The following is a 576,716-nucleotide window of genomic DNA, read 5'->3' as shown; positions in this document are numbered from 1 at the left end:
AGCCAATAGGATGATCTAAAGTAATGTGAAAGCCACATAAGCCACTTCTTTCTCCCTTCCTGAGCATTGGAACTCAAATGTATTGGTCGTGAACTAACTTAAAACAGGCAACCAAGTAAATGGAGCGGGACCCTGCAAGTGATGGACCTCTGTGTGTCTCCCATGTCTTGTTTGCACCAAAAAAAAAAACAAAACTTAGTTTCCTAGGCCTTCCCCACCTTTCCAAAGGTGACTCAAATTGTTAATGATTAGAGATTTGAGAAGATGTAGAAACAAACGAAGAGCAGTCAAGTAAGAAAAGTAATAGTAGCTTGAATACTAGTTGAATGATAGATAAAACAGAGTCAGTACTCCTAATTCCTTCTCAATGTATATAGACATTTTACAGAAACCAGGACCCCACCAGATAGAAACTGTTGACCACATGTATAGATCCCAGACTGATTGTGATCTTGGGTGGCCTTGGCTTGCAATGGCTTGGAGCAGGGCTTGGATTCCCAGACAGAGACTGGACTGAGTCAAGGCCCTAAAAGCACTAGATCCTAGCCTAGACAGAGTGGTCATTGACAAGGTCCCTGGCCCTTTGGTTTTGCAGCAAAGAATTTCCACAAAGACAGAAAGTAGTGAAGCAAGTAAAGTATTTATTAAGAGGGAAAAAATGAGTGTGTGTGTAGACTCACGGTCAGACTCAAGGAGAGAGAGAATCACTGAGAGGTGCCCTTGTGGCAGTCTGAACTACTTTTATGGGGCATTTCTTCTGAGTTTCCTTTGGCCAATCATTTTGATTTGCCTGATTCAGGGTCCATATTTGGTATATCAAAGGATCCGCTCAAGTGTGCACACACATCTCTTAGCCAAGGTGGAGTTTACTTAAAAGCCATCTGGGTAGAGCATCCCTTGACATTGCTCACCTCTTTGGCCTGCAAGGAGCCTTTCTGTGCATATGTGGTCAGGGAGGTCTCCTGACTTTGAAAATGAGAGATATGTGTTCTGGGCAGGGCCCAGCCTTCTCCCTTAATTGCTCTGCTATTCTCATCTTGGAGTTTCGGTTAACAGAGAATGAATCTTGATAGCTTTACCCTGGTGATGGGGGTGGTGGGGGGTGAGGACATCTGCCTCCTGCCTCAGTTGGAGCCAGAAGATTGATGATTATGATTCCCAAAACATCAAGCTGTTATCTTACCACCAACCAGTCAGAAGAAAGTCCATGAGCTGATCACACACCCTGCAACCCTTATCCCTAACTTTGCTTTAAAAAAAAAAGTTCCTATCTTGTTTAAGCCATTTTTATTTTGATCTCTCTTAAAGTAGTCAACTAGCATTCAAGCCAAAAATTATTACAAACTATTTTAGGATTATCCTGCTTGTTACTTATCTGAGATTACTTTAAAAGTTGACATGTGACTGATAAATATACCTATTAAAGCACAAAATCTAGTCCAGGGATTGATTAGAAAAAAACTTTTTGAACTCATATGCTAATTACATTTCATTGCTCATCAGCAAACCTGCTTGTATTTTCATGCATTCTGAGAAATAGCTTAGTAAATTGAAATTTTAGAGTTGAAATGTAATTACTTAAAAATAATATGTGACTTTTTTTCAGGAAAAACAAATTAAAATAGGCAGTCTCCCAATTTCGCTTTTAGCTCTTTATATTTAATAGTCACATAAGAAAAAATGAAATTCTGTTATTAACTCAGTAGTATAACAAACATACAAGATATTTGTCAACCACGAACACTGGTGAAACAACAGTCTGTCTATCTGCTGAGAATTTTACTTTGATAACATCAAGAATTTATGGTGTATGCCATCATTTCTTTAATCTTCATCATTCAAAGATGTTCACTACATTATTGTCAGTGAGGTATGAACAAAGCTTCTAACTCTAGACTTGTAAGATTTACTTTGCAATTATTGGCTCATTTCTGTTATTTTTTTCTCTTGTAAATTAGTTATTGGGATGAGATAAGTGAAGATTTTACAAGAAATCTACAAAACAATTAACAAAAAAACTTCTAAATTTGTTAAGTTCATTCAGCAAACCTTTGTTGAGCGATATACTGGGTCCAGAAGATTTAGCAATGACTAAGATAAGTTTTTCCCTCAATGATGATAACAGATTCTTGGAGAAATAGGTAAAGAAAATAATTACATAAGAAGAGGAAGAAAATTTAAATCACCAGAATTTATTAGTGGAAGGCATTGCATTGTTGGAAGATTTGACTATGCCACATTAGATGAGGGTATGATCCCCAAGTTTCATGCTCCAGTTTTTTTTAAAATGTTGATTATAAAGAATAATGTGGCCTACTAACTGATTAAATTAGTAATGCAAATATGTGTACAAAACTGAAGCAGATCTGATTTCTTATGCAAAACAGAACTACCAAGAAGGAGGTTGCTTTTGACTTATCAGATCTCCTTTACAGGATTTCTCAATATGGTAAGAGGTCAACAGACTGGAAGATAGAATTGAAAGACAGTGAGGGGAAGGCGTGGAAGAGATTAAGAAGTTCTTGGTAGGACCCAAATTGTAGAGTCCTATAAGCAATATTTAACAGTTTGCACCTTATCCTACAATGAGAGAACTGAAAGATTTTAAGAAGAAAAATGAGAATCAGATATGCATTTATAATGATCATTCTAGCAGCAGTATAATGGAGACTGTTCCATGGCCAGGTAATAAATAATATGGCATACAGTGCCTTCATGATGAGAAGAAAGGATGGGCTGAAAAGATATTTATAGACCTGATCAGCTGGATATGGGAGATAATAAAGAATTTGGGATTTAGGATAACTCTCAGGATTCTTGCATTGAGAACTTGATGTTGAGTTAAAGTGGGTAGGATCAAAAAATAGGTGTTCTATTTACTTTTCCTTCTTTTCTAACAATTGCAGAGATCTGAACAGTATTTCATAAGCTAAAAGGAAGGAGCTAGTGGAAGTAAATTATTTGAAAATAAGAAAGACAAGAGCACCATTTGTGATGCTTAGCACCTGGAACATAGTAAGGATGCAATAAATACTTGTTATTGTGGATTTCCCTGGAGGTCCAGTGATTAAGAATCCACCTTGCAATGTAGGGTATGTGGATTTGATATCTGATCAGGGAACTAAGATCCCACAAGCCACAGAGCAACTAAGCCCAAACCACAACTACTGTGTCCAGCACTCTGGAGCCCTTGCATCACAACTAGAGAGCCCACGTCCTTCAACAAAAGAACCCACACGCCACAGCTACTGAGCCCGTATGCAACAATTAGAGAGTCCATGCACCGCAACCGAAGATTCTGCATGCTGCAACTAAGACCCAACATAGCCAAATAAATACATATTTTAAAGTATGTATTTGTTTGTCCTTGGAATCAAAATTACTTTCCTCTCAATGATTCAAATTTCCAAATTAGCAAGGTTTTACTCTATTTTATTTTGAATATTACATTACTTTTAACAGTATAATTTTCAGTCCTATTTTGATGGCCTGATTTTGAGATGAATAGTCATAATAATAGCTACCATTTAACAAGTACTTAGTATGTGCTTTACAGAGAACCTCACCTCTTATAAAACTCCTTTAAGTCAATGTTATTTACAAATAAGAAGACTGAGACTCATAAATATGAAAAAATTTACCTGTGTCACAGTTAGTAACGGGTAGAACCAGGTTTCAAGGCCAGGTCTGAGGTCTCTATATAAATCTAAGTTCTAAATCATTATGGTATATCGCCTCCTGTAAAATTTGTAGATACAGGCCTTTCCTGAAACTCTTCTATGAAGGTTTTAGAGTGAAATAATTTAAGTGTTGGTACAAGGAAAAAGATAATTCATAATTATAATTAAAATCAATTGATTTGTTTGTTCTTCAAAGTCAAGATGAGTTTCAATCTTGTCAGCCAAAGAGTATAGTTTACTTTCTCATCTAAGATAGCCATTCTCACTCGTCAGAAGTCAGAATACAGACAGTACTGAGTATATAATTGGATGGTTTATTGCTACCAATATTAATAAATTTTGTTTAAAATGCCTTCTAAAGAGTATTTCTATCATAATTACAACTTAATTTTTTGTTTAAAAATATAAAAAGAACATTTTATGAGCTTTGTAAATTTTGTGTGATGTTGGAATTATTTATGTATTACATTTGATAGGTGGCATGGATACTGTTCAGACGTGAGAATGCAATTGCAACTATGAAATAAAATGGGAATTTTCAACAGATCAAAAAAAATGTTTTCAAATTAAATGTCACTGAAATGCAAGTATGTATTTTTCTTAATTGCAGACTTTATGAATGATTTATGACAACCTTGTAAAACATAGGGGGAAATGATGCTTTTCCAAATCATCCCATTGTTATTCATAGATCCTCAATTATTATTGGGTGTCAAAATCCTGAAATTTCAACCCCAAGGAAAAAGATCATCCAGATTGGAATTACCAGATTAGCTATATGCACATCCAACCCCTGTGAGAATAGGATTCACAAGCAGCTTCCAAGGCAATCGCCCTTCATCAGCAGGAGAGAAGAAAAACAAAACAAAACAAAAAAAAAAATGAAAACACCCTGATTCAAATCAATTAAGATCCCCTTTCCCTGGTAGCTCAGCTGGTAAAGAAGCCGCCTGCAATGCAGGAGATCCCAGTTCAATTCCTGGGTTAGGAAGATCCTCTGGAGAAGGGATAGGCTATAAACTCCAGTATTCTTGGGCTTCCCTGGTGGCTCAGAAGGTAAAGAATCCACCTGCAATGCAGGAGATCCCACTTCAATTCCTGGGTTAGGAAGATCCTCTGGAGAAGGGATAGGCTATAAACTCCAGTATTCTTGGGCTTCCCTAGTGGCTCAGAAGGTAAAGAATCCACCTGCAATGCAGGAGACATGGCTTTGATCCCTGGGTTTGGAAGATTCCCTGGAGAAGGGAATGGTTACCCACTCTAGAATTTTTGCCTGGAGAACTCCATGGACAGAGGAATCTGGCAGGCTACAGTCCATGGGATCGCAAATAGTCAGACATGACTGAGCCACTTTTACTTCCACAGGAAAAAAAAAAAAAAAACTTGATTTTGGTTTGAGAGGCCCTTGCTTCAAACTGGCAATTCAAAGACTTCTGTCCTTACTGGTTTTATTCCCCTTAATTTCTTGTTTTTGCCTTTTCCCCTGGGAAATCCCATCGACAGAGGAGCTTGATGGGACACAGGCCATGGGGGTCGCAAGAGCCAGATGTGACTTCGGGACTACACCACCACCAGCTGACTGACTCCTCTCTCTGCAGGGACAGAGGTAGCTGAAGAAGCACTGTTCATGATGTCCACTAATAGCCTGACGTTCCAGGTACACTATGCCCCTAACTGCAGAGACTCAGAGACCAGGTCAGTCCATTTCCCTGACAGTCGCCTTGTTTAGAGCTGATGCACAGTGGCTTCTAGCCTATCTCCTGACAGAGGTCAACTCTAGGGAAACAGGGCAACCAAGGAAAGAAAGAAATGAAGGAAAGAAAAGGCCTTCACAGTGAGTGAGGGCTTACATTTTACTGAGTCTCTTTTTTGTTTGCTAATCAGGGCATTTTTGCCTCAAGGTGGAACCCAGAAGCTGTTGAAGCTATCAGTTCTCCCATTCTCCATATCCCTTCTGGTACATATTGTCTTTGATTGTGTTTCTCCAAGAGCTTTATTTTACAGCTGGGGCAGAAAGATGCATTTGCTTTACCAGGAGTGTTAAGTTGGGGGGCGGGGGGGAAGGGGGGTGGGGGGTGTGGAAGGAAAGGGCAGTTGGGGAAGAGGAAAGAATAAAGACCAGGAACAGGGGAAGTTTCTGGAAACAGGGGCTCACATTGGGAACTGTTCAAGAGAGAACTGCTAGCCATGATAACAATGTGTGACAGCAGAAAAGAATTAGACTTTCCACCTCAGCAGAGAATCCAGAGATTCTCTGGCTTGCCAAGGACAGCATGCCTTAGAGATGTCACCTTGGACATAGATGTTGGCATTCCAATAACAGGCACTGTCAATTGGGAGCCCTTCCCAAATGGCAAACTGGATTGTAGGCCTCTGAGAGTCTCATAATGGCTATTAGGAGGGCTTAATATGAGTCAACTCATTGGTAAGAGTTTTAACTACCATAATGTGGTATTTAAGAGTAAATATGTAACCACATTTTGCGACCACAGCCTGGTAAAGTCTGAGGCATCATATTATACCTACATGCCCACTCATTTCCTGATTAACCAACCAAGCATCATTTGACATATTAATGTCATTGTGTAATATCAAAAACTCTTTTTTTCTGACTTCATTTGGCCGTCATCTTTAAAATCTTCACAATTTAATTAAAATTTCTGTTTTTGAAGATGGCTGAATTCCAGGATTTTTAAGGCAAGTGACGGTTAAACCAAAATAAAAGGCATGGTAAGGTCATTTCTGCAAAATTTTCAGCAAATATCAAACTTAATTTAGGATGCAGGGGTGGACGTGAGGAGGAAAACCACAGTTATTGCCTAGGTATCAGACCAGAAGCCTTCAGATGCCTGGTAAAGAGTGAAGAAAATAAAAAAAGCCACAGGCAGTAACTGGCAGGGACAAAAGAGCAGAGGAAACAGGATTTGAGAAGACTCCAGCCAGTCCGATCTAACTCCAGGGTACAGTACCTTATAACCAAGATGATTGTTGAGAACACATTTGATCGAGCACCTCTTGAGGTGGCTTAAAGCCATGGCCCTTTACCTGAGACTTTGTGTCTCCTGACCCTTGTGACTGAGGGCTGTATATACCCCTGCCCCGTTTAATGAGGATATGATTTACTATAATAATATAATTTAAAGGCTTGTTGAACCTGGCTCACTGACCCAAAATATCATCCTCACCAAAGAGATGTAACTAGTTAGTTATTATCAGCCGAGATGCTGGGTCCCCAAGATAAGCAGCCACTGCTGCTCCCCAAGATAAAACTTAACACTTATTGACTCTAGAGAACAAGCCAAATCACTATCTTAGTTTTGCGGGCATTAAGCTGTGTCTCTGAAGAGCCAATAGCTTCTGATTCCACTTATTACTGGCAGATGCTGTCTGCAAAAAGCACAACATTCTTTGGCTAAACCCAAATCCATAATGAGACATACAACCAAATATCAGAAGTAAGAGGGGGCATCAAACCAAAGACAGAAAAACCAGCTGGTTTTGTTGTTCTAGTTCTGAGAGGAGGACCTCCTCATCCCTACAGGAGTACACTGGGTTTTGGTGGCCAGAGAGAAACATGCCAGAGGAGAGGAGTATATATACAATTATGCCTACAGTTGCCTTTGGCAGCAAGTTCATACGTAGATAGATAGAAAGATAGATGGGCTTAACTCCTAAATGATATTTATTTATAGCTTTTTTAAGTAATCTAATGACAGAGTCAAAACTGAATGCACAAACTTTCTATTCTTAAAATATACCAAAACAGATTTGTAGAGGTTGCAAATAAATTTCAAAAAAAAAAAAAAAAATATATATATATATATATATATGGGGTTTATTATAAAAGAAGAATTGCATCGGAGCAATTAAACAGTCAAGTGCATGCTAAGTCATTCACTCATGTCCGACTCTGTGAGACCCTACGGACTGAGTATAGCCTACCGGGCTCCTCTGTCTGCAGGATTCTCTAGGCAAGAATACTGGAGTGGGTTGCCATGCCCTCCTCCAGGGGTTCTTCCTGACCCAGGGATTGAACCTGCATGTCTTGTCTCTTCTGCGTTGGCAGGCAGTTTCCTTACCAGTAGCAGCACCTGGGAAGGCCAAGCAGTCAAGGAAGACTTTAATTCAAGACTGTTGCAATAGGGGAGAGAGACTATTGCAATAGGGAAAGAATGAACACAGCTCACTGAATGCAGGAAGATTTTTAAGTGGGGAAGTGAGCTAAAGGAAAAGTCCTGGAGGACATCAGGGTAGAGATTGGTCAATGTGATTAGGCATTTGTATTTGCTAATTGATGTTTATTGAAATTAGACTTCTACCCTCTCAAAAAGAATGGGACACAGGGACTCTATTTTTCTTGTGGATCCTATTTCAAATACTGGCTCCCAAGTTGTTGAGAAAAACATTCTAGAGTTGTAGAAGATTTACATCTCAAAAGGCAAAGAAAGAATTTACAATAGCAAGTTTTCTAAAGTAAATGCTCTAAGAAAAGGGAGGTCAGGGTCTATTGTCAAGAAGAAACTTTCCAAAGTTTAGTCTAGCTGAGAGGGTACAGCCACCCTGGTCACTATTTTCAGGAAAGTTCTTTTTCAGGAAAGTTACAGCCACCCTGGTCACTATTTTCAGGAAAGTTCTTTTTCAGGAAAGTTACAGCCACCCTGGTCACTATTTTCAGGAAAGTCACTATTTTCAGGAAAGTTCTTTCAGCCTTGGAAAGAACATAATGAAAACTATCTGCATCTGGTTCAATAAAGATTCCCCTTTTCTCTGGTTTAGTCCCATAATTCTATTTTGCAGGTTAATTGCCTCAGTGAATGATTATTCTTAAGGCAAACAGCAATCAGACTAAAATCCTCTTTGCAAATGCAAATGCAACTTAAATCCTCCTTGGGGACTTGCTACAAACCAAAAGCACATTCCATTTGATATTTAAACTGAGAGTTCTCTCCCACCTAGGTAAATCCTTCAAGAAGAGGAGATCCCAAGTTTAATTGTCCACAAAAGGCTTTGGGAAAATCTTTTCTGCAGGGTATTTATACTATATGTAGGAAGCTTTTGACTCAGCTGGCATCTCAACTTAAAACTCTTAATAAATGTTTCACTTCTTTCATGTTTGTGTCTGTCACCTATCACTCAGTGGGACTAGAGAGCAGGAATGGAAGATTTCTGACAACTGTTCTAACAAAAACATAATGAAATTCTTCTGATGAATCCCATTTTAACAGGTCATGGCATCAGATTGACAAGTCCAGGAATTCATTTGATTACTGGAGCCTTACAGGGGAAAATGAGGTCTGAGAAAACCAGCTGATAAAAAAGCACAGCAAAGGTCGAACAAATCAGAAAAATGATCAGACTAATGAGCCGCAAAATTATTTATTTGCTTGTAAAAAAGAAACTAGACATAGTTCATCATACATAAACCAATACCTGTCTTAGTTGATGGAACTCAGGCAAAAAGAAATAGGGTGGGGGTGTTCAGGTGTGCAGCCTTTGGAGGGGATTATTGGATTTTTAACAATTTGAAAACCCTTGAGACATACTCTGAGTCAAAATAATTAGGAAACCACTGTTGATTGAATGCAATATCTTGTCTGACAGGGGTTCCAGTTTGTTAAGGTGGTTACTATACAAATAGGAAAGGGAAGCATTGAATCTTAGTTCATTTTGTTATTTGGCTTCTATTTGTTCATGCCTATCAGAATGTGCCAAAGCTCACCTTGCTACTTCATCTTTCTCCATCAAAATAATCCACTTTTTCCCCCCTAAAATAAACTAATTTGACAATGGAAATTAAGGACCTGTTTGTTTCTCTGGACTAGCTTTAATTTTACAGTACTTATTGCAGATTTCTTGGCCCAATTGTGAATTGGCAGTGAGGCTCCTGTCCTGTGTTTTATTCACAGACCATAAATGTTTTGCAGATAGGATGTAACATTCCATGTTCCATGATCCTTCCTTCAGTTCAATTCAGTTGCTCAGTCGTGTCTGACTCTTTGCAACCCCATGCACTGCAGCACGCCAGGCCTCCCTGTCCATCACCAACTCCCAGAGTCCACCCAAACCCATGTCCACTGTGTCGGTGATGCCATCCAACCACCTCATCCTCCGTTGTCCCCTTCTCCTCCTGCCCTCAATCTTTCCCAGAATCAGGGTCTTTTCAAATGAGTCAGCTCTTCGCATCAGTTAGCCAAAGTATTGGAATTTCAGCTTCAGCATCAGTCCTTCCAATGAAACCCAGGACTTATCTCCTTTAGGATGGACTGGTTGGATCTCCTTGCAGTCCAAGGGACTCTCAAGAGTCTTCTCCAACACCACAGTTCAAAAGCATCAATTCTTCGGCACTCAGCTTTCTTCACAGTCCAACTCTCACATCCATACATGACCACTGGAAAAACCATAGCCTTGACTAGATGGACCTTTGTTGACAAAGTAATGTCTCTGCTTTTCAATATGCTGTCTAGGTTGTTCATAACTTTCCTTCCAAGGAGTAAGCGCCTTTTAATTTCATGGCTGCAGTCACCATCTGCAGTGATTTTGGAGCCCAGAAAAATAAAGTCACCCACTGTTTCCACTGTTTCCCCATCTATCTGCCATGAAGTGATGGGACTGCATGCCATGATCTTAGTTTTCTAAATGTGGAGTTTTAGCCAACTTTTTCACTCTCCTCTTTTACTTTGATCAAGAGGCTCTTTAGTTCTTCTTCACTTCCTTCCTTAGAACAAAAGAATACGTGTACCTACTCTTTTGTCCACTGATCAAATATGGTACAGATGCAAGATCCAGTTTTATATTATAGCACCCAGTGAAGAGAGTTGCTTCAGTGTGATAATTAGTCTGTATTTCTTACATCTCTATCTGGCATTGGAAGCCAGTGTCTTTTTCTCATATAATTACCAAATGTAATCCTCCAAAAATAGTACAAGATGCATTATAAATGACCAGCACAGTAAGTATTTATACTGTAGAGGCAAGGAGACCTTTGATGTTCATCATTAAAACAAAAACAGACTGGTTTTGAAGGGTTTTTTTAAATATAAGATTTTTTTAATATTTTAATATAAAATTATATAATATATAATTTAATCATAAGCTCTCAGGAAGATGTAAAATGAGTACATAGAATCCCTTGTACCCTTAACCTAATTTCCCCCAACAGTGACAACTTATACAACTGTAGTATAATATCAAAAACAGGAAACTGACATTGGTAAAATGTGTTCACTAGACTACTGACTATAGACTACAGAATTTATTCCACTTTTTATAATATTTTACATTCACGTGTTTATATGTATGTATGTGTTTTGCTTCCCTGGTGGCTCAGACAGTAAAGCGTCTGCCTGCAATGCAGGAGACCTGGGTTTGATTCCTGGGTCGAGAAGATCCCCTGGAGAAGGAAATGGCAATCCACTCCAGTACTCTTGCCTGGAAAATCCGATGGACGGAGGAGCCTGATAAGCTAAAGTCTATGGGGTCGCAAAGAGTCGGACACGACTGAGCGACTTCACTTTATGTGTTTTGTAGTTCTATGAAATTTTATCCCAAACATATAGATTTCTAAAACCACCACAATCAAGATACAAATCCGCTCTCTGATCGCGTGGCAAGCTTTCAAGATGCCACAGAAGAAAGACAAGAAGCCTAAGAAATCAACCTGGAAGTTTAATTTGAATCTTACTCATCCAGTAGAAGGTGGCATTTTTGATTCTTGAAATTTTGAACAGTTTCTGCGGGGGAAGATTAAAGTGAATGGAAGGACTGGAAATCTTGGGAATGTCGTTCACGTTGAACGTGTCAAGAATAAAATCATAGTCGTTTCTGAGAACAGTTCTCCACAAGTTATTTAAAGTACCTTACCAAGAAATACCTTAAAAAGAACAATCTTCATGATTGGCTTCCTATGGTTGCATCTGACAAGGAGACTTATGAGCTTCATTACTTCCAGATTAGTCAAGATGAAGATGAATCTGAGTCTGAGGACCAGATGACGCCATCCTTTATAGGGCTTTGCTTGCTAATAAAACAAATTAAGCATACAAAAGAAAGAAACTTCTTGAAATGGACCTTTAGCTTATCTGTGAATAAAAAACATTACTCTGTATGTTAAACATCCATCTCTTTTATTTAAGAGTATGCTGTTTATATGGTGCTGGCTTTCCTTTAATACTTTTTTATATTTTTATTGGAGTGTAGTTGATTTACAATGTTGTGTTAGTTTCAGGTGTACAGCAAAGTGAATGAGTTATACATGTATCCACTTGTTCTTTAGTCATATAGACCATTACAGAGTACTGAGTGGAGTTCCCTGTGCTATACAGCAGTTTTTTAGTTTATGTTTTATGTATGCTAAGCCACTTCAGTTGTGTCCGACTCTTTGCAAACCCATGGATTGTAGCCTGCCAGGCTCCTCTGTCCATGGGAGTCTCCAGGCAAGAATACTGGAGTGGGTTGCCATTTCCTACTCTGTTTTATGTATAGTAGTGTGTATATGCCAGTATCAATCTCCCAATGTATCCCTCTCCCCTGTATCCCCTGATAATCATAAGTTTTCTATATCCGACTTCTGTTTTGTAAATAAGCATTTCTCCCCCTCCCCTTTAAATACCTTGTATAGATCAGATCAGTAGCTCAGTCATGTCCAACTCTTTGCGACCCCATGAATCGCAGCACGCCAGGCCTCCCTGTCCATCACCAACTCCCAGAGTTCACTCAGACTCACGTCCATTGAGTCAGTGATGCCATCCAGCCATCTCATCCTCTGTCCTCCCCTTCTCCTCTTGCCCCCAATCCCTCCCAGCATCAGAGTCTTTTCCAATGAGTCAACTCTTCGCATGAGGTGACCAAAGTACTGGAGTTTCAGCTTTGGCATCATTCCTTCCAAAGAAATCCCAGGGCTGATCTCCTTCATAATGGACTGATTGGATCTCCTTATAGTCCAAAGGACTCTCAAGAGTCTTCTCCAACACCACAGTTCAAAAGCATCAATTTTTCGGTGCTCAGCCTTCTTCACAGTCCAACTCTCACATCCATACAAGACCACAGGAAAAACCATAGCCTTGACTAGATGAACCTTTGTTGGCATAGTAACGTCTCTGCTTTTCAATATGCTATCTAGGTTGGTCATAACTTTCCTTCCAAGGAGTAAGCGTCTTTTAATTTCATGGCTTCAGTCACCATCTGTAGTGATTTTGGAGCCCAGAAAAATAAAGTCTGACACTGTTTCCACTGTTTCCCCATCTATTTCCCATGAAGTGATGGGATCAGAGCCATGATCTTCGTTTTCTGAAAGTTGAGCTTTAAGCCAACTTTTTCACTCTCCACTTTCACTTTCATCAAGAGGCTCTCGAGTTCCTCTTCACTTTCTGCCATAAGGGTGGTGTCATCTGCATATCTGAGGTTATTGATATTTCTCCCGGCAATCTTGATTCCAGTTTGTGCTTCCTCCAGCCCAGCGTTTCTCATGATGTACTCTGCATATAAGTTAAATAAACAGGGTGACAATATACAGCCTTAACGAACTCCTTTTCCTATTTGGAACCAGTCTGTTGTTCCATGTCCAGTTCTGACTGTTGCTTTCTGACCTGCATACAAATTTCTCAAGAGGCAGATCAGGTGGTCTGGTATTCCCATCTCTTTCAGAATTTTCCACAGTTGATTGTGATCCACACAGTCAAAGGCTTTGGCATAGTCAATAAAGCAGAAATAGATGTTTTTCTGGAACTCTCTTGCCTTTTCGATGATCCAGTGGATGTTGGCAATTTGATCTCTGGTTCCTCTGCCTTTCTAAAACCAGCTTGAACATCAGGAAGCTCACGGTTCACATATTGCTGAAGCCTGGCTTGGAGAATTTTGAGCATTACTTTACTAGTGTGTGAGAGGAGTGCAGTTGTGGGGTAGTTTGAGCATTCTTTGGCATTGCCTTTCTTTGGGATTGGAATGAAAACTGACCTTTTCCAGTCTTGTGGCCACTGCTGAGTTTTCCAAATTTGCTGGCATATTGAGTGCAACACTTTCACAGCATCATCTTTCAGGATTTGGAATAGCTCAACTGGAATTCCATCACCTCCACTAGCTTTGTTAGTAGTGATGCTTTCTAAGGCCCACTTGACTTCACATTCCAGGATGTCTGGCTCTAGGTCAGTGATCACACCACCGTAATTATCTGGGTCGTGAAGATCTTTTTTGTACAGTTCTTCTGTGTATTCTTGCCATCTCTTCTTAATATCCTGTGCTTCTGTTAGGTCCATACCATTTCTGTCCTTTATCGAGCCCATCTTTGCATGAAATGTTCCTTTGGTATCTGATTTTCTTGAAGAGATCTCTAGTCTTTCCCATTCTGTTCTTTTCCTCTATTTATTTGCATTGATCGCAGAGGAAGGCTTTCTTATCTCTTCTTGGTATTCTTTGGAACTCTGCATTCAGATGTTTATATCTTTCCTTTTCTCCTTTGCTTTTCGCTTCTCTTCTTTTCACAGCTATTTGTAAGGCCTCCCCAGACAGCCATCTTGCTTTTTTGCATTTCTTTTCCATGGGGATGGTCTTGATCCCTGTCTCCTGTACAATGTCACGAACCTCATTCCATAGTTCATCAGGCACTCTATCAGATCTAGGCCCTTAAATCTATTTCTCACTTCCACTGTATAATCATAAGGGATTTGATTTAGGTCATACATGAATGGTCTAGTGGTTTTCCCTACTTTCTTCAATTTAAGTCTGAATTTGGCAATAAGGAGTTCATGGTCTGAGCCACAGTCAGCTCCTGGTCTTCTTTTTGCAGACTGTATAGAGCTTCTCCATCTTTGGCTGCAAAGAATATAATCAATCTGATTTCAGTGTTGACCATCTGGTGATGTCCATGTATAGAGTCTTCTCTTGTGTTGTTGGAAGAGGGTGTTTGCTATGACCAGTGCATTTTCTTGGCAAAACTCTATTAGTCTTTGCCCTGCTTCATTCCGTATTCCAAGGCCAAATTTGCCTGTTACTCCAGGTGTTTCTTGACTTCCTACTTTTGCATTCCAGTCCCCTATAATGAAAAGAACATCTTTTTTGGGTGTTAGTTCTAAAAGATCTTGTAGGTCTTCATAGAACCATTCAACTTCAGTTTCTTGAGCGTTACTGGTTGGAGCATAGACTTGGATTACTGTGATATTGAATGGTTTGCCTTGGAAACGAACAGAGATCATCCTGTCATTTTCGAGATTGCATCCAAGTACTGCATTTCAGACTCTTTTGTTGACCATAATGGCCACTCCATTTCTTCTGAGGGATTCCTGCCCACAGTAGTAGATATAATGGTCATCTGAGTTAAATTCACCCATTCCAGTCCATTTCAGTTTGCTGATTCCTAGAATGTCAACATTCACTCTTGCCATCTCTTGTTTGACCACTTCCAATTTGTCTTGATTCATGGACCTGACATTCCAGGTTCCTATGCAATATTGCTCTTTACAGCATGGGACCTTGCTCCTATCACCAGTCACATCCACAGCTGGGTATTGTTTTTGCTTTGGCTCCATCCCTTCATTCTTTTTGGAGTTATTTCTCCACTGATCTCCAGTAGCATATTGGGTACCTACTGACCTGGGGAGTTTCTCTTTCAGTATCCTATCATTTTGCCTTTTCATACTGTTCATGGGGTTCTCAAGGCAAGAATACTGAAGTGGTTTGCCATTCCCTTCTCCAGTGGACCACATTCTGTCAGATCTCTCCACCATGACCCGCCCATTTTGGGTTGCCTCACAGGTATGGCTTAGTTTCATTGAGTTAGACAAGGCTGTGGTCCTAGTGTGATTAGATTGACTAGTTTTCTGTGAGTATGGTTTCAGTGTGTTTGCCCTCTGATGCCCTCTTGCAACACCTACCGTCTTACTTGGGTTTCTCTTACCTTGGGCACGGGGTATCTCTTCACAGCTGCTCCAGCAAAGCACAGCCGCTGCTCCTTACCTTGGACGAGGGGTATCTCCTCACCGCCGCCCTTCCTGACCTTCAACGTGGGATAGCTCCTCTAGGCCTTCCTGTGCCCGCGCAGCCACGGCTCCTTGGATGTGGGGTTGGTCCTCCCACCCGCTGCCCCTGGCCTCGGGCTTGGTGCGTGGGGTATCTCCTCCCGGCCGCCGCCCCTGACCTCGGACGCGAGGTAACTCCTCTCGCCGCCACCCCTGACCTCAGATGCGGGGTAGCTCCTCTGGGCCGTTCCTGCGCCCTCGCAGTCTGGTACTCTCCACCGCTGCCCCTGACCTCGGAGGTGGGGTAACTCCTCTTGGCTGCTGCCCTTCGGGCATGGGGTCCTCCCGTCTTCTGCGCCTGACCTCGGATGTATAAGCAATATTCAAATAGCTTGTAGCTAGTGGAATTTCTTTCAGGATTTCTGTAATGTACTGATTTTACAGATGTCCTCAAGTTAAAAGTATATAGCAAAAAAAAAGCACAATTTTAGGTGTAACTATATAATAAAATATTTAGATTCAAAAAAAAAAAAAGACAAATGTGTTCTACCACTGCCAAAGAACTCCTTCACACTACCTGTTTATGTTCACAGCACACATGTACCCCATCCCTACCATGCCCCTGTCCCCTGCCAACCACTAGGTCTGTTTTATTGTTTGCTGCTGCTAAGTCGCTTCAGTCATGTCCAACTCTGTGCGACCCCATAGACGGCAGCCCACCAGGTTTCCTCGTCCTTGGGATTCTCCTGGCAAGAACACTGGAGTTATTGTTTAACAAAGGTTATACAAATACAATCATACAGTATATAACTTTTTAAGATTTTTTTCATTAAAAATAATATTCATGAGGTCCACCCAGGTTGTTGTAAGTATCAATATTTGGTTCCTTCTGCTGCTGAGTAGCATACCATTGTATCTATGTTCCACAGCTGGTTCTATTCAAGCACTGAAGGACAATTGGTTGGTTTCTAGTTTTTGCTGTTACAAAGAAAACTACTGTGAACACTCATCCACATATTTTTGTGTGAACATAGGTTTTCATTTCCTTGGGCAAAATGCCCTAAAGAACATTTTCTGGATCATACAATAAAGGCACACTTACTTTACAAGAAAATTATCATATTGTTTTCCAGAGTGGGTGCACCATTTTACATTTCCAATAGCAATATATGAGAGATCCAGTTTTTCCATGTCATTGGTAGCATTTGGTACTAATGCTATTTTTTATTTAGCTATTATAATGGTGTATAAAGATATCTCATTGTGGTCAGATTAGATTTCTGTACATTCAGTTCAGTCGCTCAGTCGTGTCCAACTCTTTGCAACCCCATGAACCACAGCACGCCAGGCCTCCCTGTCCATCACCAACTCCCGGAGTTCACCCAAACCCATGTCCATCAAGTCAGTGATGCCATCCAGCCATCTCATCCTCTGTCGTCCCCTTCTCCTCCTGCCCCCAATCCCTCCCAGTATCGGGTCTTTTCCAATGAGTCAGCTCTTTGCATCAGGTGGCCAAAGTATTGGAGTTTCAGCTTTAGCATCAGTCCTTCCAATGAACACCCAGGACTGATCTCTTTTAGGATGGACTGGTTGGATCTCCTTGATGTCCAAGGGACTCTCAAGAATCTTCTCCAACACCACACTTCAAAAGCATCAATTCTTCGGCACTCAGCTTTCTTTATAGTCCAACTCTCACATCCATACATGACCACAGGAAAAACCATAGCCTTGACTAGACGAACCTTTGTTGGCAAAGTAATGTCTCTGCTTTTTAATATGCTATCTAGGTTGGTCATAACTTTCCTTCCAAGGAGTAAGTGTCTTTTAATTTCATGGCTGCAGTCACCATCTGCAGTGATTTACATTATGCCCCCATTAATAAATTATAGCCTTCTACATATTTCCCAGCATTCACCAGTATAGATGCACTTCATATCCATAAGGCTTTAGTTCTCTCTCTCCTACCCAACATTTTCTCACTTATAGACACATAATTTTACCCAAACATTATCTATAAAACTGTTTTTAATTTTGTCCTTATCTTTAATCACATGTCCAAAATACTGTAAGACTGGTCTGAAGAGTGGATTTGGTTTGCATTTAGGAATGAGGAAGCAAAGTTAAGGGCTTTAAGGCTTCATAATGCATTCATGATATGGGTCTGACTTTGTAAATGAAGTATTTACAGGCTTGAAGGTAGGAAAGAGCATGCTTGTAGGGGCAGTTTCCTTCAGTCAGGCCAGTAGCTGTGGATTCTACGGCCTATCAAAAACATGAGGGTCATCATGTTTTGGGAGATAGTTTGGAACTGGGGAATGGAACTGATTTATTTGTCAGGATAAAGGATTAATGAGGATGTGAGATCTAGCTGTGGTAAAATCAAAGCAGAGACAAAGATTTGATTCTCATGGCTCCTGAGTAGCCCAGGAAATCAATCACCTGCTGTGATATCAGAGGGGACTTTTTATTACAGCAGCTCCACAGTGGTCACTTGAGCTCAAACCATATGTCTTAAATGAAAAGGCTTCAGTACAACCTACCCATTTGTTTATACTGTCTTCATAATGCATCACCATGAATCAGTGAGGCTACCGAACAAGTTCTAATGGCAAAAATAATTTAAAATACAGAAGAGCTGACATCTATTTGCATATCATATGTGAAATAATATAATATAAAACTGCTGCTTTATTTAAAAAAAAAAAAAAAAAACCTGCTTTGCTGCTCAAAACTCCAGACAAATCCATACAGTAAAAATATTATTTATAAATCTGTGCTGGATTTCCTCAAAGTTTGATTGTTCAGAAAAGTGGAATAGGGAATGTGAGTTCATCAGTAGTTTTAAATCAGAGAAATAACCTTATTATGGTGAAATCCACCACGCGTGTGCTAAGTTGCTTCTGTCATGTCCTACTCTGTGCAACCCTATGGACTGTAGCCCACCAGGTTCTTCTGTCCATGGGATTCTCTAGGCAAGAATACTACAGTGGGTTGCCATGCCCTCCTGTAGGGGATCTTCCTGACCCAGGGATCAAACCCACATCTCTTACGTTTCCTGCATTGGCAGGCAGGTATATAACTACCATTTGTGTGTTAGTTGCTCAGTCGTGCCTGACTCTCTGCAACCCCATGGATTATAGCCTGCCAGGCTCCTCTATCCATGGGATTCTCCAGGTAAGAACACTGGAGTGGGTTGCCATTCCCTTCTCCAGAGGATCTTCCTGACCAAGGGATCGAACCCTGGTCTCCTGCATTGCAAGCAGATTCTTTACCCTTTGAGCTACAGGGAAGTTCTTTACCACTAGTGCCACCTGGAAATCTACCACAGCAGAATAAAAGAAATAAAAATACTTTGTCATGAAAATAAGGTAATAATGGTATATACAATTTCAAATTGGAAACAACTAAAAAGATTTATAGATTTAAAAAAAATAATCATCACGTGTCTACCCAGAAGAAAAATCTTCAGTCAGTAAGCTAATATCAGCTTTTCTAAGAATGAGGCTTAAAATTTGGCAATATAGATTCTAATATACAGTTTGCTATATAACACACAACAATATCTCATTTGAAACTTGATACTCAAAGTCAGTTCAAACAGAATTGGAACAATTTTCTTATTTTTAAAATTATGTGTGTGTGTGCATATGTGTGTATGTAGTCATTACTGATCACATAATCAATCTTAAGTCTCACTTGACACATCACATCTGGTAATTAGGAATTTGATGAAGTCGTATCACTCTGTATCAGCACATCATAAGCAAGCAAGGGAAAATTTCAGAAGAACTTTAGGAACATAACAGTTAGAGAAAGAGAAATGTGGGGCAGGGAGGGTGGAAAATGTAGGGGGAAAATGTGTCTTCAAGGAAGATATGTTCTTTCCTCCAAAATTCTAAAATATACCCATCCTAAGATGATAGACTCCAAAAGTGTCATATATGATGCCATCATAACAGTGACCAATGTCAGTCACCTAGCTGTTGTTAAAATATACCAGACTCACGCATATAGTAGTCTTAAAGAGATAGAGTTAAAAATTAAAGCTCCATCTGCCTAATTTACATTTTAATACAAATTCTAAATAGGCACTTTTGGTATATATTCTAAGACATTTGGTTTTAATTACAAAAGGTGACTTGAGAACTAATATTTTTCCCTAAAAGAAAAACTAACATACACGTTTTCATTCTGGATTTTGTAGCTCAAAGAAAATTTTCTTTGATGGCTTGGTTGAATTCTACTAGTAATGTGTCTATGGCCGCATAACACCATTTTCATCATTTTTCTTCAAGTAGCTGAATTGATTAGAAATTTGAGGATAAGGAGGAGATCTGTACAGACATTCAAGACTCAGATATTTCACATTGTTCATTGACAGTGAATTTGAGAGATATACAATATCATATACAATATCACTGCCTTATGTACATTGAATCATATCTCCTGACAACTCTGAGAACAGAGTACTCGGGGTATCTATTTAAGTTTGTTTGAGGTTTTTGTGGACTGTGCAGAGGGATTAAATGTGATCATGTGCTCAGATATATTCTAGTGAGAATTTATGCTTCTTGTTTCTGTGTTTTTTGCTAATCTGAAGTGATGAGTTTCTATATTGACTTAAAAGTTTTTTCACATAATTATCCTAAACCATAAATGACACTTTAACCTTTAAAATCAAAATCTTGATAGATAGATATTGAACACTTGTATTTAAAGATAGTGACCGAGCTTCCCTGGTGGCTCAGTGGTAAAGAATCTGCCTGCCAAGGCAGGAGACACAGGTTCAATCTCTGATTCAGGAGGATCCCATATGCCATGAAGCAACTAAGCCCGTGTTCCACAACTATTGATCCTGTGCTCTAGAGCCCAGGAAACACAACTACTGATCCCACATGCAGCAATGTGAAGCCTGAGTGCCCTAGAGCCTGTGGTCCACAACAAGAGAAGCCACCACCACAATGAGAAGCCTGCACATCACAACTCAAGAGTAGCCCCACACTCTGCAGCTAAAGAAAAGCTTGTTTAGCAACAAAGACCCAGCATAGACAAATAAAATTATAAAGATAGTGGACATGGTAACATAAAACCGTCTATAATTAATGTAATTTTTCACTCCACTCAGGTAAGATGTTAAAAGAACCATAAAACTTTTATGATGATGACTTTATTGGAAAAGAAAAATGGCATTACAGTGATATTTAAGCATTATCATAGAAGACTACTTTATTAAGATACATATACCCCTTTAGACATTGTTCTTTCAGCTGTCCTAGGCTGTTTCTCAGTCAAACTAATAAGTCTGAACTGTTTTCTAATTCCTGTGTAAAGATGAAGGTATTGGAAACTTATCATGAATACTAAAGAAGAAACACATGCACTGGGGAACACGCACCTGTGCATGCTATTCTCGGCCTGACTCTCTAACTGCCACCATTAATATTTTCTGTGTTTCTCACAGCTGTCAGAACGTGCGGGCTTCTGCTTTATTCTCAGAGCCCAAACACATCTTTTCAAGCTACATGGTTTGCATGCTGATATTCAACCAAGGCATATTATTCACTCTAATTTTGATCTTATCAGAGACAGGACAAGGATTTTAAATGCTATGACCATTCATACTAATTAGAAGAACTATTTAACAGCCAGCCTTAGCTTTCTCAAAGACTAAGGCATAAATAAGAAATAGACCTCACAATTAAAATGGTAGTAATAGCATAGAAAATTTTTAGATGTTCACATTTATTTATTTTGTGTTTTAAATCAACTGGGTTCTATCTCCAAATAATCAGAAATTTGAGGATACACCATTTAGACAAGGTATGATCATAGGGGTTTCAAGCCAGTGGTACCTTGCACATCATTTAGCACAACTCCCTAATTTCATGAATGAGGAAGCTTAGAAAAGATAAACATCTACCCAAAGTCACACTGTGAGTTAATGGCAGATTTAGGACTTAAAACCATGCTCTTCTGTCTCCTGGCCACACAATATAAGCTAAAATCAAGCAGCAGAAAAATGTAAGCCACTTTAAAGACTAAAGCACTTTAAAGATATTTTTAAATTGACTAATTCTATATAGAATCTTTATGCAAGTCACAATGATTGAATCTTCTTCCTTACAAGCTTTTTTTATCAGAAGTGATCACATCAACTCAGCCAGATCTTATAGTAAGAATTTTAACACACCCCATCAATCAATGTGCTACTCTCAATATCATGCTATCTGGTGTGGCCTTTTGCCACATAATTTAGAATACTGATAATCTCAATACTTATAGAGGAATGGCTTTCCACACTGTACTCACTCAAACAAATATGTGGAATTAGCTCATGCCTGCATGCTTAGTTGCTCAGTCGTGTCTGACTCTGTGACTCTTTGGACTTTAGCCCACCAGGCTCCTCTATCCATGGAATTTTTCGGCAAGAATATTAGAGTGCGTTGCCATTTCTTCCTCCAGGGCATCTTCCAGATCCAGGGATCGAACCCACATCTCCTGTGTCTCCTGCACTGCAGGTATATTGTTTACCCACTGAGCCATCAGGGAAGCCTGTTAATTAGCTTACCATTACTTAAATTATTTGGCCCACTAGGAGGCTTACTTAAGCAGAAACATCACTTTGCAACCAAAGGTCAAATAGTCAAAGCTATGGTTCTTCCAGTAGTCATGTACCAATGTGAGAGTTGGACCATAAAGAAGACTGAGCCCTGAAGAAATTGATGCTTTCAAACTGTGGTGCTAGAGAAGACTCTTGAGAGTCCCTTGGACAGCAAAGAGATCAAACCAGTCAACCCTAAAGGAAATTAACCCTAAATATTCACTAGAGGGACTGATGCTGAAGCTCCAATACTTTGGCCACCTGATGCAAAGAGCCAACTCATTAGAAAAGACCCTGATGCTGGGAAAGATTGAGGGCAGGAAAGAAGGGGGTGACAGAGGATGAGATAGTTGGATGGCATCATCGACTCAATGGACATGAGTTTGACCAAACTCCAGGAGATAGTGAAGGACAGGAAAGTCTGGTGTGCTGCAGTCCATGGGGTCGCAAAGAGTCAGACATGACTGAGTGACTGAACAACAGGAGGCTTACAGTCTGCCCATAAGACATCTAGGTAAAGTACACAATTGGATCTCTAAACACATAGACCTCTGCAATCTTGAAACACAAATTAGACAAGGATTGGGACTTCCCTGGTGGTCCTTTTAAGACTCTGCCCTCCCAATGCAGGTGGCCTAGGTTCCATCCCTGGTCAAGAAACTAGATCCCACATGCCACAACTAAAACCCTGCATGCCACATCAAAGACTGAAGAAGACTGAGAAAGATTGAAGATCCCGTGTATCACAAATAAGACCAGGCACAACCAAATAAATAAATTAGTTAATAAAAAACATTAGATAAGGATCAAACCTGAAAGACATGCTGAGCTTTCTTGCTGCTTCAATTGTGTAGAAGGGTCTACATGTAAAAGAGAAAGAAACATGAGGTAAAGGAGTCCTAAAGAATGTTCAAATTAGTGTTTTTATAAGGAGAACATGTTAAATCAATTGTTTATTAAGACAGACTGATAAGAATTTGTGAATTTTCTACAAGATATGAGAAAAAAATGTATATATTAACTGGAACTTATGAAAACAGCTATGAAAACAAATAGGGTAAGCCTTTTGAATTCAAGAGGTTATTAATTTCTCTTACCTGTGGTAACTGGAAATTCAGAAGGGCCAGTAGAACATTGCCAGACTGGTAGGTAGTAGAAGTGAAAAAAGGATTCCCACCATCAGTTAATCTGCAAATAACACCCTGATAACTCAAGTTGGTAAAGAATCCACCTGCAATGCAGGAGACTCCCGTTCAATTCCTAGGTTGGGAAGATCTGCTGGAGAAGGGATAGTCTATCTACTACAGTATTCTTGGGCTTCCCTTGAGGCTCAGCTGGTAAAGAATCCAACTGCAATGTGGGAGACCTGGGTTTGATCCCTGGGTTGGGAAGATCCCCTGAAGAGGGGAAAGGCTACCCGCTCCACTATTCTGGCCTGGAGAATTCCACGGACTGTATGTATAGTCCAGGGGGTCGCAAAGAGTCGGACACAACTGATTGACTTTCATTTCCCTTCACAACACAATTCCTGAGGATATGTCATTAATTCATTAGATTGAACTACTTAGAGTTCCATACAAAGTGTACAATGTAGTAGAGAAAAAGAAAACTTGAGAAAAAAGGAAGGACCTCAAGAAGTAAAATACACACAGGGCCATGATACACTTAAAAGATATGAGAATCAATACATTTTCTGTTTGCTTTTTGGTCTTGTCCCACTGGGGCATAAAAGGAAGTAGAATTTTTTGCTTCAGATTTGAAGGAAATGGGGCAACAGAAGCAGTATAATTTTCCTGTCCTAAGGCTAAATTATATTCTCAGATATCAAGTTTCTGAGAACCAAAATAAAGACATCTATTAAGCTTTCATATTACACATTCACTCATATGTGAATACATATTATCACTGGTTTTTTTATAGTCAATACACAAGGAAAATCAAGTCTCCTCTTTGTTTCAACTAGGGAAAGAGGGCAATGAGTAGATATCTTCAACTGGAAGAGAATCATGGCCTATAATTTCAAAGTGTTCTTGTCCATTCATCTCTCCCTTCTTAATCTTCAAACTAATCTTTTATGTCAAATGACTTAATCACTGTATTATGTAAGTGTCAAGGACTATACCATGAACAGAAAGACAGATAGTAAAAGACTTCTAGCCCTAGTCCCATCATATGCTTGGGGAACAGTCAGAAGGTATACATAAGCCTGTTTGCAAGATAGAGCAACAGAGAATAACACACCCTTTGAATGAAATAGTCATTTAAGTATATGGCATTTCCTCCAAGTGATCTAGAAATCAATTATTTTTGATCCAAATGTATCATATTAACCACTAAAATGAGGACAAAAGACAATGAAAATGAGTTGGAGAAACTTTAGATTATGTAAATGAAGTTTGACAAAAACATTTTTCCCCACATAATGGAGAGAGCTTGTTGAATTATGCAGTGCTATGCAAGTATTCGCAGGCACATACCAGTGGTTCTGCTCTATAGCGCCCACATCCTCATGACAATGAGCTGTGTTCTGTTATGACTGTCACCATTGTTTTGACAGTCTTTAACCTACTTGGCAATTTGTGAATCCTTTTGTCAGAATCTGCACCCATAAAGTGGTCACAGCATGGCCTTTGTTGATAAACTGTTCTCACTTCACTGACAGATACATTCTGATGTCTCAAATATAGTGACAGTGATCCCACAGTGACAGCTAACACTGGAAAAATTCAACAATCCAATTTTAACTACAAGATACAGAAGAAGGCCCAGAAGACCCAGGCAAATTGAATTCATGGGTCTCAAGGTATAAATGCAAACTCCTTCCAGCAATGTTGGAGAATACCTAGTTATATACATTCTTCCCAACATTAGGTATTATGCTATTTTAAAATCTTTGTCAATTGGATTAATTAAAATCTTTTTTCTTATTTAATATTTTCATATCTTAATTTGCCATTTCTGTTTTTCACTTGTTTAGTCTCTTTGCCTGGTTTTCTATTGAGGACATTGTCTTTCATTTCTTGAATTGGAAGAGCATTGTATGTACAGAATATCAATTCTAAACTTGAGAATTTATTGAAGAATAAATGAGTAATATCTCTTTGATCTAAAATACCTGCAACAGGATGAAGAAAACATTATTAATTAAAATTCCAGAGGAGTTGGTAGGGGAGTAATGTATTTCTCTGCAGTCTGTACTTGAAGAAAGGCTTGTTTTGAAACTTGAATTTTTGGAAGTTTGATGTATAGTATAGGCATGAGAAAAACAGTGGAATGTTGTGGGTATGTGATGTGATTGGAAGCAATCTAAATGTCCAGCGATATAAGATTGGTTAAGTAATTTTGCAGTAGGCAGCTTCTAAAACAGCCCCCAGTGATACCCAGGCTATTGTATCCTCCTCACCCCTTTTTATGCTGCCTGGACCTAGTGACTTGCTTCTAACTAATAGAATACGGCAAAAGTGACGGGATGTTACCTCTGAGACTGAGGTATAAAAAGATTCTAGCTTCTGTCTTGATCAGCCCTCTTGTTCTCTCACTTCCTCTGATAGAGGCCAGCTGAGTGAGGAACTGAGATCTCAGACCAATGGCCTACCAGGAGCACATTCCCACCAATAAGCGTACGTATGAGTTTGTAAATTCTGCCCCATTTGAGGCTTGTGAATTCTGTGATTCATTTAAAGCAGATGTTGGTTGCTTTAAACAACTAAGTTTTGGGGTAACTGGATAATGCAGCAGACATTAAAAATTATAATGTGGATGGATGTGTGGCATTGGGAGGGTGATGTGGATATGGGAGTATGTACGTGTAGTACATGTATGCATGTACTGATGCAACATATGCAAAGCCAAGACCCTAAGGACCTCATAAAAGCTCAAACCTTCTCTATCCCTTATAGCACGTCTCACTTTCCATCTCTTCTGAATTACCAATTTTCATGCATTGTGCAACCCTCTGAACCTTGGCAAGTTTCACTGAGTAGACACTAATTTGCTGCAGCTGCTGTTTTGACTCTGCCCTCACATATCCTTTCCCCTTATGTTTGACTGTTGCAATACTCTTTACTTTCTCACTCTGCCTTTTCCTTAGGTCAGTCTTAAAAGAGTTTTGTTGTTGTTTAGTCACTGCATCGTGTCTGACTCTTTGGTGACCCCTTGGACTGTAGCCTGCCAGCCTCCTCTGTCCATGGGATTTCCCAGACAAGAATACTGAAGTGGGTTGCCATTTCCTCCTCCAGGGGGTCTTCCTGACCCAGGGATCAAACCTGCATCTCCTGCATTGGCAGGTGGATTCTTTACCACTGAGCCACCCAGGAAGCCCTCATTAGAGTTAAGAGGCACTAGAAACACTAGGACTCTATCCATCAGCCCCTTAACACACCTATAACACAATTACTGAGATCCTTAAAGGAAGCTTTTAAGTCTTCCCATAAGCTAATGCCTTCTAAATAATCTGTGCCCCTTCCCAAAGTCAACTATGGTAACATGATTTTAATATTAATATTATTTCATTCTGGTCTTGAAACAATAAAAGTGGCATAAGTGATAATTCTCAGTTTAGTTCAGTTACTCAGTTGTGTCCGATTCTTTGTGACCCCATGGACTGCAGCACGCCAGGCTTCCCTGTCCATCACCAATTCCCGGAGTTTACTCAAACTCATGTCCACTGAGTCGGTGATGCCATCAAACCATCTCATCCTGTCATCCCCTTCTCCTCCTGCCTTCAATCTTTCCCAGCATCAGGGTCTTTTCCAATGAGTCAGTTTTTCACATCTGGTGGCCAAAGTATTGGAGCTTAATTCAGCTTCAGCATCAGTCCTTCCAATGAATATTCAGGACTGATCTCCTTTACGATGGACTGGTTGGATCTCCTTGCAGGTCAAGGGACTCTCAAGAGTCTTCTCCAACACCACACTTCAAAAGCATTAATTTTTCAGCACTCAGCTTTCTTTATAGTCCAACTCTCACATCCATACATGACTACTGAAAAAACCATAGCTTTGACTATATGGACCTTTGTCAGCAAAGTAAAGTCTCTGCTTTTTATTTTTATTTTTTTTCTAGATAAATTTTTTTTGTTGTTTTTTGTTTTTTTTTTATTTAAATTTATTTATTTTAATTGGAGGCTAATTACTTTACAATATTGTATTGGTTTTGCCATACATCAACAAGAATCTGCCACGGGTGTACACGTGCTCCCCATCCTGAACTCCCCTCCCACCTCCCTCCCCATACCATCCCTCTGGGTCATCCCAGTGCACCAGCCCCAAGCATCCTGTATCCTGCATAAAACCTGGACTGGCAATTCGTTTCTTATATGATATTATAGATGTTTCAATGCCATTCTCCCAATCATCTCCCCCTGTCCCTCTCCCACAGAGTCCAAAAGACTGTTCTATACATCTGTGTCTCTTTTGCTGTCTCGCATACAGGGTTATCGTTACCATCTTTCTAAATTCCATATATATACGTTAGTATACTGTATTGGTGTTTTTCTTTCTGGCTTATTCACTCTGTATAATCGGCTCCAGTTTCATCCACCTCATTAGAACTGATTCAAATGTATTCTTTTTAATGGCTGAGTAGTACTCCATTGTGTATATGTACCACAGCTTTCTTATCCATTCATCTGCTGATGGACATCTAGGTTGCTTCCATGTCCTGGCTATTATAAACAGTGCTGCGATGAACATTGGGGTACACGTGTCTCTTTCAATTCTGGTTTCCTCAGTGTGTATGCCCAGCAGTGGGATTGCTGGATCATAAGGCAGGTCTATTTCCAGTTTTTTAAGGAATCTCCACACTGTTCTCCATAGTGGCTGTACTAGTTTGCATTCCCACCAAGAGTGTAAGAGGGTTCCCTTTTCTCCACACCTTCTCCAGCATTTATTGCTTGTAGACTTTTGGATTGCAGCCATTCTGACTGGCGTAAAATAGTACCTCATAGTGGTTTTGATTTGCATTTCTCTGATAATGAGTGATGCTGAGCATCTTTTCATGTGTTTGTTAGCCATCTGTATGCCTTCTTTGGAGAAATGTCTATTTAGTTCTTTGGTCCGTTTTTTGATTGGGTCATTTATTTTTCTGGAATTGAGCTGTAGGAGTTGCTTGTATATTTTTGAGATTAGTTGTTTGTCAGTTGCTTCATTTGCTATTATTTTCTCCCATTCTGAAGGCTGTCTTCTCACCTTGCTTATAGTTTCCTTTGCTGTGCAGAAGCTTTTAATTACATCCCATTTATTTATTTTTGCTTTTATTTCCAATATTCTGGGAGGTGGGTCATAGAGGATCCTGCTGTGATTTATGTCAGAGAGTGTTTTGCCTATGTTCTCCTCTAGCATCTGCTTTTTAATATGCTGTCTAGGTTTGTCATAACTTTTCTTACAAGGAGCAAGTGTCTTTTAATTTCATGGCTGCAGTCACCATCTCAATGGACATAAGTCTGAACAGACTTTGGGAGTTGGTGAAGGACAGGGAAGCCTGGCATAGTGCTTCATTCGATGGGGTTGTAAAGAATCAGACACAACTGAGTGACTGAACAGCAGCAGTAATCATGTAAGGAAGTTATCATTATGCTCACCTTACATATGAAGAAATTGAGGCTAAAAGAAATTTGATAATAGACCTAGGATCAGAAGGCCTAGATTAGATGTTGGCTTTTCACCATCTCCTAGTGACCTTAAACAAATCAGTTAACCTCTCTCAGTATGAACTGATGCTCTAAATAAAGACAATATATTTTCCTCTCTGGTCTTTTATTAATTGTTATCTATGTGGGAATGACTACAGAATCTGTCTCTCTTAAATTTTACCTCTAGATTCGTATTTCCAAATGCCTACTAGATAGATGTTCTTGAAAATAAATGTCCCAAATTGAATTCATTATCTTACTTTAAAATATCTCTCTGCTTCCCAAATTCTTGACTTCACTAAGTGACAGCTGTATCCTCTTCCAAGCTAGAAACACAGAGTTATACTCAACTCCAGGGATTCAGGACTCCAACAGCCAAATACACACTCTTCCATAAACAGATACCTAATCCTAAAAGAAACATTTCCCAGAGCAATCTTCTTGATTGTCCTCATGGTCACTCTGTTCATGCTCTCATGTCCCCTAGGCTGCAAATGAGCGACTCTCTCACCAATAATCACTATCTGCCCCAGGCTGTCCTCTTAATAGTCATAACTGCCATATACATTAAAACTGACTCTGATCATGTCACTGTACTGCTTAAAAACTCTGTTAACTCTTACGCCTACCAGTGCAATCCAAAGTTCTTAGCTAGGCATTCTAGACCCTTCTCAGTCAGCCTCAACTTCTTGCCAAGTGCCACCTCTAATTGCCCCTCCCCACTGAGCATCAATTCAGGAAACTCTCTCTCTGCATCATCTGTTCCCTGTCTGAAATTCCATCCTCTGTTTTGCACCTGGTCAAATGCCTTCAAGATCCAAGCCAAATGTTATATTTTTCCCTGACTTCCTCTGGCATCATCTCCTCATCCTCCTGACATCCAAGGTACTTTTGTCTCTAACATAGTCCCTAATTGCAAAGGAAGTTAATGTCCCATACATCTCTTTCATCAAACAAGAAGCTTCCTAAATGTAAAGACCATGTGTGAGTCACACTATATCTCCTGAGTCTTACTTTATCATAACACTCGCAATACATTTCTTAAGCCACAAAATTAGAGAAAATAAGGTAACTTTTTGTCCATCATTTAAAATCAAGAAAAACAAAGAAAACTAAAATTCAATATGCTATGTTAATTCAAACTCAGCAAGGTTCCCATTCATTTAAAATTAAGGAAAAATAAGATCCAAAAAACTCATCCCCGAGGATTAAAACACATTATTGTATAATTATAGACTACATTTTAAAAATTGAAGTGTGTTCCTTCTTTAGGGACTTGATTTCTTTCATTCCATTTACTATTTTTATAGCACATATGATAAGCCTCCTAAAGTCATTTCCTAAGTAACTACTAGAATAAAAGAAATTTAAATTAAATCAAGTTTTTCCTAGGAATATTAAATTATCATCGCCTATGATTACCCAATGTATATTCTTGGTCACTATGATTTTTAGTTAAAAAATTAAATTTTGTGATTAAAAAACATTAAAAATTCCTCTGTAATAAAGTAATCCTAAATTAATTAATAGCAACTTACAGATATATAAGCTCATTATTTGCAATATTCTTCATTGTTTTAGCTATCAGAGATGAGTTCAAATAATATAAACAGTTTGAAATAAACTCTTTTTTATATATATATATATAATTTAACGAGATCTTCCCAACCCGGGGATCGATCCCGGGTCTCCCACATTGCGGGCAGATGCTTTACCATCTGAGCCACCAGGGAAGCTCTCAGACAGTTTGAAATATATAATTGCTTTATTATTATATAATGTCTTATAAGATATCAAATTTTAATTATTAAACAATGCACCTTAAATTGTAACATAATCTAAATAATTATTATACAATCTGTCACTAAATTTTGTGATCTTTATGATCCATGTTGACCCATCCAGAGTTATTATGAACTGTAATTTGAACCTCTGCTGATACTTAAAACTTTTTCTGAGCAATATCTTTCAACAGACAGAACAATGTAGATGTTAAACCCATTGTTCTTCTAAGAATTTAACAAATCTTTTTATCTCTAAATTACATTTATCAACTATACTATATTGTAAAGAGCATTTCAAATTCTAAGTAGTTGTATAGCAGTCTTTTTTTTTTTTTACTTTACAATATTGTATTGGTTTTGCCATACACTGACATGAATCCACCATGAGTGTACATGTGTTCCCCATCCTGAACCCCGCTCACACCTCCCTCCCCATCCCATCCCTCTGGGTCATCCCAGTGCACCAGCCCCGAGCACCCTGTATCATGCATCAAACCTGGACTGGCAATTCATTTCACATGTGATAATTTACATGTTTCAATGCCATTCTCTCAAATCATTCCACCCTCGCCCTCTCCCACAGAGTCCAAAAGACTGTTCTATACATCAGTGTCTCTTTTGCTGTCTCGCATACAGGGTTATCGTTACCATCTTTCTAAATTCCATATATACGTGTTATTATACTGTATTGGTGTTTTTCTTTCTGGCTTACTTCATTCTGTATAATAGGCTCCAGTCCCACAGCATGTGGGATGTTAGTTCCCTGACCAGGGTTTGAACCCACATCCCCTGAATTGCAAGGCAGACTCTTAACCACTGGGCCACCAGGGAAGTCCTACAAATAGACATTTTATCTACCTTTCAGGTATATTTTACTTTGTCAGAGACTGCTGGTTATCTACTCAATATCCATTCTCTCCCTCTTCATCATTAATGGGATTCCAATTCTGTTGGCAGCATCCATGTGCTCAAAAAAAGAAAAGAAAAAACAGCACCTATATTTCCTACCTCCTTTGAAGATTGGGATGGTCATGAGACATAGAACAGGCCAATGCCATGGAAATGGAATTTGTTGTTGTCTTCTGGAAAAGCTCCAAAATAGGAAATTTAACTCAGTTGACACAGTCATTTTTGAACTTTGCTCTTGTCCCTTCTTCCTTCTTTAGGTCTTGAAAAAAGGGCCCAAAGAATTGCAGACATTTTAGCCCTGACACCTGCAGCCACCAAGGCAACACCAGCAACCAGACTTCTCATTACGTAAGAAAAAAAAAAAACAAGCCTCTGTCTTATTTATGCCACTGTTATTTGAGTTTTCTGTTTCATGCAGCCGAACCAAATCCCCGAGAAATCTGTACGAATACAATAGTGCCAGTTACTAGAATCACACTGCGTGCCTATCTGCAAAAAGAACGGCACTGCTTTCACCCATGGGTTTTATTAAATTTTAAATTTCAGCACTTTAATAAAAGTCATTAGACAGATCCAATTTTGTCTATAAATGAAAGGTTTTTGAGAGAGTAGGTCCCAAAAAAAGAGTACAGTATGTAAAGAAGCAAGACAATGAAAGAAAGGAAGGTCAGCAGCCTCAGAGATAGATTCCTCCACAATAGAGCACTGGAAATGGATTAGGCAGAGTCCAACAGAGCTGCTTCAGAAAATAATGACTATGTTTAAAAAAAAAGAAAATGAAAAAAAGGAAGGAAAAGACTATGAACACCAGAGCCTTTGAAATGTGTAGAGTGTTACAAAAATAATGATTTGTTCTGTTTTTCTGTTCTTTACATTGTGACTTCATTATTTTGTTTGAAATTCTCAGAACATCAGACATATTCATAAACACCAAGTCATATATAACAGATTTTGAATTCATTGTATCTTTCACTGAATATTTTAAATGACTAGTCTATGCCGGACACTAACTATTCTAGGTCCTGAAGACAGGGCTGAAAAGGAGACAAAGTTTTTGTTACTAAGGAGGTCATAGGTCTGAAGCAGAGGAGGGGAGACAGATGTACACAAGTTAGACAGTGGTAAGTGCTAAAGAGGAGAAAAAAAAGGGAAGAGTTGAGAGATGTCAGGACTAGGTATGATTTGCTATAAGACAGTGAGGAAACCTCCCTGAGATGATTTTAAGTAAGTAAATGTTAGTCACTGAGGTGTGTCCAACTCTTTGTGACCCCATGGACTATAGCCCACCAGGCTCTTCTCTCATGGAATTCTTCAGGCAAGAATACTGGAGTGGGTAGCCATTCCCTTCTCCAGGAGAACTTCCTGACCCAGGGACTGAACTCAGGTCTCCTGCACTGCAGGTAGATTCTTTATTGTTGGAGCCACCAGGGAAGCCCAGATGACTTTAATAAAGATCTAAAAGGAGTAAGCAAACAGCTTATGTCAATATCTAGGGAAAGAACATTCCAGGTCAGTGGGGGAGGGGAAATGAGCAGAAGTTGGGAAGTTGGAGTGCTTACTTCACATGTATCTCAGAATATAGTTGGAGGCCAGCAGGCTAGAGGGGAATAAAGCACTAATCTGAGAACAATGTGATTGTGTAGCATCTCAGACAGCACATCTATTTGTCAACATTCATCCATAACATAAAAAGCTTACATTAGAGCATCACTGCTGCTGCTGCTAAGTTGCTTCAGTCATGGCCGACTCTGTGTGACCCCATAGACGCGGCCCACCAGGCTCCTCCGTCCCTGGGATTCTCCAGGCAAGAAAACTGGAGTGGGTTGCCATTTCCTTCTCCAGTGCATGAAAGTGAAAAGTGAAAGTGAAGTCGCACAGTCGTGTCTGACTCTTAGCGACCCCACGGACTGCAGCCCACCAGGCTCCTCTGTCCATGGGAGTTTCCAGGCAAGAGGACTGGAGTGGGTCACCATTAGTTTGCAGTGATATTGGAGGAGGGATGGTTCTTGAAAGGAATGTTTTTTAAAACAATAACAGCAATAGAACTCTTGATATATCATAAGAAAATTTGCTTTTAAATAACTGGTCACAAAAGAACAATATTTTCATATTGTCATCAATTTTTAAAAGGGAGTAGACTCAAATATTTCTTGCACTTTTTAAATCTCAGGGTTTCAAAACTGTACTGGACATATTAAGTACTAGTTTCAACCTTTAGAAGATTTTTATCCTATAATACAAGTAATTTTCTGAGAGAGTATTGCTTGTGTGAAGAAAATTAAGCGCCTGTCTCAATTTAGGAGTATGTCTGAAAGAGTATCCCTTAGAAGGGCTATATTCTTAGGAGTCAGAAATAGTAGATTGAGGTTTGTAATGTGTATCAAAATGGAAATTTTATTTTGATAGATTTTATATCATTCCAATTGCCCCACTGAAATGTAGATATAAGAATACTAAAATCTGCTACATTAAGATTTTCAGCTCGTTGCTCTAAAATGAATGTATCTTGACTGCCTGTGTGCTTGGGGTGAGTCATTTATCCTCTTATTCTCCCACAGAGAATTTGATTGCATTCAAACTATCTAGCTGGAGAACTCAGCTACCTTTGGAAAAATTGATATCAAATAAGGATCTGTGAAGAGCTCTCCTACCCTGCTCAGGAGTTTGAATGTGGCCTGAGGTGGCCATCATCACCTCTTCACAGCTAAGGGAGCCAGAACAGGCATCCTGCCATTTCCTTCAGGTACTTCTTGTGTTCGTGAATTTACCACTCTAGAAGATGAGAGAATAGATTTTAGCATGCTTGTGTTTATTTTCAAAACCTTCTATGTTACTTTGACTCATCTTTTCCCTCAATATTCATATCAATTAACACATATTCAATTAGATTTTAGAACTTTAATTAGTATTAAAACCATTTAAACCAATCTAATTTATAGGTCCACTGGTTTGTAGATTTCTAAATAAATCAATGATGACAATCATCTTCTTCATCTTTGTCTTTAATAACAATCATGGTATAATCTTGTATAGTACTTATAATAGCTGATACTACTTCAAATGCTCTAAAACCATCAATTCTTTGATCCTTTAACCTACTCTAAGTAAGCACCATTATCACCTAACAGACAAGGAAACTAAGCAACTTGGAGCTAAGTATCTTGTCCCACATCACACAGCTGGTAAGTAGCAGAATCAGGATTCAGACCTGAAAATGTGGGCTCCAGACCCTGGGCTTTAACCATGACGTCATGCTGTTTAACCTATGTTCTTGGTGCTATATTTTCTTCAAGTGAATTACATCTACACAATGTGAATATATTATTCTATGGATACATAATTGTGCATAAAGTAAGGCACTGCCGGATGAGAGGTAGCCAAGAGACTGACCCAAAGATAAGAAACATAAGCATACCTTCGTGGAAACATACCTAGTGCTACCAACTTATAAACAATAGTTAACTAAGCTGAGTGTATAAAAAGAAATTCCATCTGAGTTTAGAAAAAAAACTCCTAAATCAAGATTATTATTATTAGCAAATCAAGTCAAAATGAGAGCAGGTATCATTGAAAAATGAGGAATAGGATTTAGGAAAGAGAAGGCATAGAAGGGAAGGTTAGCTTTAGTCAAGAGCATGAAGAAGGAAAACAAAGGATTGTTAACAGAACAACAAATACACCAACTATAGGAGAAGTAGATTCACCAACACCAATAAATTCAAAGATTTATTCATTTACATATATCACGTTCTTTTAATATCTAGGGGGTGGGTATTTAAATAAATCCTATTGCTATTACTTTTGCTTATGGATTTTTTTCACCCAATTCTAATTTTCAAACATCAGAGAAACTGCTAGCTCTCCTACAAACTTGGAGCCCTTGGCTTTCAGACCATTCAATTACAGAATCAGAAAAGTGGCGTCAGCTCTGTAATCTAATCCAGACTTAAAATTTACTTGCTCTGGGTAGTGACTTGAAATCTCTAAATCCCCATTTCCTTCTCTGTACTATGGAAAACAGTACCTCTCTAGTGTGGTACACTGGGAGAATTAAAATGAGCTCACGTCCATAATTCACTGGATATCAGTACTATGTTTTGGCCACCCATGCCCATGTTCCCCTTCCCTGGGCGTCCCTGGTGGCTCATGGGTAAAGAATATACCTGCAGTTCAGGAGGTGTGGGTTTGATCCCTGGTTCAGGAACATTCTCTGGAGAAGACAAAAGCAACCACTCCAATATTATTGCCTGGAAAATCTCACGGACAGAAGAGCATGGCAGGTTATAGTCTGTGAAGTGGCAAAGAGTCAGACACAACTTAGCAACTAAACAACAACAACCCATTCCCTTGTTCCCCTTCCCTACACACACACATACACACACACACTAGAATTTAAGGGGAGTCTGAAGATCATCTAGTACACCTATCTTGATTCAGAAAGGAAAAACACAAAGGCTAGTAACATGAAAATGTTTATCAGTTCAGTTCAGTAGCTCAGTCATGTCCGATTATTTGCAACCCCATGGACTGCAGCACGCCAGGCTTCCCTGTCCATCACCAACTCTCGGAGCTTGCTCAAACTCATGTCCATCGAGTCGGTGATGCCATCCAACCATCTCATCCTCTGTCATCCCCTTCTTCTCCCACTTTCAATCTTGCCCAGCATCAGGGTCTTTTCAAATGAGTCAGTTCTTCACATCTGGTGGCCAAAGTATTGGAGTTTCAACTTCAGCATCAGTCCTTCCAATGAATATTTAGAACTGATCTCCTTTAGGATTGACTGTTGGATCTCTGTGCAGTTTAAGGGACTCTCAAGAGTTTCTCCAACACCACATTTCAAAAGCATCATTTCTTCCGCACTCAGCTTTCTTTATAGTCCAACTCTCACATCCATTCATGACTACTGGAAAAACCAGAGCTTTGACTAGACAGAGCTTTGTTGGCAAAGTAATGTCTCTGCTTTTTAATATGCCATCTAGTTTGTCAAAACTTTTCTTCCAAAGAGCAAGCAAGCATCTTTTAACTTCATGGCTGCAGTCACCATGTGCAGTGATTTTGGAGCCCCCAAAATAAAGTCTCACACTATTTCCATTGTTTCTCCATCTATTTGCCACGAAGTGATAGGACTAGATGTCATGATCGGTGTTTTTTGAATGTTGAGTTTTATGCCAACTTTTTCACTCTCCTCTTTCACTTTCATCAAGAAGTCTTTAGTTCCTCTTCACTTTCTGCCATAAGGGTGGTGTCATCTGCGTATCTGAGGTTATTGATATTTCTCCTGGAAATCTTGATTCCAGCTTGTGCTTCCTCCAGCCTGGCATTTCACATGATGTACTCTGCATATAAGTTAAATAAGCAGGGGACAATATACAGCCTTGGCATATTCCTTTCCTGATATGGAACCAGTCTGTCATCCCATGTCCAGTTCTAACTGTTGCATCTTGACCTGCATACAGATTTCTCAGGAGGCAGGTACAGTGGTCTGGTATTCCCCTCTCTTGAAGAATTTTCCACAGTTTGTTGTGATCCACACTGTCAAAGGCTTTGGCATAGTCAATAAAGCAGAAGTAGATGCTCTTCTGGAACTCTCTTGCTTTTTCGATGATCCAACGGATGTTAGCAATTTGACCTCTGGTTCCTCTGCCTTTTCTAAATCCAGCTTGAACATCTGGAAGTTCACGGTTCATGTACTGTTGAAGCCTGACTTCAAGAATTTTGAGAATACTTTGCTGGCATGTGCGATAACTGCAATTGCGCAGTAGTTTGAGCATTCTTTGGCATTGCCTTTCTTTGGGATTGGAATGAAAACTGGCCTTTTCCAGTCCTGTGGCCACTGCTGAGTTTTCCAAATTTGCTGGCATATTGAGTGCAGAACTCTCACAGCATCATCTTTTAGGATTTTAAATAGCTCAACTGGAATTCCATCACCTCCACTAGCTTTGTTCATAGGGATGCTTCCTAAGGCCCACTTGACTTCACATTCCAGGATGTCTGGCTCTAGGTCAGTGATCACACCATCGTGATTATCTGGGTCGTGAAGATCTTTTTTGTACAGTTCTTCTGTGTATTTCTGCCACCTCTTCTCACAAAACCATATAAAGATAGGAAACATTCTGTTTGTTTGATTTTAACTTTTAACTCGCTGAGGGGAGTAGATTTTCATTGTCTTTCCATTGCCTGTGAGCACACCTAAAACCACCATCTAAAGAAGGTATCACTGTCTGAGGTTGAGCTCACTGACAAGCACTCCGCCCGCTGCATCTTACCTGGAGCTGACCACTCACTTCTCGAGGCCCTGGGCCTCGGTTTATTTCAGGCCTTTCTTCCCTCTGGAACTTTCGCAATCATAGTCACCCCCGCCAAGATCCCAGTTCTGCTTCTGCCAAACCTCTAACATGGCATGCATTTGCTTTAGGGTATTCTTTATTTTTTTATATATAAATTTATTTATTTTAATTGGAGGCTAATTACTTTACAATATTGTATTGGGCATTCTTTAAATTGAATCTACAAAGGAATAATGAAATAGAGAAGAAGTGAAGTTGCTCAGTCGTGTCCGACTCTTTGGGACCCCGTGGACTGTAGCCTACCAGGTTCCTCCATCCATGGGATTTTCTAGGCAAGAGTACTGGAGTGGGGTGCCATTTCCTTCTCCAGAGGATCTTCCCCACCTGGGGATCGATCCCAGGTCTCCCGCATTGTAAGCAGACACTTTACCGTCTGAGCCACCAGGGAAATCTTTAAATAGAGAATATAAGCAACATTCTAGGTTACATTGGCCAGAAACCTTTCCCCAACTAAAATGTACTGAATGGCAGCTCAGCTACTAATCTCACTCAGCCAATGTGGACATAATGTTATAACTTCATGAAACCTTCAAAATGTGTATACATGTAAGTAGCCCTAGAAGAAAACATACCTTCTGCAACACTCTTCCTATTTCTTAATTTTCAGATGCCAAATGGTCTTTCACTCTCTATGATGAATATCCATACTTTAAAAATGCTCTATTAGTCATTTGTACCTTAATGTGAAATTAAATACATAAGTTACCTCAAGTTACCGCTCCTGTGAGAATTTGCATTTGAGGTGTAACTACTAGTTGTACAAAGAAAATAGCTGTCATATGTTAGGAGGACTTCCAGCCAGCATCATCACCTAGATGAAAGAGAGATAAGAGAATAATTGGCTAGTCCCCTAAAACCACAGAGCTTACCTACTTACACTGCTTTGCAAAAGATCAGCTTTAGGGAAGGAAAAGTATAAAATGACTTAAAAGTTACATCCTTAACATATATTTTCATAGGTACAATTCAAGTTTCTTTTCTTGTTTATATCTTAATTCCTAGTCTTTTCCCTTACCCACACCTTACCAAGCCCTTCTCCTCCATGCTCATTTTCTGTTCTGTGCCCCAACCTGAACTTGCTTCTTTCCCATCTAACTATTAGTTCTTTCTTGGCTCATCTGATCACTGGGATAACAAATTCTATCTACCCAGTGTGTTAGTCACTCAGTCATATCAAACTCTTTGTGACCCCATGGACTGTAGCCCACCAGGCTCCTCTGTCCATAAAATTCTCCAGGCAAGAACACTGGAGCGGGTTGCCATTTCCTTCTCCAGGGGATCTTCCCCACCCAGGGATCAAACCCAGGTCTCCTGAATAGCAAGCAGATTCTTTACCATCTGAGCCACCAGGGAAGCCCTAGATTGGGTGCTGCTGCTGCTGCTGCTAAGTTGCTTCAGTCATGTCCAACTCTGTGCGACCCCATAGACAGCAGCCCACAAGGCCCCACCGTCCCGCCGTCCCTGGGATTCTCCAGGCAAGAACACTGGAGTGGGTTGCCATTTCCTCCGCCAATGCATGAAAGTGAAAAGTGAAAGTGAAGTCGCTCAGTCATGTCCGACCCTTAGCGATCCCATGGACTGCAGCCTACCAGGCTCCTCCGTCCATGGGGTTTTCCAGGCAAGAGTACTGGAGTGGGGTGCCACTGCCTTCTCCCAGATTGGGTGCAATTACTGTCATATCAGCATGCAGTGTCATTAACCCTCTGTCTCCCAAGCTACCATGCTCCGTTAGTTAAATCATTCTGTTTCCTAATCTACTTCCTTGAGGACAAATGAACCTTTCTTTAAGGTTCTTCATCCCCATTAATAAAAATATTGGAGAGGGGATGGGGAGTTAGTGTTTAATGGACAGTTTCCATTTAGGAAGGTAAAAAATTCGGGAGATGGATGATGATAAAGAGTTGCAGAACAATGTGAACGTACTTAGTGCCAGTTCAGTTCAGTTCAGTCGCTCAGTCGTGTCCGACTGTTTGCGACCCCATGAATCGCAGCACGCCAGGCCTCCCTGTCCATCACCAACTCCCGGAGTTCACCCAGACTCACGTCCGTTGAGTCAGTGATGCCATCCAGCCATCTCATCCTCTGTCGTCCCCTTCTCCTCCTGCCCCCAATCCCTCCCAGCATCAGAGTCTTTTCCAATGAGTCAACTCTTCGCATCAGGTGGCCAAAGTACTGGAGTTTCAGCTTTAGCATCAGTCCTTCCAAAGAAATCCCAGGGCTGATCTCCTTCAGAATGGACTGGTTGGATCTCCTTGCAGTCCAAGGGACTCTCAAGAGTCTTCTCCAACACCACACTTCAAAAGCATCAATTCTTCAGCGCTCAGCCTTCTTCACAGTCCAACTCTCACATCCATACATGACCACTGGAAAAACCATAGCCTTGACTAGACGGACCTTTGTTGGCAAAGTAATCTCTCTGCTTCTCAATATGCTATCTAGGTTGGTCATAACTTTCCTTCCAAGGAGTAAGCATCTTTTAATTTCATGGCTGCAATCACCATCTGCAGTGATTTTGGAGCCCAGAAAAATAAAGTCTGACACTGTTTCCACTCTTTCCCCATCTATTTCCCATGAAGTGATGGGATCAGACGCCATGATCTTTGTTTTCTGAATGTTGAGCTTTAAGCCAACTTTTTCACTCTCCACTTTCACTTTCATCAAGAGGCTTTTGAGTTCCTCTTCACTTTCTGCCATAAGGGTGGTGTCATCTGCATATCTGAGGTTATTGATATTTCTCCCGGCAATCTTGATTCCAGCTTGTGTTTCTTCCAGCCCAGCGTTTCTCATGATGTACTCTGCATATAAGTTAAATAAACAGGGTGACAATATACAGCCTTGACGTACTCCTTTTCTGATTTGGAACCAGTCTGTTGTTCCATGTCTGGTTCTAACTGTTGCTTCCTGACCTGCATACAAATTTCTCAAGAGGCAGATCAGGTGGTCTGGTATTCCCATCTCTTTCAGAATTTTCCACAGGTTATTGTGATCCACACAGTCAAAGGCTTTGGCATAGTCAATAAAGCAGAAATAGATGTTTTTCTGGAACTCTCTTGCTTTTTCCATGATCCAGCAGATGTTGGCAATTTGATCTCTGGTTCCTCTGCCTTTTCTAAAACCAGCTTGAACATCAGGAAGTTCACGGTTCACATATTGCTGAAGCCTGGCTTGGAGAATTTTCAGCATTACTTTACTAGCGTGTGAGATGAGTTGAATCCTGTGGTAGTTTGATCATTCTTTGGCATTGCCTTTCTTTGGGATTGGAAGGAAAACTGACCTTTTCCAGTCCTGTGGCCACTGCTGAGTTTTCCAAATTTGCTAGCATATTGAGTGCAGCACTTTCACAGCATCATCCTTCAGGATTGGAAACAGCTCAACTGGAATTCCATCACCTCCACTAGCTTTGTTCATAGTGATGCTTGCTAAGGCCCACTTGACTTCACATTCCAGGATGTCTGGCTCTAGGTCAGTGATCACACCATCGTGGTTATCTGGGTCGTGAAGATCTTTTTTGTACAGTTCTTCTGTGTATTCTTGCCATCTCTTCTTAATATCCTCTGCTTCTGTTAGGTCCATACCATTTCTGTCCTTTATCGAGCCCATCTTTGTATGAAATGTTCCCTTGGTATCTCTAATTTTCTTGAAGAGATCTCAAGTCTTTCCCATTCTGTTGTTTTCCTCTATTTCTTTGCACTGATCGCTGAAGAAGGCTTAAGAAGTACTTAGTGCCACTGAACTGTAAAATAGTATGTTTTATATCATATGCTTTTTACCACAAAAAAACTTTAGAAAACACTATTCACAATTTTTTTTTAATGGCTAGCTAGCATTTATGGAGCCTGTTCTCTGTAGCATGTCACTGTTGTTGCTGTTGCTGTTGTTTAGTCGCTAAGTCATTTCTGACTCTTTGCTATCCTGTGGGTTGTAGCACTCCAGGCTCCTCTGGCCTGCATTATCTCCTGAAGGTTGCTCAAACTTATGTCCATTGAGCATTTCACCAAGTTTTTTCGTTAAGTTTTTTATATATAACACTGCATTAAAAACCCTATTAAGCCCACTTTACAGGTTAGGAAATTGAGAAATAAGACAGATAATGTCTGATCTCACAGCAAAGTGGCAGAGCCAGGATTAGCTGACATTCAAATCCTCTGTGTCCATTTCTGCCTGTCCCTAATTAAAATTGCCTAGGTGGGCACAGACAAAAGTGACTCAAAGCACAAGCTGGAGGAACCCAGTGCCTCAAAAGTATTTTCTCCACGCTTGCATTTTCTACAAATTGGGTCCTATAGACATTAACATTCTTATTCTTCTTAACTCCTGGCATTTCTCAAAGCTTCCTCTTCCCTTTACAGCCCATCAAATTCTCAGCTCACACATCAGGATCCTATGTGCCTGGCACATGCCAATCTATCAGATAGTATTCTCACTCAGCAAAGATAAATCTTACATCTGCACTTAACAATGACTCCCATTTCCTGTTCAGGGGTTGTAATACCCACACACAGATGGATAGATGAGAAGGTGGGATTTGCCACCAAGCACCACTAGATTGCCAGTCTAAAGCATCTGAATGCATGACTTGTTCATTGGCAAAATCTTGGCAACCTAAGTTCATTTAGTTTTGTTAACTGTCCCTTTAAATTAAAAAGTTAGAGATAATTACATTTTGATAATCCCTTATCCACTTCTGACAGACTAAGCCTAGTACACATCTGAAAATAACACTGTATAATAACTGCTTGTAAGACAAAACTGGGGATTAAAACTATAAGCTTGCATTTTAATGTTCAAATACATAAAAGGAAACAAAATAATAATGCAGATAGCCTTACACAGAAATTACTCCTGTAGACATTTGGAGATTACAAAATTAAAACCCAAGGAAAGGCCTCAATGCCCAGAGTCAAATGAAAGTAAAATAGATTTGAATTTTGTTCTGTTTTGCTCAGTACTAATCTGTAAGGAAAATATGCTAGTCCTCACTAGGTTATATGCCTTTTTAAAATGAGATTGTTTAGAAAATGAAATTTAACACTTGGAATATCAATGGCTACCAGGGTAAACTTGATACAAGTCAGTAAGTATGTCAGCCATTATGTTTTAAATTCCAACTATGTGAAAAAATGTTCTAATAAAAATAATGGTTCTTTTCTTTCTATGCAAATGGGTGTCATGTCTCTTTGTCAATGGGGCATTGGCTTCAGTCATACCCCCAATAAGAGCAGCACTGACTCACACCCTCTTTGGAACACTGGTATCATCAAAAGTCACAATGAGAGATGAGTCTATAACTATGAGGAAAAAGTCCCATGGTACAAAGTTGACCTGATCAAACAATGACTTTGTCACTGTCCTTTTATGACCAACTCAGCCTGCTGAGTTAAGCTAAAGACAGTACAATAGCTCTCTGTATTCATCCATTTTCACTCTGGCACAATACTATGCAAGATACCTGATCAAAGATCCCTGAATAGCTTAAAACCTTCCAATTTTGCTTTTGCACACATAAAACCCAAACCTCCTCTTTCCCATTGTCTCATTCTATATCCTAACTTCCCCTTCAACATCTTACACATCAGACAAGGGTACCCAACCTCCTGATCCGTCCAGCTTACATCACTGGTCCAACCCAGGCAGAACTTTGAAGACCCACTCATCCTTATTCCTTCCAAAGCCAATCAGAAGGTCTCTTTTTATCATCAACACAGCTCTTTAGAATCTACCATTCAACTTACTATTAAATTTTGAAAATGAATGGCATATGTATATCTTCTCCTAAATCATGATCACACTAAAATAATAGGAGGCAAAAAAAAAAAAAAAAAAAAGATGCAACAAATACGAAAACAATGAGAGGTGGGAGTGAGGCAGAAGGTTGAAAACAGGGAAAGTGATTGAAATTCTGTATACAGAGAAGTTTGATTTTCCCCAGGTATACTCCCTTACTGCAAACTGCCGTGTTTCTAACCCCACTCACCCATCTCTCACACATATTCCATTCACAGGTGGAAACCAGGAGGAAATTCTCTGTAGAATAAACTTGAGAGGGCTCAGATTCTAGGATACCAGAGTCAGAGAAGAGAAGTGAGGCGAAGTGCTAGAACAGATAATTTGCATCCTGAATGCTAGGACCACCTTAATCTTTTGCATCATGCTGTTCCCAGAATACTGGCAGCCAGGCTTATGGCCAGTGATTAGAAACTGAATCTTTCTCTAATAAAAACTGACCACTCAAGAAAAAGGACTTAGAAATGCTGACATCTAAGAGCTAACCTCATCCCCAATCCCAGCTAAAACTAGCTTTCTTCCTAATTGCCCTAAAATGATACCCACTAGTAAGTAAGCCCTGGCTTGACATACCAGCCAGGCTTTCAATTCCCTGCTATAAATAAAAACAGACATGTGCAGATCTCCAGAAAGTTGAATCTCTAACATGAAAGGCATAGAAGAAGACAAACAGGTAGAAAACAGTAGCCTAGAAGAAACATACAATGACAAGTATAAAACAAATAAAACTCTACAAGTAATATCTTAAAAGAGATAAGAAAAGATAGCATTTTTTTAATAATAAATGCTGGGGAGGGTGTAGAGAAAAAGGAACCCTCCTCCTCTGTTGGTGGGAATATAAACTGGTACAGCCACTATGGAGGACAGTATATATGGAGATTCCTTAGAACACTAAAACTAGAGCTACCAGATGATCCAGCAATCCCACTCCTGAGCCTAAATCCAAAGAAAACTATAATTTGAGAAGATACATGCACCCCAATGTTCATTGCAGCACTATTTACAATAGTCAAGACATAGAAGCAACCTAAATTCCACTGACAGATAAATGGATAAAGATGAGATATGTATATACAATGGGATATCACTCTGTCATAAAAAATAATGAAATAATGTCATATGCAGCAACATGGATGGACCTAGAGATTATTGTACTAAATGAAGTTAAGCCAGACAGAGAAAGACAAATATGAAATATCACCTATTTCTTGTTTTAACTCAACCTTTATTTGTTTTTAATTGGAGGATAATTACTTTATAATATTGCATCATTTTCTGCAATACATCAACATGAATCAGCCATATCACTTATATGTGGACTCTTAAAAAATGATACAAATGAATTTGTTTATAAAATAGAAACAAAGAGTTTCTATTGAAAGATCAGCTGTTATCCTTATGGGAATTCCTTTGTGTGTTATTTGATCCAAAAGTCTACAAGCAATAAATGCTGGAGAAGGTGTGGAGAAAAGGGAACCCTCTTACACTCTTGGTGGGAATGCAAACTAGTACAGCCACTATGGAGAACAGTGTGGAGATTCCTTAAAAAACTGGGAATAGAACTGCCTTATGATCCAGCAATCCCACTGCTGGGCATACACACTGAGGAAACCAGAATTGAAAGAGACACGTGTACCCCAATATTCATCGCAGCACTGTTTATAATAGCCAGGACATGGAAGCAACCTAGATGTCCATCAGCAGATGAATGGATAAGAAAGCTGTGGTACATATACACAATGGAGTATTACTCAGCCATTAAAAAGAATACATTTGAGTCAGTTCTAATGAGATGGATGAAACTGGAGCCTATTATACAGAGTGAAGTAAGCCAGAAAGAAAAACACCAATACAGTATACTAACGCATATATATGGAATTTAGAAAGATGGTAACAATAATCCTGTATACTAGACAGCAAAAGAGACACTGATGTATAGAACAGTCTTTTGGACTCTGTGGGAGAGGGAGAGGGTGGGATGATTTGGGAGAATGGCATTGAAACATGTATAATATCATATATGAAACGAGTCGCCAGTCCAGGTTCGATGCACGATACTGGATGCTTGGGGCTGGTGCGCTGGGACGACCCAGAGGGATGGTATGGGGAGGGAGGAGGGAGGAGGGTTCAGGATGGGGAACACGTGTATACCTGTGGCGGATTCATTTTGATATATGGCAAAACCAATACAATATTGTAAAGTTAAAAAATTAAATTAAATTAAATTTTAAAAAATAAATAAAAGGAAAAAAAATAGAAACAGATTCACAGACATAGGAAACAAACTTATGGTGAACGAAGGGTAAATGATGAGGGAAGAATAAGTTAGGAGTTTGGGATTAACCTACACACACTACTTCATATAAAATAGATAACCAATGAGGGCCTACTGTATAGCACAGGGAACTATACTCAATATTATGTAATGACCTATAAAGGAAAATAACCTGGGAAAGAATATATATATACACATATAAGTGGATATGTATGTGGATATGTGTGTGTGTATAACAAAATCATTTTACTGTACATTTGAACTGACATGACATTATAAATCAACTATACTTCAATAAAAACTTGTTTAGTAAAATAAAAAGAAAATAAAGCACTTTTAAGAGCAAAAACAATATGGCAATTTTTTTACAAAAGGTAAAATTAGAGAATAGAAAGAGCCTTTAGAAATGAAAAAATGACAGTAGAAATTGGAAGTTTTTTAATGATTTAAAATATAAAGCTGAAGAACTCTCCTAGAAAGTTGAATAAAAAGATAAAGAGTTGACAAATAAGAAAAAAAGATAAAAGACTTAAAGGATTCTTTCAAGATATTCATTATCTGACTGATAATAGCTCCAGAAAGAAAGAGAGAACAGAAGAAAAGAACTAATAAAATAAATAATTCAAGAAAATTCCCCAAACTAAAGATATATTCCAGATTTTAAAAGGTGAACTAAGTACCCAATGTCATGAACAACACATATGCACTCTCTCTCTAAGACTGATTGATAGTTGTGAAATTTGGAATACTGAAGAGAAAGATCATTTTAAAACTGGTACAAATGAACTTATTTACAAAACAAAATTAGAGTCACAGATGTAGAAAACAAATTTATGGTTACCGAGGGGAAGGATAGAAGGAATAAATTGGGAGATTGGGATTGACAAATACACACTACTATGTATAAAATAGATAATTAATTAATAAGGACCTACTCTATAGCATCGAAAACTCTATTCAATACTGTGTAATGACCTATATAGAAAAAAAATCCATAAAGGTGGATATATGTAATGGCTGATTCACTTTGCTGCATAGTAGTAACTATGGAACCCCACTCCAGTACACTTGCCTGGAGAATCCCACGGATGGAGGAGCCTGGTGGGCTGCAGTCCATGGGGTCGCTGGGAGTCGGACACGACTGAGCGGCTTTGCTTTCACTTTTCACTTTCATGCGTTGGAGAAGGAAATGGCAACCCACTCCAGTGTTCTTGCCTGGAGAATCCCAGGGATGGGGGAGCCTGGTGGGCTGCCGTCTATGGGGTCGCACAGAGTCGGACAAGACTGAAGCGACTTAGCAGCAGCAGCAGTAAACTAACACCACACTGTAAATCAACTATACTCCAATAAGTAATTTTTTAAAGTATAGAAAATATTGGTATAAAAAGGTAAAAAAAAAATCCAGAGTGAAATATATATATTGAAAATAATAACAAACAGATATCAAAATAAAACAAGGCATAAGAAATAGAATGGCAAGCCTCAAGAGCAATGCTGAAATGTAGAATATAAGAAAACGTCTTCAATATTCTGAGGGAGATACAATTTTAATCCACAATGCTATAAATAAAACTTAAATGTAGGAAGATGAGATAAAGATATTTTCATACATGCAAAAGAGCATAAAAATTTATTTCTCAAACATCCTTTCTCAAGCAGCTATTGAAGAATTTCTTTGTATGAAACAGAAATAGGAACTGTCTTGGCGGTCCAGTGGCTAAGAGTTTGTGCTTCCAATGCAGGGGGCCTGGGTTAAAGCTCTGGTCAGGGAACTAGATCCCACACACCACAACTAAGACCTGGTGCAGCCAAATAAAATAAGTTTTAAATTTTAAAAAACGGAAATTAAAAAAAAAAAAAAAGGAAGAGATGGGATCTTAAAACATAGTCCATCATCAGGATGGCAGCAAAAGAAAGTAATTTCCAATCCACAATTCAGAAATTCTAATTAGAAAAGAAAAAAATACAAAGTATAAAATGACTCATTTCAAAAAAATTAAAAACAGGGTTTTGACACTCTGGGGAAATGAAATCAATTTACCTGCTTCTAACATGAAATTTCCTCCACTACAATCACCTATTTCTTGTTTCAATTGTTCAACCTCTCTTTATTATTTATTTTTAATTGGAGGATAATTGTTTCACAATATTGTGTTTGTTTCTACCATACATCAACATGAATCAGCCGTAAGCATACATAGGCATACATATGTCCCCTCCTTCTTGAAACTCTCTCCCACTTCCCACCCCATCCCACCCCTCTAGGTGGTCAAAGAGCACTGTCAACCTTTCTTAAAAGCAACACTATGGTGAATTATAGAGGATGCAAAATGTCTCCAAATATGAAAAAAAACCTTGGTATTTCTGAATCAGGAAATATTGAAAGCTTATTGTTTTTACAAATTGTTTGAATTTTTAAAATTTATCTTCCATATATTTTTCTGGTCTCCAAAACTGGTATGTGAAACCAGGAATTAAAATTCATCTTTGATTGTAACGCCAAAAGTCACCAACCTAAGGTAAGTATTCAGTGAACGACTACATAATCTACAAGATACTGAGTTTATAGTAATTAAAGCATAATTAATTCATGTGAATTGCTACTTGAGCTGTTAAACTCTTAATGGTGTTACAGAAGAAGCTATCAAAGAACTGCATAACAAAGACCCAACAGGAGTAATCAAGTGGGACTCCAGTATTTTGCAGAACATATTAGAAGAAATCAGCCTTTCCCTAAATATCAAGAGACAGAGGCTCATTACCTGGACTATACTTTGAGCAAATACTAAGCAAAGACTAGGAAATTTCTGTGATTCTAATTAGGGTTCTAAAAAAAGAAGTTGACAGTCCAGGACAGATGGCATGGGAAATGTAGGATAATATCCCTGGGGTGAAAGAGAGAAGGAAGAAAGGTAAGAAAGACTGGAGGAAGAGAGGATATTTGGGAAAGAAAAAAGGAAGGAGAATTGAAGAGAGAAAAGATGGAAAGGAAAGAAAAGGGAAGGGAAATCTGAAATGAACAGAACATTCAGAACTATTCCCTTAGTGGCACTGAATAAATGTTCTTATTAGTATCCTCACAGAAACTATTGTCAGAATCCACTGTTTCTAATGGTACTGATGAATCTGTCTGCAAAGCAGGAATACAGACACAGACATAGAGAAGGAACTGGTGGACCCAAGCGGGGAGGGAAAGGGCGGGATGAATTGAGAGAGTAGCACTAAAACATATACATGACCATATGTAAAAGATATGGTCATGGGGATTGCTACTTGAGATAGCAATCTTCACAGATAGCTAAGGGGAAGTTGCTGGATAACACGGAGAGCTCAACCCAGTACTCTCTGACAACCTAGAGGGGTGGGATGGGGTGGGAGTTGCTGGGGGAAGGTTCAAGAGGGAGAGGATATATGTATACTTATGGCTGTACACATTGTCATATGGCAGAAACCATAAGAGATCACCATGCTTTACAAAACATTGTAAAGCAATTATCCTTCAATTAAAAAAAGTTTTTATTTTAAGAATTCACTATTTCTTTCCTTTATTTAACAGACACACATTGTGACTCTGGCCTCAGGCACTGCTAGGAATTAAGGATTCAACAATGAACCCTACACCATGATAACTTTCCTTGTGAAGCTTAAGGTTTGGGTATAAATGTATGTATACCTCATAAAAACGTGTATCTTCCTCATGTTATTATTTTTATAATTCTTAACAACATCCATTGGATCATCGAAAAAGCAAGAGAGTTCCAGAAAAACATCTATTTCTGCTTTATTGACTATGCCAAAACCTTTGACTGTGTGGATCACAATAAACTGTGGAAAATTCTGAAAGAGACGGGAATACCAGACCACCTGACCTGCCTCTTGAGAAACTTTATATGCAGGTCAGGAAGCAACAGTTAGAACTGGACATGGAACAACAGACTGGTTCCAAATAGGAAAAGGAGTACGTCAAGGCTGTATATTGTCACCCTGCTTATTTAACTTCTATGCAGAGTACATCATGAGAAATGCTGGGCTGGAGGAAGCACAAGCTGGAATCAAGATCACTAGGAGAAATATTAATAACCTCAGATATGCAGATGACACCACCCTTATGGCAGAAAGTGAAGAGAAACTCAAAGCCTCTTGATGAAAGTGAAATAGGAGAGTGAAAAAGTTGGCTTACAGCTCAACATTTAGAAAACGAAAATCATGGCATCTGGTCCCATCACTTCATGGGAAATAGATGGGGAAACAGTGGCTGACTTTATTTTTTGGGCTCCAAAATCACTGCAGATGGTGACTGCAGCCATGAAATTAAAAGACGCTTACTCCTTGGAAGGAAAGTTATGACCAGCCTAGATAGCATATTCAAAAGCAGAGACATTACTTTGCCAACAAAGGTCCGTCTAGTCAAGGCTATGGTTTTTCCTGTGGTCATGTATGGATGTGAGAGTTGGACTGTGAAGAAAGCTGAGTGCCAAAGAATTGATGCTTTTGAACTGTGGTGTTGGAGAAGACTCTTGAGAGTCCCTTGGACTAGAAGGAGATCCAACCAGTCCATTCTAAAGGAGATCAGTCCTGGGTGTTCATTGGAAGGACTGATGCTAAAGCTGAAACTCCAGTACTTTTGCCACCTGATGCGAAGAGTTGACTCATTGGAAAAGACTCTGATGCTGGGAGGGATTGGGGGCAGGAGGAGAAGGGGACGACAGAGGATGAGATGGCTGGATGGCATCACTGACTCAATGGACGTGAGTTTGAGTGAACTCCAGGAGTTGGTGATAGACAGGGAGGCCTGGCGTGCTTCGATTCATGGGGTCGCAAAGAGTCGGACATGACTGAGCGACTGAATTGAACTGAACTGAACTGAACATATCCTTTTGTGTTTTCATCAAAATCTAGAATAAAGAAACCATTCCAGGCCCTAACTGGGTTGGTCTTACTGACCATACTCAGACTTTGTGGGAAAGAGGATGCCAAGGGTATAAAGCCATCTAAGCACCACTCCACAGAATCATACTTTACTGAGTTTTTTATTTCCTGTGTACACTGCTTATTACAGCTACTGGTTTGTTTTTATTGCTGCTGTTGATGCTAAAAGGGACATCTGGAAACCAGGGATTAAAAGTTTTCAGCTCCATATGAGCTCAGGGCTATAGCCCTAGACCTTAGGCAAGTAACTCGAATCAATTTTGCCAAGGTTCTCACCAATAGAATCTGTAAGATCAAGACTGGTGTGTCAAGAGTCTCTTGTACCAAGAAATATTTTAAAAGCTGCAGTCTTTTGGAATTCTGCTTTCCTCTGTAGCCCACTAAGCCTCAGGGATATACTGAAGCAGGATTTCAATAAAGACTAAGTTTACATTTTATGTGTAGACTTGGAACCAGCAGAGAAGACCTGAGATGCAGTCATAGACAAGTGTTCAGGCAAGTTATTTTATGCATCTCTCCTACACACAGACTAGAACCTATAGCTCTAAAATTGATCCCACTGGGACCTGAGGCAAAACATTTTCCAAACGCTCCACTAATTGCTCTCCTCTATCCATTTGTTCCCATCCTTTCCTAGTTTTCCGCTTTTCTCCTTACCTTTGCCCCATGGTGATGTCTCATGGGAGTAAATCTGTTCCCTTTTTTCCATTACAGAATCGAAAGAAATACTCATGAGAAAGGTCTGAAATGAGAACGAAGAGGACAAAAGACACATTCAAGAAAAGAGTCCCTTAAAAATTACACATCTGAATATGTTTTATGCACCAACTTGTGTAATTGAATCCTTAAGAGACCAGGAAAAGAAAACACCGCAGTTCTTTTACAGAAGACCAATAAGGTCATTCATTCCTTTGCCTCTTCCTCTCCTTTGCTTAAGCCACTCTAATAATGAAATGAATTCCCTTCTCTTCATTTTCATTGTGTGTGTCAGAGCCTTGGATGGACATTTTGTTATTCTGCAGTCCTTGTGGACAAAGATATCTGAGATGTGAGGGGCATGTTAAGAAACCATTTATAGCTTATACAACAGAGCTTTAAAAAGCCCAGGGTCAGCACAGCAGTGTCTATTTCACCTAAAGCAAAGATTTTAAGCCAAAGGAAAAAAAGAAACGGTGTTTTGAGTTTTATTTACCACTACTGATAATTCAAAGAAAAACAAAAATAGCAGAGACTAAATGCACTATAATTAACCTAGACTCGGAGAAAGGGATTTTTGAATGTGCAAAATAAAAAAATTTTTTAATTACAATGCTTCAGATTGTTATTTGACAATGTTTCTATATCCTGGCTTCAATTTAGAAAAATCTCTGGAGCCAGAATTCTACTATTCTAAAACAGTATAAACATCTTTATCCTGAAAAACTTGGTTTCTAAACATCTTAATGATGATGATTACAAGAATTTATTTTCAAAGCCTTTTTTTGTTACCAAAAGACATCAGAATGAGAAAATAAATTTGGTTACCAATGATTTGAATTCTAATAGTGTAATTTGCCTACACAAGTTTGCTATTTGCAGCTTTTAAGAGACTGAAACAGCAGACATTCTCTTACTTTCCATTAATCCTTACCTCGAAAGACTCTGGTTACTAGCTAGCTACATTTGGGCAAACAACTAACCCAAGAGGTATCCAACTGTGAAAGTTTCCATGAAGTCTCTCAGAGTCACATTCAGAAATAGGTGGCTAAATAAGGAATGTGAAGTGTATGGGATTTGGGTTAGAAATAATGCCTAATGGGTTAACCTCTCTGAAAAGGGAATAGAAGTTGCATTTAGAAGTGATAGAATGGTCTGTCAATCAGTCATCTCCTACCAATCTATCTAACCCACTCTGATCTTTCCTCTTTTCCTACTTACCAATCAATCACCTCTCTTCCCCTGCTCAGAATCTTTCTTTTTCCATCTGCTGACTTCTCTTCAAAGGTCAGGACAAGGTAGAATACATACTACATGTGAAAGATTACCACCTCTTAAACTGACTTTTTAACTTCTCCTCTCCCTCCATTTTAATGGAAATTCCCACTTGCTGCTCCCTAAGAGCAATATAGTAATTCTGTTGAATTAACACAAAAAGGACTTCTTGGGAGGGCTTGTGATCACAGTGGGCATTAAGCTTGGTGATGGACCCTTGGTCAAGTCTAGTGAGCACTATGACTCCAGGCTCCGCCCCTCCAACCAAGGGATCCAACAATAGTCACTAGCCCTGGGGAGCATCAGGGTGACCTGCAGACTCAAGTCAGCGTGCTGGGCTTGTTCCCTAGCTCTAGACATGAGCAAGTACCCATCTTGAAAATGGGATTGCTAATGATAAATATAGTACCAATACAGTTGTTATGATGTTTAAGTAAATAAAAATACAGTGCCAAAATGCTTAGAATATAGTACCTGGATCATCGGCTATGCTTGTCAAAATAAATTTTAGGCTTGTTAAAATTAACGAATTTTAAAACATAGATTGTAATCTATGTACCAATCTCATTTGTGATTAAAATATGTCACCTTTGTTAGCTTACTTTTAAATTTTTTTCATGTTTGGCATTAAAACTTCTCAGCCCCCATTCTTTTACTTTATACAACATAAAATAAAACTCTAAACTGTATTTTTTTTTAGTTAAGCATCTCGTTTCTTTTTTTTCCCTCCTCTAAACAGTACGGTACCTGGCAAAAGAGCTTAAACTTGAGTGGATTATTGCAAAAATCGACTCTTTCTTAATAACATACTCTCTCATTCTAAATGACATAGGAAAACCTATATAGTCTAAGTTATTTCCCTATGTTTTTTTTCATTTGCAGGCTGTGCTTTCAAGCATGAACACAACTAAGTAGAAAAAAAGAAAAGAAAAAGTGGCTTCAGTTACTAAACCCTCTAAGCCAGTACAAAAAGATGCAGCTAAAGGTGCTCTTTTCCATCAAAATAGCTATCTTAAATGCATTTCATTGTGGTACTTCCAAGTTTGGATGGTATTTTAATGGAAGTAAATGGAAGCTAACGCCAGTTTGAGCAGTACTGTATTACAGGCTGCAGCCATGACTCAGAGTAATTTGATCTAACCAGGTTCAATGCATTGCATCATGAACTTCAGATTTTTCTCTGCAGTAAAACCATTTGGAATCCTGATTTCCAGCCAACATTGACTTTGCCTGTTACAATCCCTAAATTAGAGTAGTATGGACCAAAACATGCCAATGTCCAAAATCTCATACATATTCAGAAGAAAGTTGGCCAGGTGACCTTGCTCAGTAAGGAGGCAAAGAGTAAGAACCCAAGGAGAAAAAATGTATGATATTTCTAGAGATATATAAATATAGAGAGAGAGAGGTTCCTGAAAACAAGAAAATTAATGTTTTCAATTCAATATGCACTTAGAGTTCCAAATCTCAGGATCATAACTAATCAATTTAACCACAATTTTCACCAGTTTTCTCAACCTTTGTAAGGTTGAAACCAGAAGGTTAAGGTCTGCCACAACAATATTACCATCTAGTAAGTCATGGTTCTGTCCATCCACTGCTCAGACGCAAGCTGTGATTCATGAAGGGTGTCCATCTAAAGAGCTGACATTTGGTATGAATGAAATTTGGTATGGATAAAATTCAGCGTGATAAAGACACATATAATTCCACTTTAAAAGAATAATTTGATGGTAAAAGTCTTCATTATAAAAGACTTCATTTAAAAAAATTTTTAAAGCAAATGACTATGCTTGTGGAGAAATTGCTAAGTAAAATCCCCAGAAGAAAATCTGACACCATGTTGGAATTGTTTAATTGAGCATTCATTGTCTAGTTAGAATTATGTGATTTCAATAATGTTCAATGTTCATAAGATAAACCAGAATCCTTGTACTGTGCAACCTCACATTAAAAAAGAAAAAAAAAAGAAACAACAAATCCAAAGGATCAATCAAGATGGTAAAGCAGCAGAATTAAAAGCAGTAACATATTCTAGAATATGCCATACACCACTTTGTGTTCATATTAACAAGAAAACAGACTAAATAGGAGCTAAATGGGACAAATTATTTTCGGCCACAAAGGACAGTGCCTATTTTGCATGTTAACCTACACAAAGCTTGATGGCCCTTTTTAGAAATACTAAATTGGAACTTTTCCAAGAAACACTTAATCAAAACCTCAAGTGATAATCTTCAAGTTGCATAAGACAGTACCCAAGATTTTTCTTTAATCATATGACCTTTCCTTTGGACATAGATAAAATGGAGTAACCCTTTTGAGCTATCTCATGCCTCTTGCCAACACACATACCATGAATTATTAACAACACTGAACATATTAGAAAACATATGGCAACAATCATCTTTTCTAAATAACAAACCTAAGTTTGAACACAGCTTTTTTAATTGTGTGATGTTTTTAAAAATATAAATAGCTTGTGGGACTTTTTTTTTAATTCATAAGTAACACACAGTACTTACATGTAATTTTAAAAGGAAAAATAAAACAAAGAAAACAAAAGTCACCTATTATCACCTAAAAAAAGTAACTACTAACATTTTGGTGTACACTTCAATCTTCTTTCCAAGTCTGTATATATAAAATGTTTTTGGGTGCATGCTTTTAGTCTCTCAGTCGCATTCAACTCTTTGTGACCCATAGACTATAACCTGCCAAGCTCCTCTGACCATGTCATTTCCCAGGCAAGAAAACAAGAATACTGGAGTGTGTTGCCATTTCCTTCTCCAGGGGATCTTACCACCCTAGGAATTGAACCCGAGTCTCCTGCACCATAGGTGGATTCTTCACCACTGAGCCACCAGGAAGCCCCTTATATAATGTTTTTAGTTTGTATAAAATTGGGATTCTCCTAGAATATTGTTTCGCAAACTTAATAATACACTACAAACATTTTTTTCACATCATGAAATATTCTTCTACTAATTATTTTAGTGAAAATGGTATTTAACCAAGCTCTAGCCAAGATTACAAATTGTTTGATTCTTCATTGCTATAAATAATGCTTTGATAAATATTCTAGTAGATTAATCAAAAACTGTTCTCTTGGGAAACATTCCTAGAAGGGAAATGTTATGTTAAATTATACATGTTTTAATGCTTTAGAATATATTGCCCAATATCTAAAAAGCTCTTTTTTCAAGTGCTCCATGGTTTACTTAGTTGACTGTGCTCCTAGCTAGATTAGTAAAAATGATAGTCACCTAGAATCTTTCCATGATTCATTCAAAAGGCTTCCACAGTGCTGGCCTCCAGTATTTCAAATAGGTACCAAATAGAGTTCGTATGGTGGCGCAGTGGTAAAGAATCTGCCTGCCAATGCAGGAGACTCAGGTTTGATCCCTGAGTCTGGAAGATCCCCGAGAGAAGGAAATGGCAACCCACTCCAGTATTCTTGCCTGGAGAATCCCATGGACAGAAGAGCCTGGTGGACTGCAGTCCATGGGTCACAAAGAAACGGACATGGTGGAAACAAGAGTGCATATGTCATTGCTCCCCCATCAATGCCTACAGTCCAAAGACAACACCAAGAACAAACATCAGGTTACACTTACCTCAAGGGATCATTTAATAAACATTATCCCTTTGCAACTGGGTAAGCATTCTAAAAATATTCAGAAATCAGGCTTTCATATTCCATGGGATTCTATGCTTTTCTATACTATAAGACACAATTCAAAGGATTGTACTCTATAAGTCATAATTTATACTTACAGTAATTTTTAAATGAGTTTCTTTCAAAACAACTATTTTGCACGTTGTTTTCAACAAAGATTTTCCCTGATTGTGATTAGTTTAAATGTGAGTCCACATGGCTTGGGGCTTCTCAAGTGAAGCAGTGGTAAAGAATCCACCAGCCAATGCAAGAGATACACGAGTTGCAGGTTCAATCATTGGGTCAGGAAGATTCCCTGGAGTAGGAAACAACAACCTAGTATTCTTTCAGTATTCCAGTATTCTTGCCTGGAAAATCCCATAGACAGATGAACCTGGCAGGCTATAGTACATGGGGTCACTGTCGAGAGTCAGACTCGACTGAGCAACTGAGCACACACAAATACCACGTGGTTTAGTAGTTAAGGGTAAAGTTAAGTTCAGCAGTTGGTCGCCCTGTGTTTGAATTCTTTCCAACTTACTTCCTGGTTCTTCTGGCACTGAGCAAATTAACCACTTCTATGCCTCGATTTCTTCACATGAGATTTGAGTACAAGAGTGAAATTTCTCCTGAAGTTGTTATATTAAGAGCATTAAATAAAATCTCTGTAAGATGCTTAACACTATGCCTAACACATAATAAACATTCAATATCTGTTGGTAGAAAGAAAAAAGAAAGAAAGTGAAGTCGCTCAGTCGTGTCCAACTCTTTGCGACCCCATGGACTGTAGCCCACCAGGCTCCTCCATCCATGGGATTCTCCAGGCAAGAATACTAGAGTGGGTTGCCACTTCCTCCTCCAGGGGATCTTCCCGACCCAGGGATCAAACCTAGGTCTCCCAAATTGCAGGCAGACGCTTTAACCTTTGAGCCACCAGGTAGTTATTATTAAGCAAAAAATGCCTCTGGCACTTTGAAATTTGTTGCCCTTCATCTGCCTAATAAAGTATATTCTGTGCAGCTTGTGCGAATATAAGGTATTTTTCGTCTCTGTAATACTAAACGAACGTTGGTGACCCTCAGAAGCCAGCAAAGGTGCAGAGTTTTGATTAAATAGATAAAATCCTCTCTGGTGCCTCTGGCAACACAGCCAGTGCTTAAACTGAAACAACACTGACATCTAGTGGTCATAGCGATGAATTACATGTGTTACACAAACGGGCAAATTTTAAAACCCAAATTTTCCTACAATCTCAGGGGAAATAAGTGACATAAATCCTTACATAGATTTGTGCCTATGCTCTTTGGTTATATCTCATCCTTTGGTTACATAAAAAGTGTTTTGAATAACAAGTCCACATTATCTATCATATCAATCTTTACTCATTTTAATCAATTTAATCTTAAAATTCCAAAATAGAGATATATTTAGAGAAATATTACTATATGTTCACTTTACACTCAGAGCATATATAAAAGTCTAACAAAGTAGTGCAAATTAATCCAACATAATACCACAGGCATAAAATACATTAATAGGCCTTGACTATTATAATTTATGAATCCATTTTATACAAGTTTATAAGGGACATTAAAGAATTGAAACCATTGTGTTAAATAAAATATAGCCAATCAAGGTTTGTTTTTTTTTCCATTACATTTTTCTATAACAAGAAAGAGTTGGAAAATTAGTGTTTCAGGAAAGGGTTTACACAGCAATCATGAAGCAAGCTTTAAGAGAATTTCTTACAAGTTAGAAGATTAGCCACAGGAAATCCATCACTATAGGACTATACTTACTGAAGCTGTGCTGGAACTATTTTGCCCTGTGTTTTAGTCTCTTGGTTACTTTCCTGCAAGGAAACCTTAAGATTTATTCAGCAGCAAGACCTCAGCAGTGCTAATTAGAAATGCTAATAGGAAGGACTGATGCTTGAAACTCCAATACTTTGGCCACCTGATGCGAAGAGCTGACTCACTGGTAAAGATTCTGATGCTGGGAAAGATTGAGGGCAGGAGGAGAAGGGGGCAATAGAGGGTGAGATGGTTGGATGGCATCATTAACTCAGTGGACACAAGTTTGAGCAAACTCCAGGAGATGATGAAGGACAGGGAGCCTGGCATGCTGCAGTCCATGGGGTCGCAAAGACTCAGACACGATTTAGTGACTCAACAACAACAAATAGCTGCAAGTAAATCATGAGAACAAAACTAAGAATGATCCCCTGAGTTAGCTGAACTCACCACCACTGTTAACAGCATCTGCTGCTTGTAGAGCATTTATTACATCTCACACTCCGATAGGCTCTTCTGTTTCATAGCGGCTCATTTGTTCAACAAACAGACCACCTATAGTGCTGCCAGACCATGTAATGGCAATGGTGGATCACAACAGATATAATCCCTATCCTAACTGAGCTTAGAAGTCACTGGAGAAAATAACAATAACCACCAATCTGAAACAAACTTATAACTGAATTATGAGCTGAACTGCACCCCCTAAAATTCATATGGTGAAGCCCTACCCCCAGTACCTCATCGTGTGACTATATTTGTAGACAGGACCTTTGAAGAGGTAATTAAGTTACAATGAGGCTTTTAGGATGGGCCCTGATCCAATCCGACTGGTGTTCCTACAGAAAGAGAAAATGTGGACATAGAGACACAGGGGTGCGCGTGCGCACACACACACACACACACACACACACACACACAGAAAAGATCATGTGAGGATTCAACGAGAGAGCAGCCATCTGCAAGCCAAAGAGAGAGGCTTCAGCAGAAACCAAACTGCTGGAACCTTGATCTTGAACTTCCGGTCTCCAGAACTGTGAGAAATAAGTTTCTACTTTTAAGCCCACCAGTCTGTTATTTTGTTATGGCAGCCTTAGCAAACTAAAACACTGTGAACAAAATGCCGTTTGAGGAAGGCTTCCCTGGTTGCTCAGCTGGTAAAAGCGTCTGTCTACAATGCGGGAGACCCGGGTTCGATCCCTGGGTGGGGAAGATCCCTGGAGAAGGAAATGGCAACCCACTCCAGTATTCTTGCCTGGAAAATCCCATGGACAGAGGAGCCTGATAGGCTACAGTCCATGGGGTCGCAAAGGGTCGGACACCACTGAGCAACTTCACTTCACTTCACAGAACTATGAGCACATACAATAGAGCATTCGATTTAGTCCAAGAGTCAGAGAAAAATGAACTCTGAAGAATGAGTGGAGGTTAATAAGTCTGAAAGGGAGAGGCAGCATGCTCCACACTGAAGGGAGAGTTTGCACAGGACCCTGGGGTGAGAAGACGCAGGGCATATTTCCAGAACTAAGGGGAAATCCACAGGGCCGAATGCAGGCAGTGAAGGGACGCATGCTATGAAGTGAAGCTGGAGAGGGAAGCAGAGACCAGATTGTGCAGGCACGTGCAGGCTAGCAGTTAAAGACGTTGGTCTTTATCCTGCGAAAATTTAAAGTCATTAATGTGCTTTAAGCAGAGAATAACATAATTTTGAATTTTAAGATTACTCCAGCTAGAGAAGGGAGAAGAGATTTGAGGACAGCAAGAAAGGAATGAGGAGACCAATTAGGTAATTATTTCAGTGTCTAGCATAGAGAAGTGATAAACTGAAGGAGGGTGATGGCAGTGAGCATGGAAAGATATACACAGATTGAAGAGATATTTAAGAGGAACTGCCACAGAGACATGGCAATAACTTAAGTTTTAGAGGGTGATAGAGAAAGGTCCTGACAGATTTCTGGCTTGTAAAATGAGTAAATAAAAAGGGTACCATCCTTTAAGAAAAGGGCTTCCCTGGTAGCTCAGTCGGTAAAGAATCCGCCTGCAATGCAGGAGACCCGGGTTCAATCCCTGGGTTGGAAAGATCCCCTGGAGGATGAAATGGCAACCCACTCCAGTGTTCTTGCCTGGAGAATTCCATGGACCGAGGACCCTAATGGGGTACAGTCCACAGGGTCACCAAAGTCCGACATGACTTAGCAACTAAACCACAACCACCACCATCCTATAAGAAAAGGAGATGGATGAGAGCAAGATTTGGAAAGAAAAAGATTTAACTCTATTTTTAGCTCTACCTAATTGAGTCTGAAGTTGAGTCTGAATCCCTCTTCTTTGACACATTCACATAGAAATGTCAAGAAGCTGGCTTGGTCAAGTTTGGAGCTCAGAGAAGAGATTTGGGTTACAGATATGAATTTGGGAGTCATCCACCTGTAAGTAGTAAGTAAGGCCACAGGTGTAGGTGGGAATACCTAGGAAAATAGTATAAAGAAAAAAGAGAAGAATCTAGGACTGAGTTTGAAAAACTCCAAAGACTAATGAGTGAACAGACATGGAGGAAGAAACCTAGGGAAGTGCAATGTCATGTACTCTAAGAAGGAAATGATCACCAATGTAGGATGCTACTGAGATGTTAGGATTGATTTAGGAATGTGTGAGCGTTGACTTGGGGCTTAGCTGAGGGGTGAAGGCAAGATGAAATGTGAAAATGCAGTGAAATGCAGTGAAAATGCAGAAGCATTTTGAGACATATTCCTTATAAAGGAAGGAAATAGCTGTGAGGTTGACAAAAATGTTTGGGGTATAGTTTCTTGGGCTTTATTAATATGAGTATTATGGACTGAATGTGTCCCCTCGAAATTCATATATTGAGACTCTAATCTCCAGTGTGTTGGTATAAGGAGATGGGGCCCCTGAGACAAGTTATAAACTGAAAGTTTGTCTTCCCAAAATCAACCACTGAGATCCTAGTCTCCAGTGTGATGGTATTAGGAGATGGGGCCTTTGAGAGGTGATTGGGTCATAAAGGCAAAGCCCTCATGAATGGGATCAGGACTCATAAAAAGGACCACTCGAGCCCCCCTGTGCTTCTACCATGTGAGGACGCAGAGAGCAGTCGGCAGTCTGCAGCCCAGAAGAGGGCCTTACCAGAACTCAACCGTGCTGGCACCCCAATTTCAGACTCTAACCTCTGGAACTGTGAGAAATAAAGTTCTGTGGTTTATAAGCCACCCAGTCTATGGTACTTTGTTATGGCAATGGAACTGACTGAGATAGGAGCTAATTAAGTACAGAGGAGGTCATGACGGTGGGTCCTGCATAGGAGGATTAATACCCTTACACAGTGAGAAGGCAGCCACGTGCAAGTCAGGAAAAGACAAATCTGCCTGCACTTTGATCTTGGACTTCCCAGCCTCCAGAACTGTGCGAAAGAAATGTCTGCTGTTGAAACTACCCAGTCTATGGTATTTTATTATACCATCCTAGGACTAGAACAGTGGGGGGCTCTGGGGGTAGGGAGGGAGTATTTTGTTCGAATTGGCTAAGATTAAGGGGAGGTTCAGGAATATGCTTTAAAATTGATGAGAATCACAGAATCTCTGTGTTCTTTTTTTTTTTTTTTTTAATTTTTTGGGCAAGCTATGAGGCATGTGGGATCTCATTTCCTGGACCAGGGACTGAACCCACATGCTCTTCACTGGAATCACAGAGTCTTAACCACTGGACTACCAGGGAAGTCCTGAATCATAGCATCTCTGAAAGGAAGACATTTTGGTTCACATACTATAGATCAGGAACCCAAGGATCATAAAGATTGAGTAATTAATCTTAAGTGATACAACTAATAAGTGATTGAACCAGGTCCTAAAACCAGGACTATCTGACTCCACTTTGACACACTGCCTCCCCACAAACATTAATATCTATCGTGCATCAAATACATGCAAAATCAGATCATATAATTCAAATCTAATTAGGATTGAGGACACATTCAGTACACAACCTGATGATGACACTCCAAACAAACAGAATCTGATCTCAAGTTCAGTACATACCGGAAAGATCCTCTCTTGCCCTTGGCACTGACAACTCTGTATGGTGGCAACATGAAAATTTAGAGCTGCCAAGAAATTCTGAGCTGCCTCAAGGAACCAGGAATTGGGGGAAGGTTCAAGAAATGGCAGATTAAAAAGTAGGAAAGAAGGAAAAAGGCATTCTTAGAGATTCATGGAGAAAAAAATGGAATCACTAATTTATGTAATATCCTTAATACTGCTATAGTCCTGATGGTATCATCTCATCTTACTGCTTATACACATCTTCCTCCTTTATGAAGATTTTTAATAAGCATGCTCAAAAGATATTTTCAATGGAAGATACCATCTTTGCAGAGGTTGCAACCCCTAACTACTGCTTGAATTCTAATCAAAAAGAGCACTCAAGAATTCCAAGCACAGACCTTCCTTAAGACTTAACAGCATTGGGTATTTGCTCTGTGTTTTTTGTACTTCTTCAAGGAGTATTTTGAAAAAGAAAGAACTTAAAGGTTCTATTTCAGTGAGTTTCAACCTTGCCTACACACTGGAATCATCTAAAAAAAACTTTAAAATTACTGCTTTAAAAAACACTGATGCCTGGGATCCAAACCCCAGAGAATCTGATTCAATGGGTCTCAGGTATAGCCTGTGTATTGAAATTTAAAATTTTCACCTCACTACTCAAATGTATAGCCACAGGCCCATGAAAACCATACAAGGAAATGTATCATTGAATGATCTGGGAAAGATGGTTCTTGTAACAGTCAGTATTCACTCCGAGGTAGATATGGTGCTGGATGCTGGGACACAAATAATAAGACAAGATCATTACCCTCAAGGAGCTTACTTACATCATCATGGAAGAGTCAGTCATAAAACAGACACTCACGATATCTTTACTAAGTCTTGTGATAGAGATATAACCCAGGTGCCCACTACACCACCACTTCTTTCAGTTCAAAGGATGCCGTTAGTTAATGGTCGTGGTATTCAGAACTAAAAAGCCTCTTGATGAAAGTGAAAGAGGAGAGTGAAAAAGTTGGCTTAAAGCTCAACATTCAGAAAACTAAGATCATGGCATCTGGTCCCATCACTTCATGGGAAATAGATGGGGAAACAGTGCAAACAGTGTCAGACTTTATTTTGGGGGGCTCCAAAATCACTGCACATAGTGACTGCAGCCATGAAATTAAAAGACACTTACTCCTTGGAAGAAAAGTTATGACCAACCTAGATAGCATATTGTAAAGCAGAGGCATTACTTTGCCAACAAAGGTCCATCTAGTCAAGGCTATGGTTTTTCCAGTGGTCATGTATGGATGTGAGAGTTGGTCTGTGAAGAAAGCTGAGCACCGAAGAACTGATGCTTTTGAATTGTGGTGTTGGAGAAGACTCTTGAGAGTCGCTTGGACTGCAAGGAGATCCAACCAGTCCATTCTGAAGGAGATCAGCCCTGGGATTTCTTTGGAAGGAATGATGCTAAAGCTGAAACTCCAGTACTTTGGCCACCTCATGCAAAGAGTTGACTCATTGGAAAAGACTCTGATGCTGGGAGGGATTGGGGGCAGGAGGAGAAGGGGACGACAGAGGATGAGATGGCTGGATGGCATCACTGACTCGATGGTCGTGAGTCTGAGTGAACTCCGGGAGTTCGTGATGGACAGGGAGGCCTGGAGTGCTGCGATTCGTGGGGTCGCAAAGAGTCGGACACAACTGAGAGACTGAACTGAACTGAACTGAATTCAGAATAGTTAATCCTATTTTCTCCATGGCAGGGCTTCCCAGATAGCTCAGTTGGTAAAGAATCTGCCTGCAGTGTAGGAGACCCTGGTTCAATTCCTGGGAAGATCCATTGGAGAAGGGATAGGCTACCCACTCCAGTATTCTTGGGCTTCCCTTGTGGCTCAGCTGGTAAAGAATCCACCCGTAATGCGGGAGACCTGGGTTTGATCCCTGGGTTGGGAAGATCCCCTGGAGAAGGGAAAGGCTAACCACTCCAGTATTCTTGCCTGGAGAATTCCAAAGGGTTTGCAAATAGTTGGACACGACTGAGCAACTTTCACTTCACTTCATTACTCCACAGCAAGTGAATTTTTCTCCAGGACCTCAGAATTGTGGTTTTATAGACTCTGCTGCCACTAAGAGTCAAGAGGGTCTCTCCATCACAGTCCACTATGTCGGTAGATGTTTGCTTCTTTCTTGAGATCCAGGAGGGAGTGAGAAACAGCAAAACATCCTCTGGTAGACACTGTTCCTTGGCTACTACAGATATCCTCCTCACCCACCACTACCATTTCTTCCGTCTGTGTAACTTGAACATCAATTTTGTATGTAGGTAAATAACAGAGAAGTCAGGCTTCCCTCTGCAGGTCCAGGAGTTGAATCATGGTCAATCTGAGGCAGCCATGGTAATGTCTTTCCTTGCCAGATAAAGTCTTTTCCAGCCACCTTTGTAACTAGAGGTAACCATGTGACACAGTTCTGGCCAATAGGATAGAAGGGGAAGTCTGAGAGTGGATGTCTAGAAAGATATCTCCATGATAGGAGAAAGCTTTTGATCCCTTCCTCCTTTTTCCTGTCTTAAAAGCAAATGTAATGTCTGGAGCTAAAGCGGACATCTTGATACCTTGAGGCAACAATCCCAGGCACAAAAACATGCTGAGAACTGTAGGCAGGAAGAGTGAAACCACCTGAGCCCTGAAACCTTACCGAGCCTCTGCTCCAGCCCTGGACAGACGTCATCCAGACCACTTCCCTATGCAAAGAATAAAACCCTGTTTGTTTAAGCTACTCTTCACTGGGTTTTCTGCAACTATCAAAATCAGGATTAACTAATACACAGTCCTTCTTTCCTTGTCACTTTTGGTCTCCAGAAGACTAACATATTAGAGATAAATGCAATTATAAAGGTCTTTACTGAAGGGACATTTTGAAGAGAAATACCATGCAGGATGGACAAAATTAATCTAGTTAATCTGGACTTTCACATGTACCACATAAGTGAAGCATCTCAAGATGTTGGCCTTCATCCCTCACAAGGAAGGTGACCACCCGATAGTTCCCTGTGCTTCAGATCAGGCCCACCGCCCTCAGGTTCACAGACCTGCTGTGGGAGGGGGTTGCAACTGTTCAACCAAGGAACCACATTTCCCTGATCCCCTCCCCTGTATGGTTCTGAGGCAGGTTGCACAAAAGAAGAACTTGCAGGAGATTTGAAAGCAAGGAGTAAAGCAGCAACCACTACTCCCTGAAGGTATTCTTGATAGCCACAGAAATGGACAGATGTAGAAGGAACCAGCTCTATCTGTACCCAACTCTTCTCCCCAAATGCTGACTTTGGGAAGGGCCTAGCACCCAGCTCCCATCAGAAGCAGTAGCCACAAAGAGGCAAGAGCCCTCCATAGATCTGCCTTTTCACAGTCTCACTCTGCTTGCTAGACACGTTTAGCTTCTCACATGGGCCACTGAGTCATCTCTTTTCTGATCCAGCAACTCCCCTTCCAGGTCGTCACTCACCCAGCTCCTCAACTCTATAGGTCTTATTCCTATAATAATTCCCTTATCCCATACCCGCTGCTCCCCTGACTGGCATGCCTGTCCACCCACTCCCTACTTCACATGTTAAAAAAAAACTCCGTTCTCAATTTCTTCCTCACATCAGGTGGTGATATCACCCCATTCTATTGCAGTTCTTTAACAAAAGTGAACATGTGTCCCCCAGTTCTAGTTCCAGTTTTCCTCCTGCGATAGTGACAAACCTGCTGATTCTCTTACTAGGGGACCAATTAAATAGGCACTTTTCTCAGTGACAAACATTAGCTTTCCCTGGAGACAAATAAGTCTCCATGTAGAAAAAAGAACATTTCTCCCAGTAGTAGGGCTTGAAGAAACAACAGGCAGTCCATTTTCACTCAGATCGCTGGGGTTCTGTTCAGCTGGTCTGAGACCAGGCAGAGAGAATCACACAGATATATCCTGAGTCCCAGGTAATGGACCCAGCTCATTGTATCCTTTTGAGCTAGTGTCTCTCTCTGATGAAAAGGTTGGGGTGGAGGTTACTTGGCAATCCTTCCACCATAGAGTGGGAAGCCAGAACTGACAAAATTCCAAAGACAGAGTAATAAATGTAGCTGGAGAGATCTGGAAAAGGTTTCACATACATGGAAGGTTACGCTTTAGCTGGGGCCTAAGGCAAGGAGAACTTTTTCCAAGTAGAGTATCCCTCACTATCTGATTCTAACCTTTCCTGAGTCCACATAATAAGTAAGAGTGAAAATAAGGGGATATAGCATTATCTGAGCCTACTCCAAGTTCTGTTTCAAACTGAAATGACTTTGCATCTCCTTGCAAGGAAAGAAGGGAGAAAGTTTTCACAGCAGTGCAGTAAAATATCAACTTTGTTTTCTTACATAAAATTTCTAGCCACAGACTTTTAAATGCTAGAATCCAATTACTCATAACAGACAATCATTTTGTAAAATAATGTTAGCACAGAAACCTCTTCACAACCATTTTTTCAGAGAAGGAGACAAGAACTGTCATTTAGACCTTTCTTTCTCAAATTTCAAAGTTGCCCCAAAATGGGTATACCTTGACCTCAAGAATGGAAAAAGTAACATCAAAAGCCAACTATTTCTCCATTATCTTTTCAAAGTAATTGTTTAAAAATTAAGATTCAAATTTAGTTTTCCTTAAAGACATGTAGCACTTTAACATGTAAAATAGATCATAAAGTCCCACCATAAAATTAAGTTTTACCCCAGTGAACTTTTCTTAAGCAGCTGAAATAGTGCCATAAAAGGTCAAATCCTCTATAAACTCTGGAGAGCAAGATTGTTCAAATAATGTTAAGATTGAAATCAGCAAATAATGTGCTTTCCATTTGAGTAGGATGAGACTGGAGCAGACAGAATGGAATAAAATGGAGCTGGGAAAGTCATTTAAATATAGTCAATAAGGACCTCAGTCAACAGACTCACATGTAAAAGAAAAATCACTTCCATTTACTATTGGTCAATACAATTTCTGGCCAGCAGAAAACTTGAGGCAGTCTCACACACACACTCCCAGGGCTGAGCCAAGGCACCATGCTTGTACCTAACACCAAAGTAGAAGGAAGGGCACTCTGCCGATCGGGCATCTGCCCAAACAAGTCATGCCTGTGAGTTAATCTTCATGGTTTCCTTTGAGAGTCTACTAAGGCTGAAAACCCAGCACTTGATGCTACCTCTCCTGTTCATACTCTCTGGTCTGGCTACATTTTGAAACAGAGCCAAGAGTGGTATGCCCTACAAATTATATCCCACAGATCTCCTTCTCCCTTTGGTCTCAGATGGTGTCCCCATGCTCCATCCAGCCTGCCTCTTCACTCAAACCTTATCATCCTTCCTTCTCAAAAAAACACTTCAGTGGCTCCTATAGTCTGACTGTATTTCCCCACCTCCTCTTCTCTCCACCTCCTACCCTCCCAAAACTCATATGTTGAAACTTAATACCCTATGTGATGATATTAGGAAGTGGGGGCCTTTGAGACATGATTAAGTCATGAGAGTGTTTCCCTCATGAATGAAATTGAGCTCTTAAGAAAGAATATCCCCGGGGCTCCGTGGCCACTTTTACTGTGTGGAATATAGCAAAAAGACACCCATCCAGGAAGCAGATTCTCACCAGACAACAAATCTGTCAGTGCCAAGACCTTCAACTCCCCAGCCTCCAAAACTTTGAAAACATGTTTATTGTCTATAAACCACTCCTCCAGAGTGTAGCAGCCTTAACAGACTAAGACAGTGACTGATTAAACCCAAAGCCTAGTTCAGTTCAGTTCAGTTGCTCAGTCATGTCCAACTCCTTGTGACCCCATGGACTGCAGCACGCAAGTCCTCCTGTCCATCATCAAATCCCAGAGTTTACTCAAACTCATGTCCATTGAGTCAGTGATGCCATCCAACCATCTCATGCTCTGTCATCCCCTTCTCCTCCTGCCTTCAATCTTTCCCAGAATCAGGGTCTTTTAAAATGAGTCAGTTCTTCACATCAGGTGACCAAGGTATTTGAGTTTCAGCTTCAGCATCAGTCCTTCCAATGAATATTCAGGACTGATTTCCTTTAGAATGGACTGCTTGGATCTCCTTGCTGTCCAAGGGACTCTCAAGAGTCTTCTCCAACACCACAGTTCAAAAACATCAATTCTTCGGTGCTCAGCTTTCTTTATAGTCCAACTCTCATATCCATACATGACTACAGGAGAAAACACTTTGACTAGATGGATCTTTGTTGGCAAAGTAATGTCTCTGCTTTTTAATAAGCTGTCTAGGTTGGTCATAACTTTTCTTCCAAGGAGCAAGCGTCTTTTAATTTCATGGCTTCAGTCACCATCTGCAGTGAGTTTGGAGCCCAAAAAAAGTCTGTCATTGTTTCCTCTGTTTCCCCATCTATTTGCCATGAAGTGATGGGACCAGATGCCATGATCTTAGTTTTCTGAATGTTGAGTTTTAAGCCAACTTTTTCACTCTCCTCTTTCACTTTCATCAAGAGGCTCTTTAGTTCTTCTGCACTTTCTGCCATAAGGGTGGTGTCATCTGCATATCTGAGGTTATTGATATTTCTCCCAGCAATCTTGATTCCAGCTTGTGCTTCATCCAGCCCAGCGTTTCTCATGATGGATTCTGCATAGAAGTTAAATAAGCAGGGTGACAATATACAGCCTTGACATACTCCTTTCCCTATTTGGAACCAGTCCATTGTTCCATGTCCAATTCTAACTGTTGTTTCTTGACCTGCATACAGATTTCTCAGGAGGCAGGTAAGGCAGTCTGGTATTCCCCTCTCTTGAAGAATTTTCCACAGTTTATTGTGATCCACACAGTCAAAGGCTTTGGCATAGTCAATAAAGCAGAAATAGATGTTTTTCTGGAACTCTCTCGCTTTTTCGATTATCCAGTGAATGTTGACACTTTGACCTCTGGTTCCTCTGCCTTTTCTAAATCCAGCTTGAATATCTTCAACAGTTCATATACTGTTGAAGCCTGGCTTGAAGAATTTTGAGCATTACTTTACTAGCGTGTGAGATGAGTGCAATTGTGCAGTAGTTTGAACATTCTTTGGCATTGCCTTTATTTGGGAGTGGGATGAAAACTGACTTTTTACACTCCTGTGGCCACTGCTGAGCTTTCCAAATTTGCTGGCCTACTGAGTGCATCACTTTCACAGCATCATCTTTTAGGATTTGAAATAGCTCAACTCAAATTCCATCACCTCCACTAGCTTTGTTCATAGTGATGCTTCCTAAGGCCCACTTGACTTTACATTTCAGGATGTCTGGCTCTAGGTAAGTGATCACACCATCATGATTATCTGGGTCATGAAGATCTCTTTTGTATAGTTCTTCTGTATTCTTGCCATCTCTTCTTAATATCTTCTGTTTCTGTTAGGTTCATACCATTTCTGTCCTTTATTGAGCCCATCTTTGCATGAAAAGTTCCCTTGGTATCTCTAATTTTCTTGAAGAGATCTCTAGTCTTTCCCATTCTATTGTTTTCCTCCATTTCTTTGCACTGATCACTGAGGAAGACTTTCTTATCTCTTCTTGCTATTCTTTGGAGCTCTGCATTCAAATGAGTATATCTTTCCTTTTCTCCTTTGCATTTAGCTTCTCTTCTTTTCATAACTGTTTGTAAGGCCTCCTCAGGCAACCATTTTGCCCTTTTGCATTTCTTTTTCTTGGGGATGGTCTTGATCCCTACCTCCTGTGCAATGTCATAAACCTCCATCCATGGTTCTTCAGGCACTCTATTAGATCTAATCCCTTGAATCTATTTCTCACTTCCACTGTATAATCATATGGGATTTGATTTAGGTCATACCTGAATGGTCTAGAGGTTTTCCCTACTGTCTTCAATTTAAGTCTGAATTTGGCAATAAGGAGTTCATGATCTGAGCCACAGTCATCTCCCAGGCTTGTTTTTGCTGATTTTATAGAGCTTCTCCATCTTTGGCTGCAAAGAATGTAATCAATCTGATTTCGGTATTGACCATCTGGTGATGTCCATGTGTAGAGTCTTCTCTTGTGTTGTTGGAAGAGGGTGTTTGCTATGACCAGTGTGTTATAGCACACACTGGCAAAACTCTATTAGTCTTTGCCCTGCTTCATTCTGCACTCCAAGGCCAAATTTGCCCATTACTGCAAGTATTTCTTAACTTCCTACTTTTGCATTCCAGTCCCCTACAATGAAAAGGTCATCTTTTGGGGGTGTTAGTTCTAGAAGGTCTTGTAGGTCTTCATAGAACTGTTCAACTTCAGATTCTTCAGCATTACTGGTCAGGACATAGACTTGGATTACTGTGATACTGAATGGTTTGCCTTGGAAACAGATCATTCTGTCGTTTTTGAGACTGCATCCAAGTACTTCATTTCTTTTGTTGACTATGGTGGCTACTCCATTTCTTCTAAGGGATTCCTGCCCGCAGTAGTAGATATAATGGTCATCTGAGTTAAATTCACCCATTCCAGTCCATTTTAGTTAGGTGATTCCTTGAATGTCAACGTTCACTCTTGCCATCTCCTGTTTGACCACTTCCAATTTGCCTTGATTTCTGGACCTGACATTCCAGGTTCCTATGCAATATTGCTCTTTACTTCTATCACCAGTCACATCCACAACTGGGTGTTGTTTTTGCTTTGGCTCCATCTCTTCATTCTTTCTGGAGTTATTTCTCCACTGATCTCCAGTAGCATATTGGGCACCTACCGACCTGGCGAGTTCATCTTTCAGTGTCCTATCTTTTTGCCTTTTCATACTGTACATGGGGTTCTCAAGGCAGGAATACTGAAGTGGTTTGCCATTCCGTTCTCCAGTGGACCACACTTTGTCATAACTCTCCACCATGACCCATCCATCTTGGGTGGCCCTACATGGCACAGCACATAGTTTCATTGAGTTAGACAAGGCTGTGGTCCATATGACCAGATTGGTTAGCTTTCTGTGATTGCAGTTTTCAGTCTGTCTGCCCTCTGATGGAGAAGCATAAGACACTTATGGAAGCTTCCTGATGGGGGAGACTGAGGAGGAAACTAGGTCTTGTTCTGATGGGCGGGGCCATGCTCAGTAAATCTTCAATCCCATTTTCTGTTGATGGGTGGGGCTGTGTTCCCTCACTGTTGCTTGATTTGAGGGCAAACTATGGTTGAGGTAATAAAGATAATGACGACCTCCTTCAAAAGGTCCCAGGCATGCACTGCTACACTCAGTGCCCCCAACCCTGCAACAGGCCACTGTCAATCCACGCCTCTGCCAGAGACTCCTGGACCCTCACGGGCAAGTCTGGGTCAGTCTCTTGTGGGGTCACTGTTCCTTTCTCCTGGGTCCTGATGTGCAAAAGGTTCTGTTTGTACCCTCCCAGAGTCTGTTTCCCCAGTCCTGTGTAAGTCCTGGCAGTTCTGTGGTGGGTTAATGGCAACCTACTCCAAGAGGGCTTATGCCGTACCCAGGTCTACCACAGCCAGAGCCCTAAGACTGAACAGACTAAGACAGTGACTGATTAAACCCAAAGCCTAAATCATAACTAAAACCATTTCCTCCCCAAAAGAACCCCAAGCCCTCAACTTTCACTCTTTTACTTGTGTTGTTTTCTTCACAGCACTTTTGTAAAAATCAGATATTTATATTTCTAATTGTATAGCTCTTCCTATACAATTTCTTCCTATAGATCTTTCTATTCATTTACATAAAGGGTAAATTAGCATCTAGAATAATGCCTGAAGGTAATAGACACTTGATAAATAGCCATTGCATAGGTGTTTAACACACAATTTAGCTACCAAACAGCTAGCTGTCTTCATGAGCAGGGAGGGTTTACTCTCCAAACCCTCCCTGGTAGCAAGGGAAAATATTTGTTTCACATCCATCTAGCACACTGAGTTGAAGAGAGGGGGAGGATTACATTTCCATGTTTAAAATAGTCTGAAAGTTCTTATCTTGTTTTCTTATTTTCTTATCTACACCACCCTTATGGCAGAAAGTGAAGAGGAACTCAAAAGCCTCTTGATGAAAGTGAAAGTGGAGAGTGAAAAAGTTGGCTTAAAGCTCAACATTCAGAAAACAAAGATCATGGCATCCAGTCTCATCACTTCGTGGGAAATAGATGGGGAAACAGTGCAAACAGTGTCAGACTTTATTTTGGGGGGCTCCAAAATCACTGCAGATGGTGACTGCAGCCATGAAATTAAAAGACGCTTACTCCTTGGAAGGAAAGTTATGACCAACCTAGATAGCATATTCAAAAGCAGAGACATTACTTTGCCAACAAAAGTTCGTCTAGTCAAAGCTATGGTTTTTCCTGTGGTCATGTATGGATGTGAGTGTTGGACTGTGAAGAAGGCTGAGCCCCGAAGAATTGATGCTTTTGAACTGTGGTGTTGCAGAAGACTCTTGAGAGTCGCTTGGACTGCAAGGAGATCCAACCAGTCCATTCTGAAGGAGATCAGCCCTGGGATTTCTTTGGAAGGAATGATGCTAAAGCTGAAACCCCAGTACTTTGGCCACCTCATGTGAAGAGTTGACTCATTGGAAAAGACTGATTCTGGGAGGGATTGGGGGCAGGAAGAGAAGGGGACGACAGAGGATGAGATGGCTGGATGGCATCACTGACTCGATGGGCATGCATCTGAGTGAACTCCGGGAGTTGTTGATGGACAGGGAGGCCTGGCGTGCTGCGATTCATGGGGTCGCAAAAGAGTCGGATACGACTGAGAGACTGAACTGAACTATCTCTGTTTTCAAGTTAAATGATTATTATGCAGTCTGGGGTCTCAAGGAAGCTCCCACATTGTCCTGAAGCTAATTTGTTCTAGGCCTGAGGACCTGGTTTTCTCCCCACACAGTGCAGCTGGAGAAATGTGTGAAACCTGGGAGGAAGGGAAAAGGAAGAGAGTAGAGGTGACTCCTGATCTTGCTGTCTGTGCTCTACTTATGTTATATTTTAATCTTTAAAATATATCATGGGGTTCTGAGAAATTACATGAAAACCTTTTTCTTCAGAACAGTTAAAGCTAATCAATTAAAGGAAGAAAATGCATAGAAATTAAATAGAAAATTATAATTGGCATATGGGAAAGAAATCATTGAGAGGAAAATGTCTGTTAAAAAATATATTCTTGTTGGTTGACTTTTGGGCTTCCCTGGTGGCTCAGAGGGTAAAGCGTTTGCCTGCAATGTGGGAGACCTGAGTTCAATCTCTAGGTGGGGAAGACCCCCTGGAGAAGGAAATGGCAAACCACTCCAGTATCCTTGCCTGGAAAATCCCATGGACAGAGAAGCCTGGTAGACTACAGACCATGGGGTCACAAAGAGTCAGGCACGACTGAGTGACTTCACTTTCTTTCACTTTAGTTGACTTTTATCTGGTCTATAGAAAAGTAGGACTCTATTTCACAAAAAAGTCAGATGTCATGTCTCTTTATCACCGTGTGATTGCACTTATAATGCATTCATCAGGCTTGTTGACTCGAGTTATTACATTCTAATATAGATTAGCTAAATTGTTGGAACACAGATGCACGCTCTAAGAGAGCATGAATTTTAAAATCCAGTTTTATATTATATTTCTTGAGGAGTTTTTATTGTGGTTTGAAATCCACCCTGGAAGAGCATCATAGAATATTCTGCCCATTTGTTTTTTATGTGACAAAACCAACAGGTTCACCATTTATTCCTAACTAAAATTGAATTGTCTGAGAATTGCAATAACTGTCAGCCTCTAAAGAGCTTATCTCATGTCTCACAGTTTGATTGGATTGTTTTCTGAAACAGTCTTTCCTTTTCAATTTCATAAAGACCATAAATGCTTATATTATTGTTCTTTTGTTCTCTTTCCCAGAACTTCGTTCATTTTAATTTTTACTCATAAAGGCCTAAAATGACCCTGCTTTTCCTTCTAACCCATAATTCAAGTAAAGTGCAATTGTGGGGCATTTGACATCTTTCTATCTATGACTGCATAGAAAAGATAAGGACCTTAATAAGGAAAGTAATTAGTGAATCAAGTGATCAGAATCATAAAGTAGCAAAGCAAATTTCATTCTATAAATAAATGATTCTTAAGCTACGAACCTGAAGCTGAACCAGTTATCAAAAAATCAAAGCACAAAATGACAGAAGGCATCAAGTCATGCCAGACTCCCAACTGTAAGTGCTCTGACCTGAGATAGCCCTGGGGTAGCAAATGAGCTACTCAACAAAGTTTACTGTAAAGCAATTTTGTATAGTGATGAATATACTTCTTGAGCATTAAAAGCCAAACTAAAATTACACTGGAAAAAATGTCATCCATAAACACATCATAATTTATTAAAGCCCTAATCATGCTAGCATGATTAATATTAGGCATTATAATAAAAAATGGAGGAGGAAATGGCAACCCATCCCACTATTCTTGCCTGGAGAATCCCATGGACAGAGGAACCTGGCAGGCTACAGTGCGTAGGGTCGCAAAGGATCGGACACAGCCCGAAGCTTCTTAGCACGCACACATGCATGGTAAAAAAAAAAAAAAAAAAAAAAATTAAGCTTGGTTATAGTTATAGCACAAATGTAAAAAAATAAAAATAAAAAAGGAAAAAAGGTTTTAAATCTTTTTTTAAATACTTATTTCTTTTTGGCTGTGTGGGGTCTTAATTGCAGCAGGCAGGCTCCTGTAGTGCAGGGCATGGGCTCAATTGCCCCCACGGCATGTGGGATCTTAGTTCCCCAACCAGGGATTGAACCTGAGTCCCCTGCATTGGAAGGCAGATTCTTAACCACTGGACTACCAGGGAAGTCCTTTAAATATTCTTTATTATCAAAAAGTATGTCATAATGAGGGAATCTAAGCAGCACATCTTACTTGGGTTTCTCTTACCTTGGACATGGAGTATCTCTTCACGGCTGCTCCAGCAAAGCGCAGCTGTTGCTCCTTACCTTGGATGAGGGATATCTCCTCACCACTGCCCTTCCTGACCTTCAACGTGGGAATAGCTCCTCTAGGCCCTCCTGTGCCCGTGCAGCCACCGCTCCTTGGACGTGGGGTAGCTCCTCCCAGCCGCCGCCCCTGACCTCGGACGCGGGGTAGCTCCTCTTGGCTGTCGCCCCTGACCTCGGACTTGGGTAGTATCTATTTCTGCTTTACTGACTATGCCAAAGCCTTGGACTGTGTGGATCACAATAAACTGTGGGAAATTCTGAAAGAGATTGGAATACCAGACCACCTGACCTGCCTATTGAGAAATCTGTATGCAGGTCAGGAAGCAACAGTTAGAACTGGACATGGAACAACAGACTGGTTCCAAATAGGAAAAGGAGTATGTCAAGGCTGTATATTGTCACCCTGCTTATTTAACTTATATGCAGAGTACATCATGAGAAACGCTGGGCTGGAAGAAGCACAATCTGGAATCAAGATTGCTGGGAGAAATATCAATAACCTCAGATATGCAGATGACACCACCCTTATGGCAGAAAGTGAAGAGGAACTAAAAAGCCTCTTGATGAAAGTGAAAGTGGGGAGTGAAAAAGTTGGCTTAAAGCTCAACATTCAGAAAACGAAGATCATGGCATCCAGTCCCACCACTTCATGGGAAATAGATGGGGAAACAGTGGAAACAGTGTCAGACTTTATTTTTGGGGGCTCCAAAATCACTGCAGATGGTGACTGCAGCCATGAAATTAAAAGACACTTACTCCTTGGAAAGAAAGTTATGTCCAACCTAGATAGCATATTGTAAAGCAGAGACATTACTTTGCCAACAAAGGTCCGTCTAGTCAAGGCTATGGTTTTTCCTGTGGTCATGTATGGATGTGAGAGTTGGACTGTGAAGAAGGCTGAGCACTGAAGAATTGATGCTTTTGAACTGTGGTGTTGGAGAAGACTCTTGAGAGTCGCTTGGACTGCAAGGAGATCCAACCAGTCCATTCTGAAGGAGATCAGCCCTGGGATTTCTTTGGAAGGAGTGATGCTAAAGCTGAAACCCCAGTACTTTGGCCACCTCATGCAAAGAGTTGACTCATTGGAAAAGACTCTGTTGCTGGGAGGGATTGGGGGCAGGAGGAGAAGGGGACGACAGAGGATGAGATGGCTGGATGGCATCACTGACTCGATGGACATGCATCTGAGTGAACTCTGGGAGTTGGTGATGGACAGGGAGGCCTGGCGTGCTGTGATTCATGGGGTCACAAAGAGTCGGACACGACTGAGCAACTGAACTGAACTGAACTGAACTGAAGCAGCACATCTAGATACACATACAGCTACAAATATAATTTCAATTATACACATACACTCACAGATATTAATCAACAACAAGCACCTCAGAGTACTGGAATGCATAATTTTTACTTTATTCTTTTACCTTTTACAGATTCACAAAATTCCTAAAATAACTACGTGTTACCTTGGCAATCACATGCATAAAAGCCTATTTAAGTCATCTGACTCTCTAAATGATATCTACCTAATCTAACATTCTTTAACCTCAACTATCAAAAAAATGCTTCATATACTCTATATTAAATAAATACTAAGTCTAGAGTATTAGGAATGTAACATTATCACAGTCCCTTCCCTATTTATTATTTTCATGAGAATCTGAAGCTCCCCATCCCTCCCCCACCAAGACACAGACTAGAAAGCAGGCAAACAAGTTCTCCAGTTCTTTACACTTGGAAGACAAAATCTAAATTGGACAATCTTCATATTAGATATTTTTTGGTAAGATACCCCTCAGATACCTCCAAATTTCACATAGAGGACTACCATCTGCCAATCAAGGGTCACATTAGGCTCTTCAGAGACCTGAATAAACATTGAGGAGATTAGATACTTCATATGTAATTTTTCAAAGTGATACAAAAATCACATATACACTGAAATTAAAATTGCCTCTGTTTAAATGTTCCACTTACAAAGTTTAGAATTCTCTTTTCAATAGTGAAGGCAGATGATTCTTGTGCTGATGCCCTAAACAAGCCTGTTCTCTGTCCTTTGCCTAACCTATCCATATACCTAACAGTGCTCAGCTCTGCTCCCGTACCCAATTATGCAGAAAGACTGCAGATTAGGGAAATTACCAGCACGTTCTCTCTTTGTATAAATATCCCACCTCAAATGTCAAGGTTTTCAGATTAACAATAAAAACATGGTCTGTTAATTATTTTTCTTCCTGTCTGAAGCACACAAAGCCCTTCCTACAAGGTCAGATGCCAAATCATATACTAGTCCTCTTGTTTCTTATGGAAGCATTCATTTACTCATAAACTAAATGTAAGACTGAATTGAATAGGACAATTTGGAATAATTTATCCCAATCTGGCTATAGAAACACAAAAGTCATGATAATTAAAATACGTGAGTATGCATGTTTGTTTTTAGAAATTTTAGACATTTTAAGACTTGACTTTGAATTAAGAAAGATGCTACAAACAAAGAGCTCATGTGTTTCAGGAAGCAGAGGCTTCGGAACGAAAACCAAGCACTGAATCCAGTTGTCTGAAACAATCAATTGTCAGCAGCTTGAAACAGGTTTGTGTTGTGCTCTGTGTTTAAGTGTTAGCAATTATAAATTTGCAAGTGTAGCTAACACCTAAAGAGAAGGAAAGAGCTTTCAATGCTACTTACTGTTCAAGCTTACTTGACAATAAAGAAAAAGGGAAATTCGGTTTTGTTTGTAATCCGAGAGAGCACACACACAAAAGAGAATGTTTCTACCATTATGCCCTCATAGTAGCAGTAACTAAAGAATTCAGAGCCAGAGGGTTCAGGAATTCAAGAGTTCATTAGACAAAGGGAAGTGTTAGATCCACGGACACTGGCCTCCCTTTCGTTTGAGTTGGGTGTTTGTTCTGTGCCCCGTTTAATATGGAATGAAGAAGGCATTCTGCAGGCCCCAGGTCATCTAAAGAGAGTCTGCAGTCATCGCCTTCATTGCCACATTAGCTATGAGGCAGAACTTCCAGACAATCTCTTCTATACGGCTCTAAGATATCTTCAAGTCATACCTTCAAAAGAAAGTGACAGGTAATTGCCTCTAACACAATTCTCTTTCATCACCAAATGTATTTTGAAATATAATTCAGGTTTTTCATTTTAATCCAACAAAACTTCTTTTAGAAATACATTAGCACACATAAATGCTGTTTTATTAATATATACTTATACTAGTTCAGCCTTCTTGTATGTGTTTGTATTGTTATTATCAGACTGAGTCTGTGAAGAGGACTGATTTTTGTTTAGGTAAAGTCCAAGGTTGCCACCTGATATAATGTGAGGTGTATGCTAAATGGTTCAATTTTTTCAAAATTATTCCTCTTGCCATGAAGCCTGGAAAAGTTCCACCATTTAAAATTTGCTGAATTCAGGAGCCTCCTTAGACTACCCTTGGACCACACCCTTGGAGACAATTCTAATTCCCAAGAACTAGTCATTAAATAATATAAAGCCAGATATTTATGAACATAATTTTCATGTACCAAAAAAGTATCTAAAATTTTCTAATTGACTAGATAATAATATCAAAACAGACTATAACTTATTAGGTTACCTTATCAATGAACAGTTTAAAAATCAAAAAAGCAAAAAACTAACCAATCATGTATATTAAAGTATCAGCATCAGAGCTGCCAAATTCAATGGACTTTTCTCTCAGCTCAGCTCAGTTCAGTCACTCAGTCATATCCGACTCTTTGTGACCCCATGGACTGCAGCACACCAGGCTTCCCTGTCCATCACCAACTCCCAAAGCTTGCTCAAACTCATGTCCAGTGAGTCGGTGATGCCATCCAACCATCTCATCCTCTGTCGTTCCCTTCTCTTCCTGCCTTCAATCTTTCCCAGCATCAGTGTCTTTTCCAATGAGTTCTTCACATCAGGTGGCCAAAGTATTGGAGTTTCAGCTTCAGCATCAGTCCTTCCAATGCATATTCAGGACTGATTTCCTTTAGGATAAACTGGTTGGATCTCACATCAGGTGGCCAAAGTATTGGAGTTTCAGCTTCAGCATCAGTCCTTCCAATGAATATTCAGGACTGATTTCCTTTAGGATAGACTTGTTGGATCTCCTTGCAGTCCAAGGGACTCTCAAGAGTCTTCTCCAACATCACAGCTTTTCTCTGCTCTTATCTTATTCTACCTCCCAGTACTATTTGCCAACATCAATTCCTCCCTTCTCTTTCTTTCCATGACTCCAATCCTTCCAGGTTTTCTTTCTCCTCCAGCTACTTCCTGGTTCTTCCTCTAAATTTTGAAGTTGCTGTTCTGTCGCTAAGTCCTGTCCAACTCTTTGCAACCCCATGGACTGATATATGCCAGACTCCTCTGTTCTTCACTTTCTCCCAGAGTTTGCTCAGATTCATGTCCATTGAATCAGTTAATGCCATCTAACCATCTCATTCTCCATCGCTGCCTTCTCCTTTTGCCTTCAATCTTTCCCATATCAGGGTCTTTTCAAATGAGTCCTCTTTACATCAGGTGGCCAAAGTATTGGAGCTTCAGGTTCAGCACCAGTCCTTCGAAGAATATTCAGCATTAATTTCCTTTAGGATTAACTGATTTAATCTCCTCACTGTCCAAGGGACTCTCAAGAGTCTTCTCCAGCACAATTCAAAAACATCAATTCTTCAGCAATCAGCCTTCTTTATGGTCCAACTTTTGCATTCATACATGACTACTAGAAAAACCATAGCTTTGACTATACTGACCTTTATTGGCAATGTGATGTCCCTGCTGTTTAATATGCTGTCTAGGTTTGTCACCATTTCCCTTCCAAGGAGCAAGCATCTTTTAATTTCATGACTCCGGTCACCATTCGCAGTGATTTTGGAGCCCAAGAAAATAAAATCTGTCACTGCTTCCACTTTTTCCCCTTCTATTTGCCATGAAGTGATGGGACTGGATGCAATGATCTTAGTTTTTTAATGTTGAGCTTCAAGCCAGCTTTGTCACCCTTCTCTTTTACCCTCATCAAGAGGCTCTTTAGTCCCAAGGGTTATTCCTGGGCACCCTCCTCTGTTTTCATTCTCTAAGTGACCTCATCAATTTTGATAGATTCATAGACTGTGTGTTTGTGACTCTCAAATTTACATCCTTAGCTCAAATCTTTTTCTCCCTAGACTCAGACAAAAGCAGGCCATTTGAAACCTTTACACGAAGGTCTTACAGACGTAAGGTCTTAAGTCAAACTCAACATATTCAATATGGGAGTTTTCACCATCTTAATTACCAGTTGAGCAAGATGGCACCAGCATCCCATCCAGTTACTAAAGCCAGAAACCAAAGAGTCGTCCTTGAATTCCTCACTTTCTCTTATGCCTTTCAACCGAAAATATATCTTGACTCTATACACCATCTTTTGTTCCTCTGTGCCAGTAGCATACTTAGGTGACCATTATCTCTTAGCTAGATTACTGCAAACTGCCTAGTCCTTACTCTCCCTTCTACCAACGAGACACACAGAAGCAAAACCAATCCTAGCATATACTTTGAAGCAGCCATTTCCTTTCTTAATCCCCTTCCATGGTTTTTTGTTTCACATGGAATAAACCTTCCCACAATGTCTTCTAAAATCCAATCCCACCTATGTCTTCATTACTCTCCACCTTTCTCTAAGAAAGCTGAAGAGCTACTCCCACTATATTTCATCATACTCTTCTCCAGGTCAGGATGTTTGCATATACTAGAAGTGTGAATAGATTCCATATATATTTTTGAAGATGAGTTTAAGGACATGAGAAAAAGGGGAGGTTCAAGGGTAACCCCTTATTGGCCCTCCTTAAACTCTTCATATGACTCTCCATGCGGCTAACTCGTTCTCATCCTTTGTATCTCAGCCAGCCCTGAACCCCATTGAGCTCAATCCTATAGTCATTCTGAATATCTCCCATCACTCTGTATCCCTTCCATCAGGATTGGTAGAACTTCCAACATAGGAGCAAATACAGACTGAGTAAAGGATCTGCCAGGTGATGTAGGACAGTGAACCTCAGGTCACTGTTGTAGCAGGTATGAAGGGAAGAGACATAAACAAGGCAGTAACTCCCAAAATGAGACTATACTTGTTATACAACTGCATACAGTTCTGAATTTTGGTTCTGTATTCCCAACCTGCCCAAAATAGATCATTTAATCTATTTGTTTTGATAAACACAGTCAAATGTAAGAATTTTTTTAATCACTTTTAGTTTAAAACTTGGTTCTTCTCTTTCAATAAAATTCAAGTACTACCTCAGTACTTGAAGATCATGGCATCCGGTCCCATCACTTCATGGCTAATAGATGGGGAAATAATGGAAACAGTGAGAGACTTTATTTTGGGGGGCTCCAAAATCACTGCAGATGGTGACTGCAGCCATTAAATTAAAAGATGCTTGCTCCTTGAAAGAAAAGCTATGACCAACCTAGACAGCATATTGAAAGCAGAGACATTGCTTTGCCGACAAAGGTCCAGATAGTCAAAGCTATGGTTTTTTCAATAGTCATGCACGGATATGAGAGTTGGACCATAAAGAAAGCTAAACACCTAAGAATTTATGCTTTTAAACTGTGCTGTTGGAGAAGACTGTTGAGAGTCCCTTGGACAGCAAGGAGATCCAACCAGTCAGTCCCAAAGGAAATCAGTCATCAATATTCATTGGAAGGACTGATGCTGAAGCTGAAACTCTGATACTTTGGCCACCTGATGTGAGGAGCTGACTCATTTGAAAAGACCCTGATTCTGGGAAAGATTGAAGGTGGGAGGAAAAGGGGATGACAGAGGATGAGATGGTTGGATGGCATCACCGACTTGATGGACATGAGTTTGAGTAAGTTCCGGGCGTTGGTGATGGACAGGGAAGCCTGGTGTGCTGCAGCCCATGGGGTCGCAAAGAGTCAGACATGACTGAGTGACTGAACTGAACTACCTCAGTCACTATTCACAGCTCAAAGGTTTCTCTTTGAGCTTTCTTCCCCCACTAAACTCCCAGATGAACCAGGCCATGATGCATCCTGGTAGCAAGTCAGTAAAGACAGACAGAAAGCCTGCTTATAAGAAACCGGTTGTGTGGCTGGTTCAGATTCCCATCCAGGCTGATGGCATCACCACTGACCTGGCTTCTGGTGCTAGTGGTGTCCAGTCTCTGGTTCTATTTTTCCACAGGTTTAAAGGTTGCTAAGCATCTCACTGGGCAGTCTCTCCATTACCTCTTAGTTTCAGGAGAAAGTTGTAGATTGCCACCTCAGCTCGCAGGTAGTTGTTCACATAGCTTCTATATTGGGTCTCTTCATCCTGCTGTAAAGCCTTGGTGGTAGCAAGCCAGTATAGAGCCTCAGGTATTTTCTTTAGCCTGCTCTGGACCTCAGGAAAACCTATCAGTATCAACTCTGACAAGCTCAGCTCTTGAGGAATCTAAGGGCTATCTTTGTCTCCTCTCACAGACTATATCCTGCCCATTTTCTGCTCTTCTTTTCCCAGTTCTAGGGTGGGTTATACCTGTAGGTTTTGCCTCTGACAGAGCTCTAGACAAGAAGCTGATACCAGTGTCTATATTAAGTACATTGAATTCCAAAAGAGAATTTTGGGAGATCCTAACTTTAGAATGGGATGGGACAGGTAGAACATTCTCCTCTCCCTGCTTGAGGCAGTAGGAAGGTATAACACATCTAACGTTAATGTTTCATAAATTCTCCCTGACCACAGAAATCTCCATAGTCCACCCACTTGGCGTAGATCCTCTTTTGATGTCATCAATCATATTTTCTCACACCTGGTGGGATCAAAATCCTGTCTAGATTGCCTTCGTCCTCAGAGATCCTGAGTGGAAAATGAAAAAAATTAGCTCTGGATCTCAATGTCTGAAGTTATTGTAATGAGTAAATACTTCATATCAGTTTAGTTCAGTTCAGTCACTCAGTCATGTCCGACTCTTTGTGACCCCATGGACTGCAGCACACCAGGCTTCCCTGTCCATCACCAACACCCAGAACTTACTCAAACTCATGTCCATCGAGTCGGTGATGCCATCCAACCATCTCATCCTCTGTCATCCCCTTCTCCTCCTGCCTTCAATCTTTCCCAGAATCAGGGTCTTTTCAAATGAGTCAGCTCCTCCCATCAGGTGGCCAAAGTATTGAAATTTCAGCTTCAGCATCAGCATCAGTCCTTCCAATGAATATTCAGGACTGATTTCCTTTACAATTGACTGGTTGGATCTCCTTGTAGTCCAAGGGACTCTCAAGAGTCTTCTCCAACACCATAGTTCAAAAGCATCTATTCTTCAGTGCTCAGCTTTCTTTATAGACCAACTATCACATCCATACATGACCACTGGAAAAACCATAGCTTTGACTAACTGGACCTTTGTTGGCAAAGTAATATCTCTACTTTTTAATATGCTGTCTAGGTTGGTCATAGCTTTTCTTTCAAGGAGCAAGCATCTCTTAATTTCATGGCTGCAGTCATCTTCTGAAGTGATTTTGGAGCCCCATAAAAATAAAGTCTGTCACTGTTTCCATTATTTCCCCATTTGCCATGAAGTGATGGCACTGGATGCCATGATCTTAGTTTTCAAATGTTGAGTTTTAAGCCAATTTTTCACTCTCCTCTTTCACTTTCATCAAGAGGCTCTTTAGTTCTTCTTCACTTTCTGCCATAAGGGTGGTGTCATCTGCATATCTGAGGTTATTGATATTTCTCCCGGCAATCTTGATTCCAGCTTGTGCTTCATCCAACCTGACATTTCACATGATGGACTCTGCATATAAGTTAAATAAGCAGGGAGACAATATACAGCCTTGACGTACTCCTTTCCCTATTTGGAACTAGTCCATTGTTCCATGTCCAGTTTTAACTGTTGCATCTTCACCTGCATGCAGATTTCTCAATAGGCAGGTAAGGCGGTCTGGTATTCCCCTCTCTCAAAGAATTTTCCACAGTTTGTTGTGATCCACACAGTCAAAGGCTTTGGCATAGTCAATAGAGCAGAAGTAGCTGCTTTTCTGGAACTCTCTTGCTTTTTCAATGATCCAATGGCTATTAGCAATTTGATCTCTGGTTCCTCTGCCTATTCTAAACCCAGCTTGAATATCTGGAAGTTCATGGTTCACATATTGTTGAAGCCTGGCTTGGAGAATTTTGAGCATTACTTTGCTAGTGTGTGAGATGAGTGCAATTGTGTGGTAGTTTGAGCATTCTTTGGCATTGCCTTTCTTTGGGATTGGAATGAGAACTGAACTTTCCTGGCCCTGTAGCCACTGCTGAGTTTTCCAAATTTGCTGGCATATTGAGTGCAGCACTTTCACAGCATCATCCTTCAGGATTTGTAACAGCTCAACTGGAATTCCATCACCTCCACTAGCTTTGTTCATAGTGATGCTTCCTAAGGCCCACTTGACTTCACATTCCAGGATATCTGGCTCTAGGTGAGTGATCACACCATCATGATTATCTGGGTCATGAAGATCTTTTTTGTATAGTTCTGTGTATTCTTGCCACCTCTTCTTAATATCTTCTGCTTCTGTTAGGTCCATACCATTTCTGTCCTTAATTGTGCCATCTTTCCCTTGGTATCTTTAATTTTCTTGAAGAGATCTCTAGTCTTTCCCATTCTATTTTTTCCTCTATTTCTTTACATTGATCACTGAGGAAGGCTTTCTCATCTATCCTTGCTATTCTTTGAAATTCTGCATTCAGATACCCCCTATCCAAGGGCAAAAAAAAAGATACCCCACATACAAGGGCAAAGGGAAGCCCCAGCAAGATGGTAGGAGGGGCAAAATCACGCTTAGAATCAAACCCCATGCCTGCCAGAGACACTTGGAGGACTCAAACAAACCTTGTGCACACCAGGACCCAGAGACCCCCCAGAGACAGCCAGAACTGTGTTTGAGTGTCTCCTGTGGAGGTATGGGTCAGAAATGGCCTGCTGCAGGGGCAGGGGCTCTGGGTGTGGTAGGCCTGGGTACGGCATAAACCCTCTTGGAGGAGGTCGCCACTAACTCCACCAAAGAGCTGCCAGAACTTACACAGGACTGGGGAAACAGACTCTTGGAGGGCACAAACAAAACCTTTTGCACACCAGGATCCAGGAGAAAGGAGCAGTGACCCCAAAAGAGGCTAACCCAGACTTGCCCGTGAGTGTCCAGGAGTCTCCAGCGGAGGTGTGGATTGACAGTGGCCTGCTGCAGGGTTGGAGGCACTCAGTGCAACAGTGCATGCATGGGACCTTTTGAAGGAGGTCGTCATTATCTTCATTACCTCAACCATAGTTTGGCCTCAAATCAAGCAACAGTGAGGGAACACAGCCCCGCCCATCAACAGAAAATTGGATTAAAGATTTACTGAGCATGGCCCTGCCCATTAGAACAAGACCCAGTTTCCCCCTCAGTCAGTCTCTCCCATCATGAAGCTTCCATAAGCTTCTTATCCTTATCCATCAGAGGGCCAAGAGAATGAAATACTTCATATACAACTTCCCTAATCTATCATTTTTCTCTGACCCTAAGAGCAGTGCGTCCCCTGGTGGCTCAGATGGTAAAGACTCTGCTCACAATGAGGGAGACCTGGGTTTGATCCCTGGAGATGGGAATAACTACCACTCCAGTATTCTTTCCTTGGAAAGAGGAACCTGGTGGGCAATAGTCCATGGGGTTACAAAGAGTCGGACATAACAGCAACTAACACTATGAGCAGTACTTGTTTCAGGTCCTTTGTCAAAGGTTGAAACCACTATTTAAAATCTGAAACCAACAGAGCAATGATAAATGTGATGCTTATTTAAAAAGTAATGAAAAGCAATGTTGGTCAAGGACAGCAAACTTCTGATCATGTAGAACACTTGTGAAAAATCTTTAATGATTACAGAAGTAAAAGTAAGCTGAAAGTCGTAGAAGTATGCTTTGTGTTGATTACAGAGGAAGGAATTTTGTCAGTCTTAGACGTTCACTATTACCCATTAGCAATCATTGGCACTAATCAATCAGACAGACTTAAAAGTACTTTTAACCCTAACCTTAACCCTGGCGATAGAACTGTCAGTCTTTTTCTAGGAGTAAGGAGACTTTTTTTTACTCTCAATCCCTTTTTGATCCTCTCTCAAACAAAGCTGCAGGAAAGATCATCAAGATTGTCCAAACCTTTTTCATTGTTCTTGATTCCCTTGAAAGTTGATGTTTAATTTGAGAAGGTCTGATTTTCAGTTTGAGTGTTTCTCAGCATGATTTTACCTCTAGTAGGCTTTGTATCCAGAGAAGGCAATGGCACCCCACTCCATTATTCTTGCCTGGAGAATCCCAGGGACGGGGGAGCCTGGCAGGCTGCCGTCTATGGGGTCACACAGAGTCGGACACGACTGAAGCGACTTAGCAGCAGCAGCAGCAGCAGGCTTTGTATCATCTGTTAAGAGATTGATACATGGAAGAATTCAAGACTCTGGATAATAAACATGACATAACCATGAAAAAAAAACAAGAATAAAGTACTATAAGAAGGCATCTACAACCATGGCCTAAGATTTCCCAGGCTGTCCCAAGAAAACAAGTCTCAACAGCTCCTTAAAGTCTACCTTAGATGATCAGGTTGCTTTTTTCTTGTTTTATTTGACTGCATCAGATCTTAGTTGCAGTATGTTGGATCTTTGTTACGACAAGCAAGATCTTTCATTGTGGCTTGCGGGCCTTTCTCTAGTTGCAGCACGAGGGCTTAGTTGCCTCACAGCACGTGGGATCTTAGTTTCCTGACCAGGGATCAAACCCATGTGCATTGGAAGATGAATTCTTAACTTTGGAAGATGAATTCTTAACCACTAGACCACCAGGGAAGTCCCCCCTCAGGTTGCTTTGAAGTTTTGCTTAGATACAGATTGTTTCACCACTCCCACGCCTGGTTAATCTATGCAAAAAATGAACTATTAGTAATTCCCAACTAACAAACAAACAGGCAAGGCTATTATTTCATCTGTAATAATTTAGGCTAAGCAACTTAAGTGTTTATTCTGCAATATTATTTACAAGATTCGGGACAAATTTTCAGACTATTTAGATTATTCAACTCCTATGAATGGAATTGTTATCCCCCAAAAGATTCTTCGGTGAGTTATTATCCCTAATAAGTTTTATCTCTCTAGACATTTCTAAGAAGATATAGTCCATTGAAGCATAGAAGAGTCATTCAGTAGGAATGATCTAATTACTCCATAGAACAATCAGCCAAGTACTCAATCAATATTAAAAAGCCTGATTGCCACACAGGTAAAAAAAAATCCAGTAGCTGATATGAGATGCATGCAACTTTATTATAATTGAAGGCTTAATGCCATTGAGTTTATCATTACAGTCACTTTTATATATCCCAAGGATATCTGCAGCCTCCTTTTCCAGTACAAGGACAGTTTCCTTTATTTATATATTGTCTAAAAAGGATGATCATCATGGGTAGGGAAAATGTAACACATATTTATACTATTCTTTAAATTGACTGTAGTAGCAATATCTTGGGAGAGCTGAACTATAGAATTACAGTAATAACCATTACAGTATAGTAATAACCTATACTGTAACTATAGTTTACAGTAATAACCATTCCTAGACTCATGTGTGTTACTACTGTAGTGAGAGAACTATGATAAACTAACTCATAAATGTATAACCTTAAACTAGTAAAGAAGAAAAATATGACATAATTTGTTATTAGAGGAATATAGCAATAGAGATACAAATGTTCCAGTGTACCAGCCCCAACCTCTGGCAGTTTGGGCCACACCCAGTAAGGAAGGAGTAACAATTTGGAATGTTAAAATTGATGAGTCCCCAAGGGTAAGGCAGTATGACTGATGTCCTGAGACTAGTCCCCCCAACCCTGAGCTGTATTCTCAGGAGCCTTGAAGTGAATAACCCCAAAATGGTCACTCTTGTCTCAGAGGTGAGTGGAGAAAAGCACACTGAAAATATTCAGCCTTGTTGGTTGAGAGGCTAATAGCTTTCTTCAAAGGTATTTTGGTTTGGCCCCAGAAATAGCAAAAATTATCAGTAATGAATGGAATGGGCCATTAAATGTTTCAAATACTTCCTAAAGAATGGATCATGGGGAGGGAGGAAGGAGGAGGGAGGAGGGTTCAGGATGGGGAACACATGTATACCTGTGGCGGATTCATTTTGATATTTGGCAAAACTAATACAATTATGTAAAGTTTAAAAATAAAATAAAATTTAAAAAAAAAAAAAAGAATGGATCGTGAAGGCATTTGGTCCTGCCACTTTGGCCGCCTCATGCAGAGTTGGCTCATTGGAAAAGACTCTGACGCTGGGAAGGATTGGGGGCAGGAGAAGGGGACGACAGAGGATGAGATGGCTGGATGGCATCGCTGACTCAATGGACATGAGTTTGGGTGAACTCCGGGAGTTGGTGATGGACAGGGAGGCCTGGCGTGCTGCAATTCATGGGGTCGCAAAGAGTCGGACACGACTGAGCAACTGAACTGAACTGAACAGAAACATCACTCATTTATACACTCATATCCATGATTCCTGCCCCTCCCCTACTCGTCTCTACTCATGACAATATTTAACAAGGAATTAAAAAAAACTGTGCTTTCAAACCTTTCCTCCTAAAGCCATGAACTTTTTTAGCCTAGAAGTAGAGTGTTTACAGCCTGTGTTTCCAGGTGACCTATGTCTATCTGAATGCACCAGAGGGGAAATATCTTTAGATTATAAGTGAGAGAATTTGATAAGATGACACCTAGGTACCTAGAGTCATACTTTGAAATACTTTCCTATCACTTAAAAGTTGTCACTAAGAATGAAGTCACCAGCTTCACTTTCTATTTCCTGATACCATACTCAATGACCTCTGCTGTAGGGAAAGTGACAAAGGGCCAGAAGAGTGTAGTCTCATCCATGCAGCTTATGTGACAGCTGTTGGAATCAAGACCAAGTGAAATTGCTCAGTCGTGTCCAACTGTTTGCAACCCCATGGACTGTAGCCTACCACACTCCTCCGTCCATGGGATTTTTCCAGGCAAGAGTACTGGAGTGGGTTGCCAAATCCTTCTCCAGAGGATCTTCCCGACCCAGGGATCAAACCCGGGTCTCCCGCATTGTAGGCAGACGCTTTACCATCTGAGCCACAAGGGAACCCCCCACGCACCCACACACACCACAGACACCCCACACATGCTGCCCACACCCCACCCACCCACACACCACACACCCACACACCACACACAACCACACCCACACCACACACAACCACACCCACACCACACACAACCACACCCACACCACATTGGGATAATTCAACATAAATGTGAGGACAAAATGGCCCTTAGGAGAAGGACCTGGCTCCACAGATGAGAGCTTAAGTCTTGCCACAGGGTTAGAGAAAATGGTGAGGTTACTTGAATGAGGACTTGACATTTGGAGATTCATCAGTTGGAATCCCTTTTTCACTTCCCAAAGCACAGCCAAAGATGTGGGGAGGGCTAACAGGTTGATGCTTTCCAATACTCTTCCAACCTTTGTGAAACTTATGTAGAGGGCTCTGTTCTGTAAGACTGAGTTCTTAGTTTACTTAGCAAAGGGTACTGAAACTAGGCTGAAGCAAGGTAACAAAGCAGAAACACAACTACAGCTTCCCAGGCCTGACCAGGGTTCCAAAGCTCTCCACAATACCCAATATGATACTAAGCAGTCAAATTCTTAAGAATGGTTGAAATAAACACGAAGTCACATAAAGGGACAAAAAAAAGAAGGAAAGATATTAAAAGAACAAGAGACCCTTTGAAATGGGAGACCATGCCAATGAGGCAATTTCACAGTCTTTATATGTGAAGAGCTAGTGGGTACCCTCCAGCAGACTTTAATCCAATATAGCAGCAGCATTTGAACACTGGACCCAGCTAAGAGTCCAGGGCAAAGCTAGATCACTGAGCCTGAAATGGCACTGCCCAGAATGAGGACTACCTTTAAAAAATGGGGAAAAGGAGGAGTTCCTTGGCAGTCCAGTGGTTAAGACATTATGTTTCCACCGCATAGGACATGAGTTCAATCTCTGGTCAGGGAACTAAAATCCTGCAAGATGCATAATGCAATCAAAAAATAGGGGGGAATAAAAAAAAATTGCTAAAGGATCCAGGAGGAGACCTTTTTGCCAGATGTCAGGGTTGGCCCCAGACCCTTGAAAAAGTTGCATTAAATAGAGAAGTTACACAGCTACACAATACCCTCTGCCACACTCTGACCTGTGTGTGATGTGTAATATATTGCTTTAGCATGCACCGCAGGGCTTCACGTGTGACACCAGATGTGTATGACCAGCTAACAGCAAATCTGCCTTTTGCGCAACACCCTGCTCCTCCCTTCCTTCACACAGTGGTGATGCATGGCCTTTACAGACAAGAAGCTTATACCCGCAGCAAGCAAAAGCAAGGGCATGTTTTTATCCCTTAACGTAGACTTGAGTCTTAAGAAGGCTTCTTTCCTCTTGGGCACACTATAGGGCACATATTTTTTCCATAAATTCCATAAACAATAACCAAAGAGAAATAAAGCAAGCAGTCAGTTACTTTGCTTATAGAACTCAATTATTTTCTATGAAAGCAAACAGTGAGCACCTATTTTTTGCCAAGCATTTTAGGAAGCCTTCTTTTAAACAGTATCAATCTGAAAATCAGATGGTACTTCTAACTAAAATCCCCCAGGATTTTGTTGTTTTAGAACTGAAAGTACTGGAAGATGTTTAGAACAGATGGTCTCAAAAGGATATCTGAATTGGGTATTCCCAAGAAGGAGAATGTGATTGCTCTTATCGCTGCTTGCCTAAAACATCACAGTAAATTCCTAATTGGTGTCCCTACCTTCTATCCACTGTCTCCTCTCAGAGCCATTGTTCCCAAGCTGTCAGAGCCATCTTCCTAAAAAATCAATATTAGCATTTCACTTTCTCCTTTTTCCTTCCCTCAATAATCTTTCATAAAGTCCAAACTTGTTATTGTGAATCTCACAAGCCTTTTATCACCTAGTTCTGACATCTTTTTCCAGTCTAATCCCCTCTCCTGCAAAGGCTAGAATATCTTCCTAACCTACAAATGAGAAGAAGTTTAGAAAATGCTATTAATCTTTTTATATTTTAATATCATCTGTGGCACTGGGACAATAATATAGTAGCTCTTTCCCAGAAACAGTCTTATAAAAACCCCAAAGGAACCCAATGGTTAGACTCTGATTCAAAGTACAACTGTTAACAGAAGCATTCTCATTGCTGTGAGCTGTGGGATTTTTTTTAAGCAAAGCTACATAGAATATTATTTGTGCCACAGTGAAGGAGATTCAGGCCAGAATTTTAAAGAGCATCATAAAATCTGCTGAGAATAAGCAGTGACCACAAACTTTAACCCAATACCTCTTTGGGTTGTGGTATATAATGGTTCAAAAATGGACCCTGGGGTCCTACACTGCTATTATTCTCTCTGAATGGTCCCTTTATTTGCTGGAATAGCTATGAATAGATTTTCAAAGTAAAAATCAAATCTGGCTTGGGCTCAGAGAAAGGAGGTGAGCGGACACTCCTGCCCTTTCTGGCGTGCTCTCCACCTGCTCTGGACCCTCTTGCTGCTCAGCACCAGACCGGCCACTGTGTGCACCATGCATCTTGGTTCACCTTGTCTCGCTGCCTCACATTCTCTCAGTGACTCACATTCTCTCAGTACCTACTCCCAAGTAAAGCCTGATTGAGTTATTGGTCCCAAGTATTCCGCTGCTGTAGGATTAAACATCCGCATCATGTGACATGTCACTTTGTATGACCTCCCACTCTGGGTAAAATATACTTTCCTGCCCCTTTGATACTGGCTTTGCTCTGGTCACTGGATGTTAGTGGACATGACATGAGCAGAGACCTTAGTCGTACTTGCATAGTTTGGCTTGTACTTTTGTGCTCCATGAGGAAAATAACATCCCCGGGTAGCAGCTGGTCCAAGGAGAATGAGAAAACTGGGGTGTATGTAAATGCAACTGATCCCGGCCAAATCCAGCAAAGCCGCAGGCAACCCACAGCCCATGAGCAAAAGTATATAAATGTCTGTCTTTGTAAAACCCTGAGTTTTTGAGATGGTTGTTACTCAGAATTATTGTGATAAGAACTGAATAATACCCTATCTAATAAATCCAATATTGCCTTGTATAGTCAGACTTTTATCTGTGAAATGAAAATAGGAAAAAGAACCTAACTCAAATAGTTATAGCAAGAAATAAATGAGATAAAAATTGTAAAACCGCTAAGTAGCGGCTGGCCCACAGAAAAATACATTATAGTAATTTTGAGGTTATTTGATCAATCTGTTACTTTTGCAAGTGTATTTGCATTTTCAAACATTTTCCCCAAACAGAATGATCAAATTTATAAGTTTAGCTAGGTACTCTGCCCACTAATAAGCCACAGTGCCTGTTTGGGAAGGTCCAAAGTGGAAAAATTCAGAAAGAGCTGAGAGAGGAGACAGAAAACACATAAGAATTTACCTGGAATATTAGGGAGACAGAAAACACTTTGGAGGGCATTCAGGTCAGTCTCCAGTGAGATAAGTAGTAGCTTGACCAAAATCCTAGAACTTAGGCTCCTTTTAGCCCTCTCCTGACTTACACAACCAAGATAAGCCTTAATAAGCTCTTCTTAGTACTAAGCATTTGCCTCCAACAAAGCTTCTAATCTGACTCACGATTCTTCAAAGTTCACCTCTGAGGGAAAGATTACTATATCCTAGGGAAACAGAGGGCTTCCCAGGTGGCTCAGCAGTAAAGAACCTGCCTGCAATGCAGGAGATGCAGGTTCAATCTCTGGGTGAGGAAGATCCCCTGGAGAAGGAAATGGCAACCCACTTCAGTATTCTTGCCTGGAGAATTTTATGGACAGAGGAGCCTGGTGAGCTGCAGTCCATGGAGTTGCAAGAGTCCTACATGACTAAGTGACAACAACCACCATAGGAACATAGAGGGACTTGGTTAGAATTAACACTGATTCCTCCAGCTCCCTTTCTAAAGAAATCTATTTCTTTCACTAAGTTCTGAGTAAATATACTGTCAAAGCCAAAATGCTTCCCATAAAAATCTCATCCTTTTCTCTAAGTACTGTAAATGATTTGAACAAAACCACTTTATGCTCAGTTACTCAATAGTTTTACCTACAGCATTTTAAAATAGAACAGCACTTTAACCCAGAGAAATGGATATCTGATGGTGAACTTGGAAGCATGGCAGCAAGTGAATAGTGGAGAGAGATTTGAGGGGGAGAAAATTTATAAGGTCCTGAAAATCATAGCAAATATTCATTTATTTATTTCATCTAGTGACCAAGCCAATCATGGTGGCTGAATCAGGACAAATGTACGGAAGGATTTCAAGAACCTGAAAACATATGCTGTGTTTCTTTCTCTTATAAAAAGTAATAGGTCAAATGTGAGTCGTTTTCATCACCCCCCTTGGGCATCAAGATTCTGAGTCGTGCTAACATGTATGTCTATTCTGAAGGAAGCTAATGTTTTTTTTCTATAAGAAAACAGAAGGACATTTATTGGGCATCTCCTATGTACTCTTCTAGGAGTCTTACAATGTTACAAAGCAGGTAAAGGGCCAGCTTCATGGGCATATGACAAGTGCGATCAGATAGAGCCTTTCTTTTAATAGCTCTGTTGTTGCCATGTTGAAATTCTTAATGATTTTAATTTTGAGCATGTGTTTTGTAAGTGAAGTTCAGTGGGACAACAGGGGCTGCACATGAGCAGAAGAAATACATGCATGTGTCAACTATAACTTGCCACTCCATTCACATAGCCTTCATGGCTTCCGTAACATACATATTTTCCTTCGAGTCTCACTAAAACTCAATGCACAGTGGGTCCACCAGAATTCTGTGCTCATGTTCCATACGACACATCTATGTTATATGGGACACATCTATGTCATATGTGTCAGGGGTGACTGATACATTGGAGTCCATGCCTTACCCTTTTGAATGGGGCCTTGCTTGGAGCACAAGCAGAAGATAATGGTGTTCTAAGAAACATGAACAATCAAGGGACCCAATCATATCCTTTTTTAATCATGTTACTTCCCAGCAGCACTAACGCTAAATATCATGACATAGTAAAAAAAGGAAAGGTAAGGCAACCCACAGTTGAGTTCATTTCAGACCTTTCCTCCTCATCATTAAGTTAGACCTGAAGTGTATTGGTATAATATGTACATAAGAACTGAAATTGTATAAGGTTGTTTGGGTTCCTGTTTTATAACAACCTTATACAATTAGATTCCAATAAAATAAATACAATTTAAAAAAAAGAACTGAAATTAAATGCTAGCTTTGTGCAGCTTTTTTCCCCACTGTTCTGATAAGAATGAACTATATATGCATGTACAAGCCATGGAATACTAATGATTCCACATACAAATTAAGTGCCCTTATATTTATGGGCTTCCCAGGTGGCTCTGATGCTAAAGAACCTGCCTGCCAATGTAGGAGACATAAGAGATGCGGGTTTGATCCCTGGGTCAGGAAGATCCCCTGGCAGAGGGCATGGCAACTCACTCCTGTATTCTTGCCTGGAGAATTCCATGGACAGAGGATCTTAATGGGCTACAGTCCACAGCAAAAAGCTGGACATGACTGAAGCAATTTAACAGGCACACAGACATACTTGCATTTACAATTATATATTGCAAATATGAATTGGCATTATATAGAATAAAGATGAATCGTAAGATCCAAGTTATAAATTTAAAATATTTTTCTGAACTTACAATGATTATACCATTATGTTTTATAAGTTATAAAATTTTATAAAGGAAAACACACTTTATATATCAGTACTTTAATAGCACTTTTTTCCTGCTTTTTAACAAGGAGCCCAGCATTTTCCTTTTGCTATAGCTGGCCCTGAGTTAGTACCATTATCCCTCATATATATAAGAAAACTGAGACTCAGTGAGATTAAGTAGCTTTCCCAAGATCACAGAACTAGCAACTGGCAGACACCAAGACTCAAACATAAGCCTGACTCCAAAGATATTGCTCCTCTACCAGTTCATACTGCATCCAAACAGCAGCTGGGAAAAGAGCCAAGAGAAACTACAGATTCAGGCTTGGGGCTGAATTTGTTGCTTTAACTCCTGTCCAGGTAAACTTATTTGGAGCAAAGATTTTGGTTAAGACCTACCTCACATACTACAAAGTAGCTGTAAAGTTAAGAAGGCTGTTTTAGGAAACTTGTAGCATTCTTTTCATTAATCTGTGATCTTGTTTCTCAACTACAGGCTTCAGATCATCAATTCAAATAGAAGTTTATCAAGCTCAGTTGTCAAATAAGAACCTTCAGTTATCTTTCAAACTCTTTTTTTCTCAATCTCACATATTTCTAAATTTCATATACTAAGTCACATGAAAATACTTTAACATTTTTATTCTATGTCATAATTACTAACTGAACAGTCCAAGGAATCATGTTAGTGTGACTGCAATACAAATTTTTCTAATGACTTTTGCCCACTCAATATTTGCCCAATATTTCATAAGCATCCTGTTGTCCACAAGATCTTAGGCCACTAACAATTTACCTTCTGGCTTGAGCAGGCATTTTCTTGGATTCACAGCAACAGTTTCTAAGGCCCCTCTCTCAACTCTCCCCTTAGCATTTACAAAGTCAGAGTCAGCAAGCATATATACTAACAATAGTTAAGGGATCATAATTCTTCATAAACTATAAATGGTCAGTGAGAGAGTTATCTTTCTACCATATCTGAAGGGGGAAATGTGTTTCTAAAGCTAAAAAATACAGATATTTCCTTTTATCTTCTTTAAATAGAAGTCACCATCCATGCTTGATGGTGACACACATATATGCATATATATATACATACACACACACACACACATATATGTGCATATATATACACATGCATTCACTTTTTACCTCTATATTGTGAAGTTGCTGCCATAGCTAGAAATGTGAAATACTTGTGTCAAAAATTTTATCACAGCAACTCTCAACTTCCTTTGAGACTTTCAGAGAATTGAATATAATTTATAGATATTTCCAGACATAGAACACAAATACTGCTGTCAAGAAAATTTCCTCTAAGAATGATGCAGCAAAGATGTTACTGTCAGAAAAACAATGAATTCTTCAATGATAATTTCTATAATACATTCCTGAAAGTGTAGGAATAACACTACATATTCTTATTTGAACAACTTGAGAAGACATGCATAAACATAAACTGTATTTATAGGTTTAAAAATTACACTACATGAAGTCCTAAAAAATATTCCTTTTGATTTTTTAAATCCATGGAATCCCACTGCTAGCTGAAGAATAAAATAAAAAGTGGAGGATGCAAAGACACACAACCAGGGACTTTTCAAAACAAAACTAAATGTAATCTACCATCATACAATGGCTTTCACTAAGAGAGAAATTATAATTTTCCTCATGCCAAAAACTGCTCATCTGGTCCCCACAGCTCAAGAGCCAGAAAAAAATTCCAAGGGGGAGAAAAATAGTGAGTCTACTATATAAGAAGAAACTAAAAGCAAATGATAATCTTATTTGGAAAATAGAGCCTGAGAAATTATGATTCTAATGTAAAGATACATACACTATATAAATATAGTGATGAGTCCCTAGGTTCATGCCCACTAGACTGAAACACATATCAGTGTTATTCCTAACCCAAAATATTAATTCAATAATTTATAATGAGAAGTGAACCAGACATTGCTGAGAATGTTAGGTACATTCAAGAGGACAAATTAAAGTCTGATGGTGTTTATGAGGCTAGAATTAGAAAAAGGATTGGTACTTACTTACAGAATAGATTCAAAACTCTGGGAGCTCCTTTCTCCTTTCCAGAATATTTCTTTCAAAAGAACCTGTCACTAGAAAAGGAGTACCCTGCAAAACATAATAGGTTCCAGAGATCTTTAAAGTAATCAATAATAGAACTGTAAGAGCTATTTAAGGAACTCTAAAAACACTAGAGTAAATCCCTAAGTTTTCAGGGAGAATAGTTATAGTCTCCCATAAAATATCTCCTCATTTTACTATAGAAACACCCTGCTGATTGACTCCAGCCACACCATAATGCTTCTGGGCTGAAGGTACTGCTGGAGTCCATCTTCAAAGCCTCCAAGAGTCCCATCCATCTGAATGTTTCTCCCCCTTTCAAAAGTAAAACCTGACTCAGGTAGACCTAACCAGGAAAGTTTCTTTGCCGTTGCTTTTCATTTACTTCCTCCTCCCCCTTCCTCAATCAAATTCTTATCTCAGCTCCTTTTTTCTCCAGAAAGCTAAATCATTTAATGTTTGATAATGTATTTAATGTATTATTCTTCCCAGTGGGTTTGCGTTTTTACCAGATAAAATGCCTGTCTAGACATATTTCAGGCTTCAGGGCCTCTGATAAGGTCATGATTTTTTAAACTTCAAGTTTCTATAAGAATCATTAACAGCTTATTTAAAATGCCAGTCTCAACTCCTACAGATTTCTAAATTTAAGGTAGGACCCAGAAACCTGAACTTATAACAAATAACCTGCCCCCATGCTCTGTGATGCTTAGGTGAGCAATCTGAAGGACCACTCTTTGAGGAAGTGTTGCAAAACGAGGTACTTTTTGATTAAGGAGGTCTAGATTATCAGAAGGCAATGGCAAGTATAGCTCCCTCCCTCTCTCTTCAACCAGTATCAGCACCTCCTTATAATTATAGCTATTTATTTCCTAACCAGTTATAATTATTCTGCTGCCCACCCTGCAAGTCCAGGCCTATAAGTGTCCACTCTATATGCCAATAGGCATACAAATTGCACCTTGATTCAGATGGACTTCATGTTAAAGTCAGGCTCTTGTTCTCAAGTTCTGAGATTTGTTCTAGGGACATAGCTGATCTAAATGCCATGATTTCTGGCTTGAGGATGTTTCCTACTATGTTCTCTCAGCACTTGCCTGCCCTCTGGGCTTTCCAAGCTCCACAAACTGTCAGTCTCTGATGACCACAGACTGCATTTTGCTGATCCAGAACTTTGATGCTGACCCTCCTAAGCCCCTGTTTTTCCAGGGTTGGTTAATGGACCACTCACATCTTTTAAAATCTGGGTACTAGGGGTGGAGTCCAGAAACACACATTTAATAAGTTCCTCAGGTGTACTCAGTATAAATATCATTGGTATTAAGCCATTTCTCAAAACTGCCTAATGATAAAAAGCATCAGGACACTGAAAAATAGTTTGCTAGACCTCAGCATCTAGTGATGCTGATGGGGATGGGGTTAGCTTTATTTTTAACAAGTGTTCCCGGCTAATTCTAATACAGTAATTTGAGAAACCCTGACCTAAAGTAATGATATAAGATTTTAACATCAGGATATCTTTACAAGTTCAGATATATTATTCTGAATATTAAAACTAGAAGCATGAAGGTAGCTGGTATTAGAAAATCAGAAGATAACAAGTAGCTTAACAGGAAGGCTTGCACTTATATTTCATCTCTCACATGCAAATATGTTAAGTGGTAATGAACAGATTTTTAAGTAATGCTTGAATATTTAAAAACTCATGTTGCAAGAGTGAGATTTTTCAGTTCCCTTTTAAAACATGAATTACTTTGGAAGAGTTTTCCCCATGAACACATCAAAAAGACATCTACATGTGGAGCAATTCTCACTAAAAACAGACTGGAGACTCGCACAAAAACTCATATAATCAAGGCTGTAAGAAAAATTCACACAGAGTTGGATAGGACGGGAAGAAAAGTGGTAAGTTTGGAACCTGGGCCCCTGGCAGGGAACAGAAAAGAGGGGGAGGGTTACACAGTCCTAGAGATCTTCCCTGGGAGTGAGTGGCACAAACCACATATTTGTGCAGCCCACCCCTGGGGTCCAACACTAGTAGGCCAAATGCCCTTAGTTGGTTTGAAAACCAGTGAGACTGATAGCTGTAGGAAACCTAGTCTCCACTCGTGAAAAGCATTCACACACTAGATTACTCCCAAAACAAGGCAGAAGAAGCAGACTGAAACTGCCCAGGACTCCGCCTCAGTTTCCTGTGACCATCAGAGCACATGCCCCAGACTGAGCCGAGCACATGCTGTGGCCCATCTTGCTCCATTACACAGCTCCACACCAGGGCAAAGGCTGCTGCAGCCAAGGAAAGTGTGCAGTTTTGAGGGATAGAGCTGGCTCCCACCTTAAATGGCATCTGAGCAGTATGAGGTTAGCTATTATTAACACTTGCCAAGACAGCAAATCAGGAGTGGTCCAAAATGGTGACTGGTGCCAGAACCACCCCAGCACATACCCCAGTCCACACCAAGCACCTACTCCAAAACTTCGTGCTCAGTACTGCTCTCCTCTGGGCCAAAGATGCCAGTGCTAGGAAAGCAGAGAAGAGAACCAGCTCAGACCCAAACCTCAGGCCTTCTGCTCCAGCAGTTAGGGACCCAACCCTGCCCCTGATGGAGTGATGCTGGCCACTGAGAAGAAGCCCCAGCTCACATCTGGCCCTGGATCTAACCCCTCCACCTCAGGCCCCACCTCCTACTAACGAGATAGGTGCAAGCACACCCTGTAGAAAGATGCAGCTTATGCTTAGTTGAGATCCAGCTCTCCCACCAAAGTCATTGGGCACATGCAGACTGCACAGGAATGCTGCTATAATACAAAAGAACACTCCTTAAAGACCAAGATAGGTAACAGTTTCACATAATTTCACAGAGACAGAGAAAGTTAAGCAAAAGGGAAGGCAGAAATTTGTTTCAAATGAAAAAACAAGAAAAAAACCTGAAAACCAATAAGACAGAGATAATTTACTAGGTAAAGAATACAAAGCATTAGTAATAAGAAAGCTAACTGATCTTGAGAAAAGAATAGATGAGCACAAGAAGGATTTTAACAAGGAACTGGAAAATGTAAAAAGAACCAAACAGAACTGAAGAATACACCAAATAAAATGAAGAACACACTAGGAGAAATTAACAGCAGATCAGGTGATACTGAAGAAAGCATAAGTGATCTGAAAGCTAGAATAATGAAATCATCAATCAGAACAGCAAAAAGAAAAACAAATTTAAAAAATAATGTCAGTTTAATGGGCCTCTGGGACAACATCAAGTATATCAATATTTATATCATAGGGGTCCCAAGAGGAGAAAACAAAGAGAATGGAGTTGAAAATACATTCGATGAAATTATGACTCAAACAGAAGAAGGAAACAGTTATTCAGGTACAGGAAGCACAGACAATTCCAAACAAGATGAATCCAAACAGACCCACATCAAGACGTATCAAGCAAAGGAAATAAATGCAAAAAAAGAGGGGAGGGGGGAACCTGATTAAATTTAAAAGCTTTTGCATAGCAAAAGAAACCATCAACAAAATGAAAAGACAACATACTGAAAGTAAAAAAATATTTGCACATGATATGGCTAATAGGGGATTATATTAAAAACATAAAACAGTTCATAAAACTCAACATCCAAAAAAACAAACAACCAATTTTAAGATGGGCAGAAGACCTAAATAGACATTTTTCCAAAGAGGACATTCAGATGCCAACAAGCACATGAGAAAAACGCTCAGCATTGTTAACCATCAGAGAAATTAGAAACACAATGAGATTTCCCTTCACACCTGTCGGAATGGCTATCATCAAAAAGAACACAAATAGCAAATGTTGGCAAGGACGTAGAGAAAAGGGAACCACTGTACACCACTGGTGGGAATGTTAATTGGTACAGTCACTGAAAAACAGTATGGATGTTTCTCAAAAAACTTAAAGTAGAAATACCATACAATCCAGTAATTCCACTGCTGGGTATATATCCAAAGAAAATGAAAACAGGGGGAGGAGCCAAGATGGCGGAGGAGTAGGATGGGGAGAACACTTTCTCCCCAACAAATTCATCAAAAGAGCATTTAAACGTCGAGTAAATTCCAGAAAACAACTTCTGAATGCCGGCAGAGGACATCAGGCACCCAGAAAAGCAACCCAACTCTTCGAAAGGAGGTAGGAAAAAATATAAAAGACAAAAAAAGAGACAAAAGAGGGAGGGACGGAGTTCCGTCCCGGGAAGGGAGTCTTAAAAAGAGAGAAGTTTCCAAACACCAGGAAACCTTCTCACAGCCGAATCTGTGCCGAGCTTTGGAAGCACAGAGGGCAACGTAAAAGGGAGAAAAAAAATAAATAAACAATTAAAAATCGCAGATTGTGAGCCCTACGGTAACTCCCCCAGCGGAGAAGCAGCGCAGACGCCTGCACTCGGCATTAGCAAGCGGGGGCTGGGCAGGGAAGCGCGGCGCGGGCTGTGTCCCTTAGAGTAAGAATTGGCCCGAATGTCCTGAGCGCTATCTGAGCGAAATAATTTGGGCTAGCAAACCAGACTGTGGGATATCTACCACGCGAAAAGCCAGCCCTAACCTAAGACACCGCCAGGCCCGCGCACAGAAGAAAGGACTGAACAGAGATAGCCGGCTGCAGACCTTCCCCCTCCGGTGACAGGCAGCCAGAGCCGTAAGGGGGCAATCGCAGCCCAAGAGAGACACTATCTATAAAACTGTAAGCAGGCTTCTTTGCTAACTAAAACTTCTTGGGGGTCTGGACGGTCAACATCTGCCTGAGAAGGTGAGCCGGTTTTACACCCAGATAACCGAGTGGCGGGGAGGCGATAAGTCGCAGCATTGGCGCCCGCCAAACACATCACCTGAGCTGCTCGGATCTGGGAAGAGCACAAAACGCAGGCCCAACCGAGTCTGCGCCTCTGAGGACTACCCGAGTGCCTGAACCTGAGCGGCTTGGACCTGGGAGCTCAGCCCAGGGCCGGCCTCTGATTGTTCCCGGCGGAACAACCTAGATCCCGAGCAGTGTGGGCAGGGAGGCTACACGTGCCGTGAGCGGGGGCAGACCCGGTGTGGCTGAGGCACTGCGAGCGCACGCCAGTGTTATCTGTTTGCAGCATCCCTCCCTCCCTCCCCACAGCGCGGCTGAACAAGTGAGCCTAAATAAAATAAAAAAAATAGTGTCCTCCACCGTCCCCTTTGTGTCAGGGCGGGAACCAGACACTGAAGAGACCAGCAAACAGAAGAAGCTATAACAGAGGGAAACGCCTTGGAAGCTACAGGCCATAGATTAAAACCCTGTGGTTACTACGGACTACATAGGAAGGGGCCTATAGATCTTGAGAAATATAAGTCAGACCAAGGAACTAGCCAAAAATGAACTGAACCCACAATACTCACAACAAAACCAGAGAAAGACCTAGATATATTTTTACTATTTTTATGATCAATCTTTCTTTCTTTTTTTTCTTTTTTTTAATTTTTAAAAAAAAAAATGTTTAGTCCTCTATTCTCCTTTAATTTTCACTTTTATAACTATTACTTTGCAAAAAAAAAAAAGACCCTATTTTTTTTTCTTCTTCTTCAGCAAACTTCATATATATATTTTATAATTTTTTGACCGTGTTTTGTTTTGTTTTGTTTTCTTTTTCTTCTTTTCTTTAACATTGTATTTTTGAAATTCCAAACTCTACTCTAGATTTTTAATTTTAGCCTTTTGGTATATGTTATCAATTTTGTACCTATAGTTTTTTTCATAATTTCTGTGACTTTTTTTTTTTCCTCTGTTTCTTTCTCGTCTTCTTTTGTATAACATCGTATATCTGCAATTCCAAACTCTACTCAAGATTTTTAATTTATGCTTTTTGGTATTTGATATCAATTTTGTACCTGTATTTTCTTTATAATTTTTGCGACATTGTTTTTGTTGGTTTGTTTGTTTTCTCTCTTTATTTTTCTTCTTCTTTTTTTTAACATTGTATTTTTGAAATTCCAAACTCTACTCTAGATTTTTAACTTTTGCTTTTTGGTATTAGTTATCAATTTTGTACCTGTAGTTTCTTTATAATTTTCACGACCTTGTTTGTTTTTCTTTGTTCGTTTTTTCTCTCTTTCTTTTCCTTCTTCTTTTCTTTAACATCGTATTTTTGAAATTCCAAACTCTACTCTAGATTTTTAATTTTAGCCTTTTGGTATATGTTATCAATTTTGTACATATAGTTTTTTTTTATAATTTCTGTGACTTTTTTTTTTCCCTCTGTTTCTTTCTCTTCTTCTTTTATATAACATCATATATCTGCAATTCCAAACTCTACTCAAGATTTTTAATTTATGCTTTTTGGTATTTGATACCAATTTTGTACCTGTATTTTCTTTATAATTTTTGCGACATTGTTTTTGTTGGTTTGTTTGTTTTCTCTCTTTATTTTTTCTTCTTCTTTTTTTTTTTTTTAACATTGTATTCTTGAAATTCCAAACTCTACTCTAGATTTTTAATTTTTGCTTTTTGGTATTAGTTATCAATTTTGTACCTGTAGTTTCTTTATAATTTTCGCAATCTTGTTTGTTTTTCTTTGTTCGTTTTTTCTCTCTTTCTTTTCCTTCTTATTTTCATTAACATCACATTTTTGAAATTCCACACTCTACTCTAGATTTTTAATTTTTGCTTTTATGTATTTGTTACCAATTTTGTACCTTTAAGAACCCAATCTTCAGGACCCATTTTTCACTAGGGAACGAGATTACTGGCTTGACTGCTCTCTCTCCCTTTGGACTCTCCATTTTCTCCACCAGGTCGCCTGTATCTCCTCCCTAACCCCTCTCTACTCTACCCAACTCTGTGAATTTCTGTGTGTTCCAGACGGTGGAGAACACTTAGGGAACTGATTACTGGCTGGATCTGTCTCCCTCCTTTTCATTTCCCCCTTTTATCCTTCTGGCCACCTCTGTCTCCTGCCTCCTTCTTCTCTTCTCTGTATAACTCCGTGAACATCTCTGAGCCGTCCAGTTGTGGAGTGCACATAAGGAAGTGACTACTGGCTAGCCCACTCTCTCCACTATTGATTCCACCTCATCTCATTTGGGTCACCTCTAACTCCCTCCTCCCACTTCTCTTCTCCATGTAACGCTGTGAACCTCTCTGAGTGACCCTCACAGTAGAGAAACTTTTCATCTTTAATGTAGATGTTTTATCAATGGTGCTGTATAGAAGGAGAAGTTTTGAAACTACTGTAAAAATAAGACCGATAACTGGAAGTAGGAGGCTTAAGTCCAAACCCTGACTCCAGGGAACTCCTGACTCCAAGGAACATTAATTGACAGGAGCTCATCAAACGCCTCCATACCAACACTGAAACCAAGCACCACACAAGGGCCAACAAGTTCCAGGGCAAGACATAACAAGCAAATTCTCCAGCAACAAAGGAACACAGCCCTGAGCTTCAAGATACAGGCTGCCCAAAGTCACCCCAAAACCATAGACATCTCATAACACATTACTGGACATTTCATTACACTCCAGACAGAAGAAATACAGCTCCATCCACCAGAACATCGACACAAGCTTCCCTAACCAGGAAACCTTGACAAGCCACCTGTACAAACCCACACACAGTGAGGAAATGCCACAATAAAGAAAACTCCACAAACTGCCAGAATACAGAAAGGACACGCCAAACTCAGCAATTTAAACAAGATGAAGAGACAGAGGAATAGCCAGGAGATAAAGGAACAGGATAAATGCCCACCAAACCAAACAAAAGAGGAAGAGATAGGGAATCTACCTGATAAAGAATTCCAAATAATGATAGTGAAATTGATCCAAAATCTTGAAATTAAAATGGAATCACAGATAAATAGCCTGGAGGCAAGGATTGAGAAGATGCAAGAAAGGTTTAACAAGGCCTTAGAAGAAATAAAAAAGAGTCAACATATAATGAATAATGCAATAAGTGAAATTAAAAACACTCTGGAGGCAACAAATAGTAGAATAACAGAGGCAGAAGATAGGATTAGTGAGTTAGAAGATAGAATGGTAGAAATAAATGAATCAGAAAGGATAAAAGAAAAATTAATTAAAAGAAATGAGGACAATCTCAGAGACCTCCAGGACAATATTAAACGCTACAACATTCGAGTCATAGGGGTCCCAGAAGAAGAAGACAAAAAGAAAGACCATGAGAAAATACTTGAGGAGATAATAGTTGAAAACTTCCCTAAAATGGGGAAGGAAATAATCACCCAAGTCCAAGAAACCCAGAGAGTCCCAAACAGGATAAACCCAAGGCGAAACACCCCAAGACACATATTAATCAAATTAACAAAGATCAAACACAAAGAACAAATATTAAAAGCAGCAAGGGAAAAACAACAAATAACACACAAGGGAATACCCATAAGGATAACAGCTGATCTTTCTATAGAAACTCTTCAAGCCAGGAGGGAATGGCAAGACATACTTAAAATGATGAAAGAAAATAACCTACAGCCCAGATTATTGCACCCGGCAAGGATCTCATTCAAGTATGAAGGAGAAATCAAAAGCTTTTCAGACAAGCAAAACCTGAGAGAATTCTGCACCACCAAACCAGCTCTCCAACAAATACTAAAGGATATTCTCTATACAGGAAGCACAAAAACGGTGTATAAATTCGAACCCAAAACAATAAAGTAAATGGCAGTGGGATCATACTTATCAGTAATTACCTTAAACATAAATGGGTTGAATGCCCCAACCAAAAGACAAAGACTGGCTGAATGGATACAAAAACAAGACCCCTACATATGTTGTCTACAAGAAACCCACCTCAAAACAGGGGACACATACAGACTGAAAGTGAAGGGCTGGAAAAAGATTTTCCATGCAAATAGGGACCAAAAGAAAGCAGGAGTAGCAATACTCATATCAGATAAAATAGACTTTAAAACAAAGGCTGTGAAAAGAGACAAAGATGGTCACTACATAATGATCAAAGGATCAATCCAAGAAGAAGATATAACAATTATAAATATATATGCACCCAACACGGGAGCACCGCAGTATGTAAGACAAATGCTAACAAGTATGAAAGAAGAAATTAACAATAACACAATAATAGTGGGAGACTTTAATACCCCACTCACACCTATGGATAGATCAACTAAACAGAAAATTAACAAGGAAACACAAACTTTAAATGATACAATAGACCAGTTAGACCTAATTGATATCTATAGGACATTTCATCCCAATTTCATCCCATTTCACCTTTTTCTCAAGTGCACATGGAACCTTCTCCAGGATAGATCACATCCTGGGCCATAAAGGTAGCCTTGGTAAATTCAAAAAAATAGAAATCATTCCAAGCATCTTTTCTGACCACAATGCAGTAAGATTAGATCTCAATTACAGGAGAAAAACTATTAAAAATTCCAACATATGGAGGCTGAACAACACGCTGCTGAATAACCAACAAATCACAGAAGAAATCAAAAAAGAAATCAAAATTTGCATAGAAACGAATGAAAATGAAAACACAACAACCCAAAACCTGTGGGACACAATAAAAGCAGTCCTAAGGGGAAAGTTCATAGCAATACAGGCACACCTCAAGAAACAAGTCAAATAAATAACCTAACTCTACACCTAAAGCAACTAGAAAAGGAAGAAATGAAGAACCCCAGGGTTAGTAGAAGGAAAGAAATCTTAAAACTTAGAGCAGAAATAAATGCAAAAGAAACAAAAGAGATCATAGCAAAAATCAACAAAACCAAAAGCTGGTTTTTTGAAAGGATAAATAAAATTGACAAACCATTAGCCAGACTCATCAAGAAACAAAAGGAGAAAAATCAAATCAATAAAATTAGAAATGAAAATGGAGAGATCACAACAGACAACACAGAAATACAAAGGATCATAAGAGACTACTATCAACAATTACATGCCAATAAAATGGACAACGTGGAAGAAATGGACAAATTCTTAGAAAAGTACAACTTTCCAAAACTGGACCAGGAAGAAATAGAAAATCTTAACAGACCCATCACAAGCACGGAAATTGCAACTGTAATCAAAAATCTTCCAGCAAACAAAAGCCCAGGTCCAGACGGTTTCACAGCTGAATTCTACCAAAAATTTAGAGAAGAGCTAACACCTATCCTGCTCAAACTCTTCCAGAAAATTGCAGAGGATGGTAAACTTCCAAACTCATTCTATGAGGCCACCATCACCCTAATACCAAAACCTGACAAAGATCCCACAAAAAAAGAAAACTACAGGCCAATATCACTGATGAACATAGATGCAAAAATCCTTCACAAAATTCTAGCAATCAGAATCCAACAACACATTAAAAAGATCATACACCATGACCAAGTAGGCTTTATCCCAGGGATGCAAGGATTCTTCAATATCCGCAAATCAATCAATATAATACACCACATTAACAAATTGAAAAATAAAAACCATATGATTATCTCAATAGATGCAGAGAAAGCCTTTGACAAAATTCAACATCCATTTATGATAAAAACTCTCCAGAAAGCAGGAATAGAAGGAACATACCTCGACATAATAAAAGCTATATATGACAAACCCACAGCAAACATTATCCTCAATGGTGAAAAATTGAAAGCATTTCCTCTAAAGTCAGGAACAAGACAAGGGTGCCCACTTTCACCAGTACTATTCAACATAGTTTTGGAAGTTTTGGCCACAGCAATCAGAGCAGAAAAAGAAATAAAAGGAATCCAAATTGGAAAAGAAGAAGTAAAGCTCTCACTGTTTGCAGATGACATGATCCTCTACATAGAAAACCCTAAAGACTCCACCAGAAAATTACTAGAACTAATCAATGACTATAGTAAAGTTGCAGGATATAAAATCAACACACAGAAATCACTCGCATTCCTATACACTAATAATGAGAAAACAGAAAGAGAAATTAAGGAAACAATTCCATTCACCATTGCAACGGAAAGAATAAAATACTTAGGAATATATCTACCTAAAGAAACTAAAGACCTATATATAGAAAACTATAAAACACTGGTGAAAGAAATCAAAGAGGACACTAACAGATGGAGAAATATACCATGTTCATGGATTGGAAGAATCAATATAGTGAAAATGAGTATACTACCCAAAGCAATCTATAGATTCAATGCAATCCCTATCAAGCTACCAACAGTATTCTTCACAGAGCTAGAATAAATAATTTCACAATTTGTATGGAAATACAAAAAACCTCGAATAGCCAAAGCGATCTTGAGAAAGAAGAATGGAACTGGAGGAATCAACCTACCTGACTTCAGGCTCTACTACAAAGCCACAGTTATCAAGACAGTATGGTACTGGCACAAAGACAGAAATATAGATCAATGGAACAAAATAGAAAGCCCAGAGATCAATCCACGCACATATGGACACCTTATCTTTGACAAAGGAGGCAAGAATATACAATGGATTAAAGACAATCTCTTTAACAAGTGGTGCTGGGAAAACTGGTCAACCACTTGTAAAAGAATGAAACTAGAACACTTTCTAACACCATACACAAAAATAAACTCAAAATGGATTAAAGATCTCAATGTAAGACCAGAAACTATAAAACTCCTAGAGGAGAACATAGGCAAAACACTCTCTGACATACATCACAGCAGGATCCTCTATGACCCACCTCCCAGAATATTGGAAATAAAAGCAAAAATAAACAAATGGGACCTAATTAACCTTAAAAGCTTCTGCACATCAAAGGAAACTATTAGCAAGGTGAAAAGACAGCCTTCAGAATGGGAGAAGATAATAGCAAATGAAGCAACTGACAAACAACTAATCTCAAGAATATACAAGCAACTCCTACAGCTCAACTCCAGAAAAATAAATGACCCAATCAAAAAATGGGCCAAAGAACTAAATAGACATTTCTCCAAAGAAGACATCCAGATGGCTAACAAACACATGAAAAGATGCTCAACATCACTCATTATCAGAGAAATGCAAATCAAAACCACTATGAGGTACCATTTCACACCAGTCAGAATGGCTGTGATCCAAAAGTCTACAAGTAATAAATGCTGGAGAGGGTGTGGAGAAAAGGGAACCCTCTTACACTGTTGGTGGGAATGCAAACTAGTACAGCCACTATGGAGAACAGTGTGGAGATTCCTTAAAAAACTGGAAATAGAACTGCCTTATGATCCAGCAATCCCACTGCTGGGCATACACACTGAGGAAACCAGAAGGGAAAGAAACACGTGTACCCCAATGTTCATCACAGCACTGTTTATAATAGCCAGGACATGGAAGCAACCTAGATGTCCATCAGCAGATGAATGGATAAGAAAGCGGTGGTACATATACACAATGGAGTATTACTCAGCCATTAAAAAGAATACATTTGAATCAGTTCTAATGAGGTGGATGAAACTGGAGCCTATTATACAGAGTGAAGTAAGCCAGAAAGAAAAACACCAATACAGGATACTAATGCATATATATGGAATTTAGAAAGATGGTAACAATAACTCTGTGTACGAGACAGCAAAAGAGACACTGATGTATAGAACAGTCTTATGGACTCTGAGAGAGAGGGAGAGGGTGGGAAGATTTGGGAGAATGGCATTGAAACGTGTAAAATATCGTATGAAACGAGTTGCCAGTCCAGGTTCGATGCACGATACTGGATGCTTGGGGCTGGTGCACTGGGACGACCCAGAGGGATGGAATGAGGAGGGAGGAGGGAGGAGGGTTCAGGATGGAGAACACATGTATACCTGTGGCGGATTCATTTTGATATTTGGCAAAACTAATACAATTATGTAAAGTTTAAAAATAAAATAAAATTTAAAAATAAAATAAAAAAAAAGAAAATGAAAACACTAATTCAAAAAGATACACACATTCCCACTCTTCACAGCAGCATTATACATTTGCCAATATATGGAAGCAACCCAAGTGTCCATCAACAGACAAATGGATAAAGAAAATGTGATACACGGATATATATATATAGATAGATAGATATCTCCACACATGCACACAGTAGACTATTAGCCATAAAAAAATAAAATTTGGCCATTTGTGACAACATAGACCTGGAAAGCATTATGCTTAAAGTCAAAGACAAATGCTGTATGATATAACTTATATGTGGAATCTAAAAAGTAAAATGAATGAGTATAACAAAACAGAAATGGACTCAGAGGTGTAAAAAAACAAGTTAAATGGCTACCAGCAGTAACAGGGAAGAAGGAAGAGGCAAGATAGGGGTAGGGGATTAAGGAGTTACAAACTGCTATATATAAAACAAATAAGATACAAGGATATATTGCCTGGTACAAAGAATATAGTCAATATTTCATAATAACTATAAATGGGGTATGCTGCTGCTGCTGCTGCTGCTAAGTCACTTCAGTCGTGTCCAACTCTGTGCAACCCCGTAGATGGCAGCCCACCAGGCTCCCCCGTCCCTGGGATTCTCCAGGCAAGAGCACTGGAGTGGGTTGCCATTTCCTTCTCCAATGCATGAAAGTGAAAAGTGAAACTGAAGTCGCTCAGTCGTGTCCAACTCTTGGTGACCCCATGGACTGCAGCCTACCAGGCTCCTCCGTCCATGGGATTTTCCAGGCAAGAGTACTGGAGTGGGGTGCCATCGCCTTCCCTGAAATGGGGTATAATCTATTAAAATGCTGAATCAGAGAAATTGTACACCTGAAACTAATATAATATTGCAAACTATTCTTTAATAAAAATATTTTTTAAAATAAGAGTTACTTCAATTCTTTAAATAATATTCTGAATTTAGCTTGTAAATAAAGTAATTCAATGGGTAAAATCTTTGGCAGTTATAATATTATATATAATATATGTGATATTTATATGTATATAAATAATATTTTGTTATGTTTACATATTTCACTAATATATTTAAATAATACATGATTATTTAAACTATCTTTGGAACACTATTCTAGATACATAACTACTACTGGAGCTTATTTTTAAACATTCTGAGTTAAATATTGGAGGCCCATATCTCTATCATCATTCCAATACATCTCTCCTAAATTTCAGAATATCTTTGGAACTGTTTATAATAATAGAAATACAGAAGTTCTAATTTCAGGACTTCCCTGGTGATGCAGTGCCTAAGACTCCAAACTTCCAGTGCAGGGGGCCCAGGTTCAAAACCTGGTCAGGGAACTAGACCCAGAAGCTGCAACTAAAGATCCCATGTGCCACGATGGCGATCAAAGATCCTGAGTGCGGCAGCTAAAGCCTGGCTCAGCCATATAGATAACTATTTTTTTTAAGTTCTAATTTCATAGATTATAATCATTCTAACACAAGAGGTCTAAAATATTCGAAATACATAGCTGGAAGTTGGAGGCAGAAAATGCTATGAATTCTGTATAGCTATGTGCACAAAATGGAGAACTGTTAATTAACACTGTTAGTCAACTATACTACAATATAAAATAAAACATTTTAAATAAATTAATATATAAAATGATAAAATGAAAGAAAAATAACACTAATTCAAAAAGATACATGTACCTCGATGTTCATAGCAGCATTACTTACAATTGCCAAGATATGGAAGCAATCTAAGTGTCTATCAACAGATGAATGGAGAAAGATTTTATGTGTGTGTGTATATATATATATAGTACATATAAAATATGTATATACTTATACATACATATTATATACAGTACATATAATATACATATATATCAGAGAAAGCAATGGCAACCCACTCCAGTACTCTTGCCTGGAAAATCCCATGGATGGAGGAGCCTGGTAGGCTGCTGTCTATGGGGTCGCACAGAGTCGGACACGACTGAAGCGACTTAGCAGCAGCAGCAAATGTATATATAGGGGCTTTCCTGGTAGCTCAGCTAGTAAAGAATCTGCCTGCACAGGAGACCCCCAGTTCAATCTCTGGGTTGGGAAGATCCCCTGGAGAAGGGCATGGCAACCCACTCCAGTATTCTTGCCTGGAGAATCCCCATGAACAGAGGAGCCTGGTGGGCTACAGTCCAAGGGGTCGCAAAGAGTCAGACATGACTGAGCACAGCACAGCACAAATGTATATATATCAGTTCAGTTCAGTCGCTCAGTCCTGTCCGACTCTTTGTGACCCCATGAATTGCAGCACGCCAGGCATCCCTGTCCATCACCAACTCCCGGAGTTCACCCAAACTCATGTCCATCAAGTCAGTGATGCCATCCAGCCATCTCATCCTCTGTTGTCCCCTTCTCCTCCTGCTCCCAACCCCTCCCAGCATCAGAGTCTTTTCCAATGAGTCAACTCTTCACATGAGGTGACCAAAGTACTGGAGTTTCAGCTTTAGCATCATTCCTTCCAAAGAAATCCCAGGACTGATCTCCTCCAGAATGAACTGGTTGGATCTCCTTGCAGTCCAAGGGACTCTCAAGAGTCTTCTCCAACACCACAGTTCAAAAGCATCAATTCTTCGGCACTCAGCCTTCTTCACAGTCCAACTCTCACATCCATACATGGCCACTGGAAAAACCATAGCCTTGACTAGACAGATCTTTGTTGGCAAAGTAATGTCTCTGCTTTTCAATATGCTATCTAGGTTGGTCATAACTTCCCTTCCAAGGAGTAAGTGTCTTTTAATTTCATGACTGCAATCACCATCTGCAGTGATAGAATACTATTCAGCCATAAAAAAGAACAAAATTTGCCATTTGCAACAACATGGATGGACTTCGAGGGTATTAAGTGAAATAAGTCAGACAGAGAAAGACAAATATTCTATGACATCACTTACAAGTAGAATCTAAAAAATACAACAAACTAGTGAATATAGCAAAAAAGAAACAGACTCAGAGAGAACATACTAGTGATCACTAAAGTGGGAGGGGCAATATAGGGGTAGGGAATTTAGAGGCACAAACTATTATGTTTAAAATAAGCTATAAGAGTATATTGTATAACACAAAGACTATAGCCAATTATTATATTTTATAATATATTAGTGTAATAGTATATTACAATAATATACTGTTATATTTTATAATAACTATAAATGGAGTATAACCTTTAAAATTATGAATTACTATACTGTATACCTGTAACATATAATGTTGTATATCAACTATACTTCCACTTATAAATTTTTTAAAAGATTGGAACAACCAAAAATAAATAAATAAACTTCTTTTAAAACAAGAGTTAGCACATTCCCTATGTGGAAGACAGTGTGGAGGTCTCCTTGCCACAATATTACAGGCACCCATTCAAGAGCTGCCCCTGCCTCGTCTTCTGGATGCCATTTGATAAATAGATTTAAATCCTAGTGTAACCCAACTGTGGGAAATGCTAGGCTTGGTAAGAGAGTAGACAGATCATATATACCCTGAAGGAGCTGCAATAATTGGCTAACATGACCAGGAAGAATTAAGAGAGTATCTATGGGATTGCATACAGAGAGTGCCTGATCAAGGGTTTCAGAACATATGACTGAGTATGCAAGAGTTCATTGACTTGGGGCATGCTCTAGCCACACAGGATTTAACACTCTGGCAAGGATTCCAGTGGATAGGGCAAATTTTCTGCTAGCGTGGCTCTTAGAAGACTCAAGAAAGCAATGCATGCTAAAGGAAACTGAAATGCCTGAGTTGCTATATCTGACAGTGGAGAAAAAAATAAATGGCTTAGAAAAGTGGTCTTGCTTAGAAAGATATTTTATGTAAAGACAGAACACCCAAAAGAGAGGGTCTATTGTCCACATCATTCAACAAGGCCAGGAATATGTTGATAAGAGAGGTATCAGAATCACTTAGGAATTTAGGAGTGGTTCTCCGCTGTAAGTCAAGGTTGCTAGCAGGATAGGTACTCACATAACATGACTTACTAATTGCAGTGGAGATGATGGAGAACTGAAACAATAACAGCCAAAGAGGCTTGACTTCTCAGAGATTTGTGGAGCTATTTAACAGAACACAGCAGTTCCAGATGAACAGCCAATTCAGGTGCTAGTATATCCATTTAAAAGAAGGATAGATTTCTGTGCATCAAAGGATACAAAGTGAAAAGGCAACCCATGGAATGGGAGAAAACATTTACAAATCATAACAAGGGATTAATACTCGGAATATGTTTTTTAAAATTCCTACAACAATGACAAAAAACAAATAGATTAAAAAATGGGCAGAGCACTTAGACATTCTCCCCCCCTTCAAAAAAATATACAAATAGCCGATAAGCACAAGAAAAGATATTCAACAGCACTAACTATTAGGGAAATGCAAATCAAAAGCACAATGAGATATTACCTAATACTTAAAGATGACTATTATTTTAAAAAATAGAAAGCAACAAATATTGGTGAGGATGCAGAAAAATTGGAGCCCCTGTGCAATGTTAGTGAAAGTAAAATGATGCAGCTGCTATGGAGTACAACATGGTGGTTATTCAAAAAAATTTAAATAGAACTACTATATGATCCGGGCTTCCCAGGCAGCTCAAACGGTAAAGAATCTGCCTGCAATGCAGGAGAACTGGGTTCAATCCCTGGGTTGGGAAGATCCCCTGGAGAAGGACATGGCAACCCACACCACTATTCTTGCTGGAGAATTCCATGGACAGAGGAGCCTGGCGGGTACAGTCCATGGAATCACAAAGAATCGGACACAACTGAGCAAGTAACACATATGATCCAGCAACTACACTTTGGGTGCTGTGCTTAGTCACTCAGTCGTGTCTAACCAGTTCTTGACCCCATGATCTCAGTTTGCAACCCCATGGACTGTAGCCTGCCAGGCTCCTCTGTCCATGGGGATTCTCTAGGCAAGAATACTGGAGTGGGTTGTCATGCCCTCCTCCAGGGGATCTTCCTGATCCAGGGATCGAACCCAGGTCTCTTTTATTGCAGGTAGATTCTTTACCATCTGAACCACCAGGGAAGACATATACCCAAGATAAGTGAAAGCAGAGACTCAAAAAGATGGCTGTATATCCATGTCCATAGTAGCATTATTACAACAGCCAAAAGGTTTAATCCAAGTGTCAATCAACATGAAATGAGAGAGAAAGTGCTGCAAAGAGAAAAAGCTGCCAAGCAAGCCAGCAACTCCTCCTCATAAAGAAGGAAAACTGTCTGTCTGTCTGCTAATAATGAAGGATTTGAACTAAGAATATGAATTTCCACTTCTCATCCACCTCAAGGCCAGGATAATGTGCTTTCAAAGAGGCAGTCTAGTGTTACAGGTCCAGGCTGAAGTCATGGAGAGAAGCATAGTTAACTGGCTTATAAGGGAATCAAATTCATCAACAGAGACAAAAGACCACAGGTACGTGTCAGGAGGTTTCAATGGCAGGACAGAGGAAATGGGCACCAAATTGACTAGCATCTTCTTGAACATGCCTCCATGATAAAATTTCACATAATGGAAAAACACTGGAAAGTCCAAGGTAAGTAATGATCTGTTCTAACTGTGAAATAACTACAAATACTACTGATGGATTGTGAATATTTAGACTTCTGATGGTAATTTGAAGTGATTTGCAGCACTGAATTCCTATACTCAGTATCTTAATAATGTGTCAATCCATGACTAAGAAGTCTTAATATTCTAGGCCATCTATATTGTTATTAAAATGCCAAGTTTAATGGATCTTAAGACTGTGTTGTGTGGCATCCTAAAACCTGATCAAGCACCTTTGCAGCTACCTTGGTGTTTTACAATTTTCACATTGATACTAGATACAATTAGTGATCAAATATTTCAAGATTGGGTGAAAAGGGGAACAATGAAAGGAGAAGCAGCTATCCTTGGCAAATGCGGATCATCATTCTGGAAGCAGGAACAGGAGTTGTGTTGTCCAGTGGAAAACTGTGAGCTTCTTTAACGGCACTGTACTGCCATCTAGAGGCGCACCAACAGGACTATGACATGCAGCATGGTTAAAATTGTTAAAACTGAAAATCTAAAACGAATGCAAGTACATTAAGGTATGAGAGAAAATATGTCAAATTCTAGAGTAGTCATCTTTTCAAAGAACTCCTGCCTCAACAGGAATAGGCTTTGGAATCAAAAATAAAAGTAAGGGTGTTTCAAATAAAATATAGGCATTTTCCCAGAAATCTGAAATGTAAGTAAATTAACTATGGAACTTTCAGCAGTACAAAGATATAGATATAAATGGGTAAAAATAAATTGGGGGAGGGTACAACAAGATCAAAACTTTTCTGGGAAGGCAAGTTCTATGAATGATGTGAATAATGAAAGATGGTCCAGAATTTTGCACAGGCCATGAAGGTTGCTCAGTTTTAATAACCAGTAGCTATCTTAGTCAAATTATGAATCATTTTCATCTTAAAACACTATTTGTAAAAATTATATTCAACAGAATTTCATTTAACATAAAACAATATAAAATATAACTAGGACTTCTGATCAGCCCAAAATAAAAATCAGTATTTAAATACTGATATTTCTTGTATTTAAATACTGGTATTTTCACTGGAAAAGACTCTGATGCTGGAAGAGACTGAAGGCAGGAGGATAAGGGGACAACGGAGAATGAGATGGTTGGATGGCATCAGCGACTCAATGGACATGAGTTTGAACAAGCTCCAAGAGATGGTGAAGGACAGGGAAGCCTGGCGTGCATCCATGGGGTCGTAAAGAGTCGGACACGACTGAGCAACTGAACAACAACAATTTCTTGCCCAAAGTTGCAAGGCCCTGATCCTCCTTATGATCAGAGTTCTGATTTGGGGTTCCATTCAGCTGCAGTATCTCCTGTATCAGAATTAGGAGTTTAGGAACACAGAAGGTAAGTGTCACCTGGATGTCATTTGAGGCCTCTCTGATCTCTGAAATGTATGAGAACTGTTTCACACTCCTAATCCAGGTCTAAAGGGAATGTTACTGCCTCCTCAGGATTTCTGAGAATTCCTGGGGGCTCATAATCTCAGGTGGCACAGTTGTAAAGAATCTGCCTGTCAATGCAGGAGACTCAAGAGGCGAGGGTTCAATCCTTGGGTCAGAAAGATCCCCTGGAGTAGGAAATGGCAACCCACTCCAGTATTCTTGCCTGGAAAAATCCATGGACAGCAGAGTCTGGTGGGTTACAGTCCATGGGGCCACAAAGAGTTGGGCATGATCAAGTGACTGAGCATGCACACACATATAATCTCAAATTGCCTTGCACTCAATTTTCCTTTTGAATTCTCTAACTCATTCAAATCTCACCTCCTTAGTCATTCCCTGATTTGTAATAAGCTCTTTCCTTAATCTCATCAAATCTCTAGTACCACCAGGAGGAGTCATACTCAATCAAATGTTTGGAGGACAAGGCCACAAAGCTAATGAACTAATTGACAATTAACAGTTCTGTTCTTTAAGAGTCTAATATGGGGAAATTTTATGATACTCCCTTAAAGGCAAAAGCAGGTGCTATCAGTTAGTTGTAATTACAAATAACTTTTTTCTTCCGATTCAGTTCAGTTCACTTCAGTCGCTCAGTTGTGTCTGACTCTTTGTGACCCCATGAATCGCACCACGCCAGGCCTCCCTGTCCATCACCAACTCCCGGAGTTCATTCAGACTCATGTCCATCGAGTCAGTGACGCCATTCAGCCACCTCATCCTCTGTTATCCCCTTCTCCTCCTGCCCCGAATCCATCCCAGCATCAGAGTCTTTTCCAATGAGTCAACTCTTCGCATGAGGTGGCCAAAGTACTGGGGTTTCAGCTTTAGCATCAGTCCTTCCAAAGAAATCCCAGGGCTGATCTCCTTCAGAATGGACTAGTTGGATCTCCTTGCAGTCCAAGGGACTCTCAAGAGTCTTCTCCAACACCACACTTCAAAAGCATCAATTCTTCGGCGTTCAACCTTCTTCACAGTCCAACTCTCACATCCATACATGACCACAGGAAAAACCATAGCCTTGACTAGACGGACCTTTGTTGGCAAAGTAATGTCTCTGCTTTTGACTATGCTATCTAGGTTGGTCATAACTTTCCTTCCAAGAAATAAGCGCCTTTTAATTTCATGACTGCAGTCACCATCTGCAGTGATTTTGGAGCCCAAAAAAATAAAGTCTGACACTGTTTCCACTGTTTCCCCATCTATTTCCCATGAAGTGATGGGACCAGATGCCATGATCTTCGTTTTCTGCATGTTGAGCTTTAAGCCAACTTTTTCACTCTCCACTTTCACTTTCATCAAGAGGCTTTTTAGTTCCTCTTCACTCTCTGTCAATAAGGGTGGTGTCATCTGCATATCTGAGGTTATTGCTATTTCTCCCGGCAATCTTGATTCCAGCTTGTGCTTCTTCCAGCCCAGCGTTTCTCATGATGTACTCTGCATATAAGTTAAATAAGCAGGGTGACAATATACAGCCTTGACATACTCCTTTTCTGATTTGGAACCAGTCTGTTGTTCCATGTTCAGTTCTAACTGTTGCTTCCTGACCTGCATACAAATTTCTCAAGAGGCAGATCAGGTGGTCTGGTATTCCCATCTCTTTCAGAATTTCCCACAGTTTATTGTGATCCACAGAGTCAATTAACTCCCTTCATGGCTCAAGAGCATATTAGCAACCATCTTCTCCTATATCTTCCAATGTCTTAATATAGTACTTTGAAGAAAATAGTTGTTGAAATGTATAATGTAGTTAATTTTTTCTGGACATTTTATACATTCATATACTTAACTCAACCCTGATGCTGCTGTCTTTCTGAGCACAAGAAATTATTTTTTAAATTCCACCATACAGAAGTATTAAGCATGAATTAGTTATTCTAAGATTGAGAGAGTAAAAGTTGATTCTTTTAATATTACTGATATATTAGTGAATTTTTAAAAACCTGTAAGTCCCTTAAGATATTACATACATGTTCACATTTTCCATTCAGGGCCTGGGACAAACCCCAAGCATACAAAGATTATAGTGGCTCAGACAGTAAAGCATCTTGCCTACAATGTGGGAGACCTGGGTTCGATCCCTCAGTCAGGAAGATCCCCTGGCGAAGGAAATGGCAACCCACTCCAGTACTCTTGCTTGGAAAATCCCATGGACCAAGGAGCCTGGTAGGCTACAGTCTGCAGGGTAGCAAAGAGTCAGACATGACTGAGTGACTTCACTTTCACTTTTATATATATATATATATATACTTTTAATTATTTATTTATTTATTTTTGGCTGTGCTGGGTAATAGTTGCTGAACAGGCTTTTTCTCCAGCTGCAACAAGCTGGGGGCTACTCTCTAGTTTTGGTACATGGGCTTCTCACTGCCATGGCTTCTCTTGTTGCAGAACATGGGGTCTAGAAACTATAGGGTTTCAGTAGCTGCGACTCCTGGGCTCTAGAGCACAGGCTCAAGTAGTTGTGGCACACGGATTTAGTTGCTACATGGAATGTGGGATCTTCCCAGACCAGGGATCGAACTCATGTCTCCTGCACTGGAAGTTGTATTCTTTACCACTGAGCCACCAGGGAAGCGCCCAGAGTGTGTTTTGTGAGCTGGAAGCGGGTGGGGAGGTTAGCAGAATTCTGCTGTTTCTTATACTTTCAACTTCAAAATGAGTCACTCTTCTCTTGTTCTTCCTTCTTTTCCCTCCTCCTTTGGCTTGGGGGGAGGTAACAACAACTTATCTAGCATTTGTATTACCTAGTTTTAGTTTAAGGTATAATAAATGGACCATTTTTTGTCCTCCAAAATTCATATGTTGAAGCCCTAACCCTCAATGTGATAGCATTAGGAGGTGGTGCATTTGGGGTGATTAGTTTATTAGAATGGAGGCCTCATGAAAGGGCTTAGTGCCCTTATAAAAGAGATCCCAGAAAACTCTCATCCCTCCTACATGTGAGGGCACAAGAAAAACACAACTATCTATGAGCCAGGAAGGGGGTCCTCACAAGAACTCAACCACACTAACACCCTGACTTGCAGCCTCTTGAACAGTTAGAAATAAACTACTGTTGTTAATAGGCCACCCAGTCTATTGTACATTGTTATAGCAGCCTGAACTCACAAAGACAGATTTTATTTCATGATGTCTGTTCTTACCAAACAAAAATAGTCTTTAGATGGGAGGCAGGACAAGGTGCAAACAACTTAGCATTTACCTTTAGATCACCAAAGAATGACTCCAGAGATATTCATTTGACACACCAAAAAATTGGTAACTCTATGAGGTAATACATATGTTAATTATCTTGATTATGATCATCATTTCACAATGTATACATATATCAAAATATCATACTGTATGCCTTAAATATATACAATTTTTGTCAATCATTACTCAATAAAACTAGGGATAAAATATCATCTGTGAAATGAGATCAACACCCTTCCCCTGGCAAAAATTAAGTCAGCCTTCAAAACTTTTCTGGTCATTTTAAATACTAACAGTCTTCCCCTATAGCAGATGTTCTTCAAAGCCTGAGTCACCTCTGGCCTTCCCACCATGTTGGGCTCTCAGACTAGAGGTCTTTGGTTCTTATTTCCACCAGGGAGCATGGCAAGGACCGCACTGAACTTTAAACTACAATTAACAACATGATCACTTTGGAATTGTCAGTGGCCCAGCAGACAATGAAAGAAATCACTATACTCCAGGGGCCATGGAGTCTGATTATTATAAGAACCAGGATTGCTGCTGCAGTATGGCAGCATGAAGATATGGTACCTGGGATATCCCGTTGCATCTTCCGGTGCTCTCATATCCAGAGATAACAGCAAACAGGAAGTGCAAGAACAAGTACCTGATGAGAGCAAGACAACCAAAGACTCAGACCCCCTCAGAGACAGAATCTGTGTGAATTACCCTGCCAAGTAAGCATGTGACACCCACCAAAGCGGGTGGTAGAGGAGAAGAAAAAAATATCAGTTATGACCTTTTGACCCACTGCCACAGCAAAGACAAAAGCTTATTCTTCTAAACCTATGATTGACTCATGTTGATGTTTGGTAGAAACCAACACAGTACTGTAAAGCTATTATTCTTCGATTAAAAATAAATAATTTTTTTAAGTTTATTTTCTAGCTGGGAAAGACTAGAGATCTCTTCAAGAAAATTAGAGATACCAAGGGAATATTTCATACAAAGATGGGCTTGATAAAGGACAGAAATGGTATGGACCTAACAGAAGCAGAAGATATTAAGAAGAGATGGCAAGAATACACAGAGGAACTGTACAAAAAAGATCTTCACGACCAAGATAATCACGATGGTGTGATCACTCACCTAGAGCCAGACATCCTGGAATTTGAAGTCAAGTGGGCCTTAGAAAGCATCACTACGAACAAAGCTAGTGGAGGTGATGGAATTCCAGTTGAGCTATTCCAAATCCTGAAAGATGATGCTGTGAAAGTGCTGCACTCAATATGCCAGCAAATTTGGAAAACTCAGCAGTGGCCACAGGACTGGAAAAGGCCAGTTTTCATTCCAATCCCAAAGAAAGCCAATGCCAAAGAATGCTCAAACTACTGCACAATTGCACTCATCTCAGACGCTAGTAAAGTAATGCTCAAAATTCTCCAAGCCAGGCTTCAGCAATATGTGAACCATGAACTTCCTGATGTTCAAGCTGGTTTTAGAAAAGGCAGAAGAACCAGAGATCAAATTGCCAACATCCTCTGGATCATCAAAAAAGCTAGACAGTTCCAGAAAAACATCTATTTCTGCTTTATTGACTATGCCAAAGGCTTTGACTGTGTGGATCACAATAAACTGTGGAAGATTCTGAAAGAGATGGGAATACCAGACCACCTGACCTGCCTTTTGAGAAACCTGTATGCAGGTCAGGAAGCAACAGTTAGAACTGGACATGAAACAACAGTCTGGTTCCAAATAGGAAAAGGAGTACGTCAAGGCTGTATATTGTCACCCTACTTATTTAACTTCTACGCAGAGTACATTATGAGAAACGCTGGGCTGGAAGAAGCACAAGCTGGAATCAAGATTGCCGGGAGAAATAGCAATAACCTCAAATGTGCAGATGACACCACCCTTATGGCAGAAAGTGAAGAGGAACTAAAAAGCCTCTTGATGAAAGTGAAGGAGGAGAGTGAAAAGGTTGGCTTAAAGCTCAACATTCAGAAAACTAAGATCATGGCATTTGGTCCCATCACTTCATGGGAAATAGATGGGGAAACAATGGAAACAGTGTAAGACTTTATATTATGGGGTTCCAAAATCACTGCAGATGGTTATTGCAGCCATGAAATTAAAAGACACTTACTCCTTGGACGGAGAAGGCAATGGCACCGCACTCCAGTACTCATGCTTGGAAAATCCCATGGACGGAGGAGCCTGTTAGGCTGCAATCCATGGAGTCGCTAAGAGTCGGACACGACTGAGCGACTTCCCTTTGACTTTTCACTTTCATGCATTGGAGAAGGAAATGGCAAGCCACTCCAGTGTTCTTGCCCGGAGAATCCCAGGGACGGGGGAGCCTGGTGGGCTGCCATCTATGGGGTCGCACAGAGTTGGACACGACTGAAGTGACTTAGCATAGCATAGCATAGCATACTCCTTGGAAGGAAAGTTATGACCAACCTAGATAGCATATTCAAAAGCAGAGACATTACTTTGCCAACAAAGGTCCGTCTAGTCAAGGCTATGGTTTTTCCAGTGGTCATGTATGGATGTGAGAGTTGAACTGTGAAGAAAGCTGAGTGCCAAAGAATTGATGCTTTTGAACTGTGGTGTTGGAGAAGACTCTTGAGAGTCCCTTGAACTGCAAGGAGATCCAACCAGTCCATTCTAAAGGAGATCAGCCGTGGGTGTTCTTTGGAAGGAATGATGCTAAAGCTGAAACTCCAGTACTTTGGCCACCTCATGCGAAGAGTTGACTGTTTGGAAAAGACTCTGATGCTGGGAGGGATTGGGGGCAGGAGGAGAAGGGGACAACAGAGGATGAGATGTCTGGATGGCATCACTGACTCAATGGACATGAGTTTGGCTGAACTCCAGGAGTTGGTGATGGACAGGGAGGCCTGGCGTGCTGTGATTCATGGGGTCGCAAAGAGTTGGACACGACTGAGCGACTGAACTGTACTGACTAATTCTCTACCCCACTGTATTGTCACAGATAATATGACAATAGATATGGAAAATATGACATAGATATGGAGATCTACCTTCTCCTTGAAGACTGAGTGAAATGGTGGACTTCCCATGGGATACATGTGAATACAAGCTGCGTGAGGACACAGTCCTTTGTGGACAACAGTAAATGCCTCCAGGGTCCACGTCTCCTCCTCAAGGCCCGCCTTTGAGTTCATTATAACACTGATGGACAGCTCCTTGTGACCTCAGACTCAACTTCAGCCCCACTTTTGTCATTTCAAGAAAACACCACTCTTCTTTCTCCTGCTTCCAAGAATCACCTCCCCAAATCACCTGCATCCAAGTCTATCCTCTGGCTCTGCCTCCTGGGGAAAGCTGACTGGAACAAGCATTTCTCTTCCACCTCCACACTCCTGTGCACCATTATTGCTGCTGCTGCTGCTTTCACTTCCTCCACCCTGATCCTGCTGCCAAGAGTGTCCTCCACCACTGCTTCCACTTCCTATCTTCCCTTCTCCAAAAGCAAGCCACAGAAGACCAGCAGTTCTACTGTCCCTGAAAGGCTTGTGTTCAGGCTACCAGACCACCACAAATTAATCACTTATTAGAGGTTTTTTTTAATTGAGATTTTATAGAAAGGATCTCTAATCTGCCTATATTTTCAAGTAGAGAACATTTAACACAGTGACTGTCAGGATCTCAAAAACTGTTAGTTCTTTTTTTCCATAAATCCCAAAGGATTCATTAATCAACGACTAATCAGGAATATTACAATCAAAATTAGCCTTCCAGGCTGCATGTTCTCCTATCATCAGTGAATAGGTAAGGAGGTTTAAAGCCCTAGCATTTCCCTCATTCTTATTTCATTACCCTCTCCTTCCCAGGTGATTCTTTCTATTCCTAGGGTAAAGATGGAAAAAGGTAGGGAAAATAAAACTGTATAGTCTGGACAAGGCATATAAAGAAAAAGAGGAGCTTATAGTGCTTTCTTAGTTATCCAACCCACCCTAAATAGAATTTTTAATCTTAAATAAACTCCAAGGTATATGCAATTGGAACTTCCCTGGTGGTCCATTGGTTAAGAATCTGTCTGCCAATGAAGGGGATGCAGGTTCCATCCCTCGTCCAGGAACTAGGATCCCACATGCTGCAGTTAAGACCTAGTGGGCCTATGAGCCACAGCTATTGAAGCCCACATGCTCTAGAGCTCGTGCACCACAACTACTGAAGCCCCCAAGCCCTGGAGCCTGTGCTCCACAAGAGAAGCCACCACAATGAGAAGCCACAGCTAGAGAGTAGCCCCTGCTCGCCACAACTATAGAAAGTCCTCGCACAGCAAAGAGGAGCCTGTGTGCTGCAACAAAGGCCCAGCACAGCCATAAATAATGTGGGTTTTTTTTTTTAATCTGGAATTAAGCTTAGAACCTTAGGAAATGTGGCTTAGAAAAACTAACAAAATTTATAACTAATTATTGCTGGACTTGGAAAACAATGGATGTACAACAACACTGTACTATTTTTGCAACTTTTCTGGAAGTCTGAAATTATTTCAAAATAAAAGATTTTAGAAAAAAAATTCATAGTGCTGATTTCCAAAAATATTTTAAGAAAGGAGAATATCTAGTGTTTAATTAGAATTTTTGCATTGCTAACATATAAGCTCTTCCTCACTCTTCCCAAGTCTTGAGTGAGGTCAACTGCACACAAAAATGCCTTTGAGATGCAGAGTTGAGTCACATTTGGGTCAAGGCTAGAGCAAGAACACACACATGAGCTAGCTAGATAATACATAAACTGAACTAAGCAAAAAGTTTTGAGGAATATCATGAACAAGAATTTGTACACCCATGGGAGAGCTTTGGGCTTCCACAGAACATATAATAGAGATGTAAGATAATATTATCTAGATATCCAAGAATCAAGACTACCACCCCAGTTAGCATTTGGATCACATATTAGAAGCTCTTGGTGTAGTGTGATACATATTAACTGTTGGCTATTAACATTATAGTTCAAAACTGGAGCACAAGCAGGAAGGAACATTTGCAGCAACATGAGGAGAAAGAGCCAGGACCTGGTGAGTGATCTGTCTGGTAGGTTCTGGAGGGAGTAACCAGGCTAAATGCAAAAATTTTGTAAAATTCAAGAGATTATCCAAGACACACAGCAGGCTCAGGCATAATTCTAGGCTCAGTTATTACCAAAATGAGCTTGAGGTGATACTGCAGGATCTCAAAAATAGACAAAATTCAACAACTTAAAATTCATGCTTGAAAGTTCAGTCTGTCTCCAGGATACTTGTCCTAGTTTTTCAAAGGCCTGGGTTGGGGCGGGTGCAAGGTGTGAGGTTGCCATCCTATTTCAAAGGGATTTGGTCATGCCTGAATCCTACCACTCACCTCTCTGCCATTTACCTTTCTCAACTGAGGAACCAATACACATAGGACACACAGCCAAAGGAGATATAATATACCAAATTACCGGACTTCCCTGGTGCAGTGGATAAGAATCCATCTGCCAATGCAGGGGACACAGGTTTGATCCCTGCTGCAGGAAGGTTCTACATGCTGTGGAGCTACTAAGCCGGTGAGCCATAACTACTGAGCCTGTGTGCCACAACTACTGAAGCCTGCACGCCCGAGAGCCTGCATGCCGCCACTACCGAGCCGGTGTGCTGCAACTATTGAAACCCGTGTGTCTAGAGCCTGTGCTCCACAATAAGAGAAGTCACTGCAATGAGAAGCCCACATCACAACATAGAGCAGCCCCTGCTTGCCACAGCTAGAGAAAGCCCTCACAGAGCAGTGAAGACTGAGTGCAGCCAAAAAATTTTAAATTACCAAGTTATTAATGGATGGGTAAGAAAAGGATACATCTCATTGTTGGACTTCTCAGTTAAACTGAAAAAAATAGTCTTTTCAGTAAAGACATGCATGCAAGCTAAGTCGCTTCAGTCGTGTTCCACTCTGCAACCCCATCAACTGTAGCGCACCAGGCTCCTCTGTCCATGGGATTCTCTGGGCAAGAATACTGGAGTAGGTTGCCATGCCCTTCTCCCCTTCACTAAATGGCATTGAGACAAATAGATACACACACTCAAAAAACTGAAGTTGGACCCCTACCTTACACCATATATAAAAATTAACTCAAGTGGATCAAAGACCTAAATATTAGAGCTAAAAAGTAACAAAGTTTGACTTCCTTTTTGATGTTTCACTGTTGACAGCTTTTACGCCTCTCCTCTCTCTCTCTCCCCTTCTGTCCCACATCTGAGCAAGCTGATGAGAAAGTCCATGTGCTCCTCCTTGGTGCCATCAGGAGATTTAAACATAAGTCCCTGCTTAAATGCAGTAAGTCTGACCCCATCTCCTGACCTCATTAAAAATCACTAACAAGTCTCCTTTCCTTGTTCTCCCAACACATTTTCAAATAAGCTTGAGAAGCCTGTGTTGTTCTTAGAGAAAAAGAAAAATTCTTTATGTATTAACAAGTAACAATACTGTTATTTTCCTACTCTGTTAGTGTGTGTGTGGCATCATGTCTTGAAACCCAAATCAGATTTTGAGTGGACATCCAGCTCTATACGTGGAATGGTCACAAAAATTGGCAGTGTGATCAGGATGACTGAGGCATTCACCAGCACCACTGGAGTCTGTCTTCTCTCACTCTTGGCCTATTAACTAGGTACAAACAACTGCACTGAGTGTGCCAAATGTCTTAATTGCTTGCTGGCAAGCTTACACTTTGAATTATTCTTCATTGTGCTACATGAGTACAGTCTTACCAAGTCTCTGTTATTGATTTAGCCTATCTAAGTCAGAAGTTTGGCTATTTGGCATTTAGGGAAAGGAGTACAGTGCTGGGGCCCTCCATAAAGTGGCCCAGGTTCAGCTGTCTCAGCCCAGATCTATCTGTGTGTCTTAGAATGAAGTTGTGACTTGTCCTAAGATCTGGGGAAAGACTCTCACCCTGTTACCAATTGGTGGTGTCTCAACCTATTTAGAAAGTGCTCAGGGGATACAGTGCTCCACACAAGATACAGTGGTCACACAAACAGTCATTACACAGTCAGATAGGGAGGAAAGCAGAGTGGGAAGGAGGGAAAGAGAAAGAGAGAACAGAGAAAATACAGTCACTATGTGATATGCTGAGTGAGGTCCTCACTCCTGAGAGCAAATTGCTCACCAGGACCTTTAAATACTTCTGTTGCTGTGCTACACGTGCCTGTGTCGTAAATAACATGCTAATACTCAGGGCTACATGAAAAAAAAAATTCCAGGGTACAGTTGAGGTACAGCCAAGGTAATAGCCAAGGTACAGTCAAACCTGACTTAAGACTGGAGTCCTTAAACCCTATAAATACAACCATTGCCACAGGGGAGGCCCCTAACTTTGGTGATACTGATTTGAGGCTCTCTGGAGAAATTCATAAATATGAGCAGGCTAGAGGACTCTCCCCTGCCCTTGAAGAATACACAGACACACACCCCAATATAAATAAATTAAAAAGAAAGAAGCATGGATACAGGGGAAGGAAACAACAACAACAAAAAACCTGAAACAAAGATCTACAATTTGACCAAAATGAAAATCCAAATTTACAACAAAAGATAAGAGGACAATGATTGGCTTTTGTGCTTATATAACATAGGTTCTGAATTAACTCAGTACCTGATAAAGTGTAATAATTGCAAACTTTCATAGACTTGATTATTACTAGGGATTTCACTGCATTTTTGACAAAGTACCCCCTATACTTCTAGGGGAGTTACCAAGTATAATCAGACAAATAAGTATGCCTCACTTCAGTCATTAGAACTATTGCCTTGCCTAAACCCCCCACAGCCTTAGCATTGCCCTAAAATATAACATAATGGGCATGAATGCTCTCAGTGAGTAATTTGTTAAATTAGCTTGTTGGCACTTGAAAAAATAGGATGCCATGGATCTTCTCCTCTGTTAAAATATTAAACAGAGTTTAAAATAAAAAATATTAAACTGTTAAAATACAGTAGGCCAGTTAACATGGCCTACTGTAAATTAAAATATTCAGTGACCAAAATCCATTATACAAGACCTATTTAGAGAAGCAGGTGATTATCCTCACTGCTTCTCCATTTCACAGCCCAATTTTGCCTCTATTTGAACTTGGAAAGAATGAACAGTGTCTCGTGGTGAATTACCACAACCTTAAATGCAGTGGTCCTACTCATCAGGCTCCCATACACAATATTAGGGAAGTTACTGGCTCTTTCCAATTAACAACTGGTGAATACTTTGCTGTTACAAATGTAGGTAATATGTCCTGTTCGGTGTCTATTTCAACAGCCTCAGATGCTTCAACTCCAAAGGGAAACAATATGCCTTTACTCAGCTGCTCATGAGACACCTCAACAACCTTGATATTACACACCATCTTTGCAGGCAAGACCTTAACTGGATCCAGTTTTCTCCAGGATCACAGGTATGAAATTACATTGATGACATCACATTGATGACATCGTCCTCCAGGGAGATTCTTTGGCAGTGCTCATTTACAATACGCAAATACTCACAAAGGGGCTCAGAAAAAGGGATGAGTCATTATCCCACACATCATGTAAAACCCCTCTGCTTCAGTCAAATTCCTGAAAAGTATTTGGTGAATCAAGGGCCATTATCATCCCTGACTTTGCCAAGAAACAACTATTGACCGTCTCAGTATCCACAGTAATTTTTAGATCTTTTTGGGTTCTGGAATCAACATATTCCTCATTTATAAATGTTAATTAAGCCAATTTAAGATCCCCTAGAGAAGGAAATGGCAACCACTCCAGTATTTTTGCCTGAAAAATCCCATGGTCTGAGGAGCTTGGTGGCCTACAGTCCCATAGGTCGCAAAGAGTTGGACCCGACTGCATGACTAAGCACACATACTATTACTTGAAAATCAGCCTAGTTTCAGTGGTCACCATCCAACAAAAGACTCTAGAATCTATCCAAATTGCAATACAAGAGGTATTCGCATTAGTGTCCCAGATAATTCTTCACTACAGAAATTTTAGCAACCTCCTCTCAAGTCTTCAGGAGTCTCTGGATCCACCTACCATGGCCGTAAGTTGTCCATCAATTTCTTGTGCAAGTAACTGCTCTTCTCAGCCCTGTGCTACACACCATTAGAGCAACCATTTCTGTCCACATACTGACTCTCTTTGAAACATAAAGCTCTCACAGGCCCTGAGTCCATATCCAGCTGTCCGTTATGCACGCCTTGGGTCATGAAAGCAGCACCCGCACAGGTTCAGGAGAGCTACAGAGACCGCCTTTCTACAGAATGCAGCCAAACCTGGACCCGCTGGCATATTCTGCCTTCAGGAGGAAGTTGGTAGCCTCTCTGACCTCAGTTCTTTGCCAGATTCTATGATGCTGGAGGATGTCAAACCTCTCCCAGACAACTTGGCTACCTGAAGAACCCTTTGGAATAAACTGAGTGAACATGAGGAAGTGTGGTCTCAAATGATAGGACAGATTTTGAAGGAATAAAAAGTAATCAGAATGGTAAATATGCGGGTGAATTTAAATGAATATTTAATCAATAAAAATAATTTATATGGGGTTTCAAAAGTATATAGAATTAAAATAGCAATAAAAATAGCATATACATCAAAGGGGAGTTAAAGTGTTATGAGGTTCTAACATCATTTAGGAGAAAAGTAAAAGTATAAATTAGCATTAGACCTTGATGGGTCCAAAATGCATGTTGTAATTTCTAGGATAATTGCTAAAGGAACAGTAAAAGAATATTTACCTTTCAAACAATCAAAGGAAAACCTAGAATGTTGCTCCGTCAGCACCACCAAAGTTAAATTAACCCTACATCAATCATCAGGTATCTCATTACACATCTTCAGCAAATCAGTGAAACACACATGAATATCAATGCCACCCACCAACTCTTAAAATTTAGAACCAAATGTGATAACCGCCTCAGTGGCATTTCCCAGGCAAAGAAAATTGCCTACATTGCTGTTACCTTCCACAAACCACAGTAAAAATTTGGTGTTATCTGAGAAAAGCAGGATAGAGACAAGCAACAATCCTCCGTGATTTCTGTCTCGGCAGGATATTGGTCAGTCCATGCTAAACATTTGGAGACTACAGCTTATAATTTTAAATGCAAGTGAATTCAATTAAATACAGGCTTACAGAAACACAAGGCATTGGTCATCTGTAAGGTAGCTGTTGTCTTCTTTTATTCTTAGGCGTCCAAGGAAAAGCAACAGTCTCTGCCAAATGCGCCTCTGCAAAGCTGGTTTTCCTCAGTTTTTCAATCTCCAAGTCTTTGGTTAATCTTCACTACTCCAAAGGCAGCATCAAAAAAATTAAAATCCAAATAAAGAATAATCCCTTGCTACCATCTCATCCCTTTTGAATCTAATCTTCCCCAGAGAACAAAACTCGCCCTTGCTGAAAAATTGGACGCACAAGATACGGAAGAGAGAAGGATAGTGCCGCTTAATCGAAAAGTACTTTCTTAAAAAGCCTAAGAACCAAAGCTCTGCCATTTTGAAATCAGGTTTCTCTGGGCCCAGCAAGAGTTTGCTCTTTCTGTATGTGCTCTGCTCATACATCTGAAACCATCTCTGCAAATTAACAAGCACGTAAAGAGTTTCTCCTCATCCCAACCAAATACTATCTCCCTGGGAAAGCCCAGATCCCTGTTGGCTCAGGCTTTTGTCTCAGTCAAACCCATCCTGACTTTAAAATGAATACTTTTTCTTGCCAAACCCAACCATGGCTCCATGCCAGCAATAACATCTGCTACACCTGGGCTGCCACAATATAAACCAGATGCCGCCACACCACACACAAGACCAAGCCTTCCCACAGGGCACTTTGACCCTAAATTCCAGACTGTTGTTTCCCACTCAGCCCCACAGTGAACAGAAATATTTAGAAATTCAAGTTGAAGTTTAGATAACATTAGACTGGTATTAAGTTCAGATCCTGCCTTAGCACTCACCTCTTCTACTCCTTAGAAGAAAAGCTATGACCAACCTAGACAGCATATTAAAAAGCCGAGGACCTTTGCATTACCAGCAAAGATCCATCTAGTCAAAGCTAGTTTTTTCCAGTAGTCATGTATGGATATGAGAGCTGGATAAAGAAAGCTGAGCGCCGAAGAATTGAGGCTTTTGAATGGTGGTGTTGGAGAAGACTCTTGAGAGTTCCTTGGACTGCAAGGATATCAAACCAGTCCATCCTAAAGGAAATCAGTCCTGAATATTCATTGGAAGGATTGATGCTAAAGCTGAAACTCCAATACTTTGGCCACCTGATGTGAAAAACCAACTCATTGGAAAAGACCCTGATGCTGGGAAAGATTGAAGGTGGGAGGAGAAGGGGATGACAGAGAATGAGATGGTTGGATGGCATGACTGATGCAATGGACATGAGTTTGAGTAGGCTCCGGGAGTTGGTGATAGACAGGGAAACCTTGCATGCTGCAGTCCATGGGGTCGCAAAGTGTCAGACACGACTGAGCGACTGAATTGAACTGAACTTCTGCCTGTACATGTTCCAGCCAAGAAAGCTACAGTTAAGGAACAGTAACCAGTGAGGAAAATCATCACTTTATTAACAGTCAAGCCAGCACTTGATAAGTCCTAATGCTAAGGTCTGACAGAAGTTAGACTGAAGAATGTGATTTAGTGACTTCTGACAGCTTTGGCCACCTGATGCGAAAAGCTGACTCATTTGAAAAGACCCTGATGCTGGGAAAGATTGAGGGCAGGAGGAGAAGGGGACAACAGAGGATGAGATGATTGGATGGCATCACCGACTCAATGGACATGGGTTTGAGTGGATTCCAGGAGTTGGTGATGAACAGGGAGGCCTAGCATGCTGCGGTTCATGGGGTCGAAAAGAGTTGGACACAGCTGAGCGACTGAACTGAACTGAACTGACAGCCTAAACAAGACTTCCCATCTCCTCCCCCTATTTAAAATGGCAAGGTCTGAAGAGAAAACAGACTCTACCATTATGCAACCACCCAGTAGCAGATGTGGAAGTGGGGAAAAAGAGAGAGAGTCTTGTCTGGACAGCTCAACACAATTCAGGATGCAAAAGAAGAAGAATGTACCACTTTTAAAAGGACAGCCACCATGGAAAACAGTATGGTGGTTTCTCAAAAAATAAAAATAGCACTACATTGTGATCCCACAATTCCACTCCTGGTTATATATCTGGAAAAAAAATTAAAACACTAATTTAAAAGATACATGTACCACCAAGTTCATAGCAGCACTGTTTACAATAGCAACATAAAGAAACAATCCAAGTGTCTATCAACACATAAATGGATAAAAACAAAGGTGTGGTATATTTATACAATGAAATATTACTCAGCCATAGAAAAGAATGAATTCTGACATTTGCAGCAACATGAATGGACCTACAGAGTATTATGCTTAGTGAAAAGTCAGAGAAAGACAAATAGTGCTTGATATCACTTATACGTGTAATCTAAAAACAAAACAAAGGATGAATATAGCAAATCAGAAATAGACTCACAGATACAGAAAACAAACTAGTAATTACCAGTAGGGAGAAGGAAGGGGGGGATGCAAGATAGGGGTATGGGATTGGGAGATGCAAACTACTATGTGTAAAATATATAAGCAACAAGGATACATTGTACAGCACAGGGAATTATTTTGTTTTGTAATAACTTTTAATGCAGTATAATCTATAAAAATACAGAATCAGTTTTTTTAAAAAAAGGAAAGAAAGAAAAAGAAAGTCCCTGTGATAAATCACCACCCAAAGTCTTACAGTATATTCAGATAGGGGGGCCTCAGTAGAGGATAATTGTGTTTTTAGTCACGCCAACATACTTTCTTCCACTGAAAAACTTTGCCTTCTTCCTATGTGGTTCTGATGGAACTAGTCATTACAGGACCCTGTCTGATCCCCAGCTAATCACATGAATATCCTCCTTTTCACTGTGACTGGTCAGTTACATGAGCCAAGCAGGGCCAGAGTGGACCATGCAATTTTATGTAAAGATAATGGGAGAGGGAAAGTGTCTTCCTTTTGAGTTATGAACAATAAAATGAAAGATTAAAGCTGTCAGAAGCCACCTTTCCCATCACATGAAAGGGCCTGTTGGTAAGAAAGAAGAAAGGAAAGAGAAATTGAATATCATTTGGGCCCCTGTAGGGGCTTCCCTGGTTGCCCAGTGGTAAAGAATGTGCCTGCCAATGCAGGAGACATGGGTTCAATCCCTGGGTCAGGGTGGTCCCCTAGAGATGGAAAAGGCTACCCACTGCAGTGTTCTTGCCTAGAAAATCCCATGGACAAAGGATCCTGGCAAGTTATAGTCCATGGAGTCACAAGAGTCAGACACAACTTAGCAACTAAACCACCACCACTGGACGGTCTTGGAGCACCCCTGCCAGCTCCACCCTGAAATTTCCAGTTATAAGAGCCAAAGAATCCCACTTTGCTCAAGCTTTTTTGGGTTTCTGACATTTGCTTATAACCAAAGGGTCATTACAGATACAGTCTTGCTTCAAGCTAACTCTTCTTACTAATTAATATGTATACTCCAATTCTGTGTAGTTCTCAAACCAGGAGATAAAGCTATTTCATAAAAAGTTTTCTTTTTAAATACAGATTTCTAAGATCCAACCAAAACCACTATTTCAGCATCTATTAGGGGTGGAATCCTCACATCTGTATTTTTCTTAATTCCACAAATAATCATGAACACTAACCAGTATGGATAGCCACTAATCTATTCTATTACAAAAAAACAAACTCCAAATTCTAAATTGGCTGATCACATGAGCTATTTGAATTACATGGAAACTTTCAGTCTAGAATCCTACAAAGGAAACAGGTAGGTTTCCCTACACCACCCACAAGTACACTCTAGAAAAATCAATAAAATGTATTTTAAGCAGTTTTATAGCATTTAATGACTTTTCTTAATTCTACTGATAGAAATTTTACTGGGAAGAGTATTATAATCACAAATACATGTTTAATGCTCCCTCAGCATTATGTTCTTTATTAATAATGTTCTTTATTATGAAACAGCATAAGAACCAGAGTGTGTAGTAATGGACATCTAAGGCAAATTTCTGTGTTAAATGGCACACAAAGCCAAGTCATGTTCCTACATCTCTTTACATCTCTGTCCTTTTACATCTGTACTTGTACAAATTGATAAACTAATCTATTTTAGCAAGTACAAAGTAAAAGCATCTTTTTTTTTTTTTTACGATTTTTTTATGTGGATCATTTTTAAAGTCGTTATTGAATTTGTTCCAATACTATTTCTGTTTTAGTTTTGGCTTTTTGGCCTCAAGGCATGTGGGATCTTAGCTCCCTGACCAGGGACCAAACCCACACCTGGTACATTGGAAGGCAAAGTTTTAACCACTGGACTACCAGGGAAGTCCTAACATCTTTTAAAAACCCTGACATCAAAGCCTCAGTTTCAAGTTAGTGATATAGGAAACCTCTGGCCAGAAGACCTTGGACAATCCTCTGAGGCAATGTGGTGGGACAGTCAAGGCACTTTTCAACCATTTGCAATGTTGGGGGCCTCCCTGGTGGTGCAATGGTTAAGACTTTGCCTTAACCTTTTCCTGCCAAGCTGGAAATGTGGGTTTGATCCCTGGATCAGGAAAATCCCTTGGAGAAGGAAATGGGAACTCATACCAGTATTCTTGCCTGGAAAATCCCATGGACAGAGGGCCTGGCAGGCTACAGTCCATGGGGTTACAAAAGAGTCAGACATGACTGAGCAACTAAACACCCACACACACAATGATTCTTTTACATCTGAATATACTCATTTGAAACTTGCACTATGATAGCATGGTACAACAAAGTTTAAGCCAATCATCTCCACAGGATAATTTATATGTTATGTCAAGGAAGAGTTGTTCTACAGTCTTTATATCCTGAACAGTTGTGGGAATTTTTGCTGTTTCATACTATCATTTCCTAAAAGAAGACCCCTCTAAGGATTTCAAATAAAAGGAGAAACTAGTGATCATATATCATCACTGGGATCACCTTGGATATAAAATCAGAAGACAGATCACCACAGAGGCATCAAGCAGTAATCAGGTAATTTCTAGAGCTTGACCATAATCATACTCTCAGGCCACATCTTCTAGGATTAAAGACTGATGGGGAAGTATTTTCAGTCCTGCTTCCACTCTTGAAATATTAAAGGAAGGGAAATCAAATCTGTAACCATATATAGTGATGGATGTTAACTAGACTATTGTGATCATTTTGCAATATATACAAATACCAAATCATTATGTTTTATGTGTGTGCATCATGCTAAATTGCTTCAGTCAAGTCCGACTCTTTGCACTTCTGTGGACTGTAGCCCGCCAGACTGCTCTGTCCATGGGGATTCTCCAGGCAAGAATACTGGAGTGGGTTGCCCTGCCCTCCTACAGGGGATCTTCCTGACCCAGGGATCGAACTCAGGTCTCCTTCATTGCAGGCAGATTCTTTACCATCTGAGCCACTAGGGAAAGCCGATTATGTTACATATTTTAAAATACTATAGTTTTATGTCAATTATGTGTATGTATATACGCTTAGTCTCTAATTTGTGTCTGACTCTTTTGGACACCATGGACTATAGTCCGCCAGGTTCCTCTGTCCATGGCATTTCCCAGGCAAGAATACAGGAGTGGGTTGCCATTTCCTTCTCCAGGGGATCTTCCTGGCCCAAGGATTGAACCCATGCCTCCTGTATTGGCAGGTGGATTCTTTACCACTAAGCCACCTAGGAAGCCCTTTATGTTAATTATATGTTGATTAAAAAAAATTAAGTAGAGGGATCTCATCAGCAGAGTAAGGAGGAAGGTATAAGAAATCAATGGATATAATATCTGACTATTAATGCTATCTTTTTTCCAGCTTGACCAGGTATAATTTACAAAGTTCCTGGAAGTTGTGAGACAAAATACCAGAAAGAGAAGCGACCTGCCCAGAGAGAAAGATCTAGACATCTGCCAAGTATCAATATTAAGGTGTGATGCTTTTGAACTGTGGTGTTGGAGAAGACTCTTGAGAGTCCCTTGGACTGCAAGGAGATCCAACCAGTCCATTCTGAAGGAGATCAGCCCTGGGATTTCTTTGGAAGGAATGATGCTAAAGCTAAAACTCCAGTACTTTGGCCACCTCATGCAAAGAGTTGACTCATTGGAAAAGACCCTGATGCTGGGAGGGATTGGGGGCAAGAGGAGAAGGGGATGACAGAGGATGAGATGGCTGGATGGCATCACTGACTCGATGGATGTGAGTCTGGGTGAACTCCGGGAGTTGGTGATAGACAGGGAGGCCTGGTGTGCTGCGATTCATGGGGTCACAAAGAGTCAGACACAACTGAGCGACTGAACTGATGCACACACACACACACAGAATCTACGAAGCTTCACAAAGAACTACTACTGGAAAAAGGAGAACAACTAGGCTGCTGAACTGCACTACTACTAGTGTTCACCCAAGTCTGGGTGAACCCAAGTCTGTTTGAATTCTGAGCTCCAGAGTGGAGAGACCTTACTAAAAATCCTGAAGCATTCAGTAGAGACCTCATAAAAATACTGGAGTAGGGCTAATCTTGTCCTAAAAGATAATCTTATAGCACCTTGAAAATACTTTTTAAAAATGTAAAAATAATTTTAAAACAAGCTTCATACTAACCATAAACATATAGAAACTGAATTTTTAATTATTACCATTTACAATTGCTTCAAAGGAAACCAGTTACTTAAGTATAAATCTAACAAAATGTGTATGAATCAGTATCTTGAAAATTACAAAAGGCTGATAAAAGAAATTAAAGTAGATCTAAATAAATAGGAGCCATACTGTGTTCATGGACTGTAAGATTAAATGCAGTAAAGATGTCGATTCTTCCCAAATTGATCAATAGATTTATTTACATTTCTATCAAAATGCATTTAGTTTTTTAGTAGACACAGACAAGCATATTCTAAAATTAGTGCAGAAAGGCACAGGACCTAAAATAGCCTTGAAAACTTATTTTTGTAAAAGAATAAAGTGGGAGGAATCAGTCTATTCAGTGTTTAAGGCTTACTGTGTTGAGTCCCCAAGACCACCTCCAGGTTCAATGATTTGCCAGGAGGACTCACAGGATTCAGCATAATCATACTGATGGTAATGACTTCTTATAGCATAAAGATTTTAAGCAAAATTAGCAAAGGAAAATGATGTATGGGGCAAAGTTTGGAGGAAATCAGAACAAGTTTCCAAGAGACCTCCCTCATTCGAGTCAAAGGACTTGCTTAATTTTTCTGGTAACAAGTTATGGTAACACGTGAGAAATATTATCTACCAAAGAATCCCACTAGAGACTCAGTGCCAAAGGTTTTTATTGGGAACTAGTCACATAGCACACTCTGCCTAGCACAATCCAAAATTCCAGATTCCAGAAGGAAAGCAAGTGTTCAGCATTAACCATCATTGTTTACACAGTTTAGGCACAATGAGTCACTCTTATCAGTTAGGGTGGTCCTCATCAGTTAGGAAAGACCTCATGAAATCTTAATTTCCAGATGCTAGCCAAAGGCCAACCTGGACAGCAGATCTTTCTAAGGTTAGCAATGATAGGTAAGGAGCAAGAATTTTAGCAAATTATATAGATCTACATTGTGTTTTATGACCTACACCCAGAATTCACAAAGCATTAATTCTGCCCTATCCTATCAGTTGAAGCAATCACAAGCTCATTCATTTTAATGACAAAGACCATAAACCTCTAGATGGGAGAAATGCCAAAGATTTGTGGAAACAATTTTAAATTGCCACTGTTTTCTCTTTGGCCAAAAATTATTTATATTCTTCCCTCCTGCAATATGTATTCACCTCTTCCCAAGATTCTCCAAAAGCCTCAACCAAACATGAAAAGGAGTATGTCAAGGCTGTATATTATCACCCTGCTTATTTAACTTATATGCAGAGTACATCATGAGAAACAGTGGGCTGGAAGAAGCACAAGCTGGAATCAAGATTGCCGGGAGAAATATCAATCACCTCAGATATGCAGACGACACCACCCTTATGGCAGAAAGTGAAGAGGAACTAAAAAGCCTCTTGATGAAAGTGAAAGAGGAGAGTGAAAAAGTTAGCTTAAAGCTCAACATTCAGAAAACAAAGATCATGGCATCAGGTCCCATCACTTCATGGCAAATAGATGGAGAAACAGTGGAAACAGTGTCAGACTTCATTTTGGGGGGCTCCAAAATCACTGCAGATGGTGATTGCAGCCATGAAATTAAAAGACACTTACTCCTTGGAATTCCTTCCAAGGAGTAATGACCAATTTTGACCATAATGACCAAGTTATGACCAATCTTGATAGCATATTCAAAAGCAGAGACATTACTTTGCCAACAAAGGTCCGTCTAGTCAAGGCTGTGGTTTTACCAGTGGTCATGTATGGATGTAAGAGTTGAACTGTGAAGAAAGCTGAGTGCTGAATAATTGATGCTTTTGAAGTGTGGTGTTGGAGAAGACTCTTGAGAGTCCCTTGGACTGCAAGGAGATCCCACCAGTCCATCCTAAAGGAGATCAGTTCTGGGTGTTCATTGGAAGGACTTATGTTGAAGCTGAAACTCCAATACTTTGGCCACCTGATGAAGAGTTGACTCATTGGAAAAGACCCTAATGCTGGAAAGGATTGGGGGCGGGAGGAGAAGGGGACGACAGAGGATGAGATGGCTGGATGGCATCACCAACTTGATGGACATGGGTTTTGGTAGACTCCGGGAGTTAGTGATGGACAGGGAGGCCTGGCGTGCTGTGGTTCATGGGGTTGCAAAGACTCGGACACGGCTGAGCAACTGAACTATGGCATCAAGCTAGGTTCAAAGTCTTGGCTCTGATCCTTAATCAAGCCCAAGCATCGATGAGGCTCCATGCTGTTTCCTGTGTTCAGATCTTGATCTGAAAACCTGCAAAGTAAACTGACAAGTTATCTGCCCTACACATATCCAAAATACAGTGGTGGAAATAGCACCAAAATCACAACCAGCTGTTGAACAACCATCGAACAGGAGGATGCTGGAACCTACCATCAAAACATAAATCCATGTCCAAAGACAAAGAAACCAAAGCAAGACTACAGTGGGCAATCACGCATTGGAGGGGCACAATCATGATAAAATCAAATCCCATACCCACTGGCTAAGTGACCTACAAACTGGAGAACAATACCAAAGAAATTCTCCCACTGTTGTGAAGATATTGAACCCCCATGTCAGGCTTCCCAGCCTGGGGATCTGACAAAAGGACTGGGAATCCCCAGGGAATCTGACCTTGAAGGCCAGGGGTATTTGATTGCAGGACTTCCATAGGACTGGGGGAAACAGAGACTCCAGTCTTGGGGGGGGCACAAACAAAATCTCACCTGTATCAGGACCAAGAAGAGGAGAGCAGTGACTCCACAGGAGACTGAGACAAAACTACCTGCTAGTGTTGGAGGGTCTCCTGTGGAGGCTTGGTCAGCAGGGGCTCACCACAGGGACGGAGGCACAGGCAGCAGCAGTCCTGGAAAGTCCCCCTTGGCATAAGCCCTCTTGGATACTGCCATTAACAATCTATGGAGATTGCCATAGAGCCCAGAGACCCCAGGGCTGGATCAGTTCAGTTCAGTTCAGTCGCTCAGTTGTGTCCAACTCTTTGTGATCCCATGAATCCCAGCATGCCAGGCCTCCCTGTCCATCACCAACTCCCAGAGTTCACTCAGACTCATGTCCATCGAGTCAGTGATGCCATCCAGCCACCTCATCTCCTCTGTCATCCCCTTCTCCTCCTGCCCCCAATCCCTCCCAGCATCAGAGTCTTTTCTAATGAGTCAACTCTTCACATCAGGTGGCAAAAGTATTGGCGTTTCAGCTCCAGCATCAGTCCTTCCAATGAACACCCAGAACTTATCTCCTTTAGAATGGACTGGTGGGATCTCCTTGCAGTCCAAGGGACTCTAAAGAGTCTTCTCCAACACCACAGTTCAAAAGCATCAATTCTTTGGCGCTCAGCTTTCTTCACAGTCCAACTCTCACATCCATACCTGACCACAGGAAAAACCATAGCCATGACTAGACGGACCTTTGTTGGCAAAGTAATGTCTCTGCTTTTGAATATGCTATCAAGGTTGGTCATAACTTTCCTTCCAAGGAGTAAGCATCTTTTAATTTCATGGCTGCAATCACCATCTGCAGTGATTTTGGAGCCCCCCAAAATGAAGTCTGACACTGTTTCCACTGTTTCCCCATCTATTTCCCATGAAGTGATGGGATCTGATGCCATGATCTTCGTTTTCTGAATGTTGAGCTTTAAGCCAACTTTTTCACTCTCCTCTTTCACTTTCATCAAGAGGCTTTTTAGTTCCTCTTCACTTTCTGCCATAAGGGTGGTGTCGTCTGCATATCCAAGGTTATTGATATTTCTCCCGGCAATCTTGATTCCAGCTTGTGCTTCTTCCAGCCCAGCGTTTCTCATGATGTACTCTGCATAGAAGTTAAATAAGCAGGGTGACAATATACAGCCTTAATGTACTCCTTTTCCTATTTGGAACCAGTCTATTGTTCCATGTCCAATTCTAACTGTTGCTTCCTGACCTACATACAGGTTTCTCAAGAGGCATGTCAGGTGGTCTGGTATTCCCATCTCTTAAAGAATTTTCCACAGTTTATTGTGATCCACACAGTCAAAGGCTTTGGCATAGTCAATAAAGCAGAAATAGATGTTTTTCTGGAACTCTCTTGCTTTTTCCATGATCCAGTGGATGTTGGCAATTTGATCTCTGGTTCCTCTGCCTTTTCTAAAACCAGCTTGAGCATCTGGAAGTTCACGGTTCATGTATTGCTGAAGCCTGGCTTTTGAGAATTTTGAGGCTGGATCACCTCAGGCCAAACAACTATCAGGGAGGGAGTGCAACCCCACCCATCAGCAGATAATTGGATTAAAGTTTTACTGAGTAAGGTTCTGCCCACCAAAGCAAACCCAGTTTTTCCCAGTCCCTCCCAATAGGAAGATTACACAAGTCTCTAGCCTCCTCCATCACAGGGCAGACCAAAGAAGCAAGACAGTCCCACAGCAGCTAGAACAAAAACCACATTGCAGAAAGATAATCAGGATAAAAAAGCAGAAAGTTATGTCCCAGATGAAGGGACAAGAAAAAAAACACAGAAAAATAACTAAATGAAATGAAGATAGCAACCTTCCAGAAAAAGAATTTAGAATTATGATAGTGAAGATGATCCAGGATTTCGGGAAAACAATGGAGAAGATGCAAGAAATATTTACCAAATATCTAGAAGAACTAAAGAACAGAGATGAATAATACACTAGCAGGAATTAATAGAATAACTGAGGAAGAAGAACAGATAAATTATTTGGAGGATGGAATGGTGGAATTCACTGCCACAGAACAGAACATAGAGAAAAGAATGAAAAAAAAAAAAAAAGACAGCCTGAGACCTCTGCGACTTTAAACACACCAACATTTGCATTATAGGGGTCTCAGAAGGAGAAGAGAGAGAGAGAAAGGACCTGAGACAATATTTGGAGAGTTAATAGCTTAGAACTTCCCTAATATGGGAGAGGGAAATAGTCAACCAAGTCCAGGAAGCACAGAGAATCCCAGGCAGGATAAACCCAAGGAGGAAAACATTGAGACACATAGTAATCAAACTGACCAAAATTAAAAACAAGATAAAATATTAAAAACAATAAGGGAAAAATAACAGATAAAATACAAGGGAACTCCCATCAGGTTATCAGCTGATTTCTCAATAGAAACTCTACAAGGCGGAAGGAAATGGAATAATATATTTAAAGTGATGAGAGGGAAGAACCTACAACCAAGAATACTCTACCCAGCAAGACTGTCCTTCAGATTTGATGGAGAAATCAAAAGCTTTCCAGACAAGCAAAAGTTAAGAGAATTCAGCACCACCAAACCATTCACTACCACACAATGAATGCTAAAGGAACTTCTCTAGGCAGGAAATACAAGAGAAGGAAAAGACCTATAGAAAATAAACCCAAAACAATTAAGAAAATGATAACAGGATTATACACATTTATAATTACATTAAATTAAATAGATAGATTTAATTTGCATTTGCATAGATTAAATGCACCAACTAAAAGACAAGACATTGGTGGCTCAGATGGTAAAGTGTCTGCCTACAATGCAGGAAACCTGGGTTCAATCCCAATGGGAAGATCCCCTGGAGAAGGAAATGGCAACCCATTCCAGCATTCTTGCTTCGAAAATCCCGAGGACGGAGGGGCCTAGTAGGCTACAGTCCCCAGGGTCACAAAGAGTCCAACACAACTGAGCAACTTCACTTCAAAAGACATAGGCTGGCTGGGCAGATGGAAACATGTGCATGTATACATTTCCACTTACCACATCACTCTGCTTCATCCCCCAAATTGTGCGTAATTATTTTATATTGTTAGGTTAATCATGTTCCCATTATGACTTGCAATCGTAATTATCTTTTCATGTCCGGCTATTGATTGTGAAAACTGATAAATTTCTTTTACTATTGTGATTCAGTTCAGTTCAGTTCAGTCGCTCAGTCGTGTCCGTCTCTTTGCAACCCCATGAATCGCAGCACACCAGGCCTCCCTGTCCATCACCAACTCCCAGAATTCACCCAGACTCACGTCCATCGAGTCAGTGATGCCATCCAGCCATCTCATCCTCTGTTGTCCCCTTCTCCTCCTGCCCCCGATCCCTCCCAGCATCAGAGTCTTTTCCAATGAGTCAACTCTTCGCATGAGGTGGCCAAAGTACTGGAGTTTCAGCTTTAGCATCAGCCCTTCCAAAAAAATCCCAGGGCTGATCTCCTTCAGAATGGACTGGTTGGATCTCCTTGCAGTCCAAGGGACTCTCAAGAGTCTTCTCCAACACCACAGCTCAAAAGCATCAATTCTTCGGCGCTCAGCCTTCTTCACAGTCCAACTCTCACATCCATACATGACCACTGGAAAAACCATAGCCTTGACTAGACGGACCTTTGTTGGCAAAGTAATTTCTCTGCTTTTCAATATGCTATCTAGGTTGGTCATAACTTTCCTTCCAAGGAGTAAGCGTCTTTTAATTACATGGCTGCAGTCACCATCTGCAGTGATTTTGGAGCCCCCCAAAATAAAGTCTGACACTGTTTCCACTGTTTCTCCATCTATTGCCCATGAAGTGATGGGACCAGATGCCATGATCTTCGTTTTCTGAATGTTGAGCTTTAGGCCAACTTTTTCACTCTCCACTTTCACTTTCATCAAGAGGCTTTTTAGTTCCTCTTCACTTTCTGCCATAAGGGTAGTGTCATCTGCATATCCGAGGTTATTGATATTTCTCCCGGCAATCTTGATTCCAGCTTGTGCTTCTTAGAGCCCAGTGTTTCTCATGATGTACTCTGCATAAAAGTTAAATAAGCAGGGTGACAATATACAGCCTTGATGTACTCCTTTTCCTATTTGGAACCAGTCTATTGTTCCATGTCCAATTCTAACTGTTGCTTCCTGACCTGCATACAGGTTTCTCAAGAGGCAGGTCAGGTGGTCTGGTATTCCCATCTCTTTCAGAATTTAATACCATTGTATCACGATTTGTCAACAAAAATAACAGAATTGTATATCACCAAAACTACCATTTAATAGAAAATCCTGTAATCACTTTTTAAAATCCACATGCATATCAGAATTATCTTGGAATTTTTTGAAAAATACAAATGCCCAGGTATTGCTCTTTTTCACCAAACCTTTAAATATATTTCTAATGAGCAGCCATGTTTAAAAACAACTGGACTATATGGTGATCTTTTACTTTTATCTAGTTTTTTTCATTTTTTCTATTTCATATTCAGGGGTCCTATTTCATCTAGTTTATGTTTTCCAATTTCTCCATTTCCTCTTTTTTTTTTTTGATGATCTTTCTCAGACCTTTATCAACCATAGTAGAAAAGCTTTTGCATACACATATATAAATAACATGCATAATATATATATTTTAGAAAGCTTATGAAGTTTTGCCTAACTAAAAAATTTATGACGTTTTGATTCTACTTGTTTGAAACTTAGGATGAATAGAATGCTAGATTTCTAATTTTAAAAAATACATATGCAATAAGCAACAAAGGTTTACTGTATAGCACAGGGAACTATAGTCAATATCTTGTAATAACTTATAATGGAGAATAACTTCAAAAATAATATATGTGTATATGTATACCTGAATCACCTTGCTGTGCACTGGAAACATTGTAAGTCAACTATACTTCAATAAAATACATATATTAAGAAAAAATATATAGTGGTGCAATAGGCATAGGATAATTATAATAGACATCCATTTAAGCCACCAATCCATTGGAAGTCACTCAATCCATTGAAATTCTAAAATCCAGCTGGCTATGTGTTACCAGTTGGTGACCAGGGCCCAATCCTGCTCTCTGGAAATGGCTTTCCATGATTTTTAGCTCTTCCTCTGAGTTCTTGGTTTTGCCCTCTAAGTCATTCTTCCTTCTCCATAGAGCTGCCCCATTTTTGCAGCTTAGCAGCCTATTCAGCCTGCTTCCTGTCCATAGAAGTTTGAGGATCCAAAATATACTTATCATTTTGTACAGTCTATTTTTTTTTTCAGAGAAATAATTACTATGAAAACTTTATGGGTTTTGCGTGTGTGTCAATTTGTCATTTATACCATTAAAGACACAAACACCTCAAGATAAGTTCTTTTCTACCTGGAGCTCCCTGTGAGGCTACAGTGGGACAAGGTCCTTAATAGTCTTAGGGGCCTTGTTGTTTAAGATTCTTAGAAGCTTATTGTCTAATATTTGTTTGTTTAAACAATTGTTTATTGTTTATAATTGCTTAAGAACTTTTCAAGACCTTTTATCTGTTTCTAAATTTTTAAGATTTAACAATCACATCCTCAGCTTCTTCCCTATCTTGAATTCATGCTTTTCTAACAGGCTTGGACTTGATCTTACTGGAGAAGCTAAGGATAAGAAATCATTTAATTTTCAGATCTTGTTCTACACTATTCCTCTAAATTCTATTTGAAAATTGAATAACTCCTTCTTTAGTACAGCTTTGTCTACTCATAGCTTATGATACATAGTCTAAATGTATATAAACAAAAAACAGTTGACATCTTCAACATTCTGCATGGAAATCTCCTAAGCCAGATCCATCAGTTCATTAAATATATTTTCTAATCCTCCACATTATCAATTTGCTAAACCATCTGCCATGACACAGATGGTGTCATGTCTCCTTTCCTCAAGTTTCCAATAACGTTTTTTTTTTCTTTCTGTCTTTTCAGCCCTTATTGACACCTTCTCTGATGCCTATCAGGATTCTGCTAACAGTCTTCTTGAAGTCCTTTCAATGTCTGCCTGACACACTGTCCCAAAGTCAATGTCACATGTTTTAGGCTTTTTTTCATAACAGCATCCCAAATTTTCTTACAGTTATCTAATGCTGTATAACTACTTCAAAAATACAGGGAAAAGCAATAATTTTATTGTATCTCACAATTAAGAAAGTCAAGAATTGGGGTAAGTTTTAGCTAGGTACTCATTCTATTCTGTGTGACATCAAAGTGTTATCAAATGCAAGTCTGTGTGCCTGACATGCAGTGAGGCCAAACAATATCAAAACATCAGAGTTTAGAACAGAGAAAGGTTTATTGCAGGACCGTGTAAGATGGCTCATGCCTTAAAAAAGCCTAAATTCCTAGAAGCTTTCAGCAAAGCCCTTTTATAGGATGTGGGGGGGTGGGGGGGAACATAGTTAGTTGTTGCAAACTTCTTGACTTTTATTCTTGAAGTCAGGTCATGGTCAGGTAATGATGCTCCTATAAACCTCTCAAAAACGTTATTCTCTGTTCTGACAAGAAAGGGTAAGGTCCCAAGGCTCAACTTGAGCCCTCCAAGGTCCAGGTCCTGGCTCAGAGAAGGGGGTCCCTGTATGGGCTGGTGACCCTGCCTGGGAGCATTCGTCCAGCACCCAGTCTGGGTTCTCCCACCATTGCCCAGGCCCAGCTGAAGAGGCAGTTCTCAGCTGGTGGCACCCTCTGGGCCAGGACCTCGGACCCTACCCAGCCATCATTACTGAGGGAACAAAGTGCCCATGACCCAGCCGGTCCTCAGGCTTTTTATTTAAACTGGAACACATCATTTGTATAGGATCAGTCGGAATACATGTTGTACCAAAAACCAATCAGGTTAATTTCCAGCTCAAAGCTGCCCCTCTTTGAGTTCACAGAGGTGGACTCGAAATATGACATGCAACATCCTTGTACCTTAACCCTGACCTCTGGCCCCCTCTTAGGGGTGACAACTAATCAAAGCTTGACCAATATTTGAAACTTGCATGGAGAGAGGAAAGTTGGTTGAAGTTATTACCTTAAAGACAGTGCCCATACCCTCCAGTTGCTGAGGCGTCTGCGGACTGTGACCCAATGAGACTGCCGCCGCCATTATGTCATGGAAGTGGGGACAGGAGAGAGGTTCGCTGCTGCTTCGAGGTCTGGGCCCCGCCAGTGGACAGCTATGGCAAGGACCCCGGTGCTCTGCCTGACTCGGCTTTCAGCCTGTCCCAGGCAGCACCCCAGATCACCTGCTGTCACCAAAGTCAAAGGACCTGAACGGCCCCAGGGAGAAGGCTGCGATCCACCTCTCTGCTGAAAGGACCACTGAAAGCTGACTGATTACAGAGTAGGACCTCTGACCACGTGGCTCAGGGTCTCCTGCTAACAGTCCAGTGTTAATTCAGAGTTCTAACGGTCAACCGCTAACCCTGGAGCGCTAACCGTTAGGCGCTAACGGTCGAGCGATAACCAACCCCGAGCGCTAACTCTGAGCACTAACGGTCAATCGCCAACGGTCAATCGCTAACAGCTGTGCACACGCCCCGCCCCTACTTCAGAAGGAAGTTACTCAGTGGTATTCACCAGGCAAATGGGAGGCTTGGAGGGGTCAAGACAGCTTTATTTACATACCTGGCACCGTGGCAGGAATAACTAGACTCCCAGGCTTAGCTGGCTCTGTTAACCAAAACGTGGTCTCTCCAGTATGGTGGTCTTTTCATACAGTGGCTCAACTCTCTGAGTAAGTATCTTAGTAAGACAGCAACCTCATGGTCTTTTATGACCTAGCCTCCGATGTCAAGAGTTTCATTTCTGCTGTACTGTATAGATCAAAGATATCACTAGTCAACTCAGATTTGAGAGGAGGGAACAGTGGAAAAACATCCAAGAATGTGCAGCCAGTTTTGAAAGTCAATATAACAAATCTATACTATGGAAAACATTAAAGGAAGCTCTTCAGGCTGAAGTGAAATGATACCAGATGAAATTTAGATCTACACAAAAGAATGAAGGGTGCCAGAAATGGTAGACATGTAGGTAAACTAAAACATTTTTTTAAAAAATTCGTTTCCATGCAGCCACATGTGACAACCACAACACAAAAGACAAGAATGAGTAAAATAGATCTGACCTTACGTGATTGCAAACAGAAGCACTCTTTCTCTTTGTGGCTGTACCGGATCTTCATTGTACACAGGCCTTCTCTAGTCATGGTGAGTGGGGGCTACTCAGGTTGCAGTTCATGGACTTCTTATTGTGGTGGCTTCTCTTGTGGAGCTCGGGCTCTAGGGTGAGCAGGCTTCAGTAGTTGTGGCTCATGACCTTAGTTGCTCTTCACCTTGTGGGATCTTTTTGAACCAGGGATCGAACCTGTGTCCCCTGCATTGGCAGGCGGATTCTTAACTACTGGACCACCAGGGAAGTCCCAGAATCACTCACTTTATTAGAATTGTCAACACTGTCAACCAGTGAAGCAAGGGGGATAGAAAAGGAGCTACTTTGAAATAGTACAATGGTAGCGTATTGACCACGTGTCACAATATCAGAGGGTGGAGGAGAAGGATATCAGGGTATTGATTCCCTCAGGTCTCTTCTTAAGAAGTCACCATGGGCTGGCTCTTCAAACAGGCTCTCTGCCTTCAATTTCAGATATTAATATTCTCCTCATGCCTTTTCAGCACTCTTAATATCCCAGGGTACACACTTCATTAACTCTTGTGATAGACCCTGAACCTCTTTTAACATCTACTAACCAACTTTACAGATCAAAGCAAAAATTCAATTTTTAGAAATGTGCTATTCAAAATAGTTTACTACTAATTTGAATCCTAAAGAATATTTATTAAAACTAGTCAATCAACAACTGTGTATTTTCAAGGAAAAACATTACTATTAAGTAGAGTACTTAGTATGAAAACTATGAATGGATTGTAAACCTGTTCTCATTATTATAAAGAATTTCAACCTTCTCAATGAAAGAGTATTAGATTTAGAGTACAATTGTTAAAAAATCAAATTATCTATATTCTGATTAATGACAATAAAATATGTTCTTGTCAATTGAAGCAAAAGCAATGCATTCTCTTCTGGCATTTGCCATCATCTGCTTAGGTGTACAAATACTGGACTAGACTTCTGAGGTTAGGCCATAAAAGGTGATGCAGAGTCTGCCTTGTTCACTGACACACTTGCTCTTTTTTTTCTTTTTTGACACACTTGCTTTTTAGAGCACTGAGCCACAACAAAAGAAGACACCATGCTGGAGAAGCCACATTTGGTCAACAGAGCCAGCTCAGCTCAGTCTTCTTCCATAAATGGTAACGATCAAGAATCTAAGGAGATGATTATTAATAGGGCTCAAAGAGGACTATATTTTTGTATAGCCATTTCAAGCATAAAACCTAGTATGAAGAAATCGTGTTCCTGAGTACTCACTTCAGGTGGCAGAGTATGGAAAATTGTTCAGTTCAGTCACTCAGTCATGTCCACCTCTTTGCGACCCCATGGACTGCAGCAAGCCAGGCTTCCCTGTCCATCATCAACTCCCCGAGCTTACTCAGATTCATGTCCGTTGAGTCAGTGATGCCATCCAACCATCTCATTCTCTGTCATCCCCTTCTCCTCCTGCCTTCAATCTTTCCCAGTGTCAGGGTCTTTTCCAGTGAGTCAGTTGTTCGCATCAGGTGGCCAAAGTATTGGAGTTTCAGCTTCAGCATTAGTCCTTCCAATGAATATCCAGGACTGATTTCCTTTAGGATGGACTGGTTTGATCTCCTTGCAGTCCAAGGGACTCTCAAGAGTCTTTTCCAACACCACAATTCAAAAGCATCAATTTTTTGGTGCTCAGCTTTCTTTATAGTCCAACTCTCACATCCACACATGACTACTGGAAAAACCATACTTTGACTAGATGGACCTTTGTCAGCAAAGTAATGTCTCTGCTTTTTAATATGCTGTCTAGGTTGGTCATAACTTTTCTTCCAAGGAGCAAGCATCTTTTAATTTCATGGCTACAGTCACCATCTGCAGTCATTTTGGAGCCCAAAGTCTCTCACTGTTTCCATTGCTTACCCATCTATTTGCCATGAAGTGATGGGACTGGATGCCATGATCTTAGTTTTCTTAATATTAAAAATCCAGAAAATTGGGAAAATTGTAAGTTCAACTAAAGTAGAACATATACATATCCTAAACCCAGTAATCTACTGCTTATATATATATTCTCAACAGAAATACATGCATATGTATGTATATATTATCTACCTAAGTAACAAAAGACCTGTACTAGACTTTCCAAAACAGAACTTCTCACATTAGTCAAAAACTAAAAACTACCCAAATACCTATCAACAATAAATTGGAAAAAAAATAAATTATGTGCTACTTACAAAACAGAATACTTAACAGTAATAATAATCTACATGGAAAAAAAAAACATGAATGAACCTCACAATATTGAGAGAAAAAGGCTAAACATAAAAAAGTATATATTGTATTATTCCATTTACATAATGTACAAAAACAGGCAACAACCAATGCAAGCTCTTAAGAATCAAAACAGTGGTTACCCTTGGGGCAGCAGGAAATGACAGGAACGCTAGTTTGGATCACTGGTAATGTTCTGTTTCTTGATCAGGGAGCTGGTTAGATGCATATGGTGGTTTAAAAACATCTCCACAGATCCTTTTACACACCTCCCATCAGAAAAGGAAGACCAGTCCCCTCTCCATGAATATGGCTGGTCTTAGAGACTCACCTGTAGCAAACTATGCTCTAGAACTAACAGTGTATGACTTTCAAGGTTAGGTTAGAAAAAGCACTACAACTTCTAATTGACTCTCTTTCTTAGAACATTCACCCTTGGTATCCAGTCACCATGCTTTGTGAAAGTCAAGGAGTCACAGGCAAAGGCCATGGGGAGGTATTCTAATCACAGACATAGCTATAGCTTAGGTTCCAGTCAATAGGTAGCACCAACAGTGAAACATGTAAGTGAAGGAGACTTCAGATGATTTCAGCCCCCAGCAGAAAAGTTATCCCAGCTAAGCCCTGCCTAAATTGCAAATTCATAAGCAAAATAAATGTTATTTTGCATGCTCAGTCATTAAGTCATGTACAACTCTTTGCAACCCCATGGACTGTAGCCAGCCAGGCTCCTCTGCCCATGGGATTCTCCAGGCAAGAATACTGGAGTGGGCTGCCATTTCCTCCTCCAGGGGATCGTCCCAACCCAGAGATCAAACCTACATCTCCTGCATTGGCAGGTGGATTCTTTACTACTGAGCCATCTGGGAAGCCTATCAAATTTGTGGGTGATTTGTTTTGTGAGTATATGTAACTAGAACATGCAGCCGGTGTGCTTGTTTTGTGAAAATTCTTAAGTAACAAAATCATGATATATAGTTGGATTCCACATTTGTATATTCAATCAACCATAGATGAAAAATATTTTTTTAAGTTCCAGAAAGTTTCAAGAAGCAAAATATGAATTTGTTGCACATTGGCAACTATTTACAGTACATTTAAATTGTATTGGGTATTATAAGTAACCTAAATATGATTTAAAGTATGTACGAGGATGTGCATATGTTATATGAAAAACTACACCATTTAAGAAATGTGATCATGCAAGGCATGATTTGGCATTCCCAGGGGTGGAAGAGGGGCTTGGAACCAATCCCTTATGGATACCAACAGACAATTGTATACACCTTTCCATATGTATACTATACTTAGGTTTGAAATAAAGATCATATCATGCAAACAAGCTCAAATTTCTCATCAAATTTTTATATTTTATTGAGGTGTTTTTATAAACTCAATATTTCATATCTCCCTAACACTGTGCCTTTTTCTTATAATTACATAGTATTAAAGAAAAAGTAATGGATTTTTTTCACTACATCCCATATAGACAAGCCCTAATCACCATCAGTTTACCCTTGCACACTGCCTAATTCTGATCATTTATCATGTGTGGATGTATAAAAAAAAGGTTAAGCACTGCTACAGGAGCTATCTGTCCAGCACCATTCTCTCTTCTTCTACAATGTAGAGTATCATTTTCCTTTGAAGAACAATCTCCCTTTGGATGAATCAAGGTTACTGAGACCTGATTATTACCCAGCTTTTAAAAAATTTTATTACGCCTCCCATTCTTCTAGAAATTTTCTTATTTTATTTAAGTTGGCAATATTTAGTCTCTATTCTTCACAAAGAATACCTACTGATATATAACTCCAGTGCTCACACATTGGGGCATATATATAGCTGATGATGAACAAATATAAAATGCTTATAAAATTATATTGGACAACTGATTTTTGTCAAAAGCACAAAAACAACACAGTGGAAAAAGAATAGCCTTTTCAACAAAATGCCTCAAACCATAAATAAAAGTTAACTCAAAATACATCATAGACCTAAACATACAGCCTAAACTGTAAAACTTCTAGAAGAACACATTGGATATAGTCTTATTGAGTTTAGGGTAGGCAAAGATGTCTTTGAAATGAAACTAAAAGCACAATTCATAAAAGAATAAATTGGACTTTACTAAAATTCAAAACTTCTGTTCTTAAAAACACACTGTTAATAAAAAAAAAAAAAAACACTGTTAAGAGAATGAAAAGACAAGCCACATACTGGGAGAATATCTTAGTGAAGCATATATCTGACAAAGAACTTGTATCCAGAATATATAGAGAACTCTCAAAAATTCAGGAAAACAAGCCAATTTTAAAAAGATGTAACAAAGATCTGAGTAGACATTTCACCGAAAAAGATACGCAGGTGGCAAATAAGCACATAAAAAGATGCTCAACATCATTAGTCACTAGGAAAATATAAATTAAAACCACAAGATATCACTATACACCTATTAGAATGGTTAAAATTAAAAACGACTGACCACTGCAAGTGTTCTGGAGGATGTGAAGGAAATGAAATTCAAACTCACTCCTGATGGGAATGTAAAATGGTTCAACCACTCTGGAAAATAACTTCAGTTCAGTTCAGTTCAGTCGCTCAGTCGTGTCCAACTCTTTGCAACCCCATGAATCGCAACACGCCAGGCCTCCCTGTCCATCACCAACTCCCGGAGTTCACCCAGTCCATCGAGTCAGTGATGCCATCCAGCCATCTCATGCTCTGTCGTCCCCTTCTCCTCCTGCCCCCAATCAATCCCAGCATCAGAGTCTTTTCCAATGTGTCATCTCTTCGCATGAGGTGGCCAAAGTACTGGAGTTTCAGCTTTAGCATCATTCCTTCCAAAGAAATCCCAGGGCTGATCTCCTTCAGAATGGACTGGTTGGATCTCCTTGCAGTCCAAGGGACTCTCAAGAGTCTTCTCCAACACCACACTTCAAAAGCATCAATTCTTCAGCACTCAGCTTTCTTCACAGTCCAACTCTCACATCCATACACGACCACTGGAAAAACCATAGCCTTGACTAGACGAACCTTTGTTGGCAAAGTAATGTCTCTGCTTTTCAATATGCTATCTAGGTTGGTCATAACTTTCCTTCCAAGGAGTGTCTTTTAATTTCATAGCTGCAGTCACCATCTGCAGTGATTTTGGAGCCCAAAAAAATAAAGTCTGACAAAACAGTGGAAACATCTGGTCCCATCACTATTTCCCATGAAGTGATGGGACCAGATGCCATGATTTTCGTTTTCTGAATGTTGAGTTTTAAGCCAACTTTTTCACTCTCCTCTGTCACCTTCATCAAGAGGCTTTTTAGTTCCTCTTCACTTTCTGCCATAAGGGTGGTGTCATCTGCATATCTGAGGTGATTGATATTTCTCCTGGCAATCTTGATTCCAGCTTGTGCTTCTTCCAGCCCAGCGTTTCTCATGATGTACTCTGCATAGAAGTTAGATAAGCAGGGTGACAATATACAGCCTTGACGTACTCCTTTTCCTATTTGAAACCAGTCTGTTGTTCCATGTCCAGTTCTAACTGTTGCTTCCTGACCTGCATACAAATTTTTCAAGAGGCAGGTCAGGTGGTCTGGGATTCCCATCTCTTTCAGAATTTTCCACAGTTTATTGTGATCCACACAGTCAAAGGCTTTGGCATAGTCAATAAAGCAGAAGTAGATGTTTTTCTGGAACTCTCTTGCTTTTTCCTTGATCCAGCGGATGTTGGCAATTTGGTCTCTGGTTCCTCTGCCTTTTCTAAAACCATCTTGAACATCTGGAAGTTCACGGTTCACGTATTGCTGAAGCCTGGCTTGGAGAATTTTGAGAATGACTTTACTAGCATGTGAGATGAGTGCAATTGTGCAGTAGTTTGAGCATTCTTTGGCATTGCCTTTCTTTGGGATTGGAAAGAAAGGCAATTTCTCCTGGTCTTGTTTTTGTTGACTGTATAGAGCTTCTCCATCTTTGGCTGCAAAGTATATAATCAATCTGATTTCAGTGTTGACCATCTGGTGATGTCCATGTGTAGAGTCTTCTCTTGTTTTGTTGGAAGAGGGTGTTTGCTATGACCAGTGCATTTTCTTGGCAAAATTCTATTAGTCTTTGCCCTGCTTCATTCCGTATTCCAAGGCCAAATTTGCCTGTTACTCCAGGTGTTTATTGACTTCCTACTTTTGCATTCCAGTCCCCTATAATGAAAAAGATCTTCACGACCCAGATAATCACGATGGTGTGATCACTCACCTAGAGCCAGATATCCTGGAATGTGAAGTCAAGCAGGCCTTAGAAAGCATCACTACGAACAAAGCTAGTGGAGGTGATGGAATTCCAGTTGAGCTATTTAAAACCCTGAAAGATGATGCTGTGAAAGTGCTGCACTCAATATGCCAGCAAATTTGGAAAACTCAGCAGTGGCCACAGGACTGGAAAAGGTCAGTTATCATTCCAATCCCAAAGAAAGGCAATGCCAAAGAATGCTCAAGAAAATAACTTAGCAGTTCCTTAAAAAGTTAAACATACATCTGCCTATGATCCAACCATTCCACTTCTAGATTTTTATCCAACAACAAAAAAAGGAAATATATGTCCATACAAAGACTTGTACACAAATGTTCATAGCAACTTCATTGGTAATAGCCCCAAACTAGACACAACTCAAATGTCCATCAACAGATGATAAACTGCAGTACATCCATATAATGGAATACACTTATCAATACAAAAGAATAAACTACTGTACACAAAACACATGGATGAATATCAAGATAATGACACTGAGGAAATGAAGACAGACCACCCCCCCAAAAAAAAATATTATACATACATACTTTTACATATTCATTTATGTAAAAGTTTAGAAAAGGCAAATGAATCTATAATTACAGAAAGTAAAACAGTGGTTGCTCAGGTGTGGACGGCAGGGAGGAATAAGAGAATCACAAAAGGGTGTGAGGAAACTGGAGGATGATGGATTTATTCACTTGATTATAGTGATTTTAAAGGGGGTATACATATATTAAAAATTTACCAATTTATACTCTCTAAATATGTTCCATTATATGTCAATTATATCTCAATAAAGCTGTCTAAAAAGAATGCAGCTCTGCTGTCCGATTTTGAAAGGAACAGAAAGGAAATCTTGGATAAAGGACTCAGGAAGGGTTGTAAATTATCCAAGTATGCCAGGAATCCATACTTCCTCTGTCTAGCCAAGCTTCAGCAGAGTTTAATGAGCCATCTCCCGGCTGTTCTCCAGAAATGGTAACAACTGCACTATTGGATCTGTTTTTGGTAAGAGAATGACCCAGTCAGTACAAAATGAATGCTATGTCTTGTGAGAGATTGTCAATTAAACACATAATCCACGCTTATACACATTTTTAAAGGGCTTTCTCCTTGCAAGATAGCTTTAATATTGAGAGTGAACATTTTGTATGTGAATTCCAATACAGACACACTTGCTACCTCATGCATCAGCGCCTCAGTTTCTTTATCTGTAAATTGTCACAGGAAATATTAAAACCAGGTGACTAAAAAGAGCAGGTTTTTTTCAGAATTATTAATTCTTTCTTTTTGGACAGAACCTCTTTCTTCCCCTGTGGTCTGAGAGGTATCCATTTCTTCCCAACTCCACCAGCAGTAATTAATTACCTTGAGTGAGTCAAGCTTCTCTCCCAGAAGTTTCATCCTACCATTACTAGACTCCTTGAGAGAAGTCCAAAAGGAAGGTCTCTGCCATAATCAAGCTGACCATGAAATCAGTTAAGAGGGTGTCCAAGTCTCTGCCAGACTCAGCTGTGACTGGGTACCTCACTGATGCGCTGGGTGGCTTTGAGCTCTGTGCTTTGTGTATTCTGGAGGTTGAGCTTCACTTTCCAGATAATCATGTTTGGTTGCACGGCAAGATGGGAAGTATCTCAACAGCATCCCCATTTCTAATTGCAGGTGGAGGTAGTTTTCCAGGATGGCCTGTGTTCTCCGGAAGCAGAGTCACGTGGGCTTAGACTCTTTACCAGAGGATACAAGAACTAGGACCTACAGAACATGAATAGTGGTTGTGTTTGCAGACTCTAGAATTAAGAGGCTCTAGTTTCAATTTCCAGCTGTCAAAATGTGTTTGGCTTTTTCATGTCCAAAACTCAATTTTTTCATCTCTATAATGGGGCCAAAGCTATCTAATTTTTTTGTTTTTAAGTACATCTTTATTGAAATGAAACATATATAAAAAGTGAAAAAATTTAAGTAGTTTGGCTCAGAGGATAAAGCATCTGCCTGCAATGCAGGAGACCCGGGGTTCGATCCCTGGGTTGGGAAGATACCCTGGAGAAGGAAATGGCAACCCACTCCAGTATTCTTGCCTGGAGACTCTCATGGACAGAGGAGCCTGCCGGGCTACAGTCCACAGGGTCGCAGGGTTGGACACGACTGAGCGACTTCACTTTCTTTCTTTCTTACAAAATAAAGAGAGCTATAATCAGAACAGCTATAACTAGCAACCAGATCAAAAAACAGAATATTATCGACCCTCCAGAAGACCACTCTCTTGCCTCATTACAGGCATACCCTCCAAAGGTCAACTACCCTGACTGCTAACAGCACCAATTAATTTTACCTGTTTTTAAACTTTCTATAATGGGATTCATACAGTAACAGTGTGTTCTTTTGTGTATGACTTCATTCTAATTGTGAAGTTTATTTCTGCACTTGAATATAGCAGTATCTTTTTGTTTTAGTGAAGTACTCCATTTGGGGGTTATATAATATATGTCATTAATAAATATTCCCTATATCAATATTCATATCTGTATCTATAGTCAAATTAGTTCATTCTTTTGTTAAGCCCTCCTATGCTGTTTCTGATAATTTGTCTAGTGGTTCTGTAACTGAGAAAGTGAAAGTGTTAGTCCCTCAGTCCTGCAGCCACCCCATGGACTGTAACCCTCCAGGCTCCTCTATACAAGGAATTTCCCAAGCAAAAATTGTGGTCTCGGTTGCTATTTCCTTTTCCAAGGGATCTTCCCGACCCAGGGATCGAACCTAGGTCTCCTGCATTGCAGGCAGATTCTTTACCGGGTGGGCCACCAGGGAAGACCACTGAAAAAGCTGTGATAAAGTTTCAGTGACAACCTCTATTAGAGTCTACTATGATTATAGTTCAAGTATTTCTCCCTTAGGTCTATCTATTTTTGCTTTATATATGTATGTTCACGTTTGCGTCCGTGCTGAGTCGTGTCCGACTCTTTGTGACCCCATAGACTATAGCCCACCAAGCTCCTCTGTCCATGGAATTTTCCAGACAAGAATACAGGAGTGGGTTGCCATTTCCTTCTCGACCCAGGGGATTTTCTCGACCCAGGGATTGAACCCTCATCTCTTGATATCTCCTGCATTTGCAGACATATTCTTTACCATGCTACCTGGGAAGCCCTAATTTCTTTAAATGTTATTAACGTCCATTGTAAATTACAGCAGATTGGCCAATTCATACCCTGAACACTAAAAATAGTATTTAACACACTAACTCAATTTTCCTTAAATACATACTTAAATCAAAAGTTTGAATAACTTTAGCTTACAAAGAAAACAAAGCTTTCATTTTTTGACTTAAGAACTTGAAATACCCAGAAGCAGAAGCAAACCAAAATCAAGTAAAGTCCTAAAATGGTACAAACCCCTAAAGCCAAGCAGGTTTGCCAACAAAGCTCCGCCTCCGTGCAAACCCTGCCCACTTCCGGCTGCCCCACCCACTTTCTAACACTGGAACACCTCCCCTTTCTGCGAGGTCCCGCCCCCTGCACCTGATCCTGGTACCCATTGGGTGAATCCGGATGCTGTATACACACCCTCCACACGCACATTTGGCAGGGCCCTCTTCGCGCCTGCGCAGCAGCGGCGTCAGGCAGCTGGAGTCTAGGTCCCGGGGTTGGGGGGAGGGGGGAGGAGGTCAGGCCGAATCTTCCTCCGTAATAAGAAGCTACGCGTCCCGCGGTCCTGGCTCCGTGGGTCCGGTCGGATCGGGCCTGGGCGCTGGAGCTGCTCTGGCTCCCGCCGAGGCGGGTGCGATGGAGGCCGTACCGGAGCCCAGCGCTCACGCCGGGGGAGGCCGAAACAGCCGGCGGTGCTAGTAGATGAGGCGGCGGCGGCACGGACTCTCCATGAGCAAGCGGCGGCGGCGACGGGTGCGGCGGCACCGGCGGTCTTCAGTCCCCGGGGAGGTACGAAAAGTCGGCTTCCTGGTGGACGGAGACTGGCCGGACGCCTTCCGCGGCCCGGCCCTCTTGCCCATTACCCGCAGTCCCAGGCGCTCAGCGGGGCCACTGCTCGAATGCGGGCAGGGGATGCCCAGCCCCTTCACCGGCTCCGGGTTCGGGGATCCACCCGCAGTCCAGGGCCAGTCTTCAGTGCCGGGCCTTCCCGGGAGCTGCCGGCCGGGGGCGGGGTGGGCGGGGTGGAGGTGGGTGCCCACCGCGTACCCAGCCCCTCGCTGCTTCGAGCGGGACTGCGGGCCTCTTTCTCGATTATTTGGGGGCGCTAACTCGGAAGGGGACCTTCAGGACCCCCGAACTCGTAGGGTGTCTGGTATTCAATGCTTTGGGTAAATGGTCTGGTCTTCACGACCAGCGTGGAGTACAGATTGTCACCCTTGGAAACGACCGCAAAAGGTGTCGTTTTTTGCCAAGGAAATAGAAGTCTAGGGAGTTTTCCTGGTTTGTTCAAACTAGGGGGCCTATTGAGGCAGGAAAATAAAGCCAGTAATTCTCCAGGACTTACAAATCACTGTCTAACGAAACGATGTTTTTGACAGTGTGGCCAAAACTTAAAAGACAATTTTAAGTAAAGTTCTTTGCACATTTTCTGGTCTTTTTTAGTCGCTTTTATCGTAATTTACTTTAGAACAAATCACCACGGTACTGCAGAAGCTAGACTAAGTGTCCTTTAGTTCTTCCAATCCTCTTTTATCTCCTTTTGTTTTCTCCAGAAAAAGGCTAGAGAAATCATTTTATGTGTGTGTATATATTTTTAAATATATGTATGTAGTTATAAAATATATGTTTAATTCTCTTAGAGTGCAACTTGCTTTACAGAGCAGTACTTATTTAGTCATGTCTAAAAGATAATTTGGCAAAAAATACTACAGAAATTTACAGATCCTTTCTAATGCAATATTTAAGAATCTGAACTCAGGCTCTTAATCATAATGACCTTGCTACAAAGTTCTTTAAAATGCCACAGAAATCAGTCAAACCATGAGGAATGTTATTTTCATGTTTTAAATATTTAAATACCTTGTGATTTTTTAAAAAAATATGTTCTGGAACATTTCTTCTTCATTAAGCAGAAACTGAGTTTGTGTTTCCTTGGCTGTAAATTCGCCACTCCCTCTTATTCCTAAGTGGTTGACTAGAGCCAGCATGTTGGCAACTATATATAAACATCTACACTTCAGACTAAATATAGTGTTGAATATTTTAGAGTCCACAGTATCTTGCCTAAGTCAGAAATACTGTGTGTGTGTGGTAAAACTGAATTTTTAGTTTGCTGGTGTTAGAAAATAGGTTTGAACTTAATTTTATGCACAAAACACATAGGTCTGCAGCATTGAGAGTTGGATTCATATTGTGCTTGGGAGGATGTGGCAGTTGAAACTATGACCAAAATAAGACACTGACCTCAGTCACTAATTTCTGTCTTCCTCCTCCTCAGATGCTTCCCGTTTTCATGAAAATGCAAAACATGAAACATATTGGAAAACCCTGTGATGTTTTTAGTTTAGACATTTGTTTGTTCCAAATAAAGTAAAGCAATTTTTTTCAATTCAGTTTCATTAGGACCTCATTTAATTTTTTTCAGTTTTGCTTTATATACATACATATGACATCAACATGTTTATTAGAATACTGTCAATGACTTTAAAACCAAGCTCTTAGTTATCCTCAAGGTTGGGGGGAAGATAGTTGACTTCAGTTCAGTCGCTCAGTCGTGTCCAACTCCCTGTGACCCCATGAATCGCAGCACGCCAGACCTCCCTGTCTATCACCAACTCCCGGAGTTCCCCCAAACTCATGTCCATCGAGTCAGTGATGCCATCCAGCCATCTCATCCTCTATCGTCCCCTTCTCCTCCTGCCCCCGATCCCTCCCAGCATCAGTCTTTCCCAATGAGTCAATTCTTTGCATGAGGTGGCCAAAGTACTGGAGTTTCAGCTTTAGCATCAGCCCTTCCAAAGAACACCCAGGACTGATCTCCTTTAGGATGGACTGGTTGGATCTCTTTGCAGTCCAAGGGACTCTCAAGAGTCTTCTCCAACACCACACTTCAAAAGCATCAATTCTTCGGCACTCAGCTTTCTTCACAATGCAACTCTCACATCCATACATGACCACTGGAAAAACCATAGCCTTGACTAGATGGACCTTTGTTGGCAAAGTAATGTCTCTGCTTTTGAATGTGCTATCTAGGTTGGTCATAACTTTCCTTCCAAGGAGTAAGCGTCTTTTAATTTCATGGCTGCAATCACCATCTGCAGTCATTTTGGAGCCCCAAAAAATAAAGTCTGACACTATTTGCACTGTTTCCCCATCTATTTCCCATGAAGTGATGGGACCAGATGCCATGATCTTAGTTTTCTGAATGTTGAGCTTTAAGCCAACTTTTTCACTCGCCTCTTTCACTTTCATCAAGAGGCTTTTCAGTTCCTCTTCACTTTCTGCCATAAGGGTGGGGGAAGATAAGTGCCCGTTTAAATAAGGAGGACACCTCAGTTCATTCCCAAAACATGCAGAGAGAAGAATCAGGATAATGAACCAAACTCTGAACAAGATTGTCCCAGCCTGGCCTCTGTATTTAAAATTATAGGATATCTGGCATGGTCCTTCTCAGGTGGTGCTAGTGATAAAGAACCCGCCTGCCAATGCAGGAGATGTAAGAGACCCAGATTCGATCCCTGGGTTGGGAAGATCCCCTGGAGAAGAGCATCGCAATCCACTCCAGTATTCTTGCCTGGAGAATCCCATGGACAGAGGAGCCTGGCTGACCACAGACCATAGGGTAGCACAGAGTCGGACACAACTGAAGCAACTTAGCATGCAGCATGGTCCTAAAATGCAAGTGAAAATCCCCAAGTGCATAGAAATAATTTTTGTTTTAGCTGTGCTAATATGATTAAGTTCTCACGATTACAGTACTCTTCATATGTTATCTTTCGAAGCCAGTCAGCCTTTCTCTGTACCCCATCTAAGAATTCCATTATATCAGTTTCATAAGTAGAACCACACATATTAACAAGAAAATGAAACACAGCTCGTATTTTGGAGGAAGAGGTTTACATTAGGAATGCACTCAACCAAATTTAGACTGTATCTTTGAATAGTTTTTATTTAGGATTTTTTCATTACAAGGTTTTCCTCTGTCAGTGATAAAATCTGCAATATAACCAATAATAATTGGTTGGATGGCATCACCAACTAGATGGACATGAATTTGAGCAAGGTCTGGGAGTTGGTGAAGGACAGGGAAGCCTGGCATGCAGCAGTCCATGGTGTTGCAAAGAGTCGGACACAACTGAGCGACTGAACTGATAATTAATAAAAAGGTCCATCAAATGACTATTCTGTATTTCAAAAAAAGGTTACAAGGTCTTAAATGGTCTTTCCAGAGACCATGCATGTTGCTGAAAAAATGGCTCATGGCTTGAATTGTTTTAAAATTTTTTTGTTCCTTTAGGAGTCTATTTAACCAAACTTAATTTAATCTTTAGATAGCTCTATTTTCATTTCAACATATATCATGCATTTAAAAGATAAAGTCACAAATTTACAAGTACTATCTTAAACTTTTAAAATGCAGGATGAAGACACTGTTTGAAGAGATCAAAGCATCAATTAAAAATAACTATAACCAAGATCGCTCATTTTGGAGGCCTGTTCTTCCTTGGGGAGGTGTTTTTACTATCAAAGCTGGCCGCAAAGCAGTCTCCTGTACACCACTCTATGTTGAAATAAGACTGAAAAATACCTGCACCATAGATGGATTCTTGATGTTACTGTATGTCATTCTCAACGAAAATGAAAATTTCCCCCGAGAACTCTCTCTTCATTTAGGTAGAGAGTTTGTAGACTGTTTTCTTTATTTAATGGACACCTACAGTTTTACAACCGTGAAGCTACTTTGGATTTGGGACAAAATGGAAAAACAGCAATACAAGTCTGAAGTTCATAAAGCTTCATTAATCATTGATTTGTTTGGGAATGAACATGATAATTTTACAAAAAATCTCGAAAATCTCATGTCAACCATACAAGAGAGTTACTGTTCCAACTGGCGGTGCCCCACTCGAGTGCAGGAAGATCAGCAACGCACAATTAATATAAAGTAAGTTGTTCTAAAGTCTGTTTTGTCACTTTTAGCAAAAGTAGTATGCTTATAATGCATGATATGGATAGATAGGAAAATAGATAGATAGATATAGTCAAAGTACTTCTTAATGTACAGACCCTGTGTGCAACAACTTATAAATAAAGCAGCCAGGCAAATGCAAGACTCTTCAGTGGGTTCCATGATAAAAAAAAAATATTACTCTTCTATTATATCTAAACATGTCAGGATTTACAAAACCAATTGATAACTATTTCACTTGCAAAATAATGACCTACTCAGTATGCATAATGTTTTCCTCTCACTCAGAAATTACTAATATGGCTAGGAAGATAATGCCTTGTGTCACAGATTTAAGCTCTCCAATGACACTTAATACTATATTGAAATGTTTCCCTCTCTGAATAGATCCCTGTCAGGTAGGCTAGTTCTACATGAACAGAAAGATTGAAAGTACTCCATGTCATGGCCAGGGCATAATTAGAGACAGAAATCCCAAACTTGGGAATATTAATACCTGAAAAGGATACAGATGTAAGGAAAATTTTTTTATTGGCTAGAAGGGTACTGATAGCCTGCTGAGGGGAGAAAAGGAAGGCCTTCAAGCTGGTAAAATGACAGGGAGGAAGGCCAAACTGGCAAGCCCTGGTGGAGTATTGGGAAACATTAAAGCCCCAAGGGCACATGAGCTGGAAAGGGATAATTGCCAGTGTGGGGGTTGCGGGTAGCAGTGGGAAACAGGACAGAAAAACAGATCCAAACACATTTTTGTCAGAAAGCATACTTGGCCCTGTGGTCCAGGAAGAAACAGATTGTTCCCTTGTGGGATTGTACGTCACATACCCAAACTATTCACGTTTTCTGTATAGCATATTTAGTTTACTATTATAGCATTATACTTAAGATAATGGGAAAGCAGAAGATCTGTTATTCTTTTTAGAGACTACCAATTATTGTTTCTCTTGTTCTGAAATACACTTGGGCCATTTTGCTGTATTGCTGATAGGATGATGTTGATTGTGAAATTTCCATCAGGGAAAAAGTTGTTACTGTTAAATCATAATGGACTTTTTAAAAGTGCTTCAGAAATTTGTTTTAAAAAAAAAACTAGTATCTTTTAACTTACATATGTTTTGAAACTATAATGAAGTATTTACAGCCCTATATTAATACTAGCATTTTGTGCCTCTCTTAATAAATAGTTTTCATTATACTCTATATAACTTTTTAGTCTTTTGCCTATTTTCTAATCCTGTATGTAAAACAACCTCTGAAGTATGTAGGAAAAGTTTTTTTTTTAACAAACCAGGAAACTGAGGCCAACGCTGGCTGTCACTAACATTGAGTCAGGTAACTAATCAGCTGCTCTCCTAATTCTGGATCCTGCTTTCTTACATCAGGACCAGGATCCACTCTATTTAATCCTCTCAGAAAATTTTAAAGCAACAACTGTGTGTTTCAGGATCAGTTTACATACATATTTAATGTTTCTTAGAAAGTTTCATGCATTAATGTTTATTAAGTTCAACTGGTTTCTATACTGTCTGTAAGAAATACAAAGATGAATAACAGAGGTTACACTTTTATATGTGTTTTACTAATAATGGATGACTTGTAAAATTTGTTATCCACATAATATATTTGGGCTTCCCTGGTGGCTCAGCGGTAAAAAAATCCGCCCACTAAGCAGGAGACATGGGTTCAATCCCTGGGACAGGAAGATCCCCTGGAGAAGAAAGTATCTACCCACTCCAGTATTCTTGCCTGGAAAACCCCATGGACAAAGGAGCCTGGCAGGCTACAGTCCATGGGGTTACAAAGAGTCAGACACGACTTTGCAACTGAGCAACATTAATATATTTACATGTAAAATGCTGAAGCATTTCTTACATGCATTTTGCAATTGTTATAGTCCTCCCCAAGAAATTCCACATGGAAACTTGATACGACTGGCTGTGGATGAGTTATTCTGTTCCAGGATTGAACTGTGTGAAGAGCATGGGTGAGTATATGATAGCCATTTAAGATGAAAGTATTTCTGTGTTTCTTATAAAGAAACCTGGATGTGGGTATGCTCGTTACGAAACAGCAATTCACAAGTGTTTCGGAAACCTTATATTTTTGGAATCGTGACACCTTCTAGTTTACTATCGCATTTTATGCTGTGCTGCAGTTGCTTGATGAATACAAAGCAAATGCCTTTTTTTCCCCCACTGCTGAGTAGGTACAATAAAACCTTGCTTAACTGGAACCCAGCTAATCTGGACCCTCAATTAACTGGATTCTGTACTCTTCATTTATGTTCAGTTCAGTTCAGTTGCTCAGTCGTGTCCGACTCTTTGCAACCCATGGACTGCAGCACGCCAGGCCTTCCTGTCCATCACCAACTCCTGGAGTTTACTCAAACTCATGTCCATTGAGTCAGTGAGAAAGCAGTAAATGACAACCAAAAAGTTTAACCTAGTTAAAGAAAAGAAAAAGGAAATCCAAAGAGGCAGAACATATTCACCCCAGTCTCTTAATTTTTATATCTACAGTATTGAACAAGGAGAATTAATATTTAGAAGGATGATCTTACACCTAATTAATCACAAAAGAAGGAAAGAATAAAATACCTTCAGTTAATTGTACTTAAGTCCAGAAAGTGAACTAGGTGTATTTTTGCAACAAATACTGAAACAAAATGGTTTTCAGATAACTTAGTTTAGTCAGTGTTTGTCCACTAAAATACTGTCCCCTGAGCATTCGGTTAATTGAGATTTTACTGTTTAGTTGTATTTGTTTTATTTTAATTCATATGCTTAATACCTGGTGCTTCTAGGAAAACAGAATCTGCTGCATCGTAATGGCAACAGGAACCAATCAGGGAATTTTATTTAGTCTAAAGAAGACTGAAAGAATCATCTTATTGTCTCTCTGCCATTATTCTCATTTGAAACCAACCTAGAGAAAGAAAACCTTTTTTCTGAATAAAAACATTTCTGTCAGTTCAAAAGACTACATGCTTTTATAAGCTGAGATAAACATAGTTAGCTTTTCTTGGAGTTTTAAAAATGTCATTTTCTCATAAATAGACTCTCTCAGCTTATAAACTCTGAGACTTAGGCATATAAAGTATTAATACAGTCATACAATTTTCCCATACCTAAAATAGATAATATGCTTATTATGAAATTAAGTGATAAGGACAACTCAGAGTGATAAAAGGCAGCTTTGTCTCAAGTGTAATAAAGTTCATGCCTATTTTCAATTTTAGGTGTGGTGGCTTAAGAGAATTTTCTCAACGAGTGTTCTGCCACGGGGCACCCCCTTTTGTTGTCTTAAATATGCAGCATTGGAAATCTGAAGATCTGGCATATGTCCCCTATTATTTGGATTTATCTGATCACAAGTAGGTGCTTTTTGTTTGTTTTACATGACTAATAAAAGAATTTTATTTATATTTTTCTACTATTCTATCATGATTTTGACTAGCTCTTAAGGAAATACATATTGTTAAAAAAAATAAATAAAAGCTGTCTCTAAATTTATGTATCCTAAATAAGATCAGAATATACTACAGGGAGTCAGTTGCTGACAGTGTACATAGCAATTAGGTACTTAGACTATAGAATAGACTGAACTGGGTTCAAATCCCAGCCCTACCTTTCAAGCAATGTGATGTTGATCCAGTAGCAACCAGTTTACACATCAGTTTTCTTATCTATAAAACAGAGATGACAGTGTCTAAAGTGTTTAAGATAGTATCTAAGACTTAGGAAACAGTAAATACTGGCTGGCCATTACTTGTATTTCAGGCCAAAGTAGTGTATAGTATGAGGTCATTTAAACATAAAATATTACTGTCATTGTTAAATTAAAATCCAAATTAAGATACAAGGGGTTCTTTTAATTTTTTGCCTTTAAACATTTTCTTGTGTTTTCTCTTATATAATAGAACCATGCAGTTCATGAGTTAATCTATTAAAATAATGCCCTTAAAAATCTATCATTTTTTAAAATTCTTAAACGTCTTACTCCAAATTACCAATTATAGTACATTTTTTTTTACAGATGAATGTCTTTTTTCAGATAACAGAATGCAAATAATCTTATTCCTTAGTTAAGAATGTAAGGAATGTTTTTTTGTAAGAACAAAGTACTGTGATTTTCTGTCACAGTTTGTCATTTAATTTGCAGGTATTTGTTGGAAGGTGCCACATTGTTTAACAAAGAGGAACATCATTATTCTGCAGCCTTTCAGATTGATGGACATTGGATGCACTATGATGGCCTCAGAAATGTGAATTTAATTTTGTTAAATAAACCCCCAGAGTTTCTCCTCTTGTCATCATTGGTTTATATTCGAGCAACAGAGAAATAAATATAGACTGATGCTAAATTATATTGTTTTCCCTCCTGCCCATGCTCCCCCAGATGAAGGGCTTTTGTTTTGTATACACTTGGTATCCAAGGAAATAGTTCAACTATATTAGTTTCAGAGGTGTATTTTCTAGTGTTTAGCCCCAGGTAAATGTTTTATATAGAGAATCTATGCAAAAATATTTGTATTTCTTTTTTCTTAATCCCAGGTTATTTTTATACAAGCATATTTTATGTTGAAATAAAATATATCTTGTAGCATTTGTATTTTTTATTTATATGTATCTCAAAGATTTTTTACAATTCTGTTTTTGAATCTGAGAAAATACTTCATCATTTGAATTCTCAATTTTTCCTTTTGGATATCCAAATAAAACCTGGGTACAAATAAGTTTTCAGTTTATATAAATTTAACAGTTCAAAATACCTGACTGTATTTATTTGCCCTACCTCATTATAATCCAAAGTGCACTATTGGATCTAGTTTGGATTTGAATGTACAACTTAGAGATGGTTTAGTCTATTTTACCTGACTTGCCTAATGTCCCTGCAGCAATTTTTTAAAAATACTTTGGTAAGAATGTTTCTCTGGACTTGAATCATTTCTTTATAATGGCAAATAACTTTACTTGCTAAAGTATTAAAAACCTAGCAGTGGATTTTAAGTGTTAACTAAGCTCCAAGCTTAATTAAGCTTATTTTTACTCAAATAAATAACTAATGTTTAAATGTAATAGAGGTTCTCTAATAAAAATTTATTTTGCAGATAAGACAGTTATAAAAAGTGTCAGGCAAACTGTATGTTTACTAATGTTGAATGAACATTGGAAATGTACTTTAAACATGTACGTAAAAGAAAATGGGTGCCTGAGAATACAGTTGACTCTTGAACAACTCGGGGGCTAGGGCCCTGATCCCCCAAACAGCCAAAATTTCCCCATGTAACTTTACAGTTGTCCCTCCATACCTGTGTTTCCACATCCTTGGATTCAGACAACTTCAAATCATGTAGTACTACAGTACATGTTGACTGAAAAAAATACCTGTATAAGTGGACCCACACAGTTCAAACCCATGTTGTTCAAAGGTCAGTTGTCTTTCTCTTCCTAGTAAGTCACATTGGCACAGAGGGAAAAATACTTAGGTTTTGGGGGTAACATCTATGTGCTGCCTTAATAATAGTAAATCGATACCATGAAACTTTCTTTGATTTGCAGTATAAATCACCCAAAGTGTGTAGTTATCAGAATATTATGTTTCTTCTTCAAAGACCTAGGATCTCTCTTCCTTTTGCAATTTAAAGGAAAAGTAATAAGTAATGTTCTCAAGGGAAAATACTTTTTGAAATCTATCATCATTTATTTTAGTGTTTTCAGTGTGGTTGTCCCTAGGTCTGGGGTTGAGATTGAGTGCAATATATTTGGAGATTTCTACACAGCATCCCAGTTCACTGCCATTTACCAAATTGCTAAGGTTTAATTCAATAAATTAAGTCTTGCATTGGTGCCATGTTAAGATAACTTACTGAAGAATGGATAAATATAAGTGCAACATTGATGAGTATGCCTTTTTATCATGTAAAAAAGAAATATTCGTAGTATTTGCTCAAAGTAGTGCTTTTTTTTTTTTTTTTTAAATTCACCCCAGAGTTTGTTTAGTTTCCGCACGTATTTAAATAGGGTTTGATTTATAGTATACTTTTCTGGGGACACCTTACTGCATGAATCAAAGTATACAGAAACACAAATATTAGCATATACATAAATGATATCATTAACAAAATTATTCCTGATGCAGATTTATTCTTTTATGAATTGCACTTTATTTGGAATAATTCTAGCTTATCATGAAACAGTGACATACCTACCTCACAGGGTTGTTGTGAGGATTGAAATGTTTGTTAACATCTTGACTACCTTGAACATGCTAATAAAAAAAACATTTTTTCTACCTCTTTCACGTACAGGCAAGTTTCCTAGATTCTCTCTTACTAATGAACTTTTCAGATCTTTTTAAAAATTATTTGAGCAGTAGTTCATATCAGTAATGGAATTAATGTAGTGAAATTTAAGTATGCCTTCTGGACCCCAGATGATTAGGATTTAAGGATAATAGGTATTTTATTGTTATGGTGGTAATTGAAGACATTATTCCCTCCAAATAGTGACTAGGAAAGGGGTGAGAAAGTATGAAGTAAACAAGATTATCAAAAAATGTGAAGGTGAGAGTATGGAAAAAATGTATAGCCTTAAACACTATTAGAGAAATTGGAATGCTGAGGGGGACAAAAGGTATAAGGGAATAATCAAAATATGTTTTTAATCAGAATGTCACAAACCACAACTACACCTAGGGTAGAGCAGAAATTATTTTAAAACCCTACCTCCATCAAAGGGGGATAAAGAACAAAGCAAATTTAGGGGGAAATCAACATATGGGCTTCCTTGGTGGCTCAGATGGTAAAGAGTCTACCTGCAACGCAGCAGAACCGGGTTTGATCCCTGGGTTGGGAGGATCCCCTGGAGAAGGGAATGGCTACCCACTCCAGTATTCTTGCCTGGAGAATTCCATGGACAGAGGAGCCTGGTGGGTTACAGTCCATGGGGTCGCATAGAGCTGGACACGACTGAGTGACTTTCACTTTCACTTTCTCCAACATATAAGTAGAATTCTCCAACTTCTCTTCAAAGAAACTTTACCCTCCACCCAGAACTTAACAAATGATCTTAGATTTATCCTTCAAAGTATCTTTCCATTCCTAATTATTAGGGTTGATTTAACCTAGATTGTCACTGGATCCGATCCCATCAAAGAGGAGGAGAAAGATCATCACCACAAGCGTGAATCCTAGGTTCTATGTTATTCTTAGAGTATGAACAAACAGCTGAGCTATATAAACAGATGGCTACACATAAAATGCCGTGTTTGTTGAGCATATCAACAGTTTTACGATTAAATGATTTAATAATAGTTATTTGGCAATAATTGTAATGCACTATAAGTAAGCAGGAAAGGTAAACAGTTCAGTGTAAAAACGACAGCAATTACTACTACTAAACAACAGCCTAAGCAAACATCTGTATTCTTACCATCTTCCTTTGTTAAAATCAAAAGCTAAAATCACATAGGTTTCAAAGTTCACCTTGACAATTTGATGCCTTACTAACAATTCCTACCCACCCAACTGGCCCAGGTTCACCATCTGCTCCACTGGACAGCTCTTAACTTCAAAGTTAATTCGATCTGAGGGAAAGCAGCCTTTTACTTTATCTCTGGGAAGTTGAGAAAGTTGGTGGGGCGCTAGGTGATTTCTTCGTATGCTGATATCTACTTAAGGATATACCTTAGATTATTTACCCTCAAAGAGCCATCAGTTCCATAGTCCACCTATTGTTTTCGCAGCGAGGTACATAAAGTATCAAAAGGAGTACCACTGAAAATGAAAAAGTGAGCTGGTCTGGTAAGGCCCTCAAAAATGATAACGTTTGGAAAACCAACAGCATGGTAAAATTGGAAACCTGCTGTTGTTATGCTTAGCTATATTTTTATTACTTGCCTGTTTTACTTTTGAATTTTGTAAAGTCTGATTTTTAAGATGATTATAAAAATAATACATAGATCAGTAAGAAATCAGTAACCCTCAAAAAAGGCTAAAGAAGAAAATGATCATCCATGAAACCACCCAATGGTTTACACCGGTAAAAATGTTTTGAAAAATCCAGCATGGCTCCATAGTACTGAAGAGAACCAAGGAGTTTGGGCTTTGAAGAAAGAAATGTATATTCCTGGGAGCCAGCATGAGGGTGATAGAAATAATTGGCACAACAAAACGCCTACAGGAAAGTGAGTCTCTGAAGAAAACTGCAGTCACCACCTATTAGGACATCTCTTTCTACCTGAAAACACCTTCAGATGCTTTTTTTCTCAAATCTTCAAGAACTCATTATTCTATTTTAAGAAGGATATCATTCCTTTACGTTTCTCTATCAACATCTCAAGACTAGTATCCAGGTTCCACAGCTGGAAAGCAACACTCTGATGGTATAAACTGTTCCCAGATACAGCCCAATAGATTTTTCTATGTATGCCTGTTTACCTAACAGAGGAGTGTAACAACAGCTGTGAGGTCTTGGCAACAGTCCTTTCCCCACTCGCTGCCTAGCATCCCTGGAGGAGGTTTGCAGGAAGGAGACTCCAGGTTGGCCAACTTGTGATTTCAAAGGCAGTTGTAAGGTCCTCTCGAAACCACACAACTCAGATTGGGACTTGAACCCACTGCCTTTTAATTGAGATCATACATCTGGTCTCAGGACCTAATGAAGCTCAAGTTCTTTATGCGTCATCACAGAAAGAACTCAGTGAGACAAAAAGTGATAGGTAAGAAGTGGATTTATTTAGAGAGCTATACATGCCATAGAATGTCATCCATCTCAAAGACAAGAACAGCCTTGGGAGAAACACCCTCCACAGACAGAGTATGGGCCATCTCAGAAGGCAAGAGGCCCTGAAATATGAGGGAGGTAGTTTTTATGGGCTGGGTAATTTCATAGACTGGGCTTCCCCACTGGCTCAGCAGTAAAGTATCCTCCTGCAATGCAGGAGGCGAGGGTTCAATCTCTAGGTAGGGAAGATCCCTGAAGAAGGAAATGCCAACCCACTCCGGTAATCTTGCCTGAGAAATCCCATGGACAGCGGAGCCTGGTATGCTACGACCCATAGAGTCACAAAGAGTTGGACACAACTGAGCAACCAACACAATTGTACACAGTTTCATAGGCTAATGAACAGGAAGATTATTCCAACTATTTTGAAGAAGGAGCGGAGATTTCCAGGAATTGGGCAATTACCAACTTTTTGACTTCTTATGATCAGCCTCAGAATTGTCATGGCTCCTGTGGGTATGCAATTTAGTATGCTGATACATTACAGTGAGCATATAATAAGGCTCAAGGTCTGAAGCTGAATCTTCTGCCATCTTGGACTTAGTTGGTTCTAACCAGTTTTTGTTCTGTCCACAAAAGCTGTCATTCTTTTAAAGTTATGCCCTGTCTCCTTCCTGTTCCATTATCCCCTTTACATCTAACTTCAAAGCCTAACCATTTTTAATTTCTGTTCAGTTCAGTCACTCAGTCATGTCCAACTCTTTGTGACCCCATGAATTTCAGCACACCAGGCCTCCCTCTCCATCACCAACTCCCGGAGTCTACTCAAACTCATGTCCATCAAGTCGGTGATGCCATCCAGCCATCTCATCCTGTGTTGTCCCCTTCTCCTCCTGCCCCCAATCCCTCCCAGCATCAGGGTCTTTTCCAATGAGTCAACTCTTCGCATGAGGTGGCCAAAGTATTGGAGTTTCAGCTTTAGCATCAGTCCTTCCAAAGAACACCCAGGACTGATCTCCTTTAGGATGGACTGGTTGGATCTCCTTGCAGTCCAAGGGACTCTCAAGAGTCTTCTCCAACACCACACTTCAAAAGCATCAATTCTTCAGTGCTCAGCTTTCTTCACAGTCCAACTCTCACATCCATACATGACCGCTGGAAAAACCATAGCCTTGACTAGATGGACATTTGTTGACAAAGTAATGTCTCTGTTTTTCAATATGCTGTCTTTTAAAACAGAATATTTAAAATTAAAAGTAAGCGTCTTTTAATTTCATGGCTTCAATCACCATCTGCAGTGATTTTGGAGCCCCCATAAATAAAGTCTGATACTCTTTCCACTGTTACTCCATCTATTTCCCCTGAAGTGATGGGACCAGATGCCATGATCTTTGTTTTCTGAATGTTGAGCTTTAAGCCAACTTTTCACTCTCCTCTTTCACTTTCATCAAGAGGTTTTTTAGTTCCTCTTCCCTTTCTGCCATAAGGGTGGTGTCATCTGCATATCTGAGGTTATTGATATTTCTCCCGGCAATCTTGATTCCAGCTTGTGCTTCTTCCAGCCCAGCATTTCTCATAATGTACTCTGCATAGAAGTTAAATAAGCAGGGTGACAATATACAGCCTTGACGTGCTCCTTTTCCTATTTGGAACTAATCTGTTGTTCCATATCCATTAATTTCCTTTAGGAAGCTATAAATCCTAAAATTAAAGATAGATGTCAAACAGCCGTCAAATTTTAAAAGAAATTTGTTGTAGCTTAAGTTATCCACAAGAATTAGTAATATCAAATATTTTCCAATTCTCACTGGAGGGAAGATAATTTGAGAAAAAAGTGAGATGGCCATTGCGACCAGTTCTCGTTAACATTTCTGGACTTGCGGAAGGACAGGATTGGTGATTCCAAACTCTTGCCATTTTCTTCATGAACACTAGATGGCAGAAGCTCCTCCCTACAGTGTAAACGACCGAGACAGACTCATTCCTGAACTTCTGGCCTATATCATTTGGGTGAGATAAATCTGATTTTCCTTCAGTACCGTGACACTATACGCACTCATAGCTTGGGGATAACATAGACTGGTGATGTCTTTGATGAAGTTAACTGTGTTCTCTGCCAACAACAACCAGTTCAAATTATACCTGTAAATTGACTCCTGGGGTTTCTTCACTTCCACTGCCATCATGTTTTCTGGCCTCCTCTCTGCTTTCTATAGTTCTTCTTTGAAAAGTATTAGGAATTACTGTCCCTAGAGAGTTTGTGAAAATCCCGGAAGACCTGATTCAGGATTGATATTTATCAGCCAGGAAAAAAATAATAACAACATCTCAGACTTTTGAAGTGAGTCATGTTATATGATCACATTACCATTGGATTCTCTTTATCATCAGTTCTTAGCTACTGATTTTCTTGTCAATAAGAGGCAAGAGTATGGCAGTTAAAATGACTACATTCTGAAACCAGATTGCCTGGGTCCAGATTTGGACTCTGGTTATGTCGCTTTGGTCTTATTACTTTAACTCTTCAATTCCCAGTTTCCTAACTGCAAAATGGAGATAATAATAGAATATATTTCATAAGGTTGTGGTGAAGATTTAATGAATTATTTTTATAGCATCTAATGCCCGGTACACAGGAAGCACCATGAAAGTGTTCACTACAGTTATTGTTGATTCACTTTCAATATTCTATTAAGAAATGAAATTTGTAGGTAAGCAGTGCTGCTGCAGAAGATGAACTAAATTCTGTGTGAATATTTCAAGTTTGTTGACTGAAAACCATTGCTGGTATTTCCTTGGCCAATAAGCTCATAGAACAAGCTATCATATCAAACTAGTGGGGGGAAAAAAGTTAAATTCATGAATTAGTTTGAAATGCAAAAACAAAGCAAAAGTAAAAATGTTGGAGGAAAATGAATAGCTTAAATTTTCCTAGATACTAAATAATAATGAAATATCATATCTTGTTTCTGCTCAAAATAGTTTATCCACAGATACTGTCCAAAATAGTTTATCTGCCATCTGACTCTAACACCTTTGAGACATAGTTCTCTATTTATTGGCAAACACCTACTCTATTAAATTGTGTCTTCAGGGCACACACAAGAATATCCTTTCTAATACTTCCTGATCAGGACAACAAAAGTGATTGGCTCATCCTTATTTCAAACTTGCTTTACTCAATAAGGGATTTAAGGTGTTTTTCATGTGCATTAAAAATAAGTTTTCATGTCTTACAGTGTTAGACATAATTTGAATCAAAAGAAACCTGAGGCCATGTTACCTTTTAATAAGACCCTATCAGGTGAACTAATAAAAACAGCCTGTAAGATACTCTTGTCTGTTACTGATGGGAATGCAAAGTGGTACAACCTCTTAGGAGAATTGGGCAATGTTACAGACTGAAAGTTTGTGTCTCTTCAACATTTAAATCCTGAAACCCTACCCATCCCTGTATTGGTATTAGGTGTGGCCTTTGGGAGGTGATCATGACTAGATGAGATCATGAAGATGGAGCCCTCATGAATGGGATTAGTGTCCTTATAAAAGTCATGAGGGAGCTTACTACCCATCTCTGCTCTCTTTCATGTGAGGATATGAGAAGTTGGCAAGGGGCAACCCTGAAGAGGTTCTCACCAGAACCCAACCATGCTGGCACCCTGGTCTTGGACTTCCATCCTCTAGAACTTTGAGAAACATTTTTCTGTTCAGTCCATGGCATTTTATCTATGGAAGCCTGAACTGAAACAGGCAAGAGCTAGCAACATTTCACATCATCTACACTTTAGCCCAGTAATTCCACATGTAAAAATCTGTGTTCAAAACACAAAATGACAAATGCACAAAGCTATTCAATGTGGCATTATTTGTAAAAGTCTGAAAACAACTCAAATGTCCATCAGCATGAGGCTAGTTAAAATTCTTAAAAAACAGTAAGGTCCTATGCAATTGTAAAAAAGATTAGGAATCATCTTCATATATTGATATGAACTAATCTCCAGAATATTTTAAGTTGAAAAATGGTGTTTTTACAGTATGCTTTTTTGCTAAGGAAATGGGGAAGGATTTTTTCAAAATGAAATAAAAGGAATCAGCACCTGATAAAAGTGATCACCTATGAACAGAGTGAGGGACTTCTCTTGTGGTCTAGTGCTTAAGACTCCAAGCTTCCACTGCAGGGGTCACAAGTTTGATCCCTGGTCAGGGAACTAAGTGGAGAAAGCAATGGCACCCCACTCCAGTACTCTTGCCTGGAAAATCCCATGGACTGAGGAGCCTGGTATGGTGCAGTCCATGGGGTCACGAAGAGTCGGACACAACTGAGTGACTTCACTTTCACTTTTCACTTTCATGCATTGGAGAAGGAAATGGCAACCCACTCCAGCATTCTTGCCTGGAGAATCACAGGGACAGGGGAGCCTGGTGGGCTGCCGTCTATGGGGTCGCACAGAGTCGGACACGACTTAAGCGACTTAGCAGCAGCAGCAGCAGGGAACTAAGATCCCACATGCCTCTTGGCATGGCCAAAAAATAAAAATGAACAGAGTGAAAGAAATGGAAATACACACAAAACTTATGTGAATGTATCTTTTCATATACTTTCAACTTTGCAGTCAAGTAAATATTCCATATAATTTTAAAATGAAATTTACAAGTATATTCCTAAAAATTAAACTTCCATTAAAATAACCTCACTGAACATCAATGATGTTTTAACCAAATATTTCTTCATTTCACTCTAAGACCAGTATTTTCATTGTTGATACTTGTGAAACACACTCTAAGGACAAAAAAATCACAAAGGACTCAACAGTACTTATTGGTTTTATTGTTCATATCAGTATTGTTATTTTGAAACCATTGTAAGTATGTTGTAAAATAATATAATTAAATTATGTTAATGTTGATAGAAACCAAGATTTTCAGGCTAAGAAAAAGGCATTAAAATCCAAAAATTTAAGTAAAATGAAAGTAAAATTTTAAAGGAAGCATTTCCTGATTCTGCTTATTGAATAGCCTACAAGCAATGACAACTCAGTAGCAGAAATTACCACCAGCAAAACATTGGGATCTCTACATATCATTTACCAGCAAAAGGTGACAGGGTCCCTTGGAGGAATGGCTGATTCTAGATCTGAGGACAAAAATGTAAAGGAAAAGCCAAAACACAATTTTGACACCTGAACTGTGCTTACATAAGAGAATGAGTAGCCTTATTCTTGGATATATGTGCTTAAGTATTAAGGTATAAAAAGATACACTGTATGCAACATTACAAATGACTTTAAAAAAATGAAAGGACAATAAAACAAGTAGCAAAATGCCAAAAACTGGTGTACCTTTAAAAAGTTATATAGTAATTTCTGTATTATCCTTACAACTTCTTTGTAATTATTCTAAATTATGTGAAAATAATTCTATAAAAGCAAGGAGGTGTTCAATGGAACTTCATGGAGGTATCCACAGGCTTAAGATGTGTTGGTTGAAACACATACAAACATATAAAAATATATCATGAGTTTAATACTTGATCACCTTTGGAGTTGTGTAGAGCACCAATTCATTATTTTGAGAAAGGAATGAATCACATATTTCCCCCAGCTTTTCCTGTACAGACCTTATCTCAAAGTACTCAACTAAATGATGAGGAAGAGCCTTCTTTTATAGAATTCCAGCTAATAAATGCAAAAGGAATGGCAGAGATAGAAAATTACTATTTTACCACCCAATATGATGATGGATCCAGTAGTACTAACAGCTGCTAAAACCACCAGTCGAGTTTGATGGGGAACTTGATAATGAAGGCAACAGGCTGACAACTGAACCCAAACTGTGATTAATGTTAGCATCTCCTGATGTGCTGTAACCAAACATAACATGCCTCAGATACAACAGGAAGTATATGCAGCATCAACCATGCTTGCCAAAAAAAACAAATCTAAATCTAGGGTCCATAGCCATTAGTTAATGTGTAGAACATTTGCAGAATAGGACATAAGTTAAACAAAACACACAAAAAGCAATCAGTCAAATCTAGAACATGGGACAATCTACTAGACAAACAATCTCATTTATTAAGAAGTAAATGACATGAAGAGGGGGAGGAGGGCAGTGACTGGTAGGCAGAGATTAAAAATAACTTAGGGGTGTTAACTGTCAAAAGCAATGTATAAACCTTATTTAGCTCCTGACTCAACCAAGTAACAGAAAAAAAAATTCTGAGACAGTAAGGGAAATTTTAATACAGACCATACTAAATATTGGGCCTTCCAGGTGGCTTAGTGGTAAAGAATCTGCCTGCTATTGGAGAGAAGCAGATTCAGTCCCTGGGTCTGGAAGATCTTCTGGAGAAGGAAATGGCAACCCACTCCAGTATTCTTGCCTGGGAAATGTCACGGACAGAGAAGCCTGGTGGGTTACAGTCCATGAGGTCACAAGAACAGTCAGACACGACTTAGCAACTAAACAACAAATACTAAATATTATAAAAATATTAAATGTTTAAAGTGTGATTATATCAGTGGCGCTCATAGAATGAAATTTTTGAACATGTTTATCACTTCGAGATGCAGCCTCAATTATTTACCAGTTATATTGCATGTTTGGGATTCTCTTTAAAGTATTTCAGCCAAAAAAAAAAAAGTAGGGTGAAAAATGAGGAAAAGTAGGATTAACAAAATGTGCTTAATTGTTGAAGCTGGGTGATGGGTACAGGAAGATTCCATTTCTATTAAAAAGAGGGAGGAAAGAAGACATACCAGAACCGTTTCAACTGTTCTAAGCCTATCTTATCTTAACACAGAACTCAATTTTACTCCTGGCCTTCATAGTTTGGACTCTTGAAACAGTTTTTTGTATCCCATGATGAGTCTACTGCTGACTCCTACAATCTACTCATCCAAACTGAGCTGAAACTTTCACTCCCGTTCCCACACTGGCCCCAAACAAGAGAAGCATCTAGTAATTTTAGAAAGAACATTAGAGGCACTGCTAGGGCTCTGCCAGAGTGGCATTCTATTCTCCCTTACTTAAACAACAAAAGCCAAAAAAACGAAGGAAGTGTCTTTTTCATTCCTTAAGCAGACTGTAGGATATGGCTTGTTACCCCTTTACACCTTCCATTATGTCTTAAACATAACTAAACTCTAATAACTGCAGACAGATTTTCTGGGTAACATGAAAGCTATCTGTGAATGTCTTAGAATTTTGGGCTTCCCTGGTGGCTCAGACAGTAAATGCGTCTGCCTACAATGCAGAAGACCCAGGTTCAATCCCTGGGTCAGGAAGATCCCCTGGAGAAGGAAATGGCAATCCACTCCAGTACTCTTGCCTGGAAAATTCCATGGGTGGAGGAGCCTGATGGGCTACAGTCCTTTCACTTTCACTAGAATTAAAAAGCAGAATTTCAAAAGCATCCAGTCTAGAAATCTTAAATCCAACATTTTAATGTCGTCCCGAAATGAGTATTTATATATATCATCTATAATACCTTAACTACTTCAGTATGTATCTGTTTCTACTTCAAGTCTAGGAGTTGCCCTCATTAAGAATGCAGTTGAGGGATGGTTAGCTGGCCTTCTAACCAGGAAACCCATGCTCAAGGCAAATACAAATATATCTCTTACCCATAATTTGATCTGTATCCAATGTTTTGCTAATTAGTATATTAAATGTCAGGGATATTTACTGGGGAAATTAAAGTTTTAAGATACGTGGAATGTTTAAAGATATTTCCAGCCCTTGTATGCAAGGGTTATCAGAATCCATTTGTTAATCCTGCTTTGTTAATCTAAAGAGTCTAAATATGTAGTAGAAGTTAGTTTAAGACATGTTTTCATTATAACCTGCTAACAGGGATGTAAAGGAGCAGCTATCCCACACTCAACTCCCATTTTTGTGGCCACTATCTTCTGAAAAGAACCTAAGAGTTGAGCATGACAAAGTCAGCTTGGGTCAATTCACAACAATGGATACACACACACAGTCTTGTTTTTCGTATTTATTTTAAATATTTCACATTAAATGAAATTTAACCATAGTCAATACAGAGCATAACCACAATAGTACACACAAAGAACTTTAAAAATAAAAGACAAAGGAATACAACCTTCAACAAGTTAAATGCCACTTTACTCTGTAAACAAAAACAAAAGAAAACCCTGATGCTAAAAAGATACATATTCAGAGGTAAAATACATATACAAAAACATTTAAACACTAACATAATCCACAACTAGATCACATTCTTTGCAAGAGTACAAATATTAGTACTCTACATCTACAAAATTTCATAATCCTGTTAAAATCAAAACCATCTCTGGTTTATGATACAGCACAATTCATAAGGCAAAAATATAGGCATTATCATCCAGTTCTTTAATTTCACTTGTTTTTAAGGCAAACTTGGAACTTTTTGCTTAGTATTTTAAAATAAACGGGACTTACACATGATAATTTGACAAAATTAACAATAAATTATCTCTAGTTAAATATGTATACGATAAAAAGACATATGGATAACAATTTTTCTCTCTGCAGAGATGTAAACTGGATTTTTAACTCCATATTCACACCAGTAAGAAAACTTGTAAACCTACAGTATTCAAAACTTACTGTTTTCCTCACTCTTTTCAAATGTATATCAACACTGAATCAACATCCTGTAAGTGAAATCTAATATATATGCAGCCATAGAATAACTGTATCTAATTAAATCATGTCTAACTAAAGTGCTGTTTTACAAAGGAAAAAAAGGTTAAGTAGAACTGGATGTTAACTTGACATGTGACATCTTTGTAAGTTCTTAACTTTTAAACTACAGAGGTTATAGAGGTTATCACAAGTTTATTGAACTTGAAGCAGTATATTTATTGTAGAATCTGATTTTCCTGAAAATGAGCACTTAGGTGACGATACCAGAAATCCAACACCAAAACTGAAAACACACAGCATTATATTTACATATTTTTTCCTTCAAAGTCAGCCAGAGCCTTGAAAGCATAATAAATATTTTTAAAATTTTCTATAGTTCTGTATTTCTACTAGAAAATATATTATCCAATTTTAGGAAAGCTGGAGTTACATAAATATTAGTTTTTTACATAATTCTATTTTATGTCATGTCAATAAAACCTAATTGGACACTAGAAGACACAAATGTTTATACATAAATTGGATCTCTGATCACTTCTCATGATGTTGGAAATAAGGAATTAGATTCACCGTTTACCATAACAGTTACTTGGGTATAAGTCTCCCTCACTATATTTTACTCTTTGAATGGAGGCTATATTTGCTTTATATTCCTAGCTCCCATAGCATCTAGCACAGTATCTTGTATGTATAGTAGACCCTCCATATTCGTCAAGTTACCAAAATAACTTTACAAAACCTAATGCCATTCTATTACTTGATAGTACATCCTATAATGTAATATTCATTCATGTGTAAAACAATATTAGCAATAACGTGGAAATTACATAACTAAACTATCCTTTGGACTACATTAATCACTTGAGTTCTATGACTATAGTCAACAAATATTAAATGGCTAAAAAATTCCTAACAGATTAAGTCTTATCATAATTACAGAGGGCAACTGTCTTCTAGCTGATTGGATTAATTTCTATTTCCCACTGTACTTTTTTCCAAAATAGTTTAGGCAATCTTAAATAGCCTTTTCCTTTCCTTGAGTGTACAAAATTATTTCTAAAATCTTCAGTCCTGGGAATTTATACTAAAACATTTTGACCCTTTTTAACGTAAAGAAATGTGGCTTTAAATTCACAATTTGTCAGTAAAGTATTCATGATGAAACTTCTCACAAATGTAAACAAGAAGGCTCTATTCTAAGGTTATCAGCTGTCTATTCTGTTATCAGCTGTCAGGTCACGATACCTCTGGTTGTTATGACAGTAAAGTAGGTTTAGCAAGCCTAACATAAATATTTCTAAATTTGAGGGTTTTTTCTCTTCCTTTTCCCAGGTTCTTATAATTGGTTCTCTAGGATATGGCTCGTACTATTGCCCAAGATGTTTCACATTTAGTCTTCACTGAGATGAAATTTAGGTTGTTCCAAAACAATGATCAACTTATGCCTTTGGTCTAATTTACCAAATGATTATATATTTTATAATAACACGACAGTGGGAATGATATGTACAGAAAACATTGTGAAAATGAGAGGTATACTATAGATCGGTTTACAATTAAAATAAATTTCTAGTCCTTCAAATTCCCTTATCTGATGGGGAGAGGGAATTAAAAACTTGGAATAGGATGTATTTAACAACTGATTAACATTTTTAGTATTATCAAGAAAAAATTCTTTTGACTGATATAAACAGAAAGAAAGTCGAGTTGGGGATTTAAAATTACGCGCGTGATGCAATCTGTTTTCAACTGCTTTAAACTGCTTTCTTTAAATGAAATCTAGGCCAGTCACAATAGTGCACCTTGTTTCTATTCAACAGATTTATTCAAATCAATGAAAAAGTTATTGCTCTATATCATTAAGTTATTCAAACAAGCAACATAGAAAATATTCAGCCTGTCAATTTTATTAGTAGCTCTTGTTGAGTTCTTAATTAGAAAGAGACTAAAATTCACTTGCAAGGTTTTATAATCTGTGCAAATATTTATAAAGCATGAAACTACCTATATTATTAAAGATGAGTTCACATAGTTTTGTAGTATGTATTTAAATCTACAACTGGCAGTTTATGGAAGAACAAGGAAAATGGAAAACTGCCCGGCTATAAGTAGTTTTCAAGAAATAACACATATCCTAAAAATGAACCTATGTATTATCATTATAAATGGCTTCTTAACAATAGTTCAGAACATTATGGCACTTAAGAATATAGTATGAATTTTTTTTTAAGACAAATATATATTAGTTTTAAAGAGACTATGAAAGAGACAGTGGGCAGTCTTAAAAAAGAAAAACGAAAGAAAAAAATAAGGAAAACAAAATTACTACAGTACCAAAAATACAAGTACCAACACTCTAATGCAAAGTAACGTATTCAAGATTAACAGACATTTACTAAAACATGCAAAACAAAATGAATTAGTCAGTTCTTTTAAATAAGCTGTCATTTAGTTTATAGCAAACAATTTTACTTTAAAAGATCATTTCTTTAGTCAAAGGAGAACTGAATTAGAACCATTACTCAAGTAAACATCGAGTTCCAGTTTTCCTCAATAACTTTAAAATATTCAGTTACCTAAGAAATGTATAAGGTAATGCTTAACTGCCTAGTGCTTTATATTTAATGCATATATTTCTGTTTTTAAGAAGGGCATATAACATCCAGCACAACAAAAAAAAAGACAAAGTATATCTTTAAATCACTATTCAGGAACCATGAAAAGCATAACATAGGCTGCTTGAATAATTTTTGGATGTAAATATTAGTATAATCACCAACATTTTTAATAAGCACAAATGAACCAAGCTAGTAAAAATGAAAAATACTATAAAAACATGTCATGCATATTTCATATTTAACATCCAAAAGAACATGTCACAGCCTTATAACAGATCCTACAGTTAGCACCATTTTTATATCTGAACACTTTGAAAAAGCAAACAAAAGTCTTAAAAAACTAAAATTATTGTAAGGTTACATGAAAAAACTCAATGTGCACTAAGGGTGGCAACATTTGTCAAATATTTACATCAACACTGGGAAGCCTGCCGTACTTCTATAAAAAGAAATTGAAACGGATATGCGTAACTCTTTCTATCCGTGCTTAGCATAGCATAGATGGGTAACTAAATTCATCCAGCATTAACCTGCCCATATAAAAAAGGCATACACAGTAAATATCTGATTGCTTAAATAGGACTCCAAATCATGATAGTAAATGCATTTATCTTGGAAACTTATTATATCCCCAGCCCTAAAGCCATTTAGCAGGAAGAAAATCCAGGTGATTCACTATGGTGTATAATTTACAACCCTTAAAAATAGCGGGGTGGGGTGGGGTGGGGAGCAGCCCTTTGTTTAAAATGTGAAGCATCTGAGTTTATATCCAACAGACGTATCAGCGCTGTCTGGTGAGTGACTCAGTATACTCCAGCATCTAAGCATCTCTCACCATGGTGCACGACAAGGAGAAGGAAGAAAGCTAAATTTTTTTAAAAAGCAGCAAGGGTTTTTCCACATGTACACTTATGAACATAAAACTATTCTATCCCAGTATTAGGAAAAAAAAAGTGCACAATTCAGTTGGCAAGATCTTTGTTTTTTGTGGTTTTTTTTTTTTGGATTACTGATTCACTATGTAATCAAGAGCAATCAAAGCTACTTGTCAGTTCAAAGTACCCAACGAAACTTTGAGTCTTCATGCCATTTTAAGTTAAAAAGAAAGCAGTGTAGCTTTGCGGCTTCAGAAACCTGGGCATCCTCTCATGCGTCACGAGGTCCGTCACTACACTATTTCCACAAGTCCACACTAGTTAAAGTGCAGTGAGTCCAAAATTGCAGCGACAGTATATCATGCCAGCTGAATCCAGCCACGTATCTGAGATAGGGTCATATTTCTGCACGGTATTCAGATATGAAGACCCTGAGTGACCACCAACTACATAAAGGTAGTTATCAATTACTGCAGCACCAACTCCTAGGAAAGGTAGGTTAAAAAAATAGGAGGAAAAATATGTTAACCACGAAGCTGACTTCACACTAAATTCGTATTTAAATGTTTTCTTAAAATACATTTCAACAATCTATTATTCATTTTACAAGCAACAGAACAATACATGCTTACCGGAAAAAAAAAATCCCTTCACATAAAACAGCTCAAGTATTCCTTCATCTCTCCTCCCCAATCCTACTCTCCCTCTCCACCACAGTTAAGTATTAAGAATGTAGTATGTATCTTTCCACAAAGCCTTCTTCTCAATTTAAATTTCTATTTTTTAAAAAATCATTTACTTGTTTTCAAATATATTGACATTTTAAATATATATTAAACTATATAATTTATGCTTATAAATTCTACTGTATATACAGTTCTAAAAAGAACAAGGCTACTCTATTATTTTATATTTTCATTGTTTTGGGCTTTCTCACTCAATGGTACCACAGAAACTCATTATAGTAGATGACTAAAGCAGTGCATGCCATTTCCTCTTTTCAATTTCCTTTGTATGTTTATTTTTCAGGAGTTTCTTTAATCATAAATGCAAGGGATACTCCTAAAGCATTTCCACCAGTAAAATATTCCTCTTAAAATCATGTGATTTGAGTTTGGGTTCAAGGATAATTTCTTCTTTTCCTCAAAGAAGTATTTGTTTATCTTTATGCAACCTGAAGTCCAATCCTTTCCAGATCAACTGTATCTCTTGAGGAAGAGAGAACATTTGAAAGTGAACAGGCAGACCACTGATGTACAGTAAAAAAAACCCAAAAAACCAAATAGAACAATCCAAAGATACTGTGTGTGTGTAACACATAAAACAACGACATTTGTTACACGGACAAAAAGAGCTTCTATCAGATACTTTCTGTTATCAGTATTTCTCAAAATGTACTCTATAAGTTTAAAAAAATAACAATATATGCATTGGCATATTAAAATCACAGTAAAGAAATCTATATAGTTTTGTCTAATCAAGGTTGTCTGTCAAGTTCATCATAAAGGTTTTTTCTGGACAAGTCATTTACTGTTATATCCCAAGAAACTACTATTTTAAGAATATCACTATAAAAACATATTGTCCTATATGTTTAGATATTGGGACATTATTATTACCTGTTCTGGGTTCTTTCATTGGTCTGCACACAGTCCACTGATTTTGATGAGGATCGTATCTTTCAATGCTTGACAAATGTGAAACACCATTATGTCCACCCACCACGAAAATAAAGCCTAGCATGACACCCACACCAAAGTGAATCCTTTTATCTGCCATAGATGCAACCATCTCCCAGGAGTCTTTACTTGGATCGTAACGCTCCACACTGCAAACATTCACAAAAGAAAGAATTAATTCACATATTCTTTGGGTCACTCTTCCTCCTAAAGCAACTAAAACCCACCAGAGTTTTAAAAGTGCAAATGGACAGACATAAAACAAGAGCAGTTTGTTCCAAATATTTATATTTTGCTGATAAAATCGCAGGATAAAAGCTTACCTTGTAGACTGGTGCAGTAACAGCCATATCCTACTCCATTATATTGTACGAACAGTAAGGTGTGTGAAGGGCATAGAGCTTTTGAAGTCAGAAAATTTGGATTCAAGTACTAATACATACCCAAAGCTGAATAAACCCTGGCCCTACTACTTTGGATTTGTGTAACCCTAGAGAAGTCATTTCCTCTCATCTGCAAACATGGGGTAATACAACATCAAGGATTCATGTAAGAATAAAGTCCAGTGAGTATGCACGTGAAAGGACTTTGAAAATCACATACTGAACATACATGTTTCCTAAAGATACTAAGGATCTTCCACACAGCTATGAGAAGGAAAGACGGTGAGGAGGAAAAGAGGATTTTTTCTTATAGGTGAATTCACGGTGACTTACTTCAGAATAAACACTAAAGATTTCCAAACACAAACTGGTTAATCATAATAATCTGAGTCATTCAGGAGAATTCCTTCAGGATTCAGATCAAGTCATTCAGGATTTAGATCAAGTGTGCATTCCAAGAATTCTTGGCATTTCCAAACTGGATTAGGAAATTCAAATCAAATCAGAATTTCCAAAAAAGTTTCCCTGGAAAATCCCAGAAGGTCTCTAAGCCTATGCTTTGCCCTGAAGGGGTACAAAGGCAAGTGGGCTGAGCCTATTCTGGTTCTAGCCTAACTTCTCAAGAAAGCCTGAAGCATTTGAGAGTCAGTCTGGAGTTCAGAATAGGGACTAGGCTGTAGGCTAGACTAAAAGACTAAACTATAACTATTTCTGAAAGTACACCAGGATAAAAAGAGTAAGAGCAAAATCACCAAACAAGAGTCTAGTGATTAACTTGTAACAAGAACTTAAAACTTCAACAGCATTATCTCAAAATTAAAGTATGTAATCTTTTATCTTACAAATTTCTGCTAGCAGCTTTTCAAAGAACACAAATGCATGTCTGGGCTCCAGATACTTTTCCTTCAACTAAAGGAGCAACAAAAAGGAGGAAAAATTTAGTCTGCACAGAAATAAAAATTTATAGATGAAATACTATTGTGTAACTACTTTCTCAGTCTGTTAACAAACCACCACACACTCTTTCATTAAAATGCTTATAATAAAATATGTACCAGTATTACAGATAAATACTATTAGATTCCTGGTGAATTTTTAAGCAAAATTAAAAATTTTGTGGGAAAAAAAATACTATTAGAGATGGTATTTTTAGAACCTCAACTTTCAACAAAGGATCAGAATTATGATTGATTTTCCTTATAAGCAGTCACTTTATACTTTTTTCCTCATATCTATTTCTCCTTTATTAAAAGAATACTACAAAACACAGAAATTTCACATTTAAACTCTAGCACAACTCAGATACATAATGATACACATATGATTATAGAATAAGAATCCAGAAAGGCATATTTAAATAAGGTTTAAAGTTTATGATGCATTATAATACCTTAAAAGTGTATAGAAATGACACTTTTCACTTTTTTATTCTATTAAGCAGTGCAATAACAGATCATTCACATACACACACACACACTTACACATACACACACTATCCCAAATCTAAAGTGATCTAACTTCACCATATTTTCAGACTCATGAATTTTAAAATCCAGTCCATTTATACTGATGAATGAATGTAAAATTTAATAAGTGGGAACTGATTTTTAGGTGTGTATTAAATCTCCATGTAGATCAATTACAGACATACTCACACGTGGAGCAGACTAAGTCTCCCAAGTACCTATTAACATTATTTTTAAATTAGAGAAGTTCATTTATATGCACAAATCATTTAAAATCTAGAAATCACTGTTAATGATACTTTCAAAAATCCACAAGCATATGCAACTTGATTAAGTTAAATACCTGTTCATGTGGGCAGGACCATACCCTCCAATGGCATATATCATTCCATCCAACACTGCTGCAGCAAAACAACTTCTTGTCGTAGTCATGGGTGCCACAGGTTGCCATTTTCTTACTTTGGGAATATACTTCTCTACAGATTGCAAGTAAGACTGTCCATCATAACCACCCAAAGCATAAAGTTCTCCTGCAAGCACCACTACTCCAAGGGTACTTCGACTCTCATTCATTCTCTCGAGAGAAGTCCAGGTATTTGTATCAGGATTCCAGCATTCTACTGAATTTTCATGTTTTCTGATAGTGATGCCAGGACGCACGTTAGTTTCAATACCACCTATAACATACACTTTTTGGTCTAAAACGCATATTCCAAATTCATAGCGAGGAATGTTTAGGGGTGCCAAACCAATCCAAGAGTCATTCTGAGGAAAGTACATCTCCACACTAAAGAACAAGCAGACAAATGTTAACATTTAAAACATCAAAATGGCCCATAAACAATATCTGGCAAAATAGAAGATACACATATGCTCTGATACAGCTATTGCATTCTTGTGTATCTATTCTACGCAATGCCTAGACAGATAGTTTGCAAAAGGACACAGAGAAATATTTATAGCAGCACAACACAATCATCTATCAAAAGGAGAATGCATAAATGTGATGTGTCCACCCTATGACTAAGCAATTCCATTCCTAGATATGCATGCAAAAGAAATGCACATATATATATGTCCAATGATGTTCACAGTAGCATTATTTTTAATAATCAAAAACTGAAAATAATCCAGATTTTTCATCAATTATAAAATGGATAAGTAAACTGTGCATATCTTGTAAGAAAATACTATATAGCAATGAAAACGAACAAACTACAACTACACGCACCAGCAGTGAACCTCACACATACAATGTTTAGGGAAACAGGCCAAATTGATTCTGTAATATGGTTTCATTTCCATCAAATTCAAAAGCATTTCTAATCTCTAGATTAGAAATGAGGATAGCAGTTACCTTCAGAGAGGACAGGGGGGGACCTTAAGGGTGGCTTCTGAGTGTTGGTTATATTCTTTTCGTGAAATGGTTTGTAATGCTTACTTGGTGATAACTCATTGAGCTGTATACTTGGGATTTGTGAACTTTTCTATATACGTGGAACATTTCAACTAATTTTTATAGTTAACATATTCATTACAGAAAGAAAATGTTATATTATGTCCATCTACTATAATGGAGAAGGCAAGGAGAAGACAATGGCAACCCATTCCAGTACTCTTGCCTGGGAAATCCCATGGACGGAGGAGCCTGGTAGGCTACAGTCCATGGGGTCGCAAAGAGTCGGACTCGACTGAGTGACTTCACTTTCACTATACTATCATATACCAATAAAACTCAATGAACTATTTCCTCATGCAATCTCAATTTTATAAACTTTCTGTTCAATGAGAAAACACATCCTTAAAGAATATATATGGTATTACTGCATTTATATATAAAAACTTACAAAGCCTAACTATATATTGGGGCACATATGTGGCAAAATTACAACAAAATGCAAAAGAATAATCCATTAAAAATTCAGAATAGTAGTTACTTCTGGGGGAGAGAAGGAGATGGTATCCAGGAGGGGCATGAGGGAACTTTAAAGGTATTGTTAGCCCAACCTCAACAATACCAGTTTTAAACCACAATTAAAATGTACACCAAGACTTTTTAAAAGATAAAGAACCCACCAACTGACTTTGATTAAAAAAACAACAGTCTCCTCTTATTGGAGGAAACTCATTCTACTAAATGTCTGGAAATATTTTAGAATATTAAAGAAATATATTAAACATAAACATTTTCATAAAGCAATCTCAGTTAAGAGAAAAGCAAAGGTAACATCCAGCTATATTTTCAATGTACAAAAGTTATCTGTGTAACACAACACTGTTAATCAACTATATCTAATATAAAATAAAAAACAGACTAAAGTTACCAGTGGAATGCTCTAAATCATGATTGCTATGGGTCTAATTCAACCCACCAGCTACTTTTGTAAACACAGTTTTATTGGAACCCAGCCATTTCATTTGTTTATGTATTGTCTATGGCCACTCTTGTACCACAATGACAGACTTAGGTAGTTACACAGACCATATGCCCACAAAGTTTGAAATATTTACTATTTGGCTGGCTCTTCACAGAAAAAGTCTGACAACTCCTATTTAAGTTATTAGAAAAGAAAGCACTTTTTTACTACTGTTGTTAAAAAATATTTACATGAAGAAAATAAATTGCATGGAAATTCCAAACTTCTATTAGTATCCTATTTTTTATTTCCTTAGTGGTTATTCTGATTAATTGTACTCATTCAGACACATTCTTGTCCCAGTCTGCCTTCATCACAGATTCTTAGCTCTCTTCTTTAGCATTGTCTGATATAGCTAGCAATAATAAATCCTCTCTGACCTAGTCCGACTCAAAGATGTAAAGATTTCATAAAGGGAAAAAAAGGGCATAAAATGGTAGAAAAGTTCACGAGTAAGTAGGATGGATAAAATTTTTGCACTGGGAGGGAGGAGGGGTTAATTGAGAGTATTACAGAGAATGGACAACAATCTGATTAAAACAGACAGATAAGTGTTTTAAGAAGAAGAGAAAAAAATCAAAAAGAAGCAAAGAAAGTAAACAGGAAAATAAAACTATTTTAAAAATATAAAAAAATCAGCAAATTTTAAGAGTATACAATCTATTAGTGTGTGTTGTGCTAAGTCGCTTCAGTTGTGTCCAACTCTTTGCAATGCCATGGACCATAGCCCCCCAGGCTCCTCTGTCCATGGGATTTTCTAGGCAAGAATACTGGAGTGGCTTGCCATTTCCTCCTCCAGGGGATCTTCGCGACCCAGGGATCAAACCCACGTCACATCTATCCTTTAAAAGCCTTATATTTACCTATCTAAACAGGCAAACAGTCCAGATTTTCCTCCTACTGCACAAAGTACTTTGGGAGCACAGCGAGGTCGTGTCATCAAGACTGTCTGATGAGACAGTCTGTGTTCCGGCATAAAGTGGTACTTCAGAGCTTCATTCAAAAGATGTTTACAAGTGCGATCATCACGAATAAGATGATTTGCTTCATATAATCTAGTGAGAAACTTAACACTGAGCAACGGTAATCGCACACTGTTAAGTAGCTGAGCTAAGTACTTCTGGCGTTCTTGGACATCATACTTGATCCAAGACTCGAGTGCATAAAAAACAGTCTCTTCAGTAGCTACATTCAAACAGTCATTGGAAACGATTTCATCCAAATCAGCATGAGTGAGCTCAAAAAACTCTTCAGTCTGGCAAACAGCTTCAAAATTCTGGCATATGTATTTAGTGGCTGCCAAATAAAGGTCATGGCAACCATACGTCTCTGCAAAACGAGAAATTCCAATACAATTACCAGGATCAAGTTGGCTTTCAAGAAATGCACAACATTCTTTCAGGACAAGTTTTATCTGCAGTAGGTTTGCTGCTGGAAGGAGAGATTCAACTGTGTCTTGTGAAATAAAAACAGTCCCTGTATAGGCATATTCCACAATGGCCTGGAGAGCAGTCTCATCTATGCACTGAAACTCAACTTCACTGTTCTCTTTTTCAGAGAGGTTTCCAGTGAACATAGCTTTGAAATACGGGCTGATGCTGGCAAGTACCACTTTGTGAGCATGAATTTTAACATCACCTACTCGAAGAATGATGTCACAGAGTTCGTGATGTTGACGAAGAAGATTCAAGCCTTGTAGAAGTTGTTCAGAATGTAAGTGGGTTAAGTTAGCAAGCATGTAGGTCGGGGATGTGTGGTCCATCTACAGAAAAACAAAAGGCAAGGACAGTTATTTTGAAATAACCTATTTCAAAATAACCTTACAAATGATTCCTTTTTCAAGTAGCACAAAATAAATGAGATTTGTTGTTTATCTGCATGTTTGTTGGTTTTTAAATACCTTATACTACATACTAGACAGAGGCTTTTAGAGTTATTAATAGAAAGGATGTTAACAATCATTCAACTCCGTTATTACAGATATTAGGAAACAGAGGCTCCAAAATGATACAAGTCTCTTGACATGGACTTTTGAATCAGAACTCTGCCAACTCTTCTGTTTCCCTTCATTAGATTCAAGTCTGAGCTATCCCTGAAATAAAACACAATAGTGAAGAAAAAAAAAAAAAAACTGCTTAAAGGAAAATTAATTTTGAAACAATGCTTGTAGTTATTTGGCTATTTTTCTCAATAATGATATCAATGTCTGTCAATCTAATCAACAGATACTTTAACTGAAAGGCAATTTCATGTTAACTCACATACTTTACCCAGAGATTCAATAATTATTTAGAAAAGGCATGCTGAATTTATAAAGATACCACTACTGTCAACTGATTCGATGACAACAAAAAATTAATGTGAACACAGTCTGGTATTCTATAAGGGCAATAAGGCTCACTTACTGATCTAGACCATACCTACTCAACTCCTGATACATCTGGATCATACCCACTCCATCTACTTAACACCCTGTGCTTCTGGAAGATGAAAAAGAATAAAAATAGAAAAGAAGAGAAAAGATGAGACCGGAAAGATGAATAAAAAGTGAGAGGCATTAAGAACTGGGGTATGTTGAATAACTGCTCTGGCAAAAGACATCCCCAACCTAATCCCTGGAAGCTTTGAATGGCACTTTACATGGCAAAAAAAAAAAAAAAAAGGACTGTACAGACATGATTGAGGATTTTGAGATGGTGAGATTATCCTGGATTATCCAAGTACAATCACATTTACTTTATAAGAAGGCAGAAGGAGATCTGACACAGACAGAAGAAAAGAAGGTAATCTGACCACAGAGGCAGAGACTGGAGGGATGCAGTCACAAACCAATTAACACTGGCAGCCACCAGAAGCTGGAAGAGGTGAAGCACGCATTCTCCCCTGGAACCTCCAGAGGGCGCACAGCCCTGCCAACACCTTATTTCAGGCCAGCGTTACTAATTTCAGACTTTTGGCCTCTGTGACTGTAAGAGAATAAAGTTCTGTTATTTTAAGCAACTGAGTTTGTGGTAATTTGTCATAGCAGCCATAAGAAATTAATACACCAACACTTCAGAAGGGCTCATAGCAGCTGTTTAGAATAGATGAAAAGGATCGTAAGGCATCTACACGATACGAACTGTTTCTTTCCTATCTCATTCACTCTTCAAACACAAGTTTCAGGGATAATAATAATAATCTTAAAAAAGCAGAAGATTAGCTCCTATTTTAAAAGTATTATCAAATAAATTACAAAATTCTGAACATTAGTAAATAATATGAATGTTGGTAGGCTGGGGAGAATCTAACACTTCATTCCTGGGGCATTTTTAAGTGAAAATACTCAAATATTAAAACTTTGATCTTCACTAAGAATGTCATCATTTCACATTTGTTTCATCTGAATTTTATATATGTGAAAAATTTTTGTTAACATGACATTATAACTGATATCACCAACCTCTACTTCTGATCTCTCCAAATAATCCTATATACATCTAACAGAATAATTCTCAATCAGGGTACAGACAAGTCTCAAGAAACTTGTTGGTTTTCCAGTAGGTACTTTATTCCAGAACAGAATATTTTAAGAAAACAGCAACCAGAAGGCATATGTTTAGATCTGGATCTGTTCTTTTTACTTACTATAGTACTGACCTCTTAAACTTATTTAACTTCTTTTTTAAGCCTTCATTTAATAGAAAAAAACTAGTTAATTATCTAGACTAAAAAGAAAAAAATGAACAACAGGAAAGGTGAGTAGACATACAAAATAAACAATAGAACTAGAAAGTGGTCCTGGCTACTTCACATCATTGACTTTATCTTACCTTCAATTTCCTTATCAAAGTGAGATCATAATATTAATAATGCATGAATGCATGCTAAGTCACTTCAATCGTGTCCAACTCTTTAAGACCCTATGGACTGTAGCCCACTACGCTCCTCTGTCCATGGGATTCTCAAGAATACTGAGTGGGTTGCCATGTTCTTCTTTAGGAGATCTTCCTGGCCCAGAGATTGAACCGACATCTCTTAAGTCTCCTGGCAAAGGCACGCAGGTTTCTTTACCACTAGCAGAACCTGGGAAGTCCAATGTTAATAATACCTGAACTATACATACCTCACAGTTTTTGAGGATCAAATTAGATAATGTACATGAAAACACAACAGACTGTAAGAATGATGAGTACAGGATACTATGGTGAGGCAACAGAAATGTAACAGTATTAGTGAAGAACATGGCCCTTGGAAATACAAGATAATGAGTTTTAGTCCTAACTGGCTCATATACTGTTATATGGAATTGGTACATTACTTAATCCAAGTATTAATTCTGTCATCCATAAAATAAGAATACAACCATATTTCGAAGGTTACATGAAAATGGCTTTATAAAGTTTCAGTTCAGTTCAGTTCAGTCGCTCAGTCGTGTCCGATTCTTTGTGACCCCATGAATCGCAGCACACCAGGCGTCCCTGTCCATCACCAACTCCTGGAGTTCACTCAAACTCATGTGCATCAAGTCGGTGATGCCATCCAGACATCTCATCCTGTCATCCCCTTCTCCTCCTGCCCCTAATCCCTCCGAGCATCAAGGTCTTTTCCAAAGAGTCAAGTCTTCGCATGAGGTGGCCAAAGTACTGGAGTTTCAGCTTTAGCCATCAGTCCTTCCAATGAACACCCAGGAATGATCTCCTTTAGGATGGACTGGTTGGATCTCCTTGCAGTCCAAAGGACTCTCAAGAGTCTTCTCCAAGACCACACTTCAAAAGCATCAATTCTTCAGCACTCAGCTTTCTTCACAGTCCAACTCTCACATCCATACATGACCACTGGAAAAACCATAGCCTTGACTAGACGGATCTTTGTTGGCAAAATAATGTCTCTGCTTTTGAATATGCTAACTAGGTTGGTCATAACTTTCCTTCCAAGGAGTAAGCGTCTTTTAATTACATGGCTGCAGTCACCATCTGCAGTGATTTTGGAGCCCAGAAAAATAAAGTCTCTCACTGCTTCCACTGTTTGCCCATCTATTTCCCATGAAGTGATGGGACCAGATGCCATGATCTTCGTTTTCTGAATGCTGAGCTTTAAGCCAACTTTTTCACTCTCCTCTTTCACTTTCATCAAGAAGCTTTTTAGTTCCTCTTCACTTTCTGCCATAAAGGTGGTGTCATCTGCGTATCTGAGGTTATTGATATTTCTCCTGGCAATCTTGATTCCAGCTTGTGCTTCTTCCAGCCCAGCGTTTCTCATGATGTACTCTGCATAGAAGTTAAATAAGCAGGGTGACAATATACAGCCTTGACATACTCCTTTTCCTATTTGGAACCAGTCTATTGTTCCATGTCCAGTTCTAACTGTTGCTTCCTGACCTGCATACAGGTTTCTCAAAAGGCAGGTCAGGTGGTCTGGGATTCCCATCTCTTTCAGAATCTTCCACAGTTTATTGTGATCCACACAGTCAAAGACTTCGGAGTAGTCAATAAAGCAGAAATAGAAGTTTTTCTGGAACTCTGTTGCTTTTCCCATGATCCAGCGGATGTTGGCAATTTGATCTCTGGTTCCTCTGCCTTTTCTAAAACCAGCTTGAACATCTGGAAGTTCACGGTTCACGTATTGCTAAAGCCTGGCTTGGAGAATTCTGAGCATTACTTTACTAGCGTCTGAGATGAGTGTAATTGTGCGGTAGTTTGAGCATTCTTTGGCATTGCCTTTCTTTGGGATTGGAATGAAAACTGAATTTTTGCAGTCCTGTGTGGCACTGCTGAGTTTTCCAAATTTGCTGGCATATTGAGTGCAGCACTTTCACAGCATCATCTTTCAGGATTTAAAAGAGCTCAACTGGAATTCCATCACCTCCACTAGCTTTGTTCATAGTGATGCTTTCTAAGGCCCACTTGATTTCACATTCCAGGATGTCTGGCTCTAGGTGGGTGATCACACCATCGTGATTATCTTGGCTGTGAAGATCCTTTTTGTACAGTTCTTCTGTGTATTCCTGCCACCTCTTCTTAATATCGTCTGCTTCTGTTAGGTCCATACCATTTCTGTCCTTTATCGAGCCCATCTTTGCATGAAATGTTCCCTTGGTATCTCTAATTTTCTTGAAGAGATCTCTAGTCTTTCCCATTCTCTTGTTTTCCTCTATTTCTTTGCATTGGTCGCTGAGGAAGCCTTTCTTATCTCTCCTTGCTATTCTTTGAAACTCTGCATTCAGATGCTTATATCTTTCCTTTTCTCCTTTGCTTTTCACTTCTCTTCTTTTCACAGCCATTTGTAAGACCTCCCCAGACAGCCATTTTGCTTTTTTGCATTTCTTTTCCATGGGGATGGTCTTGATCCCTGTTTCCCATACAATTTCACGAACCTCCGTCCATAGTTCATCAGGCAGTCTATCTATCAGATCTAGTCCCTTAAATCTATTTCTTACTTCCACTGTATAATCATAAGGGATCCGATTTAGGTCATACCTGGATGGTCTAGTGGTTTTCCCTACTTTCTTCAATTTAAGTCTGAATTTGGCAATAAGGAGTTCATGATCTGAGCCACAGTCAGATCCTGGTCTTGTTTTTGCTGACTGTATAGAGCTTCTCCATCTTTGGCTGCAAAGAATATAATCAATCTGATTTCGGTGTTGACTATCTGGTGATGTCCATATGTAGAGTCTTCTCTTGTGTTGTTGGAAAAGGGTGTTTGTTATGACCAGGGTGTTCTCTTGGCAAAACTCTATTAGCCTTTGCCCTGCTTCATTCCACATTCCTAGGCCAAATATGCCTGTTATCCCAGGTGTTTCTTGACTTCCTACTTTTGCATTCCAGTCCCCTATAATGAAAAGGACATCTTTTTTGGGTGTTAGTTCTTTTTTTTTTTTTTTTTGGGGGGGGGAGTGTTCTAAAAGGTCTTGTAGGTCTTCAAAGAACTGTTCCAACTTCAGCTTCTTCAGCATTACTGGCTGGGGCATAGGCTTGGATTACCATGATATTGAATGGTTTGCCTTGGAAACAAACAGAGATCATTCTGTTGTTTTTGAGATTGCATCCAAGTACTGCATTTCAGACTCTTTTGTTGACCATGAGGGCTACTCCATTTCTTCTAAGGGATTCCTGCCCACAGTAGTAGATATAATGGTCATCTGAGTTAAATTCACCCATTCCAGTCCATTTTAGTTCGCTGATTCCTAGAATGTCAACGTTCACTCTTGCTTCCAATTTGCCTTGATTCATGGACCTAACATTCCATATTCCTATGCAATATTGCTCTTTACAGCATCGGACCTTGCTTCTATCACCAGTCGCATCCACAACTGGGTACTGTTTTCGCTTTGGCTCCATCCTTTCATTCTTTCTGGGAGTTATTTGTCCACTGATCTCCAGTAGCATATTGGGCACCTACCGACCTAAGTTCCTGAAAACCTGAAGTGCTATGAATACAGCACTTGTCTCATTCTCTTCTCATGATCCTCACTTTTACCAGTTTCATTCTTTCCATAATGACCTTTCACTCCAATAAAGCTCATGTAATTACAACAGCTCAATATAAGTATTTTCTTACCATTTGCCAGATTTTGTCTATAAACTTTCTCCTCTCCCATCTTCTATCCAATTCCAATTTTGAAAAGGCTAGGTCACAATTAATTTCATCTTAAAGTCTATAAACATTTAGGTACTCAATTCCTTTACATGCAATTAATTAAAAATGGTGTTTTGTGAAACATATCCCTCTCTACTCTCATTTGTCTGATTTAACAAGGAGATGTTATTCAGAATGAAAAGTGAGCAACAAACAGGAAACTGAATGATACAGAAAATAAGAGTATGAAAAAGGACACCTGTTTAATACAATGAGACAAGAAAGGGAAATAAAAGGTATATTGATTGGAAAGAAAGAAACAAAACTATCTTTGTTGGCAGATGACATGACTGTCTATGTAGAAAACCCAAAACAAAACCCACCCTCCCCCCCCCCCAACGCTGCAACTAGGAAGCAATTATAGCAAGTTTGCAAGATACAAGGTTAATATACAAAAGTCAATTACTTTTCTATAAAGCATCAATGAACAAGTAAAAGTTGAAATTTAAAACATATTATCATTTACATAACACCTAAAAATTGAAATACTTATATATAAATCTAACAAAATATGTAGAAGATCTATATGAGAAAAAGTATAAAATTCTAATAAAAGAAAGCAAAGAACTAAATAAATGGAGAGAGATTCCATGTTCATGGATAAGACTCTCAACATTATCAAGATGTCGATTCTTCCTGACTTGCACTACGGATTCAACGTAATCCCAATCAAAATTCTAGCAAGTTATTTTGTGGATGGTGAAAACTGATTCTAAAGTTTTCACAGAGAGACAAAATACCCGGAATAGCCAACTCAATATTGAAAAAGAAGAATAAAGTCAAATGACTCATACTACCCAATTTCAAGCATTATTATAAAGCTATAGTAATGAAGACAGAATGGCACCAGTGAAAGTGCAGACAAATAGACCAGTGGAACAGAGTGTCTAGAAATAGACCCACATAAACACAGTTAACTGATCTTTAACAAAGCAAGAAAGGCAATACAATGGAGGTCTTTTCAACAAATGGAGGTGGAATGGATATCCACAAATAAAAAAATGAAACTGCACACAGTCCTTACTTATATCCTTCAGAAAAATTAACTCAAAACGGATTACAGACCTAAATGTAAAATGCAAAACTATAAAACACTTAGAAGATAACACGAGTAAATTCTAGATGACCTTGGGTATGGCAATGATTATTTTTAGAGATGACACCAAGGCACAATCCATACAAGAAAGAATGGTAAGCTGGACATCCCTATTAAAAACAAAACAAACACATATACATTCACTCACGCACAAAAAACCCACAAAAACTTCTACTTTGGGAAAAACTTGTCAAGAGAATAAGAAGACAAGCCACACACTGGGGGAAAATATCTGTAGAAAACCACAACTGATAAAGAACTATTATTCAATTAAACAAAGAACTTTTAAAATTAAACAATAAGAAAATTAACAACCTGATTAAGAAATGGATTAAAGACCTTAACAGACACCTCACCAGAAAAGATACAGATAGTAAGCAGATGAAATGATGTCAGGGGTCATCAGGAAATTGCATATTAAGACAACAATGAAATACTACCTCACACCTATTAGAATGGTTAAAACCCAGAACCCTGAGAACACCCAACGTGAGGGACAATATGGGGCAAAAGGAACTTTCATTCATGGCTAGTGGGAATCCAAAATTGTACAGCAACTCTGGAAGACACTTTGATAGCTTCTTATAAAACTAACCTGTATGGTTTTATAAGTGACTTCCCTGGTGGCTCAGACGGTAGAGCGTCTGCCTACAATGCAGGAGACCTGGGTTCAATCCCTGGGTCGGGAAGATCTTCTGGAAAAGGAAATGGCAACCCATTCCAGTATTCTTGCCTGGAAAATCCCATGGTCGGAAGAGCTTGGTAGGCTACAGTCCATGGGGTTGCCAAGAGTCGGACACGACTGAGCGACTTCACTTTCTTTTCTTTCTTATAAAACTAAACATAGTCTTACCATACAATCCTGCATTTGCCTTCCTATTTACCCAAATGAACTGAAAATTTATGTCCACACAAAAACTTGCACGTGGATGTTTATAGCAACTTTATTTTGAAGTGCCAATACTTGGAAGCAACCAAGGTGTCCTTCAGGAGGTGAATGGGTAACTATTAAACTATGCTACACGAATACCACAGAATATTATTCAGTGCTAAAAGAAATGGGCTGTCGAGCTCCTAAAGACATAGAGGAAATGTCTTATCAAGTAAAAGAAGCCAACTGACAATGCTATACGCTGCAAGAGTCCAATTATATGATATTCTGGAAAAGGTAAAAGTATAAAGACAGTAAAAATATCAATGGTTGCTAGGGGTTTTGGGGAGGGAAGATGAATAGGCAAAGCACTCAGGACCTTTAGGGCAGTGAAATTACTCTATATAACACTATAATGGTAGATGTGTATCATTATACACCTGTCCCAACCCACAGAATATACAACACTGAGAATGAACCCTAAGGTGAATTATGGACTTCGGGGGATAATGTGTCAATATAAGTTCACCTATTGAAACAAACGCACCACTACGGTGGGGGACATGGATGATGGGGGAAGGTATGCACGTGCTGGTGAAGGGTGGAAATGGGAAACCTCTGTACGCTCCTTAATTTTGCTGTGAACCTAAAACTGTACTTAAATCTTTTAAAAAGTAAATCAAGCAAGAAAAATAGGAGATCTAGCTACTTTATAAGTTCATACCTCTCCCAGACCAAATAATTATGTCCTACGATATTTAAAAGAACTTCTGAATGAGACTCCTGAATCACTGCCAGTGCCACAAGACTCAAGACTATTTTAAAAAATAAGACAATTTCTAGTAACATCTTGGAAAGGATAATGTTAATTTTAGATAACACTATAAAACAAGTTATTAAAGAGTTGATTTGTGAATACTGAGATGATGATGCAGTGATTTCTAACACTAGGATGGACGAACTAACAGAAGATGTGTCACAGATGAATCTTGGGGTTTCTTTTTATGTATTTGGAAGACTTGCAGATCAGAAAAATACATGATATTTAAAGACACGATTTTGAGAACAAAACCAGAAGTATAATAAGCTAGTTCAGTTAGCTAAACTAGCATGTGGTTGGATAACCACACTACAGTATACTACTTAATGGAATGAGGTCTACCTGGAGGGAGGTTTCTGCTGGTATGGTGTAAGGCCAAGATGAAGATACTGGGGGCAGGCCCTTTAGCTCTGCAGATGATACAAAGCTGCAGAGGACAACAAATACATCAGCCAGTAAAACATGTATCCAAAAAGACCTGACATCTAACAAGAAGAAATTTAAGAGGGATAAATGTTAAAATTCTATAGTGGATTCCAGAACAACTATACAAGTATAGAATAAGAGAGAAAAGACTCACCAGTTGGATGCGAATCTTAGGGAGGTTTAATGTGCATTGATAGAACTATAATACATAGAACTAGAGAGGAGACATTCCACTTGGCTCTCCAAATGTCAGACCATATCTGGAATACAGATTTGGGGTACCATCCTTTAAAAGGAATAAGCAAAGTAAAACAGCTGATGAAGAGAAGAACTTCAAGACACGTATTATGAGTATGGAGTCCTTTAAAAAAAAAAAAGGAAATCTGAGAGCTGTGTGAAAAACCAAAGGGTGAAAGTTACTCAATAACAATAATACAGAATTGTTTTGAGGATTAAATGTGTTTATATATATGAAGGGCTTAGAATAGTGTCTATCATTTAGTAAGCTTGTGATAAATATTATTTTATTCATTATTAAGCCATTACTAGTGATTTTTTTTTTTTTTTTTACATTGTCCTTTTTAGAGGTACTCTGCTTTTTACGTTGTACCATCTCTTACTATTGGGTAAATCTACTTGGTACCACTGACATCTTGGACTACATAAAGTATTAAAGAATTATTGATTCTCAAAATAAGTTAATAAGTTATTGGTTAGAGCCATTTTTAGTGTAAGAAGAAATCATACAGTAATAGATCAAAAATTAAACTAATTTTTGTGTACCCAATTGAAGACTGGCAAATTACCATTAACATAATATGAAAGTTTAACACAATACTGATTTGTAAATAAACACATATATGTACACATGCAACACACACAAACACACGTTTGGGTAAATATGACACATATCCAAATATGCAGGACGGTACGATTTTAAGAAACTGGGCTCTGGAAATCAGGCCCCTTGGGTTGTCTGTGCTATTTCAATAGCGATGTGACCTTAGGAAAGTGATCTTAAAGTCTCAGTTTCCTCATCTGTAAAGCACACACAAAATGGTACCCATTAAGTACCTGACGACTGTTATGTACTACTTATTATCTTCCTGAGGAATATTCAGTTTTTGCCAGCTAAAACCATGTGACTCCCTTCCATGCTCACCAAAAAAACGAACGAGGCTGACTTACTGTCAAATGAACAAATACAAACAGGTCAAGGCCAAAGCCTGACTAATGTGACCAGAAAAGATACAGTAAGCCACTTTTGTATTTAGACAGTTTATTACTCACAGACAGTAAAAGACTAAGCTCCCTGGATCCCTGCCCTACACACCAAAAAGGAAAATGCATACAAAGGAGGCTGGATGGCAGCAGCAGTTCTGCATCCCACAGCTCTGCTACGTGAAAGTCCCATACCTCAGCACACTTGCGTGTGTTAGTTGCTTAGCTGTGTCTGACTCTGCAACCCCACAGACTGTAGCCCGCCAGGTTTCTCCGTCCATGGAATTCTCCAGGCAAGAATACTGGAGTGGGTTGCCATTTCCTTCTCCAGTGGATCTTCCCAGCCAGGAACTGAACTCAGGTCTCCTGCACTGCAGGAAGATTCTTTACCGTCTGAGCTAGCAGGGAAGCCCCATCACTCTAGAAAGGTAAAGAGAAACAGCATCATGGCAGACTTCCAGGGGAGACAGAGAGGCACGTGGGAGATGGCCCTGTAGCAGTTCCTTAAGGACTTTCCTCTCATGTTCCAAGAGAATCACAAGGTGTTCCAAGACTCAGATAAGCTTCAGTCCCACAGTCCAAGCTTTTGCCTATGTGTATACATGCAAGGTCAGAATACCATGATGAAGCAGTTTCCCTATACTTATACCCTTTATTGTATTTCTCCTTTTTTCTCTCCAAAATAATAAAAATGATCAAAGTTTTAAAAAGCACTCAAGGAAGGATACTGGTAAAGATGACATACATTTTTAAAAGAACACCCAGAGGGATGGAATGGGGAGGGAGGAGGGAGGAGGGTTCAGGATGGGGAACACATGTATACCTGTGGCGGATTCATTTTGATATTTGGCAAAACTAATACAGTTATGTAAAGTTTAAAAATAAAATAAAAAAAAAAAGATTAAAAAAAATAAATAAATAAATAAAAAATAAAAGAACACCCATACATATTTCTATCATTGGACTGGATACAAATGACACGATGTCCACTCCCTTTAAGAACTACTGAGAATAAAGTTTAAGAGATTATATTCTTATAACCAAAATGATTTGAACTATGAACTTTAAAAACAGTACATATAGGGAACTTAAAATGAATTACATTGAAGATTTGTCATAACACATCATTTTTAACACTTTAAATTTGACTTCTCTCGCTCAAGAAATTTGACTTTAGAGAAATTCACAGAATTTTCGAAAGAGAAAGCTTTAAAACAATGGTTCTCAAAATATGATCCTTGCACTAGCAGCATCAGTATCACCTAGGATCTGCTAAAATGCAAATTCTTGAGCCCAAGCACACACCTAACCTCAGGATTCAGAAACTACAGAGAGGAAGGAGCAGCAATCTGTGTTTCAAGAATGTATTAGCATTCTTATGCACGTTCATGTTTTAAAATCAGTTAAAATATTTCCAGCACAAGTGTAACTACTTAAAAATTATTGCAAATTCTAACTGTACCTCCTTCAAAACTATGAATTACAACTGTGACTATACTTGGTTCTTATTTACCCATAAATGGCTAAAAACAGCTCACGGCAGCAAGAATTCCGAATCTTCAAAACCTGACCTTTGCCAGCTTTACACAGTTTCATTTATCTTATCAATAACCTTGTGCACAATGAAAGGTAAGTACCATGGAAAACAGGAAAGAACAGTGAGTCAAAGTGTGCATTTCAGGGCCAGAGAGATGAATGGGTTCAAGTCAACATTTGACTACTTAGTAGCTGCAGACTTTAGGCAAATTACTTACTCTAAACTTGAACATTCTCATTTGTAAAATCTGTTGTGGATTAAATAGAATGTTTGGTTTGGAGAAACTAATCAGTGGAGAAGAATAGAAAATACAGAAATAGATAATTTAACATGAAAATTTAGTTTATGATAAAGGCAGCATTTCAAAATCTGTGAGGAAAAGTGTGACTTTCAAGTAAACATGTTGAGAGAACAGAATAGCCACAAGAAAAAAAGATAAAATTAGATGCCTTCCACATATCTGGGACTTCCCTTGTGGCTCAGAGAGTAAAGCATCTGCATACAGTGTGGGAGACCTGGGTTCGATCCCTGGGTCGGGAAGATCCCCTAGAAAAGGAAATGGCAACCCACTCCAGTACTCTTGCCTGGAAAATCCCATGGATGGAGGAGCCTGGTAGGCTAGTCCATGGGGTCGCAAAGAATCAGACGTGACTGAGCCCCTTTACTTCCACATATCTACGCCAAGATAAATTCCTAACGGATCAGAGGTATAAATGGAAAAAATGAAAATATACAAGTATTTGAATAAAATGGTGCGAATCTCTCTATAACTTGAGATTGAAGAATAGTTTCCTAACTATGGTACAAGTGAAAAGACAGGTTAGATTAATTACATTAAAAACTCTGAATAGTTAAAAAATTCATAAGCAAAGAAAAACATGTGAATAAGGTTGAGAAAAATATTTATAATATATATAAAGATGCAACATCAAAAAATAAAACATTCCTAAAATATTCTAGCACTATAAACAGTCTAAAGAAATGAACAGGAGGTTAAAAAATATATGGTTCTTAAGTATATGAAAAATTCCTTAACTTCATTTGTAATCAAATGCATTAAAACCATATGGAGGCCTCTTTTTGTGCCCAGCACAGCGATGGCTAGAGGTCCCAAGAAGCACCTGGAGCCTGTAGCAGCTCCAAAAAACTGGATGCTGGATAAACTGACTGGTGTGTTTGCCCCTCGTCCACCTACTGGTCCCCACAAGCTGAGGGAATGTCTCCCCCTAATCATTTCCCTAAGGAACAGACTTAAGTATGCCTTAACAGGAGATGAAGATTTGCAGCAGCGTTTCATTTAGATCAATGGCAAATTCGCACCAATAACCTACCCTGTTGATTTTATGGATGTCGTCAGCATTATTAGACCGGAGAGAATTTTCGTTTGATCTATGACATGAAGGGTCGCTTTGCTCTTCATCATATTACACCTGAGGAGGCCAAGTGTAAGTTGTGCAAAGTGAGAAAGATCTTTGTGGGGACAAAAGGAATCCTTCATCTGGTGACCCATATGCTCGCACCATCCTTGCCTGATCCCCTCATCAAAGTGAAGGACACCATTCAAATTGCCTTGGAGATGGACAAGATTACTGGTTTCATCAAATTTGACACTAGTAACCTGTGCATGGTGACTGGAGGTGCTAACCTGAAAAGAATTGGTGTGATTACCAACCAGAAGAGGCATCCAGGTTCTTTAGATGTAGTTCATGTGAAAGATGCCAATGGCAACAACTTTGCCACTTGGCTCTCAAACATTTTCATTATTGGCAAAGGCAACAAACCATGGATCTCTCCTCCCCGTGGAAAGGGTATTTGCTTTACCATTGCTGAGGAGAGAGACAAAAGACTGGCAGCCAAACAGAGGATGGATAAAATGATCTCCATGTGACGTGACTGGAAAAGTCTTTGTACTTAATCAAAGGCTTTCCTTGTGGCTCAGCTAGTAAAGAATCGGCCTGCAATGCAGGAGACCTGGGTTCGATCCCTGGGTTTGGAAGATCCCCTGGAGAAGGGAAAGGCTATCCATGCCAGTATTCTGGCCTGGAGAATTCCATGGACTGTATAGTCCATGGGATCGCAAAATTAAAGAAAATATCACAAAAAAACACACCAAAAACAACTATGCTGCTGCTGCTGCTACTGCTGCTAAGTCGCTTCAGTCGTGTCCGACTCTGTGTGACCCCACAGACAGCAGCCCACCAGGCTCCCCCGTCCCTGGGATTCTCCAGGCAAGAACACTGGAGTGGGTTGCCATTTCCTTCTCCAGTGCATGAAAGTGAAAAGTGAAAGTGAAGTCACTCAGTCGTGTCCGACCCTCAGAGACCCCATGGACTACAGCCTTCCAGGCTCCTCCATCCATGGGATTTTCCAGGCAAGAGTACTGGGGTAGGGTGCCATTGCCTTCTCCAAAAACAACTATATGGAGTTATTAATAACAATGCTTTCCTGACAATATACTTTGGTGAGGCTATGAGAAACAAACACATTCATCCATCCCCAAGGGAACGCTGAATGATAGAGACCTCTGGAAATAGATCTGGAAAATTTAGCAAAATTACATTTGCATTTATTCATTAATCTAACAATTCTACTTCTAAGAACTTATCAAAAAATACACTGGCAAAAATATAAAAAGACAAATGCATAAGGTTAATAATTACAGGTCTATTTGTAAAAGCAAAACAATAATACCTTATGCTTTTTACTTTAGTATTTGAGAGACTAAAAGGCAACAAACCAAGAATTTTAAGCTCTAATGCCCACCAACAAAAGGGTGGGTGAAAGAAACCCCTGGCACATCCACACAATGGAATACTATGCAGCTGTGAATGGGAATGAGGAATCTCTGTATATACTACTCTGCAGGCTCTTCCTGATCCAAGCATGGAAGAGAAATATGTGTACAGTATGCCACTATTTATTTAAGAAAGGGGGGGGGGTTACAAATATATATAACCACTTATTTTTTTTTTAAGGAAATATAACGTGGTATATTTTTAAAAGGTTACCTAACAGAGGAGGGAGAGGACAGAGTGGAGGGGATAGAGATAAAGCTACACATCTTTGAACATATCTCAGTTTTATAGATTTGACTGTGGAATTAAGGTAGTATTTTACATAATTATAAAGCAAAATTAAACCTTAAAAACAACAATTTGAAAATAAAAGGAAACAAAGGAACTCAATGTTCAGTTAGCAGCCTAACCATATTATACCAAATAACTTTAGTAATTTGATGGCCATCCTTAGAGAGGTATGCCTTAAAAAATCTTATACCACTTCACATAGTTGGTGAAGATGTTATTTGTATTCTGAAATGGTTACTGTGCAATGCCATGGTGCATAATTATCTGACATTTCTAACTCTATCACCCCTGGTCATCATTCATGATCTGGGATTTTTAGTAAAGGAGAAAAGAGAGAAAGACATAAGCCTGAGATAGTAAACATAAACCCTGCAGTCTGATTTTTTGTTTAATATTTTATTTATTTGGCTGCTCTGAGTCTTAGTTGTGACATACCCGATCTTTATTGCATCATGTGGGATCTAGTTCCCTTACCAGGGATTGAACCCAAGCTGCCTGCATTGGGAGCATGGAGCCTTAGCCACTGGACCACCAGGGAAGTCCCTGTAGTCTGATTTTGAAGTAAAAATAACAGAATAAATATATATATATATATAAACAATATTATACACACTAACTATATAAATTATGCATATAACAAAATACATACAAGATACAAATGTATAAAATGTATAATTAAGAAAAAAATAAAATTATATTTTTGAGCTCTGTCAACTGAAAAGGGTTAGAAGTTATGACCAACCCAGTAGCACAGAGTACTCCTAGCACCAGATGGGGTCCCTAAATATTGTTTCCCTCTAAGGAAATAGAATTCCTTGGACAAACAGCTGATTCTAGACCTAAGACAGAAAACGTCAAGATAAATTTGGAATCATTACATAGTAGATAGCAATAAAGCTATCAATGATGACTAAGGTCATAAAAAACTTTGGAGCCAAACTGAACAGGCCTTCACTAGTCACAGATGGGGCAAACTGATCATCCACTGTAGTAACTGCAATTGATTCAAACATAGCAGACATGCTTAAATCCATGAGTTCATAATGATAATACAATTATGATAATTTTAAAAAACTGATCACCACTAGAAGATACTAATGAATCAACTCATTATTTGAAACCAAGCAAATAAAGGGAAAGAATCAAGCATTTATCATACCTTTCTTACATTTCAAATCCTAAAAGATGATGCTGTGAAAGTGCTGCACTCAATATGCCAGCAAATGTGGGAAACTTAGCAGTGGCCACAGGACTGGAAAAGGTCAGTTTTCATTCCAATCACAAAGAAGGGCAATGCCAAAGAATGCTCAAACTACCGTACAATTGCACTCATCTCACATGCTTGCAAAGTAATGCTCAAAATTCTCCAAGCTAGGCTTCAACAGTACGTAAACCAAGAACTTCCAGGTGCTCAAGTTGGATTTAGAAAAGGCAGAAGAACCAGAGATCAAATTGCCAGCATCTGGTGGACCAAAGAAAAAGCAAGGGAATTCCAAAAGAACATCTACCTCTGCTTCATTGACTACTCTAAAGCCTTTGACTGTGTGGATCACAACAAACTGGAAAATTCTTAAAGAGATAGGAATACCAGACCACCTTACCTGCCTCCTGAGAAATCTGTATGCAGGTCAAGAAGCAACACTTAGAACCAGACATGGCGCAATGGACTAGTTCCAAATTGGGAAAGGATTATGACAAGGCTGTAGACCGTCACCCTGCTTATTTAACTTCTATGCAGAGTACATCATGTGAAATGCCAGGGTGGATGAAGCACAAGCTGCAATCAAGATTGCCAGGAGAAATATTAATAACCTCAGATACGCAGATGACACCACCCTTATGGCAGACAGCAAAGAGGAACTGAAGAGCCTCTTGATGAAAGTAAAAGAGAGTGAAAAAGCTGGCTTAAAACTCAACATTCAAAAAACTAAGATCATGGCATCCAGTCCCAGAACTTAACGGCAAACAGAAGGGGACAGAATGGAAACAGTGACAGACTTTATTTTCTTGGGCTGCAAAATCACTGCAGATGGTGACTGTAGCCAAGAAATTAAAAGACACTTGCTCCTTGGAAGAAAAGTTATGACCAACCTAGACAGCGTATTAAAAAGCAGAGACATTACTTTACTAACAAAGGTCCATATAGTCAAAGCTATGGTTTTTCCAGTAGTCAAGTATGGATGCAAGAATTGGATCATAAAGCAAGCTGAGTGCTGAAGAATTGATGTTTTGGAACTGAGGCATTGGAGAAGACTCTTGGAGTCTCTTGGACTGCAAGGAGATCATACCAGTCCATCCTAAAGGAAACCCGTCCTGAATACTCATTGGAAGGACTGATGCTGAAGCTGAAACGCCAATACTCTGGCCACCTGATGCAAAGAGCTGACTTATTTGAAAAGACCCTGATGCTGGGAAAGACTGAAGGCAGGAGAAGAGGACAGCGGATGAGATGGTTGGATGGCATCCCCGACTTGATGCACATGAGTTTGAGCAAGCTCCAGGAGTTGGTGATGGACAGGGAAGCCTGGCATGCTGCAGTCCAGGGGGCTGTTAAGAGTCGGACATGACTGAGCAACTGAACTTCCTATATTAACTGTACAAGTGGGTTACCAAGCAGATGAGGGTGAGTTTTTCTTTATACAAGCACCCCAGTTTTTAGCGAAGGAATGATAGAATATCATCATTTCTCAATCTTAAAGAAGTAACGGAGGCAGGCATTGATTATGAAGGGCTGCTAACATCACAAAAACAGAGACCACCTTCTGACAGAAGATCATAATACCACCTATAACCCACCACACACACACACACACCAAAATCAAACGAAGTCAATAGACTTGATCCAAGTATTAATTTATAAGAAATAAAGAGAAAAGAAAAGCATTTTAAACCATAACAGAAAGATGCAATCAGCAAATGTTAGATAAAATTAGACTCAGACTTTCCATAGTCTACAGCAACTTCACAATTTTAGATTCTGAAACCAAGCTAATAAAGGTCAAGTTCTGAGTTATTATACTTAATTGACACCTAAGCTACAAAACAGTGGTGCTGAAATCAGTTGGGAGGCAATTATCTGCTATAATAAGAGCAAATAAATGGTGACGAGAAACAAGAATTGTTTAAATTTCTTTTCCACATTTCAATTCTCACAGAATTCAAGTAATTACGGCATATAATTTTTTAAATTTATTTATTTTTAATTGAAGGATAATTGCTTTACAGAATTTTGTTGCTTTCTGTCAAACCTCAAGAGGCATATAATTTTAACACTGAACCTATGGAACAAGGTGGCATATTTTCCTTTTATCTGAGATTGACTTTCATTATATCCGGAGAAACAAAAGTAAAGTTAGAAGCCTGTTATACAAATCACTCACTGTACATAGATTCCAAAATAATACAGAAGAAAGCAAGTCCCCAAAGCCATTACCACATCCAATAAAAGCTCGAAGTTATAGAATTAACCCATCTACTGAAAAACTGGTTAGAAAAAACATGAAATTCTGTTAATTTATAAAGATTAGTGCTTAAAATGGAACAGGTTTTTTTATTGTTTAAAAGTACAGTTTTTGACTTGAAATGAACAGTGGATTTGGGACTTAAATCTAAGTAAATGAAATATAACACTGATACACAGTAAGAAAACCTGTTTAATTCTACATGGATAAAAATAAGCTCATAATTTCTTAACCTTATTAAAGTTCTGACTCAAGCAAGAAACCAAAAAGCCTCAGAACAGAAACTCAAAGAGGAAAATTAAAATACATACAATCAAATAATACACAGTAATAGATATAAATGATTAATGATGGAAAAACCTAATTTTATCCTAGTTTCAACATTCTCCTGCCTCAAAACTTCTCCAAAGCTCTAAGCAAATAGCTAAAATGACTAATTTCAGTAATCACTTTCCAATGGAAACACCCACAAAATGTGCCGTAGTACAAATGTAGATGATGTAACCTCAGAAAATTGTTGTGAGGATTAAATGAGTTAATATTAAGTACTAAGCAGAGTGTATGGCACATAGCAAACACTCAATACATAATAGTATAATTATAATTACTTGTTAATGTCAAGAGCACTTTTCATTTGCATAGCATTTCTTCACAATAACTTCTTAAACTATACAAAATTCTTAACAGTTTACAGAATGCACTTATTTCCAATATCCCTACATGTCTGTAAATTTGAGTAAGAACAAGGAAAAAATTATAGTGGTTAATCCAACCAATATATATTTTATTCTGACTGTGGAAATAAGGGATGTTTTTAGGGCAACTGTGTTTATCTTAACTTCAGTTCAAAAAATTAAGGTATGTATCACACATTCTTATGACCCATTAATTTAACTAAACTTTCTTGAAATTATCTTGAAATTACTATTTTAACTTTTTAAAATCTGAATTTGCTATTTGCAATGTATTCTTAATTACTCCCTTTCAACTTTCAGAGGTGTACTATTAATATACTCAATAGTGTATTCCACTACTCTGAAATTTAAGAAAGTAGTAGTAGAAATTTATAATATCTCTATACATAGATAAATACAAAACACAAGTCAATACACAATGTCTAGAATTCCCTTGATCCCTAGAATTAAAGAATAAAAAATTTTTAAAAATTTGTTTCATGATAGAAATAAACAGAATACACATTAAATGGATGAGATTTATTTTCCACAAAATAACCCTCAAAGATGGGCTTCCGTGGTGCCTCAGCTGGTAAAGAATCCGCTTGCAATGGGAAAGACCTGGGACGGATACTTGGGTAGGCAAGATCCCCTGGAGAAAGTAAAGTATACCCACACTCCAGTATTCTAGCCTGGAGAATTCCATGGACTGCATAGTCAGTCCATGGGGTCTCAAAGAGTTGGACTCGACTCGGGGACTTTCACTTTCAAACCTAAAAGATAATTAGTAAGATATGGGATGCTGATAAGGTCCCATTTCCTAAATTTCCATCATAGAGAATAATGCATCTTCCAAGTTTTCATCAAGGAAATTAAAGGTAATAGATATAAAATTGCAATATCTACTGCAATCTATAACATAGTGGTCTACAGGGCCCTAAGAAAAGGGGTTAAAATGAAAACTCATCTTGCTTTGTTTCAAGGAAAAGGATATAAGTAGTTGATTTAAGCATTCAAACCCCTTGAAAAGTATTTTTTATAGAGAGAACAGGTAATTCTTAAACTTCTACCATAATTTTAATGATGCTGTATAATTCAGGACTTTCCAAGTTCATTTTCTTTGTTCCATCATTACCACACAACTTCCCAAGTTCTTGGATACAGGAAAGAATGCACTGGATTTTCAACCTGAAAATTCTGATCACTGAAAAGGGTTATCTTCTATTTCAACATAAACTGGCATTCTAATGTTACATTCTGATGTGTACATCATTCTTTTAGTTTAGTCTGAATTGAGTTCCTGATACCTCAGCATACATGAGTAAAAGTATGAATTTGAACTTCTTTCACGGGAAATATGAGAAACTGACATTCTTTCTCATTGACAACTGTCAAAATCATGTCTTAGTTTTCACTCTTCTGCCCTTATCCTACCCACAAAATTAAAAAAAAAAAAAAGTTTTTCGTCTACTGAAATATAGTCAAACCAAATTAAGGGAGATTCATTTAAACACTAAAATGATTAATTAAAATTAACTAACATCCTAGAATTTAAACCAAAGCAAAAGGATGCATGTTTACACAGGCTTCGTTTTCATTTATTCTACTTCCAAAAGAAAAGGAAAAAAGAAACCTATAATAATCAAATTGTACTTTAAGACAATATCCAGAAATGATTTTTGAGCTTGTCTTACTTATCCAGCAAATATTTTTATAAAATTGGTTTGTCATAGTAAGACTTAAAAAAGGATTCAGGAGACATTCTGTGCGGTACAGAACTGGGTAGGAACACTTGCATTTTAAGTGCATAAACTGGAGACTTCAAATGATAACAGAATTTTCTCACTGGGTCATTCAAAAACAATTGTATTATTCCTTCCCCGAAATATTCTCTTCCGCACTTGAAAGAACTCTGCCTCACACTAAGCACTCCAGCTCTTCAATTGTTTCCGCCTACGTTTAATTACAAGGAAGAAAGACTGCTCACCAAATTCACAGTTCGCCTAAAACAAAGAAATGTCTATCATCGGCTCTAAAACTATAGGGCGGAATTCTCTTAGGACAGTGAGGCAAAGAACTTCAACCGCAACTGAAATTGTCTTTGCAATCTCGGTTTCCAGGAAGACTGAAAGGCTGCAGAGCTGCGCGAAGATCCTGCAGGGAGGTTGGGGTGGCAGAGGGAGCTAGCGGGGAAAAGGGGTGAGTCCCACAGAGGAACTGCATTAGACTTTGAGAACCTATAAGGGACAGAAGGTTAGCTACAAGGAAAAACAGATTTATCTGCAGATCAAGTACGTTTTCAAAAAGAACTTAAAGTGATGAGGATAAGGGAAAACGACAGAAAACTATCAACCCTTCACAACCCAAGGGTAAGAGAACTAGGAAAAGGCGGGGGTGGGGGGTAGGTAGGAGAGGACGGGGAGAGTAAGGTCCCAAAACACCGGGATTTGAAAAAAAAAAGTACGCGAGCTCTGAGCTTGGCCTTAGTCCGGATCTCTCGTACCGGTATGCGGACGGCAGGAGGAAAGGATCGCCCTTACTCAGGGCTGTAGACAACAACGCGTTTACTGCGATAACGAGCCCTGCACAAGAAGATGTCGCCTCTGTCCCTGCTTGCTCCCGTTCATTTCTTTACATCTTACTCTAACACCAGCGGCACTCCAACAGAACTCTGTCAAAGCCTGCGCTGCAGAAGGACAGCAAAGGAAAATACCTGAGTCCCAGGAATCACGCCCGCAGCGACAGGAGGAGGAGGAGCCGTGGACAACTCGAGACCGGGCAAGATCCTTACTTGTCTCAAGTCAAACCCTAATTCTTACGGGTGGGGCGGGGAACTTCCGCCCTGAGCAAGGATAGCGTCACTTCCGCTTAATGCTTTATCTGTTCCTAGCCTTCTCCATTCCAGATACGTTCCTTACGTTCGCAACGTTCTCACTTCCTTTTCCCGAGCCCTTCCGCCTAGCCCAAATTTCTGACGTGGACTACATGACCCTGCATGCATCACGGCAGGTTGATTTCCGGGTCAAGAGGTCCGCGCTGGGTACATCACCATGGAAGCGATCGGTTTGGTCACGTGGTGCCCCTGGTTACGCCCGGTGGCTGCTGTGGGGTCTGGGGCTCAGGCGGGGGCCATTTTGCCGAAGGCAGCCTCCGGGAGTCAGGGGCTCAAGTTGTTCCCTTTTCCTCCTCTGCAGGTTGAGGCTTGGAGAGGAACAGGAAGGCTGGGCTCCATCGAGCCCTTCGGAGACGATGGTTTGCTCTAGTCTCCGCCACTTGACGACCCTCCATGGCGGCTGCGCCCTCAGCCCTGCTCCCGCTGCCGCCCCTTCCATCCCTCTGTGCCTATCGCCTCCAGAGCCGCAGTCGTCCTTCCGCCCCAGAGACTGATGATAGTCGAGTTGGGGGCGCCATGAGAGGCGAGAAAAACTATTGCTGCCGTGGAGCTGCCGGAGATCACGGTTCCTGCCCCCCGACACCTTCGCCTCTGGCCTCGACCCTCTTGATGCCTGCGGAGGCAATCTCAAGTAGTTGGTCTGGGCCTGGAGGTGGTTTGTCGGGGGGAGATGAAGAGGAGACTCGGCTCCTTCAACAACTGCGGACCGCGCCCGATCCTTCCGAGGCCTTCCAGGCTTTACAGGCTGCTTTGCCGCGGCGGGGCGGTCGACTTGGCTTCCCCCGACGAAAGGAAGCGCTTTATCGGGCTCTGGGCCGAGTGCTTGTGGAAGGAGATAGTGATGAGAAACGACTCTGCTTGCAGTTCCTCTCGGACGTTCTCCGGGGTCAGGGGGAGTTAGGCCAGCTGGAAGAGGCCTTTAGCTTAGCTCTTCTGCCTCAGCTAGTCGTCTCGCTACGAGAAGAGAATCCAGCCCTGCGGAAGGATGCGCTGCAGATCCTACACATCTGTTTGAAGCGTAGTTCTGGACAGGTGCTGAGGACGCTTATACAACAAGGACTGGAAAGTACCGACGCCCGGCTTAGAGCTTCCACAGCACTACTGTTCCCTGTCTTGCTTACCCCTGAGGATTTGTTGCTCGACCTAGATCTTACCGAAGTGATAATATCCTTAGCCCGAAAGCTTGGCGGTCAGGAGATAGAAGAAGAATCTGAGACAGCTTTCTCTGCACTTCAACAAATAGGGGAGCGTCTTGGCCAAGAGCGATTTCAGTCCTATATCTCTCGCCTGCCTTCTGCCCTGAGGAGACACTACAATCGCCGCCTGGAGTCCCAGTTTGGAAGTCAGGTTCCTTATTATTTGGAACTTGCAGCATCTGGATTTCCTGAAGATCCCCTTCCTTGTGCAGTGAGTCTTTCCAACAGCAATCTTAAATTTGGGATTATTCCTCAGGAGCTGCATTCAAGGTTGTTAGATCAAGAAGACTATAAGAACCGGACTCAGGCTGTTGAGGAACTGAAACAGGTGATGGGTCGCTTTAACCCAAGTTCCACCTCTCATCCTAGCCTTGTGAGTTTCATTAGTTTGCTGTATAATTTGTTAGACGACTCTAACTTCAAAGTGGTCCACGGCACACTTCAAGTCCTGCATTTACTGGTTATTCGCCTTGGAGAGCAGGTACAACAGTTCTTGGGACCTGTTATAGCAGCTTCTGTCAAAGTGCTGGCAGACAACAAGTTGGTGATCAAACAAGAGTACATGAAAATCTTCCTCAAGCTAATGAAGGAAGTAGGTCCTCAACAGGTGCTTTGCTTGCTCCTGGAACATCTCAAACATAAGCATTCCAGAGTGAGAGAGGAGGTGGTGAACATTTGCATCTGCTCCCTCCTGACTTATCCCAGTGAGGATTTTGACTTATCCAAACTGTCTTTTGATCTTGCCCCAGCTCTTGTAGATAGCAAACGCAGGGTACGCCAGGCAGCTCTTGAAGCCTTTGCTGTGTTGGCATCGTCAATGGGCTCAGGTAAAACCAGCATCCTTTTCAAAGCTGTGGATACTGTGGAGCTGCAGGATAATGGAGATGGAGTGATGAATGCTGTGCAGGCCAGATTGGCTAGGAAAACCCTCCCAAAGTTAACAGAACAGGGATTTGTGGAATATGCGGTACTCATTCCATCATCTGCCCAGGGTAGATCGAGCCATTTGGCACATGGAGCAGATGCAGACTGGCTTTTGGCTGGTAACAGAACTCAGAGTGCGCACTGTCACTGTGGTGACCACACAAGGGATAGCATGCAAATTTATGGATCTTATAGTCCAACTATCTGTACTCGAAGGGTACTAAGTGCAGGAAAAGGAAAAAATAAATTACCATGGGAAAATGAGCAGCCTGGAGTCACGGGCGAAAACCAGACTTCCAGTTCCAAGGACATAGAACAGGTATGCATCTTCTCTAATTTCCTTGAGTTGAAACTATGAAAGAATTTAAAATAGAAGTATGCCTGTAATGACTGAGGAGTGAGGCTCTTTGAGGGTTGTTATGCTTTGTTTTTAAATCAGTTTGCTGATGTATCAATTATAATGGGACAGAACACACAGGAACCTTCAGTAGGTTTTCTGCTTGATGGATTTGATTAAATTTGAGGCACAATTTGGTATAGAAAATACCTGGATTTCAGTTTTGATCTGTCACTTTGGCATATCTGTTATCTCATTCGAACAACAAACACTGAATACCTAGTAGGTACCAGGAAAAAAAAAAAACCACGTTCTAGGAATGAAGATCAAACGGGTTTTGCAGAGTTTAGTTAAGGAAAAGTCAGACCTGTAAATGGGCAGCTACAAATTGGTTAAGTGCTAAAATAGACATTTCGAGTCCTATGGAAATGCTGAAAGTAGAAAAAATAATTACACTGGCAGGGGAAAAACCTTCCAAGAAGATCAGACATCTGAACTAAGGGTTATTTTCCCACCCCGAAGTCTTTATTTTGAAAATTCCAAATCTATAGTTGACTTAAAAGAATAGTACAGTGACTACTGGGACTTCCCAGGTGGCTCAGTGGTAAAGACTCTGCCTTCCACTGCAGGAGACGTGGGTTCTGTCCCTGGGTCAGGAGGATGCCCTGGAGGAGGAAATGGTAACCCACTCCAGTGTTCTTGCATGGAAAATCCATGGACAGAGGAGCCTAAAGGTCTCCATGGGGTTGCAAAGAGTTGGAGACGACTCAGCACACATGTGCTCACACATGCACACATAGTGAATATTCATATACTTCATCTGTATTCACCAGTTGTCATGTTGCCATATGCGCTTCATATTTGCTGAACCATTTGAAAATAGCGCAAGTATCTTGACATTTCATCCTAAATGTTTCTGTATATAACTCGTAAGAATGACATTCCCATTTATAACCATCATACTATTATCACACCCCAGAATACCAGTAGTAATAGCCTCTATTTATATTTCTCCAATTGTCCCCAAAATGTGTTTTATACTATTTTGTCTTCCAGGATCCAGTCAATCAAGATTCACATGGTTAATATGTCTTTTACATAGAATTACAAGCCCATCTGTGTGTTTGTTCATGACATTGACTTATTTTTGAAGAATCTTAATCTATCTTACTGTTTCTTTATGTTACATTTAAGATAAACAGTTTTAGCAAAAATACAACCTTGTGAACGTTATATTACATCACTTGGTTAAGGTGTGATAACCATACCACTCCGTTGCAAAGGTTTATTTTCCTCTTTATAATTAGCATATGATCTGTAAGATACTCTGTGACACTAGGAATACCTCAACAACCTTCCATCCCTGTTCTTAACATCCACTAATGATCCTTACCTGTATCATTTATTACATTGGGGACTACAAAAAAGGGTAACTTTTTTGAAAAGTCTAACATTCCTTCTGTATTTGTTACCTGGCATTCTGTTTTATTCTACGTGTAATAATTAAATGCATGAGTATTCATTTTGACACTAAAGTTGTCTCAAATGTGATTTGACCGGTGGCTGGCTCCTGTGTCCTGTAACATGACTCTTTAAGTCTTTGAACACTTCCTTAACTTAAACATGGTATGATGCCCCGGGTTACTTTGTATTTTTCTTGCTCCAGACCTGGAGCCAGTGTTTTTTCCAAGAGCCCAGGAAATGCTTTTTAAATTAGAAAGTGGAATTTTAAAACCAAAGTCAGGGTATAGACATGCTCAGTGGTGTTGCTTATCATTGTGGATTGACTCTTTGAATAGATAGAACCTAGGAATACCTTTTTTTTTTTTTAACAAATTCATATTGATACCTCCAATGCAAATCCAGCACTACAAGACTTTCTCATATTCCTTTAGTCCATGTTTATATCTCCTTTCTCTCACAATTTAACCCTGGTTCTAATATCAGTTCAGTTCAGTTGCTCAGTCGTGTCCGACTCTTTGCAACCCCATGGACTGCAGCATGCCAGGCCTCCCTGTCCGTCGAGTCGGTGATGCCATCCAACCATCTCCTCTTCTGTTGTCCCCTTCTCCTTCCACCTTCAATCTTTCCCAGCATCAGGGTCTTTTCCAATGAGTCAGTTCGTCACATCAGGTGGTCAAAGTATTAGAGTTACAGCTTCTGGTCTCTAATATCATTTACATTTATTGATATTCATACACAAAACATAATTACTACACCAGTATCACAACAGCTGACTACCTTCTAAAGCTCAATATTTCTTTGCACTTGTTTGTTTCTATGCTTAGAATTATCCTACACTCATATGGTCAGAGTTTTCTTAATTTGTTTGTAGGTGGTTCAAATGATATGATAAAAGATGAATAGTACTTTGCTTAGTGTGGATGTGTCCTGATGAATTTCAGACTGAAGAAATAATGTTCAGAGATACTAAATTATAAAAGGATTTACCAAATTAATAAGAAATAGTATATTTCTGCACAGCTGAACCTGTTTGGTGGAAAGTAGCAGAAGATGAAACTAGAAATGTAGGCAAGGGCCAGGTATGGAGACCATTTTTGTAAATGAGTTCGTGCCTTTTGCAGTATGGATGGAGGTGAACAGTATTCCCCCTCGTTCTTTTTAATTCTAAAGTTATTTTTAAAGTAATTTTCCTGTTTACATAATTTAGTCATATGGTTTTTCTCATGTATTTTAAAACTACCTGGGAGTGAATGATTTTCTTTAAGCATTGATTTTAACACTGCTTGTTATTTGTCAAGTCTAAAATGTTAGTGTAGGAAGTTCTGTGGCCGTCCAGTGGTTAGAACTCGGCACTTCCACTGCCCTGGCCCAGGTTCAGTCCCTGGTCAGGGAACTAAGATCCCACAAGCCATGCAGCCCAGCCTAAAAAAAAAGAAATGTTAGTGTATTAAGATTCTGGTGTTGGCCAAAGTGCCAAAAATCTGAAAATAGTACATTTCTGAAATTCTAGTGTAGACATATATTGCTTTTGAAAGAAGTAATCAGATCAGATCAGATCAGATCAGTCGCTCAGTCGTGTCCAACTCTTTGCGACCCCATGAACCGCAGCACGCCAGGCCTTCCTGTCCATCACCAACTCCCGGAGTTCACTCAGACTCATGTCCATCGAGTCAGTGATGCCATCCAGACATCTCATCCTCAGTCGTCCCCTTCTCCTCTTGCCCCCAATCCCTCCCAGCATCAGAGTCTTTTCCAGTGAGTCAACTCTTCGTATGAGGTGGCCAAAGGACTGGAGTTTCAGCTTTAGCATCATTCCTTCCAAAGAACACCCAGGGCTGATCTCCTTCAGAATGGACTGGTTGGATCTCCTTGCAGTCCAAGGGACTCTCAAGAGTCTTCTCCAACACCACAGTTCAAAAGCATCAATTCTTCGGTGCTCAGCCTTCTTCACAGTCCAACTCTCACATCCATACATGACCACAGGAAAAACCATAGCCTTGACTAGACGGACCTTTGTTGGCAAAGTAATTTCTCTGCTTTTGAATATGCTATCTAGGTTGGTCATAACTTTCCTTCCAAGGAGTAAGCGTCTGTTAATTTCATGGCTGCAGTCACCGTCTGCAGTGATTTTGGAGCCCAGAAAAATAAAGTCTGCCACTGTTTCCACTGTTTCCCCATCTATTTCCCATGAAGTGATGGGACCGGATGCCATGATCTTCATTTTCTGAATGTTGAGCTTTAAGCCAACTTTTTCACTCTTCACTTCCACCTTCATCAAGAGGCTTTTTAGTTCCTCTTCACTTTCTGCCATAAGGGTGAAAGAAGTGATAGTCAAATTAAAAATTATCCCAGAAATTAAGCTTTATTAGGGAGGTTGGTGTCTGGACCCTGGAGCATACCAAATCTGTAGATGTTAAAGTCCCTTACATAAAATGGCATGTTTATAGGTGCCTAGAACCTCCTCCTGTATACCTTAAGTCATTTCAAGATTACTTATAATATTTCATACAATGTAAATGCTATGTAAATAGCTGCATAAGTACAGTGTAAACGCTATGTATTGCCAAAGAATGGAAAATTGAAGTTTTGCATTTGGGAACTTTCTAGAATTTTTTTTTTATATATTTTCAATCTACAGTTGAATCTGTGGTTGCAGAACCCATCGATTTGGAGGATTGACTGTACTTTCTTGCTCAGAAATGGTCTGTAGAAGAATTATTGATACATTGGAAATTAGTATAATGAATGACAGGGATTAAATACCTAAATATTTTTATGTGTGCAGTTTTTAAAAGTACATGTATATTTTTAAAATAATAGGGCAGTACTATATTTTAGAGTAGGTTTAGGTTCACAACAAGACTGAAAGTACAGAGTTTCCTTAAAGCCCTTTTGCACACCCACACATGAAACCTCCTTCACTAACACCGTCTCTCCTAAAGCAGTGTATTTTTTACAGCTGATGAACGTGCATTGACATTAGTATTTGCTTTTGGTATTATACATTCTATGGGTTTGGACAAATATATCCATGACCCATATCCATCATTGTAGTATCGCACAGAATAATTCACTGCCCTAAAATTCTCTGTGCTCCTATTTATCCCTCCCTTCCTAACTCCTCGCAAACACTGGTCTTTTACTGTCTGCATAGTTTTGCCTTTTCCAGAATGACGTGACCCCTTTTCTAATTTGTACTGACTCTTGCCCAGGCTCAATTTTAACATTTGCAGTCTATTGTTAAAATGTTATTTCTGTCTTGTCCACATAGAGCAAGTTAATGACATAAGATGCTTCTATAAAAACTCAGAAATGTTTCAGTTACATACTCCTGTAGCTCATTTTGAAGATAAATAGATTAGTTTGCTTAGAGGGATTATTTTGTATAACAGTGGTAGGAAAAAAGAAAGGTTAAAACAGCAGGCCTTTGAAGACTGGAGACCCTTGAATGCCAGATTAAAGAGTTTAGTCTATTATTTTGACAGTGGTTTGAGACTACAGGGGTTGTTTGGTTTTGGTTTTTTCCTTCTCTTCTTTTTTTTAAGCAGTATTTTAGGAAAGCTAATCACAACAGCAGCAATGTCTAAGTTGTGTGGGCTTTTCTTTTTTTTTTGAGAAGGTGGAGACTGGAGACTGGGAAGATCAGTTAGTGCTTTACGTGTCATTGTTGAGTTTCATTAGAATTAGCAGGGTATCAGGTAAGAGGCATTTCAAAGGATTTTAGTGGCCAAAGTGTTGGAGGAAAGGAAGATAAAGAGAAAGAGGGATAACTCAGATTTGATTGAAGTGACAAAAATGCATAATAAATCCATGAATAAGAAAGACCCAACAAGGGAAAATGAGTTTTAGATAGTGGAAGAACACTTGGTTGAATTTGTTGAAGACCACTATTAAAGAGACAGAGAAAGAACTAGGGTGTAGAACTTGGAAGTCACGTATTGAGAAGTAATTTGTTGAAACTGTGAGATTTGAGGAGCTCTCAGAACAAGAGCAAGTGCTTAAGTCTCAGTCTCAGCATACAGCCCCATTTAGGGAACAGCAGTAGGAGATGGAACCAAACAAGGAAAACACAAAGAGTGCCTAAGACTTGGAAGAGAATCAAGGAAGAACAAAAGTTTTAGAAGTGAAGTAAAAAGAGTTTCAGGAAGCACATCATTGCTGTTAAAGGCAGGAGAGTTTTTTGAGGAGAATGAAATCAGAAAAAGCATGATTTATTCTTATATATCAGCTAGCTACTTGTAAAATAACTTTTGAAGATACTTTTCTCATAATTTTATCTTAATTTCCTCCTAATAAGTCATCTGATTATTAAAAGCTGTATGTGCTTGTTATAGAAAATTTGGAAAATATAGAAAGGCACAAAGAAGAAATTTAAGATTTTCAGCAGTCTTACTACTGAGAAAAGCATTCAGTGAACATTTTGTTGCCTCGTCTTCAAGTGCCATTTCAGTTTGTGTATACTAATGACGTTATTTTTTCCATACACGAAAGTCTCTCTCTTTCACTTTATCATGAATTTTTTTTCTTTGACATCAAATAATCTATAGTAGGATCTTTAATGGCTGTTTCATGTTAGATTATATAATATCAGTTGGTTTAGTTGTTCTTAATTTTGAATATTTATACGTTTTAATTTTGTTTCTGCCATTTAGTTGACTCTTTTTATGCCCCAATGTATACTATGATAAGCAGATTCTTGTGGTATTCTAACTTTGCATCTCTTTCTGTGCTTTTAGGACTATTTTAATGGGTTAGTGGGGTCCAATAATCAGCCATCACTACTTGGCCACCATGTTAGCTATATTTTTCTTAACAGATTTCTCTACAATGAATTAAGTGTCACGGTAACCTAGACTGAAAAGTAAGGAGCATACTTGCTTCACTTGTATATGTAGTTATTAGGTTCTATAGCTTTTTTAAGGTAGAAAATTTGGTTACTGAAAAGTCAGTGAGACATGGGAAAAAGTGGTTTTAGAGACTAAATTTATAAGTTTATGAGATGAACTGATAAAATATTTATTAATACAAGCACTAAACATTTATTAAGCATCTTTTTGATCATCCACTAAGTGTGAAGCCAAGTTCAAGCTTATAGATTACTCTTAAAAGCACTGCCTAGCGTTTTTTTCCTCTTTTGGTATTTAGCCCATGAGAACCATGTCGTCTTTTTCTTCAGTAATGGTAAGCACTGTGTTGATAATGACTGTTGTTGTTTTTTTATATAACAGTACTAACAGTGCTGTGTCTGCAGTCAGTATCCACAAATATCTAAGTGAGAAAGTAGAATCGCAGGGTTTGAGGGTAAAAGAAAAGACCAAGCAAGATGTAGTAGGATGTAGCAGGATGAGTTATCACTATGTTTTCTTTTTAAATAGGAACCACCTCATTTAAAGTAGCAAAGAGCCACTGGTGACTTCACCATGCTTACTCTGTACTGTGGTAGATCTTAGATTTGCAAGGAATATATGATTTGATCTCTCTCATCATAGTTGAGAATCAAATTGAGAGGGAAAGGCAAGGAATTAGTGTCGTTATATACTGAATGAATCAAGAACATGGGTATGTAGAGAGGTTAGCTTTGGAACAGAGGCAGAAGTCTTTTTTGTTCTGGAATTGGAGGAAAAAATTAAAGGAAGATAATTTAGGATTCAGAAAGATGTTGAGACTGCAGATTTTTTTTTTTTAACCAAAAGAATGGAGCTCTGGACATTGAAGACAATGAGCTCTGGAGTAGTGCTTATCAAATTTTAATGTCCATAAAAATTCCCTCAGGATCTTGTTGAAGTACAGATTCTGGTTCAGTTTGTCTGGAGAGGGGTTCTGAGACTACATGTCTAGTAAGCTTCTAGTTGTTGCTGATGCTGCTGATTTGTGAGTCACGTTTTAAGGGCAGGGCTCTAGTATTAGGCTTCCATAATCTGGTAAATGAAGAACCAAGCTGAGAATGGAAAATAGAGAATCAGACATTTGAAGAATGTGGGAAAGATTTAGAATACTTAATGTGACAAATTTAAAGGTAATAGAAAATCCCAAATCGCTAAGTTGCAGTAATGTATTTGGTGTGAACTTAATCCTAAAAATTGAAATTTCCTTGGATAGTATGTTATTTCCAGCAAGTAGTTTTTGTTATTTATTTTTTTTTAATTGAAGGATGATGGCTTTACAGAATTTTGTTGTTTGCTGTCAAACCTCGACATGAATCAGCCATACATACATATATATCCCCTCCTTCTTGAACCTCCCTCTCTGTTCTTTTAAAAATATGATTGGAGTGTCTAAAAGAGAAAAACCCTTAGTTTTAAAACATGTCAAAATCATGAACAATCCTGAAAATATATCTAATATCAGTGCAGATGTTGGACTGTTTCCAATAAGTAGTCATTATTTTTCTTCTTAAAATTTTATCAAGATGTCTGAAGTATTTGAAAAACTTTTTTCTGTTTATTTATTTATGTTGTTGTTGTTATTGACTGCACCGCATGGCTTGCAAGATCTTAGTTCCCTGACCAGGGATTGAACCTTGGGCCAGAGCAGTGAAAGCCCTGAGTCCTAACCACTGGGCTACCAGGGAATTCCTGAAAAACTTATTTTTAGTACTTGTCAAAATTAAGAGCAATCCAAAAGCATATCTATTCTCAGGTCTATTTAAAAACTTTAAAATAATTTTAAAATAAGTTTTGAAAACTAAACCTTAAGAATATTAAATAAGATAATGTATACATTGTATTGATTTTATGGTCTAAAAAAACCATAGCACTTATCATGATAAATAGAGAAAACATATGCATTTCCTTGGGTACCTACTTTTATTTCCCTGTAACTTTTTAACCTAAGGCAGTGTCAGTTATATATATTAAATATAACCTCACCCAAAGATACCAACTTTTGTTTCCTCACAGAAAAAAACTGAAATTCATGTAACCAAGAGCTGTCTTTTTATTCTTTCCATGACTATATATGTCCTTTTTATAATGGTTTAAGTGACAGAAATAAACATGTATTTTGTCATCATCCAGAGGCTTTTGTATGTCCTTTAACCTGTTTGTTTGATGGTTATCCTATAATGTATAACAGACAAGGATAAATTAAAAGCATATTTAACACAGGGAACTATATTTAATATCCTGTGATAAACCATAATGGGAAAGAATATGAAAAAGAATACATACATATAATCAAGTCACTTTGCTGTACAGCAGAAATTAATACCATATTGTAAATCAACTATCAATTCAGTTCAGTCGCTCAGTTGTGTGCGACTTTGCAACCCCCTAGACTGCAGCACGCCAGGCATCCCTGTCCATCACCAACTCCTGGAGCTTATTCAGACTCATGTCCATCGAGTCAGTGATGCCATCCAGCCATCTCATCCTCTGTCGTCCCCTTCTCCTCCTGCCTTCAATCTTTCCCAGCATCAGGGTCTTTTCCAATGAGTCAGTTCTTCACATCAGGTAACCAAAGTATTGGAGTTTCAGCTTCAGCATCAGTCCTTCCAATGAATATTCAGGACTGATTTCCTTTAGGATTTGACTGGGTTGATCTCCTTGCAGTCCAAGGGACTCTCAAGAGTCTTCTCCAACACCACAGTTCAAAAGCATCAATTCTTCGGCACTCAGATTGCTTTATGGTCCAACTCTCACATCCATACATGACCACTGGAAAAACCATAGCTTTGACTATATGAACCTATCAACTATATTTGATAGTTTAATTTTTTTCATTCAATTTTATTAGTCTAAAATCTTAATTAAGAGTCTGGAAATTATAAATAATATATTAAGCATTATAAGATTTATGGCATTATAAAAATTGATCTGTGTTAATAAAGATATTATCTATTATGTAATTTAACTGAACATGTGATTTTGCAATTTTATAATTTGAACAGGAGTAATGTTAAGGTATCCAACCAGTGAAACCAGTAGAGGAAATTTAGGAAATTTAAGTTAATTAGGTGTTTCCTGAGAGGATAAGTTCAAATTTGGACAAACAATTATACTATTATTTTTACACAGTGATAAAATGTGGGCAAAGACAAATAGCTGCCTTCTACTGACTCTGATTTGTCCAAAAAGCCATCTTAAGTAGAATTTCTATGTGAACTTTTTCTGCACAAGTACATGCCATATATTAAAAACTTTTAAGTTTATGAACATTTTTTCCTTGTTCTTTAACCTAGTAACCGAGGTCATTAACTAAACTCACAGTCTATGTTTTCCCTTGAATGTGCAAAAGTAGGAGATAAAACGTGTTATATTTGGTATCACAACTGTGCTTTCTTAAAGTTTGCATAGAAAATGATTTGAAAAAACATACAAAGATATTTCAGAAGGTGATTTTGGAGGTAATTGGAATAAACTTTTTTTAATGGCTGTCATTAAGAGGCAAGGTTGAAGTTCAGGTAAAACTAGAAAGAACCGGTAGAAAATGAAGGTCCAAAAACTGGAGGCTGGAGATTAAGATAAATTTAGTATGAGCTCAATAAAGGCAGGAGTGTAGGTGGTTTCTGAGAGGGTTAGCTATTAAAAGGTGTTATCCTGATAATTTGCTACTATCTATACCAAGGTAGAATTAAAACTATTTTTGTGATGTCCTTAACACTCCTTGCCAAAAGCTGAACTAAGATGTGTTAGGTCAAAGAAATGTTTTTATGAAAAATATATTAGGAGTCAAGTCCAAAGGTTAAGAGTTACTAAAAAGCGAGATTAAAATAGTAGATTAGACTATGTGAATTTCAAATCATTGTTAATATTAAATGTGAAACTCACCTTTTATAACACTTTCATTTCCTACAAGGAATTAAATGAATTAAATTTTAAGACATTAACTTCAAACACTGAAAACTCAGTTCTATCTAAGAGTCATAAGATCCTTTAAACAGACTGCTTCATATTTTGTAAATTTAGCTCACAACTTTTGCAAACTATATGTGTACTTTTCCCTTTTATGCTAACTCATTCCTTTTCCCTTGTTTATTGTTTAGTCCCGTCAAAGCTTATCCTGATGAAAATAATTTACCTACTTTTGAGAAAGACCATAAAGGACCTCTCATGTTAATAATAATTGGTATGTCCTACAGTCTGCTTTCAAATATTTGCAGATTTTTCTACAGCAGAATGTAATTCCTGACTTCTCCTAAACCCTGGAAAATGCCACACTAGCAGATATATTCTCCACTGCTACTACTACCCACTGTATCTCCACCCTCATTACCCCTATCACTAGTTGTTGTCTTCACTGTCATACATTCTAATGTTCTGTTCTCTAAGTAGAAATTAATTACTCCTGGGAGGGGAGTTTAGTGGAGAAGGGATGTATTATTTGTATGGCTGCAGCCCGTTACTGTCCACCTGAAACCATCGCAACAGTCAATTGGCTATACTCCAATATAAAAAAGCTTTTTTAAAAAGAGATTAATTACAGAGTAAGTCTAATGTAAATGCATTCCATACTGGAGAATTATCTCTGGATTACTCATGATATTAACTGGGTTAGTATATTTTCTTTTAATGTATCTAATCAAAAGTTGACTGTGATTGGTTTCATTTTTATTCCATTGTGTCCTTTTCATGGGCTTCCCTGGTGGCTCAGCTGGTAAAGAATCTGCCTGCAATGCAGGAGACCTGAGTTCGATCCCTGGGTTGGGAGGCTCCCTCCTTTTCATGCTGACTGCTATAAAATCAGTCATCGTTGTTTAGTCACTAAGTCATGTCTGACTCTTTCCAGCCCTGGCGGACTATCGCCCGCCAGGCTTCTCTGTCCATGGAATTTCCCAGGCTGGGATACTGGAGTGGGTTACCATTTCCTTCTCCAGGGGATCTTCCCAAACCAGTGATTGAACCCATGTCTCCTACACTGCAGGTGGATTCTTTACCACTGTGCTCCCAGGGAAGCCTATAATCAGTCTCAAAAATTATAGTATTGGATTTTGAGAAAGTAAAATCAGGCCTTTTTCTGCTGAAGCATTCATTACTTCTCACTGGTATTTTGGGGGTTAATTTTTGAACGAGTTAATAGTTTTCCCACAAAATTTGATGAGGAATAACAAGTTACTTGATATCTATTTGATAATCTTAATCTTGTAATAGTCAAATAGCTAAGAAGTTTTCAAATAGGTGTATCTGTAATTTTATTGTATTTCATTGCTATTTGACACTTGACAAAGTTTGCTAAGGATACCTGAGAAGACTTACAGTTCACTGCATATGTAGATTTGATTATGTCTTTAAGCTCCAAATAAATATAAGGACAGTAAATATAATTTCTTGTCTGTTCACTCAGTTTTTAAAATGTTCTGTAGCCATGATCAGCGTGAAATGATCCAGAACAATCGAGGCCATTGTTGGTGAAGGATTCGCAACACTTGAATCATGCTTTTACATAGTTCTTTAACTATGATTAGGTTGAGTTTCAAAATTCTATTCTGGCACTCTTGTACCTTAAAAATCAAACTGGGTATGTGGAAAAGGAGTTGGAAATTATAAAGTACTAGGCATATATAAACTATTATGTTTTGGGTTTTAACTAAAAGACCTCTTATAAAAATCTCCTAAAGGAACCATGATATAGATTACATTTACATTTGGGCTGCAGATTATGGATAGTAAATTTGCCTCAGTAAGAAGAGTAAAGTGGGATGCTTGCTGGTTCAGTGACCTTCGACTGGCATTTATTGTCCACTGCTCAAAGATGGCATAGTGTGACAGGCCATGCTGCTGAATCAGAAATGGTCTTTCCTTTATTCAAGTCATCATTTCACTCTTTTTGTCGTTTGCATTCTTTCCTTCCTAGCTACCAGTTGTGTACTCTAGGAAGGTAAGGTACAGAAAACGTTTGGGGTAAGGTTTGAGAAAGGAAAAAAAATTAGCATTTATATCATGGCATGAAGAAATACTGCTAGGGTACCGTAATACATGTGGATGTTTATTTGTATCATTGTATATTTGATACATTTATTAATTTTTTCTTTTAATCTGAATTTCATAATTAAGTCTAAATTATTCCATCATATTCATTACCAAGTAGACTTAACTACATTTGCTGATTTGTTATTCCGTTTTTATAGTTTTCAGCATATGATTTCATTCCATCTCCAAAATTAAAGCCATCTCAAGGAATGCCAGTCAACGATGATTTATGTTTTAGCAGAAAAAGAGCGTCAAGAACTGTATTTCAGAATAGTCGGGAATTTAACCCAGATTCTCTTCCTATATGTGCTGCTGGTAAGTGAAAGTTGCAGGTAATGAACATGTTGAACTAAGTTAAAGATTTCTCTAATCTTCATAGTTCATTCAGAACCTCTTAGAACTTATAATCTGGTAGACAGTTCAAATTCAATAATATTTGTTAAAGACCTGATAAAAATGGACAGTTTGACACAATTGTCTCATAAGATCCAGGAAGCGTTTCTCACTGAAATCCTTTGGGTATTAATGTAAGGCAGTATTTGCTTCATCAACAACCCATTTTTACTGAGTATATCCTGTGTACAGATATGTTTCTAAGTATGTGCAGATACTTTTCTAAGTACTGGGTATATTTATTGTTGTCCATGGACTGTAGCCTGCCAGGCTCCTCTGTCCATAGGATTTCCTAGGCAAGAATACTGGAATAGTTTGCCATTTCCTTCTCCAGGGGATCTTCCCAACCCAGGGACTGAACCTGTGTCTCATACTTGGCAGGCGGATTCTTTACCACTGAACCACCATGGAAGCCTGGGGATATAGCATTCAACAAAATAGGGAAAACTTTCTGCCTAATAGATCTTACATTCTAGTTCGGGCAAAGCAAACATTAAATAAATGCAAAACAGAGTAAATTAAATGGTGATAAATGCTATGAGAAAAAATAAGCAAAGAAGAGGAATATAGAGGAGGGGCTATTTTAAATAGTGTGATGAAAGAAGGCCATATTGAGAAGGGAATATTTGGAGCAAATCACATAGATACCATGAGAGAACAGCAAATGATTCCAAGAAGAGGGTACAGTTAATGCAGAGTACAGGACGTATTTGAGAAAGATCGAAGAAGCTAGTAAATCTAGAATGAAAAGAGTAAAGGGAAGAGAAGTAGAAAATTAAATTGAGGAGAATAATATGGGCTCCTATTTAAGGCCTAATAAACTATTGAATGGGCTTCAAAATATTGAAGAATATTTTGAGGAAAGAAGTAACATCAATTGGCTTGCTTTCCAGACTTGGAGGATGTTACATTTGAAATAGATTAATGCAAGCAAGGGAGAAAACATGGAGTCTGTTGTGATCTAGGCTGGAGTCAATGGAGGTTTTGACCAGTGCAGCAGTGATTATAGTGAAAAGTGATTGGATCCTGATTATAAGTCAAAGGTACAGTTACTGTGATTTGCTGATGGGTTGTGTAGGAGTGTGAGAGGGAAGTTGAAAGAGCTCTAAGCTTTTTTTGGCCAGAACAACTGGGAAGATGTTTAGTTGCCTAAAGTAAGTGTTATAGAAAGTAAATATATTATTATTCTGAGGCCATTGTCCCGTCATGGTCCTTATCAGTTAGAAAAATCATTAAAGAGGAGATAATACTTGAGCTTGGGATATATGTATGATTCCAGATGTTAAGGGGAGGTATGAAGAGAGCAAAGGCTCACATTAGGAATGGGCTTGAGATTTCTGACAGCAGTATAAAGGCAAGTTTCATTTTAGATGGTCAAAGAGTAATTGGAATGTGGAGAACCCTTGTGTTCTAGATTCAAAAATTTGAGCTAGTACTTGTAAGCTATAGGGAGCTGATGGAGACTTACTTCGTTAAAGAACAAAGCAACTAGCGTGACAAGGTTGTTTACAGATTGAATAGAAATGAATAATCAGAAAAATATGATGATGACATAAAATAGAAAAAAGGGGAATAGAAAAAGATTTCTAGACTTAGCACCCAGGTAATTAGAAAAATGGTGATGTGTTGACAAAAGGAAATCATTTAGCAGTGGAATGTGGAGAATGAGATAAAGATTGAGTTTGTCTTTTACTTAAGATCCAAGTGATACAAGTTATTGAAATTTATTGGCTATGACACAATATTTAGAAAACGTTGCTGTAGGAGAATTTGTAGATCTTTATGCAATAAAATTCCGTAATATTTTCTTATAAAAATGAGGTCTTACAATGATCGTGTAGTTGAGTGTGTATTTGATAGAGAAAAAGAAGTGCAAGAATATATCCAGTTAAGTTTGAAGCATTGCTTGGGATTTTTATAAAGCCTGTGTTTTTTTGTATCATCTAGAATTTCTTACCTAACTGTACAGATTTTAAATAAAGAAGAAGACAGCATGTAACTTAATGTTAGGTTGAAGGATATAAATTATAAGTACTATAGCGATTCAAGAAAGGAAGAGATCATAGGTATTGAAGTGGTTTATGATAACTCCAAGAAAGAGGTTGAACTTGAGCTGAATTTTAGAGAAGAGAAAGGTTTGTGGGAGGGTTTGTGGTTGGTAGCGAGGCAAGATTTAGGGAGAAAGTATAACTAGAGTATTTAATTCAGTTCAGTCCCTCAGTCGTGTCTTTGTGACTGCATGAACTGCAGCACGCCAGGCTTCCCTGTCCATCACCAACTCCCAGAGCTTGCTCAAACTCATGTCCATTGAGTCAGTGATGCCATCCAACCGTCTCCTCTGCCATCCCCTTCTCCTCCTGCCTTCAGTCTTTCCCAGCATCAGGGTCTTTTCCAGTGAGTCAGTTCTTCGGATCAGGTAGCCAAAGTTTCAGCTTCAGCATCAGTCCTTCCAATGAATATTCAGGACTGATTTCCTTTAGGATTGACTGGTTTGATCTTCTTGCAGTCCAAGGGACTCTCAAGAGTCTTCTCCAACACCACAGTTCAAAAGCATCAATTCTTCAGTGCCCAACTTTCTTTATAGTCCTACTCTCACTTAACCAGAGTATAGAGTTAAGAATTAACTTAGCAGACATCCAGTTCATGCTGGATAAAGGGGCTTGAAGTCATAGAATTATAAAAATCAGAATTTTAGAACTACATAAAAAGAATTTTATAGAGAATGAACTAAACATCAGAGAGGTCAATATCACCTTTTTTCCTTCAGACTTATACCCCTGCCCAGAAATAACCTTAACGAGTTTCAGGTGGGAGGGTAGGGATCTGGAAAATATACCTGGGTAAGCTTAGAAAGTACGTGAATGTGTGTTGCTGCTGCTGCTGCTGCTGCTAATTTGCTTTAGTCGTGTCCTACTCTGTGTGACCCCATGACGGCAGCCCACCAGGCTCCCCTGTCCCTGGGATTCTCCAGGCAAGAACACTGGGGTGGGTTGCCATTTCCTTCTCCAATGCATGAAAGTGAAAAGTGAAAAGTGAAAGTGAAGTCGCTCAGTCATGTCCGACTCTTAGCGACCCCATGAACTGCAGCCTACCAGGCTCCTCCGTCCATGGGATTTTCCAGGCAGGAGTACTGGAGTGGGGTGCCATTGCCTTCTCCAAATGTGTGTTACATGTTAGGAAAGAAAGAAAACGAGTCCCGCAGTAGACCTTTTTGAGTAGAGTGTAAATTTACTACAAATCCTGGGAAGAAGGAAATCGAGGTCCAGAGAAACCTTCCATGGTGAGAGACGGGAACATATAGGAAGAAACTGCCTTTGTGTATATTTTTCAACATATTTTTCTTTTCTCTGTGCCTGACCAGTCCATCTTCTGTCCTTTAACCCCTGTCACTAATCAGATCTGCCAACAGCAAATCTGACTGCAGGCAAATCTTTCTTGCCTGCCTGGCTTAATGTACATATACTCTTGTATTTATTCCCACACAAAGGACACAACATTTGTGAAATTAGTTGTGTTCATGAAGTAAACTTTTGATTTTATGTTTTTCTTCTCCTTCCAAAGGCACTAGTGGGACTCATCAGACAAATCTCTCTGGGAAATGTGGACAACTTGGATTTTCACAGATATGTGGTAAAACTGGCAGTGTGGATTCTGACTTACAGTACCTGGGGACAACTAACAGTCATCAAGATAAAGGTTTAAATTCCAACTTTATTTGAGTACAAATGATTTACAAATATTTTGTGGGGTTTCCAAATCTAATACGTTATTTTGTATAATTATACTTACTACAGAAAGGGATGTTTTATTTTTAATAATAATTTTAATCAAATTTTTCATAACTGTTAAACTGAAATGTTAGGTTTAGTACTCTTGATATAAATATGACTAATTAGAGACTTTAGAAACTCATCGTAGAGATGAACATTTTCATACCAAGTAATTGAAAATAAAATTATCCCATAAGGAGTACTATGGTAGCAGAAGACAGTTATTTGCCATAACTTTTTTTTTTTTTTTATTGAAGGGTAATTACTTTACAGTATTGTAGTGGTTTTTGCCATACATTGACATGAATCAGCCATGGGTGTACATGTGTTCCCTTTCCTGAACCCCCACCATCTCCCTCCCCATCCCATCCCATCCCTCAGGATCCTCCCAGTGCACCAGCTCTGAGCACCCTGTCTCAGGCATCAAACCTGGACTGGCGATCTGTTTCACATATGATAATATACATGTTTCAATGCTATTCTCTCAGATCATCCTACCCTCGCCTTCTCCCACAGAGTCCAAAAGACTGTTCTATACATGTGTGTCTCTTTTGCTGTCTCACATACAGGGTTATCGTTACCATCTTTCTAAATTCCATATATATGCATCCATAACAGTTTTCAATTTTAAAGCTATTTAGAATTTATGTCTCCTATTAGGACCCATGACTGCTTAACTAGCTATCATTTTAGGTATCTTACATATTCATAAGATGGAACAAGATGGAGAGTTTGAGGCTGACTGTCAGACATAAGAATTTTGGATTTGAAGGCATGTCTTCCATTTCTATGCTAGTTAATAGCTATGACAGTTATTACTTAGAAGTAGGATAAAATCAGAAATTTTGGAGATATTTTGTTGTATATCCTTTACTAAAATTTTTTGAGTGATTAGGATGTATGTCTGTCTTTATTTATTGATGAAAAACAATGCTTATTTGAAATTAGTAAAGAAGATAGAGTTAATATAGCATTTCCACTTTAGCCGCCCTTACTTCCACCCACTCCAAAGGGCCACATGACTACATAAAGTGTAGTAGTGTTTTTCTTTATGGTGTTATTCACACTAAGATAGTTTATCTCTATTGTTTAGTTTATCTTTCTTAATGATAGAGATTTTTTTCCCCAAATATGGACAAGATACCTTTGAGACTGCTCATTAGTAGAAATAGACAGGCTTTTCTGTGTTGCTTCATCTCTTCTGTTTCCAGATATCTCTGAATGCTTACATTACCTTTGTAGACGGCCTCCACTGTCAGTGTTTAATCAGATCTTGAGAGTGTCTTTGGTTTTGGTTCAGTTCAGTTCAGTCGCTCAGTCGTGTCCGACTCTTTGTGACCCCATGAATCGCAGCACGCCAGGCCTCCCTGTCCATCACCAACTCCCGGAGTTCACTCAAACTCACGTCCATCAAGTCAGTGATACCATCCAGCCATCTCATCCTCTGTCGTCCCCTTCTCCTCTTGCCCCCAATCCCTCCCAGCATCAGAGCCTTTTCCAATGAGTCAACTCTTCGCACGAGGTGGCCAAAGTACTGGAGTTTCAGCTTTAGCATCATTCCTTTCAAAGAAATCCCAGGGCTGATCTCCTTCAGAATGGACTGGTTGGATCTCCTTGCAGTCCAAGGGACTCTCACCTCTCAGAATACTTATTAGAGCAGCTACTAAAGGAATATTATGTTTTTCTAAAGTCAAGATTTAACTTACTAGTAGGTTGTATATGTAAATTTGTGACCATTTAAGTCTCCTATAAAGTTTAGGTAGAGGTAGAGGTCCTAAGCATGTTAGATATGAATTAAAAGGAAATGGTATATGGCATACATAGTCAAATGATATAAGCCATACATACATGGCTTCTCTTGTGGCTCAGATGGTAAAGCATCTGCCTGCAATGCAGGAGACCCAGGTTCGATCCCAGGGTGGAAAAGATCCCCTGGAGAAGGAAATGGCAACCCACTTCAGTATTCTTGCCTAGAGAATTCCATGGACAGAGGAGCCTGGGGACTACAGTTCATGGGATCACTAAGATTGGACAAGACTGAGTGACTAACGCATACATAGTCATTTATGTCTTCAGAAAAATGTTTTATTTGTTATATAATAAGCTAGGTCTGTTGTCTTGGAAACTTCAAAAAGATAGAAGAAAATTTGAGGGAACCTCTGAAAAAATTACAGATTGCCTTTTTTAAAGTTGAAGTGTAGTTGATTTACAATATTATTTAAGTTACAAGTGTACAATGTAGTGATTCACAATTTTTAAAGTTATATCCCATTTATAGTTATTATAAAATATTGGCTATATTCTTTGTGTTGTAAAATATATCCTTGTAGCTTATTTATATATAATAGTTTTATATCTTATCTCTTATTTTATATCCTATCTCTTATTCCCCTAACCCTATATTGCCCCTCCCCCCACCCCTCTCCCTACTTGTAATCATTAGTTTGTTCTCTATATGTGTGAGTCTGATTTTTTTTTTTATTATCTTCACTAGTTTGTTGTATTTTTTAGATTGATATATGTGATACATATTGTTGCTTTTCAGTCGCTGAGTGTCTGACTCTTTGCAACCTCATGGACTGCAGCATGCCAGGCTCATCTGTCCTTCACTGTCTCACGGAGTTTGCTCAGATTCATGTCCATTGAGTCAGTGATGCCTCCAACCATCTCATCCTCTGCTGCCCCTTCTCCTCCTGCCTTCAGTCTTTCCCAGCATCAGAGTCTTTTCCAATGAGTTGGCTCTACACATCAGGTGGCCAAAGTATTGGAGCTTCAGCTTCAGCAACAGTCCTTCCAATGAATATTTAGAGTTGATTTCCTTTAGGATTAACTAGTTTGATCTCCTTGCAGTCAAAGGGACTCTCAAGAGTCTTCTCCAGCACCAGAATTCGAAAGCCTCAGTTCTTTGGTGCTCAGCCTTCTTGATAGTCCAGCTGTCACATCTGTACATGACTGTACTTTTGACTGTATGGACCTTTGTCAGCAAAGTGATGTCTCTGTCATTTCTGCTTCAGCCCATCTGCTTCATTCTTCTGGAGCTATTAGTAATTGCCATTTGTTCTTTCTCAGTAGCATATTGGATACCTTCCAACCTAGAGGGCTCATCTTCCAGTGTCGTATCTTTTTGCCTTTTCATGCTTTTCACGGGGTTCTTGCAGCAAGAATACTGGAGTGGGTTGCCATTCTTTCCTCCAGTGGACCACGTTTTGTCAGAACTCTTCACTATGACCATTCTGTCTTGGGTGGTTTTGCACAGCACAGCTCACAGCTTCATTGAGTTACGCAAGCCCCTTTGCCACAACAAGGCTGCGGTCCATGAAGGGGGTAATATCAAATAGTATTTATTTTTCTGTCTCACTTACTTCAGTTAGCATAATATAGCCTCCAAATTCATCCATGTTGCGCCAAATGGCAAACTTTTATTTTGTTTTATGGCTGAGTAGTATTCCACTGTTAATATACACCACATCTTCTTTAACAATTCATCTGTTGAGGGACACTTAGGTTGCTTCCATATCTTGGCTATTGTGAATTACGCTGCAGTGGACACTGGGGTGCATGTATCGTTTTGAATTAGTGTTGTGGGTTTTTTTTTCCCAGTATATACCCAGGAATGGAATTGCTGGGTCATATTATGGTGCTGTTTGTAGTTTTTTGAGAGACCTCTGTACTGTTTTCCTCAGTGGCTGCACCAATTTACGTTCCCACCAACATTGTCTGAGGGTACCTTTTTCTTCACATCCCTGCCAACATTTGTTATTTGTGTACTTTTGATGATAGCCATTCTGACAGGGGTGGGGTTACATGTCCTTGTGGTTTTGATGTGCATTTCCTTGACGTTAGCAGAGGCTTCCGAGGAGGCTCAGTGGTAAAGAGTGCACCTGCCAAGGCAGGAGGTGCAGGATGTGAGGGTTCAATCCCTGGGTCAGGTAGATCCCCTGGAGGAGGAAACGTCCACCCACTCCAGTATGCTTGCCTGGGGAACCCTGTGGACAGAAGAGCCTGGAGGGCTACAGTCCATAGAGTTGCAGAGTTGGACATGACTGAAGTGACTTAGCATACAGCACAGTTTTCATTCCGTTGGTGGTTTACTTTTCTGTACAAAGGCTTGGGAGTCTCATTTGTTTATTTTTGCTTTTATTTCCTATTTTTTAGGAGATAGATTAAAAAAAATACAGCTGCGATTTATGTCAAAGTGTATTTTGTCTATGTTTTCTATTAGGAATTTTATAGTACATGGTCTTACATTTAGGTCTTCCATCCATTTTGAGTTTATATTTTGTATATAGTGTTAGAAAAATGTCCTAATCTCGTTCTTTTACATGTAACTGTCCAGTTTTCTTAGCACTACAATTCCCCCAGCTCTGTTCTTCTCTCTCAATATTGATTTGGTTATTTGGGGTTTTCTGTGTTTCCATACAAATTAAAAATTTTTTGTTGTGGTTCTGTGAAAAATGCCATCGGTCTGTTGATAGGGATTGCCCTGAATCTGTAGATTACCTTGGGTAGTGTGGTCATTTTAACAATCTTAATTCTTCCGATCTAAGAACACAGTATATCCTTCCATCTATTTGTGTCATCTTTAATTTCTTTCATCATTGTCTGATCATGTTACAAGTATGGGTCTTTTGCCTCCTTAGGTAAGTTTATTTCTAGGTATTTTTTTCTCTTTGATGCGATAGTATATGAGATTGTTGCCTTTTTTTTTCTCTTTCTGATAGTTTTGTTTTATTTTTCACTGTGCCACACGACTTGTGTAATCTTAGTTCCCCAACTGGGGATTGAACCCAGACCCTTGACATTGAAAGCACAGAGTCCTAACCACTGAACTGCCAGGGAATTCCCTGATAGTTTGTTGTTATTGTATAGAATTACAATGGATTTCTGTATATTTTATATCCTGCAACTTTACTGAATTCATTGATGATTACTAGTAGTTTTCTGGTAGTGTCTCTAGGATTTTCTATATGTAGTATCATGTCATCTGCAAACAGTGACAGTTTTACTTCTCCCATTCCAGTTTGGATTCTTTTTATTTCTTTTCCTTCTCTGATTGCTGTGGCTAAGACTTCAAATACTATGTTGAATAAAAGTGGTGAGAGTATGTATCTATGTCTTGTTCCTCATCTTAGAGAAAATGTTTTCAGCTTTTCACCATTGAGTATGGTGTTAGCTGTGTGTTTATTATATGTGGCCTTCATTAGGTTCAGATATGTTTCCCCTGTGACCACTTTCTGGAGAGGTTTTATTATACATGGATGTTGAGTTTTATTAAGAGCTTTTTCTGCATCTGTTGATATGATCGTATGATTTTTATTCTTCAATTTATTAATGTGGTATATATCACATTGATTTATAGATACTGAAAAATTCTTGCATCTCTGGCATAAATGCATTTGATCATGGTGTAGGAACCTTTTAATGTATTGTTGGACTTGGTTTGCTAGTGTTTTGTTGAGGATTTTTACATCTATGTTCATAAGTGATATTGGCCTGCAGTTTTCTTTTTTGTGTGATGTTTTCCTCTGGATATGATATCAGAGTGCTGTGGTCCTCATAAAATGAGTATGGAAGTGTTCCTTCCTCTGTAATTTTTTTTTGAATAGTTTGACAAGGATAGGTAATTGATAAAATTCACCTGTGAAAGTCATCTGCTCCTGGACTTTTGTTTGTTAGGAGTTTTAAAATTACTGATTCTATTTCATTACCAGTAATTGGTCTGTTCATATTTTCTGTTTTTCTCCTGGTTTAGTCTTGGAAGGTGTAGCTTTCTAAGCAGATAAAACATGGTGTAATATAGTGGTTTAGAGCAAAGGATTGGAGCCAGGGACCCTGAGTTTGATAATTTCCTTAGTATTTCCTTACTTAGTATTCCTAACTCTGTCCTTTTTTTTAAATCTATAAAATAGGAATGGTACCTACCCCACAGAATTGTTGTGAAGATTAAATTAGTTAATACATAGAAAATACTTGGAACACCCCCTGACACATGAATATTAGCTCAATAAAGATTAGTTCTCATCATTGCCATCATAGTTTTCATCATTATTACCATTTTTGGATTATCTATATAAAAAATCCAGAAGGATATACAGAAAACTATTAAAATAATAAATGATTTAGCAAGGTTGCTAGATATAAAAGCCAAATGGAAAGGTGAGTAAAGTTCCCAGTTACCAGGAATATTCAGAAAATGATTTTTAAGAAAGAAATTACAGTATCAACAAAATTTGTAAGTATATGGAGGCCTAAGAAAAGACATTCATTATGAAAACTAAAATACTTTTTTGAGAGACATAAAAGAAGGCCTGAATAAATTAAAAGAGATCGTGCATTTTTTGTGTGTGATCCTGTATTTTTAAACAAGGAAACTCAATTTCATTTCTATCAAAATCTCAACAGGATCTTTAATGGAGCATGGCAAGCTAACCCCAAAATTCATGTGAAAGAACACAGGACCAAGGATGACCTAGATAATTCTAAAGAGGATCAAAATGGAAGGAGACAGGATGATGACTGTAGTTAACACTGCTGTGTGGCATAGAGAAAAGTTGTTAGAAGAATAAATTCTAAGAGTTCTCATCACAAGGAGAAGGCTCTTTTTCCTTTTTTCTTTTCTTTTTATTTTATCTATGTCAGAAGGTGTTAGCTGAACCTGTCCTGTTAATCATTTCACTATCCATATACTTTTCACTCTCTATATATGCTGAAGCTGAAGCGTCGATACTTTGGCCACTTAATGGAAAGAGCTGATTCATTGGAAAACGTCCTGATGCTGGGAAAGATTGAGGGCAGGAGGAGAAGGGAGTGACAGAGGATGACATGGTTGGATGGCATCATCGACTCAATGGACATGAGTTTGAGCAAACTCCCAAGAGACTGTGAAGGACAGAAAAGCCTAGCACACTGCAGCCCATGGGTTGAGAGTCAGAGATGACTTACAGACTAAACAACTACTATATGTATATCAAACCATCATGGTGTATAATGTATGTCAGCCATCTCACAAAACTGGAAAAAAAAATGGAAAGAGACTTATCAGTGTGAGGATAAATAAAGCATTGTGGTACTACTGTAGAAACAGAAAAAAAGATTAATGGAACCCATAAGAAGCACCTAAGAATAGACTCAAATATACATATGGGAGATTTAGAGATGAAAGGGAAAGAGTGGATGGCTCAAAAAGTGGCACTGGGAGAATTACACTATCTCTATAGAAGAAAGTTAAATTAGGTTTTTACCTGCAAAAGTATGGATGCCAGATAGGATTAAAAACCTGGATGTGAAAAGCAAAAAAACTTAAAATTAGAAGATGTGTATAAATAAATAATATTCTCTTTTGTCTTATTACAGTTTGTGCTAGCCTATGTTTTGGTAGTAAGACACAGCAGACATTTGGTAGTCACACAGAGCGTTCGTCATACTCTGGTCCAAATTCAAGTTCAGGAGCTGTTCTTCTTCCATCCTGTCCTCTCTCGTCACCTCGAACTAGTCCAAAGCACACGTCTCTTACTGTGTCTCCAAAGAAGTCTCAAGATAATTCCGTTAATTTCTCAAGTTCCTGGCCTCTTAAAAGCTTTGAAGGGCTTCCAAAGCCAAGTCCACAGAAAAAGCTTGTCAGCCAAAAATCGTCTGATCCTACAGGTATATATGATGGTAAAAATTAATACTTTGTTCAAATATTTGTATGTTTGAATAATTATTTGAAGTTAGGGTTGTCAGATCTTTAAAAGTAAATTGCATTTTATTTCTCTAAATTAGTAAATATTTAGCAAAATATTAATGGAATGTTCAATAGATCAAATGTATAATATAAAATTCAGTTTAAATTGTCATTTCTTTTTTTTTCTTGTATTGCCACTTCAGAATCCTTTTGTAGAACTAAATAATAGTGCTTTATAATGGACATGAATATGAACAGTCTGAGAGCCTACAAACAACTTTTAGCTTTACAAACATAAAATATTGTTCATATCTTTACCTCAGTGTCTAGTATCAACATTTATTGAATGTTACTATCAAAATTATTTTGATGGGTTTTCTGCTGTTTGTTGGGCTTCCCAGGTGGCTGAGTGGTAAAGACTGCCTGTCAGTGCAGGAGACACAAGAGATGCGTGTTCAGGAACATCTCCTGGAGTAGGAAATGGCAACCCACTCCAGTATTCTTGCCTAGAAAATTCCATGGACAGAGGAGCCTGACAGGCTCCATGGTGTTACAAAGTGTCAAACATGACTGAGCGACTGAGCACACATACACTACTGTTGTTATCAACTAAAATATCCTTAACAATAGCCCACACCAAAATCATAATATTAGCATGTATGTTTATTCAAGACAGATTCAGTTTCAGAAAGTCTGTGAAAGGTGAGTCCCATGTCCCAAATGCTTCCCTAACCCCAGCCCCTATGGTCAAATATTTCACCTTTAAACTACCCCACAGCACGAATCTTCCAGTTTACAACCATAACATCAGTTTATTGCATAGTCAGCCAAATTTATTACTTTCTTTTAGCATTGAGCCTTCATTTTCTTCTGTTAATTTTTTTCTGTATTTGTCTTTCCTCCAAAATCAAATACTGTATTGAAAGCTGAAATATTGTTTAACTTGTTCTCCTTAGTGCCCAGTGTTACTGCTTTGCACATAGTAGTCGTTCAAGTGTGCTTACATCAAGTGTTTCTTAGATCAAGCCAGATCATTAACGTTCCTAGGTTATTGTGGACTTTACTATACAAATATTAATCCTGGTGATACGTATGAAGATAGACATTTCAGGAAGTTCCCTGGCAGTCCTGTGATTAGAACTGTGAGCTTTCACTGCTGAGAGCCTGGATTCAATCCCTGTTTGGGGACCTAAGATCCTACAGGCTGAGCAGCATGGCCAAAAAAAAAATTCACTTGGTATATAATATTTGTATTTCATATGAAAGGATTCTGGTTGGTCCATTTTTGTTATATTTGTTAGGGAACAATTTTTTTTTTTAATCTCAAGTAGCAATCTTTATTTCTAATATAGTGTGCTTTTTAATTTAAAAACAACTAATCCTAAACACTTGTGATTTAATGCTAACTTGTTTTCCAATTTGAAGTTGAAAAAAGAAAAGAAGTAATGTGTCTTTTCCATGCAGGAGAAAATTCTCAAGAGAAACCTCCTCAAGTTCAACTTACTCCTGCTTTGGTGAGATCACCATCTTCCCGACGAGGCTTAAATGGGACCAAACCTGTACCTCCCATTCCACGGGGAATCAGCCTTTTGCCTGATAAAGCTGATCTAAGCACAGTGGGACCCAAAAAGAAAGAGCCTGATGACATTTGGAAGAGTGAAAAAGATAATCTTACAGTTGATCTTTCAGAATTAAATATCAGGGATAAAGATTTAGATCAAGAAGAGGTTAGAACCAAATGCTTTCAATAATTTCTAAATGCTTGTAGTTGTTTATAATATAATAGTTTTCATTTAAGGAAAAATCAAGTACTTTGAATCGCATAACATCTTGTCTTACTTATAAAAATATTTTACGTGTTTGCAGTAGAAAACATGGAAACTATAGTGAAGTATTAGGAAGAAAATTTATCACACTAAATTACACTACCCTGAATAGTTTATCATTAACACACTAATGTCTTTCCTTCCAATATTTCTCCTGTATATATATTATTCCTTTTAAAATCAAAAATACAAATAATACGGCAATACAGCTATGCACTAAGCCCCCCCCAAAATGAACAATTTGTCATATTTTTCCTAAATGAAAAATAATGAGACATAACGTAGTTCCCTCCCCAATCCAGTTTCTCTTTCCTCTTCACCAGAGACAACCACTATTACCATTAATTTGTGTTTTATGTATGTATATACTTTTTATGTTAATATAGTAATATTTGATGCATTTATTTATAGTATATTCCTACACATTACAATGTATATAATATATATTACAATATATATAATATATAGTATCTCTGTATATTGTAATGTACAGTATATATAATGGATGAGCTTCCCAGGTGCCACTAGTGGTAAAGAACCCACCTGTCAATGCAGGAGACATAAGAGACGCAGGTTCGATCCCTGGGTCAGAAAGATCCCCTGGAATAGGGCACAGCAACCCATTCCAGTATTTTTGCCTGGAAAATCCCATGGACAGAGGAGCCTGCTGGGCTACGGTCCATAGGGTCACAAAGAGTCATACACATCTGAAGTGACTTAAGCACACATACACGTGAAACTGTAATAGAGAAATTTAGCACACGCACACTCATATAATTGATTTTGGCTTATTCCTCATCTTTTGCTATTGTAAACAATGCTGCAGTAAACATTCTTGAGCATATCCCTTGTGCATACATACAAGTTATGGAATTGAGATCATATTTTATATTCATCTTTGAATCCTAGATAACTCCATTTGTACTATAAAAATGTATTGCCAGCATGAGAACTATGCATATTAATTATGCCAGAGAAGGAATGTGGTTGCTATATTACTTTGGATTCAGAGCACTGTTTCCACAGATGCTTCCTTTTTATCATTTCAGTTTGTCTGATATCAGGCTTAAAAGTGTTTTACATTAAATATGTAAACTAAAACAGCCAATGATGATATTTGATGGTCTTATTATGGTCTTAGTTTAGCCCATCTTTAAGATCTGAGGCATCAGTACTAATAGTTGACTAAAAAAAAAAAATTAATGCATATTTATTTAAAAAGCTAACATTAAGCCTGTATAAAACTGACTTCTAAAGAACCAAAACTGGTTCTTAATGAACTGCTCATTCCAGCTTCTAACTGCTTGTTAAGTTTTTCCTTGTTTTTTTCCTTTTCTTTTTGTTTTTCCTGTTATATTCCAATGGTACTAGAAATGGAATTTATTTATAGAAAAGAACCTTATAGAAGAGGTACTTTTTTTTAATTAATTTATTTTAACTGGAGAATAATGACAATATTGTGATGGTTTTAAAAAGACACTTTCCTAGCTCATAAATTTCATCTGATCCTACATATCTTTGTATTACTTTTTATGATAACTTAAAAATAATCCTTTTAGTGGGTAATTGAAGAGGTAATTTCTTTTTTATAATTAGTACATATAAACAGATCTGCTACTGCTGCTGCTAAGTCGCTTCAGTTGTGTCCGACTCTGTGTGACCCCATAGACAGCAGCCCACTAGGCTCCCCCATCCCTGGGATTCTCCAGGCAAGAACACTGGAGTGGGTTGCCATTTTCTTCTCCAGCGCATGAAAGTAAAAAGTGAAAGTGAAGTCGCTCAGTCATGTCCAACTCTTCGCGACCCCATGGACTACAGCCCACCAGGCTCCTCCATCCATGGGATTTTCCAGGCAAGAGTACTGAAGTGGGGTGCCATCACCTTCTCCAAAACAGATATTACTATTTTTAAATATTCAACCTTCCAAGGACTTACTAGGGAAGTGGCCATACTTAATCAAAATGTAAGCAAAATATAATTTATGTATATTTCTGAGTTCCTTAATTTGTTCAAGGTTCTGTTCCCAAATTTAATATATATGTTATGAAGATTTCTCTTACCTTGGATATGGGCTGGAAGAAGCATAAGCTGGAATCAAGATTGCCAGGAGAAATATCAATAACCTAAGATATGCAGATGATACCCCCCTTACGGCAAAAAGTGAAGAGGAACTAAAAAGCCTCTTGATGAAAGTGAAAGAGGAGAGTGAAAAAATTGGCTTAAAGCTCAACATTCAGAAAACGAAGATCATGGCATCGGGTCCCATCACTTCATGGCAAATAGATGGAGAAACAGTAGAAACAGTGTCAGACCTTATTTTTGGGGGCTCCAAAATCATTGCAGATGGTGATTGCAGCCATGAAATTAAAAGATGCTTACTCCTTGGAAGGAAAGTTATGACCAACCTAGATAGCATATTAAAAAGCAGAGACATTACTTTGCCAACAGAGGTCTGTCTAGTCAAGGCTATGATTTTTCTAGTGGTCATGTATGGATGTGAGAGTTGGACTGTGAAGAAAGCTGAGTGCCGAAGAATTGATGCTTTTGAACTGTGGTGTTGGAGAAGACTCTTGAGAGTCCCTTGGACTGCAAGGAGATCCAACCGGTCCATTCTAAAGGAGATCAGTCCTGGATGTTCATTGGAAGGACTGATGCTAAAGCTGAAACTCCAGTACTTTGGCCACCTCATGCAAAGAGTTGACTCATTGGAAAAGACCCTGATGCTGGGAGGGATTGGGGGCAAGAGGAGAAGGGGACGACAGAGGATAAGATGGCTGGATGGCATCACTGACTCAATGGACATGAGTTTGAGTGAACTCCAGGAGTTGGTGATGGACAGGGAGACCTGGCGTGCTGTGATTCATGGGGTCGCAAAGAGTCGGACATGACTGAGCAACTGAACTGAACTGAACTGAATGCAGGTTTCTACTCTGCATTTTTGTAAATACTTTTCTTCAGAAGTTACATACACTGATCTATTATTCTCTGGACACTGGCAAGGTTGATGTAAGCTTCAAATTTGGAAAGCTGCTTACTTTTTCGCTAACCTTCTCATAGAACTATTAAATAGTTCTATTTAATAGAATGACACAGCACACTGTTGACCTAAATGCTAAAGAACTACACCCACATCAGCACACTTAGGTGACTCTCTAAGGTGACTTCAGCTGGGCTGTCTACCATCTGATTCAGTCATTCACTTTATGAACTGAATTTTTACAGTGTATTAGTCATTATACCCAGTGCTGAAAATAACATGATGAATAATATCTTGCAGTCCTTCCTCTTAAGGAACTTTTAGCCTAGGAGGTTGTTTATACATACCTGAGTACTAAGGTCTGTATTTATACAGATATGTTAACATCGGTCTTGTTAGTGTTAGATTGAAGAGTGGCTAGCTCGGTTTAGTTATTAGAGTTTTAAATCTAAGGATAACTTTTATTTATATAATTATTTTGTAAAGTTTTTTTTCTTTTTCCTTAGATGCAGAGCTCTCTTAGGTCCCTTCGTAATAGCGCAGCTAAGAAAAGAGCAAAACTGAGTGGCAGTACTTCTGATCTTGAAAGCCCAGATTCCGCCATGAAGCTTGACTTGACTGTGGATTCCCCATCTCGATCTTCCTCTCCAAATATCAGTTCCTACAGTGAAAGTGGAGTTTACAGCCAAGAATCCTTGACTTCTTCTCTGTCAACAACTCCCCAGGGGAAGAGAATAATGTATTTTATTTTTTGATGTGTTAAATGAATTTTAATCTATAATTTTTAATCTGAAGCTCTAATATCGTATTTTTTTTTAAACTTTGAAATTATTTAATTACTAGTTTTTAAAACATTAAAGTACAATTAAAAGACAACAGCAAAGTTTACAGATATTACCTTGCTTAGCCTTAGTTTGGGGTGTGGGAGGAGAGATAGAACACAACCCCAACTAAATTAATATAAAGCCTAGTCTCAAAGTTGCACTTGTTATTCTGCCTGTCTAAGATTTATCCTAATACTGTTTGTCCTTTAGCTCTTTTCTGTATCATTAACTCTTTGGCAATCGACTAATAGCTGATATTACTGCTTTTGTTTAAAACTCAGCACTAATTTCCTCTGATGTGGATAAACTCCACCCAGCCATTACCCAAATACTTCTTATTTTGTTATTCCATTACCTTGTGGGAATTTAGGACTCCATGCCATAGCTTTTGTGGCCCTCTTGGGAATTTCCTTACTACAATAGCGCTAGAATTAGAGTCCTGATCATTCTACGCCGACAGCATAGCACTTTGACAAACTTTTCCAGATTACCTCAATAACCTCTCAATCTTAAAAGAGTGATCCTACCTTGATTTTTGAAAATGTCTGTGACCCTATTCTAGGATTTGGGGGAATCCTTTCCCTCTTTATTTCATTTTAGTTATTTATTTTTTTAATTTTACTTTATATTGGACTATAGTTGATTTGCAGTGTTGTGTTAGTTTCAGGTGTATTCCTCTTTACTTTAGACAATAACCTAAGAGTAAAATTGTTAGGTCTTGGGTACATGGACATCTAACTTTTCAAATAACTGCTAAACAGTTTTCTAAGATGCTGCTGCAGTTTTATACTCCCATCAGCAATGTATGACAGTTTCAGTTGTTTCACATCCTTTATGACATTTGTTGTTGGTCTGTTTAATTTCATTTTCCTTTGATTTTATCCTATACCATGTATATATATGTTTGCTAGGTTGCTTCAGTTGTGTCCAACTGTTTGCGACCCTATGCCCACCAGGCTCCTCTGTCCATGGGATTCTCAAAGCAAGAATACTGGAGTGGGTTGTCATGCCCTCCTCCAGGGCATCTTCCCTACTAGGGATCCAGCCTGCATTTATTACATCTCCTACATTGGCAGGCGGGTTCTTTACCACTGTTGCCCCCTGGAAAGCCCATGTTTATATATAGCTATTGACATTAGAAGTAGATATTTAAAATTAAATTTAAATTATTTTCACTTAAGTAAACTAGAACCTCTAATAATGTAGGTAGAGATTACATATTTAAAGGAAAGATGGTGTTCTCTGAACATTAATGTGAAAGGGTATTTTATTTCAGCAGTACATAGAATTAAACCAAATTTTTGTGTCCGTTGTGAAAGGTTTGTCTCATCCCAGATTTTCTTCCCCATATTTTTTAATTTCAGTAGCAGCTTATTTTGCATTTGGAAATTTTTTCTTACTGGAAATTCCTTTGTTGTAATTACCTGGGTAGAATAATGTAATAGATTTACAGAATGAATTTGGAATGGCTGTGTGGGCTGGTGAAGTTACCAGACATTTAAAATATATACATTTATCTTTTAGACCTAAAGTTTTTCCTTTATCTTCCAAGGATGTGAAATTTTATATTACATACTCTTACAGTTTCAAGGTTCTGTAAGTAATCTAGAACACAATTGGGAAGGAAAGTTCATTTTTATATTACAGCATTTAGAATTTACTATTCCTGATGTTGTCTCATTGGATTATCTCTTCAGATATTGAACTCTATGTAAAAGGAGTTCAGTATACCCTCAGTTATGGACTGAATTATCTTTAATGAATTTACTATTTCTACATTTAATTTTATTAGTTTAAGAGCAGTAATTCTCAACCTGCTTACATCCTGCCTTAAGAATCATTGCCAAAGAAAGTCACTACTACTGACTACAGGGCTTTCATCCTTAATGTAGATTGGGAAGGAAAAATTATTGAGAAACACTTTTCTACAGAATGAAATACTTTCTTTCATCCAAGTCCAATATACCCAGTATAATGTAAATTGACAGTCAATGCAATCAATGTAAATTGACAGTCATCTAATCTAGAGTAATTATTCTTAAAATTTTTAGCATTGATTTCTCACTAGGCCAATTAAGAAATATGCCTGCCCACCTACAAAAATTGTACTTCTTTGTAAAATCTCTTCTTTATAATATCCATCACTAACTTATTGGCGTACTAGCTCTTACTGATTTTAAACAGTTCCCTTATCTACAGACAATATTCTTCAGTTTGATTTCTTTGTGAAACAAGGCCTATTGGCCTTTTTAAAGTCAAAGAATAGCAAAAACTAGTCCAGGAAGAAAGCACACATTTGCTAAATTCACTTGTTGCTGATCTCTTATTTATTATAAAGTCCCTATTTTTATATTATATATGAAGGTAGATAATATATTAGATAACTGGAATCATTTGGCTTAGTTCTGGAATGATCAGGTTTGGATCAGGTTTCCCCCCTGCCCACTGCCGCCAACACACACACGCAAAGATTTGTTGTTGTTCAGTCACCAAGTCATGTCCAACTCTTTGTGACCCCATGCACACCAGGCTCCTCTGTCCTCCACTGTCTCTCTGAGTTTGCTCAAATTCAAGTCCACTGAGTTGGTGATGCTATCTAACCTTCTCATTCTGTCTCCCCCTTCTCATTTTACCTTCAATCTTTCCCAGCATCAGGGTCTTTTCCAGTGAATCAGCTTGTCTTGTCAGGTAGCCGAAGTATTGGAACTTCAACTTCAGCAGTAGGCCTTCCAGTGAATATTCAAGGGTTGATTTCCTTTAGTATTGGCTGGTTTGTTCTCCTTGCAATCCAGGGGTATTCTCAACAGTTTTCAGCACCACAATTCAAAGTTTGATGGTCCAGCTCTCACATGCATACATGACTCCTGGAAAAACTACGTTTGACTACATCAATCTTTGTCATCAAAGTGATAACTCTGCTTTTTAATACTCTGTCTAGGCTTGTCATAGCTTTCCTTCCAAGGAGCAATTGTCTTTTAATTTTATGGCTGCAGTCATCTTCCACAGTGAATTTGGAGCCCAACAAAATAAAAATTGTCAACTATTTCTACTTTTTGCCCTTCTATTTGCCTTAAAGTGATGGGACCAGATGCCATCTTAGTTTTTGTAATGTTGAGTTTCAGGGCAGCTTTTACACTCTCCTCAAGAGGCTCTCTAATTCCTTTTCACTTTCTACTGTTAGAATGATATTGTCTACAGCATATCTGAGGTTGTGGATATTTCTTCCTGCAGTGTTGATTCCAGGTTGTGATTCATCCAGCCCAGCATTTTGAATGATGTATTCTGCGTATCCCCTTCATGGATCACAGCCTTGTTGTGGCGAAAGGGCTTGTATAACTCAATGAAAAGAAAGATTATACAGCACAAATTGCAGTCTTAATTTCCTTTGGTAATCCTCTCATGAATAAGGATTGACCATATGTTGAAAATATGCTTGCTCCTTGGAAGAAAAGCTATGACAAACCTAAACAGCATATTAAAAAACAGAGACATTACTTTGCCAACAAAGGTCCATATAGTCAAAGCTATGGTTTTTCCAGTAGTCATGTATGGATGTGAGAGTTGGACAATAAATAAAGATGAGTGCCAAAGAATTGATGTTTTTGAACTGTGATGTTGGAGAAGACTCTTGAGAGTCCCTTGGACTGCAGGGAGATCCAACCAGTCAATCCTAAAGGAAATCAGTCGTGATTATTCATTGGAAGGACTGATGCTGAAGCTGAAACTCTAATACTTTGGCCACCTGATGTGAAGAGCTGACTCCTTGGAAAAGACCTTGATGCTGGGAAAAATTGAAGGCAGGAGGAGAAGGGGATGACAGAGCATGAAATGGTTGGATGGCATCACCAACTCTATGGACATGAGTTTGAGCAAGCTCTGGGAGTGGTGATGGACAGGGAAGCCTGGTGTGCTACAGCCCATGGGATTGCAAAGAGTCAGATGCAACTCATCTGAACTGAAATGAACTGAACTGAACTGATATGTTGAAAAGGTTGGAAGTTCAAAAGGTGAACTAGGAATACCAATAAGAAATAGCCTTATTTTTTCATACTTTTTGCTGCCTTATTATCTAAGTCTAGTAAGTTAATTAAAGTATAGAGAATGTTTTATATAAGACTGTTAATAGTTATGGATCTTCAATATTTATTGAAATTATCTTGTTTCATTGTAGGTCAGACATATTTCCAACTTTTGGATCAAAACCTTGTCCAACAAGACTTTCTTCGGCGAAGAATAAGAACTCTCAGGTAGCTGAACACAGCCCCAGGACAGGTATTCTATGACTCTGTCATAAATATGATTTACAGATTTTTAGATGATAAAAAAGTGATGGACTGATGGCAAATGCATTTTAGATTTAGAAGTTTTACAATCACCAATTAAGACTAATCATCTTTTAACTCCTTAAAAGGTCATTGTGGCAAGAATAAATACTGTATTCTTTCTGGAATACCTGTGTAATTGGTCCCTCCTTTAAGTCTATAAGCTACCCATGCTGGCTCCTATGCCAGGACATTTTGATTTAATTGATACAGAATGCGACCTGGACATCAAAGTTTTTGAGAACTCTCTAGGTGATTCTAATATGCAGCATAGTTTAGAAACCACCAGGGAACCAAACAACACAGTTTCTTTTAAAAATAGTATTTAACTAGTGTATCTTGTGTAAACATTTTACAGACCAACCTGGGAGTCACTAATTTATAACATCAGTTCCTAGAAAATAGATTGTGTTATTGGTAACAAATTAGAAAAGTATTTGGATTCTCATCCATTTAGGATGGAATCTTTATGTAGTCTTCTTTATGATTTGTAAAACTGTTGAATTATGAATTAATTGTAACAAGGATTAGATCTGGTAGACAGAGTTCCTGAAGAACTATGGTCGGAAGTTTGTAACATTGTACAGGAGGCGGTGACCAATACCATCCCAAAGAAAAAGAAATGCAAGAAGGCAAAGTGGTTGCCTGATTAGGCCTTACAAATAGCTGAGAAAAGAAGAGAAGCAAAAGGCAAAGGAGAAAGGGAAAGATAGACCCACCTGAATGCAAAGTTTCAGAGGGTAGCAAGGAGAGATAACAAAGCTTTCTTAAGTGAACAATGCATAGAAATAGAGGAAAACAATAGGAAAGACTAGAGGAAAGGAAAAACTAGAGATCTCTTCAGTAAAATTGGAGATACCAAGGGAACATTTCATACAAAGATGGGCTTGATAAAGGACAGAAATGGCAAGGACCGAACAGAGACAGAAACTATTAAGAAGAGGTGGCAAAAATACACAGGAGAACCATACAAAAAAACTCTTAGTGACCTGGATAACCACAATGGTGTGTTCACTCACCTAGAGCCAGACATCTTGGAATGTGAAGTCCCCTGGGCCTTAGGAAGCATCACTGTGCACAAAGCTAGTAGAGGTGATGAAATTCTAGCTGAGCTGTTTCAAATCCTAAAATATGCTGCTGCTAAAGTGCTGTACTCAATATGCCAGCAAATTTGGAAAATTCAGCAGTGGCCACAAGGCTGGAAGAGGTCAGTTTTCTTTCCAATCTCAAAGAAAGCCAATGCCAAAGAATGCTCAAACTACTGTACAATTGTGCTTATTTAACATACTAGCAAGGTAATGCTCAAAATTCTTCAAGCTAAGCTTCAACAGTATATAAACTGTGAACTTCCAGATGTACAAGCTGGATTTAGAAAAGGCAGAGGAACCAGAAATCAAATTGCTAATATCCATTGGATCATAGAAAAAGCAAGGGAATTCCAGAGAAGTATCTACTTCTGTTTCATTGACTATGCTGAAGCTTTGACCTTGTGAATCACAACAAACTGTGGAAAATTCTTAAAAGAGATGGGAATACCAGACCACCTGACCTGTCTTCTGAGAAATCTGTATGCAGGTCAAGAAGCAACAGTTAGAACTGGACATGGGACAGCAGACTGGTTTGAAATTTGGAAAGGAGTATGCCAAAGCTGAATATTGTCACTCTGCTTGTTTAAATTATATGCAGAGTATATCATGCAAAATGCCAAGCTGAATGAATTACAAGCTGGAATCAAGATTGCCAGGAGAAATATCAACAACCTCAGATATGCAGATGATACACCTCTAATGGCAGAAAGTGAAGAGGAACTAAAGAGCCTCTTGATGAAAGTGAAAGAGGAGAGTGAGATAGCTGGCTTAAAACTCAACATTTAAAAAAATAAGATCGTGGCATCTGGTCCCATCACTTCATAGCAAACAGATGGGAAAAAAGTGGAAACAGATTTTATTTTCTTGGGCTCCAAAATCACTGCAGGTGGAAACTGCAGCCATGAAATTAAAAGACACTTGCTCCTTGGAAAGAAAGCTATAACAAACCTAGATAGTGTATGAAAAAGGAAAGACATCACTTTGCTGACAATGGTCCATATAGTTAAAGCTATGGTTTTTCCAGTAGTCATGTACAGATGTTAAGAGTTGGACTATAAAGAAAGGTGAATGCCAAAGAATTCATGCTTTCAAACTATGGTGCTGGAGAGTACTCTTGAGAGTCCCTTGGACTGCAAGGAGATCCAACCAGTCAATCCTAAAGGAAATCAGTCCTGAATATTCATTGGAAGGACTGATGCTGAAGCTGAAACTCCAGTATGTCACCTGATGTGAAGAACCGACTTACTGGAAAAACCCCGTTGTTGGGAAAGATTGAGAGCAGGAGGAGAAGGGGACAACATAGGATAAGATGGTGGGATGGCACCACTGGACATGAAGTTGAGCAAATTCAGGGAGACAGTGAAGGACAGGGAAGCTTGGCATGCTGCAGCCCATGGGGTTACAAAGAGCTGGATACAACTTAGGGACTGAACAACAGCAAGTTTAGGATATGCTGTTTATTTTCACATGATCTCAGTGTAAAAGTCCTGTAACCTTAAGGCTACTTTAACTTATAAGTACTTTCTTTAAAAGTTGTGTGTGTATCTAATTGTTTGCTAAGATTTTAAATTGCTTCCTCCTAATTATGTCTTAGCTTCATCTCTTTTTAATTCCCACTATCACTCTTAAACATTTTTTACTTAGCCACCTAACATTTCTCTCCAGCTTTGGTTTCGTTCACTTACAGTCCATTCCCCATAATGCAAAATTGACTATGTTGCCCAATATAAATTTATTCAGAGGATTCTTCTGTGATCTGGTCCATGCAAACCTCTCTAGCCTCATTTTCCTTTTTGCTTTGTATCTTGTAATCCATTTAACTCAGACCACATTCAGTACCATTTCCTATCTCTTAGTTGTACTTCAGTACCATTTCCTATCTCTTAGTTGTACATGCTGATTCTTCTGGATGAAATCTGAAATCCATACCATACACCAGGCTATTTTGAAAACAACTCAAGTTGCTTTCTCTGGGATGCCTTCCCAATTCACAGATAAAATTAATATTACCTCTTTTGCAATGTCATTACACTTAACCTGACATTTTTATAGTGGTATTATAATTATTTTACTTTTTTGGACTCTCAGATTCTTGATTCTCAGAAATTATTTACGCCTGATTATCTCCAAGTACCTGTCATAATTATTAATGCTGAGCTCAACCACATATACCTGGTAAACTGTCTTCCACAAACCTTGTGTGTTAGACTAAGAGATAGTTATTCTACTAAGCACAGGAAGACAATGCCTATGTACTTTGGAGTCTGAGAGAACCCAACTGGAATCTCAGTTTGATATTTAATAATCATATGCATGTTCTGTGGAAGTTACTTAATTGCTTAGAAACTCAATTTCCTCATTTGGTGATGCAAACCTTGAGAAGGGTAGTGAAGGTCTAAGTGTGTAACATACAAAAGGCACCTACTACATAGTGGGCACTTGGTAAGTATTTGTTCTCCTAAAGGAAAAGACCCAAAGAAATATTAATATAATACATAAATTTAGTCTTTAGTTCTTTTTTAAGGCTGATCATCCTAAGAAATTATTTATTAGTTTGAAGACATATTTTTTGCTAGGTTGTATCCAGTTTATAAAATGGAACCTACTTTGGAAGAATATCCTTGGAATTAATGTGAGAGTTGGGCCATAGAGAAGGCTAAATGCTAAGAATTGATGCTTTTGAACTATGGTGCTGGAGAAGACTCTTGAGAGCGCCTTGGATAGCAAGGAGATCAAACCAGTCAATCATCAACCCTGAATATTCCTTAGAAGGACAGATGCTCAAGCTGAAACTCTAGTACTTTGGCCACCTGATATGAAGAGCTGACTCATTGTAAAAGACCCTGATGTTGGGAAAGATTGAGTGTGAGAGGAGAAGTGGGTGACAGAGGATGAGATAGTTGGATGGCATCATTGAAGCAATGGACATGAGTTTGAGCAAACTCTGGGAGATAGGGAAGGACAGGGAAGCCTGGAGTGCTACCGTCCATGGAGTTGCAAAGAATCAGACAGGACTGAGTGACTGAACAGCAACTAACCCTAGTTGTATCAGCTTGTGAGTCATTTAAATTTTGGTGGAGTGATAGGTCTTATAATAATGTACACTTCTGTATGCAACGTTCAGTGTTTGCCAAACTTGTCTAATAGTGTTTTTCAAACTTGCCTACTACTAGGAATCATGAGGAATACATATAACATATAGATTCTGGGGCCTCACCTTATACATACTGAATCAATCTTTGGGGTTGGAAATACATATTTTTAACAAATAAGTTAGGTATTTCTCAGATCAAATTTTGGAAATACTGTTATTGAATTTATTATGAGAAATTCTTGGTTAAATTTAATATGCTTCCAAAGTGTTAAGTTTTGGTGGTTTAGGATTTTATTAATTTGGATTTACTTTTTTTTTATTATTTAGGATAGGTTTTGTGTTGGTTTTAGTAAGCAAGTCATTTGTACAATTTATTGCTTAATTGGTGAGACATAAAAATGATAATGCTTAGAATAAGAGCTACCTGAAGATAAAAATAATCATGCCAGAGTTGTAAATCTAATCTGTCTATACTACAGCATCTCCAATAAAGATTTTCACATTGATTACCCCACTGCCCTACTGTAGCACATTGTGCTAAAGTTCGTAATGAATGTTACAGTCAACTTATTTTCCTGTAGCTTTTATCATCAACTACTAGTAGAAAGCATTTCCATCCAAAGCCAGTATCTTTATGAGGCTTACTTTATGAGTTAACTATCAAAACCAAGAAGAATTTAGAAGACTATCCATGTTGCTTCCAGAAGATCTGTATCATTTAATATCAGATATTTTAAAAATCTTCATCAGTGAATCTGACTAGTGCCTTTTACTCTGCAATACTCTTTAGCCTAACTGCCACCAGCCATGTCCTCTCCCCACTGTCCTGTTTTTATTAAAATACCATCAATGGTATTAAATTCTATTTTATTATTATTTTATTATTATTACTTAATGGTTTACATAGTAGATATACATAAAAATGGATGGTGACTCAAATATATATTGCCTGGGATTTTCCACTTTGTAGTTTTGTGGTCTTACCAACTGCGAAGTGTTAGTATAGAATGTTCAGTTTAAACATTCATGTGTAGATTAAAATTTTAAGTATTTATTAAAAGGAGGCCTACATTAAGGGTTTGATTTGCTTTTTTTTAAATGGGAATGTAACATTTGGATATTTACCATATGCTAGTCTCTGTGATAAGCCCTTTACATTTTCTTCATTTAATCCTCAGAAAGGTTCTGAAAGATCTACTTTAATACTTCTATCCCCATTTTACAAATACAGTTAAGTGTCTTGCCCGTTTTCTGTATAGTTGAAGTGGCAGTACTATGATTTAAAGCCGTGAAGCATGAGTCCAGATTCTGAGCTCGTTTACAACCTAGTTTACTGCCCCACAAGCTAGATCATGAGAGTGGGAGAAAAGAGAGAAATGGAAAATAGATATGGAGCCCTTTCTCAGGACATAGGTTAAACATTCTAGATTTTAAACAATTTTGTTGTGCTGCAAAGTGTAAAATTTCATTTAAGCATTAAATGGCTATCATATTTTTAAAACATTGTTTACCTCTTTCATTCATTGAATTTTTTATTTCATTGTCATTTTAAAGCCTGTTTTATAAAATAAGATAGTATAGCATATACATGTTCTGATCTGCTAGTAAAGTAAAAAATATTACAATATTTAAAAGAAAGTAAAACTTTAAAAAACATAGTATAATGTTATAATTTCTAGTATTATTGAAACCTTTCTAAAACGTTAGGAGCCAAGATAGAGAAGAGATCCATATTTCCTTATGGTGTTACCTATATCATTCAGATAAGTTGTTTTATGTATTTTATTTTATAGGGACTACAACATCCAGTGTAAGCATAATTGGTCATCGTATGAACTATGGGTTTGGATGTGGTGACTTTGAAGAGGATAGGTCACATGACATTTCACCTAGTGCTTTAAAAATACAAAATAAGGAACAACCAAGACATTATAAGCATACGAAAGGTTAGTACATTTCAATCACAAGTTCATTTTTAGGACTGAGTGTCTTTGAATTTCATATCTTCCATTAACATGCCAATAAAGAAAAACTAACTGAGATTTCTCAGTTTTGAGACTTTTCTTCTTACCCTTCTGATGTGTGGTTGTCAAAATAATTCTGCCAAATAGAACACATAGTTTACATGTTAATATATGGTTATGTCTCAGGAGTTAATCCAGGGAACCTGTTACCCGAGAGGTTAAATCTAGGGAGTCGTTGCTGACCTTTACCCACAAACACATACAGACACACTCTCTGTACGTGTGCCACTTTAAAATGGGGTGGAGAAGTCATATGAACAAATGATTCCCAGATGCCTACTTATGTTGTAACCATGGAGTAAAACTGTGGAAACAGGATTATAATTTTCCTGTAGTAGAACCTGGAAAGTTTTTTTGTTATCACAAGCCATTGTTAACAATGTACCCTTTTTTTCTTTTTTTTTTTTTTTAAACTTAATAGCAAGCAGCACTTCTATGACTGCTTCCCTCCCCTCCTGCCCAGAGAACCTGTTACAGCTGCTTTTAACATTTTTTCCTCAGAGTAAGAGGCAATAATTTTGAGCCATCAGGGAAGCCCAATTTTGAAGGGCATAAATATTTAAATAGAGTAAATAGAAGTCACCTGTATTTCAGCATTGCGGTCTACCAGTAAATGTAAGGAACTGTCATTTTTTTGTGTGTAGCAACTTTTATAATAAGGTCAACTTTTGTTGTCTCTGGTCCTCTTAAGTCATATATGTCCAGGTAGTCAGGCATTTTAGTTTATGTATACTTTTTGTGAAACTAATGCAAATTGAGTAAGAGTGAACTTGATTTTAGACACTTTTTCTTGTTTTTTGTTGTTTTTATTTTGGTAAATTTCTAAAAATTTAATCTGTAAGATAATCCATAGTATCTGTTCTTTGTGAGAAAGATCACTTGCCCATTGTTTTTATTAATACAAAAGAGGATGACGGGGTTTTTTTGTATTTACTTACATATTTTATTTTTTATATAAGAAAAACCAAATACAAAAATATTTTTTTTCTAAAGGAAATATAATTTCATTGTTTTCAAATAATTGCTGAATATATTTTTTTACTGCCAATGGCTTTTTTTTTTATCATAAAAATATTGATATCTTTGATCAACAGTTAATTCTACTACAGAAAATTCCATCAAACTTACACTTCCAACTCTAAACCAAACATCTACTAGATCTATCTGGTCAACAAGAATAAACATATTCAAAACCAAACTTATCTTCCTTTCTAGACTTATTCCTCTTCCTTTTTTTTAATCTGTTTTTATTAGTGGCATTATCATTTGCCCAGTTATGGAGACTTAAAACTTTAGAGTCATCTTTTCTACTTCTCTTTACCCTTCAGGCAGTGACCAGTCCTACCAGTTCTTTTCAGTTTAACTTGGGTAACTTCTTCCCTGGGTAATTACAGTAGCCTTCTGATAAGACATTTTGTCTCTTATTTTCATTTATTTCCAATTCAGTGTACATACTCTTCCAGAATTATCTTTCTAATCATCTCTTCCTTGCTCAAAACCTTTAGTGGTTTTCACAGGATAAATTTCCAACTCTAGCATCATTTTTTCATACCCTTAATAATTTTGCCTCAGCTTATTACCTTTCTTGCGTTACCTCTTGAAAGTGAAAGTGAACTCACTCAGTCGTGTCCAACTCTTTGGACCCCATGGACTGTAGCCTACCAGGCTCTTCTGTCCATGGGATTTTCCAGGCAAGAATACTGTAGTGTGTTGCCATTTCCTTCTCCAGGAGATCTTTCCAAACCAGGGACAGAACCCAGGTCTCCCACATTGTAGGCAGACACTTTACCATATGAGCCACCAGGGAAGCATTACCTCTTAGTATACCTCTATTCATGCCCTATCCTCTGGCATTATTTATTTATTTGTGGTGCACTGTGTCTTCATTGCTGTGCACAGGCTTTCTTTAGTTGTGATGAGCGGAGGCTTCTCCTCCTAGCAGTATGCAGACTTCTCATTGTGGTGGCTTCTCTTGTTTCAGAGCACAGGCTCTCAGTGCATGGACTTCAGGAGTTGTTGTGTTCAGGCTTAGTAGTTGCTACTGTTTGGCTTAGTAGTTGTGGCTCGCAGGCCCTAGAGCTTGGGCTTAATAGTTGTGGTACTTAGTTGCTTAGTTGTGGCTTAGTTGCTCCGTGGCATGTGGAATCTTCCCAACCAGGGATCGAACCCATGTCCCTTACATTGGCAGGTGAATTCTTACCTACTGTATCACCAGGGAACTCCATATCTGCTTTTTGAAGCTGGCTAAAATCCATTTCTTTATAAAGCTTTCCGCATGCTTCTGGTCTGGAGTAGTATAAGATAAGATTAAGATATAGGCATCTTTATATCTGTATTATGCTTTGTATATAATGGTGCATGTGTATGTGTGCACTCAGTCACTCAGTGATGTCTGACTCTTTGCGACCCCATGGACTGTAATCTACCAGGCTCCTCTGTCAGGGAGGTTTGCCATTTCCTACTTTAGAGGATCTTCCTGACCCAGGGATTGAACCTGCATCTCTTGTGTCTCCTGCATTGGCCTTTACCACTGAGCCACCTGGGAAGTCACATATCAAATGAATGGAGTGATGATGAGCCAGCCAAAACTAATAATCATGTAAAACCTGCATCCTCAAATAATCAGGTTAAAGTAAATATTGAGTGCAATGCTAAAAGGAATAAAAAGACTCCCAGGAGAAATATTGGTGATGAGTGACAGATGTGAATGGACTTCTTTTGCAAGAAAGAAACCTCAGACTTTTTTAGAACTAGCTCTCCAAACCTCCTCTTCTTTCTCTCCTCTGCTGATTGTCCTTTTGAATGTGACCATTTTCTAGCATAATAACCTTGAACTTCAATTAACGATTTAAGAAAGTGATTAAGATGGATGTTTGTTGCTAGCAAACTAGATTCTATAACAATATTTTCTCTTTCTCTATTTGAATAAATGGGGCAGAAATAACAACAACAACAAAGGATAGTTCATATGCAAAGAATCTTTTAAACATCTTTATTTTAGAATTGAGATTTGAGCAATATTTCTTTCAATAATTCTTTGCTTTAAATAAAATATAGGGTAAAAAGTGAAAGTAATATTAAAAATGATGCTATGTCAGACTTCCCTGGTGGTCCAGTGATTAAAAATCCATGCTTCCAATGCAGGGGGCAGAGGTTTGATTGATCCCTGGTCAGGAAACTAAGATCTTACTAAGATCTTACATGCTGAGTGATGCAGTGGAAAAAAAAAATGGCGTTATGTCGGTGTTTCTTATAAATGAAATTAAACTACTTAGGTCTAGTCTTTATGTATTTCCTCCCATGAGATTTGTTTAATTATCAATCACCTCTTAATAGTTAATGTATAGATTTTATGTTTGTTAACTATTGTGGAGCAAATTGTTCCGTTTACTGAGATTTGTTTCTGTGTCATTGAACACTTTCTGGGGCTACCAGATGTTTCTGTCAATTGACCCTAAATTAATTGTATTTTGCTTTCATTTTTTTGTCTTGTAACATTCATTTAACATATTTATTGAGCACCTGCTGTGTGCCAAGCACTGTACTAATGGTCTCTGGAAAAGAATGATAATCAAAGCTAAACATGAGTCCTATCCCCTTACAGTCTAGTAGGGGAAAGAATAATTAAATAAATAATCATAAACTGAGGTAGAAGTTAATCTAGGAAAGTACAGATTGCTGTGAGGTTGACTTGATCTGTTCCCAGGGGTGAGAAGCTTTCCTTCAAGGTTATCCTCTTTTTGTTTGATTATTGTGCTATGATTATTTTCTAACATCTTCAAAACTCTTAATTCTGATATGTATGAACTCCTTAAGTAAAGAAAGTTTTCTTTTCTGTCCAGTGCCTAGTCTGAACTAGATTTCATTTTTTTTTAATTGCGGTATAGTTGATTTACAATATTGTGTTAGTTTCAAATATATAGCAAAGTGATTCAGTTTCATGTATGTATATATAGAGAGATGTAGTTCGGAGAAGGCAATGGCTCCCCACTCCAGTACTCTTGCCTGGAAAATCCCATGGACACGAGAGCCTGGTGGGCTGCAGTCCATGGGGTCGCAAAGAGTCGGAAACGACTGAGTGACTTCACTTAACTTTTCACTTTCATGCTTGGAGAAGGAAATGGGAACCCACTCCAGTGTTCTTGCCTGGAGAATCCCAGGGATGGGGGAGCCTGGTGGGCTGCTGTCTATGGGGTCGCACAGAGTCAGACACTACTGAAGTGACTTAGCAGCAGCAGTTCAGATTAATTTTCCTTATAGATTATTATTAATACAAGATATTGAATATAGTTCCCTGTGTAAATCCTTTTTGCTTATCTATTTTATGTATAGTAGTGTGTATATGTTAATCCCGTACTCCTAGTTTATTCTTTTCACATGCCTGTCAGCCTTCTGTATGTCTTCTTTGAAGAAATGTCTATTTAGGTCTTCTGCTCACTTTCGATTGGGTTATTCAGTTTTTTGGTTATTGAGTTGTATGTGCTATTTGCATATTTTATGAAGTAAGCCCTTCTCAGTCACATCATTGACAAATATTTTTTCCAAGTCCATAGGTGGTCTTTTTGTTTTGTTTATACAGCAGTTTCCTTCACTCTGCCAAAGCTTATAAGTTTGGCTAGGTCTAATTTGTTTATCTTTGCTTCTGTTCCTTTTGCCTTTGGAGAATGATCTAAGAAGACATTGATAAAATTTATGTCTGAGAATTTTTTGTCTATGTTTTCTTCTAGGAGTTTCATGGTGCCTTGATATTTAGGTCTTACAAGGTTTATTTTTGTGTATGGTGTGAAGTAGTGTTCTAATTTCATTGATTTACGTGTAACTGTCCAGCTTTCCCAACACCACTTGCTGAAGAGACTGAAAACTACTCAAACATAGAGAAGGAAACAGATACCCAGGTACAGGAAGTACAGAGGGTCCTAAACAAAATGAACCTAAACACCCACACAAAGGCATATCATAATTAACATAGAAAAAGAAAAGATTCTAAAGACAGCAAGAGGAAAAGAGTCAAAGAGTCAGTTACAGGGGAACCCCCATAAGGCTATCACCTGATTTTTTGCATAAATTTTGCAGGCCACAAGGGGATGGCATTGTATATTCAAAGTCCTGAAAGGGAGAAAAACCTGCAACATAGGATACTCTACCCAGCAAAATTGTCACACAAATCTAAAATATACAGTAGATTCACAAAACCAAAAAAGAAAGGAACTCTAGCATAATATAGAAGAAAATCATCAAACTCTAAAAGGAAATACAAAAAGAAAAAATGCAAAATCAGCTGGGAGGCAAGTTTTCAAATGGCAGTGTGTACATTCGCTTACTCCTTGGAAGGAAAGTTATGACCAACCTAGATAGCATATTCAAAAGCAGAGACATTACTTTGCCAACAAAGGTCCATCTAGTCAAGGCTATGGTTTTTCCTGTGGTCACGTATGGATGTGAGAGTTGGACTCTGAAGAAGGCTGAGTGCTGAAGAATTGATGCTTTTGAACTGTGGTGTTGGAGAAGACTCTTGAGAGTCCCTTGGACTGCAAGGAGATCCCACCAGTCCATTCTGAAGGAGATCAGCCCTGGGATTTCTTTGGAAGGAATGATGTTAAAGCTGAAACTCCAGTACTTTGGCCACCTCGTGCGAAGAGTTAACTCACTGGAAAAGACTCTGATGCTGGGAGGGATTGGGGGCAGGAGGAGAAGGAGACGACAGAGGATGAGATGGCTGGATGGCATCACTGACTCGATGGACGTGAGTCTGAGTGAACTCCGGGAGTTGGTGATGGACAGGGAGGCCTTGGCGTGCTGCAATTCATGGGGTTGCAAAGAGTCGGACATGACTGAGCAACTGATCTGATCTGATCTGACATACCTACTAATATTACTTTAAATGTCTGTGGACTAAATGCTCTAATCAAAAAACAAAGAGTGGCAGATTGGATTAAAAAAAAAAACAAAAAAAACCCACAAGAACCTATAATAGGCTACCTACAAGAGAATCATCTTAGGGTAAAGGACACACACAGATTGAAAGTGAGGGGATCTAAAAAGATATATCATGCAAATGGAAGTAGCAAGAAAATGGGAGTAGCGATAATTATATCAGACAAATTGACTTAAAAACAAAGTCCGTAAAGAGAACATTCTATCATGACAAAGGGATAAATATGGGAAGAGGATATTACATTTATTAACATGTGCATCCAGTATAGGAGCACCTAAATATATAAAATGAATACTAAAAACATGAAGGGAGAAATTGAGAGGAATACAATAATAGTAGGCAACTTTAAACCCCACTGAAACCAATGGACAGATCTTCCAGACAGAAAATCAGTAAAGAAACAGAGATCATAAATGATACAATAGATCAGGTGGATTTAATTAATATCTATAGGGCACTACATCCAAAAACCCCAGAATCACATTTTTTTTTCAAGTGCCCGTGGAATGTTCTCTGCAGTAGACCACATACTAGGTTACAAAACAAACCTTAACAAAGTTAAGAGGATAGAAATTATTTCTAGTATCTTTTCTGACCACAACAGTATGAAGCTAGAAATCAGCCACAGAAAGAAAATAAGAAGAAGAAAAAAAACCACTTGGATACTAAACCACATACTACTAAAAACCAGTGGGTCATCATTGAAATCAAAGAGGAAATCAGAAAACACCTCAAGACAAATGACAATGAAAACACCTTACAGAATCTATGGGATGCAGCAAAAACTTTTCTAAGAGGGAAGTTTATAGTGACACAGGCCTTAAGAAAGAAGAAAAATCTCAAAAAATCTCCCACCTAAAAGACCTAGAAGAAGGACAGATGAGACCCAAAAATCAGCAGAAGGAAGGAAATAAATATATGTCAGAGAATAAATAAATGAGATAAAAAAGTGCGGAGATCAATAAAATCAAGAGCCCCCTCTTTTAAAAAAAAAAAAAATTAATAACCTCAAGCCAAGTTCAAGAAGAAAAGAGATAGGACCCAAAAAACAACACAAGAAAGTAAAGAGAAATAACAACTGATTCCACAGAAATACAAAAACTCATACTATAAAGATTTATATGCCAACAAATTAGACAAGTATTTAGAAATATGCAGTCTGCCAAAATTGAATCAAGAAGAAACAGATATTTGAACAAACCAATTACTAAAAGAGAAATCGAATATCTATTTTGAAAAACTCCCTACAAACAAAAGTCTAGGACCAGATGGTCTCACTGAGGAACTCCACCAAACATACAAAGACTGCACACCTATGCTCAAATTATTCCAAAAGACTGAAGAGAAGGGAACACTCCCAAATTCATTCTAAAAGCCACCATCATCCTGATATCAAAACCAAGGATAATTACAATAAAAAAGAAGAAAGAAAATTACATGTTGATATGTTTGATAAATATAGATGTAAAAATCCTCAATAAAATATTAGCAAACTGAATCCAATACAGTACATAAAAAGGATCAAAAAGCATGATTGAGTTGGATTCACTGTAGGGTCTCAAGGACAGTTTATTATACCTAATCAAATCAATGTGATATATATCACATCATCAAAAGAAAAGACAGAAATTATATGATCATTTCAATAGACGCAGAAAAAGCATTTGATAAAATTCAACATCCATCCATTATTTAAAAAAAAAAAAAAAACTTCTCACCAAAGTGGGTATAGGTAAGTGTTAGTCACTCAGCCGTGTCTGACTCTGCAACACCATGGACTGCAGCCTGCCAGGCTTCTCTGTCCATGGGATTCTCCAGGCAAGAATAGTGGAGTGGGTAGCCATTCCCTTCTCCAGAAGACCTTCCCTATCCAGGGATTGAACCCAAGTCTCCTGCATTACAGACAAGCTTCTTTTTTTACCATCTGGGCCACCAGGGAAGCCCTGTAAGTAGGTACAAAGGGAATGAATCTCAAAAGCAATTTACAACAAACCCACAGCCAACATAATACTCAGTGGTGAAATGATGAATGCCTTCCTGCTAAATTCAGGAACAAGGCAAGGATGCCTGCTCTCACCACTTCTACTCAGTGTAGCTTTGGAAGCTCTAGCCACAGCAGTCAGACAAGAAAAAGTAATAAAAGATATCCAAATCAGAAGGGAGGATGTAAAGCTGTCACTATTTGTAGATGATATGATACTCTCTACATGCTGCTGCTGCTGCTAAATCCCTTCAGTCATGTCCGACTCTGTGCGACCCCATAGATGGCAGCCTACCGGGCTCCTCCGTCCATGGGATTTTCCAGGCAAGAGTACTTGAGTGGGTTGCCATTGCCTTCTCCAGATACTCTATATACAGATCCCTAAAAACTCCACACAAAAACTATTAGAACAAATAAGTGAATTCGGCAAGGTAGCAGGATACAAGAGTATCCTGCTTCATTTCTTTATACTTAAAACCAAATACCAGAAAGTAAAAAAAAAAAATCACATCCAAATATTAAATAAAATATCTAGGACTAAACTTAACCACAAGAGTGAAAGACCTATACACTGAAGACAATAAAACATTGATAAAAGAAATTGAAGATGATTTTAAGAAATGGAAAGATATATTTGCTCTTTGATTTCAAGATTTAATATTGTTATACTGCCCAAAACAAACTATACAGATTTAATGTGATCCCTATCAATATAACCATGATAAATTTCACAGAACTAGAACAAATAATAATAACATGTATATGGAACCACAAACACCCAGAATTGCCAAAGCAATACTGAGGAAAAAGAAAAAAGCTGGAGGCGCATTCCTTTCAGACTTCAAACAATACTGCAAAGTTACAGTAATCAAACAGCTTGGTATTGGCACAAAAGCAGATATATAGATCAATGGAACAGAACACAGAGCTCAAAAATAAACCCACAAACCTGCAGTCAATTAATCTATGACAAAGGACACAAGAATATACACTGAACAAACCAAGTATTCTTAGTGTTTATTGAATTAATGTGTAAATATATAAATGATAAATTCTTTGTGTGAAATTAATTTTCAGTTTTAAAAAACCATGTCATGATATCCTAAAATACTACATAAGTATGTATTTTTTTAATGCTTTTTTGTTTGTTTCTTTAGCATCTACAGGGTCATCATCAAATTTCCACCAAATTTCCAGTTTTGACTTCATGTCTACAAATACCTTATCAGAAGACTCAGTAGTAGTTGTTGGAAAAGGTATTTTAAAATTATTTAGCTTTTTAAATGTATGTTTTCTTCATGTATAAGCAAAGCATATCAATAAAGAATAGAGAAGAGTGTGCTTCAGGTGTTGAATAGAACTTTCTTTTTGAAAAAATTGTTAAATTGAAAGAATTAAAAGTGAATACTTAGCACCACATTTCTATCCTCTAATGAAACAATGGTAAATTTATGTCAGTAATTTTCAGAGAGATGTATTATGTGACAGGTACAGTTTAGGCACTTTTTAAGATACTTCTAGGATAGCTTAAATAATTTTATTGCCATTTAAATTCAAATTATAGTCCTTTTTGATTGACTTAGTAATCAATATAAATTCATATAATTCTATAACATCTCATGCAAAGACTAGACAAATCTTAATTAGTATCTGTTATATATTTCAGGTAGGTTGAGAAACCTTTGAACGACTTGTTTGCAAATATCCTTTAAAATTATCATTTTTCCCCCAACTTGATTGAGGTATAATTGATGAATAAAATTGTAAGACATTTAAAGTGTACAATGTGATGATTAAATACCTATATACATTGTAAAAAGATTTCTCCATCTAGTCCATTAACACAACCCAACTAGATTCTTTTTTAATTGCAAAACTAGAATATGATGATAGATGTTGAGGGTGTACATCTTATTTTTGGTAAATAGAATGAAATGCTTAGAAAGCTTTCCTGACTTCTTTGCTGATATCATTAAGTTAATTTTAGATCCTCCTCAGATTGACTTCAACCTCCCCTTATATGCTTATTTTCTCTATTTGCCTTGTGCCCAAACATCACTCCACAAACATGCTTTCTACTTGTTTAGCTCTGCTTATGAACACCTTTATCTCATAGGATGTTCTCCCTGCCTTCCTCACTTGTCTACTCAAATTCTTTTATGTCTTCCAGTCCCAGCTCAAATCCTTGCTCTTTGAAACCACCTTAAACACTCAGCTCACCTAACCTTTCATTCATGTGAACTCAGAACTTACAATATGCAAATATGCAGTTCTCATTTGACATCATCATGAAATGTCTTCTTATTATAGTATCATTTTGATAAGGTGTTTTTATATTTTGTGATTATTTAACATGTTTTTCTTATTATATTGTTTACTTCTTTTAAAACCTTGTCTTAAAACTTTGTTGTCCAGAATAACATCACATAAATATCTAATGACAGTTTGATGGTTGGTTGCTTTCAGGGGTATTTGGAAATCCAATTCCAGCACCAGCAACCTGCAGTCAATCAGTGATAACTTCTGTGGAAAATGGGGTTTCGTTTTCAGTTAAAAATACTGAACCACCACCAGGGATTTATGGAAGAGCAGTTCAGCAGAGTATTCCATCATATGTTGATTCTGAGAATGAAAAAGATGTAAGGTTATTTCCTAATTATTAGGATAAATTCAAGCTTATGATACATCATTGTTTTGGGTATATCAGATTTGGGGTGATAAAAGTGCTTTGATTATAATTTTTTAAATCTCAATGTAATTGAAATTCCTGAACCTTAATCACGTAAATGATAGATTAATTCTCCTTTTCCACCAAATATATTGTTATTCTGGTGTAAAGTATCTAATGTACTTTATATTCTACATGTACTTTATATACATATATATGTGTGTATGTATATATTTGACAATTTTCTAGGATATCCTCAAGGAGTAACAAACTAGTATCTTTAGGCACAAATTTAGTTCGCAGTTGGTACTGTGTAATTCTATTCAATTTTAGAATTACTGAAATAAGGACTAAGAAATGTATAATTTATTTTGTATAGCTTACAGTTGCCTAGAATAAGATAGTTTAAGTGTCAAATTTTCTAAATGATTAGAGCTATTTGAACTTTTTCATGCAGATTAAAGTTTCTATTTCAAAATCTACTTATGACAAGATGAGACAAAAGAGAAAAGAGGAAAAAGAATTTTTTGACACTAAAGATTCTGAAAAGAAGGAACAGAGTCCCTGGGAACGAATGAGACTTACAGGAAATGAAAAAATGGCACCTCAAAGTAAGTGGAATTTAACATTTGGTGTGATTTTATTTAACTCATAATACTCTAAAACTACTGTACTGAGGTTTAACTGAGGGTGATATATGACTAATAGTGGAATATGTTGAACTATCATACTGAAATTTGAATGACTCAGTAACATATATAATTAACTATATATAATAGTTATATATAATATGATATATAACTATTTGAAATTTGAATGACTCTATTTGAAATTTGAATTTATAACTTTGAAATTTGAATTTTCAGCATTCTCAAATAATTTCACTATTACTGTCATAAAATCTAGGGGAGGAAAAACCCACAAAACTTCTTACCTAAGCCAGTAGTTCAAAGTAGGAATGGAAGTACAAATATAGCAAATAATATAAATTGTAACAAATCACAAATTGTTGCATATTCATTCTAGAGACATCAACTAATTTTGTGATTTTTCACCTATAATGTAGGCTTTACAGGTTTTATTTCTAAGAAGTATAAGGAGAGTACTTCCCTGAAGTTACCCTTATATTATTTGAACAGAAGAGTATGTTTACAAGATAAATACAGAAAGTGAGAACAACCTTTTAGAGACTGTTGTCATAACACTTTTATTGTATTTTATAAAATATCAGTCTGCAAGAGAGGAAGTTTAAGAAACAAAACAAAGCCCCTAGCCTGGGCAACACTGCTTTAGATCGATGTTCTGTACACCTCCTTTTCCAGAGTAATATTTGTTTTGTTTTGTTTCTCTTTTTTCCAGGTAAAAACAATAGAAATTGTCATATAATGCCAAGGTTGATAATTTGGTGTTATATACGCATCCCTTCCTAATGAATTATTCTCTCTTGAGAATGAAAGTAAAATAGATATAGAGAGGAAGTCCTTAAAACTTTAGCAACAGTTTTTCACCTGTAATACAGGAATAATAGTAACCATCACATAAGGTTGTCAAATGAATCAAATGAGATGATGTAAATGAAGCGTTTAGCACAATGCAGGCAGGAGTTCAATAAATGATAGTTGTGCTGTTTTAAATTTGCTGTTCTTTCTGGGTTATAAAATTCCAAAGGTTTTTTTTTTTTTTAATACATATCAATCTTATTTATGAAATCTAATGAGGGTACATCTGAACCATCAAAAAAATTATTGAGGTCTATTTATTATATTCGTTAAATGTCATGTAATTTTCTTCAGATATGATTTACTCAAAAATTGGTATTAATTTATCACTTCAGTAATCCAAAATAATATATTCATCTTTTTGCATGCATCTTCTTACCTGGTATGTGATAAAATTTGGAAAGCACAAATTCTTTCTTAGACCTCTTTATATAAAATCAAGAGCGATAGTAGGCCTAGATGAAAATCCTGCCTTTGCCACTCATTAGCATGGAGACCTTGAATACATTTCTTAGCCTCAGTAAAACTCAGTTGTATTTTCGGCTGCAAATTGGAGATAATGAGAATATGTATCACACCTTTGTTGAGAGAATTAAATGTAAAGTTTGTAAAGCATTTGTCACAACATCTAATATGAAGTATTTAAATATCTCTTTAGGGACTTCCCTGGTGGCCCAGTGGTTAAGAATCAGTGCTTCCAATGCTGGGTATGCAGGCTCAATCCCTGGTCGGAGAACTAAGATCCCATATGCCATGTAGTGTAGCCAAAAAAAACTCTTAACATGAAAAAATAACTAATCTCTACCCACTTACAACAGCCATTACACATTCTATTTTATCTTTTTGATTTTCTTTTCTTTCTGACACCTTCACTACATGTGTCTTACAGTGTTCGGTGCCTTTGTGGTAGGCATTGCCCTGGGCACTTACTTCCCCAGTATCTAGCACAATGCCTTATATCTGGAAAATGGATGGTAAATGTTTGATTGTGGAAGAACCATTGATCATGCTACTACATATGATCTTAGGATTTTTAGTATACCATAAATGATATACCAGTAGCAAAACTGGTAATTTATATACAGTTGTTATGAAGCTTTATTTCTGTTATCAATTGTATGGTAAATTAGGTATGCATCCACATTTTTTTTTACAAAATGGGATCATATTCTTCTTACCAACTTTTATTGATAGCTGTTAAAGCTAAACTTCGTTGTATGACTCATGACTGCAAAACCACTTAAACATTTATAGTAATGTAATTTAATAGTTTTATATAAAATAAGTTTTTAAATAACTTTGACATCAGGTATTACAGTTTTGCTGGAGACTGAACTAATAGTTGGGGCTTCCCCACTGGCTCCGCAGTAAAGAATCCACCTGCAATGCAGGGTTCAGTCCCTGGGTCAGGAAGATATCCCCAGCAGAAGGAAATGTCAACCCACTCTAGTGTTCTTGCCTGGAAGACCCCATGGAACAGAGGAGCCTGGCGGGTTATAGTCCATGAGATCTCAAAAGAGTCAGACACAACTTAGCGACTAAATAACAACAACAAACTAATATAAGTTTCTATAAGAAATATTTATAGACTCCATGGTCAGAATATTATTTGTACCCCTTTGTATCAGAGTTAGTTTACGCTTTATTTAGTATGTTTCTTTGTTTTAGATGAAGCATCTCCTGGAGCCATTCCACAGTATAAAGAAAGGATGCCCTCTGTCACTCATAGTCCAGAAATAATGGATTCATCAGAACTACGGCCATTTTCCAAACCCGAAGTAGCACTGACAGAAGCTCTGAGGCTTTTAGCTGATGAGGATTGGTGAGTTTACCATCCCTGGCCCAAAAGTTTGCTGAAATTATCTTTTATAAATTGAAACATTTCCTATTAGTTGTAGAAATGATTACTTAAGTTCTTAGGCAGTCTGGGTTTTTCCCAACTTATAATTAATAGCGCTGAACTCTGGGCCTCATAGAGTGCTATATTAACAGTTATGACATGTATTATAAGGATATAGTTTAGCTTTATTAAGCGTTCGGTATTAAGTACAAATCTCATCATTTCTCCAAGTGTTTCTCTGTGACATATATTCTACAAAAGTCTTGAAAATACTTACTCTGTTTCTGCCACGGCTGCATAGCTACCCAGCCAGCCCAGCCAGTAAATCAAGGCAAACAGAAAGACAGTGGCATCCACTTGCTTCAGCTGGAGCATGTACTGGCTGCTCTGTCCCATTTCCTCCTCTCTTCCTTCAGTCTGTCTTCATCCTCAGTGTGTACCTCATCATCAGTTTTGCTTTTTGTCCTCGATCATATTCATCAGCATGAAAATGTGCCATGATATTTCTTCTTTTTAAAAATCCTTCCTAAACTGCACACCTTCTTCACATTTTCACATTTCTTTTTTCCTCACTTGTTAGCAAAAGACCTTAAAAATGCCAATTCATTTGTCTACTTTTTCACTTCTTGTTCTCTTCTCAGCCTTCTTTAATTGACTTTCAACCCTCCCCTCCATGACCGTCACTTTGCTTCACTAAAACTGCAAAAATAACCATTTACTAAATCTACACTGGTCATTTACTGTCATTTACTTAGCCTCTCAGCATCATTTGTAATACAGTTGACACTCCTTTTTTTTTTTAATTAATTAATTTTTCTTTTGACTGCATTGGGTCTTTGTTGCTATGTGCGAGCTTATCTTGGTTCTTTTCCTTCTTCAGTACTTAGTGCTTATTGGTGTTCTGTTTTATTTCAGTATTAAGGAGTGCTCCAGAATTTAATCCACTGACATTCTCTATTTACATTCATTTCAAGGATCCAGGCTGGCAATCTTTTCCTATAAACAGCCAGACAGTAAAATATTTTAGACTTTGCAGGCCACATGTCTCTGTTGCAGCTACTCAACTTTGCTGTTATAATGAAAAATCAGGCTTGGACATTATGAAAACAAATGGGGATGGCTGTGCTTAAATGAACTTTACTTATAAAAATTTGACTTATAGAAGAAAACTCTGATGGGGCCAGATTTGGTCAGTGAGTCATAGTTTGCCAATCCCTTTCTTAAATGATCTCATTCAGCTTCATAGCTTTAAATTCCACCCATACTCTGATTTCTCATAAATGCATATCTGAATTCCTGGTATCTTCTTGAGCTCTAAGCTTATAAGCTCTAAGCTTCTACTTGACACTTCCACTTGGATTACAGTAGACATTTTAAATTTAATATGTCTAAAGTAGAACTGTTAAACTTCTACTTCTTGCCAAGATGGATTAACAGGTATTAGATTTGCCTTCACATTAGAAAGAACTAAAGAAATCATACAAAATATATGAAGTGGTTTTGAGAATATTGTTCATCAGGCAGTGAAAGACAGTGATCCCTAAGAAACAAAGAAGGTGATCCCTATAACTGCCCTTGCTTTCTTCCTGCAGAGTTTTCAAATCACAGCTTAGGGAGGGGAAAACCATGTACATATCAGGAGAAATGGAGATGAAACTGGGAGTTTGGGGAGGCCAAGATAGCTACAGCTTGTAGCAGAATGCCAGAGGAGGATATAGCTTCTTAAAGAACTCTAGAATCCTTCAGAGAAGTACTCTCGAATGTTTAGCTGAGTATTGGTCAAGGATGCGTGTGAAGCCAGAACAAGAAACACTCATAGAAGTTACAAAGAACAATCCCTGGAGCATATACAAGGCCAAGAATACTTTTCTCTCCCCACCAGCAGAGTGGAAAACCTTACAAGTTACATGGCATTGTACAATAGTCCAGAGAGTTTTGCTTCATCTATGTAATGCATAAACCCTAGGCTAAAGACTGACTTTGTTCCACCAAACAGAACATAGAAGCAAGACCTGAGAGGATCAGACTTTCCAAATAACTATATCTCATAACAAAGCTAAGGATATTTATAGGAATATAAAAATATCTAAGATAAAAATTCACAGTGCCTGGCATCTGGTAACAAATTACCAGGCATGCAAAGAGACAGGAAAACACAACCCATAATGAGAGGGGAGACAAAGCAAACAATGGAAACTAATCCAAAAATGGTATCAGGTCAGTTCAGTCACTCAGTAGTGTCTGACTCTTTGCGACCCCATGGACTGCAGCACACCAGGCTTCCCTGTTCATCACCAACTCGTGGAGCTTACTCAAACTCCTGTCCATCATGTTGGTGATGGCATCCAACCATCTCATCCTCTGTCGTCCCCTTCTCCCGCCTTCAATCTTTCCCAGCATCAGGATCTTTTCCAATGAGTTGGTTCTTTGGTGGCCAGAGTATTGGAGTTTCAGCATCAGTTCTTCCAATGAATATTCAGGACTGATTTCCTTTAGGAAGGACTGGTTTGATCTCCTTGCAGTCCAAGGGACTCTCAAGAGTCTTCTCCAACACCACAATTCAAATGCATCAATTCTTTGGCTCTCAGCTTTCTTTATAATCCAACTCTCACATCCGTACAAGACCACTGGAAAAACCATAGCTTTGACTAGATGCACCTTTGTTGGTACAGTAATGTCTCTGCTTTTTAATAAGCTGTCTAGGTTGGTCATAACTTTTCTTCCAAGGAGCAAGCATCTTTTAATTTCATGGCTGCAGTCACCATCTGCAGTGATTTTGGAGCCCCCCAAAATAAATTCTGTCACTGTTTCCATTGTCTCCTCATCTATTTGCTATGAAGTGATGGAACTGGATGCCATGATCTTAGTTTCCTGAATGTTGAGTTTTAAGCCAACTTTTTCACTCTCCTCTTTCACTTTTATCAAGAGGCTCTTTAGTTCTTCTTCACTTTCTGCCATAAGTGTGGTATCATCTGCATATCTGAGGTTATTGATACTTCTCCTGGCAATCTTGATTCCAGCTTGTGCTTCATCCAGCCTGGCATTTCACATGATGTACTGCCGGGGTCCAGCCCCGGCTGATCCAGGGTCTTCGAAGGAGAGACGGCTAGGCGGCCTATTCAAATGTTAATTAGATATAATAAAGAGGAATAGAATGAGGATAGCTCAGTAGGAAAATTCAGTGGAGAAAAGAAGCTGAGTGGCTTGGTTTACGCGGAAAATCAATATAACCCGTGACACCAGGTTAGCTCTGACCACGGAGGCCGCAGGCGCCCTCTCGAATAGCGGAAGGTGCCCCACCTTAGACACCTTCTCGAGTGGGTCTTAGAAGCCCAGGCAAATAAATGGTCGCAGAGGACATCCACACTCCAGATGGACACTCAGCTAGAAGTTAAAGGGAAGAATGACATGGGGAGACCAAGCGTTGGTGAGCAAGGCCCATAGCTTTATTTTCAACAGGGGCTTTTATACCCTAAGTTACACATAGAGGACAATAGGGGATGCAAAATCAGCAGTCTTTGATGCTTATCAAAAACCAGGGTTTCTTTCCTGCAGATTTATCGTATACAAATGGTTTAGGTGATTTACATCATCTTCTGGCCAGAGGCCTATTAACATTTTATGACTCTTGACAAGGACTTATCAACAAAGACTTATTTTCTCTAAGAGTAATTATTTTAAGGTTTGGCGCCATCCTCCGAAGATAAGATTACGTTCCTATAGGGTGGATGTGTAATGGGTTTACAAAGGAAAGAATTTACTACCTTAAGGGTCTAAAGTTACTAACACCAGGCCACTACTTATTTTTTCTACATACCAACTATATTAATTAATGCACATTCAAGGATACAATTCAAGGGATGTGAAAACTTGGCAACAAACATTGGCTCATCAATGAAATCTTTTACTAGCTTTATTCTGACAGTTTCTAATTCTCTGAGAGGCTCTAAGCTATTTGAATATCTTAAGCTTCCCGTGCCTCTGGAGGCTGGGAGACTGTAAACAATCGTATGCATAGCTGTAGGTGTCCGGGTAAACTTGTCAGGCGAGTTAGAGAGCCATCTGAGGGGTTTGGATTTAAACACTCCTAATTGCCCAGGAACTTTATTAATTGGAGCTGTAAGTTAACTCTTTGACAGAGAGAGTGAGATGGTGGTGGGGGACAGCCCCCAGTAAAGTCAGAGGTGAGAGCACAAAGCAATAAAGTAGGCAGACTCTGGTTTTTGGGGGGTAGATGCTCGAGAATATCCGGGGGCACTCCCGAGGCTCGATCCCGCCTTTGCGTATGCCGAGCCCCCTTCCTCATGACCTTTGTCACGAGTGGAATGTCTCTCGCCGGCTCCCGGCAATGTACTCTGCATATAAGTTAAATAAGCAGGGTGACAACAAACAGCCTTGACCTACTCCTTTCCCGATTTGGAACCAGTCTGTTGCTAACTGTTGCTATAGATTATAGAATTACTAGACAAATTATTTTAACTATAGTTATAATTCTAATCCATTATGTTAGAGAAGCTAGAGGAAAGACATGAACAGAGGATTGGTGAACTGTAGGGAGACTTGCAAAATCCCTTTTGCCATATAATGTAACATGATCGAGGGAAGTAATAGCCCATCATATTCACCCTTAAGGGGAGGGTATTATTCAGGTCATGTATACTAGGGGCAGGAAGCAAGGTTTAGACTTCTGTCTTATCATTTAGACTGTCATTAGACATTTATCATTAGAATCATTTAGAATTCTCTATCACATCATGAATAAAGAGGGCCATTTTATATTGATAAGGGAGTTAATTCAGCAAGAAGACATGGCCGTCCTGAACATTTATTTATCATATACTGGAGCTTCAGAATATATTAAGCAACTACTGGTAGAACTGCAGAGAAATAAACAAATCCACAATTATAGTTGGAACTCAGACAATCCTCTCATTAATTGATGGAACTAGAAGAAAGAAAATCAGTAAGAATATAGAAGAATTTCAACTTGACCTGATTGACATTTATAGAACACTTCAGCTAAAACAACAGAATTCATTCTTTTCAAGTCCAGAAGGGTCTTTACTGAGAAAGACTGTGTTCTGAAACATAAAACAAGTAATTTAAAAGGTTTCAGATTATGCAAGGTTTGTTCTCTGACCACAGTGGAATTAAATTAGAAGTTAGAAACACATACCTGAAAAATCTCTAAATATTTGGGAACTACGTATCATACTTACTAATCACCCATGGCTCTAAGAATGGAAAATTAGCATTTTGAATTTAATGAAATTAAAAATGAAACAAAATTCGTGGGATACAGCTAAATTAGAGGAGAATTTATAGCCCTGTAATTATAAAAGATGAAAAGTTTTATATCAGTGACCTCAGGTTTCACCTGAAACTGAAATGCAAATGAAGCTCAAAATAAGCAAAGAAAGAAAATAATAAAGAATGTAATGGAAATCAATGAAATAGAAAACAAACAATTGGGAATACAAATGAAAATAAAAGCAGTCTCTTGGAGAAGATAAATATAATTGGTAAACCTTTTAGTCAGACTGATGAAGAAAAAAAGAGAAGAAACAAATTACTACATCAGGAATGAGAGAAGGAATATCACTACTGATCATACAGCTATTAAATAAATAATGAAGGGAAAAAATAAATAATAAAGGAATATGATAAATAGCTTTAGGCCCATAAATTTGACAGCTTAGTAAAATGGACAGATTTTTGGAAAGACACAATCTACCAAAACTCACTCAAAAAGATACAGATAATCTGTATTACCTAATATCTCTTGAGGAAATTGAATTTGAATTTCTTTCCCACAAAGAAAACTTCATGCTTGGGTAGTTTCACTAATGAATTATATCAAACATTTAAGGAAGAAATAAATTTTACACAAACTTCTGGAACATTGAAGAAGCTGATGTGCTTCCTGTTTCATTCTTTGCCGTCAGCATTACCCTGATGCCAGAACAATGCAGATAAATGTTTCACGTGAACTTGAAAAAACAGTCTGCATTCTGGTGTTGGTTGTAGTGTTCTATCAATGTTAAGAAGATCAAGTTGGTTGGTAGTGGTTGAAAGTGTTAAATTTCCTGTATACTTACTGGTTTCTTGTTTATTTTTTCTATCAGTTACTGGGCTTTTAAAATCTCTAAGTATAGTTTAAGCTTTGTATATTCCTTCTTAAATTAAGTTGATTTTTTTGGTTGTTGTTGGTTTCTCTTTAGCACTTAAATTTTATTCAGTGTTTTCTGGCTTGTATATTTCTGACCTGAAGTCTTTTATCATTGTTATCTTCATTCTGCTGTATGTTGCCCTTTTTTCCTATGGCTGTTTTTAAGAATATTCCCTTTAACAGTCTTTTTAGTAATTTGATAATAATGTTCCATTTTGTGTTTTTTTGTGGTTATCCCGTTTAGGATTTGTTCTTGGATCTGAGAATTTAGAGCTTTGATCAAATTTGGAAAAATTTCAGCCATTCTTTCTTAATTTTTCTGCCTTCCTCACTCTTGACTCCACTTTCTATTATTCATGTTTAGAATCTGGTTGTTTATGCATCTGAATGGTAATTGTAACAGCTTTATGCTTATCCAAAAAATGAAAATCTTGAACCAGGCATCTGCTAAATAGATTTACTCTTGCCACCTTGAAATCTTGAGTCTTTTCTCCCTGTTATCCCATAACTTATTCAAGGGATTTAAATGCTTAAAAAAGTAACCACTATCAATATTACCAACTAAGGAAACTCAGCTTACATTTTTCAGATTATTAAAATGGAAACCATCAAGTTTGAAATGTAATGCCTCTATCCCACTTAAATCTACTCTCTTGTTAGTATTCACCTACCCTTCATCTGTCTCATTAGGTAAGATAATGAAAAAGAAGTACGAGTTACATAACCATAAATGTTTTTCTGCTCTTGGATCACCAACAAAATTATGGCTAGTTATTTAATCTCCTTCCATTTTCGTTTTATTGCTTCCCTCACATTTGCCATTCCTTTCCTTTCTGTTCTCTAAAAAGAATATGACATACTTACTAGTGGAGAAATGTTCCTTTTTATTTACAAAGCATATGCTTAATTTGACTGTCAGTGCTTTTGAATGGTGTTTTGAATCAGGAGTAGAACTGTGGGAGTAAATAATACTTTCCATATCTTTTATTTGAGCTTCCTGCATAATAAGGGAAGATAGACAGGGTCTCCTCATTGGCAATAATCCATACTTACAAAAGAAGAAGAAATCTGAGATCCTGTTCTAGTGGAGCCCCATTTAATACATGATTTTGTTTGTTTCTTTTTCTCATAGGGAGAAGAAAATTGAGGGACTGAACTTTATTAGATGTTTAGCTGCTTTTCATTCTGAAATACTGAACACAAAGTTGCATGAAACAAATTTTGCAGTAGTTCAAGAGGTAAACTTATTTTTCAGCTGAGTTAAGGAGTGTTTGGATAACAAAATATAAACATGCCATATTTACTTGACCTTGAAAAACTGTACTAAATGAAATCATTAGGCTTGTATGTAAAGTAACTCATGCCTTACTTTGCAACATTTTTAAAAATTTATAAAATGTTGATTTTTTTAAAGACATAAATAATAAATTTGGCTTTAAGGTCATTATTACTGATTTTCTTTCAGAATTTCAGCAAAATGTACATTTTGGAAATTTTTTTTAGGTAAAGAATTTACGCTCTGGAGTTTCTCGTGCTGCTGTGGTCTGTTTAAGTGATCTTTTCACTCACCTGAAAAAGAGCATGGATCAAGAACTAGATAATACCGTAAAAGTTTTGTTGCAGAAGTCAGGAGAATCAAATACATTTATAAGAGAAGATGTTGACAAGGCATTAAGAGCTATGATCACTAATGTAACTCCCGCACGTGCAGTTGTTTCTCTTATCAATGGAGGACAAAGGTAATGTTCAAAATAATCTGGACATGTCCTTAAACTAAAAATGCAGTTGTTTATAATCTGGGGTATAGGGGAAAAGTGCAAATTTCAATGTTATTTCAGTCAGAAAACATGTATTAAATAATTCCTTTGTGGTAAAAGTCAGATTAGGTACTAAGCATACAGAAGACAATAATATTGTTGTTTTAATAGTGTTCCTAACCTTCATAGATCTGGAGCTAAATAAATGTCAGTGATTATAACTTTTGTTTTTAACTTCTTGGAAGAGATAGCTAATGTAAATAATTTGTCATTTTGTCCTGCAACGATGATGGCTGAGGCTTAGGAGTAATCATTTAACTTTTAAGGTATATCTTTGGAAAATAGTTTATCAACTCTATTGTAATTGACCATGTTTCCTCTAGCCACTTACACATTGCAGTAAGAAGATGTGCTGCCCAGCATTTATCAGATGTGGTAGAATTTATGGAACCAGAGCGTGTTTTATCTGGAACAAAGGATATGGCTGACCGTATATTACCCGCTGCTGCTAAATTTGCTCAGGACAGCTCACCAGAAACCAGGTGAGTAGCTGCTAATAATATTTGTTGAGTCTCTTATTTACTACAAGGGCTTAAATGTAGAAACAAAGGTTGAAGAAGAATAAACATTTTTCTAAATGGAGAAGTGGGACCCCCACAGATTGGTGCTGGGGGATGATCTTTTTTGACTGATCTGTAAATGACCTTGAGGGAGTGCACAGTGAATTCTCCAAATTTACAAATGACACTACATACTTCTGGGTAGTAAGATGCCGTGTCCCAGGGATGATCTGCCTGAAAACCGTATAAGACTATATAAGTGGGCAGAAAAGTGGCAGAATAAATTCATTGTGGGCAAATATAAGGTAAATACATTTAGGGGAAAATGATGTATTTCCAAGCAGGTAAAATCAGGAAGAATACAGGAAGAAAACTGATTAGCATGAGATATGTGCACTTAGAAAATTCCATGAATTCTTGATTGCTATCCTGTACTCAAAGAACTATTTTATGAAGGTTAAGAATGGTCAGAGAAAGATAACAGAGTAATTAAGAAATGGATGGTACTATAGCTGTAATGCTAACAGAAGTTTAGATGTAATCAGAAGCTTAGGTTCAATTCCTAGCTCGAGCCACTGTCAGCCCTTACCAAGTTACTTAACCTCTGTTAGCCTCTGTCTCATCATCTATACAATTAGTAAGGTTTGACTAGATGTTTATAATGTTTCATACAGAATCTAAAAATTATGGCAGTTATATGTGAACTCAGATTAAAGGGAGAAGGTAGGACCTTGACTTTGTGGAGACTGAAAAGTAAAGAAGGACATCAAACTTCTAAAATTTTAAGACAGAGATGTTCATTACTTTAAGTATCTACAGTTAAGCTTGTGGAAGTCATTATGTCAAAAAAATATTATAGAAACTAAATATATTCATTTAATATTCCTGCATAACAAATAACCACAAACATAGTGATTTAAGGCAACACAAGCTCTTTTAGCTTACCATTTTTAGGTTAGAAGTCTGACATGCTCAATTGGGTTCTCTGCTTAGCGTTTCATAAGGCTGATATCAAGGTGGTAACAGTACAGGGCTCTTGCACTATAGAAGAATCTGCTTGCAAACTCAGCTTGTTGACTGAATTCAGTTTCTTGTGATTATTGGACAGAGGTTACCATTTCCTTGCTGGCTCTCAGCCGGAATCTTTTCTCAGCTCCCTTACGTCCACCTGAATTCCTTCTCATGCAGCCCACCTCCATCTTCAAGCCAGCAGCAACAAGGCGAATCCCTCTCATGCTTGGAATTTCTTTGACTTCTTTTTCTTCTACCAGCTACAGAAAGCTCTGTGCATTTAAGGGCTCATGTGATTCACTTAGGTCCACCCAGATCATCTCCCTATCTTAAAATCAGCTGTACCATTAAATATAACATAATCCTGGAAGTTACATCTCATATATTCACAAATTTTAGGACTTAGAGCAGGATATCTTTGGGGTAACCATTTTAGAAGTTGTGCATACCTCAGTAAAGTTCAAAACAATTAAGGAGGGTTGGATCATAATAGACCAGTTAGAAACAAAATAAAATTTACAATAGTTGTTTTTTTTACATTTTAACTTTTCCTTAATGGCATAGTAATTCTTCTAATCCATTTTGTCATTTCTTAGATTCTTATTTAAAGTTTTAAAATTAAAGAATAATGACAACTTTCCAGCTATAGTGTTTCTTACATTTTTGTCTTTTGCTTGCTCCTTTGTTTGTTTTAGCCATTCACATATCATTACAGTCTATGGTAGACATGCAGTCCTTACCATTCTGGGATAAAAGTTAGAGTCAGCTTTGATACTATAACTAATTAGGAGCTATTTATCTGGGTGTTAACCTTATTCTGGTTGTGGGGCAAGAAAACTAATTTTTATTCTCTTATATTACCTCCCTTTCTGTAATTTCATTACATTTGAACAAGTCTAGTTGATATAAATGATTCTGAGATCATCTTCTACATCTCCCCTATAAAAGCTTTGCCTTCTCTGGTTCTTCTAGTGTCATACATTCCAAGTTGTAGGTAAAAGTATAATTGTAATTATTTTAGGGTCAAGTCTCCAGGAAGAAGAAGAATACAGTTTTATGAGGTAATACAAGACCCCCCTGTCGAAAAATAATCTCCAGTATGCACTTCCACCACATCATTTACCATTATAATGATATCCTGGCTTAGGGTATTATCCCAAAAGAATTATGTTAAAACTAATGTAGCATTTAAAAAAACACCTAGTTTTGGAGAACATTAGACATTTCATTAATGTATCAGCCACGATTTACCAGCTAACTTTGGAAGTATTTTAGATAGCAAAGAATAGGTTTTTGAAGAATTGAAGCCCAGGTACGTTTTGGCAGGAAGAAGAAAAGAGAGAGAGTCAGAAATACAGAATCTTGGGTTGACTTAGGCCAGAATATCTGGCCAGTCTGTGAGCAGCAAAAGGTCACCAGACAAAGAAGTCAGGACAAACACTTCTTTTAATTCACAGTTGTGCCAAATGCCAGTCTTTTTATGGACCCTTGGGTGCCTGAAAAATAGTCATAGCTTTTGACTCTGTGTGACATATAGCTAAAAGATTTGAAGCTATGTTTTTTTAAAGGTGGGTGGCAGGAGAATGCTATACACTCTAATCCAGGTAGTGCAACTATATTTCAGTGGCTTATTTAATATAGGGATGATAATCTTGATGTTGATAGGTTTTTTTTTCTACTGGGGGAAAAAAATTAAATCTAAGGACAGAAACTTAAGCTTGTTAAGATTTATAGAATCATTTCACATATTTCTTAAATATCCATAGGTATTATGGCCGAAAGATGCTTTTCCTCATGATGTGTCATCCTAACTTTGATAAAATGCTTGAAAAGTACGTGCCATCTAAAGATTTGCCATATATTAAGGAATCTGTTAAAAGCTTACGGCAAAAGGTATGTAGAAGAAATTTATAACACAACTTTAAAAGCAATGTTCATTTGCTGAGGAAGGTAAAGGATAGAAATAATTACTTGTTTGATTATTTCTGTTAACCATTCAGAATAGATCTACAGTAGCATTTCAACAACTGTAGTACTGAGGAGACATTCATATTGTCAGTAAATGTTTATTGAATAGAAGGTTGATATTAGGTAGAATGTAGTAGTGTGGCTTATTGGAATTACAAGACTTGTGTTTGAATCACAACTTGAGAAGTAGCAATTATATAATCTTACACATATCATTTCTTTATTTATAAAATGAGGATAATGTTTATTACACTTAGTTCTTACTTTATTTTCCTTGTACGTTCCACTGTTAGAGCTTCTACCACATTGTTGATAAAGGAGTTCCTTGAGGGGAAGCCCCATGTTTTATATATCCTTGTAGATAATGAGTATTCAAAAATGTCTGTAAATGAGTAACTGAGGGACTGTCAAGTGAAATGAAATGTGAAAAGTGCCTTATAAAGTAACCCAAGAGTTGGTAATGTTATTCTTCTTACCTTTGAGTTTCTTTACAATAAAAGAGTGATCAATTTATAATTATCCACTCTATATTGCTAAAGATTATAAACTTTCTGAATGGGTTGATTGTGTTCCCCCCAAAACAAAGGGCTTTTATTTTTTGTTTTGTTTTTGGTTTTTGTACTTGCTATTTTTCCTTATTTTTTTGTTTTGTTTTGTTTTTGTTGTATTATTTTTTATTTTTCTTAAGGACAAAATACAGGGTGGGGGAGTCTATCAATAGTAATATTAGGCCAGAGCCCTTTTCAAAAGTGTAAAGTCAACCCTTCTAAAAGAAAATTGATTCTTGGGCTTCCCCATCACTGGTGGCTCAGTAGTAAAGAGTCCACCTACCAACGTAGGAGACATGGTTCAATCCCTGATCCACTCTGGGACGATCCCACATGCCACGGAGCAACTCAGCCCAGGCTCATAAGCCCAAGCGTCAACAACCATTGAGCCTGTGCTCTAGAGCCCAGGAGCTGCAAATACTGAGCCTTCCTGCCACAACTACTGAAGCCCACTTGCCTAGAGCCTGTGCTCCACAGCAAGAGAATCCACCACAGTGAGAAGCCCGCACACTGCAACCAGAGAGTAGCCCCTACTCACCACAACTAGAGAAGAGCCCAAGGAGTGCTGATGACCCAGCACAGCCAATAAATAAATAAATAAATAAAATTATATATGTATAAAGAAAATCAATTCTTTTTAGCATTGGAAACACAACAAGAATAAAATTCCCTGCACATTTTGTTACCTATAAGGTAATGGAAATGAATGGAGTTGAGTTCCTTTTAAGATGGGAAAACAAATAGACCTACTTTTCATATAATTGTTGTTTAGTCACTAAGTCATGTTCAAGTCTTTTGTGACCCCATGGACTGTAGTCCACCAAGGTCCTCTATCCATGGGATTTCCCAGGCAGAAATACTGGAGTGGGTTGCCATTTCCCTCTCTGGAGGACCTTCCCAACACAGGGGTCAAACTTGCGTCTCCTGCATTGACAGGTGGATTCTTTGCCACTGAGCCACCAGGGAAGCCCCTTTCATATAGTTACCCGCTCAACATACATTTTTGTTTAGCAAAAGAAAAAATGTAGCCTATTTATGTATTAATTTTTGCAAAACTGTACTTAGTTTAATGATGTGGAATTTTTCTGTGGTAATTTATGTTGTTCCTCTCTGGTCAACTTAGGTAAAAGATTCATTTTTGAAGGGATACTACTTCAAATATATGTGGTGATAAACATTTTAGAGCATTTTTTCTTCCTATTGGTATGAGATTTCAGCTTAATTCATATAGAATTTATCAAAATAACCATGTAAAAAATTATCTTACTAAAATGAGGCTGATTATATCTGAGTTATTTCAAGTACAAGTATCAGAAAAAAATAAATTTTAAATAGTCCTTATTTAAATGTTTATTCTCATACTGTTATTGCATAGGAATTCATTGTTTATATGATGTATTCATATTTTCTATATAAATTCATGATTTCTATATAGATTTTAAGCTTTAAGAAGAGTAGTTATAAAATATAGATATGAAGTTTTACATTTTAAACAGTTTTACCACGTCAGTATCAGTTGCTGGTGTAAGGCACATATTTTGTTAATTTACTACTAATTACAAGGTAATTTATATATCTGATACCCTTTAAAGCATAAATATTGCAGATTATTAAAATGCATTCAGTCATAAGAGATCAGCAATGACTGCTATGAAAATTACATTGTCCAAGTTAATTTCACTTTTACTAGTTTTAAGACTTTTATTGTACTGCCTCTCTTTACTTACAGGGTTTGGGAGAGATACCACTAGATACTCCTTCAGCAAAAGGAAGACGATCTCATACGGGCAGTGTTGGAAATACAAGGTCATCATCTGTTTCTAGGGATGCTTTCAATTCAGCTGAAAGGTAGAATCATTACTCCCTACTGATGATAGTCTCATTTAGTCTCATGGTAGTCTCATTTGAATATTTTCATGAACTATTCCAGGGGTGTTTAATGGAGTTTTGAAAGTTGGTAAGGACTTAGAAAATATGAGATAATTTGATTTAACAAGGCAATTATTTATTCACAGCACCTTGCTTTTATGTGAACTAAACTTTAGTAAAACTTTAGTGTTATTGAACTTGTCAATATTAGGCCTGTCCTGGACAACTCTTTAATTTTTTTTCAATTTATAGCCTTTATTCCCCCCTTTGGTTATAAAAGTAATACCTAGTTATGGTTAATTAAGGGAGAAAAAAACTGTATGAAATACAAGCATTAAAAGAGTGTAACCAATCACCTGCAATAACCATCAACCAGAAAAAGAAATACTGTTAAAATTTTTTTAAATATAATTGTATATGTAATGGTGTAACCTGTTTAAACTATTAGGCAGTATTTAATAGATTGATTATATAGTTTTTAAAAATCTTTCAGAAGTATTATGATCTCTTTGGTGTATTTTAAAACATTACTTTAAAAATTATATGAGTAGATGCATAGGTATCTTTCATTTTTTCCGTGTTTGTATATCTTTGAATAATAAATTTTATAAAAAATAAAAATCCATAGAGTTTTGGAGCCTTGCTCTTCAAAGTATAGTTCACAGAGGAGAGTACTATATGCCCTGAATATAATGCTACTGTATGTTTTATATAAAAGTTAAGAGAGTATGTCCTGAGTCCTCAAAACAAATAAAAGTTATTTATTAAAATTTTTTCCTATTTCTTTAATTTTGCACCTATATGAGATAATGGATGTTCACTAAAGTTATTGTGATAATCACTTCATGAAATATGTAAATCAAGTCTTTGTATACCTTAGACTTTACACAGTGCCGTGTTTCAGTTATATCTCGATAAAGCTGGAAGAAAAAAAAGTGTAGGAGAAACAAAGACTTGCTTAGACAAAAAATGAGGCAATTTGTTGCCATTGGATTTTCTTTGCAAGAAATGTTAAAACAGTTCTTTAGAGAGAAATAAAATACTATAGGAACTAGGTTGCTTCCAGAACAGAGATAGAAAGTTCAGCTTGAGAGGTTCGCCGCCTTTAGCTAGCATCGGGTAACTAGGATTTCAGGAGGATTCCCCACCATTCTCTAACTAGTAAGAGTAGTTTACTGTGCCTCTGTTATTTGGGCAAACAGTGTGAAGAACTGCCTTATTCCTGGAAGTTGGGAATTTTGGTATGTCCCAGGCAAAGGACCAATCATGCACAACTCCCCATTAAAAATCCTGGGTACTGCGCCTCTAAGCTTCTTTGGTAGACAACATTTGACATGTATTGTCACAGTTTGTTGCAATTAAGGAATTAAGGAGGAGGAATTAAGTTTATTAATTAAGTTTATTAATTAAGGAGGAATTAAGTTTATACTGTGTGACTCCACTGGAAAAGGACCCTTGGAGGCTTGCATCTAGTTTCTTCCAGACTTTGACCCCATGCACCTTTTCCTTTTGCTGATTTTGCTTTATATCCTTCTACTATAATAAATCTTGCTGCTGCTGCTAAGTTGCTTCAGTCGTGTCCGACTCTGTGCGACCCCATAGACGGCAGCCCACCAGGCTCCCCCATCCCTGGGATTTTCCAGGCAAAAGTACTGGAGTGGGTTGCCATTTCCTTCTCCAATGCATGAAAGTGAAAAGTGAAAGTGAAGTCACTCAGTCGTGTCCGACTCTAGCGACCCCATGGACTGCAGCCTACCAGGCTCTTCTGTCCATGGGATTTTCCATGCAAAAGTACTGGAGTGGGTTGCCATTGACCATGAGTAAAACTACATGCTGAATCTATGAGTCCTCCCAGCAAATTACCAAACCCAGCAGAGATATTAGGGACCCCCAACACAAGTATTGTGGCTATGGGTTATTTTGTGAATTTTTTAAAAGTGAGTACATGATAATTATTATGTTTGTTTTACCTTTGTTTCACTTTAGAGAGATAACTGAAATTCGTGAAATCACCAGAAAATCAGTTCCCCGAAATTCCTTAGAAAGTGCTGAGTACATTAAAGTCATAACAGGTTTATTAAATGCAAAAGATTTTCGTGATCGTATTAATGGGATTAAGCAGCTTTTATCAGATACAGAAAACAATCAAGAGCTTGTTGTTGGAAACATTGTGAAGGTAAGGACCGTCAAAATTAATTTTCATGTTCAATCCATAGTTAATAAAGTTCATCAGTATAATAATTGCCTTATTTCTTAATATTACATATATATATTACTTTAAAGTGTTAAAACTTAGAGAAAAGTTTTGATTCCTCCCACTAGATGGTGACTCCTTGAAAGCTTTATAATCTCAGAGTTCTCAGAACCTGGCAGTCAGTAAATATATATGTTGAGTAAGAGAGTCCCTTGGTGGCCTAATGGTTAGGATTCTAGACCTTCGCTCATAACCCAGGTTCAGTCCCTGGTTGGGGAACTGCAATCCCCAAAAGCCATGCAGTGGGGCCAAAAAAAAAAAAAAATTGAGTGAATCAATCAGTATTTTAAAAACCAGGGCATTTAAGAGACTTGATATTCAGTTCAGTCCAGTCGCTCAGTTCTGTCCGACTCTCTGCAGCCCCGTGGACTGCAGCACTCCAGGCTTCCCTGTCCATCACCAACTCCCAGAGCTTGCTCAAACTTATGTCCATCGAGTTGATGATGCCATCCAACCATCTCATCCTCTGTCGTCCCCTTCTCCTCCTGCCTTCCATCTTTCCCAGCATCAGGGTCTTTTCCAATGAGTCAGTTCTCTGCATCAGGTGGCCAAAGTATTGGAGTTTCAGCTTCAGCATCAGTCTTTCCAATGAATATTCAGGACTGAGTTCCTTTAGATTGACTAGTTGGATCTCAAGAGTCTTCTCCAACACCACAGTTCAAAAGCATCAATTCTTCGGTGTTCAGCTTTCTTTATGGTCCAGCTCTCACATCCATACATGACTACTGGAAAAAATCATAGCTTTGACTAGATGGACTTTTGTCACCAAAGTCATGTCTCTGCTTTTTAATAAGCTCTTTAGGTTGGTCATAGCTTTTCTTCCAAGGAACAAGCATCTTTTAATTTCATGGTTGCAGTTACTATCTGTAGTGGTTTTGGAACCCCCAAAAATAAAGTCTCTCACTGTTTCTATTGTTTCCTCATCTATTTGCCATGAAGTGATGGGACCAAATGCCATGATCTTGTTTTTTGCATGTTGAGTTTTAGCCAGCTTTTTCATGCTCCTCTTTCACCTTCATCAAGAGTCTCTTTAGTTCCTCTTCACTTTCTGCCATAAGGGTGGTATCATCTGTGTATCTGAGGTTATTGATATTTCTCCCAGCAGTCTTGATTCCAACTTGTGCTTCATCCAGCCTGACTTGATATTACTTAGGAATACATAATGAAAGTTTCATATGTAAATTAGAAGTCTGCTTGTGCTAATTTTATATATTATGTTAATATATATTTATAAATATGCATTTGTATATTTTATAACTTATATAGGAAGACTAGAAGCAATAGAAATGGAAACAGTAATAAATGTTAGTGGTACCAGAGCATAGATTACTTATGATTCCTCAGAATTTGGTTCAGTCAATTCAATTAGTAATTTAGTCATTAAATTCTACTGGTAACCTACTCCATTATTCTTGCCTGAAGAGTTCCATGGACTGAGAAGCCTGGCAGGCTACAGCCCATGGGGTTGCAAAGAGTCAGACACGACTGAGTGACTAATACTAACACTTAAATATGATGTATATCACAGATTATTAGTTAATAGTCTCATTCTCACAGAATAGCTCTTTCCTCACCTGACATAGTTAAATTGCTCAGCATTTACTTCATTATATCTTGAATTTACAAAAGCTAAGAATTAGAAGAGGAAGGCTCTATTGTTTAAGTACTCAGGTTAAGAGGTACTAATAAAAACTTAAATCTGAAACTAGGTCAAATCTCTGTAGTAAAACCTACATGTCTACTTCTGTTACAAATAGAGATAAGAATAGAAACCTTTAAGTTCTTAAAGTTAGCTAAACTAACCTACACATTTCAGAAAACAGCATTTTTTACTGAACCAAATTTCTCAACTTTAATTTAGTAGGATCTCTTTTTAGGTGGATTTTGAAGCCTTCTCTTTTTGCTGTAAGAAGATTGGACACTAGCATCCAAATTTTTATGAAGTTCCTGTTATCTCAGTCCAAGTTAAATGAGATGTGTGTGTGTGTTTTTAAATAGTACATTTATGCTTTAGTAGGATGAATACTATGTAATGCCATTAGGAATTTAAATATAATAGATATCAACATTAGTTCACTTTCATTTACCAATTTACTTTCAGATCTTTGATGCTTTTAAATCTCGGCTTCATGATTCCAATAGTAAAGTAAACCTGGTGGCTCTAGAAACAATGCACAAAATGATTCCTTTGCTCAGAGACAACTTATCTCCTATAATCAACATGCTAATCCCAGCAATAGTAGATAACAATCTGAATTCCAAGAACCCAGGCATCTATGCTGCTGCCACCAATGTTGTTCAGGCACTGAGTCAGCACGTAGGTAAGAAATCTTACTTGGGCATTCAGATTATTTTGGCTTTACTTTTGTGCTTTCTCATTCTACACATTTTCTAAAATGCCAAAATCCTAGCTATTCAGTTTTTGTCACTTAATGTTGCGATAAAATTTTTAAAGTTTTCTCAGTAGCAGTTTTAATTATTTTTAGTGATTAAATACCATTCCATTAAACTGACTTTCTCTACCTTTATTTTTAACTTTTCAATTCTTATTTTCCTACCTCAACACCACATCTGATACCAAGTTAACTCAAAATGGATCATAGATTTCAATGGAAGATTTAACTGTATAACTTACAGAATATATGAGAAAATCCTTAGAACTTAGGCTTGGTGAAGAGTTGTTAGCATGGCATTAAAAGTATGATCTATATAAAGTCCATAAATTGAACTTCATCAAAATTTAAAATATTTCCTTTGCATCGCATTTCTGTAACATAGTGGTTATCACGTTTACTTAACATTTACTTTGCAAAAGACTTTTTATTTTTTTTAGGTCAAGATATTTATTTTGGTGTTAAAAAATAAGTCCAAATAGATAGTGAAATAAATGTAGTTTTTAAGTGTCCCACCCTGGACTCTCTTTTCTAGAATTTAGTAGACAGTTCAAGTTTAGGTTGCTTCAGCCCCTGTTTAGGATGCTATGAGGTCTCCATCCTAGAACCATGTGTCTGTAGTTTAGCTCGTAACTAACTGGACAAGTCGTCATCTATGATGCCATCATTCCAGCTATCCTTCTAGACAAACTACAGATTTGCAGAAAATAGTTGCAAACCACGTATCTAATACATATGCTTATCTAGAATATATAAGGGGTTTCCCTGGTAGCTCAGCTGATAAAAAAAAATCCGCCTGCAATGCAGGAGACCCCAGCTCGATTCCTAGGTCAGGAAGATCCCTGGAGAAGGAAATGGCTACCCACTCCAGTAGTCTTGCCTGGAGAATTCCATGGACAGAGGAGCATGGCAGGCTACAATCCATGGGGTCACAAAGAGTTGGACACAACTGAGCAACTTTGACTTTCAGAATATATAAAGAACTTGTGGGAATTTGCTGGCACTTCCACTGCAAGGAGTCCAAGTTTGATCCCTGGTCGGGAAACTAAGATCCCACAAGCCACATAGTGCAGCTAAGAGAAAGAGAGAGAGAGAAAGAAAGAATTCTTAAAACTCAACATTAAAAAAAAAACAAAACCCTATTTAGAAATGGGCAAAGGACATGAAGGAAATATTTATATGGATGGAAAATAAACACATGAAAAGACGTGTAACATTACCAGTCACTAAGGAAACATAAATACAAATTAAGACCATGATCGTTACGCAAGTATATTAGTCTGTTTGGGTAGTTATAACAAACTACCACAGCTTGGATGACTTAAAAACAACACATACTTATTTCTCACAGTTCTTGAAGCCTGGGAAGTCCATGATCATAGCATCAACAAATTTGTTGTTGGATGAGGGCCCTCTTCCTGGTTTATAAGTGGCCATCTTCTGGCTGTGTTCTCACATGGTGGAAGGGACGGGAGCTCTTGGAGCCTCTTTTATGAAGGCACTAATCTCATTGATGAAGGCTCCACCTTCGTGACCTAATTTCCTCCCCCAAAGGCCCATTTTCAAACACCAACACACTGGGGATTGGGTTTCAAGGTATAAGTTTGGGTGGGGCATGCAAACATTCAGTTCATAGCAAGTATTAGAACAGCTAAAATTAAAAACAGTGACAACACCAAATGCTAACAAGGTGCAGAGAAATTGGATCTGATACATTGCTGGTGAGAATGTAAATAAAAAATCATAGCCACTTTAGAAAATTGTTGGGCTGTTTCTTAAAAAAACTAAGCATGCACTTACCTATCAGTTGTTTTCCTAGGCCTTTATTCCAGAGCAGTAAAATATTATGTTCATGCAAAAACCTGTACATGATTGTTCATAGCAGCTTTGTTTGTAATAGCCCCAGAGTGTCAATTGCCTAAGTATAGTTTAGTGGGTTAATGGTGAAAAAACTTGGTATATCCATACCATAAAATACTTAGCAGTAGAAAGGAATGGGTTATAGACACATGCAACATTTTGGATGGATCTCAAGGTCATTAATGCTGAGAGAAAAAAGCCAACCCCAAAAGGTTGCCTGCTGTAGAATTCCATGTGTATAACTTTTTCAAAATGACACATTTGCAGAGATGGAAAGCAAATTAGTGGCTATCAGGGTTTAAAAGCAGTTTAGGAGGAGTCAGTATATGTGTAGCTATAGGTCTTTGTGCTGATACAGTAGTTCTGTCTCTTAACTGTAGTGATAGTTTCACAGATCTGCACGTGATAAAATGGCATAGAACTGTATACACATACTGTACTAATGCCAGATTCCTTGTTTTGATGTATACTATAATTATGAAAGATGTAATTTGGGTGAAAGTACACAAGGCCTCTCTGTACTATCTTTGATATTTCCTGTGAAACTATAAAATTAAAAATTTGAAAAAAAATCAGTGAAGGTAAAAACTATCCCAAAATTTCAATTCTTTATTTCTTTTTCTTTTTTGATAAACCTATATACTATCATTTGGAATAAGATGCCTAGGAGATAGGTAGGTCTTTTTCTTTTTTATACCATATGATAGCTCCTTTAATATTCTGTGAGGTATTTTTACTTTTTATTTGCTTTAAGAATATTACTGTATTAAGGTTTATAGAGAATTTTTTAAAGTTGTTAACTATGTAGATTAAATCTTTCTAACACATTTTCATTCATTTACATGATTTTTTTCCTTTTAATGCTATGTAATGGAAAATAAATAAGATCTTTATAACTGCTTAAAAATGTGTCTCTGTGTTATTCTTTTTGTTTAGATAATTACTTACTTCTACAGCCATTTTGCACAAAAGCCCAGTTTTTAAATGGAAAGGCAAAACAGGATATGACTGAAAAGCTTGCTGGTAAAAATTTTTTAATTGTTATTTCTTAAGAAATAGTTGATTGATTAAGGGTACACTGATGGGCATTTCAACTCAATTTTAGGATAGCTACCAAGTTCAATATCATTATCTATGAAGTAGAAATAAATTGTATAATGATCTGTAAAAAGACCTTTTAAGACTTTTACCCCAAAAATTTTCTTCAAAAGAATTTTATTCCTTTTTCCCCCCAGTAAAAAAGTCTTGTTAGGAGAAATAAATAGGCTCAATAAAAGATATTAAAATCAAATATTGGTACATACAGAAAACTGCTGTTTCAAATTGTGTTTAATGAAAGGTCCAGGAGTTTAAAATGTATATGTCTTGATTAAACTACATTTGGAAAACATTGAGATGAATTTTTGGTTTGATTTCTATTTTTACTGCTTTTGCCTGTCATATATAGATTTCTAATACTTGAAGATCCCAATCTTTGGGAGCAAAGTTTCTGGCCTTACTTTTTTTAAGATGCTGAACATTTTAGTGCAAATGTCAGGGAAGAAGCCTAGTTTATTTTATATGCTTTTTAATTGTAAGAACTTGAATTTTTTTTTTTTTTTTAAAAACCTCACTGTTTACTATTTTTGTGTTTCAGATATTGTTATGGAACTTTATCAAAGGAAGCCCCATGCAACAGAACAGAAAGTGTTGGTTGTTTTATGGCATCTCTTAGGGAACATGACAAATAGTGGCTCTTTGCCTGGAGCTGGAGGAAATATACGAACAGCCACAGCTAAATTATCAAAAGCACTTTTTACACAGATGGGTCAGAATCTGTTAAATCAGGCTGCATCCCAACCATCACATATAAAAAAGAGTTTAGAAGAATTGCTTGATATGACAATTTAAAATGAATTATGAGTCTTTGATGAAATACGATGAACAAAACTGTTTACATGATGACAAATGGAAGTTTGTTAAAGTTAGGTTTTCAGTGCCTGCGCTTCTCATCCAGTAATTAAGTCAATAACTACTTTTATTTGCAGCCTGTGAGTACACATCTGTCCTACATCAACCCTATCACTTGCACCCATCACACAAAAATCTAAAATAATATAATCTAATGCTCATGAAATCTGAGGCATGTGGAGTGAATCCAATTTTAATATTTTTGAGAAAAGTCCCGCTTATTTGCACTATTCTGTAGAAACTGCAATTTGTTGCCCTGTATGTACGATTAGACTTTTAATTAAAAATATACTTTTTGTTATGTAATCATGTTTTGCTATGTCTCATTACTCAGCCTTGTTTAATGAAGTGGAAGAAAAGTCATTGAACTATGTTATCACAAACTATGTTTTATGTGCTATTTGTGAAAAACATGTATTTCTGAAATCAGTCTGCTAATATGATTGTGCAGTATTAGCTTGCTTTTGCTGCTGTGTTAAGTGAAATATTTGCTTACCAGTTGGGTTTAATCATCTACATAATTGTGAAATTTTACAAGTTATAATAAAGCATGATGACCAAAGTTTTAGAAAACATTTAAACATTAAATGCACGTTTAAGAAAACGTGTTGAATGTAACTTCCCTATTTTTATGTGCAAACACTAAATTTTATTTCTATATGTCCTGACATTTATAAAGGTGTTATTTTGCTGCCCAGTTGTATAATTCTCAAGTATAGTGCCAGGTCTTCTCTAGCTTTTCTCAGAATTCTTGGGCTACAAGTACTGTATGCATCTTAAAAAAGAAAAGGAATGTTATATAATAAAAGGATTTATTTCTGTAGATGTGTGAGAGGTGTCCTATTTTTCCAACTTCAATGTATATTAAAATGGGAAATATATATATTAGGTATTGATCTATACAGGTATTGACCTATCACCTTCACCTGTTATACTTGATGCAATTTTGACCTATCTCTATTGATCTAACAGTAGACCTGAGTTATAGTTACAGTTTTACGGAAAATTCTCTGTGTGAACTTGCACAAGCCACTTGCCAGATACAGGCCTCAGTTTTCTCATCTCTGACCTGTGAAGACTAGACTAGATGATTTTTCAGGTTCCATTTTGCTCTAAAATTCTGTGATTTTATGTTGTGGTTTAAGATCACTTTATTACAATTGTAGACTGTCTTCATTCTTTTTCACTTCTTGTGTCATTAACAAATGTATACATTTGTAATGTATTTGGCTACTTTTTAAATTGTTCTTTATCTGTAATTTCTGAGCACAACAGTAAAAAAAAAGTTTGAAGCTAATCTGAAAGGAGAGGAAACATGTGGCTACTTTTCCTGTATTTATATACACTTTTATAATTACATACATCTAAAATTCATTTTCTTCTAAATGTATTTTATTATATGCCTATTATTTAGGTCAAAAGTTAGCAAACATTTTCTGTAAAGCACCAGAAAATAAATATTTTTAGCTTTGTAAGCCACACAGATTGTGGCATATTCTTTGTTTTGCTCTTTTTTTTTTTAAACAATCCTTTAGAAATATAAAAAAGTTCTTAGCCTGGGCCTCTGACGTAGTTTGCCAGAGCACCTGGCCTAGACTTTTGACTTCACTTGTAACTCTGAAATCACCATTAAATTTTGCTTCACCCTTTATGATACTTATTATTAAAATAGTTACAGATTCTAAATTTTATTAATTTTGACCATTGCCCTTGTTTCATTGCAAATGTGCCTACTAAAGTTACACTGATTGTTGGGTCTATTGAAGGTAAATTTTAGATTTGAGGCCAAAGAAGAGCACTACTATATGCATAAACTTAGTCATCCATTATTTTCAGTAGATAAGACTTTGAATTTTGCATTGAAAAAAGTACAGTAAGTATGACTATTAATAATGTGGAAACTTCATGCAATCTGTGTGTTTTTGTTATAAATAAAATAGCCATAACAGAGTCCCACACTTTAAATATTTTTCTCTATATTAGCAACTTGTTGATACTGAGCATGCAGAAGTCTAGCATTCTATTGCCAAGAACTGTTACCAATCTGGAAGTCAAAAACAATTGGAGACTGATGGAACTGATAGAACTAAAGAAAAGCTAAAGGTGTAAATGAAGTAAAGGAACTTTTTTTACAAGCTGTGATAGTGATAAAGTCGAACCCCACCAGCACTGCAAATGAAAAAATATAAGAATTTAAATGGCATATTTACCCAACAGAATCCATAGCATATATTTATTTAAAATGTTAACCACAGGACAGTGTTCACAATATATTAAAGGGAAAAGCCTGATTACATACATACAGTGTCTCTATTTATTAAATAGACACACACAAGACAGAACTGGAATTGTATACACCAATATGAGAATAATGGTAATCTCTGGATAAAAAGTTAATTTTTTCAGTGTACTATTCTGCAATTTTTATTTTTTCAGAAATGAGCAACATGTATTGCCTGTGTAATAAAATTTAAATTGCATAAAATCTGAAATTAAAGGTAAGGTAAAGAAAATAAAGAGACAAAGTAGAGAAAATCAAAGTGCTTAGGTAGTGATATGACTAGAAGGAAGATGAGAAGAAATGGAAGCAACAAATTATAAACAGCATTAAGACTTCGATTTAGAAAGCATGGATTTGAAACCCAGTTTTACTTGTTAAACTTTATGTGTATCCTGCAGTTGGGGTGAGGTACAAAATTAACATGGGATTTTGTATGAGAAAGCATTTGTAAACTCAAATTCTACCTAAAGTTAATTTTCCCAGCAGCAAATGAAGTTGAGGAAAGATGGGCAGAAACCTATAGAAATCCTTATTGCCAAGATAAGCTAATCCTACTTACTTTGTTGCTGGTTAGGTTAAATAGATCAAATGAAGGGGAAATCATTTTAAATACTGTATCAACATTAATTAAAGTCTCATAATGTGTACTGTAAAACAGTACCTAAACTCTTAATTCATACTTAAACTCTTCTGTGGGCAGCAATGGGGTAAACATAGATTTCAAGGGATTAAAGTGAATTGTAGGTTTAGCAAAATAGTCTTTTTTTTTTCTTTTTAAATACTGGAGCATGGAATGTTTGATTCAGTGCTATGTAAAATTAAGACAATGGTGTGGTACCAAATTATGACCCAGTCTTGAATGTGCTGTTCACCTCTGTGTATCCTGGGTGCCTTGGCCTATACTGGGCACTGAATAAATAGTACTTGAATAAAATGTTGAATGTTATGTATGTTTGAAGTATATTGAGCGATGTTTTCAAGGGTTGTGCTGAATAAATTTGAAAAGTTAACCAATAGAAGACAGATAGCTGGTCGGAAGCACCCATCTGAAGGCATCCTGTGGCAAATGGATTTCATCCAATGTTCCAGCCTAGTGGATTGATAAGGTACGCCTTTTCAATGTGTTAAAAGATTGGGAGGTTACCGCAAGTTTCAACAGGAAGAGGGTAGTGATCTACTTCCAAGGCAGGGCTCAGACCCAGATTCTAGACAGTAAAGGTCTAAAGAATAGAAGCACTGAGAATTGAAAGAATAGGTCTGAAGGTACTCTCAAGGCAGCCTTGACTAAACTGATGACATACTTAGATTTGGAACATAAAGGAGTCAAAGTTAATATAAGTTTCTCACTCTAGAGACGTGGATGGTGATACCATTAACTGAAACGGAGAATACTCCGAGGAAAACCAGTTGGTGGGGAAGAAAGATAAATGCAATGCTTTCGGACCCCTGTGAGAGAAGTTGACTCTGAAGGCAGAGTTCTGAATTCATTCATTTATTTGCCACTGCCAGGTTTGTGGGATATAATTTCCCTCAGCAGGAATTGAACCAGGCCTTCAGCAGTGAAAGTGCAGAGCCCTAACCACTGGACTGCCAGGGAATTCTTGGGAGAGTTCTGAATTTAAATTGCAGTTTTAATTTACTAAGTCTAGGATCAAGAGGATAAGAGGAAAGGGAAGATAGAGAAAAGGGAAAAAATATCCAGCTGGCATGAACAAAAAGGACATTTTTAAATTGATGCTTATTGTTGTTTAATCATTAAGTTGCGTCCAACTCTTTCGCAACCCCCTGGACTGCAGCCCAAAAGGCTCCTCTGTGCATGGGATTTTCCAGGCAAGAATACTGGAGAGGGTTATCATTTCCTTCTCCAGAGTCCAAATATCATCATGAGATTTATGAGTTTAAGGCTGAATTTCTGTCCATTTTTAGGTAGAGGGGTGAATTTTAGGCAGTTGTTTGCCCAAAAAAGAGTAACAGCATTTTTCTTTGGCGGGGCGGGGCGCTGTCTGTGTTTTAAGATCTGAGGTACGAAAAGCCCTAAGGACCCGCTTTTTGTTTGGGAAGTCCAAGTAGAGGGAACGCCGCGTAGGAACAGCGGCCAGGCTCTCCAGGCAGCGGGGCGGGGCCTGCCCGGTCTACCTCTCGCGGAGGGCGAGACCTGCGTGCTGCGCAGCCACGTGACTCCCTCGCCTCCGGGGGCTCCGACGCATGCGCGCCGCGCTCTCGAGCAGGAGGCTGTGGTGCTGCTGGCGACTGCTGTGTTTGTGGGGACGGAGAGTGTTAAAGTGCCATCTTCGACTCAGCTGGCCCAGACTGTGGCTCATGGAATTCAGTGGCATCCATCGTCAGGTCAGCTGGGGCGGGCGCCTTGGAATTAGCCGGGGGTGGGGGGTAGGGGGTGGGGGGGCGTTCTGATACGCTGGTCTGGAAGGGGCCTTCCTCGTTTCAGGCCGCGCTGGGGCTGCGGCCTCCCTCTCCCGCCCTGTTTTGAGGCCTGACTTGGCCTCGCGGCCCAGCTGTCCATCCCTTCTCATTCCCACCTGTTGGGTGGAGCAGTGCGAGGTTTCTTTTCTTAGACCATTCGTTTCTCTCCCGGCGCCTTAGGACGGGCGGGGAATTGTGGGCCTCAACTTGGATTTAGGAAGCGCTTTGGGGATAAGTCTAAAGCCCATGGTTTCGCGAGAGCTGGGAACCAGTGTGGCTGGAACGACTGGAAGTGGAAGGGACCCAGAGGTTTGGGAGAAATATGATATAAATTGGGTAAAACTTTTAGGCGCCTTGTAGGGCGCGTTTCGCGTTCTGACTGAAGACACACTCTAGGACTCTTGAGTCACAGCACCCCAAGGATCAGTTAAAGCTTTTGGCAGGCTAGGATGGAAGCAGAAAAACCAGTGTTTATCTTTTGTAGCCAGAGACCAACACTGCTGTTTTTCTCGTTCTAAAAATCACATCTTCAGTTAGTATTATGTACTATATTTATGCCAACTAAAATATTACCTTTAACATTCCTGTTCAGAAATACTTAACACTTTTTTACGGTTGTGAAGGTTGAAGCCTGAAAAAGCATTGGAACTCGAGTATTTTGGGTTCTGAGAGCTAGTAAATGGATGGAAAAACAAGCAAAGACTGTCAGGTGTCTTCTTCCCCTCCCCCCACTCTAAAGTTGCAGAAGTTGGAACTTTTCCACTGTTTGGCCGCTGGTGGGGATAATGTTAATGAAAGGAGTTCTGCTAAAGAAGACAAGTTCTCAAGATTGTGAACTCTGGAATAATTAGGGGTTACCAAAGATGGCTAATTAGTAGGTAGTATGAGATATTTGAAGTGAGAATTGAAAAGCGGAATTTTTTTAGTGTCATGATATTTGGAAGTGATTTTACTTACCTATAATTGAATACGAAAAAGAATCTTATAAATCAAATGATAGAAAGTATGTGTGGCTTTTTTTCAAGGGAAAGATTAGTAGATGTATAAAATAGATAAACAGTAAGGTTCTTACTATATAGCACAGGAAACTATGTATCAATCTTGGGTAATAATGTAAATAAAAGAAGAGAGAGAAGAGACCCTTCTGTGGTATGCCAGCAAATAATACCGCGTAAAATATAGGATTTTAAAAAATTTCTTGAAAAACAGCCAGAGGGGGAAGAAAATAATTCCAGCCAAATGATAATTTTTTTTCCCAAAAATATGAAGATGGTGCAAACATTTATGTAAATGAATAAAGTCCAGTTTCTGGAACGTAGCAAGTGCTTAATATATGGAAACTTTAAAAAGGTCAATCTGTATAAACATTTTGCTCAGCCTCTGAAAACAGTTGCCAAAGCCAGTGGTTATGAGTGTCTCTTTTTTTCCAAACACTTTGAGTCTTTAGATTAGCCTATCTGTGGATGAGGCACAGAATGACTTAAGGATTGCCAAGGTAGTTGATTTGTAGTACTCAAACTCCTGATTTCAGTCCTTAGTGATGACTTCAGATTTTTATATGTTCTATTTATGAAAAGAATAATAAATGATATGATTTTGGTACCTCTGTCAGTATAAATGCCTATAAAGAGATTAAGGTAATAGATCAGATTTCTCATTTTTAATTGAGTATTTCTCATTTTTAATTTTATTAAAAAGTAATTTTAAGTCATCCTCCAAAAGAGCTTTTAAATGTTAAGATGGTATATTGAATTCTTAGATAAATGTATCTCATAACTGAACTAAAGCTTAAAATGTATGATGTAGAACTGTACTTTTTCATGTACTGCTTATTCACATTTAATATATCATTTTTCTCTTACACTTGTAGACTTTATGCATCTCATTACAGTTTTATATAAGAAAGTGCAAAGTAGTAAAAAGGCGTGAGTTGAGAACAGGAGGAAATTTTTGTTATTCTGAGAGAATATCATGAGCACAGGCTCAGGCATGAGCATGTGTTGTCCTCTGTAAATGACAATAAGGAATACTGTTGGATTAGTACCTTTGGAAAGTTAAGTTGGGACCAGATAGATCACTCAGTCTTTCAACATTTATTGTGCTATTGTGTATACTAGACACTTTCAGATCCTAGGGACATAGTAGTGAATGAAACCAGGGACCCTGTTCTCAGTGAATTTACTATTCCAATAATAATTAATTTATGTGTAGCAGTGTTTTTCCATTTTTTTGACTGCAGCCCATAATAGGACGGAGAAGGCAATGGCACCCCACTCCAGTGTTCTTGCCTGGAGAATCCCAGGGACGGGAGAGCCTGGTGGGCTGCCGTCTGTGGGGTCACACAGAGTCAGACACGACTGAAGTGACTTAGCCACTAGCCATAATCGGATGTACATGTAACATTGCAGTTCAATAATCTAGTAGTCAGATTCTGTGTGTATTTCTGCAATGCACTCTGATGATTTTTTTTTTCTTTAAAAAAAATAAGCTGGTGCAAGGCATTCTGAAGTTTGAAAAACATTATTCTAAAGGGAAGATAATTATATTGTAACATAACAGTGTAAATGAAGAGGATAGTTAATCTTTATAGCAAGGTATGTGTGATTATTTGTGCATGAGGCTTAGAGAGGTTAAGGAACATGCTCAAAGTTCCCTAATGAGTAACTAGGCCAGATCTTTAATTCAGTTCTATCAGGCTTTAACCCAAGTGTTTTATTATACAACTTCCCAGTTGTTATGAGACTTTGCTTGTGGCTCAGACGGTAAAGCATCTGCCTACAATGCGGGAGACCTAAGCTAGGTTTAGGACTCTGGGTAGGGAGGGTAAGGACTGTGATGCTTTTTTATTTATTAAACAGTGGATTAGGTGTGTATCATACCTCCATGTGTACTGTATCTCTATGTATCGGTAGACCTGAGCCTTACTGTGAAGGAATTTATAATCTAGAAAGAAAAAGACATTGAATGAGTATCACAAATGTGATTGTATGCCATGGAAGAATGCTGTGGAAGCATCATTGGGGGAAATAAACTTATTTGGAGGGTCTGGGAATACGTTTCAGTCAGGGATGTTTAAATTTGCCCAGATTAGTTAGTGGGCTTCAGTTAGGTTGAAGGCTTTGAGTCGGGTAGAGAGTTGGGGCAGCATTCCAGACAGACGAAAAAACTACATACACTCAGGTCCTGAAGCTGAAATGAGCTGAACTGGAACACACAACAAAACTAGATGGATGTGATATGTTAGAAAAAGGACAAGAAGAGACAGCCTTTCAAGGAGAAAGTCGTCATTACTTGGGATACAGTGAAGAGTAGATCAGAAAGATGAATCAGAACATGACCAGTTGGATTTATAAACAAAGCGATTGTGACTTTGGGAGAATTTCAGAGCAGTGATAATCCAAATTTAAGGGTAAATGGAGGATATAGAAAATCACTGTGGACAGGGACTTCAGCCATGAAATTAAAAGACACTTGCTCCTTGGAGGAAAACAGTGACAGACCTAGACAGCGTATTATAAAGCAGTGACATCACCTTGCCAATAATGGTCCGTACAGTCAAAGCTATGGTTTTTCAGTAGTCATGTACAGATGTGAGAGTTGGACCATAAAAAGGCTGAGAGCTGAAGAGTTGATGCTTTCAAATTGTGGTGCTGGAGAAGCCTCTTGAGAATCCCTTGGACTGCAAGGAGATCAAACCTAAGGAAATCCTAAAGCAAATCAGCCCTGACTATTCATTGAAAGGACTGATGGTAAAGCTGAAGCTCTAGTACTTTGGCCACCTGATGCAAAGAGCCGATTCACTGGAAAAGACTCTAATGCTGGGAAAGATGGAAGGCAAAAGGAGAAAGGGGGCAGCAAAGGCAGGATGCTTAGATAGCATCACCGACTCAGTGGACATGTATTTGAGCAAACTCCGGGAGATAGTGGAGGACAAAGGAGCCTGGTGTGCTGCAGTCCATGAGGTCAGAAAGAGGTGGACACAACTTAGTAACTGAACAACAAGGAGGCTGTGGAGTAGAGATAAGCTTAGACAGCTTCATTGTCTTTCTGTTGTACTTGAAACAAAATCTAAATCCTCAACGTAGCTTATGATTGTCCTTTGTTTGTTTTATAAGTTAAGCTAAGATATAGTATGTATATTATAAATTGTTATATAAAAGATATTTTTACATATTTGAAGGGTAATGGAAGTAATCTAATATACTAAGAGAAACTGATAAGGAGAGCGTGAAGATAATTTAAGAAGCAACATGTTTGAGAAGATAGGTGGGAGAAGTGATCCAAGTCAGTAGTTCAGAGTTTGACCATTGATAGCAGCAGAGATACTTCATCCATTGTGACCAAGGGAAGGAGGAAGACAAATAATTGTTACGTATTTCAATTTTTATAGTATGCTTAGGGGAACACATACTTTGAGAGCAAAAGAGAGGGAAGATTATAAAAGAGGTGAGGGAAACACTTACAGGAAAACATGGGCAGAATACTTTTTGACATGAAGCGGTCCAGGGATTGAACCCGTGTCTCTGGGAATTTTTTTCCCAATTATTTATTTGTTTGGCTGTGTTAGGTCTTAATTGCAGCACATGAGATCTTCATTGCAGTGCACAGACTCTCTGGTTTTGGTGCTCAGGCTTTGTAGTTGTGGCGCGCAGGCTCCAGAGCTCAAGGGTTCAGCTTGGTTGCTCCGGCATGTGGGAATCTTAGTTCCCTGACCAGGGATAGAACCTGTGTCCCCTGCATTGCAAGGCGGATTCTTGACCCTGGACCAACAAGGAAGTCACAGCAGGTGGATGTTTAACCTCTGGACCGCTGGGGAAGTTTGACATTGCCTTTTTTTTTTCCCTCAACATTGCTTTTTGAAAATAGACCTTTAGGGACTTCCCTGCAGTCCAGTGGTTATGCTCGCAATGTAGGGGGCATGGGTTCGATGCTTGTTCAGGGAACTAAAATCCTGGAAGCTGCAAAAAATGATAAAATAGGTGTTTACATGAGGTTTACTTTGATATACTTAGTAAAGACAAATTTTAGAAGAATTCAAGTCAAATTGAGGGATGTTTAAGCAAATCCTTTCATACTGTCTCTTACTGATCTGTTTTTCTGTGAACATGCCAAGCAAAGCAGTTATCTCAGAACATGCTCTTTCTGCTGCCTGTAGTTTTCTTCTTCTAGATAGCTGCATGACTGGCTTTCCTGCTACCTCATCCTCTCTTTTATTCTTAGCACTTGATATCACATATATATAAGAAATTTACTTAGGGGAAAAAAGCCTCCATCTCCCCACTGTAATGTCTGCGCCTTGAGAACAGGGATTTTGTTTTGTTCACAGCTAAATTGTCCTTCTCCATCTAGTATAGCCAGCAAAAAACTGAATGTTCATTATTTGAAGAGGGTAGAACCAGAGAAGTTGGCATAGCTGGTGGGAGGTGGGGCAGGGGTGAAGGGTCTTAGTGAAAATGGGAAATTGAAAGAAAGTCTGTGTGTTGAATGGTGCAATCACAAGCCTGGTTTGTCGTCTTTGCTCCCAGAATGCTTGTTGCCTTACTCAAGTTGAAACATTCTTCTTTGGCAAAACATAACCCAAGGGAACCAGTGTAGAACACTGACATTTAATGGGTTCTACCCTCAAAGAATGCCATCCTAAGAATTCCCAGTGGTTAGGACTCTGAGCTTTCACTGCTAAGGGTGCAGCTTCGATTCCTGGTTGGAGTAATAAGGTCCTGTGAGCTGTGCAGCATGGCACCACCCCCCTGCCCCCGGCCCCCAAAAAAAGAAAAAAAAATGCCATCCTGCACTGAAGCCCACCCATTGCCAACTTTGTCTGGTTTGTTTTGTACTGCCTCATACTTATTCTTGAACAAAAGTTTGAAGATCACTATACTTGAGATATCAAAACAAGTAGTCACTCAGAAGAGACAGTGCTGAGAACAAGAGAATTTAAAGTATATTCTTGAAATAGCAGGAGATGCTGCACCCGTGAAAAAGGAATATTGATTATTCAGAGAATAAAGAAATGGAAGTTGTATTAAAAACTCAGTAACAGGGTTATCACAGAGTAGAATAAGTGAAAGGAATAGAAAAATGTGGGAAAAGATATGTAGAGGATCAATCCAGGAGGTCCAACACCTGAGCAGTGTGGATCCAACAGAGAAAACCAAGAGGAGAAAATTATCAAACAAATAATAGATATAGAATGTAAGAACTGAATGATGTAAACAGATTAAAATACGCCTTCCAAATGAATGCCTTGCAGAATCATTGGAAAAGACTCATCTTAAGGCACATCGTTAAGCAATTTCAGAACATCTGGGATAAACAGAGAAACTAAAAGCTTCCATGGAGATAAAAACAGGTCACACGAAGAGAATAAGAAATAAAAATGTCAGATTTTCTCAATAGGGACATCAGATGGTAGGAAACAGTGAATAAATTGCTTTAAAACTTTTAAGAAAAAAATATTTTCATTCTAGAATTTTATACTCATTTAATCATGAGGATTTTAGAATTGGAAAGTCTTACCTTTTTTCACCCCACATACCTTTTTTCAGATTTACAGAAATGATTCTCTACAAGAGGGAGTAAATCAAGGAAGAAATAGATTTTGTTATAAATGAGATTCACCCCAGGGGATAAGTGAAAGGAATTCTTTATATCAAAATGAAGAGACAATCCTAGATAAGACAAGCAAATTTAAATTGTTGCAGAAGGTTAGATGGTTTCAGAAAGGATGGCACCAGAAGGGGAAATGGAATTGATATGTATGAGTGACAGTTGTTTTAAAGGACCTTTATAAGGTCTCTTCAAGGATGTGGAGTCAGTTTTCAAAGGCAGTGAAGCATATGAAAATGATAGATTTAAAGAGGTAGAAGCAAGGAAATGTGATTGTAGTATACAAAGTAGCTTGAAAAAAATGTTTCCATAGGCATACTAATGTAAACCTGAATATTGATTGAACCCCAGCCAAATAGAACTACATTGGAAGCACATGAGAGGAAGGTTGTGCATGTGTATTTGGTATAATAACTAAACCTATATTTTATCTAATAGATAGCAAAAAAGATCTAAAATTGAAAAGTCAGGAAATAAAATATTTTCAGATGAATACTGTGTTGATTACCACCAGTTTTTTGAAGTCAAAGTCAATAGGTTTTTTTCCACCTCCTAAAATCTCTGCACAACAAATTCTAGATGCACTGTAAAGTTCATTTTTATTTTCCTTGTTAATTTTAAAGTTGTTGTTTAGCCACTAAGTCATATCTGACTCTCGCAACCCCATGGAGTGTACCCCCCAGGCTTCTCTGTACATGGGATTTTCCAGGCAAGAATACTGGAGTGGGTTGCCATTTCCTCCTCCAGGGGATCTTCCCAACCCAGGGATTGAACCCCGGTCTCCTGCATTGCAGGTGGGTTCTTTACCACTGAGCCACCTAGGAGACAATTTTAAAGTTATAACATCTTAAGTTTGGATAACACTTTCCAGGAACTTGTTTTAAGTGATCTCTTCATTTATGTGAGTTTATAGTTTTAGGACTTTGGAATGCATTTATCTCATCTGATGTTCTCAACGGCCCTGTGAAGCAGATAGTATAAGTATTACTCGTCTCCTTTCAAAGTGAGGAAAGTAAGACTGACTAGAATCTCATCCTTTTAAGGGAGAGAAGTAGGACTCACCCTCCTCTACCCTCTTGTAATATTTACTGTGCTAGTAATGAAAGAACTGAAAGTTCTGATCCCTAGTCTCTGGGATTTCCTCTTTTCTAATTGAATTATAGTTTAGCTATCTTCTTCCATCAAAAAATTTTTTGCTGTAGTAAAAACACATAAGATAAAATTGACCTTCTTAACCTTTTTTTTTTTAAGCTGCACAGCAAGGCAGACTTGTGGGATCTTGGTTCCCGTGACTAGATAGCGAACGTGCACCCCCTGTGGTGGAAGCTCGAACTCTTAACCACTTGATCACCTGAGGAAGTCTTAACCATTTATAAGCGTACAGTTAGTAGTGTTGTGTATTTTCACATGGTTGTTTTAACAGATTTCCAGAACTTTTTCATTTTATACCCATTAAAACAACAACCCCCCTTTTCTCCATCTCTAGTCCCTCATAACCACCATCAGCTTTCTGTTTCTATGAATTTGACAACTCTAAATACCTCATATAAGTAGACTCATGTAGCATTTGTCTTTTTGCGACAGGCTTTTTTCACTTAGCATAATTTCCTCAGGGTTCATCCATGTAGTGTATGACAGGATTTCCTTCATTTTAAAGACGAATGATATTCCGTTGTATGTGTATGTCACTATTTATTTCTTCATCTGTGTTGGACATTTGGGTTGCTTACTCCTTTGACTATTTTGGATAGTGTGGCTGTGAATGTGGCTATACAGATAGCTCTTTGAAACCTGGCTTTCAGTTAGTTTGACTATATACTCAGAGGTAGGATTTTGGATTTTATGGTAGTTCTATTTTTAATTTTTTGAGGAAACCCCATTTTGTCTTCTATATCAGTTGCACCATCTTATAATCCCACCATAAGTGCACAAAGGTTCCAATTTCACCTCATTCTTGCCAAAACTTGCTTCCTGTTTTATTTTTTGATAGTAGCCATCCTAATGGGTGTGAGGTGATATTGTGAATTCTGTTTGCATTTCTATGTTAATAAGTGATACTGAGCATCTTTTCATGTGTTTCTTGGCCATTTGTGTATCTTCTTTGGAGAAATGTCTGTTTAAATCATTTTTTTCATTTTTTAATTGAGTTTTTGTTGTTCAGTTATAGAAATTCTTTATTATATGTATTAACTACTAATCAGATATAAGATTTACAGATGTTTCCTCCTGTTCGGCCATTTGCCTTTTAACTTGTGCCCTTTGATGCACAGAAGTTTTAGTTTGATGTAGCTCCATTTGTCTATTTTTGTTTTTGTTACCTGTGCTTTTGGTATCATAGCCAAGAAAGCATTGCCAAGTCCACTTTCATGAAAATTTCCCCCTATGTTTTCTTCTAGGAGTTCTGTCCATTTGGGGTTAATTTTTATATATGCTGTAAGTTAAGGGTTTAGCTTCTTTTTTTTTTTTTTTTTTTTTGCATGTGACTATCCTGGTTTCCCAGCACCGTTTGTTTAAGAGACTGTCTTTTCCCCATTGAGTAATCTTGTAACCCTTGTCCAACATTATTTCTGGGCTTTATGTTTTTATTCTATTGTTCTGTTTATCTTTATGCTAATACCCCACTGTTGTCTTCTTCCTTTTGATAATTATTTTTTTACACCTTTGCCATTTTATGTCACAAGTTCAAAGTTAATGGTTGTTGTTAATATACTAGTACTAGTTCAGTTCAGTTCAGTCTCACAGTCGTGTCCGACTCTTTGCGACCCCATGAATTGCAGCACGCCAGGCCTCCCTGTCCATCACCAACTCCCGGAGTCCACCCAAACCCATGTTCATCAAGTCGTTGATGCCATCCAGCCATCTCATCCTCTGTCGTCCCCTTCTCCTCCTGCCCCCAATCCCTCCCAGTTAGTAATTGCCATATTATGAAGTATATGTTAGAATAACTTATTTAAAAATAACTTTAGTGTGTTTTTCTTTTGGTCCTGTGATTTTTGAAGTAATCAGAAAAATGATCTCCCTGAGGACAAGGCTGATGTTCTTAACTCATATTATAACACTATAATTGCAGGGTGTGGAGTAATTGATAGTCTGTGATGATGCAGGGGTGTGGTAAATTTGCTGATTCCAGAAAAAACTTATGTCCCACTTAAGTATGCAGTTAGAATAGAGCAGGTAGTAAATGACTCAGAATGTATCAATGAACAGTCTTTTTTTGTTTGTTTTGGCAGTATGCTTTGAAATAAAAAAAAACACAAAATAATGACTAATTTATGTCTGGAAAATTAATCTTCAGTAGTGTCTTTTCTTTAATGTAGGGGACAAAAGAGACCAAAATAAGTTGAAAAGCTTCTGCGCCTTTTCCTAGAATCAAAAATGGTAAACCTGGAAAAGTTTATGACAATAGTCAGTAATTCAGTAGAAGGAAACTCTTTTTTCTAGATTTGATTGTTTATTATTTTTTCTCAAATTCCACTTGTTCTGCCCTGCTTACTTTCATTTCATTTTCCCAATGCAGGCCCTCTTCATTCTGATCAATCTTATCTCCTTGTCTTGGAACCAATCCTAATTTCCATCTTCTTATCTGTTAATAAGAAAGGTTGTTCTGTCAAGTCAAGTGGTCTATTTCCTATTTTGAAATAATTTATAATTCTTTTTCTACCCACTCCAGTACTCTTGTCTGGAAAATTCCATGGACTGAGAGGCTCCTCAGAACCTGGTAGGCTACAGTCCATGGGGTTGCAAAGAGTCGGACATGACTGAGCGAATTCACTTTTCAAAGTGAAGACTAAATTCTGTTTCGTAAAGTTTTGCTAGATGCCTATGGTTTTCAATAGATTTCCTAAAATTTTGACTTGTTTCATTTGAAATTTTATATAATTGTTTTGCTTGATTTTAATCTCTTTTCAACTAGTTCATAAGCCTTAGAATGAAAACTATCTGTGTATTCTCTACAAGGAATGTAGTATATTGCTGGATATGCCATCGAGTAGTGGAAACTTTTTGTCCGCACCCAACCTCTCCCAACTTCCCTTTGTCTTCACCCCTTCTCTACCTCCTTTTAAAAAAAATATTCCCCAGAGTTAACGTGGCTATAACTAATTCTTTCAGTGGCATTCAGCCTCAGATTCATTTGATTTAACATTTTAAATTTATCCTTTTTTTGGGAAAAATTTTTCTTCATACTGCATTTTGAAATAAATTTTAAGTTTATCCTTTTATTGGGAAAAATTTTGCTTCATACTGCATTTTGAAATGTAGTATAATAATACTGCATTTTAAAATCTGGAGTTCAAATCTCCATGACAGTCTAAAAGATGCCCTCCATACACACAAAAAATATATGGATAATATGGACTGAGGATGTGAAATAGCATTTAAGAAAAAAAAGAAAATAGAAATTCAACCTCCTTGTAGTTAAAGAAATGCAGATCAAAATGAGGTACTACTTTCTGTTTTTCATTTTTAATCAGATGAAAAAAATTAAGTTTCTTTGATACCTAGTGCTAACGAGGAGAGATGGAAAAATGAACATTCTCATGCATTGTTTGTGGGTTAGTTAGGAATGTACTTTTCTGCAAGTAATAGAAAAACCCATCTATTGATAATAGTTTAAACAAATAGGGACTTACTTTCTCTTGCAGTATAAAGTTGGCATGTTAGCAGTTTGATGATGTCAGGGCTGGCATTTCTTCATTTTTCTGGCCAGTCCTTTTGACTTTGTTAATATAGGTTGTTTCAGATATGTTCACATTCAAGGTAAGAATAAAGTGGTAGAGCTTACACTATTTGCTGACTATCCTTTTTATCAAAAAAGCAACATCTTTACAAGAGCTCTGCAGCAGATGTCTTTTTCAGTCTCATGCTGCTGCTGCTGCTGCTGCTAAGTTGCTTCAATCATGTCCTACTCTGTGTGACCCCGTAGATGGCAGCCCACCAGGCTCCCCCGTCCCTGGGATTCTCCAGGCAAGAACACTGGAGTGGGTTGCCATTTCCTTCTCCAGTGCATGAAAGTGAAAAGTGAAAGTGAAGTCGCTCAGTCGTGTCCGACTCTTAGCGACCCCATGGACTGCAGCCTACCAGACTCCTCAGTCCATGGGATTTTCCAGGCAAGAGTACTGGAGTGGGTTGCCATTGCCTTCTCTGAATCCTTACATGGGGTTAGGTATATTGCTACTCTGAACAAAAACAAGCATCAGCCCAAAATATTAGTTGGGTTAATATTAACACCAACTAATATTTTTAGTATATTTTATTTGGTATATATTCTTACAGATCTGTGTAGCATCTATATAATAATATGTAGTAGATATCACAGGTGCACATATTTCTTTTACTATTTCATTGTACAGATATGGCATTTATTAAAACAATGTACTTAATACATTGTCTCTTCACTGTAATACAGTGTTCCAGGGAATGCTTTTAATCATACGCTTTTTGTCTGATTATTTATCTAACATAAAATATGCACAAATCCCATTTGGTATATTTTCCATGAATGTCCTCCAGATACATCTTTTTAATTGTTGCCAATTTGATATCTCATTGTTTTAATTCACATCTTTATTAGTAAAGCTACAATCCTTTCATATGTTTATTGGTCACTTGGATTTCTTTCTTTGAATTACTACCTTTAAAGCCTTAATCCTCTTTTAAATTGTATTGTACTGTGTTAACTACTTATGTATTCGGAATGTAGTTTAGGAGTAAATCAATTTTATGGTCTGTTCAGTTTTGAGAGTAATCCATAATTTTAAAAAAAGACATGCCCTATAATTTAATGAATCAGTTTCCATTTAAACTGTTAGTGGAAGAGATGAAGTGAATTATGAAAAAATAATAATTCTTTATTATTTTATGGCTTTAACTGTAAGATGACTTAATTTTAAAGATTTTACGAAGTAATTATCCAGGTGGTAAAACTTGCATAAGTACAGTTTTTTGTGCTTTTTTTCGTTGTTCTGTTGGCTGCCTGGCTTATGGGACCTAAGTTCCCCAACCAGGGATCAAACCCAGGGCCCTGGCAGTGAGAGCACCAAGTCCTGAATCACTGTGTCACCAGGGAATTCTCTTATAAATATGTTTTTAATAATGTGTATTCACTTTAAAAGTCACTCTCTAATTTTTTTAAATAATATATGTCTTCTATAATAAAATCTTCTAGAATTAAAAATTTCAACAGTATTAACCTTCTCTTTTCTAAAAATCTGCCTTAAGCTATGTTATGCGTTTCCCTCTGGAACATTTATGTCCATTACCACAGTTTGTTTTATTAGTTTTACCTTTAGCCTCCAGGACAGATATTAAAAATATTGCTGTTTGCCAGGATTGGTATCAGGATAGAATTCAGACATTAAATTTTAGATTCTTAGCTGCGAAGCATTGAATTCAATGCTTCTTTAGGGAGCTAGCACAATATTCAGTTGTTTTATAGATTAAAGAACTAGTTTTTGCTCAGTCAACAATAAAGTGGCAGAATTTTGGAAAATTTATGTTATAGAATTTAACTTATAATGTAAAAACTACTAAACCTGAGTATCAGACTTACAGGAGAGCTCAAGAATCAAGTTAATATATTCTTTTAATAGCTAACAGGCTTTTAAAAGATGGCTTTGATAATGCCAAATAAACATTTGGAAGATGTTTCTCTTTGTTTCCACAGATCATTAACTGAAGGCGAAATAAACAGCTATGCAAAACTCTCACATGGATGAGTACAGAAATTCCAGTAATGGCAGCATAGGCAGCAGTTCAGAGGCACTGGTAGAGCAGTCTGCTGATTTTAGTACGGAGATTATGAATGTTACAGAAATGGAGCAGTCACCCGATGGATCTCCTAATGTGAACACAACTACAGAAGAAAATGAAATAGCAAGTACTGTGGACCTTCCAGTGACAGAAACAGAAGCAAATTTCCCTCCAGAATATGAAAAGTTTTGGAAAACTGTAGAAAGTAATCCTCAGGATTTTACAGGCTGGGTATATTTGCTTCAGTATGTAGAACAGGAGGTTAGTAATTATTTCACTGGGATTAGATTAAACAACTAATATCAGACTAAGCCATATTGTTTTGTAATTAAAGTTGCCTCTTTTATGATTTTCAGATTAAGTTGAATAAATGATATTATTTTAGCTTCAAAAAATAGCTTTCGTGGCATTTGTACATTATAGAGAGTATTATAATCAAATTCTAATGTTTGTAAAGACTGGTGTGTGTATGTATGTGTGTATAAAATTGCTAAAATAAAATATTACCCTGCTGTTTGACAGAACTAGTTCCTTCTGTTTCAAAGCTGTTGAGTGAATAGTTTTTAAGCCTGCCGTTTATTTTATTTGAGATAATACAGGCATACCTCATTTTATTGCGCTTTACTTTATTGAACTTCATAGATACTACATTTTTCACAAATTAAAGGTTTGTGGCAATCCTGCATTGAGAAGGTCTGTTGGTGCTATTTTTCCAACAGTGTTTGCTCCCTTCCTGTTTTGTTCACGTTTGATATTTTTTGCCATATTTCAGACTTTTTATTATTTGTTATAGTCACCTGTGATCAGTGGTATTTCATATTACTGTTTTATAATTGTTTTGGCAATTTGTAGCAATAAAGTATTTTAAAATTAAGGTATATACGTTGCTTTTTTTAGACATAATGCTATTGCGTACTTAGACTGCAGTAGAATATAAACAATTTTTATGTGCACTTGGAAACAAAACAATTGTATGACCTGCTTTATTGTGATACACATTTTATAGCAGTGGTCTGAAATCAAACCCGCAGTTCTTCTGAGGTATGCCTGTATGTTAGAAGGAATAATAAATGCTTTTGTGACAGAAATTTTCAAGAGGTTTAAACACTTTGTTTTATTTTCATCAGAATCACTTGATGGCTGCCAGGAAAGCATTTGACAAATTTTTCATACACTATCCGTATTGCTATGGTTATTGGAAAAAGTATGCAGACCTTGAAAAGCGACATGACAACATTAAACAATCAGATGAGGTGCGTACATTACTGAATAAAATTATCTCCATTAGGTACTGTAAGCCAAATAATAACAAAGCAAAGACTTTTTTTTTTGGCTGGCAGTACCTACGATTTATGGTCAAACAATTTTACAGGGTATTTTATTTGCATTTGTCACTCTTGTGGCATTTGTAGCTAATATTTTCTCTCTTTGTTGGCAGGTGCGTTAAACCTCTACAGTTTGTCAAGCTTTGCAGTGCAAGCCTCTGTATTACACTGCAGCTTAACAAGTAGGGCAGGGCTTTTCTCTCACTTACATTTATTTCTCATTTTCCAAACAATATAGTTGGTTTGCTAGTCACATTTGCTACGTCTTATTGCATTTTTGGTCAGACGCTGTCATTGATGCTCTAATGGGTCTGTGCCCTATGGTCTGTAACCCAAAGCCTGCCCACACAGCCCGGTCAGAATGCAGGGACTGCTGCGCTTTGAAGATCAAGACTCTGCACGTGGGGATCAGAACATTGCCATGTTCTATCCAACCTCCACCCAAATGGTAATGGTAGATTATTTAAACAAAATTCCAGTAATTAGTATTTCTAAGGTTCACCGGATAACACAGTGTTGCCTCTCTGTTAAGACATAATTAAATATTTGAAGTACAGTTTGTTGTTTTCTTCTTAGGTGTATCGCCGGGGGCTTCAGGCAATACCTCTGAGTGTTGACCTTTGGATACACTATATAAACTTCTTAAAAGAAACACTGGACCCTGGTGATCCTGAGACAAACAGTACTGTAAGAGGGTATGTGAAACTTAAGTATTTAAAGATATAAATAAGTCAGGTATTCTGATATTGATAATAGAACTACTATCGATACTAAACTGAAAGTATAACTTTTATATACTTCTTTTTCACTGTAAAAATACCCTAGTAAACTTATGCATGATTATTAAAAAATGTACATAATACAGTTCCTCCACCATTCCATACGCTGTTTTCTTATGTCTCCAGTCCGTCTCCCCTCATGGTAAATGACTTGGTGTTTATTCTTTCAGATACATATAGATATACATATATCTGTGTGTATATCTATTATACATATTTGTCTTTGTTTTTTTAATTAACAATGTTCTAGACTTTCTCCCTACCATTTTTTAACCTTACAGTATCAAGGTACTGTATTTTATTTAACCAAATCTTTATAGGAAATAGTGCTGTAGTGAATATCTCTTAGAACTCAGTATTTATGTAGAGCACTATAGAAATGGAACTTGTATCAAAGGAAATACACAGCTACATTTATCAAATGTTCCTTTAAAAGTGGTACCAGTTTTAAACTCTCATAGTGTATGAGGGTAGTCATTTTCCCAGTCATGGCATATTTTTTTTTTAAACCTCCTGTAGTGTTTCATCATCTCAATTCACCTATCTCTAGGTTTCTTGATTTACGTGTCTTGGTTTACCGTCTTTTCTTTTCAGATGCTGTCTATATAAGCCATTTTCACATTGCCTATTTATATGATTATTTTACTTCTGAATTATCCTTTGAATTATAGGAATTTAAAATGTATTTTTGGTTTTTATTTTTATCAAAGTATGTGCATATAGTTTAGACAGTTAATGTTAAACTACTTGTAACAAAAAGTGGTCCCTCCACCTCTCTTCAGATATTTTAGCTGTTTCTTCTATTATTTTCCAACATGTTGATAGCAATAGCACTGTACTGCTTTCTGCTTCTCTTTCACTAGCTGTAGACATTATCATTCTGTTACAGTATATGAGAATTTTTAGTTCATTTATACCCTGTCTTCCCATTCCTCATCTTTCCTATATGGATAGGTTTCATAGCTTTTTGTTTTTCCTGTGATTACCCCTTTTCTTACCTCTGCCTCTTTTTCTGTTTGCCTGGCTTTCTTGGAACACTTAAAATTTTCTACCCCTTCCAATAGCTACTTTCAGTAGTCAATACGACTCACTTTCCACAATTACAATTGCTATCTATGTAAGTTATTTTTTTGAAAGTAAAAAACATACATGTATCGTGTTATTCTACTTAATCTGAGAATTAGAGAATTATGTTCTGAGATCTGTAAATTCTACCCTGGCCCCTTGGAGGTACCCTCCTGGGACCCCCTCTTCTGTAATCTGCACTGGTGGTCCTATTCGGATTCTTTTGTGTAGCAGCTGTTTACAGGTTTCCTCATTATCATCATCCTAGGAGATGTCTTTACCTTCTAAGTTCTGTTTATTAGTTTATTAATTAGATTCTGTTCTTTCTTGATTCTTGCATACCTTTAGAGGAGTGAATTCCATAACTTCCTGATAAAGGATGCTTGGAATGAAAAAAAATTTTTTGAACCTGTATATCTGAAACACCCAATTGATGAATCCCGTGAGGTATAGAATTTTGAGTTGAAAGTAATACCTCCTTAGGGCCTTAAAGCATTTTTCCGTTGAGTATTTTTATCATGTAGAGGTGTTTGTTTTTTTTCTTAACATGGTTTAATTTTCAGTCTTTTATTAGTTTCTGAGTTTTGTGCCTGTCTTGACAAGGGTATATAAATCTTGGGTTTTCTACTAATTCTTTTTGTAGACTTTTTTTTTCTGTCCCTCATTTATCTGATACTTAGTTTGTACCTTTTGTGAGACAGATTAACCTTAGTTTGTGTCTTCTATGAATCAGAGATTAACATTTTTTTTTCTCCCATTTGTTAAACAGTCTGTCTTTTCTTCATTGGCTTATTTTTTTGTGTATGGATTTAAAATACCGATACTTTTTTATCATATTCTAAATTCTCAAAAATATATGGGTTTATTTTCTTGAGAACTGTTTTATTAATCCATTTTGATGATACTGAGCCAGTGTCGTGCCTTTAATTTCTATAGCTTCCTTGTTTCCTTTGAGACCTTTCAGGAAAATGCCTGCTTCTTTATCCTTTTAGAAAAATATTTTGTATTTTTATGTGTTAGATGAATGTTAGAATTTGTTTTCTCTGTTCCACCTAATTCTTAGTGCTTTGATTGGGATTCTGTTTAGTTTTAGATTAATTTAGGTAGTATAGTTCTATACTGTTAAAAATCCCTCTTGATTATAATATTTATTTTGAAAATATGTATCTAAAATTTTATCCCATTGAGGTATCAAATCCTGTAATTAAAATTGCTTACAGAAATCTCTTGAAATGAGCGTAAATATTTTTAAATAAATGACTTTTTAGTAAACATTAATTGTGGAATTTTAGAATCAGGAGAGAATTTTGAGTTTTAAAGTATATGTATATTTCTCATTACCCAAAGAGGCAGCTGGACCCCCTCATTGGAGAGTTGTTTTGTCAGACAACTGTTTCTTAAGATAAATATTGTCACTTTGTCTTTTGCCCTAGAGGAATCTATTCAACGGACATTTCAAGTTTAACGAGTATTTTAGTGTCTGCTCTGTCACTCTTATATGTTTGTAGTGTAATTTGCATTGCACATTTATGGCATATAAAATAATATACAGCTACATAAAAGTACATTTATCTATTCCCTTTATATTTTCCCTTTTTTTAAGCAGCTGTCATATGCACTTGTCTATTATTCCTTCTTTTAATCTATACTTGTAAAGTTGCATGTAATTTTGAATTTAACATTATCTGCTAAAATTTAGAAATATTTTGTTTTTAAAAATGAGGTATAATTGACATACAAATTATATTAATTTCAAATGTATGACTTACTGATTTGATGTTTGTATATATTGAAAAATGCAGAAATAATATATTTAAAGTGATTTTATCTTGGAAAGATAACATAGAGGTAATTTAATTTTTCAGAACGTTTGAGCATGCTGTTCTAGCTGCAGGAACAGATTTCCGATCGGACAGACTGTGGGAAATGTATATAAACTGGGAAAATGAACAGGGAAACCTGAGAGAAGTTACAGCTATTTATGATCGTATTCTTGGTATTCCGACACAGCTATATAGTCATCATTTTCAGAGGTGGGTGGAAAAATCAGATCATTAAAATTTTTTTGTGATAACTCAGGTAATTAATTTCTAATATTAAGGATGGTAATTCTCTTGAAATGTAAGAGTCTATTAGATGCAAACAAATGTATTTTGCTCAATAATCAATTTATATGCACTTTAAAATTTTGACATTTTTGATATAGTTTATGAACTTCACTGGTTTTAGATATAAGGTTCCCTTGATCTGTTTTATAGATGAGGAAACAGCAGGACTTTTCTCTTGCAGGATATTTCAGAGTAGTGAAAATAATCTAAGCTTTATTATTATGGTTAACTCAGTATATAGCACATAATAGAAGCTTATTTGAAATGTAATAAATTACTCAAGGTACATTCTTGTGATTCATATAGCATCTTATGTCCAAAACAGTGACGAACGTATTTTTTGTAGTTAAATCCTGTTTATATTCAAACAATCAAAAATTATTTCAGTTTAATTTTCTACTACGATAATCTGTTACGATTGGTATCATTTCATTTTAATGAGTGCTGTATGAAACAACTCTTTCTGTGTACTGTGATTTGCATATTCTGTTTCTAATGTGTTCAATTATCCTACTGATACAGTCTCAGTCTTTCTGAACAAGAAAGTATGAGGACTGTGTTGATAAATGTTTGCTCTTCTAACCTGCCATATTGTCTGTACTTTTGTCATAATTTTTATAACTAGGATTGTGGTAGAACCTGTAAACTTAGGTACTTTTTAAGTAAGTGATTTTCTGAAATTTTCTTCACTAAAAAGTAGAAAACTTAATGAAGCATTTGTAGATAACTATGGATCAATTTGCTAAATCTCTGCAGACCCACGTTAGAAATAGGAAACATGGGTCTGAATGTGCTGTTTTCTTTTTTTTTTTTTTTTTTTCATGAAATTTAGAGGAGGTGTGCCGGTTTCTAGGGTTTAAATGACCTAGGGAGATACTTGCTGAAAGAGATTAACACAAGGATTGGCATCTGGAAATTCTTGGTCAAATTTTAAAAGTTAAATATTTTTAATTTTTTTTAAACCTTTAAAAAAAGATTTTAAGTCTTCTGGGACAAAGCAGATTCCTTTCATAAATCAATCTAAAGTATAGGTAAAATCTATGATTATAATTTTATTGTTGGTGAATGAGAAAAAATAACACTAAGAAGCAGTTATACAGACAGTATTCTGAGTGCCTTATAACTTCTAATCCTCACAATAAACCATGGAGGTATCATACTGTTATTTTCTACATTTTATGAAAGTAGAGGTAAAGAAAGATTAAAATATTTGCATAAGATCACAGAGTTAGTAAGTGCTTGGAAGCTGATTGGAACCTAGACAGTGTCGCCCCAAAGTTCTTGGTGTAGTTTTCTAAATCTTTTTTTTTTTTTTTTTAATGACTATTTCACTGGGTTCTTAAAATGCATGTGTACTTATAATAGAGATGTAGCGGGTTGCATTTTTACATACTACTTTTTAATCTAGTATTTTTCACTTAATGGAGAACCACTTTCCTTAGGTGTATACCAGATTGATAAATAATATTTGTATCAGTAAATCTTATAGTTTATATAAATAAACTAATTCCCTTGACTAACTGCTTTAAGAAAAACTGCTGAAATAGTTTCTTCTGTCAAATACACTTCCCCTGTCTAATTTATTTAGCACTTGCTGTGTACCAGATCATATGCATTTAATTTGAAGGAATAAAGGCCTACAGAAGATATGTGTGCATTGACTTGGCCCTTAAGTTACTCATAAGTGTAGAAGAGGAAGCATGTTCTAAAAGAAGTATTCTGAGTGCTGTAATACAAATACTTCTATTGTGTAGGCTTGTATATTGGATATACACTGAACATTATCTCTAAGAAAACATCTAATTTAAAATCCCCCTAGCATGAATACTTTTATGGTATGATCTAACTCCTCAGGCTCAGTCCCTGGTAGTTCGTAAGCTCTAGACAAACGTAAGTAAGTACTGATAATTTCCCAACGGGCAATGTTGATTTATACTTTTATGATTGTAATACCTTTTCCACTTTTCATTTATCTGGTGAGCTCATTCCTCAGGACCCATATAGCTTAATGTTTTCTCTATGACACTTTTTCCAGTTCACCTAAACAGAACTGTCTTATCATTTGTACCAGCACTCTACCTACATTTATTTCATTTTTCTTAGGACTAATAACACTCCTTTGAATTTACGTCTCCTGTATCCTCTACATGTTGTCATTTTCGGAGGCTTTTTAATTCTTTTTATCATTGGATAACCCCCTAATGCTGGAAAGGATTGAGGGCAGGAGGAGAAGGGGGGGGCAGAGGATGAGATGGTTGGGATGGCATCACTGACTCAGTGGACATGAGCGTGAGCAGACGCCAGGAGATAGTGAAGGATAGGGAAGCCTGGCGTGCTGCAGTGTGTGGGGTCACAAAGAGTCAGACACAACTTAGTGACTGAAAAATACTCATCCTTAATACATAGGAAAACAGTTCCATATGTATTAGGCACTCAGCCATTCTATTAATAGAGTGAATAAATTAGCTTTATAGTAGAAAAAGTATTATGCATATGTTATCACCATGTAAAAGAAGTTTCTAATATAACATGGCAACTGTTTTAAAGTTTATTTTCAGTTTTACCTCATTTCAAGTTTGTATCTTGACAATTTTTAATGTTAATATATGAGAATTGAATGTTTATTTTCGTACTACACATTTGAGAAGTTACTTCCTCATTTAAAATTTTTTTTAAATAAGGCAATCTATATTTTTTTCCTCCTGGTGATAAAATATATCAAGTTAAGTCTCTGTATTCGTTGATTTTGCAAAATTTAAATTAATTCCCAATGTTATTTGCATATATTTGTAAAAGTTTTTTTTTTTTTTTTTTTTTTTTTGCCGTACCTCATGGCATGCAGCATCTTAGTTCTCTGACCAGGGATCATACCTATGGCCCCTGCATTAGAAGTGCAGAGTCTTAACCCATGGATTGCCAGGGTGGTCCCTATGGAAGTTTTAAAATCCATGAAAATCCAGGTGTCAGTAGCCTAAATTAGTTTTAAAAAACTTAGGGGAAATCCATAAGTTATGGTACATGTGCAACCATCTCTGAGACTTAAGTTGAAGATGCAGTCCTGGGTCAGAGGCTAGGTAATAATATGAAAGACTTCATGGAGACTGGATTTTAGTCTGAATGCAGGGTAATAAACATTGAAGTGATTTTGGGGATGAGGATGGGATATGATCCTGTTTAATATTTTTTCATGTTTATTTTTTAATAACATTTTTGATAGCAGTATTGAGGTGGGAGTGGGAGGAAATGAGATCAGGACACAGGTTTTTGTTTATTTTGGTAAATAATGAGGGCATGGAGCCATATTTAGAAGGTAGACTAAATTGGACCTGGTATCCAGTGGAGTGTAAGAAATAAGGTAGGTGGAAGAGATTGGGAAACTTAGCGGTTGACAATACCAAGATTAGAATTGCCTGAGGGTGTTGATTTGTGGATTAAAGTGACACACTTGAAGACATGTTGTATATAAGGTTCCAATTTAAGATGGTGTAGATATTTTAGCTCCTCAGCTTTGTGTTTTTGATTAAAATTTGTATGTGTGTGTGTATATATAAACTAGTATGTGTAGATAAATTAAATTACATGTTTTTCAAAACAGTTTTTGCTTAAAATCTGTATTTCTTTATGCAGAGTGTTGACAAGTGAATCTGAAATTTAGGGGAAAGGTTTGGGCTTTCCTGATGGCTCAAATGGTAAAGAATCTGCCTGCAATGTAGGAGACCCAGGTTTGATCCCTGAGTTGGGAAGATCCCCTGGATAAGGGAATGGCTTCCCACTCCAGTATTCTTGCCTGGAGAATTCCATGGACAGAAGAGCCTGATGGGCTATAGTCACAAAAAGTCGGACACACAAAGATCCCAGCTGAGCGAATAACATTTTTTTTCACTTTAGGCGTAAGCTGGAGAAGGCAATGGCACCCCACTCCAGTACTCTTGCCTGGAAAATCCCATGGATGGAGGAGCCTGGTAGGTAGGCTGCAGTCCATAGGGTCGCTAAGAATCGGACACGACTGAGCGACTTCACTTTCACTTTTCACTTTCATGCATTGGAGAAGGAAATGGCAACCCACTCCCTTGTTCTTGCCTGGAGAATCCCAGGGACGGGGGAGCCTGTTGGGCTGCCGTCTATGGGGTCGCACAGAGTTGGACACGACTGAAGCGACTTAGCAGCAGCAGCAGCATAGTTGTAAAAGTCATCATAATATGCTTATTATTTCAAGCTATATTAATAAGATTGGCCAGAAAGTATATAAAAACATTAGACAACTAAATGCAGAGCAGAATCCTTGGGCATACTAGTATTTAGGGGCAGACTGTAGTGGGGACCCGTCAAAGGAGATCAAGGAACAGTCAGAGACTTGGAGGAAAACCAGGAAGGTAGTAACTCAGAGCCAACAAGTATCCATTTAATTTTTCTTACATAGGGTACTTGGTGACTTTAATTAGGGCAGTTTCGTTGGAGTATTTGACATAGACACGTGAATTCAGGAGTAATTGGGAGGTAAGTTCCAAAGGAACTGCAAAATTTATTGAACATTTATAAGTAATCATTTATTATTTAGATATGGATTGCTATATTTAAATTTACAGATGAGAAAACTAACATTAGAAAAGGGATAAACTTCCTTTAAGTCAAATAATTAGTAATGGACAAAAGTAGGATTTCAGTGTATGACTTGGCTTCATCGTTCCATTGCAAAGGCAGGAAGGAAATGAAGATGTCTGTAGATTGTTTTATCAAGTGGTAGGTTACTACTTGGAGAAGGAAATGGCAACCCACTCCAGTGTTCTTGCCTGGAGAATCCCAGGGACGGCGGGCCCCGGTGGGCTTCCATCTATGGGGTCGCACAGAGTCGGACACAACTGAAGTGACTTAGCAGCAGCAGCCGCAGCAGCAGCAGGTTATTTCTATAGAGAAGGAGGAAAAAAGGTGTGGGGTTGTTTGGTGTTGTTTTGTTTTGTTTAAGTCAGAGTTCCTTTGAAAGAATAATGTGTAAGTAGAAATGTAATGTGGGATCTAAAGTTATGCTTCATATATAGAGCTTGTATTTTTATTGTCTTTCATTAGATTTAAAGACCATGTTCAGAATAATTTGCCTAGAGATCTTCTAACTGGTGAACAGTTTATTCAGCTAAGAAGGGAATTAGCGTCTGTAAATGGGCATAGTGGTGATGATGGTCCTCCTGGTGATGATCTTCCATCAGGAATAGAAGACATAACTGACCCAGCAAAGGTAACCAGACTTACTAAAAAAAAAAAAATTTCCATGTGTGAGAAACTATAGACTTTATGTCCCTTGACTGCATGTGTGGTATGATTTGTAGCTCTTGTAAAATTAATTTCTAATTAAGGCAGGTAGGAATTCTTTAGCTAGTATAGTTTAAATATAGATTTAAAGCACATGATCTGTTTTACTAAGAGACACCTGAAACTAAATTAGTGTAAAAGGGTAATTTCTCCTATGTTGTGATGTACTAGACTTGTTGTTTTTTTTAAGGCATATAAGAAAGTGGTTTATTATGAAAATCTGTTACTAATTTCAGTATAATTAATTGTACTTTGCACATAATTGATAACAGAAACCCATCACTAAGATTAAAGTGTGGATAGTACTTAAATGTAAACAGTGATATTTTAAAATTTTAGTATATAACTTACATGTTTAATTTTTTTTCTTCCCAAGCTTATTACAGAAATAGAAAATATGAGACATAGAATCATTGAAATTCATCAAGAAATGTTTAATTATAATGAGCATGAAGTCAGTAAAAGGTGGACATTTGAAGAAGGTGTAAGTGTTTTGCTTTTTTGTTGTTGTCATTAATAGGCTTCAAAATACAGATAGGAATAATGTATTTTTCTTTTAGTTTTGGGTGATGTCTCTGCTTTTTATTTTTGCTTGTTTAAGTAATGTTTGTTGCATTTATGGCTGCCATTATCAATTTTCCATTATCAACTTTAGAAATATTGAATTCAGATTTTATTTGAATTTCAAGTTACCTGTTTAATCTGAACCATTTTATTACAATTCAGTTTCTAAAATCAACTTCATTGAGTCATTTTATGTAATATAACAAAATGTACCTATTTTAAGTAGAGTAAAATGAAGGCTTTTATTTCTTTATGCATTTATTGAGATGCAATTCACATGCCATATACTTATAGTGTACACTTAAGTAGTTAATATATTCACAGATATGTATGTACAGTTAATTTTAGAACATTTAATGAATGTTAATTTTAGGACATTTTCATCATTCTTGAAAAACTCTTTAGCTTTTACCCCTCACCTGCTTACTCCTCCATACTCCCAACTCTAAGGTACCACTAACCTACTTCAATTCTTATAGATTTCCCTGTTCTGGCCTTTTATATGAATGGAATCATGTAGTATGTGTTGTTTTTTTTGAGATTGGCTAGTTAAATGACATTTGACAAGCATTGTGATTAGCTCAACAGTCAGCATATAGGACTATCCTGTCACCTCAAAAGGTCCCCATTTCAAGTCAGTAACCACCTGACTCTTAGCCCCAGGCAACTGCTTATTTACCTTACTTTTTTTTTTTTTTTAAATATTCAGTTTTTTTTTTTTAGATTCCACATATAGGTGATAGGACGTAATATTTGTCTTTATCATTCTGACTTACTTCACTAAGTATGATAGTCTAGTTGCATCTGTGTTGCAGAAAATGGCATTATTTCATTCTTTTTTATGGCTGAGTAGTATTCCATTTGGAGAAGGCAGTGGCACCCCACTCCAGTACTCTCGCCTGGAAAATCCCATGGACGGAGGATCCTGGTGGGCTGCAGTCCATGGGGTCGCGAAGAGTCGGACACGACTGAGCGACTTCACTTTCACTTTTCACTTCCACGCATTGGAGAAGGAAATGGCAACCCACTCCAGTATTCTTGCCTGGAGAATCCCAGGGATCGGGGAGCCTGGTGGGCTGCCGTCTACGGGGTCGCAGAGTTGGACATGACTGAAGCGACTTAGCAGCAGCAGCAGCAGTATTCCATTGGGGGTGGGTGTAGTATTCCATTGGTGGGGGGTGGTGTGTGTGTGTATACCACATCACCTTTATCCATTCATCTGTGATGGACACTGATCTGCTTTCCATTACTGTTGTATAATTGTTCAGTTCTAAAATACTCAGCAAAGAATAAAATTTTCTGAACATAAAATTGTGTAGTTCTGTTAAAATGACTGGATAATTGGAAAATAATTTTGTTCTTTCAATTTATAAAACCTAAGTAATTAAAGGGATTTTAACTTTAAAAGTCTTTTTCATCATGAGATATGGTGATTAAAATTTTCTGGTTCATTATTATATTTATAATTTAAACAATTTGCATTACTATAGTAATGTATGTTTTGGTGGTAGTTTACTTTCATTGTTATGCCATGCTTTTATTACAGATTAAAAGACCATATTTTCATGTGAAACCATTGGAAAAGGCACAACTGAAAAACTGGAAAGAATACTTAGAATTTGAAATTGAAAACGGGACTCATGAACGAGTTGTAGTTCTCTTTGAAAGATGTGTCATATCATGTGCCCTCTATGAGGAGTTTTGGATTAAGGTAAGAAAATTATATGGTCTGAAACTTGAATATATTATAAACATTGATCTAGTGACTAACCTTTTTTGTACTTCTGTTGAATGTTGTTCATATAACTATATCTGTTGCATTAGGAGATGGTCTGCTTGCAACCAGATTTGACTGCTGCATATGCCAACCTCGTTGCCTCTCCGTCCTTCCTTACAGAAACTAGTCTAGTGGTTCAATAAAGGTGCTGAATGGGTTTAAAAATAGAATTTTATCGTTCTGTCACATATTTAATGACTTGTTCAACTGTAAATTATTCAGTATTTCCTCTGTTTCTGTATGTAGTATGCCAAGTACATGGAAAATCATAGCATTGAAGGAGTGAGGCATGTCTTCAGCAGAGCTTGCACTATTCATCTCCCAAAGAAACCCATGGTGCATATGCTTTGGGCAGCTTTTGAGGAACAGCAGGGTAAGAATGAGGAAATTCAGTTGATATGTTGGGATTTAAGTTACTTTGGGATAAAGATATAAGAATTGAGTCTTGGGAAGTGGTGTAAAGCAAAGGTCAGGTAAACTATTTTCTTTTTTCTATAAAGGGCCAGATAGTAAATGTTTTGGCTTAGCAAGCCATATGGTCTCTTTCCTAACAACTCTGCCATGGTAGCCTCAAAATAGCCATAGAAAATACATAGACAAATGAGCATGGCTATTTTCCATTAAAAAAAAAAAATGATCAGATGGCTGGATTTAGCCTGTGGGCTGTTATTTGCCAATACTTGGCATAAAGGATATTTCGTAAGTTGAATCAAAAGCATAAACATTTAATTACTATTTCTAGGTAATATTAATGAAGCCAGGAATATCTTGAGAACATTTGAAGAATGTGTTCTAGGATTGGCAATGGTTCGTTTGAGAAGAGTAAGTTTAGAACGACGTCATGGAAATATGGAAGAAGCTGAACGTTTGCTTCAGGAAGCCATTAAGAATGCCAAATCAAATAATGAATCATCATTTTATGCTATCAAACTAGCCCGACATCTTTTCAAAATACAAAAAAACCTTCCAAAATCAAGAAAGGTGCTTTTGGAAGCTATTGAAAGAGACAAAGTATGTATTTGTGTTTTTATAGAGTATCTTCCATTAAAAAAAAAAAAAAATGGGTCTTTCTTGGTTGTTTTTCATTTTGGCAACTATGATGAAAGATTTGGTCTGTATGTAATATATTTTATTACTAAGTGAAGACAACAGTCCCTCTAAACTGATGTTGCCATTCTTTCAAACAGTTTTCACATTATTATGCATTAAAACGTTGAGAAAATTAACATTATGGAATTAAAAGTATGGCTAGTATTGTGACATTTTCCATTTTCTCCACATTCAGTAGATTAGAGGGCCTGGGAGAAACTATAAACAAAGGCATGGCAGTTGCCTATATTGTAGCACATGTAGCAGTGAGATTATTCTCCTCTTATGTAAAATATATAAAGTATTTCCTTTTATATATCAGTTAATGCCAAAAGACAGTGCCTTAGAAATTTCTCATTTTTTAGATTTTCGGCAAATACCGTGTCTGTTTAGGACCCAGTTATAACAGGTTTGCTTTTAGCTGCAGTTGAGGATGGTTATCTGTGGTTGTGAAGATTCAGATTACTGGGGCATGTAGAGATCATTTTTTAGTGTTTTACTTCATATTTGTTGTGGTAGGTCAAGCACACTAAACAGGATATACGATTTTAATTTATTGGCATTTAACAATGTGCATAGTTTAGAAGATTCTATCTACTAATGTGTGTGTGTGGTTTTTTTACCTGTTTATATGTATGTTGAAAATATTTAACATGAGTTACATGTAATAAATTTTAAATATTGAATTTTTCAAGTTAAGACATGAAAATTAAGGCATTTTAAATATCTGTGGTCTAATCAGAATATCTTAGAAATATATGATTAATTGGTACTGCTTTTTACACAGGAGAACACAAAATTATACCTCAATTTACTTGAAATGGAGTATAGTGGTGACCTCAAACAAAATGAAGACAATATCCTAAATTGTTTTGACAAAGCTATACATGGTTCATTACCTATTAAAATGAGAATTACATTTTCTCAGAGAAAAGTGGAATTTCTTGAAGATTTTGGTTCAGATGTTAATAAGTAAGATCTTAATTATATATTATCTATTTGAATAGTAAAAGAACATTGACTATTTTGGATGGGACTTTAATGATGAGTACAAAGTAGTATATTGTTAAATTTTAAATGTTTCCTAGGTTCTTTTTTTCCTTAGGTATATTTGGGGGTAAATTCAATTTTGCAAACATTTATGTGCTTAATAAGAGGACGTATGGTTTGTCTTTCCTTCAGAACTATTTTCAGAATCTTAGCGTGGTGATTTTAAACAGTGAGCAGATGAGAGAAGGCAGGAAGCAGGAATTCTGTGAGAAAGGAAGTGAGTGAAGGAGTGAACCCTGAAACACAGAAACATTTAATATATAGGTCACCAAGGCTGTATGTGGTTAATCTGGAATAGGAATGCAATCTCAGATTGGAGAAGAGTGAGTGTAGTGCCAAGATCATGCCTAATGACCTAATCTTCATGCATTGTAAAAAGCTAAAAGATAAGGGTGGTAAGAGTTCCCCCTAGGGAAAAGTACAAGTTTTAAGATTTAAATTTGCAAAATAGAGAGTAGAAATACGGATGAGAACATTGCCGCCATTCCTTTCTTACCTAATTCTAGTATAAAAATAACCTAATAAATACCCGAATTCCTGTTAGGCAAGTGTGTAAACATTTTTGATGGCTGAGTAAGATTTTAATTAAACTAAAAACATTTAACATGAGTTACCTTTTATACAGTTGTATATATGTGCTTGGCATATTAAATGTTTTATAATTACCTAATGCGAAACATGTTGACAGTCTATAATGAGGGGAAGAGGTACTGTTCTCTTTATAGACCAAGAGGCTAAAGAGAAATTTGGCAGTTTTTCCAGGGTCACTTAGCTATTACTTTGTGCAGCTGGGATTAAAACCTACTTCAGGGCCTATGTTCTTAACCACCTTATGTGGTAGTTAAGAAGATACCTATATGTGTTCTTTTGTTTTTCACTGAAGAAAGTATACGAAAGAAATGGCATATGTAATTCCATCTCTTAATCTAGGTGGATGGTATGGTGATACATGTATGTATGTGAGGTAGTGTGTAACTATTAAGAAGGCTGTGCTCTCTTTGGAACAGAAGCGATTTGGCAACTTTCACAGAAGAGGTGGGATTTCATTTAGTTGTTACTGGATTCTGATAAGCTTTGTTCAGTCACTCAGTAGTGTCTGACTCTTTGCGACCCCATGGACTGCAGCACACCAGGCCTCCCTCTCCACCATCTCCTGCAGTTTGCACAAACTCATGTCCATTGAATCAGTGATGCCATCCAACCATCTCGTCCTCTGTCATCCCCTTCTCCTCCTGCCTTCTATCTTTCCCAGCATCAGAGTCTTTTCCAATGAGTCAGCCCTTCACATCAGGTGGCCAAAGCACTGAAGCTTCAGCATCAGTCCTTCCAGTGAATATTCAGGGCTGATTTCCTTTAAGATGGACTGGTTTGATCCCCTTGCAGTCCAGGGGACTCTCAAGAGTCTTCTCCAACACCACAGTTTGAAAGCATCAATTCTTCAGTGCTTAGCTGACAAACTAAGGAGAGGCTATAAGTGGTGAAAGCAAATGAAAGTTCATGTAAAAGTAACGTCTTTTACATTGGATTGGAGGGTCTCATGAAGCAGTGAAAACTTGATGCTAAATGTGCTGTCTTAAAAGCTAGACTGAGTTCAGAGCACATGTGGTACATGGTTGACAGTAGGAAGCTGTTAAGAGTTTTGACTGAGATGAAATGACATATTTAAATTTGGCAGTAATATACAGACAAATCTGAGATGCCAGTTAGGCCCTTGCGATTAGAGTTGTGGAGGGTCTGAGTATCGGGTCTGTTGTATTTGAAATTTAAAAAAGGGAAATGTTATGGGAAATGAGCTGCTTAGATATTTAGATATCACTGTAATGAATAATTAATGTTCAAATCAGACAAATATAGGCTTAAATCCTAGCTCTTAATGTTTTGTATTCCTCAGTATCCAGATTCTCTCAAATGAATATTGAGTCTCTTGTTGCCAACCCACAAGTTGTTAAACATCTTAAGGAAATTGTGTGTGTGTGTGTTACACGCTCAGATCAGTTCAGTCACTCAGTGCTGTCCAACTCTTTGCAACCCCATGCACTGCAGCACACCAGGCCTCCCTGTCTTATCACCAACTCCCAGAGTTTACTCAAACTCACATCCATTGAGTTGGTGATGCTGTCCAACCATCTCATCCTCTTGTCGTCCCCTTCTACTGCCTTCAATCTTTCCCAGCATCAGGATCTTTTCAAATGAGTCAGTTCTTCGTATCAGGTGGCCAAAGGATTGGGGTTTCAGCTTCAGCATCAGTCCTTCCAGTGAATATTCAGGACTGATTTCCTTTAGGATGGACTGGTTGGATCTCCTTGCAGTCCAAGGGACTCAAGAATCGTCTCCAACACCATAGTTCAAAAGCGTCAATTCTTCAGCACTCAGCTTTCTTTATGGTCCAGCTCTCAAATCCATACATACCTACTGGGAAAATCATAACTTTGACTAGACGAAACTTTGTTGGCAAAGTAATGAATGTCTCTGCTCTTTAATATGCTGTCTAGGTTGGTCATAACTTTTCTTCCAAGGAGCAAGAGTCTTTTAATTTCATGACTGCAGTCACTTAAGTGATTTTGGAGCCCAAGAAAATAAAATCTCTGTTTCTACTGTTTCCCCATCTATTTGCCATGAAGTGATGGGACTAGATGCCATGATCTTAGTTTTCTGAATGTTGCGTTTTAAGCCAACTTTTTCACTGTCTTTCACTTTCATCAAGAGGCTTTCTACTTCTTCTCTTTCTGCCATAAGTGTTGTGTCATTTGCATATCTGAGGTTATTGATATTTCTCCCAGCAGTCTTGATTGCAGCTGTGCTTCATCCAGTCCACCATTTCACATGATGTACTCTGCAAATAAGTTAAATAAGCAGGGTGACAGTATACAGCCTTGATGTACTCCTTTCCCGATTTGGAACCAGTCTGTTGCTCCGTGTCCAGTTTTAACTGTTGCTTCTTGGCCTGCATACAGATTGCTCAAGAGGCAGGTCAGGTGTGGTCTGGTATTCCCATCTCTCTAAGAATTTTCCACAGTTTGTTGTGATCCACACAGTCAAAGGCTTTGGCATAGTCAATAAAGCAGAAGTAGATGTTTTTCTGGAACTCTCTTGCTTTTTCGATGATCCATCAGGTGTTGGCAATTTGATATCTTGTTCTTTCTGCCTTTTCTAAATCCAGCTTGAACATCTGGAAGTTCACAGTTCACGTACTGTTGAAGCCTCGCTTGGAGAATTTTGAGCATTACTTTACTAGTGTGTGAGATGAGTGCAATTGTGCGGTAGTTTGAACATTCTTTGGCATTGCCTTTCGTTGGGATTATAATGAAACTGACCTTTCCAGTCCTGTGGCCACTGCTGAGTTTTCCAAATTTGCTGGCATATAGAGTGCAGCACTTTCACAGCATCATCTTTTAGGATTTGAAATAGCTCGACTGGAATTCCATCACCTCCACTAGCTTTGTTTGTAGTGATGCTTCCTAAGGCCCACTTGACTTCACATTCCAGGATGTCTGGCTCTAGGTCAGTGATGACACCATCGTGATTATCTGGGTTGTGAAGATCTCTTTTGTATAGTTCTTCTGTGTATTCTTGCCACCTCTTCTTAGTATCTTCTGCTTCTGTTAGGTCCATACCATTCCTATTAGTCACTTAGTCATGTCCAAGTCTTTGTGACCCTTTGGACCATAGTCCACCAGGCTCCCCTGTCCATGAAATTCTCCAGGCACGAATACTGGAGTGGGGTTGCTGTTCCCTTCTCCAAGTGTCATTGGTAATAGCTATTAAATGTGTACATATGCAAGCTGTTGAGGGAAGTTGAACATGTAAATATCAAGTTGAACATGTAAATATCAAGGTCATTTTCAGAGAAATTTTAATCTCTGTGTTCTCTTTCAGAGAAATCTGTGTTCAGGTTTATGATTACCTTAAAAAATAAGGCCATCTTTGTGTTTCTAAGAAATATTTTAAAAGTGATTGCCTGGTGGTCCAGTCTGGGTTAGCAGTCAGTGCTCAAAAAAAGGAAAAAGAAAATTACAAAATCATTGATTTTAAAGTCAGTTTTGCTTCAAGTGACATTGTTTTTGAAGTTGTAAGTTCCAGTTGAAACCTATAATTCATAGCCCATTAAATTTTTTAATTAAAAATTATCTTTTTAATCAATAATAATTATTCTGAAATTTTTAGTTCTCATTCAGTTTATCACATAGCCAAAGTTTAAATATACTTTATCCTAACTGGTGGCAGGTGTCTTCAGTAAGCATTGTTAAATTAGATCTCAGAGGTACACAAATTATAGAACTGTCAGGATTCAAGGTTGTACTAGAAAAAAACAGTGTCAAGGTCACTGTCTTTGTTGTGTGATACAGCTCCTTAGGCCCTTCCCATGTGTTAAAAATAATAAACACACAGGTCTTGATCAGCATCCCCTCAAGCTCTAGCCCACTGTAGTACAGAGAACAGGCACTTTTTCAGTATCAGTCAAAAATCCTGGGACTTACTGTTCTTGTTTTGGGTCATATGATCACCTCTAAACCAGTTATTGGTCAGAGACATCTAGTAAGGTAATTGGCCAGGCCTCTATCTCTGAAGCCTCATTTGAACCACATGGACTGAGAAGGAAAGTGCAAGGCAAGCAAATAGAAAAGGTAGTTAGGGCTAGGTTTGTCTGCTTGCTTGTTTTTTCTTCTAAACAATGTTCATTTCTACTTGCTTTTGTTTCCGAGTGGAAGTAACTTGAAAACCTAAAAGTTTTAAGTTCAGCTTCTGTGTATTCCAGTGGATTGTTTCTCCTTCCCTCACAGGCTTTTGAATGCTTATGATGAACATCAAACACTCCTAAAAGAGCAGGATTCTTTAAAAAGAAAAGCAGAAAACGGGTATGTAACTTCCTGCTGAATCAGGAAAGGAAGCTTAAAAGAACACAGTTCATAGTGGAAATCCCTTTGAAAGTAATTGTTACCTTTATATTGTAATTTGTTTCATGATTTGAAATCATATGAAACAGTGTGCCCAAGAACTTCAGATTTGTACAAAGGTGACATTCGTCCATTTGTTAAAGTATTTATCTATGGGAGTTTTGAAAGTTTCCATTTTGATCTTTTATTTAGATCAGAAGAACCAGAGGAAAAGAAAGCACACACAGAAGATACAACTTCGTCATCTACACAGATGATTGATGGTGATTTGCAGGCAAATCAAGCTGCATATAATTATAGTGCCTGGTATCAGGTAATTTTACATAATTATAATTGATTTTTTTTTTTTGGTTAATAGATGTTACTAGAAAGGCAATGGCACCCCACTCCAGTCCTCTTGCCTGGAAAATCCCATGGACGGAGGAGCCTGGTAGGCTGCAGTCCATGGGGTCGCTAAGAGTCGGACACAACTGAGCGACTTCACTTTCACTTTTCACTTTAATGCATTAGAGAAGGAAATGGCAACCCACTCCAGTGTTCTTGCCTGGAGAATCCCAGGGACGGGGTAGCCTGGAAGGCTGCAGTCCATGGGGTCGCTAAGAGTCAGACACGACTGAGCGACTTCACTTTCACACATTGGAGAAGGAAATGGCAACCCACTCCAGTGTTCTTGCCTGGAGAATCCCAGGGACAATGGAGCCTGGTGGGCTGCCGTCTATGGGGTCGCACAGAGTTGGACACGACTGAAGCAACTTAGCATAGAAATTATATATATATAAATTAGGATAGTCTCTTTCCTTTTTTGGGGGAAGAAAAAACCTCTTTACTTTTGATCTGTGTGTAAATACATTGTCTTTTTAAGACTTGGAATTTCAGCAGTGAACACATGCTTGTTTTCTTTAAATAGAAACCTGCTTTAATTAAATTTTTATATATGGAACTCAGTCATAGCTCTTGTATGCTGATACGTTTGCTTTTTCTTTTCAGTACAATTATCAGACTCCTTGGAATTATGGACAATATTATCCTCCTCCTCCAACCTGATAAGAAAATCAAGTATCAGATGGAGTGTGTGAAAAGTATGTTTTTTTTAATGAGGGATGTAAACATAGTGCAAGCTTGTTGTATTTGATGACTTGTCTTCCCTGTTTCTGTGTAACATGATTTGTTTAGTAATAGGGGAAAATGTCACTTAGTAGCTTACCACAGATACTATTTCCTACCATTTATAAAATTTACTTTTTATTGGAGAACTATTTTTTTGATTTTTTTGCATTAAGTGGTCTAGAATTCTTTTGCAATGCATTTGCAACAGAGTTTTGTAGCCTTAAGGGTAGGAAAAAAACTGACTGCAAATCATGTCAGTGTAGTATAAGATTTTGAAAACACATAAGGGCTGGTTATTAAGGATTTACCTCCTCTTTAAAAAAAATGGATTTTTAACCTTTGCTGACAAGATACTGTCTGTGTTTTGATTATCCTTGTGAATTTGGATCTAACAGCAGAAACAATGCCTGTTAAAATATTGTCTTGGAATAGAGATAATAAATGAGGAAATGGAATGTTTGCATCCCTTTGAAAAAATGAAAATCATATCAAAACTATGTTGTTTCAGGAGACTTTGTATTTGGAATATTCATGTTAAACTTGTGAACAAGCTTTCGTTTTGATCAAACTGATCATCTTCATTTTTGTAATAAAACTGAAGACTCATCCAATAATTGTTATGGATTTACTGGAGGGGGGGAATCATCACGCTTAGTGGTTTGTTTTAATATTAAATTTATAATCACCATGATTCTGAAGTATACTTCTCTTGAATTCAGTTATTACCTTCTTGACAGAATTTCTTAAGTTTTGTAGCCTTTTGCTTCTTCTCAATCTCTATGCTTTTGCCTGCCTTATACAGAAATATTTAAATATTTTAAGATGAGTGTCTCTGGCAAGGCTGTCCAGACAGATTTACCGTTACTCCCTTGGTTTGGTGAACTCTTAGTACTGGTTAACCTAATCACAACATTAATATATTTATACCACACAAATCAAGACATTGAATACATTTTATTGAGCCTTTTAGTTTACAACATGAGGTAAAAGGCAAATCAGTCCTCTTTAAGTGATATTTTACACAACTGTAGTAAAATATTTTAAAGTTCAAGGGTTTATAATGGATTACATTTCTTAAAAGTCGAGGGATCAAGTAAACATGTTCTAACTTGAATTTTCCAGTTGACTCTTCACTTAACAATAGTAACCAGCTCTAATTAGATACATAAGTTTCTTCATGGCCATGTTTTATTGTTGATGGTTTCTTAACAATTTCAGTCAATATCCACTAATTCCACTTCAAAAATAAGTTTTGCGTTTGGTGGAATTCTGTTGAAGAAGTTAAGGTAAATTTGATAGAAAGTTGCCTCTGTCCTCACTCCCAATAACCTTTGTCTAAAATTAGAATTTTAGATATTGGTAATTAACTGCACAGGGAGGGCTTTATAGTTGACTCCGGGGCTGCTGCTGCTGCTAAGTCACTTAAGTCGTGTCCGACTCTGTGCAACCCCATAGATGGCAGCCCACCAGGCTCCCCCATCTCTGGGATTCTCCAGGCAAGAACACTGGAGTGGGTTGCCATTTCCTTCTCCAGACACAGGGGCTAGTACATACAAACCGAGAGTTTCCTAAAACTATTTTTGAATGGAGGTCAAAACCTGACAATATAGGTTGACTAGATAAATTGAGCTTAAACTAGGATTTTCCTGCATCACTAGGTACTCCCAGGTTAGCCACTACTTTATGAAGACTGCTACTCAGTATCTCCCATCCAACCCCAAAAAGTGATTTCAGTTTAGCGGGGTGTATACGTTATATTAAAGTTCATATGAGGTATAGTACTGGATAGTTGCTGTGAATTTTCAGATGTTGAGTTTGGAAAAGAGTTATCTGACTGATCTTGAGATACTTCACATGAGACTGTGGGAGCTGCAGCTGGCCGTGGGATTTTGATAGGCTGAGAAGAAGACTGTTGTATTCCCAAGTAACTGTATTAATAACTGATAATACTAAAAAGAACTTCAAATTCCCTCCTCCCCTAAACTTACTCTAACTGTTCTAACTACTCCATTGGAAATGGAACCAACAACTAAACTACCTTCCCACTTAGCTACTGGGTGGTTCTGCCTGTAACAGATGGGAATCATGGCTCTTTTTTATTAATGTTCACACTGATGTTGGACCCATGGTCTCCTTCATTTCACAACTGGTAATCCCCAACATGTGTTCCATTTCTAAGCTTTGAGAACCCAGTTCAATTGCCTGAAATTATATAGTAGCATAAAATCACCATGAGTCATATTTGAATTCTACAATTTGCTATAGTTGTTTATATTGCGCATCTTACTCTTTGAAATTTTTCAAACATTAATAGTAGCTTTTCAAAGATAGAAACTTAAATCTCAGTTTAGGTCTTGAAAATTAAGAGCTTAAATAGGAAGGGGGAAAAAGATCTAGCTCAAGCTCAGTAGAAAACGCTGTCTATACTGGAGGTGTGTTGACACAAAAGCATCTAAATATCAGAAGACTGGTCTGGACATGTTCTCTATTCTAGAGGTTAATAACCTAGACAGCATCTTGCATGCCTTCAGGTGATCTTCAACTGTTTTTTCTTTTAATTAACAAGGAAAAAAGGATACTTGGCATCAGGCTGTCCTTTCTTTCCATAAGCCCATTCTGGTTCAATCTCCAGTCGAGCCTTTTCTCCTTTACTCATAGTCAAGAGTGCTTCATCCCACTAAAGGCGAGAACATCAAATTAAAACTAATGATACTTCACAAAAAAATACATGCAAAACCAGAAGAAAGGCAAGATTACATACAAAGTATTCTGTTACAGGACTTCATTATGTCCTAAGGTAATGTCTTTGAGTGAGCCCCTAAATCTTTGTCCTTCATTGTCTCAATGGGAAAAAAAAAATTTAAGGACATATTAAACAGTTTTTTAGTATAAATACTTGAAGTCTTAAAAATGACATAATGTCATTTTGTACAAATTTGGATCTTAGGCCAAATTACCAAAAACAAATCAACATAATGGAAGGATACAGAATGTATTAACTTATATATACTCTGTTAAAATGTAACAATTATATAAGCTCAGATGATACAGATTTGTCACACACTGGAAGTTAAGAATTTAGTTGAATAGAACAAACTTACCAGTAAGCACATTAGTTATAGGAACAGAAAAATAGCTCAACTTGATATATCAACTTGGTATAATCAGGTAGTAGTAAAAAGTGATTTTTCAACTAAACCTTTAGTTTCAAGATGTTGTACAATCCATTTTGGGCTCTGGATAAGATTGAATAGTATTTTACGTCTTAACGCAGTACAAAGAATAACACATTGAGGGTTCTCGTAACTGCATTAAATAGGCATTTTTGTTATTAATGTTTGTTCTGAATACAAAGAATTTAGAACAATAAGCAGCCCCTAACATGACAGCCTGATTGAGTTGAGGATGATGATCATCAGCTCTGCTTTCTCATCTCCTTTTGTGCACTGCAATGGTCAGCATAGCTCAAGCCTAACTTTCCTTTTTCTCAGTTTCCTTCTGTTACCTCTCACACATCAGGGTGGGTACGGGATGCTTATATTGGAAAGGTTTTTTTTGGTGTTTGAGTAAATTGTGAGAGGTGAGAAGGCTACAGGAAAGACTCCTCCAACTTCTGTCAGTACTTCAGTGGAGCAGGTATTTTACGTTTCTGAATCGTGTGTAAGTGATACAAAAGATACATGACATTGTACAGGAATCAGAAAGATCTAGAAAACTTGTCAGTAATTCTGACAATTACTTCATGGAAAAAAAATAATAAAAGGGGTAAGCATGGAAGGAAATAATATTTGAGTTTGTACTATATTACATGCTTTAAGTTATACCCATTTAATGTTTTAACAACCTTGGGGTAGGCTGTACTGCATGAAACCCAGAGAACTTAACTTGTGCCAGCTCAGTTAGCAATGACAGTGAAGTGAAAGTCGCTCAGTCATGTCTGACTCTGCGACCCCGTGGACTACCCAGTCCATGGAATTATCCAGGCATGAATACTGGAGTGGTAGCCGTTCCATTCTCCAGGGATCTTCCCAACCTAGGGATTGAACCCAGGCCCCCACATTGCAGACGGATTCTTTACCAGCTGAGCCACCAGGGAACCCCTTGATATGAAACCCCAAAGTTTGTTTTTATTTTATCCCCAAACCTAATTCATTATGTTACGCCACAGGCAGCATGGGCCAGAATATATACTGGCTCATGGCCAGTTTTTACTTACCCCTCGGATAACTTTGCCTATCCCAACCTTAAAACTTAAAGGCTTGGCATTTTTCTTCTTCTTTGAACCTGTAAAACAGATTTTCCTTATAATTAATGATGAAATTAAGTTCCAGTTGAAAAACATAGTGATTTAAGTTTTGAAATTGATTTCAGAACTTACCATGCTATGCATCTGAAAATAAAAATTCAGAAAGCCAAATAATTCATCAAGAAAATTTTGGATGTAAAAATAATTATGGTCTAAAGGAGGGAGAGGGAAAGGACCTATATTACACCATTAAAATAACACTATTCTGCCTTTTACATTAGAATACAAATGCCTGAATTTGGGGCATTAATAAAGATTAGACTAAGCTTTATTTTTTGCTTTGCAATGACCAAAAGGTCTTTAATTACATGCAGCCAACATGTAGTGAAATGAAAACCTCTTACTAGTATTAATAAATTACAAATGCAAAAAACTTCTGGAAAAAAAGTGACAGCCAAAAAAAAAGGTACTGCCAACACAGATGTTTTGCATGCCTTATGCCAAAATGATAAGATCACATTCAGACTTACTCGTTTGAATTTTAGACTTACTCGTTTGAATATTAGTATCAAAAACAGTCCCATCTTGTAGTGTTCCTGTATACCAGCAGTGAACAACATCTCCCTTTTTGGGAAAGTTGGTTTTATCTCCTTTTTTAAGAACAGATTTTGTATATTTTGGTGGACCCTAGAAACGAAAAAAACAAAACACAGTTGTTAACTCATGTCCTTTTTTTAGAATGAGGACAAAGAGAACACTTAACACGGCCAACTGTGACCTAAGTCCAGTCAGAGTTTCACAGATTGGGTAACAAACTATTTTGCCTCTGATTGACCTCTCAAGTTAAAAAATTCACTATCTCATTTTAAGTCTGTGATGAGAATATTAGTAACTGTTGTTCAGTTGCACAGTAGTGCCCGACTCGGCAACCCCATAGACTGCAGCACACCAAGCTTCCCTGTTCCTCACCATCTCCCAGAGTTTGCTCAAACTCATGTCCAGTGAGTCGATGATGCCATCCAACCTCATTCTGTTACCCCATAACTAGCATATCTGTAATTTCAAAAAACTTCCAGCTTCTTTGGAAACCAGTGTTCTTTTGATAAGATTAATTATGCATCAAACAATAAAGTGAACCAGTTATTCCCAAGGTCAGAAATATTACAGGGATGTCACTGGCAGTCCAGTGTTTAAGACTGCATGCTTCCACTGCAGGGGGCATGGATTCAATCCCTGGGTCAGGAAGATTCCCCTGGAGAAGGAAGCGGTAACCGACTCCAGTGTTCTTGCCTGGGAAAACCCATGGCCAGGAGCCTGGTGGGCTACAGTGCATGGGGTTGCAAAGTCAGACAGGACTTGGCAACTAAACAACAACAACAAAGAGCTTTCAGACAAGGTTCTTTGCATTAAGATAAATAAAGGTAGAGATAAATATAGATATGTGCTACAGGAACTTCTGACTTACATAAACAGTGAAGTCTGGGATGGTAAAAACTTTGGAGAAAGTGATGAGCCCAAGACCTGGGCCTTGAACAGAACTGATAAACAGAGGAAATTGAGAGAAGAAATACACTAAGCAAGAAGTAAAAGTATGGACAGTTTACTGACAAAGAGCAGACATTTGTGACTGAAGAATATTTCTACAGAAGTAGTAAATATGGAGCTGGGCAGGGGCCAGACATTGGAAGGTTTTGTAGGCCAGAGATGCAATCCAATAGAAATAAGAGAGTCACGAATGTAATCTTAAGTTGTCTAGTTGCCACGTTAATATTTCAACATGTAATCGACATTATTGAAATATTTTACATTCTTTTTAAAAAATCATACTAAGCTTTGAAATTTCATATTTTATACTGAAGGCGCACCTCAATTCAGAGTGGCCACAAAGTGCTCAGCAGCCGTATGTGGCTAATGACTATTCTGGACAATGCAGTTTTAGACAGTATAGAATTACTGAAGATTCTTGAGCAGGGTGAAGTTTTCAAAATATTTTAGAAAGCTTATTACTAGAATAGCTATTTGGGGATGAATGATAAAGAAAGAGACTGAAGGCAGATTAGTGACTTTTTCCACACTCCAGGTCTGAGGCCTTGGAATGCCTGAGAATCAAAAAGGAATGGATGAAGATTTGAAAGAGATGTTTGACAGCCTCAGATCTGAGGGAGACATGAGAAGGAAAAGAAAACCAATTCAGAGAGCTTTTAAGCTGGGAAGAAGAGAACAGTTACAACTATTAGTATGTATGTTGATATTTTGGTAGAAGAGAACAAAGGGGTATATAATGAGAAAGGAATAAGACAGAGTTGAGAATTTGTGTGAAAATGTCAAGAAGTTCATGTGGGCAATGGATGGGGGATTGAGCAAGGGATAGTATAAAAGTTGCTGAGTAGCAATGAAACTAGAAAACATGCTTAGCTGATTTTAAGAATTTATACAAAGCCCAGTAAAAAGTTTTATAATTCTATTTCTTCACAAAGCTTGCTCTGCAGTCCCAAAGTATGAAGAGAGAAAGCAGACAGGAGGGACCAGCACAGTACTGGCCCAGAGGTATGGAACCCAGGCACCAGGAAGACAATGGGAATACATGAAAAACAGGGCTCATGCTGACCAGTTAAATGAAATGAAAAGAGGTCTTGAAGAAAAGGATATAGTTTAGGACTCTCACAAGATCTCTAAATTGTCTCCAACCCTTACGACTTTTAACTCAATCCCCTGATATATTATCTGCCACCTCATACCTCCCTCCCTCTAATTTTCTGGAAGATAATCTATGTTGCCAATTGCTTTTGTAACCCTTCTAGTAATTATTACACTTTGTTTACCTTAGTAGCTGCAAAAATTTTGCCCAGTATATAAAACGTTTATCAAATTATTATTGTCACTGATACTAACACTGCTAGGAATGAGTGAGCTTAGTTACTAGCAAGATATTATCAAAAGTGGCAAGATAATAATTTAGCTCTCCTGAAGCTTTTCTAAGAGCTGTCCTTAGCTCTAGAAAGGCTGTCCATTTACAGAAAGAGTTTTATCTGGTTCTTCCAACCTTGTTACCAAAATGAAAAACCTGGGTTGGGAAAGATGAGGCAGATAAACCCACATCCTGCAGTGAGGCTCGAATTAATTACTTCCATTGCCAAGGACATCATGTACATTAGAAAAAGGCTAAAAATAATCAAAAGGAAGTTTCTTTCACTCAGTCCAACTTGGCTATAGAATAGGATCTTAAAATAGCTCTGAAAGCTCAGAACTTCTGGCCAGACACAGAGGCAACGTAAAATACAAAGTTAGAGGTATTTCACAGGAAAGGCTTACTAACTGTAAACCATTGGTTCTTAGGGTTTTTTTCTTACTGAGTACACCAAAGGAAGAAAACACATTCCAAATCAGTGTTTGGCTCACTGAAAGTGGCCATATTCAACCCCATCTTATTATGAGAAACCACTGCTGTAAAGCAAATACTTTTTCTCATTCACCTGAGAAATAAAGTAAGAATACATTATATACAAACCTCATCCAGAGTCTCTTCAGACTTGGTTTCTTTGGGTTTATCTTCATTAAGCTTCACATTTTTCACCTGCTCAGACACTTTACTTATACTTTCAGTACCCTTGAAACGCTGTAAGGAAAATGATCTGATGTTTATCAGATTCATTCTGGCTAAAAACAAAACTCTTACGGTAAGCATTTTAATCAACAAATTATGTATCTCAAACTATCTCACAAAATAAATTCTGAAATGAGACTGATACCCTTTAGAAAGACCAACTCAGACTCAGAGATATGAATACTATTCAATTAATTCTTTAATTTTGTGTGTGTGTGTGAAAGGTGGTCATTTCATAGTTAACATATATCAGGAAGAATTTCTTGAAATCTGCTTTTTTAAAGGCTCAGCGTAGATCTAACTTTAAATTAATGAAATGCAGCTGATTTTAGATTTATAACTTTTCAGCATCCTTAAGAATTTGCTAACTTAAGCTTCCAGGGAATTATTTTTAAAAAATCTGTTCTCATTCAAAATACCAAAACATCCCGCCATATGGCAGATTAGCCATGCTAAATTTGACAATCCATTTATGATTATAGTTAAGAAAAAGTGCAAGTGGAAAAACATCACCATAATCTGCAAGTAAATGTATTTAAAACTTCTTTTGGGAATAAAATATCTAAAGTGATATGATGATAAGTACTCACCTTACTTTCGAAAAGATGGTTATAGGCTGTAACCAAATGGTCCTTATTAGCTGTCTTGGCCACATTTTTAATGTTTCCTAGTAATTTATGTTCTGCAAGAAACTGTAAAGAAAAAATTTTGGTCAGTCAACATAATTTCCCTCATGTAAGAGAGGGTGTAAAACTAGAAAATGAACTTTTATGTTAGCAATTATGAAGCAATATGTTTTCAATCATACTACTGATAAATGAAACATTTTATTTTATACTCTGTGTGCATGTGTTAGTCACTCGCTCTGTCATGTCCAACTCTCTGCAACCCCATGAACTGTAGCATGCCAGACTCTTCCGTCCATGGAATTCTCCAGGCAAGAATACTGGAGTGGGTTGTCATTACCCTTCTAGAAGGGATCTTCCCAACCCAGGGATCGAACCCATGTCTCCTGCATTTCAACTGGATTCTTTACAATCTGAGCTATCGGAAGCCCAATGATAAATGAAACCATTATATTTTACACTCTACTTTGTAACAAAAACAAGATTTAAGGAAGGTTAAAAAAAAAACCATACTGTGTACATATGAGCACACTTTTAACAGCAAGCACATTTTGGTAACTGGGCAAAGCTACTCCCAGCAGGATGTTACTTGGCCCCTGCCCTAGGAGCCTCTAGTCATGTTGGGTTTAGCTATCTTGACATACATGTAACCCAGTCTTGGCACACCCAAAAGCACTGTTACACAACTCTGGATACATAGTGTTTGAATGTATAGGCTGTGGTGTCAGACCATTTAGGTTAAAATCCTAGCTGTCTGATTTTAGACAAGGGATTAAGCTGTCTCAAAGGCTCGGTTTCTACATCGTGTTGAAAGATCAATAACAGCATCCTATTTCAGAGGCTTCTTGTAAAGATAAATGTAGTAATCCATTTTCAGTCACACAGAAGAACTCAATACATATTACCTATTTGACTTATAAAATAATGTATTTAACCTAACAGAATTCCATTTCTCTCAAATATAAGACTAAGTTGTCAGATGAACACCAAAATACCACTACTGAAATATCAAATCATCAAAGTCATGTACCTTCATCTTGAAATCGTGTATTTCATCTACTCTATTATTTCAGTGAAATATGAATTGGCTTAAGAGAAAATAATTCCACTAAAATGGTACAATAGTATAAACTGGTATCTCTGAGGCATGTTCTTTTCATTTCACCCTTGTTTCCCCGAACAGTATAGTTCTTGCTGTACATGTTGTAAAGTATTTGCGGATGTCAGGATTATCAATCAGAAGTATGAAGCAAGAGGGACAATAACTGGATCAATACCTCTCCTTCGAAATCCTGCAAAATTATAAACTACAAGCTTCTCAAAAGAGCCCACATGCAATTTTTCTAAATGAAGTTTAGGAATTAAGTTAAAAATGGTTGGGATACTACATTTAGACTGTGGCCTTCATTTTCCCTATGTGGGAGATGCTGAGGGCACACAAATTTGTACAGTCGTTCAGCAATTTAAGATATCTGTGCTAAATCACTTCAGCCGTTTCGGACTCTTTCCGACCCTATGGACTGTAGCCTGCCAGGCTCCTCTGTCCATGGGAATTCTTCAGGCGAGAATACTGGAGTGGGTTGCCATTTACTCCTTCAGGGCATCTTCCTGACCCAGGGATCGAGAACCCGCGTCTCTTAGGTCTCCTGCATTGAAAAGCGAGTTCTAATTTAAGATATGAATGATATTAATTTCCGAAGGAAAAAAAAAAAGCCGTCTGACAAAAATAACTTTTGACTACAGAGGATGGTTAAAATGGAGACTGTGCTGAAAAATGCAGGGCGTAAAAGTATGAAGAATGTCAAATAGATTTCTTAGTTTATAACAATAGGAGACCACTGTACACAAAATACGCGAATAACTCCCCTAAACATAAGAGTGAAAAGGTCATTTGAAGGGTCGGTATTTTAAAAGTTAATCTGCAAACTATACGTTGTAAAAAAAAAAAAAATCACACTTATTAGTGTTCAGTGTTAGGTAATCGATGAGAAAGGCAAATCGCAATCCGAAATCTTTTCCCTAGTAATATACACTCCCCTCCAGGGATCTCAACCAAGCCTCCAGTCCTCGGGCTCCCATCTCAACCCCCAATATCTCCTGGGTTCCTTCTCTTTCAAGGCCTCCACCCTCACTCAAGGATGTCAGTAAGGTTCTAAATCTCCGATTGCTGCGTGCCCCAAAAGATAAAGCTGCTCCACTCGCCCAAGCAGGGCCGGCCTGAGGGGCGGGAGCGCGTCTCGGCAGCGCACGCGGGGCCGCTCCGGCCTTCAGGCCGCGGGCCGCTGGAGAGCGAGGGCGGGGGCACGGAGGAATACGGAATGTATGGGCATCTACGGGGGGGTGAAGTGTCCCTCAGCCGCACCAGCCCGGCCGCCCCGCCAACTCCGGTACCGAATCTGAACCGTGATCCTGCAGAAACTTGATAATGTCCTTCTTGGGCAGCTGCTCGCTGCGCAGCTGCTCCACGGTCCAGGCCCGCTGCGGAACGGCCGCCGCCATCTTCCCCCGCTGCCTCCGCTTTACTGAGCCGGCCCGCCTGGCTTCAGCATCGTCCCGCCCCAGGGGCGTGGCGCGAGTGCCACTCGGAGCTCGAGGGGGCGGAGTCACCGCGATACCCCGCAGGATTGGGGCCAGCGTTTGAGCGACGTCAAGGCTGTGCTCTGCGGGCCTCTTTGTTGAGTCCGGGGTAAAACCCGCTGAGGTGGCCGCGAAGACTGACTCCGCAGAAAAGCTCAACATATCGTCTGTTCACAGTTGGGACCATTGTGAGGCGACGACCGCCGGTGGTAGCGATTGTTTACCAGCCATTACCCACACTTGTATATTACCGACAAGCTGCTGTGCACTTACAAGTCGATAATCTGTTTGAAGAAAACAACAGTATTCAGGCGTCTAATCTCATTTTACCTAGTTCTACCCTAAAAATTCACACCTGAATTGGCTCAGTCCTTGTCCATCAGAACAACCTATATCCTACCACTTCCCTTTTAAAACTCACACAAATGAAACTAGAAGAGCAACCTGTTCCCTTTCCCTTCCCAAATACAAACACACGATAAACAGTTTGTCTAAAAGCAAATCCAGACACATGACCAAATAAAACGAAGTAGAGTAGCTACACACAAGACGATGCTTGCTGATGGTGCTGATGAGGCGGGTGACATTGTTAGTGGTCCAGATAACCTCATGATGTGCGTGTACTTTTCCTCAATACACAAGGAAACAAATCTACAGAGGTTACTCAAAGTATCCAGGTTTAGAGTAGAGAAATCCGGAATTGTATCCAAGTTGGAAGTAGAATTTCTGCTATCGCTAGAATAGAAAAATATCACCCAGACGCTGGTTTTACTGCTGTATATCGTTTATGAAGATGTAATGATGGAGCATCAGGACACTTTTTTTCCTTCGGAATTTTCCAACGAATATCAGGACCAAACCATTCACTTCCCTTTAAACAATAAAAATATTAAGATAGGAGGTTGCTACTCCTGAAAAAGAGAGCTGGCATTTTGTTTTCTCAGTCTGGATAAAGAAATGAGGTGTTATTTAATTTTGTATAAACACTTTTGTTTTCCACCTCATCTACCGATTTAAAAACACAGCCAACAAGGAATACGGCACGTTAGACGCTTAGTAACGTTAAGTTAAAAAAAAAAAATGGGTATGCATTTCTTAGGGACCTCAAGGTTATTTCAGTTCAGTTCTGTCACTCAGTTGTGTCCGACTCTTTGCGACACCATGGACTGCAGCAAGGCAGGCTTCCCTGTCCATCACCAACTCCCTTATTTACTATATCATTTTAAGCAATATCACTTTACCCATAACGCCAGGACATATAATCACTTATTGGAAATGGAACCCAAATTTAGAGTCGGTAAAAAAATTGACAAGGGGACAAAATTTAGAGTAACTCCACGATAACGCGCATGCGTCTCCTAGAGGACCGCGGGGTTTCCGGGAAGACCGCCAATCATATTCCCCACGCAAACTCAGTAGCTGCACTTTGAACAGGATAAACTGGCCTCAGTCCCGCCCCCTGGTTCCTCTGTGTTTTTTTACGCGAAGGTAACCGATGGGGATTGGAACGGAGGCTGTTGAGCTGCAGCAGCTGCTGGCGTCTGAGGGGAGCCTTCTGTGGTCGTCGGCCTAATGAGCGGACGGCAAAGAACGCTTTTCCAGACGTGGGGCTCAAAAGTTTCTCGGTCCACTGGGGATCCTACTTGCAACTCTGGAACTGAGCGGCCTCAGAGCACAGGCATCTCCAGGGCGCGTTTTCAACCTGCAGTGGCAGAGGCGGCAGGGGCGGCCGAGGTTGAGCCCGAGTCAGACGATGATGTGTTGCTGATCGCGGTGTACGAAGCAGAGAGGCAGCTCAATCTAGAGAATGGCGGGTTCTGCACCTCAGCGGGCGCCCTGTGGATTTACCCTACTAATTGCCCAGTGCGAGACTACCAGCTGCACATCGCCAGGACCGCCCTGTTCTGCAACACGCTGGTCTGTCTGCCCACCGGGTTGGGAAAGACCTTTATTGCCGCTGTGGTCATGTACAATTTCTACCGCTGGTTCCCTTCTGGCAAGGTGGTTTTCATGGCCCCCACGAAACCCCTGGTGACACAGCAGATCGAGGCTTGCTACCGGGTGATGGGTATCCCGCAGTCCCACATGGCCGAAATGACAGGTATCTTAGAAACAGTGGACTAACTTGAAATTAAGAGCTGGGCACCCAGGGGAAAGCACGTGTTCTGATGGAACTAGCGCCAAAGGAATTCCAGACCCATGTGGAATAGACCCCAGATCACAGTATGCTTATTTTACTTCTTCTCTCTTGAAACATCATCTCCTTGTAGCAAGTCCAGCTCTAATAGGGTTGCTTTATTCAGTCTTCAGAGAATTTCTATAACTTGCCAAAGCATTTTGAAGTGGTTATGTGTGTATACCCCATGGGTAAGTGGAAGTGAGGTTTTCTGCCTTTCTTTTTCAGAAGGATTTCCCAGGTGAAGAATTTTCTTCAAGTATTATGTCATCTTACAAGGATTCTCTAAAGGCAGTCTAGGTGTGATTTTCAGTAAAAGCCGGCATTGACATCTGGACCACAACAAAGCTTTAAAATGTTGCGTTCTCATATTTGTCAAATTAGCACCTTGGAAGCAGATCACCAATGCAGGAATGCATTCTGAAAATAGGCTAGGCTGTTTATATGTTACAGGTAACAGTCTGAAGTTTAGAATGTGTGATGTCACTTTTTTTTTTACAGGATCTACTCAAGCTTTCACCAGAAAGGAAATCTGGAGCAGTAAGAGGGTTCTTTTCCTTACGCCTCAAGTCATGGTAAATGATCTTTCTAGAGGAGCTTGCCCAGCTGCTGAAATAAAGTGTCTAGTTATCGATGAAGCTCATAAAGCCCTTGGAAATTATGCTTATTGCCAGGTAATCTTGTTAAAAATATTTTATAGTGTAAAATATTGTTGTAGAGCATTTTGGGGAATAATTTTTAATGATGGATGTTACTGACGGCATTATTATTATGAAAAGCTTTATACCTATTATCCCAACAGATGGTGATAGAAATACTTTCCTTCATCCATTGAAATCAGTGTCTCTGCTGGTTTCCTTTTTTTTTTTTTTTTTAACAAGACCATTAGTGTCAGATGTAGATGATAAGAATCTCCTTGATCCAAAGTAGGGTATGGATGGAGACTTGAGACTAAGATAGTAGTCAAAAGATTGGTAGTAGATACACATTGTTATTCCCTGTCAGGTAAAACAGTAACTGAGTTATGGTTTTGAAAAATGAATGACATAATGTATGTAACATACCTACACTGCCTTCCAGTTAAGTACTATGGGAATATAAAGTACAAAAGTGAGGAGGTGGGATATGGCTGGAGAGGCACTTAACATCAGGTCATGAAGGCATTTGTATTCTGTGGCAGTTTGAATGCCCTTTGTAGGTCTTAGGGGATGTAGATGGTAGAGACTCACTGAAAAATGTTTAGCTGGGGTGATACTTAGGCCTTAGGAAGCATCACTATGAACAAAGCTAGCGGAATTTTCAATTGAGCTATTTCAAATCCTAAAAGATGATGCTGTGAAAGTGCTGCACTCAATATGCCAGCAAATTTAGAAAACTCAGCAGTAGCCCCAAGACTGGAAAAGGTCAGTTTTCATTCCAGTCCCAAAGAAAGGCAATGCGAAAGAATGTTCAAACTACCACACAATTGTACTCATCTCACACACTAGCAAAGTAACGTTCAAAATTCTCCAAGCTAGACTTCAATAGTACATGAACCAAGAACTTCCAGGTGTTCAAGCTGGATATAGAAAAGGCAGAGGAACCAGAGAGCAAATTGCCAACATCTGTTGGATCATGGAAAAAGCAAGAGAGTTGCTTTTTGGACTACCTCTTTTGTATCTATCTCTGCTTTATTGACTATGCCAAAGCCTTTGACTGTGTGGATCACAGCAAACTCTGGAAAATTCTTCAAGAGATGGGAACACCAGACCTCCTTACCTGTCTCCTGAGAAATCTGTGTGCAGGTCAAGAAGCAACAGTTAGAACCGGACATGAAACAACGGACTGTTTCCATATTGGGAAAGGAGTACATCAAGGCTGTATACTGTCACCCTGCTTATTTAACTTATATGCAGAGTACATCATGCTAAATGCTGGGCTGGATGAAGCACAAGCCGGACTCAAGATTGCCAGGAGAAAAATCAATAACCTCAGATATGCAAATGACATCACTATTATGGCAGAAAGCGAAGAGGAACTAAAGGGACTCTTGTTGAAAGTGAAAGAGGAAAGTGAAAAAGTTGGCTTAAAACTCAACATTCAAAAAATAAAGATCATAGCATCCACTCCCATCACTTTATGGCAAATAGGTGGGGAAACAATGGAAACAGTGACAGACTTTATTTTCTTGGGCTCTAAAATCATCGCAGATCGTGACAGCAGCCATGAAGTTAAAAGATGTTTGCTCCTTGGAAGAAAAGCTATGACCAACCTAGACAGTATATTAAAAAACAGAGACATTCCTTTGCCAGCAAAAGTCTGTCTAGTCAAAGCTATGGTTTTTCCAGTAGTCATGTATGGATGTGAGAGTTGGACCACAAAGAATTCTGAGCGCCAAAGAATTGATTCTTTTGAACTGTGGTGCTGGAGAAGACTCTTGAGAGTCCCTTGGACTGCAAGAAGATCGAACCAGTCAATCATAAAGGAAATCAGTCCTGAATATTCATTAGAAGGACTGATGCTTAAGCTGATGTTCTAATACTTTGACCACCTGATGCAAAGAACTATCTCCTTGGAAAAGACCCTGATGCTGGGAAAGATTGAAGGCAGGAGGAGAAGGGGATGACCGAGAATGACATGGTTGGATGGCATCACCGACTCAATGGACATGAATCTGAGCAGGCTCTGGAAGTTGGTGATGGATAGGGGAGCCTGGCGTGCTGTAGTCCATGGGGTCGCAAAGAGTTGGACACAACTGAGTGACTGAACTGGGGTGATACTTCAGATTTAAAAGAGATTAGAGGAGAGAAGGGTAAAGGCAGGGAGTACAGTGAGGGATCGGGGGAATTTAAGATGACTCCCAGACTTCAAACTTGGAAGATTGTCAGGATGGTGATGCAGTTAGTCAAATGGAGTTCTGGAAGCAGAGAACATCTGAGGTACTGTGGAAGGAGTGTGTGCAGTTTTAGGTTGTTGAATTTGAGGTGTGTGTGAGGAATCCAGGAGTAGATATTCAGCAGGGAGTGTATGACAGAGAAGTACAGATCTCAGTGGAAAGTTCTGAGATAGAGACAGATTTGGAAACCATCAACATATGGGTGGTAGGTAGTTAAAACAGTAATAGCTGATGATACTAGGGAGAGGGAGTAGAGTCAGCATAGAGAGAAAGTTGATTTTATTTAGTGCAAAGTGATGAATTTTACTGCCAGTTTGTGATTTTGTAAAGCAGTTTTGGGGGGGACTTTGAGTATTATATCTCTGTATTTTCTTCTTGAGAATTGTCATCTTAGAGTTGATGTCAGCCAGGAAATGGATATATTTTTCCATTCATGTCTTTCCAAGTTAAATTAATACCCCATGTGTTAAAAGTTTCTGCTTGGAGAGGGGCATTTATAAAATTTTATTCTAACTGTATGGAATTTATTTTGTACATTTAGCTTATATTTATGCTCAGTCTCTCAGTCATGTCCAACTCTTGCAACCCCATGGACTGTTGCCCACCAGGCTCCTCTGTCCATGGGATTCTCCAGGCAAGAATACTGGAGTGGGTTGCCATTTCCTCCTCCAGGGGATCTTCATGACCCAGGGATCAAACCCAAGTCTCTTGCATGTCCTGCATTTGCAGGCAGATTCTTTACCACTGAGCCACCTGGGTAGCCAAAGCTTATATATAGCAACTTAAAAAAAAAAAATTTACTTATTCTGGTCACACTGCATGCTTTGCAGGATCTCACTTCCCTGACCAGTGATTGAACTTGGGCCATGGCAGTGAAAGTCTGGAATCCTATCCATTAGGCAATCAGAGAACTCCCTTTAGCAAATTTATTTTCAAAAAATTTCTTGGTATTAGGTGATTTTTTTTTTTCTTAACTACAAGGCCTAGGCTTTTATTGAGTACAGTGAGACATGACTGACTTCTTTAATATCTAGATAGCACTGTAAGTTCTTTTTAAGATTTTTTTTTGATGTGGACCATTTTTAAACTCTATTGAATTTGTTACAGTATTTCTTAAGTTTTATGTTTTTTCAGTATTGAATTTTTTACAGTATTGTTTCTGTTTTATGTTTTTTGGTTTTTTTGGCCAAGAGACATGTGGAGCCTTAGCTCCTTGACCAGGGAGTGAACCTGCGCCCCCTGCATTGGAAGGCAAAGTCTTAACTCCTGGACCTCCAGGGAAGTCCGAAGCAGTGAGAGTTTATACTGTGTTGAATATTGCAGATAGCTTCCAACAGGCACACAGCTCGTTGAGGAAGGTAGCTTCCTGGATTACAAACACAAAACCACTTCTACAAAATGTTTGAGAATCCCTCCTGGAAAGAAAATAATATATCTGGGATTTTATCTTTTATCAGTTGTTAATTAGGACAATTGTTCTTAAGTCTCCTCCATTAAGTTTTTTTTTTTTTGGCCGTTGGCAGCAAAAGTGCAGAGCCCTAGCCACTGGACCACCAGGAAATTCCCTATAATGTTTTGTCTTTGATATCTATTCTGTATCATGTTTTTAAATGCTCTATAAATGGTATTTTTTGAGTGTTAATCAATATTCAGTTTTCATTTCATTGATTTCATCGTTGACATGGGTAAAAATTAGAGCAGTGTTAAGGAAACCTGGTTTTAGCACTATTTACAATAGTAAGACATGGAAGTAACCCAAATGTGCATGGACAGATGCTTGGGTTAAGAAGATTTGTCATGTGTATATGCCAAATGTGTGCTACACACACACATATACATACATACATACATACACACACACACTTGGTGTCTCAATTGGTAAAGAATCCTTCTGCAATGCAGGAGGCTCAGGTTTGATCCCTTGGTCAGAAAGATCCCCTGGAGAAGGAAATGGCAACCCATGCCTGGAGAATCCCAGGGGCAGAGGAGTCTGGCGGGCTACAGTCCATGGGGTTGCAAGAGTTGAAAGCAATTTAGTGACCAAACCACACACATGAACACACACACAATGGAATATTACTGAGCCATAAAAAGAGTGAAATACTTTTGGCACTCAGTGAAATAAGTCAGAGACAAATACTATACGATATTAGTTACAGAAACAGACTTACAGACATAGAAAACAAACTTAGTTACCAAATGGGAGAGGGGAGGGGGGACAAATTAAGGATAGTATGGGATTAACAGATACAAACTACTGTATGTAAAATAGATAAGCAGCAAGGGTTTACTGCAGAGCACAGGGAATTATGCCCATTATCTTATAGTAATTTATAATGAAATATTATATGAAAAATATATTAAATATATGAAATATAATATGCAACTCACTATGCTCTACACTTGAAACTAAGACAGTATTGTAAACTATACTTCAATTAAAAAATAATCATCTGCTTTTAGTTTCCTCCAGCTAATGTGAAACTATGGATATTAAAAGCTGTTCTGCAACTCGGTTTACTTAGGGGCCTTTGATTCTGTATTGGGGCATATGCTGCTGCTGCTGCTAAGTCGCTTTAGTTGTGTCCAACTCTGTGCGACCCCATAGACGGCAGCACACCAGTTCCGCTGTCCCAGGGATTCTCCAGGCAAGAACACTGGAGTGGGTTTCCATTTCCTTCTCCAATGCATGAAAGTGAAAAGTGAAAGTGAAGTCGCTCAGTCGTGTCCAACTCCCAGCGACCCTATGGACTGCAGCCTACCAGGCTCCTCCGTCCATGGGATTCTCCAGGCAAGAGTACTGGAGTCGGGTACCATTGCCTTCTCTGATTGGGGCATATGGGAATCTGGTAAATTATACCAGAAGTGGATGTTGAATTCTAAATGCAAAGCCTAGAATGATGCTTTGGTGCCACTGAGGAAATATTTTAAGATTTAAAAGGGGATTTAGATTTTAAGAATTATCCCAAATTAACGTTATTCTTTTATGAATAAACTTAATTTAAAAATTGTGACCCTTCCACCTGAAATCTAACTTCTTTAAAATTTTTCCTAAACAAAGCTTTTTTTCATTTCAAATCTAATTTCATGTTGGTATTTAATTTTTTTCTATTTTTATGTTATGATTTATCTTAATCTGGCAGGTGTACCTATGGATATAGCTGTAAGACTAGACTGTGACCTGAGCAATGGAGAACAGACTTGATCTTTTTCTACCGTTTGCTCTTGAATTATCCCTCTGCATATTTTGATTTGCTTCGGTATAGGCCTTGATGTTGTAGCTTTATATGCAAAAATACACTGAATAGTTTTAAAGAAACCCTAAAGTGTTTCTCATTGGTATAGAGTATAAACCTAAATCATTTGCTCTTCAGACAACATAACTAATGATGATTCTTTCTGCTAGCCCATCAATACTCTAAATAAGGAACAATGATAATGGACCATATATAATAGCTTGTTTAACAGAATTATTTTTACTTTTGTGTTGAATAGATGAAATTAAAGAATTGGTTTTTTTCTTTTCTTTTTTTTTTAAGGTTGTAAGAGAACTAGTCAAATATACGAATCACTTTAGAATCTTGGCTCTTAGTGCCACACCAGGTAGTGATATAAAAGTAAGTAAAATTTATTACCATTTAAGAAAATAAGAACTTTTGTATGCTACCAAATCAGTTTCCCATTCTAGTATTTAAAATCAGGAGTACAACATTTCTTAAAAGATGCCTTCCTTTTCTTCTATGGTTGCAGGAAATTGTCTGTGTTAGTAGTTTTCAGACTTCAGCATGCCAAAGAATCACTTGACACTGTTAAATTGTTAGTGTTTTCAGTTCTTTTTAAATTTTAGCTTGAAATGACTTTAGACTTCCAGAAAATATGCAAAAATTAAAGTCTCTATATATCCTTCACTCAGCTTCCCCTAATGTTATCATTTTACATAATTGTAGTCAAATGATCAAAACCAGAAAATTAACACCGGTACAGTACTAGTGACTGATCTGCAGACCTTATTTGAATATTGCCAGCTTTCCCACCAGTGTCCTTTTCTGCTCCTGGCTCCAGTCCATAATCCCACACTGCCTTTAGTTATCTTGTCCCCTCAGTTCCTTCCCAGCTGTGCCAGTTCCTCATTCTTTTCTTGTCTTCTGTGACCCTGACACTTTTGAAGAGTAGGTGTCAGTTATTTTGTAGAATATCCCTCCATTTGCAGTTGTCTGACGTTTTCTTAGGGCTTCCCTGTTGGCTCAGTGATGACTGGGGTGAAACTGTGTGTGCATTTTTGACACCCCAAAAGTGGTGCTGTGCCTTTCTTAGAGCATTGTACAGAGAATACATGATAATTTGTCTTTTTACTGGTGCTGTTAATCTTGACTTGGTTAAGATGATGCCTTTCTGGTTTTTACACTGTAAAACTCCTGTTTTTCCCTTTGTAATTAAGTTTGTTGTAGGGGAGATATTTTAACACCCAATGATGGTTCTTGCTTGCAACAATTATTTCTGTGTTGTTGGCCTAATCATTATTTCCTTTTTTTTTTTACATTTCTTTTACATTTTTAAAATTTTGAATTCTCCTGTAGTGAAGAGCTGTCTTCTTATTTGTTTTTATTTCAGTTCTTTACATCAGTAGGGACTAATGGAGATACATACATGTATATATACTGAACTACAATCCAGTACCATCACTAATAATTTTTTGTTCACATTGTTTTAGATTTGGCTACTGGGAGTTCCTTGAAGATGGCTTCTGTGCCTTTAGAAAGCACTCTTTTGCTTGCTTGTTTGTTTGTTTTGAATACTTCCTAACCTACTGGAATCACAAGATATTTTATGCTCATTTAGTATTTTTCCTGTTCCCTCTGTGGAATGAACCATTTCTCCAGGGAGCTTGGGTTCCCTTTATCGGAGGATGGTGAAAATGCAGATTTTGAGCCGTGTCCCATGCCATTCTAATTTAGTAGTTCTGAATGGTCTTTTGTGTTGGGTTTTGGATAATTTCAAAGATAGCTTTCAGTTCTGCCAAGCCATAAGACTTTTTTCCTTTTGTCCACAACCTCGATTATTTTTAGAAATTTCTGTTCTTTTGTTTCCTGCCAGCCTTGTTTAAACATGCTTGATGGGTTTTAGTCATCTTTTAAGTCTCCTCTTAAATATCACCTCTTCAGAAAAACTCACTCTTAAGCTATCAAAAGTCAACTCTTACTATCTTGTGATTTTCTTCTTAATATCTATCACAGTCTGTTACTCTTTTGCTTATTCACTGCTGTCTTTTTTAGCTCCTGCTGAACTAGTAGCTACTGCTAAGAGTCGGACACGACTGAGCGACTTCACTTTCACTTTTCACTTTCACGCATTGGAGAAGGAAATGGCAACCCACTCCATGTTCTTGCCTGGAGAATCCCAGGGATGGGGGAGCCTGGTGGGCTTCCATCTATGGGGTCGCATAGAGTCGGACATGACTGAAGTGACTTAGCAGCAGCAGCTGAATTAGTAGCTACATGAAAGTAGGGATTATGTATGTCTTGATATCTCTCACCAGTTCAATACATAGCATGTGAGAGTTACTCAAATATTTGTTCAGTGATTAAAAGTACTAAAGTATTACTCAATTTTATAAAATGGCCATACATTTACCCTAGATATTGAATGTTTGTGGACCTTAAGTAACTATAGTCTACTACTATATTAGGCATTATACTAGGTGTTGGGAATACAAAAGATGTGATTCTTGCCCTAGAGTACTTTTTGTCTGAAAGCCCATGAGGTTTTTCTAGTTGTAAAAAAAAAAAAAGTTCTTAATTTCTAGATACTTTCAGGATTCTCTCTCCCTCCTACCATCTATCTATCCATCCACCTCTCCCTTCCATTCTTTTCATTATACTCAGGAGTACTGTGGTCTAATGGTACAGCAATTATACCAACAGGTTTTTTGTTTTTTCTCATATTATCTATTTTTATAATTAAGTTCCTTTATAAGCTTTGGTTGAATGAAATTTAGCTTCAGAAATGTATTGACATGTGTGTGTGTGTGTATATATATATATATATATTGATTTAAATGGAAAATATTTCACTCATTTATTTAAAAGATTTTGATTGGCCACACCACACAGTTTGTGGGATCTTAGTTCCCCGAGACTTAACCACTGGGTTGCCAGAGACTTCCCCCTACTTATTTATTAATAATTGGTTCAGTGTAGGTCCTGTTCCCTCAGTTTCTTAGCAAGTCAATTAGTAAAGTATTCCTGAGATACAGTTGTATGCTTTAATACTAAAGGGACTTCTCTGTTTTCCCCATTAAAAATTAGTGAAAAAAAAGTATTTGCTAAGGAATCAGGAAGTCTGGGTTTTAGTTCTGGCTCTAAAACTGACTGATATATTTTGAGGATTTGGTTTGCTAATCTAAAATTTCTCTTTTGTCTGAGTCTTTATTAATAGGAAAACACAAAAATATATTGAGGAGCTTGCTGGACATTTACTAATATTCTTATATCTTGGCTGCTTGGCTTGAAGGGCAACATGCAAGAAAGATGTTATAAAGGCCTTTTTACCCTGTTGCTCCACTTCTGATGTGGTGTACTTTATAGTTTTAAAAATATGTGAAGATAAAAGTTTCTAACTTTTTTCAAAAATTTACTTCTCTCTTATTTTTGCTAGTGACAAACTAGAACATTTAACAAGTAATATAGTACATAATTGTACTTAATTGATTTCCTGTAGGCTGTGCAGCAGGTTATTACTAATCTACTCATTGGGCAAATAGAGCTTCGTTCTGAAGACTCTCCAGATATTTTGCCATACTCTCATGAAAGACAAGTTGAAAAGCTTGTTGTTCCTCTTGGTGAAGAACTTGAAGCTATCCAAAAGGCATATATACAGGTAAGCCATTTTTATCATAATTCAGGGTTTGTTTGTTTTTTAATTCCTTATTTATTTATTTTGGTTGTGCTGGATGTTCCTGTTTGCTTGGGCTTTTCTCTAGTTGCAGCGAGCGGGGGCTACTCTCTAGTTTTGGTGCACAGGCTTCTCATTGTGGCTTCTTGTTGCAGAGCCCGGCTCTAGGGCGTACAGGCCTCAGTAGTTGGGGCTCCTGGGCTCTAGAGCACAGACTCAGTAGTTGTGGGGCTTAGTTGCTCCATGGCATGTGAGACTTCTGGGACCAGGGATGGAACCTGTGTCCCCTGTACTGGCGGGCGGATTCTTTACCACTGAGTCACCAGGGAAGCCCCAGGGTTTTAATAAATGAACTGATAATGTAATTATTTTTGTTAATAAAATCTGACTGTGAAAGTATATAGTCATTTTATCTAATTAATATGTTGAAAAATTCTTGAAATTAAGATTTTTAGTATGAGCACTGTGTTCTATTTGTGCTGGCAGACTATGAGTTAAAGAGGAAATATGTAATGATGGGCCATTTCTAAAGCCAATAACAGGCTTATAGTTTATATTTCTTAAATAAACCTTTTAACTGAAGTATAACCCTCCCCCACCAAATATATGGGCAGTGGAGGGACACAAAATGTAAGTGTGCAGCTCAGTCAGTTTTCACATAGTGAACACACTCAAAACACGTATCCAGACTCAGTTAGAAGTTTCTTTGTAAGGAAATGTATTTCAATCCCGGATCCCTGTGTAGCAGTGTTTCTCAACTATCTTACCTACTTGGTGGCATTTGGCAATGTCTTGACACATTTTTGGTTGTTCTACTAACTGGGGGGAGTGGGGTGCAGACTTGCTACTGGCATCCAGTGTACAGAGGCCAGGAATGCTACTTAACATCCCGCAGTGGACAGGAAACGCCCCCAATAACAAAGAATTATCTGGTTCAAGTGGCAGAACTGTAGCTGTAAGAGAAACTGCTTAGACAGTTATCATTTTCAATGGGAGAAATTTGGGATAGCAATTAGTTTTCTAAGGTTCGTGATTACTATCATGCTTGGAGAATACCTTGTTTTTATATCTTTATTGCTATGGATTAAAGATGGCTGCAAATTTCTTTCCATTGAGGGGCAGGGTATATTTCTCTTTCCCTAGAATCTAGGCCAGCCCTCTGCTGACTTCGACCGATAGAATGTGAGGGACCCTGAGCCATGGTGAGCCTCAAAAGAAAGGAGAAGCCAGTAGATAGCTAGAAGTGAGGGTGCAGACATATGGTCCCAGTTGACCTGTTTCAGCTAGCCCCAAGCACTGCCCTGACAGATTTCTTTTTGATTTTTAATACTTTGTTTTGCAATAATTTTAGGCTTTTAGGGAATTTGCAAAAATAGTATGGAGAGTTCCAGTGTAGAGTATGGAGAATACTCCATGGTATTGTATGGAGTAGTATGGAGATACTTTGAGACTATGCAAATATATCTTGTTTCTCAAAATATTTTGTTCACTAACTTTAAAATATAATGATGGTTCTTGCCTACAACAGTTACTTCTGTATTTGCCTAATCATTGTTTCTTGCTTCCCTCATTTTTTTTTGCATTTGTTAATTTGAATGCCTGTATAATGAAGGGCTGTTTCTTCTCCCCTGTTTATTTTTTCAATACTTTATGTTAATGTGGATAATTTTTATACTAATGGATAATTATTTTCTCTTGTGGGTTAAGTGCTGTACTATCATTATTAATTTTATTGCTCAGATTGTTCCAGCTGTGGCCATTAGGAGCTCCTTTAAGATGGCTCCTGTGCCCTTTAGACATAGGCTTTTTTGCAAGGGGTCATCAGGGGAGGCCTTTTGTTTAGTTGCTCAGTCTTGTCCGACTCTTTGCGACCCCGTGGACTGTAACCCTCCTCTATCCATGGGATTCTCCAGGCAACAATACTGGAGTGGGTTGCCATTTCCTCCCCGACAGGGGAGGCCTAGTTCCTCACTTTCTGGCATTACAAGAGGTTTTACAGTCATTTAGTAGTTGTTCTGTCCCAGCTGTGGAATCAGCCATTTCTCCAAGGGATCCTTGTACCTTTTATGGAAGAGTTGTGTTTAAGGACCAAGGCGTGGGAACTGGATACGCTCGTTGCTGTGTTGCCATCACTTCTAGGCCCTCTCTGGGACCTGCCTGAATTCCTTCCTGCAGAAAAACAATCAGGAACAAATAAAATGGTTGCTTTAATCTATGGCATTGTGAATTAGTGTGTTATTCAAGAATAAGTAAACAATGTTTATCTATCATTTAACCTTTAATACGTCTTAAAGAGAAATTTTATAAAAATGTGGTTTGATTTTTGTTTCTAAATTACTTGTAACAAAATTCTAAGTGTTAATAATTTAAGATGTGGCAGAGTCTTTCTGGTAATCATCTCGTAAATACTAATACATTTGGTTATGATTCAATCACTCTGTTTTAAGCATATAAAATTATAATTTGTACTATCATGTGTACTTTAACTTCATTGATTTTTTTAAGATCGCTTCTTTAGACAACAGGTGTGATCAGCAAAGCTGGAAGAGAGGAGCGATTGGAATGTACTAAAATAGCTGTATTTTAGGAAATAAAACATAGGCACAAATTTGAATGGTTAATTACATATTGCTATAGTCCGTATTCATCTGGAGAGCCCTTTTTATCTTCACTGTGGAATCAAGCTCAGGACCTTTTATCTGCTGTTTCCTCTGCCTAGATTGCTCTGTCTTAGAACTTCTTGCGCTAGACCTACTTATCATTCTGCTGTCAAGTATTACCTCTTAAAAGAAACCATCTTTGGTGGCATGAGCGCGTGAAGGACTGTGGCAGCCTGGATGCCCAGCCCCACCGAGAGCGCCGCTGCTGCCACCCATGCAGCAGCAAGCTCTGTCACTGGCCCAGCGCAGGCCACCACCTTTCCTGCAGCTCAGTACCAGAGACGGCCCTGGCCCAGAGCAGTGCACCCCCAGCCAGGGGCCTTCGTGGGGAAGGGCTGCCCAGAAGAGGAAGGGTACTGGGCCAGGTCAAAATCCAAGGACTCGGTCCTCTACATCCTGGGGCCAGACACAGGGCTGAGGCAGGGGATCGTGGCAGCATGGTTGCTGCTGCTCCCAGTGCTAAGTCGCTTCAGTTGTGTCCGACTCTTTGCGACCCCATGGACTGTAGCCCACCAAGCTTCTCTGTCCACGGGATTCTCCAGGCGAGAATACTGGAGTGGGGTGCCATGCCCTCGCTGCTGCTCCCATCCCTCCCACAAAAAACGATAAGGAAACTGTCTTTGTCCACCTTATATAAAAGCAACCCCCTTCCCCACATACAGCATTACTATGTTTTAGGTTCTTGAATACATTTGTCATAATCGCAATTCTCTACTTTCTGTATTTCTTTATTCCTTTCTTCCCTCTATCGAATTTTAACTTTATGAAAGCAGAAATTCGTTTGTCTCAGCCACAATATCCCCAGCATCAAGAACAATGCTTTATACATAGTAAATGCCTAATGAATATTTTTGAAAGAATGAATCAGTGAATGAAATTAAAGGTATTCAAGGCATTTTGACTTTGTCATCACTCCGCAGATATTTATCAGACTTGCACTGATGATGCAACACAAAAAAAAAATTAAGGCCCTCCTTTCATTGTGCTTAGGTTAGGGAAAAGGGAGGAGAGTTAAGAAATAAACAGCTAAACACATATATATTCAATTATAATTGAATCTAATAATTGATTCTGCTGACTCTTATGTATATTATCTGAGGATAAATGTCAAGTACTTTACAATTTTATTATCTCTTCTGTGTTTACTTGAAGTTTGCATTTTAAGACTAGTATATAATTTAACATATATAACTATTTTCCATGTGTGGAAATGATTGTATTTGAAAAAGGATTTTAAAACAAAAACTAAATTTCTTTGAAACTTGCAGATTTTGGAAGCATTTGCCAGTTCTTTGATTCAGAAGAATGTTTTGATGAGAAAAGATATTCCCAATCTAACAAAATACCAGATAATTCTTGCAAGAGATCAATTTAGGAAAAACCCATCTCCAAACATGGTGGTAGGTATTTTAAAATGAATTTTGATGATAGACTAAGTTCTTACTCAAAGCAAGGATGAACTGTAAATAATGATTGGTTTTGGTGTATATTAGCTCATCAGGAATTCAGGTATGATTTATATAGTTTATAGTGAAGTGAGAGTCGCTCAGTCCTGTCTGACTCTTTGCGACCCCTTGGACTATACAGTCCATGGAATTTTCCAGGCCAGAATAATGGAGTGGGTAGCCTTTCCCTTCTCCAGGGGATCTTCCCAACAGGGATCAAACCCAGGTCTCCCACATTGCAGGTGGATTCTTTACCAGCTGAGCCACAAGGGAAGCCCCAACTTTTATACAGTTTATAGAAGCACAAAAATATCTAGCAGGAATACAGTTTGATAATGTGAATTAAGACAAATTTACCTTCTAACATTTTTTAAAGTTTATTTCCTTATTTGGCTGTGTCAGGTCTTAGTTGTGGCACGTGGTATGCAAAGCACATGGGCTCAGTAGTTGTGGCCATGGGCCTAGCTGCCCCACAACTTGTGAGATTCTAGCTCCCTGACCTGGGAGCAAACCCACTTCTTCTGCATTCCAAGGAGGACTCCAAACCACTGGACCACCAGGGAAGTCCCTATCTTGTAACTTTTAAAATTGATCTTTCAGTTCACTTCTGTTCTGCAAAGTCAAAGAAGGATCATAAGAAGGTAGATCTTAACTAACTTTTAGATGTCTGGCATTTAGTCTTAATTCTTCTTCCTGAAGTCAGAGTAAACATTGCAGTAAGCTTTGTATTTTTACTCTTCTTTGGGAAAAAAAATAGATGGTAGGGAACAGATCCATCAGGGAAGGTCCAAAGTCAGAAGAGTTGCTCACAAGCACAAAAAGGCACTGACTCATTCTTGGAACTGAGAATACATGTGCAAAGGAACAGGGCAACTGTTAAAGGCATGAAGGAGACCGTGAGCAAATGGATTTGACTGACGTGAAGGATTGAGGAGGTCACATATGTTGGTTACTCTAGTTTGTGACTGCCTGGGAGTAGCTGTAAATGTTACACTAGAATTAAGGACTTTATTCTGTAGTATCTGGGGAACCACAAAGGAAGTTTTCTGTGAAATTGCAGTGTATTATTTTAAACTTTAGTAAAGCTGAGCACCGAAGAATTGATGCTTTTGAACTGTGGTGTTGGAGAAGACTCTTGAGAGTCCCTTGGACTGCAAGGAGATCCAACCAGTCCATTCTAAAGGAGATCAGTCCTGGGTGTTCTTTGGAAGGAATGATGCTAAAGCTGAAACTCCAGTACTTTGGCCACCTCATGCAAAGAGCTGACTCATTGGAAAAGACTCTGATGCTGGGCGGGATTGGGGGCAGGAGGAGAAGGGGATGACAGAGGATGAGATGGCTGGATGGCATCACCGACTCGATGGACGTGAGTTTGAGTGAACTCTGGGAGTTGGTGATGGACAGGGAGGCCTGGCGTGCTGCGATTCATGGGGTTGCAGAGTTGGACGCGACTGAGCGACTAAACTGAACTGAAAGTGTTTAAAGTTTATTCTAAGAGTTAAAGTTTCATTGAAATTTTAAATCATAAATCTAAACATGTTGAACTTGATCCACTGATAGTATTGTTTTATCCTTTTAGGTAATTAGGGTGCCATTTTAGAATATCACTATCCTAGAAACATTTAAAATGAGTGTAACTGGTGTTAATTGCTAGTAAAAATGTAAGGTATTGAATAATATTCTTCATCTCTAATAAAGGAAAATGATTAAAATACATTCTCAGTGGTCTTCTTTAAAGGTATCTTATCATATAGATATACCCACCTTTGCTCCCCTAAAAGGAATATGTACTTCACTTTTCCTTGAGAGTAGTGGTTAAAAGCACAACGATATTGGGCCAGATTTCCTGGGTGTAAATAGTGGCTCCGCTACTTACCACCTGTATGAGCTTCTGCATCTCTAAATGGGCATGACAGTAGTACCTCCCTCCTAGGTATTAAGATCACTAAGTTTGTGTAAGTAGTGTTCTTGTAACCCTGTTCAGATGTTACTGTGGCATGTGTACTTGGTGTTAAATGTTAGTGTTAAAGAGTTTGACTCAATATGTGTCCTGATGTCAGAAACCATTGAATAGGCCCATATCTGTTTTATTTTCCCTTGTATCCCAAATGTCTTTCTCAGTGCTTAGCAATAGTAGATGCTTATTAAATTCTTTTGAAAGGCCAAATGAATCTATACACTGCTAGTAATTTACCTGTAAAGAAAAACAGCATATGGTAAATATTCACCCCTTCATTTATTCTCTTTAAAATGTAAGTTTCCTGTTGAATTAAATGAAGGGGCAGATTTTATATAGAATACACTTTGATCACAGGACATTCAATAGAACCAGTAAGTTCTGCATAGTATATGTATCTTCATTTCTTTCTCTGGGTAAATTTGATACATGCTTTTTTTATTATTATTTTAGGGAATCCAACAAGGCATAATCGAGGGAGAGTTTGCTATTTGTATTAGTTTATATCATGGTTATGAATTATTGCAGCAAATGGGAATGAGATCATTATATTTCTTCCTCTGTGGAATTATGGATGGAACTAAAGGTAAATTATATGGAATTATTTAAAGAAGTGATGACACGTATTATTTTGCTTAATGATATGTATATTGAACGGTTTGGATTACTTAAGGGGCTTTACTTTAAAAAGCAATGAAATAGTTATATCACAAATTTTTTCTTCTTCCTTTTATTTTGCTTAAACAATAGACATATTTTTCTTGCAGTTCTGGAGACTGGGTAGTCCAAGATTAAAAAACATCCCAACCCATGTTTGATTTTTGATATATTACTGGAAAAAAGGGAGCCATTCATTAATACAAATGTGAATGTGAAACTGGAAAAAGTTGCTGGTTTTCATTTTTAAATTTGAAAAACTTGCATTCACTGCTGAATTGTAATTTCTTCTAAATAAATAATGCACTTGATAAATGGGAAAATGTTTTCTTAATTTCTGAAGGAATGACTCGGGCAAAAAATGAACTTAGCCGAAACACGGACTTCATGAAACTCTATGATCATCTGGATAGCATGTTTGCACATACACGTAGTACTTCAACAAGCGGCGTTTCTGCTATCCAGAAAGGTCTGTTTTTTTCTTTTAAATTTTTATATTGTTTTTTCTTTATCAAGGTTAATTTTAAAATTAAGCTTCATTGATCCACATGTCTGTTTATACCTACTTATATTTCTGAAACCATAGACCTGTTAAACATAAAAATTTTACTATTCAACTTAGGATAATATATATTCAAGTAGTTCATGAACTTTAAACATACAATAGAAATTAGTAGTTGTTGTTACTGGTGGTGAAAATTTTCAGAACTACAAAAGCTACTGATTGTAGCTTAAATAAATGTGAGCTTTTGCCTTCTGCTTTGCTGCTTAATCCTATTTGGATTATTTCTCTGAATGAAATTTTCATAACAATTCAGTTTATTTTACAGTAAGGTTTATGTGCTACCCAGATGCCAGTTACTGTTTAAATAAATTTTTAAAAAATGAGTTTTAACAAATCCATTTTGAAAAGGATAATTAAAATACATGAATGTAATGGAATATGAAAAAAAACACAGAAAAGTTTTTTGTTTGTTGTTTTTTTCTTTCCCCCCAGGAGGTAAAGATAAAAAGTTCTGCTATAGTCATCCAAAATTAAAGAAATTAGAAGAAGTTGTAGTTGAACACTTCAAGTCATGGAATGGTAGGTTGTATTTAATATCCTAAAGGCAAGGCAAAGTCATGAGAAAGCTAATTATTTGTTAGTTTTTGCTAACATTTCTTATGGAGAAGATGAGCTTTTAATTATTCTGGATTATTAATATAAAGAAAAACTTAGAAATTTTGGCAGCATATGGGCCAGGGAGATGGTGGAAATGTTAACAATAGGGTATTATGTGAAAAAGAAAAGTCAGCCTAGGACAGTATAAGGCAAGGAGATAGTAAAAACTGTATATAATATTTAGTTCAGTTCATTTCAGTTCAGTCACTCAGTCGTGTCCAACTCTTTGCAACCCCATGGACCCCAGTATGCCAGGCCTCCCTGTCCACCACCAACTCCTGGAGTTCACTCAGATTCACATCAATCGAGTCAGTGATGCCATCCAGCCATCTCATCCTCTGTCGTCCCCTTCTCCTCCTGCCTTCAGTCTTTCCCAGCATCAGGGTCTTTTCAGATGAGTCAGCTCTTCGCATCAGGTAGCCAAAGGATTGGGGTTTCAGCTTCAGCATCAATCCTTCCAGTGAATATTCAGGACTGGTTTCCTTTAGGACAGACTGGTTGGATCTCCTTGCAGTCCAAGGGACTCAAAAGAATCTTCTCCAACACCACAGTTCAAGAGCATCAATTCTTTGGCTCTCAGCAGCTTTATAGTCCAGCTTTCACATTCGTACATGACACTGGAAAAACCATGGCTTCGACAAGACAGACCTTTGTTGGCAAAGGAATGTCTCTGCTTTTTAATATGCTGTCTAGGTTGGTCATAACTTTCCTTCCAAGGAGTAAATGTCTTTTAAAAAACTTCATGGCTGCAGTCACCATCTGCAGTGATTTTGGACCCCAAAAAGTAAAGTCTGTCACTGTTTCTGGAATTTATCTGGAATACTTTTCCTTACAAAAGCACCTGCTTCTTTTTCCTTCAGATCAGATCAGTTGCTCAGTCGTGTCCGACTCTTTGCGACCCCATGAATTGCAGCATGCCAGGTCTCCCTGTCCATCACCAACTCCCGGAGTTCACTCAAATTCACAGCCATTGAGTCGGTGATGCCATCCAGCCATCTCATCTTCTGTCGTCCTCTTCTCCTCCTACCCCCAATCCCTCCCAGCATCAGAGTCTTTTCCAATGAGTCAACTCTTCGCATGAGGTGGCCAAAGTACTGGAGTTTCAGCTTTAGCATCATTCCTTCCAAAGAAATCTCAGGGCTGATCTCCTTCAGAATGGACTGGTTTGATCTCCTTGTAGTCCAAGGGGCTCTCAAGAGTCTTCTCCAACACCACAGTTCAAAAGCATCAATTCTTCGGCGCTCAGCCTTCTTCACAGTCCAACTCTCACATCCATACATGCCCACAGGAATAACCATAGCCTTGACTAGACGAACCTTTGTTGGCAAAATAATGTCTCTGCTTCTGAATCTGCTATCTAGGTTGGTCATAACTTTCCTTCCAAGGAGTAAGCGTCTGTTAATTTCATGGCTGCAGTCACCATCTGCAGTGATTTTGGATCCCAGAAAAATAAAGTCTGACATTGTTTCCACTGTTTCCCCATCTATTTCCCATGAAGTGGTGGGACCAGATGCCATGATCTTCGTTTTCTGAATGTTGAGCTTGAAGCCAACTTTTTCACTCTCCTCTTTCACTTTCATCAAGAGGCTTTTTAGTTCCTCTTCACTTTCTGCCATAAGGGTGGTGTCATCTGCATATCTGAGGTGATTGATATTTCTCCCAGCAATCTTGATTCCAGCTTGTGTTTCTTCCAGTCCAGCATATCTCATGATGTACTCTGCATATAGGTTAAATAAACAGGGTGACAATATACAGCCTTGACGTACTCCTTTTCCTATTTGGAATCAGTCTGTTTTTCCATGTCCAATTCTAACTGTTGCTTCCTGACCTGCATACAGATTTCTCAAGGGCAGATCAGGTGGTCTGGGATTCCCATCTCTTTCAGAATTTTCCACAGTTTATTGTGATCCACACAGTCAAAGGCTTTGGTATAGTCAATAAAGCAGAAGTAGATGTTTTTCTGGAACTCTCTTGCTTTTTCCATGATCCAGCAGATGTTGGCAATTTGATCTCTGGTTCCTCTCCCTTTTCTAAAACCAGCTTGAACATCAGGAAGTTCACGGTTCACATATTGCTGAAGCCTGGCTTGGAGAATTTTGAACATTACTAGTGTGTGAGATGAGTAGCTTTATGTGTATTAAGTCATTTAATTCATGAAGATTAAATGAGTTAATATATAAAATGCATAGTGGAGTCCCTGGCACACACATGATTAATGTAATATGAATTGTGTTTCGGAAGGATTGTCAGAGTCCCATGCAAGGTTAAAAAACAAAAGGAAACAAACAACAAAAGCCCCCCACTGCCCCACAGCTTGCAATTAGTAACCAGTTGTTATACTCAAGTCTGCATACCTTATATTTACTATTTGATTTCATCATCACCTCAATCCATTTTAAAGTGAAGTCGCTCAGTTGTGTCCAACTCTTTGCAGCCCCATGGACTGTAGCCCACCAGGCTCCTCCATCCGTGGGATTTTCCAGGCAAGAATACTGGAGTGGGTTGCCATTCCCTTCTCCAGTCCATTTTAGATATTAAGAAACTAAAGCTTAAAGAGATTAAATGAAATAGATTAAATCACTGCCATGGTCACACATTGCCCAGAGACTAAGTGATCCAGCCTCTAAATCATGTTATTCGTGCATTCTACTCCTCCCAAGCACAGAGACAGTGGAAGCAGCTTTGTGACTGCATGTAGGGTATATTCTGTAGTTTTCCTTAGAGAATTTGAAAGTATCAATAATTCAGGGACAGAGTACCATGACCTGGATTAAGACAGTGCCTAGTGAACAGAAAGGAAAGGGAGGTTTTAGAGAATCAGTGGACGCTCTGTAGACCTGTGCTTCTGGTTTAGAAGGTAACGAGGCATAAGAAGCATCATGCATAAATTGAAGGACTGATCACAAGCTAACTTTTATTTGGTCTCTTTGGGTTTTGTTTTACCATAGCCAGTGAGAGATAAGGAGCCAGGTTTATTACGGTGGAAGAAGAGAGGGAAGGAAAACCGGCAAAGGTTTAAGATGCTTTACTCTTTTGAAAGAACTGTTACAGCTGTAACTCACTGGTACATAGTTTCCGGTTTGTTTGCCTTTTGAATTATCTAAATGCTTTTTTTAAGTTGTAATTAAAGTATCTTTTGGTTATACAGCCCGAAAGACGTCTGATAAGAAGTGTGATGAGACCAGAGTTATGATCTTCTCTTCATTTCGAGATAGTGTTCAAGAAATTGCAGAAATGCTTTTACCGCATCAGCCAATTATTAGAGTAATGACTTTTGTTGGACATGCCTCGGGAAAAAGCATGAAAGGTTTTACGCAGAAGGAGCAACTGGAGGTAATTATTTTTTGAGTTGATGAATATAAAAATAAAATTGATTCGCTTTGCACTTATGCCATTTTATTTTGTTAAGCTATAGCTTAAAGATAATTTTATAGTAAATATATAAATAAACCTAGGCATATTTTGGCATTGCCTTTCTTTGGGATTGGAATGAAAACTGACCTTTAGCAGTCCTGTGGCCACTGCTGAGTTTTCAGAATTTGCTGGCATATTGAGTGCAGCATTTTCACAGCATCATCTTTTAGGATTTGAAATAGCTCAACTCAGATTCCATCACCTCCACTAGCTTTGTTCGTAGTGATGCTTCCTAAGGCCCACTTGACTTCGCATTCCAGGATGTCTGGCTCTAGGTGAGTGATCATATCATCATAATTATCTGGGTCATGAGATCTGTTTTGTATAGTTCTTCTGTGTATTCTTGCCACCTCCTCTTAATATGTTCTGCTTCTGTTAGGTCCATACCATTTCTGTCCTTTATTGTGCCCATCTTTGCATGAAATGTTTCCTTGGTATCTCTAATTTTCTTGAAGAGATCTCTAGTCTTTACCTTGCTATTGTTTTCCTCTATTTCTTTGCATTGATCACTGAGGAAACCTTTCTTATATCTCCTTGCTATTCTTTGGAACTCTGCATTCAAATGGGTATATCTTTCCTTTTCTCCTTTGCCTTCTGCTTCTCTTCTTTTCACAGCTATTTGTAAGGCTTCCTCAGACAACCATTTTGCCTTTTTTGCATTTCTTTTTCTTGGGGATGGTCTTGATCCCTGCCTCCTGTACAATGTCACGAACCTCTGTCCGTAGTTCTTCAGGCGCTCTATCAGATCTAGTCCCTTAAATCTATTTCTCACTTCCACTGTATAATCATAAGGGATTTGATTTAGGTCATACCTGAATGGTCTAGTGGTATTCCCTACTGTCTTCAATTTAAGTCTGAATTTGGCAATAAGGAGTTCATGATCTGAGCCTCAGTCAGCTCCCAGTCTTGTTTTCGCTGACTATATAGAGCTTCTCCACTTTTGGCTGCAAAGAATATTATCAATCTGATTTTGGTATTGGCCATCTGGTGACGTCCATGTGTAGAGCCTTCTCTTCTGTTGTTGGAAGAAGGTGTTTGCTCTGACCAGCGCGTTCTCTTGGCAAAACTCTATTAGCCTTTGCCCTGCTTCATTCTGTACTCCAAGATCAAATTTGCCTGTTACTCCAGGTATTTCTTGACTCTCTACTTTTGCATTCCAGTCCCATATAATGAAAAGGACATCTTACACGCTAGCAAAGTAATGCTCAAAATTCTCCAAGCCAGGCTTCAACAGTGCGTGAACCATGAGCTTCCAAATGTTCAGGCTGGATTTAGAAAAGAGGAACCAGAGATCAAATTGCCAACATCCGCTGTATCATCGAAAAAGCAAGAGTTCCAGAAAAACATCTATTTCTGCTTTATTGACTATGCCAAAGCCTTTGACTGTGTGGATCACAATCAACTGTGGAAAATTCTGAAAGAGATGGGACTACCAGACCACCTGACCTGCCTCCTGAGAAATCTGTATGCAGGTCAGGAAGCAACAGTTGGAATTGGACATGGAACAACAGACTGGTTCCAAATCAGGAAAGGAGTACATCAAGGCTGTATATTGTCACCCTGCTTATTTAACTTATATGCAGAGTACATCATGAGAGACGCTGAGCTGGATGAAGCACAAGCTGGAATCAAGATTGCCAGGAGAAGTATCAGTCACCTCAGATATGCAGATGACACCACCCATAAGGCAGAAAGCGAAGAACTGAAGAGCCTGTTGATGAAAGTGAAAGAGGAAAGTGAAAAAGTTGGCTTAAAGCTCAACATTCAGAAAACTAAGATTATGGCATCTGGTCCCATCACTTCATGGCAAATAGATGGGGAAACAGTGGAAGCACTGACAGACTTTATTTTTGGGGCTCCAAAATCACTGCAGATGGTGACTGCAGCCATGAAATTAAAATACGCTTGCTCCTTAGAAGAAAAGTTATGACCAACCTAGACAGCATATTAAAAAGCAAAGACATTACTTTGCCAGCAAAAGTCTGTCTAGTCAGAGTTATGGTTTTTCCAGTAGTCATGTATGGATGTGAGATTTGGACTATAAAGAAAGCTGAGTTCTGAAAAATTAATGCTTTTTTTTTTTTTTGGAAGATCTTATCTTTAATAGGAATTTAATTTGGGATTACTCTGTAATGAAGTATTTAGCCACAAGGTGGTGGTGTTACACAATATAGACCTGGCTTAGGTTCTTTTTTTTTTTTTTTTTTTTTTTTACTTTTACTTAACAATATTGTATTGGTTTTGCCATACATCAACATGAATCCACCACGGGTGTACACGTGTTCCCCATCCTGAACCCTCCTCCCACCTCCCTCCCTGTACCATCCCTCTGGGTCATCCCAGTGCACCAGCCCCAAGCTTCCTGTATCCTGCATCAAACCTGGACTGGTGATTAGTTTCTTATATGATATTATACATGTTTCAGTGCCATTCTCCTAAATCATTCCCCCCTCTCCCTCTCCCACAGAGTCCAAAAGACTGTTCTATGCATCTGTGTCTCTTTTGCTATCTCGCATACAGGGTTATCGTTACCATTTTTCTAAATTCCACATATATGCATTAGTATACTATATTGGTGTTTTTCTTTCTGGCTTACTTCACTCTGTGTAATAGGCTCCAGTTTCATCCACCTCATTAGAACTGATTCAAATGTATTCTTTTTAATGGCTGAGTAATACTCCATTGTGTATATGTACCACAGCTTTCTTATCCATTCATCTGCTGATGGGCATCTAGGTTGCTTCCATGTCCTGGCTATTATAAACAGTGCTGCGATGAACATTGGGGTGCTTTTGAACTGTAGTGTTGGAGAAGACTCTTGAGAGTCCCTTGGACTGCAAGGAGATCCAACCAGTCCATCCTAAAGGAAATCAGTCCTGAATATTCATTGGAAGGACTGATGCTGAAGCTGAAACTCCAGTCTTTGGCCCCCTGATGTGAAGAGCTGACTCATTTGAAAAGGGCCTGATGCTGGGAAAGATTGAAGGTGGGAGGAGAAGGGGATGACCAAGGATGAAATGGTTGTATGGTGTCAACTTGATGGACATGAGTTTGAGCAAGCTCCAGGAGTTGATGATGTACTGGGAGGCCTGGTGTGCTGCAGTCCATGGGGTCGCAAAGAGTCGGACACAACTGTATGGAGGCATATTTTGAAAGACCAAAAAAGTATATTTTTTTTAATTTTGAATATTTTTAAGCACATTTGAGCAGAAAGGCTCTGGAATCACACTATATAGGTTGGAGTCCTAGCTTTTCCACTGATAAATTTTTTTACTTACTGTGCCTCAGTTTGATTATCTGTAAACAAACTCCATAGACCTATTGTAAATATTAAATGAAATCATACAACAGAGCCTTCAGTAAATGTTTACTATTTATTTATCTTAAGTCATTTTAGTTATTTATTCCAAACAAATAATGATTGTATCACTTTTTTCTATTTAAAAATCTTCAAAATGTGGTCAGAGAAAAGAAACCATGGTGATATTTAAGGTAGCTGTATGCACTGAATATTGGTCACAAGTTTTCTGAGTGCTGTGCTGTGCTTTGGGGTAATTTTAAACTATTGCTTTTTTTTTTTTTAAACTGTGTACAGCGTTTTGCAGATTAGCTGTAAGTCTGCACTTGAGCAGTCTCTGACAATTAGGTATGTCTTTAACAGCTAATTTATTTTCAAAGATTCTTTCTTGAATCTGTCAACATGAAAAGATGAGGACTCCTACATTTACATACTTCTGATACTAGTCTCCACTGCCCTCAAAAGAGTCTGTGTAAGTAAACAAGTGATGACATCACAGAGGAAGTGGGGTGCCAGGTTCTTTAGGATCTTGTAGGTCATTTCTATTTTAATGACTGGATTTTTCTCTGAGTGAGATGAGCAGAAGCCCTTGGAGAATTTAGAGCAGAGGAGGGTCATTGCCTGACTGATACTTTAAAAGAATCACACTGGCTGCTGTCTTCAGAATAAACTATAGGGGCTAAGGGTGGAAATAGAAAGACCAATTGGAAGAATTATGACAATAATTCAAGCTAAAGACAATGGTGGCTTGGACTACGTGGAAGCAGGGAAGTTTGCAAGAAACCATTGGATTATGGATATATTTTCAAGGTCAAGTTGACAGGCTGCTGCTGTCGCTTCAGTCGTGTCCGACTCTGTGCGACCCCATAGACGGCAGCCCACCAGGCTCCCCCGTCCCTGGGATTCTCCAGGCAAGAACACTGGAGTGAGTTGCCATTTCCTTCTCCAATGCATGAAAGTGAAAAGTGAAAGTGAAGTCGCTTAGTCATGTCCGACTCTTAGCGACCCCATGGAATGCAGCCCACCAGGCTCCTCCATCCATGGGATTTTCCAGGCAAGAGTACTGGAGTGGGGTGCCATTGCCTTCTCCAAAGTTGACAGGACTCCTGACAGATTTAGAGTGGGATCTGAGATAAAGGAGTTGACTTTGACTTTTTCATTAACTCATTGTCATGCTAGTATACTTCCCGTAACTTGATCAGGGAATCCTGGTGAAGAGAAGAAAAAATAATTTTCCCTCTACCCTTCTGAGTTCTTAGCTGCAACCTCTGTAATAAAAGACAGATTTACAAGAGAAAAACAAACTGAAGCTTATTAACAAATGTATACTGGGCTTCTCTGGTGGCTCAGTGGTAAAGAATCCACCTGCCAATGGTAAAGAATCTACCTGCCAATGTAAGAGACATGGGTTCAATCCCTGGTCTGGGAAAATCCCACATGGCATGGTGTAACTAAGTCCAGGAGTCACAACTTTTGAGTCTGTGCTCTAGAGCCAGGGAGTCCTAACTACTGAAGCCCATGCACCCTAGAGTTTGTGCTGCTCAACAAGAGAGGCTACCACAATGAGAAACCCAAGTTCCGCAACTGGAGGGTAGCCCCTGCTCACCTTATCTAGAGAAAAGCCTGAGCACAGCTGAAAAGCAATATAAATTAAAAACAAACAAACATGTATACTTCATGGATACGTGGGAAAACACCGAGGGAAAAATGAATAACTCCCTGAAGTGGCTTAGAATTCATATTTAAATAGCATCTTATGGGGAAAGAGGAGTGGCAGGCACAAAGGAGAGTAAATGATTTTCAGGGAAGATCAATGGGGTCTTAAAGGATGGGAAGTATGAGTGATAGATTGTGATGAAGTTTGTTTGGATATGGTGTGGGCTTTCAGTCTCTTGCTGAGTTAGTTTTCCCTGGTTGATGAAACTCCTGGGGAAGGGATTTATGACAGTTGAGTTCCTTCTGGAGGATCTGCTTTTAGGCAGATAAGTGGCCAGAGAAACCGCACTTGCTTTTTTTTGAATGCCTTTAGCTCAAAGTAATCAGTATACCAAAAGCAGCATAGGCTGGGGCAGCATGATCTAAACTCCTATAGTCATATTTGGGCTGCCATAATCTGCTACCCTTCACTGGAATAGCAGTGTAAAAAGTAAAATATGAATTGTATTTTTAACTAAAATTTTTGTTACTGAAGTATAGTTGATTTATACAATGTTGTATTACTGCTGTACAGCAAGGTGAGTCAGTTACACATATGCATGCATTCTTTTTTTAAATATTGTTTTCCATTGAATATAGTGCTCTGTGCTCTACAGTGGGAACTTGTTTGTCCATTCTAGATACAGAAGTTTGCATCTGCTAACCCCAACCCCTGACTTGATCCCTCCCTCAGCCCCCTCCCCCTTGACAGCCACCAGACCATTCTCTATGGCTCTTATTCCATTTCTGTTTAAAATATGAATGCTAGAAGTAATCAAACATAGTTTAATTATTAAACTTACTATTATTCTAAAATTGACTGACAATAGGATATGATAAATAGCAGTAAGTGCTCTGGGGCCATTTACATGCTCTACCCTCTTTTTAGTGATGTTAAAAATAATATCTGTGCTTTCTCACTCGTGTGTAAATGGTTAGAAGAACCTTTTGGAATCATAACATCATTAAAGCAAAGGAATTGGGACTGTGCTTTGCACCGCACCGCTCTCTCTTGGTTTATATTGTCATTTTGCCGCTTCTTTTCCTATTCGGTAGTATTTTGGGTGGTGATTTTTAATCTGATTTCAGGGGCAGATGGAAGAAGTATGCTTTGATTTGCAATTCTCTTCTAGTTGCATCTAATTATTTTTAAACTTTAATTTTAGGTAGTGAAACAATTTCGTACTGGTGGTTACAATACGTTGGTGTCCACTTGCGTTGGTGAAGAAGGTTTGGATATCGGAGAAGTTGACCTTATAATATGTTTTGATGCCCAGAAGAGCCCAATTCGTCTTATACAGCGAATGGGTAGAACCGGCCGCAAACGTCAGGGCAGGATTGTTGTTATCCTTGCTGAAGGACGAGAGGAACGCGTAAGTAGACTTGTGGGAGCATAATCCGACAGTCGAAATTTGAGAAACAGAACCTAAAGACAAGTATCAATCTGTTCACATTCAGAGTCCAAGCAATCTGTAGTAATTGTGATTGATTTTTGTTTCCCTTTGTATTAGATACTGCCTATTCTTTTCTTGTAGTTAGGAAAATTTTTGACTAGACTCAGCTTCATAACTTTTATCCATATAAACAACCATATCTTTGTACTTTAGTATTAATTTAGCAACACATAGATACAAAAATCAAGTATTACCTTGTCTGACTATTTCCCTGTGCTTTTAAGGCTTGTTTTTTTTATGTGTGTTTAGTTGTTGTTTTATTAATAACTACAGTGAGCTGAGAATATTTTTTACATTTTAAAGAGTTGCCTAAATCAGTCAACTAACACCATACGCGCCGGGGGTAATATGTAGCCAGCAAAGCCTGAAATATTTACTTTCTGACCCTTGTGGAAGTTTACTAATGCCTATTCTAAGTGATAAGGCATTGAGTGATATTCATAAGTCTTGCGTGACGGGCCTCCCTAAATATGCTGTACATAATATTATTCTGCATGTGTACACTAAAGTGTTAATAACTTTTATAACTGAGTGGGACTATTTCTGTGGCCAAGTAAATATTTTTTAAATAGTTTTACATTAAGGAATTTTCATTAATGACAGTAGTTTTAAACAATTGATTTGAAGTGTTTCAGAAACCCTATGAAAATCATCCTGAAAAATGAATTTCTTTTTCCACCAATACTTTTTATGTTACTATAGCATATTCTTATGTAACATCTAATTTATCTATGAGATAATTCTAATAAATGAGATGTCTGGCAGCTTTTAAAAGTCTATGTATTATCACTGAGTGGAACTGGGTCCTAACTAATTGTATTACCTTAGGCAACTAACTTAACCTCTATTTAAGTGTTAGTTTTCTTATCTGTTAAAAAGTCATAATGGACCACATTTCATGAGTACCTACTTTGTGCTGGACACTGTTGCAAATGTTTCAGATGCATTGTTTTACTTAAATAATGTCAACAACGCTGTCAGGGCAGTACTAGGGATTTTCTTGTTGTATACAGTAAAGAAAATTGACATGTAGAGAGATGAAGTAACAAGCTGAAATAAAAAAATAGTATTTTTTTAAAGCAGTTTATACTTATATATAAATATTAACCTTATTCAAAAACAGCAAGATACTGAATAAAAGACAGACTTTGTTGGTACAATATAGTTACTAAAGTAAGAATAAATCTTGAAATGATTTTCATTAAGACTTAAATAGCCTTCAAATTTAAGACAACATAGATTCTGTTCCTCAAATATTTAAGTGGATCAGAGTTTAATTTGCTGTTTAGAATAAACTCAGGGTGATATAATAACTACTTGTTATGGCTAGGTGATTATTATAGAAATAAAATGATTTTGCATTTTTTTTTTTTTTGCAGACTTATAATCAAAGTCAGTGCAACAAAAGAAGTATTTACAAAGCTATTTCAGGTAATAGGCAGGTCCTTCATTTTTACCAAGGAAGTCCACGAATGGTTCCTAATGGAGTCAACCCACAATTACATAAGATGTTCATTACACATGGTGTCTATGAACCAGAGAAGCCTTCTCGGAACTTGCAGCGAAAGTCATCTATCTTTTCCTATAGGAATGGTAAATACAGTTTTTTGCATTTGAGACACACATTTGTTTTTCTGTTATTTTTTAGCAGGTCATATATTGATCTATTCTATGAGAAAATCAATATACATCCTAGTTTGTTATAGGTGTTCACTTTGAGAAGGATAGAAGAGAGATGATTAATGTGGCAAAGGGAACAAGGTACTGGCAATACAGAATGAAAGAAGCTCAGTGTTGGGAAAACTAAAAATATAAGCCCAGAGAATCTGCTTTACAAAATGTAGAAAAGAGGAAAACACTTTTACTATTGAATAAGCATTAAGCCGTATTACAATATGCATTGTAAGCAATCCACCAAGTTAAGAGAAAGAAAAATTCCAGCCTATTCATTTAAACAGTAGTAATCCTTTACATCATGTTCTTAAGATTATAACAGTAACTTGTCTTCTTATAAGAGGACAGCACCATTTGCTGTATGTTCTTTCATTGTTGTTGTTTTAGTTGCTAAGTCATGTCTGACTCTTTTGCGACCCCATGGACTGTAGCCTCTCCAGGCTCCTCTGGGATTTCCAGGGCAAGAATACTGGAGTGGGTTGCCTTTTCTTTCTCCAGGGCAGTCTTCCTGACCCAGGGCTCGAACCTGCGTCTCCTGCAGTGGCAGGCAGATTCTTACCACAGAGACACCTGGGAAGCCCATGTTCTTTCATAGTTAATTCCTAATTCACCCAGTAATTGAGGTAGCCATTTGTGTTAGCTAGTTGCCTTTATCCTCATCCTCCCTGGTAGCTCAAACAGTGAGGAATATGCCTGCAATGTAGGAGACCCAGGTTCAGTCCCTGGGTTGGGAAGATCCCCTAGAGAAGGGAATGGCTACCCACTCCAGTATTTTTGCCTGGTGAATTCCATGGACAGAAGAGTCTAGCAAGGTACAGTCTACAGCTGCTGCTGCTGCTAAGTCACTTCAGTCATGTCCGACTCTGTGTGACCCCAGAGACGGCAGCCCACCAGGCTCCCCCATTCCTGGGACTCTCCAGGCAAGAACACTTGAGTGGGTTGCCATTTCCTTCTCCAATGCATGAAAGTGAAAAGGGAAAGTGAAGTCACTTAGTCGTGTCTGACTCCTGGCGACCCCATGGACTGCAGCCTACCAGGCTCCTCCATCCATGGGATTTGCCATGCAAGAGTACTGGAGTGGGTTGCCATTGCCTTCTCTGGAAGGTACAGTCTAGGGGGTCACAAATCATAGTCTATGGATCACAAACACAACTGAGCACTTAACACTTATCCAAAGAAATAATAGAACTTCTGTCTCTATGACAGACAGATAGGGAGAGCTCAGAGAAAGGTGCCAAGGCTAAACTCCCCAGCTGTCTGGGAGATAGGGACACTATCTTGATGTTTACATTTCAAAGAGATGTCTCCTAGGTCCTTAAGAAAATCATTTCTTGTTGAAAAACTGGCTAGAGACTTGCTTTGCCTTTACAAAGATTTTCATGCATATCAGAGAGTTAAATAAAGGATTTAGGAATATTAATAAGTATCTGTGGAATTGCTTTCAGAGAAGCAGGGGGAATTTCTGCAAAGGAGAAATTTTTTTTTTTAATTTACTGTTACACCAGATAGTGGTGAAGTTAGACTAAGCTGGTGATACTGAGCCAGTGAGGAACAAATATTAATACTTTGGTGCCAGGGAGCATAGTAAGGAGAGGGCTAGCTTAAGAACTGCAGAGATTTTGGTGATACCAAGGCAATATCTTGAAATATTAAAGAATCATAAAATATATTCTAAACTTTGGAGGAAACCTCAGGAATCATCCAGTCCAGTTACCTACCAAGGTAAGGATGTTTTCTATAGCATGCCTGTTAAGTGTGTGCGTGTGTGTGAGTATTCAATCTCTAGGTCATGTCCGACTCTTTGAGACCCCGTGGACTCTAGCCCACCAAGCTCCTCTGTCCATGGGATTTCCCAGACAAAAATACTGGAGTGGGTTGCTATTTCCCTCTCCATGTTAAATGTATATCAAGCCTCAACTTGAACATCTCTGTTAATGGAAATTGTATTCTTTTATGAGCGTTCATTCCATTGTTGATAGTACATATAAAAGAAGTTCTTTTGTTAAAAAAAAAAATTCTGTCTTTGTATCTTTTTGTCATTGATTTAATTTTGGCTTTGTCAACTGAAAAAAATGCACAACATAAAAGTTGAGAATTATGTTTTATTCAGGGCACTACTGAGGACTGTAGCACAGGAAGGAAGCCTCTCAGATAGCTCTGAGGGACTGTTCCAAAGAGGCAAGTGGGAAGCCAGGATACATAGGAGTTTTTGCTGAGAAAAAACCCAGTCACTGAACATCAAAAAATTACTGCTAATCCCAGAAAACTAGACCTCTCAAGTTAATGATTTTAGTGCTTTTTTATGTAGGGGACGATGCAAGAGTTTCAGCTCACTGAAATTATTCCTTTGATATACCTCTTAACTACCTAGGCCAGTATTCTGTTTTTCTCCATTCTGAAACCCCCTTAGGGGCAGCTGCAGTGGCTGATGGCCGATCGCCCCAACAACATCCTTTATTTACTGAAATGGCAGGTGACTTTATTTGCCCACAGCTTCTAGACACAAAAATGGATTTGATCTTTGAGATACCTAGGTGGCAGTTTCTTTATATATTTGAAGACAGTACCTCTCAAGTTTGTTCAACTGACTTTTCCACTGGTTTTCATTACTGTGAAGTTTCAGAATTCTTCCCTATCCTGGGCACCTTCTTTGGACTTAGCTAAATTTGTTAATGTTCTTTCCTTTAACTCAGAGCCATTAATCAGTGTTTTGTGGATATGCCTGTTAAACCTAATGCAAATTCACTTAATAGAAATATATGTATCATTTTACAAGACTTTGCCAAATTATGGTTAAAATGAAAAGAGTGTATATTTGAATTCTCTTGAATAATTAAACTAACAGTATGATCAAAACTTGGTTAGGTTGGTGTACATTTTTCTTAGTGATCATTTAATTTTTATAGATGTTAATTAACCATATGTTTAGTAATTGCTTCTAAAAATGTTACTAGTTTAGTTCAGTCGCTCAGTCGTGTCCGACTCTTTGCAACCCCATGGACTGCAGCATGCCAGGCCTCCCTGCCCATCACCAACTCCTGGAGTTTACTCAAACTCATGTCCATTCAGTTGGTGACACCATACAACCATTTCCTCTTTCATCTCCTTCTCCTCCTGCCTTCAATCTTGCCGAGCATCAGGGTCTATTCCAATGAGTCAGTTCTTCACATCAGGTAACCAAAGTATTGGGGTTTCAGCTTCAGCATCAGTCCTTCCAATGAATATTCAGGACTTATTTCCTTTAGGATTGACTGGGTTGATCTCCTTGCAGTCCAAGGGACTCTCAAGAGTCTTCTCCAACACCCCAGTTCAAAAGCATCAATTCTTAAGCACTCAGCTTTCGTTATAGTCCAACTCTCACATCCATATATGACTATATACCTTTGACTAGATGGACCTTTGTTGGCAAAGTAATGTCTCTGCTTTTTAATATGCTGTCTAGGTTGGTCATAACTTTTCTTCCAAGGAGCAAGCATCTTTTAATTTCATCTGCAGTGATTTTGGAGCCCCAAAAAATAAAGTCTGTCCCTGCTTCCACTGTTTCCCCATCTATTTGCCATGAAGTGATGGGACCAGATGCCATGATCTTCGTTTTCTGAATGTTGAGCTTTAAGCCAACTTTTTCACTCTCCTCTTTTACTTTCATCAAGAGGCTCATTAGTTCTTCTTTGCTTTCTACCTTAAGGGTGGTGTCATCTGCATATCTGAGGCTATTGATATTTCTCCCGGCAATCTTGATTCCAGCTTGTGCTTCATCCAGCCCAGCGTTTCTCATGAGGTACTCTGCATATAAGTTAAGCAGGGTGACAATATACAGCCTTGACGTACTCCTTTTCCTATTTGGAACCAGCCTGTTGTTCCATGTCCAGATCTAACTGTTGCTTCCTGACCTGCATACAGATTTCTCAAGAAGCAGGTCAGGTGGTTGGTATTCCCATCTCTTGAAGAATTGTCCAAAATTTGTTGTGGTCCACACAGTCAAAGGCTTTGGCACAGTCAATAGAAGCAGAAGTAGGTATTTTTCTGGAACTCTCTTGCTTTTTTGATGATCTGACGGGTGTTGGCAATTTGATCTCTGGTTCCTCTGCCTTTTCTAAATCCAGCTTGAACATCTGGAATTTCATGGTTTATGTACTGTTGAAGCCTGGCTTGGAGAATTACGAGCATTACCTTGCTAGCATGTGAGATGAGTGCAATTGTGCGGTAGTTTGAATATTCTTTGGCATTGCCTTTCTTTGGGATTGGAATGAAAACTGATCTTTTCCAGTCCTGTGGCCACTGCTGACTTTTCCAAATTTGCTGGCATATTGAGGGCAGCACTTTCACAGCATTATCTTTTATGATTTGAAATAGCCCAAGTGGAATTCCATCACCTCCAGTAGTTTTGTTCATAGTTTTGCTTCCTAAGGCCCACTTGACTTCACATTCCAGGATGTCTGGCTCTAGGTGAATGATCCCACGATTGTGATTATCTGAGTCGTGAAAATCTTTTTTGTATAGTTCTTCTGTGTATTCTTGCCAACTCTTCTTAATATCTTCTGCTTCTGTTAGGCCATACCATTTCTGTCCTTTATCGAGCCCATCTTTGTATGAAATGTTCCCTTGGTATCTCTAATTTTCTTGAAGAGATCTCTAGACTTTCCCATTTTATTGTTTTCCTCTATTTCTTTGCAGTAATCGCTGAGGAAGGCTTTCTTATATTACTAGCTCATGTACATTTTTCTATGCTTTTCTTCTTCCATTTTCTCTGATTTTTCAAATGTGAGTGATTCATCTTGCTAATAAGGTAGTGTGTATAAATACCATCTTTTATATATTTGTATATGATTCATTTAGGCTAGAGGTCTGAATATATTTAACGTGACCAGGAGAAGGAAATACGTTTCTATTTCAAAAGTCTCAGTGCCTCAGATTGCTAGATCTGAAGAAACCTGAGAGATCACCTAATTTAAACCCCTTATTTTGCAAAAGCTTTCATGTAATATTTGAGAATACCTAAGACAGAAGTTTCCTGATTTCCAGTTCAGTACCTTTCTGATTTCTTTTTCTTCCCTCATCTTTACTGGGACCAGAGTTACAGCTTAATATTTTTTCATCCTTTCCATGTTGGTGGTTATTTTCCTTTATAAAGATTATGGAACTAATAAAGGATTAATTTACTATGCATTTTTTAAAAGTATGTTATCATGTCATTTTTTAAAGCAGTAGGTCTTTCTTGTCCTTTTTAAACTGTTGTCCCACCCTACCCAGCATTTCAGGCTTTAACTCTTGTTAGTCTTTGCATCTCTCCTGCATCCGTACCAGCTTCAGATAACTTTCTGATAGTGTTAAGATGGAATCATGATGCTAGCTTTCTTTTGTAAGTTGTCTGTTTCCTTCCAGGTCTTAGACAACAAAATAGAGAGAGTCCAAAGGAATACAAGACTGAGAGCTGCCTGGTGATGTTTTGTTAACGAGGTTAGCTGTAGTTGGAAGGTCCCCTAGTACATACTTTCAAAAAGGTAAAAGAAGTTTAGGAGATGTGTAGAAACAGGAAGTAATAACCAGAGTGTTTATATGAAGAAAGCGAATATTAAGGAATAGAATTAGTGGTTGAGCAGAAACAAGTAGAGAGTTTGAGTTGATGTCTTTTATTTTGTGTTTGTCTAGCAGATTTTTTTTAAACCTGTTTTGACTTATTTTTTAAATTTCTAGGAATAAAGCAGAGTAATTCAAAGGACGATTGGTTCTTATCAGAAGAAGAATTTAAATTATGGAATAGACGATATAGATTAAAAGACACTGATGAAATTCAGGAAATAACATTGCCTCAAGTTCAGTTTCTATCTTTACACAATGAAGAGAACAGACCAGTAAGTTAAATGTGTTTTCAGATGTTCTTTATAGTGACTATGCAATAGCTTTGGGAGTAAAGAGAATGAATATTCATAATCAGAAGGTCAAAAATTAAGAATGTAAGCAGTTTTAAAAAGAATATTAAAGAATAGTCTGTCTTGGTAAAACTCGTATTTCTTATTGTATATATATTTTTATATGACTATAATATATTTACATAAATTCTGACTTTATTACTTTCTTCATATGACTATTTCTGTGTAGGTGTAATTTTTATGATTGTTATGTTACTCTGTGATATACCGTACTTTAACTATTTCTCTGTTGTGTTTTAGAGCTATTTTCAGTATATTACTAGTATAAAATTATGCTTTTATGAATGTCTTTGTACAAACTGCTTTTTGCTTTTTGTTTTGAAATTAGAGTAAAACTTTAAATTGAATATTATTTTATTATGAACAAATTATTGATGAGCATAAGGAAAGTCAAACAAATTGATCAGAGGTTACATATGTACTCAGAGAAATAGAAAAACAACTTCAAGGAAGATACCTTTGAGAAGATTTATAGGGCTTGAAATACTTGGCTTTGCAAATCTATATTTTTTTCACTAACAGGGAAAGTGAGGAATGGCAGCAGGCATGATGAATTGGGATCAGTATCACTGAGAGATTATGAATACCTCTTTATTAGATTATAGAACATAATCTAGCAAAAACTCTTAACATGGAATTATATAACAGGAATATGTCCAAGTAGTAACTCATCTAATATTTATTTATTTATGTATTTTATTTCTAATGACATAGTTTTCTTTCTAGTTGTACAAGCAATACATGTAACAGTTATTTTTAAGATGTATTTAAAAGGACATCTTTGTACTTCATCAAGTTATTTTATTTTTCACCTGAAATTTTAGTTGAAAATACCTAAGTGAATTAAAATTATGTACGGTATGCCAATTATCTGTATATTAAGTATTTTTTAAATCAGTGTGTGAAATCTGAGTATGTGTGTTTTGTGTTATGTTAAATGATTGTTAATCAAGACTGAAGAACCAACCGTTGGAATTCGTCAACTGTCTCTCTCTGAATGGAGATTATGGCAGGATCATCCTTTGCCTACATATCAAGTTGACCATTCAGATCGATGTCACCATTTCATAAATATTATGCAAATGATAGAAGGAATGAGACATGAAGAGGTAGGAGCCTACTTTAACTTTCTTTTGCTGGCATGACAGTGAAACTAGAATACTTTAGTCTTCTTAATTTGAAGTCATTATTATAAGAAACAAGTATTTATTATAAATAATCATAGCTAAACTATTTTGTTTTTCTGTGTAGCTTTTTGTGATCTCAGTGGACTAGTTTTCTATCTTAGGAGAAGTAGGCCTAATTAGAAGAATGCCATCTGTGAACATTGATAGACAAGAGTGAAATTTTAATGTATTTAATGGCTAAAGGGAGCTTCCCTGGTGGCTCAGATGGTAAAGCATCTGCCTACAATGCGGGAGACCTGGGTTCTATCCCTGGTTTGGGAAGATCTCCTGGAGAAGGAAATGGCAACCCACTCCAGTATTCTTGCCTTGAAAATCCCACGGACAGAGGGGCCTGGTAGGCTACAGTCCATGGGGTCCCAAAGAGTCGGACACGACTGAGCGACTTCACTTTCTCTTTCATTAGCTAAAGGGGATCAAGACCATCCCCAAGAAAAAGAAATGCAAAAAAGGCAAAATGATTGTCTGAGGAGGCCTTACAAACAGCTATGAGGAGAAGTGAAAGGCAAAGGAGAAAAGGAAAGATATACCCATTTGAATGCAGAGTTACAAAGAACAACATGGAGAGATAAGAAAGCCTTCCTCAGTGATCAATGCAAAGAAATAGAGGAAAACAATAGCAAGGGAAAGACTAGAGATCTCTTCAAGAAAATTAGAGATACCGAGGGAACATTTCATACAAAGATGGGCACAATAAAGGACAGAAATGGTATGGACCTAACAGAAGCAGAAGATATTAAGAAGAGGTGGCAAGAATACACAGAAGAACTATACAAAAAAGATCTTCATGACCCAGATAATCATGGTATGACCATTCACTTAGAGCCAGACATCCTGGAAAGCTAAGTCAAGTGGGCCTTAGGAGGTATCACTATGAACAAAACTACTGGAGGTGATGGAATTCCACTTGAGCTATTTCAAATCCTAAAAGGTGATGCCGTGAAAGTGCTGCCCTCAATATACCAGCAAATTTTTAAAACTCAGCAGTGGCCACAGGACTGGAAAAGGTCAGTTTTCATTCCAATCCCAAAGAAAGGCAATGCCAAAGAATGTTCAAACTACTGCACAATTGCACTCATCTCACATGCTAGCAAGGTAATGCTCATAATTCTCCAAGCCAGGCTTCAACAGTACATAAACCATGAAATTCCAGATGTTCAAGCTGGATTTAGAAAAGGCAGAGGAACCAGAGATCAAATTGCCAGCACCCGTCAGATCATCAAAAAAGCAAGAGAGTTCCAGAAAAATACCTACTTCTACTTCTATTGACTGTGCCAAAGCCTTTGACTGTGTGGACCACAACAAATTTTGGACAATTCTTCAAGAGATGGGAATACCAACCACCTGACCTGCTTCTTGAGAAATCTGTATGCAGGTCAGGAAGCAACAGTTAGATCTGGACATGGAACAACAGGCTGGTTCCAAATAGGGAAAGGAGTACGTCAAGGCTGTATATTGTCACCCTGCTTATTTAACTTATATGCAGAGTACATCATGAAAAACGCTGGGCTGGAAGAAGCACAAGCTGGAATCAAGATTGCCGGGAGAAATATCAATAGCCTCAGATATGCAGATGACACCACCCTTAAGGCAGAAAGCAAAGAAGAACTAATGAGCCTGTTGATGAAAGTAAAAGAGGAGAGTGAAAAAGTTGGCTTAAAGCTCAACATTCAAAAACGAAGATCATGGCATCTGGTCCCATCACTTCATGGCAAATAGATGGGGAAACAGTGGAAGCAGTGACAGACTTTATTTTTGGGGCTCCAAAATCACTGCAGATAGTGCCTGCAGCCATGAAATTAAAAGACGCTTGCTCCTTGGAAGAAAAGTTATGACCAACCTCGACAGCGTATTAAAAAGCAGAGACATTACTTTGCTGACAAAAGTCCATCTACAGTTTTCCTGTAGTCATGTATGGGTGTGAGAGTTGGACTATAAAGAAAGCTGAGCGCCAAAGAATTGATGCTTTTAACTGTGGTGTTGGAGAAGACTCTTGAGAATCCCTTGGACTGTAAGGAGATCCAACCAGTCCATCCTAAAGGAGATCAGTCCTGAGTGTTCATTTTAAGGACTGATGTTGAAGCTGAAACTCCAATCCTTTGGCCACCTGATGGGAAGAACTGACTCATTTGAGAAGACCCTGATGCTGGGAAAGATTGCAGGCAGAAGGAGAAGGAAAGTACGGAGGATGAGATGGTTGGATGGCATCACCGACTCAATGGACATGAGTTTGAGTAAACTCTGGGAGTTGGTGATGGACATGGATGCCTGGCATGCTGCAGTCCATGGGGTCGCAAAGAGTCAGACACAACTGAGTAACTGGACTGAACTGAATGGCTAAAAAAAATGTTTTTTGGTTGTGCCACATAACTTGTAGGATCTTCGTTCCCAGACCAGGGATTGAACCCACGCCCTGGCAGTGAAAACACCAAGTCCTAACCACTAGATCTCCAGGGAATTCCTATTTAATGATTTATATAAATGTTTGTAAAGCAAATTTAGTATTCTTGTTTGATCTGTTGAAATTTCCCTATCATACAGGTCATTTGGTATGTCTCCTTTATCCTGTTGGTAGTCTAGAGAATTAGTGATTCCTTGAGTAACTTCCTGATGATTGTTCTTTGAGAGAGTCAGAATGGTGAACCTATTGTGAGTGTGAAATCCAAAATGCCTGGGTTAGAATCTTACTTTTTGCATTTGCTTAACCTCTTTGTGCCTCAGTTTCATCTGTAAATTGGAAATAATGATTCTTTTGTCACAAGGTTGTTTTAGGGATTAAGTGGCTTAGTACATGTAAAGCAATTAGAATAATACCTGGCACATAGTAATTACTTGATATATTGTAGCTGCTAATTTTATTATTAGCTGTTGTTCATGAATACATGTAAATAAAGTAATTATTTATAGATCCCTACAAGTGAAAAAAGGTGTTTGTAATCCTGTTTTATGTGTTAATTAACTTCGTACTTTCTACAAATAGTTGTCATGGGCCTCTCATGTACTCAGTACTGGGATGTGCCAGCAAAGGCTGTGCATCAGAGCAGCACATTTATTTAGTGCCTTCTATATGGCATGGTCTGTTCTAGGCCCCATGGCTACACTGGTTAAGAAAACAGATTAAATATTCTGTAGGGAACATATATCCTAGTAGGGTGACAGACATTCTGACATTAATATTTATTGTATTTATTATACAGAAAGTGGAGACTTAACTGCTTAAGTTCCTGAATAGTAGAGGAATCCTGAGTAAAATAGCATTTTGTGGCAAGAGGGAAGGATGAGTCAGGGATGGTGGAGACTGTAGTTTTAGATTTAGATATAAAATGTGGAAATTCACAAGAAGAGTTCTTGAGAAATTTTTTTTAAATAGCATATTCTAGCTTACAGCCTAGAAGACATATAGGTACCATTATTTCAAATGTTCCAAAAGCTGTTCTTAGTTTATCTTCATCAAGAGAGTAAATTTCACATAAGTATGTGTTTCTCATTTATATATGTTAATTTCTTAAATATCTTTTTTAAGAAGTTAGAATCATTGTTTAGTTAAATGTTAGGGAAAAAGTATAATAATATTTTATATATTAATTAAATTTATACTTTCTACAAATATTTATCATGGCTCTCGGGAATATAGAACTATTAACTGATAAAAGATAATTTGTGATAATTTCACAGTAATGTTTCTCATTTTGTTTGACTTAGAATAATTTTTAAGGTAAAATCATTTGAATAATGCAATATTGTTTGGAAAATATTTTAACAGAATAAAGCTCATCTCTTAGAATTTTTGTTTGTTTTATATTGCTTTCTTGTGACTTTTTCATTTTCCTTCTTTATAGGGAGAATGCAGCTATGAATCAGAAATTAAATCTTACTTACGAATGGAAGATGTTAGCTCAGCGTCTAGTGCTCTGAGAAATGAATATAATCCTTTTGCCGATGGCACCTTTACAAATAACAGGAAGTCCTCATTTGCAAATATAAATCACAGGAAATCAGTCTCAATGACAGAATCTGATGAAGAGTGTACTGAAATTTTTAAACAAATTCCTGTCAAATCTACTAAAATTCCTTCTTTAAAAAAGAAGGCCTCTGAAAACCTGAAAAAGGATCAGCCTAAAAAGGAAAATAAGGATGTTGTCATGGAGCCCTTAGACACGGACGGCAGTTCTACCACTGAACATGTTCTTCAGGTGGACCTGCGAAATGGTAGAAGGGCATCAGATACGGGTGAAGTCACTGCCACATATGCTGTCGGTGAAAGTGGAGGCCACCCGTCATGTGGATTACTAACGGATTGTCAGTTTACAATTAAATCGACTAGTTCATTTACTGGAAATTTTTTTGATTCTGGTTATAACAGTTTCAGTGATGAGAAATCTTTTTCAGCTAGCTTATTTCTTTCATTTGAGGATGAGCTTGATATAGCAAAAACAGATGACCAATTTTTTCATTGTCATTCATTAACAAAAGAGGTGCTAGCTAATGTAGAGAGATTTTTATCACATTCTCCTCCGCCTCTCAGTGGACTCTCAGATTTGGAAAATGAAATTTCTGAGGGTTCTGCACTTGAAAACTTGGTTTTTCTACCCTACTCAGAGTGCTTACAGAATGATAAATCCACCAATTTAATGTCATGTTCAGCTGTAAATTCTCAACAGAATTTAGAATTGAATTCACTTAAGTTTATTACTCATCCTTCTGAAAAAACTTGCCTTTATGGTACAACGAATGAGAAGATTTCTGATGAACCAAGCTTCTGTGACTCTGATAAAGTACATAAAGATAGTAAAAATGAACATTTAGTATCCAACAATCAAATTCAGATAAACATCGGCCCTTCAAAGGATATTGCTGAAGAAAAGAATCATGATGTTGATAACAGTGACCTCCCAATATTGCATACTGCTCAGGATGAAAGTTTATTGTTATTTGAAGATGTTAATACGGAGTTTAATGATGTGAGCCCTCCTCCCTTGAACAGTAAATGTGAATCCTTATGTATATCAGACAGAACTGCTGTAAGTGAAATGGCACTGGTCTCTCAGTTCTTCATTTCTGATGAACTTTTGTTAGAGAACGATTCTGAACCCCAAGATCAAATTGTCTGTGATACTCATAGTTGGAAATCTCATGAAGGTTTGAGAGGTATACATGAGGGAAAATTGAATAATGATGAAAACAGTTTTGACTGCTCTAAGGATTTATTTTCTGTTACTTTTGATTTAGGATTTTGTAGTACAGGTTCTGAGGATGAAGTAGTGGACCATGCATCAGATACAAATAGTAAAATTTTAGATGATCTACCTGGAAGGCGTTTAGACATTAAGCAGATTAATGGTACAAATTGTGTTTCAAATCAAGCAGTCATGTCAGGAGCCCATGTTGATAATTCTACAAGTGTAACAACTACCCACCCATCAAGTGAAGATAAGCAGAGTCCAGCTTTTTCATGTTTTTCAATGAATGCAACAAAAAGTAAAGAATTTATGTCTCCTAGTTACTCTCAGTTTTCGTTGCCAGTAGGAGAGAAAGTTATGAGCACACCACTTTCTGAATCAAATATATTGAACTCATCTCCCAAGAAGAGAATAGAAATGGCTAAAAAGTCAGGTTCTAACATGGGAAAAGTAAATCTACACAAAGAAACATTGAATTCAACTTTTGGTGATTCAGGACTTTCTACAGGAAAGTGTAAAAGCAAGAAACAAATCAATCTGCATCAAGCCTGCCATTCTACTGAAGGTAAGATTCCAAATTTATAAAGCACAAATTTTCTAGAATATTTATTTTGAATCAGATTCTATAATTTTTATAAAATTAATTTCTCAGTGTATGATATATTGAATTAGATAATTGATGTACTATATAGTCCTTATGTTGATGTTTATTGATACAGGATTTATTTTTTTCTCCATGTATTTATGGCATGCATGCCATGAGAAGGTAATGTGCTAGACACTGCAAAACAGAAGTGTAAGATTTGGCTCTAGCCCTTAATTATAAAACACAAACATTTGTGTGACATATAAAGTTGAAAAGATATCAGTAAAACATGGAAATAACTACCAGATGAATAATAAGATGGTGGACATTTAGGTTCAGAAGATGAAAGCATTTTGAACTGGTTTAGACTGAAAATGTTGACTTCTAATGTAGGTTTTTATTTTGGCTACTTGGGAATATTAATGATTTGGACATGTTGAAGATAATCAAAAGAATTTGGATGTTGTAAAATGATGAAAGCAAAGGGAAAGAAGGAAAGTGTAAAGTTTTTGGAGGTAGTATAAAGTAGGGGATTTATATGACAAAATTGAGAAATAAGACTATATTTAAAAAATTGTGACAAGGTCATAGAAGATCTATAGGAATCTCTGGATTTGTATAATCTAATTCTATGGAAAATCCAGAAAATAGATGATTAAAATACCAGTGATTTATATATCAAAAATATAATGATTTAAATATCCTTTAGATCCTGTTATAGAACTCAACTCTAGTTTATGTACAGATTATTATAAAAGGCCAATTATGAATTTTACTCTTTATGGCTAAGGAAAAAGAATAGTTAATAGCATAAAATGAGAATTTCCTCTGTAAATCTTATGATTCATTAATGTTTTAAGATAAAAACTTATAAGTTCTGGACATACAGTTAATTTTTAAAAACTAACTTGTCTACATAGTTTTGGATATACTCTGACACTTTTTTTTACTAAGTATGTTTCCTAGGTCCTTTAATATTTAACACCTTTATATTAAGTGTTTGTTAATGAGTGAGATAATTTTTCTGTCTTTGTGTCAGATTTGCATTAAAACTTTTTTCTAGCATTGTACTTAATGACTAACCATGGGCAACATAATTCTGAATACATAGCCATTAAGGAACTATTTATTAGTTTGTTGTTTTTTTTTTTTAGTATTTGTTATTCCACTTAATTGAAATAGAAGATTTAGGATCATTTACCATGTTATATATACACAATAATCTGTCTAGGTAGATATTTTATAAGCACAGAGCATAAGGAGAAATATACTGTGTGAGTTTGTATTAGGTTTTTTAACTGCTGTGTAAAAAATTACTCCCCCTAATTTAGTGGCTTAAGATAGCATTTATCTCACAGTTTCTGTAGTTTAGGAATTTCAGAGTTGCTTAACTGGGTCATTCTGGTTTAGACTTTCTCATGGAATTATAGTCAAGATTTCACTTGAGGTTGCAGTCATCTGAAGACCTGACTGGGCATGTAAAATCTGCTTCCAAAATGGTTTATTTGAAAGCAAGAACGGTTGATGGGAAGCACACAGGAATCTCAGGTCCATAGTAATTCTAAAATCTAGCAGAACCAAGATTGAAAGTTTTTTGATTAGTGCTCAAAGCCCCCATAATTCTCCATGGTTCTTGGCTCTATCCTCTGGATGCCTAGTCCAGTTTCCAAACAGGTAGCACTTGTGGAGCTTTCTCAGGTTTTACCAGTTTCTTCTGGTAAAAATTTGGGGATCCAAAGGCCTCTTCATTTTGTACTGTCTCTGCCCCTTTTAAGTTGTAGCTGGCTGTGGGTTTTTTCCTCATCTAATTGTCATAAATATTTGTGGATCTCTTGGGAATCTTATTTGAGGTTCATTCTGTTAGATACTAGCCATGTCCACAGATCTTTCGGAGGTAAGTTCTTCTCTAACTTTGGCTTCTGCTGAGATGTGTAAAGGTAGTTCCTTAATCCTCTTAGAAGATCTGTTGTTTGAGAGGGAATGTAAGAGACATCTTTAAAATGTTTAGAGTACCGTCCGACTGAATGGTACTCTGAGGCACCACCTTTGATCTTTCTGAGGTCTTAAAGCATTTAGTTACACCCTCAGCATCATCTGGACTGTAGTTTCCTGGAAGTCTTCTAGATTAGGTCTTTGCCTGGAAGATTTCTTAATTTGACATTGTTTGCTATCTGGAGAAGCTGGTAATTTTCAAAACCAGCAAGTCTCAACTGTTTCATGTTTTGATTGATTGATTGATTTGGCTGTGCCAGGTCTTAGTTGGGACTTGTGGGATCTTTAACTGCTGGCATGCAAGCTCTTAGTTGTGGCACGTGGGATCTAGTTCCCAGGGATCGAACCTGAGCCCCTACACTGGAAGTGCGGAGTTTTAGCTACTGGACCACCAGGAAAGTTCCCCTGTTTCATGTTTAATATACTTTCTTTAATTCCTCTCTCTCCTTTCACATTTAAACAAGAAGCATGCTGCTGCTGCTAAGTCGCTTCAGTCATGTCCAACTACTCTGTGCGACCCCACAGACAGCAGCCCACCAGGCTCCACCGTCCCTGGGATTCTCCAGGCAAGAACACTGGAGTGGGTTGCCATTTCCTTCTCCAATGCATGAAAGTGAAAAGGGAAAGTGAAGCTGCTCAGTCCTGTCTGACTCTTAGCAACCCTAAGGACTGCAGCCTACCAGGCTCCTCCGTCCACGGGATTTTCCAGGTGATACTTAAACATGTCTGGAAATCTTCTTGCTTAGAGCACCTCCTTCATTTTTGTTGTTGAGTTTCTCAGTTATGTCCGACTCTTTGAGACCCCCATAGACTGTAGACCCCTCTGTCCTTCACTGTCTTCCAGAGTTTGCTCAATTTCATGTCCATTGCATCGGTGAGGCTATCTAATCATCTCATCCTCTGCCATCCCCTTCCCTTTTGCCTTCAATCTTTCCCAGCATCAGGGTCTTTCCCAAGGAATTGACTCTGCATCAGGTGGCCAAAGTATTGGAGCTTCACCTTCAGCATCAGTCCTTCCAATGACTTCAGGGTTGATTTCCCTTAGGACTGACTGGTTTGATATCCCTACAGTCCAAGGGACTCTCAAGAGTCTTCTCCAGCACCACAGTTCAAAAGTACCAATTCTTTGGCTCTCGGCCTTCTTTATGCTCCAACTCTCACATCTGTACATGACTACTGGAAAGATTAAAGCTTTAACTAGACGGACCTTTGTTGGCAAAGTAATGTCTCTGCTTTTTAATATGCTGTCTAGGTTTGTAATAGCTTTCCTTCCAAGGAACAGTTCAGTTCAGTTCAGTCACTCAGTCGTGTCCAACTCTTTGCAACCCCATGAATCGCAGCATGCCAGGCCTCCCTGTCCATCACCAACTCCCGGGGTTCACTCAGACTCACGTCTGTTGAGTCAGTGATGCCATCCAGCCATCTCATCCTCTGTCATCCCCTTCTCCTCTTGCCCCCAATCCCTCCCAGCATCAGAGTCTTTTCCAATGAGTCAACTCTTCACATGAGGTGGCCAAAGTACTGGAGTTTCAGCTTTAGCATCATTCCTTCCAAAGAAATCCCAGGGCTGATCTCCTTCAGAATGGACTGGTTGGATCTCCTTGCAGTCCAAGGGACTCTCAAGAGTCTTCTCCAACACCACAGTTCAAAAGCATCAATTCTTCGGCTCTCAGATTTCTTCACAGTCCAACTCTCACGTCCATACATGACCACTGGAAAAACCATAGCCTTGACTAGACGGACCTCTGTTGGCAAAGTAATGTCTCTGCTTTTGAATATGCTATCTAGGTTGGTCATAACTTTCGTTCCAAGGAGTAAGCATCTTTTAATTTCATGGCTGCAGTCACCATCTGCAGTGATTTTGGAGCCCAGAAAAATAAAGTCTGACACTGTTTCCACTGTTTCCCCATCTATTTCCCATGAAGTGATGGGACTAGTTGCCGTGACCTTAGTTTCCTGAATGTTGAGATGTAAGCCAGTTCTTTCACTCTTCTCTTTCACTCTCATCAGGAGGCTCTTTAGTTCCTCTTTGCTTTCCGCCATTAGTGTGATGTCATCTGCATATCTGAGATGGTTGATATTTTCTCCCAGCAGTCTTTATTCCAGCTTGTGCTTCTTCCAGCCCAGCATTTCTCATGATGTACTCTGCCTATGTTAAATAAACAAGGTGACAGTGTACAGTCTTGTCCTACTCCTTCCTCAATTTTGAAACAGTCAGTTGTTTCCTGTCTGGTTCTAACTGTTGCTTCTTGACAGGTGTCTCAGGAGACAGGTAAGCTGGTCTGGTACCTCCTTCATGAGGTACATTTTCTACTTTCTTTGTTACTGCTGTGTTGTTAAACTTTCTGGCACTATAGTAAGATTTCTCTTTCCTAAAATTTCTAATAAGGATTTTCTTACCTCTGTAAGCTGTCACCCATGACCTCCTCAATGGCCATTAATCTTCTATAAACAATTCCTTTGAGGCTCTTCGAGCTTTCACAAAAACTCTCCTCAAAAATTCTTTTAACAACAACAAAAAAAGTTCTTTTAGCTTCTGCCCATTCATTAGTTCTAAAGCTATGTGTACCGTTTAGGTTTTTGGTAATTAATTACCTATTTCCATGCACCAAAATCTGTATTATTTATTTCTGGCTGCATAACAAATTGACTGCAAACTTAATGGCTTAAAACAGCATGTATGATTTCACTGTTTCTATAGACTAGGAATTCGAGAATGGCTTTGCCGGGAGTTCTGACTCCAGATATTTTATGAGTTTGTATTCAAAGCCTTGGCCAGGGCTGCAGTTATCTGAAGGCTTGAATCAGCTTGGCGGGTCACATTGCTGTTGAATAAGAGGCCTCCATTTCCTGCCATGTTTTCCTCTCCATGGGATTACTTCCTCTGTTCTTACCATATAGCATCTGGCTTCCTCCAGAGTGAGTGATGCAAGAAAAACTATCTTTGAGACTGAATAAATGTTGAGATTGCCAGGAACAATTTTTACTGTACCCATCAATAAATTAGATACTTGTGGTTGGATAAACTTAAATCTGTTGACCAGATTCATTATCTTTAAATAAATTATAGATGAACAATTATCAACCCATGAAAGTGAAGATGATGAGATTTTCCGAAGAAAAAGTAAAAAAACAAAAGGAAATGTTTTGGAGTCCCCAGAGGTGAGTTGGTCAGTAATCACAGTAGCAAGATCATACAAAGTTTCTTGTTTCCCTTAAAACTTTTTTTTTAACTTTTTACTTTGTCTGCTTTATCTAGAATCAGAAAAATAGCGAAGTTGATTCTCCACTTCAGGTTGTCAAAAAGCGCAGGGTTCCTCCAAACAGAGTAAGTAAATAACAAATAATAAATAGTAATTCAGATCTTTTTGAGATAAATATTACAAGAGAAATATGTGAATAGTTGAACATAGGTATATTTGATCTTATAGGTATATGTTTAACAGAAAAAGATAGTAAATCCTCAGTGACTGGAATTTCTGTTTTAATTTTAAACTCCTTCAAAAAACTATTCCTATTTTTGTCAATACACTCCAGCAATTCGGGAAACGTTGATTAAATACCTACCCTGTATCTACTGTGCAAGATGCTGGGTATAGTATAAAGAGTATTTCCTCGTACTGTTTTAAGTGCATAATCTAATAGGAAGGATAGATAAGTAAATGGATAGTTTCCATATAATTTTTTAAGTGATAAGAGAAGATAAAACTTAACCTAGACCTTGGGGAGTTCTGGCAAGCTTCTTGAAAATAACACCTTATATAAAATCTTAAAGCATACATATTTTAGGGGCAAAGAAGGGAGAAGGGAAGGCATTCCCAGCAGCTTAAAGAAGGATACAGAGCAGGGAAACAGCATCTCTTGTTGTGGATTGTAAAGACAGAAAGTACCAGAAAGTAAAGCTGGAGAAAAATCTGGGTAAACTTTTGGAAGGCTTTATTCATTCTTTTGTTTACTGAATGAGTTTGAAAGAAGGGGAAGGAGGAGTCCACAATGACTGTTTGGTTTTGGCTTGGGCTTAGGTGGCAGGTACGTCATGTTTTTAGAGGAAACAAGGAAGAGCGGTGAGTTCAGTGTTGAACATGTTTGAGTTTGAAGTCCATGTGGGACAGTAAGGCGACAGTGTCTGGCAGCATTGACAACTATGGAAATGTGAAAATTGGTCAGCAGGCACATCTTCAGGCTTTAGTATTCATTTGTCATCAGTTTATAGCTGATAGCTAAATTTTGAGACTAGGAAATCTTGTGTGTTTTAATTCTCTAATGCTAACTAGTATAATTTGTGCAAGATTAATTAAAAATGCAGTCAGCCCTCATTAACTTTGTATACTCATATAAAACTCCATTTAAAAAAATTGTTCTAACTTGCTACTTTATCTAAAATGTCTGATTGACTTACTAGAAGTGAATTAAAATATTGATAATGCTGATTCTCAATCCACCTTAACCTAAAATTATCCCTGTTACTTGAAGTTATTTTGATAAATTTCTTTTGATTATTTGGATTGGTTTTATATTATTCTGTAAGAGACACTGTGGTAGGCTTCATAGTCAAAAGATTTGTTGTTATATTTTTTCTTAGTTTGAAAGGACTTGTATATGTTTGAGTTGATTCTGATAGCTATATTTATAGACAATTATTTTTTGTGAAGCCCTTCAGGATCTTTTAAAGGAAACAGTTAAACTAAAAACATAAACATTCATCAGATACATTCAATTTCATACAAAACTGAATGAATACTGTATTAGTATTACTTATATTACCTAATTTATTTTATTACTTAGAATTATCTAACTTTTAAAGTTTTAAATATTATGTATTTGTGCATGGCTCTGAGTTGTAAGAGCATTTTATTTTTCTAACAAGAAAATGTTTGGTCAACTATTTAAAAGGGAAAAAAATGACAGTAGAAGCAACAACCCTTCAGAAACTCATTGAGATACAACACTTAAATTATATTTTCTTATGTAAGAATTTTATTGAATTATAGTTAGATTTATCATCTAGTGATGAGAGTGATAATTTTCACAAACAAGATCCACAGTCAGACGACTTCAGGGATCATAAGAGGAATGCCAAAAGAAGCATCAAAGTCCGAAAGAGACAGAATCACCTAAAGGTAAACTTTTTTCAGTTTCTTATTTTTATATAAATATACTATATATTTTTAATTAGTAAAGAAGAGTAGATTTTACATAGAAGTAGATTTCTCTATAATTTCTTTATAGGAAAAAAACAAAACTTAAAAATTATTTTAACTTTACTTTTTTTACTAAAATTAAAAACTCAAAGTGTGGTTTCTTAGTTTCTCTTTGTGTTTTGAAACTATCTTGCAGTGATGTGTTATTTTGAAGTGTAATGAAGATGTAACATTCAAATCGAAGAAAATATAGAGACAGAAATCTGAATTGTAAAATATTTGCTTTTATAATATTTATATTGTTTTTCTTATCTATATCCAATATTCAAATTTTTGGAAAAGAATTCTTAGCATTTTTTTTTTTCTGATCAGTCTTTTTGTGGTACTATATTTTTCCTGGCAAAAATGAATTAGCTGAAAGACTCAAGAGACTTTATTAAAAAAACATTCAGCAAGCAGACATGCTGACCTGTAGTTTATTTTATTTATAACAATTAAAAGAAGACATTTTAAATAGATATGCTACTTTATCATTTCTTCTCACAGTTTTCTATTTTTATTATTTTGTATCTTAAAAGCATTGGCAAGAAATCCATTTTCCAAAACTGTTTTCAGTTATTTGAGGACATTAAATGATTTTCTTAAAGGCACTTTCCTGTTTTCTCATTTATCTTAGCTCGTAGCTAGGAAGTTTTTAGATGAAGAAGCAGAACTTTCCCAAGAAGATGCAGAATATGTTTCATCAGATGAGAATGATGAGTCAGAAAATGAACAAGACTCCTCACTCCTTGACTTTTTAAATGATGAGACTCAACTCTCACAGGCTATAAATGGTAAATCATACAATAATACTTCTTTTTCTTTTCATTTTCAATGCTTTTACTATGGTTATACTTAAATATTGTAGTAATTTTCCAAAGAACCTTGACTTTAAAGGGAATTCAATTTGACGTGGAAAATACTTGGTTATTTTCATTCAAATTCTGTAATATTTTCTTTACGTGAGAGTTGCTTGTTTATAGGCTTCTACTAATTTTAAAAATTACTACTTTTAGAAAACAGTCTCTAGAGACCTGGCTGGCTGTCAGTTGTTCATTTAAACAAGTATGTAATGCCTGGTATGTACCTAGCACTCTGTAAGGTTCTTGAGAAAGCTGTATCTGTGAACAAAATGGACAAAACCCCCTGTGCTTATGAAGCATACATTAGAATGGGAGAAGAGAAACAATATACACAATAACTAAATTATTTAGTGTAAGACAAATTTACAGAAAAACAAAAACAAATTGAGTAAGATAAAGATTTGGAGTGTCAGGGGTTGAGGTATTAAGCTGTAAATTTGAGTAACGTAATTAGCGGTTCAACTCATTGAGGTGACATTTGTCCAAACTCTAGGAGATGGGAATTCAACCATGTAGTCTGTTGAAACCATCTGAGACACAAAGCTAAATTTATTAAATTCGTCAAGTAAAGGAGACTACTTTTAGAAAACAGTCTCCCCAAATAGTGCTTGAGCAGGTCTTCTATAGATGATTCAGATTGGCTGCAATGGAAATGGGAAAGATTGTAGTTGGCTTTTCTGGATTCTTATCTTTCACAAATCTTGCCATTCTTCTGCTCCTGCAGGGTCTCATATGACTTAAGATGGCAAAGTTTCCCAAGGCCCACGACTTTAAAGAAGGCTTTAAATACAAAGGTCTCAGTAGTGTGTTGCTGATACAGATATGATTTGCAGCATAAGGCTTCTTTCCCAGGTTTATAGTAGAATCTGGTGGGAGAATGTTGATGCAAAGATGACAGTGTAAAGGCCCTGAAGCAGGAGAGTGCCTGGCATGTTCAAGGGAACATCATTATGACTAGAACTGAAAGGGAAGAAGGCGGGTAGTAGGAAGTGAAATCAGAGGGGTAATGAATGAGCAGCCAACTCAAGTTATTTTGTTTCGCTCCAGCTTCTGTGTTGAGAATGGCCTATCTGGGAACAAAGGTGGAAGAAAGGACCGTATAAGAGGCCATGGCACTAATCTAATCAAGGAATGATGCTGGCAGTGAGAGGGGAGAAAGATTGGGTTCTGACTGTGTACAGCTGACGGGATTTTCTGATGGATTAGAGAGACAAAAAGCAATGGCACCCCACTCCAGTACTCTTGCCTGGAAAATCCCATGGACGGAGGAGCCTGGCAGGCTGCAGTCCATGGGGTCGCTAAGAGTGAGTGACTTCACTTTCACTTTCCACTTTCATGCATTGGAGAAGAAGTGGCAACCCACTCCAGTATTCTTGCCTGGAGAATCCCAGGGACGGGGGAGCCTGGTGGGCTGCCGTCTATGGGGTCGCACAGAGTCGGACACGACTGAAGCGACTTAGCAGCAGCAGCAGAGGGAGTCAGTGGGCTTGAGCAACAGAAAAGACTTCAGTTGCTGCTATTGGGAAGGTTGAAGGTAGCTCAGTTGTGATAAATAATAGGGAGATCTGAAACTCCATTTAAACACAGTACTTTTTTTTTTTTCACAGTATGTTTGAAATATGTAGGATTTCAGAGTTTGTTTTTTTTTTTTAATCTCAAACTCCACATTGTTTTTTTTTAATGCCTCATTTCTTAGGTACTCTTTACTATATAACTTTAAGAAATAATCAGCATATGATTCTCACATGAAGTGTGCTTTGTGAAAAAAGCCAGATTGAAAAGGTTACATACTATATTATTGTTTAGTCACTAAGTCATGTCCAACTCTCTCCAACCCCTTGGACTGCAGCCTGCCAGGCTCCTCTGTCCATGGGATTTCCCAGGCAAGGATACTGGAGGGGGTTGCCATTTCCTCCTCTATGGGCTCTGCCTGACCCAGGGGTAGAACCCAAGCCTCCCACATTCGCAGGTGGGTTCTTTACCAACGAGCCACCAGGGAATTGTGAATCTGGAATAGGTCAAATACTTATTTACTTTTCATTTAAATAATTTTGCTATTTGAAAATTTTTTTTATCTTTATACAGATTCTGAAATGAGAGCTGTTTACATGAAATCTGTGCGAAGTCCATTGATGAGCAATCGATACAAAATGGTCCATAAGAAACATAACATAAACATTTTCTCCCAGGTATGAACTATAGAAATATAGTGGAGAATTTCTTGGTGGTGATGTTGGAATATATTCCTGTTAATGAAGCCTTCATTTTGTTTCTAAAACTCCATCAGAACTATTTGCAGTAGTTTCTGCCCTGAGTAAGGAAGATGGACTACGTGAATTCTCAAAATCCCTTTCAGTCATAATTTGATCACGTTTTCCTTTTGTTAGCTTGAGCTAATTAGAATATACTCTGAATTTGTTTTCCAATTAGAGTATTTAAAGGAAGTGAATAGAACTTTATCATCTACTAAAGTTTTAACTCTTCTGTTGTTATATTTCTCTTAGAAATTAATTTTTCCCAGTAAAATGGCATATCAGAAAATTATAGTTTATTTTTCATTTATGGAATCAATTTTGTATTAGTCTTATTTGTTTATAAATTGCCATATTCAGCTCAGAAATATGGGCATTTTTTATGATCATTCTTATCTCTGTACTTTCATTGTGTTTATTATATAGTGTTTTATGAATTACTTATCACAGCATTTTATGACTTACTGTTCATTTTTCTGGCTACTTGCACTAGACTATAAATTTCTAGAGGGTAAATCATTATTTTTTTTTATTCCCAAACTTCCCATTTTCTTCCATTAAAGAATATACTCAGAAAGAAGATGTGGTATATATAAAAACTGGAAGTTTACTCAGTCATAGAGAAGAATGAAATTTTGCCTTTTGTGACCACATGGATGGACCTAGAGGTCATTATGCTAAGTGAAAGAAGTCAGAGAAAGAAAAATATTGTATGATTTCACTTATATGTAGAATCTGAAAAGTAAAACAAATGAACCACCATAATAAGGAAACCATAGACACAAAGAACAATCAGGTGGTTGCCAGAGAGGAATGGGTGGGAAGGAGAGAAATAGGTGAGGGAGATTAAGGGATACAGATTTCCAGTTGCAAAATAAATGTCATACCTATGAAATGTACACTGTGGGGAATACAGTCAATAATTATGTAATATCTTTGTACAGTGACAGATTGTAACTAGACTTATCCTGGTGATCATTTGAAATGTATGTTATGTAACAGAACTAACATCATGTTGTAGGTTAATTATACTTCAAAAACTAACTCATAGAAAAGGGGATCAGATTTATGGTTATCAGAGGCGGGGGCAGGGGATGGTATGGGGGAAAGGGGAATTGGATGAAGGCAGTCAAAAAGTGCAGACTTCAGTTATAAGATAAATAGTTACTTGTTATGGGCTTGGCAGGTGTCTCGGTTAGTAAAGAATCCTGCTCAGTGCAGGAGACACAAGAAACGCAGGTTCGATCCCTGGGTTGGGAAGATCCCCTGGAGGAGAAAATGGCAACCTACTCCAGTATTCTTGCCTGGGAAATGCCATGGACAGAGAAGCCTGGCAGGCTAGTCCACGGGGTCACAGAGTCAGACATGACTGAGCATTCATGCAGGCACAGACCTTGGGATGTAATGTACATGATAAATATAATTAATACTGCTGCATGTTAAATATGAAAATTGTCAAGAGAGTAAATCCTGAGAGTTCTCACCACAAGGAAAAAGTATGTTTTTCTATTTCTTTAATTTTGTTTCTCTATAGATGAGGGCTGTTCACTAAATTTATTTCATGATGTAGTGAGTCAAATCATTATGCTCTGCACCTTAAACTTATACAGTGTTGTATGCCAATTATATCCCAATAAAACTGGAAGAAAAAAAAGAATATGCTCAATAAAGAGTCAGTTGAGCAAGTGACTGAATTAATAAAGTAAATGAAATAAATATTCAGAGAGATATCATGAACTTAAAAGAATATGTTAAAAATATGCTGGTTTTATGAAGTTTATTAAACTCTTATTTGTGTTTTAATTGTAGATTCCTGAGCAAGATGAAACCTATTTAGAAGACAGTTTTTGTGTTGATGAAGAAGAGTCTTGCAAAAGCCAGTCAAGTGAAGAAGTTTGTGTTGATTTTAACCTAATAACTGAAGACTGTGATACAAATGAGAGTAAAAAATATAAAACCCGACGTGCAGTAAAGCTAAAACAAATGAAGATGAGACAAAACTGTGCACGTTCAAAAAATAAATTATCCAGAATTATTTTACTGGATGATTCAAGCGAGGAGGAAAAGGATGTGAAGGATAAACAGGAATCCAGGACTGTGGTTAACCCAAGCACAGTGCCTTCTGGGTCTTCATTGCAGTCCAGGGACCACTCTAATCCAGTGGGTAATCAATTGCTAAACCAGAGACAACAGACACCACCTAATTTAAAGGTTCCCAATTCTGACGTCTCAGACTTCAAACCTCAGAGCCATACTAACACGGAATCTGCCTCATCATTGCTCACTACTGGCAGTGCACAGGAAGCCGATAGAAAGTTTCCGGTTCAGTTGAAGGTATGAATCAAACCAGAAAAAAAGCCTTCATGCGTTTTCCAAAAGCTTTTTTTGTTTGTTTGTTTTCCTTTCTTTTGTGTTAAATAACGAGGTTAAAGAAAAATTAACAATAGAATTCTTCAGACAAGAAATCAGCATACTAAATTATATAGCTAATTCATAGGATGCTTGTTTTTTTAATGTGTTAATAGCTTTCTTAAGAACACTGTAAGGAAACATGCTTATTTTATACAAAGAATATAGGAAATTAGCTTCTTGCAAGGTAACAGAAATTACATGCTCAAACTAGTTTCCCCAGATTAACTTTGCTTTCCCTCTCTGAGGGCTTCAGGTATGTAACTCTCATCTACTTACTGGGGAGAGGTTAGAGGCCTGATTTTCTTCCTTTGAATTTCTTTCCTTCCAGAATGGTTATGTAGTTTACTTTCCAGCTCCTCTTTACTTTACTATTGCTGAAGTAATCCCCAAAACTATTTTCAGTTTTTAGGAGTTGCAGTAGTTTTGCTAAACCAGGGGTTAGAGTGACAGTAATAGGAATCCCTAAACTTAGACTTCTGTTGGCCTCTTAGTCCGGGTGTTTTAGGCCATTCCACCTTAGCAGCATGCTCCGTGTCCACACAGTGGCCCTCAGATTGGCATTTCCGTACATTATGTCCAGACTTTTTTTTTTTTCTCTTTTTGCATGAAAGTATTTCTGGAAGGCATAATTAGATAAAGTTGACTAGATTGTCTTATCAGTAGATTGGAGAACAACAAAGTACTTCATTTCTCTGAGCCTCAGAATTATCAGCTCTAGTAGAAAGATAGTAATCCCAAGGTGAAGACCCTTTGCAGAGGAAGGAAAGGGAAAAGAGAGAAACTAGAATTAAGGAGAAAAGAGAGCAAGTAGAAGATTTAGTTGAACAGGCAATGGCTGAGGATTTTCTAAAAGTAATGAACTTTGGCATACAAGTATCTGAGTCTCTGTTTTCAGTTATCATGGGTGTTACCTTGAAATGGAATTCCTGGGCCATATGGTAATTCTTTAACTTTCCGAATTTGCCAAACTTTTCCAAAGTGGCTGCATCACTTTCATTCCCACCAACAGTGCACGTCCCAGTTTTTTTTTCCCATTCTCATCAATGCATTTTCCTTTTAGAAAATGTCTAGCCATCCTACTAGGTGTTAAGTGGTAGCTTCATCTACATAGTACCTTTGGTCCTGTTGAAGGAAGAAGTATCAGTGAGAAAAATCAGCCTAGGTGTTAGAAGTTTATGGCGCCAACATCTATGTAATTGATGGTGATTGATGTGTTCTGCTTTTCAGGGTGCTAGTGCTCTGGAGGATTCTGGCACTTGCGTGCCATGCTGTTCCAACTCACGACCACGTTTGGCTGACACACATGCTTCTCTAAGACTGCCCCAAGAAGGCCGCAGAACTTGTATTCTTGTAGATAGTCGTGAAATCGTTTCTGGTTCAGAAGTAGTTTCTTCCCTAAGAGCAATCCATGGCTTACAGGTAGAGGTCTGTCCTCTTAATGGTTGTGATTATATTGTGAGTAACCGCATGGTGGTGGAAAGGAGGTCTCAGTCTGAGATGCTAAATAGCATCAATAAGAACAAGCTCGTCGATCAGATCCAGTACCTACAGAGCATGTTTGAAAGAATATGTGTGATTGTGGAAAAGGACAGAGAAAAAACAGGTTTGTATTTTTTAAGGCTATAAAGGAACTTGACTATTATTTAGTTCATTATTCTACTGTCAGGATGTGGGAGGCTCTTAAAATGTGAATACCTGACTCATGAGTATTTACATGATGTCATAATATTTTTCATTAGTCACTGTGTTTAAATGCAGCTTACGAGAATTGAAGAGGGTGAATTGAAGGCAAGTGAACCAATCATAAGTCTTTTTCTGGGAGGACCCCTGGGAAGGGTACCAGAAATAAGGCAGCAGTGTGGGAGAGGAGGATTCAGGAGTTTAAGAAGGTAGAATTAGCAGGAGTAAGTGGAAGCAATCAAGAATTATTCTTGAGCTGACCAGTTTCTTGATTACTGGTCAGTCAGGTAGTGGTGCTGTTCTTTGAAATTATGAATATAGGAGAAGCAGCAGATTTGAGAGACTAAAGAGGTGTTTAATGTTGAATTCTCAGTGGGTCACTAAAATGGGTGCCTAGGATATTTTAGAAAATGCAGGCTTGGAGCTTCCATTAGGAAGGGAGTTTTATGGGTAATGTTTAACTGTATAAGGGCACCCCGAGACTAGTGAAAAGATCACAGGATATGGAATCAGAAGATGCACTGAGTTCTGGTGTCTTCTATAGCTATGTGACATTCCATTTGACACTTAACTCCTCTGAGGAGTTAATAGTATACTTTTCCTAGTCATCCCATGGTGTTACGAGAATTCAGTGAAATCATGCCGCTGAAAGCCAGTATGGAAGAATTCAAGGATTACACAGTCATTACGTATATAAAAGGAAATAATGTTTCTGTAAAATGTTGGTTCAGGAATTGAGCGATGTACCTTTTCATCCCCACTGTCATTGTTGAACCATGTGATCATGAATAAGTCACTCTGTCTTTCAGTAACCCCAGTCCAATTTGTTTTCTTTTTAAATTTGACAAATGAGGGCTTTAGATTACGTGATCTTTTGGGTCTTTCTAGTGCTAAATTTCTATAATTTACTTTATACTAACATACCCTTTATAAAGGAAATAGATCTGTAATAAAAAGGAAAGTAATGTGACAAAAGCTATGGAAAAACTTTTTTTTTTTTTTGGCATAAGGAAGAATGCCAAAAGAAGGACGTAGGTAGACATGGAAAGGAAATGAATGAGGAGAGTAGGGAAGAGTTAAATTAACAGGCATGAGTTAGAGATATTATAATGGGTGTGGAATGTACTAAGTTATCCTTGAAATAAATATATAAGAATTTTATATCTGTTAGAAGTATTACTAAGTGAACGCTTCAGCAATGCTAACATTACGGATTTGAGAGAGAAATAATATGGTCTGGGCCATCAGGAATGAGTTATCTAGGAATATACTTTCTCCCCTGTCTACTCACCTTCTCTTGATTCTAATTTAAGACACTCATAAAGACAGTTTTCCCTCGTTTCTCTCTCAGATATTTGAGAATCGCTTTAAATCTTTAGCAGTAGGATTTCTCATTAGCATAACGTGGCACTAGTTTGCTTTTGATACAGATCTTGGGATTTTAATAATGTATAGTATTAACAATTCTACTTAATGTAAATTACTAAGGTTTGCATTTTCTTAAATATAAAATATTTAGGAGACACATCCAGGATGTTTAGGAGAACAAAGAGCTATGACAGCCTGCTGGCTACCTTAATTGGTGCTGGGATCCGAATTCTTTTCAGTTCCTGCCAAGAAGAAACTGCAGATTTGCTAAAGGAATTGTCTTTAGTGGAACAAAGAAAGAATGTTGGCATTCACGTTCCAACAGTGGTGAAGAGTACTACACGTGAAACTCTTCAGTTTTATCTAAGTATTCCCAATGTAAGTTATATAACTGCACTGAATATGTGTCACCAGTTCTCATCTGTGAAAAAGATGACAAACAGGTATGTCTGTTATAATACTTTTAAATGGTTACTTTAAAATTGTTCTAAGAGGCATTTCATTGGAATTTTCATATTTTTTAAAAGTAAAGAGGTGTAGTGCCAGTTAGATTCATTCAGTACAGACTTTGCTTATCAGCGCATTAAGCTGAGGACATTAATTGGGGGGGGCGGGGGGTAAAAAGGTAAGCATTGTATTTGTAGCTTAGAGCCCTGTGGGGAGGTGGAGAGCACTTACATTTTGACCTCGCATTCTAACATTTCTGGGCTGTTTAGTTCTGTAACTAAAAAAATGTTCAAGTTGAAAGTTTTACTAGGTTTTAATGACTATATTGCTTGAAAATCAAATGAAGGTATTAAATAGGTCAAACTACAGGCCCAAATAAGATGTTGAAATTATCATTTTAAATGATTTCAAATATAGGAAATAAATGTGCTTTTATTTAAACCAATGCTAAACACATTAACTGAATGTAGAAATCTGGGGGAAAAAATTATTTCCTTAAAGGCTTTCTTTAAACAAGAATATTGAATTTTATAAGTCAGAAGTTCAAGTCTATTTTTGTTTATTTTTCAGCACACCTCAAGAAATTTCGATGTATGCGCAAGTAACTCATCAAAAGGCTGAGGAGATCTATAGATATATTCACTATATATTTGACATGCAAATGTTGCCAACTGATCTTAACCAAGGTAGTATTAAATCTGATACGTGATCAGACTGCTCAGGTTGGGTTATCAGAGAATACAAAATGCACTTCAATAATCATTGCTGCAGTTTATGAATACCAGTTTAATACATGTATATGAGAATATTGCCCTATTGTTTTATACTGTGTACATTTTTATTTATATAGAATATGTAAATTATTGAAGAAAACATGTGTTTAATAATTATTTTGGTTAATTACATAATGAAACTTGCTTATTGAATAAAAAGTTTATTTAAGGTGCTGTTAAGAAATAAAAGCTAGAGTGAAAGGTGTATTTTAGAAATCTTCCCAGGATTACAGTGCTGTCATTGTCATTTGTTAGCATTATAGGTTGATGTATCTGCTGCCAGCTGAATGGTCGTAAACATTTTCTCCTATACATATACAATGTTGAATAGGTATGGGTGGTAGGTGTATTGTGAAATAATGCCCCAGGAACTAGGAAAAGTCAAAAATTTAACTGAATCCTCAGTTCAGTTCAGTCGCTCATTCGTGTCCGACTCTTTGCGACCCCATGAATCGCAGCATGCCAGGCCTCCCTGTCCATCACCAAATCCCGGAGTTCACCCAAACCCATGTCCATCGAATCAGTGATTGCATCCAGCCATCTCATCCTCTGTCGTCCCCTTCTCCTCCTGTCCCCAATCCCTCCCAGCATCAGGGTCTTTTCCAATGAGTCAACTCATCGCATGAAGTGGCCAAAGTATTGCAGTTTCAGCTTCAGCATCAGTCCTTCCAATGAACACCCAGGACTGATCTCCTTTAGGATGGACTGGTTGGATCTCCTTGCAGTCCAAGGGACTCTCAAGAGTCTTCTCCAACACCACACTTCAAAAGCATCAATTCTTCGGCAGTCAGCTTTTTTCACAGTCCAACTCTCAGAACCATACATGACCACTGGAAAAACCATAGCCTTGACTAGATGGACCTTTGTTGACAAAGTAATGTCTCTGCTTTTTAATATCACCATCTACAGCCCCAAAAAATAAAGTCTGACACTGTTTCCACTGTTTCCCCGTCTATTTCCCATGAAGTGATGGGACCAGATGCCATGATCTTCGTTTTCTGAATGTTGAGCTATAAGCCAACTTTTTCACTCTACTCTTTCACTTTCATCAAGAGGCTTTTTAGTTCCTCTTCACTTTCTGCCATAAGGGTGGTGTCATCTGCATGTCTGAGGTTATTGATATTTCTCCCGGCAATCTTGATTCCAGCTTGTGCTTCATCCAGCCCAGCGTTTCTCATGATGTACTCTGCATGGAAGTTAAATAAGCAGGGTGACAATATACAGCCTTGACGTACTCCTTTTCCTATTTGGAACCAGTCTGTTGTTCCATGTCTAGTTCTAACTGTTGCTTCCTGACCTGCATATAGGTTTCTCAAGAGGCAGGTCAGGTGGTCTGGTATTCCCATCTCTTTCAGAATTTTCCACAGTTTATTGTGATCAACTGAATCCTAATAACTGTCAGATTCTAGTAGTATGAACTCCAGTCTATACTACTTCTTTTGTTGTTGTTGAAATATCAAAGAAGTGATATACTGGAGTTGGAAAATTTCAGTATAGGTTGAGCTGTCAAATGCAGGCTGTCCACTACATTGCATCTGTGATTCTACTAATATTTTAAGATGGTTCCATATTATTACCTGCAACATGAGTCCCTTCGTTCTAGTCAGTGTAGTGCTAAAGCAGTCTTTAATTATGAATATATGTTTTCTCCACTTAAGGTCCTTTATTCTCTGTTTGCCTTATTTTTTATCTCCTATTACACATTGTTGGGGAGTTGAATCAACCTGACAGCAGAGGGTTTCACTTAAGACTTGGCATGGACTTCAAAGCTGATCTAACTCAGGTTGATTTTCTCTTTCCTATCAGACGATGAAAGTGACACACAGAAGCAAGTGACTTACTCAAGTGTAGACTGGGAAATCTAGAACAGGAACCGAAGAACTAGATAGTTTTCCTTCACTAAAAAAGCTACTCTGATTGTGAACTTAGCTCCTTTGGAACATTGTAAATTCTGAATTCTTCTAAAGCAGTTGATCTCTTCTTTCTGCTGTTCAGTAGTTTTGTCAAATATTTCCGTTACAGAGAGTAAAGGAAGTGATATAAATTATTGGCCAATGTGCAATTTTCATTCTCTCTCTCAGGTTCCAATTCATCCTTTAGTATCTCACTGTGCTATGGTGGAGTGGATTTTGTGAGCATTTCTCCCTAGTGAGCATGATTCTTAGCTTTGTCAGGTAGGAGGAACAGGGCTTCTCTTTCTGGTTCCAGTGTGCTGTGTTGCTGCTTCTCACACTACATGGTGTCAGCGGGTGTGTTGGGTAGGGCCGTATGGTGGAACTCTGTGCCCCAGCTACACCGGAAGCACGCAGCTCCCTCAGCAACCTCACATTGCCATGGACTGATGGCTTCCCTACAGCCTCTCTCATGCAGACACCAGTGTCCTCAGATTCTGTGTGTGCACGCTGAAGACAAAGTGTTTCATAAATTGACATGGTTTGAGGGACATAACTTAGAGGATTTCATTTACTTATGCTTGCTGTGTAGAGATGTCTATCCATTTTTAAACTGCAACAGCCTCTTTCTGTATTCCCACAGGTTGCACTTATCAACCCTATGGTTTATCAATCCATCTTGTCTGCCTTTGAGCCCTCAAAGTCTTTCTCTTCCAATTTTAAGTCTCCTTTGGATGTTACCTTAAACCTTACTAGTTTATCTACTGACCCAATGGAAAGAAATGGGAACAACCTGGTACCTGGCAGGTGGGATAAACAGAGACTTGATAGGTCACAGAGAATATGGGGAGGAGCAGTACCTTAGTTGATGTCAAGTGTATGCTATTTCAAAATACCCTTTTTGTTTCCTATTATAGAACTGAACTACCTTCAAATTCCTAAACCACTATCCATGAACACCAAACAGCACATTATTACACCAAATATTTGCAACTTAAAGTTCTACAGTATTAACCCTTTAAATTTTTTCATCGTTCACCTAGCAAAAATATTTGTGGCAGAAACCATCATGGTAGTTTAAAGGAGAATGATCTCACTTTACCTGCACTATTCTTTTTAAATCTTGAGTTTCTATGAATTCTATAGTTCTTTAGTAGCTGATCATTACTGACTAAATTCTTAGGAAACAAATGTATTTTTTCTATAAGTTCTGATATTTTTCAAGGAAAGAGCTGAACCATTAACCAAAAAGGTCATTTTTTCCTATGATCCACCAGTTAGAAAAACCAACCAAAACACAAATATTATAAAAACAAACTTACTTTATTTGAACAACCTAACTGGAGAGAAAGGGTGAGTGATGTACTATATAAACAGAGGGAAAAAATTTTTCATGTCAAATTTAAAACATAATGGCAGAATATGCTAAAAGATGTTTATTTCCAAAGAAGCTGTCCAAAAGGAAAAGTGTTTATTATGACAGGACATAGTAACTTGACTTCTTACAGTAGTAGATCTGTAACCTGAACGCTGTCTAACCCAGTCTTTTAAATACTGAGACCAAATTTTTGCTATGTCTGCTTAAAAATACAACAAAATGTTTTCTCATTCTACTTAATAAAAATACTTAAAAGTAATAAATGAAATTTACATAGGTTTCACAGATGTGCCAATCACAAGCTTTAAGAAAATCAGGAGAAAGCTTGTCAAATGGTTTAAACAACATGTAATTAAAACATTAGATCTGACTTGTATACCAAGTGGTGACAAATGGTAACCTGAGTTTCCATGAGCTCAGAAGCTACAATCTGTATTGTGTTCTCCCCCATCTCTCCCTTTAACGATACTAACATTTTCTTAAATGATTTAAAAAAAAAAAAAATAAGAAAACCTGTATGGAACACGATTTTCTTAAACAGACTAAGATGCTTATGAGACATAAAACATGAAACCTTTGAAAAACAGTGTGCAGTTTCTATAAAGAAAATATATACACTTCAGAGGAAGACACAAATACACTGCCTGCTTCTTGATAAACATCCTGGACATGCTCTCTTATTTATACTATTCAGAATCAGAATTCGAAAAATAATAATCGTTCTCTTCTTCATCTAAAGACTCCATAGCCTTTGTGAAAAGTTTTCCAATACCAGAGTTTTCTGCTAATTCTGTAACGAGAAGTTTAATAAAAAAGATTAATATATTTCTAAAAGCAATTTCAAGGAAATTGAAAATAACTATAGGAAAAAATTGATAGGTCTGCCCACTTGAGAACAATTAATTTTAATACTGTGTTAATAAATAGACTACCCTATAGTAGAACAGAGCTACAAAAGAAAAGTATATTACCTTTGTTAAATGGTGTTTTTCTTCTTGATGGTGGAGTTGAAAAATCAGTTTCCATCTACAAGAGAGTTCATATTAGCTAAGTGAAAATTTTTCCAATACCACAGTTTTCTGCTAATTAATCTCCTGTGAAGCCTGCTTCAAACATAGACAAAGTTCAGCATGCTTTATCCCAAAGGAAATATTATAAACTAATGCTGTAATGGTTAAAGGATAGCACCTGAAAGTTGCCAAAATCAACTGAATACTTATTCTATTCCGTAACACTAGCAAAATTTGAGTTCTCTGTACTTTAAATTCTTGGCTAAAATAGTAATTTGACATATATGACAAGTTTCGAGTATATAATGCATGCTTATGTACACTGTACCTTTTAAACTATTGACCATGGCTATCTTTAAAAAATGGATTAGGATAGAAAAGGAAATATGACAGCACAGGACAGACAGAACTGGCAAGATATCATCAGATAGGAAAATCTGCAAACTAGGATATTCTACCCAGCAAGGATATAATTCAGAATAGAAGGAGAGATTAAGAATTTCACAGACAAGCAGAAACTGAAAGATGTAAAAGAGGACATCAAAATCATAAAATGTAGGGGAGGAGAGTAAGAAAATGTACATTTTTCCCCCAGAATATGTTTGAGCCTATATTATTACCAGTCTGAAGCAAGTGGATACAGGAAGGAGTTAATACACTTGAAAAACAAGGTAACCACAAATCAAAAACATACAACAGATTCATAAAAACCAAAAAGAGAACACAAACATAATATGAAAGAAAACCATCAAACCACAAAAGGGAAAACAAAAATGGACAAATAAGAAAATACAAAATCAACAGGTAAACAAGGTTTAAAATGGCAATCAATACATCTATCAATAATTACCTTAAATGTAAATGCACTAAACGTTCCAGTCAAAAAAACATGTGCACCTGTGGCTGATTGATGTCCATGTATGGCAGAAACCATCACAATATTGTAAAGTAGTTATCCTCCAATTAAAATAAATAAATGGCAGATTGGATGAAAAAAGAAGAACCTACAGCATGCTGCCTACAAGAGGACCCACTTTAGGGCACACAGGACATTTCATGAAATGGAAATAAGAAGAAAGGGGCGGGGGAGCTATACTCATACCAGACAAAGTAGACTTTAAAACAAAGGCTATAAAGAACAATAAAGAAGGCAAGCTACTAGAGCTATTGTATTGTAATGACAAAAGGATCGTTACAATACAAGAGGATATTACAGTCATCAACACATGTGCACCCAATAGAGGAGCATCCAGATACATAAATACTAATAGAGCAGAGACATCCCTTTGCTGACAAAGATCCATATAGTCAAAGCTATGGTTTTTCCAGTAGTCAGGTATGGATGTGAGAGTTGGACAGTAAAGGCTGAGTGCCAAAGAATTGATGCTTTTGAACTGTGGTGCTGGAGAGACTCTTGAGAGTCCCTTGGACAGCAAGATGAAACCAGTCAATCCTAAAGGAAATCAACACTGATTATTCATTGGGAGGACTGATGCTGAAGCTGAAGCTCCAATATTTTGTCACTTGATGCAAAGAACTGACTCATTGGAAAAGGCCCTGATGCTGGTAAAGATTGAGGACGGGAGCAGAAGGGGCAACAGAAGATGAAATGGTTGGATGGCATCACCGACTCAATGGACATGAGTTAGAGCAAACCCTGGGGGACAGTAAAGGACAGGGAGACCTGGCATGCTACAGTCCCTGGGATCGCAGAATCGGACACAACTTAGCAAGTGAACAACAGACATAAAGAGAGAACTGATGGGAATACAATGATAGTAGGAGACTTTAACACCCCACTTAAATCAATGGACAGATCTTCAACACAGAAAATCAGCAAGGCAGTGGAGATCCTAAATGATATGATATCATCATGATCCCCACTTCACATCATATATTAATGAGACTGGAAAGCTCAAGTAGCTTGCCTTGTCATAAAGCTGGTATGGAGTCAAACTTTGAGATCAGAACTTTTAATACTAAACCCTTTGCTCTATCCTGACCTAGTGGCTATAAATGAAGCCAAAATTTCATTCTTGTAAGGAATGTGGAATTGGAAAAAGGGACTCAGAAACACTGAGAGGGAGTTTGCCCACGTTTTCAATTACAGAGTAGAAGTTTCTTTTGAAGAATTCAGTCTCCAGGCTGATTTTAAACCAAGGTTCCCAGAGGTATCTACCATTTCCTGTGGACAAATAAAGCCTATAAAGATTAGATGTGGTTAGGTAATCCCAATGTTTCAGTTGAGAGACTGAGAGGAACTGTACTCTAGCAGGTGTGCTATATAACTACCTCAACATGGGTGAGGGAAAGAAAAGAGGGCCATAACCTGATTTGAAGGAATACCCTCAGGGAATAAGGTAGTCTCTTACATTATCATTCTCTAAGACTGGCTATTTACTTTGAGGAAATCTGAGGTGAATTAGCTTTTCCTGAATACTTACAGTTTTATCTGGATATAAATTATTCAAATTAAATGAGAAATTAAAATTTAGATCACTCAAAGGCAATACTGAGTTAACATTTTTCTGTAACTAGGTTTTAAATATTGAAATACATACAATACACACATACACATATCAAATCAAGCAGCTGAATCTGAAAAAATTTAGAAATCTAGAGTATCTAATGAAATTTCTTGTTCCATGGCAATCATAACTCAATCAGTATGGATTATTCTGCAATCACTGAATAGATATTATGCTTCTGTGTCTTGCCTGAAATGTCTGATATTATAGAAAACCCTAAAGACTCCACCAGAAAATTACTAGAACTAATCAATGACTATAGTAAAGTTGCAGGATATAAAATCAACACACAGAAATCCCTTGCATTCCTATACACTAATAATGAGAAAACAGAAAGAGAAATTAAGGAAACAATTCCATTCACCATTGCAGCGGAAAGAATAAAATACTTAGGAATATATCTACCTAAAGAATCTAAAGACCTATATATAGAAAACTATAAAACACTGGTGAAAGAAATCAAAGAGGACACTAACAGATGGAGAAATATACCATGTTCATGGACTGGAAGAATCAATGTAGTGAAAATGAGTATATTACCCAAAGCAATCTATAGATTCAATGCAATCCCTATCAAGCTACCAACAGCATTCTTCACAGAGCTAGAACAAATAATTTCACAATTTGTATGGAAAAACAAAAAACCTCGAATAGCCAAAGCGATCTTGAGAAAGAAGAATGGAACTGGAGGAATCAACCTACCTGACTTCAGGCTCTACTACAAAGCCACAGTTATCAAGACAGTATGGTACTGGCACAAAGACAGAAATATAGATCAATGGAACAAAATAGAAAGCCCAGAGATAAATCCACGCACATATGGACACCTTATCTTCGACAAAGGAGGCAAGAATATACAATGGATTAAAGACAATCTCTTTAACAAGTGGTGCTGGGAACTCTGGTCAACCACTTGTAAAAGAATGAAACTAGAACACTTTCTAACACCATACACAAAATAAACTCAAAATGGATTAAAGATCTAAATGTAAGACCAGAAACTATAAAACTCCTAGAGGAGAACATAGGCAAAACACTCTCTGACATACATCACAGCAGGATCCTCTATGACCCACCTCCCAGAATATTGGAAATAAAAGCAAAAATAAACAAATGGGACCTAATTAACCTTAAAAGCTTCTGCACATCAAAGGAAACTATTAGCAAGGTGAAAAGACAGCCTTCAGAATGGGAGAAGATAATAGCAAATGAAGCAACTGACAAACAACTAATCTCGAGAATATACAAGCAACTCCTCCAGCTCAACTCCAGAAAAATAAATGACCCAATCAAAAAATGGGCCAAAGAACTAAATAGACATTTCTCCAAAGAAGACATACAGATGGCTAACAAACACATGAAAAGATGCTCAACATCACTCATTATCAGAGAAATGCAAATCAAAACCACTATGAGATACCATTTCACACCAGTCAGAATGGCTGCAATCCAAAAGTCTACAAGTAATAAATGCTGGAGAGGGTGTGGAGAAAAGGGAACCCTCTTACACTGTTGGTGGGAATGCAAACTAATACAGCCACTATGGAGAACAGTGTGGAGATTCCTTAAAAACTGGAAATAGACATGCCTTATGATCCAGCAATCCCACTGCTGGGCATACACACTGAGAAAACCAGAAGGGAAAGAGACACGAGTACCCCAATGTTCATCGCAGCACTGTTTATAATAGCCAGGACATGGAAGCAACCTAGATGTCCATCAGCAGATGAATGGATAAGAAAGCTGTGGTACATATACACAATGGAGTATTATTCAGCCATTAAAAAGAATACATTTGAATCAGTTCTAATGAGGTGGATGAAACTGGAGCCTATTATCCAGAGTGAAGTAAGCCAGAAAGAAAAACACCAATACAGTATACTAACGCATATATATGGAATTTAGAAAGATGGTAACAATAACCCTGTGTACGAGACAGCAAAAGAGACACCGATGTATAGAACAGTCTTATGGACTCTGTGGGAGAGGGAGAGGGTGGGAAGATTTGGGAGAATGGCATTGAAACATGTAAAATATCATGTATGAAATGAGTTGCCAGTCCAGGTTCGATGCACGATACTGGATGCTTGGGGCTGGTGCACTGGGACGACCCAGAGGGATGGAATGGGGAGGGAGGAGGGAGGAGGGTTCAGGATGGGGAACACATGTATACCTGTGGCGGATTCATTTTGATATTTGGCAAATCTAATACAGTTATGTTAAGTTTAAAAATAAAATAAAATTTAAAAAAAAAAAAAAATTAACTCAATCAGTATGGATTATTCTGCAATCACTGAATAGATATTATGCTTCTGTGTCTTGCCTGAAATGTCCTTCTCTAACCTATATTTCTCCCACCCTGCCTGACTCCTCAAATGAAAATTCTCACCTTAGTCAAACGCTCCAGTCTATGAACTGCCATCTATAACCCTATAGCACTTACGTGCTTACCTCACTCATAGCCTCGTATTATAATTTACTTACATTAGGCTATAAGCAATGTGAAGGCAGGAGTTGTTACAGAACTTATAACTCCAACAATTTGCAAGGTATTATAGTCGTTCAACAGATGCACGCATGCTCAGTCATTTCAGTCGAGTCCAGCTCTTTGCAACCCCAGTGGACCATAGCCCGCCAGGCTCCTCTGTCCATGGGATTCTCCAGGCAAGAACACTGGAGTGGGTTGCCATGCCATCCTCCAGGGGATCTTCCTGACCCAGGGATCTCACGTACGTCTCCTGTGTGTCCTGCACTGCAGGCAGATTCTTCACCACTTAGGTACTGGGAAGCCCCGACAAAGAAAAATACTTACCGTTTTTTTCTTGATATTGCCCCAGGTAGTGCCGCCTTTACTCTTATGGGTTTTTTGCATACGAAAAACATATTTATCACAATCATTCCTGTTTAAATATAAAATAATTCCAAATCAACATTAATCATCATACTTTAATCCACAGATTGAACAGCAATTGACAATTTAAAATGTTTCCGTACGTTAAAAGTATATTTTATGTTCCATTTTTAAAAAGACAATCATGTACCGATGGAGATGGACAAAATGCTTCAACCCTATAAGACTGTTCTGAAAAATGGTGGTTTACTCATTGTCCATTGTCCCATCTGCTCTTCCCAGTCTCCATCTTGCGGCCTGCCTTTTCTGAAACTCACTAAGACATCTTGTCCATTGATTCCCTTTTGTTATACCTTTCACTCCTTTCTCTTGTTCATGTCTTCCTTCCCTGTCCAGGTTGAATCTTAAAAGTTATCACTTTAAGGATATGCATGGTGATGAAAACTCTCCATTAATTTATGCCTTCCAACTGTGTTGAGATTCATTTTGGCTCATAAGCCTTTTATTTCTACATCGTTACATGTTTTTTATACCAACAAAGACTTAAAAAAAATATTTTTTTAACCTTACCTCTTTTCCCCTCTCATCCTTAGCAAATACACCTGACTCCTAATTTACAGATGAAAACTGAAGCCAAATAGAATGTTGTTCTCAGTTTCTCAAAAATTACTTAGGACAAATTTTCTCTTTAGGCTTCAAGTCCCTTTGTGACTGACTGTGCACTCCTTTGTGGCTGTTTGGCAACCTTAAAGGCACGACTGTAAGGAATCTGTAAGGCGCGACTGTAAGGAATCTGTAAGGCGCGACTGTAAGGAATCTGTAAGGCGCGACTGTAAGGAATCTGTAAGGCGCGACTGTAAGGAATCTGTAAGGCGCGACTGTAAGGAATCTGTAAGGCGCGACTGTAAGGAATCTGTAAGGCGCGACTGTAAGGAATCTGTAAGGCGCGACTGTAAGGAATCTGTAAGGTACGACTGTAAGGAATCTGTAAGGCGCGACTGTAAGGAATCGGTACATCTGTGATGTCTGTTAAGGCATCAGCGTGAACCACAAGCACTGCTGCAGCGCGTGGATGCGCCAGTTGTTCAGGATCAGAGCCTCGTACAACTGCTGTCCGCTACGGATACTTTGGGAGTGATAAAAAAATACTGTGGCATTGCTTCAAATTGTTATGAAAAGGAAGCCAACTACTAGAGTCGGCAAAGTCTAGAGAGTAAAGAGGCCTAGGAAACTCGTTTTTAAAAATACAGTTTTACGGAATATATTCTGGGTATGAGTCCATCTTGCGCTCTGTAAGGAAAAAAAGCCATTTTCTATAATTGTGAAAGTGATATATGTTAAAAAACAACAGTATCATAATCCACATCAGTGTAATCCTACAATCTACAGATAATGGCTGGTGTTTTTGGTTAAGGAATTTCCTATCTCCTATGAATACATGTTACAAAACTGGGATCATACCGTAGGTAATGTAGTTTTATTTCTTAGCTCTTAAAAATTATTCACTGAACGTTATTCTGTATCATAAAAATTTGTTGAAAGCGTTATTTAATTCTTTTAACCTTTTATTGGAATATAGTTGCTTTAAAATGTTGTGTTAGTTTTTACTGTACAGCAAAGTGAATCGGCTACACACACACACCCCCTCTGTTTTGGATTTCCTTCCCATTTAGGTCACCACAGAGCATTGAGTAGAGTTCTCTGTACTGTAGTGTAATTTCTGATTAGCTATCTATTTTAAACATAGTATCAATAGTGTATATATGTCAATCCTAGTCTCCCAGTTCATCCCACCACCCTCCCCCCTTGGTATCCATGTTTGTTCTTTACATCTATGTCTCTATTTCACTTTATAAATGAGACTCATCTGTATCAGGAGTTCCCTGTAATGGTCCATGACCTGTTAGGAACCAAGCTGCACAGCAGGAGGTGAGGGACGAGTGAGTAAATGAAGCTTCACTGCAGTTCGCCATTGCTCACATTACTGCCTGAACCATTCCACCCTCCACCCACCCTACCGGGTCCATGGAAAACTGTCTTCCACAAAACTGGCCCCTGGTGCCAAAACTGTTGGGAACTGCTGGTCTCTACCAATTTTTTCAGATCCCATATTTATGCATTAACATACAATATTTGCTTTTCTCTGACTTACTTCACTCTGTATGACAGTCTCTAGGTCCGTCCTTGTCTCTATCAATGACTCAATTTCATTCCCTCTTATGGTAATATTCCATTGTATATATATATCACATCTGTATCCACTCCTCTGTTGATGCACATTTAAGTTGCCTCCATGTCCTCGCCACTGTGAATAATGCTGCAGTGAACACTGGGGTGCATGTGTCTACTTGGATTATGGTTTTCTCTGGGTATATGCTCAGTAGTGGGATTGCTGAGCCACATGGTAGTTTCAGTTTTTAGGTTTCTTTTTTTCTGGCTGCACCATGCAGCCATGTGGGATCTTAGTTCCCTGGCCAGAAATCGAATCTGTGCCCTCTGCATTGGGAGCTCAGAGTCTTAACTACTGGAATGCCAGAGAAGTCCCTCAATTTTTAGTTTTTTTAAGAAATCTCCATACTATTCTCCACAGTGGCAGTATCAATTTGCATTCCCACCAACAGTGCAAGAGGGTTCCCTTTTCTCCACATCCTTTCCAGCATTTACTGTCTCTAGATTGTTAATGATGGACATTCTGACTTGTATGATGTGATATCTCATTGTACTCTTGCATTCTCTAATAACTAGTGATGTTGAGCATCTTTTCATGTATTTGTTGGCTATCTGTATTGAAGACATCATTTTAAATTGTTACATATTATTCTATTATACGGACAAATCCTAATTTCTTAACTTTCCTTATTATTGGACTGTTAGGTCAGTTTCAAAATTTCAGTATTGTTTTGTGATGAACATCTTTGTTCATACAAGTATACACTCATACTTGCCCTACCTCATATTTCCTTAGAAATAAAATTCAAGGGCCAAAGGAATGAATATTTTAAAGCTAATGATTTGGCCAAAGTTCTTACCAAAATCTGTCCAAAATCATATTCACCACAGAAATTAACTCACACACCTATGGTCAATTAATCTTTGACAAAGGAGGCAAGAATATACAACGGAAAAAAGACATTCTCTTCAATAAGTGATGTTAAAGTTGGACAGCCATATGTAAATCAAGTTAGAACACACTCTCACACCATGCATAAAAATATGGCTTAAGGACTTTAAAGACATGACACCATAAAACTCCTAGAAGAGAACATGGGCAAAACATTCTCTGACATAAATCATACCAATATTTTCTTAGATCAGTCTCCCAAGGCAATAGAAATAAAAACAAAGTTAAACAAATAGGACCTAATCAAACTTACAAGTTTTGGTACAGCAAAGGAAACCATCAACAAAACGAAAAGACAGCCTACAGACTGGGAGAAAATATCTGCAGATGGTGTGACCAACAAGGGTTAATTTCCAAAATATACAACAAGCTCATACAACTCAACAAGGAAAAAACAAAACAACCCAGTCAAAAAAATGGACAGATGACCTAAAGAGACATTTTTCCAAAGAAGACATACAAATGGAAAATAGGCACATGAAAAAATGCTCAACCTCACTAGTTAGTAGAGAAATGCAAATCAAAACTACAATGAGTAATACCTCACAATTAGTAATGGTCATGACCAGCATGTAAAAATCTACAAATAAGTGGTGGAGAGAATGTGCAGAAAAGGGAATCCTCCTGCACTGTTGGTAGGAATGTAAATTGGTACAGTCATTATGGAGAACATATAGGGGTTCCTCAAGAAACTGAGAAGAGTTGCCATATGATCCAGGAATTCCACTCCTGGGCATATATCCAGACAAAACTATAATTCAAAAAGATACATACACCCCCTATGTTCATAGCAGCACTATTCACAATAGCCAAAACATGGAAGCAACCTAAATGTCAGTTGACAGATGAATGGATAAAAAAGATATGGTACGTATATGCAGTGAAATACTACTCAGCTATAAAAAGAAGCATGAAATAGTCCCATTTGCAGCAATATGGATGGACCTGGAGATTCTCATACTAAGTGAAGTCAGACAGAGAAAGACAAATACCACATGAGATCACTTACGTGTGGAATCTATGACACAAATGAACCTATCTATAAAACAGAAAGACTCACAGACAGAGAACAGACTTGTGGTTGCCAAGCGGGAGAGAGGATTGGGAGGGAAATGGATTAGGAGTTTGGAGTTAGCAGATGGAAACTATTATATAGAGACTGGATAAATAATAAGGTCCTAGTGTATAGCACAGGGAACCATATTCAATATCCAGCGATAAGCCATAATAGAAAAGAATATTAAAAATATATATATATAAAATTGAGCCACTTTGCTGTACAGAAGAAAATGACAACACTGTAAATCAACTATACTTCAATAAAATAAATTCTGAAGTATTAAAAAAATTATATGCTTAATATACTTTCACTTGTAGTAAATACTTATTTAAAAATAAACAAAAAATAATTTCTGGATTGCTAGGGAAAATTATGATTTTGCTGAGTAAATGCAAATTCAGATTTTCACTAAGCTTCATGAGAATACAGATGGTTTTTTTCCTCCCAGTTTTGATCATATGGCATCGCTCTCACACACCCCATGAAAATTGCTCTTATCAAGATCAGTGCTGGCCTGCTGAACTGCCAAATGAATAGTCTATTTTCAGGCTGCCTTACCATTTTCCATTTCTCCCACATGTTATGTGATTGTTGGCCACCCATATCGTTTCTTATTTTTATTTATTTATATTTCAAAATAATGTTTATATTCACATAGTGTGGAATTCAAAAAGTCTTCTTTTTTGTCCCAAGTTACCTTAGTTCGTATCCTGAAAGATCACCAATGTTTTCAGTTGCTTATGTATCCCTTCAGAGATATTTCATCAAATAAAAGCAATTATGTGTGTGTATACACACATATACATACAAGGATACACACACACAGAGCCCCTATTTACACAAATGATAACACATTAACTACGTCTAACGGTTTTCATTTATTTATTTTTTGGCTGTGCTTGCGGCATGCAGATCTTAGATCTCCCACAAGGGATCAAACTCATGCCTCCTGCACTGGGAGTTGTGGAGTCTTAACCACTGGACTGCCAGGGAAGTCCCCCTTTTTTTCATTTAATATATCTTGAATATCTTACCATAAGTACATAAAGCATTTCTCATTAATTTCTATGGCTACATAATGTAGCAAAATTTGATTGGTCCCTTATCGATGGGCATTTGAGTTGTTTCCAGCCTTTTGTCATTATAAGCAATACTGCAACAAATTAGCTGTACAATCACAATTCTAGAAGTAGGACTGCTAGGTCAGAGAGTATATGAATTTATACTTTTGATAGATATCAACAAAGTACCACTTTCAGGGATTGAACTAATTTACCTTTTCACTAGTAATGTGTGAGAACGGCTTTCCTTTTCTTGTTAATTTATAGGAGTGTTATAACAGGGAAGTTAGCCTTTTTTCCTGTGGTAAGTTCCCATAAATTCTTTGTCTAAAATTATAAGTTCCATAAATTCTTTTCTCAGATTCTCATTTGTCTTTTGACTGTTTATGATGGTTGGTACCAACTAAAACTTTATTTTCTATAGGGTTGACTTTATCATACATTTTGTTAGTGGCTTCTGGGACTTCTAAGATTATGAAATAATTCTCCACAGTCTTCTAAAGATATATTTTATAGTTTAATTTTTACATGCCAAACTTTGACCCATTTGGGATTTATCCTAATGTAGAGTGTGAACTGTGTACTGACAATACTGAAAACACCTATATTGCAGGAACCATCCATCTTTGACCTCTAGGAACCATGCTTTCTTGTTTTTTTAAAAATAATGATGACTTCTCTAATTACTGACATCTGCTGTCTTCAACTTATGGGATGTTAAAAGCTCATGCAGAGAATTACAGTACCATATGCACAAATACTTACCTGTTTATAGAGTCTAGCATGCCGGGCGTGACGTGATGACACTGAGGAGTTTTTGCCAGTGGAAAGATAACTGATGATGGAGTTGTTGGATTTCTGTCCATATTTGGCAGAATATCATCCCCTTCTTGACTGTCCTGGAAACTTGGTAACTAAAAAGCAAATATGTATTACCAACAGGCACCCCTAAAAATGGAATTCCTCATTATCACAAATTGTTTTTTGGGGGGAGGGATTATGTTATTTTCCTTTTTAAATTCCACAACTGAGATAACTAAAATAACTAAAATATTAGTAGGTAGAGAACAGAGCCTTGGTCTCTAAAAAACTTAGTTTCTACTGTGTAAAATGGAAATGACATACATTTCTAGTATTGCATAGGCCAAAGGTCAACAAATATTTTCTGTAGTCAGAAACTATGTTCGCTTTTATGGTCTATACAGTCTTTGTCCCACTGTTCAGTTCCACTGCTGAGGCAGGAAAACTGCCACAGCCAACATGTCTGTGGTCCAGTAAAATACTGTTTATAAAAAGAGCTGATATGCCAGATGTGGCCTGTGGGCCAAGTATACTGACCTGTGCACAGACAGAACAAAGCAAAAGTATAATTGATTTACTATTATGCTTGGTACTAATAGATACTCAAGCAGTATTAAACTTTTTGTGTGTATATATTTCCAATAAATAATTTAATCTTTTAATTAAAGTTTTACTTACCTTTATATTAAAACCTTAGAAAAAGTAGGCTTCTATTTTATTATTTTTGCTTTTAAAATACTGCTACTGTTGCACTCAGGACAAAACATGGGAGGAATAATGTAAAGGGCACAGTGCCTACAGGATCAGTGTTTTTGTGCAAAGAACACAGTGAGAGCCTCAGACGGCTCCCTTAAAATACTTCCCTTTATAGCCTGTCTAGGTAAAAAGGGGCCCCAGATCATGTTGTCACCAAGTTCTCACTAAGCAGCCTTTTAAAACTGGATAATTTAACAACATTGTGAAATGGGTAGACAGAAAAATCACCCCAAGTGTGAGCCTTCTGAATTTTTTTCTTGCCTACTTTTTTCCCCTGTGAGCTTGATACTTTTTATTATTCCAGTAACATCTGAATGAGTTCTTATTGTTTTTATATATTGCAAATATTTTATCCCAATCACTGAAGTTTTTAGTTATGTGATTTTTTTCATTCTATTAGTATAAAAATTCTTGTATACATTTAAATCTGTCAATTTTATGCCGCCATGTAGTCCCTCCTCTGAATTTACTATGCAGTAGGTAATAATCTATGCCTGTCACGCCCCTTTTTAAAGTCTGCCTCACTGCATATGAATTTTAAATATATATGCTTGCTATTTGGCTTTCTATTTGGTTCTTTAAGCATTACTTCTGAACCCCACTGAAGGGTAGACCCTGGCCACTGAGGAGAACGGCATGACTGGCCGACTGCTTCCTACACTCTACTCTGGCATTTCTGTGGAAGCTATCAGTCCTTGGCCTAAATATCAGGGATGAACACTAACCCTAAATAAAAATGAAAGACATAAAAGTCAATATAAAAAGAAAACAATGATTTCTACATTTAAGACTCTTACCAGTATTTTTTGATGCTGCAAAGGTGTTGCACTGAAAAAATCATCATGGTCATCTTTTGGCAGCTGTTCAAGAAAATCTCTCATCTGCTGCTTCCTTTTAAGAGTTCCCACTTTGGCAGTTATCTTCATAGTTTCCTTCTTATCAGCATCATCGATCTTGCCTTAAGAGTCAGCAAAAGATTTTGGTAAGGATTTGGTCTTTTATAGTAACTGCTCTATAAAGTTAACAGCCTTTGCAAAATCTAAACTGTGTATTCATATTAAATAAACTCAGCATCTGTTGTTAATATTTCCAAGCCTCCTATGTAATAAATGACTCTATACTGGGATTCGGGCAATATGATTAGATTACAAAAATACTCAGGAAGAAATTACATTTGGATTAGGCAGGATGAGGTTGGAAAGGTTCTTTACCTGTAAGGGAAGTTACCTCTCATATTTCCCTTACTGGTTGTCTACCCTATTGTCTTGCTAAAATATAAACCTTATTGAATTAGGACAGGGATACTGAATGTTCCCTAAAGCTTCGTTTAAGACTTCTCTGGCATAAACCTGGCCAGGAATGTGTACTCCTGGGGACTACACAACTAAACTTATGAGTTTTCTTATGAATTACTAAGGGACCCTAACAAAGTGGCCTCAAATTTAACTTAGAAAAATAACCCAGTTATTGAAATCTTTGGATCCAACTGCAGATTTCCTAGAACAAACTCAAAGCACAGGGCTGCTAAGGTTACTATTAATATAAGGAAGTAGCTAGGTCAGACTTAAAAAATTAAACAGATGATCTTTGTTTCTAGCTTTAAAATTATAAAAACAAAATCCACCTATTAGAAGACACATGGATAAATATAAATTACATCTAATGAGTAATCAGAAATCAATACTGAGAACTAGGAAAAAACTATTTGCTATGAAGGTTACCATTTTTGCCTTTGGGGTTGGCTGGCTTTTTCTTGGTGTCATGTTTCTGAAATCTTTTTCCTCGGGGATCTTCCATGTACTTCCTCTGGCATTCATCCGCAGATCGAGAACCTACAGCCACAGCTACGTCTGACCAGAAACCAGACTTGTGCTTTGGCAGAGATGCAACAGCACTACAGAAGACCAAAACCAGTTAAAGACCAAGAAATTCAACTCAATAAAAGTAACCTTTTATTGAAGTGAAGGGATGCCACTAAATCAGGAATTTTATCAAAATCATTCTAGATAACTATTTGGAAAGAAGTTAGTATTCCCTACACTTAATAATTCTTACTCAACTGAGCGACTGAACTAAAATGAATATGAAGATGTGAGTTTATGTATCTAGTAGATGCCTTCAATTTTGTTGCAGTCTATCAAACCTGAAAAACCATGCCCAGTCTTTCAACATATTTTCCTAAGTCCAGCTAAGCAATGATTAGATCTTTGGGGGTGGGAGGTGGGGGCTCTAGCATGATTAACTTCTGCACTAATACACGAATCTTACTGGTGCTAAGTATACAGGAGAACAAGTTCTTAGGTTCTATATACTCCAGGTTACAAACTCTTACTAAAAAGTGTAATGCTTGCATTTACTCTATTTTAATTTATAGAACTCAGTATAGTACTTAATTGAGGGAAATGAAAATTGAAATAGAAAAAAACATAGTCAATATAAGGTAGTTACCCAATTTAACAACTGAGTTACATTCTAAAATTTCATTGCAAATGATTATTGAGAACCTGGTATACATATTACTGCCTCCCTAATTCCCAATAGATTTTATATATTGTGGTTAAGGCTGATTTTAATAGTTCTGCCAGAAAAGGTCTACTTAACTCACCAATTAACCTATGCAGTGTCATGCTGGAAAAAATTTAACAACTAGTTCTCTGGAGTTAAAAAGCCCTGTTTGTGGTGTCTGTCAACTTCCATATTGTAAATACATCTATTGTGGCTGATTTCAAGCTACCAATTATACAGAATTTCTACCATACAGATATGACAGACATTAAAAACTTCAAGGGCACTGATAAGAATAAAATATAGTAAAATATTTAGGAAGTGATGAGTTTAGAGTTTGTTCCTAGTAAATTTATTTTTAGTTTATATAATTTTTAATAATGACTCTTTAAAATTCAATTTGTAAAATTCCTAAATATTTAAGAGTCAATTTTTGTGAATAGATATGATCTAACTACAGAATACCACTTATCCCATATATAAAAGGAGAACAAATACTATGAGCACTGAGCTTGTTAATGAATGTTCTACTTTTGCATAATTAATCATTCCACATGTGTTCTCAAGTGGAGAACTACAAGGAGGGGGCTCAAAGTTCCCTATTTGTATACATAGCTAGCATGCAAGTCTAGGATTGCCTGAAAGGACTAGTTTGTTATAGTAAAAATACTTAATCCATTTAATATAAAATCAGTCTGTAGTTAACATATCTCCTCTAGTCTAAGTAATTTAAAAAGGCAAATGTAATCATATTACTCCAGTCCTACTTAAAAATCACTTCATCGGGATTTCCCTGGTGGTCCAGTGGCTAAGACTCCGAGCTCCCAATGCAGGGGGCCTGGGTTTGATCCCTGGTCAGGGAACTAGATCCCTCATGCCACAACCAAGACCCAATAAAGCCAAATAAACATTTTCTTTTTAAAAAATAACTTCATCATTCTTAGCATAAAAACCAAGTAGGACCTATACTATTCCTTACCTATCTGTTCTCATCCTCTGTGTTCTTCCCTCACCTTCTATATGCCAGTCATTTTGGCCTTTTAGTATTTTAAAATATTCTCTTACTTTCTACCTCTATATACATGGTTTTAATTTAAAATGTACTTATCCTGAATCTTTGGCTTGAATACTTATTTATTTATCCTTCAAATATTAGTTCTGGTATCTGCCTAAACAAAGTCATTTTCCAGATAAATATTCTCATAAGCTTCTTACAGGGATTATTTGCTAAGTATCTGTCTACCCTACTAGGCTATAAGCATGATGAGGGGTATAAAATAGTGGGCTGCAAGTAAGAATCACAAGGAGCTTATAGCAAAATTTAAGGAAGCAAGTAAAAATAAGCAAACAGATCCACAGACTCTATCCCTGAAGATTTCCATTCAGTAGGACTGGGGTGACAGTCCTTGCATTTTCCAAACGCTCCTTATGTGATTATTTTGCTGTGAAGTCAGCATTAGAATCGCTTTATGTTGTTTGTAAGAAGAAAGTATTACATCTAATTGAGTGGAAAGTAGGAAGAGGTAATAAGGAAAGGTTACAGGGAGGAAGTGACACGTGAGATGAAATTTGAGGGATGGATAAAAATATAACAGGAGAAAATGAGGCAACAATATTGGCAAAGAAATGAAGACAAAGAAACTGCATATGGCTAGGGAATGGTAAGTAATTCATATTTATAGTCTGGTAAACTTCAAAGAAATGGCTGCGGGTCAGAGCTGTGAAAAAAACTAGAGAAGCATAACCCAAGCCCAGGTCTTCCAGATCAGAATATTATAATAGTATGCACTCTAGGTACTTATAAAACATTTTAAGTTTATAGTAAAATCGTCCTTTTGGGTATGGTTCTACGAATCTTAACATATACATAGTTACAGATATAAAACAAGCTCCATCAGACTGGGAAAAAACCTTCTAGTCCTACCTCTTTGTGGTTCACCACTATAACCACTGGAAATCCCTCATCCATTTTCTTTCTTTTTAGTTCTGTCTTTTCCAGAACATCATATAAATGGAATCACATAATATGTAACCTTTTGGGCTGGCTTTTTTCACTCAGCATAATACCTTTGAAATTCATTCAAATGGTTACAAGAATCAATAGTTTTTCCTTTTTATTACTTAGTAGCTCACTCACTGTTAAGATTGTACTATGATTGACTTTATGCAAACAGGGCTGTGAAAATCAGGAAGAGAAATGAGCTACGTAAAATCAATCTATAATGTTGTTTATGAACTTCTGGGCTCACAATGCAAATTTTGATATATTTTCTTCTTTGTTCAGTTCAGAATATTTTCCCTTGAGACTTCCTCTTTGACCCATGGATTATATCCAGGTGTGTTATTTATTTTTCCAGCACTTAGAATATTTTTCTTTTATTGATTTATAGTTTAATTTAGTTATGGCCAACAAATACCCTTTGTATAACTTCAGTTATTTTCAATTTGTTAAGATTTGTCTTATGATCTAGTAAATGTTCATCTTGATGAATAATTCACTTATCCTTGGAAAGAACATTTTTTCCCTACTGTTAGGTACACTATTCTAAAATGTCAGCTAGATACAGTTGGTTGGTAATGTTGTTCAGTTCTCCTACACCTTCACTAATTTCCTGTCTACTAGTTCTGTTAATTACCAAGAGAAGAACACTGAAGTCTCCAACTATAATTGTGCGTATGACTCTTTCCAGTTCAGTACTTTCCTTTTCTGAAGGACAGGGAAGCCTGGTGTGCTGCAGTCCATGGGGTCACAAAGTTGGACACAACTGAGCAAATGAACAACAACTTTCCTTTTAGTTCTTTCAGATTTTGATTCTTGTATTTTGAGTTTTTGTTCAGTGCATACACATTTAGGATTAAGCCTTCCTCGTGAAATGACACTTGTATTATTTTGTAATGTCTTGCTTTACCCTTGATATTTTCTTCATACTGAAATCTCTGATCAGTATTAATATAGCCACTCCAGCATGGTATTTATCTATCCTTTCACTTTTAACTTGGCAATGTCGTATTTGAAGTGTTTCTTTTATATGACACGTGGTGGGATTGTGTTTTTAAATTCATTCTGACAATCTATTAAATGGTGCATTTAAATTATTAACATGATTAATGCAATTGTTTTTCTTTGTTACCCATCTTCTATTTCTCTTTTTCTGCCTTTTTTAAAAAGTATTTTATCTATTATATATTTGAAGATATCATGGCACCCCACTCTAGTACTCTTGCCTAGAAAATCCCATGGATGGAGGAGCCTCTTGGGCTGCAGTCCATGGGGTCGCTAAGAGTCGGACACGACTGAACGACTTCACTTTCACTTTTCACTTTCATGCACTGGAGAAGGAAATGGCAACCCACTCCAGTGTTCTTGCCTGGAGAATCCCAGGGACGGGGGAGCCTGGTGGGCTGCCGTCTGTGGAGTCGCACAGAGTCGGACATGACTGAGCAACTTAGCAGCAGCAGCATGTAGTTTTTTAGTGGTTGCTCTGACGTTTACTATATACATACTGAACAGTCTGCTGCTGCTGCTGCTAAGTCGCTTCAGTCGTGTCCGACTCTGTGCGACCCCATAGACGGCAGCCCACCAGGCTCCCCCGTCCCTGGGATTCTCCAGGCAAGAACACTGGAGTGGGTTGCCATTTCCTTCTCCAATGCATGAAAGTGAAAAGTGAAAGTGAAGTCGATCAGTCATGTCCGACTCTTAGCGACCCCATGGACTGCAGCCCACCAGGCTCCTCCGTCCATGGGATTTTCCAGGCAAGAGTGCTGGAGTGGGGTGCCATTGCCTTATCTGACTGAACAGTCTACTATGAATCAATATCTTACAGCTTCAAGTAAAATCTAACCATCATACAAGTGTCTTCCTCCTTCCTTTTTGTTATAGTTATCTTCTGTATTACATTTACAAATATTTTAAAAATCCATCATACAATATATTTGCTTTAAACCATTAAACATTTAAAAGAACTCAAGAGGAAAATAGTCTATTATATTCACCCAGAGAACTGCCTATCTCCCTCCTATTCCTCCATTCCTGATACTGCCTCTTTTCCTCTCTCATCTCTATTCTGCTATTGAGTCTACCCAATGAGTTTTTAATTTTGATTATCTCATTTTTCAGTTCTAAAATTTCCATTTGAGCTTTCTTTATATCTTCTACTTCTTGCTGAGACATTATAAATTTCTGTTCAAGAATGATTGCTTTTAGTCCTGAAGTGTTTTTTATGAGACTGACATGCTGCTCACTATGCCAAGAAGGCAGGTCTAAAGTGTTTTTATATACCTGCTTCAGAATCTTATCAGATAATTCCAACCTCTGTGTCATGCCATCATTCACATCTTTTTGAATGAGATTATTCCATGAGAGTTGAAATCTTCATTGTTCTTTATATGTTAAGTAATTCAGGATTATTTCCAAGGCATTTTGAAATAGGAAACTCTGGGTCTTACACTCTATGCTGGTTTGGTATGCTCACTAAGTCATGTCCTACTCTTTGTAGTCCCATGGACTGTAGCCTGCCAGGCTCCTCTGCCCATGGAATTTTCCAGGCTAGAATACTGAGTCGGGTGCCATTTCCTACTCCAGGGGATCTTCCCAATCCAGAGATTGAACCTCCATCTCTTCTATCTCCTGCATTGGCAGGTGGATTCTTTACCACTAGCGCCACCTGGGAAGCACCCTATATATTCTATGGAGAATGTTAATATTTTTGTTTTAGCAGCAACCAACCTGGCTGTAACCTGAATTATAAATTCTGATCAGTTTTCTGTGGTTGCAGTTTCAATGTGTTCTGTTTTTAAAGCTTTGCAGTGCTGTTAGGATATACTGCAAGTTGGATACTGGGTGGATGGCCTGGATATTGGATGGTAGTCTACCATTTAGTTCAGTTCTCAAAGTCTCTGGTTATGCTGTTTAGGATCAGATCCACAAATGGACAACACAGGTTAAGTCCAAAAGCTCATAAACAACTTTTTAGGGTTACTTTCCCTAGCTCGTCCCTCTGCAATTTTTGGTTCCCTAGAGTTCTGTTTTTTGCTTCTCTGGAAGAAATCAGGGGTTTTAGTTACCAGCTTTACCACACACTTTATACAGCTGCATCTTGCTCCAATGCCAGGGAGAGGACAGACAAGAAAACTGCAAAATTACTGTAACTGGAGAGAAAGGTTCATACTTTCTGAGTTTTACGTATGTGTGGACCCCAACTGCTGCTGTGAAGTTTACCCCTGCTGGACTGTATGGGTACTGAGTTAAAAGAGAAAGGAGAAAAGAAAACTGAGAGATTTCCTCTACTGTTTCTGAGTGTTATTAATCCCCTTTCCTGCTCAAGCCAGAACCAAAGGGCTTCTCTTTGAACTCTCTTTGTCTTGCCTCAATGCACACTTCCTGGTTTTAGGTGGTCTTGACTCTAGCTTGGGGGAGTATCGCAAGAAACACTAGAATTTCACTTCCAGTTTGGTGGTTCTTAAAATTCTAGTCTTTCCTAATCAACTGCTATTATTTATCTTTCTGCATCAACAAAAGCAGTTCCAAACATTCTGTTCAGGTTTTTATACCTGCATAGAAGAAACAGAATGGAGTATGCTTACTTATCATACTGGAAACTGGCATTTCTGCAGTTCAGGCATTTCAAAATATCCTTAGGTGATCTGAATATACAGTAAATGAAATAATGGGGGATACGGCTGAAAAGGATAACTGAAGTCAACTATTGCTCTCAATGTGAGGCAGAAGAATCTTTATATAATTTGAAGTTCAGTAAGAATGCAAGTGAATGGTTTTGACTTGTTAGAACCACACAATACATTACAACTAATCTAGAGTTGTATAAAACAGATTACTTACTCATATGAAATGAACAAAGTACAAATACAAAGCTACTTCCAAAGTTCAGGCAAAAGGCATTAAAGGTCTGAAAAAGAGTAGTGTCAAGGAAAAGGCTACACAGGCATATCTCTTTTTACTGCTCTTTGGTTTACTGGGGTTTTATTTTTTGAACAAATTGAACGCCTACAGCAACCCTCTGTCAAGTAAGTCTACTGGCACCATTTTTCCAACAGCATTTGGTTACTACATGTCTCTGTCACATTTGGTAATTCTCACAGTATTTCAGACTTTTTCATTATCATTATATTTGTTATGGTGACCTGTGATGTAACTGTTATACTGTTTGTGAGCCAAGACCTGTATGTATCTAAGACAGCAAATTTAACTGATAAACCTGATTAAGCTTACTGAAGAAGGCGTCAAGAGCTGATGTAGGCTGAAAGCTAGGCTTCTTGCCCAAGTTAGCCAAATGTGAATGCAAAGGAAAAAGTTCTTGAAGGAAATTAAAAATGCTACTCTAGAAACACATAAATGATAAGAAAGTGAGACAGCTTTATTGATGATATGGAGAAAGTTTAGCAATCTTGATAGAAGATCAAACCAGTCACAAAGTTCTCTGAAGCCAAAGTCTAATCTAGAGCAAGGCCCTAACTCTCTTTAATTCTATGTAGGGTAAAACGTGAGGAAGCTACAGATGAGAATTTTGAAGTCAGCAGAAACTGGTATGAGGTTTAAAGAAAGAAGTCATCTCTAACACAAAAATGCAAAGTGAAGCAGTAAGTGCTAATGTAGAAATTGCAGCAAATTAGCCAGAAGATCTAGCTAAGATCATCAGTGAAGATGGTTACACTAAACAACAGATTTTCAATGTAGACAAAACAGTCTTTTATTGGAAGAAGACGTTGTCTAGGACTTTTATAGCTAAGGAGGAAAAGTCAATGACTGGCTTCATTCAACTAGGGACTTGAAGCCAGTGCTCATTTACCATTTCAAAAACCTGAGCAACCCTTAAGAATTATGTTAAATCTACTCTATCTGGGCTTTATAAGTGAAACAACCCTAGAGGACAGCACATCTGTTCTGAATTATTTTAAGCTCACTGTGGAAAGCAACTCAGAAAAAAAATTCCTTTCAAAATGTTACTGCTCATTGACAATGCACCTGGTCACCCAAGAGCTCTGAGATGGAGATGTACAACAAGATTAATGTTGTTTTCAGCCTGTTACATAATGTCCATTCTGCAGCTTATGGGTCAAGGAGTAATTCTGATTTTCAAAGTCTTATTATTTAAGAAATATACTTCCTAAGGCTAGAGCTGTTCTCGATAGTTATTCCTCCAATGGATCTGAGTGAAGTAAATTGAAGACTCCCCTGGAAAGGATTCACCATGAAGATACCATTAAGAACATGTGTGACTCATGAGAAGAGTTCAAAACATCAACATTCACAGGAGTTTGGAAAAAGTTGATTCCAACCCTTATTAATGACTTGAAGGAGTTAAAGACTTCAGTGGAAGAAGTCACTGCAGATGGGATGGAAATAGCAAGAGAACTACAATTAGAAGTGGAGCCTAAAGATGTGATTGAATTGCTACAACCTCATGAAAAAACTTGAACAGACAAGGAGCTGCATCTTACGGATGAGTCAAGACAGTGGTTTCATGAGATGAAATCTACTGAAGATGCTGTGAAGATTGCTGACATGACAATAAAGGATTTAGAATATTATATAAACTTAGCTGATTAAGCATTGCTGAAATGACAATAAAGGATTTAGAATATATAAACTTAGTTGATAAAGCAGTTGCAAGGTTTGAGAGGATTGACTCCCATTTTGAAAGAAGTTCTACTCTGGGTGAAATGCTATCAAATATCATTGCATGCTACAGAGAAACCATTCTTTAAAGGAAGAGTCAATTGATGTAGCAAACCACATTGTCTTATTTTAAGAAATTGCCACAGCTACCCTAACCTTCTGCAAACACCACTCTGGTCAGCAGCCATCAATACAAAAGCAAGACCCTCCACCAGCAAAGGAATTACAACTTGCTGAAGGCTCAAATTAGTATTTTTAAGCAACAAGTTATTTTTAAATTAAGGTGTGTGTTAGTCCCTCAGTTGTGTCCAATTCTTTATGACCCCATGGACTGTAGCTTGTCAAGCTTCTTTGTCCATGGAATTCTCCAGGAAAGAATACTGAGTGGGTTGCCATTCCCTTCTCCAGCGGACCTTCCTGACCCAGGGATCAAACCTGGGTTTCCTGCATTGCAGGCAGATTCTTTACCATCTGAGTCACCAGGGAAGCCCAATGAAGGTACATACAGTGGGGTTTTTTTGGATACAATATTATTGCATACTATATAGACTACAGTATAGTGTAAACATAACTTTTATATGCACCAGGAAGCCATAACGTTAATGTGACTTGCTTTGTTGAGATATTCGGCTTATTCTAGTAGTCTGGAACCTAACTCACAACATCTCCTAAGTATACTGGTAGCTTCATGATTTTTCAAAAGATTAAAAACCAATAATAATAAAGAGTTTAAAGCTAGCTGACTAGGAGAATTACATATTAAGAAACAGGAATGTCAGGCAACATGGACAGGCAGAAGAAAATAAGTTTGGCTTTTGACAAATTAAGTTAGCTGTGAAAGTGAAAGTCGCTCCATCGTGTCCAACTCTTGTGACCCCAGGGACTATACAGTCCATGGAATTCTCCAGGCCAGAATACTAGAGTGGGTAGCCTTTCCTTTCTCCAGGAGATCTCCCCAACCCAGGGATCGAACCCATGTCTCCCACATTGCAGGCGGATTCTTCACCAACTGAGCTATCAGGGAAGCCCTGAAGTTAGCTGTAGGTGAGCTTTATATAGAGATGTCCAGCAGGCAAAGGGAAATACAGACCTAAGTACAAGAATTCAGAACTAGAGACACAGATTTGGGAGTTCCTGTACAAAAAAGTAGAGCTTTGGAAGGAAAAGATCACTAAAGAATACACTTTGCTATAGAGCAAGCAGCCAAAATCAAGAACTTTGGAATATAAGAAAACTTCTGCCTGAAAATAAGACAGAAGGAAAATTTAGGAAATGGAGAAAGGAAGAGTACAGTGGCACAAAGATCCCTTAGGAAGAAAAAGTAGATTTGAAAATGAATTCTAAATGTTATAAAGTTGGGGGTACACAAGAGAATGGAACACTAAACGTGGTATGTTTTTATGTTTTCTTCTCTCTCTTATCAGTGACATCTTCCTATCTTTCTCCTGGATGATTTCCATCGGCATAGCACTGTACTCTGGCCTGACTCATCTAATAAAAAGCAAGCAACTAAACATACATGTTCCCTCATCTCCTCACTCTTCTATGACCGTGCCTTCTGCTGTTCCCCATCATTGCCACATATCTTTTGTTGTCCATCTAGGTTATCTTTACTGTCCATTGCTCAACTGTGACCTGGCTTCCAATACCAACTACCACACTACTGAAACTGCTTTTCAAGTCTATGTAGCCAAATCCAATTCTTACCATACCTGGTTTATCAAGCAGCACTAATTAAGAAACCCTGGACAAATCACCTAATTTTTGAGACTAATTTTTCATTTATCAATGAGGGGGAAAAGACTATGAAATAACCTACAAATTTGGGTTCAAATTTAAGGTTTTATAATAGTAAAGTTAATTATAAAATATTCCCTAAAATGTGAAGCTAAATGAGCGAGTTGCATTTGTCTGTTGAAATAGTTTACCCCTACTTCATTGAGGTATGATTGACAGATAAAATTGTATATATTTAAAATGTACGTGATCATTTGATACACATATACATTGTGATGTGATTACCACAATCAAATTAATTAAGACATCTGTCTCCTCAAATAGTTTTTGGGGGAGGGAAGGAGGGGACTGTCTTGAAATATTAAATGGGAATGAAAAGAAAAGAAGGTCACTTTCACTTTCTTCATATGTGGGCTGCAGATGGCCACCTAGTTAGATATTATCTGTGTTCTCCCTCCACCCTACATAAATTTCAATTTCTCTTCAAGTGTCTTTGGACGGCATTTTCCATTTTAATGATTAGAAGTCATAAATCAGCCTCTTGTTTTTATGTTATAAACTGTTTTGTGGCCACTCTAGATTTCAAAGTCAAATCTAACTACTTACCGATGAAGTTTCTGTAATTCTTTCTTATTCCACTCCTCATCCTGAGTAAAACCAGGCAAACATTCCAAGGAATGCCTGTTTGTCTTACTAGACCCCATTTTCTCGGTATTTGGAAGTTCATTACCAACATCAGGTTTCTGAAGGTTTTCTTTAGCAGAACATTTAGCTTTCTTTTGTTTCATATAAAGTTCATTTTCACTTTCTTCAGTTTCAGATTCAGGCATCACTGGGACTGTCCTTGTTTTTCTTGTGCTTTTGCTCTGGTGAACCACTGTTTCTTCAGTATTTATTGCTCTGGTTTTCTTAACAATCTCAGTTTTCCTTCTAAATTTCTTTTCTTTTTCACTTTCTTCATTAGACAAATCTGATGAGGACTCTTGCTTGTCAAATGACACAGTTACTTGATTTTCAATTTTCTTCAGTTTTGATAACCTTGTATTTTTCTTAAAGTCAGAGGTGACCATTTGTTCTTTTTTAGGACTGGGTATTTTTATTTTGTGGTTGACAGTGAAGAAATCACGTTCACAACAATCTTCCGTATTTTCACTATTATGGCCCACACTACACTCAAATGTACCTTCTGAAGTCTTTGTGGGCTTACTGACTAGACTTGTAGTTGCATTTGAGTCTGTTTTACTTTCTTTTGGAGGCTTTCCCAATGCAAATTCTGTTACTGCTTTAATAGAGTCAGATGACAGATTATAGTTCATGCATTTTTGCTCTATAATTTTTTTAGATTTAAGTGGTGTCACTAAAATACAAGGTTTCTTCTGACTAACAGTCATATATTTTCTTTCTTCATCTGAGAAAAACTGTTTCCTTGATGTTAGAATATCAACAGATACTTTTGATTCTTGAGTTCTCTCTTTAATTTCATAAGACAAAAAACCAAAAATCAAAATTTCAAATTAGAAACAAAATATAGAAAAAAAATTCGACAAATATACTGTTTTTTCCCCCCACAAACTCCATTTAACACACTTTACTGTCAAATTAAGCTTTCTGAAGCCCTGGTCTGTCAGATCACTGCCCCTTCAACTGTAAGCATTTATTAATTTCTATACCAATCTGTCCACGTGTCTCACAATATTCTTAGTGTACGTAGCTCCTCTCACTGGTCTTTATCAATATAGTTCTAACTGCTCACTGTACTCAATCTGAATGACATTCTGTTAATGCACTGTTTCTCAACTTTCATTAATCTCCTTCACTCTACTTGGAAAATTTCTTCCACCTACTCTCTACTTCAGTTCTGTTCTATAACCTGCTTCATTTCTGTTTTCCAACTCACCTATCCACAAACTTTGTCCTGATTCCCTCAACTGAATGAAAGCTTTCCTTCAAATTTCCAGAATACTTTCAAATAATATCATGTTTGACAAAGTGCCCTGTTATAATTATATACTTGTCTTTCAACTGAAAAAAATTCTTAATGGTAAGAGCTTTGTTTTTACTTTGGGCTTGAAAACCACTTGGGTTACTAAAACCTTACTAGGTATAAAATATATGGAACAGAAGCTATCCTAGTTAAGGAGAGTTAAAAAAACATGGAGCTCCATCTGCATGGCCCCATACTCATCACTAGAGGAGGCCACAGAGATACATTTTTGCTGAATTCCCCAAAGCTCCATGAAGAATCATAGGATAACAACCAAAACAGATCTTGGGAAAACAGATCTTGTACTGTGTCATTGGCTAAAGAAAGCAAATTAAAATGAGAGAAAGTCTCCAGTTTGAAACTTAAGAAGCCAGAAGCCAAACCCATTTAATTTTAACTTTAAATTATACAATTATAAATATGTACAAGTTTTAAATCATCATACCAACCATCACAGTTAAATACTCTAAAAACATACACATACTGTGTGCCATTTTACAAGATGAATGACAAAATGAAAGGCTTTTGGGAAATACCAAATGCTGGGGAAAAAGGAATCTCTAAATTATAGTTCATGAAGAAGTGGCACTACTCAAAAGTAATCAAGGAAGTTACTATATGATTTCTCAATGGAATCATATATTTCTTTCTAATTCCTCATATAAACATGATTCAAATGTTCAACTGGAAATGTGAAAATTTTGAACTTTCTAATTTTGAACAAAGCCCTTTTATTCTGAATATTTTTATTCATTTTATTAAATAATTTTAATAAAGATTCAGACCATTCTGGATACTTCAACCTAAGCTGTTTGAAGTTGGTAGTGTAAGTAGTATTGTTGCCTCTTTACTTCTTTAAACACTTATAAATGTTCCTCACTTCATTTCTTTTCATTTAGAAGTAGTAAGAAAAAAAAAATGCTATTAAGCTGATGGATTTAACTCAATATGAAATTTTAAACTTGCTAATGTGTAGAGAAAAGGCTCTTTAAATTCTGATAGGCAGGATTTCAATGAAATTACTCTGAAAATCCACATTTACACCAAATAAAGTTATGGTATTAATTTCATAGAAGTCTGTACTTCAAGATGCACAATGGATGGTCCTTGCTCTTGAGATTATTACAGTATGGTGAAGGAGGCTGACATTAAAGTCATTTATAATAATACTGTCAGGTATATATAATAGCAGAGATAAAGCACTTTAATAGCAATACTATAACATACAGATTACAGCACTAAATACACAAAACAAAAGTTTAGGTAAATCATTAAAATATATATACACAATTACATCATCTTAAATTATCGTTGGCTGGCACCTTTGCATAACCTTAGTTTTTTAATGTTAGATGTGTTGTTTTTTTAACATATATTTTAGTGGTTTTCCCATGGAAAGTATATTGATAATAATAAAAATAATAGCAGCATCAACTACCACCATTCAAAATAATGTATGTGACAAGAGGACATTGAATGTCTTAATAGTTTCATAAAACAATGATCTAATGACTCACAGTGGAAAAATGATACATCCAAAACAGACTGCAGTATTATCTTCCCCTACACTGAGCTTCTCAAGGAAAAGCATCTCATTTTATTCATCTCTGCTGCTGCTAAGTCACTTCAGTCGTGTCTGACTCTGTGCAACCCCAGAGACGGCAGCCCACCAGCTCCCCCATCCCTGGGATTCTCCAGGCAAGAACACTGGAGTGGGTTGCCATTTCCTTCTCCAATGCATGAAAGCGGAAAGTGAAGTCGCTCAGTCATGTCCAACTCTTAGCGGCCCCATGGACTGCAGCCTACCAGGCTCCTCTGTCCATGGGATTTTCCAGGCAAGAGTACTGGAGTGGGGTGCCATTGCCTTCTCCGTTATTCATCTCTAAGTTCCTAATAACTAACATAGATCAAGGTTCATAGAAGATGCTTTAAAAATGTTTGTTGAATGATTTTCCTACGGACACAGCTGGCATGTAAAATGGTTTACCAAATTTTAGTCTTTTACTTTGTAGTCTCAAATATTTTATCAATAATATTCACAATTTAACTCAAATTCTTGAAAAACAGTACTATAAGTGAAAGAAAGGAGTGGAGGTAGGGAGATGATAAGACCTAAGACTAAAAAAGAATAATAAAGTTAGATATACTTTTAGGGATTTTTAAATTTGGGAGTAAAAAATATACAGCAGGTGCTATAGCCCTAGGACTCCAAAATACTGAAGATGGTTTTAGCAATGACAATAAGCAATATGCCTAATTTATAAGAAATAGGATGACTTGATAAAATGAAGAAGGGCTGAGAAGGAACTGAAGCTACAGTTAAGGAGTGAATTTTGCAAGCATTCATCTATGTACTTAATTTATTCCTTTCTCTGTACTAGAAAGGATAAGCATAGTTTCAGTGGGGACAGGGGAGTAGGTTGTGGTAGGAGTGGAAGACTGGCATAGAGGTACATCTATATCCAGTATGATGTTATGTTTTTGGCAGAAGCAGTCCTGAACTCTTGAAGTTCTGTAAAGCTCTCTGTTATAAGGTCAAGGTTGAAATGGCCTAAATTTATACAATATGGTCTAGTAACTTTTACTCATTATTTTATCTAGAAAAGGCTGTAAATACTCTATTTCATTTTGGGGTTGGGTGGATGTGAGGCAAATTATAGTTCTGGTAAAGAATTGACACAGAACAATTCTGCCAGTTACCTTCATAGCAATGGTCATTCAGAAAATACATGTCATTTCCTCCATGAAAGGAAATTGGTTTTGTCTACTAACAGGAATAATATTTAGCACAAAAATATAGGTATCTGTAATATAGGTTTGAGGCAAGCTGGCAGCCTAAAACCTTGCATTTAGAAAACTGAAACAACAATCATCTTTCATTGCTATGTTTATCAGTTTCCTTGGTAATCTGATTAATTAAAAGGTATTAATTAATGAAATAGGCTGAACGCTGACTATAAGTGATCGCAGTTTCTCCTCTTAACTAGTGAAAAAAATGAAAATTTTAGGGCAGTATAAGTCAAGAATCCAGTACTACATACACTGTAAACAATTAAACAATGCGGAGCTCATTTAAAAATATACCACAATATGAACGAGAAGAAAAGAGCAAACATACCCAAAGGATCACAGTCAAGGTCATACGTGGTGGCTCTTTGGAGGACATCTGGTTTTTTTTTCTTTGCATCATTTTTCATTGACTTTTGAATGGCAGGAATACATCTTTCAGCTTTCTGTTTTTGTCTGGCCTTTCCTTTTTCCTTCGCACAAGTCCTAAAAACAAGTATAGTATTTGTTCCTCTAATATAGGTTCTCAAAAAACAAAACCAAAAAACTAAACCCATAAATAAATTCCCTCAGATAAAGCTTTCTTTCCCTAGCAGATTACCTTTAATATTTACATTATTTAAGCTTTCATGGCTTCTACCCTTTTCCTCCCACAAAGAACTTATGTATGACATCTTAAGTCAAAATATTTAAATATGACTTTTTAAGTTCTTACTATCTTCACTCTTGTATTTCCTATTTAAGCTGATATAAGAAAATAACAGGACAAATTCTTCCAGCTGCCTGTTCTTGTAAATAAAAGTCCACTGAAACACAGCCATACTCATTCATTTCTGTACTATGTCACTTTTCCACTACAAAGGCAAAGTCAAGTAGCTGTGACAGAAGCAGCATACTCTTGAAAATACTATCGCCCCTTTACAGGAGAAACTGCCAGCCTATGTCATTACACTGTGATGAGATTAACTTACACAACCTAGAGTTTTTAAGGTCAAGAACTAATCAAATTCTTCTTTGTTTTCCCAGTGCTGATACAGAGTAGGCTAAGCAGATGACACTTTGTAACTACAGAGAAAATGAATGAATGAAAAAGGACCAAGAACCTCAGACTCCTGTTTACAGCTACATGCCTCTTAAAGGGTAGGTGATTACAGATGACTCCTTAAATATGTCAAAGGTTTAATTTTCCTTTTAGATTTATTCCACATGACAGAAGTTCCAGTAAAGTGTAAAGCCTTCCGAAAGTCTAAGATCAAAGATAGCTCAAAATGGACATTTCCAAAAGCAGAAATTAAAAGCACTTTCCATTGGTTATATGAGTATATACATTTGTAAATGCCCATCAAATTTTATACCTAAAATGGGTGGTTTATCAGATGTAAATTATACATCAGTAAGATTGTTTTTTAAAAAGTTAAAAAGTAGACGGACTTCCCTAGTGGCACAGTGGATAAGAATCCGCCTGCCAATGCAAGAGACATGGATTCCACCCCTGGTCCGGAAAGATTCCGCATGCCTGGGAGCAACTGAGCCTGCCTGTCACAGCTCCTGGGCCTGCGTGAGCAACTACTGAAGCCCATGCACCTGGAGCCCGCGCTCCATAACGAGAGAAGCCACCCCAGTGAGAAGCCCGGGCATCACAGCTGAAGAGTAGCCCTTCACGCTCTGTAATTAGAGAAAGCCCATGCATAGCAACGAAGACCCAGCGCAACCACAAAAAGAAATAACCTTTGTTTTAAAAGTTAAAAAGTACTTTACCTTAACTCTTCTAAAAAATTATCAATATACTCTTTCCATTTTTCTGGAAATCCAAACATAAATTTCCTTATGAGATATTTTGGGTAACCTATTTAATGATAAACAAACAGAAGTTATCTGAAAGCCTAGATTTTAAAGTCATGTCATTCATTCATTAAATAATTTAAAAATATATACTTAATTGCTTACTATGTGCCAGGCACAGTCATAGCTACTGAGGATTCAGCAGTTAACAACAACAGCAAATCTGCCTTCATGAAAATTGCCTTCTAAACAGAAAGCAAACCAGTAATATATCTCATTTGTTAGAGTGGTCATTTATGCTATGGAGAAAAAGTATGCAGTTAAGAGGAATAGCAGTATCAGTGTGTTCATTTTAGGGGAGGAGAAAGCGGGCAAGCAGCATTTCAAAAAAGGACAGACAAGTTCTCACTGAAATAGCATCATCTGAGTAAAGCCCTGAAGTACATGAAGTGAGCAATGTGGCAATATGAGGTTAAAGCAATGGAAGCAGAGGGAACACAGTCAAAGGCTATGAAGCAAGAGTATGCCTGGCTGGTTTGTAGAGCCACAGAGAGGTTGGTGTAGCTGAAGTGAAACAAGGAGAGGCAAGAACCAGGAGGCCACTTAGTACTCAGATGGGTAACAGAGGCAGCTGGGAGAGATTGTAAAGTCTTGGGGTCATTTTATGGACCGGATCTTTTACTTTGGGTGAGATAGGAAGTTATAGAAAAATTCTGAGTGGAGGAGCCAAAGAATATGACTTACTTTTTAACAGGCCTGAATTAGTTGCTATTTTGAGAACACTCTGTGGAAGTACATGGAGAAGATCAGGTTTTTGACATATTAACTCTGAGACACCTGTAGACATCCTAGTGGAGATGTCAAATGAGCAGACAGAAAATAAGTTGAGTGGCTAGGGGAGTCTTCTTCATTTGACACTTGTCAAAATATGAATGAAATTTAACCCTAAAAGAAATCAGCACAGCATTGAGTATAGAAAGAGCCCTAGTCTATTCCATTATTTAGAGGAAAAGAAGAAGGAGAAAAGTAAGCTTAAAGAAACTATGAAGGAACAGGGAGTGAGGCAGCATGAAAATATGGTATTCCAGAAGCCAAGTAAACAAAGTATTTCAAGAAGGTAGGTGTGATTACCGTATCGCATGTACACTGGATTTAGCAATGTGGGGGCCACTGGTGACTTTGATAAGGGCTGTTTCAGTGAAGAAGTGGGGATGAAGGAGAGACTAAAGAGAATTCAAGAAAAAAGATGGAAAAGAATTCAAGAGGAAATAGATCTAAGTATAACGAATTGTCTGAGCTGTTTTGCTGTCAATGAGAGCAACAGTAGCTGAAAGAAGTGTGGTTAAGAGGGTTTGCCCTCACCCTATCTTTTTAAGGAATAACTGATGCATAGCACAGTGTAAGTTTAAGGTGTACAGCATGATGGCTTATTAATATATATCTTGCCAAATGATTATAATAGTTAATATGTACCATCTCATATAGATACAATAAAAAGAAAAAAGGCAATTTAAAAATTTATAAATAAGAGATAAAGATTTAACATCTGCACCTCTCCTTCCAAATCCTCTCCTCACATTTTTACAATACTTTTAACTATATCAAAAATTGTTTGTATCATTATAACAATGTGACTATTGTTCACTGCTGAACCTATTAGAATAATGATTACATACCCTTTCCCCATGCTGTACCCTTCATCCCTGTGACTCATTTATAACTAGAATTCTGTGTTTTAATCTCCCTCACCTAGTTCACTCATTCCCTGATCCCTCTCCCTTCTGGCAAGCATCTGTTCTCTTTATGGCAAGCATGAGTCTGTGTTTTGACTTGTTCATTTGCTTTGGTTTTTAGATTCCACATACACATGGAATCATACAGTGTTTCTCTTTCTCTGATTTCACTTAGTTTAATACCTGTAGGTCCCTCCATGTTGTCACAATAGTAAGATTTCGTTCTTTATTTAAGGCTGAATAATATTCTCTTGTATATGCATACACCTCATCTTCTTTATGCACTCATCCATCAGTGGACACTTAAGCTGCTTTGGTATCTTGGCTATTATAAATAATGCTGCAGTGGACACAGGCGTGCATTTTTCAATTAGTGTTTTTGTTTTCTTCAGAAAAATACCCCAAAGTGGACTGCTGGATCATATGCTAGTTCTACTTCTAATTTTTTTGAGGAACCTCCACACTGTTTTCCATAGTGGTCATACCAATTTACTTTCTCACCAACACAGCATAAGGGTTCCCTTTTCTCCATAACCTCACCAATGCATGTTATTTCTTGTCTTTTGGATAACAGCTATTCTGACAGGCATGAGGTGGTATCTCATTGTGCTTCTGATTTGCATTTCCCTGATGATTAGTGATGCTGAGCGTCTTTGTTTGCCATCTGTATATCTTCTTTTGGAAAATACCTATTCAGCTCTTCTGCCCAATTTTTTAAAAACTTATTTTACTGCACCAGGTCTTAGTTGTGGCATGTGGGATCTTTCACTGCAGCGTATGAACTCTTAGTTGCAGCATGTGGGATCTAGTTCCTTGACCAGGGATTGAACCCAGGCCCCCTGCATTGGAAGCATGGAGTCTTAGCCACTGGACCACCAGGGGAGTCCCCTGCTCATTTCTTAATAGGACTGTTTTTTTATTTTTTATGTTGAATTGTATGAGTTCTTTGTGTATTTTGGATATTAATCCCTTATCGGCAATGAAGCTTGCAAATACGTCCTCCTACTCAGTAGGTTGCTTTATCATTTTGTTGACAGTTTCTTTTCCTGTACAAAAGATTTTTAGTTTGATGTTCTCCCATTTGTTTAGTTTTTGTTATTGTTGCCTTTGCCTGAGGAGACAGATCTAGAAAAATATAGCTAAGGCGTATGTCAAAGGGCTCACTATGTTTCCTTCTAGGAGTTTTATGGTTTCAGATCTTACATTTAAGTCTAGTCCATTTTGAGTTTATTTTTGGACACAGTGTGAGGAAGTAGTCTAGTTTGATTCTAGAAAAAGAATCTAGTTTGATTCTTTTGCATGCAGCTATCCAGTTTTCCCAGCATCATTTATTGAAGAGGCCATCATCATTTCCCCACTGTATTCTTACCTCCTCTGTTGTAAATTAATTGACCAAACACACGTAGGTTCATTTCTGGGGTCTCTATTCTGTTTAGTTGATCTATGTGGCTGTTCTGGTGCCAGTATCACAGTGTTTTGATTACTGTAGCTTAGTAGCATAGCTTGAATTCAGGGAGTGGGATGCCTTTAGCTTTGTTATTTATGTATTTAGGTGTTCCTAGGTTGGGCACCTATATATTTACAATTGTTATATCTTTTTTTTTTTTGATCCCTTTATCATTATGTAATATTCTTCGTGTTCTATTACAATCTTTGTTTAAAAGTCTGTTTTGTCTGATATAAGCATTGCTAACTTGGCTTCACTTCATGGGAAATAGATGGGGAAACAGTGGAAACAGTGTCAGACTTTATTTTTTCAGGCTCCAAAATCACTGCAGATGGTGACTGCAGCCATGAAATTAAAAGACGCTTACTCCTTGGAAGGAAAGTTATGACCAACCTAGATAGCATATTCAAAAGCAGAGACATTACTTTGCCAACAAAGGTCCGTCTAGTCAAGGCTATGGTTTTTCCAGTAGTCATGTATGGATGTGAAAGTTGGACTGTGAAGAAAGCTGAGCGCCGAAGAAATGATGCTTCTGAACTGTGGTGTTGGAGAAGACTCTTGAGAGTCCCTTGGACTACAAGGAGATCCAACCAGTCCATTCTAAAGGAGATCAGTCCTGGGTGTTCTTTGGAAGGAATGATGCTAAAGCTCAAACTCCAGTATTTTGGCCACCTAATGCGAAGAGCTGACTCATTAGAAAAGACCCTGATGCTGGGAGGGATTGGGGGCAGGAGGAGAAGGAGACGACAGAGGATGAGATGGCTGGATGGCATCACCGACTTGATGGACGTGAGTCTGAGTGAACTCCGGGAGTTGGTGATGGACAGGGAGGCCTGGCGTGCTGCGATTCATGCGGTTGCAAAGAGTCAGACACGACTGAGCGACTGAACTGAACTTGGCTTCATTTCCATTTACATAGAATACCTTTTTCCATCCCTTCACTTTCTGTCTTGTATTTTTAGATTTGAAAGGAGTCTCTTTGTTTTTGTATCCATTCAGCCACTCTGTCTTTTGATTGGGAGCATTTGCTCCATTTACACTTAATGTTACATTTAAAGTAGTTATAGCTGTTTTATTCATTGTTTTCTGGTTGTGTTTGTAGTTTTTTGTTCCTTCTTTTGATGACTATCTTTTGTGTTACATTTGGATTCCTTTCTTTCTTTTTTGTGTATGTGTGTGTGTTTATCTAGTATAGATTTTTGGTTTGTGATTACCATGAGGTTAATATGTAACATATATATATGATTATTTTAAGTTGATGACCTCTTAAATACAAATACATTCTAACAACCTTGATTTTTTTACACAAAAGAGAGTGTTTTTTTGTTTTGTTTTGGTTTTCTTTTTGATAGAAGGGAGAATTACTAGAGTGATATTTTTGAGTAATAGACGATAGGAACTAAAGTATAAACAGGTTGACACAGACAGGAACATGGGAGACTTGCCCAATAAAAGCAGGTAGATACAAGCAGATGAGAGATGTGGCAGAAAAGTTCTCTTTTGATTGTTCCTGTTGCTTTAAGTCTTCTCCTTGTTCTCCCACCCACCAAGCTGAGAGGGAGGTAGGAGAGATGTAGAAATACAAAATAGTCATTGAGGATGATGGGAGAATGAATGGATTAGGGACCCACAGTAGGATACCAAGTGGCACTGAGAGACCACAATTTGTTGCTGGTAGTCACAGATTTAAAGTAGACTACTAGGTGTCTTTTTCTTTAGTCACATTAGCTGTGTACTAGGCATAGACAGAAAATAAGATTGTATCAGGACTAGGGTTATGCTGGGCAGGTTCAACACAAGAGGAATTAGGGAGCTAAATTATATTCTTATAGCCAGTTCCTCACATATAAGGAACATTTCATTTGAATAGTTTTTAAATAACTGGACTTAAACTGTCCAGTAACAGTAAATCATAATAAAGGATCAACATATAGAATAGTTTTACATAATTTTGGCAGTATTTTTTAATTTTTAGTGTTGACATGTAATTTTAAAGCACCTAACTAAAAGCAAAAATATGGTTTGAAACATGGTTAATTATTTCACTTAGTAAAGTAATTCTTCCGATTAGTAATGACAGTCATTACCTGCTTCTTTCATGGAAATTTGGTCTATCATTCCTTTTAGTACATAAATGTTGCCTGATAAAGTTCTAAGTTTGTTGTGCTTAATCCGTTCTATAATTACATTACTGTGCCAATATATGTTGGTAATGTCTCTAGGAGGAAAAAAAGCTTAGTTAAAGCCAAAGTATTCACATTTTACCAAGAGTCACAATGTACACAATATAAGTATATAAATCTGTAACAGGAATAAATTTGTACTCCAGCTACAATGCTATTAATCTAATTACAAAACATTTGAGGGCCAAACACTGCAACAGAACTCAACCTCTTGGCTAATGTGAACCTAAGTACCAAGAAACTGTACTGTGGCCAAACCATGTGGCTAGTACAAAACGTTTCATTAGCAAGAAAGCAAGGCATTCTCTAAATATCTTGTGGTAATAAAGCTCACAACTGTGTCTCAACTGATGCCAAACTGCCAAAGGATGACTTCCCTGTCACTCTCCTCAGGGTCTATGCTGGGTTAGTTTTCATGCAGTTACATTGTTTGAATTATTCTACTCTTGTGTTTTTTTCTCCCCCTCACCATATAGCCAAATGTCTTTACCTTCCTCTTTAGAAAGTACCAAAAGAGGTTCCAATTGTGAAAAAACAAAGCAGCATCAAGCTACTGACCCATAAATCTACTCTTTATATTTCTTTACATGAAGCCAAGAATAAATATAGAGAAAACAAAATTTTAAAATATATTAGATAAATGAACATTCTGAGTCATTAGATTAGTAATAAACATTCTAAATATAAGCATAATAAATGAGAAAGTTAAGGTCATTTAGTTTGGTCAAATGGAATTAAATTCATATGTTATACTTTAACACAATATTCTCATCCTCTGTTCTTTTTTGGGCTTCCCTTGTGGCTCAGCTGGTAAAGAATGCGCCTGCAATGCGGGATACCTGGGTTCGATCGGTCTCTGGGTTGGGGAGATCCCCTGGAGAAGGGAAAGGCTACCCACACCAGTATTCTGGCCTAGAGAATTCCATGGGCTGTATAGTCCATAGGGTCACAAAGAGTCGGACACAACTGAGTGACTTTCACTATTTAACAAATATTTAAACAGTACTCAAGCACTGTTCTCAAAGTCTTATAAATGTTAACTGATTTAACCCTCAAAATAATTCAAAAAGTAGATCATGCTATTATCATCATTACACAAATGAAGAAAATAAGACTGAAAGAGGGTAAGTAATTTGCCTACGTCATACAGTCAGTAAGCAGTAGTAATGGGACTGCAACAAAGGCAATCAGTGCTGCCTCTGGATATTAAGGAAATGAATGGGTACAAGGCAAGCAAGAAATAAGGTGAGCAAGACAGATTTTATATACTCATAAACTTTGAGGTAAGTATCTATAACAGTGATACAGTGTACTGTTTTATTACAACCTTTTATTACATTTTTTTTAACCACCAAGAAAATTGGTTTTGAAGAGCAGGAAATGGAACTAGTGGAGTAGCAGAACTAGGCAAGTCCACTTACCAAAGGATGCTTTCATTTTAGGGAAAACCATAAAGTGCCAGTGATTACTTAACATGTAGCTGTGTGGCACACTGTTAAATAATTTTGATTTCTTTTCTGAATCAGTAAATACATATCTGGTTTTGGTTTTCCCAATTTAGATGTGAGACTCTGGACTGAAATGCATGTAGTAAATGTTAACTACAAGCAATCATTATCATCAAGCAGATAATCCCAGCCCACTTAATAGAACCTCTGAAAAAAATAAAGCACTATTCATACAAATTTGAGCTGTCCCTATTTTAAAAATATGAGTTAACAAATTTCTTAGAAAAGCAAGAAAGCTAGTTACAATCAAAATGGCCATACTCATTTTACTTTTCTGCCATCAGTTTATAACCTCGTTAGAAAGTCTTTGTTTTACAGCAAGATGCGATTTGTCATGCATCTCCTTGTAAGTTCTTACACACAAATATCTCATTATAAATTTTACTAAAAGAATGCTGAAAAGTTATACTTACGTCAGTTTTCCTTCTACACATATAGCAGTGTTATTATCGATGACTTTAATCATCCATTCCTGTAGCTGGACTACCTGATAAAGCATAAAATGAAATATATATTACTTCTTATATTACTTGTAGCATATGCATTACAAAATCAGTTTACATTAAAAGAAAACACTTATACAAGTAATCCAAATGAGTCCTTAGTGTTCATCTACATAAGAATCACATTCTATTTTATATAGCAATAAGGTAAAAACTCTTATGCATAATTAAACAAAAGATGGAGACAGAGACTGAAGTTGTACTCCAGTTTGTTCTATTAATACAATCCAGAATCAATTATACTTTAAATATTCTTATGTCAAATATCTTAACCACTAAGGGAAAAAGCCACTTAAAATCTTGAGGTATCCATTAAAATACCAAAGCCACAAAAGTCTCAATAACTTAGAGAAAACAAGTTAAGTAGTATGCATTTCACCATCACTCTTCTCCCTATATAATTAGAGCATTTATTTTTTGAAAAGTTGATTTGGAGTTGTATTCAATTTCCTATAAAGGTGATTGCTAGTAACCTATATTTAGTATTCTATTCCAAAGCAAACATCTGAACAGCTCCTCTATCCATGGGATTCTCCAGGCAAGAATACTGGAGTGGGTTGCCATTTCCTACTCCAGTGTTACAACAGTAAAACTTCTAAAATCTTTAGATGCTCTAATTCCTTTCTCTTTTAATTGCTGTTACTAGAACACCAAGAATCAGGAAAAAAAAAATTTAAGAACAAGAATACCTCAGTATTCATCCCCAAAGGGAGCTGAAGACTATGCAACTAGTGTTAGAGCAAAATAAGACTTCACGCCTGGGTCTTCTTACTTTATCCACTGCTCATTTCACTAGGCCACACTGCCTCTACACTAAATATTAACAAAGACCCAAAATGAACCTGTTAATGAGAGAGCAAAAGAGCTTATGCACTTTAAGAATGAGGGTGAGAACAGTATTTATCTGCCTTAAAAGTTTTCCTACCTTAATTTTAACTCCATTTGTAATAGTTTGGCTTATACTTGGAGAAAGGGTCCAGGCATTTCTTTTTGATCTCTGAGGTATTGTTATATGAAACTGTGGAGTTGCAAGCACGATTTTACAAGTATCATTCATGGAACCTGGAAAATCAGTCTCTCTGTGCATTGTTATCTCATTTCCTTCCTTAATTTCCTGCTTTGAACTGCCTTCTCTTGTAATCTTACTATCACCAGAAACCAGTAATTGACCACCATTCTCAACATCAGGACCACAAAGAGTCGCAACAGTGGTATTTGGAGACTTTTCACAGGTAGAATCAGTGTCTTCTAAAACAAATGTGTCCTTTTTGGATTTATTGATTGCAACTGTGTTCTCCTTTGAGTGAAGAATTTGTCTAGCCAGCTGAGCTCTAGTTACTGCCCTGTTTGCAGTTGCAACATTTTTATGTTCTTGGTTCAGAATTGGAAGCTCTGCAAAAAAATACAAAACCGAACAAAATTTACAGATGGATAATATGAAATGAAAAGAGAACAACAGAAAAATTTTAAACTTTTAATTGCCTACACAGGGAAAATAAGTATCTAGAACATTTAACCATACATTCAAATAACAAACTAAAAACAAAACAAAAAGCACTTTACCATAAGTTAAATTGTGCAAAGGCACCTTCTTTTCCTGCTGATATGTAATCTTTTGCTTGACTGGCACAAAAATATTATTTGATGATTCCAGAGGAACTTCTTGGACTGAGGTTGAGTTTTCTTTTTTTAAAGAAAGAAGTTGTATTAGTCAATAAGAGAAAAAAATGCCTTTAAAAATCTTGGAATAAAGACTTAAATTCAGTAATGATCAGACCAACAGAGTATACTTTAACATATGACAGTTATATTAAGTTTTTGCCCTTTATTATTCTCATATCTTCAATGCATTCTCTATACCTGTATTATGCTGAGAAAGAATTTTTTAAAAACCTGCCAGCTCTAGACACAAGTATACTACTGGACTTAGAAGCCTAGAGATCTATAATAAAATTCTGGTGCTGCCACAAATCAGATATGTATATGTCAAGGTCATATATCAAGTGCCATCCTCTCTTGAAAATTCGGTTTGCTTCTGGTTACTGGAAATATCTAAAATGGGGATGAACAGTTGTAACAGATTTAAAAATCAAAATGTTGAGATTCAATAGCAGACTAAGTCATAATTTATACTTCTTTGACATCCCTTTAGCAGGTCTTCAAAGACACAAATTTGGTAGGCTTAATCGCTAGACAAACAGGAACTAATAGCATTGCTTATATTTTATTCTGCTTTACATCCTAGATAGTTAAAGTTTCGTATCTTGAATATAGAAATGAGTTTCTTTCACATAAAAAGGGGAAGGTAATAGACTTAAAATTTGTACCAGAGAAGGAAAAACTGAATTATATGTTTAATTTCAAATATTATACTTGAAAAAACTGGTAGTGATTATACTTTAATATATATGTTGCTTTGGCCTTAGAAACCTCAATATAAAGATTTTATTATAATGACATGTCATAAAAGATAAGTTTCTATTTCTTTAAATCATTCTACTAGAAATGGCAGGGCAATGCAGTACAGATGAGTAGATAATTCAGTCATACACAACATGGTACAGAACACAGGCCATTTATTTCAGTTCAGGGATCCATGCAGGGACTCTCCAAAAGATCTCTGAAATTATACACAAAATCTGTGTTTGTATATATGTGTATTTTCTAGGAAGTCAGCAGATTCTCAAAGCAGTCAGTTATTTCTTCCTCTCTCTAATCCCAGTTTACATATAAAACATGCTATAATGTACATTATTTCTCTTGCTTCTCCCTTTTCTCTTTAGACTGTATGAGATTATTTGTATATTCACCTACCTCCATCCTAAACTCCCTTAGAAAACTGCTTTTGTGTCAAAATACATCACTGTCTTTGAAATGCAACAATATACCCACAATCTATTATGTAGCAGTTAAGAGCATGAGCTTTCTAATAGATATCTGTATTTAATTCTCAGCTTATCACTTACTTACTACCTGTGAGACACATAGCAGACGTTAATTTATTTAAAATCTCCATTTCCTAGACTATATTAAATGAGCATAAATCCATAATGTTTGCTGAAAGGAGCAAATGAGATAATGCACGTAAAGTATCTTTATCAATTACTGGCTTCTGAAGTTACCATTCTGGTTTTTCTTCCTCATCTTCTCAGTGGCTTTCACTACTTTCTGCTCTTTATTCTAACTTCTAAATTTCAGGGTGACCCAGAACTTATCCTTAAATGTTTTCTCTGAAAACATTTCAATATACAGTTTTTTCAAGTATAATATACTTACTCCTTGATGATCCCATCTAATCTTATAGCTTTAAATACCATTTAGGTGCTAATGACTCCAAATGTATTTCTCAGGTAGGCCACTTCCCTAAATTCCAACTAATTTTTTTCAACAGCCTAATTCACATCTACACTTCAATTTTTAACAGACATATCAAAATTGACATGACAAGAAACATAATTACTGAGTCCTCAAAACTATTCCACCTCTACCTCAGTTAAACTGCTCCATCCTTCCAGTTGCTTGAGCAAAAAAAAAACTCCAAACCAAACAAATCACCCAGGTCATCCTTTATACCTCTCTTATATTCCACACTCCCATCTCTCAACATATATCTGGAGGGACTTCCTTGGTGGTCCAGTGGCTAAGATTCCACGCACTCCCAACGCAGGGGGCCTGGGTTTGATCCCTGCTCAGGGAACTAGATCCCACATGCCACAACTAAAAGATCACATGTGCCACAATTAAGACCCTGTGCAGCCAAATAAATAAATAAAATATTAAAACAAATTAACAACCCCCCCTCCCCTCCAAAACCAAAATCTATATGGCATTCAGCAACTCTTTATTATCTCCACTGCTACCACCTGACCAAGCCAATGCCATCTCTCACCTGGAATACTAAAATAACTATTGCAAATTAACAGCTAGAGTGATACTTTTAAAATTTAAGTCAGACTGTGACATTCCTCTGCTCAAAACCCTCTAGTGGCTCCTTAATATGCTCACAATAAAAACCCAAACCCTTATATTTACCTATAAGGCCCTAATAGGACCCTCCTAAAAGACACATTATCTGACCCTCTCCTTACTTATCCCCTCCTCCCCAGCTGCCCACTCACTCCTTGGTAATCTCCTAGCTAGTCTGCATGCTTCTATTTCAGGGCACTTGTACCAGCCGCAAGATATCTATCTGTATCCATCACTTAACCTTCTCATTGAAACACTGACCACCCCATGAAAAATTAAAACCTGCTCCAACTTTCCCCATCATGCGTACTCTGCTTTCTCTTTCCAGATCATTTCTATTATATTCTAAAAAATACTTATTTAATGATCTGTCTGCCACCACCTGAATGTAAGCTAGCTTCGTGAGGACAGAGATTTTTGTTCGTTTTGCTCACTGCTGTTCCGAGTACCTAAAAGCGTCAGACACAATAAACACTAAACACGTTACAGCTTTTTAACCAACACATAATAAAACTAACCTCTTAGTGAACGGTTTTCTGGCTGGAATGATCTGTTTTCCTTTTCTTCACAGAGGTAGGTATGCTGTAGTATTCTTTCCTCAGCTCCATCAGGAGCGCAACTTTCATTTTGTGTTGGTTCCAAAAAACTGTTTCTTGATGCTTGCTCTTGCTTGCTGCGTAGTACTTTTTCTTTCATTCTTTGAAATATTTTTCCTGGTGATTCATAGCTTTCTTTATTTTTAAATTCATCCTTGTTGGGTTTTATAGCACTGATATCAAGAGAACTGTTAGAGGTGGTAGCCTCTGCTAGCAAGGTAGACTGAAGTACATTTTTATTATTAAAAACTGCCATTTCTACAAACTGACTCTTTTTATGGTTATTAAGTTTTAAAGAGGATATCTGATATTTCACCAAATCTTTTACAGGAGTAAGTGTGCCTGAAGGAATGCTGTCAAAAAAGATCGCGTGCATGGGCACATTTCTCCTTTGAGAAGATGTCTCTGAAGACAGGTGAATTCCTGGATGTTTCAAAGGTGTTGCAATCATCTTGATAAACCGAAGCAACAAATTCCCTCTAACAGAAAATTCACTTAAACACAATTTTCAGGATAGACCTTCAGCAGGGGGCCAGAGGAACCTGCAGTTCAATGTGAAATCAACTTTTATCATGCTTCCGTGCAGAAAAAGTTAAGTTTATTTGCTTTCCATAATAACATTATACAAAGTAAAAGGTTTAATTGGTTCATAACAACACTGGATAATCTATACCTCACAAAGCACACTAAGATTTTATATTTTTGTTAAAGTTTCATTTATTATTTTTTAGTGATAAAACAGTTTGGTTTTTAAATTTATTCTCTGTTAAAAAGCAGCTTCCACCAAGTCTTCTACTTCATCACTCTAAGAGCAGAATTTTGAATATTTGTTTTTGAAATTTACTTGAACCTCAAGTCCTGGAGGTTCCAGGACTTGATGCAAATCTAATATTTGCATCAAAAAACATTAAATGACAGCTGCACATGGCAATAAATTAAGTTATGAAAAGACTCAATTTCACAAATATGGTTTTTCCTTTTAGGAACTTAAATTTTAAGGCAGCAGCTACATGACATATCCTAATGAAGGTTAAAAAATCCATTCAATTTTTAAGTTAATAATCTCCAATCCTGATTTCTGTTATGCTGCAGAACTTTTTAATATGAAATTTTACGTAAAAAAAAAAAAAAAAAGACCTGAAATCAAAAGTAAATTATATTCATTATAATTTTCTAAACATTTACTGCTGCTTAGAATTTTTAGAGGAAATCATGTACTTGGGCACACACATTCTTAGACTTGTTTTAGCTTGTTTCTTACATATAAATTTTATTTCCCACACCTAGAAATTTCTAGGAAATGAAAGGAGCTTAGAACTTATAAGTCTAGATTTACAGCATCTCCTATCACTGAATTTATAACTATTCCAGTCTTTGATCATATAAACATAAGAAATGTATTTCAGAAAATATAAATTCATTCAGACCAAAGACATGAAGTATCTTTATCTACAGTAACTTCTGCGAGAAATAAATATACAAGTTAAAAATGCATATACAAACTACCATTTTATTTGATATTTTATAAGAGAAAAAAAGGAAATATTCCTCAATAACAAGAGCTGACAAAGATACCCAGTATCTTAGGAATGACACAAAACCCAAGAATTCAGCAAATATGTATTAGCGTATATATTCATGCATTTGGCAAGATATTAATGACAGGAGTGTGCTTGGAGTTGCAACACTCACTGGCCATTCAGTTTACACTCTCAAAAACAAAAATGAATAAACTGGGACAACTGCATGGAAAGAGGGCAAAGCATGTACAGGGTTTACACAATCTCATTTCTTTAGAACCTAATGAAATGCTCAACAATAAGTATAAACTGCTAATAAATGAGCAGAAATAAGAACAGACCAATCTGTAGTACAATAGTTTCTCCTCTCCCCCAGCCACCTTCTCCCAGTCAATGCCTGAAATTATGGATAGTGCCAGAGCCTATATAGACTATGTTTTTCCCTTTACATACATACCTATGGTAAAGTTTAATTTGTAAATCAGGCACAGTAAGAAATTAACAATAGCAAAACAATTATAACAATATACTGTAATAAAAGTTATGTGAATGTCACCTCACTCAAAACACAAATTCAATGCCTTTTCCACTTCACTAAGCATTTATCATGCACGGTGGCTGTAACTTTTGCAGTTTTGGGGGTCAATAGCAAAATCTGCATGCATTTCTTTTTCCTTCTTAACAAATAGACTCATTTTTATCCAGACCTTAGCAATCTCAGCATACAATTTTTTTCCTCATTAAGTCAAGAGCTTTCACCTTTTCACTTAAAGGAAGCACTTTACAACTTTTCTTTGGCATACCCAAATTGCCAGCAGCACTACTCTTGTGATTTAGGACAATTATTAAGTAAAATTAGGGTTACCTGAACACAAGCACTATGATACTTCAACAGTCCATCTGATAACTGAGAGGACTGCTAAGTGACTAGTGCATGGGATATGCTGGACAAAGGGGTGATTAACATTCCTAGAAGGATGCTACTAGGAAAAGCATGCAATTTATTTATTTTTAATTGTTTTTATTGGCATATACTTGCCTTACAAAGTTGTATTAGTTTCTGCCAAGTGAATCAGTTATACGTATACATACATCCATTCTTTTTTAGATTTCCTTCCTATTTAGGTTCCTTCTAGGACTGGAGAAGACAAGGTGAATTCTAAAATGGTGTGCTTGTGCCTTCATTAAATGCTTCGAACTATTTGAAAAATCTAATACTTAAAATTTACTCTGAAAACTGACATGCTGATATACTAGGAAAAATTGCTATTTATTCAAAATAAAGACTCGGGCATGGGAAAACTAGCTATGAGTATGAAAAAGTAGCTATGAGTATCTAGAATATCTAGAAAGCTAAACAACTGTTATCATGGATATAATACTGAATTAAGACATAAAAAGTTCTAGGAATTTACTGTTATGGTAGTAATATTAATAATAATTCTAATGGAATGGGTCAAAACTCCCAAGGCACACTAACCAACACTGGGAGATAGAGTTGGGGAAAAATGAGAGGAACAGTAAGTTAACTGACAAATGATATACTTGGAAAAAAGTGCAGCACACAATATATTGAGTTGGCCAAAGAATTTGTTTGGTTTTTCCCATAAGGTGGTTCTAGTAGAGCTTATTTGTCTTGAACTTCATTCAAAACAGTTCTGTCAGATTGTATTGTGACAGCTGTCATTCACAATGCATTAAAAAAAAAGATTAGTGAACATTTGTGTAGCCATTTTAATATTAAAACTGGAAGAAAAAGGTCACATTTTTGGCATATTATGCTTTATTATTTCAAGAAAGGTGGAAACACAACTTCAAAAAAAAAAAAAAGATTTGTGCAGTGTATGGAGAAGCTACTGTGACTGATCAAACATCAACCCTGTCAAAAGTGGTTTGCAAAATTTTGCGCTGGAGATTTCTTGCTGGACAATGCCCCCCAGGGTGCAATAACCATTTGAAGTTGATAGCAATCAAATTGAGACATTAATTGAGAACAATCAACATTATGCCATGTGGGAGATAGCCGACATACTCAAAATACCCAAATCAAGCACTGAAAATCTTTTGCACCAGTTTGGTTATGTAATCCCTTTGATGTTTGGGTTCCACATAAGTTAAGAAAAAAAACACTTCTTGACTGTATTTCTGCATGTGATTCTCTGCTGAACTATAACAAAAACATTCCATTTTTAAAACAAATTGTGACGTGTGATGAAAAGTGAATATCGTACAATAATGTGGAATGGAAGAGATCATGGGGCAAGTGAAATGAACCACCACCAACCATACCAAAGGCTAGTCTTCGTCCAAAGGTGATGTGTATGTGGTGGGATTGGAAAGGAGACCCCTATTATGAGCTCAAAGAACTGCTCCCAATTAGACCAACTGAAACCAGCACTCAACGAAAAGCGTCAGGAATCAGTCAACAGAAAACACATAATCTTCCATCAGGGTAACACAAGCCTCCATGCTTCTTTGATGGCCAGGCAAAAACTGTTAACAGCTTGTCTGGGAAGTTCTGATTCATCTGCCATATTCACCAGACATTGCATCTTCAAATTCCCGTTTATTTCAGTCTTTACAAAATTCTCTTAATGAAAAAAATTTCAGTCTCTTGAAGGACTATAAATAGCACGTGGAAGAGTTCTTTGCTCAAAATAAAGATAAAAAGTTTTGGGAAGATGGAATTATGAAGTTGCCTGAAAAATGGCAGAAGGTAGTGGAATAAAACAGTGAATATGCTGTTCAATAAAATTCTTGGTGAAAATGAAAAAGGTCTTTCATTTATACTTAAAAACCAAAAGAACTTTTTGGCCAAACATTCAAAGAAACCAAATGAATCAATTTAAAGAAATGATCAACATAAAAAATGGCCAAAGGACATGAAAGGCATTTAATAGAATACAAATGGTCCATAAATGAGTCAAAATGACCCTCTATTTTACTAATAAATGAAGAGATGCAAATTAAAACAGTGAGACTTCTTATGTTTATCAGATTGGTAAAGGTTAATTTCAAAATATAGGTGGGCATACCACTGATCAATAAATTCCACTTAAAATTTTTCTTACATCTACATTAGAATGCAAAGACATATGTGGTAATAATATTCAACATCTACTGCATCTATGTCAGACACTACTTAATCTTACAGCAATTCATAAGAGATAAGTACTGTTATTATTCCCATGTTTAAGATGAGAAAACTAAGTCATAAAGTGGTTAAATAACCAGTCCAAGGTCCCACTGACAAGAGCAGGACCGCAGTCTATCTGATCTCAAAGCCTAAGTTCTTAAACAGGCCCTATACAAGGATGTTCACGGAAGTACTAAACTAATTAGAAGCAATCTAGATGGCTACCAAAATTCCGCTGTCCACTAAAGCACCGGGCTAACTAGAAACAACCTAGACGTCTATCAATATGGGACAAAATTCTGCTTTTGTCATCCATATAACTGAATTCTATGTATTCAATGAAAAGATATACATACAGACACACGCATACACACTCTGACATAGAAAGCAGCTGGAATATACTAAATTTAAAAAGCAGAACAGGACGTACAACTGAATTTCTGTTAAAAAAAAAAAAAGGGGGGGGAGTATACGCAAAGGGGAAAAAAATCTGGAATTAAGATATTGTAAAAATTGTAAATAGCACTTATCTTTGTAGAGAGGGATGAAGGGGCCTCCTGTTTCCTAAATAATTTTATTTACATCTGAAAATGTTTGCAATATGTAATTTAACGAGAAGAAAATACGAGCTAGACGGATAAATTGTTTCTTTAGCTCTGTGGATCCTGGGTTCCAAGATGAAGAATCGGGCAGTGACGTACACAATATTCCTACTTGGTAATCTAATTTTTTTTTCTAGAAGTGATTTTAGAACAAAAGCCTCGAGCGCTCACCACTGAAACTGATTTTGAAATCAGAGGGAAAGAAGTCTGCTCTCTTGATAAATACAGTAGACACGCAACAAATACACACCGAATGAACGAGTGGTCGTGATACCGCAGCCAAAGACAGAAACGTACAAAAAGTCCGAGAGAGCCCAGAAAGCTGAAGCGCTGGGACTCGCGGCGCCAGAGGGACCGGACGCAGAAGCTAGGCTAGAAGGTCGGGGCCGTACCTTGGGTGAAGAGCCTGGCCGGGCGAGACGGCAGCAGTCTGGGCTCGGCTTCGGAGCAGCGGGGAACCTGGGCGCCCTAAGATCCCGTCTCTGGCCCAAGTCGGCCCCACCCCTCAGCGGCCGAACCCCAGGCGATGCTCACCTTCTCCGCGAGATTCCCTAACACGAGAACTTTTAGGGAATTCAAATTTGAAGAGCCCGCCCTCCCAGCCAGCCCGGGATTGGCGCGCTCAGGAATTGCGTCACCGTGCGTCTCCCTGGGACCCGGAAGCCTGGGGGCGCTTCCCGCTCCGCGTGGGTAATGCTGTTTCCACAAAAACTGGGTTACCCCAAGCTGCGACAGGTACTGGGCAGGCACCTCTAGTCGTCCTTGGACTTTGTTTCTTCTTCAGAGGAGCGCCAGCTTCGCGTTTCGCGGCTCTTCCCGAAATGCTCTGCGGCAGGAAGGCCTACGTCAGACGCGCTACTGCGCATTTTAGAAGTTTGGTCCTCGCTACTCTTTCTCTGTGTGAGAACGGTAATAGCTTTTGGTTATTTGTTGCTTTCAAGCGTGAGGAATTAGCTTTCTGAATATGTTTAAGAGAGCTTTTAAGTTTTCTCTGGCCGACAGATATTTGAGGCCGAGAAGGAACGTTTTGTTCTTGAGGGGATAATGGACTAAATGCAAAGTTATACTTGCAATAGTTAAACTTTTTAACCTAATCATATCGAACCCTAAAAGCATTCATCTTGACTGCTAGGTTGCGATGCAGTTTGTTACAGTCGCGTTCAGACTTAGCCCTGCTTCCTTCGGCTCAGCGCCCCGGCACGACGCGTTGCGGGCTGGAAACTGTGTAGAATCCCTTATTTCAGTCTTGGAGGAGGAAGTACCAGAGGAGTAACTCGAGTTTTCAGCCTTAAATCTGTGCCACCTCCCGTCCAGCGTGTTCTCTTCATGGACTCCGCCCCCCTCCCCACCAAGTCAACATTTAGGACAGGAGAGTTTATTTTTTGCCTCATCCAAGAAAATTCTCAACATCCTAAGAATCATGTATCGCATTTGTCCATAAGACCGGACGGGAAATAGTTGTTATGGGTTAATTTTTTAAAGTCACGTTTGAGATTCCCTCTAAATCATGTATCCATAAATCTTGTGCTCGTCGAATATTCAGAATCTAAAATACACTTTTAAAACATCGAATGAATGCAAGTAAGGAAAAGAAACCAGTTGGGGGTTGGAGGAGAGAAGCAGGTCTGCACAGAAATTTCTGACTGTGCAGCATAATGAGAACATGGCTGGACATGGATTTGCACCAAATTTATGGGAAAAACAGGGTGGCGCTAGTGGTAAAGAACCCGCTTGCCAGTTCAGGAGATGTAAGAAACGTGGGTTCAATCTCTGGGTTGGGAAGATCCCTTGGAGGAGGGCATGGCAGCCCACTCCAGTATTCCTGGCTGGAAAATTGCATGGACAGAGGTGCTTGGTGGTATAGTCCATGAGGTCTCAAAGAGTTGGACACAACTGAAGGGACTTAGCAGGCAACCCAAACTTGAAATATATGTGTAGTGAAATCTATGAAATACACTTTGTGGGATAGAGGGACTTTGAAAAGACAGACATTCATACTTAAAAAACATCTGAAATAGAGGCATGAATGGTTTCTCTTCCTGATGATGAAGGTAACCATGGCTCACACTTTCAGCTAAAGCAGGAACCTTTAAATATTAAGGGCAGACACTCAGAATTGCAGACTTTAATTTTTTAAATTAGCCACTTCTGTTTGAGAAGTAAGTAGGATCTAGCATGCTCCAGGGTGAGCAGCAACAAGAATTTATGTTAGAGTGACTAATAATTTTCCAAGGAAATTATTATCCACTTTGTGGATAAAAAAAATAATCCACTTTGTGGATAAAAGTGCAGTGAGAAGGTATATAGGCCAAGGGACAACCTTCATCTGTCCAATGGCGCATCAACATGCTGCCTTGGATGGATCCTCTTAAGTTTGTGTTTGCAAGTATAGGTGGGCTCTTTATGGTCAGAGCAAGGCACCTGGGATGATCTGTCCTCAATCTGTAATACCTGGGAACACGTACAGACCCACTTAGGGTCTAAAACACAGACATGGCAAGAGAGGAGGGAATTCTTATGTTGTGTGGAAGATGCAGTCAAGAGATTTGTATCTGCTTAGCCTGGAAGAATATTCCCAGAACCATACTAATATACTATGGTCCAGTTGTATACTAATTGACTAAATAGCATTTTGAGAAGAATTAGAAAGAAGACACTCTTTCATCAAGGCCAGGGATAATTTTGCACTCCAGGGGACGTTTGGCAATGTCTGGAAATACAAATGTCATAACTTAGAAGGGTGCCACTGGCAGCTAGTGAGTAGAGGGCAGGAATGCTACTAAACATCCTATAGTGCATAGGACCGCTCTTCCACTACAAAGGATTCTTAAATCTAAAATGTCAATAGTGCCAAAGTTGATAAATCCTACATTTGGAAGATGTAGCCCTGAATTAGGATTTTAGTTTCCTCTCTCTCAACTGTGTTCCCAGTGTAAGGCACAACAGTGCTTTTCGTCTCTCTCTCAACTGTGTTCCCAGTGTAAGACACAACAGTGCTTTTCGTCTCTCTCTCAACTGTGTTCCCAGTGTAAGACACAACAGTGCTTTTCCTCTCTCTCTCAACTGTGTTCCCAGTGTAAGACACAACTATGCAACTACTGCTATCTTGTGGACTGAAAGGAGGGATGAAGATTGAGTCAACAGCAAGGTTATCCAGGCTTCTTAGAGGAGGACCCTTCAGAAAAAAAGACTGCCAAGGAGATTGTTATGTAATTGATAGAGACAACACACAAACACAAACATGCCATTACAAATTGTAATAAGTGTTATGATGCTGTATCAGTTCGAGTCTTGCAGGAAGCTGATGGTAAGACGGAGTACAAGAGACTTACTAGAAGATAAAGCCTGTGAAAGTTTAAGGGGGAGGAAAAAGAAATGGGCCTGGAAAATCATCAAGCTTTGATGCAGATCAGACGTTTGTGAAAGAAAAAGGGAGAAGGAAGTAGAACTGGGCAAAGGGAGCTAAAGAGTGCAATACAGATTGACAAAGTGTTGGCTAACACAGTAGGGAGTTTTGGGGTAACCTATCAGAGGAGATCTCTGGTGGGCCAAAATAAGCAGGTCCTGAATTCCATTATGTTGGCCATGGGAAGAACACACTTTGGCTCAAAGGCTTAATTTTTTTTAAAACTCAGATATAATTAACATAATGTTATATTAGTATATAAAAGATTGAGGGCAGAAGAAGAGGGCATCAGAGGATGAGATGGCTGGATGGCATCACCAATGCCATGGACATGAACTTGGGCAAACTTCAGGAGATGGTGAGGGACAGAGAGGCCTGGCATGCTGCAGTCCATGGGGTCACAAAGAGTCAGATATGAATGGGCAACTGAACAACAACAAAATTATATTAGTTTCAAGTATACAACGTAATGATTTGAGTTTGTATGTATTGTGAAATGATCACCACACTCTGCCTAGTTAGCATCCATTAAGACAGACAGAAACAATTTTGTTTTTCTTGCAATGAGAACTTGTAAGATCTACCTTCTTAACAACTTTTAAATATATAATTCAATATTTTTAACTGTAGTCATCATGTTGTACATTACACCCACAGGACATCTTTATTTTATAACTGAAATTTTATACCTTTTGACTACCTTCTTCCATTTGCCCAAACTTGACCCATGCCTCTGGCAACCACCAACCTATTCTGTGTGTCTATGAGTTTAAATTTTTAAAATTTCATTATTAATTGTGAGACTATGCAGTGTTTGTCTTTCTCTGTCTGACATTTCACTTAGCATAATGCCCTTCAGCTCCATCCATGTTGCAAATGGCAAGATAGCCTTCTCTTTCACAGCTGAATAATACTCCATTGTGTGTGTGTGTATATATATATATTTTCTTTATCGGTTCATCCATCAGTGGACACTTACATTCTTTTCATGCCTTGGCTGTTGTAAATAATGCTGCAATGAACATGGGGGTACAAATATCTTAGTTTTCTTTTTATTGGGTTAAATACCCAACAGTGGAATTGCTGGATCATATCCTAGTTCTAATTTTAAATTTTTGAGAAAACGCCATAGTTTTCTATAGTGGCTGTACCAATTTACATTCCCACCAAGAGTGCACAAGGGTTCTCCTTTCTCCACATCCTTGTCAACACTTGTTGGTATGTTGTGTTAGTCACTCAATCACATCCAACTCTTGTGACCCTGTGGACCATAACCCACCAGGCTCCTCTGTCTATGGAATTCTCCAGGCAAGAATACTGGAGTGGGTTGCCGTTTCCTTCTCCACAACATTTGTTACCTCTTATCTTTTTTATGAAAATCATTCATTCTTTTCTTTTTTTGGCTGCACTATGCGGCTTGTGGGATCTTAATTCCCCAGCCAGGGATTGAACTTGTGCCTTCTGCAGTGGAAACACACAGTCGTAACCACCGGACCACCAGGGAAGTCCCATGACAATCTTTCTAACATAAGTGGCGTGATAGCTCACTGTGGTCTAAATTTTCATTCCTTTTTTTTTTTTCCCCAATTGAATTCAACAAGTATTTATTGAGTGCCTGTTACACTAAAGATTTTGTTTCAGATACTTGGGACACATCAGAGGATAAAACAACAGTCCCTGACTTCATGGAGCTTACAGTCTAGCATTTACGACCACTTCACCTGGATGCAGTGACCGTGGGCAAGTCACTGTGCCTCTGTCCTCAGCCACCCGATGCAGGCGTAAGGAGGCCTGGCTCAGACATGGGTAACCAACCGGCTGTACTAGAGATGCCAAACAGGGCACCTACCCTCAGCCCACCACCCAGACAGTTGAGAGGGCTAGAAGCTGGCTTTTAATAATAAAGTACAGGAGGAGAGGGTACAGGGACTGGAGCTGGTAGTCTGCTAGGCTGCTGCTTCGGGGCCTGAGCTGGCTACATGAACTGCTGCTGCTGCTTCTTGGTGGCTGTCTTGCTGGCAAGATCCTTGGCCTTCTCTGTAGCTTCCAGTGCCATCTCCTTGGCCTTCTCCTTGGCTTCCTTGGCCGTTTCAACAAGGATTTTGGGAGGGGCCTCACCTTGCAGCTTGGCCAAGATGTATTCAAAACCTTTCAATAGTCTTGGTCACGTTGCTTTTGAACCGCGTGAGACCAAATTCCTGGACAGCTCTGGAGACGCCAAATAAGCTAGAGGAGACCCAGGCTTCCCGGCGGATTTCAGTCCAGCTGCTGTTATCAGAGTTAACACGGTAAACACATCGTTCCTCCACCACCATCAGCCGGGTGTGGTTGATGTTCCAGGTGAAGGTGGTCATGGTCTGGTTTTGTGGGTCCATAATAGAATCCTCCAGGATGTACACTGAGTGAGCAACATTGGCAGGAAACAGTCGCTCAGCCCAGTGGGCATCCTGTTCGTCTTGGTCAGGAGTCGTCGGGACAGGAGCGTCTGGTCAGAGGTCACCTCTCGGTGCACGATGTCTTCCGACAAGACATGTTCGCTATAGGGATTCGGGTACTGCTGCCAAAAGGCAGCGAATACTTGGTCCCAGGAACTCCGGAGCACGCTCTGGCCCAGGAAATACTTTACCATCGTCCCGGCCGGGGCGGGCTCAGCACCTGAGCAGCATCAGGGGTGCGGAGGCCGGGCTGGAGCTCGACGCTAAGCCACCAGGCTAACAGCAGATCAGTCACTACAGCGCCGCGCCCAACCAGCCGCCGCTGCCATGAGGAATTCTAAATTTTCATTTCTCTAAGGATTAGTGATGTTGAGTACTTTTCCCTATATTCATCAGCCATTTCTTTGTCTTCTTTAGAAAATGTCTGTTCAGTTTGTCTGCTGATTTAAAAATCATATTGTTTCACAATTGAGCTGAGTTATTCATATATTTTGGAAATTGACCCTTTATCAGGTATATGATTTATAAGTATTTTCTCCTATTCTGTAGGTTGCTTTTTCATTTTCTTGATGGTTTTCTTTGCTGTGCAAAAGCTTTTTAGTTTGATATAGTCCCACTTGTTTATTTTTCCTTTTGTTGCCTTTTCTTTTGGTGTCAAATCCAAAAAAAATCATTGTCAAGACCACTACCAAGGAGCTTACTGCTTGTTTTCTTCTAGAAGTTATATGGTTTCAGGTCTTATGTCCAAGTCTTTAACCATTTGAGTTAATTTTTGTATTTAGTGTAAGATAGTGTGTAGGGAATATGCTATGCACAGGCCTGTACTATAATTAACAGGGCCTCTTTGAAAAATAAGAGTGACTTTCTCATCACCCCAAGGTGAAGGGGTGGGAGCAATAAAAAGTACATCATGGAAAAACATCTTGAAAACAAGATGTTGAAGAACTGATGTGACTGATGAAAAACCATTAGTGACTGTTCCTGTAACCAGAGCCTTGAGGGGGTTACTAAGAAAGGTCATCACTAGTAAAGGGCTAAACAGAGTCATGAAAGGCCTGAAGGTTTGACATTGAGGACTGTGCATTGTATATCTGTATCCCTGATATGAGATTGTAAAACACAGATATCTCTAGAGCACATACAAGAAAGTAGATGTTAGCAATAAAAATCATGCAAGGATTAGGATCTAGGCTTTTGCCTGTGAATGACATCAGCCCCCTGATCCCCACCTTATTTCTGAGTCTTGTTTTTCTTTATTCTTCTGCGGCACCGCTCCCTCAGGTCAGTTCGTTGTTGGGCTGGTCCTGACAATAGTGGTCCAATTTCATTCTTGTGTGTGTGTGTGTTTGTGTCTATTCTTTAAATATATATTCTTTACATATATATATTCAGATTCTTTCCCCTTAAAGGTTATTACAAAATATTGAGTATAGTTCTTGGTGCTATATAGAAGGTCCTTGTTGATTATCTATTTTATATGCACTAGTGTGTATATTTCATCTTAATTCCTAATTTATCCCTCCCCCACTTCCCCTTTTGTAACCATAAGTTTGTTTTCTATGTCTGTAAGTCTATTTCTGTTTTGTGTTTAAGTTCATTTCTTTTTTTTTTTAAGATTCCACATATAAGCTATATCATGAAATTTTATTTTTCTGTCTGACTTACATCACTTAGTATGATAATCTCTAGGTCCACCCATATTTCTGCAGATGGCATTATTTCATCATTTTTCATGGCCAAGTAAATATATACCACTGTTGCTTCCTGACCTGCATACAGATTTCTCAAGAGGCAGATCAGGTAGTCTGGTATTCCCATCTCTTTAAGAATTTTCCACAGTTTGTTGTGACCTACACACGAAACTCCAGTACTTTGGCCACCTCATGCAAAGCGTTGACTCATTGGGGAAGACTCTGATGCTGGGAGGGATTGGGGGCAGGAGGAGAAGGGGACTACAGAGGATGAGATGGCTGGATGGCATCACTGACTCAAGGGACGTGAGTTTGAGTGAACTCCGGGAGTTGGTGATGGACAGGGAGGCCTGGCGTGCTGCGATTCATGGGGTCTCAAAGTCGGACACGACTGAGCGACTGAACTGAACTGAACACAGTCAAAGGCTTTGGTGTAGTCAATAAAGCAGAAATAGATCTTTTTTTAGAACTCTCTTGCTTTTTCGATGATCCAGCGGATGTTGGCAATTCCGCTGGATCATCGAAAAAGCAAGAGAGTTCCAGAAAAACATCTACTTCTGCTTTACTGACTATGCCAAAGCCTTTGACTGTGTGGATCACAATAAACTGTGGAAAATTCTGAAAGAGATGGGAATACCAGAACACCTGATCTGCTTCTTGAGAAATTTGTATGCAGGTCAGGAAGCAACAGTTAGAACTGGACATGGAACAAGACTGGTTCCAGATAGGAAAAGGAGTTCGTCAAGGCTGTATATTGTCACCCTGTTTATTTAACTTCTATGCAGAGTACATCATGAGAAATGCTGGACTGGAAGAAACACAAACTGGAATCAAGATTGCGGGGAGAAATATCAATAACCTCAGATATGCAGATGACACCATCCTTATGGCAGAAAGTGAAGAGGAACTAAAAAGCCTCTTGATGAAAGTGAAAGTGGAGAATGAAAAAGTTGGCTTAAAGCTCAACATTCAGAAAACGAAGATCATGGCATCCGGTCCCACCACTTCATGGGAAATAGATGGGGAAACAGTGGAAACAGTGTCAGACTTTATTTTTCTGGGCTCCAAAATCACTGCAGATGGTGACTGCAGCCATGAAATTAAAAGACGCTTACTCCTTGGAAGGAAAGTTATGACCAACCTAGATAGCATATTCAAAAGCAGAGACGTTACTTTGCCAACAAAGGTTCGTCTAGTCAAGGCTATGGTTTTTCCTGTGGTCATGTATGGATGTGAGAGTTGGACTGTGAAGAAGGCTGAGCGCCGAAGAATTGATGCTTTTGAACTGTGGTGTTGGAGAAGACTCTTGAGAGTCCCTTGGACTGCAAGGAGATCCAACTAGTCCATTCTGAAGGAGATCAGCCCTGGGATTTCTTTGGAAGGAATGATGCTAAAGCTGAAACTCCAGTACTTTGGCCACCTCATGCGAAGAGTTGACTCATTGGAAAAGACTCTGATGCTGGGATGGATTGGGGGCAGGAGGAGAAGGGGACGACAGAGGATGAGATGGCTGGATGGCATCACTGACTCGACGGATGTGAGTCTCAGTGAACTCCGGGAGTTGGTGATAGACAGGGAGGCCTGGCGTGCTGCGATTCATGGGGTCACAAAGAGTCGGACACAACTGAGTGACTGATCTGATCTGATCTGATCTGATCCTCTGCCTTTTCTAAATCCAGCTTGAACATCTGGAAGTTCTCGGTTCACGTACTATTGAAACCTGGCCTGGAGAATTTTGAGCGTTATTTTGCTAGCACGTGAGATGAGTACAATTTGTGGTAGTTTGAACATTCTTTGGCATTGCCTTTCTTTGGGATAGGAATGAAAACTTAATAGGAGTTAAGCAAATAAAACTGGAAGGCTGAATGGTAAGCATATTGGATTTTGGAGTATCAGAGATAGGAGCATTCCTAGGTGTCTCTAAAGTTTAGGAAATAGTTATTGATATGGATAGTCCAGCTGATTTTAGGCTGAGGTTAGGGTAACATGAGAGGCCTGATGGTACTAGCTATGTCTGTAATACTTACCATAACCAGTATTTTAGTTATAGATAAATGTGAAGTGAGGTGTCTATGATTTAATATGATGGCTTCCTGGTATATCAGCTGGTAAAGAATCTGCCTGCAATTCAGGAAACCCCAGTTCAATTCCTGGGTTGGGAAGATCCCCTGGAGAAGGGATAGGCTACCCACTCCAGTATTCTTGGGCTTCCCTGGTGGCTCAGATGGTAAAGAATCCACCTGCAATGTGGGAGACCTGGGTTTGATCCCTGGGTTAGGAAGATCCCCTGAAGAAGGGTGTGGCAACTTACTTCATTATTCTTGCCTGGAGAATCCCCATGGACAGAGGAGACTGGCGGGCTGTAGTCCATGGGGTTGCAGAGTCGGACATGACTGAACGACTAAGCCTGCATACGTGAATTTTATAAGCTGCATTGTGTTCCTCTTTGTCAGTTCATACTAATAGGTATAGAAACTACACTAAAGCCAACTTGAAGTAAAAGATAAAAATGAAACCAATTTATTAAAGAATCTCAGATTATTAGCAATTAAATAGAAAATGGTTTGATTTTCCCAACCCTGCTTCCTACGGTAGTCTGTCAAATATCTCTTTTTCTAAATAGTGGCTAACTTGAAAACAACTTGGCCTAATTCTGTCATCTGAAACCACAATATCCCAGCCCCTTCCCAGTCTTTGGGGAAATGCCCCAAATCTATCTAACTCATCCTACAGCTTTCATCTCCTACCCCTGCTGAGATTATTCCTAGGAAACATATTGGAGATGAAGGAATATCATCTCTTCCATAGTAACAAAAACAAACAAAATAAGCCACAGCATAAGTGATAGTTTTGCCCAGCCACCATCTTCCCTGGTGGCTCAGATAGTAAAAGTGTCTGTCTACAATGCAGGAGACCCAGGTTCAACCCCTGGGTTGGGACGATCCCCTGGAGAAGGAAATGACAACCCACTCCAGCGTTTTTGCCTGGAAAATCCCATGGTCGGAGGAGCCTGATAGGTTACAGTCCATGGGGTCACAAAGAGTCTGACATGACTAAGTGACTTCAGTTTCACTTTTTCCGCAGTGAAGGAGGGTCTAACTAGGGCTCTTCTTAGCTCTTATACCATCATGTGGTTAAATAGGTGGTTGCTCTGGGAGCCTTTTATTCTGGTCTCGCCTGCTTCTTAAAGGTTAAAGGCAATTTTATCTGCCTTTTTTCCTGTGGTTTTGCATCTGGCTTCCCAGGTTAAGGAGAGAGGCAAACTCAAGAGTCCAGGGTCTTCCACAGTGACCAGGTTGAGTAGGTTGAAAGGAAGCTCTTTTCTTGTGGTTAGATTTCCCACAGGTATTTTAAGTTCAACATATTCATAATATGACTACATCAATCTTCTTCCCTTCACTCTTCTGCATCCCCTTCCTTTCCTCCACCCCAGGCTTCCCCTCAGTAAATCCCAATCTTAAACTCTCTTCTCCTCTGCTCTTTATTTCACTGAAAGAGTATTTATCCACTGCAGTGACACCCATGTTTCTTGTGTCTCCTGCATTTGTAGGCGGGTTCTTTACCAACTGCGCCACCCGAGAAGCCCCTGCAGTGACACATGGGGCTCCAAAATCACTGTGGACAGTGACTGAAACAATGAAAGTAAAGTCACTTGTTCCTTGGAAGGAAAGCTATGACAAACCTAGAAAGTGAAAGTGAAGTCACTGAGTCATGTCTGACTCTGTGCGACCCCTTGGACTGTAGCCTACCAGGCTCCTCCCTCCATGGGATTCTCCAGGCAAGAGTACTGGAGTGGGTTGCCATTTCCTTCTCCAGAGGATCTTCCCGACCTAGGGGAAGAACCCAAGTCTCCCGCATTCCAGACAGACGCATTAGCCTTTGAGCCAACCTAGAGAGCATATTCGGAGAAGGCAATGGCACCCCACTCCAGTACTCTTGCCTGGAAAATCCCATGGACGGAGGAGCCTGGAAGGCTGTAGTCCATGGGGTTGCTAAGAGTCGGGCACGACAGAGCGACTTCACTTTCACTTTTCACTTTCATGCATTGGAGAAAGAAATGGCAACCCACTCCAGTGTTCTTGCCTGGAGAATCCCAGGGACGGGGGAGCCTGGTGGGCTGCTGTCTTTGGGGTCGCACAGAGTCGGATGTGACTGAAGCGACTTAGCAGCAGCAGCAGAGAGCATATTAAAAAACAGAAACATCACTTTGCTGACAAAGGTGAGTATAGTCAAAGCTATGGTTTTTCCAGTAGTCATGTACGGATGTGAGAGGTGGACCTTAAAGAAGGCTGAGCGCCAAGGAATTGATGCTTTTGAGCTGTGCTGCTGGAGAAGACTCTTGAGAGTCTCTTGGACTGCAAGGAGATGAAACCTGTCAATCCCAAAAGATATCAACCCTAAATATCCAATGGAAGGGCTGATGCTGAAGCTGAAGCTCCAATACTTTGACCATGTCGGTTTAAAAACAGTCACAACCTAAAAGTTGAGAATTATGTTTTATTCAGTGGGAATTTTTAGGACTTTAAGCGTGGGAGACCACATCTCAAGTAATCCTGAGAGAACTGCTCTAAAAAGGCAGGGAGTGGGGAGAAGTCAGATTAAATAGAAGTTTGCAACAAAGGGTAGGTAGTCTGAACATCAAAAGTATTTTTGTGAATTAAAGTAAACCAGATACCTCAAGTTAAGGAATTTAGCACTTTTCTGTACTTAAGAAGATGCAAGAGTCTGGGCTCACTGAAAACATTCCTTTCATATGCATCTCAGCTATCTGAGGTGAGTATCTTGTGTTTTTCCTCAGTGCTCACTGTATGGAGTGGCTGTGTTGCAGGAAAGAAACCAATTCTGACTCCATGTTGGAATTGTTTCTTTGACTTGCCTTCTGTTGCTTTTCTTATTATAATCATACAAAATGGCCTACGTCAGAGAATGCTGCCCCTCAGCCTGACTGTTAAACTAGAGTGCCTTTGTTCAGAACCCTGTCCACCTGTAGGTCACAGGAAGGAAGAAATCAACACATCCCCTGCCTGCGGCTTGCCATTCTAGATGTTTGCAAGATTAATGGCCTTTTCACCTTGCTTCCTCACTTCTCCCATCTTGATCTATAAAAGAGCTTGGCGTCCAGACCCCAATAAGATGGTTATTTTGAGGCACTGGCCTCCATCTTCTTGGTCAGCTGCCTCCCCGAATAAAGTCTCTTCCTTGCCTCAGCCCCTTGTCTCTCAGATTCATTGTGCGGTGAGCAGAGAAAACTTGGACCTGGTGACCGCTGTGCTTGCTGATGACTGTGGCATTCTTGTTTATTGACATGGCAGGAAATACTCCATTTCTCAGCTACCTGATGAGAAGAGCTGACTCATTGGAAAAGACTCTGATGCTGGGAAAGATTGAAGGAAAGAGAAGGGTGGCAGAGGATGAAATGGTTAGGTAGTATCACCAACTCGATGACCATGAATTTGAGCAAACTCCGGGAGATAGAAGACAGAGGAAGACAGAAAAACCTGGCATGCTGCAGTCCGTGGTGTCACAAAGGGTCAGACATGACTTGACACCTGAACAAATCAGAACCCAAAAGTCATTCTGGATTCCCCCCTACCCTTTATTTCCTTTTTCTGACTCCCAGTTTCAAATGGCCACTAATTTCCTGTCCATTTCCTACATTCTTCTGCCACTTTGTGAGTTAGAGCCATCAATATTTTTCACTGAAACTATTGCAGTTGTCTCTGTCCTGTTACCCATTTTACAGCCTTGCCCATCTCAAAAATTTCCTCCATATTGCCTCCATCTTGATTGATTTAAAACTCAAATTTGAAATCCTTTATTACCTCCCAAGAGCTTACAGGGTAAAGTCCAAGCTCTTTGATGTGGCTTAAAAGATACCTGTATATGTATCAGAGTGAAGTGAGTCAGAAAGAGAAAAATATCGTATTCTAACTCTTATATACGGAATCTGGAAAAATGATACTGAAGAATTTATTTACAGGGCAGCAATAGAGAAACAGACATAGAGAATAGACTTATGGACATTGGGAGAGGAGAGGAGAGAGTGAGATGTATGGAAAGAGTAACATGGAAACTTACACTACCATATGTAAAATAGGTAGTCAACGGGAATTTGCTGTATAGCTCAGGAAACTGAAACAGGGGCTCTATCAACCTGGGAGGGAGGTTCAAAAGGGAGGGGATATATGTATACCTATGGCTGATTCATGTTGAGGTTTGACAGAAAACAACAAAATTCTATAAAGCCATTATTCTTCAATTTAAAAAAAATTAAAAAAAAAAAAGATACCTGTGAGTTGGCATTTGTCCACTTTTAAGCCTCCTCTAATCACTCCTCATTTCACACATAACACCTAGTAACACTTGTATTAATAGTTCCATCAGTCCTGTGCGACTCTGTGCGACCCCATAGATGGCAGCCCACCAGGCTCCGCCTCCTTCTAAAGCAAAAGGCAGATTTGTTTCCTGACAGGATGGTAAGGTTTCTCGTGAATGTTTTAGTGAAAACTGACCTAGTAGACAAGAAATACCAGAGAACTAACCTGTAGAGGGAAGGAACCTAGTAAGAACTGAACTTACTTGTTCAGGTCCAGTAGAGAAATCCTGCAAAATTTCTGTGGAGTATGTATCTGGACCTGTATGAAGCAGATGGATCACTCAATGGGGTAATTGAAGAGAGTAATAGGAGGGTCCCTTGAAGAGAATTTAATGAAGGGAATCTTTACCAACAGAAACCATCAAGGGATGGTGAAATACCCAAGGACTAAAACCAACTGGAAGCCATTATCTCCTCTAGACCTAAAGGGAGAAGGGGAAGGAAAAGCATTCTGGAACTGGGCAAGATCTGTAACAGTGTGTGAGTACACCCACCAGTTACTATGTGTGAAAGCAGAGGAGTGCAGCCACTGCCCCCAAAAAAATTGTGGGGGTAGGGGGGAGTAGAATAAATAGCCCAATTCCTCTCTCCTTCTACCTTTTGTTCTGTTGGTTCCTCTCACAGACTGATTCCAAATGGAATCCAAAGGCTAAGGAAGCCAAGGTGAGGCTGTCCATAGAGGTTATCTTCCCAGGGCAGGGCAGAGAGTGGTAACCGGTCAGGAGAGCCTAACAAAACAACCAGCACAGAGTGTAAACCTGTCTGCTCGTGTTCTGTGAGAGGGACAAGGCAAGAGCGCCAGGGATGTCACCTTCATTATGAAAATGTTCATTTCACCTCCTGTCTTTAGATGGCAGCTAATCTCTTAGCTTTGAGAGGTGTCCCAGGTCTTAGGCTGGGGAGGAGGTCTAGGAAACTATTTTATTAAGATACAGACTTTCAACCATTTCTTCTGTTTTCAGCTCAACTCTACACTTTGCCTTCAAATGTACCTGCAGCCTCCAATTCCTGAAACCTGCTGGGATTTGCAGTACAAATAAGTTCAGTTCTTACTAGGTTCCTTCCCTCTGCAGGCTAGTTCTCTGGTAGCTCTTGTCTACTAGGTCAGTTTTCACTAAAACATTCACTAAAAACTTTACCATCCTGTCAGGAAAACAAATCTGCCTTCTGCTTTAGAAGGAGGTGGAGCCTGGTGGGCTGCCGTCTATGGGGTCGCACAGAGTCGGACAGGACTGATGCAACTTAGCAGCAGCAGCAACTTTAGAAGGAGACATCATTTTCTATCTTTCAAGACTGTTTTCCACACAAACATCCTTGAAAAAGTAGTCTGGGGCAAAAGTTGTCAGTGCCTCTTTACAACACAAGCAGAAACACAGAAGACCACTGAAAATTGACTCCTCACCATAAGGAAGAAATAGAGTCAATTCATGGATTGGCCCTTTTAAAAAAAGGAATGATTTTCTAAATTTCTGGTTGTTGAAGACCTTGTATCCATGATTTCAGAAACAGACAGTGGTGAACTATGCTTTAACTTCTAATTCCTTTTTAGGCAATCTGTTTAATGAAGCAGAATTTATGTGCTTTTTTCCAGCGAAGTTCTGTCTCATAGTAAGTATGATGTCTCTTAGACTCCAATATTGAAATGCCTTTCAGTCTTGGTTTTGGGTATTGATGAGCTTTGGTCTTTTTTGGTCACTTCACAGGTATTTATTTATTGAGGCCATGCTGTACAGCTTGTGGGATCCTAGTTCCCCGATCGCACATGTCCATTTGGGTCTCATTCTCTTCCACTTGAGCTGTTATTTGGGGGAAGATGAGCCGGCCCCTGGGTTGGTGGATTGCTTTGAGGACTCCTACGTAAGGAGAATGCTGGATACTGCCCTGCTTGCTTGCTGTGCTGTCTGTCCTTGCATCTTTTGGCTCCAAGTGTGACCTGTTCTGATCTTGTGAGACTAAATGTCTAGATGAACTCAGAGATAAGCAAGAAGAAACACTTCTGAGCATTCCTAAGAAGTTTGTACCTTTTGACTCCATTACCCATTTGCCCATCCCCCAACCCTTGCCTCTGGCAACCACCAATCTGTTCCCAATCTGTGAGCTTTTTTTTTCTTTTAGATTTCACATACAAGTGAAATCATAACGTGTGTCTTTCTCTGACTTATTTCACTTAGCATAATGCCCTCCAGCTCCTATCAATATGTTGTCATAAATGGCAAGATTTCATTCTTGTTAAGACTGAATAATATTCTGTTTATATACCATAACTTCTTTATCTATTCACACATCAGTGGACACTTGGGTTGTTCCAATGTCTTGGCTATTTTAAATAGTGCTGCAGTGAATATGGGGGTACTAATGTCTTTTTGAGTTAGTCTTTTTTTTCTTTGATTAAATACCCAGCAGTGGAATTGCTGGATCAGATGGTAGTTCTATTTTTAATTTTTTAAGCTATCTCCATACTGCTTTCTATAATGGTTACACCAATGAACATTTCTATCAACAGTGCACAGGCTTCCTTTTTCTCCACATCTTTATCAACACTTGATTTTATTTTGTCATTTTGACAATAGCTCTTTTAGCAGAGTTAAGGTGATATCTCACTGTGGTTTTGATTTTAATTTCCCACATTATTAGGGATATTAAGCATCTTATCAAAGCCTGTTGGCCAACTATATGTGTCTTTAAAAACGGGTCTGTTAAAATCCTCTGCCCGTGTTTGAATTTTTTTTTTCTTTTCTTTCCTGTAGGTTACCTTTTAATTTTGTTGATGTTTTCTTTGCAGAAGCTTTTTAGTTTGATGTAATCCTAGTTGTTTACTTCTGCTTTTGTTGCCTTTGCTTTTGGTGTCAAGTTAAATCATCACCAAGACTGATGTCAAGGAGCTTACTGCTTATGTTTTCTTCTAAGAGTTTTATGGTTTCAAGTCTTTAATCTATTTTTGGTAATTATTGTGTATGGTATAAGATAAGGGCCCAACCTAACTCTTTTACATGTGGCTGTCTGGTTTTCCCAATACTTTTTATTGAAAAGATTCTGTAAATTAATTTACTTTATGTACATGGGTTTATTTCTGGGCTCTTTATTCTTTTCCATTGACCTGTCTGCCTGTTTTTATGCCAATGTCATACTGTTTTGATTACTGTAATCCAATATATGAAACATAGTTTGAAGTCAGGGAGTATGATGGCTCCAGCTTTGTTCTTCTTTCTTAAGATTGCTTTGGCTATTTGGGGTCAAAAAGATATCACTGTAAAAGAAAAGTCTGATCTTAGTTTGTAAAGTAGTTTAGAACCATCATATTGATAGGGAAAATAAATAATCCTTGCTCATGATTTCTTTTTATTACTCATTATCTGCAGAGAAAATTCTCAGACAAATTTCAGACAGCTTTAAATTAATGGGGTGACTCATTGGGAAGATCAAGAAAATGCTAGAGTAGTATTAATGGGCTTCAACAGGACAGTTGACAAGAACTTCTTAAATCTGAGGACATGGGGTGATATGTGTACAATTTCTAAAATAACAACTGGCTGATTAAACTCCAGTACTCTTGCCTGGAAAATCCCATGGAGCCTGGTGGGCTGCAGTCCATGGGGTTGCTGAGGGTCAGACACGACTGAGCAACTTCACTTTCACTTTTCACTTTCATGCATTGGAGAAGGAAATGGCAACCCACTCCAGTGTTCTTGCCTGGAGAATCCCAGAGACGGGGGAGCCTGGTGGGCTGCCGTCTACGGGGTTGCACAGAGTTGGACACGACTGAAGCGACTTAGCAGCAGCAGCAGCAGCAGCAGTGGTTGTTTTAAAAGCTCTCCCTCTTACCTTGTAAGACTTAACATTTTTACTGAAGATATTGATGAGAATAATAAAGAAAGGCTAATCAAATGTGTCATCACTATGACTCTATGGTAAAGAGTATATGATATGATAAAATTAGGATCTAAAATATACTCTAAAAGCTTAAGTAATGAGCTAAATATACCAAATATAATTTAATTGGGATAGATATGAGTCTTGCTGGGGTAGAAATAAGGTCGTATATTTGAGTTCCTCAAAATAGTAACCAACAGCAGAAATATGATAGAAAAGTAGCATAAAAGTAATGTGTGCATCCTAAATATTCTCAGATTCTCTAGCCTTCTGAGATTACCCTTTTATTTAACAGTCAAATAAAATTAGTCTCTACTCTTTATTGTTTAACTTTAGGAAATCCAAGGATTTTGGCATGAGGAGGGAGGTGGGTATTGAGGAACTTACTTTCTTCTTATGACCTTCAATAAATTTGTGTTCTGAATTTCTGCTTTTTGCTCAGTTTTCTAATGAATTCTCTGATTTTCTTATTTCTTTTTCTTTCTTTTCCATTTTCAAGAGAAGGAGAGAAGAGAAGTCCTGATTGAGATGCCAAGTTCTCTGGAGTCCTTCTGGCTCCTGATGTGGAGCAGCTGGTTAGTTTTGCTTCTTGGACTGACAACTATTGAGGTATGTGTCTGTTTTTGTGCCAGCACCATACTGTTTTGATTACTGTAGCTTTGTAGTATAGTTTAAAATCAGGCTGTGTGATACCCTGACCTTATTCTTCTTTCTAAAGACTGTTTTGGCTATTCAGTGTTGTGTTTCCATACAAATTTCAGGATTATTTGTTCTAGTACTGTGAAAAATGTCAATGGTATTTTCATAGGGATTGAACTGAATTTGTAGATTACTTTGGGTATTATGGCCTTTTAAACAATATTAATTCTTCCAATCCATGAATGTGATATATCGTTACACTTGTCTATGTCATCTTAAGTTTCTTGCTATTTGTGACAACATAGACTAGGGGATGCTTTTAGACTGTGGTGTTGGAGAAGACTCTTGAGAGTCCCTTGGACTGCAAGGAGATCCAACCAGTCCATTCTAAAGGAGATCAGTCCTGGGTGTTCTTTGGAAGGAATGATGCTAAAGCTGAAACTCCAGTACTTTGGCCACCTCATGGAAGAGTTGACTCATTGGAAAAGACTGTGATGCCGGGAGGGATTGGGAGCAGGAGGAGAAGGGGACGACAGAGGGTGAGATGGCTGGATGGCATCACCGACTCGATGGACGTGAGTTTAAGTGAACTCCGGGAGTTGGTGATGGACAGGGAGGCCTGGCGTGCTGCAATTCATGGGGTCGCAAAGAGTCAGACATGACTGAGCAACTGAACTGAACTGAACTGAGACCTAGGGGATATTACACTAGGTGAATTAAGTCAGATAGAGAAAGACAAATACTGTATTATTTCACTTATATGTAGAATCTAAAAAGCAAAACAAATGAACAGGCATAACAAGATAGATACAGAGAACAAACAAGTGATTGCCAGAGAGAAGGGAGATAGGAGAGGATGAGTGAAATAGTTGAGAGAGATTAAGAGGTGCAAACTTTCAGTTACAAAATAAATGAGTCACAAGAATGTAATGTACACCATGGAAAATAATAACAGTCAATAGTAATGTGATATTTTCATAGGTTAACAGATGGTAACGCTTTATCATGGTGATCGTTTTGTCATGTATCTAATCACTATGTTGTATACAAGGAACTGGCACAGTGTCGTAGGTCAGTTATACTTCAAAATACAAACAAGTTGTAGAAAAATAAATAAAATTTGTGCTTACCATAAATGCGGGTAGGAGAGAGGGAATTTTGAAGGTGATCAAAAGGTACAAACTTCCAGTTATAAGATAAATAAGTACTAGGAATATAATGTGCAACATGATTAATAAACACTGCTCTGTGTTGCATATGAAAGTTATTAAGAGAGTAAATCCTAAGAGTTCTCATCATAAAAATATATTTTATTTTATTTTGTATCTGTATTAAGTGATGAATAATCACTAAACTTGTAAGTCAAATCATTGTGCTGTATACCTTAAACTTATATAGTGCTTTGGTCAAATAAAAATCTCAATAAAGCTGAAAGAAAAAGCCCACATATGTTTGGAAGCATTATCCTAAACACCAGGTGCTTCCCAGGTGGCCCTAGTGGTAAAGAACCCACTTGTCAATGTAGGAGACAAGAAACACACATTCAATCCCTGGGTCCAGAAGATCCCCTGGAGGAGAGCATGGCAACCCATTCCAATATTTTTGCTTGGAGAATCCCATGGACAGAGGAGCTTGGTGGCCTACGGTCCATAGTGTCACAAAGAGTCAGGTGTGACTGAATCGACTCAGCACATACACATGCAAGGCTATGCAAGGCTCCTTGGATTGGAACTAGAACTAGTAAGTGGAAGCTATAGAGAGATATTGGCTAAAAAAAAAAAAAAAAAATGTTAACAGTCAGAATTTTCCAAGAATGGAGTGCACTACCTTAAGAAACATTAAGTTCTCACATAGGGCCAAATATAGGCTAGTGATTATTTGGAGAAACTATAATATCATGAGGGTAAAATACCAGAATGGTATATGCACCAAGTAACCTTGAGTTCCTTTTCAACTATAATTCTATGATTTTCTAAAGGGTAGACCTTGTATTTTAGATTCATTTTATTCATGCATTATTAAAAAAAGACAATTTTGACTTTTTCAGGTCATTAAAATCCTTCACCTAACATATACATAAAATTAAAAGAAAAACATTCTTGTTTTAAATTGTGCATTTTACTCTCACTTCGCCTTTGGTACATGTCTAACCAACAAATGAACAAATTGAGCATTGTTTGGCATTACCGTCATCAAGTCTTTTCTTTTCTTTTAATATTTATGTATTTGGCAACATCGGGTCTTAGTGCAGCACTTGGGATCTCTGGTTGTGGCATGCTGAATGTTTTTGTTTTTAGTTGCAGCATGCACGATGTTTAGTTGCAACATCCATACTCTTACTTGTGGAATGTGGAATCTAGTTCCTTGACCAGGGATTGAGGCTGGGCCCCCTGTATCAGCAGGTGGATGCTTAACCACTGGGATCACCAGGGAAGTCCCAAAGTCCTGCTTTGACTTGAAACATTTCTTTGCTAGTTTCAAGATCTTAAGATATCTCATGGTAATAATGATTGCAGTAGAAGAAACTTTTCAGTTTTCTTCTGTTAGTTATGAGTGAGTTAAAGTCTCTCAGTTGTGTCCAACTCTTTCTCCAGGCCACAATACTGGAGGGGGTAGACTTTCCCTTCTCCAGGGGATCTTCCCAACCCAGGGATTGAATCCAGGTCTCCTGCATTCCAGGTGGATTCTTTACCAGCTGAACCACCAGGGAAGCCCTCTGGTAGTTATACATTTGACCTATTTTATTACTAATCTTGAATGGTCCCTCTTATGATTAACTGGCATATTCTGAATGATAATTGGGTTTGAGTAATATTAGCAAAAGCTATGACAAACCTAGAGAGCAGAGACATCACTTTGCCAACAAAGGTCTATGTAGTCAAAGCTATGGTTTTTCCAGTAGTCACGTATGGATGTGAGAATTGGACCATCAAGAAGACTGAGTGCTGAAGAATTGATGCTCTTGAATTGTGGTGCTGAAGAAGACTCTTGAGAGTCCCTCGGACAGCAAGGAGATCAAACCAGTCAATCCTAAAGGAGATCAGTCCTGAATATTCATTGGAAGGACTGATGCTGAAGCTGAAGCTCCAATACTTTGGCTACCTGATGTGTAAAGCCAACATTTTGGAAAAGACCCTGATGCTGGGAAAGATTGAGGGCAAGAGGAGAAGGGGGTCAACAGAGGATGAGATGGTTGGATGGCATCACCGACTCAATGGACATGAGTTTGAGCAAACTCCAGGAAGTAGTAAAGGACAGGAAAGCCTGGCATGCTGTAGTTCTTGGGATCACAAGGAATTGGACATGACTTAGCAACTGAACAGCAGCAAAGTATTAGCAAGTGCGTCACACACATACCAGACTTAATAACACCGAATTAATGGCAACTTGGCCAGGGTAATGAGATACAAAGCTAAGAAATATCCATTCAGTCGTGGGAGAAAGTTGATCTCCAAAATGTTTCCTTTTACCCAGAAAAAAAAAACAGTTTATATTCATATGAAATGGATAATAATATCCATTTATAGGTTTGTGCAGGGCTGTTTTAAGTCTCTTGCCTTCCGTCATAATATAGTCTGAGAAGATACGGCCATTTTGACATTTTGCACTATATGACTTTAATTACTTACTTTGATAACATTATGTTGATTGGGTTGGATTTGCAAGAGAGTACTGTGGAGGTATTGGTAAGACATGGTGCAGGAATGTGGCTGACAAATCCTATGAAGAGTCAAGTGTCTGCCACATCTGTAAATATGTTAGAGATCAGTTGATCAGTGGTATGCCTAGATCTCTCTTCTAAAGTAAAAAAGGAATTATTGTATCTTTAAATTAAAAGGTTCAATAAATGGTGGGTGCTTGAGTTCTGGGGGAAGCATAATTCTGTAGCTAGGAATGCTTCTCCTGCCCATATGCATAAAAGGTTGACGACTTTAAATGGGATCTAGACTTCTCTGGTGACTCAGATGGTAAAGCATCTGCCTACGATGTGGGAGACCCAGGTTCAATCCCTGGGTCAGGAAGATCTGGAGAAGGAAATGGCAAGCCACTCCAGGATTCTTACCTGGAAAATCCCATGGACAGAGGAGCCTGGTAGGCTACCGTCCATGGGGTCGCAAAGAGTTGGGCACGACTGAGCGACTTCACTTTAAATTGGAGTAAGACAGAGCTCAGCAACAGTCCAGGCCATGGTGCCACCTGGGTCATACAGTTGGGCAGACTGAAAAAAAAAAAAAAGTATTGGTAAGAAAAGATGCTGCATGAAGTTTGCGGCAGGCCTCAGTGGGCAAATAGTAATGTAAACTCTTGAGTTCTGGAGTGAGGTCATGCCATTTTCCATGGAGAATTATGTGCCTTTTGATATGTTCCTGGTCCCTGGTGGAGGCAGGATGCCTGGGCATGGATCATCAGATGACTTTCTATCTAGAACTGAGTCCTTTCACACTTCTCAAATGATAAGATCAGATAGGCCCAGCAACAGTATGTTGCAAGTTGGAAGTGGTACATTTGGGAGCAAGCACAAGCATGACCAGATAGCATAAACAAGCTTCATGAGCAGGTATTATAGACCCCATGGCATGGTGATATCAGTGCCCTTCCCTTGTCACATGCCTGTGATTCTTTGGGGGATTCTCTATGACTACCTGAAGGGTAACTAAAACACTCAAGCTTGGTTGATGGATAAGCAGCTCAAAATATAGATAAAATAAAAAGTAGCCTCGCTGAAAGGTCACACTGAAAGATAGAACGTCCTGGGAACCATTGTCTACTCTATTCTTCACACAAATACATTTCTGTCTGTCTCAGTAGCACCTTTCCCCCCATCCTAACCATAGCTCCTATCTCATTGTGTTTTAAAACTATTAATCTTTCAAATAATTTTATGGAATCCACTTACTTGCCTCTTTTAAGAATTAGCATCCATATTTTGTCAAGTTTCTTCATTTTTAGAGAGAAGGAACCTTATTCAACATGTAGGTTAGTTACCTTTCTGATGCAAGAAAGCTCATTGCCACAGCTCGTGAGCCTACCAGTATAATTTGTTTCTTGAGATGTGAGTGAGGTTTCTTGAGACCTGGCTACTTCAGGGTTTAATCTCTATGGTGATTAAAGAAGTAATACTGAACTCAACCCAAGAAGTACTTACTAAACACTCCATTAAGAAAAAAGAAAATTGTTTTGTGTGTGTTTTGATGGTAAAAGGAAATGATTCCTTGAAAGACAAAATAGGTTGAAACTTCATGATCAGACTTTCATTCACAAAAAATTACAGAAAGAATGGAGACTACTTACAGAGAAACTGGACCTTAAAACCAGATAGAAACCTGGGAGCAAGAATCTACTTATATTCTTGACTCTTCTGTGTAGGTACTGTGGAAGAAATGCTGGTAACTCCTTAAAAAAGTATGTTTCTTTTCTATTATTGATTATTTTCTGGAATTTTCTTTCAAGCCTGACTTAAAAATACTATAATATGGTGTGCTGCAATTCATGGGGTCGCAAAAAGTCGGACATGACTGAGTGACTGAACTGAACTGAGCATATGTTATCTTATAAAGCAGATCCTGTTTGATTAAAGGATAACTTGATATTGATGATGATCATAATTATTTTGTTCTACTACAGACCCTTTTCCTCCTATAAATCTATATGAGAAATTATATGAAGGAAATTTCTCACAAAAGATTAAAATGAACAATTCACTTGAAACCAGGAATTTGCCAGAAGTCAGAAGCAGCACTGAAGTTTAATAGGTCTCCACTAGATGGCAAGCATTCTCTTTCAATTTCTCAATGGTACCAACATCAAAAATTCCTGCTTTTTCAAACCTAGTCTTTGCATGAGACAGTGGGACTTGTATCAAAAAATTACAAAGAACCTGATTCATAGATATAGTCAAATTTAGAATCAAGTTGTTCATACTGAAATGGAAAATATATTGTGATGTTTAAATGTTTTAATTGGAGAATATATATTCATTCATTTGACATACACACACACAAGCCTGGACAGTTTGATCAAGAGCCCATTCTCCTAACTATTATTTGTTTTTTTTTAATTGAAGTATAGTTGATTTATAGTATTTTGGATATGCAGCAAAGTGATTCAGCCATGTATGTGTATATATATATATATATGTCTAATATATATACTCTTTTTCAGATTCTTTTCTAATATAGGTTATTACAAGATATTTAATAGAGTTCCCTGTGCTGTTCAGTAGGTTCTTGTTGTTTATCTGTTTTGTATATAGTAAAGTAAAGAAAGTGGTCACTCAGTCATGTCCGACTTTTTGCAACCCCATGGACTATAGCCTACCAGGCTCCTCTGTCCGTGGGATTTTCCAGGCAAGAATACTGGAGTGGGTTGCCATTTCCTTCTCCAGATCTTCCTGACCCAGGGATTGAACCCCGGTCTCCCACACTGTTAGCAGATGCTTTACCATCTGAGCCACCAGGGAAGTCCTTGTATACGGTTGTGTTTATCTGTTAATCCCAAAGTAATTTGTGCTTCCCTCCCTCCCTCCCTTTCCCTCATTCCCTTTTGGTAACCATAAGTTTGTTTTCTATTTCTGTGAGTCTATTTCTATTTTGTAAATATGTTCATTTGTATTATTTTTTGAGATTCTACATATAAGTGATATAATATTTGTCTTTGACTTACTTCACTGAGTATGATAATCTCTGGGTCCATCTAAGTTGCTGCAAATGGCATTATTTCATTCTTTTTTTTTTTTTGGCTGAGTGAGTAATATTCCATATTTTATATATATATATATTTATGTATATGTATACACCACATTTTATTTGTTCATTCATCTATCAACTTACTAACATCCCTCCCTTTTGTCATTCTGCCTCACCCTTCCTGAAGGTTGTAGGGAGAAACCCTTGTCCTATCTCTAGGCAAAGCTGCTGCTAAACAACAGAGTGCTCAAGCAATTGACAACTTTCAGGATAAACATTCATTGTAATGTAAAACTAAAGCCTGACATTATGTTATTTCATCCATATGAAATTCATTTGGAAGGAAAGAAAACACTTGAATTGTGCAGTAATATTTTAAGTTCAGCTTTAATTCATAATTCACTTCTTACCACAGTCTAGATTAAATACAAAGTTTTCTAAAGCAAATAGAAACAGCTAAAGTAGAATTAATTACTGGCAAACTTTCTACCAGAGTAAGTAGCTGGCACTTTGTTTAAAAATAGCTTTTGAGTCCTGTTTGGAACCTGTTTTCTGACATGCTTTAATTTAGCATAATTTTAGCACAGTTTTCTCATCTCTGATAAGAGTTTGTTTTGTCTGGATAGGAGATACTCTGGTTGTCTTTTTCTCCCATGCATCTCACAGACAGCCTGTAAGTAATAGAAATGAAGTTGTATGATAGACTCCTCACCTGGCTCATAAGTGTGGTATTCTTCTTTTGCCATTTGTGCTTTTTGTCACAGTGAAAAAAGCCTCAGAAAAGTGCAGAGGGCACAGTTTCTCATGAAAGCATCATGCTGCCCCCTCTGTTGACATGTATTAAGATTCAGGCAATGGGAGACACTCCATGGTGTAAAAGAATGTTATTTGGCCTTACAAGGTTTTTGTTTTTGAGCATTTGCAACTCCCTCAGGATTATGCTTTGCACTAAAAATAAAACAAGTATAGCTTGTGATTCACCTGGTGTTCACTGAGTCAGAGTTGTAGATTGTAGGAAAGATTCAATGACATAAGAGGGTTGTAAAAATGGAAATAAAGTTGCTGAATACAAAATAAACTTAGAAGATGATCATAGTAACCTATGTATGCCAAAAAAACAAGCCTAATATCTGAAAGCTTTAACTTCTTCCAGATTTTACATAAGGAAATCATTTTAATGTTGTGTTGTTACACCTGGCATGATTACCTGGAACCCTTAGGGATTTTTTTTATGAAGAGCTGCTCACCACAGATGTTAGAATGAGAAATAATGTGCACTAGAGTTTATGTTTGAAAAAATCATTAGGTCGTATCTCCTCCAAATCAGTATCACTCAAGTCTATAATTTTAATAAATTCTCTGCGCAGTTCAATTACCATTGAGGAAAGAAGGATTAACAACCTAGTCAAGGATGCTATTAGCTAAGTATAGGCTTGTGAATAGACAGACAACTGAAATAGAAGAACTCTCCTGGTAGAAAACTTTCTCCTACAACTCTATAATTTTGCCATTAGTAATTAATTTCTACTGTTCTTCTGAGTTTTTATTTTTTTTAAGGTTTTACACTAAAATACAAACATGCTTTCAAGGCATTGTACATTAAAAACACAGGGGTTGGATTTGTAACTGGCTTGAAGTTGTGTGTATGTGCTCAGTCGTGTCCAACTCTTGGAGACCTCATGGAGAGTAGCCTAAGGAAAAATATAAGCATCTGAATGCAGAGTTCCAAAGAATGGCAAGAAGAGATACGAAAGCCTTCCTCAGTGATCAATGCAAAGAAATAGAGGAAAACAACAGAATGGGAAAGACTAGAGATCTCTTCAAGAAAATTAGAGATACCAAGGGAACATTTCATGTAAAGCTGGGCTCGATAAAGGACAGAAATGGTATGGACCTAACAGAAGCAGAGGATATTAAGAAGAGGTGGCAAGAATACACAGAAGAACTGTACAAAAAAGATCTTCACGACCCAGATAATCACAATGGTGTGATCACTGACCTAGAGCCAGACATCCTGGAATGTGAAGTCAAGTGGGCCTTAGAAAGCATCACTACGAACAAAGCTAGTGGAGGTCATGGAATTCCAGTGGAGCTATTTCAAATCCTGAAAGATGATGCTGTTAAAGTGCTGCACTCAGCATGCCAGCAAATTTGGAAAACTCAGCAGTGGCCACAAGACTGGAAAAGGTCAGTTTTCATTCCAATCCCAAAGAAAGGCAATGCCCAAGAATGCTCAAACTACCACATAATTGCACTCATCTCACACGCTAGTAAAGTAATGCTCAAAATTCTCCAAGCCAGGCTTCAGCAATATGTGAACCATTAACTTCCAGATGTTCAAGCTAGTTTTAGAAAAGGCAGAGGGAACCAGAGATCAAATTGCGAACATCCACTGGATCTTTGAAAAAGCAAGAGAGTTCCAGAAAAACATCTATTTCTGCTTTATTGACTATGCCAAAGCCTTTGACTGTGTGGATCACAATGACTGTGGAAAATTCTGAAAGAGATGGGAATACCAGAACACCTGACCTGCCTCTTGAGATACCTATATGCAGGTCAGGAAGCAACAGTTAGAACTAGACATGGAACAACAGACTGGTTCCAAACAGGAAAAGGGTGTATATTGTCACCCTGCTTATTTAACTTATATGCAGAGTACATCATGAGAAAAACTGGGCTGGAGGAAGCACAAGCTGGAATCAAGATTGCCGGGAGAAATATCAATAACCTCAGATATGCAGATGACACCACCCTTATGGCAGAAAGTGAAGAGGAACTAAAAAGCCTCTTGATGAAAGTGAAAGAGGAGAGTGAAAAAGTTGGCCTGAAGCTCAACGTTCAGAAAACTTGTGGGGCTCCAAAATCACTGCAGATGGTGATTGCAGCCATGAAATTAAAAGACACTTACTCATTGGAAGAAAAGTTATGATCAACCTACATAGCATATTAAAAAGCAGAGACATTCCTTTGCCAACAAAGGTCCGTCTAGTCAAGGCTATGGTTTTTCCAGTGGTCATGTATGGATGTGAGAGTTGGACTGTGAAGAAGGCTGAGCGCCGAAGAATTGATGCTTTTGAACTGTGGTGTTGAAGAAGACTCTTGAGAGTCCCTTGGACTGCAAGGAGATCCAACCAGTCCATTCTAAAGGAGATCAGTCCTGGGTGTTCTTTAGAAGGAATGATGCTAAAGCTGAAACTCCAGTACTTTGGCCACCTCATGTGAAGAGTTGACTCATTTGAAAAGACTCTGATGCTGGGAGGGATTGGGGGCAGGAGGAGAAGGAGACAACAGAGGATGAGGTGGCTGGATGGCATCACCGACTCAATGGACATGGGTATGGGTGAACTCCGGGAGTTGGTGATGGACAGGGATGCCTGGTGTGTTGCGATTCATGGGGTCTCAAAGAGTCAGACACAACTGAGCAACTGAACTGAACTGAACTAGATGTCACATTTTGAAATGACTTTGACCAACAAGAGTATATCAAGAGCTAAAACTACATCATACAAGGTATAGTTGAAGGGATGAAAAATGTGCACTATGGAGGAGAGAAACTTATGTGGACTTGATTCTGTCTTTAAATAGTTGAAAGATTGTCTTGTAGAAGAAGTTTATTCTGGGAAGTTTATTTTTGCACTTTCATTGTTTCTTTTATTGCAGGCATGAAGTGGGACTGATACTTAAGCAAGACATATCAGCCCAGCTCAGCTTAGACTGGGAGAAAAACAGCTGTGGCACTGAGGCAAGGTGCCTATGTCTCTATGTCTCAGTCACAAGTCAGGGCCTGAGCCCCCCTTGCAGATGCAACTCTCGGTTGTTGCTTCATTGCTGACTCAGTAGGCTTTGCATGTGCCATGGCCTTGAGAGGAGCTGAACGATTGGAGAGTATTTTGTTTTGTCATTATTGTCTCCCTTTTCTAGCACTAGCTCTCTTCTCTTTCTCATTTGGCACCCCACTCCAGTACTCTTGCCTGGAAAATCCCATGGACAGAGGAGCCTGGTAGGCTGCAGTCCATGGGGTCGCGAAGAGTTGGACATGACTGAGCAACTTCCCTTTCACTTTTCACTTTCATGCATTGGAGAAGGAAATGGCAACCCACTCCAGTGTTCTTGCCTAGAGAATCCCAGGGACGGTAGAGCCTGGTGGGCTGCCGTCTATGGGGTCGCACAGAGTCGGACACGACTCAAGTGACTTAGTAGTAGTAGTAGTAGCTCTCTTCTCTTTCTCATTTAAGATTACTTTGCGTTCATCTGACCTTGACCAAGAGAGGTAGGAAACCTGAAGAATTCTGAACTTTTCCATCTTCTGATGAAATGCTTTCTTTAATTCCCATTCTCTTTACTTTTCCCTTCAGCCCCTGGGAAAGCAGAATTTAAAGCATAGAAATAAGCCTCTCTCTAGACCACTGAGGATCTTCCTCAAGGGAGAGATTAACAGCCCATTCCCTTTTCCTTTTTATCTTCTCTCATTCCCTGTCTGGAAAGAAACAAGAAAGAAAACAAGTGACTGTTTTTTGTTTTGTTTTGTTTTGAGCTTTTCAGTTAATAAGGTGTAGATTAGAATCTTACTTTACCTAAGCCTGATGAAAGTAACTGTCTTAAGTTGAGTCTAAATCAGAGAAGTTTGCATGCACATCATTATGGCATGTGCTGTTCCAGAAATTGCAGAAATGCTAAGCAGTTTTCAATATGCATAGATCTCAGTCTTGGTTCACTTATGGTTCAGTTCATATCAGTTCCTCAGTCATGTCCGACTCTTTGCGACCCCATGTACCGCAGCACGCCAGGCCTCCCTGTCCATCACCAACTCCCAGAGTCCACCCAAACCCATGTCCATTGAGTCGGTGATGCCATCCAACCATCTCATCCTCTGTCATCCCCTTCTCCTCCTGCCCTCAATCTTTCCCAGCATCAGGGTCTTTTCAAATGAGTCAGCTCTTCGCATCAGGTGGCCAAAGTATTAGAGTTTCAGCTTCAACATCAGTCTTCCAATGAACACCCAGGACTGATCTCCTTTAGGAGGGACTGTTTGGATCTCCTTGCAGTCCAAGGGACTCTCAAGAGTCTTCTCCAACACCACATCACTTAAGGTAACATAATGTATTTGGATGATTGAGGTCAGAAAGAAAAAGCAGTATCTCAGACCATTAGGTTGTGCCTTTTCACACCAACTGAGGTTGTCGTATGTATTCTTTTTCATAGCCCTTTCCATTATGGATTATTATATAATATTGAATATAGTTCCCTGTGCTATACAATAGGACCTTGTTATCTGATTTACACACAGTAGTTTGTGTCTGTTAATTCCACGCTCCTAGTTTATCTTTCCCCTCCTTCCCCCTTTGGCAGCCATCGGTCTGTTCTCTATGTCTGAGTCTTCTTCTGTTTTGTAGATAGGTTCATTTGTGTCCTATCTGTGATATTATATGATATTTATCTTTCTCTTTCTGACTTACTTCACTTAGCATGATAATCTCTAGGTCTATCCATATTGTTGCAAATGGCATTTTATTATTTTTCATGGCTGAGTAATATTCCATTTTGTATATATACCTAATCATCTTTATCCATTCATCTATTAACAGACATTTATGTTTCTCCCATATCTTGGCTATTGGAAGTAGTTCTGCTGTGAACATTGGGGTACATGTATCTTCCAATTATGATTTTCTCCAAATATATGCCCAAAAGTGGGATTGCTGGATCCTATGGTAGCTCTATTTTTAGTTTTTTAAGGCACATCCATACTCTTCTTCATAGTGGCTACACCAGTTTACATTCCCACAAACAGTGTAGAAGGTTCCCTTTTCTGTATACCTTCTCTAGCATTTGTTATTTGTAGATTTTTTGATGATGGTCGTTCTGACTGGTGTGAGGTGGTACCTCACTGTAGTTTTGATTTGCATTTCTCTAATAATTAGTGATAATGAGCATCTTTTCATGTGGCTATTGGCCATCTGTATTTTTTCTTTGGATAAATATCCCTTTAGGTCTTTTACCTATTTTTCAATTGGGTTGTTTTTTTGTTGTGTGAGCTGTTTGTATATTGTGGAAATTAGGCCTTTGTTGGTCACATCATTTGCAAATATTTTCTCCCAGTCTGTAGGTTATCTTTTCATTTTGTTTATGGCTTCCTTTGCTGTGCAAAAGCTTGTGTTGGATTAGGTCCCATTTGTTTATTTTCATTTTTATATCTATTGCCTGGGGAGGCTGACCTATGAAAGTGCTGATACAATGTATGTCAGAGAATATTTTGCCCATGTTCTCTGCTAGGAGTTTTATGGAGTCACATCTTATGTTTCAGTCTTTAAGCCATTTTGAGTTTATTTTTGTATATGGTGTGAGGGAGTGTTCTAACTTCATTGATTTGCAAGTGGCCCTTCAGTTTTCCCAATACCACTTCCTGAAAAGACTGTCTTTTGTCCATTGTATATTCTTACCTCCCTTGTCAAAGATTAATTGACCATAGGCGTATGGCTTTATTCTGGGGCTCTCTATTCAATGCAGTTGGAATTTGAACCTACTCCCTCTAATTCTAAGGTCCATGCTGTTATCACTAGGCTGTATTTTCTCTTTTTATTTGACTCAAATGAATTGCCAGATTAACTTTCCTAGTATACTGCATCATGTCACTTTTTCTAATCAGGTACATCCAACAGTTCCCTACTGTCAACAAATCCAAATCATTCTGCTTTTATATTCCTAATTACCTATTACAGTTCAGTACACAATACAAGTTTAATATATAATCTCAACTAATTCAATTCACATTATTGAATGAATGAATAAATGGATGAGAAAACTTCTACTATATTGATAATCTGTTTTAGATGACAGAGTCTTAATACTTGCTTTAGTATTTTCCAGTTTATCAGTCTTAACCCACAGTATGCATAAATTAAAAACTTATTAAAATCTATAATATACATAAGGCACTATCAGCTTTTAATCTCCGACCAGATAACATTATGCCTCCAAGTCAGTGACATACTAAAACTCGGCAACACCTTTGTACGTGTATACATAGATGGGTGTATACATTTATGTGGCATGTATGTAAAATACTTTATTTTGTTTTAAAGATAAAAGTACTAAAACATCTTAAAGGTTGCACATATTATATGAGCCAGAAGTGTGTTTTTTGTATCTGTGAGTCCATTTCTGTTTTATAAATAAGTTCATTTGTAAAATGTTTTTAAGATTCCACATATAAGTGATATCATATGATATTTGTCTTTCTGTCTTCATTTTGTACGATAATTTCTAGGTCCATCCATATTGCTGAAAACAGCATTATTTCATTCTTTTTTATGGCTGAGTATTCCACTGTATATACGTACCACATGTTCTTTATCCATTCATCTGTCAACGGACATTTATGTTATTTCCCAGAGCCTCAACATGTAGCACATTCTTCCCAGACCTATTGTCCAGCAGACAGATGCCCTGGTAGAATGGATGCCCGTAGCTGCCACTGCCACTGGCTGCTCTGGCCCCTTTAATGCACTTTTAAAAGATTTATATGGCTGCACCAGGTTTTAGTTTGCGGCACCTGGGATCTTCGTTGCCATGAACAGAATCTTTCTTGTGGAATGCAGGCTCTTAGTTCTGGCATGCAGGATCTAGTTTCCTGACCAGGGATTGAACCTAGGCTCCCTGTGTTGGAAGCACAGAGTCTTAATCACTGGACCACCAGGGAACTCCCTTCACTGCAGTTTTGATTGCATTTTTCTCATAGTTAGTGATATGAAACATCTTTTCATATGCTTAAATAAATTTGGTTATTTAATTCTTGTTGTTAAGCTGTAGGAGTTCTTTATATGTTCTGGATACTAGCTCCTTACCAGATTTATGATTTATAAGTCTTTTCTCATAAACCATAGGTTGCCTTTTCACTATGTTGATTGTGTCCTTCAATGAACAATAGTTTCAAAGTTTGATGTAGTCCCATTTGTCTATTTTTGCTTTTGTTGCCTGTGCTGAAACCTTAAGTCAGCCTGGATTATGGTCCTCTGCCCTACCTTAAGTGCCTAGTAGAAGGTAATTTCTTTGGAGGATGTTAATGTTATCCAGAGCCTGTCTTTATGATTTTTATATACAATATCAAGCATTCAGTAAGAAATTACCAACCATAACAGGAAAAAAAAAAGACCAAATGACTGAGAACCAAGAGAAATATAGACAATAGAAACAGCCCCACAGAAGATCCAGATATTAAAGTTATTCATGAAAAAAATGTGATTATTATATTCAAGAAAATAAATGACAATCTGCAGATATCTGACAATAATTTTGTCAGTTATTGAAATATGTAGAAAGTAATCTAACAGAGATTGTAGTATTGAAAAGTACAATAACTAAAATTAAAAACATCATCAGATCAGATCAGATCAGTCGCTCAGTTGTGTCCGACTCTTTGCGACCCCATCATAAATGAGTTTAAAAACAAATTAATCTCAGAGAAGATTGGTGAACTAGAAAACAGACCAATAGAAGAGAGTTCATTTAAGCATGGAGAGGAAAAGTGTGAATTGAAGAGGAGAGAAAGAGAATAGGGCAGAAGAAATGTTTATAAGAGATAATGCCAAGAATGTTCCAGAACTAAAACCACTAATGCATGTTGTCCTAAGAACTCTAGTTAGGATTTTTTTTTTTTTTTAATGTTTAAGTAACCAGAGAAAAGCATTACTTCCAAAGGGGTAAAATAAGATAAATAGATGATATCTCAATGAAAACAGTAGAAACCAGAAGACTAATGAAATAATAGCTTCAAAAATGCTGAAGGAAAAACTAGATAACCTAGAATTGTATAAATGAGGAAATATCTTTTAGCAAATGAAAGCATATGTTTCCAGGCAAACAAATTTTCCTTGTTATCTTTTGTTTGCCCACAGCAGCAAACACAGAAGCTCAAGAAACATTTTTGGACTGATGGCTTTAATGAACAAATGAAAAATGAGGAAAATGATCAGTGGAAGCTTCTTGATAGAAATCTATTTTCCAAAGAATTGGATAGGTCACCTTATTCCATAAAGAGGTAAAGTTTAAAAATATATAAGGAAACTGAGAGTCTAATCTCTTATCTTTCATACTGAGTTTATAACTCAGTTAATACCTACAAAATGAGTCTTAATGAGTCACTCTTTTCTTGCAGTTCAATTTAAAAGGGCTTGAAAGACCATCTGACTTTTAACATTTCCTGCAGGATTTTTCCAGGCCTGAGCAAATTGTGAGTCAATACACGGCTATTTCTTGATTTAAGTAGGATGGGAGAGTGGTCTGTCAGCTCATTAAGGGTCAGGGGCTGAGCTGGGGTTCTAGATGGAGGCACTTTCTTTATCCTTACTGTGCCCCAGCTGGACACCGAAGTGTGTGAGCAGCTAGACGTTACTGCAGAACTTCAAACGTGCTCTGCAAGTTCATTGTGTTTACATATCTATGCCTGCTATAATCTTTTTTTGTTTTGAACTATAGCCCCTTAAAATGTGGGAACCTCAACTCTCCTGCCAAATGTAACACAGTAATAAGCTAAGCAGGCATATACAAAGTAGTTCCTGGAGAATACAGACTGTACCATGGAGGAGTGGCTGTAGAACACACCATCCATAAATGAAAAATAGACCAGGTCCAACTAAACTTGAAGATCAATTATATTTCAAGGTGAGAGTAACACTTTTAAGATCACATGGAGAGTGGAGGAGTGTGAAGTGGTACCCAGGCCCAGCTGTGCTCCTCACCCACAGTCTTTGGGCCAGGATTCCCCCTCTGAGGCTCAGTATCTTTAAAGTCAGAAGGTTGGATTAGTTACTTCCTATGCTGGATGTTTTTCATTTCTCCCCCCTAACCCCCTGCCCCAGATCTACTCTGCATATCTCTCTATCTTGCCCTGTGCCCCAAAGCTGGATGGGATGGACTAGTGCGGATGATACACAAAGGCTCCCAGCTCTCTGGCCCCCAGCTGTGTTCTCTGCCTAACAGGGGGCACAAGCATCAAATCAGAGGATGGAGAAGAGTGTGGTTGAAGTATCAGTTCTTCTGGTTCCTTCCCTATAGTGTCACCAAACATCAGTTTCTGGCAGGCAGCCTTCCCCACAAAGCTCTTTCTGTCTCTTGTTTCCAACAGTCTTCCCTTTGTCTCACTCTCTGAAGCCTAGAGTTCTAAGTGCCCTGCAGTTACTGTGATTCCCTACCCCTGCCCACCTCTAAACAGCCCATCTCCTCAAAATACACACACTCAAAGGAAGAATTAAGGAGAAATACTTAAATCCTCAATCACAATGGGAGATTTTAGATATACTTCTCTTAATAATTTATAGAACAAACAAAAAAATTAAGAACGATATAGAATTGAGCAAATGATTAGCAAACTTGACCTAAAGGACATATATTTAAACATGTATCACAGAACTTCAGAACACATACTCAAGAGCATGTGAAACATCTATCAAAATGAACCACATGCTGGTCCACAGCACAGGGCTCAACAAATTACAGAGGATTAAATTCAGATAGAGTAATTAATCTAGTCACATTGGAACTAGGCTATAAATGAGTACCAAAAGGTGACTAGAAAATCCCAAAATACAATGAACATAAGCAATGTGTTTCTTTAAAAAAGGCTTTCATTCCCTATCTGTTATCTTGACTCTTTTCCCTCCAACTTGGTGAAGAATGGGAGAGCTCTGTCTCACAGTCCCACGGATTCCTACATTGTCCCAGCTCAAACGTTTCCTGAACCACTCTGCTATTCCCAGCACTCAGTCTGCCTCCCTTTAGGAAGCTCTGTGCTTGTGCTTGTTGTACAGTCTGAAGCCATGTCCCATCCTATGGGTCCGAGGCAAGCGGGGAGCACTTTGCAATCAAATTCTTTGTGTCTGCACTTCTAAAAAGTTCGTGACATTGTACAGGAGACAGGGATCAAGACCATCCCCATGGAAAATAAATGCAAAAAAGCAAAATGGCTGTCTGGGGAAGCCTTACAAATAGCTGTGAAAAGAAGAGAAGCAAAAAGCAAAGGAGAAAAGGACAGATATAAGCATCTGAATGCGGAGTTCCAAAGAATAGCAAGGAGAGATAAGAAAGCCTTCCTCAGCGATCAATGCAAAGAAATAGAGGAAAACAACAGAATGGGAAGACCAGAGATCTCTTCAAGAAAATTAGAAATACCAAGGGAAAATTTCATGCAAAGATGGGCTCGATAAAGGACAGAAATGGTATGGACCTAACAGAAGCAGAAGATATTAAGAAGAGGTGGCAAGAATACACAGAAGAACTGTACAAAAAATATCATCATGGCCAAGATAATCACGATGGTATGATCACTCACTTAGAGCCAGACATCCTGGAATGTGAAGTCAAGTGGGCCTTAGAAAGCATCACTACAAACAAAGCTAGTGGAGGTGATGGAATTCCAGTTGAGCTATTTCAAATCCTCAAAGATGATGCTGTGAAAGTGCTGCACTCAATATGCCAGCAAATTTGGAAAACTCAGCAGTGGCCACAGGACTGGAAAAGGTCAGTTTTCATTCCAATCCCAAAGAAAAGCAATGCCAAAGAATGCTCAAACTACCACATAATTGCACTCATCTCACACGCTAGTAAAATAATGCTCAAAATTCTCCAAGCCAGGCTTCAGCAATACGTAAACCGTGAACTTCCAGATGTTCAAGCTGGTTTTAGAAAAGGCAGAGGAACCAGAGATCAAATTGCGAACATCCGCTGGATCATGGAAAAAGCAAGAGGGTTCCAGAAAAACATCTATTTCTGCTTTATTGACTATGCCAAAGCCTTTGACTGTGTGGATCACAATAAACTGTGGAAAATTCTGAAAGAGATGGGAATACCAGACCACCTGATCTGCCTCTTGAGAAATCTGTATGCAGGTCAGGAAGCAACAGTTAGAACTAGACATGGAACAACAGACTGGTTCCAAATAGGAAAAGGAGTACACCAAGGCTGTATATTGTCACCCTACTTATTTAACTTCTATGCAGAGTACATCATGAGAAACGCTGAGCTGGATGAAGCACAAGCTGGAATCAAGAATGCCAGGATGCAGATGACACCACTCTTATGGCAGAAAGTGAAGAGGAACTAAAAAGCCTCTTGATGAAAGTGAAAGAGGAGAGTGAAAAAGTTGGCCTAAAGCTCAACATTCAGAAAACGAAGATCATGGCATCTGGTCCTATCACTTCATGGCAAACAGATGGGGAAACAGTGGAAACAGTGTCAGACTTTATTTTTCTGGGCTCCAAAATCACTGCAGATGGTGACTGCAGCCATGAAATTAAAAGACGCTTACCCCTTGGAAGGAAAGTTATGACCAACCTAGATAGCATATTGAAAAGCAGAGACATTACTTTGCCAACAAAGGTCCGTCTAGTCAAGGCTATGGTTTTTCCAGTGGTCATGTATGGATGTGAGAGTTGGACTGTGAAGAAGGCTGAGCACCGAAGAATTGATGCTTTTGAACTGTGGTGTTGGAGAAGACTCTTGAGAGTCCCTTGGACTGCAAGGAGATCCAACCAGTCCATTCTGAAGGAGATCAGTCCTGGGTGTTCTTGGAAGGAATGATGCTAAAGCTGAAACTCCAGTACTTTGGCCACCTCATGTGAAGAGTTGACTCATTTGAAAAGACTCTGATGCTGGGAGGGATTGGGGGCAGGAGGAGAAGGGGACAACAGAGGATGAGATGGCTGGATGGTATCACTGTCTCGATGGACATGAGTCTGAGTGAACCCCGGGAGTTGGTGATGGACAGGGAGGCCTGGAGTGCTGCAATTCATGGGGTCGCAAAGAGTCGGACATGACTGAGCAACTGCACTGAACTGAACTGAACTGAATCTCTCTGAACCAGATAAAGTCCTTTGAATGCAAGTAATTAAGGGAACTCCTGAAACTGATAGAAAATAGAGGACAAGGCTCAGAATCAGGGGAAGTGAGGAATCCAGGGCATCTCAGGGGGTCTAGGAAGCAGAAGCTGCTGGATGGTCTCTCTCTGGGGCTCTGCTGCCTGGGTGGTCAGCTCCAAGTCTCTGCCTCTCTCCCCTCTGGAGCCAAAGTCCTGAGAGAAGCACTGGTCCAGTGTAAGTCGCATGACCACCTCTTGGCAAGAGGAACTCAGGGAGCCTTGGCTGAGAGACCCATCAAAATTACCATGAGGAACAAAGGGATTCCTACAAAAGCCGTTGGGATGCTATCACCAAAGGAAAGGCGAGAACAACCAATGAATGTACATTCACTTTTGTGCCTTAGGTTTTTCCTGTATAAAATGGGAGTTATGATATCTACCTTACAAGACAGTGATGTGTTATGTAATGCAGGTCATGTGACTGGTATGTACAGGGGAAGGTGATGGATAGATGATTTGAAACAGTGAGGAGTGCTCAGTTATGTCCAACTCTTTGCGACACCGTGGTCTGTAGCCTGCCGGGCTCCTCTGTCCATGGAATTTTCCAGGCAAGAATACTAGAGCAGGTTGCATTTCCTTCTCCAGGGGATTTTCCCAACCCAGGGATCAAACCCAAGTCTGTTTGCATTGGCAGGTGGATTCATTACCGCTATGCCACCTGGGAAGCCGGATAGATGATAGATGCTATTATTAATTATGTCTATACCTACAACAAGGAAGTGCTGCTGGGGGGGAAAAAAAAAAGACCACAGATTTGGAATTAGAAGGCCTAGGTTTGAGTTTGGGTCTGCCACTTTCAAGCTTTGAGGCCTAAGGCAAATCAATTAACTTTCTCTGACACTTAGTTTTTACTTCTACAAAATGAGGGATATTTATGTGCCTGGTCATGTGAAACTGTCTGCAGCCTCATGGACTGTGGCCACCAGGCTCCACTGTCCATGGGATTCTCCAGGCAAGAACACTGGAGTGGGTTGCCATTTTCTACTCCAGGGGATCTTCCTGATCGAGACCTTCCGATCCCTGGGTCTCGAACCCATGTCTCCTGCATTGGCAGGCAGATTCTTTACCACTGAGCCACCTGGGAGATAATAACAATATTGATCTCATAGGTATTGTGAGGTTCAACCTTGTGGAAGCACATAAAGGATTCATAATTTCCAGCATCTGCAAGTCTTTACAAGGCTCCTTTGTGCCTGTGGCTGGACGTTTATACGGGCATACCTCATTTTATTGCACTTTGCATACATTGTGTCTTTTTACAAAGTGAAGTTTTGTGACAACCCTGCATTGTCAGATAATGGTTAGCATTTTTAGCAGTAAGGTATTAATTAAAGTGTATACATCATTCCTTTACATGCAATGCTACTGCACACTTAGTGGACTACTGTATGTTGTAAACAACTTTTATATGCACTGAGAAACCCCAAAATTGGTGTGAGTTACTTTATAGTGATATTCACTTTATTGGAGTGGTCTGGAAGCAAACCTGCAATATCTCTGAGGTCTTTCTGTGCTGAATTCCACTGGGGTTGTGAGTTGGGAATGGATCCAGGAAGACCTTATTTGCCTTGTTTACTGCTCTATCCTCTGGACCTAGAATATTCTACACGTAGGTACTCAGTAAATATTAAATGAGTGGATTAAAGACATTCAAGGAAGGCCTTAACTCCAAAGAGTGACTCTGAAGGAAATTGTAAGGTCCTATGACAGACGAGGATGGAGAACTATTTGTCCTTTAAGTGCTTCTCAAATCACCTGAAGTCTGCTTGCTTTAAGCACTGACATCACAGGCAGTGACTATGAATTGAGGTTTGGAGGAAACATGCCTGAAAATGATCACGGTCCAAATTCCTTAGGCTGCCACCTGAAACTTTTGACTCCCTGGCTATTGCCACATTTTTTCCTGCAACTTGCTCCCTCCTGCTCTGATCTCTAGCCATCTCGGTGACATGCAATTCCTGACTGCTTTACTCCAGTCCCACCCCTTCAATGCTGAATCTGTTTGGCTAATGAATGAAAGTCGCTCAGTCATGTCCAACTCTGTGACCCTGTGGACTGGGGCCTGCCAGGCTCCTCTGTCCATGGAATTCTCCAGGCAAGAATACTGGAGGGTAGCCAATCTCTTCTCCAGGAGATCTTCCCAGCCCAGGGATCAAACTGGGGTCTCCTGCATTGCAAGCGGATTCTTTACCAGATGAGCTACCAGGGAAGCCCCTGTTTGGCTAATTCCTGGCCTTTTAGTGCTCAGCTTAAATGCCACTCCCTCCAGGAAGTCTTCCTTGATCCACAGTCCTAAGACTGGACTAGTCCTTCCTATGCTCCCACAATACCCTATACTCACCCTAATGATGATTCTCACCACACTGTATAATAATCTCCTACTTACTAAATTTTTTTTAAGTCTTCATTGAATTTGTTATGTATTCCTTCTGTTTTTTTGTGTTTGTTTTTTTTTTTTCTCTTTTTGGCTAAGGCATGTGGGATCTTAGCTTCCTGACCAGGGATCAAACCCACACCCCCTGCATTGGAAGGTGAGATCTTGACCATTGGACTACCAGGGAAGTCCCCTCCTGTTTATTTTTCATTCTCAACATGCTTAATTTGAGTTCCACAAGGGCAGTTCTTGGTCCTTCTTTTATCCTAGGTGCCTAACTCAGGGCCTGGCCCCAATTAGAAACTCAGTGGATACTTGCTGATGAAAAGAGTAAATGAATATGGTGTTAAAATCAGGGTTTGTGAAAGAGTCTGAGAGTGCAGTAGCAGAAACACTCCAAGTCCTTCAAGGGTCACTGCCTCTGTAGGATGCCCCCCTCCATGATGTTTTCCTTAAACCATTTTTCATGACTGTCAGATTATAATTATAGAATGAAATAATTATAGGCTACCTCCAGCTCCATGCTGCCAGAATCCTCCTGGTTCTCAGCCCTCTCTTTAAGAGGACTATCAACCCACTCTGCAATTCCCACCACACCCCTTTCTCTCCCTCTGATTAACTGTACTTACCCTTTTGTTCATATATAATAGAAGTATTTAACTTTTTGATTTAATGCATGCATTTAATATATGCCCTAAGCAGCTGCCTCAGTCACGTAGCCAGTGCCTAGAGGGCCGGTGCATCATGCCTTTCTCCACACAGAACTTCCTGCATTGCTGTGAGAAAGCTGGTGTGAGCCAGGGGAAACAATGATCGCAGTTGCTTTGTGCTCAGTAGGACCATAAAGGCCAGCAGCAACCAATAGAAAAGTCTGAGATACTTCACTCCCTACCTAAAATCTACCTCACTGTGTTATTTAGCCAGCTTTCTCTCCAGAACTCGGCCATCCAGTACCACAATGCACCAGTGGACTTTTAGCCAAGGGGTTGGGACAGTTAAGATTGAGGGACTTCTTAGATGTGATTTGGGAAGGGATTCAAAGGATGCCCAAGTGAGAGATCTCCCAGACTTTTTTCTAAGATGTAAAGATAGTAGCATGTAGAGACATCTACGTGATAAAGAATCTGCCTGTAATGCAGGAGACCCGGGTTTGATCCCTGGTGGGGAAGATCCCCTGGAGGAGGGCATGGCAACCCACACTAGTACTCTTGCCGAGAGAATCCCCATGAAGAGAGGAGCCTGGCAGGCTGCAGTCATAGGGTCACACAGAGTTGGGCACAACTGAAGCAACTAAGCAGCAGCAGCAGCAGGGACATCTACAAAGGTTTTTGTTTTCCTAACTCAGTCATGAATGATAGACCCTCTGTAAGTGCCTTCTTTTTTTATTGACATATTGATTGTCTCCCCACCCCCACGATGGAAGCTTCAGGGGGCAGGGACGTTGCTTTATTTGCTGCCTCATCCTCTACAGTCCATAGAGTCACAAAGAGTAGGACACAACGGAGCGACTGAGCATGCATGCACTTCTACACTTAGAACAGTGCCTGGCACATACCAACCACTCAGTGAATGTTTCTTTACTCTCTCTTTTTCTGTTTTTGAACTCTTTATTTTGTATTAGGGTATAGCCAATTAACAGTGTTGTAATAGTTTCAGGTGAACAGTGAAGCAACTCAGCCATACATGTACATGTATCCATTTTCCCCTCAAACACCCCTCGCATCTAGGCTGCCACAGAACACTGAGCAGAGCTCCATGTAGGACCTTGTTGGTTATCCATTTTAAATATAGCAGTGTGTACACGTCTATCCCAAACTCCTTGGTAAATGTTTTTTGAATGAGTGAGTGGGCTCAAGTAGTAAAACAGGAGGACACTCACTCCCAGCATCCAGAGGACAGGTGGAGCTGCTGTGGGGGAAGTGATGGGTGTCTGGGCACAAAGATGAGAATGAGAGCTGAAGTTTATTGGTACTAAGGAAGTAGCCATTGCAATGACAAAGGGACAGCTGCTCAGCCAGTCTTCTTTTCTGGACATCTGGGGGTCATTAAATCAAGTCTGCAATTCTGGACTGCATGGCCAGTCTCACAATTCTGGATAGGACACCGTGGAATCCCTGGGCCCTGAGCAGAGTCCCTGGGGAGCAAAGCAAATGGCCCAGGGGGCTATCCATTGCCATTTTCTTCTCTGCTGCTCTGTTTGGGTGGGAAAAGGCACAGCTCGCATTTGAACTTGCTCTTTGCCTAAAGCCTAACATCCACACATCCAGCTTCTTGTCCCAGAATTTATAACCCAATATAGACGTTCGTGTAACCCTTGATGTCCTTAAATTTGTTGCTCCTCAGATTCGCTTGGATTTGCCTTTGGCCACTCTTGAAGGGGATAGTCTCCAGAGTGAGACTGGCTCTGTGATGGGGTTTGAGGACTCCAATGCTGCAGCAGAGAAAACAGACTGTCAGAAAACCATGGGATTATGATAACCTCAGAGCCCCTTTCTACTCAGAAGCCAGACTTCCCCTTGCCCTATGTCTAGAACAAAGGACAGTTCCACCCCGGGGATAAGATGGGAGGGAGAGTGGGCACTGCCAGCACTCACAGGACTCTCTGCTGTCTCCTGAAGAGACCACTTCCTTCCACAGTCAGCACACAGTCTTCAACCTGCTCCGAGAGGGGGTTTGAAAATACCACCTGTATAGAGAGCGGCTGGTTCACAACGGCTGCTCCTAAAACCTGAACAAGGAAATCCAGAGAGGAGAATTCATCAGACATTTATGGAGGGCACTATTCCCTAGATCTGCTTCCTAAAGAACTAGATTTCCATGGCCTGTGTTTTTCCAAGTATGGACAACTTAATGGATTGTCATTAACATTTTTAAAAAAATGAAATAGATCAGCACCACCAAACCAGCTCTTGAACAAAAGCTAAAAGATCTCTAGATAGGAAACACAGAAAAGGTTTATAAAAATGAATCCAAAACAACAAAGTAAATGGTAATGGGATCATACTTATCAATAATTACCTTAACTGTAAATGGGTTAAATGCTCCAACCCAAAGACAAAGACTGGCCGAATGGATACAAAAACAAGACCCCTATATATGCTGTCTACAAGAGACCCACCTCAAACCTAGGGACACATGCAGACTGAAACTGAAGGGCTGGGAAAAGATATTTCATGTAAACGGGGACCAAAAGAAAGCAGGAGAGCAATACTCATATCAGATAAAATAGAATGTGAAATAAAGACCATGATAAGAGACAAAGAAGGACACTACATAATGATCAAAGGATCAATCCAAGAAGAAGATATAACAATTATATATGTACCCAACCTAGGAGCATCTCAATACATAAGGCAAATGCTAACAAGTATGAAAGGGGAAATTAACAGTAACACAATTATAGTGGGGGACTTTAATACCCAACTCCTATGAATAGATCAACCAAACAGAAAATTAGCAAGGAAACACAAGCTTTAAATGATACAATGAACCAGTTAGACCTAATTTATATCTACAGGGAATTTCACCCCAAAACAATAGATTTCACCTTTTTCTTAAGTGCACACAGAACATTCTCCAGGATAGATCACATCCTGGGCCCTAAATCTAGCCTTGGTAAATTTTTAAAAATTGAAATCATTCCAAGCATCTTTTCTGATCACAATGTGGTAAGATTAGATGTCAACCACAGGAAAAAAAATTACTAAAAACACAAACATATGGAGGCTAAACAAACGCTTCTGAATAACCAACAGATCATGGAAGAAATCAAAAATAAAATCAAAATGAAAATGAAAAACAACAATCCAAAACTTATGGGATTCAGTAAAAGCAGTGCTAAGAGGGAGGTTCATAGCCATACAAGCCTACCTCAAGAAACAAGAGAAGCATCAAATAAACAACCTAACTTTACACCTAAAGCAACTAAAAAAAGAAGAACAGAAGAACCCCAAAGTTAGTAAAAGGAAAGAAATAAAAATCAGAACAGAAATAAATTAAAAAGAAACAAAGGAGATTATAACAAAATCAACAAAACTAAAAGCTGGTTCTTTGAGATGATAAATGAAATAGACAGACTGTTAGCCAGACTCATCAAGTAAAAAAGGGAGAAGAATCAAATCAATAAAATTAGAAATGAAACTGGAGAAATCACAACAAACAACACAGAAATACAAAAGATCATAAGAGACTACTATGAGCAGTTATATGCCAATAAAATGGGCAACTTGGAAGAAATGGACAAATTCTTATAAAAGTATAACCTTCAAAAACTGAACCAGGAAGAAACAGACAATCTTAACAGACCCATCAGAAGCACGGAAATCGACACTGTAATAACAACTATGCCAACAAACAAAAGCCCAGGACCAGACGGCTTCACAGCTGAATTCTACCAAAAATTTAGAGAAGAGCTAACACCTATCCTACTCAACCTCTTCCAGAAAATAGAAGAGGAAGGCAAACTCCCAAACTCATTCTAAGAGGCCGACATCTCCCTAATATCAAAACCAGACAAAGATGCCACCAAAAAAGAAAACTATAGGCCAATATCACTGACAAACATAGATGCAAAAATCCTCAACAAAATTCTAGCAAACAGAATCCAACAACATATTAAAAAGATCATACATCATGACCAAGTGGGCTTTATCCCAGAGATGCAAGGATTCTTCAATATATGCAAATCAATGTGATACACCATATTAACAAATTGAAAGATAAAAACCATATGATTATCTCAATAGGTGCAGAGAAAGCCTTTGACAAAATTCAACACCCATTTATGATAAAAACCCTCCAGAAAGCAGGCGTAGAAGGAACATACCGCAACATAATAAAAGCCATATACGACAAACCCACAGCAAACATTTTCCTCAATGGCAAAACATTGAAAGCATTTCCTCTAAAATCAGGAACAAGACAAGGGTGCCCACTCTCACCACTACTATTCAACATAGTTTTGGAAGTCCTAGCCACAGCAATTGGAGAAGAAAAACAAATAAAAGGAATCCAGATTGGAAAAGAAGAAGTGAAACTCTCACTGTTTGCAGATGACATGATCCTCTACATAGAAAACCCTAAAGATACCACCAGAAAATTGCTGGAGCTAATCAATGAATATAGTAAAGTTGTAGGATATAAAATTAATACACAGAAATCCCTTGCATTCCTATACACTAACAATGAAAAAACAGAAAGAAATTAAGGAAACAATCCCATTCACCATTGCAACAAAAAGAATGAAATACTTAGGAATAAATTTACCTAAAGAAACAAAAGACCTATATACAGAAAACTATAAAACACTTATGAAAGAAATCAAAGATGACACAAATAAATGGAGAAATATATCATGTTCATTGATTGGAAGAATCAATATAATGAAAATGAGTATACTACCCAAAGCAATCTATAGATTCAAAGCAATCCCTATTAAGCTACCAGTGGTATTTTTCACAGCACTAGGACAAATAATTTCACCATTTGTATGGAAACACAAAAAACCTTGAATAGCCAGAAAGAAGAATGGAACTGGAGGAATCAACTTTCCTGACTTCAGACTATATTGCAAAGCTACAGTCATCAATACAGTATGGTACTGGCACAAAGACAGAAATAAAAATCAATGGAACAAAATAGCCCAGAGATAAATCCATGCAACTATGGACACTTTATCTTTGGCAAAGAGGGCAAAAATATACAATGGAGAAAAGATAATCTCTTTTACCAGTGGTGCTGGGAAAACTGGTCAACCACCTGTAAAAAAATGAAACTAGAACACTTTTTAACACCATACACAAAGATAAACTCAAAATGAATTAAAGATCTAAATGTAAGACCAGAAACTATACTCTTAGAGGGAAACATAGGCAGAACACTCTGACATAAATCACAGCAAGATCTTCAATGACCCACATCCCAGCAATTCTAATGAGGTGGATGTAAAGAACAGACTTTTGGACTATGTGGGAGAGGGTGAGGGTGGGATAATTTGGGAGAATACCATTGAAACATGTATATTAGCATATGTAAACTAGAAGACCAGTGCAAGTTCGATGCATGAAGCAGGGCACTCAAAGCCGGTGCTCTGGGACAACCCAGAGGGATAGTATGGGGAGGGAGGTAGGAGGGGGGTTCAGGATGGGGGGCATTTTTGCACGTGTGGCTGATTCATGGTGATGTATGGCAAAAACCACCACAATATTGTAAAATAATTAGCCTCCAATTAAAATAATTAAATTAATTTTTTTAATGAAATAGAATAGCATATCAGTGTTTATCACGCAAGATATTGTTATGTGAAACTTTTACTTCACTTACACATGTATGGACATTTGTGTAAAATATTTCTACTCAACCCATCGTATGGAAAGGTCTGATGACTTGGGAGTCTTCAGTAATATTTCCTCTGCTGCAAGGATTTCATTGAAATGTGAAATAAACAAGAGCTCCAAAGGAATCCCAGGAATAATTTGAGTGGGTAGGATCATTTGGGGACAGTTTTTGTTTTTTCTTTTCACGGTCTAACTCCATCCCTTCTCACCCTTTTATCTTCGTTGGCTCAGTTTCTTTTCACACCAGTGTGAGTCAAGGCCAGTGGATCATTCAGGGCTTAGAGAGAAGGAAGTAGCCTAGGGAAACTTGGAGGCACCTTTGGAAACCCTCCCTAAAATAGACTCCAGTGGCTGGGCTTGCCAGACGCACCCCACCAGGGGGCACCCCAGGCTCACTTGGCAGGATCTAGGGGGCTGCTTGGCCATGGGGAAACAGCACTGGCAGGAAGAGCCCTGTGAAGTCTCCCCACCAGAATGTCAGAGAAAGAGGAGTCCTCGGAGGCCATCTAGTCTAAGCCCATCATTGACAGTTCAAGATGCAGAAGCCCAGGGCTTGTCTAAGGATCCACAGCCAGGAAATAGCACATCAAACCTGAGCTGACCTTTGTTCAGGCAGCGCTCTTCCCCAACTCAGGATCCTCCCATTTGAGCCCAAGTTTCCTCATGTTGACCCTGGGGAAGGCCAACAGCAGGAGGAGACACAACAGAGGCGTCTTTCCCCAACCTCCCCATGGCAGTTGCTCAAGATGCACCCATAAGACCTCTCAGGGTACAAAAGGATGGAGACCTCATCCAGTGTTTTCTGATAAACCTGCTCCTGGTGGGGAGGTTCCTGGAGGCACCAGAAGAGGCAGGGGGAAGGAGGGGCTGCTCTCCTGAGCAAGCTCTCAGTGGTCTCTATCCCCCACCCTCAGTCAGTCCCAAGGAGCCCCCAGACCACATGCAGGGCTCTTGCCTACATTAATCACGATGCTGGGATAGGCTAAGGTGATGATCTTCTTCACCAGGATCTTTTCAGGACTGTTCTTCTCTTCACCCAGGGCACTGATGCGGATCAGCTTGTCTGTGGACAGGTACTGGCTGTACTGGGAATAGGTGATTTTGCAGGGATAGGTCTTTGCTAGGGAGAGAACACAGAATGAGGTGAGACTCGCTAGAGAAATCAGCTGGGCCTGGGTGGATCTGGGACCCTACTATGCAGAGGAGAGGCTGACCTTACTGAGCCCCCAATGAAGCAGGTACTCAGTTTTCTGTTGGAGGGGCTGAGAGGTGAAATGGCTTACCCAGGGTTATTCTACTAGTATGTGGGTGCACTGAGGCTCTAACCAAGGTCTGCTGCTGCTAAGTCACTTCAGTCGTGTCTGACTCTGTGCGACCCCATAGACGGCAGCCTACCAGGCTCCCCCATCCCTGGGATTCTCCAGGCAAGAACACTGAAGTGGGTTGCCATTTCCTTCTCCAATGCATGAAAGTGAAAAGTGAAAGTGAAATCGCTCAGTCGTGTCCGACTCTTCGCGATGCCATGGACTACAGCCTACCAGGCTCCTCTGTCCATGGGATTTTTTGCAGGCAAGAGTACTGGAGTGGGGTGCCATTGCCTCCTCAGAGGTCTGGAGGACTTCAAATCTCAGGCTTTCCTCACTAACCCAGCCCATATTCCTTGAGGTAATAAAGGAAGGATTGAGGAAAAGGAAGAGGTTAAAGGAAAGAAACGAGTAGAGGAGAGGGAGGAAGAGGGAAGGAAGGAAGGAGGAGGACTATGTGCTGGAGGAGACACTAGAAAGACAATTCTCACAGGGATCTGCCCTCAAACCCTTGGCTGGCTTGACCCCCCTTATGGCATTTCCATAAGCTACTCTGTGTTCATGCCCATACCCAGAGCCCATACCTTCTTCAGGACAGAGTGTGATGTAGGCTGTGTCCTGCCAGAATGGGAGCAGGGGGCTGCCGTCATGCAGCAGAGACTGGGCACTCAGGTTCACTCTGAGGTCCTTGAACTGGGGCGACATGTTGAGGGCCAGCAGGACAAACCTTATGTCCTGGCCCATGTCAGGCGAGTCAAGCAGCTGGAATTTCAGGGAGACCTGGACAACATCACTGGGCTGGAGAGAAGGAGTAGCCAGGCTCCGTGGACTGTCACTCAGTGGCACGGACCTAGGTTGCGATTCTGCTCGGAGGGAGCCTGGGGACCTTCCAGCCTTCAGCTTCTGAAGAGCCTTCAGAAACACCTGCCTCTCCTGGAGAGAACCTGGGAGGGCAGAGCACAGCACCAGTGCCCTCATTTCAAATTCCACCACCTGAGACTCTCCGTCTGAGGCTTTCTCTGCCACCAGAGCTGACTCACCTCATGCATGGAGCAGACTGAAAGCGCTAGGAAATTTACCCCCCCAAGAGCAGCCCTCAACCCCTGACCAAAAAGAGTTGGTGGATAAATAGCCTAGGCCCCTTGCCTCCTGGGTGGGATAAATCTGCAGTATTGTTCTACACTTTATACTAAATCTCTGATAGGATTGCCAAATTTAGCAAATAAAAATACAGGGCAGTTTAATTTGAATTTCAGATTAACAACAAATGATTTGGCCACAGTGAGACCACAGCATTCTTCATCCTACATTTTCTCAGCCACCTCACTGACAGGGACCCCAGTAGACTGAGCCCCAGCCACCCACCCACAGTGCTAACAGGCCTGACAAGGCTCCCAGTATTGGCTTGCTCCCCTTCCTCATCTCACTTGCTCATTCTCCTTCCCTCCTGTAGCTTTTAAATCTCCTCACTGATAAACCACTTGTCCTTGAAGTGATCCCCAGTGAAGATAGCCGCAGAGAGAATTGAGGTGGAGGGATGGATTGCCATTACCCTGGATGTGTTCAATGCTGTCTCTTAGGCTTGGACTCTGGGCCTTCTCTGTGTTGGCCCTAAAGGCCCACATAGACAAACACAAACACGCACTTAATGGCACTTCCAGGAATCTCAGGTGCTCCCGCCACCAGCCCACACAGTCCTGATTTGCTCCTGCTCAGATCCTGCCCCTCTCCCTGCTTCTTGCCCTCTTAGATTGCATATTTTTGCTTGGCTCCCTAGTAGTTGAAACTGGTGGTTGGTCTCAGTTTCCAGGAATCAGTCCACAGCTGACTGACATAGATGCCCCTTGCCCCACTGGCTTGGGTCAGAAGACCCTGCCAGGGATCCCATTTCTCAGAACCATCCTCCGCACGGTGTGGGTGTGGGAGTGAACATTTGGCCTTAGATCAGCTGCGGTGCTAGCTGTGGTCTGACCTGTCCTCCAAACACCCAATAAAACACGAATCAAACAATAAGTTATATGAAATTAATAAAATTAATTAGTAGGAAAGAGTTTACTCAATCTCCTGCCCTCTTCAGTTTGATTTTTCAGGAAAGCATGGGCAAGGAGGTCATATACTATTGCTATATGATGGCTGTCGATGGCCCTGCAATCCACGTGAATATCTTGCAGAGGGTGCTCACTGCCTGTGGGGAGTGGGGTGGGGAGGGACATGAGGAAGCGCAATGAGGCAATGGGGACCCCCAACTAGGCCCTTAAACCTGAAGGGCTGAGGAGACAGTGGGCCTGGGTTCCGGCTCCCCTACTGCAGAGGACTGTCCCAGCTGGCAGAGAGGTTCCCTGGGGTCTTGGGGAAGGTGCCAGGACTTGGATTCTGCAGGGGCCTGGCTTGGTCATACCTTCTGCATACTTGTAGTTTTCCGTGATGTCATCCCGCCCATCACTCTGGATGCTCTTGGTGCTAATAAAATTACCAACAGTACTGGTGTCCTGGTGAAGTTTCTGCTCCTTCCCTCCAAAGACCAGCCAGGCCATACAGTCAGCATTCACCATGGAAAAGGCAAAGGCTGTGTCGTAGTTCAGATCCACCTCTCCTTCTTTGATGGCTCTGACGGAGGCAGGGCCGCAGCAGTAGAGGCCTGACGGGGAACAGAGGGGCCTCGGTGGGCTGTGGCTGCAGGGCTGGGTGGGGGTGGGGGCTGTTTCTGTGGCACTGGGCTCTGCCTGTCCTCCTGAGAGTCTCACCATTGCTTGTCTCCTGAGGTGTAGCGTCCAGCACCTGCCAGCCTCCGAATCCAGGTGGGAGGTCGTTCCGTGCCATCCAGCATTCATTCCAGACGTGGAAATTCCTGAGGCAGAAGCCAGAGGAGTGGGTGTCAGGTGAAGCTGAGGGAGAGTTGGTGGTGCTCGAGTTCTTTCTGGAGTAAGGCAGGGGACGATGAGTGATGGACAGCTAGATAGAAAGTCAGGGTGCTGCAGGCCTGTGCACCTCTGTGGGAGGCAGGTGACCACCCTTCCTCCTGTGAGCCTTAGCTTGCCCAGAAAGGAGCTTTCCTCTCTTTGTAAAGAGTGAAGGTTCCAGAGCCAATGGAAACCCTTCACTCTCCCTCAGAAGACTCTCGTAGCCCTTTCTTGTGTCTGCTGTCCACTCACAGAGGTGGTCACGGGCTCACCTTTGTGTCCAAAGGTGAGACTTCAGGCCATCTGTGATCAGAGCCACAGGTTGAGTATTAAATGAAGGAGGTGAAAAAGAGGAAAACTCCCTCAGGGCAGAGAGCTCCTGTGATGTGATATATTAAACTCAGAAGATGGTTGTATTTGTGTTTAGCTGCTTCTCAGCCTTAGGGTTGGGGATACCAAGCCTCAGGGCTGGTGAAATGGGGGTGGTGCATGGGAGGGTAGCAGGCTCATGTGGTTTGCCCCAGAAAGAGATGTCTCTCACCAGACACTGTCCTTCTTTTTATTCTCCAAAATCCTGCCTGTGTTGTCATAATACTCATCAATGATCAGGTTTCCGTCTGTGTCGTGGCCAGAGTTGAAGTTGGTGATCACTCGGGTGGGGATCCCCAGGCACCTCATCACTGTAGAAAGGGCAGAAATCTCCTGTGGGCCATGGATTCCTAGGCTTAGCGCTCTCGACTCAGGGAAATCATACACTTGGCAGGCAGGAGCTGTCTGGGACACCAGGTTGGCGACCCGTCCGACCTTCCTCCCCACCTTCCTGAGCTCCTCTCCCTAAGGCTTCGCACAAAGGTGAGAGCTTGTCTGCTTTCTCAGACAAGCTCTCCTAGGGCCAACAGAGGGTCTTGCAGGTTTTGGGTTTCCCTGCCCTAGCCAGCAAGGTGGCAGAGGCAGGTCCCTTGGCAAAACTCAGTAGCCTGACTTGTCTCACTTCCCTCCTGGCCATAAATCTCTATCTTCAAACCAAATAGCTGAAATTTTTTCCCTCCTGTGGTAAAGATTAAGACCATCAGATTCTTAGGCAAAGGGCTCTGCTGCTTGGATTTCCCCTTCTGTGTGGTTGTACTGTCTTGGAAGCTCATTAAGGAAAGTATTTATAGATACAGCTAGGAAGTCAAGGAGGCTGTAACAAAGGCTAGAAAAGTGAGAATCTATGCCTAATGGAGAAATTCTTAAAAGAAGGTAGAATGCTGTCTTTATGATTTTTCTTGTCATTAAATAACTAGCATGAAATATATTGCTCCCTAAAAATCTTTCACCAAGTAATTTTAGCATTCCTGATCATCTTTGCCTGAATTAATGCTATGCTCAACCTTGATTGTGTGTCCAACACACAATCAGTTGTGTCCAACTCTTTGCGACCCCATGGACTGTAGCCCACCAGGCTCCTCTGTCCATGGTATTCTCCAGGCAAGAATACTGGAGTGGGTAGCCATTCTCTTCTCCATGGTGGTACCAAAATGGTTATATTCTAACAGTATCATTTTTTCCATATGTATTAGCTGGCATTCTTCTATAAAGAAAAGCATTTAAATCTCCCTCTCCCATTTTTTTGGTATTGTTATGAAGTGAAGTGAGTCACTCAGTCATGTCTGACTCTTTGAGACCTCATGAACTGTGGCCTGCCAGGCTCCTCTGTCCATGGAATTCTACAGGCAAGAATACTGGAGTGGGTTGCCATTCCCTTCTCCAGATCTTCCCAACCCAGCGATCGAACCCAGGTCTCCCGTGGCTCCTGCATTGCAGGCAAATTCTTTACCATCTGAGCCACCAGGGAAGACTGGTATTGCTATACCTCTTAGAATCTGTCTCAAGGTGGGAAAACAGAAATTGATCTACAGAGATGTCCATCACAGCATTAAAGTTAAAAAAATATATGAACCCACTGTATTGTTATTGGTTCATATACTTTTTTAAACTTCAGCAGAGGTTATTTTCAGACATTTGCTTGGTTTCTAATTTTTTCCCCTATTGTAATTAATGCTGTGATGGACATCTCTGTAGATCAATTTCTGTTTTTCCCCCTTGAGACAGATTCCAAGAGGTAAAATGACTGAGTCAAAAAATAGAGATATTTCTAATAGTTCTTCAAAAATACCACTTTCATTTTAAAATGTTTAGAATTTTTAGTTTAGATACTTATTTATAATAAGCGTTTAATTGCTTATAGATTTTAGTTTAGGGTCCTTCTTTGGCACAAAGCCTTTCCAGGCTTGGGGGGGATACATCCCTGGATGCAGCCCAGGAAGGGGAGGAGAGAAGCCCAAAGGAGAGCCATGCACTTCCCTGGAGTGGCAGGTCTGCACAGGACAAGGAACAAGGGTGGGGAGTGAGCACAGCTGACAGTGAATTGTAGGTGGAGGTGACACAGGACCACCCCAGAGAGTAGGCTGAAGGTGGGAAAAGCTGCCACTGAAGGAACATGAGACAGCAGTGAGGCAAGAGCATATGAGGCAAGAGCGTGACTCAAGAGCATTACCGTGGGCACATTAATGCTAAGATTACAGGAGGGTGGATAACACTTAATGGTATTAAGAGCACTTGCCAAAGAGGGGTGGTCAGAGAGAGCAGGGAGCAAGCCTCCGTTCCTCACCCTGATTGCTAAATTCATGACGTGTCAGCGGTGGTGTCAGCTGCTGCTGGACGTGGCCAGACAGGCGCTTTCCTACCCAAGCACGGGTCAGTGGTCTCATGGCACTCTGAGTTCTCTACTACACATGGAATATGGCATTTAACGATTTGTTTATGAGTCTCTCCTCCTGAGGGCAGGGATTGTGTGATAGTCATCTTTATCATTATATAACCATTAACAATACAAGGCAGGCCTGTTCTGCAGAAACGTGGGTGCATCTTTGCTGGAAGAGTGAATGAATGTCTCGACTCTTCTGTCCATTTTGACAATTTCCAACTGAAGGCTGTGTGCTGTGCTGTGGATACCAAGCTTGGCTTTCCACAGAGCATAAGCTTTGAGCAGTAATGGGTCTGCACTAATCCATTCTCACCATTTCCTCATCATGCGTCATGAGAGGACTGGGATAGGGGACAATAGCTGTCATAGTGAGGCAACAGAGGGACAAGAATGGCTCTCTACTCTGGGAGGAGGCCAAGACTTCAGCTTCAGTGTCATGCAAAGGAAGCAGTGTTCAGACCTGCACAGTCATGCACGTACATGTTTCACAGGGTTTTCCCTCTCTGTCCTGCTTTCTCTGTCCCCCAGCAAAGGGCTTCTGTTGTGGCTTCATCTCTCACTCTGTGCCAATGACTCCTAAATTTGAAACTTGAGCCTACATGGAGACCTTGCTGTCACTAAGCACATCCCCAAGTGAGCTTGTCTTCCATTCTTGGCTAGCTTCCTTGCCAGTTGATGACATCATCATCCTTTTAGGTGCCAGGAATGATGCCAAGCACTGCCCAGGCATAATCTCACTTAATCCCCTCCACAACCTTGTGATTATTCCACCTTTGAAGAGGAAAAACCTGAAGTTTAGAGTGGTTGAGATCACATGGCAGCAAGAGAAAAGCCATGGCAAGATTTAAACCCCCGTATCTCTAATCTCAGAGCCTCCCAGTGTTAACCACAAGCCTTCCTTACAACTTCACTAACCATTGCAACTTCACTACACATCCCAGCAACGTGTTGTTCTCAATGTGTTTTCCTTTGTGAAGTCTTCACCGATTACTCCATGCCCACTCATCCTCCTTCCTGTGCTTTCACTTAATTCCAGCCACCAATGCCACACATCTGATCACTGCATGAAGCTCTCTGTGATCTCATATACTTGTCCTATCTTGTCAGCTAGATTACAAATTGCCCTAGAGTAGGGCTCAGATCAAATACTTTTCTTGCATTTCTTCATCCCCAGCATAGTGCTGGCCAGAGTAGATGCTCATTAAATTTGTGTTGAAATGAGTTTTCTTTAGCCTCACTTCTGCAGACTGTCAGTCCTGATGACTCACAATTTGATGTGAGTCTCAGGTGACTTTGTATCTGAGATTTTCATTGATAATTTGGGAGCTGAATCCCTCATAAAAGAAAAACCACTGTGGGGTGTGCGTGTGCTTGTGCACGCACCTCCATGCACATTCACACAGCAATGCTTGGACAAAGATGGACAAGATCTCAGAGTCAGGAAAGGTCGATAGAGTTCCTGAGGTATATTACACCACATGACACTCTTGGTATTAATTACTATGTCTCTTCACTTAGCCATTTGGCGCTCATTCAGTGACAAATGTAAAGCCCCTGTGGTAAACCAGGCAGTGGTTCTGATGCTTACACAAAGACATAAGACCATCCTGCCTTCGAGGAGCACAGCTTCACTTCTGACCAGCTGGGGACCCTGTCCTGATGGTGTGGTTAAAACATGGACTCTGTTTCAGGACTGGCCATGAAGGCTTCCCACCAGTTCTTCTCTCCTCTGCACCGCCATGTGGAAATGTGGCTCCAATTTTATAAGAGAAATCAGTGCAGAGTTTAAGCTCAATTTATCAAAATTCATTTGGTCCGCCTTGCTGCCACACTTCCATGGCATATACTGATGAATACAGTCAGAGCCCCAAGTAATAGAATTAATTGCATTTAAGTGTGATGACTTTTAGCATATTTTTGTTTCACCCTGGATTCATTAAGCTTCCACATGGTAAAAACATCATTTCCTGTTCCTCCTCCCATGCCTTTAACTGTCCCTTATAACCGAGATGGTAATATTGCTTGGTTTTTCAGATATGCCATCACAAAATCAAACAATTCTCTCTTGTCTCCAATGACAATGAAACCTAAAACTTCTCTTAAAAATAGTGTATTTTTTTTTAATGTAAAAAAGCAAGAAGGTATGACTCAAAATGAGAAAAAGTGCCTATCGAACTAGATCCACAAAGGACAGATATAAGGGAATTAGCTGACAAGGACCTTAAAGCATCTATTTTAAATACTATCAGTAAGTCTAGAAAAATGGTATAGATGACCTTACTTGAAAGCAGAAATAGAGACACAGGCATAGAGAGCAAATATATGGATACCAAGGGGAAAGGAAGGGTAGGATGAGTTGGGAGATTGGAATTGACATATATACACTACTATGTATAAAATAGATAACTATTGAGAACCTACTGTATAGCACAGGGAATTCTGCTCTGTGCTCTGAGGTGACCTAAATGGGAAAGAAATTTTTTTAAAAGGTGGGGGACATGGGCTTCCCTGGTGGCTCAGATGGTAAAGAATCTGCCTGCAATGTGGGAAACCTGGGTTGGTCCCTGGGTGGAAAAGAACCCCAAGAGAAAGGAATGGCTGCCTACTCCAGTATTCTTGCCTGGAGAATTCCATGGACAGAGGCTACAGTTCATGGGGTCGCAAAGAGTCAGACACGACTGAGAGACTAACACTTTCACTTTTCACTCATGTGTATACATATGGCTGATTCATTTTGATGTACAGCAGAAACTGACACAACAGTGTAAAGCTACTGTACTCCAATTTAAAAATATCAGTATGCTCAGTAGGAGGTAAAGGAAAACAAGGACATAAAAGAGAAATAGAAGACAGAAAAAGACCCAGTGGAACTTCTAAAGATGAAAAAATATATAATACAAAAAATGTACTGGAAAAATATCGCACAAAGATAAAAATATATTTTTTGTAAGAATACATTCAAATACCATACTACATATCAAACACATCAAAACTGTTTCCCTATTGTAGAAGGAGGTGAATAAGAATGGGTTATGAGATAAAAGGGGGAAATCAATTAGTAAATAATTTTTTTAAAGAGGGATTTGAAGCAGACCTATTATGATAAATGCCATGAAATGAAGAATATGATTAATTGAAACCTAAATACTCCAAGGGAAAAAGGAGGGAAGTAAAATAAAATAGTGGTGAAGAGGGAGCTTCCCTGGTGGCTCAGTGCTAAAGAATCCGCCTGCTAATGCAGGAGACACGGGTTCGATTCCTGGTCTGGGGAGATCCCATGCCACGGAGCAACTAAGCCCGTGCATCACAACTTCTGCGGCCATGAGCCACAACTACTGAAGCCCACATGCCCTACAGCCTGTGCTCTGCGACAAGAGAAGCCACCACAATGAAAAGCCCGCACGTCACATCCAGAGAAAAGCCTACTCAGCAACAAAGACCCAGCACAGCCAAAGGAGAACTAAAGTCAGCTGGATGGCTAGAAACAACTTTTGAACAAGACCCAGCTTGACCTATGGAGCCTAAGAGCTAGGGATTAAAACAGTATCAGGCCAGTGATCATAGCAGCACTATTGACAATAGCCAAGACAGGAAGCAACTTTAATGTCCATTGACAGATGACCAGAAAAAGAAGATGTGTTGACATAAGACTTCTAAGCTGTACCCAGATTCCTGAACCACAAAAACTGTGAGATAGTAAAAATTGTTTTCAACTTAAAAAAAAAGAAAAAAGATGGGACTTCCCTGGTCCAGGGGCTAAGACTCCCCACTTCCAATGCAGGGTTCTGTCCCTGATCAGGGAATTAAAATCTCATATGCCACAACTAAAGATCCTGCATGCTGCAACAAAGATAGAAGATCCTATGGGCTGCAGCCAAGACCCAGTCCAGCCAAATAAGTAAATAAATATATATTTTTTAAAGATGCGGTGTGTGTATATAATGGAATATCACTCAGCCATACAAAGAAATGAAAAATGCCATTTGCAGCAACATGGATGGACCTAGAGATTATCATACTAAGTGAAATAAGTCAGAAAGACAGGGACATTAACTAAGGTTAATGTCTAAATTGTAGTTGCTCAGTCGTGTCTGACTCTTTGCAACCCCATGACTGCAGCCCGCCAGGCTCCTCTGTCCATGGAATTCTCCAGGCAAGAATACTGGAGTGGGTTGCCATCCTCTTCTCCAGGGGATCTTCCAGACCCAGGGATTGAACCCAGGTCTCCCACATAGCATCAGATTCTTTACTGTCTGAGCCACCAGAAGCCTCACCTCTTTGAGAGGTGTGCTTAGTTGCTAAGTCGTGTCCAACTCTTGCAACCCCATAGACTGTAGCCTGCCAGGCTCCTCTGTCCATGGGATTCTCCAGGCACGAATACTGGAGTGGGTGGCCACTTCCTTCTTGAGAGGTAAGGGCTCAGTAAAAACAATGAGATTAGAGTTACTATATTGAAATGGAGATAGTGAGGCATGTTATAGAGGCCACTATATAAGCGAGTGAGAAGAAATCTTAGATGACTTCTAACCCAGGGATGTTTCTGTTTTCAGCAGAGGACTCCACATGAGAACCAGATCATAAGTGGGGATCCAACATATAAAAGATGGACACATGGGGTAGTTTGGGGTGATGAGAGGAGGGCCCATCCCTAAGCTCACAGCCTCCTCATCTCCCAGGCTGTTTCCCACCACCCTCCTCTGTGGCTCCAGGCCCCGGACCCTCCTTTACAGAGGGTCCATAGGTCTGCCCAAGGCTCGCTGCCCCCACCCCATGCCCTGCAGCTGTGGGCAGGAACAGACCAGGCACATCCCCAGGATGCCTGACTTTTCTTTTGTAAACAACTTTGCTGAGATATAATCCACATACCACAAAATTCACCCTTTTAAAGTGTACAATTCAGTGGTGTGTGGTATATCCACAGGTTGTGTAACAATCTCCACATCTAATCCCAGACCATTTCATCACCTCTGAAAGGCCCTCCGTGCCCGCTAGCTGTCACTTCCCATTCTCCCACCCCTCTAGCCCTCGGCAACTGCAAAATGACTCTCTGTCTCTATAAATTTGCCTGTTCTGGGCATTTCACATATTTGGAATCATACAATAGGTGACACCTGGCTTTGGGGAGAATTTTCAGGTCACAGGACATCGCTGTTCTCTCCGTTCCTTTGTTACAGAGCAAGGCATCCAGGCTACTTCACAGACCTCGGGGCTGAGGGGCCTAGCCTTGTCACAGGAGTGGATAGCCAGGACAGGAAATGCCTGATGACTGAGACAGAGAACTGTGGAGCAGCCAGCCCTGAGCACCGGAGGGAGGGAAGGTCAGGGATTTCTCTGAAATTCCCAAAGTAACAGCCAACTAAATTGATGTCAAGGAACCATCTATCCAAAAAATTATAATCATATCTTTGATGCATGCAAAGTCTCTTTTTTTGTGTGATTTTTCTTTAGGAAGTAGAAGTCAGTATGCTGATGTTATTTTTTTAAATACAATATGGGATTTCCTTGGTGGTCCAGCAGTTTCCACTGCCAGGAGTGTGGATTTGATCTCTGGTCAGGGAACTAAGATCCCACAAGCTGCGTTTGGCAGCAAATATATATATATAAATACAGAGATGAGAGAAGAGGCCCTTGAACAGATTCCAGTTTCAGAAAAAAAAGGAAACACAGGGAGGTAGAGCTGCAGAGGGGAGTATGCACATCTAATTAGATGAGTTCCATGGTCACCTTAAGCCTCAGTTTTCTCATCTGCAAAATGACAGTAATATCCACCTGAGGTGTCTGTGAGCATCAGGAAGTGCCCAGCATGTGCCTTCAGCACAGGGGATGCTGATTAAATGGCAGCTGCTGACATGATTCATGCAGCAGTATAGTCTAGTGGTTAAAGCCACCATACCTGGATGTGGGACTAGCTTTGCCACTCAATTTCCTCATCAGTAAAATGGAGATAATGATAGAACCTATCTCTGAAGGTCATTTGGGGAATCAAATTAGGTGATCCTAGTTAGAACTTACTGCCATCATGATAAATTAGTTTTAGGACATTTTCATCTCTGCAATAAGACCCCTGTGATGCCCATTTATCGTTAATCCCCACTTCCATTCCCCACCCCAGGCAACCACTAATCTGCTGTCTGTCTCTATAAATGTGCCTTTTTTGGACATTTTATATAAATGAAATCATTCAATAAGAAAAAAAAAAGAACTTATTGATTGTTCACTGTAGCCTGGCATTTTTCTAAGCACCCTCCATGTATGAACTCAGTCATTCCTTCCAATAACCTTATGAGGTAGGTACTATTAATTTCCCCATCATATGCCTGAGGAAACTGAGGCACAAGTTAAACGACTTGTCCAAGATCACTCAGTCACTTAATGGTAGTACTAGTATTTGAACTCAAGTGTCACCATTATTCTAGGCTGTCAAGGTTTTAGCACAATGCCTGGCACCAATAAAGTCTCTAATAAATGTCAGCTATTGTGACTGTTAAAGAATAACAATAATAATTTTTAACAACATGTTTTGGCAACTGTATTGTGCTGGGAGCCGGCGAGAGACATTCCACTCGTGACAAAGGTCATGAGGAAGGGGGCTCGGCATACGCAAAGGCGGGATCGAGCCTCGGGAGTGCCCCCGGATATTCTCGAGCATCTACCCCCCAAAAAACCAGAGTCTGCCTACTTTATTGCTTTGTGCTTTCACCTCTGACTTTACTGGGGGCTGTCCCCCACCACCATCTCGCTCTCTCTGTCAAAGAGTTAACTTACAGCTCCAATTAATAAAGTTCCTGGGCAATTAGGAGTGTTTAAATCCAAACCCCTCAGATGGCTCTCTAACTCGCCTGACAAGTTTACCCGGACACCTACAGCTATGCATACGATTGTTTACAGTCTCCCAGCCTCCAGAGGCACGGGAAGCTTAAGATATTCAAATAGCTTAGAGCCTCTCAGAGAATTAGAAACTGTCAGAATAAAACTAGTAAAAGATTTCATTGATGAGCCAATGTTTGTTGCCAAGTTTTCACATCCCTTGAATTGTATCCTTGAATGTGCATTAATTAATATAGTTGGTATGTAGAAAAAATAAGTAGTGGCCTGGTGTTAGTAACTTTAGACCCTTAAGGTAGTAAATTCTTTCCTTTGTAAACCCATTACACATCCACCCTATAGGAACGTAATCTTATCTTCGGAGGATGGCGCCAAAACTTAGAATAATTACTCTTAGAGAAAATAAGTCTTTGTTGATAAGTCCTTGTCAAGAGTCATAAAATGTTAATAGGCCTCTGGCCAGAAGATGATGTAAATCACCTAAACCATTTGTATACGATAAATCTGCAGGAAAGAAACCCTGGTTTTTGATAAGCATCAAAGACTGCTGATTTTGCATCCCCTATTGTCCTCCATGTGTAACTTAGGGTATAAAAGCCCCTGTTGAAAATAAAGCTATGGGCCTTGCTCACCAACGCTTGGTCTCCCCATGTCATTCTTCCCTTTAACTTCTAGCTGAGTGTCCATCTGGAGCGTGGATGTCCTCTGCGACCATTTATTTGCCTGGGCTTCTAAGACCCACTCGAGAAGGTGTCTAAGGTGGGGCACCTTCCGCTATTCGAGAGGGCGCCTGCGGCCTCCGTGGTCAGAGCTAACCTGGTGTCACGGGTTATATTGATTTTCCGCGTAAACCAAGCCACTCAGCTTCTTTTCTCCACTGAATTTTCCTACTGAGCTATCCTCATTCTATTCCTCTTTATTATATCTAATTAACATTTGAATAGGCCGCCTAGCCGTCTCTCCTTCGAAGACCCTGGATCAGCCGGGGCTGGACCCCGGCAGTATTGGGTTAAAGAGTCTGACTAAATCCTTGACATTTAGTGGAGGATTGAAGCTGGGTGTTACCCATCTTTGTAACCAAGATTGTTAGAAGCACAGTGCCTAACACAGGATAAGGACTCAAGAAGCGTTGCTGGATGAAATGATGAGTGCTCCAAACTGATAGACATATTTATCAATATACAGCATGGTGGCCCTGTCAGGGAGGGCTGGTGTTGTTGAGCTGCAGGTGAGCCAGCCACACTTGACCAACTTGGCCCAACCCTTTGCTTCCAGGGTCACTAAAGGGCCATGATACTCATAAAAATTTTAATTGGTCTGCTCTCATTGCATCATCTCCATTCACTCTCTCACCACCCAGTTCCAGACAACCACACCCAAACACCTCTCCCTCTGTACCTTGCCCATTAGACTCTAGGCTTTTCCAATCCCAGGAAGACTCCCTCTCTGTCATATACAAGATTATTCCATTCTCTGCCTTCAGTCTTGTGCCTGCTCCCTGGATGACTCAGACATCCTAGTTCACCCTGACGTCTGTGACTCTGGGCATCAAAGCTGTCAAATTTCTGGCTTCTAACCCCTAGGCCAGGGGTCGTTGAAGGTCAGGAAGGGCGGCGGTGAGGAGATACCCGTCATCCAAGATAAGGAGCAGTGGCTGCACTTTGCTGGAGCAGCCGTGAAGAGATACCCCACGCCCAAGGTAAGAGAAACCCAAGTAAGATGGTAGGTGTTGCAAGAGGGCATCAGAGGGCAGACACACTGAAACCATACTGACAGAAAACTAGTCAATCTAATCACACTAGGACCACAGCCTTGTCTAACTCAATGAAACTAAGCCATGCCCGTGGGGCAACCCAAGACGGGCGGGTCATGGTGGAGAGATCTGACAGAATGTGGTCCACTGGAGAAGGGAATGGCAAACCACTTCAGTATTCTTGCCTTGAGAACCCCATGAACAGTATGAAAAGGCAAAACGATAGGATACTAAAAGAGGAACTCCCCAGGTCAGTAGGTGCCCAATATGCTACTGGAGATCAGTGGAGAAATAACTCCAGAAAGAATGAAGGGATGGAGCCAAAGCAAAAACAATATCCAGCTGTGGATGTAACTGGTGATAGAAGCAAGGTCCGATGCTGTAAAGAGCAATATTGCATAGGAATCTGGAATGTCAGGTCCATGAATCAAGGCAAATCGGAAGTGGTCAAACAAGAGATGGCAAGAGTGAACGTTGACATTCTAGGAATCAGTGAACTAAAATGGACTGGAATGGGTGAATTTAACTCAGATGACCATCATATCTACTACTGCGGACAGGAATCCCTCAGAAGAAATGGAGTAGCCATCATGGTCAACAAAAGAGTCCGTAATGCAGTACTTGGATGCAATCTCAAAAATGACAGAATGATCTCTGTTCGTTTCCAAGCCAAACCATTCAATATCACAGTAATCCAAGTCTATGCCCCAACCAGTAACGCTGAAGAAGCTGAAGTTGAATGGTTCTATGAAGACCTACAAGACCTTTTAGAACTAACACCCCAAAAAGATGTCCTTTTCATTATAGGGGACTGGAATGCAAAAGTAGGAAGTCAAGAAACACCTGGAGTAACAGGCAAATTTGGCCTTGGAATACCGAATGAAGCAGGGCAAAGGCTAATAGAGTTTTGCCAAGAAAATGCACTGGTCATAGCAAACACCCTCTTCCAACAACACAAGAGAAGACTGTACACATGGACATCACTAGATGGTCAACACCGAAATCAGATTGATTATGTTCTTTGCAGCCAAAGATGGAGAAGCTCTATACAGTCAACAAAAACAAGACTGGGAGCTGACTGTGGCTCAGATCATGAACTCCTTATTACCAAATTCAGACTTAAATTGAAGAAAGTAGGGAAAACCACTAGACCATTCAGGTATGACCTAAATCAAATCCCTTATGATTATACAATGGAAGTGAGAAATAGATTTAAGGGCCTAGATCTGATAGACAGAGTGCCTGATGAACTATGGACGGAGGTTCGTGACATTGTCCAGGAGACAGGAATCAAGACCATCCCCAAGAAAAAGAAATGCAAAAAAGCAAAATGGCTGTCTGGGGAGGCCTTACAAATAGCTGTAAAAAGAAGAGAAGCAAAAAGCAAAGGAGAAAAGGAAAGATATAAGCATCTGAATGCAGAGTTCCAAAGAATAGCAAGGAGAGATAAGAAAGCCTTCCTCAGTGATCAATGCAAAGAAATAGAGGAAAACAACAGAATGGGAAAGACTAGGGATCTCTTCAAGAAAATCAGAGATACCAAAGGAACATTTCATGCAAAGATAGGCTCGATAAAGGACAGAAATGGTATGGACCTAACAGAAGCAGAAGATATTAAGAAGAGATGGCAAGAATACACAGATGAACTGTACAAAAAAGATCTTCACAACCCAGATAATCATGATGATGTGATCAATGACCTAGAGCCAGACATCCTGGAATGTGAAGTCAAGTGGGCCTTAGAAAGCATCACTACAAACAAAGCTAGTGGAGGTGATGGAATTCCAGTTGAGCTATTTCAAATCCTCAAAGATGAGATGATGCTGTGAAAGTGCTGCACTCAATATGCCAGCAAATTTGGAAAACTCAGCAGTGGCCACAGAACTGGAAAAGATCATTTTTCATTCCAATCCCAAAGAAAGGCAATGTCAAAGAATGCTCAAACTACCGCACAATTGCACTCATCTCACACTCTAGTGAAGTAATGCTCAAAATTCTCCAAGCCAGGCTTCAGCAATATGTGAACCGTGAACTTCCAGATGTTCAAGCTGGTTTTAGAAAAGGCAGAGGAACCAGAGATCCAATTGCCAACATCTGCTGGATCATGGAAAAAGCAAGAGAGTTCCAGAAAAACATCTATTTCTGCTTTATTGACTATGACAAAGCCTTTGACTGTGTGGATCACAATAAACTGTGGAAAATTCTGAAAGGGATGGGAATACCATACTACCTGACCTGCCTCTTGAGAAATCTGTATGCAGGTCAGGAAGCAACAGTTAGAACTGGACATGGAACAACAGACTGGTTCCAAATAGGAAAAGGAGTACATGAAGGCTGTATATTGTCACCCTGCTTATTTAACTTCTATGCAGAGTACATCATGAGAAACGCTGGACTGGAAGAAGCAAAAGCTGGAATCAAGATTGCTGGGAGAAATATAAATAACCTCAGATATGCAGATGACACCACCCTTATGGCAGAAAGTGAAGAGGAACTCAAAAGCCTCTTGATGAAAGTGAAAGTGGAGAGTGAAAAAGTTGGCTTAAAGCTCAACATTCAGAAAACGAAGATCATGGCATCTGGTCCCATCACTTCATGGCAAACAGATGGGTAAACAGTGTCAGACTTTATTTTTCTGGGCTCCAAAATCGCTGAAGATGGTGACTGCAGCCATGAAATCAAAAGACGCTTACTCCTTGGAAGGAAAGTTATGACCAATCTAGATAGCATATTCAAAAGCAGAGACTACTTTGCCAACAAAGGTCCGTCTAGTCAAGGCTATGGTTTTTCCTGTGGTCATGTATGGATGTGAGAACTGGACTGTAAAGAAGGCTGAGCACCGAAGAATTGATGCTTTTGAACTGTGGTGTTGGAGAAGACTCTTGAGAGTCCCTTGGACTGCAAGGAGATCCAACCAGTCCATTCTGAAGGAGATCAGCCCTGGGATTTCTTTGGAAGGAATGATGCTAAGGCTGAAACTCCAGTACTTTGGCCACCTCATGTGAAGAGTTGACTTATTGGAAAAGACTCTGATGCTGGGAGGGATTGGGGGCAGGAGGAGAAGGGGACGACAGAGGATGAGATGGCTGGATGGCATCACCGACTCGATGGACATGAGTCTGAGTGAACTCCGGGAGTTGGTGATGGACAGGGAGGCCTGGCGTGCTGCGATTCATGGGGTCGCAAAGAGTCGGACACAACTGAGTGACTGAACTGAACTGAACTGAACTGAACCCCTAGGCCATTAAGGCATCCAGTTCCAGATGCAGCTTAGCAGCTGCAGACTAGGAGTAGCTCAGCACTACCCCTCTTGCCACCCCATGTGAAGGCAGAAACTTCCCGATGCCCCTGTGGGCTGATGCCCCTGTGAACAGCAGGCTGACAGCCTGCTGCTTGGCAGCCTGGGGCTCTGTAGGCTTCCTCCAAGAGCCTAGTCCAGCACACACACACACACACCACACACACTCACAGACTTTACCAGCCTTTGCATACAGGGAATTTCTACACAAAAGGCCTGAGCCCTCAATAAACACTAAGCTGTGGGCAGATCTGGCCTTTCTGGATTGGCCTAGAGAGCCTTGTGAGTAAAAGTCATACCTGGCCTCTTTCCCCAGCCAACAGGAATAACTTCCTGATTGTGACTCAAGTTAGGTACACAGATAGCCTGCCCGGAGGCTGAGAGCTGGCCTAGACACTGGGGCAGTGAGAGGGCCAGAAGCTAGTTTGGACCTGGGTGAAGCAGAAAGCCTCCTCCTGCCACCTCCAGTGTGTAATCATGTCCAGGTGTTTCCTCTGTAACACTCACCCTCCCCTTCCTTCTGCTTGCTCCTCTTGCCACCTGCAAACCAGTTTCCATTTGCTTTCTTTCCCAGTACATATTTTTAGACTTTTCTTCTATTAATGTAGTATCCACTCCCTATCTGAAAGGCTGATCTCTCTTATTGTTCCCCCATCCCCTGTGGGCTTGGTCAGGACTCCAAGTGCGCTTAACATGTTACACCTCCACATTCAAAGTCATTGCGCTTCGGCTGCCATCTTGCTCTGGCCCCGTGCCCCCTGCCCACGCTCAGTGGCACATTTCCCTCCCGTGAATACACCTTCAGCAAGCTCATTCTCCGTGCTCAGGAAGGACACTGACCAATTTATAAGTTTTCTAATGACTTGGTCTTTCACCTTCTTTCCTATTTGGGACCTGGACAATTCCCAGCCAGGCTTTAGGGAGGATTCTGTTAGGTTGCCCAAGTTCAGAAGGGAAGGGCACCACGTTCTGAGAAGTGTATAATGTCCACCTCAGAACTACCCTCTGAGATAAGCCAAGGTACATGAAGCCTGAGGTCAGTGATGAGACATTCTGCTTCCTTGTAAATGTCCCTCGGTGGGAACTGTGTGAGATTTCTGGGACAGGAGCGGCTCAGAGGGCCGAGACATGAACCAGTGCCCTTTTTGTCTTTCCACGGGCCCTTTCCACTCCCTACCTGTGCATGTGACAGCAGCAAAGACCCAGCACTGCCCGTAGCGCACTGGCTGGCAGCCCGTGGCATGCCACTGCTTCAGGATGGCCACGCTGCCCATCCACTCTGCGGGGTTGGTGCCATCTGAGTAATTCTCGCCCCAGTTTCCATTGAGCACCCCACTGTCATCGTTGCTGTTGATCTGCAGAGAAGCCATAAGTAGAAGCATTAGAAGCAGCCTTTTCCTCAACAAGTGGGTTCCCTTCTGGGCTCCTGGGCCTGAGATGCAGGAAGCTTTGATCTTATTTTAGCTGGGACCTTCCAGACCTTCTGGGGAAAGGGTGAGGGTGGGAAGCCACTATTCTGACTTGTGCACCACTGTTAATTACTATTCTGTTTCTACCCACCCTCTTGACTCCTCCACCCCCCATCCCTGCAAAGCCAGAGCTTGGCTCTAAGAGCATTTGAACACACTTCAGAGGTAAGGAAATTTAAACACAAGATTATTTCCCAAACCAGAGCTTCATTTAGTCTTTCCCCAAAATGCAGTTTGTAATTAATGGAGGTGATGGTCATACCCAGCCGTTTCAGATTTCAGTTGAGAAAACCTGTTACCCAGATTCTTCCATCAGTCTCATCAAAAATGGCTTTGCCAGAGGGCTTCTGCCTCTTGACTCTTCATTCCCCGGCTGCAGTTGGCAACCGTGAGTGGGCAGAGCGCCCCTTCAGAGCTTCCTCCCTCCCTGGATACGCCCTGGGTGACAGAGCCAGACCCAAGCTCACCATGGCAGACACCACTCTGCTGATGTAGACAGGGCTGCCCCGTAGAGCGCAGTCTGTGGCTGGGTCAATCTGGAAGTTCAGGCTCTTGTCTAGCAGCTCCAGACAGATGTCTATGATATTCTCTTCAAACTACGAGAGAAGACGCAAAGAGGCAAGGTGCCCAGGCTAGGCACACGTGGATATGAAAAGAAATGCATGACCCACCCCACCCAGTTCTCCAGTGGAGTGTGTTTGTGGAATACAAGCCCATTTGGAAGGAAACTGTCCAGCAGCACAGCCATGGACGGCCCTACAAGGTCTCAAAGCTCTGGGGTCACGGCTCGCCTAGTTTGAAGTTCCTGCCTGTCAGATTCCTGGAGTTTTTTCCAGTGAGTCTGACTGAATGAAAAAAATCTGTTTCTCCTTCTTCTCCCCTTTAATCCACACTCCCAGAGCCCCTGGGATGTTTCTTGCTAAAGCCACGTTGCCTCATCTTCCACCTCTACCTGCTGACCCAGCTCGTCATTGGCAGCTAGTGCTGAGCCAATGGCACGGACTTGTCACAACACCCATGATTCAGTGAAGTTTGGGGTTGACTAATAGCATACGAGTTATGGAAAATTTTCACCAAGACAGGTTGACTCTTTGTCCTTCAGGCTTGGAATGAATGCCACTTCCTCCAAGTCTTTCCCTGAGCCGGAGCCTGGTTTCACTCCATAGCCCTGGCTATATCTCTTACTCATCAGGTTCAGTTTCAACGAGATAGCCAGGGCCTGTCCTCCCAGCCTGACTGTATGCTGTGTCCCTCCAGTTCTTCTCACAGCTCTACCCCCCAGACCCGGCATCATGCCCAGCACATAGTAGGGATGCTGTGCTTCTTTGTTGAATGAGAGTAAATGAATACATAAACAGAACTAGAAGACTCCTCTGATCCATCTTCCCCAGGGGACAGTTTGATTGGTTGACTTTTTTGCTTTAAAATATTCAGCGGGTCCTATGGCCTGCAGGAGCAAAGCTCTAACCTCTTCAAGGCACGTAAGACCCTCCCTGATCTGCCCCTCTTCTACCTTCTCAGTCTCGTATCTCAGTAACCCTCACCACTGTGTGTGGGTTGTTTGTTTGTTTTTGCTCCAGCAACATCAGATTCCTTGTAACGCCTGTAGCAGGCCAACTCATTTCTCTCCTTTGTGTCTGCTCAAGCTTCCCTCTGCCTGGGATGGTTCCCCCTTTCCCTTCACTTGGCTAACTCAGTTCCAAAATCTCCTCTCCCAGGAAGCTTCCCCAACACCCCCATGCCCAATCAAGTGCTCTTCTTCAAGGCTCCCAGAATACCCTGCACCTGGCACTCAATCTTTGTATATCCCACTGCCTAATCAGTGACCTGCTTATGTGACTGAGTCCCCACTTCACTGTGGGCTCAGGGGCAATGTTTTATTCATTTTCATGCTTCTAGCATCTAGCCCCTTGCCTGGCACTGAGCAGATATTCAATATGCATTCACTGAAGAAGAGAGACAGAAAGGAAAAACCCAGGACTCGGGAAGCAGCATCTCCTCACTTCTGTTTCTCACAGATGACAGCCAACTCCTGTCCAGGGGCCCTCTGGGATCCCCATCTGCCCATGCTGAGTGAGGAGTTGGGGCTGTCAGTTGGGACCATTTGAGGTTTTCGTATCTCATCTTGACCATAGCCACCCCGGGAGCCAACGTTGGGCCTGATGCCACCTGTGCTAGAGTTCTCTTTGAGCAAGTCTGGGACAGGGACCCATATCAAACTGATACAAGCACCACAAGCCCCCCACAGAAGTTTCCAGCCGCCACCCCTTCTGAGCAGCCAGAGTGGCCCCTCCCCACCGACCCCCAGAGTGTTCTGGTGCAAGGGCTCAGCCTGGCTCTGGGCTTCCTGGAGCACCTGCTGTTGGCTGAGCTTTCAGTGGGAGGCAGGCTTTCAGTAACTCAGGCCTTACAGAGCCTTGCAATTAGGATGGTGCTGTTTTTACAAACAAAAATCACGTGTTTTAGAATACGTGTAGAGAACAAAATATAAAGGAACACACACCTTGCTGGTGACTATGCCTAGACAGACTTTCATATTCTAGACACCCATTTTTGTAATGTTTCATAAAGTTTTTTTAAGCAATTATATGTTACTTTAAAAAATGTTCATACCAATTTTATTTTTTGTTTAAGTATGGTTGATCTGAGCTTCCCTCATAGCTCAGTGGGTTAAGAATCTGCCTGCAATACAGGAGCCCTAGAATCGATCCCCGGGTCAGGAAGATCCCCTGGAGAAGGAAATGGCAACCCACTCCAGTATTCTTGCTTGGAGAATCCCATGGACAGAGGAGCCTGGTGGGCTGTAGTCAATGGGGTGGCAAGGAGCTGGACACGACTTAGTGACTAAACTATCACCACATAGTTGATTTGCAATGCTGTGTTAATTTCAGGTATATAGCACAATAATTCATATATGTATGTAAACACATATATATTCTTTTTCAGAGTCTTTTCTCTTTTAAGTTGCAGATTAGGATTTTGAAATTAAAATATACATACAACTATATATAAAATAGATAACCAACAAGGACCTACTATATAGCACAGGGGACTGTACTCAATATTTTGTAATAATCTATAAGGGAAAAGAATATATATTGCTTTTTTTTTTTTTTTTACTATACCACATGACATTGTGGGATCTTAGTTCCCTGACCAGAGATTGAACCCATACCCCCTCCAGTGAAAGTGTGGAGTCTTAACTAACCACTGGGCCACCAAGGAGCTCCCTGTACTACTTTTATAATGAGAAAGGTATGTGATCAAAACAAATAACTGAAGAGGTAAGAGCAGTGGGGAGGAAGACATCCTGCGGCTCATCAGCGCTGCTTCTGGCTGAGATGTTCAGGGGACAGATTTTCTCCAGTGTGACAAAATGGATCCTAGAGCCTGGCACCTGGGGTTATGAGGATGAAGGAAGCGTGGTAGCTGGGGCCCCACTGGAAACGCAGCTAACAAACAAACATCCAGCAATCATGACCATTGTCACTGCTGTCCCTGCAGCTGCACCCTCTCGGTGGACTTCCTGGGTGGGTGCCTTCAGCTGTCCTTCCCCTTTAAGTCTTATTGTCCAAATCAGATGTGATCATCTAAGAACACCTTCCACCTTTCTACGGCTGCTCCCCTAGCTCCCTGGGGTCACATCTCATATCTTGTTGGTGCCATTTAACTCCCACTTGTCAGCAGTTCTGGATGAATCTTGCATGAAGGGCACCCTCCCACCCGCTCCTGCTCCCCTCTCCCCAAGAGACCAGGGCCTGAATGGGCCATGAGCAAAGCTGAGACTCACTTGTCCATAATTCCAGGGGCAGGGGCGGATCCAGTTCTTGTTCCCTTGATAGATGAAGCCATAATCATTCATGACATATTCCTGCCTCTGGGGTTCACTCTCCAGGTAGACAGCATCCTCTGGGAATCAAAGTGGGAGGACACAAGGCAGAAAAATCACGTCGTCCTTCCTACTCTAGTCCCACTCCAGAAGGCCCAGGCCTATGGGACCTGAGCTCTGGGGAGAGGGATGGGTGACTCCAAGAGGCTCATGAGTGAGGGGGAGACCCACCCCCACCACCCATCAACACCAGCTGTACGGTCAATAGGAACAGAAGGTAGAAGCAAAAATAACCTTTGGTGGAATTTTTTGGTTTACAAAGCACCTTTACATCCTAGCCCCATTTCAAGGTTGAGCAAATAGGCTCAGGGTAATAAGTAACTTGTCCAAACCACACATAAGAGAGTGAAATGTGAGCACAGAGCCCATATTGAGTGCATGCTTTTTCTGCTACACTCAACTCATCCTCTATGGAAATGAGCAAACTGGAGCCTAGGGGTTCCTCCCTCCCTCCCTCTCTACTTACCTTCCTTTCTTCATTTTACCCTGTACTTCATTTTACAAATTTTCAATGGAATGTACTTATTAAGTCTTATAATGGAAAAGCTCCAGTTAACTTTAGAATGTATGATGAAGGTAGATGTTAATAGTGGTCAATAGTTGATTATAATAGCTTTCTTTTAAAGTAAAGATGACTTGGTTCATTATTTTAAAATTCTGAGTAAGTAAATAAATAACAAGGCTTCTCTGCCCTGCTTGTTGGCGGTTGGGAGTGGATGCTGAGTGCATGGGATTGGGGAGGTTTGTGGTGGCTATGGAGAAGGGATCTGGAAACCCTTGAGCCTCGCTGTCTATGGCACTGACACAGGGGCAGAGGTGAGGGCATCTCGCCTTACCTGGGCACCAGGGATTGAAGAGCAGGATGAACTCCCCGAGCTGGTAGGCTGTGACAGGCCCCTGTAGGGATTTGATGTGAACCTTCAAGAGGTACCGACCCACAGCTGCCATAGGAGGGGCACACAGGCTCACCTCCAGGGAATTGGCCCCAATGGTCTGCAGTGAGGCAATCCAGGGGCTGGGGCCAGGGTGACCTTCCAGGCTGAACACGGCTCGAGTCCCCTTGGGCAGATCTGGCAGTGGTCCTAAGGAGGAAGCAGAGCTGAGGAACTCTGCAGTGACCTCCCAACCACCGATAATTGCCCCCAACAGACACACACACACACACATACGCGCGGGACCCCCGCAAGCCAGCCGGAGTCCTCACCAGTCTCAGTCACAAAGATGATGTTGTCCAGGCCTGGCTGGAAGGCCCGGTTCCTGAAGTACAGGGTGATGTTGAAGGCCTGGCCCCGGCGAACAAGGAGGCGGTTGGAGCTGATCTCATCTGTATGGTGCTGCACGTTGTTCCAGGAGCTCTGGAGGTCGGTGAGGGCCACCTCCAGCCCTGCGATGGGGCAGCAAGGGCAAACGAAAGAGCAGGGATGTGGGCTCTGGTCCAGTCTTGTCCACCACTTAGTAGTTGTGCGAACTTGGAAAAGAAACTGAACCTCTCTGATCTCAGTTTCCAAGTAGGTAAAAGAGAATCTATGTTACGAGCCTTTCAGGGTTTGTGTGAGGATAAAATGGACTTCCCTTGTGGCTCAGACAGTGAAGAATCTGCCTGCAGTGCAGGAGACCGGGGTTCAATCCCTGGATTGGGAAGATCCCCTGGAGAAGGAAATGGCAACCCACTCCAGTATTCTTGCCTGGAAAATCCCAGGGACAGAGGAGCCTCAAAGAGTCAGACACGACTGAGCAACTAACAGTAAATGAGGCTCCATGCATGCAAGTGTCTCTCCCTTACTTCTTTCCTCCCTACCTTCCCTGCTTCTGTGACCTTCTGTCCCTTTCTCCCATAAGGAGGCACATAGTTTTCTGCCCCTCTTTGACTCCTCTTGTAGGCCTGGCCAAATCTGACTGCTCTCTTCAGTCAGATGTCTCCAGCTTCACTCCTGCATCGACTTTCTTGGACTTCACAGTTTCCCTTGTCCCTGCACCAGTCTCCAGCTCTGACAGCAAGTCCCTGGGGTAGCTGCCCCAGGTTAATTGTAGCTGCCCCAGGTTAGCTGCTATGTTTGAAGTAATTTGCTAGCTCTCTGACTACCACTAACGCTTTGTGACTTGGGAGCTGAGCGCTGAGGACGGTCTCAGAAAGTCCCACTCCCAGTCTTCTGCAGCTTCCATTAAAACACAGACTGACTTCAGTGTTCTCCAAGTGTGTCTCCCCCAAAGGGCTCCACTTCTCACTCCTGCATGTTTGGCCATGTTTCTACCTCAGTCCCCAAGCACCTGGGCTCATAGCCCTTAAATCGCAGTTGACATCTTCTCAGTCTCTATCCATTCATCTCCTTCCTTTAAAATATCAGTGGTGTTCATCTGTCCCTTTCCACATGAACACAATTCCAACCTCCTCACCTCACTACTAGTGACTGTAACAGCCTCCATCCGGTCTGCATCCTGTTTCTCCACATCACCTGCCCCTTAACACATCACCAGATTATCTCCCCTCAAGACAATTTGATCATTCTGTTGTCTATTTGCTTTAAAAGTCCTGAGAAACCCCCCAGGCTGCCATCCAAAAGACACACTCTTAATGTGACACTCATGACCCTGCAGACCTGGCCTTAACTTATGTTTACCTTCTCACCTGTCACCCTTCCCAGCACAGGCCCTCTCCTCCAGCCAGTCTGTCCCCAAGCAAAGCTCTACCTGTCTGTGTATTTTGGTCCTACAAGAGCTACAACTCAGAATGTTTCCTCACTATAAAGAATTTGTATAACTCAATAATTAAAAAAAATAACTCAAATGAAAAATGGGCAACTGGTGTAAGCATTTCTCTAAAGAAGATACACAGAAGGCCAAAAAATACATGAAAAGATGCTCAACAGAATTAATCATTAGAGAAATGCAAATGAGATAGCACTTCACACCCATTAGGATAGCTATAATAAGAAAAACAGTGTTGGTGGTGGGGATGTGGAGAAATTGAAACCCTCATACGTTGCTGATAGGATTGTAAAATGGTGCTTCAACTTTGGAAAACAGTTCTCAAAATGTTAAATGTTGAGTTATTATATAACCTGACAATTCCTAGATATATATCCAAGATATGAAAAATGTATGTTCACATAAAACCTGTACATGAATGTTGATTGCAGCTTTATTCATAATAGCTCAAAACTGTAAACAGCCCAAATGTCCATCACCTGCTTAACAGATAAATGAAATATGCATAGCCACAGTATGGAATAGTATTCAATCATATAAAAGGAAAGGTGAACATACTATAACATGGATAAAAGTTGAAAATACTATGCTAAGTGAAAGAAGCTAGACACAAAAGCCCACGTGTTGTATGATTCAGTTTATAGGAAATATGCAGAATAGGCAAATCCATAGACACAGAAGTAAGTTAGAGTTTGCTAGGGGCTGGGGGTAGGGGAGAATAGAGTATAATTACTAGTAGGTATGGGGTTTCATTTTTGAGGTGATGAAAATGTTTTGGAACTAGTTAGTGGTGATGCTTGTAAAACTTTGTGAATTTAGTATAAAAAAAGCCAATAAATTATACACTTTAAATGGTGAGCTTTATGGTATGTGAATTATACCTCAGTAAGGCTATTATAAAACAAATATGATTCAAATTGACTGTACCAAAATACCCTGATAAATACTAAACTTTATCTTCTTAAACCTCTTTAAGTTCTTTTGATTACGGTTAATGTGCACCTTTCTCATAAACTAGTTGTTGTTTTATTATTGTTATTATAAAAGAAATGTGAGCATAAAGACTGGCGCATTGTAGATACACCAGTGTTTACTAGGCTGAATAGAGTTCTCTGTTTTTTTATATAATCCCCCGAACTTATTTTGTGTTTCAGATTCAACTACCACCTGTTGAGGGCCTGATTACATGTGCTAGGCCATGTTCTAGACACTCTAGGCCAGTAACCTCATGGAATACTCTCCACAACATTGAGGGGTCAGTGTCGTCCACGCTTGAAGATGAGAAAACCAAGATGTAAGTAGGCTACATATCTTACCCAAGGTCAAACTTAGGGTAACTGGCCCACGTCTGGTGCTCTCACCATTACCCAACAGCTGCCACCCACTGCTGGCCTTCACTCATGTTCAGAAAGGACATCTGACCCACTGCCCCTGGGAAAGCAACTGAGCTTTTTTCCAGAAAAAAAGAAGCTCACCCTTTTTAGAAACCAGGTGCCTAGACAGGAATTGCTAACTGGCCCTGATTCAGGTTGGACACAAGACCCAGACTACTCAACAGCTGTGGCAGCATCTTCCTGACAGCCAACACTGGGGCCAGATCTCATCCTCCGGATACGTTGTGGGTCACGTTAATATCTGCCTATAACACAGGGATTATTCTTCAGCCCAAACATCAGATATCCAAATAGGAGATACTTTAATACTGGACATTTTTATTCTCTTTGATGGGAGGGGAGAATGGGGTGAAATGATCAGGGAGGTAGAAGGGAAATTATAGGAAAACCTTTTAAAGTAATTGATCTCAAGATCTATCCTAGAGTAAAAACTCTCACAGGAGCACAGAGAGGCACAGATAAGAAAGTACACTGCAGCCTTGCTTGTGTAATTGAAAAATGGGAACAACCTAAATACCCACTGATAGAAGACTGGGTAAATAAATTACTTACAGCCATACTATGGAAATACTATAGAAAGTGGAAAATACTGACGTAAATCTTTTGGTACTCAGAGGTGTGGATAGAGGTCCAAGAGATTCTGTTCAGTGAGTAAAAAAAATCTAGCTGTAGAAAAATATGTGCAATATGATGATACCATGGATATGCCAAGAAGAAGAAGAAGGAGCCATACAAGCTAATCCTATGCATTACATTGAGCATATATACATGAATGTGAATGTATAGACAGAAGACTAGTAACAGTTTCTCTAGAAATGAGGCTAGGTTGAAGTGGTAGTCAGGGTTTATCTGTAATTATTGCTTTATTTTACTCAAACTGTGTGTTCATTATACAATATTTATTGCATAATTAAAATTTATAAAAATTTAAAACTAAAATTTTAAACATTAAAAATCATAAACGAAGAGGAAGCTATTACATTTGTAGAGCTTTTAGCTCATTCTTATACATGGTTTGGGGGCTTCCCTCATTAGCTCAGTTGGTAAAGAATCCACCTGTGATGCAGGAGACCCTGGTTCGATTCCTGGGTCAGGAAGATTCCCCTGGAGAGGGGATAAGCTACCCATTCCATTATTCTTGGGTTTCCCTTGTGGCTTAGCTGGTAAAGAATCCTCCTGCAATGTGGGAGACCTGGGTTCGATCCCTGGGTTGGGAAGATCCCCTGAAGAAAAGAAAGGCTACCGACTCCAGTATTCCGGCCCAGAGAATTCCATGAACTGTATAGTCCATGGGGTCACAAAGAGTCAGACACTACTGAGTGACTTTCACTTTTCACTTTTATACATGTTTTTGACCAACCATTTAATCTTTGTAGCAGCTTTTTCTAGAGAGAGGGAGTTGATACAGAGAGAAAGGTAGCGCTGAGAACATGAGTCACAGACCCTTTGAAGTGGAGGGATAAGAGAAGAATGAAGTTTCAGAGAATTCTGGAGCTAGAAGACAATTTTAAGATGATCTGGTCCAAGTCCCCTCATTGGTCCGGCACGGGGTCTGGGAACTAGAGAAGTGACTTGTTCAGCGTCAAGATCAGCTCTGGCAGAGAGGGTAGGAACCGTGATCCCCTAATCCCTGACCCTTCCCTGGCCCACCGGGATGTGGAAGCAGGCTTGCTGATGCTCAGCTGTTTAGCTGTTTACCTGCCAGTCTCTACCTGGTCTCCTGGTTCTCAGGCTACCAATAAATTCTGCTGTTTCTGGAGCTTCTCTTCTTTCTGCCTCCATTCTTGACTTACTCGTTCCTCCCTCTGAATCCACCCTTTCCTCGACTTCCTGCAGTCTCTCTCTCTTCCTCGGCCCTGAGCTCCAGCAGCCCTGTGGGCTTTGCGTACCTTCCGCCATGGTGGCTGCCTCTGGCTCCCAGGCTGCTCCGCATAGAACAGCTGGACGACCTGCAGTGTCAGGAAACTGGTCCTGGTGTGTCTGCTTCCCCTTCCATCCTCGAGACTCCAGCAGACACTGAAGGCGGGGAGGCTGCTGCACTGCCACCTGCTTACTGGGCAGATCACAACTGGTTTTCTCACTTGCCGTCAGGTTTCTCTTGGCAGTGTTGCTTGGCTGAGAGGAAATATGGAGGCCAATGAACTGTCAGGGCCTTGTGCCATGTGGGCCTTTGGTAAGCTCTTGGGCAATGGGGCATTCCCTGGTGAGTACTGTGCTGTGACGGGGAAGCCGGGTGGGAGAGGTGGGCCGATAGGGCCTCTAGGAGGAGGGAGGAGGCCTGTGTCCCTGCAGGAAGGAATATCAGAGTCCCAAGACTATAGGTCACTATAGAGAACTCTCCAGACCAGAACTCTGCCTGGCACCTGAGCCTTCTCTTTTATCCTGAAGAGTCACTTTCTGGATATCATGTGCAGACAGAACCTACTTTTGGTATGACATGTTGGTATTCTTTTTCTGGTGAAGATACTGTCTTGAGTGAGATCTGTCTGGTCCAAAGTGAAAGTGTTAGTCTCTCAGTTGTATCGGACTCTTTGTGACCCCGTGGACTGTAACCTGTCAGGCTTCTCTGTCCATGGGATTTCCCAGGCAATAATACTGGAGTGCGTTGCCATTTCCTTCTCCATGTCTGGTCCAAGGTGAATTGCAAATAAAAACAGTAGAAGAAAACTTAGGAAGATTCATGGAGGAGTATGGGAAATAAGAGGGTGAGAATGCCAGTGATGACCTTGATTTTAGTTAGACAAGTACAAGTCTTTGGAGGAAGAAAAACACAGATGGGAGAAGAGAAATGGAAGGAGCAGGGAAGGGCTTCTCATAGGGAGTAGGTGGGATACTCGAAGCCCCCTGCTCCCGCATTGGCCCTACATTTCCCCCTGCTTCTCTTGCTTTCTGAGTCCCTAAATTTCCCTCCTCAGGAACCTCATTTGCCAGCATCCGTCCACTCTGTCAGCTCTCTCTGTCCCCAGTCAGCTACAGTGTGTGTATACACGTACATACACAGTTCACTGTCTGACACGCCTGCACCCATCTTCAGTCCAGAAAGCAACTCCTCCCCTCTCCTCTTCCTCCTGCATCTCTGGTCTTGGTGAGTGAGGACAGTGTCCACCCAGTCACTCAAGGGGAGACTCCTTATCCTTCTCTGTCTTCCTGCCCTCTCTTAGCCTAGCCGTCGCTAAGCCCTGTCCAGTCCAACTCCCTGGTTAATCCTCATTAACTCCTAAAACCAGCCCCTCTCCCCTGTGCCCTTGGCCCTACCTTCATTGAATCCCCTTGCCTGAACAGCAACTCCTAGCCACTCTCCCACCCATTCTTCCGAATGAGTCTTGTGCCAAACTTCCGAAGTAAGTTTTCTGAAGTGCCGATTCAACCAGGCTGCTCTCTGCTTTAGATCCAACAGACAGTGAAGTCCAAACTTCTTAATATCACTTTCAGAGCCCTTCAAGATCTTTCCCCTCTTGTCTGAAGTCCAGGGAGGCCAACCCCCTTCAGTTCTGGCCCCCCAGTTCTCCCATGCATGCATTGTGCTCTCTCTCTTTCTCTCTGAAATCTTCACCCCTCACTTGTTTATTTTCTGCATCCAAGCTCAAGCTTCCTGACACTCTCTTTACCACACCAGGTGCTTAGGGCTGCTTCCTTTTACATTCTCTATCAGTCTAATCCCACTTGACATTATAAATATTTACCTATCTTTCCCCCAGTTCCCCTTGAGGGCATGGCCTGTGTCTTATTGCCATACAGGGCTTAGTCATGGTAGTGGTTAATAGTAAAACCACTGGAGAACTAACTAGTAATAGCTTTCAAAGAACTGTTTTGGTTTTTCATGTGCAACTATCCCACTTAATCTTCACACAGTTATCTAATGTCTTTAATATTGTGCTTCACAACTTACAGATACACTTTCTCATTTGAACCTCGCAGCAACCCTCTGAGGGAGGTGGGCTGGCACTGCTATTATTGTTGTTAGCATTTTGCACCCGAGGGAGCCAGGACTTCTTCCCGGAGTTCTTTGCTTTGTATCCGCATGGACCCCAAAACCCCCTGCCAGAAGGCCCTGAGGACAACAGTCTCCGTGGGCGCCTCAGGCCACAGGAAGACTGGCAGTCAGGAGCCAGGGTGCTTGTCTGGTTGTGCCTCTTTGTTCCACAGCCCCAGCACTTCTTTTGCCAGTTTATCTGTGGGTGCCATTGCCTGAGCCACCTGGCCCCACAGGGAATTAGGGTGAGGACAGAGAGGCAGGGTTGCTCAGGACCTAACCTCGGGGTGAGTGGTGGCAGTGGGCATGGACGCATGTCCTGGGCATGGGACCTTTGAGACTGTCAGGCTTGTCCAAACGAGGTGGGGAAATGAAGCCAGACAGGCTCACCACGTGGAAACAAGAAAAGAGAAGAGCATACAGAGTATGCTTTTTAAGCCAGTGTTTAGGTGGGGAGAGAGGAAATTATTTGAAAGGTCAACTGGGAAGGCCGAGGTGGCTAATATCCCCACCCCCTCAGAGGCCCCGGGACACCCAGGAAGAAGCCAGTCTACTGTTCCCCCTCCAGTGACACAAGTGGCCCAGCCAGGGAGCCCTGTGCCCCCAGACTCCTGGGCAGGAGGGGCAATGACTAAACCAAGGGGGACTGGCACTCAGCAGCCCAGCAAGGTTTCAGAGTTCTGCAGGCGCCAGCCCAGGTTCCGGGTCCCCCGCCCCAGGGGAGGGCGGGAAGCCACCCGGAACACAGCAGAGATGAGCACTTAATGGGGACGGGTGCAGCTGGCACCAGGGTGGAGTACAGGTGTGCAGGCTCCTGCCCTACCTGCCCAAAGCAGCCTGCGAAAGCAAAATAAATAAAAAGCAGAGAGGAGGAAGCAGGGAAGGGAGGAGGGTGGTGAGAGGAAGCAAATGAACCTGAGGAGCAGGGAGGGGCAGCAGGTCGAAGAGCCCACCCTGAGAACTCACAGGACGGTGCTCTCCTTCTCTACATTTCTGGATTTTCTCGGTTTCCCCGCGATGGAGCTTGGTCTAATTGCAATAATAACCTTAGTTTTTATTTTCTTATTGAGATATGATTGACATATAATATTGTATAAGTTTAAGGTGGGCTTCCCTGGTGGCTCAGACGGTAAAGAATCTACCTGCAATGCAGGAGACCCGGGTTTAATCCCTGGGTCGGGAAGATCCCCTGGAGAAGGGAATGGCAACCCACTCCAGTATTCTAGCCTGGGACATCCAAGGACAGAGAGCCTGGTGGACTACAATCCATAGGGTCACAAAGACTCGGACACAACTGAGCAACTAACACACACACACACACGTGTAATGATAACTTTCAAAAACACAATGATGGTGGGGAAATACCAGAAAGGTATGTGGCAAATGTTAGTAGAGATTTCTTTGGGGATGGGGAAGCTATCAGTGATTTTTGTTTCTTTTTCACTTTTCTGTTCTTTCCAAATTATCTAAGATGAGCACACATGGTCTGAAGAACTAAATGAAGAAAATACAAAAGAGTGGCTCCCTATCCTTAAAATAACAAAAACACGGCATATGAATGAAGGAAGAGAAGCTGAGGGGAGTCAGTGTGACTTGGAACAGAAAGAAAAGATTCGGGACAGTGAGCGGGTAAGGGCGGGGGAAATATGGGGCCCGGGAATGTGAGGGCCTGTTTAGGGGAGCAGCCTCTACGAAGTGCTTCCCAGTCGTCCTGGGACCGCCCTGAGTGGGCCGTACCTCACCGTCCCCAGGCTCTCAGGCCAGCAGCAGCTTCTGCCTGGTCCCCACAGCGCGGCAGTCCCTGTCCTCCCAGAATCCTCCCAGGTCCCCTCCCCCGGACCTCCCTCCAGCCTCTGCTTGCGGACTTGCTAAGATGATTTAAATGGAGAGACCTGGGATCTAGCATTCCAGAGAGGCTAATTTAGAGGAGATCACATTGCACTCTCGTGTGGCCGGGGCCGTTCTAGGAGGAGAGAGAAGACAGGAAGGGCCCAGCCACAGAGGACCATAAGCAGTAAGTAGCTTGTTAGCACAGAAAAAGAACACGGATGATAAATAAAGTATTTTTATTGTCTCTTCCCAAGATGCACAGAGCTTCCCTTCGCCCCCAGGTAGGCCAGGAAGAGGACAGCGGAGGAACAAAGATAAAATACACCTCCAGGAGGAGAAGAGAGCAAGGTGGGCCTGAGGGTGGGTAGGGGGGCTGAAAGGGCATCTGGAGGTGGGGCAGGGAAGGAGCTGGGCAACTAGAGGGCCTGAGGAGGTGAGCGTGAGGCTCAAGGAGCCCTGGCTGCAGCAACAAAGATGTCCTTGTATCCCTTGATCTCTTTGATCTCGTTGCTGCTGACAAGGACTTGGAGCTGGCGGGGTCCGGCTTTGATGGGGTAGAGGTCCACTTCAATTTCGATAGTGTGTCCGGCCACCAGAGTCCCAAGGCTGTGGGTCAGAAAGGGCCTGTTAGAGCCTGGAGTAACTGCTGGGGTGAGTGTTCTGGATTCTGCTCTTGATCAGTAAGCACCTCCCACCCCACCCTACCCCACCCACACCACCTACCAAGCTCAACCTTTTCTGGAGCAAGGTGGGAAGGTGGGGGCAAGGAGGCATCATCCAGGAGACTAAGGACCATCCTATGACCCGACAAGACTCCCCTTATCAAAGACCAGCAGGAGACAGGTGGGTGGCCACAGGACTTACTCATTTGATATCTGCCCATTGATGAGGCCACTGCCTTCCAGCACCATTGTGCAGTGACTCAGAGCCACCGAGAGGGTGTTGGTGAGCGAGATGTGGACTCTCAGTGCCTTGCCCACCTCAGCCCTCTCAGACACCTGTGTGGAGAGAAGACAAGGATATCGTGCGGACGTGGCCTCATTCCTGCACTTGGTTCAGCAAACTCCATCTATCTGTTGACCACCAGGGACTGCTTATTTAGGGGTTAAGATGCTGCAGGGGAGAGAACAGAAGCCCAGGGTATTCGTGGTTATCACATACCCTGGCCTGTCTTAGAAGCTAACAGTACTTCTGGAAGCCACCGCCAATGGGGAATTGGCACCAAGTTGAAATCTATTCCCTCCCCATCATCTAGCTCAGGATGGCAGTTAGATTTCAACTTAAGTGCCAGCTCCAATCTGTTAGTTGTGACTGATAGGAATGCTGTGTTAAAAAGGATCTTAAAATTATCCTTCAATTAAAAAATAAATATGCAAAAAAAAGGATCTTGAGGACAATCCAGAGTCAATGAGAGGCTTGTGATTGATTAGTAATGTCTGACACAGGTGTGGGATTAGGAAGTGATGTCACTGTGCCATCCATATGCCACCAATGATGTCATTCTGAGGCCAAGGTCCCAAGAAATGTTAATGGCAGAGCCCAGACCTGACCCAGGTGTCCCAGACCCCAGCCAGGGTCTTTCCCCCACTCTGCTCTGTCTCCACGTACATTAGCAGACCCACTCTGAGTTTTCTCAGGTGCGCTCAGTGCATCACACGTGAGGGCTGTGTCATAGGGCAATCACGGCCTTGGTCTGTGAGTGGGAGGCAGGGGTGCCGTCCTCCTCACCTCTTGAGCCCCAGTGCCTAGCACAGTGCCAGCCATATGATGGCTGTCTGGTGAATGAGTGTTGGGCAGAAATGACTCGACCACCCAGATCCTCCTGGGAGCGTGTTCTGGCTCAGTCAGAGAATCACAGAGAAGGAAGAACACCTTGTGGCTCCTCTGGAACTCAGAGAAAAGAAACGAGTCCTTTGTACCCTAGTGAGTGTGCCAGAGTTGAGCAAGATCAAAACAGCTTTGGTATCCAGCAGAGTCATACAAATCATGCCATGGTTCCTTAGCAATATGCTCAGTCACACCCAATTCTTTGCAGCCCCAGGACCGTAGACTGCCAGGTTCCTCGGTCCATGGAATTTTCTAAGCAAGAATGCTGGAGTGGGTTGCCATTTCCTACTCTAGACCTTCCCAACCCAGACATTGAACCTGTGTCTCCTGCATCTCCTGCAATGGCAGGCAGATTCTTTAACACTGAGCCACCTGGGAATCTCCTTCTTACCAACGGGGACCAATTAATAGCCTAGTCGGCATCTGATGTGTTTGCAGTACATCCTGCTGTAACCAGGGCTCTGTGTGGTGGGCAGGGCCTCATCTCAGCCCCAGGCTTGTGCCTGCTCTTGTGATTCTGCCCACTGTTCCGCCTGCCCCCGGCCCCCGTGGGAGGCTGCCTGGTGACCTCACAGCCCAGGAGAAACTGTCAGGTGGCCAGATGGTTTATGACGTGGAGCCACTTGGTTCTCGTTCCCGTCGGGGTGGAGAGTGCTGTTGACAAATCCTCCAGGTGCACAGTCAGGTGAGGATTAGGCAGTGGGAGAGTCTTTCAGATAAGAGGGGAGAGTGGGGGAAGGAGGCTTCAGAGGAAGGAAAACCCTGGTAACAGGAGCTGGGCATCATCCCCGCCCTCCTCCACTGACCCTTCCTCCACCTGTACTCATTCCCTGTGCCATGGCCTCGCCAGCCCCTCAGGCCTCTGAAATGGAGAGGTGGGCTCACCTTGCATTTGTTTCCCACCTCCTTGTCACCCCTGTCTTATCAGGTGACAAGGAATTTGGCCTGAGTCTCTCTCTCCTCCGTCGTCCAGACACTGCCTTTCTTGTCTCTTTGCCTTAAAATGCATCCTTCTCTACAGTGTCTTCCTGTGCATCCTCCATAAAATGTCACCTCCTCTGGGAAGCCTTCCATTTGCACAGAGCACAGAGACCGCACCATACTGCACTCTAATCATCCGTTTGGTGTCCAGGGCAGGGACTGTGTCTTGTTAGCTGCTGTACCCCCAGCCCCTGGGTTGGCTGAGTCAGAGCCCCCCCAACAGCCCCTTCTCTGTCCAGATGCCTTACCTCAATAGATAAGTGGGGAGGCTCCAGGGAGATATCTTTTAAAACCAGCATGAACCTCCCTGTCTCCTCCACTTTGGCAATGCCAGACACACGGATCAGCTTTTCATCCGTCAGCTTGTTTCTGTAATTGTTGTAAGGTAGCGAGAGCGGCCACTGTATATCTAAGCACAGACAAAATGCATTTTGAGTCCAGGAATGGGTCTCAGAAAGAGAGTGAAAATGTGTATGTGTGTGAGAGAGAATGAGTGTGCGTCTACATGTGTGTGTGTGTGAGAAAGAGAGAGAGAGTGCTTACCCTACACCCCAGCCCCCCAAGGTCACTGCTGTGCTTCCCTGGTGGCAGCATCAGAGGTATAGTACCTGGCATTCAACCTCCTGTCAACAGCAGCTTCACTGCCCGATGTATGTGAGAATGAGTGTGTGTGTGTGTGTGTGTGTGTGTGTGTGTGTACTGGGGGTGACTTGTTCATGGCCCCAAGCTCCCTTCCCTGTAGATGCCATTCCAGGCCTGCCTCATACTCACCCTCCCCAAAGTCCAGGGTCAAGTGCACTTTTTGTCTCCAGAGGGGCTGCCGGGTACCACCGTTGTGCAGCAGAGTCTGTGCACAGAAGCCCACCACCAGGTGGATGGGCCCCTGGGGGTGGGCTCGGTCCGCCACCCTCCGGGCATGCAGCTTCAGCAGCAGGTCCTGGCCCCACTCGGGCTTCCTGGTCAGGTGAAGCTGCAGCTGTGCCGGCTGGCCCACAGCACCCCCAGACCCCAGCAGATCTAGGAAGGGTGAAGAGGTCCTCCGCACACCCAGCATTTTCTGGGAGGCCTTCATAAACACAGATCGCTCCTCAGGGGATCCTGACAGAAAGGAGAGCCAGGAAAGACATCAGTGGGGAGGATTCAAGAGGAACAATGACCTTCTTGGGGAAACAAGGCTCCCAGAAACTCCCAGACCCCCTCCCAAAGCCCCAACCCCAAGAATAGCTGCTGAAAGAGATGATACAGCCTCACAGCTGAGAACACGGGGATGGGTATTGCTGGCCGCTGGGCTCAAACCCTCACTGCATCCTGGTCCCTTCCCCTCTTGGTGCAGGGCTCTGTCACGTATAGCCCAGGGATATCTCCTTGCCTCATAGAGTTGCCAAAAATTGGGGTTAAATGAGCTCCTGAATATAAGCACTGGACGCTGTTCTTAGTCGTCTTTTGAGGAGGAGGTGGTTGGGTTAGGTGGTGATGGTTTACACGTGAGAGTCATCTTCAAACCCCTTGCCAGGCAAGCAAAGGAGGTTACAGCTGCCCCCCTCCCTGAAAACCCTGGGGTCCCAGGCACCTTCTGGGTACTTGTAGGAGCTGGTGATGTTCTGGCGCTGGTCTGACCCTACCATCTTGGTGCTGATTTCCTTCCCGATGGAACTGGTGTTATGGGCCAAGATTTCCTGGGCCTGGCCATCCTTCAGTAGCCAAACGACTTCATCAGCGTTCACCTCGGCATACACAAATGGGGTATCGTAAGGCAGGTGGACCTCCCCTTCCCTGATGGCCTTCACGGAGGCAGGGCCACAGCGAAACAGCCCTGGGCAGGGAACAGGAGTTGTGGACCACTAACTCGGCTGCTGACAGGTGGACTAGGGCCAGTGGGTCGTGGCCATGGGAGGCAGAGGAGGGAGGTGGGATGGGGAGAGGCAGTGGCATCAATGAGCCTCCTCCATAGGGTGCTCCCAGTTCTCACAAATTCATCTGATGCTCACAGCCACGCTGGGAAGCATCATCCTCATCTTCCCTCCTTTACAGGGGACCAAATGTCTGAGAGGTCCAGTGACTCACTGGCCCACCCAGCCGTCAATGGCAAAGTTAGACCCCTGACCCGAAGTTGTCTCTGCTACAACTTTGGAAAGTGGACGAGGTGGGACAGGCATCGCTCCCTTTTGGCCTCCTGCTCACGGGGTCAGTCACTTTGATTGGCCTCTCCACAGAGCCCAGGCCCTTCCACAGTGGTCTTCACTCACCGCTGCTGGTTTGTTGGGGAGTGGGGTCCAGAACCTGCCACCCGTTGTATCCTGGAGGGAGATCTTTCCGGATCATCCAACACTCATTCCAGACATGGAAATTCCTGCAGAAGGCAGTAAGGAGAAAAGGGCTCACATTTTCAGAGGATTTGCCAGGTATCAGACCCTACACTGAGTGCTTTATATCATTGTTTCTTCTATTTTTTTTTACATTTGAAAGTAATTTCAAGCTTACAGTAAGTTGCAAGACTAGGATAAACACCACCCATATACCCAGTTCATCTATTGTTAGCATTTTGCTCCATTTGCTTTCGCACTGGCTTTCTTTCAGATGGAGATTTCCTAGAATAGGGATCTTCCTTTACATACTCTTATACAGTTCTCAACCTCACGCATTTAATATTTATACTTTGTCTACCTTATTGTCTGTATTTCAGTGTTGTCAGTTGACCTAATTATATCCTTTATGGCATTTGTTTCCACCCAGTGCAGGATCACACATTGCTTTTAGTTGTGCAATACCCTCTGTGTCCTTTGAACTGGAAGAGTTCCTCAGGCTGTTTTTATCACACTGACATTTTGAACATAGTCTTGATTGACTGATTTTTATCAGAGTGGCCCTCATTTTGGACTCGCCCGATGTTTCCTCATGATTAGGTTCAGGCTGTGTGTTCACAGACAGAATTCTACACGAATGTATGTCCTCCCCAGATACACTACTGCTCATTGAGCCAGTGAAGTTTCAGCCCTCGAGGAGCTCAGAGAGGGAGGGAGTGCTAGGGACAGCAGCTAATTCTCATACAAACTCAAAGGTCTTACCTGGAAACTGGCTGGAAAAGCAAAAACAGGAAATCAGATTTGGGGTAGAAGAGAGGAGAAAGGAACCAGGGGAAGCAACGAGAGATCCAAAAATAAAGGGACACACAGAGACACACACAGATGCCAGCCAGGAGGGAGAGTGGGGCAGGGAGAGGAGAGGTCGAGAGAGATCAGAGAAAGTATGCAGAGACAGCTAGTCCTGGCTTTGCCCTGAGAGAGAAACAGAGAAATGTGCAGACAGACAGAAAGGCTCAATGAAGGAAGAGTAAGATGAGGTCAGTATTCAGAGGGCTCACAATCTGTTCATTTGGTTGCCAACCTCAGAGTACATTAACTCATAGTCTTCTATGTCTGGAATGAGCTTGATGTGAAGATCTGATTAGCCGGAACAGCTTTCAAGCTGAGGACTGGCTGAGCACTGGCAACAATGTATGGGGCAGTATTTCCTTAAGGCCAGAAAGCATCGGGTCAGAAAGCATCAGAATTTTCCTGCCCTGCCTGGAACGGAGCAGAGATCTGCAGGAGACAATGCCCCTTACCATATTTTGTCTCGTTTCTGAGTTGGCAGCATCTCCGCATGTTGGTCATAGTAGGTATCGATGGTCAAGTTCGCATCCGAGTTGTGTGCAGAACGGAAATTGGAAACAACACGTGTTGGAACACCTAAGCATCTCATTACTAAAGAGAGGAAAAGCATGGGGAATTACCAAATCCATTTCAAGCAGAATCACTGGTCTCACGTACATACTTTCTCACTTTTAAGCTGGAGGAGAGAAAAAGGCCAAGGTGCTTGCAGATCCATACCTACACCTCCTTTATCCTCAGAGCACCGCACCCAGGCCCAGAAACCTTGCGGCCTACCTGTCTGATCCATGGTTTCCATTCCATCAGAGAAAGAAATCACTTGAGGCTCTTAAAACAATTTACAACACTTAAAATAATTAACAACAACCCAATTGATCATTTAGGGCTTTTCCCATTCAGCAGCTTTCCAAACCAAAAACAGAGAACCTAAACATTTGATATTCTGAAAGAAAATAAAAAAATGAGACGTGTGCTGTGGTCAGAAGAGAAGCAGTGTGACCTTAAGTAGATGGCTTAACTTCTCTGGGCCTTAGTCCTTAGCTTATATGTAACAAAATGGAGTTGGACCAGATGATTTTCAGTTCTGAAATTCTGGATCTTTAACTCAATTCAAATGAAAGGGTTTGAAAGAGGTAAGAGAGAAATCAGAGTATGGATAGAAGAGCAGGATAGATTTATAGAGATACGCAGAAGGTATCAGTGACAAAGGGAATCTTGCCTGGACAATGAGGGAATGACCATCTTCGATAAGACAACAGCACCCTCTTGTGGCTTCTTAGGACTCACACAAAGCAGACACTATACCATCGTCCTGGAGAAGGAAATGGCAACCCATTCCTACTGCCACCACCAGACACACCTATCAGGGGCAGATGAAATTAAGCCAAGAGCCAGATGTGACCTTTGAAACCCAGGCCCCCACCTCTACAGGCAAGATGAGGAGTTTAGAGAGAGGTTTATCCCACCCCTAAGGAGCCTGGCATGATGCAGTACATGGATGGGGTCACAAAGAGTCAGATATGATTTAGCGACTGAACAACAATCCTTCTTAGGAGCAAATGGTGCCCATTGAGGCTGCTGTGGGGATGCCAATGCTTTGAAATGTAAGAGGACTATTGAGATTGGCCAGTCTTTTTGTTTTGATTCATTCAAGAGCCCCAAAGGATACCACCAGTCTGCAATCACCTGTCCACTCCCAGCACAGCTCTTGGGCTTTTCACAAATCTTTGGCAGGGGTGAGAGTCAGACCAGGGCTGCGAGTGGCCAGAGGTAACAGCAGAAGCAGCTCTCCTCTCATGCAAAGGCTGTAGATTCTAGGGCCTGGCAGTGGAGAGGCCCAGACGTGGAGCAAAGATACAGATCCAGACCTTCTCCCTCTCTTCGCAGAGTCTAAGGGCCTAAGCCCTCCTCCTTAACTCCTGCCTGATCAGGGACATCCCAGCCTAAGGCAAATCTGGCTGTACTAAGTGCTGGCACTGTGCTGAGCATTTTCCAATGAAAACAAATGAGCACAATGAGGTCACTTGATTTCAGCACTCATATTTAAACTTCTCCGCTGTCTCAGCACCTGTACATAACTGTGAAGCTGTGTTGCCCTTCTCATAAAAGTCTAGAACTTCAGCCCCTGTCTCTGCCCTTCACATTCTGTGCTCCCTCATTCTCCAACTCAGAGTCAACATATCGGTTCAGTAAACATTTCTCGAGCCTCACAGTGGAACAGGCAGCGCTGTACCAGGTACTCCTGCCTCTTGGGGGAGGATAAACAGGCACTACAGTGTTTTCCATCTTTCCCTCATATCCACAGATAATATGATTGATGACCAGGGACTAAATTATAAATAACTGATAAATACATAAAACATGGATGCTCCTTAAGAGTAGTTAACAAAGTAGTAAATCTCTTAATTATAACTCCTCAAGAATCCCTCAGTCGTGTTTGGGAGCCAGCAGCTCTGCCTACAGGTGAGATCAGGTTTTCCTAGATCATCTGCTGGCATCTCAAGGTTCCCCCAACTTGCCCCTGACCCCAGGCTCATCTTGAGCTGAGGAGCCTGAGCTGGTGGCAGAAAGAAGCCACTTTTGCCTCCACTTTGGGACCAGAAACTCCTGTATCCTGGTGACCATTCTAGTAGTCTAACTGCTCCATCAAGGAGTCTGTGGAGTGATTGCAGCACTTCACTGGATATTGCAGGATTCCCTGAGACTAGCGAGTGTGCTGTTTAAGAGCTGAATATCCACGACTCCTTAGCCGTGGGGCTGTAGACAAGCCACAATTAACCGAGGTGAAGTAGAGACAATCCCGCCCGACCTCAGAAGGTTATCATAGTCAAAAAGCCAGTCTGCATTCCCACCCCGCCCTCCTCACTCACCTGTACACATCACAGCTGCAAAGACCCAGCACTGCCCGTACTTCACAGGCTGCCCGCCCCTGGCCGCCCACTGCCGCAGAATAGCCACGCTGCCCGTCCACTCCAGGGGGCTGACCCCCCGGGAGTAGTCCTCTCCCCAGTTCCCCTGCAGCACGCCGCTGTCGTCGTTGCTGTTGATCTAAAGAGGACAGACAGATGAGTTTCCGAAGTGCCCGTGCTGGGGACGCTGGGGTGGGGCCGGGGAAGCTTCCGGTCTTACCATGGCGCTCACCACCCTGCAGATGTACACCACGTCGTTCCGCTGCGAGTAGTCTTTGGACGGGTTCTTTAAGAAGTACAGGCTCTTGTTCAGAATCTCAAAGCAGATATCTATGATGTCCTCTTCAAACTTGCCGGGGAAGTCATGGAAGAACAAAGAGAAGAATAAAAACGTCTTCAATTCTGAAGCCAACTGGTAGCACTGACGTTTAGGGATGGTGTATATGTGGTGGGGGTAGGTGCTAAATATCAGACCATGTCCTGCCTTCAAGGAGCTTATAAGTCAAGTTGGGAACGTGTCAGATTCAGGACTTGAAGAACTAACCTGTGTATTTCTGAAGGAAAATGCAAATGGAATTTAAAGAGATTAGAGTCAAATGAAAGAAGACTATTGGAGCCCGTGGGCTTGGAAAGACTAAGTAGACAGGAAGAGCTCCAGGTAGGGGTGTTCACTTGAGGTCTTTGGGTGCAATGGGTACCAGAGACAGAGGCTCAGAGATGTTCTTTCTGGAGGACTTGTGGGGTTAGGAAACGATCAGATGGAGTGAGAAGAGCATGGAGAGCCTTGAAGTCAGGGAGAGGGTCCAGCATTGATGGTGTGGCACAGAAGACGGTGTAGACCCAGGACATACAACATGTATTTGTACATGTATCCTAACCCTTTCGGCTATCAAATGCCCTGGTGGTTTTCAAAAAAGTATACAGGTTGTCAGGGAACAGGAAACTGATCTTCCTCAGCAAGGCTCCCTGCTTCCTGCCCCCACCCCACTCTTCCCTCCCAGGGTGTGTGGACAGGGCTGAGATGGCAGTGGGAGGTGGAGACAAACTATCCTAGCCAATGCTGGAGGTGGAGAGTAGAATAGTTGCCCAAAGGTCCCCGGCTGTGTACTCTAGCTGGATAATTGGTATTATTAAAGAACTGCGTTCATTATTTCAGTTACAATAATGTATTGTGGTTTAATTTTTCAGAGAGTCATCATCTTTTAGAACTACAGTTGGAAGTATTAATGAACTAAATGACGTGGTAATTTGCTTCCAAAAAATTCAGTGATGAGGTAGGAGGAATGGGGGAGAATACACCAGGGATCAGCAGTTTTTCTGTAAAGGACCAAATAATAACTATTTTAGCCTTTGCAGGCCATAGGGTCTCAGTCTCCACACGCAATTCTGCCATAGTGGCATGAAAGTAAGTACAGATGGTACCTCAATCAATGAGCATGCCCGTGTTCCAATAAAAGGGTATTATTAGACACCGAAGTTTGAACTTCATATAATTTGCACATCACAAAATACAGTCAGCCCTCTGTATCAGTGGGTTCCGCATTCATGGATTCAACCAATAGAATCAAAAATATTAGGGGAAAAAATTCTGGAACATTCCAAAAAAGCAAAACTTGAATTTGCTGCACAATTCCAGGAGCTATTTACATTGTTTTAGGTATTATAAGTATCTAGAGACTTTAAAAGTATATGAGAAGTATATGTGTAGGTTATATGCAAATATTATACTATTCCATTTTATATAAGGGACTTGAGCATGCTTGGTTTTCGTATCTGTGGAGGCGTCCTGAAACCAATGCCCTGAAAATACTAAAGGATGACTGTGTTCTTTTTTTTTTTTAATTTGTGTTTTTTGGCAGTTTGAAAAGTATGAAAACCATTCTAACCTCTTGGGCCATGCAAAAACAGGCAGTGGGCCACAGGCTATAGTTTGTAAATCCTTGATACAGATGAAACAAGATTCGCCACAAATTGATCATTATTGAAGGTAAGAGGTTCATGGAGGTTCATTAGAGTAGCCTGTCTACTTGCATTATGCTTTAAGTTTTTCATACAAAATATTAAAAACTGAGAAGAAAAAGCATTTCCCCTTCCTTCCTTGCGCCTCTCACTCCAGCACTACACACCCTGACTTCTGTTAGTGGTGCTTCACGGGCTAACAGTTGTCTAAGGCCCACTGTTACCTGCCCGTAGTTCCAGGGCCAGGGGGTGATGAATCTTTCATGACCCTTGTAAACAAAGCCATAGTCCATCATGATATACTCCTGCAGCAGCGTTTCACTTGGCAGGTAGACGTCGTCCTCTGAGCAGTTAAGAGTAGCAGAGGGGACAAAGCCCCAAACCAAAAAATAAACAGTAATAAAATTAAAAAACAGTAACGACAGTATCTTCCTGGATAATCAGAGAAGCAATGGGTTGATGGCAATAGAAATCAAGACTGGGCTCCTTAAAAGTCTATGTGCTTTTCTAGAGGCCAGCGATATAATCTATACTTTAGAAAAAGATTATCTTCTCTTGGTTTTAAAAGCAGCAAGATGGTCATAGAGATTTGGAAAATATGGATGACGGAAAGAGGACAATGAAGATCACCCCTTCCCACTACTGAGACACCCATCATTATATTTTGGTGTAACATGTCTGCACTTTCTTTTTCTGCACATATATGTAATTAAGATCATATGTGTTCCATTTCCTAGTCGATTTCATTTAACATCAAGCCATGAACTTTTTTATCATCCCATTAAAAATTCTCTGTTAAGGTGATTTTTAGTGAGCACATGGTAACACATTGCATAGATATCCAGCAGTTTATCTTCGGGACTTGCTAAGTAGACCCTCACAGAGCGTTCCCAATGGATCAGTCAGCATTACAACCTGTGAACACGTTATACCTGCACTCCAAGGGTTAAAAAGTAGGATGAAGGTCCCCAGAGGGTGGGTCGTGCTATGACTTGGGCCCTGAGAGATCTCCATCTTCAGAGAGTAGGAACCAATGACTGCACTGGGTGGTGTGAAAAGGGAGACATCGAGCGAGTTGGCGTGAACAGTGAAGTCAGAAGCACTCCAGCCATTGCCTTGTCGGTCTTGGGTGAGCAAGAAGGTGGCTCGGGTTCCCAGCAGCTCCTTGGGTGCTGGTCCTGCGTAGGAGAGAAAGACCCTGAAGTGAGGCTCAAAATCTGTGTGACCTGATTGCAGGGGAACTGGAAGGACCCTTACCTCCTCCCACAACTCGCTAATCCTTTTACTGCCACTAGGTGTCCTCGGACAAACACTTAACATCTGTGTAGTGCTAGTCATGTCAGACTGTAACCCCATGGACTGTAGCTCACCAGGCTCCTCTGTCCATGGGATTTCCCAGGCAAGAATACTGGAGTGGATAGCCATTTTGTTCTCCAGGGGATCTTCCCGACCCAGGGATCAAACCCAGGTCTATTGCATTGCAGGCATATTCTTTATTAAGTGCGTGCATGCTAAGTCACTTCGGTCGTTTCTGAGTCTTTGCAACCCTATGGAGCATAGCCCACCAGGCTCCTCTGTCCATGGAATTATTCAGGCAAGAATACTGGAGTGTGTTGCCATGCCCTCCTCCAGGGGATCTTCCCGACCCAGGGACTGAACCCACTTTTTTTATGTCTCCTGCATTGGCAGGTGGGTTCTTTACCCCTAGTGTCACCTGGGAAGCCCCTTTACAATGTAGGCCTCAGTGTTCTTTTGTTTTGTTTTTATTCTGTAAAATGGGATCATAGTAGTACCCACCTGAAAGTCTTGTCACGGATTAAATGAGATAATGTGCGAGATAACGTGCATGAGTTTTTAGCACAGTGCCTGTTGCATATTTAAAAGTTGTCTGTTATTCTCAGAACCTTAGTTGGCTGAGTCAGCCAGATCTTAAGTGCACTAATAGGGATCTGGGGGGTCCCAGGAGAAGAGAGGGGAGGGTGGTTCAGAAAGGAGGGGCAGAGGCCCTACAGATGAACTTTGTCTCGGGGAGGGGTGGGCTTACCTGTCTCAGCCACAAAGGTGATGGAGTCCTTCTTCGAGTGGAAGGGGCGGTTGAAATGCAGCTGGATGGTGAAGGACTGGCTACGGCGCACGATGAGCCGCTGGAGGCCCATCTCCTGTGTGTGATGCTCCTGGTTGTTCTTGGCGCTCTGCAGGTCGACGGACCTGAGCTCCAAGGCTGCCACTGGGGGGTGAGATGGGGCAAGGGGACAGCTGTGGCTTCCTGGGCTCAGCATCCCCAGTACTTCTCGACATTTCTGTTGCACCTGGCTCTAACTTGGCTATGACTGCTGTCCAGATCTTAGACCCCTCTGCACCCTGCTGCCTAGTTTCAGGACTCAGAGAGCAATTCAGCACCATGAGTCCAGTGACCTCTGAACCTAGCTCAAGAACTGGGGTCCCAGACAACACAACATTCCCAGATAACTGAAACTTAACCCTTGAAGTGCCATCTTGTGGTCTTAATCACTTTGGTTGACAAGCTTTCTAAAAATTGCTCTATTATCCTGATGATAGAAGAAAGAGATACTAGAATTTTGTATGAATTAAGTCAAAGACTGGCGGCTACAGTCCACAGAGTCCCAAAGAGTCAGACACGACTGAGCAACTAACACTTTCTAAGTCAAAGAACTGACTGGAGGCTGGGACCTCAGCTACAGGCAAGTCCCTGCTTTAGTATGTGGGTGCAGGTGGGCACCAAAGGGTTATTTACAACTTAATTTCTTACTTCTCAGCCACGTTCCAGGTGGATGAAGGCACTGGCTGCTGCCTAATGTGTATACTTAGTGTATAATCTTAAAAGTCTCATGGCATAATAGGCAAGGTGCAAGATGTCGCCGTCTTGGCTGTGAGACCTTGAGCAAGTCACTTAAGGTCCCTGGACATCCGTGTCCTCGGCTGAAAAATGGTGACAGTGGTGTGCCCACCTCCTGGGGTTCATGTGGGCATTAAGTGAGGATTCACCTGTAAAGACCCTGGCATGGCGGCAGGTGCAGGGTGAGCGCTCAGGCAGCAGTAGCTGCTCTTAGCACTGTTGCCTCGGGTTGTATTTGCTTCACTGTTTTTGCTGGTGAAAAAAATGCATTCAGTCCTTTCCCCCCAGTAGTACATCAGTTATCTCAGTAATTCTAAATGGGGGAATTTTTGCCCCCTGGAGGACATGTGGCAAAATCTGGAGACATTTTTGGTTGTCACAACTGGGAGAGAGACTGCTACAGGCGTGTAGTGGGTAGTTGCTGGGGATGCTGCCAAACAGCACCCTAAAGGAAAAACTCATGTTTGCTCCCTCCAGTTTTTGTGTCATTTGCAATTTGAACTCTTTTTTCACTAAAGTTCTTTACAATTTCACTAAATGAGTTCACTCTGATGGTTTTAGCCTGTCTTTGTTACCTGGCTGAATTTTTTTTTTGAGTCCTGATTCTTTCACCCAAACACTTTCTCTCGCCATCTGGGAGCTGGCTAAACTGTGTTCCAGGTTGTCGTCCAAGTCTTTGGTCATTCAATGATTTAGGCATTAAGGGTTAAGTCCAAGGCCAGTGGAGTATTACCGTTGGAGGTTCCTTCCACATTAACACTGCGCCATTGGGAAATACTCTGTAAGTAGAGTTGTTCAGCTAGCTGTGACTGCATCTAATTCTTTATGTGAGGAAACTGGATTAGGTGGGTTTTTGTCTTTTGTTTTGGATTAGGTGTTTTTTAATTTTCTTCACAGTCTAAAGTCAAATCTGGCTTTCATTTTTCATCTTTTTCACAAGTTTGTCAAACATCTGGCTGAAAACAGAACGTGTACAATGCTCACTTGACCCCCTCTCCTGGTAACAAGCTTTCCTTGAGGCAGATTCAAAGGCGAATCATGGGATCAAATAGTACAAAGTTTTCCAACCTTTTAAATGTCACATAGGTACTTAAATAGTTATATTATTGGAACCAGAAAATTCAGGGCACAATCCAAGACAGATGACTGTGAATAATTAAACAGCATGTTGTAAACATGTCTAACCTATTAGTAGTTTGTGAAATCAATTTAGAGAAACGTGACCAATATTTTTTTTAAAGAGTAGAATAGAAAATATCACAATGCATCCTACATTAATTATATTCACTTAATATAATTATGCATTTAGCTCACTGAAGTGTTTTTCATGTCAAGGAGACGGTGACTTCAGAGAACAAAAGGGAGGGCCTTCAAGAGAGCAGGCAAAGAAAGCCAAGAGGATCAACAAGAAGTTCAACAAAACAGGAAATCAAGCAGAATCAATTAGTAAAAAAAACTGTAAAAGAACAACATAGTAACGCCCACAAGGCTGTCTCGCCTTGGCCAGCAGCCCACAGGAGTTAATGACGAGTAAGATTAGAAGTAAGCCGAGGCTGCATGACTCCTGGTGCTTGACTAACACAAAGACAAGGATATAGAAGGATCAAAATATATCCCCAAGTATTATGAGCCTTAAAGTGAATAGAGACCTTAGAGAGAGACCTTAGAGCAGCTCTCTGCTTGCAATGAGCTCTGAGGTGCCAACCTCCTGACCTCAGAGACATCAAAACACTTAGACGTCCCATGTCCCCCTCGGGTCTTGGCTCAGATGTAACCATCACACAGGGACTTTCCTTAACCACTGAACATGATGCCCCATCCCCTGCCCTATGATCATCTGCCATCACAACAGCCTTTTGACTTTCTGCAGAGCACACTTCATAGCATCTAGAATCAGTTTCAGGAAGCAGAAACCTTGGCCATCTTCTCACCCCTGGACCCCTCCCCCATTGCCTAGAAGGAACCATTGTTCCTAATTGCTGATAATTACAACTGATATTCGCTGAACACTTACCACATGCTAGGCACTGTGTGAAGCATTTGATGTGTCTGAAATCATTTTCGTTCTCTCAGCCACTCTGGGATGGAGGTGTTCATATTGTCCCTGCCATGCAGCAAGGACAGAGCTGGGCTCAAACCCCCGTAGGCTGGCTCTAGAGCCTGCCCCTTAACCTCCACAATCTCCTGCCTTCCCTGGTGGGTGCTCGGAGATGTTTGCGTGGATGGATACGTGTGAAGTACAAGGAGAATAACCTGGCAGGATGACAGCGGGGCTGTAGAGGAGGAGAGAGAGAGGTCATCGGGGGCAGCAGGGCCAGGATGAGGAGTGGCTTGACTCCAGGCTGAGATGCTATTTGCTCAGTAGTAATGTGTGCATTGGAGAAGGAAATGGCAACCCACTCCAGTGTTCTTGCCTGAAGAATCCCAGGGATATCCCGGGGGAGCCTGGTGGGCTGCCGTCTATGGGGTCGCACAGAGTTGGACATGACTGAAGCAACTTAGCAGCAGCAATGTGTGTAACTCTCCCTGATGGGAGGATAAAATGTTACACCTTTCTGAAGGCAGTTTATCAACATTTCTTATGAAATGAAAGGATGCCTTGAAACAAATTCCTTTGATCCACAAATTCCTCTTCTAGAAATTTTTCCTAAGAAAAATCATAATTTGTGTATAAAAGTAAGAACATAAGGATATTCAATACAACCCAAATATCCTACAAAAAGGATTGGATGTTGTTGTTCAAGTTACTAAGTTGTGTCCAACTCTTAATGATCCCATGGACTGCAGCATGCCAGGCTTCACTGTCCTTCACTATCTATCTCCTGGAGTTTGCTGAAACTCATGTCCATTGAGTCGATGATGCCATCCAACCATCTCATCCTCTGCCACCCTCTTCTTTTGCCTTCAATCTTTCCCAGCATCAGGGTCTTTTCCAGTGAGTCAGCTCTTCACATCGGGTGGCCAAAGTAGTGAAGCTTTGGCTTCAGCATCAGTCCTTCCAATGAATATTCAGGGTTGGGTTCCTTTAGGATGGACTGGTTTGATCTCCCTGCTGTCCAAGGGACTCTCAAGAATCTTCTCCAGCACCAGAGTTTGAGAGTATCATTACTTCGGCACTCAGCCTTCTTTATCATCCAACTCTTACATCCATACATGACTACTGAAAAAACCATAGCTTTGACTAGACGGAACTTTGTTGGCAAAGTGATGTCTCTTCTTATTAAGATGCTTTCTAAGTTTGTCATAGCTTTCCTTCCAAGGAGCAAGTGTCTTTTAATTTCCTGACCACTGTCACTATCCACAGTGATTTTGGAGCCCCCCACAATAAAATCTGTCACTGCTTCCACTTTTTCCCCTTCTATATGCCAAAAAGTGAATGTTACATTTTTAGCCAGCTTTTTCAGAATTGAATACGTAAAGTTTATCCCTCTCATCCTAATGTAATCAACAAAAGAACAAAGGATATGGGGAAATAATCCATGCAACTTTAGAAAGCAACACAGAAAATTTAAAAAAACATTATGTTAACAGATTAACTGCAGGTGGTAAAATTATGGGAAATTTTTCTTTCCTTTGAGTTTTTTTCTGTCAGCCCAGCATTTGCTTTGAACATGTATTCCTTTTGTATTTAAGGAAAAGTATAGCTTTGATTAAAGGGAAGTTTTTGAGGAGTGTCACGATCACAGCTGTGCTTCAGAATTAATCCAGACCAAAGGGAAAGAAGACTAGGCTATGACGAGCAGTAAGAATTCTATTGCAATAATCTAGGCAAAGGCTAATGAGATCTCAGCAAAGGCATTGGTAGGAAGAAAGGAGGAACCACCCTGGTGTATGCGAGGGACTGGTGGCCACAGGCATGCAAGCTGGTAAACCTCTGGTGAAATACCTTGACTTCTTGGGCTTCCTAAGGCCTCGGCTAATTTGGATGCAGACTAGGGCAAGTTGAAAGAATCCACTGCCCACAACATCCCAGGCAAGCAGGCTACTAGTAAAGGACTAGAAAGCTCCAGACAGAGGTAGTGAAGGGGACAAGACGGCCCCTGGTACAGTCAGCAGAGGGAGTGGACACCTGCCGTTGAATGTCAGGTGGATTCAATTCCTTTACTTCTCCTGCCTTTGTCCCTGCAGTTAGTCCAATTCTCCATCAATGTCTTTTCTTTTTCCACTTCTCATTGTTATTGTCAGTTTGGGATTTTGATTAACACTTCATTCTTTTTCATCTCTTCCCTTTTAAGAAATATGAAAGGGCACTTCTGTGTGAGAGCTTACAGAGATTCCAATGTGATGAGATTACTACTGAGCATTTCTGTATAAGGAGGAAAATGTCTCACTACCTAAAGATGCAAGTCCAAATTCCTTAGCCAAGCAGTCAAAGCCCTCCACGATGGGGTCCTAACACATGTATCCAGATTTACCTTCCAACAGCCCATAAATAAACTGGACTTTCCTTGTGTGTATCGTGGCCTCCCAATAGATTGTGCCCAGCTTTACCTCTGGATGCCCCTGCCTCTTCCCAACCTGTGTATGTCTGCACTGTACCCATTCTTCAAGCAAACTCGGCATCTGCTTCCTTGTGAATCCTTCCCTGTTATTTTAGGATGGGGAGCATCTGTAACAAGTTTCATATCTCACTAACATTTACTGAGTGTTATTAAGCACCAGGCTTTATGTGTGTTATGCATTATCTCCCTCTATCCCTACAACACCCAACAAGATATTACAAATCCTGTATTACGGATGAGCAGACAGAGGATTCGGAAGGTTAAGTAACTTGCCCAGGATCACCTACCTAGTAAGTGGCAAAATTGTCATTTAAACCAAGACAGTTTGATTGTAGAACCTAGTTCTTAAGTTGGTTTGGAGGTCTTCACTTTTTTTTTTGTTTTACTTTCCAAATAAATGACTATTGTGCTTCATTCAAATAAAAACATAACCAACAGACCTGAGAGGAGCAACTCTGGTGGAAGAACTGGGGTGGGGGTTCCCTTGACTGCTCTGTAGAGCCCTATGGGTCTGAAGAACACAGTGGAAACCACAGTCCCTCTTAACCTCCTCATCCTGCAATGCCAGCAAATCGGGGAAGAACAAGCTCCGGCACCCGCCTGGCCTCTTGCCCTGCTCTTCAATTTCTTAGGCTTTGAACCACTTGTCTGTCAGTTAATCATGTACTACCATGTTGCTTCTTTGAAACATTATTTTAATTGAATGGTGTCTACATGATTATTGTTTGATTGTTTCCACTCAGTACTCAGCAATTCAAATAGCTGCTGGCAGGAGAAAAGTGTTACTTGACTGGCTGTACAAGTTAAATTATTAGGTCTTTTACAGCAAATGTAACAAAGGATGAATATCCATTATATATAAAAGTTGCCATAAATATTAAGAAGTCTTGCTATAATCAGAGAAATGCAAATGAAAACAATAATGAGATTCCATCTTTGATCCATTCAGAAATGCTTAAAAGAATAACAATATATTTTGTGAGGGTATCTGGAAATGGGCTGTCTCCTGTATTTCATATATGGTGTGAGTATAAATTCATACAGACTTTTTAGAGAAAATTGATTGATATTGAAGGGTAGCAGATTATGCCACCCCCAAATACACCACTTCAGAATAAAGATTATTTTAAGCTGAAGGCAATTGAGAGGCAGCAGATAAAAGAAAAGCTCTCTGCCCTCCCCTATTTGCCTAAAAGCAGAACTTAATTTGTAAAGGTGTCCCCCCTCCCCAGGCTTCCCTGGTGGCTCAGTGCTAAAGAATCTGCCTACCAGTGCAGGAGATGCAAGAGACGGGGGTTTGATCCCTGGGTTGGGAAGATCCCATGGAGCAGGAAATGGCAATCCACTCTGGTATTCTTGCCTGGAAAATTCCAGGGGAACCTGGTGGGCTATAGTCCATGGAGTCAAAAAGAGTCAGAAGCAACTGACTGAGCACGCACACTCCTCCTCCCCTCTCTACTAGGAAGGACAGAAGTTAATCACCAGAGACAGCTTTAGACCCTCATCAACCCAGAGATAGCCCCAGAGGAATCTATATAACAATGTATTAACTAACCCTTATCTTCCATTAGTTCCCTCCCTTAATTTACCTCCCAACAATCTACTGCCCTAGAAACTCAAAGTCCTTTTCTTTTGTCCTTTCTGTAAAAATATATGTTCTCTTGTTAACGTGATGTAGAAGCCCAAGTTCTCACCACCCCTTGGAGTTTCTCATCACAGCGTGCTTCTTTGTACATGTGCAGTGCACGTGTTAAGAAACTTCTTTTTTTCTGTTAATCTGTCATTTGCTGATCTAATTTATAGGTCCCCAGCCAACAAGCCTAACTGGGAGAGGGGAAAATGATAAGTTTTCCCTCCTCTACAAATAGCCATCAAAACTTAAAGTGGATATTGTATTTGGTCCAATAGTTCTTCTTTAAGAAATATTTCACATAAGTATTTGTGTACATATGCAAAGTTATATTGACAGGGGCAGTATTGTTCATAAGAGAAAAATATTGGAAACAATCTAAATGTCCAGGAATAAGGCATAGTACAAATAAATAAATTTATTAAAGAAATTGTATTTATATGCCCAGAATAGAAAACTATAATTATTTAGACCAATTGATAAACCAATATGTACCAGCCTACAAAGATTTCTGAGATATATGATTAAGTTTTTTAAAAAGCAAGTCATCAAATAATATATATTATATAATGTTATTGTATAAAACAATTTTATATACCTAGTGTTATTTAAAAGCAGTTAACCAAATTGTTGACAGTTCTTTCCAATGAAGAAGGAGGAGGATTGGGAGTACATTGTACATAAAAGGGGACTTGGGGATTTTTATCCTAAAATATGAACTTTTTACATTTTATAACAAGCATATGTTTTTGTGTGTATTACTTGTTTAGTTAAAGCATAATATTTTAAAAGATAATATAACATTTTAGGCTTACAGTAATTGGGGATAGCCGAGGGGGGAAATACCCTAGAATTTAGCACAAAAGTACCCTGGAGTCTAGCATAAGAACAAGTCTCTGGAGAAGGCTCTACTAAACTCTGGCTTGTATAAAAATACCATGTGCATCTCTAATTCCTAATAGTTTATATAATATAGAATTTAGGACACAGCGTTAAGAAATGCACACTCCTTCTTAGTACCCTCGCCTAGCAGGCTCGGTGTGTCTGTCTGCCAGGCTGACCCGGCCTGCCAGACCCTGTTCTTCTCAGTCCCAGCAGCAGAGTGGCTGCCGCTCTGAGGGGGCCTGAGCTCAGGGGCCCGGAAAGCTCTCTAAGGAGCAGCTGGACCAGGAGAGGTCTAGGATCCTGGAGGTGGCCCTCTCTCAGCTCCAGAGTCAGCCATGGAAACGACCTCCCAAGTACCAAAGGCACCCTGTGGGCCTCCTCAGACCTTCCAAAGTCATTCCAGTCCCAGGATGTTAAAGAAAAGATTGTCCATAGCTTCAACGTTAAGTTGAATCCATTCAGAAGGAAAGGAATGACTGTATGATTGTGCCAAGGTCTGATCGAAGGTGAGGAAATAGGAGGAAGGGGGCAGATTGCACAACGAAGTAACAGCATCAATTCAGGGTCTCCTGTCTCTGCTGTTTTCCTCCTCCCCTCTCCAAATGTCTCCCTTCCCTTGACTTAGCACCTCAGAAAAGTTAGATTCCCAGTACTCACCCTCATCCATCTCCCTCCTTCTGTCAGCCAAGGCCCTTCAACTAATCAGCATTAAGACTCTAGACCAAATTGCCTCTCTAAGCATTTAGTCATCTCACTAGAACCTTTCCCTTCATCCTGAGGCGGGTGGGGCTACAATTTCCTCCTCCTCCTCCTCCTAGTACTCCTCCCATTCTTAGGTTTCCCGTTGTTCCGGGTGCATCTTAGCTTAAGGAAGAGCGCTTCTGTTGAAAGCCTTTTTTAAGATTGCTGAGGGATTTGTTTCTGAGGTCTCCTTTTTAAGCTGAGAAGATTCCACATGAAAGGCAAGGCGTGGTTTGGATCTGGCATTTTCTGCCTTTGTCACTTCAAGGCTTGGGACCCAATTCACTCTAAGTCAAGGAGAGAGATGAGGAAGGAAGGAGCTACCCTCTGGAAGGTTATTCACGAATAGCCATAGGACCAGAGAACTTTGCATCTTGTATCTTTAATGAGTATATTAAAATGGTGATTATTGTGCTGTTGGTTAAAAGTGAAGATGACAAACTCTCCAGGAATAAGGGGGCATGCCTATAATACAAGGTTAACTGGAAGAAAAAGGCAGGATAGAAACAATGCAGCTTATTCCAATGTTGTAAAAACTGTTATTTGTGTAGGTGGACTCATTTTTAAAAGACAGAAGTAAATACCATAAACTGCTCTTTTGTGAGAGCAGATTGTGAATGATTGTGATTTCTACTTGAAATGATTTATACTTTTCTTAATTAAACAAATCCACAGTGCGAGGGTAGGGCTTCCCTGGTGGCTCAAATGGTAAAGAATCTGCTTGCAATGCAGGAGACCCAGGTTTGATCCTTGGGTTGAGAAGATCCCCTGGAGAAGGGAATGGCTACCCACTCCAGTATTCTTGCCTGGAGAATTCCGTGGACAGAGGAGCCTGGCAGGCTACAGCCCTTGGGGTCGTAAAAAGTCAGATGCAAATGAGTGACCAGTGCACACACACAGTGCAAGGGTAAGACGTTTTAATAAGGGAGGGAAATTTTTTTTTTTTTGCTGTACCGCTCAGTGTTTGGGACCTTAGTTTCCTGGCCAGGGATTAAACCCACGTCCACTGAAGTGCAAGCACAGAATCTTAACCATTGGACCGCCAGGGATATCCCAGGAAAAAAAAATTTTTTTTTTTTTTTTTTTAAGAAAAAGTGAGAAAAGTAGGAGGACCATGGCTGGAGATCTGGGCCTGAGTATTCAACCAGACTGACAGTTTAAAGAGAGAAGCAGAGGCATCCAGTCAACAATCCTGGAGGAAGTATTTAGTTTGGTAAAATAATAGTGCTGCAGAGAAAACAGAAAGATATTTACATATTTACTGATCATTGTCCAAGGTATGTAAGAGGCGCCTAATTGCCTGGGTTAATCTGTGTGATTCATCACAAATTTCTGTGCTTATTACAACGAAAGCTTTCTGTCATATCCTTTGCCTTTTTAAAGTGTGTTGAGTGTATTTAAGGAAATAGTCCTAGTTGGATACACTGGACTCACTCGTGTTGGAGGGAGGTATACATTTTGGTAAATTTCCTTCTCGTTATTTTGTCTATGCTGAGGTGGTTTGTTTTTTCCCCATAGTTGCAATCATCCTGTATTTTAAGATAGAACTTGTTTAAAGTGATCATTTCCATATAAGACAATTTGCCATTCTACTTGAAAATATGGCCTTAAACAATATAATGACTTTTGCCTTGTAAAATAAGCTTTTATCCTTTTAAAATTTATTTTTTTATTATTTATTCAAACCCTTCAATTCTTATTTGGGGGCTTATATGGGAAAAGAGTTTCTCCTAAAATAACTATAATATTTTTATCCAGGTAAACCAAACAAATTCCATTTTGTCAATCCTGTTGGCCCCAGTAAGACTGAGTTTCCCAATTTCCAGTACTATTTTCCCTCCCTCCTTCCTTCATTTTTATAAGAATTGATGACTGTGAGGTTGATGGCATCATGTTAGTAGTTTTGAGGCACACAAAGGTAGTAAAAGCTGATCTTTAACCTCTTGTTTAATATGTTAGTGGAGATAAAACACACACAAATATTCTCTACAGAGGACGCTTCCCTGAGTAGCAGGGTCAGAACCATGGGGGTCTTTTAGGGAGGAGCTCAGGAAAGGCTTTGTGATTTGTGAGCAGCCACTAGTCATGAAGGATGAAGAGGATTTGAGAAAAACAGAGAGACAGAGAGAGAGAGATGGTAGGAAAAAGAATTTCCAGGCCAAAGGCACAGCTTGAACAAAGGAGGAAAATGGGGAGAGCTAGGGCTTCTTCTGAAACTGGCATGGGAATTGTCTGCATCGACCAAAGAGAATAAAAGCAAAGGGTCAGAGGCTTGGAGTTTCAAAATTGTAAAAAAAAAAAAAAAAAAAGCTGTTTTTCCTTCACTGCTTTAGAAATTAGAGTTTTATAGATGCTGGTGATTAGTTTTAAAACTTTAACATCCCGCATCAAATTGAGCTCTTGATTACTCCCAGCTTTATTTATTACACTAAACCTTGGTTCTTGACCAACTCCATAAACCTGTCAGCTTCTTCATCCTTTTTTTTAATTGAAGTATCATTGATTTACAATGTTGTGTTAATTTCTGCTGTACAGCAAAGTGACTCTGCTATACATATGTACATATACATTCTTTTTTCTATTATTTTCCATTATGCTTTATCCCAGGATATTAAATGTAGTTCCCACACCAGCCTCTTATATGTGCTTGTCACCCTACCTGGAATGTAGCTAGGTAACTATATTGGGCAACTAATTTTTAATTAGGTTATAATCAATTGATTAAGTTATGATCAATGTTCATTACAGTTTTTATGGCCCAGCAATACCACTCCTGCGAATATATCTGGACAAAACTTTAATTCAAAAAGATACATGCACCCCTGTGTTCATAGCAGCACCTTTCACAATAGCCGAACCATGGAAGCAACCTCAATGTCCATCGGTAGATGAATGGAGAAAGATGTGGTACATATATACAACGCAATACTGCTCAGTCATACAAAAGAACAAACTAATGCCATCTGTAGAAACATGGATGCAACTAGAGAGTGTCATACGAAGTGAAGTAAGTCAGAAGGAGAAAGACAATATCGTATGATATCACTTAGATGTGGAATCTAAAACACGGCACAAATGAACTTCTCTACGAAACAGAAGCAGACTCACAGAGAACAGACTCATGCTCGCCTAGGAGGAGGGAGGAAGAAGCAGGATGGAGCAGGAGTTTGGGGTTGGCAAGTGCAAACTATTATATTGAGAATGGATAAACAATGAGGTCCTCTGTAGGGACCTAATGTAGCACAGGGAGCTATATGCAGTCTCCTGTGATAAACCGTAATGGAAAAGAGTATTAAAAAGAATGTATAGAGGTGTACAACTGAGTCACTTTACTGTACGGCAGAGATCGGCACAACACTGTAAACAACTATACTTCAATTAAAAAATACTCATGATGGTTTTGCAAATCATGTTCTTTGACCATATTATATTCTGTTTATAGATTCCCCCCCCCCTTAAAGACTACACAGTCGTTTTACATTTGGTTTCAAGGGGGAAAAGCCCTTTAAACATAGAATCATTTCTGTGTTGATAAAAGACTAACCTCTATTAGGGTTAATCCCCTCGATTTGTCCTACAAGACAGCAAGCTCTGAGATCTTTAACTCTAAAATAAATACAGACACATTATAATCCTCTCGTGGTTCCACACCCTTAATATGTGTTTACTGGGTTCTCCACTTGAAGATCCTGCAGTCACTTCAGATTCAGTATCTTCAAAATTGAACTCGTTAGCCCCGCCCATCCCCCAGAAATTCATATAATTTCTTACTCATCTTTGTAAATATTACAAAATTTCGTTAGTTGTTTGGAACCTTCTATTTGAAGGTCTTGTGACCAAATGCAGAGGACAGAGGTGTCTGAATTAGGGAACCTGGTTTAGGATACTGCTTTAGCGCTTCTGAGATTGTTTGGCTTTATTGAACCTTGATCAAGGAAGTACTGATGAGAGCTTCAGCCCTGTGTAAAATGGGGCTGAGAGTAGTGCTCAGTTCATGGAGTTCTTTTGAGGATCAAAGGGATAGTGTTTGTGGAAGTGTTAAAGTGCTCTCCAAACATTAGCCCATTTCACTGATAATAGTAATATTTATGATCCTTCAGATTGTGCGATTCATGTTGCGTGAAAGACCATGTGTCGAGATCTGTTGTTAAGATGCTCAAGGAGACATTCATGACAACAGAGAAATTGTCACAGCCAAGTCCAGCCTCTCAATCTCAGTCTTGTCAGTACACCTGGCTAGATTATTCTCAGGGGAACTGAGGAAACCATGGATAAGTGAACTGATTGGATCACACCCTTGCCTCACACTTGTCACTGGTTTGCATTGCTCCCCACATTCTGCCACCACATTCACCCTGACCACATCTCCATCTGTATTGCCCTCAGTTCTACCTCTGATTTCTGATTTTTTTGGTGGTTTGCCCAATTCCCAAATGAAAGTCTTTCTCTAAGCCATACCCTTCTCTGGTCACACTTTCTACCCACTGTCTAGGTCTCAGCAAAAATATCAGTCCCCACAGAAGCTTTTTCTAACTAGCTGAGGCCCCACATTTACTCTCTTAGAACTCTTGGATTCTTCTTCACAGCACTGATCACACTCTGAATTCATCTCCCCACTAGACTTTTCTGTCTTTCTGTGTGTCATCCGGATGATCCTACCTGATCCGACTAAGCCCTCTACAAAATAGCATTTTCTATGCTATCTGAATTAAAACAAACGCCAGTCCTTTCCCTATGAAATCAGCAGGAAGTCGAGAAATTCCTGGGATCCCCTCCCCATAAGTCCTAGAGCATCCCCAGGGTTGCTTACTGTTTTCCAGAAATCCTCCTGCTCTCCTGACAGCTGGTGCCTGCTTGAAGACTAGGAACTCAGCCTCACTCTTTTCAAGGATAAGTTAGCTGGCTCTGCCAGGCTAGAGGCTCTTGACCAACTCCATAAACCTGGAGGATGGCAAAGGCCTTCAGTTATAAGGCAGGGAGGGTGGGGCAGGAGGGCTTAGTGAAATCAGCCACACCTACCTGGGATCACTTCCTGAACCCCTGCTGCTGAGTCTGGGTTTCTATCCAGACAGCCCCTTCCTGGTAATGAGCTGCACCTCTCTTGTCCTCACTTGCCTATCTGATCTCAGTCTGGACCACCCCCGGCCATCAAACTTGTTCTAATAACAACTAAACATCCAAGGGGAGTTAGTCATAGTTGGTCCCTGGGTACCTTTTTTTCAAGGATCTTCTCTTGCCCTTCAAAAATGATGGAGGAATTTTGTCTAAACAGCTAGAACTGGGTTGGAGGTTATGCCTAGCAGACCCATCAGTTTGTCCAGCCAAAAATATTTTTATTCTTTTATTAGCTATGTTAATCCCATCAATTATACTACAATCATATTTTGTTACATCTTCAGGCTGCATATCATCTAATTTCCCCCACTTCTTTCCATTCCCACCCCAAAGCAGACATTGTCAGATCAATTCCCTGCTTAAACTCTTCCCATATCTTCTTATTCCCCTTAGAGTAAGATCCAAAGGATATAAAGCAGTCTCCAAGGCCCTGCCTGTTCCAGCCTCTGTTTTCCTTCTCCTCTCTCTCTCTCTCTGCCATAGCTATTTGTTCATGTGATAAATCTTTGCCCAGCATCTAAGTGCCAGGTGCTGGAGATACAACAGAGAACAAGACTGATGATATCATTGCCCTCGTGGAACTTAGACTTTAATGGGGGAGGGACTACATTTAAATTTAGAGTTAATGAACAATGAAGTGAATGGATAAATAGACAAAATATACTCAGGTGGGGATAACTGAAGAAAAACAATAAACAGGGGGATGAAAGAGAGAATATTTGGAGGCAAGATGCTACTTTAGATATTGATCTGAAGCTAAGTGACAAAACAAACCTAGTTGTTTGAAAACAGGGGCAGGAAACAGTAAGTTCAAAGGCCCTAGGGCTGGAAGCAGGGGTGCAGGGAGTGTGGGGGTAGAAGAGGTGACGAACTGTTGGAGGAAAAGGGCAGCCAGTGTGACAGGGATAAGAGAGGTGTGGGGAATGACTGGATGGGGTCAGAGAAAACGGAGGGGCCAGATCTCACTGTAAACTAAGGGTAGGGGTTTGGGATTTCCTCTGAGCTCCCCTGGTTCCTTGGGCACATCTGCTCAAAGCCTTCTCTCATGCATTTGCCTGGACTGTTCTCCCCTCTTCTGTTCTCCTACCTAACTTCTCCTCTTTCTCAGAACTCCAGCTTAAACATCCTTTTCTCCTGGATGACTTCTTTGATAAATGTTCATGTAATTTGCATGCATTTCACTTACTCATTCCACAAAGATTTATTGAGTGCCTGTAATGTTTCAAACATTTCATGCAAAGATAGGCACAATAAAGGACAGAAAAGGCAAGGACCTAACAAAAAGCGGAAGAGATTAAGAAGAGGTGGCAAGAACACACAGAAGAACTATACAAAATAGATCTTCATGACCCAGATAATCACAAAGGTGTGATCACTCACCTAGAGCCAGACATCCTGGAGTCTGAAATCAATTGGGCCGTAGGAAGCATTACTACAAACAAAGCTAGTGGAGATGATAGAATTCCAGCTGAGCTATTCCAAATCCTTAAAATGATGCTGTTAAAGTGCTGCACTCAATATGCCAGCAAATTTGAAAAACTCAGCAGTGGCCATCAGACTGGAAAAAGTCAGTTTTCATTCCAATCCCAAAGAAGGGCAATGCCAAAGAATGTTCAAATTACTGTACAATTTCACTCATTGCACATGCTAGCAAGATTATGCTCAAAATCCTTCAAACTAGGCTTTAGCAGTACATGAGCCAAGAACTTCCAGATGTACAAACTAGATTTAGAAAAGGCAGAGGAACCAGAGATCAAATTGCCTACGTCCGCTGGATTATAGAAAAAAGCAAGGGAATTCCGAAAAGACATCTACTTCTGCTTCATTGACTATGCTAAAGCCTTTGACTATGATGATCACAACAAACAGTGGAACATTCTTAAAGAGATGGGAATACCAGACCACTTTATCTGTCTTCTGAGAAACCTGTATGCAGAACAAGAAGCAACAGTTAGAACTGGACATGGAACAACAGACTGGTTCAAAATTGGGAAAGCAGTACATCAGGGCTGTATATTGTCACCCTGCTTATTGAACTTATATGCAGAGTACATCATGTGAAATGCTGGGCTGGATGACTCACAAGCTGGAATCAAGATGGCTGGAAGAAATATCAACAACCTCAGATATGCAGATACCACTTCAGTGGCAGAAAGTGAAGAGGAACTAAAGAGCCTCTTGATGAAGGTGAAAGAGGAGAGTGGAAAAGCTAGCTTAAAACTCAACATTCAAAAAATGAAGATCATGGCATCCAGTCCCATCACTTCATGGCAAATAGCTAGGGGAAAATTGGAAACAGTGACAGATTTTATTTTCTTGGGCTCCAAAATCACTGTGGACAGAGACTGTATCCACGAAATTAAAAGATGGTTGCTTCTTGGAAGAAAAGCTATGACAAACCTAGACAATGTATTAAAAAGCAGAGACATCACTTTGCCAGCAAAAGTCCTTCTAGTCAAAGCTATGGTTTTTCCAGTAGTCAGGTATGGATGTGAGAGCTGGACTATAAAGAAGGCTGAGAGCCAAAGAATTAATGCTTTCAAACTGTGGTGCTGGAGAAGACTCTTGAGAGTCTCTTGAACAGCTAGGAGATCAAACCAGTCAATCCTAAAGGAACTCAACCCTGAATATTCATTGGAAGGACTGATGCTGAAATTCCAGTACTTTGGCCACCTGATGTGAAGAGCTGACTCATTGGAAAAGACCCTGATGCTGGGAAAGATTGAAGGCAAGAGAAGAGGGTAACAGAGGATGGTTGGATGGCATCATTTACTCAGTGGACATGAGTTTGAGCAAACTCCAGGAGATACTGAAGGACAGGGAAGCCTGGCATGCCACAGTCCATGGGGTGGCAAAGAGTTGGACATGACTCAGTGGCTGAATAACATCAAATGTTTCAAAGGGTTTCCCAGGTGGCTCAGTGGTAAAAGAATCTGCCTGCCAAGGCAAGAGTCAGAGGAGAAGCTTCTTCGATCCCTGGGTCAAGAAGATCCCCTGGAGGTGGGAAATGGCAACTCACTCCAGTATTCTTGCCTGGAAAATCCCATGGACAGAGGAGCCTGGCGGACTACAGTCCATAAAGTCACAAAGTGTCAGACACGACTGAATAACTGGACATGCGTGCATGCATGTTTCAAGAGGACCTAGTGAGTCTGGTGAAGGGCCGAGGGTGAGGACAGGAAAACCAAGAGGAGGTTGTCCCAAGCAGCCAAAGAAAGAGTGTTTCAAGAAGCAGAGAGTGCTGATTGGAATGAAGTGCTGACAAGTCACCAAGTAACACAAAGCCTGAAAACTATCCATCAGCTTGTGACATAAAGACTATTATACCTTAGTGAGAGATGTTCATAGCGTGATGGGGGAGAGGAAAAGATACTGGAGAGAGTTGAGGACTGAGTAAGAGGGAAGGAAATGGGGAAAGTGAATGTGGGCAAAGTTGGAATTGACTTTCTTTCCTTTTGCCAGGCTTTACTTTTGTTCTTTTAAAAATCATCAATGAAAGAGGAATTTCAGTATGCAGGAAGGTAGAGGCCAGTTGAAGGGGATTTTTTCCACTGTTGCTTTATTTTCTATTCAAAACCATATTCAGTAATATTTAAATGTGACCCACCTTTGTTTCAGTCCTCTGTGGATGAAAATTCATGTTTTTTCTCCCTTTCCTTTTCTGAATGTTCAAGTGGACCCCATAGTTTATGGGAAAAGAAACACACAGGATTTCTTATACTAGGTGATTTCTTCAAAGAGAAAGTGAAGACAGAAATTATTTATAGATATAACATTGGATCTAATACCATCTAATTCCCTCATTTGAGACCCATCATAGGCAAGACTTGCATTATTTGTAATTTTAACATGAAAGAGCAGGTTGGCATGATTTGGATAGAAATTTCTTACCAGAATTTTGGAGTGATGTTACATATTCTGCTTGTGGCAACATGAGAAATCTGTCATCTGAATAGATGTGGCAAATTTTAGTTTAACTTGCTTTTGATTTTTGTTTTTCTTCCAAAGAAGTAGAGAAAACTTCTCACCAAGATAAGATGATTTTCAGGAGAATATCAGGTACATAAAGGATAATTTGACCAAGAGTGTCCCCAAATAACAGTTCTTTTAAGAAGTTTGGTTGTGAGGAAGAATAGCATCTGAAGAGGTCAAAGGAGGGATTTCCCTTAAAGTTGGAGGATTGAGCATGACTAGGTGCTAATGGGAAAGAATGAGTAGGAAAGGATTGGCTACATGATAGAGGAAAGAGAAGGAATAATCCAGGAGCCTCAAACTCAAATGTCTAAGGCGCCAGTAGGTGACCTAAATGAATGATACAGTGGACTGTAAGAAATGGAGAGTGGCAGAAACTGCAACACTCTGGAGAGCACAGGCTCCTTCTAAATACTGGCCTGAGGCACAGGGGTGGCCTAGGGGTTGATGGAACTGTTCTTGATGGTGATGGTGGAATACACGCAAATGTATGTCTTGATCAAAACTTGTGGAATTATAGACTAAAAAGGAAAGGTTTTACCTTTCATTTTCCCTTATTGTAAGTAAGATAAAAATAAAAGGAAAAAAAAAAACAAAAATAAAAGGAAAAAACCTATATAGGTCAAGCATGGGATATGTCTGTGGGCCATAACAGTTTTATGGCCTCTGGAATGTTTGAGAGGATTGTTTGTTCTTCAGTCGCTCAGTCGTGTCTGACTCTTTGTGATCCCATGGACTGCAGCACACTGGGCTTCCCTGTCCTTCACTATCTCCCTAAGTTTGCTCAAAGTCACATCCATTGAGTCAGTGATGCCATCCAACCATCTCATCCTCTGTCACCCCCTTCTCCTCCTGCCCTCCATCTTTCCCAGCATCAGGGTGTTTTCCAATGAGTCAGCTCTTCCCAACACGTGGCCAAAGTATTGGAGCTTTAGCTTCAGCATCAGTCCTTCCAATGAATATACAGGGTTGATTTCCTTTAGGATTGACTGGTTTGATTTTCTTGCTGTCCAAGGGACTCTCAAGAGTCTTCAACACCACAGTTCAAAAAGATCAATTCTTTGGCACTCAGCCTTCTTTATGGCCTAAGTCTAACACTGAGAGGATAAGGCTTCTTAAAACATACGAGGAAGGGGACCCAGATGTCTGGTAGGAGAGATTTGCCTCAGAAGGAGGAGGGAAATGGTCTCCATGGTAACAGGAGGACCTGTAGTAAGGGAGTGAAAGCAGGCAGGTGAGTTTGTGGCAGGAATCTGAGGGATTTTGGATTTGATGACTTCAGTTTTGCCAGTGAATCAGGAAGCCCAGTCATCTGTTGACTCTGTGGTGGGAAGTGGAAAGTCACATACTGGAGAAGAGTAGGGATAGTTCGATACAGACACAGAGATTTCAAAAATGAATGGACTAGGAAAAAAATGATAGGCTTGTTAGGCAGTATTTCAAGCCCTTCTGCGGTTGGTGGTTATATTAATTAAGCTTGACTTCAGCTGTATATAACAAGAAAAACACACCAAAATAATGATGTCTTTAAAAAAAATCAAAGTTTATTTCTTTCACACAGAGAGATTATGGAGGTAAGACGAGGGCTGGTATATGACTTCATCAGGGATCAGAATAACTGCTTTTTGCTTCAGCATCTTGGCTCTTGGCTTCCATCCTCAAAGTTACCTTATGGTTTAAGATGTCCTCGGGGGCCACACTGGATGGTACGGGGTGGCGCGTCTGCTGAGTCAGCTCTCTTAAGATGTCCTCGGGGGCACACTGGATGGTACGGGGTGGCATCCACACTGGATGGTACGGGGTGGCGCGTCCGCTGAGTCAGCTCTCTTACACTTTACTGCTGCAGTCACACAACATTTTCCCTTGTTTTCTGTAACATAGACACTTGGCCACACCTGCGTACAAGGACAGCTGGGAAATACACTACTTTATGCCTGGCAGCAGTGTTTCCAACTAGATATCAGTTCTCTTACATTTTAGAGCACGGAGTTGGGAATCTCTGCCACAGTGATCTGCTCTGCCTTGTGCTTTTCTTCTCTGGTGGGGATCATCTCCGGATATGGCCATGGAGAAACCTGGGTGTTGGTTTTACCAGGGGCTGGAGTTTTATCAGATGAATTGTAAAAAAAAAAAAAGTATAAAAGTCCTGAGGAATAAGAATCTAGAACTGCAAAAAAAAAAAAAAAAAAAAAAGAATCTAGAACTGCCTTTAGAGAGGGACTAAAATTATGAACCATAGATTCTAAACTAAATTTGGAGACAGGTGAGGGAAGGTGGAAGCTGATGGATAGAGAGAAATCAGAGGCCTGAATTATAGACATCCTGATGCCATGTAAGAAATGTTCCTGTGGAAGAAATTGAGTGGGGCAGGAAGTTGTGGTGGGAGGTGAATTTAGGCTGTGGACAGACAGCCGCCAATCATCATTTTAAAGAAAGGAGATGGGACGACCACACCCTGAATCTCAAGTGAATCAGGGAGTGAGAAGAGTCCACCAAACCTCTTTCCCGTTTCTGTCTCTTGCACGTCTACTTCCTGCTTCTGTGAGTCTGGATCTGTAGTATTCCAAACTGAGGGTGCGCATTCAAACACTAGCTTCCGTCTCACATTCTGCATCCTGAAGTTCACATTAGTCCCAGATCATTCTGGGACCTGTGGGACCAGGTCTAGGCTGGACAGTACGTCAGTCTTCACTGGAGAGGCATTTCAAGTACTTTGAGGAAGGCACTCCAAAGAGCAGGACGCTCTGAGAGCCTCACTCACCCAGGTCTAAGTGTTTGAATGTGCCCTACTTGCCACACTCCATGCAACACACTTGCTTCATTTGATCCTCGTAAGCACTTTGTAAGGTGGATACTATCATCAAACCTGTTTTACAGATGAGAAAACTGTGTCCCAGAGAGATTATGTGACTTCCCTCAGGTCACCCAGTGGGGAATCCAGGCTCTGAAATGTCTTCTCTTTCTACATCCCATATTATTTGCCCATGAAGGGTCTTGCCTTTTCTACTTCTACTAAAAGGGCGTGTGCTATTTCTTTGCAGGAGTACAGCACTCTGCTATTTCCTCTGGTTGCTGACTGAGTACATCTCACACCCAGTTTGTGTGACTGGGTTTTGGCCATAGGCAGAAGCCCCCTCTGATCTCTTGACAGAGGGATAGGAGACCCTCCCCTGGTTTGCCTCCATGGTTTCATAGCTCCTAAACTCCTGTCTCAGGTCCAAGACTCCACCTATGCCTGACAGTCCCCTGACTGTTGTCCTGGTGAGGTTCAGCTCCCATGTGCAATAAACTCGAGCAACTGCTTGAACACTTTTAAAACCAGAGAAAGGGCCACCAGGCTTGAAGATGGAAGGTTTATTTAGTACTTGGCAGAAACTCAGGTTACAATCATTCTGTGTAAGTCTGTGGTGATGTTAATTATTATTCTGGTTCAAAATCTTCATTGGTTGGGACAGACTTTGGGCAAAAATCATTTGGGTAAGGTGTGGCCATTCGCTAATCTTGGCTGACTAAACCTTGCACCTGGGCAAGAGGCCAGGTCAGAATTTAAGCACTGCTGCATGGCTAAAGCCATTGTTTCAACACTTTCACCAAGAGCCCTAAATGAGAGATGGCTTCATCTCTTGAGAGGCACTGGCTTGGGGTTAGGCAAAAGTTTTACTGCTTTTATAGATATCGTGGTCTCAATCTGTTGATCCTCCATCTTTTCCCTGACCACCATTTATGACCCCATAAATAACTATAAATAAATCAGTAAAATGGAACTCCTGTGAAGGCAGAAACTCGGGATGTTCATTAGAGGGAGGGCAATGGGAAGCCCCATCCCCTTGTTAACTCTCCTAAAGGAGAGCATCTGGACAGTGTTCAGGAATGAAACAAGGTGTCTGGAGTGTCTGGTGACTTCGGCAACCCCTCAGGGCTGGGGCAGGGGAGGTGCTGAGTGTAACCGTGAAATAGAGTCCCAAAGTTCAAAACAGCAGCTGTTCCTACTCAGCCTAAAGCCAGAGAACTTCCCACAGACCCCTGCCTGAAAATGGTACTTATCTGTGATCGCAAGAAGGGGTAAGGAAGATGCCTCCCAGAAAGGTCTGGTACCAGGACAGACATCATTTTTTTCTGTATGGGTAGTTATCCCAGGATCTGCAAGTTAGTTTCCCTCTTAACTTTTTAAAAAAATATTATACATATGAAATCTGTCCTATTTTATTGATTAATTGATTGGCTGTGCTGGGTCTTCATCGTGTGCGTTGGCTTTCTCTAGCTGTGGTGAGCAGGAGCTACTCTTCCTTGTGGTGCGTGGTCTTCTCATTGCAGTGACTTCTCTTCATCCAGGGGCTTCCTAATGGCTCACCCTCTCCAGGGTTCTTGCCTGGAGAATCCCAGGGATGGCGGAGCCTGGTGGGCTGCTGTCTATGGGGTCGCACAGAATCGGACACGACTGGAGCAACCTAGCAGCAGCAGCAGCAGCAATGGTTCAGTGGGTAAAGAATCTGCCTGCAATGCAGGAGACATAGGAGACGCAGGTTTGATCCCTGGGTTGGGAAGAGCCCCTGGAGAAGGAAACAGCAACCTGCTCCAGTATTCTTGCTTGGAAAACCCCATGGACAGGGTTTTCCCTGGCAAACTCCTGGCAGGCCACAGTCCAAAGGGTCGCAAAGAGTCCGACACGACTAGGCACACAGGCATGTTGTCTCTTGGTCCAGAGCACAGCTCAAGAGCACCTGGGCTCAGTAGTTGCGGCATATGGGCTTAGTTGCTCTGTGGCATGTGGGATCTTCCCTGACCAGGGATCAAACCCACGTCCCCTGTGTTGGCAGGTGGGTTCTTAACTACTGGACCACCAGGGAAGTCCTTCAATTTTTTTTTTAACTAATTTTTTTTTTTTTTTTTTTTGGCTGTGTTGCACAACATGCGGGACTTTAGTTCCCCAACAAAGGCTGAACCCATGCCCCTTGCATTGGAAGCACAGAGTTCCAGCCACCGGACAGCCAAGGAAGTCCCCCACTCTTAACTTTTGACCTATGTAGCAAATAAGATAATAGATATGAAATGAGGAGCTAAAATGAGTCTGGTTTCTAAGGTACCTGATGGAACAGAACCAAAATTTCTGGATGAGAGAGAATTGACTTCCAGGCTAACTCACTCCCCAGCACTTGTCCAAAAATTTGGCCATCCCAGTTGGTTTTCATCAAGTTATGACCTACAGATTGGGCACTTGGGGCAGTTGCCCGCGTCCATCAGCCCCAGGAAATACCACACATTTCCATCATAGTGTCACGCTTGTTTGTTCTGGACAAAAGGGCTTTGGCTCCCCCTTGATGGCTTGTCTTTGGCTGCTGCAACAGAAACCGATGTCTCAGTTGTTTGACTTCACTGGGGCATGAAATCACGGGCCTATTAAAGAAGTAGAGACCGTGAAGGGTTATGTAAGGTTTAAATCTCAAAGTCAGCAGAAATGGGTTTCAGGTTGCTGGGCTGACAATGCCAAGAAGGAAGCTTTGGCATTTCAGGGGCAGGGTTGATGCTGCCTGTACGGCCTGTCTAACCAGCAGCACATTGTCAGAGGCACTTCAGTCAAGCGCCAGAGCAATTATTCCCGTTTGGATCTGGAAAGCATCAAAGGCGTTTTGTGGTGGTGGTCGTTCTTACCAGGCAGATTAGTTCAGTGGTTTGGGATTCAGTTCACGCCTTGGAACTATCCAGAGACTGGATTACTGCAGGATTCTCAAACTTGTGTTTGAATCCATCTCTACCATTAGCCTGTGTCCATGAACAAATTACATCCTGGGCTTGGGACTTCCCCTGGTGGTCCAGTGGTTAAGAATCTGCTGTCCAATGCAGGGGACATGTGTTTGACCCTTGGTCAGTGAATTAAGATCCCACATGCCATGGGGCAGCTGAGCCCCTGCACCTCAATTAGAGAGCCTGTGTGCCACAAATTACAGGGCCCCTGTGCCACAACGCAGGATCCCACATGCTACAACTAAGTCCAGAAGCCGCCAATAAATAAGTAAGATTCTGACACTCCTGCTTTAATGTGTTACCACCTATAGCTGTGCCTTAGCCTCTCTGTACCTCAATTTCCTCATCTTTAAAATAGGAAAAATAAACATTAACTCCTCATAGAGTTGCTGTGATAAATAATTTTCAGCATAGTGCCAGGACATTGTAAGTACTTGATTCATTTCTGCTACTGAGTTTATTATTACAAATAGTCTAGGATGTGTTCCTACCCATCTATTTTTATTGTAAATGCTCTATTTTAAGCTCTGTCATTTTTGGCCTGGGTTACACACTGTTGTTCACTCACTAAGTCACCTGGCTTCCCAGGTAGCGCTAGTGGTAAAGAACCTGTCAATGCAGGAGACACAGGAGATGTGGGTTCAATCCCTGGGTCAGGAAGATCCCCTGGAGGAGGAAATGGCAACCCACTCCAGTATTCTTGCCTGGAGAATCCCACAGACAGAGAAACCTGCTGGGCTACAGTCCATAGGGTCACAAAGAGTCAGACATGACTAAAGTGACTCAGCACAGTCACTAGTCATGTCCGACTCTTTTCGACCCCATGACCTGCAGCATGCCAGGCTTCTCTGTCCATCATTATCTCCCTGAGTTTGCTCAAACTCATGTCCACTGAGTCAGTGATACCATCCAACCATCCATCCTCTGTCACCCCATTCTGTCTTGCCCTCAATTTTTCCCAGCATCAGGGTCTTTTCCAGTGAGTCAGCTCTTCACATCAGGTGGCCAAAGTATTGGAGCTTCAGCATCAGTCCTTCCAATGAATATTCAGGGTTGAGTTCCTTTAGGATGGACTGGTTTGATCTCCTAGCTGTTCAAGAGACTCTCAAGAGTCTTCTCCAGCACCACAGTTTGAAAGCATCAATTCTTCAGTACTCAGCTTTCTTTATGGTCCAACTCTCACATCCATTCATTACTACCAGAAAAACTATGACTTTAACTAGACGGACCTTTGTTGGCAAAGTGATGTCTCTGCTTTTTATTACACTGTCTGGGTTTGTCACAGCTTTTCCTCCAAGAAGCAACCATCTTTTACTTTCGTGGCTGCAGTCACCATCCACGGTGATTTTGGAGCCCAGGAAAATAAAATCGGTCACTGTTTTCACTTTTTCCCATCTATTTGCCATGAAGTGATACGACTGGATGCCATGATCTTCATTTTATGAATGTTGAGTTTTAAGCCAGCTTTTCCACTCTCCTCTTTCACCTTTATCAAGAGGTTCTTTAGTTCCTCTTCACTTTCTGCCATTGAAGTGGTATCATCTGCATATCTGAGGTTGTTGATATTTCTCCCAGCCATCTTGATCCCAGCTTGTGAGTCATCCAGCCCAGCATTTTGCACAATGTACTCTGCATATATAAGCAGAGTGACAATATACAGCCTTGACATACTCCTTTCCTAATTTTAAACCAGTCTATTGTTCCATGTCCAGTTCTAACTATTGCTTCTTGTCTTGCATACAGGTTTCTCGGGAGACAGGTAAGGTCATCTGGTATTCCCATCTCTTTAAGAATGTTCCACAGTTTGTTGTGATCCACACAGTCAAAGGCTTTAGCATAGTCAATGAAGCAGAAGAAGATGTTTTTTGGGAATTCTCTTTCTTTTTCTACAATCCAGCAGATGTTGGCAATTTGTTCTCTGGTTCCTCTGCCTTTTCTCAATCCAGTTTGTACATCCGGAAGTTCTCGGTTCACGTACTGGTGAAGCCTAGCTTGAAGGATTTTGAGCAATATCTTGCTGGCATGTGAAATTAGTACATTTGTACAGTAATTTGAACATTCTTTGGCATTGCTTTTCTTTGGGATTGGAATGAAAACTGACCTTTTCCAGTCCTGTGGCCACTGCTGAGTTTTCCAAATTTGCTGGCATAATAAGTGCAGCACTTTAACCACATCATTTTTTAAGATTTGAAATAGCTCAAATTGAATTCCATCGTCTCCATTAACTTTGTTCTTAGTAATGCTTCCTAAGGCCCACTTGACTTCACACTCTAGGATGTCTGGCTCTAAGTGAGTGACCACATCATTGTGTTTAACCACGTGGTTAACATGGTTGACATCATCGTGGGTCATTAAGAGCTTTTTCGTACAGTTCTTCTGTGTATTCTCGGCACCTTTTCTTAATTTCTTCTGCTTCTTTTAGGTCCTAGTCATTTTTGTCATTTATTGTGCCTATCTTTGTATGAAATGTTCCCTTAGTAACTCCAATTTTCTTGAATAGATCTCTAGTCTTTCCCATTCCATTGTTTTCCTCTCTTTCTTTGTATTGTTCACTTAGGAAGGCTTTCCTATTACTCCTTGCTATTCTCTGGAAGTCTGCATTCAGTTGGGTATATCTTTCTCTTTCCTTTGCCTTTCACTTCTCTTCTTTTCTCAGATATTTGTAAGGCCTTCTCAGACAACCACTTTGCTTCTTGCATTTCTTTTTCTTGGGGATGGCTTTCGTCATCACCTCCTATACAATGTTATGAACCTCTGTCCGTAGTTCTTCAGGCACTCTGTCTACCAGATCTAGTCCCTTGAATCTATTCATCACTCCACTGTATAATCATAAGAGCTTTGATTTAGGTCATAACTGAAAGGCCTAGTGGTTTTCCCTACTTTCTTCAGTTTAAGTTGGAATTTTGCAATAAGGAACTGGTTATCTGAGCCACAGTCAGCTCCAGGTCTTGTTTTTGCTACTGTATAGAGCTTCTCCATCTTTGGCTACAAAGAATATAATCTATCTGATTTCAGTCCTGACGTCTGGTGACATCCATGTGCAGAGTCATCTGCTGTGTTGTTGGAAGACAGTGTTTGCTATGACCAGTGCATTCTCTTGGCAAAACTCCGTTAGACTTTGCCCAGGTTCATTTTTTATACTCCAAGGCCAAACTTGCCCATTACTCTGGGTATTTCTTGACTTCCTACTTTTGCATTCCAGTCCCCTGTGGTGAAAAGGACATCTTTATTTTGGTGTTAGTTCTAGAAGGTCTTGTAGGTCTTCATAGAACCATTCAACTTCAGCTTCTTCAGCATTAGAAGTTGGGGAATAGACTTCGATTACTGTGATGTTGAATGGTTTGCCTTGGAAAAGAACAGAGACCATTCTGTCATTTTTGAAATTGCCACCAAGTACTGCATTTTAGACTCTTTTGTTGATTATGAGGGCTACTCCATTTCTTTTAAGGGGTTCTTGCCCACAGTAGTAGATATATTGGTCATCTGATACTGGTGTCTTATTTTATCCTGCTTCCAGATTTCCCTCTGTTTTCCTGGTTAGTTCTTCAAGATGAGAGGACATTAATTCAAGCTGCCAATGAATGCACATCTGCTGTGTTCCTCGGGTTTATATTTTATCTCTCTTCTGCCTTGGGTAAGAGTACTTTGGTTCTTCACCTGCACATTCTTTTCCTCAGGTCTCCTGAGAGCTGATTTTATAGACGGTATTTCTCATCTTGTAAAAAGCAACATGAATAATACCATACATCTTAGTTTCACAATCTTAGTAACCTAAGGGACCTGAAGTGATTCTTACCAAATATAGCAGGAGAAGGCTCTCAGTCATCAAAGAGGACATTCATCATCTGAGGAAATGTCATGCAGACACCAGCCGAACAAGAGTCATGCACAAGACCTATCCATCACTTGACTCTATGCCCCTGAAGTTAGCTTTCTTTGTGGTTATGAAAAATTTTATTCAGAACTTACAGAAAAGCATGCAATGTGACTCCAGCATGTTTAGAAAGTCCTAGAAAATAAATGTAGCAGATCTTGCTTTTTAAAATATTTCCATAATGAGCAGATGTACAATAAATAGCAACA

General features: G+C 39.2%; 10 protein-coding genes, 1 non-coding gene and 3 pseudogenes across 32 annotated transcripts; 8 read left to right on the top strand and 6 right to left on the bottom strand.

Annotated features, from left to right (window-relative positions):
• The first annotated feature begins 11,299 nt into the window (after nt 1-11,299).
• On the top strand, nt 11,300-11,790 carry LOC102408059 (annotated as a pseudogene).
• Nucleotides 11,791-158,186: 146,396 nt separating this feature from the next.
• Nucleotides 158,187-168,795, top strand: C20H14orf28 (chromosome 20 C14orf28 homolog). Of its 2 annotated transcripts, XM_006072774.4 has the most exons (5): nt 158,187-158,324; nt 161,956-162,480; nt 164,396-164,485; nt 165,740-165,874; nt 166,663-168,795. In XM_006072774.4, the coding sequence occupies exons 2-5, from the start codon at nt 161,957-161,959 to the stop codon at nt 166,844-166,846; spliced, it is 933 nt and encodes a 310-aa protein (XP_006072836.1). In that variant the 5' UTR covers nt 158,187-158,324; nt 161,956; the 3' UTR covers nt 166,847-168,795. The 2 variants fall into 2 exon arrangements, with proteins under 2 accessions (XP_006072836.1, XP_006072837.1); XM_006072775.4 differs by lacking the exon at nt 164,396-164,485.
• Nucleotides 168,796-179,211: 10,416 nt separating this feature from the next.
• Nucleotides 179,212-213,072, bottom strand: KLHL28 (kelch like family member 28). The gene is made up of 5 exons (XM_006072772.4): nt 212,840-213,072; nt 190,181-191,079; nt 187,244-187,687; nt 184,992-185,200; nt 179,212-183,857 (listed from the first exon to the last, which is right to left on the bottom strand). The coding sequence occupies exons 2-5, from the start codon at nt 191,077-191,079 to the stop codon at nt 183,694-183,696; spliced, it is 1,716 nt and encodes a 571-aa protein (XP_006072834.1). The 5' UTR covers nt 212,840-213,072; the 3' UTR covers nt 179,212-183,693.
• On the top strand, nt 204,003-204,793 carry LOC102407723 (annotated as a pseudogene).
• A 109-nt stretch (nt 213,073-213,181) lies between the features above and the next one.
• On the top strand, nt 213,182-292,913 carry TOGARAM1 (TOG array regulator of axonemal microtubules 1). 4 transcript variants are annotated; one of them, XM_025271418.3, is made up of 21 exons: nt 213,183-215,458; nt 228,006-228,162; nt 231,802-231,936; nt 239,364-239,654; nt 241,138-241,400; nt 244,983-245,215; nt 249,472-249,572; nt 255,598-255,750; nt 264,902-265,000; nt 266,211-266,383; nt 266,870-267,023; nt 269,580-269,733; nt 277,053-277,158; nt 277,424-277,659; nt 278,061-278,219; nt 281,015-281,141; nt 283,494-283,612; nt 285,620-285,809; nt 287,989-288,208; nt 291,077-291,163; nt 291,777-292,913. In XM_025271418.3, exons 1-21 carry the CDS (start codon nt 213,413-213,415, stop codon nt 292,028-292,030), a joined length of 5,457 nt encoding a protein of 1,818 aa, XP_025127203.3. In that variant the 5' UTR covers nt 213,183-213,412; the 3' UTR covers nt 292,031-292,913. The 4 variants fall into 4 exon arrangements, with proteins under 4 accessions (XP_025127206.3, XP_025127203.3, XP_025127204.3 ...); XM_025271421.3 differs by lacking the exon at nt 287,989-288,208 and having other exon boundaries at nt 213,182-215,458; nt 291,777-291,928; XM_025271419.3 differs by lacking the exon at nt 231,802-231,936.
• A 3,640-nt stretch (nt 292,914-296,553) lies between these two features.
• PRPF39 (pre-mRNA processing factor 39) lies at nt 296,554-331,822 on the top strand. Of its 4 annotated transcripts, none has more exons than XM_006072768.3 (14): nt 296,554-296,717; nt 310,063-310,409; nt 311,276-311,401; nt 312,050-312,168; nt 315,183-315,350; nt 320,490-320,655; nt 321,106-321,213; nt 322,840-323,004; nt 323,317-323,443; nt 323,813-324,081; nt 324,947-325,131; nt 329,991-330,065; nt 330,297-330,417; nt 331,092-331,822. In XM_006072768.3, exons 2-14 carry the CDS (start codon nt 310,092-310,094, stop codon nt 331,146-331,148), a joined length of 2,004 nt encoding a protein of 667 aa, XP_006072830.1. In that variant the 5' UTR covers nt 296,554-296,717; nt 310,063-310,091; the 3' UTR covers nt 331,149-331,822. The 4 variants fall into 4 exon arrangements, with proteins under 4 accessions (XP_006072830.1, XP_044789118.1, XP_025126692.1 ...); XM_044933183.2 differs by lacking the exon at nt 296,554-296,717 and adding an exon at nt 311,759-311,921 and having other exon boundaries at nt 310,386-310,409; nt 311,276-311,655; XM_025270906.2 differs by lacking the exons at nt 296,554-296,717; nt 310,063-310,409 and adding exons at nt 311,587-311,655; nt 311,759-311,921.
• Nucleotides 324,159-324,244, top strand: LOC112581026. The gene has a single exon (XR_003105475.1). It is a non-coding gene; the product is annotated as a small nucleolar RNA SNORD127 (small nucleolar RNA).
• Nucleotides 331,823-332,146: 324 nt separating the features above from the next.
• FKBP3 (FKBP prolyl isomerase 3) lies at nt 332,147-342,237 on the bottom strand. The gene is made up of 7 exons (XM_045163822.1): nt 342,079-342,237; nt 339,652-339,753; nt 338,966-339,073; nt 336,009-336,144; nt 335,428-335,495; nt 333,791-333,888; nt 332,147-332,480 (listed from the first exon to the last, which is right to left on the bottom strand). The coding sequence occupies exons 1-7, from the start codon at nt 342,184-342,186 to the stop codon at nt 332,426-332,428; spliced, it is 675 nt and encodes a 224-aa protein (XP_045019757.1). The 5' UTR covers nt 342,187-342,237; the 3' UTR covers nt 332,147-332,425.
• A 1,461-nt stretch (nt 342,238-343,698) lies between these two features.
• On the top strand, nt 343,699-441,895 carry FANCM (FA complementation group M). Of its 9 annotated transcripts, XR_006547096.2 has the most exons (25): nt 343,705-344,365; nt 344,942-345,114; nt 350,855-350,932; nt 354,033-354,191; nt 358,135-358,266; nt 360,722-360,854; nt 361,269-361,394; nt 361,923-362,009; nt 365,236-365,420; nt 371,661-371,867; nt 373,328-373,541; nt 379,317-379,474; nt 380,506-380,661; nt 384,576-386,481; nt 391,565-391,656; nt 391,754-391,822; nt 393,486-393,614; nt 394,312-394,468; nt 396,623-396,726; nt 398,599-399,123; nt 400,429-400,804; nt 402,401-402,692; nt 403,267-403,382; nt 437,603-437,716; nt 441,852-441,895. XR_006547096.2 is itself a non-coding variant. In XM_025270897.3 (24 exons), the coding sequence occupies exons 1-24, from the start codon at nt 343,837-343,839 to the stop codon at nt 437,629-437,631; spliced, it is 6,132 nt and encodes a 2,043-aa protein (XP_025126682.3). In that variant the 5' UTR covers nt 343,705-343,836; the 3' UTR covers nt 437,632-440,385. The 9 variants fall into 9 exon arrangements, 8 of the variants coding, with proteins under 8 accessions (XP_025126686.3, XP_025126682.3, XP_044789110.2 ...); XM_025270897.3 differs by lacking the exon at nt 441,852-441,895 and having other exon boundaries at nt 437,603-440,385; XM_044933176.2 differs by lacking the exon at nt 441,852-441,895 and having other exon boundaries at nt 344,048-344,181; nt 437,603-440,385.
• MIS18BP1 (MIS18 binding protein 1) lies at nt 406,666-456,215 on the bottom strand. 5 transcript variants are annotated; one of them, XM_025270903.3, is made up of 15 exons: nt 456,087-456,215; nt 450,217-450,836; nt 447,296-447,415; nt 446,658-447,124; nt 445,643-445,716; nt 443,626-443,756; nt 438,335-438,422; nt 436,908-437,062; nt 432,412-433,276; nt 421,649-421,821; nt 420,725-420,885; nt 419,136-419,284; nt 413,090-413,177; nt 407,711-407,765; nt 406,666-407,529 (listed from the first exon to the last, which is right to left on the bottom strand). In XM_025270903.3, exons 2-15 carry the CDS (start codon nt 450,743-450,745, stop codon nt 407,426-407,428), a joined length of 3,159 nt encoding a protein of 1,052 aa, XP_025126688.3. In that variant the 5' UTR covers nt 450,746-450,836; nt 456,087-456,215; the 3' UTR covers nt 406,666-407,425. The 5 variants fall into 5 exon arrangements, with proteins under 5 accessions (XP_025126688.3, XP_025126687.3, XP_044789114.2 ...); XM_025270902.3 differs by lacking the exon at nt 456,087-456,215 and adding an exon at nt 455,945-456,080; XM_044933179.2 differs by lacking the exon at nt 456,087-456,215 and adding an exon at nt 455,803-455,930.
• On the top strand, nt 455,628-460,813 carry LOC123330854. The gene is made up of 3 exons (XM_045163759.1): nt 455,628-455,667; nt 455,958-456,461; nt 460,600-460,813. The coding sequence occupies exons 1-3, from the start codon at nt 455,628-455,630 to the stop codon at nt 460,659-460,661; spliced, it is 606 nt and encodes a 201-aa protein (XP_045019694.1). The 3' UTR covers nt 460,662-460,813.
• Nucleotides 460,814-460,823: 10 nt separating this feature from the next.
• Nucleotides 460,824-461,587, bottom strand: LOC102403643 (annotated as a pseudogene).
• A 36,050-nt stretch (nt 461,588-497,637) lies between these two features.
• On the bottom strand, nt 497,638-532,646 carry TGM5 (transglutaminase 5). 3 transcript variants are annotated; one of them, XM_044933181.2, is made up of 14 exons: nt 532,451-532,646; nt 527,666-527,845; nt 527,431-527,543; nt 527,298-527,358; nt 526,363-526,481; nt 523,040-523,168; nt 522,281-522,458; nt 507,020-507,158; nt 506,323-506,426; nt 505,977-506,216; nt 504,163-504,522; nt 503,234-503,394; nt 498,534-498,667; nt 497,638-498,370 (listed from the first exon to the last, which is right to left on the bottom strand). In XM_044933181.2, the coding sequence occupies exons 1-14, from the start codon at nt 532,458-532,460 to the stop codon at nt 498,223-498,225; spliced, it is 2,076 nt and encodes a 691-aa protein (XP_044789116.2). In that variant the 5' UTR covers nt 532,461-532,646; the 3' UTR covers nt 497,638-498,222. The 3 variants fall into 3 exon arrangements, with proteins under 3 accessions (XP_044789116.2, XP_006072828.3, XP_025126693.3); XM_006072766.4 differs by having other exon boundaries at nt 527,298-527,543; XM_025270908.3 differs by lacking the exon at nt 504,163-504,522 and having other exon boundaries at nt 527,298-527,543.
• Nucleotides 532,647-536,623: 3,977 nt separating this feature from the next.
• On the bottom strand, nt 536,624-562,738 carry TGM7 (transglutaminase 7). The gene is made up of 13 exons (XM_006072764.3): nt 562,615-562,738; nt 549,234-549,416; nt 548,122-548,367; nt 547,414-547,532; nt 545,451-545,579; nt 545,192-545,369; nt 542,777-542,915; nt 541,419-541,522; nt 540,743-540,985; nt 539,944-540,270; nt 539,421-539,581; nt 537,229-537,362; nt 536,624-536,970 (listed from the first exon to the last, which is right to left on the bottom strand). Coding segments are annotated over exons 1-13 (2,124 nt in total). The 5' UTR covers nt 562,616-562,738; the 3' UTR covers nt 536,624-536,810.
• Nucleotides 562,739-576,716: the final 13,978 nt, after the last annotated feature.

This window comes from Bubalus bubalis, chromosome 20, assembly GCF_019923935.1.
Source record: "Bubalus bubalis isolate 160015118507 breed Murrah chromosome 20, NDDB_SH_1, whole genome shotgun sequence".
Classification (NCBI taxonomy): domain Eukaryota; kingdom Metazoa; phylum Chordata; class Mammalia; order Artiodactyla; family Bovidae; genus Bubalus; species Bubalus bubalis.
Note: the sequence above shows the minus strand (reverse complement) of the source record. Positions and strands in the feature narration are given on the sequence as shown.

What these genes read in the sequence shown, in the direction of transcription:
- C20H14orf28 (XM_006072774.4), top strand. Translation starts at nt 161,957, where the DNA reads ATGAAGACACTGTTTGAAGAGATCAAAGCATCAATTAAAAATAACTAT. An exon ending in GAACTGTGTGAAGAGCATGG is followed by an intron (nt 164,486 to 165,739) that starts GTGAGTATATGA and finishes TTTCAATTTTAG; the next exon opens with GTGTGGTGGCTTAAGAGAAT. An exon ending in TTGGATTTATCTGATCACAA is followed by an intron (nt 165,875 to 166,662) that starts GTAGGTGCTTTT and finishes TTTAATTTGCAG; the next exon opens with GTATTTGTTGGAAGGTGCCA.
- KLHL28 (XM_006072772.4), bottom strand. Translation starts at nt 191,079, where the DNA reads ATGGACCACACATCCCCGACCTACATGCTTGCTAACTTAACCCACTTA. An exon ending in GGTCCTGCCCACATGAACAG is followed by an intron (nt 185,201 to 187,243) that starts GTATTTAACTTA and finishes GAATGTTTGCAG; the next exon opens with TGTGGAGCGTTACGATCCAA. An exon ending in AATGAAAGAACCCAGAACAG is followed by an intron (nt 183,858 to 184,991) that starts GTAATAATAATG and finishes TACCTTTCCTAG; the next exon opens with GAGTTGGTGCTGCAGTAATT.
- TOGARAM1 (XM_025271418.3), top strand. Translation starts at nt 213,413, where the DNA reads ATGGCGGCTGCGCCCTCAGCCCTGCTCCCGCTGCCGCCCCTTCCATCC. An exon ending in ATTTTGCAGTAGTTCAAGAG is followed by an intron (nt 277,159 to 277,423) that starts GTAAACTTATTT and finishes AATTTTTTTTAG; the next exon opens with GTAAAGAATTTACGCTCTGG. An exon ending in TTGTTGGAAACATTGTGAAG is followed by an intron (nt 285,810 to 287,988) that starts GTAAGGACCGTC and finishes ATTTACTTTCAG; the next exon opens with ATCTTTGATGCTTTTAAATC.
- PRPF39 (XM_006072768.3), top strand. Translation starts at nt 310,092, where the DNA reads ATGCAAAACTCTCACATGGATGAGTACAGAAATTCCAGTAATGGCAGC. An exon ending in TTCAGTATGTAGAACAGGAG is followed by an intron (nt 310,410 to 311,275) that starts GTTAGTAATTAT and finishes TATTTTCATCAG; the next exon opens with AATCACTTGATGGCTGCCAG. An exon ending in ACAAACAGTACTGTAAGAGG is followed by an intron (nt 312,169 to 315,182) that starts GTATGTGAAACT and finishes TTAATTTTTCAG; the next exon opens with AACGTTTGAGCATGCTGTTC.
- FKBP3 (XM_045163822.1), bottom strand. Translation starts at nt 342,186, where the DNA reads ATGGCGGCGGCCGTTCCGCAGCGGGCCTGGACCGTGGAGCAGCTGCGC. An exon ending in ACCATCTTTTCGAAAGTAAG is followed by an intron (nt 339,074 to 339,651) that starts GTGAGTACTTAT and finishes TTTTCCTTACAG; the next exon opens with CGTTTCAAGGGTACTGAAAG. An exon ending in CTGAAGAGACTCTGGATGAG is followed by an intron (nt 336,145 to 338,965) that starts GTTTGTATATAA and finishes TTTCGTTTCTAG; the next exon opens with GGTCCACCAAAATATACAAA.
- FANCM (XM_025270897.3), top strand. Translation starts at nt 343,837, where the DNA reads ATGAGCGGACGGCAAAGAACGCTTTTCCAGACGTGGGGCTCAAAAGTT. An exon ending in GCAGGGTTCCTCCAAACAGA is followed by an intron (nt 391,823 to 393,485) that starts GTAAGTAAATAA and finishes ATTGAATTATAG; the next exon opens with TTAGATTTATCATCTAGTGA. An exon ending in AAAGGACAGAGAAAAAACAG is followed by an intron (nt 400,805 to 402,400) that starts GTTTGTATTTTT and finishes TAAAATATTTAG; the next exon opens with GAGACACATCCAGGATGTTT.
- MIS18BP1 (XM_025270903.3), bottom strand. Translation starts at nt 450,745, where the DNA reads ATGATTGCAACACCTTTGAAACATCCAGGAATTCACCTGTCTTCAGAG. An exon ending in TGCAGCATCAAAAAATACTG is followed by an intron (nt 419,285 to 420,724) that starts GTAAGAGTCTTA and finishes TTTGCTTTTTAG; the next exon opens with TTACCAAGTTTCCAGGACAG. An exon ending in AAAAACACCATTTAACAAAG is followed by an intron (nt 407,530 to 407,710) that starts GTAATATACTTT and finishes TTCTCGTTACAG; the next exon opens with AATTAGCAGAAAACTCTGGT.
- LOC123330854 (XM_045163759.1), top strand. Translation starts at nt 455,628, where the DNA reads ATGAAGAATCGGGCAGTGACGTACACAATATTCCTACTTG. An exon ending in GTACACAATATTCCTACTTG is followed by an intron (nt 455,668 to 455,957) that starts GTAATCTAATTT and finishes TTGGGTGAAGAG; the next exon opens with CCTGGCCGGGCGAGACGGCA. An exon ending in TCTTTCTCTGTGTGAGAACG is followed by an intron (nt 456,462 to 460,599) that starts GTAATAGCTTTT and finishes ATTTTGTTTCAG; the next exon opens with ATACTTGGGACACATCAGAG.
- TGM5 (XM_006072766.4), bottom strand. An exon ending in AAACTACAAGTATGCAGAAG is followed by an intron (nt 504,523 to 505,976) that starts GTATGACCAAGC and finishes CTGCCCTCCCAG; the next exon opens with GTTCTCTCCAGGAGAGGCAG. An exon ending in AGGAGACAGCAGAGAGTCCT is followed by an intron (nt 498,371 to 498,533) that starts GTGAGTGCTGGC and finishes TCTCTGCTGCAG; the next exon opens with CATTGGAGTCCTCAAACCCC.
- TGM7 (XM_006072764.3), bottom strand. An exon ending in CACCTTTGTGGCTGAGACAG is followed by an intron (nt 548,368 to 549,233) that starts GTAAGCCCACCC and finishes TCTCCTACGCAG; the next exon opens with GACCAGCACCCAAGGAGCTG. An exon ending in TTTTAACCCTTGGAGTGCAG is followed by an intron (nt 547,533 to 548,121) that starts GTATAACGTGTT and finishes TTAACTGCTCAG; the next exon opens with AGGACGACGTCTACCTGCCA.